General features: G+C 44.2%; 4 protein-coding genes across 13 annotated transcripts; 2 read left to right on the plus strand and 2 right to left on the minus strand.

Moving 5' to 3' along the window:
- Positions 1-75,166: 75,166 nt before the first annotated feature.
- On the plus strand, positions 75,167-341,936 carry PDE7B (phosphodiesterase 7B). 2 transcript variants are annotated; one of them, XM_066605837.1, is made up of 13 exons: positions 75,167-75,431; positions 162,709-162,769; positions 286,345-286,428; positions 312,469-312,620; positions 315,944-316,007; positions 318,844-318,939; positions 321,812-321,912; positions 325,382-325,513; positions 330,771-330,862; positions 332,443-332,587; positions 333,853-333,949; positions 338,074-338,154; positions 340,130-341,936. In XM_066605837.1, exons 1-13 carry the CDS (start codon positions 75,411-75,413, stop codon positions 340,342-340,344), a joined length of 1,341 nt encoding a protein of 446 aa, XP_066461934.1. In that variant the 5' UTR covers positions 75,167-75,410; the 3' UTR covers positions 340,345-341,936. The 2 variants fall into 2 exon arrangements, with proteins under 2 accessions (XP_066461934.1, XP_066461928.1); XM_066605831.1 differs by lacking the exons at positions 75,167-75,431; positions 162,709-162,769 and adding an exon at positions 245,627-246,129.
- A 36,425-nt stretch (positions 341,937-378,361) lies between these two features.
- MTFR2 (mitochondrial fission regulator 2) lies at positions 378,362-396,831 on the minus strand. Its single transcript, XM_066605847.1, has 9 exons — positions 396,750-396,831; positions 395,610-395,743; positions 392,109-392,204; positions 388,530-388,634; positions 386,380-386,504; positions 386,069-386,301; positions 385,653-385,965; positions 382,459-382,648; positions 378,362-379,778 (listed from the first exon to the last, which is right to left on the minus strand). The coding sequence occupies exons 2-9, from the start codon at positions 395,670-395,672 to the stop codon at positions 379,707-379,709; spliced, it is 1,197 nt and encodes a 398-aa protein (XP_066461944.1). The 5' UTR covers positions 395,673-395,743; positions 396,750-396,831; the 3' UTR covers positions 378,362-379,706.
- A 111-nt stretch (positions 396,832-396,942) lies between these two features.
- LOC136631574 (armadillo repeat-containing protein 1-like) lies at positions 396,943-426,662 on the plus strand. Of its 5 annotated transcripts, none has more exons than XM_066605865.1 (8): positions 396,943-397,023; positions 397,451-397,547; positions 405,873-406,034; positions 407,773-407,864; positions 409,395-409,569; positions 417,702-417,818; positions 420,062-420,136; positions 426,353-426,662. In XM_066605865.1, exons 3-8 carry the CDS (start codon positions 405,885-405,887, stop codon positions 426,542-426,544), a joined length of 801 nt encoding a protein of 266 aa, XP_066461962.1. In that variant the 5' UTR covers positions 396,943-397,023; positions 397,451-397,547; positions 405,873-405,884; the 3' UTR covers positions 426,545-426,662. The 5 variants fall into 5 exon arrangements, with proteins under 5 accessions (XP_066461962.1, XP_066461976.1, XP_066461954.1 ...); XM_066605871.1 differs by having other exon boundaries at positions 397,003-397,018; XM_066605879.1 differs by lacking the exon at positions 397,451-397,547 and having other exon boundaries at positions 396,945-397,018.
- An 18,704-nt stretch (positions 426,663-445,366) lies between these two features.
- On the minus strand, positions 445,367-484,159 carry BCLAF1 (BCL2 associated transcription factor 1). 5 transcript variants are annotated; one of them, XM_066605905.1, is made up of 12 exons: positions 484,059-484,159; positions 477,367-477,476; positions 475,528-476,430; positions 474,586-475,227; positions 474,340-474,509; positions 463,570-463,675; positions 460,317-460,407; positions 456,355-456,530; positions 452,018-452,168; positions 448,314-448,463; positions 446,946-447,140; positions 445,369-445,837 (listed from the first exon to the last, which is right to left on the minus strand). In XM_066605905.1, exons 2-12 carry the CDS (start codon positions 477,456-477,458, stop codon positions 445,832-445,834), a joined length of 2,682 nt encoding a protein of 893 aa, XP_066462002.1. In that variant the 5' UTR covers positions 477,459-477,476; positions 484,059-484,159; the 3' UTR covers positions 445,369-445,831. The 5 variants fall into 5 exon arrangements, 4 of the variants coding, with proteins under 4 accessions (XP_066462013.1, XP_066462002.1, XP_066462007.1 ...); XM_066605910.1 differs by having other exon boundaries at positions 448,314-448,460; positions 484,029-484,159; XM_066605898.1 differs by having other exon boundaries at positions 484,029-484,159.
- Between the last annotated feature and the right edge of the window lie 92,557 nt (positions 484,160-576,716).

The raw sequence follows: 576,716 nt of genomic DNA on the forward strand, positions 1-576,716 counted from the left end.
GGGGCTTCCCTTCATCCCCACGGGGACTAACAGGAGTTTATAGTGGGACATTTAAAATGTCCTTTTGGGTGTAGGTCAAGTTCTATCTTTCCATGCAGCAGGACCTTAGATGCGAGCATTGCAGTCACATGTCCTATCTTTTTAAGGTGCAAGTTTTTTGCTCGTCTAAAATTCCTTCATTCCTTCCTTTCTAGAGGAAACCATTGGTTCTAATAGAAGCAATTTTTTCACTCACCTATTCTGCGTGAAAACGACGCCCGTGTGAAAGAGCCCTGACTGTCTGCCTATTATCCCTGTTCTCTATTATTTTTCTATATGCATTAGTCTTTATTTCCACATTGTTTATGCTGTATTGGTATTATCTGCTACCCTAGATGACCAGTGACATAATTAAGGCTGCCTTCACACTGGCAATAAGCTTTCTTGCAATGTGAGAGCGAGTGAAAACACATGATACTGAAACTAATGATTTTCAATTGTTTAATTCTAATTTGCAATGTCTTCATTTAACCCTTGCAGTGCTAAGAAAAATCTGCGATATCGCCCATGGCTCTCAGTAAGGCTGGCAGCAGCAGCGCCAGCCCCATTAAAAATATAGGGAGTATATCAGCTATGGTAGGGGATTCCTTCATCCCCGCAGGGATCGGGATGCTATACCGGTGCTGCTGATGCCCCATTGAAAGCAGTGGGTTGCAAGCAACCCCTGCAGCGTTGATTTTCGGGGGAAAAAAAAGGGGAAAAGTCCTTCCCTGAAAATCATCCCTAGCTGAAAAAAAAGTAAGTCCGGCTCTTCTCCCCATCCCCGGCAATCATCTTCTGGAGGCCGGGGATTTAAAAATCCCCGCCTCCAGAAAGCGTTGTCTCTGATTGGCTGAGCACTGTGACCAATCAGAGGCAGCGCCCAGCCATCATTGAATGAAAGCTGAGCACTGCCTGTGATTGGTCACAGCACTCAGCCAATCGCAGGCAGCGCTCTGCCATTCATTGGCGGTGGTCTACTGTGGCACATACTGCAGGTTAATTGTCATTCCCTTCAAAACTTCTGTCATACATGTATGGTCGAAGTCGGGTATTAGTGTATAAAGCCCACTCTATAAGGGTAAAGCTGACACCCAGCTGAAGAAGCCAACAAGCCTGACAGAAGGAAGGTGCCCCATCCATCTCCAAAATGGCCCTTTCCCTTTTTGTTTGCCATGACAGCCTGGGCTTTGTGAAAGCCCCCAGCTCTGTCCTGGATCTTTCCCTATTAAGCCCTGCCTTTACAGTACCAATGAATGTACGATATTCTGTACTATTAAAGTGTTGCAGTATATTGTACATGCAATAAAATTATCACAAGCTCAATTTCCCTACAGGAATGATAAAAAAGAAAAAAGGATAACAGTTTTTTTAAACTAAGTTTAAAAAGTATTAAAAGCTTAAAAACCCTTTTCCGAGTCACTGTCAAAAAAAAAAAAAAATTTGAAAGGAACTGGAATTGCTGCATAAAATTCCAGTTTATTAAAACATTGTTATTATTCCCATAATATATCATTTTTACTACACTGTGAACGCTGTAAAAACAAACCTTGAAAATTGTCAAAATTGCACATTTTTCCATTTCATCCCATTTAGAACTTTTTAAACGTTCTCCAATACATTATATGTTAAATGGTGCCATTGAAAAATACAACTTGCTCTGCAAAAAACACCATGTAACTATGTCGCTTTGTGAATTTAAAAAGTTGTAATTTTTGAAAGTGAGAAGAAAAAATGAAATTGAGAACAAAGAAGGACTGCAGCGAGAAGGGAGTGGTTTAAACAGGCCAGCAATGAGTCCTGATCTTAGTCCAATTGAAAATCTTTGGGGAAAGCATAAATATGCTTATGGGAAAAGGAACACAGCCAACATTTAAGAGTTTAAGAGAATTGCAGTGGAGGAAACTACCAGCAGACAGGTACAGGAAGATCACAGTTGGCTACAAAAATGTTTAGAGGCTGTCACTGCTGCCAAAGGTTGTGCAACCAAGTATATGGGAAGTGTGCCTTTAATCCTGTCTATGTCGTATACTATGCTTATTGTTCCTTTTTAGAAATAACTGCATGTGTTGACAGGTCAACTTTTTGAATGTATTTGGCTATTAAAATATTCTAATGATACAAAGTTAGTACATGCAATTGAATGTTTATATCACCTGTGAATGTATCAGGCCAGCTTCACATTGGCAATAGGCTTTCTTGCGACTCACCTGTCACTGCAGCTGCAGTCAGACTCCGCCGTTCCCCATGTCTTGTGTGTCTTGCTCTGTCCACTCCATGCTGCACTTCCTCTGCTTGCTCCCTGTCTGCTGCCTATGGGGTTTGTGTACACTCTCATCCTCTGTCCTAAAAGGTCAGGGATTGCTCCCTAATTCTGTCCACCAATCTACAACCACCTCCAGCTATATTAGGCATCCACCCCCCAAGTGCCCTTCGGGCCTGCCGCAACAGGTTCTATGAATTCAGAAACAAAAACACACGCATACTAGCCTGAGTCCGTAACCCCTTTTTGACAAAGCCTGCTTGTACCTTAATGATTAACTCATTTTTCTTTTTTTTTCATCATCGCATTCCAGGAGTGCTAGCTTTAAAAAGTTGTATTTTTTAATGGCATCACTTTTTGGCACATATAATGTATTGTATAACCTTTATTAATTTTTTAGAGGGTTTTGGGAGGGAAAAAAGAAATTCTGCCACTTGTTTTTGGATTTCATTTTTACGGCGTTCAGTGTGGAAAATAAATAGTGTGATAACATTATTCTCTGGTCAGCACAATTCCGGCAATACCAAGTTTACACTTAGGGTGGATTCAGACGACCGTATATCGGCTCGGTTTTCACACCTCTCCTGCCTCCTGGCTACCTGGATCTGATCCATGAGGGCAGCTGAATCTTTAACTTTTTTAAAACTTTTTTTCCACTTTAATGCGATCGGCGCTATCCATAAGATAGCGCCAATCGCACTGCCAGGAGGAACTTCCCGCAGCCCAGGGTGACAGCTGCATGTTGTCAGCTACCACCGGGCACCGACAGCATGGAGGTGTCACGTCCATAGCCCACGTGGCTTTAATCCCTGCACGAAGCATATTTCTAAGTCCTTAGGGACTAAAGCCCACTTTACTAGGATTGTAAAAACACTATGGGCTGCTCACTAAGGGGTTAAAGTGAAACATGTTGGATTTTAAAAATGAGGCTTAGTTTCATAGGGCAAACCTGTCTTGTGTACTTGCTGTATGACGTCAATCCCCATGCACCATCTTTGCATGTATGCGCGCGTAATATCCACCAGGATAGAACATGCTGTGATTTTTTTTGCACGAGTAATACGTGGAAGAAAAAAATGCAGGTGTGAGTGGCCCATTACAAAATAATGGGTCATCGGCATCACGTGTCGCGCACGGAAGAATTGCACACAATAACAGTACGCCTGTGTGCAGGGGCGTAGCTAAGGGCTCATGGGCCTTGTTTAAAAGGTTTAGTTTGGGTCCCTCAAACTTCTGTTAACCCCTTAACACTGAGGCGTAACTTGAAGCTCCGGGGCCCCAATGCAAAAGCTGTAACAGGGCCCTCAACTACAATGCTTTATTCCTAAGGGCCCGGGTGCAACCGCATTCCCTATAGTTATGCCAGTGCCTGGGTGAGACCGGCCTAAGGGCGCCCACCCACTGGCGTTTGCGATTTCCGTGCGTGAAAAACGCCGCGTTTTTCGCGGCGTTTTTTGCCGCGTTTTCGCGGCGTTTTCGCGGCGTTTCCATTAATTTCCATTGACTATCATGGGCGCATTAGGAGAAAAATAAGGACACATATGCAACTGACAGTTCCTATGTTAAAAAACGCCACGCAACGCAACGCAAAACGCCAGTGGGTGGGAGTACATTCAATTCTAATTGCACTTGAGAAAAAACGCAAAACGCAGAGAAACGCAAATCGCCAGTGGGTGGGCGCCCTAAGGATGAGCTCTGTAAATGAAACATTCAGAGATTATATGTAATACATTTGACAGGAGCCAGTGGTCTATTTTCCTATTTAAATACTAGCACTCTCATTATATAAGAGCCACATTTCTCCAGTAATTCAGCAATATTTTTTTTGCTTGTGTTCTGATTTTTTTTCATATGTTTTTGTCATTTGACTAACAGGGCTCTGAACACGACTACTGCTGCCAAGGGCTACAGACTCATGTAAAGGCTGCTGTGCTTTTTCATTTCTTCCTACCATGACCCTTAATTGACTTTACAAAAGTCTTTATTGTAGCTTTGGGAAAGATTTTAGACAAACGCCTCTTTTTGGTAAGGGTATTTCTTTTCCATATACATTGTATAGACTTGTTAGTGAAATTATTTATAATAAAAAGTTAGGCCTAATTCCCATGGGCGGATTTCTGCGGCGTTGCCCCGCAGCTATTAGGTTCTATTGAACCTAATAGCGCAATGCTCACGGTGCGGAATTCCACCATGGGATTCCGCCCCGTGAAATCACCCGCGTCATGTTCTAGAACATGCCGCGGGCATACGCGTGGACGGCTTCCATTGCAGTCAATGGAAGCCGCTCGTCACGCTATCTTCTGCTGTAGCACAGCGGTAGATAACATGAAAACGCTTCCCCACCCACCCACGCCCGCGTCATATGACGCGGCCGGCACGTCATGTGATGCTGTGGGTGTGTCATATGACGCTGCCAGCGTGTCACATGACACTGCCAGCGCGTAATGCGTGCCGGCAAGAGATGCGGAACATTGGGCAGCGGATCCAGAGGTGAGTATGGGGTCTCTAAGGGGGCGCCATGACGGACTCCGCTGCGGAATTCTGCTTGCGGAACCTGTCACGGCCGTGGGCACTAGGCCTTACAGTATAAATTATGAAAGCTGTGACAAATAGAAATAAAAACATGTTAAAGGAAGTTGGCCAATTTTAGCTTTAGAAGCTAAGCTTATGGGCTCAAAGTAGGTGACCCACTTATTCCTGGGGATGTGTTATACTTACCTCCCTCCTTTTTTCCCCCCTTTCCGCGCTGAAAACCGCTGCTTAATGCAATGAAAGGCTCACTAAGTAGTCCGCATGTTCTAATTTTATAATGGGCAGACTCAGAGGAATAACTTGAAGCTCTTGGTCCCCAATTTAAAACCGGTAACAGGGCCCCAACTATAATGCTTTATTCATAGTATTGGGCTCCCTATATGGAGAAGAGAGGCCTTATGGGCCCCCTAAGGCTCCTGCGCCTGGGTGCAACTGCATCCCCTGCATCCCCTAGAGTTACGCCAGTGGGTAGACTACCTAATGCACTGCTCAACACAGCTTCCTGCACTCACATTGGGAAAACAGGGGAGGTAAGTATAATACTTACATCCCTGGACTCAGCAGGTCACCTACTGTAAGCCCATAAGCTTAGCTTATAGAGCTAATGGTAGGGGACAGAGTCTCTTTAACAATGATTTAATTGGAATTATAAAAACAAATGCACCAGTGTCTAAATATTGCTGTTACATATTTGTTATTGCATAGCGCTCCCCTGTGTTTTTTTTTCAATTTTTATTTTTTCTCAGAGCAATCAACTAACGTGCCCAGTGCTGGTGAGAAGAAGCGCTTTTAGTGCATTGATTCTTATTAGCTGTCCTGGACATCCCAGCGATGTAACATGATTTTTGTTCCTGGGTTATAAATGTAAATTCCTAATTGGTCCCATCATAAAATCATGGAATTCATTTATTAAACTGCAAAAACTTTGTTTTTGCGTTCTGCACATTGGAAGGTTAAAAATGGCATATTTGCATTAAAGGGGTTGTCCCGCGGCAGCAAGTGGGTCTATACACTTCTGTATGGCCATAATAATGCACTTTGTAATATACATTGTGCATTAATTATGAGCCATACAGAAGTTATAAAAAGTTTTTTACTTACCTGCTCCGTTGCTAGCGTCCTCGTTCCCATGGAGCCGACTAATTTTCGCCCTCCGATGGCCAAATTAGCCGCGCTTGCGCAGTCCGGGTCTTCTGCAGTCTTCTATGGAGCCGCTCGTGCAGAATGCCGGCTCCGTGTAGCTCCGCCCCGTCACGTGCCGATTCCAGCCAATCAGGAGGCTGGAATCGGCAATGGACCGCACAGAAGAGCTGCGGTCCACGGAGGAAGAGGATTCCGGCGGCCATCTTCACCGGTAAGTATTGAAGTCACCGGAGCGCGGGGATTAAGGTAAGCGCTCCGGTAAGCTTTCTTTACGTCCCTGCATCGGGGTTGTCTCGCGCCGAACGGGGGGGGGGGTTGAAAAAAAAAAAAACCCGTTTCGGCGCGGGACAACCCCTTTAAGGATAATTACAAATTTTTTGGTTTCAGGTAATAGAAGAATAAAAAAAAACAACAATATATATCAAACCAACCATATATTTTAACCAAAATGCTGCTAAGCTAGACATATGTAGTTTTACGAGATTTGAAAGGGTCTGTCAGATCGCTTTCACGGATTAGTCACCAAATGTAGTCACCCACCATGTTTTCATTGTAGCTTCCCTGGTAGCGAAGTTCAAATTGTAGGATGTCTTGGGAAAAGTGCGCTCCTTGCTCCCTTGGATAGGCACACATGTTCTCTTTAAATCTACCAAGATGAGAATCAAGAATTTGTACTTTTAAAAACATCCTGCAGCCCATTTTGTCTTAACCAATTCAATATAGTTTTCAGCTTTATGATTTCCAATGAATCCTTTAACTACTTTAACAAAACTGATCCATGCTTCTTTCTCCTGCTTTTTGAGGAGGTTGGGAAGCTCTTGACACTCAATAACTTTCTTGATTTGAGGTCCAACCAAACCGCTGGCGTTAACTTTTGCTTCCAAAAGCTTCAGAAAAAGATCAATTGCAGGTCTTCCATGGCGGAAATCCGCACGCGGAATCCAGACGTGCCGTGTGCAGGTGGCCTTAATAGATTCCGCACAAATATAACAGGAAATACTTTTACTTTTTTCTGCTGGATGCACTTCTGAATTTGGCTCAAAAGCCGCTACAATAACTGTAACATTCTCTCTAACTAATAGTGTGTTTGATAAAAACCTTTGGCCCCATTTACTTAGTGGAATTTCGGTGTCAATTTGGGCAGAGTTTCTGCGCCAAAATCCATGGCGAGATCTGCAGTATTTTAACATTCCAATCAATGTTTTGCAAGTCCGTGTAATAGTACAAAAGCAGCGGAAAACTTTCATACCTTATGGAAAAATAATTGATATGTCATGTATGTATTGCCCTTATAATACAAGCTGGAGGGTTGTGCTGGTCTATAGTGGTTTAGGTTTCATATCTCTGGAGGTCTACTTTAACATTCCCTGTGTTCAGCATGGTTAGACCAGTAGATTTGACCAGAGACATAACTTAAAGTTCCTGGGCTCGAATGCAAAATCTGTACCAGGGCCTCCAAATACCATAGTCATTAATTATATTATATGCTTATCAGGCAGACGGATATGAATCTGCCTTGCTGCACAAAGGTTTGACTTTGGGCTAACTAGGGTGGCAGCACCTGGGGAACCCTGCATATGGGATACTGACTTTGCTGCTATCTCCCCAAGCCGTTAAATATAGATAGTCCTGATAATATGTGGCTGCTGATGCTGTAGTTGGCCAAGGCATAGTACCTGTAGGCCTGAACAGGAGCGTAGTGGAGGCTAGAGTTAGGGCTGGCAGCACAGGTGTGCAGCAGCAACCACAACCCCAGGAGCAGGTGAGCAGCGATGATGTGCCATGATAGTGCTATTATAATAGTGGTGTCTTCTTATATGGGAAATAACATTAGGTCCCCTCAGATACCAGGGCCCTTTTAGGATTTCCACCTCTGTACCACCTATTGTTATGCCTGTGAATTTGACAGCTTTGTCTCTACCACCAATGTACAGTAGAAGGCCTCCTGTCCAGGGCGATATTTCACTGTGTTACCTGATAATCCGCACGCAGGTAATGTAATGAATGTTTTCCATAGGATAACTATGGAAAGCGCAGCCCAATGTACACGAGCAGAAAATCGCCACAATTTTCCGCTCATGTATAAAAATCGCAAAATACTGCCGCAATTTTCCGAGATGAACCTATGATAATGATAGGTTCAATGTGGAAAATCGCGGTGACAGAGTGTTCTCCCATGGCGACTCCCGTGCCGGAAATCGACGGCTATATAGCGCTACGCCCGTGGATAGCCGGCCTTAGAATAAGAAAAGCTATCTACTGTATTTTTAAATTCAGTACACATTACACACAAAGTGATGGCTAGGACTAGCAGGATGTAAATGAGACAATTCATGATACAAAGTAAGATGCAGGTGGAAACAATGTTGCTCTTTGAGACTGTACTGCCTCTGTTTTGCTGTATCTAGACATACCAACACACATAGTTATGCCAACCTAAAGGCTGAGCTTTTCCTGCTCAGCAGCCAGATGGACAGGAAGTCCAATGTGTTTCCTAGTTTCATAGGTGGCATAGTGAAGAGGGCAGCCAGTGAAAGCAAATGTTCAAAGTATGACTGACCAAACGTTCAAAGCAAGCTATCCATGTTTGACCTCATGAGGTTGAAGTTCCTTTCCTGTAGTCACCTAGTCTGATCAGGAAAACGGGACACTTTTGCAGAAGTGAATACATTGAAAATTTTGTTCAGTATAACAAAGAATTGAATAGATTTGGGGTCTTGGAAAAGTTAAAAAAACACAGCTCCATGTCTATCCCTTCTCTTTGGACCATGTTCAGTTTGCAATAGTGCGGTGGTCCATAAATGTCTGTTTTATCCCTTTCTTGATCATGAGAAAAGAACTGAGAAAAGTAACTATAACAACAGTGACTAATATCAATAAAAGTAGTTATGTTTTAAATCACAGCTTTTGTATTTTTGTATTTGTTTGTTGACTTTATTATGAAAAGTATGCATTTATTTTGATAACAAGGGACACTTGCTTTCTCCACATATTGATTGTAGCCACTTTGGACAATGTTATTGCTTACTAAGGACACATTCACACTGGCGCCAGGGGCCTTAAAGCCGAACAATACTGGTTCCAGCACACACCAGATCCAAGTGGCATGTGCTGTGCTATTTCATCTCAGATTTCTTGCCGGATCTGCATTGGAGGCTCTTAATGGATCCTTTGATACATATGCGAAAGTAACGTAAGCTCTATTAACCCCTTAGTGGCCGCCGATACGCATTTGACGGCCTGTGATCTCCCTCCATACAATGCAAGTGCCAGCTGTTTTTTTTACAGCCAACACCCAGCGGCAACAGCTCCGATCAGCCATTCAAACTCTTAACCCTTTAAATGCCACCATCAACTCTGACAGCGGCATTTAATTCCCCCAAACTATGCTTGGATGTCTCATATGACCACCCGCGATGAGATCGGAGGAAACCGTGCAGGTGTTATGGCAGCCAGGGCTGTCATGGCACAATGCGTATCAAGCCATCCCCGTGGGCAGCATGAGCTAGGGGCAGATCTGCACAGTGTCCCCATGTAAGTATTATTCTGTTCCAGAATGAACACATTTTAAAGTGTGCCTGCTTGAATTAGGAACGGAGCTCTCAAGTCAAAGAGGTAAGCCATGCTGTCCTCTCTCCCATCTGCAGCATGCTGATTGACAGGTCTCTCCCTATTCATAAGCAGGGAGAGAGCTATCACTCTTCATACTGCGGGCGGGGAGAAACTGGCCATGCCTGCCTCTTTGATTTGTAAGCTCCATTCTCGGGTCAAACAGGCAAACTTCAAAGTGTGTTGATTCTGAAACGCAGCAGCACTTCGGAATAATACTTACATGGGGGCACTGTGCAGACCTGACCTGAGCTCACACTGCCCGAGGTCCAGGCAGCATGAAGCCGGTGGCAGGTTCCCTTTAACAATTCATTTGGCTTCAGGACTAAAATGTCACAACATTTCTTGCTGGTGAGTGTAAGCACAATGCTAATTTGCATTCTATGAAGTGTAGTCTTTACTCCAGGATGTCAAGCTTCTTGACTGATTCCAAGAACAACCAGCACAATTGTGAATGCAGCTCATTTGTGTGATACATGCTGTAACTTGGGATCTGTGAAGGATAAATAGTTTCTTTACAACATTACAACTTTTTATGTAGATTATATTATTTACTATATAGCCTGTAATAACATTTAAATTAGGCACACCTAGGAAAGAAAGACTGAAAGAAAGATTGATGTTATGAACTGATATCAATCTGTTCTAGTCCCAACATAATAAATATACTGTATGTTGATATACATCAACCTGAAATCATCACAGTATATTAATCACCAGTAGAGATGAGCGAACCTACTCGGCCACGCCCCTTTTTCGCCCGAGCGCCGCGATTTTCGAGTACTTCCGAACTCGGGCGAAAAGATTCGGGGGCGCCGTGGGTGAGTGGGGGGTTGCAGTGGGGAGTGGGGGGGAGAGAGAGAGGGCTCCCCCCTGTTCCCCGCTGCTACCCCCCGCTCCGCCACGCCGCCCCGGCGCCCCCGAATCTTTTCACCCAAGTACGGAAGTACTCGAGAATAGCGGTGCTCGATCGAGTAATTACTCGAAACGAGTAGGTTCGCTCATCTCTAATCACCAGTGAAAGCTCTTGATCACGGCAAGAAGATACATACATTTACTTCCATTTACTACATCCACTGTAGACACTAAACTACTTTCTAATGAGCATGGCTGAGGTACATCATATGTAAAAGTGGGCAGCATGTAACATTTTTTTAGGAAATTAATTCAATTTCCCTTAAGAACATATTTTTTGTAAGTTTAAAAAAAAAAATCACTCATTACAAATCTAGCAAAACTTAAAGCGGTTGTCCAAGTGTGATATGATTTTTTAAAAAATGGATACAAACAATGAAGGCAGCATAACTTAACCATCCTCTACCCTGGTGATCCAGTGCTGCAGCCCCGTGGGATTTTTGGTCTACCGCCTTAGCACTGCAGCCAATCAAAGGCCACAGCGGTCATGTGCCATTGTCCTGGCGTCACTGCCCACATACTGGGAGCCATTATACCAGAAGAATGGCATGTGATTGCTGCGGCCTCTGATTGGCTGCAGTGGTCATATGGTAGCCTTTCTTCAACAAAGACTGGGAAGAACTGCTGGGGGAAAGAACAGGTAAGTTCCATGCTTTTATCGTTTTAACTGATTTGGGTGTATTTTTTAAAATATATCACACCCTGACAACCCCTTTAAATACGGATTACACATTCCCCAACGACTACTAATTTTATTTGATTGCTAGGAAAGGCTTGGCTAGCAATAAATGACCAAAATGACTTTGGCTCTTCTGTATAAGATCTCAATGAAGTCCTCTTAGGACAAGGGTAGTAGCAATAAGTGGACTGATTCCTGAAATGGTTTGCTGTCTTGACAACATCACTGTTAGGGCTCCTACGCACTAGCATTTTTATAACGCTGCGATATAGCTGCGTTTTTTTAATGCAAATGTCAATAGGACTTTCTAATGTTAAGATCGCGTCACACAAAAATCGCAAGTTTGTGCTCTGCGATTTTTGTGCATTGCGCTTTTAACATTAATGTGTGGGAGCCCTTATGGTGCAATCACATTGGGCTGTTTGGATGTGATAAAAACGGTGTGCACTTTTGCTGACATGTTTGTGGCAAAAACATGCACAGCTTTTCCAACGCAGTTTTTGGTAAAGTTTTTACTCCTTCTAAACTGAGCCATGTGAATTCACCCTAAGGCCTGCTAGTTATTAGATGAGTTCAAATGCCATTTATAAAGTAAAAACCTCAGTATTTACAAATTATACATGTAGTGTCAAAATGACAAGTATGTTCTGATTTCTTCAAATGCTCTTAACCTGATTTACCCAATTAGGATCCATGTTGTTACTAGTACTAACATACACATAAATCCTGATACAGCTTGCCACATACGAAATCTAACAGAAATCTAGAGATGAGCGAGCATGCTCGTTTAAGCATGCTGCTTGATCAAGTATCGGTATAGCCGAGTAACTGCTTACTCGATCGAGCAGCATGCTTAAACGAGCATGCCCGCCCATCTCTAGAAATAACCTGTTTGCATCTGCATAAAGTCTGAGGCATCTGGAGGTATAGTAGGGTCCCATACTTTTCACTGTGTGTTGTAATATAGCTATGTACAACTTGGACATTAGAGGAAGCCATATTATGGAGATATCCATGATTCTCAAAAGTAATTCTAATGCACTTCACTAACGTGTGGTTATATTTACAGAAGCCTGTATACAGATTTCTGATTCTCCTAAGCTGCGCTACCATATGGATTATGTAACCTGATGCATTAAAATGTAAAAGGCGTGAATGTAAGGTCTAATGAAAATCTAAAATGGAGACAATGTGGGAACTTATCAGGCCATTTGCGTCAGTCTTGTAATTCAAATAGTCACTAATTATGGTGCATGTCATATTTGTGCAATAATTTACGACTTTTCTCTTCTCACTACTCTTGAAAAGTGGTGAGAAGTGGGCAGTGCTAACTGGGATGGTCAAATACATCAACTTTCTGACGGATTTATATTAATAAAGCAGAAAATGTAACAAATTTATGCACAAATCTACATCATGTCAGACTAGCGACTGGAGTGGCATATTTATACAACTAGGTGCCAAAGTACAGATATTTCAGGTAGTCTGACAGAGGAGGGTTTTTTCTGTCCTGGAGCTGGCCAATTAGGCTAGCTATGCTGCACCTGGGAAACAGTGAGGCAATGCCAAATGCCTGTGGGAGCCAGGAACTCAGTGTAAGCCAGAGGTGATCGGATACATTGTTAAAGTGAACCTTGTGTTCTGTTTGAAGTTGCAGGGTGATAGGCCCTGTTATATGTTTAGCTCGTGGCCAGACGGCCAAGGATTTATTTGTTTATACCCTTCTGTGATAAACTCTGGATTGCATTTTGGAATTGTGCTGACTTGAAGATCATAAAGGCGGGTAGCGGACCAGTTTTAAACAGAAATCCATTGTGTTTGGAGTGTCTTTATATGTGTATGCCAACCATCTTGCCCAGAATATTTTCTTTTATTAAGACAGTCCAAGGAGCACCCAATTTATTAAATCATGTGCTGCTTAATAAAGTTGGTGTAACTCACTCCAATGAACTTCAGTTTAAGTCTTGCTTATGAAATGTTCTTATACCTCCCCCATTGTCACTTCAGTCAAATCACACCCCAACTGGGTCCTCTTCTACAGTATTAATTAGGAACTTCATGGTTCCAGAACTGCCCATACATTTTAAGGGTGCTTTTACATGGGATGATCTGTTGGGTGCAGATACCCAACTGGTCGTCCCAGGAATGATCATTCCTGTGCATTTACACAGGAATGATCATCACTAGTGAATGGAGGCTGAGCACTCTGTGATCATTCCGGCCCACCCACTTCCATTCATAGTAAACAGGCAGTTATAGACTAACGACTGTCTGTTCACACAGGCCAGTCTGTCGTTCAGTTTCTATGCATCGAAAAACTCAACAGTAAATGCATTTATCATTTATCATTCATCATCAGTCATGCATAAATTTAGACTGAACAATAACCTTCAGATTCTCACTGATTGCAGGAATCTGAATGATTTCTCAGGCCATGTAAAAGGGCCCTACGTTTAGTCAACAAAGAGCCTCCCTCATTTTAATTCATGAGTAAAGCAAACAGGTTTTTATATTGTCTCTTGTCCTTTTTAGTATATTTATCTCACTCTTAAAAATGTCCATACTGGTGATTGTGCTAAGCCTAAAATCTTTACAAATGTTCTGTAATTTTTTCTACTTTGGTAGTAATATATCCCAATTTATATTTTTATATACTGACAAGACTTCTAAACTAAACATGATTGTCATTTGATTGATTGATACCTTTTATCTCCTTGAGAAGTCATGTACACAAGAGTATGCAGGCTCAGAATTGTACAATGTCATACCTCTGTGCTCCTGCAATTCGTACAAAGACTTTCAGAATCCAACAGAAAAACATGTGGCATGCTACACTAGATGCCATATCATGGAGCAATTCTTCCCTAATAGTTTTGCCTGAAGGAGAGAACATCACATAATGTGGTACCGTGCAGAATGAAAACAGAGATCCTTCTGTGTGTTTTGTGTCTTGTCATTTTGTAAGACTTAGGCCTCCTTCCCACGAACGGATTTCCGCCGCGTAATTCGCGGCGAAAATCCGCTGCGTTGCACGCAGCTATTAGGTTCTATTGAACCTAATAGCTCCATGCTCACGATGCGTAATTCCACCGCGGAATTACGCACCGCGATTTCTCCCGTCCTCACCCGCAGCATGCTCTATTTTCTGCGGGTGAGGACGGGCTGTACGCACTGACGGCTTCCATTGCAGTCAATGGAAGCCGTCCATTCACGCTATCTCCCGCTGTAACCAGCGGGAGATAGCGTGAAAAAACGCTTTCCCGCCCACCGCCGAGCGTCATATGACGCCAAATGACGCGGTCCGGCCGCGTCACGTGACACGGCTGGTGACGCGAGAGCGGTGGGCGGTGACGAGCGGTGACGAGCGGTGACGCGGCGGTGGTGGGCGGGGAAGCGATTTCACGCTATCTCCCGCAGGTAAGTATAGGGGCTCTGGGGGGCGCCGTGACGGGCTTCACAGCGGAATATTACGCTGCGGAGCCCGTCACGCTCGTGGGAAGGAGGCCTTACAATAGTTGAAGATTTTAGCACATTTAAAGTGATATATATTAAGAAATTCAGAAAATGTTTATAAATATTCTTTAAATGGTCACTAACTTTTCAAACATGGTGGCCAATTTAATAACTTTTAAAACTACTATTTATTAATCTAAAATTATGTTTTTGTGCTGAAAAATCACTCTAATGTGCTGTCTCTCTTCCTCCCAGCTCGCTGTTCACTGCCTGTTGTCAGTTGATTGAAAGAAGATGTGGAAACAGAACAGGGGTGGCAGATGAGTCATTGTATATGCATAAAAGAGTACTCTACTAAGTACTAAAGACACTTATCATGGAGGGGTTAAGGAATTCTAAGACTGCAGTAGTCATTAAAAGTGGCATTTTGTGTTGAATTTGGAGAAACCACTTGTTATATCTGTTGTGTTCAGCTATTTAGATTGTACTTGTTTGATTGCTTTTCCGCAAACAGAAGGCCTGTTGGCTTTTTTTGCAATTTCTATGAGCATTGCATGGCTGGGAAGTCTGTCAGCTGTCTTGAATGTTTGCTACTTGTGAATAATTTTTCTCACTGTAGAATAATGGACTCCAAATTGTTTGAAAATGCCCTTATAACTCTTCCCAGATTGATGGGCAGCAACAATTGCTTCTTTAAGATCACTGTTAATGTCTTTTCTCCTTGGCTTTTGTTAACACATGCCTGAATACTCCAGACCAGCCAACTGGCAAAACATCTGCTCTTATAGAGTTGGTCACAATTACTGATGATCAATTAATTAGGAGCATTTGATTAGCACCATATGGTTCCTACCGACCCTCTTAATTCCTATGAAAGCAGTAAAGCTGTACTTATTTTTTCACACACTGGTTCTGCATTTTGGCATGGATTTCATTAAAATAAATTACATAATTTGTCATGCGATGCGGCCGCTAATCTCGGGGTAAGCCAGCCATGTGGACGAGATTTCTCAGAAACCCGCGGCTTCAGAAGATGCAGCATGCCCTATTTTTTTTTTCTTTCCGCCACAGCCGCGCTCTCCTCTATGGGAGCGCCGGCCGCAGCGGAAGAGCGAGCGGCCGGGCCACTTCAAAGCCACCGCGGGTTTTTCCACGGCAGTTCTCCCGTCAGAAATCTCACAGTTTCGGCTGCGGGATTTCCGACGGGAATGCGCCTAGTGGGAACCCAGCCTTAACCCCTTAATGACATGGCCTATTTTGGCGTTGAGGACCAAGCGATTTTTTGGTATTTTTCCATCTCCATTTTTCAAAAGCCATAACTTTTTTATTTTTCCGTGGACGCGGCCGTGTAAGGGCTTGTTTTTTGCGTGGCGATCTGTAGTTTTTATCGGTGCCACTTTTGGGTATATAGACAATATCGTAAATTTTTTTTTTTTTCTTTAATGATAACAGGGAGAGAAAACGCATCAATTCTGCCATAGATTTTTTTTTTTTTTACAGCGTTAATCATGCAGCATAAATGACACACTAAATTTTTTCTGCGGGTCGGTACGGTAACAACGATACCAAAATTGTTATATTTTTTTTAGGTTTTTACACTTTTTTGCAATAAAACCCCCTTTTTTTGGAAATCTTTTTTTTTTCTCTATAGCTGCATTCAAAGTCCTGTAACTTTTTTATTTTTCTATGTACGTAGCTCTTTAAGGGCTTATTTTTTGCGAGACGAGCTGTAGTTTTTATTGGTACCATTTTGGGAAATGTACGGCTTTTTTGATCACTTTTATTGCATTTTTTGTGAGGCAAAATGCTAAAAATTAGCATTTTGCCTCTGTTTTTTAGCGTTTTTTTTTACGCTTTTTGTCGTACAAAATAAAAAGCGTGTTCAACTTTTTGTACACGTCGTTACGGACGCGTCAATACCCAATATGTGGGGTTTTAGTTTTTTTTCCCTTTTTTTATGCTAATATTAGAAAAAGCATAAAAAAGGGGTTTTTTACATTTTTTTTTTTTACATTTTTCTTTTTTTTACACTTTTCTTTTCTTTTTTTTTATACTATTTGAGTCCCTCTGAGGGACTTACATCACTGTGCCTATGATCGCTGTCATAAGGCATGGCAGAGCTACTGCTCTGCCATGCCTTATCGCTTGTACAGCGATTATAGGCACAGGCAATACAGGACGCCAGTGTCTGGCGTCCTGTTGCCATGGTGACAGGCCGGGCTCTCGCGATAACATCGCGAGTTCCGGCCGGAGACACACAGGGATCGCGATCCCTCTGTGAACTCTTTCCCTGCCGCGATCTACTTAGATCGCGGCAGGGAAGGGGTTAACAGCGGCGGGCGCATCTCCGATGTCCCCCCGCTGTTGGAGCGGGACGCCGGCTGTGACTGACAGCCGGCTCCCGCTGCGGGATAGCGCGGGATCACATGTGATCCCGTGCTATCTCCAGGACGTACCAGGTACGTCATGTTGCGGGAAGTACCAGGCTGCCATGACGTACCAGGTACGTCCAGGAGCGGGAAGGAGTTAAAGGAGCAGATCTTTTTTATTATGTCCTGATACATAAAACCATAGAATTCAAAGTGGGAGTACTTTGTTTTTTATCATGTCTGTATATAAACACAAACATATCTTATATTGTTAAAGGGGTGGTCTCGCGAAACAAAGTGGGGTTATACACTTCCGTATGGCCATATTAATGCACTTTGTAATATACATCGTGCATTAAATATGAGCCATACAGAAGTTATTCACTTACCTGCTCCGTTGCTAGCGTCCTCGTCTCCATGGTTCCGTCTAAATTCGCTGGCAGCTTGCTTTTTTTAGACGTGCTTGCGCAATCCGGTCTTCTCCTTTCAGCACGAGCCGCTTCAGTGTGCTCCCCGCTACAGCTCTTCTGCGCATGCGCAGACGAGCTGTCACTGCTCGGGAGCGCGCTGGAGCGACCATTCTGTACCTTCCTCTGTTAGAGGAAGGTGCAGAGCTGCCGAGCTGTCCGGAGAAGCCGCCCAGCTGTCCTGGTAAGTGATGGGCCGGGGGGGCTGCCGCTGCGCCGGGCTGCGCCGGGGGGGGGGCTGCCGCTGCGATGGGGGGGGCTGTCGCTAGGCCGGGGGGGCTGCCGCTGCGATGGGGGGGCTGTCGCTAGGCCGGGGGGGCTGCCGCTGCGATGGGGGGGCTGTCGCTAGGCCGGGGGGGCTGCCGCTGCGATGGGGGGGCTGTCGCTAGGCCGGGGGGGCTGCCGCTGCGATGGGGGGGCTGTCGCTAGGCCGGGGGGGCTGCCGCTGTGATGGGGGGTGGCTGTCGCTAGGCCGGGGGGGCTGCCGCTGCGCCGGGGGAACTAGCGCTGGGCCGGGGGGGCTGCCGCTGCGCCGGGGGAACTAGCGCTGGGCCGGGGGGGCTGCCGCTGTGATGGGGGAACTAGCGCTGGGCCGGGGGGGGGGCTGTCGCTGGGCCGGGGGGGCTGCTGCTGTGATGGGGGAACTAGCGCTGGGCCGGGGGGGGGGGGCTGTCGCTGGGCCGGGGGGGCTGTGATGGGGGGGGGCTGCGCCGGTTACCTTCTGCCTGGCGGTGGGTGACAGGTCGGCGGTGTTCACTCCAGGGGTCCGGTCGGCGGCTGCGGGGCGTCTGGTTGCCATGGAGACACAGCTGGTAGCGTCTCGGGAGCGCGCACGTCGGGCTACAGCAAGCGATGCGAAAAGAGCTGGCGGCCATCTTGGGAAAAAGTTTTATAAGTTGCTGAAACGCTGGAACGGTAAGTAGAAACCAGCTAGGAAAGTAATTTACAGGGGAATTAGTAATGTATGTTTAAGTAGGGGGACTGGGCAAAAAAAAAAAATTCACTGCTTCCTCGAGACATCTCCTTTAAGCTACATTGTAATACAGTTTTCAGGTTCATTAGAAGTTCTGAATGTTTGTCTTTCTTTCCTGATCCTTGTCTACACTGTCATTTTATCATGACTACAAGTGATATTGTTGGTGATGATGTTGCTTTTATCCCTAGAATCTCTGTAGCAAAAAAGGGTTATGGCCGTCCAAGTGTCTCGTGCTGTAATTGCAGGATAGATGTAAACTTGATCTGGTGAACTGAGAAATTCCTCTTATTCATAGGGCTTCAGAGTCCATGTTGTTCTATGGTAGTTGTTGACTGTAAACTCTTGTTAAGTGAGTGTATTGTACACCGAAGCAAGCTAGACCAACTAGACCTGGTTTGCAAAAAACTGGAAACTATGACCAATATTTTTCAGAAGCTGAAGAATACCTGAAACCAGACAGAAAGAGTCCATAGGAAAATAATAGGAAACTCAGTGTATATATCAATGCTTATTCTCTGCCTTAGGTGAAGGATGTGGAAATATTTTTTTTTAATGAAAAGGTGATTGCATGGAACAGCCAAAGGCAAAGAGGGCTTAGATGGGTCCTGGAAATTACAGAAGTAGGGCAATATATATGAAAAGAAGGACAAGGCAGATGCCAGGGAAAATTACCTTGGCCACACACCTTGCTACAGTGGGCTGTGTGAAGCCACAACAATAATGAACATCTCAGGATGGTTGTTGCAGCCTCCAGGTTATCGACTTCTGATATCGTTAGAGCAGACTTCAGTGAAGAGCCAGTGGCTAAGGAGAAAAAATACTTGCACAGCAAGTCTTATCGAGCAGAATGACAGGAATAGTTTAAGAATGTTTAATCCATTTATCAGATATCAAATGTAACTGGCATCATCGTAGCCATAAGAACCTGTACAATAAATTAAAGTGAGACTGTGGAACTCTCTGCCTGAGGACGTGGTGATGGCAAAGTCCGTTGAGGGGTTTAAGAGGGGACTAGATGTCTTTCTTGAGTGGAAGGATATTACAGGATATAGACATTAGGTGATCAGCGGGTTTGTAGTTCCAGGTCTTACAGTCAGGTAGGAACTATCAAAGGGATTATTCTGACTGCCATTACGAAGTCGGGAAGGAATTTTCCGCCAAATGGTCTAATTGGCATCTATCTCTTAGGGTTTTGCCTTCCTCTAGATCAACTAGGGGTTGAAACAGGCTGAACCAGATGGACATTGTCTTTATTCAGCCTAACTTACTATGTTACTATGAACATACTATTTATCCTGCATAGCAAAAAGTACAAAAAAAATTCCTAAAAAATGGAGCCAAAATGCTTATTTTCGTTCATTTCTCCTCCCAAGAAAACACAATAAAAAACAAGCAGAGCTCCATTGATGGAAAATAAAAATCTTATGGGGTTTGAATACAGCTTCTCCAAAAAGGTTTTTATTGTAGAAAAGTGAAAAACCTAAAAAACATATAATTTTGGTACCCTCATACCAACATGTAGAAAAAAGTATGATGTCATTTATGCTGTATGATTAACATTGCAAAAAAAAAACAATCGTAGAATTTAAGTATTTTTTTTCTCCCTGTTCTCCAAATAAAATTAATACAATGCATTATATGTACCCAAAAAATAGTACCCATAAAAACTACAGTTCATCATGCAAAAAACAAGCCTGTATATGGCCATGTTGATGGAAAAATCAAAACATTATAGTTTTTAAAAGTGCACATGAAAATCCCCAAAAATCGTTGCATGCCTATGGCCAAAGAGATTAATTAGTGTACAATACTAGGGTGGGTTCACACGAGCGTGTTCTTGTGCGTACGTAGGTGCGTACATACATGCGCACCTAGGTACGAGCAAAAACACGCGTGAACAGCTGAGTGCTTGTTGTCAATGCCGGCACCCCTGCATTTACATATAAGCCCTTCTCTGAAAAAGAAACATTTTAGTGCAAAAAAACACAAACTTACCTCTCCGCCGCTGCCGTGACCCCCGCGGGCATGAAGAACACATCTGCCGCATGCGGCAGATGTTTCCTTTACCCCCGCTAGTAAAAAGAATTCCCTGCTGCAGCAGAGGGATTCTTCAATTCTCAACCGCAACTGTCACACATGACAGCTGCGGTAGAGAATCCAGCTGCCGGCATCCCCGTCAATGGCTTTTCAGGGAAGGGCTTCATAAGCTCTTCCCTGAAAAGCCATTTAAAAAAGTGTATAATAAAAAAAAAATCATTACTCGCCTCCCTTCAGCTGCCAGGGCTCAGCCGCGACTTCTGGCGCTGTCCCTGGCTCTGTAGTTCTGAGCTATGTGTGGCAGCTGCGGTTGAGAATTGAAGAATTCCTCTGCTGCATCTGCTGCAGATGTGGCAGATGTAGCAACAGGGAATTCTCTTTACTAGCGGAGGTGAAGGAAACATCTGCCGCATGCGCCAGATGTGTTCTTCATGCCCGCGGGGGTCACGGGACGGCGGAGAGGTAAGTTGTTCCTTTTTTGTTTTTTTTTTACACAAAAATGTTTCTTTTTCAGTGAAGGGCTTATATGAAAAGCCCTTCCCTGAAAAAAAATGCAGGGTTGTCGGCAGACCATTGTTTTCAATGGAGCTGCCGGCGGCAGCGTGTGAACCCACCCCTAGTCTGTAATTTACCTATCCCAAATTAAAAAGCAACCAATCTTTTAGTTAAGAAAAATATTGTGTAACAAACTGGAAAATCCAAATCTTTTTCTGGGGGCTAACAAATTAAATACCTTCAAATAATACCCTGGTAGGAAGATTAAGACATAAATTGGCATGGAAATGGAAATAGATTTCTTTCTATGATTTGCTTTTCTGGGGTTGATTTATGGGAATGTTTGGTTTATCTCATGGAATTTTCAATAGAGAAAACATTCTTAGGTTACCATGAGTTATCCTACCAATGTCTACCATATTATAATATTGAATGTTTTTTGCCCCGTAGCTGATCTAAAGCTATGTGTATAGAGCTGGTATAAAGTCATGCATAGAATATGGAGTCTATGAATACTTTGTGCCGGCTTATAGTGCCTCCGAATGGTGCAATATTGATGAGATATTTATTAGACAATTCCTCTATAGGACTGAATAGCTCTCTAATACGACATCCATTCAAATGTGCTGGTAAGAGTGCAAGATGCGCATGTGTCTTTCCGACAAAAAGCGTAGAATCCTTTCTATTTCTACACTTGTTGCCAATGTAGCCAAGTCTTATCAACATGCTTTTACTCTACATTGTTGGTGTGTACTCCTGTTCTTCGCCTAGTCAAAGGATATTTTAAAATTCGCAGAAATTTCTTATCACATCCTCCTGTGTATCATTCTGCAGCACCTAAACAATATTAATATTATGTAGAACAGAAAAAAAACTATTATTAAAGGTCTATTAAGTTCAGATTCTTGTAAATTTGTTTTGTTTCAGCTATATTTTCTATTGGCAGAAACATAGTATGTAATTAAATTAGTGGACCAGAATGAAAACAGAAACATGGAAAATGTAATGTTTGCCAAATCTGATTGTTGAGACATTCCTAAGGTAACATAGATAAAGGGGATTTTCTTATCTATTTTCTAGGGTATTTATATGATAATAATCTACAAGAGAAGCCAACTTACTTTGAAAGCTTGTCTGGCAAAAATAGATCTGCACATATATAATGCAAAAATTCATATTAAACTTATAGCTTTGCTAAAACATCTAAAACTGAGCAACTACTCAGATCATGAGAGAACTCATGTGGTAGTAAGCCGCGGCCCCATTGAGAACAATGCATGCATTCACTATGATGCACGCATGTCCTATCTTTGCAGGCACACGCCTGTAAAGCACTGACATGTGCACACACCATAGGGAATGCATTGGGGCTAATAGGCGCATGTTTTTGTGCGCGCGTATGCACGCACACAATACACGCTCGTCTGAAGCCACCCTAAAGCCTATACTGCCAGGGGGATATATGTCAGGGAGATGAATATGTGGGTAGAGATACATGGAGGGAAAAACAATAATAAAATTCTCATAGGGGTTTTCTCTAGGCCACCAAATATAAAAGAAGCCACTGGAAATCTATTACTGAAGCAAATAGATGAAGCAGCAAATCACAATGAGGTCATCATTATGGGATACTTTAACTATTCGGATATAAACTTGGAAGCTAAAAGCTGCAGATCTCATAAAGGTTAGGATGCCTGACCACGGGTGAAAGCTTTCCATAGCATTGCTATGCTGCGATTGCCGCGATTCTCCGCAGTGAGCCTATCTGTTAGATAGGCTCATGGAGGAGACCTGTAAGCTCTCCCCCCTCATCCCCCGAGGTGGAATATCACTAGTGATATTCTGCCTCAGCCGCGGACAGGGGGCATTACAAGTTTCTGCCAGTAACTAAAGATAATTACCTTTCCTAATTTCTCTAGGACCCAACTAGAGGGATGGCCATTTTGGACCTAATATTAACCAACAGACCTGGCAGAATAACAGGGGTGCATATTGGGGGCACACCTGGGAAATAGTGACAATAATATAATTTATTTCCACTTGCCTTCCAAAAGGGAGCTACAAAAAGACTAGAATTATTTCTTACCGATAATTCCTTTTCCATGAGTCCATCATGACAGCACACATGGAGGTTGCCCCACCTGTGTTCCTTGGGACAGGAAGGAGGAGAGTTCTTTAAAAGCCCACCTCCCACCGACTAACTCCAGTGAATTCCAAATCATCACACCGGATATGTGGTCCAACACCTTTATTAACACTGAAAGACATCAAAACATGTTACATATATCTATATTACAAACCATACAAGGGTGGGAAAGTATGTGCTGTCATGATGGACTCATGGAAAAGGAATTATTGGTAAGAAATAATTCTAGTCTTCCCATATCGTTCATCCTGACAGCACACATGGAGGTATACCAAATCACCTGATGCCTGGGGGCGACTACTGCCTGGAGCACTTTCCGCCCAAAGGCCAGTTCCCTACTAGAATGAAGGTCTAGTCTGTAGTATTTTGCAAAAGTATGAATACTCAACCAAATTGCTGCCCTGCAAATTTGTTCTACTGAGGCCCCACTGCGTTCTGCCCAAGTGGGGGCGAGAGCCCTGGTAAAGTTGGCCCTCATCCCCTCCGGAACCAACAAACCCCTGGCCCTGTAAGTTTCCTGGATCGCTAACCTGATCCATCTAGCAAATGTATCCTTAGAGGCCAACCGGCCTTTATTGGCACCTGAAATCGGAGAAAAAATGTTTCTGACTTTCGAAAAGGCTGAGACGCTTGTAAGTAGGCTTTAACCGCTCTACGAACATCCAAATGATGTAGTCGCTGCTCTTTCTTATTACTAAAATTTTGTCATAAGGAAGGTAGCACTATCTCTTGACCCATAAGGAAGGGGGACACGACTTTTGGTAAAAAGTCAGGAGTGGTTCTAAATATTACACAGTCTTCTAAAACCCTTAAATAAGGTTTTATGCAAGAAAGCGCCTGTAACTCGCAAATTCTTCTCGCGAATGTAATGGCAATCAAAAATGTGACCTTAATAGATAGATTTCTTACAGAAATTTGATAAATGGGTTCGAAAGGAGGATCACAAAGACCCTCCAGCACCACGTTAAGATCCCACATGGGTGTTAACCCCCTTACGAATGGTTTTATCCTATCTGCTCCCTTTCAAAATCTTTTAATCCACCTATTTTCTATCAATCTGGCACCAAACAGGGCACTGAGAGCTGCCGTCTGTACTCGTAAAGTACGTGAAGAAAATCTAAAATCTTAACATAGTCTGGGTAATCCGTTTCCAGAATATCTGGCCTACACCATGCTCAAAATTTTTCCCATACTTTGTAATAAATCTTTGAGGGGACAGCTTTCCAACTTTTGAATAAAGTATCAATCACCTTATCACAAGAGCCCTTGTTTTCTTAGCCTCTGCCTTTCAGCAGCCAGGCCGCCAGTTTTAACCAGTGAATTTTCTAAAAGGACACTGGGCCTTGGGATAGCAGATCCTCCCTGAGGGGTAGCGCTATGGGGGATTGTATCGCCAAAGAGATCAGCATTGGATTCCAAGGTCTCTTTGGCCAAGCCAGAGCGATGAAGATTACCGTAACACGACTGTTCTGCATTTTTTGCAGACACCTGGATATTAGCGGGAGTGGAGGAAAACCATACGCCAGAGACATCTCCCACTCCTGGGATCGGGCATCTAGTGCTAATGTGTGGTCTGTAGGATCTAGCGAAAAGAAGTCCCAGCACTTGGAGTTTTTCCTGGTCGCAAATAAGTCTATTTGAGGTTGGCCACACTGGTCGGTGAGATAGTGGAACACTTCCAGGTTGAGGGCCCAATTTCCGGGATTCAACCGCTCTCTGCTCAGGAAATCCGCTACTCGATTTAGTGACCCTTTTAGGTGGACTGCTGATAGAGATGCGGTGTTGTTTTCTGCACATGACAGGATTTTTCTCGCCATGTGTTGTAAGCGGGGGTGCCAGGTGCCTCCCTGGTGGCGTAGAAAAGACACTGCAGTTATGTTGTCCGATAACACCTTTTACGTGTTTTCCTCGTAACAAATCTCCTGATCTAATTAGGGCCTCCCAGACCGCCCTCAGCTCTCTAAAATTAGAGGAACGGGCGCTGGTAAATTTTGACCAGGAGCCTTGTAAGGCTTCACCTGCAACCTGGGCTCCCCAATCCGAACTGCTGGCATCCGTAGTCACTGTGACACAGGGAGATAAGGACCACTGAACTCCTCTCCTTAGATTTGAGGGTGAAAGGCAACAATGTAGGAATTTGTTTACCCATTTTGGTAACTCAAATTTCGTGTCCAGAGTGAAATTGAGCTCACAGTACTGCTGGTAGACAAGCCGTCATCTGACCAGGGATGCGCATCACTTCCCTTGCTGACACAAAATTTTTCTTCGAATCGCCAGGATAGTATGGGAAATTTTAGTTTCTGGTAGAAACAACCGACCACTTTCAGAGTCTAGAAGGATTCCCAAAAATATTTTCTTAGTCTCCGGAATAAGACTGGATTTATTCTGATTCACAATCCAGCCCAAATCCCTGAGGAGATTTAATGTCTGCTCTAGATGAGACTGCATAGTGATTGTATTATTCGCGATTAATAACAGGTCATCCAAATATAGAATGATCCTGATGTTTCTTTTCCGAAGGAACCTGATTGGCTTTATCATTACTTTCATAAATATTCTAGGGGTTGAGGAGATGCGGAACGATAAGCAAATGAACTGAAAATGAGAAATAACACCCCTTACACGGACAGCAAATCTAAGAAACCTCTGAGATGCTGTACGGATGTGAAAATATGTGTCCCTTAAGTCTATTGTGCACATAACGTGAGCGGGGCCTATCAAAGGGACTGTGAAACGTATTGTCTCCATCTTAAATGTATAATTATTTATGTAAGTATTAAGTGATTTTAGGTTCAAAATAACTCTAAAGGAGCCGTTTTATTTGGGGACTAGAAATAATGGGGAATAATAACCCTGGACCTGTTCTTGCACAGGGACAGGTACAATAGCTCCTAAATTCATCAAACTAAGGACATCCTCCTCCAATCTTTCTTGGAGGCAGGGAGACTGTATATGTGTTATGCAAAATTTTTCGGGGGGCTTAGATAAAAGTTCTAATTTATAACCCGACGAGATTACCCTCAATACCCAGGGCTTTTCGGTAATCTGATGCCAATTCCCTGAATACTGAAGGAGTCTACCCTCCACGGTACACTCTTTATTTGGGATCAAATCTGGAAGGAAAGCCTGAGCCTTTCGCTCTGTTCCCTTACGGGTAAGACCACCTACCCGACTTTCCTTTGTTCTTCCATCTTGGATAATATTCTCTCTTGAAGGGAACTGATTTCTTCGGAAGATAATCTGTCGGGAATCCCATCTTTTTGTCTGCCGCCTTCTCCAGATTTTTATCCAGAATTAGGCCAAAGAAATATTTGGCCTGGAAGTGGATCGTGCACAATTTACTTTTTGACGTCGGGTCCCCCGCCCATGACCTGAGCCACAGCGCTGTCCTGGCAGAGTTTCCTAGACCTGCGCTTCTCGTGGCTAACCTGACTGATTCCCCTGACGCATTGGCTAAAAAAGCCATAGCTTTTTTGATCAGTGGAAGACATTTGAGGATTTCTTCCCTCAAGGTTTTCAAATGAAGATGGGACTCTAACTGGTCAAGCCACAGATACAGAGATCTTGCCACAGATGTGGCAGCTATGTTGGCTTCAACAACGGGGGTTGCAGATTCCCACAACCCTTTCAAGAAGCCCTCCATTTTCCTCTCCATTGGATCTTTAAGTTGGGAACTATCTTCAAAAGGAAGCGACCTTTTCTTCACTAATTTAGCAACCTGTACATCTACCTTTGGAATTGTAGGCCAAAGGGTAGCATCCTCTGTAGAAAACGAAAGCCTCTCTCTGAATTCTTTCTGAATAGAGAAACCCCGTCTTGGCCTATACCACTTTAAGTAGATTTTCATTAACTGGGAAACACTTCTTGCGTCTGGTTCTGAGACCTCCGAACATCTCATCCTGTACAGATCTAGATCGTGGCACTTCCATAACTTCAATGGTGTTCCGAACTGCCGTAATTAGCTCGTCTAAATCTTGGTTTGAGAAGTAATATTTTTTTCTTGTCCTCGGGAGGAAGAGCCAAAAACTCTGATGAATCGTCAGATTCCTCACTCTCAGAGAGTTCAGGCGATGAGACCTCGTAATCTCTGGTGCGGGCTCTTTTCCTGGACGGCCCTGGCTGTGAGTCAAAGGACTGTTCCTTCAGAACCTGAACCTCCTCCCGGACCATCTCCTGTATTCCTTGTAACATGTTTTGTTGCTCGTCTTTCACAATCTTAGATGTACACTCCAAGCAAATCGGTCTCTTAACGTTATCATCCAATTTCTTGGAACATAATGCACACCGCTTAATCCTTTTTTAATCTTGTTTGGTTTTTAATGCTTCCTCCTAGAAAATGAGAAGCCATTACCAATACCAGATAAAAATTCTCTAGCTTTTGTCCAAGTGGACTACTTACAGTTGGCACAATCCTCTTCTCCCCATCTGCGCTATCCATGGCGCCTGCTGGGTGAAAATGGAGCCTGTGGATCATGGAGGATCTCCAGGGATTCAAATTTGGTGCTTTATACCGCTGACGTGGCGTCTGACATCATTATGCCGACATCTGACATCGTTGCGCACGAAGTGGCGCCGCTACAACCCGGGAACCCGGCCACCGCGCCGCAGCTAGATGCCGGGACTGAAGCACAGAGCCAGACGTACCTCCCGCTTAGTCCCTCCACTTCGCTGGTGCCGTTCCTCGGATGGAGCGCCTCGTGACCTCCTCAACCCGGCGGGATTTCGCACACCCCGGTGAGTAGCATACCCCTGCCCGCAGCTGCCTCCATCCACAGCATGGAGAACTCCCTCCTGTGTCTGATTGGGACAGGAAGAACACTGGAGTTAGTCGGTGGTAGGTGGCCTTTTAAAGAACTCTCCTTATTCCTGTCCCAAGGAACAAGACGGGGCAAACTCTGTGTGTTGTCATGATGGACACTATGGAAATACTAAACTTTAGGAAGGCCAAGTTCAATCTGCTCAGAGATGCCCTTAACCTTATTGATTGAGGTAATGTCCCCAAAAATAAGTACAGACAATTAATGGGAAAACATCTTAAATACTTACTGTGAGCGGTTAATACATTACAGGAATAAAAGGGTTAAGAGTAGGAGAAAACCAATGTGGCTCAATAAAGATATAAAGATATTTCTCAATAAAAGAAAAAAATACAGGCTGTGTCGGGGTCATGGCCACAAGTCTTTAGGGGCATTGAAGATAGGTCTTGTTAAAATAAATTTTCTAGTTTGTTTAGGTTTGAAGTTTTGTTTTTGAAATTTCATCTCTTAATTCTGAATACATTTACACATTGATGTACAATGGGCTGTAATATGAGAAATAACATACATATTTTAAGAGATCGACGTCAATATTGTAGACGAAAGTTAAATCTATAGATGTACCACTCAGAGTCGTGAGAGATCCGATCGGCAAATAATCTAGATTAAAATGTGTTTTCCTGAAGCTTAAAGCGTGTAAATTCAGTTTAGCATCAACTAGTATGATGGGCACTTGTGTATCGACTATCATGTTTTCACTGATCTTCACTGTTGTCTCGGAGTAAGCCATCATTCCTCTGAATAGCAGCTTTTCCAAATCAGAGATGGAGACGTTGGGATGCATGTATACACAACGCAAGGCAAATCTGAGTTTGCCTCGGTAATTTACGTTCACCAAGCATATGCCACCAATTGCAGAAACGATGACCTTTCAGTAACTGCACAATTTGAAAACCTACAGCTCGGCACACACAAAACAAGCCCTGACAGAGCTCTGCCAATGGAAAAGTAAAAAAGTTATGGGACTTTGAATGCAACAATGAGAAAAAGAACATATTTTCCCACCCAAAAATGGGTTTTTATTGTGGAAAAACCTAAAATATATATATAATTTTCCTATTGTATTCGTAGCAACCCACAGAAAAAAAATTGCATGTCAGTTATGTTAAATGATTAACACTGTTACAAAAAAAGGATGGCAGAATTGATGTGTTTTTTCTCCCTTCTCTACAAAAAAACTGAATAAAAGTTATAAATTATATGTGCTGAAAAATGTTACCAATAAAAACTACAACTCGCTATGAAAAACGCAAGCCCTAATAAAGCCACGTTGACAGAAATTTTAAAATGTTATGGCTTTTGAAAAGACTAGATGAGTCCAAAATAGGCCCTGTTGAGGGGGCGTGGCTTAACCATCAGCACAGCCAGACATGTAGAATCGGAGCTCTAGTGGGATACATCTAAATCTGTATCATCCTACTTTCTGCTGACCCCTGACTCCTCGGATCTTCTCTGCACTGTTCCCCTCTGACTGCCTCCATTTTTTTGCTGGGGAAACACTTGGAGAATTTTCCATTAAAACAGATTAGGTTGACTATTATTGCACATTCTACACTGCCTGCTCCTGTTCTGGATTCCCTGCTCTCTGATTGCATTTTTATACCCCATTTTGCCCCACTAAAAGCACTAGCTCCAGACTCTAAATCAGCAGCGAAGCTTTATGGAATATCTCACGCCTATTCTGGGGACTAATTTGTGCATGTTGCGTATTTTGGCCTTAGGGACGCAACAATTTTTGGCAGATTTTAATCTCCATTTTTCAAAAGACATAACTTTTTTATTTTTCAGTCGACGCGGCCATATAAGGGCTTGTTTTTTGCGTTGCAATTTGCAAACTGTAGTTTTTATCAGTGCCATTTTTGGGTACATAGACTATATTGTAAAATTTTTTTTTTTTTTTTATGATCGCAGGGAGAGAAAACGCATCAATTCTGACATTTTTTTTTTTTTTTTTTAAGCGTTAATTACAATACACAATACATTTTTTCTGCGGGCTAGTACGATTACAAAGATACCACAATTCTTTTTTTTTGTTTGTTTTTCCACTTTTCTGCAATAAAAACACTTTTTTAAAATCGTTTCTTTTTCTAAATCACTGCATTCAAAGTCCTATAGTTTTTTTTATTTTTTCATGGACGGAGCTCTGCGAGGGCTTTTTTTTGTGAAACAAGCTGCAGTTTTTATTAGTACCATTTTGGGGTACATACGGCTTTTTTGATCACTTTTATTGTACTTTTTGGGAGGCAAAATGCTAAAAATTAGCATTTTGTCTCAGTCTTTAGCGTTTTCTTTATGCTTTTTGCTGTGCAGGATAAAAAGCATGTTCAACTTATTGTACGTGTCATTACAGACACGACAACACCAAATATGCAGGATTTTTTTTATGCCAATATGAGAAAAAGCCCCAAAATGTTTTTTTTAAAACATTTTTATTTTTTGTACATTATTTTGGTCTTTTTTTTTTACACCATTTGTGTCCCCCTGGGGGACTTAAACCATAGCTCCTATGATCGCTATGATAAGGCATTGCAGGACTTCTCTCCTGCAATGCCTTATCACTTATTACAGTGATCATAGGCAAGGGTAATACAGGACGCCTGTGGGTGGTGTCCTCTTACCATGGCAACCAGCCGGGCTCTCTGCGATTACATCGCGAGAGCCCAATGACGTCATAGAGGGAGCGCGCTCTCTGAACCGTTTCCATGCCGCAATTTACATAGATTTATTTGGTCTACAAACTTAGGCATATTTAACAGTCTACATTATATGCGTCCTGTAATGCAGGTGGCCTAGGAGTTCCTAATCTTCTCAAGTATTATCACATGGCCTAGCTGGCACAATTAACCATTATATTCTCCCATTACTATAGGCCTACATGGGTAAATATTTAAACTTTTGCGGTTCTTCCTTGTTCCCTTGGACAAATGATCTGGTGTGGATCTAGGAATAGAGACAAAATTATGTGCCTGGCCCTGTCCTCTTCTTCGGCATTGTGGGATAGACTGTCAGATGTATAACTTGGGGTTTCAAAATACCTTCCTATGTCTTGCTTGTTTGACAATCCTGCCTTCCCTCCTGGTCTGGACATTGCAAGATTTGTGTAGTGCATCTCCAAAGGTCTTACTAGAAATTCCAATGTGATGGATAGACTAGATTTTCAACAATTTGAATACTTCCAGCATGTCCACTCTATCTGAGATTCAGAACTATTTCACTTACAACTAATTAAAGGGGTTGTCCCGCGCCGAAACGGGTTGTTTTTTTTTTCAACCCCCCCCCCCCCGTTCGGCGCAAGACAACCCCGATGCAGGGACGTACAGAAAGCTTACCGGAGCGCTTACCTTAATCCCCGCGCTCCGGTGACGTCTATACTTACCTGTGAAGATGGCCGCCGGAATCCTGTTCTTCCGTGGACCGCAGCTCTTCTGTGCGGTCCATTGCCGATTCCAGCCTCCTGATTGGCTGGAATCGGCACGTGACGGGGCGGAGCTACACGGAGCCGGCATCCTGCACGAAAGGCTCCATAGAAGAAAGCAGAAGACCCGGACTGCGCAAGCGCGGCTAATTTGGCCATCGGAGGGCGAAAATTAGTCGGCACCATGGAGACGAGGACGCCAGCAACGGAGCAGGTAAGTAAAAAACTTTTTATAACTTCTGTATGGCTCATAATTAATGCACAATGTACATTACAAAGTGCATTAATATGGCCATACAGAAGTGTATAGACCCACTTGCTGCCGCGGGACAACCCCTTTAAGCACTAGGTCTATCCTTAACTGAAAATAGACTCAGCTTAGCTGTTATGTCCATATTTTAACGTATTTGTAATACAGTTTCATGTGGGTCTGGAATTACCAAGCTTTACTCTAATTTTACTTTGCCTACTGATAAACTTTCTTCCTTTGCCTAAATGCCTTGCACTCCACAACTATCCCTAATGCTGTCACCTTTATCATCATCCTTGCTGTTAGCTTTAGAACCTATTTCTTAAGCCTTCAGTTGCACTCCATTCAAATTAGCCCCTCTCGCCTATCCTCACCCAGGTACAGTTCACACACACTTTTTACTTTATTACTAAGCCTAAAGCCCCCTAATGCCAATGAGAACCATAATAGTTACCCTCATAAATCTCCTAACAACCTGCTTTCCCTCGATATTCTGCTGCTACTAGCAGCAGGAGATATCTCTTCCAGTCTTGGTCCACCCTCCACTGCCTCTAACTATTACCCCCTACCTGCCTCACTTAGACACCCTTCAAGCCCAACAACTAGCCCATGCAAACCATCCCCTGACTCCTTTAAATGTGCGCTCTGGAACTGCCAGTCAGCATGCAATAAACTCCCCACCATCCACTACTTTTTTTACGGCTAAATCTGCTAGCTCTCACAGAAATGTGGATACAGCAGTCTGACACGGCCTCCCCTGCTGCATTGTCTTATAGCGAACTGCAGTTCTCCCACATCCCAAGACTGGAAAACAGGCATGGCAGAGAAGTAGGTGCTCTTCTCTCCCCGAAATGTACCTACCAGGTCATCCTCGCTGTACCTTCACTCACTTTCCCATCGTTTGAAGTACATACACTACGACTTTTCCGTCTGCTGTCCATGCGAGTAGCAGTTATCTACCACGCTCCAAGTCCTCCCCGCCTGTTTCTGGATCACTTTGTTGCCTGGTTCCCACACTTCTTGTCCTGAAAAATCCCAACCCTCATCCTAGGCAACTTTAACATCCCAACAAATGACCCCACCTCCCCATCTGCCTCTCAACTTCTATCTCTCACCTCCTCCCTTGGTCTCTCAGAACTCACAGACTCTTCCACTCACAAGGATGGCAATACTCATTTCTGCACTGATCCCACTTCACTAACTCCCGTCTCCCACCCTTAGACCATAACCTCCTCACTTTCTCTGTCAAGCTCCCTAGCATCTCTCCAGACCCACCTACTTACCGTACATACAGGAACCTTCAGGCTGTTCATACCCAAAACTTTGCTGAGTCTTTACCGTCTTCTCTGTCCCCTATCTCTCTCCTCTCCTGTCTCAACCTAGCTGCCACGCATTATACCACCACTCTCAAACATGCCCTGGATGAAGCAGCACCCCCCTTGACCCAGGCCATTCGATGCAGACCTCGGCAATCCTGGCTCATGCCATAAAGGCGCTTAATCCTGCGATGCTCTAGGTGTGCTGAATGGCTGTGAAGAAAGTCACAAAAGTCTGCAGACTTTCTCCACTTCAAATTCATGCTCAGAGCCTTCAACCTCACCCTCCACCATGCCAAAAAAGTCTACTTCACCTTTCTCGTCTCCTCACTATCCCACGGCCCTAAAAAAATTTTTGACACTTCACTACCTTCTCAGCCCTAAACTGCAACCCCCAGTGACAGATCTCAGTGCCGAAGAGCTGGCTGCTTACTTCAAAGAGAAAATCGACGATATTCGGCAGGGAATAATCTCCCAATCCCAGACTAGCCCTGACCCTAGTCTCATCAGTACTGCATCTAGCTCCTGCGCTATGTCTGTACTCAGATCAACAACATAGAAAGAAGTCTCCAGATTGCTTTCCTCTGCTCATCACACCACCTGTGGTCTACACTATGTCCTCTCTCTTCCTAAAACTGAACCTCTCAAAAACTAACCTACTGGTGTTTCCGCCCTATACTAACCGACCTCATCCTGACATCTCCATCTCAGTGTGTGGCACCACCATTACTGCCAGACAGCACACCCGCTGTCTTTGGGTTATTTTTGACTCCGATCTCTCCTTTACCCCTTATATCCAATTTCTTGCCCAAACATGTCATCTGCACCTCAAGAACATTGCAAGAACCCACCCCTTTCTCACAGTGGACACGCTAAAAATGCTAACTGTTGCCCTCATCCACTCCCGGCTCGATTATTACAACTCGTTGCTGATCGGCCTCCCCTGCACCAGACTCTCCCCCCTCCAATCCATCCTGAATGCGGCAGCTAGGCTCATCCTCCTGTCCAACCGCTACTCGGACACCTCTGCTATGTAGCAGTGTCTGCACTGGCTGCCCCTCAAATATAGAATTCAATTCAAACTCATTACCTTCATCCATAAAGCTTTCCATAGCACCACTCTGCCCTACATTGCCTCCCTCATTTCAATCTACAACGCAGTCCGCACCCTCTGCTCAGCTAATGAAATCAGATTAGGTGCCCCTGTAATTCGAACCTCTCATTCCCACCTCGAAGACTTCTCCAGAGCAGCACCAGTCCTCTGGAACGCACTACCAAAGGCTATCCGGGCAATCCCTGACACACAAAACTTCAGGCGTGCTCCAAAAATGTACCTCATCAGGGAGGGATACTATATCTCCTAAACCAAATCCCTCTTTACTCCGCCTGATAACATGCTCCCTGTCCTACTAACTGCAATCCCTGCTAGCCGTAATCAACTGCCCCCTGCAGTCATACCGATTCAACCACTACACAGCTTATGTCTGACCATTGTCTATATGTATAGCATCCATTACTATCCACCTCGCCATACCGTGTACATTTCCAGCCCTTTACCTTCTGTATCCCCCTATTATTTGTGGTATGTAAGCTGGTTGGAGCAGGCCCCTCATCCCTACAGTTTCCGTCAATCGATTACTACATGTAACCGTGGTTTTTGTATCTTTGTTTTTTGTACCTGTTCTCCCCTATTTTGTAAGCACTGCAAAATATGTTGGGGCTATTTAAATAAAGATTACCCACAAAGAAAAGAGCAGAGAAGAAAGAGGTACAGCAAAAAATGACTCTACCACAAAGAACTGTGAAGTAAGCACACAGAGTCAGTCCTCTTGAATGGAGAAAAAGAAGTGCTGTTGCGAAAAAGAAAAGGAGAGTGTTATTTGTGCGTTAATAGAGCAGAGAGAACCCTTGACTTGTGCTGGAGGAGGGAGCAGCTTAAGCTTCGAAACACATTGCACTCATCTGTTTGTTCAATAATAAAAACATATTGTTTGATCTCATCACTGTGGTTCTACTACTCTTTACTACTATTCTGCACTAATTGCAAAAGGGGGTTTATTAACATATACAGCCCCTCTACTACTAGTCTAGTCCTTTTGGTGTGTACCAGTGTTCATTTGATCCCCTGAGCTCAGGAATTCTTAGATTCTCTCAGTAAATATTAGTCAGTCCATAAGTATTACCTCCACTCCCCCTAGTTAATTTGTAATACGAAATGTTTATTCCCACCATCAGGGGCCTGGTGAGGATACATGGTTTCCTTACATTTTTTTCTCTTTTGTCGCTTATTTGTCCATCACTTCCCCCCCCCCCCCCCCCACACACATACACCTTTTTATGTCCGTGCTGTCTTCCCCAAACTTCTTGTTGAGATTTTTTTTCAGGGACCCTTATATTGTAATGCACAGTAATTGCACTAGAGTGAAACTTTACATTTTGCAATTTATAACATGTCAAGATTACCAACTCTTTAAATTTTGGTCCCTATCAATTCTCTATGACTTAATTGTTCTAAGATTCCATTGCTCATACAGTTTTGTATGCTTTGCTTTAAAGAAATGTAATAAAACGTATGTAAACCAAAATAGGCAGTGTCACATGAAAGATAAATGGAAAGAAGTGCAGTGCATTTACTTTGTCTTACAAATACTTTGCACGTTGTCCTTTAGCTATTTCTGCGAAAAGGTTCAGAGGTATTGAATAGCATTAAAAGGGCATTTTAGGGAACAAAAACTGTTATTCAACAAGATGTGGTGAACCAAGGATACAGCCTTGAGACATTTTAATCAGTAAAAATGGTCAACAAATGCAACCTTATCTGTCTCTGATTTATATATAGTACCAGTCTTCTGTAATCACATACTGCTTTGAAGAAAATATGTTTAGTTGGGGTTAGTTTTCTGCTAATCACACAATGATGGTTACTGCTAGTAAGAGTATATTATATGTAAAAGCTAAAAAAACCAAAATAAGCAGTGTTTGGTATTTTACTTTTACTTTGTATGGCTGTAGTGAGTGATACCATTTGTCAGGGGGTTGTATATTCTTGTAATATACAGTGTTACAGTATTCACTTGTAACATAATGTAGTCATTACAGCACACACCTCTAATCTGATACGAGGGGGTTCTGATAAGTCTTTGGCTTTACCTAGAAAGAAACGAGATAGGAAGATGAAACTTTACATTTATTCCACATACTCTCCACTAGAGATGAGCGAGCACCAAAATACTCGGGTGCTCGTTGCTCTCAAGCATTACGAACTTTTCATAATGCTTGAGAGCTCGTTTCAAGTAACGAACCCCATTGAAGTCAATGGGGACTAGAGCATTTTTGCCTGGGACCGATGCTACACATAGGTGATGACTTGTCAAACACCAGAAAACATCAGAAAGTCATGACATGCTGTTTTACGAGGAGGAGGAGTAATAATATCCGAGAGTGATTGACAAAGCTAATTCCCCCTTTTTTGTGGTGATAGAGAATGCATTTTTCTCCTGTTGCAGCCTAAAAAGAATCATTAGGTTCCACTTCTTTCCACCGGTGAAGAAGAGAAGTCTGGGGAAATCCAGCTTTTGTTCATTTTTATGAGTGTAAGCATGTCGGCACTGGCAGTTGACAGGTGGGTATGCTTATCCGTGATGATTCCCCCAGCTGCACTAAACACCCTCTCTGACAAGATAGTAGTGGCAGGGCAGGCCAGCACCTCCAGGGCATACAGCGCAAGTTCATGCCACGTGTCCAGCTTTGACACCCAATAGTTGTATGGAGCAGAGGCATCACGGAGGATGGTGGTACGATCGGCTACGTACTCCCTCACCATCTTTTTACATTGCTCCCTCCGACTCAGCCTTGACTGGGGAGTGGTGGCACAGTCTTGCTGGGGAGCCATAAAGCTGGCAAAGGCATTGGAGAGTGTTCCCCTGCCTGCGCTGGACATGCTGCCTGATCCTCACTCCTTCCCTGCTACTTGGCCCTCTGAACTGCGTCTTCTGCCACAAACGCTGTCAGATGGGAACTTTAGCATCACTTTTTCCACCAGAACCCTGTGGTATTGCATCACTCTCGTACCCCTTTTCTCTTCGGGAATGAGAGTGGAAAGGATCTCCTTATACCGTGGGTCGAGAAGGGTGTACACCCAATAATCCGTGTTGGCCAGAATGCGTCTAAAGCGAGGGTCACGGGAAAGGCAGCCTAACATGAAGTCAGCCATGTGTGCCAGGGTCCCAGTATGCAACACATCACTGTCCTCAGTAGGAAGATGACTTTCAGGATCCTCCTCTTCAGCCCATACACACTGAACAGATGAGAGGCAAGCAGCATGGGTACCCTCTGCAGTGTGGCCAGCTGTCTCTTCCCCCTCCTCCCCCTCCCTCTCCTTTTCCTCCTCCAAAATGTGCTAAGATATAGACATGAGGGTGGTCTGGCTATCAAGCGACCTACTGTCATCCCCCGTCTCCTGTTCCAACCAGAAAGCGTCGGACTTTATGCTTAGCAGCGAACTTCTCAGCAGGCAAAGCAGCGGGATGGTAATGCTAATGATTGCTGCGTCGCCGCTCACCATCTGGGTAGACTCCTCAAAGTTTCTGGGGACCTGACAGATATTTGCCATCCATGCCCACTCCTCAGTAAAGAATCGTGGAGGCTGACTACCACTCCGCTGCCTATGTTGCAGCTGGTATTCCACTGTTGCTCTACGCTGCTCGTACAGTCTGGCCAACATGTGCAGTGTACAATTCTAGCGTGTGGGCACATCGCACAGCAATCGGTGCTCTGGCAGCTGAAACCAACGTTGCTGGGTCCTCAGGGTGGCAGCGTCCGTGGTGGACTTGCGGAAATGTGCGCAGATGCGGCGCACCTTGCCGAGCAGGTCAGACAAGTGGGGGTAGTTTTTCAGAAACCGCTGAACCACCAGATTGAAGACGTGGGCCAGGCATGGCACGTGTGTGAGGCTGCCAAGATGCAGAGCCACCACCAGGTTACGGCCGTTGTCACACATGACCATGCCTGGTTGGAGGCTCAGCGACGAAAGCCATAGGTCGGTCTGCTCTGTCAGACCATGCAGCAGCTCGGGGGCTGTGTGCCTCTTGTCACCTAAGCTGATTAGTTTCAGCACAGCTTGCTGACGCTTGCCCACCGCTGTGCTGCCGTGCCGCGCGCTACTGATTGCTGGCGACGTGCTCACACTTCTTAATTGAGAGGTAGAGGTGGCAGAGGAGGAGGAGGGGGAGGGTTTGGAGGAGGTGGCATAAAATGCCGCAGATACCAGCACCGAGGTAGGACCCGCAGTTCTGGGTGTGGGTAGGACATGAGCGGTCCCAGGCTCTGACTCGGTCCCAGCCTCCACCAATTTCACCCAATGTGCCGTCAGTGAGATATAGTGGTCCTGCCCGCCAGTACTTGCCCATGTGTCTGTGGTTAAGTGGACCTTCCTAGTAACCGTGTTGGTGAGGGAACGATTTATGTTGCGGGAGACGTGCTGGTATAGGGCTGGGACGGAAAAATAGTGGCGACTGGGGACCGAGTAGTGTGGGACTGCTGCCGCCATCATGCTTTTGAAAGCCTCCGTTTCCACAAGCCTGTACGGCAGCATCTCCAGGCTGATTAATTTGGCAATGTGCATGTTTAAAGCTTGTGCATGTGGGTAGGTGGCGGCGTATTTGCGCTTTCGCTCCAACGCTTGTGTTAGCGACAGCTGAGCGCTGCGCTGAGAGACATTGCTGGATGAAGTGGAGGACGAGTGGAGGTGAGGGTGTGGGTAAAGACCAGGAGGCGCTCGTGCCTGTGTCCTGAGAGGGGGATTGGATCTGTGTGGCAGGTTGTGGCACAGGGGAAGAGGCAGTGGTGTGACCCGGAGGCGGTGAATGGCCTTCGTCCCACCTTGTGGGGTGCTTGGCCATCATATGCCTGCGCATGCTGGTGGTGGTGAGGCTGGTAGTGGTGGCTCCCTGACTAATCTTGGTGCCACACAGGTTGCACACTACTGTTCATTGGTTATCCGTGCTCTCACTAAAAAACATTCACACCTTTGAACACCTAGCCCTCTGCACGGAGGCTTGCCGCAAGGGGGTGCTTTGGGAAACAGTTGGGGAATTCTTCGCTCTGGCCCTGCCTCTACCCCTGGCCACTCCACTGCCTCTTCCAACCTGCCCTGCTGCTGCACTTGCCTCGCCCTCTGAAGCCCTGTCCTCAGTAGGCTTAGCAAACGAGATGGGGTCAGTCACCTCATCATCAAGCTGCTCTTCCTCCGAATCCTCTGTGTGCTCCTCCCTCGGACTTACTGCCCTTACTACTACCTCACTGACAGACAACTGTGTCTCATCATCCTCATCCACAAAAAGCTCTTGAGACAGTTGCCGGAAGTCCCCAGCATCATCACCCGGACTCTGGGAACTTTCCAAAGGTTGGGCATCGGTCACGACAAACTCCTCAGGTGAGAGAGGAACCGTTTTTTTCCCCACTCATGGCAGGGACCCGAGAACAGTTCCTGGGAGTCTGCCTGCTCAGAATATGTCCTTTTCATGGAGTGAGGAGGCTGGGAGGAAGGAGGAGCAGCAAGAGGATTCAGAGTTGCAGTCCCTAGGCCGGGAGTAGTGAACTTCGTAGAAGACTGGGTGGTCGATACATTGCTGCACGCATTTTCTGCCATCCACGACAGGAGCTGCTCGCACTGCTTTGTTTGTAATAAAGGTCTACCACACGGACCCGTAAATTGTGATATGAAGCTGGGGACCCCAGAAACTTGCCTCTCTCCTAATCCCGCAGCAGCCAGCTGTGATTCAACACACCCAGGAACTCGGCCTGTGCCCACACCCTCACAAGGACGCCCGCGTCCTCGACCCTTACCCCTACTCCTCATCATGGCAGATTAACAATAGAGCAGGGCCCAAATAAATTACCCCACTATACAGCACTGACAACTGTGGCTTAATTCACCGCACACAGAAACTTGTAGATAGCGGAGGCTCTATGCTGTGACTTGAAAAAATTACCCCGCTGTCTTGCACTGATACCTAGGGGTAATTTACTGCTCGCAGAGACTTGTAGATAAGTGAGGCTGTATGGAGTGGGAGAAGACTCTAAAGCCAGTGGATAGTGCTGGTAACTGCGGCTATCTCAACCCCACCAAGGAAAGGGTATTGTGAGGCACTCTACACAGCGGCAGAGATGAAATACTTTGCAGTGGCCGAGGAAATATTACAGTACTGTTTAGTGGTGAGACCTCTGTCTAATGCACTGCAGACACAGAACGGTATAACTGAAGTCGTTTGCATTAGGCTAGGAAATGTTAGAGTGGAGTTTCACGGTGAGAGCTGGTTGTACAGCACTGCATGCTAAGAACGCTATTACTGAAAGGCTGGGAACAGGCCTAGATGCGTATTACAAAAATTGATGCACCACTGTTCCCAGCCAGCCACGACTGTAAAGCACAGAGTCAGAACTAGCCCTAAGAAGGAGCGTTGGGGTTCTTGCACGGAGGATCAGAACTGTATAACTTTCCCTATAGAAGTAGCTGTGTCGTTATACTCTGCCTTATGCACTGTACACACAGAACATTATAGCTGAAATTGCCTGCACAGCCCTAGATGGTTAAAAAAAATGGTGCACTACAGCTCCCAGCCAACCACAAGAGTAATGCACACTATGAGGAGTAGCCCTAAGAAGGACCATTGGGGTTATTGAGGACAGGATCCTACTCTAACACTGTCCCTATATCAGCAGCAGCACTATCCCTAACCTCTGCCAGCATGCGTCTGAGGCGAGCCGCGGGCGTGACCAGTTTAAGTACTTGGGGGTCACCTGATCGGCCCAGCCACTCAATGCTGTGGGAGGAGAGGGCTGGCACGTCACAGCAGGAAGTGGTAATGCCTTCCCCGCATGTCTATTAGCTAAAAAATGGCCCTAAGCATGCGGGGAAGGAAATGCAATTGACTTAGTACCACGTGGTGTTTGACTCGAGTAACAAGCATCTCGAGTACCCTAATACTCAAACGAGCATCAAGCTCGGACGAGTGTGCTCGCTCATCTCTACTCTCCACTGATGTCAACACACTTCTAACATCAATATTCCATGTTCTGTAAGCCTTGCAAAAAGAAGGATTTAAGTTGTGCCTCAAACCAGTCATCCGTAGCAGCTATGGCATCAGAAATGGTGTAAAATTTGGTACCCTTGAGGTGTTTCTTCAGGGTTGGAAACAGATGATAGTCGGAGGAAGCTAGATCTGGTGAATAAGGTGTGTGGTCAACCAGTTGGAAGCCTAGCTCCACCAGTTTTGCCGTGGTCGCTTGTACAGTGTGAGCGGAGGCGTTGTCTTGCAGGAACAAGATTCCTTTGGACAGCTTGCCACGCCTTTTGGCCTTCAGAGCTGCCTTCAATTGGTCCAAAAGTTCAATGTAATACCTTGGATTGATGGTGGGAGCATTTTGAAGGTAGTCCACTAGCAGCACGCCCTCCTTATCCCAGAACACAGATGCCATCACCTTAGTGGCTGATTTTTGCACCCTGAATTTCTTTGGGCGAGGAGAACCACTGTGCCTCCACTCTTTTGACTGCTCCTTGGTTTCAGGGTCATACAAATAAATCCAGGTCTCATCCATAGTGACCAGTCAATCCAGGAATATCTTATCAGTCCGGAAACGCTGACATATGGACTGGGAAGTTTTCACTCGCATGCTTTTCTGATCTGTTGTCAAACATTTGGGGACCCACTTTGCAGATAGCTTCTTTATGTTCAAATGTTCATGGAAAAAGACACAAACACTTTCACCAGAAATCCCCATGATGTCTGCTATTCCTTTAGCTGAAATTGGCCGATTCTCCAGTATGAGGTTGTGCCCAGCATCGACCATTTCCGGAACAACCCCCCCTCTCGGTCGTCCAGGACATTCCTCATCATTGGTGCTGAAGTGGCCCATTTTAAATTTGGCAACCCAGTTCTTAACTGTAGAATATGAAGGGCATTGATCCCCCAATGTCTGTGACATATCACCATGAATATCCCTCGTGGACTTTCCTTGCAGAAACAAGAATTTGATCACTCCTCTGCTCTCACTTGCTGTGAATATCACCTAAGACTCCACCACTTTGTTTTCCAGCGTACCTAGATCACTGTTGCCATAAGCTACAAAACACAAAATTTTGAACACATATATTAGACACATAAGGCTTTCATGTGATGTAACATTTGTTACCATAGAAGCAAAAAAAGAACACAAAGCCAAAGACTTATCAGCAGCCCCTCATACAAGAAGACTTACTGCTGGAAATGTTTTTGCCAGTTTTTCTGATGTAGACTTGTTTCTTGTTTTGGATCATGGTCTTGTTGCATAAGCTGCTTCCTTTTCTACATAAATGTCCCTGGTGACATTTTGTGTACAGAGTGCAGTCACCTTGGGACGTCCGGTAAATGTGGCGGTCCAGTCAATGACAGAGCTGGTTTCTGAGCTCTGTCATTGGCTAAAACATCAGGTTTACGGCATTTCACAGGTTGACTGCAGCCTGTAAACAATAAGTCACCAGGAGGACCCAGAGCCACAGACGAGGGACAAGTGGAGAAAAGTGAGTATGAGTTTCTAATTATGTTTTATACACAAGGGAGTTAGTTTTTTGAAGAAACTGTATCTTCAACAACCTCTTTTAACAAAAGTGATCATATACCATACCTCACTATTTGTGCGCACCATTATAAATACAACACAGTAATAAATAATTTATCCCTTGTATGCGGATAGAAAAAGTTATTGGAAGATATCCAAATCCTAGAAAACATTGTTTGAAATACAAATGATCAAGTACTGAATATGAATTTACAGTATATGGTTATGAATGCAAAGCCTAACCTAATTCTGGATTTGAGTGATGAGTTTAACAGGTTACTTTTTGCATCTTGGCGTCCAGTCAGTCCGTTTTCCTCTCGCACTCAAGTAAACTGTCTCCAGGAAATGAGATGTAACATGAGAGGAAGGTAACAAAGATTCAGACACCCAATAAGAATTGTGCATCTTCTGCCATGAGGTTTCTAATGTTTATGTTCCATTCAGTACATCCAAAGCTTCCATGAAAATATAATCCTATGTTTAGTCAATGCTTGGCAACACAAGTGAATCTAAAAGCCTTTCACCCACAGACATTAAATGATGTTGGCTTTAAATGTTTAAGTACTGGAAGCCCACACAATGTGATCTGATAAACACTTTATTTGAGGAGGAGTAGAAAAAACATCACAAATAAGAAATGCAGCTGATAAGTAACACCAATGTTTTATATTTTACTCTTTTATACTTTCTCCATACTGACAAAGAAATTTTTTCTCTGCAGACTTTTTTCCTGCTTTACATGTTATTAAGCTAGACACTGTTATTATGACTTGCAAAGTATTTTATGTACAGGGTAATTCAAAAGTCAGGGCCACCCGGAATATCTTGTGAATGAAAAAAGATACAAGTAGGAAACTTTGTAGAACACTTGGATGGGTGGGGAAAAACTTTTTGGCACTATGGTGGTACATGTCAGCCATCATGGTGGCAGCTATTTTGGATTCATCCGAAGAAGCTTCAATAAAAAAGGGGTCATGGGATACTTGATTTATGGGTAGGATTTCATCAGAAATTGGTAGGTGACGTCTTTTTTTTTTTTCAATACCTGCAATCATTTTTGAGTTATGGATGATATTCTGTTAAGTAATAATAAAGTTGTTATGTTGAATTTATGTCATATGGAAACCACTAATCACGTCTTTTCAGGTACCAGAAGATACTGTTAACAATCCAGGACAGAACTGCATCATCCTCGTGGTTACAGAAGTTCATGTTCAGAAACTTAACCCCTTAATGACGCAGCCCCCTTTTTTTTCTCATTTTCGTTTTTTCCTCCCGCGTTTAAAGAAAATCGTAACTCCATTATTTATCCATCAACATCGCTGTATGGGGGCTTGTTTTTTGCGGCACGAATTGTATTTTTCATTGGTGCTATTTAATGTACCATATAATGTACTGAAAAACTATTAAAAAATTCGAAGTGGAGTAAAAAAAAGGACATTCTGCCATCTTTCAATGCGTCTTGTTTCTACGGCGCACAAACTGCAGCAAAAACGACATAATAACTTTATTCTATGGGTCAGTACGATTACTGCGATACCAAACTTGTATAGATTTTTTTTACTGTACTACTCTTTTTTTTTTTCAAAAACATCTAATTTTTTAAAGTTATTTCCTGCCGCCATCTTCTGCGCGCAATAACTTTTTTATTTTTCCATCGACGTAGTTGTGCGAGGGCTCATTTTTTGCAGGATGTCCTGTAGTTTACGTTAGTATAAATTTGGAATACATTTCGACTTTGTGATCGCTTTGTATTGTGCTTTTTCTAGGAGACAGGGTAGCTGAAAAAGTGCATTTCTGGTGTCCTTTATATATTTTTTTCGGATGACGTTGACCGTGTGGGGTAAATAATGCACGACTTTGATAGATCGGACTTTTACGGACGCAGCGATACCAAATATCTATTTTTCTTTTATGATTTTGATTTTTAAATTATAGATATGGCAAAAGGAGAGTGATTTAAACTTTTATTACTTTTTTTTACACTTAATAAAACTTTATTGATCTCACTTTCACTTCTCTTTTAACTCCCCCTGGGGGCATATTAACTTTTTCCACACCACTTCTGCCCTATTCAGCAATTCCAGCAACCTGTTTGGCTATTTGGGTTGGCTGATTCACAGCCCCTTCACTGCCCCCTTTTCAGATGTGCACGAGGATAGAGGTACAGAGATGTGCATGAGAAGCACGTGCTGAGCCGTCAGCGGCAGTCACCGGAGCGCGATCATTGCTTGAACATGACCAGATGCTAGCACGCACACTCCACCTCCGCTTCTCTCCAGCTTACCGAGCTTCTGATCGCGCTCCGGTGACTCCCCCAGTGAAGTGGCGGTGAAGCAGCCAACCCAAACAACCAATCAGGTTGCTGGAATTGTTGAATAGGGCAGAAGTGGTGTGGAAAAAGTTAATATGCCCCCCACCCCCACCCCGGGGGACTACAACATGCGATGCTTTGATCGCTCCTGCAGTATGACGTAATGCCATAGCATTACGTCATACTGCAATTTGACAGGCAGTCTATCAAGCCACCCTACGGGGATGGCTTGATAGGCAGTCTCTTAAGGCAGCCATGGGGCCTTTCAGAAGGCGCCCAGCTGCCATGACACCTGTATGGCTCCCCCAATCTCAGGCGAGGAGGGTGGGGCATATGGGGATTTAAATGCCATTGGATTGACAGTGACATTTAAAGGGTTAAAAGCTGCAATCGGCCGCGCAGGTGAGTGCAGCGCGCTGATTGCAGCTATTGCCTGCGGGTGTCAGCTGTTATAAATAGCTGACGCCCGCGCTGTATGAAGAGAGGTCGCCCCGCGACCTCTCTTCATACATACCCCGACGCTCCAGGGCGTAAATGTACGTCCTGGAGCGGGAAGAGGTTAAAACTGGTCGACTGAGTAGTCTTTCCAATCCCTAGGTGTTGACACCTGTGCTCACTGTTTTCACAAAGTTTCAGCAGAAAAGCACCAGGAAATTGACACTGGAGCGTAGTGTAAGTCAACTAAGGCCGGGCTCACACCGACGTATATGACATTACATACTGGCTGCATGCCACTCATCGCCGTGTACTATCTTGGCATGTTTGCTCATGTAATACGCAACAAGATAGAACATGCTGTGATTTTTATTGTACGTATTTCGCACAAGTCATGTGAGTGACAACATGGCTGTAATGTCAGATTGGTGCAGTGTATTCGCGCATAAGACCGCATGCGCAGAATACTTTCTACCAACATGCGCGTAAGACCCAAGGCTAACTGTCATGGGGATCCTCAAGACACACAAGTGGAACCCATGTGAATGACCAGTTCTAGGTATGTCCTAGACACACAAAAAAAACACATTCCTTTGTGGAAGGTGAATGATTTCAAGAACATCACAACACCAAAACATTGACTAATTTAAAATGCTTCTGAAGAGTTCTTAAATAGTAAATATTCATATTTGTATACTCACCAACACGCTATCCACCAGCCACAATATTCACCTAGTCATATAAGCATCACAAACTAAGTCAGAATCCAGGCCAGCTGTTTAAGCTACAAGTACAAATATAGGTGACAAATTTAATGGAGCTAAGTGAATGCAGATCCAGAGACAAGGCTTAGGCCTCATGTCCACGGGGAAAATCAGGCCCGCCGCGGATATTTCATACATAATCCCGCAGCGGGTCCCTCCTTTCCTGAGGACATAAGGCCAGAAAATCAGATATACTTACCTGTCTGGACGCTTCGGATCTGCCCTTCGTCGTGGCCGGATCTTCTTTCGTCAGCCCGTCGGATGTGCTCGGCACTCTGGAAGCATGCCGCGCGCATGCGCCGTGCACTCTATTTTGTTTTAAACTCCTGCTCTCCCGCGCCAGAGAGCAGGAATTCAGCTACGGATGTGCTGCGGATCCAGACGGCTTCCATAGGCTTCAATAGAAGCCTGCGGGAGCTGTCCCCGCGGGAGACCCGCACTAAAATTGAGCATGCTGCGGGTGTTTTCCCGCACACGCAATCAGTGCCTCAGGGGAAAATGACATCCACAGGTATTTAATTACCTGCGAATGTCCAATGCATCCCTATGGGGCGTGGATCACGCGTGTGGGTGACCCGCTGTGGATCTGTCCCCGTGGACATGAGGCCTTAGCTCGGGGTTAGATTCAGGGTCAAAACACATTTGAACTAGTTTAAAGGAATGTACTTTTCTCACAGGCAAGGTCCATCAGTTTTAAATATGCCACTTCATGAAATGATCTCAGTGAGCTGATTGCCATAGAGCTGTAATCCAGTTGTGGATCATTTCAGAGTGCTGGTGGCTACAAGCAGGTGTATGACGCTGCAGCGCGATGTGGTAACAGTTAGAACCTTACATTAGTCATCATATAATCTCTCTAAAAGTGTTGACCTCAACGTTTCCTTTGACTATCAACAGTGGATATTATTCACTCCAACTTTCCCTTCACCTGGCAAACTAAATCTTTCAAGTGCCTGGCTGTCAACATTCCCTTTGATCCAGGGGCGTAACTAAAGGTTCAGGGGCCTGGGTGCAAAAGTTCAGCTGCCACCCTTTTCCCCCTGGGACCCGTACCCGTACCTAAGCCGTGCAACATGCAGCTGAAAAATGAATTTACATACATGATCTAGCCCGTTGGCATAAGCTTTCCAAACATGACTCATTTCCTGGACTATGTGGAAATTTGTTTATAGCCCCTTAGGCCAGGCTCAGAGGAGCGTATGATTACCGTGTATTACATGTGCATTGTATGTGCATTTGATACACGGTAATTCACTGGCCAATCAAATACATTGCCATATGCAGTTCCGCTCACATTTGCAAGTAGGAATTGCGTAATATGCAAGCGCAAAAAAGAAAGCAGCATGTTCTATTTTCCGGCGTATTCCGCGCAAAAGAGCCTGTTGTTCTCTATGACACATAATCCACGCGCCCATATGAAATTACATTGTGTATGGTTGGAGTATGTGCAGGAAATATACACAAAAAAAAAACAGGTGGACTGCGCATGACAGTGTGCCTGTGATATACAGCGATAGGCCGGGTCACCAGCGACTCCACAGCAGTAAAATGCTGTGTGACCTATGCAGCGTTTAACGCTTATGGCCAAGTGAGCCTGGCATTGGGCTGTGTTCATGTTTTTTGTTTCCACAATTTAAAGAAAACACATTGAAAACCGCATGTGGTGTTCAAAAACCACAAATGCTTTTAAGAAACTGCATACACTTAAAAAAAGGCATGTGGATTTATAGAATACCTATGTTTTTTTTTTTAAAACCACATGCAAGTTGCTGATGCATTTTTAAATTTTGTGTAATGCATGCAATCATATACCGGAAATACTCAGGTTATGCCAGCATGCTCAATATCACAATATACATGGTATACTTCTCCTGTATATAGTGATACCGATCACGTTGGTGTAAGGCCGGTTTCACATCTGTGCTGGAACCTTCGGTTGAAGGTTCCGTCACTGATCCGGCTCAAAATACTGGAAGAAAAAGTGCTGCATGCAGCGCTTTTACTTTTACCCAAAAGCCGGCCCCACTATAGTTAATGGAGTCGGTCTGACGCTATTCAGTTCTGTCTAAAGACAGACCCGTTCGACCGTGGGGAATCCTCTTTCCAGCTCACTGAATGGAGCAGAAAAGTGGAATCCTCAATTCCTTGTATATAGTAATATGGAGCATGCTTGTGTAACCTGGATATGTCCTCTATATAATTACATATGTACTACTGGTGTAAGTTATACCTCTCCCTGTATATAGTGATATACCAGCATGGTCTATATCAGTGTTCCACAACTTCAGTCCTCATGGACCCCAACAGGTCATGTTTTCAGGATTTCCTCAGTATTGCACAGGTGATGTAATTATTGTCAGTGCCTCAGACATTGCCACAGGTGTTCTTACCATAGGATATCCTGAAAACATGACCTGTTGGTGGTCCCTGAGGACTGGAGTTGGGGACCCCTGGTCTATATAACTACATACAGGATGTATAGCTTATACCAGTAGCACATAAATAATTACATAGAGGACATATCCAGGTTATACCAGCATGCTTTATATCACTATATACAGGAGATATGCTTTCCCCTGTATATAGTGATAATGAGCATGCTGGTGTAGCCTGGATATGTCCTCAATATAATTATATATGTACAGCTGGTATAAGTTATACCAGCTTTACATACTGTAACTGGCTGCCGGCTCCCCGGGTAACAGTCCCTCCCCTTCCTGGGTGCCACCCTCAGCCGGCCCATAGGCCCCGCGGGCCACCGTCACCTAAGGGCCTGGGTGTCCATAGCAGTACACCAGTGCTTTGATCCTCTACTCCTGTTCATTAATTATTCCAATTTAACGCGAATGTATCCAAATGGAAATGCAGATAGAACAGATTAACATAATTAAAATGAACCTTCTGCCTTGCCGCCTACATTTTACCAAACAAAATATTGAAGCACTCGGCAATATTTTGTCTTGGATTTTGTAACTCAGTGCAATGCGTTCAGCCATTTCAGGTCCACTGAACTCTGCAGGACCTGTCAGAGCCAAATGCATCATTACTGAACTACTTGTAACTCAGCTAGATGCTGCATACACTACAGGTCAAAAGTTTTAGAACACCTCAATTTTTTCCAGTTTTTATTAATATTTATAGTTTGTCTTAAATGTACACTCATTGTCAAAAGAAATCCATCACCTAGAAGGAGTTGTCTGAATAGAATGAAGCTTTCTCTGTGTGATTGTAACACTGATATAAGTAAGTGATTACAATATAAGAGCAAAAGGAGAATTTATAGCAGAAAACTGAACACTTCAAGGGAGGCTCTAGTACCCTGTTGTACCGCCTCTAGCTTGGATACAAGATGTGGTATGGGCAGACATGGAAGCTCTAGTACCCTGTTGTACCGCCTCTAGCTTGGATACAAGATGTGATATGGATGGGCATGGAGGCTCTAATACCCTGTTGTACCACCTCTAACTTGGATACAAGATGTTATACAGGTGGGTATAGAGGCTCTAGTACCCTGTTGTACCGCCTCTAGCTTGGATACAAGATGTTATACAGGTGGGCTTGGAGGCTCTAGTACCCTGTTGTAATGCCTCTAGCTTGGATACAAGATGTGATACGGGTGGGCATGGATGCTCTAGTACCCTGTTGTACCCCCTCTAGCTTGGATACAAGATGGGATACGGATGAGCATGGAGTCTCTAGTACCCTGTTGTACCACCTGTAGCTTGGATACAAGATGTGATACGGGCGGGCATAGAGGCATACAGATTTTGTATGGTATCCAGTGGCATATCTGTCCACATTTGCTGTAACTGAGCCTCTACTAGATTGTTTAAAGGTTGGCATCCCAGATAGTCCCATAAATGTTCTATTGGCACCTTAGCTGTGTGCGGCCAGGCATTATTCTGCTGGAAAATGTCTCTTGGAAGCCCTGCCATGAGAGGCAACACATGTGGCTGCAGGATGTACTGAACATATAGCCAAGCTGTCATTGTCCCTTGTACCACTACTAGGGGTGACAACTGTTGCAGGCAACGGCCCCCCAGTGGGTGGGTGTCAAAGGTAATACATGCAATGGGCACTGTGTGGCCAAATGTGCTTCAATCAATTGCCTGGAAATGGTTCCAACAAACACAGGGACCTGTAACAATGGTGCCACCTGTCTCTGGATGGCTGACAACGAAACAGTTGGAGCTACTCGTGCTTGTCAGACAATCAGACGATCATCTCTACTGGTGGTCTGCTGACAGTGTCCTGAGCCCAGTTACTTTGTGTGTAATGCCCTCATGCATTCTGCTAGTCCCAACACCACCAAACAGTCTAGTCAGAAATGCCCAGGTGGCAGGTAATTTGTCGATATGACCATCCAGCTTCTCTCATTCCAATAATGCGCCCCCTCTCATACTCTGTTAACTGTACAAAATCTTTTCTCTGCATCATAGAGGCATCTAGTGGTCAACAAGCTCTACACAAGTGGAAGAAGAGGCCACTGCACACAAGTAACCTCTGAGAGCCTTTTTATAGGTCGAGGGGGAACCACTTTTAGGGCCTCAGGTGACAAGAATGTTCATCTAATCACACAACTCTAATCATTTGCACATCTGCCTGATATGTAACTGCGTGTCGAGTTTTGCACGAAAAAAAAAAATTCCTTCTAGGTGCATGAAATTTTTTGACAAAGAGTGTATTTTGAAATGACACCATAGAACAAATAAACAAGTTAAGATAAAAAAGAATGGATTATCTTTCTTTTGCCAAATTATAACAAGATTTTTGACTCTTCAGAGTAGTGACCTCCAGCTGATATAACAGCTTTACACAATCGAGGCATTCTTTCTTCAATTGCATTTAGATATTGTTCATAAATTTCTTCCCAACGTTGTTGCAGAAGTTCCCAATGGAGTTTAAATCTGGAGACTGTGCAGGCCATTCCATTCTTTAAAGCCTACCCGCTTCTTCTTGTCTTCTTAAGTAGTTCTCACATAACCTAGAAGTATTTTTGGGATAATTGTTTTGCTGTAATAAGAACCTCTGACCATCTGGCTGTACACCAGAGAGAATTGCATGGCGTATCAAAATGTTGTGGTAGCCCATTTTGTCCTGTGTGCCAGTCACCCTATGCATACTGTCAGCTCTGGAACCAACAAAAGAGACCCAGACCTTGCTCCTTCATGTTTGACAGCTAGTGTCACACACTCAGGAACCATCTCTTCACCTATTTGATGGTGTACATAAACTCTGTATGATGTACCAAAGATTTCAAATTTTGATTCATCAGTCCATAAAACTGTTACAGTACTAGTAGTGTGCACAGGTACGCATGGCACGGGACTTCCTAATCCTCACCCACGCCAATGTCCCTTTCTGGAGGTAGCCCCAAAGGTGGACAGGTCCAGGCCGCCAACACTGACCCTATGCTGACTAGTGGCAGGACAGAAAGGAACTGCTGTACCTATGCAGATAACAACTTACTAGTATTGACAGACTAAGCAGATGGAACAGACCAACACGATAGTAAATCCACGGAAAACAGGCAGAGCTGGATCAAGACTAGGTAACATTCACTGGAGCAGGACCAAAGTCAAACACACATGGAACAGGTCAACGGACCAGAGCCAGACACTCAACAGGACTGAGCAGCAGGATAGCTCAGGGATCACTGGAAAGTAATTGGCAACTCCCAGGAAGGCGGGGGAAGCTGATTGGCAGACAGACATGTCAATCACCAGCACACCTCTCAGAACTAGCAGGGTAATTAAACTAGACTAGAAAGCACAGCAGCTATTATCCCTGACTTGGCTGGACAGAACCTACAGAAACAAGGTGTGCTGGAAAGAAGTTAACTATTTGCTGACTGAGACGTAACAAAAACCTTCTTTCACTCTGCAGTAGTTCACTGGAGGTGCTGATTGGCCCAGGCAAGCAGCCTATCAACCCTGCAGATGTAATTCTTCTCTTCACAGTTGAAATTGAACCTTGTTTATTATTTGCTACATTAAGCTGCGCTTGAAGATTTTAGGCTGTGAGGCGCCGATTATGCTAACTGTTGACTCTCAGTAACTTGTCATTTGAATTTGTAGTGGCCTTTGGTCTGCCAGACCTCATCTTGTCAGAGTTTTCTTGAGTTACCTAGTGCCTTTTGATGGTATAGGAAACTGTACTGACTGCTACCTTGGCTTGCTTGGAAATTTCTCTATAGTACAGACCTACACCTCTAAGGGTTATAATGGTCTGTCTGTCGTCTTTGGTTAATTGCCCTTTTCTTGCCAATATGATAACAATGTGCTCTGTCCTGAAGAGCAAATGTATTCAAATCTTTTCCTAGAGGGTGTCATAATGTAATCGTTTCTAAAAGTGGTTATAGATTGAGAGGGTTGGAAAGTAATCTACAGAAGCTGAGACACCTGTAAGAATAGTTTGCATCCAATTTCCAACCATAATTTGCTTTCCGTGCTGCAGAGTAGCTGTCCTTAATGTGAGTGCCAGAAGAGCCTTATCTTATCATAGGATACTATAAAAGTATACAGGGAACAGACATCACATGTGACCCAAATAAAATCTTCCTCCCACTGAACATTGTTCATGACCTTCCTTTACTGTCCTTTATAAAATCAGGCATACATTTATGTTCAATTTACTAGTGAATGGTTATTCCCTCTTGACATCAATGTGACTGCAGCTGGTGGTCTGCTGACTCCAGCTACTTGAGTTGTCCACACTTGCTGTTGGTTTGTGCCCACTTACAATATGCTTAATCTACCCTTGGCCATTCATTTGAATGGCTGGTTATTAACATTACATTTCCACTGTGACCACTACGGAGGAACTGTTTGGCCAGCCACACCTTTTACTAGCAATAACTTAAATAGTATGGTGCACCACCAGAGAGATTTACACCACCTGTATAGCAATAAGCAAGTCCACGTAATGTCTTTGAGTGCTGGTGAACACAAATGCAAAGTCAATTTTCGCACAGCCAAGTTTCTGTATAGTGATTCTCTGTTTGCTGCGGAGCAGTCAATAAAAAAAGCTTTCTATGCTGCTTGCCGGGAAAGGAGCATGGCCTCTGCAGTAGCATGACAGCATAGCTGAAAGAGTTAAGAAGAGACTATATTATCCCAGTGTATGGCCGCCTGCAGACGAGCGGGTCGGATCCGGCAGCGAGAATTCTCGCCGCGCGAACCGACCCGAGCGCCAGCAGGGACGAGCGCGTACTCTCCCGCGCCTGGCGGCCCCGGCTCTTTCATGCGCCGGCTGCCGTGCAGCCGGCGCATGCGCAGACCGGAGCCGGCGGCCGGGTGAGTGCGTGCCCCGCAGAAAATTAGGACATGCCGCGGTTTGTTTGCCGCGCGAGATTTCGCGCGGCCAAACCGCGGCCGTCTGCATAGGAGTGCGTATTTTAATGCACTCCTATGCAGACTTTCAGCGGCGGAAATCCCGCGGGAAATCCCGCGGCGGGATTTCCGCTCGTGTGCAGGCGGCCTATATGTCAAACAGATCACAAAAACGCAGTGTAAATAGAGCCTAGTTTGTGTTCTAAGTGAGCACTAATATTGTTACTTGAGTTCTGGGACAGGCTGGTCTATGGTCACATTAAGTAGGACAATAAATCCAGGCAAATGAACATAGCAGAAAGAAGAATGGTGGAAGAAAGATACATAAAAAGAAATATGTAATGTAATAAACAGTATTGAATCATGGCATTAAAGTTAATGTCCAGCCAAAAACTGAAAACGTGACGACTTGAAGGTTCTTTACATTCAGCAGCTATAAACTTGTAATGTACAATAAATTGTGCCTAGAACTTGGAACCATAAAAGGGAAATCATTTTATAGTTTATAAATGCATTACAAACTGCAAAAACATCCACAGCTGAATGATATAAAAATGATAACTATTTTTTGGAAACTTATTGTTCTGCAGCGGACATGATCCAACATGACAAGACTTCAGAAATTGTATCCATAAAAATGTAAAAGGTACACATAAATGGCATGTGGTAATGTATATTAAGGCTGCCTGTACACGGGCGAGTTTTCATTGCGTTCCCCGTGGTGATAATTCGGCCGTGGGGAACGCAGGGAATACTTTCCATAGCGTTGCTATGGAAAGCGCTGCCCCCCTGTCCATGAGTGGAGAATCATAGCGATTTTCCACTTCCGGACGGCAAATCGCAGCGAATTGCCATGATTCTCAGATAGGCTCAGCATGGAGAGCTGTCCCAGGTGGCAGCTCCCACGGCGGATATCACTACGCCCGTGGACAGGCAGCTTTAAGGTAGACAAGACCTGAGCTGAGCCAATCAGGGGGCAGGTCTGACTCACACCCCCTTCACACCCACTGCAGGCCGGCTGCGAAAAGCTTACAGGTGTCTCTATATAGGCACTGGAAGGCATCCCAAGGATTTTGGCAGGGCAAAGGTTTTCCCGGGATGCGGCATATTTTTTTGCTAAGATCGACACTTGCGGTAGTGTGAATGGACAGGAAAACGCTGGCCGTGATCACGGAAAAACAGCCATTCAGGCGCTCATACAGAGCAGGTGTAAAAACGCATAAACTTCGTCGCCGTATGTCTGCTCATGGAAAGAGTCCTAAACCTGAGAAAAATCGGATAGACATTGCACCTTAGTTAATTACGAGGCGCTTAACTGTAGGCAGGCTAGTGGGGCATTTGCCATGGGTGCTGGATGTCAGCGGAGGCAGACACAGACCAGTCTTCCTTGGCCAGGTTGTTTAGATACAGGACTAAGGCAGCAGACTGAATCTTTCAACTATGTGAAAGAAAGCTTAGCTGCAACTCTGGATTATTGCCAATGCAGGGCACTAAACATTTAAAGATTATTCACTTCACTCCAGTTGTAAACTATTGATAGCCTATTCTTTGGATAGGCCATCTATAGATCAGCGGTGGACAGTTGTTTAGGACCCCCTGCTGATCAGTTGTTCACTCAGTACATGTGTGTTCATGCACTGAGCTGATTTTTGCAGGAAGCAGACAGCTCTGTTCTTACTGTAGTGGCCAGGCTTGCTATTACAGGCAAAGTTCCTATTTGCATCAATTACTATCAGTGCAATATTAGAGTAACCCAGGATTGGACAAATCACAGGCGCTGGGTATCAATCAGCATGGAGATTGTACAGTAGTGTTTTAGGCACCATTTACAAGACTGTAAGCATATTTTCCCGTTTTCGTAGAATGAATTATACTTTTCTTGCATGCGCAAGGTATGTTCATATGTACAGAAAAGTATGGCAGCAAACCAGGTGCAGATAAATGATGCAGAGCTTTATTCCTCCTCAAGTCACAGATACATGACGTTTCGACACAAAGTCTTTTTCAAATGCAATGAAAGCAATGGTACAACAGGGTATATACACTACCGTTCAAAAGTTTGGGGTCACATTGAAATGTCCTTATTTTTGAAGGAAAAGCACTGTACTTTTCAATGAAGATAACTTTAAACTAGTCCTAACTTTAAACAAATGCACTCTATACATTGCTAATGTGGTAAATGACTATTTTAGCTGCAAATGCCTGGTTTTTTGTGCAATATCTACAAAGGTGAATAGAGGCCCATTTCCAGCAACTATCACTCCAGTGTTCTAATGGTACAATGTGTTTGCTCATTGGCTCAGAAGGCTAATTGATGATTAGAAAACCCTTGTGCAATCATGTTCACACATCTGAAAACAGTCTAGCTCGTTACAGAAGCTACAAAACTGACCTTCCTGTGAGCAGATTGAGTTTCTGGAGCATCACATTTGTGGGGTCAATTAAACGCTCAAAATGGCCAGAAAAAGAGAACTTTCATCTGAAACTCGACAGTCTATTCTTGTTCTTAAAAATGAAGGCTATTCCATGCGAGAAATTGGTAAGAAATTGAAGATTTCCTACAACGGTGTGTACTACTCCCTTCAGAGGACAGCACAAACAGGCTCTAACCAGAGTAGAAAAAGAAGTGGGAGGCCGCGTTGCACAACTAAGCAAGAAGATAAGCACATTAGAGTCTCTAGTTTGAGAAACAGACGCCTCACAGGTACCCAACTGGCATCTTCATTAAATAGTACCCGCAAAACACCAGTGTCAACATCTACAGTGAAGAGGCGGCTGCGGGATTTTGGGCTTCAGGGCAGAGTGGCAAAGAAAAAGCCATATCTGAGACTGGCCAATAAAAGAAAAAGATTAAGATGGGCAAAAGAACACAGACATTGGACAGAGGAAGACTGGAAAAAAGTGTTGTGGACGGATGAATCCAAGTTTGAGGTGTTTGGATCACAAAGAAGAACGTTTGTGAGACGCAGAACAAATGAAAAGATGCTGGAAGAATGCCTGACGCCATCTGTTAAGCATGGTGGAGGTAATGTGATGGTCTGGGGTTGCTTTGGTGCTGGTAAGGTGGGAGATTTGTACAGGGTAAAAGGGATTCTGAATAAGGAAGGCTATCACTCCATTTTGCAACGCCATGCCATACCCAGTGGACAGCGCTTGATTGGAAACAATTTCATCCTACAACAGGACAATGACCCTAAACACACCTCCAAATTGTGCAAGAACTATTTACAGCAGAAGCAGGCAGCTGGTATTCTATCGGTAATGGAGTGGCCAGCGCAGTCACCAGATCTGAACCCCATTGAGCTGTTGTGGGAGCAGCTTGACCGTATGGTACGCCAGAAGTGCCCATCCAACCAATCCAACTTGTGGGAGATGCTTCTAGAAGCGTGGGGTGCAATTTCACAAGCTTACCTCAACAAATTAACAGCTAGAATGTCAAAGGTGTGCAATGCTGTAATTGCTGCAAAAGGAGGATTCTTTGACGAAAGCAAAGTTTGATGTAAAAACAATGTTATTTCAAATACAAATCATTATTTCTAACCTTGTCAATGTCTTGACTCTATTTTCTATTCATTTCACAACGCATGGTGGTGAATAAGTGTGACTTTTCATGGAAAACACAAAATTGTTTGGGTGACCCCAAACTTTTGAACGGTAGTGTATATATTTTTTATTTTAACACTTTTCTGGATGAATTGCAGGGAAGGGCCTATATATTTAAGCCCTTCCCGACAATTCATCCCACACTCGCCCGCAGCGCATTGCTTTCAATGGAGCCAGCTGTATTGCCGGCTCCATTGAATGCAATGCGCTGGACAGCTCCGGCCCGTTTCTAATGAAACGCGGCTAGGAGCAGATTTTCGGGCGATTTTCGGGCACCGGTCACGCGATTTGCGGATGCGCATCCGTCATGCGATCCGCAAATCGCGCGAAAAAACGCCCGTCTGACTAAGGCCTAATAGTAACACAAGTTATCTCAAAATATAGTGACCATTAAATAAAGTTTTTAACAAATATTAAAAAAATATATTTAAAAAAAAGGAAAAACTCAACCCTTCCCCTTTCCCTTATTTAAATAAATCAAATTGGTATAGCCACATTTGTAATGATCCAAACAAAAACATTATAATGTTATTTAACTCACAAAGTGAATGTCATGAAAAAAGACCTAAAAACAATATCAAAATTGTTAATCTAGTATATCTCACATCACAAAAATGTGATCAAAGAGCTGTATTAATCACAAGATGATACCAATTAAAACTACAGCTTGTCCTGCAAACAAAAACAAGCCATCAAACAGCTCTATTGCAGAAAAAAATGCCATGGGTCTTTGAATGCATCAACACAAAGAAAATATAGTTTGTTTTCTTAATGGAAGGGTCAGCCTGGTCTTATTCACTGTAAATTCTCCACTACAGCAATTTTGATGTAATGTAACTAATAACACACATCTAAACCTCACAAGCATTAAATTTACCACAATCATTCTTGACGTCCTAAATAGGAAAAGTAAAGGGGTCGCAACTGCAATTTTCAATTCTAACCCTGAAAAAAATCTGCAATATATGAGAGAGTTCTTTTCTCGGAAACCATAAAGCCTAAGAAAATGGTTTGTATACGGAGGAGAATCTACCTCACTTCTATGTGTATATACTGAGAAGAATCTACCTCACCCCTTCGTATATATACTAAGGACAATCTAACACTCCTCTGTGTGTATATACTAAGAAAAATGTAAGTCACCTCTGTGTGCATTTACTGAGCAGAAGAAAATGGCCATGAACTGCTGGCATGGAGCATGCCTTTAAGGCTAAAAAGGGGCTGCAACCTCTAGTCTGGGGGTAAATTTAAATAAAATGGGCGTTACCTCTAAGGATAAAAAGTGAGGAGAGTGGGAGGGGTGGCACATTCTGCAGAGGGACATCAGTACATGCAGTCTGAGGAGAATCTAATGCTCCTCTGTGTGTGATAGACATGATAATTATTTAGTATAAAATGTCTATCGATTTGTATAACGTGAATGTATTCTGTTGTTGTAATGACTTTTAGCTCTGGAGTTTGATCGACACACAATCTAATCATAGTATTTAGTAGACAATGGGATGGTGAAGGATGTCTGATCTAATGTTGACTAAGTACATAGAAATTGCACAAGAAACCTCTAAGAGTTAAGGGCTATAGTGTTATGTGTATATCCTGTGTGTTTACCTAGGCCCCTTCCACTCTTCAAACACAAGCTAGTTAAACACATCATTTGTCAACTACACAGAATTCCTTAAGGCTGTCTGCATGCTAAAGAATACAAAGTCCATACCTTGGCGGACGTGAGGACGGGAGGGTAGGGAGGCGGGAGACTCTGTATAATCTAGCGAATAAGAATATATATATATGTTAGTGATGTAATCTGTTAAACGCCCATAAAGGGCAGGTGTTATCCTTTTTCAATAAAAAGGCCTGTCTGGACGTCTCTGCCAGGAGAGCCATTTTTAACATGAGATTCATACCTTGTGTTTGACTTGGTCAGTGTGCGCATACTGCTTCCACACAATTAGGAAAGCGACAAAATACCCCAAAGCCTGCTGGAGAAATCATATTCCAGATCAGTGGCGTCCCTGGGTGGGCGAGTGGATCTGTGAGGTCACAGCCTGGAACGTACAAAGATCGGCAGATGGCACGCAGAACTCAGGGGCCCGAAAATCTACAGAACACGGTAAGATTGCTTTATCTACCTGTGTCAAAGCTGGGTTCTGACTGCTTTTCTGCCTGTTCCTGATCCAGACTGGACCTTCACTGAAAGACAGGTAATAACTCTAGTTCTGTCCACTCGGTAAAACCACCACGTTACCTGTCTAGGGGTATTTTGTACGCTGTGTATGCTGTTGTGTCTGAGACGGTTAAAAATTGTTTATGCAAGACCAAGAGATAAATTCTGTGAGGGTTAATGTGTCGGGAGGGCGGACTCGGCTGTTTAAGTCTGAGGGAACACGCCAGTGACACGTGCTCCTAGGTAAAACTAGTGTGAGGTTAGGAAGATTTATGATACGTATACTTAACTTTATGATTGAGCGTGTTATGTTCTCATATGTGGAAAGGTATATACGTATGAAGTATAGTCGTGCTTTGTGACGGCTGATTTCTCCAGAATATTATTGAGGTTTTGGTCATTGAAAATAATCGTCAGTCTCTGTGTATAGCTAAATGTCCTGTCTAGATCGTGTACAAGAAGTGCTCTTGGGGATTACTAGACGGTGGGTTGTTAAAAAAGGTAGATGAGATATATATATACCTTGAGCCGTAGTGGGTATTCTCCAGTAATCCCGTCTGTCTGGTATTATAGAAAGAATGTGCAGTGTTTATTGTTGGGGGGAGGGCTGCTGATAAGAGTGAACTGAAAGCTTTTTCCAATTAACCCTTTCTGTTTACTTTGTCGTTCCCTGTGTTTTGTAGAATTAATGTGCATTATAATTCTGAGTGGGAAAGAGGTTATATGGAAAGGATTTGAAGAAAGCAGATTTTACAAGAGAAACAGTACTGTGTGCAGAAACTTTGAATAGAATAGAATAAGCAGGTAGCATAGAGTTGAGCAAAGTGAGCAAGGACAAAGGTCATAGAGCTTGTGATCTGGTTGCTGAAGGCAGCAGAGTTTACTGAACATGTAGAAATGTTATACAAAGAGAAGGACCAGGAAAAGTTGCAGAAAGAAATGTTAGGTCATGGACAGATAAGATAGGTTGTAGAAAGTTTACAGAAGATGAGCAGGAAGCCTAGCAGAAAGAAAGGTGTTTTTAGATTGCTAGGAGGAGGTATAATGTAGTTAAGAGATTGAAGAGGAGAAAGCATGTAGGGGGGTATGTGTATTGCTTATGAACAATGTAATGTCTTTGTGTTGACTACAGCCCCTCCCTGTAATGGCGGCCGTGCTTGCAATGTTTACAATCCAACATAGTGTGACTCTGCAGTAAATGTAGTGAGGCCTGCCCCCACCCTGAAGTTACTTCCCCCCATGTGCTCACTTTCAGGGTGTGTGATGTTACTTCCGGTCCCTCCCCATCCGGGACAGGACCTGGCCCCGCCCCTTCCTCCTCCAGCAGCCATCTTGCCTCACCTGGAAGTGCTGCTACTCAGCAGCCATTTTGCCTCACCTGGGAGTGCTGCTGCCCCTGGCCCCGCCCGTTCCTCCGGCAGCCATTTTGCCTCACTTGGGAGATTTGTAGCCCCGCCCCTTTCTGCCTCTGGCGGCCATTTTGCTGCATTTGGGAGGCCTATATTCCCCAATGCCACTGTATCCAGTGGTAACATCATGATTGTCTGAAGTAAGGTTTTGTTTGACCAGACTTTGTTACACTCCAAGATGTGGCCACTTTGGATGTGTGATAAGTTCAGGGAAACAAACCTTTGTGGAGATGCAGCTTGGGACATAGTAGATGACTAAGCTGGTTTATAGTGCATGGAAGATTGGAGTTGATGCATGGGGGACAGAGGCCAGGAATACATGACAGGGGACGCTCTCTCATGTTCCCAGGGGCTCTGTTTTCCACTGCCCGCTTCTCCAATGGATGCTCAGACAGATGATGTTATGGAAGGCTCCTACAGATGGAATAATTTCCCTATAGTCACCCAGCAAACTTTTTCATGCAATTTGGTGAAATAATTTTACTTTTTATGTGAAGAAAGAGGGACTGAATTGCCCAGAGTAGGATGTTAATTCATCCGTATTCTTTAGTTTTTCTTTAAGTCTTTTGTATATTCTAGTGTCAGTCTACACTGAAGCTATAATTATATTCCGACAGGAGAGTAAAAGCTAAACGCTGGCCATACCCTGAAATACTATTACACTGGGTGACGTAAAATTTGAATTGTGTGGCGCCCCCTTGTGTTAAAAAATGCTAACTGCGACCTGAAAGGAAAAAAAATTTTTTTGTAAGGAGATTTTCGCTCAGACTTCGCTGCATACAATGTCACCTTGACCTACAAAGTGCTTGTTTTTGTGCCTCTTGGTTTACTAGTTTGAACGCAATGACTCTTTTTCCATTGAGTATTGCGGTTCCAAAGGGGGGAGGCATAGGTGATCTGGGTCATAGATGATCTAGGTGTTGTAGATCAGCTATTGGGTTTGAAAAAAAATAAATAAATGATTTTGTGCTACAAGATTCCGAGCCATGTGAAATAGAACATCAGCACGATTATTTAGTACTAATTCAGTAAGAAACTGCAGATATGCAAACAGTTACCAGAACCCCTGTTGATAATGCATATGTTGAGCTTTTTGCAGATGGTACCAGGGTGAGGATTGATGACTCCACATCGGGTATGCAGTGGTCACACAACAAGATGTCCTAGAAGCAGAAGCTCTGCCTCCGCATGTCACAATAAGTACAATAAGCGGAATGGAAGGCCCTCACTGAGGCGTGTAGAGTGGCGAGAGGTAAGACCGGCAATCCTTTACACTGACTCCTGGTATGCATTTGGCATAGCTCATGATTACGGCCCAATATGGAAGGCCAGACAGTTTTTTACCTTAGCAGGACAACCAATTGAGAATGGTGCAACGGTACAGAGTCGCATGGAGGCCCTACTTCTACCTGACAAAGTTGAGAGTTCGCACCGATTCCTACACTGGAGAGGCGAGAGACGACACCCTCGCTGACAGCGCAGCAAAGGCAGCGGCCCTCAAGCCGTGGAAGAAAGAAGAAAGATACTGACAGCATGAGTCAGTGGTAAAAAAACTTTGGACATTGACAAAAATTTGGACTTTGATATGCTAAAGACTTTTACAGTTACCAGCCAGCAAGGAAGGAAAGAATAAATGGACTAATATGGGAGCAGCAGAAACAGGACAGCGTGTGGTGAACGGTCAACAGCACTTGCCCACCACAGTTCCTGTATCCCATGATGGCCCAGCTGATGGACGGAAAGACCCACCTAGTAAAGCAGTAATGACGACGATGCTTGAAAGAGGTTGGGCGACTTCTAGATTCTCTGTAGCTGCTGCATCATTTGTCCGGTTTAGCATGATCTATGCCATGGGTAAGTCAGGGCAGAAGTAAATTTGCCACATCACACTTGCCGGGACCACTCTACCCATTTCAGGGATTGCAAATTGACTACGTTCAGCTCCCACTTGTTGGGAAGTATGACTACGTGCTTGTTGTTGTTGATGTCTTTGCAGGTTGGAGGCCGACCCTGTTACCAAGGTAAACAAGTAGGTAACCGCAAAGAAGCTCATGAACGAGGTAAACTGTGAATATGGGGTACCAGAGGTGATTCAGAGTCAGACAGAGGTATAAACTTCGCAGGTGAATGTACCATGTCATGTCTGCTCTGGGTGTATCCCAGGCCTTTTACATACTCTACCATCTTTAGAGTAGTGGAAAGGTGGAGAGACGTAGTGGCACGCTAAAAAGTAAGATACTTAAAAATGACGCCACTTTGGAAAGACTGTCATCCAATAGCCTTATACAGTGTTAGATATGAACCCAGGGGGGATTATACATTATCTCCCTACGAGATTGTTTGGGCTAGCCCCAAGGCTAGGTTGTTACTATCCTCAGTGGTTACAATTACAATCTGATGTGTTGACTGAGTATGTGATTTCCGTTGTTAAAGAACTAACTAAAGCCTATGCACAGGTGTTCTCTTCCAGACTCAGAGGCAGACACTGGGACACATATCTTGCAGCCTGGGGATTGGGTGTGCATCAAGAAGTTCCTCAGGAAGCACCCTCCTGAGCCCCGATTTGATGGCCCCTACCAGGTGCTTCTGACTACTGTCACAGCTGTGAAACTAGCCGAAAGACTTACATGGATCCACGCTTCATACTGTAAGAAAGCTTCAGATCCGGGAGACCAATCTTAGTTGTGCCAAAGACATTACTCTGGTTAGGGCTAGTGAGAGAGGAGGGTGGCAACTGGAATCCTTAGTCGGAAGAATATGGGGGTATGGTTACCTTCTAGTATAACTCGTCCAATGCTCAAGTAGCTGCATATTCCTTCGACTATTGTACTGTGGTCCCGTGTCTAAGCGCAAGATCCCACCGCAGGCCAGATTTAGCTCAGTCCAGCTGGTTATATGACTTATATACCCGGGGAATACAATATGTTTGCGCCACTGATAACGTCTGGGGAGAAGACTGCCGTTATTGGGGATTAGTGGGATGGAACGCAGGAACAGACTAGTCCTATAAACCGCGAAGTGCCTTAAATAAGAAAGATAAGAGCGGGAAATCCCTAATTAGTCGTATAACCCTCCTTGAGAATAATAAGGACAGCAGGTATTGGAAGGCTGAACTTAGTATGCTGCTTGGTTTTAATGCGGTTTTTACATTAACCATGGGAGATCCAAGCCCGGGGGACGGGGAGACTTATAGTCTGGGGACATACCGGTACGGGAGGACAGATCCCTTAGGGAAGTTTAAAATAAGGGATATGGTAGATGCAGCCGAATGGAAGCCTTCACTTAGTCCCGTGCCCATAATTAACCCCCTCCGCCGTAAGATAAAGACCTTGACGAACATGATGATCATAGCCGACCCTACCTTTGAGGACACCTTGACAGTAGCGACTGGCTACTCTGACCAGGATCTCTGGTTGGAGTTGATGAGGTACAATGCTAACAGGAGCAACAAGTCTAACTGTTGCGTGTGCGGTAGTGCCCGACCACACTCGGGGATGGTCCCCCTAAATCTCCCTGTAGATGCTGAAGAGTGGTTTATTAGTCTCTTCACGAACATTTCCGCTAATTACACTGTCCGTGAGAAATGGAAGAAGGAATACTCTATAACTACTTAAGTGTTTTGCACCGGAGAGAGTATTACTGACTACCCTGGAAACTACACCTGCCAGGCAAATAGCCAGGGTGGAGGGAGATTTTTGGGGAACTCACCAACGGGTATTGCTCCTCCTACAGTATGATAGGAGGGGAATAGATGCAGAATCAGGTCCAGTCCTTAGGAGACGTTTACTGGCTTTGTGGAGACATGAGGTAGAGGACCCGCCTGGAGGGTAATTGGACAGGGGAGTGTGCCTTAGTAAAGCCCTTATGCTCCTCCACATCCTGTCAGACACCAACGTTTCCCTTGTTTGAAAAAGATGAAGAGCCAGTTCCGATAATGCCAAATACATACGCTACCAAAGAAAAAGGAGAAATGTACTAGTACTGCGCCTGCCCCGATCTCCTAAGATGGATTGTCAGTGGAATTCCCATTTGCCAAGGGATAGTGCAGAAGACCTTAGGTTCCGGCGAGGGCACACCCTGTGGGGTGTTAACTTGTACAGATAGAGGGTATGGATGCCCGGAAATGAGCCCAGGGAATCCATGGCCTCCCTCTGAGGTGAGGTAGGGATCCCCCCCCTCCTAGGAGTAGGGACTTACGGGCAGTGGGAAAACCCTGACGCAAGGGTGAGGCGACTTGGACGTGTTCACCATTAGGACTATCTCCAGGAGGGACATTGGTGTGGGTGAAGATTAGGGAGTCCCACGCCGTGCGTACCTGTTCACGCTACTAGTATTGTAACATTATGCTAGAGCGAGAAGAGAGACCCCTGGTGGTAGTTTTGATCTACACGTGTACATTGACGTCATAGGATAGCCAAGGGGGGTACCTGACAAGTTTTAAAAATTAGAGACCAAGTTAAAACTAGATTCGAGTCCATTTTCCTGATCATTAGGGTAAATAAATGTTGACTGGATTAATTATGTTTATTATAATTAGCAGTGGTTTATAAATTATACTAGAGACGCCTTATAGGGACTAGTCGACCAATAGGACCTACCTCGACTATGACTTTTTTAAAAATAGAGTGACCTTAGATATGACTTTAGCTAAAAAGGGGAGTGTCTGTAAGGTGATAGGGGAGACTTGTTGTACCTACATCCTAGACGACACGTGACCCGCGGGTAAAGACGCAGTTGTCATTAAGAAGCTGACCGCACTAACTAAAAAGAGCTAACTTTTGGGACCAGCACTCGCCATGGATGAGCGGGTGGTAAAGGATCCTGGCACAGACGGGCGTCGCTGTTGTATGTGAACTGATGGTTACCTTTTCTGTTCTAGTCTGCTGTGTTATCCCCTGTGTCAGAGAGACCTGTGAAACTGATGCTGGAAAAGCCGCTCCCATCATGAGTTTGCTGGATGCATCCCCAGAAGGAGTGGACAAGTCCTACACCCCCTTGAAGACCCTAAAACGAACCTTCAACGCGCTCCGGTTATAGGCTCATGCGCAGAAAACTGTGAAAATTAGATAGAGAATTAGAGGATAGACATTTTAAGGGGGGATTGTGATAGACATGATAATTATTTAGTATAAAATGTCTATCGATTTGTATAACGTGAATGTATTCTGTTGTTGTAATGACTTTTAGCTCTGGAGTTTGATCGATACACAATCTAATCATAGTATTTAGTAGACAATGGGATGGTGAAGGATGTCTGATCTAATGTTGACTAAGTACATAGAAATTGCACAAGAAACCTCTAAGAGTTAAGGGCTATAGTGTTATGTGTATATCCTGTGTGTTTACCTAGGCCCCTTCCACTCTTCAAACACAAGCTAGTTAAACACATCATTTGTCAACTACACAGAATTCCTTAAGGCTGTCTGCATGCTAAAGAATACAAAGTCCATACCTTGGCGGACGTGAGGATGGGAGGGTAGGGAGGCGGGAGACTCTGTATAATCTAGCGAATAAGAATATATATATGTTAGTGATGTAATCTGTTAAACGCCCATAAAGGGCAGGTGTTATCCTTTTTCAATAAAAAGGCCTGTCTGGACGTCTCTGCCAGGAGAGCCATTTTTAACATGAGATTCATACCTTGTGTTTGACTTGGTCAGTGTGCGCATACTGCTTCCACACAATTAGGAAAGCGACAAAATACCCCAAAGCCTGCTGGAGAAATCATATTCCAGATCATGTGTATATACATATTTTATTCCTCGGTTCCTCTGAAGTAACCATGACTTCATAAAATTTCCCATGCAAACAACACATAAACACCTGTACCAAATTAACTCAGGCGAAGCTGGGTATATCAGCTATATACAGATGCAGAAATTACCACTATTCATATTATCTCCATACTGTCACTGACTGAAACCCACTGAACCAAGACCAACATTACCAATAATAACTAAACATGAGGTCCAGATAATACAGCCACATCATCATCACAAGTTAAAACCACATAGTGATGTAATAATATCGCCATAGTGTTCCTGAGCATAAAAGCAATATTAACCTCATAGAGTGAGCATATCACATACCAACATAACACATACCAACTTCAAACAGTCGCTCTTTAAACCATAGTAGTGATTATAGTACTATTATATCCTGTGACCACAGTTTACACCCCTGTGGTCACCCCTTGACTGGACTTCTTTACTTTCCCCTTTCTTCTCCATCTGGTCCAGACCTCAATGATGATATCTCGTGGTGTTAATTTGTTAAATTGTCTCACCAGTCCTTCCTTCTTTTCTTCCTTCCTTCCAGGCAGCATGGTCACGTGCCAACCCATGTAAGAGCTTTCTACAATCACTTTCTTCAGATGCTGAGGCCATGGATTAACAATAGCAGTCATGTGCCATCTAGTGTGTGACTGTGATGCCCAGAAGGAAGAACAACCGAACTGGAGTGGAGCAGAGTGAAAAGCGAAATAGGTGAGTTTATTTATTTATTTTTTTCCTTTATATCTTTCCCCGCTTATTTTTCATGTTCTCAGGTAGACTCAGCAGCCTTGTAATTTAAATGCTGCAGAATTTCCACACGGGAAAATCCACGGCACTTACATCCCATGTGAATGTACATTTAAACTACATCAATCTGATATTTATGCAACTATACACACTGCAGAATTTAGCTTACTTGTAAATTATACTGCGCGATGAACGACTTAAAAACAAAAACTAAGGCAGTTTTTTCTGTTGATTTCACTGTATAAAAATTTGAGAAAAATTAATCAAAATATCCCAGGCTTAATCCTGCAAAAAAAGGCCTCAAACAGAATAGTTAATGGGAAAAATAAAAATGTTATAGCTCTTGGAATATAGCGATACAAATGCAAATTTTTAACAGTGTTTTTATGGTGCCAAACTTGTAGAACATAAAAAAAATCTACATAATTTTGGTATCGCTGTAATTGTACTGACCCAATGGGTACATTACTGTGTTTTTGTTGCATACCACATAGTGAAAAGAAAACACAAAACATATAAAGATGGAATTTCAGTTTCCCACTTCCTCCAAAAAGTAATAAAAGTTATAGAATACATTATACACTCATTGTCAAAAAAAATCAAGCACCTGGAAGGAGTTGCCAGAATCAAATGACTCTCTCTCTGTGATTGTAACACTGATTTAAGTAAGTGTTTGCAATATCAATGCAAAAGGGTAATTTATTGTTGAAAACTGAACCCTTGAAGGGAGACTCTAGCACCCTGTTTCTGTCTGTAGCTTGGATACAAGATGTGATACGAACAGGCATGGAAGTCTACAGGTTCTGTATGGTATCCTGCAGCATATCAGTCCACACTTGCTATAACTGAGCCTCTAAATCATGCAAACTCATTGGCTTTTGAAGTTGGCATCCCAACACATGTTTTATTGATGATAAATCTGGCAACCAGGCAGGTAATGGAAGTGTGGCAATTTTGTGGAGGCATTTCTCTGACATCCTTGCTGGGTGCGGCTGAGACCATGAGAAGCCATGAGAGGAACACATGTGGCTGCAGGATGTCCTGAACAAATCGCTGAGCTGTCATTGTCCCTCGTACCACTACTAGGGATGACTAACTGTCATATGTGATGACCTCCCAGGCCAACACAACAGCAGTCGCTCCATAGCAAAGGCAGGATTGAGGCGGTCACCCCTAGGTCTCCAGACACGAACATGGCCATCGGCAGTGCCCTAACTAAACCTGGATTCCTCACTTCCTCACTTCCGACAGTCACAGGGCCCAGTAATGATGGTCCCACCTGTCTCTGGGTGGCAGACAACAAAACAGTTAGAGTTGCTCATGCTTGTCGGACAATCAGATGATCTTCTCTGCTGGTTCTGTCAAGGCTATCCTGAGACTGGTCACCTAGTATGAGTGCCTCACACATCCAATAGTCCCAACACCTCCTAATATTCTGATCAGAACAGCCCAGATCGTGGGCAATTTGTTAATATGACGAACAAACTTTGATTGCATCATGTATAGTGGTCAGCAAGCTTTACACAACAAAGGTCCACTACACACAAGTAGCTTCTGAGAGCCTCTTTATAGGCCAAGGATGGAATCACTTTTAGGGCCTCAGGTGGCAAGACTGCTCATTTAATCACACCACAACTCTGGCCATTTGCATATCTGCCTGAGATGTAACTGCATGCCAAGTTTTGCAGGAAAATGACAATTCCTTCTAGGTGCTTGATATATACAATATATGCCAAAATATGTACAGTTAGAAGATACTACTTGTTCTGACCCACAGTTATGTTGCTGGAAAAATAAAACAGTTGTGGCTCTTAAAATGCGACAATATAAAAGAAAACTTGGTTTGTCATTAGGGCCATTGTCATTGATGGACCCAGTGCAAATGTTTTATGAGTGGGCCCCACCCTCCTGAATATTGTTTATTATCTTCTGCTGTCTTTAAGCCACATTAGAAAAATAATTCTATTCAGGGACAATTTCTAGGCATATTAAAGGGGTTGTCTCGCGAAAGCAAGTGGGGTTATACACTTCTGTATGGCCATATTAATGCACTTTGTAATATACATCGTGCATTAAATATGAGCCATACAGAAGTTATTTACTTACCTGCTCCATTGCTAGTGTCCACGTCTCCATGGCTCCGTCTAATTTCGCTGGCTTCTTGCTTTTTTAGACGCGCTTGCGCTGTGCGGTCTTCTGCCTGGTGAATGGGGCCGCTCGTGCCGGAGAGCTGCTCACCGCGTCGTCATCGTAGCTCCGCCCCGTCACGCGTGCCGATTCCAGCCAATCAGGAGGCTGGAATCTGCAATGGAACGCAAGGAAGGAGAAGAAAATCCACGGTGCACCATGGGAGAAGACCCGCGGTGCACCGTGGGAGAAGACCAGCGGCACCATCTTTAAAAGAAGAATAGAAGAAGCTGCAGAACGCTGATGCAGGTAAGTGCAATGTGCTTTTTAAAAACTAACCTATGCTTTCTTTTTAACAGGGCAGAATGCGGAGGTAAGTGAAAAAAAAAACTTTTTCGCTTTCGCCGCGAGACAACCTCTTTAAGAAGAAAAGTGTTGACTCTCGGGTGGTGTCATCTCTGATTGGAGATGGTTACTTACGCTTTTCTTCTCTATCCAGCCCAGATCACTTTGATGACTTCTCCTAGCCATTATTTATCTGTAGTTTGCTGCCCAGATATCTTTGGCGCCTTACTTTAACAACACCCTCTACTCGTCTTCTCCAGCCTCTACACAAGTTGTACACCCTACTGCTTCTTTCAATTAACAACTTAAAAACAAAGCCAGCTTTCTTTGTAAATTTCACCTCTAAAAATGAGTGTCTTTTGCTGCTCCATAACAAACCCCCAGACCAGACTTCCTAAAATAATCCCAGACTCCCTAAATAGACATCCAGATGAGACACCCTAAATACAGACCCCCAAAATATAAACCACCAAAGCAGACCCTGTTAAACTACTGAAGGCACCAGATCAGACTGCAAAGACATATAGCTATTACCACTCTACTCCTCCGGCTTCGGGATCTGCACAGAGCTGGTCATGTAATTGTATTTATGCCAGTCCTTTCACAGTGTCATGATTCAGGGCTGTAATCGCCCACTTTCTTCACCTCCTCCCTCTGTTGGCCATGGCTTCCATACCCTTACTTCTCAAATTAGCAGTAGACCCTGCATCCTTTCCTGACCCAAGCTGTCTGTCTTGGTACACTAATTGGTGCAACACTTAGGGTTTGTGTGTGCATGGCCTGCATATTAAAGGGTCAACTCCTGCATCCACCTTTCCAGTCTCCAGCCAATCCTGACAGGTCCTGAGCTGATTAATTCCACCCCTCCCACTATAGAGTGCATGAGCAATCAGTCTATATTGTTTTCGCTTTCGCCGCGAGACAACCCCTTTAAAAAGAAAAGTGTTGACTCTCGGGTGGTGTCATCTCTGATTGGAGATGGTTACTTATGCTTTTCTTCTCTATCCAGCCCAGATCACTTTGATGACTTCTCCTAGCCATTATTTATCTGTAGTTTGCTGCCCAGATATCTTTGGCGCCTTACTTTAACAACACCCTCTACTCGTCTTCTCCAGCCTCTACACAAGTTGTACACCCTACTGCTTCTTTCAATTAACAACTTAAAAACAAAGCCAGCTTTCTTTGTTAATTTCACCTCTAAAAATGAGTGTCTTTTGCTGCTCCATAACAAACCCCCAGACCAGACTTCCTAAAATAATCCCAGACTCCCTAAATACAGACATCCAGATGAGACACCCTAAATACAGACCCCCAAAATACAAACCACCAAAGCAGACCCTGTTAAACTACTGAAGGCACCAGATCAGACTGCAAAGACATATAGCTATTACCACTCTACTCCTCCGGCTTCGGGATCTGCACAGAGCTGGTCATGTAATTGTATTTATGCCAGTCCTTTCACAGTGTCATGATTCAGGGCTGTAATCGCCCACTTTCTTCACCTCCTCCCTCTGTTGGCCATGGCTTCCATACCCTTACTTCTCAAATTAGCAGTAGACCCTGCATCCTTTCCTGACCCAAGCTGTCTGTCTTGGTACACTAATTGGTGCAACACTTAGGGTTTGTGTGTGCATGGCCTGCATATTAAAGGGTCAACTCCTGCATCCAACTTTCCAGTCTCCAGCCAATCCTGACAGGTCCTGAGCTGATTAATTCCACCCCTCCCACTATAGAGTGCATGAGCAATCAGTCTATATTGTGTGCAAAGGTGTCTATTGTTCTAATAGTTCTTTCAATTTTGATCTATAGCCACTCAGCTTTTCTGTCTTATCCACACTGTACCTCAGCATGTTTATTGACCACATTTACTCTGCCTGCTGTCTGCCATGATGCTTGGCTGGTAAAACTCTTACAAAAGAATTCCACCTGTCCTGACCTTGGCTCTGATCCACAACCACATTTGTCTACACCATCCATTACCATGCTATGGAACACCCAAACAGATTGTGTCAGCTGCCTCTTAACTGAGACTATTTTGGGGGAAATAGTCTGGGGTTCCCTGTAGCGTAAAATCTAGTGGGACCTAGGTGCAGTGCATGGATCTAGCCCTAATCTAAATCGATTTTGATGTGCAGCGGATTCCAATCTGCTGCTTTGACAAGCAGTAAGAAGACCTGCAAAGGAACGGGAGGAACATAGCTAGTTTTTCTCCCTCTCTCCTTTCTGTGGTTCCTCCCATGTAGCACCCCTTCTCACTTTTACTAGTGAGTCCAATAGGAAGTAGTGGAGGTGCCATTATTCTTAAACTGTATGTGCTTCCAGAGTAAATAAATTGGGAAGGGTATCATCTCTCCTTAAGCAGAGCACTTAAAAGGTGTGTGAGGAGACTTATGAGGCCATTCAAGCTCCTCTGGGAAATATATGCAAATAAGAAAGATGGAACAATACCTCTGCAGTACCACCAATTGGATGGCAGCATTCCTGCAAATCAGTGTCAGACCCTTTATGCAAGTCTTTATTATGACAATAATTGTGAATTGACCAAAAGCCAAAAAACTATACACAGACAGCTGTTTTGGGGGTTTTGCCTCTCTTCAGTGTGCAGTAGGTTTCTGACTTGGCTAGTGAGAAACCTATGACGTGGGTCAGGAAGTGTATCCTCTCTGCTTAAGGAGAGCACCTAGAAGGTGTGTAGGTAATAATGCCATCTTTTTTGCCCCAGATAATAATAATACCACGTTTGCTGCCTCCTCTATTAGATGGCCCCTTTTCTGCTAGTTCAAAAAACACTGGTATACTGACCTCCCTGCACAGCACTCCCATGCAGCTCTGGATTGCTCATCTGATCTTCCTTTCTTATAGGTGCAGCATGGTCACGTGGTACATGCTGTGACATGCACCCAGCGCTAGTGCTAGCCTTACCCTGGCCTCCGCCAGGGATAGGCTAGTGCCAGTCACATGTCATGGCATGTATGATGTGACTGCGCTATACCTGGAAGAAAGGAAGATCAGAAGAACAGTCCATAGTGGCATGAGGGTTCTGTGTAGGGAGGTTAGTATACCCGTGTTTTTTTAAACCACCATTGGGCCTATCCAGAGGCGTAGACAAAGGCTCATGGCCCTGAGCGCAAGAGTTTATCTTGGGGCACCCCAACTTCTCTTAACCCCTTAACTCAGAGGCATAAATTGACGCTCCTGGGCCTCAATGTAAAACCTGTAACACGGCCCCCAACTATAATGCTTTATTCATAATACTAGGCTCCCTATATGGAGAAGAGAGGCTTTATGGGCCCCCTAGGACTCCTGGGCCTGGATGCAACCACATCTCCTGCATCCCCTATAGGTACACCAGTGGGCCTAAGTGCTTCTCACTGTATCTGCCAAAGAGGTGAGAACCAGTGCTTGGGGCCCCTGCAGCCTGCTAAAGAGCAGTTCGCGAGTGGCCCGTGAACATAGGTGCACATGGAGCTTGGAGCCAATGCTCTATTTGTACCATTGTTAATCTGCCCTGGCCCTGTATGTTGACGTAAAGCACAGAAGACACTGGAGACTGTGCTATGCACTGGCGTATTTATAGGGGAAGCAGGGGTCGCGGTTGCGACCCGGCCCCCTAAGCTGTGGGGGCCCACAGGTCCCCCTCACCGCAGTGTCAGCGCGTATTGGTGGCTCAGGGGAGCGGCCCCAACGAGGCGGCGGCGGCAGCAAGAAAAACCTGTGCTGCTTAGGGTTAGGGGTGGGGGCGGGTCCAGCAGCGGGTTTCAGTTTGAACATGTGAAGACTTACCACCGGCACCGATCATCCCTCCCCCTTGGTAAAGGCAATGGGTGGATGAAGCATCAGAGAGGTACATGTATGGGACAGTATTCCTGTGTGTGCATGTATAAGCCTGTCTATGTGTATATACTCTATGTGATAAACTGTGTTCTTTGTATACACTATATATGTGCATATATATATTGTATGTGTACAGTGTTCTGTGTATACACTGTATATGTGCCTGTATATGTGTGTATATATACTGTATGTGTACAGTGTTCTGTGTATACAGTATATATGTGCCTTTATATGTGTGTATATATACTGTATGTGTACAGTGCGTGTACACACTGTATATGTGTGTGTATATACTGTATGTGTACAGTGTTCTGTGTATACAGTATATATGTGCCTTCATATGTGTGTATATATACTGTATGTGTACAGTGCGTGTACACACTGTATGTGTGTGTATATACTGTATGTGTACAGTGTTCTGTGTATACACTGTATATGTGCCTGTATGTGTGTATATATACTGTATGTGTACAGTGTGTGTACACACTGTATATGTGTGTGTATATACTGTATGTGTACAGTGTTCTGTGTATGTGCCTGTATATAGTGTATGTGTACAGTGTTCTGTGTACACACTGTATATGTTTGTGTATATACTATATGTGTACAGTGCGGGTACACACTGTATATGTACCTGTATATGTTTGTGTATATACTGTATCTGTACAGTATTCTGTGTATACAGTATATATGTGCCTTTATAGGTGTGTATGTCTATAGGGCTAACAACACTGTCTTCTGCACCACTCATGCTTATGATGCTCTGAGTTCAGCTCTGGAGACCCGCGGTCAGGCTGGGACGCATTTCCAAACTCTGTACATAAAACTAATGGCGCTGAAGACGGTGTGGTTATTCTCTGCCAGAAGCTCATTCTGGTGTGTACCCGAATGGTGGCATCACCCGTAACATACTCTTTCCTTGCTCTACAATCTATTGGGCATCCCTTTCCTAGGGGTGTCCGGAAGAGGCCCAGCGCTGCCCTGACCTTGGCTGCGTGCATCCCTCCGTGAGGCGGGGGAGCTAAACTTTTGCACCCGGGCCCCTGAGCCTTTAGTTACACCCCTGGTGCTATGCAGTATCCTACTTGCCACAGGAAATACAAAAAACAGTGATTGTGATTTTGGCGATTTTGATGTATATGCTTTTGAGAAGCAGTACATACTCCTATATAGTAATTAATCTGTATTCTGTGTATATTTTACTCTCTGTGTGCTCAAACAGTTTAGCCTTTTAGCCACACATTTGAATATTTCTCTATGGATTTAAATAAGATACTGATGCTAAAATTACATTTCTTAGGCTATTTATGGTTATGGGTATGAATGATGAATTGTTCCAATCACAATGATGAAAGCCTCAATCACTATAGGCCTAAATTGTCGCCTCTAGCAATGAAAGGGTTATATAATTTGTTTTAAACGTTTACTAGGTCCAGAAATAAAAAAAAGTCAGAAATCAAAGAATTTCATACTAGTGATAAGTAAGGACACAGACTATATCATAGCTGTCATTGTGAAGCCCGTGAAGCTGGCATCTCACAATGTCTTTATGGTAAGGTATTTGCACCTCTAGTTATGTATAAGTGTGTGAGCACATTCCTCTCATAGCCGCTCTGTGAAATGAATTGTGCATGCAGCAAGGGAAAAGAGGAAAAACTCCAAGCTGTTTGACGTCACTTTGGAAATGAGGAAACAAGCACAGAAAGGGGAGCTCAGTGCTGGGAGCTGACAGTGTTCAAGCTTATTGGTCTGCTGCTGTCTGCCAGTGGCGACTGACTCCAGCACCTCCCAACTGTACAGCCTTCACCAGTACACAGTCCTATAGTTACTCACACTGCAGCAGCCTCAAACTAAAGTAGAACCCCCACATCTACCACAAGCTGGGACACTAATCTGCCTCAACTACCCTTTCTTATTAACTCCCTCCTTCCCATTGCCATTGAATTATTCCCACACCTAATCCTGGATGCTGTTGCTGGACTCTGCAGTACAAGTCTACATGTACAAGCAGCACCGATCACACATTTCAAGGCAATCGGAGGTCACACAGCTGCAACTATGGTTAAATGTCTTGTTTAATGGTTGAGGTAGGTAGCACTTACTGCATTTACATATGATCCTAGCAACAGAAATAGATAAGACTTAAAAGCAGCAAGTGATAAAGCTGGATGTCATTAGCATTGTTATTAGTTATTTTACATATTGCTTTGGTCTTGTGATTTGATGATACAATTATATTTCCATGGTAACAGGTTTGTAGTTTCTGCTGCCTTCATGTTGCCTCTATGGCAGGTCTGATTACCTTAATGGAAGATCTGTGCAGTTTGTAAAAAAAAAAAGTAATAATAATAAAGTGACATAAAATGACCCCAGCTAGTACCGTATGTATGTATGTGTGTATGTGTGTATATATATAAATATTTACAAATATATATCACATATAATTAATAACTGTATATATGTTATCTTCATTCATCCTAGCAACTACATAACTGGTAGGTAACCAGTTATGTGCATGGCAAATAGGAATGGCTTGATTTGCCATTCAGCCTATTTTATAAAGATAAGAGCTCTATTTTTATAATGCTTTGAGTGGTCACGTCTGAATATGACAGTAAACATGTACCAGACAAGTTAATGCCAGATAACACATTGGTACAAGCTGGTTGATTTATGTGTAGCTCAAGCTGTGCCCTAACCATGTCGTTATACCTTAATCTGCTACACTAAATGTTACATATCATATATCTTATAAATGCATAAACACACACAAATATATATATATATATATATATATTACTCATCCTTCTATATTCTGGTGCACAAGAATAATGAGCGTGAACCACAGATGCTGCCTCTACAGACTTCACAATGTTACTTGTTGCAACATAAAAACGATTTCGAATGACACATTCCCCACCATAGCTCTATATTACACTTCACTGTATTTATACACTTTAGGATGCTTTGTTTGGATCGAGTTTAGAGGTTTAATCAATCCAGTCTAAACTGAAACAAAATATTACTCTCTATCCTTTTTCCTCCAACTATTATGTTTCCAGCCTATGAAAAGAGCTACTGCAAGTCAAATCGAATAGTAAAAATAAGAATGAATCCTTTGTGGCCTAGGCAGCAATACAACTCTCAACCCCCTCATGCAATGCAGAGCTTGTTGGGAGATTGCTGCAGTGTGGGAATGTACAAGACACTGCATAGCATTAGTGAATGAGTACAACAGGTATTGGCAACTAGGTGTATATATCTAATATTATTTCATAAGGTGGCTGTGCATTCATAACAGCTGAGTTGACTGTTTTTCAATATAAGCTATCGCTTGTTGGAACAGCAGCTGGCCCTCCTGTTTTGTCTATTCCCACACTGCAGACACTACCGTATGTGATACATGTCATCATTTGCAGCATCTGCTCTTTCAACCTTTGGAGATATGCATTTTAAAGGAGACAGCTCTTGGAAATCATAGAAGCATGACAGAATACCTGGAAACAGCATGTATAGAGCTAGCAAAAAAGCCTGTTTCTTTGACCTAAAATATGAAATAATAATGATTTACGATAAATTATTTTGTCCAAGTGGCAACAGCCAGCCCTAAAATGCCAAGTGCTGGATTTTAGCTAAGGATTTCTATTTGTGATGACATGAAATAACGGTTCTATTGTGTAAAAATGGTGAAATCATAATTTGCTTGAAATGCATTGTTTGCGAAAGGCTGGGCTTAAGGTACTCATTACATTGAACATCACTTACATTCATTTATTCATTGGTGTTTCTAAGAATGGTTGGTGTTGTGAAAAGTGTTACTTTGCAATGTGCTGCAGTGTTTCCAAGTAGCCTTGGAGTTAAGGACTGTACATATATTATCAGGGAAAATGCAGAGGATGTGGTATGTGCTGTGAATGGACAATTGCTATTCTGCAGTGCTTGGTAGGAAAACAGGGACTTTGTGTGTTGCTTACACATGACTGAGACTCTTTACATTTCTTTAGCTCTATCTTGTGGATTCTGTTCTTGATGAAAATAGGTCTTTAATATTAGACTTTAGATTGTCTGTTGCTGCTGTTTAATTAACCTTTAGATTGCCATTGTAAACTAGAATGTAGCACCATTTTTGCAGTTCTTTGTGTTTACCTGTTGCCTACTGAAATGACAGCCAGCCATTCTGTGGCCTAGGTTAATGTCCATCAGAATGCCATGTGTTTTTATTAAGATTGCACAATTGTTCATTGATGTATTGAATTTGTTGTAAATTCTTTAGTGAATCTAGATATTTATTCAGCCATTACAAGGATCCCAACACCAGGAAGATCTGTTCACTTTATAGAAGCTTGCTGATGTCTTCTAATGTTGAACTAGAGAGCACCATTGCACTCATTGCCTAATGTGGCTATCAGAAAGGTGCAAAATAGCATGCCTTCCATTCTGTAAGCCCTCTTAGATATTCAACAGCACCTCTTAGCTATTTCTACTACTTTGAAATAAGATAGAGCTTGTCTTAAAGAAAACAGGGGAAGGCACCCTGACTGGCACATAATGATCATCATTAGACTTATTTATCCCAAGTTGCTTAGGTAGTACTAGGTTGTATACCACAGTGTTAGACAGAGATAATCACTGTTCACTGCACTCCCTCTCCACAATAGGGCTCGCAATCTAAGTTCCTTGCTTCAAATAGACACATGTAAACTATGGAAATTGTGCATTTGGCTATATTTTTCAGGCTATAAAGGCCCATTTACACTGGATGATTATCGCTAAAACTTCGCTCATCGGCGATCGTTTTAGCGATAATCGATGCGTGTAAATGGGCGCGGGACACCCGCATTTCAGGCACCTTTTGCTGATCTTTAAAATCAAGCTTACTTGATTTTAGCAATCAGTTTTATCACTTGTTCTCCATGAGTGGGGTGGGGGGTTGGAGTGCTGATAGCATTGTTTCCCCCCGCCGAGCTAACCAGGCCATCGCCCATTTCCCCTCCCTACCCATTGCAGACTCACCTCTCGTTCCTCCCTGCTCTTTCTGTGCAATGGGAGGGGGCGGAACAGCTGTGCAGCTAAGCGCCGGTCTGCCCCACCTCCTCCCATTGATGGCTATGGACAAGGGATGGGAAGAGGGTGGGTGCTTAGCCCCGCCCCCTCCCATCGCACAGAACGAGCGGGGCGGAACGATAGGTGAGCCTGCATGGGGGGGGAGGAGAACAAAGGAAGGGAGTTTAACAGCCATACTGCTAAACTCCCTCCCACCTATGGCTGCTGTCATGGGCTCCCATAGGAGCCCATTCAGTGGCTGACATATTCCGTCCCAAAAGATAGTTCCAGAACTATCTTTTGGGCCCAACGTAAAACGCCCAGCGCTATATTGGCTTTGCTGGGCGCATTTATGTCTCAGTAATACGCCCATGTGATCTGATGCATTGGAATCCAATGCATAAGATCACAACGCATATCGGCCAGCTATGAAAACTGAGCTCCCGCCCCCTCTCCGCCCCTTGGCACTATTTGCAATGAAAGGAGGTGGGGCGGGGGCAGAGCTAAGTCCCAAGACTTAGCCCCACCCCTGTCCAGCCCTCTCCCATTGCAAATAGTGCCGAGGGGCGGAGAAGAGGCAGAGTGGGGGCAGGAGCTCAGAGCACTGCTCCCGACTCTTGCAGCCTCCTCCCCCTGCAGAGAGGGACACCATATATCTGCCGGCGTGAATACCTGGTCGATATACGGTCGTCTGAACCTTAGGGCTTAAACTGATGAGTGTTTTTGCTCATTTTTGCATGTGTGAAAATCCCATCCACATAATACAAAGAACAGAACGCATTTATTTCAATGGGTTCATTCTCACATCTTTTTTTTGCTCCTGTTGTTTTTGGGGGTGTGAAAAAATAGGATCTGCACTATCTTGTGCATGTTTGCTCACCAAAGAGCCCCATAGAGGTCTTTAGGAGATGCGCAGACATGCACATCTGCATGAGTTAGGCTAATTGGCTATTTAAATCAAGGCATAATGATTCCCCAGTCCGTGTGAATGAGCGATGCCTGCCCAAATACGCTCCACATTTGCACAGACACAAGCGCAAAATACACTTATTCACTGCGCAAAAAAATTGCACAAGAGCAGGCGTATTGCGATATACGCTCATCTGTTTAATCCCTTTCTCAATTTTTTGCTTACATATGTCATGTGTATTTGCATATGCATAAAAAAACGCAAGCATGCTCCCATTGATGTCAATGGGCAATCAAGTTAAAATAGTTTAATATGTGCTATGTTCGTGCACAATACACACACAAATAGAACATGCATATGTTTGTGTGTGAACGAAATGCGTGTGCAAAAAATGCTCACATGAACAAACCCATTAAAATAAATGGGTTCTATTCACTGCATACCTGTCAATCAAGGTAGCTTCATACGAGACAATGTGCAAAAATGCTCACCGCAGCATATTTATGCATGAACTAAGTATGAAGAGGTACATAATCTCTGTTGCGCATTTCTGCGCTTAGTACTGTACTGTTTGCACACGCAAGGCTAGTTCACACGCACGTGTGACACATCCTTTCCATGGATTTTACTGGCTATTTAAATCCTAATGAGCTCCAGATGTGTTATTTTCCACGCATTTTACGCAGTGTCACACCATTACCCTTGCATATTTTCGCACCTCCCATAGACTACTATGGGACTTTTGCTGCACAAAACACAGTAAAATAGAATAGGTCTTACATTTTCCTGTACGTGCGGATGTGCAGTACCTGCTTGTGAGAATGAACCCTTTCAAGACAGTGTCTTCTGTTCTCCAAGTTTAGCGTGCAGATTTTGTCTGTGTACATACCTGAGCAAAGATGGTTGTGTGAAGATTGCCCTAAATTCGTTTCCTGCTGAGTTTGTGTTAACTTCTTTACATTTAGGCTGGGTTCACACAGGGCAGATTTGCCGCGGAAATTCCATTCAGAATTTTGCTGCAGCAGATCTGCCTGCGGCCGCTAATCCCAGGGTTAGCCAGCCATGTAGACAAGATTTGTCAAAAATCTCGTCTACGCGGGAAGGTCAATCTGTCGCGGGAAAACCGGTGCTGCGGCATGGATTCCCCGGCCGCAGCATGTCAATTTTTTTTTCCCGCTGTGGCCATGCTCTCCTCTGTGGGAGCACCAGCCGCAACAGAAAAGCACGGAAATCTTGCGTTTTTTCGCTGCGGCCAAACCGCCAGATTTGCAGTGGGAATCCGCCCTGTGGGAACCCAGCTTTAGACAATCAACATAGATGATGCTAAAAATTGATGTCTAAATTTTTGATAAGAAATAAACATTGTACATGTTGACTATATATAAAAGTAATAAAATTAATATTTCTGGTAATGCTGATAAATGTTTAAGAATATAATCAGACTATTTATCTAAGGATTAGCAGAAACATTGAAAAACGCATGCTCGGTATATTTCTGATGTTTTGTCGGTGCTTGAGGATTTTCAAATATTAATTGTAGAAGTTTTATTAGGGAATTTCCACAGCAAATACAGTACACAGCGTACAGAACAGGTTGCTCATATTGTTTGAAGCAAGGCCATCATGAGTGCACAAAGCAAATAGTGCAGTTTTCCAGCAGCAAATAAGGAATAGCATCTTTGTGCTTCAGAATAGGACTTGAGAGGTGTAACACAAAGTGCACTATGGGTATTGCAAAAGAAATGTTTTCTGTTATGATACAAAGCACAATAATTATAGTTCAAGATGTCTGGAAAATGTCATATCCTAGCTCCAACTCAGCATTAACCCTTTCCCATCCACTGTCTGACGTCTGAAGACATTCTGATTGAAGGCTGTACAGCTCAGATGTCGGAAGACGTCCGGTAGGGTATTCTTACTGTATATTACTGGCTGCTGTGTTGTCGGTGGCCTCTCCAGCATGTTCCATACCACAGTACAGGCTCTAACCAGCAGATGGTGCTGTTGTATAATGGCAGAAAGAGAAAACCCCCTAGGAAAACCCTGAATCCAAAATTGGATTGCAAAGGGTTAAACTGTGTGTTTTATTGAGAAGAACTACAAATTAAAAATAAGGGGAAAAGAAATAAAATACAACATAACACATTTACCTTATGGAGGACATACTTCAAGTCTCCTGTATGGAATTGGAATGCCAGTAAGCTGATCCGACCATTTGCCTGGGCTATAATGAATATATTGTATGCCCTTGTCACTGGTACTGCATATACTATGATCAAGTGAGATTATATCAACATGAGCAGTAACTCTTCTCTGCTTAGGACCTATAGTCATTGAAGGAATTGACCATATACACACTACTTATGCACTTGGCACCTGACACTTTGTAAAAACATAGTCATGCAGAATTTCAATTAAAATGTCCCAATCTGTTTGCATGTTTTAGTCTAGTATTCACAATCATTTGGTCAAGTCGTGTAGTAAAGCTGGGAGAGGCTAAATATGGAGGAAACCAAGGTGACATCAAAGGTTTTAATTTTGTTTTGAAACAAAATTTCTTTATGTTTCAGTCTGGCGTTTATTTGCAAACTAGGGGCACCGCTATGGGCACGCTGTCTGCCCCTAGTTTCACAAATGTATTTATGAAAATATCTGGTGGATGAAACAGATCATTTTGTTTCCGAGATACATTGATACTTATCTCTTCATCATTTGGAATGGTACTACAGATACTTTTTGGAGTTCATTACTTATGATTGGGGCCTGTTTTTTACCAGTAATATTTCCACCACCTCTCTGAAATATAGATTTGTTAGTTTTAATAGAAAATAAAAATATTCTAAAACTTTCTTTAAGCCAGTGGACCATAGTAGATTTTTAATTTTTAAGAGTTGACATTTTAAAAAATGAAAAATTATTATGCCCTACAGATTATTCAAGTGCATTAAGTGCAGTTGTACTAAAGATATGGATTTTAGAATGCATGGATCCAGGTGGTAAATTCTGAAATCCGAATGTACAAGCTGATGTATATGGCCAGGTAATGAATGTCTGGAGAAATTCGACAAGATTTGGGATGACTGGATGAACTGCCCTGTGATGGCAACGGAAATGCCTGTCTAGGCATTGTGGGGATATACTGTCTTTTTAGCCAGTTCCCTCCTTTTAGGAGTCGCGCTGCATTGTTGGGGGGCTGAGGGGAGGGAGTTTAGTGTTCTTCTCAATTCCCTTTTTTCTCTGTTATACTTGGTCTCCGGACTTGGAGTCTCTTCTTTTATGGTTCTTTTCATTAGCAACATTTGATATAGTTAAAAATAAAAATTGTATAGCCAAATATTATGTGTTCGGTGGAATGTACACACATACTGATGGCTTCTCTGTTTTTGTAATTATGCATTGTGATGTATTACCAACATGGGCACCTGCGGTGCCAGCTGCCTTTGATTAGTTGTTGTTTATTCTGGCTAAATCAAAGTTCCTTAAAAAAAACAATTATATATATATATATATGATTATTTTTTTTATGGGTTTTATACGGCAAAGTGACATTATAAAGAAATGTTTCATTGAAAAGTTTTACAATTCATATCTTCTGCTTTTAACAGAGCTAACGCGTTAACAATCTGATGGTTTAGAGAACAAAAAGATGCAGTGGGTTGAAAAAGGATTGATTTGACATCTGAATTTTCTTACCACATATACTGACTCCTATAAGAATATTCTAAATATTTTAGAAAAATATTGGTTCATTTTAACTAATGATCGTTTCCTAAAGGTAAAATTCCTAGTCGCCCCAGGATGGTCCACAGCATGCAGAATGGAGGGTTATTGAGATACGTTGAAAGGCACTTATAGAAGTAATACTCCCTCTTTGCAAATGCTGTATTGGAATAAGTAATAAGGTGGCTACTATTCAGAGTACAGTTACAGGTAAAATTTTTGCCCATAGCAATTTTATGAACTGCTGCACTGACTATGTGATATATGTGACATAGGCTGCTGAATCTTCTACATGATGCTTACTGCCTTTTCATTCATTTTCATAATCTATTCATTTACCGCTTATTAGTCGGTGTAGGTTCTTGTATGTATATAAGTATTGTGGTTATGTGCATCATATATGTCTGACATATAGTCTGGTTACATTATCCGAATGTTTCGGATATCCATCCCTAATACTATTTGGGATGGATATCCCAAATAGCATTAGGGATATCCATCCCAAATAGCATAAATTGTTGCCATTTTGGTCTCTGTTTATCCATGGTCCTGAAATTTTTCAGGAAACTCCAGCTGGTGCAGAATACCCTATGAGATGTGTTTCTGGCACTTATAAATGTCATGTTCTTTGCACAACATTACAAGGAGGCACTCTGCCTTTGATTTGTATTTTATAGAATTTCTCTGAAGTGTCCTGTTTACATAGTATATAAAAGAAAAACAATTTTTATCTAGTAGCATATCCATTCACTTGATACGTTAATACAATAACATTGTACTCACGATCCCTAGTATACTACTATGACATACAATGAAGCGATCTCACAGCTAAGATGCCCGTAAACCTTCAATAAATTTCAGATCGATTGTTTGGCCAACAGCTGTTTCCTTCGCTTTCCCCATACACATGAATGTTCTGCTTGGCCAAATGTTTTTGACTTTAAGAAACTAAACTCTGGCATTGGCTGATCTCTCAGGGAACAAAAGGATCAGGTGTTGAATTTTGGGTGAAAAGTTGAGCAGCCCTCATACACATTAGAGAGTCACCTGGCCTCGTTATTATAAGTGGATTCATTCGACTAAACACTAATGTCTATATGGGCTTCCACAATACCACTTTGGAAATCCCATTTATTCAACTTATTTGGCCACAAATGCCTCTTTTGAACACATCCACCATTTTTCCTTACTGCAAACATTTAATTATTTAGTTACTGTAATCCTTTTGCTTATACAGAAGTGCACACAAAATATAGAATACAGCTTCAAAGTGATAATGAAGGAAATACAGACTAATAGGTACACTTGTTTTTACCATTGACTGTGGTTTAAGAAAATAAATCGGAGACAACCCCTTTAAATATGCAGCATGTTGACTTACATTGCAAATTTTCAACCTTTTACAATGCATAGTATGAAATCAGCAGCAAATTTACAATTCACATATGAGGATTGTGGGCTCTTTACAGTGGTCATATCGCTACTAATCAAACATTGATGACCTATCCTAAGGAGTCTACAGTCTGCTACTAGGAAGCAATTGAAAGAGGGCAGTGCTGTAGCTGTAGAAGTTGCAGGTTCCAGGACCTTGGAGACTCCCAGTCCAACTAATAATAATAATAATAATAATCTTTATTTGTATAGCGCCAACTTATTCCGCAGCGCTTTCAGGCATGGATAAATGCAAAACAATACAACAATTACAATATAAGGTACATTGGGTTAGACACAAATGGGTTGAGGGTGGTACAGGAGGTGCAGGGGGTGGGGAACACAGGCAATAGGAAATATTATGTACAGATCATTTATCAGAAGGCAAACAGGGTGGAGCACCATAGTGAGGGGCAGGGGACTAGGTCAGGAGATTTGGTATGCTTCCCTGAAGAGGTGCGTTTTTAAGGCACGTCTGAAATTTCGTGCATCGGGAATTGTCCGGATGCCTTGGGGTAGAGCATTCCAGAGGATGGGTGCTGCTCTAGTGAAGTCCTGTAGGCGAGCATGAGAGGTTCGTATTACAGGGGTGTTTAGTCTGAGGGTGTTAGCCGATCGGAGTGAGCGGGCTGGGTGGTGTACTGACAGTAGGGAGGCGATGTATGGTGGTGCAGCGCCATGCAGAGCTTTGTGAGTGAGGTAGAGGAGTTTAAATTTAGTTCTGCAGTGGATGGGCAGCCAATGCAGCGACTGGCATAATGCAGAGGCGTCTGAATAACGACTGGATAGAAAAATGAGTCTAGCTGCTGCATTTAGTATGGATTGGAGCGGAGCGAGTCTAGTGCGGGGGAGGCCAATGAGTAGCGAGTTGCAGTAGTCAAGCCGGGAGTGGATGAGCGCAACCACGAGCGTCTTTAGCGTGTCCGTGGTTAGGAACGGACGTATTTTAGCAATATTTCTGAGGTGCATGTGGCATGTTTGGGCCAGAGATTGGATATGGGGGGCAAAGGAGAGGTCAGAGTCCAGTGTGACGCCAAGGCATCGGGCATGCCGTCGGGGGGTTATGATGGTGCCAGACACTGGAATGGAGATGTTGAGGGGAGGTCGGTTAGAAGGTGGAAAGACAAGGAGGTCAGTTTTAGAGAGGTTTAGTTTGAGAAAAAGGGAGGACATAGTGTTAGAGACAGCAGACAGACAGTCGGTGATATTTTGGAGGAATGGTCCAGAGATTTCACGAGAGGAGGTGTATAGTTGGGTGTCGTCAGCATAGAGATGGTATTGGAGGCCAAATCTGTGGATGGTTTGTCCAATTGGGGCTGTATAGATAGAGAAAAGAAGGGGACCAAGGACCGAGCCCTGGGGTACCCCGACAGCGAGAGGAAGTGGAGCAGAGATAGAACCAGCAAAGGAAACACTGAAAGAGCGGTCAGAGAGGTAGGAGGAGAACCAGGAGAGAGCAGTATCCTTTAGACCAATAGAGTGGAGCATAGTGAGAAGGAGATTATGGTCGACCGTGTCAAATGCAGCAGACAGGTCAAGGAGGATTAGTAGAGAGTAATATCCTCTCGACTTTGCAGTCATCAGGTCATTTGTTACTTTTGTAAGGGCAGTTTCGGTCGAGTGTAGAGAGCGGAAACCAGACTGGAGGGGGTCGAGGAGTGAGTTGTCAGAGAGAAAGCGAGTAAGCCGGGAGTAGACCAGGCGTTCCAGTAATTTGGAGATAAATGGGAGGTTTGAGACGGGTCGGTAGTTAGCAGCATTAGTCGGGTCCAGGGTTGGTTTTTTAAGCAGAGGGGATATAATGGAGTGTTTGAATGAGGAGGGAAAAGTGCCAGAGGTTAGGGAGAGGTTGCAGATTGTGGTAAGGTGAGTAATGAGAGCTGGGGAAAGGGAGCGGAGGAGGTGAGAGGGGAGAGGGTCGCTGGCGCAGGTGGTAGGGCGGGCAGTGGAAAGGAGCCTGGAGACTTCTTCCTCTGTCGTTGGTTCTAACGTAGATAGTGAGTAGGTGCTGGGTGCAGTGCTGATGAAGCTGGGATCAGGGCTAACCACGCAGCTTTCAGAGATTTCTTTTCGAATGTGGTCAATTTTTTCTTTGAAATAGGCAGCTAGCTCTCCAGCAGTCAGGTCTGTCGCAGGGGCCTGTTCCTTGGGGCTGAGGAGGGAGTGAAAGGTCTCAAAGAGTTGTTTGGGGTTGTGGGATAGTGAGGAGACAAGGGAGGTGAAATAAACTTGTTTGGCATGGTGAAGGGCTAGGTTATACATTTTAAGCATGAATTTGAAGTGGAGGAAGTCTGCTGGCAGCTTTGACTTTCTCCACAGCCGCTCGGCGCACCTAGAGCACCGCCGGATGAAGCGTGTTTGGGACGTGGGCCAGGGTTGCCGTGGTCTGCGTTTGACAGCTCGCGTCATGGGCGGTGCCACTTCATCCAAGGCACGGCTGAGGGTGGTGTGGTAGTATTCGGCTGCCAGGTTAGGGCAGGGGAGGCGAGAGATGGGCGATAGGGAGGACTGAATAGCTTCGGCAAACTGTTTAGTGCGGACAGACTGGAGGTTCCTAGAGGTGCGATAGATAGGAGGGTCAGGAGAGATGCTAGGGTGCCTGATGGAGAAAGAGAGAAGGTTGTGATCCGAGAGTGGAAGTGGGGAGTTAGTAAAGTGAGAAGCAGAGCAGAGACGGAGGAAAACTAAATCGAGAGTGTTACCATCTCTATGAGTGGGGGAGTCAGAGATTAGCGATAGGCCAAGGGAGGAGGTAAGTGTTAAGAGCCGGGAGGCAGATGAGGAGCTAGAGTCGTTAGTAGGAATGTTGAAATCACCAAGGATGAGGGTTGGCATTTCACAGGATAGGAAGTGGGGGAGCCAGGCAGCAAAGTGGTCTAGAAACAGGCGGGTAGGACCTGGGGGGCGGTAGATAACTGCGACACGCAGAGGCAGTGGGCGGAAGAGTCGCAGGGTGTGGACTTCGAAGGAGTGAAAAGTAAGCGAGGGAGCTGAGGGAATGACCTGGAAGGTACAGTTTGGGGAGAGGATGATGCCTACTCCTCAAATAAAAAAAAGGGATTATAATAAAAGGGGACAGTTTAGTAAACATACTTCAGTAAAACATGGCATATGATATATGGATATATTTTATAATGTATAAGCATTTTATAGCATACCTCATCATTAGATATGGTTGTGTGTGAATTTACTGGCAAGTAGGTAGAAGGCCTAGTTATAGCTTTTGCATTGGACATTCAAACTATTCTAGTATGCAGCCAAAAAAAACAGAAAATTCATACTAATTATCAAAAGTGATCTTTTGTTGCAGTATTTGAAGCACCTTAATCTTGGTAATGGTTGGCATCCCAGTAGTTAGAAGACTATTTTTAAAAACTGTAATACCTATCTAATTGACATCAAATTGCTCATTCAAGTAAACATTAGAAATGTCTTGGAAGTTTGGTCTGTGTATAATAATACTCAACTTCATGCATTCATAAGACACCATCATTGTGTATTTTATGTATCATACATTGTAGACATTGTTGTCATCAATGTATTGTCTTTGTCTATGTTCAGGATTGTTTGGTCCTTGGATTGTGAAATGCTATCACTTTAACGTAAAAAATGTATGAAATATGATTTATTGCGCACTTCATACAATGATGATGGCTATGTAATGTTTTTATAGACCAGTAGATGGAGAAATCGGCATGATAATCCTGGATGCATCCAGCATGTATCAGAATTCTTTCTATACCTGAGAATTGATTTATTAAAGTTATGTTGTGGTCACATGATGCAATTCTTAAACAAGAATCACATACCACTCAATAAAGCATATCTGTCTGCAAAAGAATTGGCTGAATTTATAAATTTGCCCCATGCAATCTATGTTTTATAAGCTGTCAGAATTGGAACTTGTTTGAATGTGTGATGTCAATGCGATTTTTCTCTACTGCTATAAAGTATTGTATCTGGAGGTCAGTTAATTCACGCCTTGTTGTTATGCAAAGTCACAATATTGCAAAAACTCTTCATATAATTAATAAATTATAGATGAGGCATTCAAAGTGTATCAATATAGTCATTATCTAAAATGTGTTCCAAACTATTAAGTTCCATATGTTTATGCCACAAATTTAGTCCAGCTAACAAATAGTATAGCTAATACTCTGATGAGATATGCTTATGCATGTACATTACTTACTTTAAACCACGTCCACATATGGACCTTCAAAGCCCAGCTGCCTTGCATTTGTTTACCAGGTTCGGCCTTTGGTTGTGTATTATACATCTTCTGGTCTTGCCAGGTATTTTTTTTATCATGTTTCTATTCCCTAATGCCTATCACTCTCCTTTGTTATGTCATCATTTTTGTACTTTTAAAGAAAATGCGTCCATTTTCTACCAGTTTGGGTGTAGTACAATATTATACAGTCACATAATTGGGGTCTATGAATGAATTATGATTGGTTAAAAGTTTGTATACTACATGTCAGGGCTGGCTCCAAATAAATAAAGGCCCAAGTACTCATATAATGCCACAAATGGCTCCAAAGGTATTTTCTAATGTGGCATTTTCCTACAATCTTTTCAGCATTTCTAGTCAGGTGTCTTTATTAGTTTCCTGCAAATTGAATCAGAAAGTACATCCAGAGTGAAATGTATGTAAGCGTGCATTAGTATTTAAGGGGGTTGTGTCAAAAAAAAATCATACTCACCTGTGCCGTATGGGGCCGGCCACCAGGAGGCTGCTGCTCCTCTTCTTTCCCTCTGGCAACCATCCGATCGCAGGGCAGAAGCTGGCAAAGTTCCATCTTCCGCCCCTGCTCCGACCATGATGGACGGCAAGTACTGCCGCCCAGGTCAGTGGTCGGCACATAACAAGTGACGCATCGGCCACTGATTGGCCTGGGCCATTAAGGCAGCCTTGATTTGCAAGTACAACCTTACTCCAAAGGGGTACCACCAAAATTTCTGGTACCTGCATCTCGGATCACTGGACAGCTACATCAACCTGGCAGATGGCCTGAGTACTGCCTTCCAGCAATGGACCCAGGGGAATATTCATCACCACCTACGACAGCCTGAGCAACTTGATGAAGAAGGAACAGTTTTTGGAGGTCTGCCCGGAAGAGTTGCGACAGTTCGTCGTAGACTGTGAACCCAAGGATTTGGCTCAAGCAGCCCAGATCACCACCAACTACACCACCAATCAGAAGCCAGACCCTCGGAAATCCGGAACTAGCTGGAAATGGGGTAAGCAGAACAGTAACTCTGACAGACCCTCTGCCTATGTTCCTAGAACTTCAGGGGGGTCTGCTCCCTCTCTTCCCTTTAGGCCACCTGCTGACACCCACTGATGTTTTTCCTGCAGTAAAATGGGCCATGTCAGTATCAACTGCCCTGAAAAAAGGTAGGAGGCTGCCCCCCCCAAGCCCCCTGCGATGGCTCCAGCTGCATTGTTGGTGGGTGGGCATTCTGGAAGAAGGAATAAATCCCTGCAATCAGTCACCGTGGGTGAGAACGTGACTGTAGATTAACTGGACACAGGTGCTGAGGTGACCATCATCCACGCTGAACTGGCTTTCCCCACGGACATAATTCCCAGAAGGACTATGATTATGATCGGAATTGGGGACACCCACTCTACCCTGCCAGGTGTACCTTGATTGGGATGCAGGGAGGGGGATGAAGGAAGTGGGGGGGTGTCGAAAAACGTCAATGACTTACTGGTGACAGACCTTGGGGAGGTAACGGCTCAATATGCGCCACAAGACTCCATAAGCTTTGGCCCCCTGTGCAATGTCGCTGTGGGTAATGAGGTCACTGCAATGCATGACCCTGTGATGCACTAGACTGGTGTAGCAACATCATTTCTGACGCAGTATGCACCTCTCTCAAGCTCACTGGGGTATTACTGTACAATGGTGATGTGAATACATACATCTATAATACGGCGGGGCTCACTAATATCACACCCACTTGCAGTGTCACTGAAGATCCACCGATGCATTTAACAGTGAGTGCCAACACTAGGGAAGTATGTGATGACCATGTGGGTTCAACCCCTGTGAGGCTGGTATTACCCACCTCCATGTGCAGTGCGATGGGTAGTGGCAGGACCGAGATCCACTCAGGTACAGGGGTGTGCCAGTCAGGAAGGACAGGGGGTGTGACACCCCAAGGACTTGCTGGCATATTTGCTGTCATCTGCAGCCACAGTGCCTGAAATGCAGGAACTCCATTGCCTTCCGGACACTCGGCCTCCCTATCCAGCTGAACAGAGGACAGCTCTGAGCCGCTCCCGAAAGAGCCCGCTGCGGTATCGACTTCAATATCACTTCCAGGAATCCCAGGCTGCTATGTATGGCGACGCCACCCTGGGGCCATTGAGGGAGCTCTCTGAGAAAACCCCCTCCAGGCCAGATACAGAGAGGGTCTTTTGGGGAGATTATATAGAGAGACCCTCCCATGCAATCCCCAGCAGGAGTGGCTGAGAGAGAAGCAATAGATTGTGCCCCACCAGTTTAGGGCAGAGTTGCTACGGATTACCCACAAAATACCATTGGCTGGACACCTAGGAGTCAGTAAAACCAAAGCCCAGCTAGCCCACCTTTACCTCTGGCCCAAGATGAGTACTCATGTAGCCAACTACTGTCGGTCATGTGAGACATGTCAAGGGGTGGGAAAGTTCTGCCTAGCTCCAAGGCCCCTCTAGTCCCTTTTGACAGTCATCAATTAGCCTTTCTGAGGGTCACATAATGACGGGAGTGGATGCGCCCTCCCAGTTGTGAAAATATATTCGCCGTTGCGCTAGAAACTTTCGGTGATCCATAAACCCTATTATAGATTTTCCCTATGATTTATCTCTGGTGCTGATTTGTCTACCTTGTGTCTCTTGCTTGAAAAGAGAGCCAGGGCCATATACAAATTAGCACATTCTTGTCACTGCCCCCTTGCTTTTATGAGAAGGACCTTTGCTTCTCCAGCCTGGGAACATTAACACTTCCAAGACAATGGGGGGTGGTTTAAGAAACGTAGCTGGTTTCTATGTAAGCCGGGAATAGCAGAGTGACAGCTGTCTGGCCACCCAGCTTTCCCTGGAACCTGAACGCTGGTAGACTGACACGCCAAGATGGCTGATGATTTTCGGGCCACCCTATACCACAAATTAAATCATGTGGGATAAAAGTAATGTTATTTACCACTTTCATTTCAAAAATTACCAGCGATAAAAATTCATTATGCATTGGGAATATGAAGAGCCTTGTGAATTCACAGTATTCAAAGTTACACATCTAACAGTGCTGAAATTGATCGCTATACTCAGCTAAACATGAATGATTTATGGGAAAAGTTACTTGTACTGTCATAGATGAAACAGATGGAAGGAATAAGCTTTTTCTATCGTATGGGCCGGGTCCAGACAGCAGACAACACATTTCAGTTTACATAATTTCATGACAAAACTTTCAGCACAAAATATGGGATGTGTTGCTATGATTTGCAAAACTGGAGACACAAATATTCCCTAAAGTGCAAAATATTGAGTGAGAACACAGATTTTTTTGAGCATTGAGCATTTTTCTGACCTTATGTAGCTTAAGAAAATGTCCAGTTTAGAGTTTCATATATATACAGTCTTTGTGGCGGTTTTGAGCCAAAGGCAGAAGTGGATTCGAAAGCAATGGGAAATAAAAAGTAAGGACTTTTCCTTCCTGCTGGATCCACTTCTGGCTTTGGCTAAAAAAACAAAAACAAAGGACAAATTGACACAAAAACTGCAGCATTTTCTATTTAAAAACTGTACAAAAACCATGAACATATAGGGGAAAATATAATAACACCGGCATTTCCAATGCCGGTCTTAGTAGAATTTCCACTGGCACACAATGCAACTTTCTGCTGTAATACAGAAATGTGTCTGTCCGCTGTGGCCACATCCCTTCCCAACAAGACCCACCCAGTTTTCGTGACAGTGGCGAGAGTGGCGCAGAGAATAAAAAAGTCATAATATATTTGCGTAAGCAGAACTCACAAAATTTGTGACTTTTCTATGACGGAATTCTGGTGTGCAGCACTGTATTAATGTCCCCCATAGTTTGCTAACTTATATAAAAGTAAATTTTCAGTTAAGTTCCAGCCCTTAGATTCCATATTGTATTCCAAATGTATTTGGAATGAATTTTGACACTTTGTTGTAATAATAATAATAATTAGTAAACTATTAGAAGAATTGCAATTTAAAATCCTAATTTCTGGTAATGGTGACTGACACACTTTGTCCTAGAATCATAACATTGGAACTTGCATTTGTCCATATCATCTGTATTAAAGCTGGCAGCTGTATTTAAAAGGGTTTTCTGGGTCTTAACTAGAGATGAGCGAACGTACTCGGTAAGGCCGATTTCGCAATCGAGCACCGCGATTTTCGAGTACTTCACTAGTCGGGTGAAAAGATTTGGGGGGAGCGTGGGTGAGCGGGGGGTTGCAGAGGGGAGTGGGGGGGGGGGAGAGAGCTCCCCCCTGTTCCGCGCTGCAACCCCCCGCTCCACCACGCCCCGCCCCCCGGCGACCCCCGAATCTTTTCACCCAAATAGTGAAGTACTCGAAAATCGCGGTGCTCGATTGCGAAATCGGCCTTACCGAGTACGTTCGCTCATCTCTAGTCTTAAGTTGTGAGAACCTAGAATTACCCAAAGCACAGAAGGGAATGGACTAAAGAATGATTGAAAAATTATATGATTTGTGTTTTGGAATGGCCAAATCAGAGTCCTTAACTTAATCTTGTCAAAAATGCTAGGTCTTGTCCTGAAGAGGGCTGTGCAATAAAAAAAGCATCCTAGAAATATTGATGCACTGAAATAAATTGGGATCAACACATTATTAAATTCAAAAGTTCATTTACTTTTTTTTCTCTGTACTGTTGACAGGGGCGGATTGGAAATTTGCCTTAGAATAAAAATTACAAAGTAGCCCAATGTTGTAGGTGGGCCCAAACCAGCAGCAGGTTGGGCAAACAAAAGTAAGCAGGGGTTAACAAATTGCCAGCTGCAGCCACAAAGGTAGTAGGAAGGGGTAAAGGCCAGTTCACTACTTATTTCTAACCCATTAAGTGTCCCTGACATAAATTAACATTCCAAGACCAACATTACCAATTTACACTGTGTAAGGGGCAAATAATCCCACTACATCATGATTACATATTACACCACATAATAATAATTTTTATTTGTATAGTGCCAACTTATTCCGCAGTGCTTTTCAAAGCAGGGGTAAACACAAATAATGCAACAATTACATGTTGTATCAGTTATTACGAAACAATAGGGGACGGGTTATAAGGAGGTAAAGGGGCAGGAGATGTACACGATAGGCAAAGTGGAAAGCGTGGGAAGTAATAGGGAAGGACAGGTGGCATGCTCTGGAGGTGGGGGACTAGATCAGGAGGTTTGGTATGCTTCTTTGAAAAGATGCGTTTTTAAGACACGTCTGAAGTTTTGTGGATTGTCTTTGGGTAGTGCGTTCCAGAGGATCAGTGCAGCTCTAGTGAGGTCCTGGAGACGAGCATGTGAGGTTTATATTAGAGGGGCATTTAGTTTGAATGTGTTAGCGGATCGGAGCGCACGGGATGGGTGATGTATGGACAGGAGGGAAGCGATGTACGATGGTGCGACACCACGGAGAGCATTATGGGTGCGGGTAATGAGTTTGAATTGAGTTCTTTAGTGTATAGGCAGCCAGTGTAATGACTGGCTAGACACAGAGGCATCAGAGAAGCAGCTGGAGAGTCTAATGCGGAGAAGACCGATGAGCAGCGAGTTGAAATTGTCGAGTTGGGAATGGATGAGGGCAACAATGAGTGTCTTTAGTGTGTCCGTCGTGAGGAACAGACAGATTTTAGCAATATTCCTGAGATGCAGGTGGCATGTTCGGGCCAGAGATTGGATGTGGGGGGTAAAGGAGAGGTCAGAATCAAGTGTGACCAAAGACAGCGGGCTTGCTGTCTGGGGGTTATGATGGTGCCATATACTGATATGGAGATGTTGTGGGGAGGAAGGCTGGAAGGCAGAAAGACGAGAGTTCAGTTTTTGAGAGGTTTAGTTTGAGAAAAAGGGAGGACATGGTATTAGAGACATTACACAGATGGTGATATTTTAGTGGAATGGTGCTGAGATTTCGAGGAAAGAGGTGTGTGGCTGGGTGTCGTCAGCGTAGAGATGATATTGGGGGCTGAATCTGCGGATGGTTTGTCCGATTCAGGCTGTGTAGATAGAAAAATGAAAGGGCGGAGGACTGAGCCTTGAGGGATTCCAATGGTAAGGGGAAGTGGAGAGGAGATAGAACCAGCATAGGTTTATACGCGGGTTTTCGAAGAGGGTCAAACCTTTGGCCGATATAGCGAAAAAAGGGTCTTTTACTTCTGAATGGTCTCCTAAAGCAATTCATGCATTTGAGACTTTGAAGAGGTGTTTTGCATCTGCCCCTATTCTTGTACAGCGAGACTCATCCAAGCCTTTTGTTGTTGAGGTGGACGCTTCAGAGGTCAGGGTGGGGGCTGTTCTGTCTCAAAGCGCTGGTGAATTAAAGGATCTTTGTCTGTGGGCATTTTTCTCATGAAAGTTCACCTTTACAGAGCAGAACTATGACGTTGGGGACAGAGAGTTGTTGGCCATTAATTGGGCTCTCAAGGAATGTCGACATCTTCTGGAAGGGGCTGAACATAAGGTGACAGTTATCACCGATCACAAGAATTTAATTTATTTAGAAACAGCTTAAAGACTTAACTCGAGACAAGCTTAGTGGTCATTGTTTTTCGCTCGGTTTGATTTTGTGGTCACATACCGGTCTGGCAGTCGTAATATCAGGGCGGATGCTCTCTCTAGGAGTTTTGTTCCGGTGGCCTCTGATGAACCCCCTGCACCAGTTCTGTGTCTCCAGTGTCTCTGGATCTTGAGGAGCAGATCCATAAGGCACAAGAGTTGGTGCCTTCTGGCTTGCCTAAAGACAAACTTTTTGTTCTGCTACATTTGACATTTCAGGTACTTTCGGAAATGCATAGCACTGTTCTGGCAGGTCATCCTGGCATCAATAATACTCATAAGTTAATAAGTAGACCTTTTGGTAGCCATCTTTAAGACATGATGTTTTTTGTTTTGTCTCTGTATTCAAGGTCTATGCTAGAGCCAAATCGCCTTGGCAACTCCCTGCAGGGAAGTTGTTGCCTCTACCAGTACCAGAGAGACCCCGGACAGATCTGTCCATGGATTTCATCATCGAATTTCCCTCCTCTGAGGGAAACACAGTTATCTGAGTGTGGTTGATCGTTTCAGAAAGTGTCATTTTGTGGCTCCGGTTACCATCCAGAGGCAAATGGCCAGACGGAGAGGTGTAACCAGAGTCTCAAGCAGTATCTGCAATGTTTTGTTTTGGTGAATCAGGATTGCTGGTCTAGCTTTTTACCTTTGGCAGAAATAGTTCTGAACAACAGATGTTTAGAGTATACAGGCACATCTCCTTTCTTTTGCAATTATAGGTTCCATCCGGTTTTAGTTCATTTACTAAATTCATGTCGGAAGTACCTCAAGAGAGTGATTTTTTTGTCTAGCCTCAGAGCAGTTTGGGAGGAGGTGAAGAGAAATCTCAGAGATCGGTCAGAATCTATAAAACGGTGGTGGATAACAGTCGGTCAGAGGGGGTTAGGTTTCTGGTGGAAGACGTGGTCTCGTTGTCCATAAGGAAAATCAAGCTAAAACAACCATCTTTTAAGCTGGGTCCACGGTTTATTGGTGCTTTTAAGATCACTGAAAGCATTAACCCGGTGTCCTTCAGATTGGAGATTTCCACATCACTACAGATCACCGATGTGTTCCACAAATCATTACTTAAGAACGTGGTGAATCCCAGACTTGGGTCGTCACCTCCTTCGCCAGTGTTGGTTTATGGAAATCTGCAGTTCAAGGTCAGGCGCATCATTGTTTCTTGTCGAGTCAGGAACTTGCTGCAGTATCTGGTGCATTGGCGGGGGTATGGCCCTGAGGAGAGGACGTGGGTTCCAGCGGCTGAAGTCAATGTAGACCGTTTAGTCAAAAGTTTTCATAAATGGAATCCTGGTAAACCAGGACCTAAGAATCTAGAGGCCCCTCCTCAGAAGGGAGGTACTGTCGCGGCTTGTCGTCGTGACAGCTTTGTGGCATTGTGGCCTCGACGTAGGCCAAGACCTGTTTCCTCGTTATGCAGGACAAGGGTTAATGCACCATGTGCAGGGACTTTGGGTTGCTGTCTCTCTATGCTGCATGGATGCATGCTGATGATTAGTCATTCCTGGAAGAAGGTTGGGGGTGTGGTTCTCTAATTGTTCTACCATTCATCAGGTGTGGAGAGCTTTATATTCTTACCCCTCCTTTTGCTCACCGCTTCTTATTCAGTTCCATAGAGGAGTAGTTGGAGAGTGGTATTTCTCTGTGCTGGGAGTATTGCTACTTATCCAGATAAATTCTACAGTTTTATTTCTGTTTTCATTTTCGTATTGCTTTGCTGTGTCAGTTCATCTATCCAGGGGCTCCTATAGGGACAATCAGGGCCCAGGAAGAAGACAGTGGGGCTGCCTTTATCAAGACGATGACTTTGCTTTTAGGCAGGGAGCCTTCACCTCCCTGCTAGGTTAGGGCCATTCTTCCTTCTCCATGGAGTGGTGCTACTCATCAGCATAGTGTGGTGTTCTACTATTTTTAGCAGTGTGTATGTTATCCTACGCCATGTCAAGCACGGTAATCTTGTGCCGCACGGGTTTTACATACTGGTATTAATATTCCTGGTGTGGCACGCACTGTTCTACAGTGAATAGTGTTAACAATTGCAGTAAGTGTGAGCATCACCCTGCATCCGTGCTGAGCATGGTGCTCGTGTGCCGCATGGACGTGACAACCACCTACCATGGCAACCTGCTCTACTCCTTGATCATCCTCACTATCAGGAGGTTTTTTTCAAATATCTAATCTGTCTCCTCCCTTTCAGTTTCACCCCATTGCTTCTAGTCTTTCCTTGTGCAAATAAGAATAGGGCTGATACCCATGCACTGTGACGGCCCTTCAGATATTTGTAGACAGCTATTAAGTCTCCTGTCAGCCTTCTTTTTTCAAGCTAAACATTCCCGGATACTTAAACCGTTCGTCATAGGACATGATTTACAGACTGCTCACCATCTTGGTAATTCTTTTCTGAACTTGCTCCAGTTTGTCTATGTCTTTTTTAAATCAGGGTGCCTAAAACTGGACACAATATTCCAGATGAGGTCTGACTAAGGAAGAGTAGAAGGGAAAATTATACCCCCAGACTGGGAACACATAATACCAAAATAGTATTACTGAATAAAGAGCACTACAAAATCAGTATTACTATTAGTACTGTAAAATGGCCAAATTATAGCCCTGGATCATGACCACAGAATACCCCCATAGTGTTGCTGAAAAGAACACTATACCAAGACCGTTATTACCCTAAAAATTTATGGCCATGTTTGATACCCTCAAGAATGGAATGAACCTCGGCCCCGGATTTTTGCATTGCTTTTTTTTTGTTTTGTTTTGGGTTTTTTCAAACTTCATAAAAATTCATAAAATTGAATTGTAAAAATGTTGCCATCCCATAGGTGGTGCTGCAGAGGTAGTGTTTCCAGATCCTTCTTTAAAGGAGAGATAGCAGACATCATAAAACTGTCACATTCCTTAGTTCAGTGGACTGATTAAGTACTTATCTCATTGCTCAGTTTGTCTGTTATTTTAAATCTTGAATGTGAAAGAGTCTCAAATTTCTGTGTGTGAACTTTTATTTAGATCAAGAGGGGTGTCCTTTCTGCATCTATATGTTATATTTATAGCCCCAATCCAAACCAATTTCATTTATACCTGATGAAGGGCTGAACCTGAAAGCTTGTTATAACATCATGTATTTTGTTAGCAATTAAAAGGTATCATATCTCCAATTTTTCTTGGTTTCTCTCACTTAGAACAATCACGTATAGGCTTCTACTCAGTAATGAAGTTCCACATAGGCCCACAATCAGCAGTAATGCCCCTTATAGGCTCCCACTCAGTAATAATGTCCCATATAGGTTTCCACTTAGTAGTAATGCCCCATCACAATCCCCCCCCCCCCACACTCAATGATAATGCCCCATATAAGCTTTAGCCCCCCCATCATTTAAAAGGGTCCCTCAGAGCCATCCTCCAGCTCCCCACTCAGTAATGGAGCCCTTTTTATATAAAAAAAATACAAACCTATGTCACTCCTACCACTCTCCGCCTCTACAGTTCACTTCCGCACTGTTCACCTGTGAATTTCCAGGCAGAGCGATCATGTGATCTCTGTGGTCAGTTCCCAGCTGTGCTTGTCATATGATCGCTATACCGGAATTCAGGAGGTGAACAGTGTGAAGGCGGACTGCAGAGGTTTGGAGTGGGAGGAGTGAAATAGGTGAGTATGAATGTTTTTTTTCTCTTGAACATTTCATCAAATAGATTTTAAAAAATTTCCTCCCTTTTATCGGCCCTAGGACCTTAACATCCCACTGGGAATTTTCCTGATGGGTTGAATGCCCTATCCATCCCTGACTAGGGTAAATAAAATACATGAATGGCTAGTGTGTTATTAGTTTTGTTACACTGGGGGAATTTACTAAGACCCGTCTTATGTATAATTTACCTAAAAAAACTTATGTATAATTTACATAAAAAACTGCAAAATTTATGCCTGTTGCATAAATCTAGGGAGGCCACAGCTCATCTCGGCAAGCCATATGCTTTTTTGGGGAGGGTGGAATGGTCTATGTAAAAACAAGAAAAGTCACTAAATTTGTCATAAATGGGACTTATAAGAAAATTTGTGCCAGAATTCTGGCACAATCATAAATTCTCCCCATTATGTTTGTCTATAATTGTGACTAATAGTTTTTTTGCATTTTTGAAATTGATGGCAAAAAAGAGCACATGGTCCATCTAGTCTTTTCTTTTTATTTCTCTTAGTACAGTATAGATCTATGATTATAACAGGCATGCTTGAATTCATTTACTGTTGATTTTCCAATCATTAGATAACAATCAGACCACATTTTACTACTGATCAATGCAAAAGTCCAGGAAGTTCCAAAGTCTTCACTTACTTTTTTTTGCAACTGTATATCACTGTCTGCGTTGAGTAACTAAGTATTTATAAAGCTGTTACTTAGGTAGTGCATGTGCAGACTGAAGATGAGTAAATCATTTGAAATCTGATCATTGCATTTTTTGTGCCACTGTACATATCTCAATCCCAAGTTTTGTAATGTCAGTTGACTTTTTTTCCCAAAGCAAAGCATTAAAATAGCCTGTGAGCCACAGTAATGTTATTGTGGGTAATCAGCATTACTGTGAGACCTAGCCTGAAGAAGCAAACACAAATAAAATTAGACAGGACAGGCCCTGAAGCTCAGTGGGAAATAGCACAACAAGAGTGAAAAACATGATATCCTTGGAGTTGAAACTCATGCTTTTAGGGACAAGGTTACAGAAGAGATAGAGATAGTGGATATTGTGTACATCTTAATGTCCATGAAACTCTTCCAGACAATATTCGAATCTTTCATATTTACTCTTCAGACTAATGTGAACTCTGACTTAAAGGGGTACTTCAAAAATAAAGTTATATTTTTCATAAGGCGATAGATAACATGTAATTTATAAATATAACTTTATAGCTTGTATTATAGCTGCAGAGATGTCACTTTACCAGCGCCCCCCCCTCCCCCTTAGTGCTCCATTGGTATCCAATGCTTATCACCTGTACTCTCCGCTGTTTTACTGGTCAGGTTGCTCAGTGCCTTCACATTCTGTAATGACAACAGTTTGTACAGTTGTGAACGAACACTCGTCAGTAACTGGCAGTGCGGCATTGTGGAAATCTGCAGTTGGCTGGAAAGCTGAGGTGGCGCAGGTCAGCAAAAAAGGTACTGGAGTTCATAAAGAGGATTTAGATGAACGTTTGAAATAATGGCAATAAGTGGAAATTCTGAAAATTTTGGCCAGTTTCCAGAAAACCCCTTTAATAGCGGCCCTAAGGCCTCATGTCCACGGGGAAAATCGGGCCCACTACGGATTCTACATGTAGAATCTGCAGCGGGTCCCTCCTGCCCCGCGGACATGAGCGCTGAAAATACAAATAAATGAGAATAAACTTACCTCCGATCCGCTCCGTTTCTTCTCTTCGCGGCGGCGTCATCTTCTCTCGTCGCGGCCGGATCTTCATTCTTCGGCTCGGCGGATGTGCACGATGACGTCGGTGACGTGCCCCGCGCATGCGCCGGGCCGAAGCAAAATGATCCGGCCGCGGCTGAGAGAAGATGGCGCGGCGCCGAAGAGAAGAACCGGAGCGTGTAAGTAAAATATGATTTTTGTGTCCCGCGGATCCGGACGGCTTCCATAGGCTTCAATAGAAGCCTGCGGGAGCCGTCCCCGCGGGAGACCCGCATGAAAATGGAGCATGGTCCGGATTTTTCCATGCTCCATTTTTTTTAAAATCACTTTTATTGACGATCCGCGGGTATTTATGTACCCGCGGGTGGTCAATGCATCCCTATGGGGTGCGGATCCACGCGCGGGAGAAGAGTTAAAATCCGCTGCTCTTTCCATCTCTCCACCACTGTCATTGGTGTTTCGGGGATCTTGGATTGTAAGAGATGGGTATATAGCGCTGATATCAATCCTTTGGGTCCCTGGGTGCACAGTATACCTATTAACGGGTACTGAGAGAAGGGTTGTCTGGGTTCTGGGAATTGTGCTGTTAAAGCGTGCCTGAGTTGTAGGTACCTATAGAAGCCCGTTCTTGGGATTTGGTGTAATTGTTGTAGTTGCTCAAAGGAGATTAGTACTTGGTCAGCGTATAAGTGTTCCAAAGTGGTAACTCCTAAATTTATCCAGAATTGTTTGTCTGGTAAGTTCACTAGGTGTGGCAGTGCTCTATTGTCCCATAAGGGAGTCTCCAAAGGGTTGCCCTCTCGTTTGGTCAGTAACTTGCATGCCTGCTATACATTGGTCCCAAGTCTATGGATGGGTAACATCTGCTTAGTTAACAGTCCTGGTTTCTCCAAGAGGATCCAGAGAGACGCCTCCGAAAGGAAGAACATCAGGTGGTGCTCGAAGTTGGGGAGAGGAGAGCCCGATAGTCAGTGCCGGATATACCTGACCTGTCCCGCTAGGTAATAGAGCTTGAAGTCTGGTAGTGCCATTCCTGCCATTTCTTTAGGTCGCTGTAGTGTGTCCATTCGGAGTTTGGCTCTGGTGTTCCCCCAAATGAACGATACTATTAGGGAATTGGTTTTTTTAAAGAATGTCTGTGGTATTGTTGTTTCTGCATGTTCTAGGCAGTATAGGTACTTGGGGAGTATTATCATTTTTATGAGGTTTATTCTGCCTGCTACCGACAGTGGCAGAGAGCTCCAGGATTTTAGTTTTAGTTGTAGGGTTGTCAATAGGGGGGTGACGTTTAAGTCGAGGCTCAGGGTATGGTCTCTGGTAATGTGAATCCCGAGGTATTTAAACTGGGGGGTGACCTGCAGGTTACAGAATACTTCCCCCGTCTGCCAGCTCTCTGGTCTTAAAGGCATGTATGCGGATTTCTGCCAGTTTATACGGAGGCCTGAGAAATTCCCAAAGTGGTTTATTAGGGTAATAGCTAATGGTAGGGTGTTCTTGGGGTCCGACATATATAGTATTATGTCGTCTGCATATAGCCCTATCCTGTCTTCTCTGGGTCCCACCCGAACACCTCTATATGAGGCGTGCTGTCGGATCCTCAGAGCCAGGGGTTCAATGGCAATTGCAAACAGGAGAGGGGAAAGTGGGCAGCCCTGTCGGGTACCCCTGTGGAGCAGGAAGGAGGTGGAGGTCAGGCCATTTACCACTACCCTAGCCGTCGGCGCCATGTATAAAATAGAGATCCATCTAACAAATGCATCTCCGAATCCAAACTTCTGTAAGGTCTTCATCAAGTATGGCCATTCAAACCTTCAAAAGTGGAGAATTCCCTCTGGCTGCTGTGAGTTATTCTGACTGTTCCAAATTTTTTAGTTCAAAGCATCGAACATGTGGGCCATGATTATACAGCCATGCCACCCTTATTCATCATGTACTACCCATGCAACCGGACCCATTACTCCTACTATGGCTTAGTGTCCGGTACCAGCCAACTCCCCCACCTAGGCACTTGCAGGGCCCCCCATCGAATGACCCCTCTGCAGTCCACAGTAATATCGAGAATTGCCCAATTAACCCTTGCATAAATGGCAATTCCTTAATCAGTTCTTTTCTGGACGTCAAGGTTGTAACTTGGAAGCCCTAGTTATAGTGTTTAGAACTAGGGCTTCATATTGTAGCTGTTTCTTTTTATGCATTAAGCTAACACTGCTGTCAGGGAGATATTGTGGTAAATTTACTGTTTGAGTTGGTGAAAATAGCACAAGTTGAACCAAATTTTTAAAAAAGGTGCATGTGCACGATAAATTTGGGGAAGCTCACTAGGTATGTTATACTTATTTCACTTTTTGACTGGCGTACTTTATACAAGAGAGCTTGTATTGCTCTTGGTACTTACTGCTACTGTCAGAGATATGAAATTGCAACTAATGCTCACATCTGCATCCAAGGCTCAGTTTGTAGCCTCCAAGGCAAATCCACACAAAATGCTGGAGGGCAGAATGGAAGATGGACAGATCCAGTTAGACAATGGGGTCTGTTTGGTCTCATTTGTTTTTGTCATAGGATGGAACTGGCAGTTCATTTTCCTGCTCCCATAATGAAACAGCAGAGGTTCTTTTTTTATTAATAGTAAAAAATATAAGTGTATGTTGACATGTGGAAGACTTTGCGACTGTCCTGTATGTACGAGGAATTTCTAAAAATCCATATACCTGCTTCAGAAACAACCAGTACATAGGTTCTGTCAGTAAGTAAATATTAATAATAATACAATCTTTAAATAGTGCCAACATACTCTGCAGCGCTTACAAAACAGGAGGAACAGAAACAAAGCAACAGTCACATCTAGTAATCAGTTGATGGAGACAGTAGGGGTGGGGGATCTGCTCCAACGAGCTTACATACTTTACATATTACATATTTTAGAAATGTTTATTAGTGTTGGTTCAATTAAAGGTGGTTTCACGGTTCCGGGAGCAGGAAAGGGCAATCCTCACGGCCGAACGGCTGTCACTGTATAGAACTGAACCTCGCTAGGCAGACCTCATTGACTATAATGGGGTCTGCCTGCTTTCCACCCAGCTGCCTGGCTTTGAGACAGAAGAAAAAGCACTGTATGCAGCGCTTTTTCTTCTGGTATTTTCAGCTGCATCTGTGATGGAACCTTCAGCCAGAGATTCCAATGTAGATGTGAAACCACCATTATACAAATTCTAAGTTTTGTTAGTGTTTATCGGACCCTAGAAATTCAGTCCTAAGCTCTCGCTCACGACCTGAAGGTTGCAGGTTCAATCCCTGCATAGTTCAGGTAGCCGGCTCAAGGTTGACTCAGCCTTCTATTCTTCCAAGGTCGGTAAAATGAGTACCCAGATAAAGATGACTGGGGAAGGCAATGGCAATCCACACTGCAAAAAACAGTCGGCCAAGAAAGCGTCATGATGTGATGTCACCCGAGGAGTCAGTCATGACAGTGCTTGCACCAGGAGACTTTACCCTTACCTAACCAATATCTGGGTTGTCAGATTAGTGCTCTACATCTCCTGGTGTACGCACACAAGACTGTGTTTTATGTGGCTTCTCTTTGGACTTATTTAAGGATCTTCTTTTTTACCTCTAATCAAAGGCTATCATGATGCCATTTAATCGTGGCCCGATCTTGTATAAAACACCTATAAAATTTTTGGTAGTAGTTACTGATTACGAAAAACAGTAACATGCCCTTCTTAAGCCCTACAGTCCTTGTTCTATGTAACTTTTACTATTAGTTTATGAAAAATGTTGTGCTTTTCCAAGAATTACTTTTATTATTTTATTTTGCATATGCTCAGTTTGTTTATACTGAGTGTTATTACATAAACAGATTATATTATATGATAAAAGGTCCTGAAGGCATTTACTAAGGAGTGGGCAGATATTATAATATATCAGGTCAGTTACAGATAAGACTTCGATCATATCATTACAGAGTGTTGTTGAAACAGACGGCAGGAATGTACAGTATGATGATACATAAGTGGGTGTAACTTCTGGCCTGACACTACTAAATGACACTCCAGTCAAACACAATGTAGTTTTCTTTGGATCTCTGATTTATATAGCTACCACTGCAATAAGGTATTTGTTATTTTCAAAATGCCTTTTATTTTGTTAACCTAATCTTCTGTGATCTATGTGGTGATTGTAAAGGTAAGATACACATCTGGGTAAGACACTAATGGGTATTGCGACAGACTTTCTGTGTGAATCTTGAAATTATTTATTATTTTTTCTTTATGGCCACTTACTTGTGAAAAGTGACTTTTCAGTGCCATATGTGTACATGAGAAGCAACTATGTTTCTTGCCCTTATATGACTTGTATATGGCATTTTAGACCAGTTTTTCCCTCTGCTATATCTGGTGGGAGGACTAAATGCTATGATGGCTCCCATACACAGCACACATAGGAGAGCAGGATACCTTCTTCTCTATCTCTCTGCAGCACACCCTCATAAGTAACAGCATCATGGAGGATATTATACAGCAGTACTGCACAGTGTAATTGCAATTCCAGAAGTGAAAATACCGTAACTGTTGGATCTAGCACTTATCTACTAGTATATGGTCACTGTATGGGGGGGGGGGGGATATATGTTTTTTGGTGTAGTGTTTTTTTTCAGCAACATTATGATGGTTTTATGTGATCATGATTTGGGGGTGTTATCTTGCCTTCATTTAGTGTTATTATTGGTTTGTATAGATGCTTTTATTTAGTGATAATATATGTTGGTATTAATCACAATGTAGTGATTTAATGTGTTCACAGTCTGGCGATATTATTTGGCCCTCATATAATGTTATTAGTGATAATACTGATCTTTTTTAGTGATCTCTAGTTATTAACAGTATAGTGGTATATGGTGGGTATATACAGGGGCATAGCTAAAGGCTCATGGGCCCGGATGTAAAAGTTTATCTTGGGGGCCCCCCAACTTCTCTTAACCCCTTAACGCAGAGTCATAACTTGAAGTGCCTGGTCCCAAATGCAAAATTCTGTAACAGAGCCCCCAACTGTAATGCTTTATTCATAGTACTGGGCCCCCTATATAGAGAAGAGAGACCTTATGGGCCCCCTAAGGCTCCTGGGCGCGGGTGCAATTGCACCCCCTGCCTCTCCTATAGTTATGCCAGTGGCTATATGTGATCAAGGTCTGTTGGTATTATTTGACCCTTATATAGTGTTGTTATTGGTAATTTGGGTCTTGATTAGAGTTGAGCGAACGTTCTTTGTTGAGCTTTATGCTCGTTCGAGTATTAGCGTACTCGATGGTGCTTGTTACTCGAACGAGCATCAAGCCGTGTTCGACCCTCCACAGTTTTTGGCTCCTCCCCGCTGTGACGTGCCTGTTTTGGCCCCTCCCTGCCGCGATGCAGCGTGCGTCATTGGCAAATTTTTTGTCTGGCAGGCGAGAGAGAGAGAGAGAAACGAACCTAGGGGGAAAAAAAGCTCGGCACCCGGCGTCCCACATACAAAAATGCTCGAGTCTCCCATTGTAGTCAATGGGGTTCGTTACTCGAGTAGAGCTCTCGAATTTTACAAAAAGCTCGACTCGAATAATGCGGACTCAAGCATTTGGGTGCTCGCTCATCTCTAGTCTTGATATAGTGGGTCTTGTTCTGAAACACAGGAGGTAATTATATGTGTCATGTTGATTACAGGGATATCGTATATATGTGTCTTTTTTCCTTCACTTGTACAAAATGCAACAAAAAGTTATTTTTAGGGCCTCAGTCACAAGGACGCATCGGCACCCGTACACCGGCGCCGATGTGCCCGTCTGACTGCATGAAGGAGACGGACGTACCTGCAGACGGCCGTCTCTCTGCAGCGCCGGAGGAAAGAACACATGACCGGCAATGAAGCCGGTCACATGTTCTTTCCTCCAGCGCTGCTGAGAGACGGCCGTCTGCAGGTACGTCCGTCTGCTGGTGTCAGTCACACGGGCGCATTGGTGCCGGTGTACGGGTGCCGATGCGCCCGTGTGACTGAGGCCTAACAGTGTAAATGTTTTCAAAATAAACTTTAAGGTTTATTTCGTTATTCATTTAGACCCACGAGGCACGCCACAATGTGGATTTTGGTATTAATAGGTATAACAAAGACTAGCTGTCTATTAGGCTGTTATGAAGGCTAAGCCTAATGGTAGCTGAGCCAGCAATTAACAGCATCGGGCACTGCACAGAGTTTTGAGCTATCTGCTTCCACTCTGTACCCTGTGTTGTGGCACTGACAGGCACCTGAATAGCTGATCGAATGGCGTTCTGAGCTGCGAATCCCAACCGATCAATTACACTGTGCAACAAATTTTTTGATATTTTTGTAGCAGAAATTAATCGATATGTTTCTGTAAAATTAAAACATGCTGATTACATTGGTAAAACAGAATAATAGCAGAACGTCTCATTTTCAAGTTATTTAACCCCTTAGTGACCAAGCTTTTTTTTTTGGTTTAAAAATCGTAACTCCTTTATTTATCCATCAACGTCGCTGTATGAGGGCTTGTTTTTTGTGGGACGAGTTATATTTTTCAATGGTGCTATTTAATGTACCCTATAGTGTACTGAAAAACTTTTAAAAAGTTCTAAGTGGAGTAAAAAAAAACAAAAACGAAATTCCGCCAAAGTTTGGTGCGTCTTGTTTCTATGTCCGACAAACTGCAACAAAAATGACATGATAAATTTATTCTATGGGTCAGTATGAATTCTACAATACCAAACTTATGTAGTGTTTTTTTGCTGTACTACTTTTATTTTTTCTCAAAGACATTTCATTTTTTTTCTTTTGTTTCTGCTGCCATCTTCTGCGAGCAATAACTTTTTAATTTTTTCGTCCACATAGTTGTGCAGGGCTCATTTCTTGTGGAACATCCTGTAGTTTGCGTTAGTACCATATTGGAATACATACGACTTTTTGATACTTTTCATTGCATTCTTTCCTTGGAGAAAAAATAACCAAAAAAGCTCATTTCTGGCATTCTTAAATTTTTTTTGGATGACGTTCACCATGCAGGATAAATAATGCATTACTCTGATAGATCAGACTTTTACGGCCGCAGCGATACGAGACATGTATTTTTTGTTTTATGATTTTGATTCTTTGATTTAGCCTAACCAATGAGCTGTAAAATATAGTTCATTAATTACAACTTACTGGTGGATGATCAGCAGTATTTACACCACGTGGAAACATACCCTATACGTTACATACACCTACCCTTATAGTGTTCATTCAGCACATGGTGTGTAACAGTAATTGTTAAATAGTTGCGCAATCACTTTTGTTATTCTTTTTCTTAAGCAAGGATAATGGCGAGCCTGCTGGATTAATTGTATAGGCAGATTTCCAAAAAATACAATACAACGGCAATTGGATTACATTATTCCCCATATATGGAAAACCTTACGTAGCAGAAAAAATCAGATATTATATTTGAATTCAGCACACTAAAGTTACTATGAGCCGCCTATCTTCTTATCTGTTACAAAGATTGTGTTTCAGGCCTTAGTCACACGGGCGTTTTTTCCCATGATTTGCGGATTGCATGACGGATGCGCATCCGCAAATCGCGTGACCGGGGCCGAAAAATCACCCGAAAATACTGCTCCTAGCCGCGTTTCAATAGAAACGGGCCGGAGCTGTCCAGCGCATTGAATTCAATGGTGCCGGCAATACAGCGGGCTCCATTGAAAGCAATGGGCTGCGGGCGATCGCGGGATGAATTTTCAGGAAGGGCTTAAATATATAAGCCCTTCCCTGCAATTCATCCAGAAATGTGTAAAAATAAAAAAAATATATATACTCACCCGGTCCCGGCAGACGGAGTTCAGCCGCGGCCGGCGGCAGTTCTCTGAACTGCTCTCTGTAGTATTCAGCAGGCGGGGATTTGCCTGCTGAATGAACTGCCTCTGATTGGTCACAGCCTGACCAATCAGAGGCAGCTCTCACTCACACCCATTCATGAATTCATGAATGGGTGTGAGTGAGAGCTGCCCCTGATTGGTCCCTGCACTGAGCCAATCAGAGGCAGCTCTCACTCACACCCATTCATGAATTCATGAATGGGTGTGAGTGAGAGCTGCCTCTGATTGGTCAGGCTGTGACCAATCAGAGGCAGCTCATTCAGCAGGCGGGGATTTTAAATCCCCGGCTGCTGAATACTACAGAGAGCAGTTCAGAGAACTGCCGGCCAGACGCGGCTGAACTCCGTCTGCCGGGACCGGGTGAGTATATATTTTTTTTTTATTTTTACACATTTCTGGATGAATTGCAGGGAAGGTCTTATATATTTAGGCCCTTCCCGACAATTCATCCTGCGCTCGCCGGCAGCCCATTGCTTTCAATGGAGCCGGCTGTATTGCCGGCTCCATTGAATTCAATGAGCAAACATCATTCTTCTTTGCCACAGCTGTTACAGCTGTGGTAGAGGAGAATGATTTGTCTACTATATGTTCTCAATGGGGTCGGCACTGCTGCCGCCGGCCCCATTGAGCGCATATAGAGAAGAGAACAGGAATCGCAGATCGCAGATAGGTGCAATCTGCGATTTCTGTTCTATAATTTATCGGACGAGCGCATAAAAAGCGCTCATGTGTCCGATACCATTGCAAAGCAATAGTTTTATAAAATCGCCGGACGCATGCGCAAATCGCGCGAAAAAACGCCCGTCTGACTAAGGCCTCACAGTGTAATTATTGAATTGATCCTGAGGATAGGTATTCAGTAATATTTACCCAGAAAAGCCCTTTAATGTATACCTTCAGTGCTCACATATTCTGTGCTTTGAGGAAAGTTTGTTGCGGTGAGTAATGCACTCTGCAGAGGCTTTTCCCCTACTACCACCTTTGTTGCTGCAATCGGAGGTTTGCTAATCCTTGCCTACTAGTGCTTGCCCCACTTGCTGCTAGTTGGGGCTAACTGCAAAATGGGGACATGTTGTCATTTTTTTCCAGGGCCACCTTGGGTTTCCAATCAGCCCCTGATGGGTAGACTCTTCCCCCATTACCCCCTATCTGTCTTGTGTCTTTGATTACTTTGGTATTTCTTTTTGTTCAGTTTTGGTTCTTGATTGAGCCTATAAACCAGTTTTCTACACCTCTTTCTCCCCAATTTGGATATTCCCATGTTATGCAATTAGATTAGTATATCTAAAATCTGTGCTAGGCCACACTGTATGCAACTGGAATATTTATGTTTTCCTTTTTATTACATTGTCCTGTAGTTTATGATCATATTGTTAAAAGTGTTTTCAATAAAAATACAGTTAAAAAAGAGGTTTTCCATTTTTTTACCTCCCTTGTCTCCAACCATAGAGAGGCTCTTATAGAGTGGCTCTTTAGGAATATGTACAGGTGTTGCCTTCTTGGCCTACTCCTTTATTTGATATGTCTTATATTTTAATTAGCAGTGTGTAATTTCTCCCAACTAACTCTATTGTTGTTTTAATGTTGATACATTTTAGAATGGGATGGCCACATGTAATTTGTATGATACAATTAACCCTTTCCAATCCACTGTCTGGCCTGTAAAGACATTATGATTTAAGGCTGTAGAGCTCCAATGTTGGAAGACATCTGTCGGGGGTTCTCTTACTGTATATTGCCAGCCTCTCTGCTGTCTGAGCCTATCCAATGTGTCACCTCATGCAGTACTGGCTTTAGCCAGCATATAGCACCGCTGTATAACGGCAGAAAAAGAGTAAGCCCCCTAGGAAAACCAGGATACAAAATGGATCGGAAAGGGTTAATACAGATATTTATACTACAATATTTTTGGATATATATATATATATGTTTTTTTTTTGTTTTGCTGTGGTTCTGATCTAGATTGCATTTTTCCGCAGCGTGGTTACTAAAAGTATGAGGACAGAAGTTAGGTTGTAGGTTAGCAGGGTTATCGAGTTAAGAAAAAACGTTATAAAATTTGGAATTTTCTATTCAGGATCCTCATCCCTTGGCCAAAGTGGAGGTTTTAAATTGCATCTCTTAATCCCCATGGATACAGTTGATCAGCCAAATACCTTGTGAGCAATTTATTGTCAAAAAAACCCTTCTAACAAGTAGTGATTAGCTAAACAAAGAACTCCTGCTAATCAAATAACGGATATAATTTATGTATGCCTTTGCGCCAGTAATCTGGAGGAAAAAAGTCACAAATTTCATCCCATACCACATTTTTGGCTCTTATTCTTGTGCTGCTTTTGCCACTTTTCCAAAAGGTGGGTGGAGCGTAGGAAAAAGGGGTAGGGCTTCTCGCGCCCCAACAAATTTGCTATAATTTACTCTAGAAATTCACAAATTCGCAAATCTAAGTGAGCTCATTGCTAGTGTAGATTTAATTTTCTGGTGCCTCACTTGCTCACCAACTGGGCTTGGGAGAACAGGACCTGCTAATGCTGGTCTACTCACATTACCTGCAAGTGTCCCAGGTTTCGTAAAGTCAAACTGGTCATATGTCGTGTTTCATAGGGTGAGACTGGTCAGCGGAGAAGAGAAGAGATGTGCCATATAGGCCACATGCTTTATTAGTTCTTTACTGAAGAAATGTTCAGGAAACAATGCAATAGATTGTCTTTTTCTGGTGGAAATGGCATGTGGCACTGGCATTCAAAACTGTATTAGCTCTGTTCACTCTATAGCAATCACACTCCATAGACATCTGTCATTTTGGGCTCACTGGCAATGTCTTGGCACTCAAAAGGCATATTTCCACTATCCCTGCTACATCTGCCTTCATATAGGCCCTCTCAGCAACATCCACCTCAGCACCGTTCTCAGCAACAGCACCTACAGGAGTACCAGCTCAGCTTCTCCATGTCTCATACCAACATACTGCACAACCATGCGAGGTTTCTGTGAGTCCAGTCGTCAGACCAGAGCAGATACTGGATGATGGAGAAGGAGATGTTGGACATCAGTGACTACAAGTAGGCCCTTGCCCCCAGTTCCAGATTTTTCCCAAACAGGACCCCTTGTCAACTTATACTGACCCTGCAGCCTTAGAGACTAGCTTCCACCATCTTTCACTGTGGCTTCTGATTGGCCACAGAGGTCACCTGACTTCCGTCAGCTGTCTGCAACAGAAACAGGGATGGGGCAGCAGGAACCACTCAGCTGGGGGGGACAGAAGATAGGTGAGTATGCTGTCTTTTTACAATTCTGTTGTACCAAGAGTAAAAAACTTTTTCGTGTAAAGATACAAGGCTTTAATAAATTCCCCCTAGTGAAGTTGTACATTGATCATGTAAAATCTTACATCTAAAATAACCTTTTACAGCAATTGTTCCTGCATATGTGTGCGTCTAGCTTCATTTTAACTGGATTTTTCATTAAATATGTTGCCTTTGGAATCGGCTAATATTTCTATTGATATCTCTCCAAATTTTTTTGTTAGATTGCTCACAAATAGTACAAAATTTGCATGAACACTGCCAATGCTCCTTGGAGGCTGAATGAGTCTATACTAAAACATCTCCAATTGCTTTCTCAGCTAACCATATAATGATTGTTTAAATCAATTTGCCATTAACTGGGATGTGTAATATATGCTACCCTGGTATTATTTTTATATTGTGGTATTTTGAGCCTATTGGCATGTACACACACAAAAAAGGGGTTTTCGGTTTTACATGAATGAAATTCAATCAAAGAATAAAAGATGCAGCTTCATAATATATCTCATATCCTCACAGTTTTTGAGCAGTGTTTGCTGACAGTGAATGGAAGCATTCTTTTTTACAGCAAAAGGGTATATTCCTAAGGCCCCCTGCACACTGCAGAGCTGGATTCCACATGCAGAATCCCGCATTGGAATCCGACTCAGCCAGCAGCAGCGTCTGCGCTTACCTGGTCTGTCACCGGGTAATCTGTACTGTGCATGGACCTGGCGGTTCGCCGTCGAGCATGTGCAGCACATATTTTTTGTGAAATATGTTGCAGAAAGCGCAATCGGTTTTCGCAAGTGTGCAGGAAGAATCGATTTCCCATAGCATGCTATGGGCGCTATTTGCTGGGGACCCGTGGTGCAGACGCCCGCTGCGGATTCCACAGCAAATATCCGTCCATGGGCAGGAGCCCTAAGGCTGAGCTCACACGACAGATTACATTCCACATGTGGGAGGCCTAGAGCGGATTCCAGCTGTGAGCCCCAGCTGGTGGCCCTACGCACGGCACTAACCTGAATTGCGTATGGCTGCCTAGGCTCAAGTGGTTATGCGCAGTACAGCTTTTTTTCGTTTGTATTTCCCGTGCTGTCATTTAGTGATGACAGGGGTTCCCCCAGCCCATACGCAATGTTAATTACATGTGGGCTGCAGGTCAGATGCCTCCTTTGATTTCACTGGAGGCCGTCTGCGTGGAGTCCGCAGCAAAACTGAGTACGCTGCGATTTCTATCTGCGAGTGTGAAGAAAAGATTTAAACTACATACCTTTCAATGCCTGTGTTTTGCCGCGGAAAGTCTGTGCGGATAGCTAAAGCAGATTCCACAATTAGAATCTGTCCGTGTGAGACCCACTAAATATGGTGACCATACAGATGCATGCACAACTGTGGTCTTGAAAACTTTGAAGAACTGATACAAAGAATATTAGAAAGTTCTTTATATATGTAGTATTCGGCATGTTAAAGCTGTTGGAATGTTTACCAATAGCTTTACTAGAGCTATGGTTTAGAATCATGTATGAAAGCAGATTTAGGCAGGCCCAACACAGCACCAAAGGATTCTAGAAGTGCACTCAAGTCCTGACACCATGAGGCCACATATTTACCGGGGCCCAGATGTCCAGCATGAGGGCTCCTTTAGACGACAGTTTTGCGCATCCCGTGTGCGCAAAAAGTACAGTACTATGTGCAACCATGTGTGCAAATCAAAGTCGTTTATTGCGCAAATACCTGGCAGTGGAGCATTTGCAATTGCACCTATGGTTGTCTGAACCCGCCATAAGGCCGGCTTCACACAGACGAGAAAATCATGTGAGATTTGTGTGTTGCAAGACACACAAATATGAACCCCATTCTTTTGTATGGGGTCATACACATAAGGGATGTTTGGCACTGCATTGTTGCAGCGCCAAATGTTTCCAATGGGGCCAGTGGCAGCATCAGGAGGTCTCCCAAAGAAAACCTTGATTGCGTCACCCTTGAAGTGATGTGAGGCTGTTTTGACATGACATCGCCTCGCATCCATGGGGAATTCACACGGTGAGGAGTGCGATATGGGGGCGAGATTCATGGCCCCATATCACACTCACCCATGTGAAGTTAGCCTAAGTTTACCTGATTGGTTCTGTTTTGGAGAGAATAACTTGCTGCTATAGACTAATGTTTATGGATTTGTTCTCCAACAACCTATTAGAACCTATTATTATATGACCTGTGTGCATGAAAGTGACCATCTACTTTATTGAACATCAACTGTGAATTTTTCCCATCGTCCTGGCTTCCAGCACAAACATAAGTATCCAAACATGTCTACATGCTATTGTAAGGTTTCCTTCACATACATGTTTTTTGACAGTTTTTAGGTTTGTAAAAACTGCCTTATTTTAATGTGTTCTTCCTGTACAGAAGTCTATGGAAAAGCTCATGAAAAAAAAATTCCATATCAAGAACATTCTGTGTCTTGGTTAAAAAAAGGCAATAGTCCAAAAAGCATACCAAACGTGAGGGAAAACGTGCCAAAAAAAGTACTATTTGTAGCGCATTTCAGTACTCCCTGTTGACCTACAACAAACATCTGGTGTTTTTTGTTAAAAAACACGTGGCAAAAAATGTTGAGGCAACATGCTGCTAAAAAAGGGCTGTTTTCCAAAAAGCTATATGTGTGAAATCCCATTAATAGTGAATCTGCACATCATGTTATCCTTTGATGTCGCATAGTTGGACCTTCATATACAGGAAACAATCTGCATTGCCAGAACCAAGAGTGTAACCTGTTTTTGCCTTGAGTAGGAAATTAAGGATGAGCGAGTATACTCGCTAAGGCACTACTCGTCCGAGTAATGTGCCTTAGACGAGTATCTACCTGCTCGTCCTTAAAGATTCGGGGGTCGCCGCGGAGCAGGGAGCTGCGGGGGAGAGCAGGGAGGAACGGAGGGGAGATCTCTCTCTCCTTCTCTCCCGCCCGCTCTCCCCTGCTCCCCGCCGCGACTTACCTGTCAGCCGCAGCGGTCCCCGAATCTTCAGGGACGAGCAGGGAGATACTCGTCTAAGGCACATTACTCAGACGAGTAGTGCCTTAGCGAGTATACTCGCTCATCCTTATAGGAAATCTATCCCTAACATATTTTCTGCCACGTCATATATGCATTTGAAAAAATGCTAATATATGCAACATTATCATCAAAAGATGGAAAATATGAATATATTCATTTCTCCAGTACAAGAAAGAACTGCAACATGTTGCTCTATGTCAATCAATCAGCTAGAAAGAGTCAATGCATTGCAGTTCTTTCTTGCAATGGAGGGTTACATATGTTGTCACATATATTTGGATCATTTGATTATTGGTCCAGTCGATTCCTGAACAAAAGACACCTTGCCTCAGTTATTGTGTTCCACGTGGTGAGATACATAATGGAGGCTGCTGCAAACCTTTTACTCTGAGGTGCATGTAAGAAGATTACATCAGACTCTATGAGTTCACACTACCATTAATTTTCCAGAAAAAAAGCGACTCAGTACTCTACACTAATATTCGGTAATGATTTTTGGAAGTCACTGATAGAACATTTTAATCGCATGCCATTGATTTGTATATTGTATTAAACATTTCTGAGCAGTACAGAAAGTGGGTGCTCCGAGGTTTTTGAAATTAGTCAAGGGTCCAAGCTTCTTGACTCAACTAATAGAACACGACATTGCATGCCTTTTCATCTCCATGAGGCAAGATAATCCTTGCATGCCATCTACTATTTTCAATGCACATCCAGAGACAAAAGATTAACTTCAAGCTGCAGAATCTGTTGCTTAATTCATAGTACTGGTCTCCTTATATAGGTAAGAGAAACCTTAGGGACCCACTAAGGCTCCAGGGCCTGGGTGCAACTGCATTTTTAGCTTACTAAGGAATATTACAGTATAGTCTACCTGGAAACCCATGATGTGACTGGGTATCTGTGATCCCTACTCATTTGCATGTGTGTGGGCTATCTTCCCTCTTTGAAGAGATGTGAAGTTATGAAGAGTGGGAATTATTAATTATTATACACAACAGATAAATGCTTATCACAGAGGCACAGAAATATGATTAATACTTCTAATGTATCATTCAGAGAAGGGTCCTTTATAGTTATGCCAGTTTTCTCTTTTATGCCATATCATAAAGTGTGCTAGGCATAAAATGATAGGGCTAAAGATATAATTTCTGCATTTTTTAACAGAAATATTAAGTTTTAATTATGCATCGTGAAATGAATGAATGCATGATTTTGGAATTATTGCAACAGGAAAAAATATTTTAAGGCTTCCTTCACACATAGCTTTCTTTTGCATTTCTTGTTTATCAAAAACACTATGGATTTGAAGCATTTCTATTTACGTTTTTTCCCAATACTTTTAATAACCCCTGGATAACTGGTCATTTTGAAGTTATTAATGATTATAAACATATAATATTGTATCACTCAAGAAAGACATCCAGGCCATTCCTGAACTTTTTTATTGAATTTGTCATAATCATGTCCTCAGGCAGAGAGTTCCATAGTCTCACTGCTCTTACAGTGAAGAACCCCTTCTATGTTGGTGTAGAAACCTTCTTTCCTCTAGACATAGAGGATGCCCTCTTGTTACAGTCACAGTCCTGGGTATAAACAGATGATGGGAGAGATCTCTGTATTGTCCCCTAATGTATTTATGCATAGTTATTATGTCGCCCCTCAGACATCTTTTTTCTAAAGTAAATAAACCTAATTTTGATAACCTCTCTGGGTACTGTAATCCAGATATTCCATTTATTACTCTAATTGCCAATCTTTGTACCCGCTCAAGCCCTAATATGTCCTTCTGGAGTACTAGTGCCTAAAACTGTATACAATATTCCATGTGTGGTCTGACCAGTGATTTGTAAAGAGGAAGAAAAATGTTCTCTTCATGTGCCCCTAGACCTCTTTTGATGCACCCCATAATCCTATTAGCCTTGGCAGCAGCTGCCTGACACTGGTTGCTCCAGTTGAGCCTACATTTAACTAAAATCCCCAAGTCCTTTTCTTTGCCAGTGTTACCCAGTTGTTTCCCATTTAGTGTGTAATGATGACATGTATTTCCCTGCTCATGTGCATAACCTTACATTAATGAGTGGTAAACCTCATTTGCCACCTTTCTGCCCTGGTCTCCCACAGTCCAGATACACAACATCCAGTGACTCTCCTCGGTCCAGTCTAGAACTTGTCTCCTCATAGAAGCTGATCAGGTTGGTTTGCCAGGAGCGATCTCTCATAAACCCATGCTGATACAAAGTTGTACAACTGTTTTTCTTGAGGTACTCCAGGAAAGCATCTTTTGAAAACTGTCAAACATTTTACCGACAATAGTAAGACGTACTGGCCTGTAATTTTGAATGCTTAAGAGAAGCCTTTGGGTAAACCGCCAGAAAAATGGCATTCCTTCAACATGCTGCATTTTGAAAAAGCTCCACAAACCCAAAAGGCTTGAAAAACACAGCAAACAAAAACACATTGTTGGCTGCAGCTAACCCTAATTGGACCTGAAAAAACTGTTTTAGCGAGGCCAAGGTTTCTTGAAGGGCTTGTCTAAGATTACAAGAAAAGGTATACTTTTTTTAAGAGCAGAGTTAGGCCTCCTTCCCACGAACGGATTTCCGCCGCGTAATTCGCGGCGAAAATCCGCTGCGTTGCCCGCAGCTATTAGGTTCTATTGAACCTAATAGCACAATGCTCACGATGCGTAATTCCACCGCGGAATTACGCACCGCGATTTCTCCCGTCCTCACCCGCAGCATGCTCTATTTTCTGCGGGTGAGGATGGGCTGTACGCACTGACGGCTTCCATTGCAGTCAATGGAAGCCGTCCGTTCACGCTATCTCCCGCTGTAACCAGCGGGAGATAGCGTGAAAAAATGCTTTCCCGCCCACCGCCGCGCGTCATATGACGCCATATGACGCTGCCGGCCGCGTCACGTGACACGGCCGGCCGCGTCACGTGACACGCTCGGTGACGCGTCGGCGGTGGGCGGTGACGGGCGGTGACGCGGCGGCGGTGGGCGGGGAAGCGATTTCACGCTATCTCCCGCAGGTAAGTATAGGGGCTCTGGGGGGCGCCGTGACGGGCTTCACAGCGTAATATTACGCGGCGGAGCCCGTCACGCTCGTGGGAAGGAGGCCTAAGGGTGCTTTTACATTGGACAACCTACCGGGTGCAAATGCCTGACAGGTCGTCCCGTTGACGATTGTTCCTGTGTAGAGATGAGCAAACGTACTCGGTAAGGACAGATACTCGAGCGAGTATCGTCCCGACTGAGTACCTGCCTGCTCGCCTGCAAAGACTCGGGTGCCGGTGAGGGAGTGAGCAGGGGGGAGCGGGGGAAAAGAGAGAGATCTCCCTCCCATTCCCCCCCCCCCCCCGCTCTCCCCTGCCTGCTCCCCGCCGGCACCTGAATCTTTGCGGGCGAGCAGGCAGGTACTTGGTAAGGACGATACTCGCTTGAGTATCTGTCCTTACCGAGTACGCTCGCTTATCTCTATTCCTGTGCTTTTACAGAGGAACGATCATGGCAAAGTAAAAGGAGGCAGAGTGGGTTGGGGATCATAGATGAACAACTGTCTATATGGGCCGAGTCATTGGCTTTTTTTGCATGTATAAACTGAGCATTGAATAAATTATTGTTCACTGCTTACTCTGTGCAGGCTTTTATACTGAACAACAATCGTTCATATTGTTGCTGATTGCGGGAATCTGAATGATTTGTCGGCCCGTCTAAAAGGGTCTTTGCACCTGTTTATTGGATATGACAGGTATTATATGCTCAGCCTAAATGACTCTCATTTATACGGGATGAGCGTCAGGCAAACGATACCGACCATTAGTTCCCACACATACTAGCTCCCATGCACCTGCAAGGGAGCTAGTATCACTGGCTCACAGAGGAACGGTTGCAGGAGATTTCTCTCCTTGTGCTCCCCTACCCCTCTCCATTGACATAACATAGCAGCAGTTCAGTACTGAACGGCTGCTATTTACACTGAGCGATCAGCGAGCTTCTCATTGTCCATCATTTTTGCTGCATAATGGACAACGAGCAGGTTGCTGATCGCTCAATGTAAATAGCAGACATTCATTACTGAATGGCCACTATGTTAAGGCAATGGAGAGGAGCAGGGGAGCGCAAGGAGAGAAATCTCCTGCAGCCGTGAGCCAACGATACTAGCTCCTGAGCTAGTATGTGCGGGGACAAGTGTCGGGCATCGTTTGCCCGCCACTCGTCCAGTCTAAATGGGCCTTTAGTCACATGGCCATGATTTCAGGCCATATAATGGACAGCACATGGCTCCATTATAGCTTATCAGGCTATACACATGAGCAATTTTTCATATGGACCGATTACGTACTATTCTCATCGCTTTTCAGACAAGAATTGTTCATGCAATATGCGCTGTCTATGCAGATCAGACAGCACACAGACTGGTGTCTATGTGTTGTCCGATACGAGTTGTACCAGAGATTCTGAGGCACCACTCACAATACAGCCATGTAAATCCAGCCTTAAATGGGAATGAGCTGCAATACCAAACACTGTCTATGAAAAGGAGTGGTGCTGTTTCTGGAACCGAAGCAGATTTTTCTAATCTTGGAGAAACCCTTTTATTGTTATAGTACTACAGTAGTGTAAGAGCACAATTACCGGTAAACACCTACAAAAAATTGGGCTTCAAATATCAGGTAATAAGAAACGTGTATAGCTAACAATAAATGGACACCTATATAAATAAGTATATACCAAAACTACATAAAGAAAATATGCAAAATATTGATGACACCTTAAAATTACGTAATCACTGAGTAGGACCCCTAAAACATAACCTTTATTATAAATACTGCTAATAATGCTAATCAAGGACCAACATGAAAAGACCAAAAACAAAAAACAAAATCAGATAACATGGAAAATTTCCAATACAAAAAGGACCAACTGATACATGGGGTCTTTTGTTTGGAGTAACAGGTTTTAAGAGCGTGGTGTTTCCAGTGTACCGCAGATAGATATTGCGGGAAACTGTTTAGTATCAATGATAACATCCTAGGTAAAAACGCTTTGACGTTCACTGCATACGTATAGAGAAGAAAACAATCAGATTCAATGGAAAATTGTGTTGAGTACAGTTCTCGTTCGTGTACCGTTCTGTATAATTCTATTGTTTGTTCTTGGGTACAAATCTTGTTCATGTACTGTTCTGTTCTTTCTATTTATGTACCATCAGAGCGAGGGTGTGTGTTTACAAGCATAGAGGAGATAGAGAGCCCAGACAATTTCGGCATTAGAACCGCCCATGGATAAGCTGAATACTGATTTACAGAAAGTGGCTTATGTTAAGTTTGTGTTTAGTTTTATTTGAATGCCTTGAGCAGCCCTGCTGAGTAAGTATGTAGAAGTCAGCAGGGGACAGCGCACCCATTTCAGTTGCTGGGAAGTGACGCAGGAGGTGTGTATGTACTGGTTTTTTTGTAATTTTACAGACTTTAAATTAAAATCAGGGGGGCACGACTGCTGTGCCTGACCCAACAGCCCTGGCCTTCTATGACTTAGGCCTCATGTCCACAGGCTTAAAATCTGCAGTGTTTCTCCCCCTTAGGGATGCATTGGACACCCGCAGGTAGTTAAATACCTGCGGATGTCATTTTTCCCGTCAGGCGCGGATCCGCGTGCGGGAAAAAAATGGACATGCTCCATTTTAGTGCAGGTCTCCCACGGGGACGGCCCCCGCAGGCTTCTATTGAAGCCTATGGAAGCCGTCCGGATCCGGGGGAGACCCGTACCAGAATTAAACTCACCTGCTCCGGACGATGCGGTTCTTCCCTTCTTCGCGGCCGGATCTTCTTTCTTCAGCCCGGCGGATGTGCCCGATGCATGTGCGTGGCACGCTGCCGGCGTGCCGAGCACATCCGCCGGGCCGAAGAAAGAAGATCCGGCCACGAAGGAAGAAAGATCCGGAGCAGGTAAGTTTATTCTGATTTTTAGGCCTCATATCCACGGGGCAGGAGGGACCCGCTACAGATTCTACATGAAGAATCCGGGGCAGGCCTGATTTTCCCCGTGGACATGAGGCCTTATCTCTGGGCAGCAGGTGGATTGCCTGGGTCTGTCAGGTGCAGACGTCAGCCCTGATTATTGGTCTCATCATTTAAGTGCATGCAGCCTATAATGGACTTTATTGAACTGTATAGATTATTCTAGATGGCATGCATTGACTCTTTTCTTTTAGATAATATGCACTGGCATTCTTCTGATCTTATTATTGCTGCTTATATGTGCACTTTAAAACAAGCTACTAGCATACTTTAGTTGTACGTATTTGTCTGGTGTTACTGAGTCTTAACCTGTACACTAACTGGCATGACGTTGTGTATTTTTTAATGAAACAGTTTGTTTTTTGTGCCTTTCTTTTCCCTTCTTTTTTGTGAATAAAAGGATATGTCATCAATTGTATTTTCTTGGAAAACCACTTTTAGCACTAAACCGTGCCCATGACATTTAATGGCTGTCTGTGTAATACAGGACAAGTCCTTCAGAGCCATAGATATTCTTTGCAAGTGCTCTCCACTGTGGTCCAGAGGTGAAGATCCTGAACAGGAGGCCCCTCCATTAAGGCCGTCTGCAGAAGACCGGTTCGGATTCCACTGCGAGAATTTTCACAGACCCATGCCCCTGCACAGCCCTGCAGCTCATCCGCTACCGGTGTCTCCTCTCTGCGCTGTGCGCCTGCTGCCGCCCAGCCGGCGCCCGCGCAGAGCGAAGCCAGCGGCTCTCTACTGACATTTCTGTTTGGCCCTCTGCGAGACCCGCACGGAAATAGAACATGCCGCGATTTGTTTTCCGCGTGTATTTTCACGCTGACAAATCACGTCTGTCTGCCTAGGATTGCGTTATCTAATGCAATCCTATGGCAGCGGGCACGGGTTGAAATTCTGCTGGAGATCCCTCCGCAGGGGGCCTAGGTCAGATTTCCCATTAGAAAGCCTAAAATATATATTGTTACCTTGGATGCATTTCTGCAACTACAACCAAATACATATATGGCAATCCAGAGGTTGTCCCGCGGCAGCAAGTGGGTCTATACACTTCTGTATGGCCATATTAATGCACTTTGTAATGTACATTGTGCATTAATTATGAGCCATACAGAAGTTATAAGAAGTTTTTCACTTACCTGCTCCGTTGCTAGCGTCCTCGTTTCCATGGAGCCCGTCTAATTTTCGGCGTCTAATGGCCAAATTAGACGCGCTTGCGCAGTCCGGGTCTTCTTCTTTTCTCAATGGGGCCGCTCGTGCAGGATGCCGGCTCCGTGTAGCTCCGCCCCGTCACGTGCCGATTCCAGCCAATCAGGAGGCTGGAATCGGCAATGGACCGCACCAACTTGCAAAGCGTTTTTAACATTAGAAAGTTCCATTGACAATCGCGTGAAAAAAAAGCAGCGATATAGCATGAAAAAAAGGCAAGCTATAATGCGTTAAAAAAACGCAAGTGGGTTAGAGCCCTAAAAGAGAATATCGGCACTTGTTGGTGGCACATGTGTATATAAGGGCTCCCACCCACTAGCGTTTTTTTCTCCACTGCGCCACGAGAGTAAGTGAAAACTCTCGCAGAGCAGTGCGAGAAAATCGCAGCGATATCGCTGCGACAGTCTTTTCAATGGGGCCAGCGGCATTATTATTATTTTCCGATAATCATTCTGCAGGGCTTGTCAGAAACCACTGCTTTCAATGGTATCGGCAGCAGTGCTGATCCCATTGAAAGCAATGGGATAGCATGCCGCTGACTTCTGCCACAGCTGTCACAGCTGTCACAGCTGTGACAGAGGGTTCCTTCATCCCCGTGGTCCCCGCGGTCTCCATATCTTTTCAATGGGGCTAGCACTGCTGCCGCTGGCCCCATTGAAAAGACTGGCGATGTCGCAGCAATATCCCAGCGATTTTGGGATATCTGCCTGCGTTTTTCTCGCACTGCGATGTGAGACTTTAACTTTAGAATCGCATCGCAGTGGAGAAAAAAAACGCCAGTGGGTGGGAGCCCTAAGAGTCATGTGACTGTATCTTGTTAGCATTTTTAGAGTAGGATAAAAACTTTCACACCAGAGTGGGACTTCACAGGCAGTGGGACTGCTGCTAAAACTTTCCGCAAAAAACTGCAGGGTAATTAGGCACCAAATTGTGCAGTTTCTGGTGTAGATTAGGTTTTCGCTTGCCCTGTGGAAAACAGCTAAACATGTAAAGTTAGAAATGAAACCACTATATACGCATGCGGTTGGGTGGAAACCCAAGCTTACGGTGTTTAACAAAGTTCTCAAATGGTACATTTGCAATTGACTATTTCTCTAAGCAATTAACATTGAATCTAGTCATCAATTATTTACTATTATTAGGTTTCTGCGTTGGTAATTTAAAATGACAAATCCATTTAGAAACTTCTTTTCATCACAGTTTATTTTATACTTTTCTTATATACTTTTCTTGTAAATAAAAGGTGTGAGATTAATTTGGCACATTTGGTCCTGGACCTGATCTAGATGTAGTAAACACTTTGTACAACATGTAATTCTTGGGATCCTTTTTTATGAAACATAAACAGTCTTTGTTTATCCTTAACACAGTTCATTATTTCAGGGTAAAGCACTGCATGTTCCAGTTTGTCTTTTTTGTAAGAGCTTGTTATTTCTTTACCATTATTAAACTCAGCAACCAGTAATGATTCATATTCTTGGTAGTTGTATCTAAAATGCAAAACTACCATCAGAGATTATATTTACACAGCCCTCTATGGTTCAGGTAGCTGGCTCAAGGTTGACTTAGCCTCCCATCCTTCCGAGATCGGTGAAATGAGTACAAGATGACTGGGGAAGCAATGGTACACCACCCCGCAAAAACAGCACTCTAGGAGTCAGTCATGGCTCGGTGCTTGCACCAGGGGACCTTACCTTTACCTATGGAAAGTCATTACATAGGCTAGCACAATTATGTAACAATTATGTTTACCTGTCATGCAGACACCCCAGGCGTTGCTATTGTATGGTGGCAGTACATGCGTACCATTATTCCATTTGCTTCAGTGAGATAAGCAGGGCGTTTTTTTCAGTGTGTGCTTCATTCTTCCTTCTCCTGACATAGGGCTAAAAAGTTCCAGCTATGTTTCATCATTGCACAGAAGAGAATCCCAACTTCTGTGGTTTATTTATATGGTTTGGAACATACTGAAGCTGACTTTTTTTGCGCTTTTAGGACAAGAGAGGTGTATATCTTGAAGTTCGGGCATAAGGATCTTCAATGTTTAGTAGGTGCCTTAGGGCTCCCTCACATGAGCATTTTGTACAACATACACACGCAGGCTTAGTCTGCGTAATGCGCAGTAATTAATTTTAAATTACTGTCAATGGTACCTTGTACACACAGGAGTCATGTTACCGGTTTAGACTAACGTCATAGGCCTCTCACTAGCAAAGCCAGATCCTACTACACACTGATGAGGGGCAAAACCCCCGAAACAGCTGTGTATAGATTCTGGCTTGGTTTTCAATTCCCAATCATTGCTCTACAGCCCTGTATAAAGGGTCGGACATTGATTTGCAGGAGTGCTGCCATCTCATAGGTGGCACTGCAGAGGTATTGTTCCATATTCCTTATATGCATATATTTTGAAGAGGAGCTTGAATGGCCTCATAAGTCAAATCTTGTCGCATATTCCGCACATATACATGCCAAGATAGTGTATGGGGAATTTTCGGCATGCAGCAGTATGCGATGTATTGCGTAGTGCTGCGTGCTCTCTGTGTGCATGATACGCATGCAGAAAGCACGGTAACATGCTAGTGTGAAAGAGCCCTTGCTGTGCTAACTGAAACCTCAGTGTGTGCTGCCACCAAATCTTGTTGCAGGCCTTTTGCATTTAATTTTTGACCACCTGTATTCTCAGGAGTCTTATAGCCACGTCGAGGTAGTGTAGCCAGTGTTCCTTTCAAGGTGTTGTCCAATTGTAAACTATTGATTGCCTATCCTTAGGGTAGGCCACTAGTAGTAGATCGGCCAGGGTCCCTTGTTTGGTACCCCTGCCAATCAGCTGGTGACTGGGCTGGTGCCTTTGTGTTCTGAGCTATTTTCTGCAGGAAGAGAGCTCCATTTTTACTGCAGTGGCCAGACTTGGCATTGCAGGTAAAGCTCCTATTAAAATGAATGTGAACTTTGCCTGTAATACGGTTCCAAGCCTGGCTAATGCAAACACACCTATCACAGCAGCATCACCAAAATCCCTATGTTTAAACATAACTTTTAATAGATAGATTAAAATTCAATACAAATAGAAGGTGCAAAAAACAGTCACCAAATATGAACATCCAGACTTTATGGCCAACTGGATACATGGTGCAACATACATAGCTAAAATAGCATACTAGATATACATGTCACAGCTAATAATGATATCATATATAAAAGGGCCAAAAAAACTGGACATGAGGTACCAAAATCCATAGGACTCATGATTGTGCTAAAGCGGTATTCCGAAGTGAGGGTCAGTTTGTGGGGATCAGTAACAGACAGCTGTGCTCTCCCTATTAAGAACCTACTTCACACTGCCTACAGGTAGAGCGCACACACCTAAAGGGGTGATCCCACCTCTTGATGACTCGCCCTACAGTGTCCTCTATAAAGCCCTAAAGATGTAATAAATACCCCATCTTATTTATGGTTCATCAGGGGGTAAAAGGTGTTTCAAAGTAATCTACAAGTAGAAATGGTGCTGAGGGTATCTTCAGATGCCAATTGAAAAGCCTGCTTGAACAGATGACCGACCGATCAGGGCCCGTATCTCTTTAATATTCATGTACTAAAGGTCTACCACTTAAAACATCCAATACAAATATCCATACATTATGATATGCCAGCACTTAATGATCTAGTACTCCCCATACCTATGACCCATTATATTATATCCACTTAGAGATGAAAAAGAAATCACAACACCGATATCACCAAAGACATGCATGCGTCAAACAGTGGCGGTGTAACTTACTCATGAAATCCAAAAAGATGTCAGAACCTAGTCAGCATCCATAGACACATGCCCAAGATAATGCCCACAATAGACAAAAGTACATGCATGCGTTATCCCATTGCACATGTATAAATTGAGAACACCTCTGAATTAATGTGATAGAAAGCAGTGGGTGGTTATTTTTTTAAACAATATCTTTTTATTAGAAGTGAACAGATACAGGAAGACAAGTAGTACTGATCAAAGGAAACACTTAAAACAAGAGAACATGCAGGGCCTTGTCGCACAGTCACAAAATATAAAAAAAGCACAATGAAAGAAAACCATTGTACTGATTATCCCCTTAGTGACCACCCCATAGACATTTTACGTCCTGCTTTAGTGGGCTTTAATCCACAGGGCCGTAAAAAAAATGCTCACTCTGGGGATTAAACCCACGTTGGCTGTGTAGGTGCCACCAACATGCTGTCAGCTACCGGAGCTAGCCAACAACCTGAAGCTGTCATGGGGAGTTGGGATATCCAACCCTTGGTTACACGATAGGCGTTATCCAATGGATAGTGGCGATCGCATTAAAGTTAATAGAAAGTTTTAAAAAGTTGAACATTTTAGCTCCCCTCACGGATAGGATCTGTGAGGGAAGCTGAGAGTACTCACCTCCTTCCTGCGGTGTTCTGGTCTTCCAGTACCTGACGCCAGTTTCTGCACATGCGCACCAGACATGTCACACGCAGAAGCCCGGGTGGCCCAGGAAATTTGAAATCTCCTGGCTTCTGCCAGCTGAAGGTATGCAGTAACTGACATGCAGGAAATGTCACAGAGGACTGCGGGGACTGCTCCCCAGGCCCAAGATCTCCATTATCCAATAGATGACGGCAATCATGAAAAAGTGGAAAAAAAAGTCAAAAAAAGTTAAAGTTTCATGTCCCCTCACAGATCGGATCCATGAGGGGAGCTGAAAATACTCCCCTCTATCCTCAGTGAAGGATAGAGGGGAGTATTTCCTTAAAATGTTAATAATCAATGTTAAATTTGTATGTCTCCTAAATGGTTAAAAAAAAGTTTTTCCTATGTGCTTCCAGAATAAAGTAAACAAATGGAAATATATATCTTATCAAAAATGTGTATGGTATGTTTGCACATATTTGACACTTTTTAAAAAATGTTCCATTTTGGTGCTTTTAATAACTATACACAAATTCTATCAGACTATTTTTACCACCTAAATGAAGTACAATATGTGGCAAAAAATAATGTCAAAATCACTTGGATATGCAAAACCTTTATGTAGTTATTCTATGTTAAAGTGACACAAGTCAATTTGGCCTGGTCATTAAGGCGCAAAGAACCATGGTCACTAAGGGGTTAAATGGCCTTTCTTGTAGATTAATTCTTAAAATGGCAACAGATCCAAAACTAATAAATAACACTAGTAACGAAAATAGGTACAAGTTTCCAGAATATGAAAACACCTGAAAAGTACAAAACCAATCCTGGTTTAATAGTCATATTGGGTAACCAAATACCCATTAACAAGAATTACATGGTTGACAGAAAATAATCAATTTAACTTCTTATTCAAGAGTAACAGGAGGTAAGTATCAGATGAAACATAAATAGTCTAACTGCTCATTCAACCCTTTAGGGCACATACTTCTAAGACCACCGGGTTTACTTTTTTAGCAACCTCCTATCAAAATCATTACACCTTTGTGATTTACATACCACCTCAAGGAGATTAAGGGAATAACTCCTCACCAGCATGGATTCATGAAGGGTCGCTCATGTCAGACAAATCTGATCAGTTTCTACGATGAAGTAAGCTCTAAGCTGGACCAGGGAGAATCTATTGATCTTGTATATCTGGACTTCTCTAAAGCCTTTGACACCGTGCCACATAATAGGCTAATATACAAAATGAGGCAGCTCGGACTGGGCGAAAACGTGTGTAAGTGGGTAAAAAATTGGCTCAACGATAGAAAGCAGAGGGTGGTAATAAATGGTTCGTACTCTGATTGGACCACAGTCGCTAGCGGGGTGCCACAGGGTTCAGTATTAGGCCCCACTCTGTTCAACATATTTATTAATGACCTGATAGAGGGGCTGCACAGCAAAATATCAATATTTGCAGATGACACAAAATTATACAATATAATTAATGCAACGGAGGACAATGTGCGGCTACAAACGGACCTGGATAAGATGGGGGCTTGGGCAGAAAAATGGCAAATGAAGTTCAATGTTGAAAAATGTAAGACTATGCACATGGGCAGGAGGAACGGATGTCACAAATATTCACTTAATGGGGTACCGCTGGGGAAAAGTGATATGGAAAAGGATCTAGGGGTATTAGTGGATAATAGACTAAACTGGAGTAACCAATGCCAGTCAGCTGCTGCAAAGGCAAATAAAGTCTTGGGGTGCATTAAAAGAGGTATAGGGGCGAAGGACGAGAACATTATCCTTCCATTATATAAGGCACTTGTCAGGCCTCACATGGAATACTGCGTACAATTCTGGACACCGGTGCTCAGGAAAGATGTCACAGTGCTTGAAGGGGTTCAAAGAAGGGCAACTAAACTAATACATGGAATGACGGGACTGGAATACCCACAGAGGCTATCCAAATTGGGACTATTTACTCTAGAAAAAAGAAGGTTAAGAGGCGACCAAATAACCATGTATAAGTACATGAGGGGACAACACATGGATCTCTCCCGCGATCTGTTTACACCCAGGACCACGACGGTAACAAGAGGACATCCGCTACGATTAGAGGAAAGTAGGATTCATCACCAACATAGAAAGGGGTTCTTTACTGTAAGAGCAGTTAGACTGTGGAACTCTCTACCGGAGGAAGTGGTGATGGCAAAATCGATAGAGGAGTTTAAAAGGGGACTTGATGTCTTTCTGGAGAAGAAGTATATTACAGGATATAAATATTAGGTTAAGGGTCAATCCTGGTATACAGGCAGGTAGGAACTATTAGGGGTTGATCCAGGGAACAGTCTGATTGTCATTAGGGAGTCGGGAAGGAATTTTTCCCCCAAAAGGGCTAATTGGCTTCTGGCCTTGGGGTTTTTTGCCTTCCTCTGGATCAACACAGTAGGATAGACAGGCTGGACTAGATGGGCAATGTCTTCATTCGGCCTTACATACTATGTTACTATGTTACTATGTTACCTCAACAGCACAGAATCGCAAAACTCTAGAATCATCGGGATGATAGTCCCATACATGTTTCACAATAGATTTAACACGTCAATTTTGTATAGCTCCAATAAGATCCTAAATTCTTCCCCTGAATTGCCTGACAGTTTTACAATTAAGTTGAAAATCCTATATCTTATCCCAGTAACCACACTCAAAAATCACATTTAACAAGAAAGAGGCAAGCCTACAGCTCCCAAAGAGTATGGTACCCAAAGGTTTCCTATCCAGCCATATGTCAGGGATTTACGTGGTTAATAAGTCACTGAAGGGATTAGCGTCAATGTATCAGGCAGGTGAATGTGGATCTGCCTTGCCATATGTCAGTTTGGTTGTTGGATATCACTCAGAGAACCCCAGTTTTCCTCCAAGTGGCATAACAGCTTTACTGTTTGGTTTCAAACCTATTATACACACAGATGGTCTTGATTGTGTGTCAGCTGGGGCTGCAGTGGGCCATGGTGCAGTAACTGTAGGTCTAAACAGGTGTGTAATATGGAGACATGATAGAGTCACGACTGGTAGAAAATGGGAAGCTGGGTGGGAGCATGCATGAGCCCTACTGGCAGAATTTAGGGATGTTGAGGAATGGTGATTGCCCCTTGTAGCGGCCGGAGCAAGTGAGCATTGACAGAAGTGCGCCACAACGTAACACATCTTTCAAATCCAGGTCCATTAAGAGAATATCCCAATATCCCCATAAAATGGTATAAATCCTATGATTCTGATTATCAAAGTACCAATAACATGGATCTTCTTATCCCTACCGTAGTCAATACTTCTTCCCTGATTGTTAAGTAAAGTAGTTCTATCCACCTCAAGGGAAGATATAAAAGCTCTAATCAGAACCATATGAGGATTTTCCTGTGTCTTAAACCTATCTCGTAAATCTCATGACTGATGTCTAAATTCCTCCACACTAGAGCAATTTTGGCTCATCCTTAAGTATTGACCTTTGAGAATCCCAGCATTTAAATTTGGTGGATGATGAATGCTATTCCAGAGTAAGAGACTATTGGTGGATGTTGGTTTACGACATACATAACCTGTCAGGACTCGGGGTCCGGGAAACTGGAGGTCCCTGAAAATACCCGCAACCCCTGTCCCTTCCTACTTGCCCCCCTGGGCTACGCCCCAGGGCGACAACTGGGCGACGGTCCCTACACTCACTAAGGAAGGGGGACACAGGGACTAACAAACAGACAGACACTGGAACAAACAACAGCAAGGAGAGTCAGACAATCCGGGTCAGCAACGAGAGGGTACGCGGTACAAGGGGGTCAGGCAAAGGCAACGTCAGGTCAAAAGGCGGAGGGTCGGTAACAGGAGTCAGGAGTCAGAAAGATGCAGTACGCTGGTGTAGCAGGAAATCCAAGACTAACACTGGCACTGGTCAGGAGACACCAGCAGGTTTAAATGCTGTCAGAGCTCCCGCCCTAGCAGCTGATTGGGGCGGGGAGCCTGACAGCAGCTGAGTGCACCCAGCAGCACTGGTGAACCCGCCCCCAGCCCTGCAGGAGGCAGGACAGGAGACACACGTTTGGTTGCCAGAATACCTAGGACGTGACGCGGGGCAACACCCACCGCGTCCCTAGCAACCCGGCGGCGAGGCGGAGCCCGGCGGCCAGGGGAGGTGACGAGGACCGGGGCTCCCCTGCGCCGCACAGCGGCCGCACGTGTGATCGGACCGGCGGTGCGGGCACGACGGACCCGCGAACCGCCAGTCCTTACAGTACCCCCCCCCTACTACTACGGGGGGACACTGGACCCCCACGGCCCGGAGCAGGCTTGAGGGGAAAGGCTCTGTGGAACCGTCGGACCAATAGGGGTGCATGTACGTCCCGGGCAGGAATCCATGTACGGTCCTCAGGGCCGAAACCCTTCCAATGTACAAGATATTGCAAACTACCTCTCACACGCCGAGCATCAATCAAACGCTCTACCTCATACTCCAGTTCCCCCTGTACAAGAGTAGGAGTGGGCGGGCTCTGGGCGGGCAGAACTGGGGTTACATATTTTTTCAGCAGCCCCTTGTGGAAGACGCCATGAATCTTCCACGACTGCGGAAGAGATAATCTGTACGCCACAGGATTGACCACCTGGGAGATGGTGAACGGGCCAACAAAGCGGGGAGCCAGCTTTAGGGATGGAACCTTGAGTCTCAAATTTTTGAGGCCAGCAATACCTGCTCCCCAACCACGAACGGTGCAGAGATCGTGCGTCTTTTATTGGTTTGACCAAGCAGTTTATCCTGGGAACCCTGAAGGTTCTTACGAACCTGGGCCCAAACTGTGCACAGTTCATTAATGGCAGAGTCCACAGACGGCGTGTCAGAGACTGAGGGCGCAGAAACAGAAAATAGAGGATGGAAACCATAATTACAAAAGAACGGCGACACATGAGAAGACGAATTTACATGGTTGTTAATGGCAAACTCGGCGAGAGGTAGGAAGTTAACCCACAGATGTTGATTGTCCGAAACGAACAGTCGCAGGTATTGGATTAATTCTTGATTCATCCTCTCAGTTTGCCCATTCGACTCGGGATGGAAAGCAGACGAAAAGGACAGACCAATATTCAATTTCCTGCAGAAAGCTCGCCAGAAGCGAGCGACAAACTGTACACCTCTATCTGAGACCACATCCTCAGGAACCCCATGCAACCACACCACCTCCTTAATAAACATGTCAGATAACAGTTTGGCGTTTGGTAGCTTGCTCAGAGGAACGAAATGTGCCATTTTGGAGAACCGATCTACAATGACCCAAATGACCGTATTCCCCTGTGACGGCGGCAAATCTGTGATGAAGTCCATTGACAAATGTGTCCAGGGCCTGGACGGAATGGGCAAGGGAAGAAGAGGCCCCTCAGGATGTCTCCTGACACTCTTCCCCCTGGCGCACACCGGACAAGCAGTCACAAACGCCCGAGCATCCCTACTCATATGAGGTCACCAATAAGTTCTGGAAAGTAATTCCTGCGTTCCTCGGATACCGGGGTGCCCAGCCAGGACCGAGGCATGCGTCTCTTCTAACACCTTTAACCTTAATGGTAACGGAACAAAGAGTTTGCCTTCTGGAAGTGCTTCAGGAGCTGATTGCTGCGCAGCCTGAATTAGCGGTGAGAGGTCAGAGGAGACAGCTGCGAGAACCACCCCAGGGGAAAGGATAGTCTCAGGCTCCGACTCGGGAGGTTCCGGAATACCAAAACTCCTAGATAGAGCATCAGCCTTAACATTTTTTGAATCGGGTCGGTAAGTAACCAGAAAATTAAAACGAGAGAAGAAAAGAGCCCAACAGGCTTGTCGAGCATTCAACCTTTTAGCAGAATCTAAATATATCAGGTTCTTATGGTCAGTGAGTACCATGATCTGATGGCGTGCTCCCTCCAAGAAATGCCTCCACTCCTCGAACGCCCATTTTATAGCAAGTAACTCACGATTGCCTATATCATAATTTTGTTCAGTAGGGGAAAATTTTCTGGAAAAGTAAGCGCATGGTCTAAGATTTGTGAGTGTAGACGGCCCCTGAGAAAGGACCGCCCCTACTCCAAACTCAGAGGCATCCACCTCCACCACAAACGGGCACGGCAGGTCTGGTTGGACAAGAACCGGTGCGGAGGAAAAGGCAGCTTTCAGGGTAGCAAATGCCGCCAGCGCATCAGGAGACCAGGTACTGACCTCTGCCCCTTTCCTGGTGAGATCCGTTAAGGGTTTAGCCACCACAGAAAAGTTCTTAATGAACTTCCGATAATAATTAGCGAAGCCCAAGAAGCGCTGGAGGGCCTTTAGAGTGACTGGTTGGGCCCACTCTGTGATGGCTTTCACCTTCCCCGGATCCATCTGGATATCCCATGGGGTGATGATATACCCTAAAAAGGTTATCTTCTGCACCCCAAACACATATTTTTCAAGCTTAGCAAACAGCTGGTTAGCTCTGAGTTGAGTCAGGACCGTTTGAACATGTACCTGGTGTGTCTCCCAGTCGGAGGAAAGATCAGAATATCATCTAGATACACTACGACGAACACCCCCATGATGTCCTGAAAAACAGAGTTCATGAATCCTTGAAATATAGCAGGGGCGTTACACAACCCAAAAGGCATGACCAGGTACTCAAAGTGACCGAGGGGCGTATTGAATGCCGTCTTCCACTCATCCCCCTCCTGAATACGAATGAGGTTGTAAGCTCCCCTTAGGTCGAGTTTAGAGAACCACTGGGCACCGGTGACCTGGTTGAGGAGGTCAGGGATGAGCGGAAGGGCGTACTGGTTCCTGACAGTGATTTTGTTTAGCTCCCTGTAATCAATACAGGGTCTGAGACCCCCATCCTTTTTCTCCACAAAGAAGAAACCAGCCCCTACTGGAGACTTGGAGGGCTGGATGTGCCCCCGGGACAAACTATCCTGGATATAGTCCTTCATAGACTGCCTCTCTGGAATTGTAACATTATAGATGCGACCCTTAGGAAGTTTGGCCCCCGGGATCAACTCTATCTTACAATCCCATTCTCTATGGGGAAGCAAGGCTTCTGATAGCTGTCTAGAAAAGACGTCTGAAAACTCTGAGAGGTAGTCAGGCAGTTCAGCTCCCTCGCAGGTGGAGACATCCACCCCCACTGGGCGCACGTGGCTGTCACAGCGAGAACCCCACTTGACCAGTTCCAACGTGTCCCAGTTAATTACAGGGTTGTGTTCCCTTAGCCAGGGTAGCCCCAGCACAACATCCACAGACAGGTTCTTCATAACCAAAAATGTACAGGATTCCGTATGTAAGGCCCCAATAGTGAACTGGACTTCCGGGGTAACCAGATTTACAAGACCAGCCTGCAAGGGAGTAGAGTCGACACCAGAGACCAGAATAGGGGGTTCTACACGGAAAAAATACTCAGACAGCTTAGCAACAAAATCGAAATTAACAAAATTAGCAGCAGCTCCAGAATCAAGAAACGCTTGCCCAGCACGGTAGAAAGACCGGAATTCTAAGGTGCAGGGCAACAACATTTTAGACCTTACAGGGAGTACCTTAGCTCCTAGACAGTCCTCCCGATGACTGCCTAGGAGCGGAAGTCTTTCCTGCCGCGGCTTTTTCTCGCAGGTCCCAATGCGATGACCCGGCTCCCCACAGTAGAGACAGAGGTTCATCCTGAGACGATATTCCCGACGTTGCTTCGGGGTCATGGTTCCCAGCTCCATGGGTTCTGTGGAGGGAGGGGTTAAGGTCGGAACCACCGAAGACGTAGACGTACGAACAGGGCTGGTCTGAGTCGAGCGTCTGGCCCTCAAGCGTCGGTCAGCCCGGATGGCTAGAGACATGGCTTGCTCCAAGGTTCTAGGCTCTGGGTGTGCCACCAAGAGGTCCTTGAGGTCCTCAGACAGACCGGTCAAAAACAGATCCTTTAAGGCCGCGTCATTCCACCCGGACTCCGTGCAGTGTTGGCGAAATTGTGAACAATAGTCTTCAGCCACCTTCCGCCCCTGTCGCAAGGCCAGGAGATTAGAGACTGCAAAGGCAGCCCGGTCAGGTTCGTCATACAGCTGGCCCAAAGCAGCAAAAAAGGCGTCTAGTGACTGTCGGGTGGGGGAGTCAGCTGGTAAGGAGAAGGCCCAATTTTGGGGTTCTCCCCTCAGGCGAGTTATCACGAAACCCACTTTCTGGTATTCTGTGCCAGAGGTGTGGGGTCGGAGGTCAAAATAAAGCTTGCAGCCTTCTCTGAACACAAAAAACTGACTTCTCTCCCCAGAAAAGAAGTCAGGAGGTGTTGCTCGGGGTTCAGAAACCGTACCAGGAGTGGCAGGGAGCTGCATCATATTAGAAGCCCCTCGCTGCTCCTGATGCTGCAGGCGAGCAGTCAGGTCCTGGGCCAGGTCCGTCAGAACCTGTACCTGGTTGGCTAAGGCCGCCACAGCCTCCATAGCGGGGTTCAAGGTTGCTGGTCGGATGTAGGGATCCACCTTCCGTTCGGCCAGTGTTACTGTCAGGACTCGGGGTCCGGGAAACTGGAGGTCCCTGAAAATACCCGCAACCCCTGTCCCTTCCTACTTGCCCCCCTGGGCTACGCCCCAGGGTGACAACTGGGTGACGGTCCCTACACTCACTAAGGAAGGGGGACACGGGGACTAACAAACAGACAGACACTGGAACAAACAACAGCAAGGAGAGTCAGACAATCCGGGTCAGCAACGAGAGGATACGCGGTACAAGGGGGTCAGGCAAAGGCAACGTCAGGTCAAAAGGCGGAGGGTCGGTAACAGGAGTCAGGAGTCAGAAAGATGCAGTACGCTGGTGTAGCAGGAAATAAATGTTTTATTTGTCAGAATAAAGAAAAACATGGTACAGACCACAAATGGCTGAATAGGAACAGCATGCAAGACAATGTATATCTATATACGAATATTGTAGATATGTAAAAAATATGCGTAGTGGAAACATGAGGAGTACGGCAATAAGGGCGAAGGGAATGTTAAGAGGAAAAAAAGGAAAAGAAGAAGGGAGGAGGAGGGTTGGGGCTAGGATGAGGATCAAGTTGATGGAACCTATCCCCTTCCTTGGTGATCAACAAATCCAGAAATGGAATGCAAGACCTGTTAATGATATAGGTAAAGCGTGATGTTACGTATTTAGGTTTTGGAGGCACTGTGTTGTTCCTCTGAGCAGGCGGAATCCACCCGGCAGGACTGACATCTGACCCAGGGACCAAATGCTCACTTCTCAACGTTTAGCTCGGTACGAGATAACACTAGGACTGAGCTAGCCCTGAACTGGTGCTGAATAAGGAAGTCCCTGCCTAACAGAGGGAGGAGCGATTGTCCTGACAAGGACGGCATCAAGCTGGAATCTGGGTGATGAATAATCCTGTCAAGACCCTACAACCGATACAGGTCGTACCAAGCAGGTACAGAAACTGAGGATGCGAGTACGTAACAGAGGCTCTGGATGAAACGCAAGTAGCTCACAGCTACAGCAGACTGGAGAACAGTTGCCACACAGATTACTGCAGGAGCTGCAGCCACAAGCCTTCATAGAAGAACAACAACTCTGAAGCACTGGAGATCAGATCTTAGGGAGCTATATAGCGGAGTAATTGTCAAACAGCCTCCAGCTGGGTGTAGGCTGTTGCAACTATTACCTCCGGAGATACTGGAGCAAAATAAGCACAAACGTAGATAACAGATAGTGCTGAGCAGCAGACATGTCTGCTATATAGAGTTGAGCGAACGTACTCTGCCGAGCTTGATGCTCGTTCGAGTATTAGCATACTCGATGGTGCTCGTTACTCGAACAAGCATCATGCCGTGTTCGACCCCGCCTCAGTTTTTGGCTCCTCCCCTCAGTGACGTGCCTGTTTTGTCCCCTCCCTGCTGCAACGCAGCGTGTGTATCAACAGTAAATCTTTTGGCTTGCTGGGAAAGAGAGAGAGAGAACTGGGGAAAAAAAGCTCGGCACCCGGTGGCCCACATACAAAAATGCTCGAGTCTCCCATTGTAGTCAATGGGGTTCGTTACTTAAGTACAGCTCTCGAATTTTATGAAAAGCTCGACTCGAATAACGAGGACCTGAGCATTTGGGTGCTCGCTCATCTCTACTGCTATACCTTACACGTAAACCAATATTATTAGCATACAATTCCTCCACAAATTCCTTGAAAAGGGCAACAATTTTAAAACAAGGAAAATATTGTCTAGGCTCCATCTATCCTCACCATCCCATAAAAACAAAACTCTGCTCCCAAAGGCCTGGGAATATATTAGCATATGAAGGAGGACAAGGGCTCTCCAGAGCTGTACCCTTGAGCTTGTGGTAATATTTTCTTTAATAGATCTGTTGTATCATGAATGCAAGAAGGTAGAGCTGTGATGAAGCCCCTCAACATAAGGTCTATATACATACTAACATTCTGAGTGAGTCCATACTGGAGACAACACAATGTCCTTTCAATGGGCTATTCCCCTTATGAATCTTTAGCAGGGCATAAAATGTTGCAACCTGAGGATGCCACACTAGCATAAATTCAAAGATTTGTTGCATCAGAAGATAACGCAGTATAACACAAATGATCATCAAGTAGCCTGTGACACATTTCACAATAATTAGAGTGTTCCAACACCTTTAAATTACACCCCTTATCAGAAGGTTTAGATTACAGAAGTGTCCATTTCCAGTTCATGAAGTGCTGACAATTCATCTTGATTGAGATTATTACACACTTCAAGACAGCTATTTCAGAGCCTATGACATGGGTCAGGAAGGGTATGATTTCGCCTTGAGGAGAGCACCTTGAAGGTGAGTACGGAGACCTATGTCATAGGCCTCTCGCTAGCTAAGCCAGGAACCTACTGCACACTGATGAGGGGCATACACCCCAAAACAGCCGTCTGTATATGGTTTCTGGCTTAGTTTTCAAGTCCCAGTCATTGTTATAAGACTTGTATAAAGAGTCTAACATTGGCTTGCAGGAATACTGCCTTCCAGTAGGTGGCGCTGCAGAAGTATTGTTCTATCTACCTTATTTGCATATTTGCCAGAGGAGCATGGATGGCCTTATGAGTCTCCTCACTCACCTTCTAGGTGCTCTCATTAAGGAGAACTGATACTCTTCCCGACCTCTGTAAGTGAGGAGACACAGATTAGATATTATAAAAAACTTTCTGACAGTGAGGGGGATCAATGAGTAGAATGGGTTGCCACAGGAGGTCGTGAGTTCTCCTTTAATAGAAGTCTACAAACAGAGGCTCAATAGACGTCTGTCTGGGATGATTTAGTGAATCCTGCATTGAGCAAGGGGTTGGACCCGATGACCCTGGAGGTCCCTTCCAACTCTATTTTTTTGTGACCATCAGTAATATACGGTACTAGTACCAGTGTTTCTAGTGGCACAATGCGCCATTTGGTAATATGCTATAGTGAAAGAGATTGGAGTTGATCAAAATATTTCTGTGCAAATAGTAAGCTATTGCCATTATTTGCAATTTTGCTGAACAGTGCAAATAAATAAGAAAACTTAAACCTGTGAAGCTTCGCTTCCTAAGGGAAACTACTAGTGTTTCTGGTGGCGCGATGCACCACTTACTAATACATGCTTTAAGGAATTAGAGTTGGTAGAAATATTTTCGTGTAAATAGTAAGCTATTGGCATTATTTACAATTTTCGAGAACATTGCAAACACCAATGAAGAAAAAAGTGAGAGTTTAGCTCGCTCTTCTCTCATATGAGATGCTTGATATTCATGAACTTGAGCTGCTTGCTGAGGAGACACGTTGGCTCGTTGCTTTTGCATATGAGCTGCATTTGATTTACGGACTTCAGCAGCTCACTGAGGAGACATGTTGACTTGTTCCTTTCGCATATGAGCTGCATGTGATTTACAAACTTCAGCTGCTTGCTGAGGAGACATGTTTGCTTGTTGCCTTTGCATATGAGCTACACGTGATTTATGAACTTTAGCAGCTCGCTGAGGAGATATGTTTGCTTGTTTCTTTGGCATATGAGCTGCACATCATTTACAAACTTCAATTGCTTGCTGAGGAGACATGTTCGCTCGTTGCTTTCATGGTGACTACCCACTACAGTTTTTTCAATGCGAAATTCACAGCGGTTTTTTTTGCAGGGGTTTATGGGACTTGTAATGCTAAAATCGCGATCGCGCAAAATTGCGATTTCGCAGTAAATTGCGATTTTGCGCGATCGCAATTTTAATATTACAAGTCCCATAGACCCCTGCAGAAAAAAAAACGCTGTGAATTTTGCAGTGAAAAAAAACTGTAGTGGGTAGTCACCCTCACATATCAGCTGCACAAGATTTACAAACTTCAGCTGCTCACTGAGCTGAAATTATGGATTGCCACTGTATCATGTAAACTGAAGCATTGAACCCCCTGTGATAACATGTCTGCACAACAGTGATGGTTTGTTTTCAACATTGGACAACAGTTCATGATCAGATGAAGGCTGGACTGATGTTGGCAGCATTAGCACTTGAAATGACATGATATCACGAGACTGTGAAGATAGTGGTGAAGGACTATGCTTCAATGTTGTTGATCAATATGCACCGTGAGCTTTGTATGTGTATATTTGTGAGATTGCATTAAATGTCTCCACACAGGTGTCCAGCTGTGTCACAACCAGCTACAAACTGCTAGACTGAGTACTGCTGTATCCATAGCAAATGAGGCCGTGGGGGTTTGTGGGGGATGTAGTCCACCTGTAATCCCTCATTCAGTGCACAGTAATGAAATACCTATGATGACATCACCGGCATGTGATCAGGGGCGGGGCTGAGAGCCCTGGTGACTGATCACATGACGTGACATCATGTACATGTAACTCACACAGTCACTCAGTCAGTCATCACTCACAGACAGGTGGTCATTAGTATTTGATGATATTTTTTCTGTTTTTTATCCTTATATACTTTATTTTTGTACTCCTTTTCAATCCTCCCTCACACTTTATAATTTTGTAAATCTCCCTTAAATTATATATCCCTATGTATATCATGTTATGTTTATCTGTATACTGTTGTTGTATTTTGTTGCTTTGAAATGCGTTTTTAAGCTGCCATTTTAATTACAACAAATCAAAGACGTTGAACAGATACTAAGAATTCATGTTGATTATTGGGTTGCACCTCTCTTCCAGCCTTTAATCCTACACCATTATTAGCATCCATGATGCTTTTTGGCCTCTGTTGCCCCCATAGTACTGGTGTATATGGGCCTCATGTGGTGTAGAGTGTTAAGGCAGCAGAATGCAGTCCTAAGCTCTCACTCACGATCTGAAGGTTGCAGTTCAATCCCCATATGATTCAGGTAACTGGCTCAAGGTTGACTCCGCCTTTCAACCTTTCAAGGTCTGTAAAATGAGTATGCAGCATTTTCCGGTAATTTTTTTTATTTATTATCTGAAAGTGCTGCAGAATAAGCTGGTGCTATACAAATAACAAGTCCCCCACCTTCCCTCTGTGGCTCCCATAGAACTAGAGTTTCCTTCTGTGGCCCCCTATAGATTTGGAGTCCTCTTCACTGTGGGATTGGTGTTCTTGGGATGATGGGAAATGTTGGGTTTGTGCCACACATAACACTTCCCATGCTATAAAGTTCTGCTTCAATCTCATCTGACTAGAGAACCTTCTTCCATGTGTCGAGGAGTCTGTCACATACTGTTTGTAGAGCTCCAAATGTGTTTTCTTATGTTTTTCTTTAAAAAATGGCTTATTTCCTGGCAGCTCTTCCATAAAGCACCACTCTGTAGAGTGTATGGCTTATAGTTGTCCTATGGACAGATACTTCCATCTCCACTGTGGATCTTGGTAGCTCCTTCAAAGTTATCACTGATATTTTTGTTAAATCTTTGATTAAAGGGGTTGTCCCGAGGCAGCAAGTGGGTCTATACACTTCTGTATGGCCATAATAATGCACTTTGTAATATACATTGTGCATTAATTATGAGCCATACAGAAGTTATAAAAAGTTTTATACTTACCTGCTCCGTTGCTAGCGTCCTCGTCTCCATGGTGCCGACTAATTTTTGGCCTCCGATGGCCAAATTAGCCGCGCTTGCGCAGTCCGGGTCTTCAGCAGTCTTCTATGGAGCCGCTCGTGCCAGAGAGCGGCTCCGTGTAGCTCCGCCCCGTCACGTGCCGATTCCAGCCAATCAGGAGGCTGGAATCGGCAGTGGACCGCACAGAAGAGCTGCGGTCCACGAAGACAGAGGATCCCGGCGGCCATCTTCAGCAGGTGAGTATGAAGACGCCGGACCGCCGGGATTCAGGTAAGCGCTGTGCGGGTGGTTTTTTTAACCCCTGCATCGGGGTTGTCTCGCGCCGAACGGGGGGGGGGTTTAAAAAAAAAAAAACCCGTTTCGGCGCGGGACATCTCCTTTAATGCCCTCATGGCCACTGGTCTGTGAGTTTTGTTAGGCAGCCATCTCCTGTCAGAATTGTAGTTTTACCATATTCTTTCCATTCAATGGAGCTCCAGGGCATATTCAAAGTTCGATACTTTTATATAATCAAACCTTGAGCTACACGTCTGCACGACTCTGACCTGTTTGGAGACCTTCTTAGTCTTCATATTGCTTGTTTAGTGGTATTGCCAACTCAGGCCAGGCTCACATGAGCATATTTGAATTGCGTATTACACACGCAATGTTTGTGCATATAATATGTGGTACATCACGTCAATTCAAAAACATTCATTTTTGCTGTTACACTCACAGTAGCATTTTTTCATTGTGTAGCCTTATTGTTTTCTTTGAGTGCATACAAAATGCTGTACATATGCAATTACATTTCATACGGTGTTTATGTGCAATGTCACTAAGTGACAGAGAAATTTAAAAAAAGAAACCAGGAAGCCTGTGCATGACAGCATGCGAGAGACACTCTGTCATGCACAAGCAAAAATCGGGTCCACACAGGTTATATATGCAGCGTTTCACCACACGCTCATGAAAGCCTGCCCTAAGGCTTTCAGAATAGAATTTATAGTGACATAATCAAAAGCAAAAATAGAAAAGACAGGGTATATACTGTGTTTCCACGAAAATAAGACCCTGTCTTATATTATTTTAGACAGGGTTTCCACAAAAATAAGACCCCAAAAGGTCTTATTTTTGTGGAGGTCCTATACTTACCTGGGAGGCTCAGTCCAGGCCCCTCCCGCTGCTCTCCAGATTCTCTCCTGCTGCTCCACAATTCACGCAGTCTTCCGCTGCTCGTACAACATTACTTTCTGGTTATGGGATTCATAAATCCCGCCTCCAGGAAGCAATGTCTGTGATTGGTTCATCGAGCACTGCATTGATTGTCTGAGCAGCGGTCGAAGAACCAGTCAACAGCTATCATGTAGTGAAGGCAAGATTTATGGCTCAGCGAATTCATAAATCCTGCCTCCACAATGTGATGTCTGTTGACTGGTCATCGACCACTGCTCAGCCAAACAATGCAGAAATCAATGAACCAATGCGATGACTGAGATTGGTTGAACAACGGTCGAAGAACCAATCAATACAGTGCTCGATGAACCAATCACAGCCATCGCTTCCTGGAGGCGGGATTTATGGATTTATAAACAATCCAGGAAATGTTGTTATATGAGTAGTTAAGGACTGCAGAAACCGTGCTGGACCTTTTTTTAACCCCTTAGTGACCACGCTATAGTGTTTTTACGTCCTGCCATTGCAAGACGTGTATGGAGGGAGATCACAGGCTATCTCCCTCCATACACCACGGGCACCAGCTGTTTATTACAGCTGTCACTCGTGGGCAACAGCTCCGATGATCCATGCGGCTCATCGGGGCTGTTAACCCTTTAAATGCCGCTATCAATTCTGACAGCGGCATTTAAATCCCTTGATCAATGTTCGGGGGTCCCATACAGGCCCCTGTAATGAGATTGCAGGGAGCCGTGCGGATGTCATAGCAGCTGGTGGCCTTTTAAAAGGCTCCACAAATGTCATGGCAGAATGCTTATCATGCCATCCCTGTCAGATTGCAGTATGATGGAATGATAGATCATCCATAAAAGTCCGATCTAGCAAAGTAATGCATCATTTGCCCCACACGGTGAACGTCGGCCAAAAAAAATAAAAAAGAACACCAGAAATGTGCTTTTTTGGTCACCCTGTCTCCATGAAAGAATGCAATAAAAGCCGATCAAAAAGTCGTATGTATCCCAAAATGGTACCAACACAAACTTCAGGACATCTTGGAAAACATGAGCTTTCACACAACTGTCAACGGAAAAATAAAGTTATTGCGTTCAGAAAATGGCATCAGAAAATAATTGAAAAAAATATATATATCTTTGAAAAGAAAGTAAGTACAGCAAAAAAAAAAAATGATACAAGTTCGGTATCATAGTAATTATACTGACCCATAGAATAAAGTTATCATATCATTTATGTTGCAGTTTGTGCGCCGTAGAAACAAGACGCACTGAAAGATGGCGGAATTTCCTTTTTTTTTCCACTTTTCACCACTTAGAATTTTTTTAACGTTTTCAGTACATTATAAGGTACATTAAAGAGTACCATTGAAAAATACAACTCGTCCCGCAAAAAACAAGCCCTCATACAGCGACGTTGATGTATTAATAAAGTAGTTACGATTTTTTAAAAGGGATGAGGGAAAAATCGAAAATGAAAAAAAAACAAGAAAAGCTTGGTCGCTAACAGGTTAATACAGTGTAACTAGGGTTTATTATTGGGTTAGGGATTATATTTCAAGCCTCCCTGACAAATCAGGCTGGGGCTTATTTTTGGGATATGTCTTATTTTCAAGGAAACACAGTACAGTACATACAAAAAAAGCACACCAGATATACTTTAGGGTCTTAAAGAATGCAAAGCAAAATATTTTTATTGAAAGCTTATATATTGACACACACACAAGCAATAATTAAAAACAATTAAAGTGCTCAAAGGCATAAACACAGAATGACCACCACAATAAGCCATAATCACATCTCAGTTTTTACAAGACAATACATAAGTAAAAGCCTTTCAATTAAGTTGTCCTAACAATACTGAAATATAAAAGCATTATACATATCTCAAAGAGGTCAAATCATGCATGCATAAACTGCAATTAACCACACATTAATGTGAAAGGTAGATATACCAAATGATCTCCGTGTCGAGATTTGGTACTGGAGAAGTCAGGACAGGCGTATTAGCATGCTACACAAGTGGCTAGATGCAGGAGCAGACAGAAGGTAGCGATCAGAGCAGTGTACTCAGAACTCCTCCAACAGAACCCATCTCACAAGGGAGCACCTGTCCTGAAAGGGATGACCCCATTACTTGCACATGGACAGGTCCAAAGTCTGAGGAGAACAAGAGTGCAGGCAAGCAGGCAGGAGCACTGGAGTGGGAAGAAACTGATTGGCTGACAGCACTGTCAATCAATAGCCACTACCATAGCTAACAGATGCAGGACTAATTAACCCTAACTAGACAGGACTGAAGACATTAACCCTAGCTAGTCAGGTTAAAATCCACAGTAGCAAAAGGTGTGCTTGCAGTGACATGACAAGCTAGTATTTAAAAAGTAAGCAAACGTCCAATATAATGCATGCATTCACTTTATCCAAAATGCAAAAAATCTTGTGACATGATGTCCAAGCAATGACATGACTTTACTGCATCATGCATGTTCCCATACTGAATATAGAATATGCATGGATATGAGATTTTAATATGGGGCAATTCAGAGATGCTTGTGGTGAATTTGGTGCAGTTTTTTCAGTGAAAGATAGAAGTGAATTCAAAGGATATGGGGACATAAAGAAGGATTGTATTTTTCTTACTGCTGGATCCACTTCTGGTATTGGCTAACAAAAACTGCATTAAAAATGGCACAGTAATTGCACTTTTGTTTAACCTATGTGTGAAACCACACTAATAGAACATGTCTCCCAATTTCCAGAGACTTTCTTTGGCTCCTATAAAAGTAATTTCACAATTCACCCAGCATAAGAAAGCAATTATTGGCCACTGTGTGTGCTTAACAGGTCCAAGTGCTGTCATCTACGTGTAAAAGAGAACAAATGTGAAATCCTAACTTGTCCTTTTGTTTTGTAAAGGAACTTTCCTGATTGAAATCTTGTATATTTACTTTGGCTGATACAATTTATAAAGTAACTTTTGCATGGAAAGTTCTGAAACTGTGCTATGTTTAAAAACACAGATGGCGACCTATAAAGCATCAAGGGCTTCAGTTGTGGACATCCCACAATGTGAAGAGTATAATGGAAATAGTGTTATCCTGGTTAGACTTAAGAAAAAACAAAGCTTATTCAAGTTTGTCCTGCATACATAGTGTATAATGGTACTGTTGTATCTTGTCTCCACCACAAGAATGGGTGGAGACAAAGGTTAGCCAGCTTGACAGGTAGGTGACTCCCGTAGGTGCTGATTGGCTGTTTGAGCTTCTCTCTGTACCCAATGGTGTTGCGTCCACGCTGCTGACTCTGTAGCTGACACGACTGAAGCTGTAAGTGTCTGCCCTACTATTTGACGTGACTGCGACCCCACTGCAGTGCCTCTCTTTCTCTGTCCATTCTTCAGACGCCGCTGTTAAGCTATTGGCCATGGCAGTGAAGGAAGCCATCTGTGGCTGTGAGCCATGTGCCACTGGCGTTGCTTGTGCGGCCGCAGTGAGTGTCCTCAGAGCTGAGGTGGCAGCGTCTGGGGCTGGCTGATCAGCAATCGGTCCCCCGGGTAGGAGAGTCCCCAGCAATCCTGACAGGTCAGCGCACGTCATCCAGTGGGGTGGAACTGTCTGCTCACGGCGAAGCACTGACTGTCCCAGCCATCCTACCCCCTCTGTGTGTGGGGTCACTGAAGTCCCAGTGTGCCGCCCATGGATGTCCGCCTCAGCATTACAGTCCCTGGGAGATCTGCCATGGCTGCGGAGATAGGTCTGCTCACCCTGAAGCTCTCACTGTCCCAGCTGTCCTACCCCCGTTATCCGTCTGGTCAGTGTGCTCCACCTGCGCGGTCCATGCATGCATCAATGTCGACCTCAGCATTACTGTCCCCAGAGGACTTCCATGCCTGTTTTGGTGGTCCGCTATGTGGTCTGTGCTCCCCTGAGGGGCCTGCCAGGGGCGTTACCTGCAGCCAAACCCCTCGATTTTTATTGAATACAAGATGCAACCGTGTATAACAAAGGTATTGTAGTATAGATGGAGGTATACGATTTTACCAAGAGAGCTGCCTTTCAGATCTTATAGGATATCTGTAATAAATGTCTTTATAAAATGTGTGCTGAGGTCCACTCAATAGGGATTCAAAAATGCTATACAGTAGCTATATAGTGATATATGAGTTTACAGTATATAGAGGTACATAAACTCCTTGTTACCAGACATACACAGACCCATTAAAATGCTAAATGCTATTAAAGGAATAGGGTGACCTTGTTTTAAAGTTTGAGGACATCTTTTGAGGGCATTTTTTTCACTTAAAGGGATTATTCCGCATGAAAAAATTATGCTTAACCTTCCACAATCAGAAAATAGAAACGTTAGAAAAATAGAAAATGTTTCTCCTTATGATTTAAATTTTTTTTGATGATATAGTCCCTTGAAATGCATGTATTTTAATGCATCATTTTTCCAATAGCATTTAAATAAAAATTTGACACCATTTGTGTTCTGCAGTTTCTACACAGTACTTTATATACACACTGCTGTCTGAGTCTCAGGGCTTATTCACATGGGCGTCTGTGTTTTTACATTCCCTCACCCGCATATACTGTACGCCATGCTCGGCAAGGGGAGGAGGTGGGACAGGGCGGCAGCTAGTATGCTAAGCTCTCGCCCCCTCTCCACCCCTTGTTGACAGCCAGCAATGGGAGGGGGCGAGACATGGTGGGAGCTTAGCAACTAGCTCTGCCTCACCCCCTCTCATTACAAACAGCCAGCAAGGGGCGAAGAGGAGGAGAGAAGGGGGAGGGGAGTTTAGCAATCACACTGCTAAACTTCCTCCCACCTCCATTCTTCGGCAGCTGTCATAGGCTCCCAACCTATTCCGTCTAGGAAGATAGTTTCAGGACTATCTTTCCTGTCTGGCGTAAAAGCGCCCAGCGCTATATTGGCCTGTGTGATCTGATGCATTGGAATCCAATGCATCAGATGGTAGTGTTTATTGGCCCGGCTGTGAAAACGGCGGCCGATATACGCTCGTGTGAATTCAACCTCAATAGGAGGTTTATCAGTGCAGCTGGACTGACAGCTTGATTTCCCTTTGTGCTCACCTCTACTTAAAGGGGTTGTCCTGCGCCGAAACGGGTTTTTTTTTTTTTCAACCCCCCCCCCCCCCGTTCGGCGCGAGACAACCCCGATGCAGGGACGTTAAAAAAAAACCGCTCAGCGCTTACCTTAATCCCCGCGCTCCGGTGACTTCTATACTTACCGGTGTAGATGGCCGCCGGGATCCTCTTCCTCCGTGGACCGCAGCTCTTCTGTGCGGTCCATTGCCGATTCCAGCCTCCTGATTGGCTGGAATCGGCACGTGACGGGGCGGAGCTACACGGAGCTACACGGAGCCCCATTGAAGAAAGCAGAAGACCCGGACTGCGCAAGCGCGTCTAATTTGGCCATTCGACCATTTTAGACGGCGAAAATTAGGCGGGCTCCATGGAGACGAGGACGCCAGCAGCGGAGCAGGTAAGTATAAAACTTTTTATAACTTCTGTATGGCTCATAATTAATGCACAATGTACATTACAAAGTGCATTATTATGGCCATACAGAAGTGTATAGACCCACTTGCTGCCGCGGGACAACCCCTTTAATGTTATCATCAGCTAATTAATTTATGATCTTTGTTGTGGTTATAAATTAGCTGTTAAAAATAGTAGAAGAGGAGAGATAAGTGCTGAAAACTAAGGGCCCTTTTACATACAATAATTATCATTTGAACAGCTGAACAATGGAACGAATTAACAACTTTTTTGCATAAAATGCTGAGCATTTAGGCTTAAAGATGATTGTTCGAAATCCTCTCCATTTCCCTCATTTAGGGCTCTTTCACACGGGTGCGATTGCCCTCGTCGAATTAGCCTGTAGGCCCATTTAGACGCAACGATTATCGCTCAAAAGCCATCTTTTAAGCGAAAACCGTTGCGTCTAAATGTGTGCCCATCGTGCACTTTTTGTGCATTATTCGTTCTAGCTAAAAATCAGCGATGACTCTTATCAGCACCGCATGCTGAGTTCGCCCGCTGAGTTCAGTGTAAATGGGGCTTAATACTGAGTAAAAGCTGAAATAACCTCCTTGTATTATAACATAGGTGTTGGTAAGGTTTACGACACAGGTTGGCTGTATGTTTTTCCTGGGATATTTTACTTTTTTTAACTAAATTTATATGCATAGTCATTTACCCAAAAAGGTGGATGTACAGTATTTCTTATAATGACATTTCAATAAAAAACTAAACTATTAACATATGTTTGCCTAGTCACTAAGTTATGGAAAGTAAAAGTTATTATTAAGTTTAAACATATGTCATCAGCAGCAGCTTTGTGAGTGCAAAGTGGGGTAACAGAAAGGAATATATGAATGACATCTTCAGGCGCAACACCCCATCTCCTATGAGCCCACTGCTTCACTGTACTGGGCTGATAGAAGACGGAGCTTTTTTTTAAAGTTTTTCAGATAAAGTACCTCACTGTGTCTGCATTGCAGCTCATCCCCATTCACTTGACACAACTTTCTAAGTGCGCTTTCATATGACAGTTTTTTGTGAGCCAATACCAGAATTGGAGAGAAAGTATAATTGAAAGATTGGCATGTCTTTCATATTTTGGACCCACTCCTGGTTTTGGCTAAAAAAAAAACGGAACATAAAAACTTCGTGTTAAAGTGCACTAAGGCTTTATTCACACAAGAGTTTTTACGCGACCATCTGAAGCATTGGCTTCCAATGTATTCATTGAGATGACTGATTTTTAGCCGAGTAAAAACATTGCGCCAAAAAAATAGCACATATGTGACTGAAATCAAGAACCAAATTTATATGATGCCGGAAAAGATAGGTCTGGATCTATCTTTTGACCGATATACGCTGCCGACTCCCATAAACTCCCATGGGAGCTGCAGAAAAAGGAAAGGGAGGCAGTTTAGCAGTGTCCAACGCAGGGGAGAGCTTACAGGTTCCTCTATTTAAGCATTAGAAGTCATTCCGAGGATTTATGCCAAGCAAGGGATTTCCGGGCTGTGACATATTTTTTTACTAATACATTGTATCTGGTCGTGTGAATGGACAAGAAAACGCTAATTAAACTCAAGACTTCATCGCGTCTTTTCTTCACGTGATTTTATGGTGCGTGCAGGCAATCGTAAAAACGCAGACGTTTGTGTGAATGAAACCTAAGGCTTTATTCCCACGAGCACATATACAGCGCCTGCCGTATATACGTTACCCATGTGAAGCATTGGTTCGAAATGCTTTCGTTCACATGGGCGATTATATGGCCCATAAATACGCCTGCAGCGTGAAAAAAAGAACATATACGCTGCCGGCGCATATACGCTCAGCCAAAACATAGTTCTGGGACTATGCTTTGGCCAATATACAGCCAATATATCCCATAGACTTCTATGGGAGCAGGGAAAGAGGAGAGAGGGGAGGCATTTTTGCAGCGTCCAACGCTGCGAAAAGCTTACAGGTGTCTCTATATAGGCACTGGAAGGCATCCCAAGGATTTTGGCAGGGCAAAGGTTTTCCCGGGATGCGGCATATTTTTTTGCTAAGATCGACACTTGCGGTAGTGTGAATGGACAGGAAAACGCTGGCCGTGATCACGGAAAAACAGCCATTCAGGCGCTCATACAGAGCAGGTGTAAAAACGCATAAACTTCGTCGCCGTATGTCTGCTCATGGAAAGAGTCCTAAACCTGAGAAAAATCGGATAGACATTGCACCTTAGTTAATTACGAGGCGCTTAACTGTAGGCAGGCTAGTGGGGCATTTGCCATGGGTGCTGGATGTCAGCGGAGGCAGACACAGACCAGTCTTCCTTGGCCAGGTTGTTTAGATACAGGACTAAGGCAGCAGACTGAATCTTTCAACTATGTGAAAGAAAGCTTAGCTGCAACTCTGGATTATTGCCAATGCAGGGCACTAAACGTTTAAAGATTATTCACTTCACTCCAGTTGTAAACTATTGATAGCCTATTCTTTGGATAGGCCATCTATAGATCAGCGGTGGACAGTTGTTTAGGACCCCCTGCTGATCAGTTGTTCACTCAGTACATGTGTGTTCATGCACTGAGCTGATTTTTGCAGGAAGCAGACAGCTCTGTTCTTACTGTAGTGGCCAGGCTTGCTATTACAGGCAAAGTTCCTATTTGCATCAATTACTATCAGTGCAATATTAGAGTAACCCAGGATTGGACAAATCACAGGCGCTGGGTATCAATCAGCATGGAGATTGTACAGTAGTGTTTTAGGCACCATTTACAAGACTGTAAGCATATTTTCCCGTTTTCGTAGAATGAATTATACTTTTCTTGCATGCGCAAGGTATGTTCATATGTAGAGAAAAGTATGGCAGCGAACCAGGTGCAGATAAATGATGCAGAGCTTTATTCCTCCCCAAGTCACAGATACATGACGTTTCGACACAAAGTCTTTTTCAAATGCAATGAAAGCAATGGTACAACAGGGTATATATGCAGTCAAACAGCCAATCAGTTGTTAATTGCAAATTAGTACCTCATGTGGAGGGTTTAGAATCAATGCATGGATACTTGTGGGCACTTCTGGCATCAGGCGTCGTCATGGAGAAAGTCATGTGATAGAACGTCATGATGTCACGACGTACCATGCATAGGGGCCTCATACAGCGTGTCTACACTGTCACGTGAACACACGTCATCGAATGTGCCACATGTGCGCATCACAATAAGCGCTTCCATATAGGGCGCATAAATTAATCGCAAACTTGCGAAAAAGGGCCTGCGTGTCAGAATGTGCGCTCCCAAGCGGGACGCATAAATACTACGTATTCAATGTGAAAAAAGGTCGAAAAAAAGCCGAAAGTGTCAACAAGAGTCCATGCATTAATTAGTCAAATACAAAAAATAATACAAACAGTACGGGAGGAACAAGAGCAAAACACACAGAGCAAACATCCAAATATAGCAATGTATATAAACATAACAAATATAACAGCTGGGATTAGTGGCACCAAGGAAAAGGATGCATAACATACAAATCGCTACAAAAACGCAGCAGAGACCGCTGTATATGAATATGTACAGAATATGTTTGCAAATAAAAGATGTAAGTCCCCATGTGTAGCTCCAAGTTCACTTCCGTAGATTCCAATATCCAATATCTCAAACGAATACATATTTCACCACTATAACAGAAGAAAAAAAGTATAAATAAGCAACAATATGACAAACAAATCAAAATAAATACCAAATACAAGAAATGCGAGACAACCCCGATGCAGGGACCTAAAGAAAAATCCGCACAGCGCTTACCTGAATCCCCGCGCTCCGGTGACTTCTTACTTACCGGCTGAAGATGGCCGCCGGGATCTTCACCCTCGGTGGATCGCAGGGCTTCTGTGCGGTCCATTGCCGATTCCAGCCTCCTGATTGGCTGGAATCGGCACGTGACGGGGCGGAGCTACACGGAGCCGGCATCCTGCACGAGCGGCCCCATTGAAAAAAGAAGAAGACCCGGACTGCGCAAGCGCGGCTAATTTGGCCATTAGAAGCCGAAAATTAGGCGGGCTCCATGGAAACGAGGACGCCAGCAACGGAGCAGGTAAGTGAAAAACTTCTTATAACTTCTGTATGGCTCATAATTAATGCACAATGTATATTACAAAGTGCATTAATATGGCCATACAGAAGTGTATAGACCCACTTGCTGCCGCGGGACAACCCCTTTAAGGCCACGTGGTGTCAAAGTGTCTAAAGTATAGATCCAGCGTAGTTCTTTTTTAAGGAGAATTTTTTCACGATCGCCATCACGTGAGAGAGGGGGCACACAGTCGATCACCCTAAATCGTAGTTGACCGACCGTGTGACCACTCTCCACAAAATGGCGCGGAACAGGTAATGACAGGTTCTTGGTACGAATAGAACTCTTGTGTCCATTAATTCTAGTACGAACTTCAAGCGTTGTTTCTCCCACGTACTGCAGTCCACATGGACAACACAAAAGGTAAATTACGTAAGAAGAACACGTGAAGAAACCTTTAATCGAGAAAGCGGCACCCGTTGAGGAATGGTGAAATTTATCACCCTTAAGCATATTATTGCAGCAAGAGCACCCTAGGCACGGGAAATTTCCCGAGCAGCGGGGTGCTAATAATGTTTGCTGTAAACCTGATTTCTTTTCATACAATGAGTGTACCAAGATGTCTCGCAAGTTCTTACCCCTTCTGTACGACATCATAGGGGGATTAACAAACTCCTCAATGTTATTGTCGGCCATGCGTAGCAATGACCAATGTTTTCTGAGAATAGCAGATAATCGTGTACTTACAGGATTGTATACCGATACAAAAGGGATCCGTTTTGGACCCTCCACCCTGGATCTAGGGGACAACAAATCGACACGTTGAACATTAATCAGTTTTTGTGTGGCCATAGTGATTACATAGTGAGGATATCCACGTGATAGGAATTTAGTGCACATCTGTGACAAACGAGTATCAAGTTTGTGGTCAATGGTAATTCGTTTAACCCTAATTAACCAGTTCATCCCTTATTGGGTTAAGGTTGTGCTGTCTGCAACTCTGCTTGTCTTTATAGGTATGTTCATATGCACGCAGCAAAAATACACCAATTGAAATAGCTAATTAGTCTAATGAGTTCCAGATATGTTGTTTTTTCTTTGCAATTACGCAGTGTTTCACGCATCTCCTAGCATATTGCGCATACATTTGTGCATTCCTATTAACTGCTATGGGGACTTTGGGTGCAGAAATGCGCAGAAGAATAGAGCCTGCTGCTTTTTTTGTTGCAAGACCGAAATGGACAAGAAAAATATGTGAATGTGAATGAACTCTTTGAAATCAATGTGTCCTTGTCGCGGCTTATCGGTCACGACAGCGTTGTGGCATGGTGGCCTCGACACAGGCCAAGACCTGTCACCTTGTTAGGCTGGAAAAGAGTTAATGCACCATGTGCAGAGACTGCTGGTGTTGTCTTTCTTTGCTGCATGGATGCATGCTGGATTAGTCGTGCCTGGGAGTAGGGTGGAGGTGTGGTTTTCTATTTACTCTGCCAGTTTTTAGGTGCAGAGTGGCTTAATATTCTCACCCACCCTTGTGCTCAGTGCTGCTTATTCCGTTCCATAGTGGAGTTCTCGGAGTTTGGAGCACTTCTGTGCTGGGTGTATTGCTACATGCAGATAAGTTGCTGCGGGTGCCTTTTCAGTTGTATTTCTGCTTTTCATTTCTGTTTTCCTTTGCTGTTCAGTGCATTTCTCCAGGGGCCCCTACAGGGACAGTCAGGGCCCAGGATGAAGACAGTGGGGCCATCTCTATCGAAATGATTACTCCGCTTCTAGGCAGGGACCCTTTACCCCCCCCCCCTCATAGGTTAGGGCCAGGCTTTCTTCTCCCTGGAGTGGTGCTACCATTCAGCATGGCATGGTGTGCGGCTATTTCCAACTGTGTGTATGTTCCCTGTTGCCTTGCTGAGTGTAGTACTATTGTGTCCCACAGGCTTTACATCTGGGCTATGTATTTCAGTTGTGGTGCGCACTGTTCTTCGGTGCATAAATCTATCTACTAAAGTAATTGTGAACATCACCCTGCATCCGCGCTGAGCGTGGTGCTTGTGAGCTGTACGGACGTGACAGTTCTATTCGCTGTGAACAGTGCAAATAAATTTTGCGTACACAAATACGCCCATATAAAGTTAACGGGTTTTCTCACAAATTACAGTCTGTCATTCCTCTCCACCAGCATGTGCAAATGTCTCCACCAGGATAGGACATAAATGTATGATTGCTGAGAATGCCATTACTGGGACCCCGATTTCTCCACACTGCACAGTGAGGAGGAGTTTAAATGCAATGCCATTCCATTCAAAGTCTATGGGTCTCTGATGGAAACAGACGAGCGTTGAACTCAGCTATTGTGCACTGAGAATAAATGCTGGACTTGGGACCTTCATTCTAGTAATCAGTGGGGGTCCCATCCCCAAGCGATCATACATTTTTCACCTATGGCAGTAAAGAAGAGTTGAGTGAATCAAAAGTCAAAGATACCGTAGGTCTTATAGAAACTGCCAAAACCTCTCATTCCTGTGGAAATTCTGGTGGAGAGGGTCAGAGAACTAAAGTCTGCCCTTCTCCCATGGAAAGATTATGAAGATGTTAGCAGCTGGAACATCCAGCTAAAACTGGAGCTACAAAAGATTCTTTTTTATCTAAACACATTTCCTATGAGTCAGTGTGTTATTGTTGCACCAGCGGTCATAGTTTGTATTGGAGATATAATATATACACATTTCAAGCAAAGTTTTTGCAAGACTGTTTTGGTTTAATGGATAAAAGTGTTTGTGGCAGGGGTAAATTAGATCTTATTTGCTATTTTGTGGCCATGAAATATATACCCAAAGACGCCGTGTTGTATTGCATCCAGTTCTTGAAATTATTTCAGTTTTATGTGTGGTTTCTTCATGGGGACATGGATTAAATCTCCCTTTGAAACTGCTTTAGTATGAAATTGCATATAATTAATAGTTATGGATTCAGAAGCATCACTGATTTGAAATACTGAAACTCTTACATAAATAGTCTTTTATTCAGTATAAATATCGATTTGACCACAGGCTGGAGAAAATCCAGCAGATTACTTGTTCAAGGATGTGTTGAAGGGTTGTGATAACAGATTTCTGCTTTGTGCTGAAATAAAAAGCAGAATAGCTTTATACCATTGTACATTATCATATATAATCTATGGTGGTGGCATATTTATGATGATCACCAGCAAGATAGTACAGCCATGAATGCCAGTTCTATTGAGTTTTTCTTATCAGTTACAATTGGGGTCATAATGTAAAACTAATGGCCTCATAAACAGTCTGTGTACTTCAGGTCTCACCACTAAAATTAAGTTACAAAGGCTTTTTAGAGACTTGGAAATATGAGTCACTTATAAATTACTATGGATAAAAATGGCATAGTAATCTACAGATACAACATTGTGTGATCCTTATATGGCAAGTTAATATTAACACTATTACACAATTACAAACGTTGTCTAATTCAATGACAGTTTTTTAGATTGCTTGATGCCTTACGCTTCTTTCACATGGGCGACAGTGATATCACCGCAAGAATATTGCAGTGATGCACAGCTGTGTTCTGTGCGATATAATTGTGTTTTTCACAACGGTATCGCAATTTTGGCATTTCAAAGTCGCGTGACAATGTAGCACTCTTTTGCCGGGATTTTCAGGGGGGCTTGAAATATAAGCCCTACCCCGAAAATAAGCCATAGCTATACTTATAAAAAAAAGACAATACATTACCAAACAGGCGCTGTCTGCTCTGCTGCACTTCTCCTCCTGAAGTTCCATGACACTTTTTTGTAGTCTTCAGCCAGCACTTCCTGGTCAGGGGGTTCAAATATCCTGCTTTCAGAAAACACTGGCTTTGATTGGTTCTTGAGCACCACAGTTCAGTCAATCACTGCAGCGCTCAATGAACCAATCACAGCCATTCAACGTGTGACTGGCTGCGCCACGGCGCTCAAGGAACAATCAGAGCCAGCGCTTCCTGTAGGCGGGATTTTTGAACTCCCTGACCAGGAAACGCTGGCTGAAGACTACATACAAGTGCCGCAGAACTGCCGGAGAAGCGGACAGCGCCTGTTAGGTTTTGTATTGTTTTGGGGTTTTTTTTATGCAGTTAGGGCTTATTTTAGGGATAAACAGTAGTACTTCCTACTGTAAAAGTTGCATCACACCGCACGAAAAACGTGATTTCGTGCGATGTGATGTAACATAAAGGAAAGCTCTATAGGGAAACATGGGCTACAAAACATCGCAAATCGCGGCTGTATAAAGCATGCCGCAATTTTTTTTTATTGCAATGTAGCAGCCTACAAAACATCACTAATGTAAAGGAACCCATAGGAAAACATGGGCTTCACATACATACCATTTGTAGCACTATCGCATTGCAAGAAAATTGTGCGATTTTGTCGCCCGTGTGAAAGCGGGCTTGAGAGCATGTTTTGTGCAGTGGATACAGTTGGACAAATTTTTTTACCAAGCTGTGCCATAATTCGGGCAAATCAATTTTGACAAATTTACTATTGATTGCGCAAAAAAAACCCGGATATTACCCTCTTAGTTCACTTTTCAAAAGTGACTAGAAAAGGGACAGGGTTTGAGTGTAGCAAGCTTTTTACGCAAATTTAAAGAGGTTGTCAAGTTCTAAACTATTGATGGCCTATCTTTGGCAGTTGTCCATTGCCCGGGACCCCTGGTGATCAGTTGTGCATTGGGGCTGATGCACTTTTGCATGGAGCTGATGTCTGCCAAAAGCAGGCAGGTCATCTTTGAAGTAAATGGGAACTTTGTATGTACTACCAAGTCTGGCCACTAAAGTGGGATTGGACCTGTCTGCTTCTGGCAGAATTTGGCTCCAGTTAGTCATGCACCAGCCCAGCTGATCGTCAGGGATCCCGGGTGGTGGACACCTGCTGACCTACTATTAATGGCCTATTCTGAGGATAGGTCATCAATAATACATAACTGGACAACCCTATAGGAATTCTGGCCTTTTAAGAGATTTGAGATTTGAACGTATAAACAATGCATGCAAGAAAAATAGGGCAAGGCCTATCTTTTCTCACATAGGGATATTGTATGTGAAACACGCTTGTGAGAATAATACCATTGAAATCAATGGCTTCAGTCTGTTACAATTTGTGGGCGTTATTTTCAAACACAGTCGTCTGTTTAAGGGCTTATTCAGACGACCATGTATCGGCCGGGTATTCATGCCGGCCGATATACGTCGTCTCTCTTTGCAGGGGGAGGAGGCTGGAAGAGCTGGGAGCAGTGCTCTAAGCTCCCGCCCCCTCTCTGCCTCCTCTCCACCCCCCTGCACTATTTTCAATGAGAAGAGGTGGGACAGGGGCGGAGCTAATTCCTGAAACTTAGCTGTTTGTTTCACGGAATTACGTAGTGCATTGCACATTAGCACATCTTTCATAAACTTCTATGGGGACCCTTGATGCGCAAATATCTCTAACTAACCCATTAAAATCAGTGAGTTCTATTCTCTGTGCGTTGAGCGCACAAATACGTCTGTGTGAAGCTGCCCAGAAAGTTTATTTTTTCAGCAGCATTTACTATACAACATGAATTCTACATTACTGTGTAAATTTCTATGCTTTGTCCTAAATAAGGGATAATGATAACAATTAAATACAGACAAATATTCAATGCTTCAAAGCTATTATATAAAAGACAATTAAAAATGAAAGAAAACCATTCTCTTGAGAAGTAGCAATTTAGCTTTTTTCCTCGGTTTGTCACACTCATGTAGCATTTTATGCCTTGTATTTTTTCTTAGTTTGAATTAACCACACACGCGATATCACTGCAATCATTATGACACATATAATTATGTCAATATCGTCACTGTTCAAAACCCACTATACCAAGGCCAACATTGCCAATAACAACAAATAATGCCACAACCCTATAATCACATATTACCACCACATAGTGACTATATAACACCATACTGGCAAATAAACCACTAGAAAAATCAGTGTTACCAATAGCACTATATGTAGGCCAAATTATAACCAAAGATCATGACCACATAATGCCACCATAGTGTTACTGAAAAAAAAGACACTACAGATAATTAGTATCCTATACAGTGACCATGTAGCAGTATATATCCAATATAAAAAGTGCACATGAGCAGCACTACTTAGTAAACTTTATTATAGGTGGGGCTATACGATGCAGTAGCTGAAACATGCAGGAGACAGGATCCCTGCTCTCAAGACAAATCCAATGGCAAAAAAATAAAGGTCTCAGCAGCATCAATGGTGCAAATCCAACAGCAAGTTTATTCTCCCATCACAGGCAATCTGCAGACCATATAAGTGATTACAGTACTGTTATATCCAGTGATCACAGATGATATCTTCTCTGGCTGCAGTCATTAACTTTCCATTTTCTTCTCCATCTGGCCCAGACAGACATGACGACTTCTCCTAGTCACAATTTGTTTCTGCAGAATTTGACAGACATCTTTGACTCCTATATTTTTATAGCTACGTGGCTATTTTTTCAAACCTTTACATAATGTTTCCAACCACAGTACCCCAGATAGTAATCATGCCACCAATGGTGCCCCACACAGTAATAGTATTCCTCTTTTTGTGCTTTCTATAGGCCCCACACAATAAGGCCTCATTCACATGGGTGATGCGCTTTTACGCCGGCCACATCGCCGCTGCCCAGAATTGTTTTGGTCAGCATAGATCCTTGGAATTACTTCTAATGGCTCAATAGAGCCAGCTGACATGTTTTAGCAGCTTCTTATAGGAGTCAATGGGAGCCGCTGGTGTGTATCGGCCAGAATATTGGGCAAGATCTATATTTTCTGGCCGTGTATAAAATCGGCCAAAGTATTTGGCCGCTGATGTCCTATTATCCCGCACGCGATGTTTTAACGAAGCTGAAAATCGTCCATCTGAATGAATATATTTGAATCCAATGCTTCAGACAATCGCGATTTTTTTATTGCAGCTAAATTAGCACTGCAAAAACGCTCGTTTGAATGAGGCCTTAGTGACACTTTTAGTGCAGTCCAACAGTAAAAGTGCCCCCACTCAATAACAATTCACTCCACTTAGTAATAATGTTGCTCATGGCCACACTTAGTAATAATGTTCTCCTTATGTCCCCATTCCGTTATAATACCCCTCAGCAATAAAGCCGCCCCTATATTCCCCACTCAACAATAATGCCCCCTTTATATCCCTCATTTGGTAAAAATACCCCCCTATGTCTACATTCAGTAAAAAATGCCCCTCACTTGGTAATCATGACCCTCATTAGATACTAATTGGCCTTATAGGCCCCCATTTGTTTATAACACCCCTCATAGGTGCCCATTTTGTTATGTTATCTTATGGTCAGATGGGTGATTCCTGACACTGTTCCCTTTATGTCAGCTTACAGGCTGACTCTCTTTCCCCTAGGTGTGAGAACACTTGGACTAACTGTGGTTTACTAGCTTTATGCATGGGAGTTCTGGGTGTGGTTCCTGTTCTGTGGGGTATGCATTACCTGGTGTATTGGTGTGAACAGCGACGTGTTTTGTATGTCTGTGCAGGTGACCAGACATGCGGTGTATGAACAGTCATGTTCTCTGTGTGTGAACAGTGTCGTGTCCTGTGTTTGGTGCATCTCTTTAGGCTCCTAATCAAGGATAGCCAAGTCCCAGATGAAGACAGTAGAACTGTCCTTATTAGCGTGCCTTCTCTGCTTCTAGGTAGGGGTACCCTACTTCCTCTGATTAGTGTCCATGCTTAGGTGCGGTGCTTTAGTGCGCCACATAGACGTAACATATATATTATACACACACAATAATCCTTAAAGACCAGGGTGTTTTGGTCCTAAAGGACAAGACACATTTTAGGGATTTTACCCATGTGGTGGTTTTACTACCCCATTTTTTTGTCTTCAGCTACCAAAATAATTTTTTCTACTTAAAACATGGACTATTTCACCCTGTAAAATGCTGGAAGTTTGACCTGAAACTGCATGGACCCTATTATAGTCATTGACCATTGTTCAGTTTCATCATATGACAGTTCTGTTCGGTTACTTGGTGCCATTTTCCTGCTCCATAATGGAGCAAGAAACCCAAATGCAGAAGCACCAATGTTAATGAGTCCTTACTCTGCTCAAGAAAAAAAGACTGAAAATATATGAAAATAGATTACACTTGCATGGGAGTTTTCTCAAAAAAGGTTTCTACACCAACTTAGAAGGGGGTTCTTTACTGTAAGAGCAGTGAGACTTGGAACTCTCTGCTGAGGAATTGGTGATGGTAAACTCACTAGAAGAGTACAAAGAGGTGCCTGGAGGCCTTTCTTGAGTGTAACAATATTACATGTTATAGTCACCAATTACTTCAGTTGAGTTGTTGATCCAGGGATTATTCTGTTGTCAGATTGGAGTCGGGAAGGATTTTTTTTTCTCCTACAGTGAGGAAAATTGGCTTCTGTTTTTTTTTTCCTTCTTCTGGATCAACATTGGGGAGTAATAGGCTGAACTAGTTGATCTTTTTTCAGTTTAACACACGATGAAACTACGTAACGATGACCATCCAAGCTGGTTTGCTATTACTTCTCCTACTATTAATAGTGGTTTGATGTAAATGTTGTTACACATCAGATATATGTAAATAACTGTTGCAACCTAATAACACCTGTGTTAAAACTATGCTTATGGCTGTCTGCAGACGGCCGGGTCGGATCCGACAGCGAGAATTCTCGCCGCGGGACCTGACCCGAGCGCCTGCAGAGAGCAGCGCGTACTCACCCGCGCCACGCAGCTCCGGATCTTTCATGAGCCGGCTGACAGGCAGCTGGCGCATGCGCAGACCGGAGCCGGCGGCGGGTGAGTGACGTTTCTCTGCGAGCCCCGCACAGAAATAGAACATGCCGCGGTTTGCGCGGCCAGACGGCGACCGTCTGCATAGAATTGCATTTGTTAACGCAATCCTATGCAGGCTTCCAGCGGCGGAAATCCTGCCACGTAATTTCCGCCCGTCTGCAGGCGGCCTAATGGTGCGGTTTTTATGTTTAAACAATGTTAATAGTCATCTTAAAGTTAGGCCACTTTTATTTAGTTGCTTTACATTTTGCTAATCCATCATGGGAACAGCAAGACGGAGAGAAAACATTTCTAGCACATAGAAATGCATTGAAGCGGATGGTCTTCAGTTTCAATCCATTTCTGCTTTTTCCATCTCCAATTAATGGATGAATTCAAAAGCACAGACTGCTGCTCTTTTGTTTCCAGTTTCAGAAACAGAATACAAATAAATCCTTTATTTATTTCATTGTAGTCAATGGCAAGTGAATGGAGCTTAAAGACAATCTGTTTGTCATATCCAGTTTTGTCTGTTTTCTATGTAGTGGTGGCGTCTCTTCAATGAATATGGCTCAGTGGGTTCAAATCTCGACAAGGCCAACATCAACTTTGAAAAATTCCATATAGCCATCAACCTTGGTCAGATTCAATCCTACAAATCCACCACTGCAAAGCAGCAGTGCTAAGAACTGAGCCACCACACGTTGTAAGGGTTCGTTCACACGAGCGCATAAACGGCACGTTTTTGCGCCCAATCGTATAAACGTGACCATCTGAGGCGCGCAAAAACGGCAACCCGCAGAAAACAGAACATACGCGACCAAAATACGTGACAACGTATATTCGATGGCCGAAAAGATCGTTTGAAAAGTAGGAACAAACGATAATACGCTTTCTAGCTCTGGTCATGATCGCCGAAAAACGTTCTTTCCGGCGATTAAACACTGCGCATGTGTGAACGTAAATACGCCTACGCTCGTGTGACCGCGCCCTAAGGGTGCCCACCCACTAGCGTTTTTTTACTGCGATCGCAATTTTTACATTACAAGTCCCATAGAGCCCCTGCAGAAAAAAAAACCTGCGAATTTCGCAGTGAAAAAAAACGCCAGTGGGTGGGCGCCCTAACACTGTGATTCTAGGTTCACATATCACTATGAAGGTTGTATGTACTGTGCTTATTATTCTCAAGCATGGTAGCTTAGTCATTAGTACTGCTGCCTTGCAACGCTAGAAGAAGACATCACCTAGACCCAACTGTTTTAGCAAAGCAAACTAAATGTGAGTTCACACACAGTGGAATTGCTGCAGAATTTCTGCTGTGGGATGCGAGACGACATTTTTAGCAAGCTCCATTCATTTGTAGCACAAAAAACTCCACAGCAGAAGATAGTCATGCTGCAGATTTTCAAATCCGCAGCATGCTCTATATGTTATTAAAATCCCATCGATTTACACCGCTAAATTGATTCAATGGTGGATTTACACTGCGGAATTCATCCATTAACCCTTTCCAATCCAGTGTCTGACGTCTAAAGACATTAGAATTTAAGGCTGTACAACTCCGATGTTGGAAGACGTCCGTCGGGGTTCTCTTACTGTATATTGCCAGCCTCTCTGCTGTCAAAGCCTATTCAACGTGTCACCTCATGCAGTACTGGCTTTAGCCAGCATATAGCGTCGTTGTATAAAAGCAGAAAAAGAGTAAGCCCCCTTGGAAAACCAGAATACAAATTGGATTCGAAAGGGTTAATTGTATTCTGCAGGTGAAATTCAGCAGCAAATCTGATGTGTGTGAACCGACCCTTAGAGTTAGGGCTCTAAGATTACCTAAATAGAGTTTCCTAGAACTGCAAAAGCTTGGGCTGCCAACGCTTCCTTTATCATAAGTAATACATATACTTTACAATATAGTGCTAATAATTGCTCAACTAAAAGTTGCTGTACAAGTTTAATTGAGAAATAGAACTTTTCTGCTGGGTCAACTTTCTAAAGGAATGCTCTACAAGATAGCTTTATAAAGCCATAAACTACAAGGGAAAAATATAGTTACTACTTCACTAGCAGATCATACAGTACATGGAGAACTTTCAAATAAGGGAGATGGAATAAATCCTCCACAGTGCCACCTATTGATAGGCAGCATTCCTTCAAGCCAAAGTCAGACTTTTTATACAAGCCTTATTACAATGACCAGGAAATAAAAGCAAAGCCAGACTCCATGTACAGACAGCTGTTTCAGGGTTTTTGCCCCTCATCAGTGTACAGTAGGAGTCTGGCTTTGCTAGTTAGAGACCTGGGACAGGGGTCAGAAACGCTCTTTTCTCCTTAGGGAAAGCAACTATATACTATAAACTAAGTGAGGAGACTCAAATGGCCACGCACGCTCCTCTGGGTAATATGCAAATAAGGGAGATGGAATAAATCTTTATAACAGAAATACTCTTTTGTCTTTTCAGAGGTGTGGAGAAATCCCATTTGATAACCCCGATCAGAATGCCAGATGTGCGTGCATGTTAGGTAAGAGGTCTTCATGTTTCTAATGTCAATGTTAAATGTCATGCAGCTTCACCGCTGTATTTCTCATGAGTGTGAAACGAATACAGTCATTATGTTGCTCAGTTTTCATTCACAAAATAATCCTATTAGTTTTGGCTGGAAACACAAAGTTAAAATATTTTTATATACTGAAATACTCTTTCTAAAAAAATATGTATATAAAATAAAAGTTGAATTAGGCCATAAAATTGATGTCAAAAGTGCTTTTTTCATGTGCCTGGAATCTTGTTGAATTTTGCGCTGGAAGATATTTGTGGTTTGAATCCCAATTCCCACAAGCCACGAGAAAATAGTTTCTTGGCGTTCTCTTTACAGCAACCATTGCAAGGACGTTCACAGCTAAGAAATTATTGGCATGCAGCAATGAAGTAAACATTGCCGGCAAATAAACTCCTTATTATGACTTTAGCTGGATCTTACAGAATGTCATCTCATAAGCTACCATCTTATTCTCCTACCGTCTTGTTCCCAGACATGTCTACAAGTTTAGTAACACAAGAGAACAAATATTCCACAGCACACAGTTCAATTAATTAGTCCACAGCACTGGGGTATTGGCGCTGCTCAGAGATTCCCTTGTGGGCAGCGGGCCCGATAGCTGTAGAATAGAGTAAAAAAACAGCACTCAGGCCAACATAAAATAAAAATGACAGCTGCTTTATTTCATGTACTTTAAAAGCAGGGCTAGTATAAAAAGGATATCCATAATGCTTACATATTTCAGACCTGTGTGGTCCTTACTCTTAACAGCAATGTATAGCAGTCAAACATATATGTAGTTGCTCGTATGGCAATAAATCCACCCTACACATCTGAGCCTAAATGAGCTACTTAATGCTGAAAACAATTCACATCCCACGACTGTAACAAAATATATATAATAAGACATTAGTGACTGCCTGAAATCTGTGTATGGACTGCACATACAGGGGCCGCTGTTACTAAATGGTAGGACCACCCATTTTACTGTTCAGCTCAGAACGTGCAAAGGCTTAAATGAATAAAATACAAGTTAGGCCAAATTCACCTGGACAGATCAGATTCTGTAAGTGGATATCCGCAGTGGAAAACCTGCGTTTGATCGTGGAAGCGCATTGCATATGGTCGCATATGTGTACAGTTTTCCACTCGGATGTACATTTAAAGACATCGTGTCGTTCAAGCGGAAGAAAGATCGCAAGCAGGGAATGATATCAGAAAGTAGCCCAACACCCTGGAAACACTCTTCTATCAGGTGACCACACAGGTGACATTTTCTTATGCTATCATGGTGACAGCTTAGAACTATGCCTTCAGAATGGAATACGGCTCTCCAGGCTTGGCTGGTTTATACTACTTATTTTGAAAGTAGTATAAGGCCGGCTGCACCCAGCCGTGACGGGCTCCGCCGCAGAATTCCGCAACGGAGCCCGTCACGGCGCCCCACCCAGAGACCCCAGTCATATGACGCGGCTGGCGGTGGGCGGGGAAGCGGTATCACGCTATCTTCCGCTGTGCTACAGCGGAAGATAGCGTGACGGACGGGCTTCCATTGACTGCAATGGAAGCCGTCCGCGCATACACCCGCGGCAAATAGAGCATGCCGCGGGTGAGGACGGGTAATTTCACGGTGTGGAATTCCGCGATGGAATTCCGCACCGTGAGCATTGAGCTAATAGGTTCAATAGAACCTAATAGCTGCGGGCAACGCGGCGGATTTTCGCCGCGTATTACGCAGCAGAAATCCGTCTGTGGGAAGGAGCCCTAAGCCATTAAAAAAAAACAACAAACACTTATTCTTGTGGAGGAAGAGCCCAAAAGAATAAGTGGAGGTTGCAGGCAGCAGTCTGGATGAGTTTGTTGCACATGCACTTGGATAGGGATAGGGATCAGTGGAACTCACATGCGCTGAATCCACAATAAAATAGAGCTTGCGTCTTCCACTCGTGGAACACACAATTACCAATGCATTTCAATGCCTGTGTATCATATGTGCGGACAGCGATCGTGGAATCTGCAATGCAAATCTATTTGTGTGAGACCGGCCTATACTGAATCATATATATATATATATATATATATATATATATATATATATATCTCAATCTGCTCAGCTCTGCTCCTCCTGCTCTATAACATCATGCCTACAGTATGGATAGGACTTTCCAGCTGACATACTCCCTTTAACTTATAGCAGCAATCTACGTTATATTTATTGATTTATTTTTTACTTTCATTCATGTCTGGTCAAAGTTATTATACAGTACTTTGATGTACTGATTATGTGATGTGAATTGTTTTCAACATCAAGTAGCTCATTACCTGAGGTGTCTGGGGTGGGTTTATTACCATACAGGTATCTATACAGATTTAGCAATGTTTAACTTGACTTTTAATGCATTAAGGCCTCCTGCACATGGGCGGAAATACCGCGACAGGATTTCCTGCAGAATTTCCACTCGTGCTCGCTACCATAGGATTGCATTAGATGATGCAACCCCATGCAGACAGACGCGATTTCACCGCGTGAAAACACACGCGGTGAACAAACAGGCATGTCCTATTCACTGGTGACGCGTCAGCCAGGGGTGTAACTATAGAGGATGCAGGGGATGCGGTTGCACCCCTGCCCAGGGGCCTTAAAGGGCCCATAAGACCTCTCTTCTCCATATAGGGAGCCCAGTACTATGAATAAAGCATTATAGTTGGGGGCCCTGTTACAGGTTTGCATTGGGGCCCAGGAGCTTCAAGTTACGCCTCTGGTGTCAGCTATGCTCTGCGCATGAGCGGGGAGACGCCGGCAGCAGGTGAGCCACAGTGGTCACTGCAGGGGCACGGCGCACATCCCGCTGCGAATATTTTCGCAAGCAGGATCCGACCCGGCCGTCTGCAGGAGGCCTATGATAACTTTTTGTGCCACAGTTTAATTATCTTTTCAAGTGTTTTTCAAAATGTTTGAATAGCTTAAGATAATTTATTGCAAAACGTTACCCCAAGTTAAACTTTATTACAGTTGTACATATGTTAGAAGCTTGACTCTTTGAAGACTTATGCTATGATTAAGGACCACACAGTTCCAAAACATACAAGCATCAGGGATTTCCTTTATTAAGCTGGTCCTGGTTTAAACTACATGGAATTAAGCTGCTCTAATTTTTATTTTATGTTGGATTGAGTTTCAGATGTTTTACTCTATCCATGTCTACAAGTTGTAGACACATTATTGTCTCTTGTGATGACTAATGAGAAACTGCCTGGCCAAAATGTTAACATGGAAATTCAGGCCTACTTGCCTTGTTTAAAGGAAAAGAGGTAGCAATTTGGTGCTATATTGTCTATGTTAGGTTCCACAAGCTTTTTTGCCAAATTAGATTGTTAGATTAGTCTACTTAAAAGGATAGTCTTATCTTGAGCCTTTAAGGCATATCTAAAGGACATTCCATAAATGCCCGATATTGAAGGAGTGGGTCTCAACTTTGGGACTGTCACCTATTGGTAAAGGTGAGACCTCTTTGAATCTCACTCATAGCTAATACGCGGTAAGAGTTGGACAGACTCAAAACGCACAAGCTTCCTCCTGCTAATTTCCATTTTAACATGAAGGACTAAAGGATTACCAGTTTTATTCTGAGGTTCTGGACTTTACTACTTTCTCTTGGAACATATCTTGTGTCTTGATGGTCCAAAAGCAGACTGTGCAGCTGCTCTGCTCCATGCAGGCATGCTAATATATTATAAGATGACTCCTGGATGGGTGAGCTGTACTTGTTTTCTACTTCACCTATCAGGCATTTATGGCATATACTGTGGACATGCTATGAGTGATATAAATGTTGAAGAAGGGAATTTAAAGTGTATATAATAAAGTATATGCTACTTGAAGTACTTTACTGCAAGAAGCAGCACTTCCTGTCATAGCCAAAGCATTGTAACCCAACTCTGCAACAATATAGGTCCAGCTCATCCATGCCAATACGGTGCAGTGGTCTACAGATGTGTCCCCCCTTACCAATTTCTCTTGGTTCAATATTTCCTGGCATGAGATGACCTGCTTTGAAAAGAATATGATTTTATGTTACTTTGTCAAGGGATGCTTATTCTATATGTCTGTTGTAGCCACCCAATGGCTGTGATTTGGATTGCATCCTGTCAAGAATTTCGATAGCATGTTGTGAGAATGTATTGAATTTGTATCATGTGAAATTGGAGTACTTAACACAATCTGTAGAAAGGCTTGACATAGAAAAATAAATCAATTATCACTAAAAGTTTCATTCTCTGTTGTTGTGGACTGGTGGACATCTTCCCCTTTCTGTCCTTAAATAAAGAAGCACATATCTGACTTTTTCAGCTTGCACACTGGTGGATATTTGCTGCAGAATCTGCAGTCGACATCTGCACCATGAATCCGCAGCAAATACCGCCTGTTACTTCCTAGGGAGATCCACTGCTTCCTACACACAAGAGGAAACCAACTTCGATTTCCACTCGTGGAAGAAAAATCACAATATCCTCCATTTTAATGCAGGCTCTACACAGACGGCTTCCACTGAAGTCAATGGAAGCTGTCTGACCTGCGGCCCATCCGCAATGAACATTGCAGACAGGTTGCGGATTTCGTGTCATTGCCTAGTGACGACGCGGAAAAAAATGTGTACTGCGCACGTGCGATGGCGAGTCACCAGGTCCATACGCGTGACAGAAAAGATGTAGACAGAGAAGGTATGCTGCCAGAGCCGGGTTCTACTGCGGGATTCCGCATGCGGAATCCGTCTCTACCGTGTGCAGGCAGCCTTAACCCCTTGAGTGGCACGCCCGGAAATTTTCCGGGACGAGCTCCACTGCCGATAGTGATATAGCCCGGAAGATTTCCGGGCTATGTATCACTATGGGAGCTGCAGAGCACAATGCCACAAGCTGTGACATTGTGCTCTGCCTGCACTGTCCCACAGAGAACAAATCAAGGGCTTTGAAAAACCAGCAGAAGATATTGCCGATCTGCCGGCAATCTCCTGCTTCTAAGTCTCCTGCTTTGTTTACAGGTTGCCATAGAGACCATCGGCTTGTCAGAAGCAAGCAGATGGTCTCTGTGGCAGGGTGAGCTGGTGCTTGGCTGTCAGAGGACAGCTAGGTACCAGCTCTTACAGCAGAGATCAGAGAAAACCTCCGATCTCAGCTGTGTTAACCCTTTACATGCTGCAGTCTATGTGACTGCAGCATGTAAAGGGCTGTCACTGCAGCATGTAAAGGGCTGTCACCATCGGACCCCCGGAATGTGATCAGGGGGTCCTGGTGGGTCCCTGTGGAAGTCCCCTAAAGGGACAAAAAAAAAAAAAGTAAAAAAAAAACAAAAGTAAAAAAATTATTTAAAAAATTCTAAAAACACTTGTCTCCCTTTACTTTGTAAAAAATCAAAAATAAAATCACACATGTGGTATCCATGCGTCGTAATGACCCAGAGAAGGAAGTTAATACTTTTAACCCCTTAGTGACATGGCCCCTTTTTTTCTTTTTTCCCCATTTCTTTTTTTCCTCCCCCCTGTTTAAAAAATCACAACTTGTCCCACAAAAACAAGCACTTATATGGCCATGTCAATGGAAAAATGAAAAAGTTATGGCTCTTGAGACGCAACTGCAAAATTAGTTGAAATTCAATGATTAGACCATTTTAAAAAACCTGCCCTGGTGGGTCTGACAGGGTGGTAGGAAACCCGCCACTCAAGGGGTTAAGCCAATCTCAAGTATAGATAGTGCCATTACTGAATGTTCACTATAAAATTGTGTCATCTGTTTATAAGGAACAGCTCAACATATTCAAACTTTGTTTAAAAAATCAGCATGCTTAGCTCATACATTATATAAAGGAACAATGGAAAATCGTAATGCCCAGGAAGATACAAACTATAATCTTCTTTCCACAAAGATGAAATAATGGGATCAGATGGATCTGCTTCATTCAAATACCTCAATTCATTCACATAGTCCTTCTAGTAGCGAAAAGACTTCTGCTCAAACATTGGCTTCTGCAGACAGCTCCAGAAATAACAGAGCTTATAGCCGAACTCAATCACTTAGGCCGGTCTCACACGACCAGATTTGAATTGCGGGTTCCGTGCTCAACGTCCACACGGATGATTCACGGTTAAACGCAAGCATTGAAAGCATGTATTTTTCCTTCACACCAATTGCATATTCTGCGATTTGAAGAAAAACCGCAGCATGCTCTATTTTGCTGCGGAATCTGCGTGGACGGTCTCCATTGCATATGGCCTGTGGGAACCTGCATCATTGCTAAGCGGTGGCGCAGTAAATACAAATCAACAAAAAAAAACGTACTGCGGATGACCGCCTCGGAGCCTCAGTGGTCATCCGCAGTACAGTTAATTGAGGTACGCAGAGTCACTGGCCAGGCTCATAGCCGGAATCAGTTGGGGGCCTCCTGCATGCGGAATCCGACCCGTTCATTTAAGCCCAACCTTATTAAGTATGGAATGAGTGGAGATACAAAGTTAAAACAGCAAAATCCTTTTCAGAAAATGGCAGATATTTCTTCCCTTACAATACTCAGATCAAGAAATTAGTCAGATAGTTACTCCCTTTCAATATACACTCTGGTACCTGATAGAAGACAATATGGACTCTCTGAGAAGATTGAAAGTCAACAGAGGGCAAAACAACATGGTGGATAGGAGCTAAGGACATGACGTATTATAGGGTCTGCTGAAGACATGAGGTAAGATAGGGTCTGGATAGGATGGGGGGGGATGAGGACGATAGAAATATTATATGTGCGCATTTTTGTTTCCTGTATTAGTTTACTTTTCCCTTTCACCCTTTATCACTTTCTGTCCTTTCATCTAATTTTAAGTAAGTAGATTTATATGTCCATAATGGGAGAATTGAAGGTGACATGTTAACGATTATAAGGAAACAACGCAAGACAACGATATGCTTGACATGTTATTCTCTCATGGTGACAATGTATGGCATAACTGAAGATGTAAAGTTTACAGGAATCATCATTGTATTGTTTCCAAGATGCTCGTTATTGTTTGAATTGTAAAGAATTGCAAAGAAAAACTCTTATATAAGTTTGAAATAAAAATATGTTTGAAAAAAAAAATCAACATGCTTAATAATATTCATTACAGAGCATGGAGGACTCTATACTGAATAATGTGGTAGCTAAGAGGTGATTTTTCAGTGCAGGTCAGGATGCTCATTGATCTAAAAAATGTAGGAAAGACATACAAAGTTTAGATGGAGAAACTAGGAAACATGAAATTGTGAGAGATCTGCATATAAATATTTCACTGTGAACTCTGACATTGTGAAGGTTAGTGTATATTTACAATATTATTTATCCAGCTGTTGTATTTTAGCCAGTGAATATGGTTAAGCGCAGTGGAAGGTTGTGGGCGATATGTGATAATGATAACTGGTTGGAGGCCAATGCTTTAGATGAATAGCTTTTTATTGGAATCACATTGCAGTACTTTTATTATTGGTAATCATTGTTTCTTAAAATCAATTCTTCAATGAGGAGATTATGCGAGAAGAAAAGGTGATTACTGTAATATGTCCTTCGACCACCCATGATTCAGGCTAATATAGTGATATCAGGAAAAGCAGCCTTTCATCAAGTAGAACAGCATTCTACGGTATAACAGAAATAATCCACCCCAAATTGCAAGTTAATAATCAAATATCATTCAGTTTTGCAGTATTTACTTTTACTGGTAACCTATTAAGCCCTGCCATGGGACAGGGCTTAATAGGAAGACATCCATGGCAGGTATAGGAGCCTTCAAAAGGCCCCAGGCTGTGACGACAACTGAACAGTTTCTCATAATCCCATTGCTGGGGGTCATTCAGGGGACCCCTTCTCCAGTCAAATTATTTAAATACCACAGATCATAGTAACTAAAGAGTTAATGGCTATGATCAGAGTTGGACCCTGGCCACTTTGACCGAGTGTCAGCTTTCTTTGACAGGGGATACCCACCTTGTATATAGCAGGCTTGGATCTTGAGCCAGTCCCATACAAATGCTGTGCACAATACAATAGAGGGTTGATAGAGAAATTCTTTATGTATGCTTAAACCTAGTTGGGATAGATTTAGGAATTTAAGGTTTTCTAAGCACATAATCAAACTTTGAATTTCAAAAAGTAGAACATATTATATGGGGTGCTCTCTCACGTACCAGAATATTCTGCTATGACAATCTACTCCAAAATTCACAAGTTGAATAAGCAGATTTTGAGGCAGGTTTGTGACAGAATGAGTCATTTGAAAATCTGTGTCAAAATCACAACTGTGCCATTGTTTTTTGGGTTTTGTTTTTACGGCAGGAACGAGATGTTAATTTTAGTGGGTCCGTAGAAATGTGGCGATACCAAACTTATGCAGTCTTTTTAACATATAATTTCTTTAAAAAACATAGACCCTTAAAAAAAAAAACTGAAAGAAAATAGATTTCTGTCACCATATTCTGAGACACATCCTTTTTTTATTTTTGCTGATTGGGTAGTATGAGGGATTGTTTCATCGCGACTTGTAGTTTTTATTTGTGTCATTTTGGGGTACATATGACTTTTTGATAAGTTTTTCTTCATTTTTTAGGAGATGGGGTGCTCCAAAAATGCAATTCTGATATTTTTGTATTACAACATTCACCATGTAGGATAAATAATTATATATTTCACACACGCAGTGATACCAATTATGTTTATTTTTTTTAAATATGAAATATGGGGGGAGTTTGAACTTTTAATTTTTTTTGTTATTCTTTATATTTTTTAATCATTTATATAACCTGTCTTTAAAGGGGTTGTCCCGCGCTGAAATGGGTTTTTTTTTTTTTCAATAGCCCCCCGTTCGGCGCGAGACAAACCCGATGCAGGGGTTAAAAAAAAAAACCGGATAGTACTTACCCGAATCCCCGCGCTCCGGTGACTTCTTACTTACCTTGCGAAGATGGCCGCCGGGATCTTCACCCACGATGCACCGCGGGTCTTCTCCCATGGTGCACCGTGGGCTCTGTGCGTTCCATTGCCGATTCCAGCCTCCTGTTGGCTGGAATCGGCAAACGTGACGGGGCGGAGCTACGAGGAGCAGCTCTCCGGCACGAGCGGCCCCATTCAGAAGGGAGAAGACCGGACTGCGCAACCGCGTCTAATCGGGCGATTAGACGCTGAAATTAGACGGCTCCATGGAGACGAGGACGCTAGCAACGGAACAGGTAAGTGAATAACTTCTGTATGGCTCATAATTAATGCACGATGTACATTACAAAGTGCATTAATATGGCCATACAGAAGTGTATAACCCCACTTGCTTTCGCGGGACAACCCCTTTAAGTCTTCAGAGGAGATTTGGATGTGTAATAGTTCAATTCCTTCTACAATATACTACAATACTGCAGTATTACAGTTTATTATATTTTAAATGATAATCTACTAGGCCCTGCCACAGGCGGAGCTTAGTAGACTAGAACACATTGTAGCCCTGGCGTCTTTGCTAGATACCATGTGATCCTATTGCTATCCCATAATTGTGTCAGCCCCTCTGCTTGGTTGTTTAAAGCGACACCTTGGGCCTGGAGAAACAATGATGGCCACACCAGCTTCTCTGACTCCTGATGCATACTATGCACTCCTATATATCATTAGTCTATGATGCTACACCTGCTTTAATTAACCAGTGCTGTCCACATGAGCAGTGCTGGCCCTTCAGAGGAGCATGTAGTGTTTTAGACTACCATTGCATGCTATACATAGCATGCATCAGGTAGTCAGAGAAGTAGTTTGACTATCTTTGTTTCTCCAGGCCCAAAGGGTTGCTTTAAATGCACTGTCAGCTTTGACAGTGGCATCTAAAGAGTTATCAGCTGTGTTCAGCGCTAGCTCCAATTTCAGCTGTTGCAGGCGGTTGTCAGCTGTTAGAAATGGCAGGTGGTCGTTATGGGGTTAAAATTACTATTTTAGCAGACTGGATGTAGCTGACATGGATATTAGAATAAGGATTGCATATGTACACCTAATGCAATGTGAGGGTTAGTCCTGATTCAACAATGTATGTTTGATACTGTAGATACATCTTCCGGTAGTTGAGACTAGTCAGGAGGTCAAATTTAAAAATGTTGAACTGTGTTTTACGTACTATGCGCGACATAGAGCCATTCTTCACTCTTTGAATAGATATTTGATATGAGAATTCTTGTAGACCACACCTTGATGTGAATGAAAGATAAATGCTGTATGTAAAATCTGGATTTTGACTGATTTTGTCTACACTTAGTTTTCATAAGACAAGCCTACAGAGTTGTCAGATATCTTACACTCAATATATAATAAGTGCAGTATGTAATTTGACCTTACTTGGACTTGAATTATGCTAGTAGCATAATGACTGTGGCTATGTCCGACCTCTACTCCATAAGAGTGTTGAAATGGAACAGTAGACTGTGATTAGCTTACTGGCCAAACCATTTAATATGCTACACAGTTTCACATGGCAGTCAACCAAACCACAGGGCTTTGGGTGAAAAGGGGACAGGGTTATTCAAGCTATTCCTATTTTGTACTTAAATAATTAAGCTCTAATACTAAGTCCACAAGCATATGTACATAGCAAATGAGTGTTAGAAACACAAAAATACTGTATGAAGGATTTACTAATACTGTCTAAAAAGTAGATTCTGCAAATGTAGACAAGATAGCATTAAAATGTGCCGGAATTATCACAGTGGCTCATGCTGAATGATAAATATGATATATCTTTAGACTGTCTAATCTAACCTAATACCACCTATTGACTAAGCTTACACAAAATTTTATGCCAAAAGTTTGGTGTATGATGTCACATGTAGGCCACACCCCTCTGTCGGCTGTGGAAATGGGGTAAAAAGTGTGCACGAATCTCTAAAACACATGATAAATGTGGTGTAAAGAATGTAATACAGTTTTCTAGTACAATTTGAACGGATTTGGTTTGCTGTTTCGTTCTGTCGGACAGGTTACCTTCCCAGCTGACATTCAGTGTTCCTGTTCCCATGACAGAACTGGAAAACGGAATCCACAACTGCAGATGTGAACAAAGCCTAAATATATTTCTTTTATTTTAATTATAATATATTCTTTCATATATATGCTAACAAATACCTTTTTTTATTTTTTGCTATCTTCATAAGGGCTCCTGCACACTTGCAATTTTCCTGCGCGTTTTTTTCACGCGATATCGCTGCGTTTTTTTTCATGCGATTGTCAATGGGACTTTCTAATGTTAAAAACGCATCACAAGTTGGTGCTTTGCACTTTTTATGCAATGCGTTTTTAGCATTAGAAAGTCCCATTGATAATCGTGTGAAAAAAAACCGCAGCAATATCGCGTGAAAAAAACACGCAAGAAAAACAATTTTAACTAATCTAAGCCTGGCTGTCTGTAGAATGTATTGCTGACAATTTCCAGGCAATAATGTAAGATTTTAACTGTACTACATAGAGTAAAAATGGGCTGAAAGATTTGTGAAAACAAAGAACAAGTAATGATCAGAATATTATACAGAAGTTAGATTTTATGTACAATATACACACAAATAAGAGCTGATACTAAACTCCACCAGGGTGTCATATACATGGTGGAAAAAAGTATAGTTTACATCTCAGGTAGAGGCACAATACTTTTTTCAGTTACTGTCACTTTAAAGTCATGTGCCATCAGAAAATGACATTTTGTATAGATCAAGTCTTCTTAGAGATTATCTAAGTGTCGCCATTTATCCTGCTGAAATGAAAATCACTTCTTGACGGATGTGATGACCAACTTTGCAGAAATTGCCTTAAGTGGGAACCTGGGTTCTCAATTTCTGCCAGTTCCCAAGAGATTATCTTGGGTTTAGGACTTTGCCTGGTCCATAGCAGAACTCAGGGAAAGCCTACAGGTTTGGTGTTCCTCTCAAAAATGTAAGTAAGGAGACATTGGATGTTCTGCTGCAGAGTGTTCCCCTAGAGCAGTGTTTCTCAACTCCAGTCCTCAGGGACCCCAACAGGTCATGTTTTCAGGATATCCTATGGTAAGAACACCTGTGGCAATGTCTGAGGCACTGATACTAATTACATCACCTGTGCAATACTAAGGAAATCCAGAAAACATGACCTGTTGAGGGTCCCTGAGGACTGGAGTTGAGAAGCACTGCGCTAGAGCATCAAACGATCAGCTCATTGGTCTATGTCTGTGCATTTCTCTTTGAGTACAAGAGATCCTAGGTTCAAATCCTCTCATTTTGTAAGTATTGATTCTCTTCCAGTTGTGTAAACGGTGAACACATAACATCCCTGTTATATTTTAGCCACTATGTGGCTAATGGTACACGTGGGCAGATCATGTCAGCCGTTACCAGACAATTCTGGGTGAGTAATCCAGAAGTGTTTGCTTAATTGAAAAAGTTGGGGCTTAAAGAAGATATATCTCATCCTTGACTCTCACTGCGATCAGAAATAGGCTCAATCTATCACCCTCACAGGCTGTATGCCCTAGATGCCTTCTCTATTTCCTGGAATTTATGGTTGGCTTATATGTTCCTTCCCATGGTGGAACTCTTAAGATCCTGACAGAGGTCATGCAAGACCAAACTTCCTACTAGCTGTTTTATCAATCCAGCTAAGGAAAGCGTGGTTTCTACTGCTCCTGTGGATGAGTCAAGGAACCTATGGAGGCTCTGTTCAAATCAGACCTGGTGTTTCAGATCAGCCAGCTGTCCAAGAACTTTATGGTATTTGGCCTGAGAGCATGGAAATTGATGGGCAAGCAAGTTAATATAGCCTCAAAAGTTCTAGCAGAGGTTAGGCAAAACCAAGCCTCACTAAAAGCTGTGTTATTAATCTGATGAAGGACACTGCGGTTTTCCCTGATACTGTGGATGAGACAGGGAACCTATGAAGGTCAGACCTGATGTTTCAGAACAGTCAAGTTGTCCAAGAACCAGATCATATTTAGCCTGACAACAGGGAAATTGACAGGGCCTAGTAAGGAACATGGACTTGTAAGATGCAATAGTCTTTACCTCATTTGTTGTTTGAGAAACAACAACTAATAAATGTTTATTTCCACAAAGTGTTCAGCTTCAGGAAGTGGTATGAGCAAAGAAGTGCCAGTGATCTCAAGAGTGCTGTCTAAAGTCAGGCAAGACAAAGCCTACTTAATAGCAGTCATATCTATTTGTCCTATGGAAGCATAGTTTTTCGTCCTCTGGAGGATGAGTCAGGGAATCTATGGGATGCTTCCATTTAGACCAGACCTGATGTTTCAGAGCAATCAGCTGTTTGAGAACCTGAAGGTATTCAGCCTGATGGTATGAGAATTCACGGGCCCTTGCTAAGAAACATGGGTTTATCAGAGGCAGATACCAAAGAATGGCAACAAAAAGTACTTGTATCTGTATAGTGTCCACCTTCAGAAATGGTGTGAGCAAAGAAGGCTACTAGCAGAGGAACCATATTTAGGAGTGATGCTTCATTTTCTACATGATGGATTTGAGAAAATGCTAAGGTAAGTTTCTAGCTTAGGAAAGTTAGGACCCTCCGACAAAGTTGTTCATAATAGCCACCTTCAGACACCTAAAGTCAACTCTTTTCCAAGATAGGATTTCCCTCTTAGCAAAGTTATGCAAGCACTCCTTCTAACCTTTACAGGAGACTGACTTTCTATTACTATCAGGACAGGTGGAATTCCTGGCGATAATTACAACAGCCATAACGGATCAGCAATCTATAGGCCTTGGCTGCCAGAGGCTTATCTATCTGTGAGGATAAAGTGATAGTGAGAAATTCTGCTTTATTCAGGCTTAATATCTATTTGTTCTCCAATACGAATCAGCCTTCTGCACTGAACCTACCTCAGGGGAGGTAGGACACTTATAGACACCAGACGTGGAGCAGTGACTGAGAATCTATATTTCTATGCCAGATGGAGAGTTTCCGGATGACAGATCCGTTGTTTATGCTCACACACAACCCAAAGGAAGGAGAGAAAGCCCACAAGCCCACTATAGCCAGTTTGCTGAGAGACCCTATTATCACTTCATACAAAAGTGAAGGTCTCTGCCCAGAAGACCTTAGTGCTCGCAATTTTGGAGCCACAACAACGCCAAGGACAGAACGTGCTGTAGATTCAGCTGAGAGCATATTGTGAGTAGTATCATGGAGCACACAAAATAACTTGTGTAAGATAAACCTCTTTAAGGAGAAAACATTGTAATGAAAGTTAATATCTATATATAGATAAAACTATCTACCATTCAGAATAGGTGATGGTCACAGCTTAACTCCTTCCTCTCCCTGCGCAATGACTTCTGCACAGGTTACAAATCATGCCTAGAACATTCTTCCATAGCAGTCAATGAGTAGTCTACGGACTAATGCACTTATAGCCCATATGGTTACTGTACAGAACAGGAAGTGTCAGACTATTTTTAGACTTAGTGGCCAGAGAGAAAAGATGTTAGAGCTTTTGAAACCAAAAAATCACCAAAAATAAAATAAAAATGTTTAATATAAAGCTTGATCAGGGAATAGGCTGGCAGAAAGGGCACAGACAGCAACATGGTAGCCACACCAATGGTGTGGATTTTGATGTGGAATTTGACGTGGATTTTGGTGAGGATTTTCCGCTGCAGAAAGTCCACACAAAATTTGCAACATATGAATGCACCCTATATCAGAATGATTTCTCATTCTAGGGGTGGATTTATGCACTTGTACACCCAAAGTAGCCAGGAGACCCATTTAGGATGCGTTCACTCAAGACAAATTTGCTGCTGATTTTCAGTGGTAGAAAGAATCTACAGCAAATCTGCATCAAAATTCGCACCGTTTGATGCAGTTCTACAGCAGTTTCATGTGCAGATTTTGATGGGCATTTACTGTGGATTACATCATGTGTGAGGAGACTCAGGGGAACCTATTTAAAAACTGATGCTGATATAATTAGCTCCAAAAGAAGCCATATCAGCTCTGGTCATATTGTATACAATGCCACACTCCTCCTGCCCCTAGCCTACTCACCAGGTCAACGCAGGAGATAGTTATGATTGGGGCTGCAAGTGGAGGGGAGTCAGACCAAGCCACTCATTCCGCCGAGCGGAGGATCAAATCTCTATGTGTGCCTCAGCCACAAGAATATTGTGTGGCTTTCAGGACTTGTTGTGCTAGCAGAAGTGGGACCCAAAAGTATAGAATTAAAGGGGAAGCTTAGGCAGCCCACTGTGAGTTGAGGACCAGCAGCCCACTGGGTATCTTGCCCGGAAACATCCACTGTCAAGTCATGGCTCCTTCAAACTGACACTTTTCTGCAAGATAGCATTCAAGAAGGTCCTTCCTGGTGTCACCAACAAACACATAAATGGTGACACCTTTGAGACTACAGCTCACATCATATCAACTTTGGCTACAATGCTTACTATGCAGAACACAACAAATTTCAACTTTGTAAGGGGACAAGTATATCATTTGTAGTCCCCCCCCCCCCCTTCCCTACATACACTTAAGGCTCATTCACACCAGCGTATTTACACTCTGTATTAGGACTGTTTAACATGACCGTGTTTCGCAGATATTTGTGGTCTTGTGAATTGGTCCTGTGTGTGCAAAACGTACAGTAATATGTGCTGACACAAGCGCAAATCAACCTCTTAAAAGCTTGCATAGCCCCATGTGAAGCCACCCTTACCTGCGTATTTTTTACACTCATACTACAGAGTACTGAAAAACCATTAATTTGCATTGGGGTATTCAGACATGCGTTTTTCATGTGCGTGAAAAAGAAAATCGCAGCTTGTCCTATTTTGGTCCATAATAGGAAGCAAAATAGCCTATTGAATTGAATGAGATTGCGTAAATACGCAGTGAATACGCATGATCCACTACGTATTTGCGTATAAAATCAATGGGGACTATATGTATTTTTTTGTGTGTGTGAAATACGCAGTGTATGCACGCACGAAAAAATGTAATGCATAGTACATACGCACAGTTTTGGTTTGTGAAAACGCTGCGTATTTCATGGATCGAAACTAAATACACCTATGTGAATGAACGCTTATTCCTACTGTGTTATTCATGTTGTGATCAAGACATGCGCTCGTGTGTTGTTGGATCTACTCAGACCATGCACATTGCATGAGCATAGGACATGCAGCGATGGTCTGTGTGAAAATACGGGCAAGTGAGTAGCCTCATAGGCTATTTTGTGTGCTGACCATGAAATACAAAGACAGCCCACGGCCTGATTATACCCATATGAATAAACCCTTAGACGAGCCTGTGTGCAAATACGCTTGTCTCATCGCAATATATTTGTGCAGTGAACGAGGTTCCTTTGCGTGCATGTCGGCACATAGTACTGTACTTTCTTGCGCACGCAGGGTCTGATCATATGCGCACGACACCCCCCCCCCACCACCCTGATTTAACCCTTTCCAATCCATTGTCTGACGTCTGAAGACATTCTGATTGAAGGCTGTACAGCTCCGATATCGGAAGACGTCCGGCAGGGTATTCTTACTTGTATATTACTGGCTGCTCTGTTTTCGGGGGCCTCTCCAGCATGTCTTAAACCACAGTACTGGCTCTAGCCAACAGATGGCGCCATTGTATAATGGCAGAAAGAGAAAGCCCCCTAGGAAACCCTGAATCTAAAATTGGATTGCAAAGGGTTAAAAGGCTATTTAGCCTAATGAGATCCTGGTGCGTTCTGTTTCAGGCGGGTTTGTGTAGCAAATTGCACATCCCGATGTGTTTTGTGCACACATTTTTGCACCTCCCATACACTTTTATGAGGCCCTTTGCTAAGCAAAGATGCAGAAAGACAGAGTAGGTTCTATTTTTTTGCTCAAATGAGGAATGAGAGCGAAAGTATTGAAATCAATGGGTTCTATTCTCTGTGTTTTGTTCACGTAATTTTTGTGCATGCAAATATGTCCGTGTGAAGCCGTCCTTATGCAGCGCGTCCTAAAAGTCTGTGTATTGAGTGTAATGGCTGTAAATTATGGTAATGGACTGTTCTTTTTAGGTTAATTTACTCTGCTTAGGTACAGTACGTATCTTCTATTTCCCCAAGCAGCTGATGTGGATTCTTTACAATAGCTTAGATTGTGCTAATAATGTAACATGTAGGTTTGCTGTATTATTTTCCTTCTCTTCACAGAAGGAAGAGGTGGATTTAATGTGTGTATGGGTTTCTGACGTCAGTAAAGGAATGTGGGAATCCAACGCTTCCCACATTGTTAGTGCAGACTAGAGGCAAGCAGCAAGCACAAACTCTTGTCTAATGAAGAGGTCTTTGTGCTTCAGTGTTGCCCTTGCTGTGAACTGATAATAGTAGGCTGTTAATTGTTATCCTCTTTGGCGCTGAACAAAACTGTGGTACTTCCTACAACTAAGATAACAGCACGATTACATTAGTGCCTAATTAAATACTGTTATTGTCTATAGAATTGTCTGTTACAGTAAATAATATACTTACCGTTTAAACACAATAATTTAAACCAAACACACTTTCAGATTCTAAAGTCTTAAGCCCCATTTACATGGAAAAATGTTCGCTCAAAGTTCGTTCAAATGATAGGATGTTTGACAGTTTGAGTGACATTTTGCATAAGCTGCTAATGGGCACTAATGGCCATTAGTAGCTTATTAACTTCATTTGCATGTAAATGAACCTCCCTTTAGCTGTATGCGCAGAACAGCAGGTGGTCTATTCTCTGCATACAGCTCTTTTGTTTTGCCGCGGGACTGCAGCTGAATACAATGTTATCAGCGCTCCCGTCGAGAAATGCAGCTTGTGGTCCCTGCTATCAGTTCTCCGGCCGAACAATGTATTTTAAGCTCAACTAAAAGTCATGTTTCGGCCAAAAACTAAACGATGGTAGCATTTACACGCAATGATTCACCCAAAACATATCGTTTGAGCAAACTTTGAGCGATAATCATTACATGTAAATGGGGCTTTATACAAATGTATTCCCTACTGCTATGATATACAGAAGAGCTCCATTATAAATGGTGTGATAATGTAAAGGGAGTCTCTCTAGACAAGAAGGTGGTCTCTTGAGGTGGTGCCAGCAGTGATTGACAGGAGTCAGCAATAGATGATAGTAGCTTTTAATGTACGCAGGGCAAAAATTAGGCAAGGCAAGGTGAAGTAAGACAAGACAAAGCAGCCAGAACCAGAGTGAAAGTCAGAACAAAGAGAGAGACAAAGCAAAGACAAAGGGAAAATGAAGTGTATGCAGTATATAAGGCATGAACTTGGGGTGACTGATGCAGAGTCCAGAACAAGAGGAAGTTAACAGTTTATAAAGTGGTGGGAGAGAAAGCAGAATTGGGCAGGGTGCTTCCAAAACAGTCTAGAAGAGTCTGCGCAGGTCAAACGTCATGAAACGGGCCAGGAGAAGACAGCGAAAAATAATAAATAATATGCTATTGCATGGATGTCTCCATACCCTTCAAAAAAGTGTTTGCAGACTTCAGCGCTTAGTTATAGTGTCCCCTATATCTATTGCTACTGAGGCCAACGTAAGGGAAACTATTACTACTGAGGCTACTGTGGGGGTCACTATTACTACTGGGGCTGATATAAGGGGTCCTATTACTATTGAGGTCACTCTGCACGTGACAGCATACCTCAAACCAATTTAAGGTATGTTTACACATGGTGAAAATGCTGTGAAATAGTATCCGCAGCTGATTTCATACTATGCGGCGATCTTTTCACTTCCTCCGTAGGCTTCCCACTGTCAGCGCTCCGCGGCTTCTGGTTCCTAGTGACCTGGTCAGGCGCGGTGCCGCTGGTCAGGTGATGCTTGCAGTGACCAGGAGCCAGGCCTTCAGCTGGGGAGACAGGGGGCACAAGATGGTAGTGTATCATGGTGGCACTACCGTCTCCTCTCCTGAGAGCCAAAGTACAGCCCAGCTCAACCCCATGGAGGAGAGATAGGATATAACAGTCCTAGATTGTCTCAGCACCCTGTGCTAGCTGTAGTGCATTTTCTTCCTCCCTTGGTGATGCAGTTGAACAGGGAAGTGTGTGACAACCATACTCCAACTTCTCTCCCAGGTTGTGTTCCCTGAGCTCCACTCCCCGAAGGGGACAAGTCTTCTGGCATGTGAGAACGGACCGAGGCTGAGCCCTGGCAGGAGCGCCAGCCCCGCTGACCTCAGTGCACACCACCTCCACCACCGACTACATCCTATGTTCTTCTTCACTAAACTTCTTCCTAACTCCTCAAACACCAATCACATCACGCACGGCAGCTTAGGAGGGCAAACAAACAGACTCTATCAAGGTTGACAACACCAACACATACATGTGGGTACGCAGCTCGTTTTAAGTCAAAATACGCACCAGTGGTACTCCAGTGCACAGGAAAACCGAGTACGTCCAGTAAAAACCTTTTTCTCTTTATTAATCTATCCAGACAGACATGGAGAAACAGAGAGCGTGTGCTGTCTTACATGTTTCAGGCAAGCATTTTGCCCTTATTCGTAGACTATGATTAAGCTAAATTACCAATGTAAAAGATTGCTGTTCCCATAATTCCTCTGCTTTTTTAGGGCTCCTGCACACTGGCGAGAGCGATTTTGGGCTGTGATTCACGTCCCGATATCGCACTCACAACCCTGCAGAAACCCCCTGGATGCGAGGCGTTTTCACAAGGAAACTACCTTGCATCCGTGCACACAGGAGATTGTGTGTTCTCCCATTGCATTCAATAGGGCAGCAGCGCTGGCCCTATTGAAAGCGAAGGGAGAAGATAGCAATCCCCTGCTGCAGCTGTGACAGCTGCAGCAGGGAATTCCTTGGATGTGAAACTCCTGGATGTTGTCACATCCAGGGGTTTAATCTTGTTCTCAAGGAAGCCAGCAGCAGCAGTGCTGGCCCCATTGAAAGCAATGGGAGAAGATAGCGATCCCCTGCTGCAGCTGTGACAGCTGCAGCAGGGGATTCCTTGGATGTGAAACCCCTGGATGCTGTCACATCCAGGGGTATAATCTTGTTCTCAATGGGGCCAGCAGCAGCAGTGCTGGCCCCATTGAAAATATAAGGAGATCTCCTGTCACTGCTGTGACAGCTCCAGCAGGGGATTTCTTCACCCCCGCAGGGAGTACCCTTATCACTAAACACCCTGCTGCTACTGTCACAGTGTTCAGTGATGAGGGGACTTCCTGTGGGGGTGAAGGAATCCGCACAGCAGCGGCAGGAGATTGCGATAATCCCCCTATGCTTTCAATGTGGCCGTCGCTACTACCGCCGACACCCTCGTGAACAAGGTTAAGCTCCTGGAAGTGACAGCCTCACATCCCTGGGGGGCTGAAGGAATCCACTGCTGCAGCTGAAACAATGGGCGAGAGCGCAAAAAGATAAAACATGCTCTCGATTTTGTTTTCACGCTGCATCGCAAGCAGGAAAATATTGCAAATATGAAGTGAGCCATTGACTTCATAATTTTGCCATTTCTCACAGATCCGCAGCGCTGGGAAATCGTGCGATTTCATCGCTAGCGTGAAGTCACCTTTAGGGTGAATCCCCACTGGCAATACGATTTCCTTGCGATGCGAGAGTGAGTGAAAACGCGTGAAAGCTGTGCAGCTATGGCAGGGGATTCCTTCATCCCAGCGGGTATGCCCTGTCACATCTGTGGCAGAAGTCCATGATGCTATCCCATTGCTGTCAATGGGGACGGTGTTGCTGTAGCCCCATTGAAAGCAATGGAATGAAGGCTACCACCGCGGCAATGATTTTGGGGGAAGGACTTGAAATATAAGCCCTTTCCTGAAAATCATGGCTAGCTGTAAAATAAAGTTAAAAAAAAAAAAAGAATAACTCACCTAGAAGAGCCGTCCGGCTCTTCTCTCCAGCCCCAGCAGTCGTCTTCTGTCCTCTGGAGACTGGAGATTGAAAACCACCTGCCTCCAGAAAGCGCTGCCTCTGATTGGCTGAGCACTGTGGCCAATCAAAGGCAGCACCCAGGCGTCATTGAATGCTGTCTCTGATTGGCCACAGCGCTCAACCAATCAGAGGCAGCACTCAGCTGTCATTTGATGATGGCTGGGTGCTGCCTCTGATTGGCCAAAGCGCTCATCCAACAAATTGCGAGATTTTCTCGCCATGCAAGAGTGCTACAAATCACATGTATGTGAAGCCCATGCTTTCCAATAGGTTCCTTCTCATTAGTGATGTTTTGTAACCTGCGAAATTATGAGAGAGAAAAAATCGTGGGTTGCTAAATATTACCGTGATTTGCGATGTTTTGCAGCCCATGTTTCCCTATGGACCCTCCCTATGCGTTGCATCGCATTGCACAAAAACGTGATTTTTGTGCGGTGCGATGCAACTTTTACAGTAGGAAATAATACTGTAAAAGTCCAAAAATAAAGCCTATTCATCAAATTCATTGAATGGCTGTGTTTAGTTCATCGAGCGTTGGCTCTGATTAGCTAAGCAGCAGCACCCGAGAGCCAAACAGGCAGCGCTTCCTGGAGACAGGGATTTTCAAATCCCTTACCAGGAAGCGATACCTGAAGACAAGTCCTCGGGACCTGAGATTAGACGCTGTTGAGTGAATAGTGGCTGTTGAGTTATGTATTGTCATTTGTTTTTTTTTATGCAGCTACGGTTTATTTTCAGGGTGAGGCCTATATTTCAGGACCCCCCACTCCCTGAAAATCACGGCAAAGGATAGCTACAAAGTCGCGTGACTTTGTAGCGAAACAAAATAGCATATCGCCATTAGAAAACGTAGCAATATCGCACAGAGCAACGGTAGATGGGAGAAAGCAGGAGAATTGGAAGCACTTGTCTTGTGAATATAGCAGACACATAACTATGAGTCCACTTTATTCTCTTTATTAACTACGTTCCCACTATTTGCTTTAGTGAAAAAGTCATAAAGTCATCACAGGTGGTGAAAGTATCAGTGAGCAAGTACTTTTGTTAGAGCTGATTAAGGCCTCCCTTACACAGATGTATTTTCCCGCGATTAATTGTGGTATAACGCTCCCATTTTTTTCAATGGAGCCTCTTAGACAACTGCTCTATCACAGAGCTTTCTAGTGCACGATTTTTGAGCAGAGTCTGTTCTATTTTTGACATTTAGCGCACCTCATCCATGATGAGATATGCTAAACTCCGCTGTCCGTCGCAGCATCCCAACACTTTCTGGATTGGCTGTGTGAGGGAGGCCTTAGTATACAAAAAGATCCCTGGGGGCTTTTCACATAGGTTTGAAAACTTAACATTCAGGAATAGTACTGTAGTGGCCCGAAAACTATATATTTGGCCCCTCCATAATTGTCATACGTGTCATGTCTTTAATGTGGATGCACTGTGCAAATTGTCTTGTCTATAGTTATGTGTATTGTACAGTTGCAGCATATAAGAGATTAATGTCTGTGAATGTCTGGGATATGTCTGGAAAATGTAACAATTTGTGTTGTCACGTGAGTATGCAAGATATATATGTGAGTGCAAGAGGAGAATAAGAGGGTTCCATTGCTTCAACGTGGAGGGAGAGTGACAGCCACATGGGGGACCTGGTTCCAGGACCCCTATCCTAGGAGAGAGAGACAGAGAGAGAGAGAGAAACAAAAGTGAATGTCAGTGGAGTGATTTGTCCTCCTCCAGTGTCTCTGTCCAGGAGCGGAGTTGCACAGATAACTTCCATTCCAAAAGTGAATGTCAGTGGAGTGCTTTGTCCTTCTCTGGTGTCTGTGTCAAGGAGCGCAATTGTACAGATAATTTGACTGTAGGCCCGGTGTGATCCTGTGTTGTTCCTCCCTGATCTCCGTAATTTGTCCTTCCTGCGCTGGTGTGAAAAGTTGTTTATTCTGCAAGTAATGTCCAGTCACTGGGAACGGTTCCCAATGACTGAAGTTGTGAAGTTACTCGTGTGTGGACTCTCTTAGGCTGCCTGTCCACGGGTGTTAGTTCATTGCATTACTCGCGGCGATAATCTGGCCGCGGGTAACGCAGTGAACGCTTCTCATAGCGTTGCTGTCAGATAGCCTCACCAAGGAGCACTGACAGCGCCTCCCCCTCCTCACAACAGTCGTGGACAGGGGGCCTTACTTTTCCCGTCAGACATCCTATAGAGTAAGGAACAGCGGTGTCACCCGTGACATTTCTTCAAGTCTACTACACCACCTATTCAGGTAAACGCTGACTCAGCGTTGCCTGGAAGAGGCCTAGTGGCGTCTTGGCTAAGGTTACACACATCCCTCAGGGGAGGAGTTGGCAGTGCCATCGTTACATTCCCGACAACTACCCCTGCCATCTCCTCAGTGGTGTGACTTGTGTCTCGGTCATTGCAGTACATCTTCTAAAAATATGCATTGAAAGCTAGCAATGATTCTATTAAGGTTGCTTTTACATCTGCATTGGGGTTTCCGTTTTATGTTTTGTTCGGGAGCAGGAAAAGGGGAATCCCCTGGCCGAATGGATCAGTCTTATGATGTAACTGAGCAGCGCTGAACGGACCTCATTGACTGTAATGGGGTCTGTTTTGTTTCCATTCAGCGGTCCAGCATTTTACTGGAAGAAAAAGCGCTGCATGCAGTGCTTTTTCTTTTGGTATTTGAGGTTCCAGCACAGATGTGAAAGCAGCCTAACAGGGGCTTAAATTATAACAATATATCTACTTCTATTGACTATGTAGTAACATGGGAACTTCTGATATTAGTTTCACCATTTAGAGATCACTGTATGACAAATGGGTATTATTAGCATTGTAGGAGCCCTGGGTATATGTTTTCACATAATTGATATGTGGCATTAATCTTCCTTGTTATCTAGTGGCACCAGTCATCCAGCGCCGAGCAAGTCTCATTGTCATGCTTAATCAAGTTATTTATATTTTTCACATCTCATAGCACATTGTTTTTCAATACCAGTTCACACCTTTACTTTCCTTCCTGTGCCATGAGTTATATAATACTTGTTTCTGACCAAAATTATGTGGACCATTATGCCTATATGAGCTAGATGGACATTCCATAACAAACTAATGACCATTAACCCTTTCCAATCCACTGTCTGAGGTCTGAGGACATTATGATTTAAGGCTGTACAGCTCTGATGTTGGAAGACGTCCGTCGGGGTTCTCTTACAAATTGGATTGGAAAGGGTTAATATGGACCAGCCTTCTTTGCTTGGAAGATTTTAACCCAAGTGCTGCCTAATCACACAGCTGTACAAGGTGAGCAGTTTGAAGTATATCCATTTTATCTTTGCCATATGGGGTCTAAACATGAAGTGCCTCTTCTTTTATTTTATTTACATGTTCTAAAGGCACATAGACAGATATATGAAGGCACACATTAACACATACAGATAATCCTTAACTTGAGAACATTCGAGTTACGAACTTCGCAAGATGCAAACAATCTGTCTGGCACAGTATGATGTAATGCTATGGCATTACATCATGCTGTGCAGGGACCGGACAAGCTTCTATCAAGCCTGATAGAAGCCTGTCTGGTCAGATCGCGGCTGCTAGGCAGCCGGGGGCCTTCTGAAAGGCCCTAGGGCTGCCTATACAGAGCGCCTATCAAGCCGTGCACTTGATAGGCACTCTGCATAGGCAGCCCTAGGGCCTTTCAGAAGGCCCCCAGCTGCCTAGTAGCCACACAGCGTCCCGCCGCAGACACTGTATGGGCCCCCTGAACGTCAGGTCCCAGCTATTTCTTACAGCTGTCAGAGCGGTATTTAAAGTGTTAACAGTTCCGACGAGCGTCGCGGCTCGTCACAACTGCTGCTGCCGGGTGTCCGCTGTAAGAACAACCGGCACCCAAAGTTGTATGGAGCGGGATCCACCCGCGATCCTGCTCCAGACAAACATTTGTTCGGACCTACGAACAAATGTACATGCGAACAAGCACCTGGAACAGAACCTGTTCGCAAGTAGGGGAGTATTTGTATTCTTGGCTATTTGCTCCGTCTTCAAGGGTTTTCATGCCTGGCCAATATATGCTGTCCCTCTCTGTAGGGGAAGGAGGCGGTCCGGAAGCAGTGCATTGAGCTCCTGCCTCCTCTCTGCCCCTCACCACTGTTTGCAATAGGAGTTAGCCCCTCCCCCTCCCAATGCAAATAGTGGCGAGGGGCAGAGAGGGGGCGGGAGCTCAGTGCACTGCTCCAGGCCTGGCCCGCCTCCTTCCCTGCAGAAAGGGACACCATATATCAGCCGGGCATGAAAACCTGCCCGATATATGGATGTGTGAATAAGCCCTTGAGTGGGATATATCACTTATACGGTATGTTTTACTAATTAAAACCAGATAGTGACACACATTCTATTTTTCTAATCTGTTTATATTTTCTGATTGTAGATTTCGTTATTCTATTGTTTATACATAACTATGGGGAGAGCAATCTTGCTAAGCTGCATTTAACAGTATTTAGAGAAGCTTTTACAGCACAAATCATAGGCTAGACACAATGGACAGGAGAGGACCCATTGACTTCTAGGGGAGACTGTTCTATGTATATTCTGGGACCTGTGCAGAGATCATTGTACAGGGAGGGGAGTAGATAAACTGTGACCATCACCCAGGGGTGTCCAAAGCCTTTATGCTGTCTGAAGTGAAGTATGAAATGGCAGCCCCCACCAACGAAAAAAGCATCATTTAAAAGCCATTGAAAGTACCAATACAAAAGATAGCCAACACATATTTGAATCATTGAGACTTGTAATAGTGTCCCAAGTAGTGGACCCAATAGTAGGTGCCCCTCTTAGTGACCCCAATCAGGGTTACAACCCATCAACATCAGGCATTTAACTCACTCGGTCTGTAGCTCCAGCAGCCACCATTGCTGTAATCAGACTGTGACCATTGCCTCTCCCCCAAGTGTCTGCGCTTCATACAGTACAGTATCTACATATAGGAATGCAGACGCTGGGGGGGGGGGAGGTCAGGGATCACAATATGATTACAGCAGTAGTGGTGGCCACCAGAGCTGCAGACCGACTCAGTTAAATGTTTGTCGAGTTGGGGTCTGTCTGGCTCGCAACCGTAAATTATTTCTAACCTGCCATAATTACCACCCGGGCTAACTTAATGGCTGGGAGTCAACCCGCCGCTGCCCCCCTAAGGTCCTACAGACTGTCGTATGAGCTGGCAGGCTTGGGTCACCTCATGGTAGGGGTGCCCCTGCTATCACCTATTCTGAGTGGTGGATTCTGTGTTATACATTTGCCCCTTTAATTATAATGCGGACTCCAATGATAATGAGATGACTGCTGAAACTCAGAATAAGAAGTGTAAGACTATCATTAGATTCAATGGTCAGTGTGAAAATGCAGGATTTTAAGATTTATTTTTTTTTAAACATAGATCATGACACTGGAAATTAAAACATAAAGTTCTTAAAACATGCTTAACATAAAAACTTTATACAGCAAGTCATTTTGTAATGTCATATTCCCTTTTAGAATTAGGTTTTTGCTTTATATTTTACCTTTACCATAGGCATCTTAATAATTTACTGCCGTTTAAAATGCATAAAATCTTTGTGCAATTGTAGAACACACCTGTGTTTATCGGGGCTACTCTAGATTTATGAGTTAAAATGTGTATTTTAGGATTAATTTTACCATATTTTTCCATTCTACAGGAAACCAAAACTTGAAAGTAATATGATTTAGACTGGTAAGAAAAAATGCAGCAGCAGCAAGTTTGTGGGTCTAAATGACCCATATCCAGGCCGCACATTATTGTGTATGGAAAGTAATGATCTATTAGAAGTGGCTAGAATATGAGGTTAGGTAAGGACAAAAGTGTAGGAGGGAAAAAGACTCTCAGTCACAGATTCTATAGTAAACAATGTTGCCAAACCATCAGTGAATTTACCACCATAATCAATAAAACTGCTTTTACATATAAAAAATAATTAGCATAGAACATAAACAGAAAATATTCTGCACAGATTTTAGAAGATTTTGTTAATGTTGCATTTTTCACTCATTAAAGTGAATTGGCAAAAACACAATCAAGTTGGTTTCTGGCTTTCTGCAATGCAGTTCCTGCAGGAGTAATATTTGTAATTTCCTATGGGAACAATAGCGAAGGGAAGAATAATAGTCCTCCTTCCTCTTGCCCCAGTCCCCATGTAACATATAAGTGAATAAAAGAGCCATAAGAAAAAAGAGAATGCCAAAGATAGGTTGAAAATTTCAGAGGTAAATCTAAACTGCGCTTTTAATCTCTGAGAATTGTATTTAAGACATGGAAGTATCATCGATTCGAATGTAAAAATGTATTTTGGTAACACGTAACTTTTTAAAAGAAGTCATCTTGTGAAGCGATAACAGACAACTGCAACTAGATATTTTTCACGCCCAGCCGATATGCGGTGTCCCTCTCTGCAGGGGGAGGAGGCTGGAAGAGTCGGGAGCAGTGCTTTGAGCTCCCACCCCCTCTCCGCCCCTCTTCACTATTTGTAATGAGAGGAGGCAGAACAGGGGCTGGGCTAAGTACCGGAAATTAGCTCCGCCCCGCCCCACCTCTCCTCATTGAAAATAGTGCAGGGGGGTGGAGAGGAGCAGAGGGGGGCGGGAGCTCAGAGCACTGCTCCCGGCCCTTCCAGCCTCCTCCCCCTGCAGAGAGAGACGCCGTATATCGGCTGGGCGTGAAAACCCAGCTGATATACGGTCGTCTGAATGCACCCTTAAAGAAACTTTGCTGAAAATTTAGGAATGGCTTGGATTTGACCTTGTAGTAAATAACTAAGGGCTCCACATGTATGAACTCCATTTAAGTTACTGTAGATAGAATGCTAAGCACCTCAGCAGTAAACATTCAATTTATGAAAGCTTATTTAAGACTCCATTTGTCCATCTTTGGTGCCTTATCCTGCTTTTCTTGTCTGCAGGAAGGTTAGTACAGTGTGTGGCTCTTGCTCCATATTGCGGGACCCAACTCAAGGGTAGTGCAATAAACACGTAGACACGCAGCAATAACTTTAAATTATGTTGCTCCAACAGGAGGCACATGGCTAAGTGGTTACAATACAAGGGTTGGCGCAAAGAGGTACAGAGTTTGGCTGTTACAGACTATTTTAATGGCACAGAGCATGGCGGTTACTAATGGCCAGGGCTGTCCAACTTGTGCAACTGCACAGTATGCATACCACTTCCTCTGTGAAGGGGGGCACCACTGCTTGCATGTATTAAAGTAATTTTGAACTACAAGGACATTCCCTTTAACAATTGTCTGGATGTTCCAAATTACACCTGTGGTATTAATTACTGGCTATGAGGCAAAGGAGCAGACAAAAAGAGTTTTGTACATCAGAGTACGACCCAAGATAGACGACCACTTTTTTATTCTTCTGTAAAGTGGTTGAGTATTTCAAAGTCAGCTACTTAATGAGAATTGGGTGCTGGCTATCAATGAGAACACAGAATATCAAGTAAAAAAACAAATAAGGTATGCATACATTATTGTAAAATACAAAGGAAGGCCGGGATCACACAAACGTATACACTCGCAGTTCGCAGCCAGTACGCAATGACATTGTGTACTGGATGTGCAACACTCATCGCCATGTACTATCTTGGCATATATGCGTGTGTAATACCTACCAAGATAGAACATGCTGCAATTTTCTTTTTGCACATGGATGTTGTGCAATTCGTGTGAGCGGACACATGGCCACCTATGGAAGATGAACTCACGAAAGGCAAACTTAGATGGAACCGCAGAACTGTGAAACGGACTTCATACTCGCTGACGGACATAAACCAATGACTGACAAGCACTCAAAACACTCACCTGCATACCTGCACACATAGCCAGATGGAATAACTATAGGATGTACAAGGTATTAGTTCATATTTTGGCCAAGATACTTAAAGGGGTTGTCCCGCGCCGAAACGGGTTTTTTTTTTTTTCAACCCCCCCCCCGGTCGGCGCGAGGCAACCCCGATGCAGGGAGGTAAAGGAAGTTTACCGGAGCGCTTACCTTAATCCCCGCGCTCCGGTGACTTCAATACTTACCGCTGAAGATGGCCGCCGGGATCCTCTGTCTTCGTGGACCGCAGCTCTTCTGTGCGGTCCATTGCCGATTCCAGCCTCCTGATTGGCTGGAATCGGCACGTGACGGGGCGGAGCTACACGGAGCCGCTCTCTGGCACGAGCGGCTCCATAGAAGACAGGAGAAGACCCGGACTGCGCAAGCGCGGCTAATTTGGCCATCGGAGGGCGAAAATTAGTCGGCACCATGGAGACGAGGACGCCAGCAACGGAGCAGGTAAGTATAAAACTTTTGATAACTTCTGTATGGCTCATAATTAATGCACAATGTACATTACAAAGTGCATTAATATGGCCATACAGAAGTGTATAGACCCACTTGCTGCCTCGGGACAACCCCTTTAAGCCCGCGAGCCCAATCCACAGGTCCTTGTTGTCTTGCGGGTCCCTACTCTAAACGAGACAACTAACCCCAGGAAACCTGCCTGCATGCGGGGCGATTGTCCTAACAGGGACGACCCTGCGCTGGAAACTAGAGACCTGCCTGCATCCTAGATGATGAAGGATCCACAGCAGGACACAGTTCACACTACACAAAAGGCCAACTGCACAGACAAATAGGAACATGACACTGATAAAATCAAAACACACACTGAACAAACCTGCTCACAACACATGTCCGGCACATGCACAGACACATAGCTTATGCTCAGGATCAAGTTATACTGCAGGTCACAGGCAGACCAGAATGTAAAGTGTCATGGACTGGTAATCCACCTATTTCTTCTCTCACCCAGCAGACTATTTAAAACTTTTCTTCACTCAGGCTTGCTGCTTACTGTTTTCCCTATCCTAACTCCCAGGGAGTTGCTTGCTCTTTCCATAGGCTGCTTACTGCTTCCCTCTATTTCTCTCCAGTGGAGTCCTTGTTTTCTACTGTTTCCCCCTTTCTCCTAGCAGACCGCTGACTAATGCTACTTCCCTCCCTGCTAGTAGACCACTGTTTCAGTCCTCTCTCTAGGCTGCTTACTGTTTAGTTTCCTTGTACTTCCTACCTGCAGGCTTTTTATTGCCTCCCCTTCTGTGCCAACTTCTATCTTTGTGCCTCTCCCTTCTTCGGCCTCATGTCCATGAGTGTTTTTTCACTGCATACTGCGCATGTATTGCATGGCCGTAGGATACGTGGTGAATGGAGTCAATGAACGTCAATAGATTTTTGCTGATCCATGCACATGTGTGTATGGACACTGCATGTCGATACACACGAGAAGGGCAAGAAACAATGCAGGTTACGGCTGTTTCTTACAGCCGACACCCGGCGGCAACAGCTCTGATCAGTTGATGATCGGAACTGTTAACCCTTTGAATGCCACCGTCAATTCTGACAGTGGCATTTAAATCCCTTGAATGATGGTCGGGTGTCTCGTACGGCCCCCCCATGATGAGATCGCAGAGAACCATGGGGTGCCATTGCTGCCGGGGGCCTTCTGAAAGTGGAGTCCCCGTGGAGTGGCATGATAGACTGCCTGCCTGATAGTAGTATGATGTAATGCTGTGGAATTACATCATACTGCAGGAGCTATCAAAGCATTGCAAGTTATTGTCCCCTCTGGCGCAAAATAAACCTAAAAAATTTTACTAATTCATTGACCCTAGTTGGTCGTATAAACCTAATTAAAATTAAGTTATTACCAAATTTTTGTATATATTTTAGAACACCCCTATCCTGATCCCTAAAAGATTCTTTACAGTGCTCCATAAAATACTTTTTCACATATTATGGCAGGGCTCCACCCCAAGAATCAAGTTGGAAACTCTCTGCCTGCCCACAGATGGAGGGGGGTTGGCCCTTCCCCATTTCTACTGTTACTACCTGGCTAGTCAATTGGTATGTGTAGGGTCGTGGCTGTCATCTACCAACTATAACCCAGTGGTGGGACTCGAGCACAGAGTGGTGAGCTCAGAAAAAAGTTTGAGAGGCCTATTACTAAAGGGGCCCAACAGCGTGTGTAAGTGCCCTAACTACACCCATGTGGGTGACTCTCAAAATCCAGAATGCCGCCCTTTATATGATACCTTATGAGGCAGCCAAGTGGTCTCCTCATACCCCTCTATGGTGTAACCCCAACCTCCCACACTTGCAATGTATGCCTGATATAGTCTTCTGGAGACACCATGGGATCACTACCCTCTCAGATGTTGTTGAAGGTGGTGTTTTTTGTACCTTTTTACAATTGTAGACACATTTGGCCTCCCTAGTAGCTCTCTTTTTAGGTATTTCCAACTTCGCCACGCCCTCAGAGCCCAATTTGAGGGCCTGAGTATACCCCTTGTCTTGACTCGGCTGGAGGAGTTGGCACAGATGGCTAATATCTTGAAGCCCCTCTCTTGTTTCTATAGGCAGCTGATGCATAGCCTTGCTTCACTGGGAGGCAGGGCTCTTGAAAAATGGGGCTTGGATATACCAGACCTGAACTCAGATGACAGGAGAGGCCTTTTGGAAGGCTTTGGGCCTCCCTTAATAAGTACTAGAGACAGGCTAATACAAATCAAGTCCCTTCATAGAGTCTATTATACTCCTAGCCATCTAAATGCTATGGGCTTATCTCCTAGTTCAGACTGCCCAAGGTGCTTGATGGATACAGGCACAACTATGCATATGTTCTGGGAGTGTCATGTTTTACAAGTTTATTGGAGGGATGTTCTTGAGTTCATGGAGACACACCTGAGGGCACCACGTATCCTATGCCCTAAGGTCTGTCTCTTTGGCCTTGTGGAAGACATTCCGGTCGATGCAGTGGCTCGCACCCTATACAAATAGTTTTTTTTCTATGCTAAAAAGGTGATATTACTTAATTTGAAACATCCAAAAAAAAAACACTAGGGCAGCCTGCCTGTGTGAGTTAAACACTGTTGCCCCTCTATATAAATTGACATATATGGCTAGGGGATGCCCTGCCAAGTTCACCAAGATATGGAGTCGGTTAGTTGACTGCCCCAATACTGCACTGAGCGTATCTGACTAAGGCCGCCTGCAGACGAGCGGGTCGGATCCGGCAGCGAGAATTCTCGCCGCGGGACCCGACCCGAGAGCCTGCAGAGACGAGCGCGTACTCTCCCGCGCCTGGCGGCCCCAGCTCTTTCATGTGCCGGCTGCGGCGCAGCCGGCGCATGCGCAGACCGGAGCCGGCGGCCGGGTGAATGCGTGCCCGCACAAAAATAGGACATGTCGCGGTTTGTTTGCCGCGCGAGATTTCGCGCGGCCAAACCGCGACCGTCTGCATAGGAGTGCGTATTGTAATGCACTCCTATGCAAACTTTCAGTGGCGGAAATCACGCGGGAAATACCGCCGCGGGATTTCTGCCCATGTGCAGGCGGCCTAACTCCTCTTTTCTGGGAAAACTGAAGGTCTTTTCTCCATTGGTTGTTGTGACTCGCATGAACAATATGTATACACAATATTGATACTGGAGCTCCCGCTCCCCCCTGCTCCCCGCCGCAACTCACCTGTCACCCGCGCTGGCCCCCGAATCTTTAGAGACAAGCGGGGAGATACTCGGCTAAGGCACTACTCGCTCGAGTAATGTGAGTAATACTCGCTCATCTTTTATTTAGCCAAAAATTGGTTAACAGGCATACAGACATAGGCACCCGGCACCATAGGTGCCGAATTCGGCAAAATGGTACATTACATAAAAACCAGGATAGAAGTAGTCGTTACCTATGTATACACTTACATTTCTTTTTGACACATAATACGTGGCTAGAACTTTTTATGTTTTAACTTTATCAATTATTGCTAAACAACGAGATTACAGAAAAATAGCTTTAGAATGGGTTAGCTATAACTGATCAAAAAAAAAAGAACATTTAACCCCTCCCCCACCCCCCGGCGCGACTCTTTAGCGAAAGAAGAAGGAGAAAAAAAGAAACTGTGGGAACAGAGAAAAATTTTAAGAATAGAGTTTTAACCTAGAGGACAGGCTAGGCAGATGTCCCTCATTGTATCCTTCCCTCCCTCCCTCACTCCCCTTCTACCTCCCGGCCAGACTCTCCCAGCGCTGTCGCAGGACAACTCACCCAGATACTCGCTCATCTCTAATTGTGATGTATGACATGCCTAATAAACGTTCCTTTAAAAAAAAAGTTTTACTAATTAGTAATAAAAGTTAAAAAAAAAAAAAACCTTTTGCCATATTAATAATAAAAGTTGCAGTTCTGGAGTTTTGGTTTAAATCTGACCAAAGGCAACATCTGTATGGGGATTTTATATTCCCTTTGTGTTTATTCTTTTTATTCCACTCCTTTTCTGGATTGCTGTTATCACTACTGCCTTGCAGCCCTTGGGTTCTTGGTTGAAATCTGATGATGGGCAACATCTGTATGGAGTTTTTATTTAAAGGGGTTGTCCCGAGGCAGCAAGTGGGTCTATACACTTCTGTATGGCCATAATAATGCACTTTGTAATGTACATTGTGCATTAATTATGAGCCATACAGAAGTTATAAAAAGTTTTTTACTTACCTGCTCCGTTGCTAGCGTCCTCGTTCCCATGGAGCCGACTAATTTTTGGCCTCCGATGGCCAAATTAGCCGCGCTTGCGCAGTCCGGGTCTTCAGCAGTTTTCTATGGAGCCGCTCGTGCCAGAGAGCGGCTCCGTGTAGCTCCGCCCCGTCACGTGCCGATTCCAGCCAATCAGGAGGCTGGAATCGGCAGTGGACCGCACAGAAGAGCTGCGGTCCACGAAGACGGAGGATCCCGGCGGCCATCTTCAGCGGTAAGTATTGAAGTCACCGGACCGCCGGGATTCAGGTAAGCGCTGTGCGGGTGGTTTTTTTAACCCCTGCATCGGGGTTGTCTCGCGCCGAACGGGGGGGGGGTTTAAAAAAAAAAAAACCCGTTTCGGCGCGGGACATCTCCTTTAATATCTTTCTGTTTATTTTTCTTGCTCTTTTCCTCCTCTAGAAATGTAAGAACAAGTTGTTAACACTGCTGCCTTGCTGTACCAGATTTCTAGGTTCAAATCTGACCAAGGGCAACATCTGTATGTTTTTTTAATGTTGTGTTTATTCTTCTTGGTCTGGAGCAGAAAGGACAGGTGTGGTTGCTCAGTTGATAGCATTGCTACCTTGCAGTGCTGGAGTTTTAGGTTGAAGCCTGCCAATGAGCAACATCTGTATGGGGTTTTTATGTTTTATTTGTGTTTATTCTTTTTCTTCTCTGGAGCAGAACATAAAAGTGTGCTGGTTTAGTTGTTAGCGCTGTTGCCTTGTGCGGGAGTTCTATGCTCAATTGTGACAAGGGCAGCATCAGTATGGACTTTTTATGTTCTCTTTCTGTGTATTCTTCTTGTTCTCTTCCTCCTCTAGAGATGAAAGAACAAGTATAGTGGCTCAGTTGTTAGGATTGCTGCATTGCAGTGATTAAGTTCTCAGTTCAAATTGGAATGAGAGTAACATCTGCATAGAGATTTTATGTTCTTTTTGTGTGTGTTATTTTTGTTCTTCCATCCCATAGGGAAATAAAGTACAAATGTGAAGGCTGAATTGTTAGTGCTGCTGCCTTACAGTGTTTGAGTTTTAGGGTCAAATCTGACTAAGGGCGCCTACCCACTGGCGTTTTTTTTCCTGCGATGCTAAATTGCGTTTTGCGTTTTTTCTGAAGAGCAATTAGTATAGAATGTGTTCTTGTCCATTGGGGGTTTTTTTTCCGGTCCGTTGCAATTTTTAACATAGGAATTGTCAGTTGCATATGTCTCCTTATTTTTCTCTTAATGCACCCATGATTGTCAATGGAAATTAACGAAAAAGCCGCGAAAAACGCGTGGAAAACGCCGCGGAAAACGCTGCGTTTTTCATGCACGAAAATCGGCAACGCCAGTGGGTAGGCGCCCTAAGGGTGACTACCCACTAGTGGTTTTTTTCTGCTGCAAATTTGCTCCTATTTTTTCTTCCAATTGTCAATGGGACTTTCTAATGTTAAAAACGCAAAGTTGCGTTGCGTCGTGATGCGTTGCGGTTTTAACATTAGGAAGTCGCATTGACAATTGGAAGAAAAAATAGGAGCAAATTCGCAGCAGGAAAAAAAACGCTAGTGGGTAGTCAGTGTCACCCTAAGAGAAGCATCTGTATAGAATTTTTATGTTTTTTGTGTTTATTCTTCCTGTTCTTCTTCTCCTCTAGAGCAGAAAGGAAAAGTGTAGTGGCTCAGTTGTAAGTGATGTTGCCTTGCAGTGCTGGGGATCTAGATTTAAATCTGACCAAGGGCAATATCTCTATTGAGTTTGTTGGTTTTCTTTCTGTTCATTCTTATTTTCCTGCTCCTCTTAAGCAAACAGGACAAATGTGTCTCAGTTTTTAACACTGCTACATCGCAAAGCTGGAGTTTTTGCTTCAAATCTGACCAAGGGTAACATCTGTATGGGTTATTTTTATGGTCTCTTTGTGTATATTATTTTTACTCTTCTCCTCCTCTGGAGATGAAAAAACAAGTGGGCTGGCTCGGTTGTTAGCACTGCTGGGCTTTAGTTTCAAATCTGACTATGGGCAACATCTGTATGGAGTTTTTCTATGTGCATGCTGATGTTTTCCTCCATGAGATTTGAACCTAGGACCCCAGCACTGCAAGGTAACAGCACTAACCACTTGAGGCACACTTCGTATTCCTTTATTGGAAATCTGATTTTTCTGCAATTTTTTTTTTTGCTAAAAATTGGATCCGTGTGACCTAATCCGATTTTGCAAAAATCAGACCCATTTTATAACCTGGCCGATTATGATGAGCAACACTAACTATGATCAAGCTATGGGAGCTTGCTGCAGTTGACTCTTACGGAGCTACAGCTCCAATTTCTATTCCTGCTGGATTCAATAGAATGTGATTGTGTTCAACATAACTGCAATCACAGAGAATAGAATTGGCCTGTCAAGTGTATTATAACAGAAGAAACCAAATCCTGGCCTGCTTAACTTCACTTTACGAATAGGCAGTATCGTAGGTAGTATTCATAGTTTCATAAAATTATACAAGAGGTCAAGTAGAGTGATAGCCATGACTCCTCGTGGTTAGAACTGAATTCCCAGTAGTCCAAATTACATTTAATGGAGCGTGATTAAAGGAGATTATTTCTCCAAATATTTCCAGGAATGTGGTTTCATGTAAATGTCTTTTCTATGCCAGCTATATTACTGTTGTACCAAAGAGCAAATGTTTTCCTAAACTTTCGAAATATAGTGATATGTACTTTTCACGTCTCGTAATAAAAAATTCAAGGTATTAATAAAATGCAACAAGGGGCATTCCATCCATTAGAAAGATTGAGTCTTGAGCAGTAGCTCCTAGTGGGAAGGGCAGGTGGCAGATGGTAGAGGAAAGTAGAAGACCGGAATGTTGTTACTGAATCAAGACCTGCAATGACCTCAAGAGGAAGCGGGGCTCGGCAGTGTAACTAGGATGTGTGTGTGTGTGCAGTGGGGCTGAAGGATCTTTGATGATGTCATGAAGGGCAGAACTCAGCAGTGCAGACTGAAGGTCCTGTAATGATGGATGTTTGGCTGAGATCTTATTGCCAGGGAAGTGCTGAGACTTGTAGTTTTTCCCCTTATATCTTTCGATATCCATTAACAGCCTGGGTGTGCCACATACTGTAGTTCTGTTAAATCCCCTCCCTCTAATGTTTTCTAATATCACATAGCAACAATATGGACATGCTGGGACTTGTAGTTCACACTCTTATATTCACCCCTTTAATTTCCTCTAATAAACCATAATGTCCTGCACAGACTGGTACACCTTCTTTAGGGTATGTAAATATGCTGCATTTCTCCTGCAGCAAAAAATCTGTAGCATATTGCAGCAACAAAGTGCATGGACTTTTAAGAAATCCAGGTCATGTTCCTAAAAAAATTTCCCTGTCCTGCGGATTTTGAATCTTCTGCATATCTTGTATAATTCACCTCAAAACCCATGCTGAAATCCACATTACATATGTATTTTGGTGCAGATTTTGACACCGAAATTGACCACATAGCCCTATAGGTTCTTCAGTAGTTTGGAAAAACAAAACATAAAAATGTCCTAGAATAAAATAAACCCCTAAGGGACCTTTCACTTGGGTGGAATATTTCTGCCAGGACATAGCAGGATTTGCCACTGCGGTATTCTCCATCAAAATCTGCAGGGTTAATATATGGTGGATATAGGCAAAACATTTCACTTATTTTTTGTGCAGTTTTATGTTATAGTTATGTTGAAAGAATAAAACAATATACTCAATGTGCTCAGAGTTTAGTATTGTGCAGATTTATAGAGTATTTAAAAATGGTTTCTGAGAATTAATTACACAATTATTAATTACAATTATTAATTACACAATTACAATTAGTGGTATTCCCCAAAAACATTATAACCACATAATATTCTCTCCCTCCAGTTGAAGCGACCCTTCTGTCCTAGAACTGAAAAAGTGACAGTATAATACCTGCTGGAGTTCCTCTTTGCCAATGTCCCTCTGATGCACTGGTTCAGGATCCTGTTTTCAGCTGTCCGGAGACCATGAACCAAATCTGTTTTATACTCCTGACACTTCACGCAATGAATTTATTTATTGGACGTAGACGGATTTGATGGCAGGTTAAAAGCAAAAATTGTTCTGTGTATGATTTCATATTGTGTATCTCCAACCTTTGTTTAGAATGTTCTCACTAATCTCCAACCCCATCATATTTTAAACCCTGCTTCTAACTCTACATCCAATTGACAGGATTCTGTTTTTTTCAGGAATTGAACATTAGTTCCCCACTCTGAAGAATTTTTCAACATATTCAGTCACATTAAAGGGGTTTTCCAGGCAGCACCAACTGCCAGTGCAGGGATACACCAGGGCCGGTGCAGAACCGCTGCTCCGACCCTTGCATAGTGTCCGCCGCTTGTAATTGCAGGTGCAGCTATTGTATCTAATCGGTTATTGGTCGTCTTACTCCTTACATCAATTAGCTGGTTCCTGAAAATATTTTAGATTTGCACACATTGAATATTTTGAAAGGGTTTTAGCCTAAATTTTAAAATTACCTAATTCTTGGACAACCATTCAAAACATCCATGTTTTTATGCAATACATGACCATTAGAGATGAGCGAGCGTACTCGGAAAAGCACTACTCGCTCGAGTAATTTGCTTTATCCGAGTATCGCTGTGCTTGTCCCTGAAGACTCACCTGTCAGCCGCAGCGGGGAGCAGGGGAGAGCGGGTGGGAGAGAGGGAGAGAAAGATCTCCCCTCCGTTCCTCCCCGCTCTCCCCTGCAGATCCCCGCTCCGTGCCGGCACCCGAATCTTCAGGGACGAGCACAGCGATACTCGGATAAAGCAAATTACTCGAGCGAGTAGTGCTTTTCCGAGTACGCTCGCTCATCTCTAATGACCATCCATTCTAATGACCTTCACCTTCTACTCCTAGAAGAGATTATTCTCCCTGCCCTTGTCAAAAACGCTTCCCATTATTTCTGTGAGGTTGCAATCCTCGGCACGGCTTTTATTTGTATCAGAGGATGGGCAATAGTTTTCCCTTGTTTTCAATGGGAAACCTTGCATCATGTGCCGTATGATTTGTTTTCCTGTCCTATTGAAAACAATGGGCGATGCGTTCCGAGGAATGCAAAAAAGATAGAGCATGCCACGATTTTTGCCTGCACTGTAGTGTGGTGCGAGAAAAAAGAATTGCTGCACGATTTTCTCAGTTGCTTGAAAGCGGACTCCTAGTGTCTCCATTATTATTCTCATTACCGACTATTTCAAAAGGTCATAACTTTGAAGGTTAAAAAATAGAGACGAAGACCAAAGATCAGAGAAGTTACATTTTGTAGAATATTCAGCACATTTTCCCTTAAATCTTAATATTCTTATATGACTCTGGGCTCTAAAGAAGATTTTAGGTATTTCATGCTTCCTCCTTTTAGTTTAAAAATACATATATTCTTGCTCATTTTCATCCATTCACCAAGGTCAATGCATAAAGTATATTAGATTCCCTCTTTTTAAAATAATTGATTCAACTTTGAAATGACAAACATATACGTCACTGTGATTGCATGGGTATTTAAATGTCACTATTGACCATGGCATCTAAAGGGTTAGCCCATTAGTGACTGCCAATATGACTTTTTACAGCAAGTGTTAAAGGGTTTTAAACCTGCATGTACATGCCAGGATTAGCTGGGGTTCTACCATCTAATGAAAGCCAATCTCAGCCATTTAACCCTCTACATGATGCAGTCAATAGAGACCATGGCATGTAAGTGGTTTTGCAGGGAAAATGAGTTTCCTCTGTCATTCATTTGCAATGTGACAATACAAAATTGAAGAGAATAGTTTGCTCATTAAGGCACAATATAGGCTAAAAGGTTCAACAGCCAGGATCAATGTTATCTCCAATCTCAAACCTTGCAGTGGGAGCCTTAATGTCAGTCACAGCTAGATTCCATGTTGACTGCTGTGACTGACACCTGAGCTCCTGCTGCAAAATCTAGGATTGGTGATAACTTTGATGCCAAGGCATTTAACCCCTTAGATATCCAAGTCAATAGTGTGGGGGCTCCCTCTGTCACACCATTAGCCTCCTGTTATGCGATTGCAGGATGCTGAGGGGTTGCAATGGCACCTGGGCCTTATAATGGCTCCCATGGTTGCTATTTTAATACACCACAGGGCCTAATTGGATGCCGGTCTACAGTACACTGTCAGGCATACACGTCAATGCAGAAATATTTTGGCATATTTCACCACTGGTAACTCCCCTAAAAAGAGAAACATTTTCCTAATTAAAAATGCTTTATTATGTAAAAATAACATCTTGGTCATCAAGGGGTTGGCCACTTCATATTAAAAAAACATAGGAAAATGTTAAGTTGTGGTGTTAAAAATATAACTCTGTATTATATTGTACCCCTGCTGTGGAAATAAAGATTTCCAGCTGCCCATATATTCGCTGTGTAAACCATGGAGATCAGTGGTGTCCTTATCCATGCTATATAAGATGGTCCGCTTCTACGTAGGTGCTAAACAGTAGCTGATTGTGTCCTGATTAGGCTGCCTGTATATGCAAATGCACTATGTTCGCCTATTGTTTAGCGGCTACACAGAAGTACAGGTAGCCTGTGAGCACTTCCATTCTACATGCTATGAACAAGGAGACCACCAGTCTTTAGTGTTTTCACAGTGCATGCATGGGCCTTTATTTGAACAGTTTTGGTATGACATAATAAAGGGAGTTATTCCTTTTAACATTACAACTTAAAATGGTTCCTCATGCTAAAACTTAAAGGGGTTGTCCCGCGCCGAAACGGGTTTTTTTTTTTTCAATAGCCCCCCCGTTCGGCACGAGACAAACCCGATGCAGGGGTTAAAAAAGAAAACCGAATAGTGCTTACCTGAATCCCCGCGCTCCGGTGACTTCTTACTTACCTTGTGAAGATGGCCGCCGGGATCTTCACCCTCGGTGGACCGCAGGTCTTCTGTGCGGTCCATTGCCGATTCCAGCCTCCTGATTGGCTGGAATCGGCACGTGACGGGGCGGAGCTACGAGGAGCCGCTCTCCGGCACGAGCGGCCCCATTCAGAAAAGAAGAAGACCGGACTGCGCAAGCGCGTCTAATCCGGCGATTAGACGCTGAAAATTAGACGGCACCATGGAGACGAGGACGCTAGCAACGGAGCAGGTAAGTGAATAACTTCTGTATGGCTCATAATTAATGCACAATGTACATTACAAAGTGCATTAATATGGCCATACAGAAGTGTATAACCCCACTTTGTTTCGCGGGACAACCCCTTTAATAAATAAGCTCATCACCTCTCCTGGGTCTCTGCATGTCCCATGACGCAGCCTGGACCTTGTGCAAGCTGCATCATGGGAGCCTTTTAACAGTTTATTGCCTTTTATAATTTCTTTCTACAATATGACCAATCCCTTTAATTTAGTAACCTAAACCTAATTTCCAATTCAAAATGCTACATATAAATCAAGAAACAGACAGACTGCCTGTGTATTTACATCCAGACTCCCACTATATGTAATATGGTTGTTTGCAACTGTGTATGTACATAATACCCCCAAAAAGAAAACACCAATAGTGTCTAAACAATACCAGAAAAGTCCCTATATAAAAGTGTAGTGACCCAGTAGATCGTCCTGGTCCCCTCCATAAATGTCATACATGTATGTCCTATGTTGATGCACTGTGCAAAGTTGTCTTGTCATTTACAGTATGTGTGTTGCACAGCTGCGACTCTTGAGAGGTTAATGTCTGCTAAAATCCAAAGCCTGCATGTAAATGTATCAAGTCTGTCATGTCGTGTGGTATGAGAGGTTATAAATGAGAGTGCCTGAGAGCAGGAAGAGGTCTTCCATCTTATCTGCCACCTGAATTCCACCTAACACAGAGCCACATGGAGGCACCTTCAGCCTTCCTGTGGTGAAGATGGAAGAGGAAGTGCGATATCCTGTGTTGCATGTGTGCTGGATGTAAGTGGAGTGAGCCCCAGAGAGAGAGAGAGCAATTGTAAGTAACTACTTCTTCTCAAGGCCAGTGCAGAAGTATTACCTTATCGCTTAATTTTTCTACGCAGCTGTCCGAGCCTGGATCACCATTTAGAGGTACACCCATTAATTGTCACACCAATGCGCCTGCAAGACTGACACAAATGTCTGTTCACACACGCGCATCTTTGAGCTTGTGAGAGCTGTGAAGTCTATAAGTGAAGTGCCTTGTGATTATTGTTCCAAGTTTTCAAGTAAAGTTTGCCGTGCTCTAACTGTGCCTAGAGACCCGGGGTACTAAGAACTTATGAATGCAGCCTACCCAAAGCTAATGTGTTTAATTTGCAACGAAACAGTGCTCCTTATAAAAACCAGTAATGTAAAATGACATTATCAAACAAAACACAAAAGGTTTGAACAGAATTATGCTCGAGATTCTAAGATAACGGCAAATAAATGAAGCGTCCACTAAGCAGCCTGTTGACTCACTATCCCAGCAGGAAAGATCAACGAGGGTTGCTTAAATTTTACAATGACACAAGTAACTATTTTCTGACGCAGAGATAGTTAAAGAATGTATGACTCCAGTGATAGACGCCATGTTTGAAGGTAAACAGAAAGAAGATTTTCAAGGGAAAATCAAACAAATTCGCTTATCTGATTCCACAGCAGCACGCAGAACTGAAATAATTTCAGAAGATCTGCTTTCACAGCTTCAGGATAAAAGGAAAAAAGCAGATTGTATTTCACTAGCGGTAGAGGAATTGTGTGATACAACTGATAATGCCTAGCTCATGGTATTTGTAAGATTCTATGATGTAATACAAAAGGTTTTTTTGTGAGGGTCAACTTGGCATGACTTCATCTTAAAACAAGAGGTGAGGATATCTATGGAGCAATAGAAGAAATGCTGAAGGAATGGGATATCAACTTGGATTCTGTTATTTCAATTGTCATCAATAGAGCTCCCGCTGTGGTAGGGAAAGAGAAAGACTGGTGCCCTGCTTACAAGCACTCAATCCTGGATTGATCTCATATTACTGCATCATAGACAAGTCTATCTTGTATGCTAACCGAGAAAAATATGCAAATGTTATAGAAAATGTTATGAAGCTACTCCGTTTTCACCGGGCCTCTTCTGCATCTCAGTATCGTCTGCTGAAAGACTTTCTTTTGGATATCAATGCTGCTTTCAGTGATCTGCTTGTCCACAACAATGTAAGATGGCTTCGTAAGGGCAAGTTCTAGAACACTTCTGGAGCATTAGAAAAGAGTTGGAGAAAGGTTTAGCTGAAGAGAAGAAAAAGCTAAGGTATTTGGACCTTAGTGTGATACAAAGACAGAATGGAAACTGTTGCTTTCCTGGCAGATATTACAGGCCATTTCCATGATTTAAACCTAAAATTGCAAGGTAAAAATCTAACTATATTTGACCTGGTGGAAGCAGGGACGGTATTTCAGAAGTTAGAGATTTTTTTTTCACAGTGATCTTCACTTTCCAAAGCTTGATGAACACATCCAAAAACAAAAAAAAACACGAATGTATTTCCTTCAACCATGGGGGCTTCACACAGAATCTAATGTTAAAAGTTGATTCCAAGATTTTACAATTGGCCAAGAAGTCTTGCTGTGCATTACAAAATCTGTACCTGATAAAAAAAAACATTGGGCAATTTGCTGCTGAGACCTGTCATGTTTTTACTTGGGCAAATTCTTCTACTCTACAGCTACCGTAGTTAATTGATCTGCAAGAAGATGCAGTTTTGAAAGCTGTTGAATGCCTGTGACCCTGTTACTTTCTGGACAGAACTGGTTATCCCATCTAAATATCCCCAATGCAAAAATTGTCCCTAATGCCGTGCCCCTGCCGTGACCACTGCGGCTCATGTGCTCCCGGTGTTTTTACGCTCTGCTATGTGCCGGCTGCTGGCCAGCCGGCACATGTGCAGAGCGGAGCCAACGCGTCATCAGTGACGTTCCTGTGCGGGCCTCTGCGAGGCTCGCACAGAAATAGGACATACCGCGATTTGTTTACGACATGAGATTTCACGTGGTCAAATCGCGACTGACTGCATAGGATTGCATTACCTAATGCAATCCTATGGCAATGGGCACGGGCGGAAATTCTGCAGGAAATCACACCGCGAAATTTCCGCCTGTGTATATTTGGCCTATGTGATAGTGGTCCTACTGTTTTAACACCACAACACTACATGTAAGTGACATGTCAGCAACACCAAACTTCTAAGCAGGAGGGACTGATATATATATAATAAAGCTTTGAATTTTGTTAATACTTGGGATGGTAAGCAAACTAGATTCTTTCCTCTTATGGCTCTTTTATATGGCCCGATCATCGTTAGGCTTCTGTCACATGAGTGCATATGAGCGCGTGAAAACGGCCGGCCGATATGCCCTCTGATCTGATGCATTGGATGCCAATGCATAAAATCACATGGGCGTATTTGTAAGATGTAAAAACGCCTGGCCAAGCCAATATAGCGCGGGGCATGTTTACGTCGGACCCAAAACATAGTTCTGGAACTATGTTTTGGGCCGGAATACGTTGGTCGCTGCATGGGCTCCTATGGGAGCCCATGGCAGCGGCTGTAAGTGGGAGATAGTTTAGCAGCGTGGCTGCTAAACTTCCTCCCTCTGTTCTCCTCCCCCCCGTGCAGGCCCACCTCTCTTCCTCCCAGCTCGTTCTGTGCAATGGGAGGGGGTGGGACGGGGCAGGGCTAAACGCTGATCCGGCTGCTTCCTCCCATTGATGCTATGGACAAAGGGCAGGATGAGGGCGGAGCTAAGCTCCCGCCCTCTCCCTGCCCCTTGTCCATAGCCATCAATGGGAGGAGGCGGGGCAGACTGGCGCTTAGCTCTGTTCCCTCCCATTGCACAGAACAAGCTCGGAGGAAGATGGGTGAGCCTGCGATGGGGAGGGAGGGGAAATGGGCGATGGCCTGGTGAGCTCGGCGCATCTGGCTCACCAGGCCGTCTAACCGGGTGTACAAACGTTTGATTTGTGCGCCCGTTCACCAAATTTTTCCCTCCCGATGTAGCGTATATCCGCTTGTGTGAAAGAAGCCTTAAGGTGGGAAACAGAATGCTGATCATTCAATGTAAATGCATGCGCCGATTGAACAATGAAGGATAATTATTTTGGCTGTCGCTTGCCGTTCAGTTTAGAAGAACAGGAGCAATCATCACTGGGATGACAGACGTCTCTTGTAAAAGTGCCCTTAGCGATCATAATAGGCACAGCTTAAATCTAATTTTACATGTGACAATATTTGGTATTAACCAATTTGTCCCAAACACATTTGCTAATAGTGTATATGTCAATTACCTGTAGCAGTCAATTTTAATTGATAATTGAAATAATCTGACATATTAAAGTATGTTGTCATACAAGTCAAACTATGCTGGTCTACTTTAGTTAGCAATATAAGGGCTCTTTCACATGCGTTCATACGTTTAGCTGTATGCACCATTAAATCGCATGAATGAAGAATTGCCGCAATCAAGTCCCGCTCTTTAGCTGCATATTTCCTGCCATGCACACGGGCGGCTGCTGCGTATAAGCAAAAAGATACGCTGCAGCGCGGAAATCCATCGTTTCGCAGAAATCCTCAGAATGACTACTAGTGCTTAAATAGAGCCAGATGTATTCTTTTCCCAGCGTTGTACACTGTGTAACTCTCTCCTCCCCCCTATAGAAGTCTAAGGGAGCTTCCTGCGTATCTTGGCAAAAGATAGAGCAAGACCTTACCTTTTGATGCAATGTATTAAATCGTTCACCATTTTCTCTGCACAATTTTTTTATGCTGCCAAAAATCATACATTGTAATCCAATGCTTCAGATGGGTGCGATTTGTGGGTGATTTTCTTTTAAATAGCTGCGTATATACAGTTGTGTGAATAATGCCTAAGAATGACTGCCCTCCTAATGTCAGACACCAATCAAGATTATAAAAAAATAGTTTGCAGCCCATAGAAAAAGTCACTGGGTATAAGCACACTCTGTACAATTTTTTGCAGTCCGCATAATAATCATAATTGTAATCCAAACCTTAAGCCCGCCATACGTATAAAATACTTCTGACGAACAGTTATTTCTCAAAACTCCACCATGAACAAGCACACTTGGCTGGCTCGAATGAGTATGTTTTCATTGGGAAGAGGGGAATAAGCTACTACCAAACCTATTTGTTATAACAAGATTCTTGGAGCAATACCCAAATAATGAATTCAAATACTTTATTAGTTAAAAATTATGTCTTAAAGGATATTGATATGGATAAATCATATTAACCCCTTAGTGACAGCCCCATTGTGTTTTTATGTCCTAGCTATGTAAGTGGGCTTTAATCCTTGGGGATGTAAAAACATGCTTCCCCTGAGGATTAAAGCCACGTGGACTGAGGATGTGACAGCTCCATGCTGTCATTTCCCGGAGGTAGCCGACAACATGGAGCTGTCATGGGGGGGCTGTAGGAATCACCCTCCCCAAGCCATGCGATCGGCGCTATCCATTAGATAGCGCCGATTGCATTAAAGTAAAGAAAGTGAAAAAAGTTAGAGTTTCAGCTCTCTTCACGGAGCGTATCCATGAGGGGTGCTAAAACTACTTACCCCCGTCCTCCGCGATCTTCCACGACGATCTGGTCCAAAAAGGCGACCATGAAAAAGTTCAAAAACGTAAAATAAAGTTAAAGTTTTACCTCCCCTCATGGATCGGATCCATGAGAGGAGGTGAAAATACTCACCCCGGTCTTCTGTGATGTCCCATGGCAATATGGTCCTTCCGTTTCCGTCGGGCGCGTGCACAGAAGGTCTCGCACCCTGAGAGATTTACAATCCCTCTGCTCCTGCCAGTATGTGTAGCCTGGAGCAGAGAGATGTCACTGGGGACTGCTGTATGCCATTCCCGGTCACATGATCACTCTTATCTGATAGATAACAGCGATCATGAAAAGTAAAAAAAAACTGTTTACAAAAACGTTTAAGTTTCATCTCCCCTCATGGATCATATCCATGAGGAAGGATGAAATTACGTACCTAAGGCCCCCAGATTTATCCGTGGACCTTACCCCAGCTTCTGCGCACGCGCCTATCACCAAAATGTCAGACGTATGCACAAAAGTCACAGATTGCCCAAGTAATTTAAAATCTCCCTGCTCCTGGCTACCAAACAGAGCTGAGAGCCTGAAGATTTCATGGGTACCATGGTACATAGTCCCTGGTCATGTGATTGCCACTATCCAATGGATTATGGGATTTAAGTAAAAGTTTAAAAAACGGTAAAATTTCACGTCCCGTCACGGATCCGATCCATAAGGGGAGGTGAAGTTACTTACATAAGGCCTCTGGTGATGTCCCCATCGCGATTTTAACCGTGGACCTTTCCCCAACGTGGGTGCAAGCGCTCATTGGTAAAGTAGCGGAAGCAAACGCAGAAGCTGGAAAGGGCCCAGGAAATTAAAAATCTCCTAGCTCCTGGCTACTTAAAGGTAGCCGAGAGCCAGGATCAGTGACCGAGGGTCACGGTGAATGGTCCCCGGTCACGTGATCACCATTATCCAATGGATAATGGCATTCACGTAAAAGTTAAAAACAGTTGAACTTTAATGCTCCTTTCGGTTTGGGCCCATTGTGCAGCCAGACATATGATTAAGGCCACAATGGGTAAGTTTCTGAACATGGGACAAATGCCGGTATCCATTTTGGGGTGCAAGTTTTCATTCATATGTGTGCTGTACAAAAAAAACAGTTTTTTTAAATGATACGATTTCCAAAAAAATAAAAATTGTAATTTTTTTCCCTTCTACTTGGATTCGATTCATTCAAAAACTATGAGGTCAAAATATGCAGTACACCCCTAGAGGAATTCATCAAGGAGGCTAGTTTTCAAAACGGGGGTCATTTGTGGGGTTCTCTGTCGTTTTGGCCGATCAAGGGCTCTACAAGTGGGCAATGGAGCCTAAATCACCTTGAAGCAAAATGTCTGTTCTGAGAGTCACCTGCTTTAGTAAAAGTTAAAAACAGTTGAACGTCAATGCTCCTTTCGGTTTAGGCCCCGTTGTGCATACGGACATAATATTAGGGCCACAATGGGTATGTTTCTGAACACAGGACAAACAGCGGTACCATTTTGGGGTATAAATCCTCATTTTCATATGCACTATAGAAAAAAAATATGTCTTTTAAAGGACGTATTTGCAAAAATATGATATTTTATTTTTTCTCCTCTAAATTGCATTAATTCCTGAAAAAAAACTTTGGGGTCAAAATACGCATGTTACCCCCTCAATGAATACATTAAGGGGTGTATTTTTTAAATGGGGTCATTTGTAGAGGTATCTATAATTCCGACACCTATGAGTCTTTGCAATCTTGGCTCGGTGCCGGAAAACAAAGTGTTCCTCAAAATGTTGATAAGTAATGTTACATTTCTACGTCTCCTAAATGGTTAAAAAAAAAAACGAACACAAAGTTTTTCAAATGTGCGTCCAGAATAAAATAAACAGACAGAAATATATATCTTAGCAAAAATTTATACAGTAAGATAAGCAACTTTAAAATCAACCTTCACAAGTCAGAAATTCTAAACATCACTCTTCCAACTCCAGAGGTCAGACAGCTTAAGGCGCAAACAGGCTTCATCACTAAGGGGTTAAGACAATCCATAACACATAATGCATACTACCCACAAAAACAGGAATCAAATGCTACCTTACAATTGATAAAATATACACTATATTCATGGAAAGAAAATAAAATGTATACAACACAGAGGTATTTAGAGCAGCCAGTTATATAACACCGATTGGATTAGACAAAAGATCCAATGAGTTATTACATCAATTTATCAGAATATCATTATTTTACAATGGAAAAAATATATATAGTATCAATGCATATCAATATATCTATCAGGTGCCTTAACAAACTCATGAAGATATAGTCGAAGCTTGCTCAGATAATTTTTTCTGGTTAACAAAGAAAAATATCACATCTATAATACTTTGTCTTTTTTTTATACAAGAGTATTTACAGTAACAGCAAATGTATCTACTTTAATATAGTATATTATACTATAACCCCTTTAACCCGCCGTTGTTTACCCTGGAATCTCAATTTTCATGAGACAGATTTCATAAAGGGGGCTTCATTTTTGAAGGATAGGTGGGCTTTACTTTTTATTAGTAACAATGTTTTCCTAGTGTGCATAAAAGCAATAAAAGTTATCCAGCCGCTTCAGTATTTTAGTCTGTGTCCCTGGAACTTTCAAAGTCACTTGGAAAATTAACATCCCCAGAGGACTTAATAAACCTCTCTCTTTTATTCTGCATTGAAACAGATCCAAATGATTTGGCATTAGAAATAAGATGTTCTAACAGGATTATGACATCATGTGGGAAGAATATATGAGCAGCTGTTGCATAAGCATTCTTGCTCAGCGGGGTCTACACTTATCCTCTCTCCTCCCTTTACAGTCCTAACTCATTGGAGATGTGTAAATAGCTGTACTTGTGTATTCTTACCAGGAAGAAAGCAGCTGATGCCCTCCAATATTTCCATGAAAGCATGTAGTCATTATAGAGTAGCAAAGATTAACATCCACATTGGTTTAATTAGAACTTTATTTCATTATTATGTACATTATATATAGCAACACTTTGCTTTATTTTACAACTCTCTGGTTGCAAAATAATAATGTCATCATTTCATCATAATTTCCATTTAAGCCGCCTCCACACGGGCGGATTTGCGTTTCAAAATCTGGAGCGGGCATCCATGTCCAGATTCAGTAGCAAATCCAGCCCATAGCATGTCCATGAGTGGAAATCGATTGTGACTTTGCACAAGCTCCGCACGGACGACTTTCATTGAAGTCAATGAAAGCTGTCTGTCTCATTGTAGAATGGTTGCGGGACCCTCGTCATCACCCCCGTTGAAAGTAATGGGCACAGAGCCATGGTCACACGCATTTTGCTGATGCATGGAGTGCTTTTTTTGCGCACATAGGTATGCAAAAAAAAAAATGTTGTCTGACTGAGCCCTAAAGATGCAACAATTTGGGGGGGAATTTCATCTCCACTTATCAAAAATCATAAGTTTTTTATTCCTTGGTAACATTTTTGGGGTACATATAATGCATTGTATAACTTTTATTACATTTCTTGCAGAACAGGAAAAAAACACCTCAATTCTGCCATAGTTTTTTTTTTACAGCATTAATCATGCAACATAAGTGACATGATAATTTTTTTTCTGCGTGTTGGTACAATTACGACAATACCAAAATTTTTGCCATTTCTTTTTTTAGGTTTTTCCAATTTTTTACAATGAAAACCTTTTTTTTTAGAAATTATTTAAATAGCAGCTGCATTTAAAGCCCCACAACTTTTTTTATTTTTCAATTGACAGAGCTTTACAAGAGCTTATTTTTTGCGTGATGAACTGCAGTTTTTATTGGTCCAATTTTGGGGTAAATACGGCTTTTTTTATCACTTTTATTGCATTTTCTGTCAGGCAAAATAAACAAAGCATACATTTCGGCACAGTTTTTTTAAAACATTTTTCTGTACAGGATAAACAGCATGTTCAATTTATTGTACAGGTCGTTACAGACATAGCATTACCAAACATGCTTTGTGGGCAAAAAAATTTTTTTTTTTTACGACTAATGTTTTTTGACAGGTTTTTATGTCACTGCAGGGTACTTGAACTCACAATCATATGATCGCTATTATAATACATAGTCGTATATCTGTACTGCATTGTATTATTACTATTGCTAGCAATCAGATGCCATGGCAGACCCGGACACCAGGGATTGGCATCCAGTTTCAATGGCAACCCATCAGCCCTCCATGATGACATCGTGGTGGGCCAATGACGTCACAGAGTGAGAATGCTCCCTCTGTGAACCCTTTGCATGTTGTAATCAATATTGATAGTTAACAGTGGAGTTCTGTGTTTTCACCGCTCACTGCTGGCGCAGCGGGGGGCCAGCTTTCATGCAAGTGGCACAGACTCAGGTTCTGGGTCCATGCAATGCACGGGACTTAAATTTACGTTCTTCTGTTACTTTAAGTACCAGGAGTTGAGGAGTTAAAATGTTTCTGAGATCTAGTAACATAATTTCACACTGCTACATGTGGCATCACAGGTATATTCAGTCACAAGGAAAACATTCATTGGAATTAACAAGTTAATTCTTTTTATGACTACTGTGTGCAAAGGTCATGTTAGACTGTCACTGGTAATTTTAGGAATACTTCAGCAGCATTCATATAATCTGTTAGTATTTGTGTGTTAGTGTGCTGAGGCTTCTTGGTGTAAGGAGCTTGGTACAGAGGGCATCAATTATGTAAGGCAACATTATAAACCACTGAGATTTTATCCTAGTTAATCTTGATAGACCACCATGTAGGTACATGCCCACGGTGTTCTCAGAAATACTATTTAAGATATAAGCTTTGGTTTGTAGGCAGTGATGGAAAAATCCAAAGTGACATCCATTGAAAATAATTCAATTTTAAAAAGTCTCTAATTTTGTCAAGATAGATGGAAAAGATGAAAATAAGTAAGACAATATTGGGAGCGTTTTGTATGCTACTCTTTAGGATTTGAAGGTTTGATCGGCGATGGTTCCATCTCTGGAAGTTCTAATTATCATGGAAATGAGAGTCCCTGACTATTGTTTTGCAACTCAAGTTGACCGCTTTCAGTAAGAGACAAACTTAGAGACATGTGTTTACAGAACCAGAGTTAAGGTACTGCAGTAATTAATGTTCACATCTCAAACATGATTTGAAAACTAATTTGTTGAGTAATTCATGAAATGATCAAAACTCACATCAATGCTATTCTCATGAAATGCAAAAAATTGAAATGCAATGATGTTTCCTTACAGCTTTTACCTAGATAACACTGTCACAGTTTCTTTTGCTCCAATTCTAAATACTGTATATTCATCAGCCTCAGTCCGTTTCATTAGTAGAACCCAATAAAAAAGGCATATACCTTGTTTCCCTGAAAGTAAGTCCTAGCCTAATTTTCAGAGAGGCTTAAAATATAAGCCCTACCCTGTAAATAAGCCCTAGATTCACTACATAAAAATAAATGATCTAGTAGGCTCGGACCAGGTCCCTCTCATTGCTCTCTAAAGCTTTGGCGCGGTTCCTGCAGTCCTAACCCGCTCGTACAACGTCACTTCCTGGTTACAGGATTCATAAATCCCACCTCCAGGAAATGATGGCTGTGATTGGTTCTTCGGCCGCGGTTCAGCCAATTTATAAATCCCGCCTCTACAATTTGATGGCTGTTGATTGTTTTTTCCACCACTGCTTAGCCAATAAATGCAGGACTGGATAAACCAATCCCAGCCATCACATTGGTTCATCCAGCGCTGTATTCATTGGCTGAGCATCAGTCGAAGAACCAATCACAGCCATCGCTTCCTGGAAGCGGGATTTATGAATGCTGTAACCAGAATGTGATTTTGTATGAGCAGCCAATGACTGCCGGAAGCGCATCGGAGCAGGGGAGAGCAGCGGGAGGGACCTGGACTGAGCCTGCTAGGTAAGTATAATAACACCCCCCCCCCCTCCAAATAAGACCTAGTGCCTCTTTTGGGGCAATAATTAATATAAGACAGTGTCTTATTTTCAGAAAAACATGGCAGATATATGAATCCTAACAGCTAGTGTTTGCTTGTAAACCTAGTCCATTCTATGTTGAATAGTCTGATATGAAAGCCACACACATACAATTGTTAGTCAGCAAACCAAACACACATATGGTAATTTTACAGCTTGTGCCTACATATTAATTATTCAATTACTATCTCAGTATGCCAGCAACTGTGAATCTGCAACCACTACCTTCTACCTCACAAGCAAATTGCGTCTGCCGCATAAAGTTACACAATTTGTTTCACAAATTAAATCATGTTGTAAAATACATCTTTTTTGCAAATGTGAAAATAATGACATGTAGAAGTAATTATTTTTCCAGAATCATTATGGACACTCTTTTTTACAGCGATTAGCAGATGTTTGAAACGCCCACTAAATACGCTGTACTGAACTCCATTAATTTCAATGGAGCTTTTCAGATGAGCGTTTCAGCGCGACATTTGTAAACTGAATGCTCTATGTTCTAATTTAGTGCGTTGCAGTACTTTTTAACAAACCTAATCACTCATTGCAATGATGGGGTGCGTTAAAAATGCTGTGAAACACCGTTCGACAATGCTATAAAATGCGGCGTTTTTACAAACGCATGTGTGAGACTGACCTAAAGTCAAGTATACGTGAATAGAGGTTTTCTAAACTAGACAACTCCTTTCGGTACTACTGTTATTTTTAAGTGGATGAAATACTTTTACAAACGCCTGTGTGAGAGTAGCCTATGTGCTGTGTCAGTTAAAGAGGACCTGCCTGCTCTCCCAACATCTGTTTTGGTAAATACTTGTATTCTTGTAAATATTTGTATTCTCTTTTATTCCTCCTAGAAACTTATGAATAAATTACCAACTGGGTCCTACAAGTCCCCTTGTCAAAGGGTTTTGTGCCTACATAGTCTGATACAGTGTCACAACGCGTCATTGTCACTCCCCTGCCTCACCTGTCATTCGGCGTCACTGTTCTGCATGCCGTGCCGAGTGCTTCTCTGTATCCCTGGTGTCTGCCCACAGGGCTTGTGCACGCCCTGCTGCTTCTCTTAAAATGGCTCACTCTAAACCTGTCCCCTACCAATCCCATTCTTGTACCTGCTATATTAGCCATCCACCCCTAACGGTGGATAACTAAGCAATTGGTTTCATTAACCATTGTGACAAAGCCCCAGTTTGTGTGTATTCCTGGTTCTGACCGTATGGACCATTCTGACTTCTGTGCTCTCTGTTCTGTATTCTGGACTCTGCTTGCTACCTGCCTTGTCATTTAGTTTGGATCTCGTTAACACACCTACACTGCCAGAGCTCTGACTTTAGCCTGCTTCTTCACTACGCTCTTGTTCAGACCTATAGGTATTGCGCCTCAGCACAGCGTAGCACTAGCAGCCACATTACCAGCACTAGTTGTGTGTGTAATGGCTTGTGGACCCCGCAGCTAAGCCGGTATCGACTGGCATACTGGGCAGTATTGTCTGCGCGTGTTGCTCCAAACTACAAATTCCTTCTCAACTTCTACATCTCCCTGCACAATCTGCTATGTATGCAGATGTGTTCAGTAAAAGGGAGGCCCTGCCGCCACACAGACCATATGACTATCCTATTGACCTCCTGCTTGGCGTCTCACCTCCCAGAAGTTGGGTTCACTTGTTATCCATGCCTGAAACCAAAACTATGTGCAAACAATCAAGGATAATCTCAAAAGAGGGATTATTCACAAACCCTCTTGTTACAGACTGAGAGTGTGGATCCACAGTGATAACCAACCAACCTGGCTTTTGAACCAGACCTGGTGTGGCTGGCAGTTGACCCCAGTGGTAAGAGGTACTGCAGGGCAATATCAGGTGGGGAGTCTAGCCCTTAGTTGATCATGAAGATGGGAAGGCCCCTGCCTGTAAGCAGGGTGATCGTTCTGATAAGGATGACCCCACGCTAGAACCTCTGAGCTGACCATCCCTGACAGGACACAGAGAGGATGTACTGACCACAAGGCAAGCAAACCACACAACAGGACTGACTTACCACAGAGACAGGAACAATACACAGACTGGAGGGAAAATAGATAGACGCACACAGGCTAAAGCACAAGTCAAAGAACATACAGAATAAAAAGATTAAAAAGCAGGATCAGATAGACCAAACAGTCCAGAGACAGGCAACCTAGACATGCTGGTGTCTGAAGCAAACACACCTCAATACTGAGGCAAAGATGGAGGTTTCCCCAGCTCAGCTAAATAGGAAGATAATTACCAATTAAGCTGCAGCTGGGCTGAAAGCACTGAGCAGAGTTAAGTAATGCAGTGCTGGTGGAAAATAGAAGCAAAGAGTATATTTGCTTCTACAGGGGCCTACGATCTTCGTTGTGCTTGATCACCAAGGGGCCTACAACTTCATCAGGATAACTGAAGGAGATGAATAGAAAATGGAATTCAATATTAGAACTGGACATTATGTGCATGACATTATGAACTCTGTTGTTTTTCAAGAGTTTGTGAATGATATATTCTGGAATCGTTAGTACTACTTAGTCATTGTGTACTAGGAGGATATCCTGATTTTCTCACGAGACATTACTTCTCACAGGAAACATGTAAAGACAGTCCTGCAATGCCTGCATCCGAACCATTTGTATGCCAAGTTCAAGATTGGCATCATTTTTTGCCAAGGGTCTCAATATGGACCAAAAAAGTTGTCTGCCACTCTCAATCAGTCAAAACCTCAGAGCTTGAGCCCAAAAGGACCCTCCGCTATGACATTGCGAGTTATCGTTTGGTTACCAAGGCAGCTGGGGGCCTTCTGAGAGCCCCCAGGGCTGCTGTTGCCGATTGCTTATCAAGCCATGCCTGTGTAGTTTTACATTATACCGTGATGCCTGTTTAACTATGGTATTACATCCTACTGCAGAAATTATCAAACAATCACAAGTTTAAGTCCCCTATGTCTAAAACAAATGTGCAAATCAGCTGACACCTGTGGGCAATAGCTGCAATCAGCCGCGCGGCTGATCAGCGCTATTAACTCTATAAATGCCAATTCTGACAGCAGTATTTAAATCCCCCGAACAGGGAGCCGTACAGGTATCATGGCAGCTGGGGGCCTTCTGAAAGGCCCCAGGGCTGCCTATTAAGCCATGCTATGGCATTACATTATACTGCAAGAGCGATCAAAGCATCTCTAGTTGTGGTCCCCAAAAGGGGCTAAAAAAAAAGTTAAAATAAGTTCAATAAAGTTTTACTAATTGTAAAAAAAAAAAAAAGGCACTCACCTTTTGACATATCTATGTCATCCATAAAAGTCAGATCTATGAAAGTAGCACATTATTCACTCCGCACAGTGAAACAAACAACGCCAGAAATGCACTTTTTCAGTCACCCTGTCTCCCAGAAAAAATGCAATAAAAAGCGACCAAAAAGTCATACGTATTCCGAAATGATAACAACATAAACTACAGGCTGGCTCGTAAAAAATGAGCTATTGCAAAACTATGTCGACGGAAAAATTAAAAAATTATTGCGCACAGAAGATGGCGGCAAAAAATGATTTTAAAAAACGAAATGTCTTTGAAAAAAATAAAAGTAATACCGCAAAAAAAAAACTATACAAGTTTAGTATTGTAGCAATTGTACTGACCCATAGAATAACGTTATCATTTTATTTTTGTTGCAGTTTGTGCGTCTTAGAAACAAGATGCACCAAAAGATGGTGGAATGAATGTCGTTTTTTTTCATTTTACTTTACTTAGAATTTTTTAAAAGTTTTTCAGTACTGTATATGGTATATTAAATAGTACCATTGAAAAATATAACTTGTCCTGCAAAAGACAAGCCCTGATACAGCTACATTGATGAATAAATAAAGGAGTTATGATTTTTTAAAGGGGGGGGCGGGGAAACAAAAATGCCCACCCCCCCCCAAAAAAGGGCCACGTTCTTAAGGTTGTTAAAACAGCCCTGCATATATCGCCCATTGGCTCCCATGCAAAAAGTGTATACTTTTAAAAAGATACTCCTCTTGCATTTTTTTCTACACAGTTAAAAAAGAAGCTATACCAATGCATACTAGCTTAGCAGAGGCAAAAAGGACACTTTATTGGCCTCCGCCTGGTGAATAGGGCTCTAGAGATATATTTGGCGTATACATCTAGAGTTTTTCAGTGTATACAGTAAGTGCAGGGCTCAAACACAATGTGGATAAATCTAAGTAAACATGTCTAAATGCAGCAATACAGGTTTTACATTATTTTGGTATAAGATCATGATAGATTCTACCTGGGTGGGTCTTCTTCCTACACTCACATGTGTGTTACAAAATTGCAGAGCAGGTGCTGTAACTTTCCAAATGCATGATCTACTGTGACATATTAATGCATTCTGAAAAAATAGGAGTAACTGAGAGAAGGAACTTGCTGCAACAAGTGAGAAAAGGAAACAGTTCACATTCCGGTATCAACTAGGAGTGATACATAAAATGGTATACAGAATTTATTTCACAAATTGACACAGAAGTAGAGTTTTTTTTCTAACTTTCTGAAAATTCCAACCTCTATAAATTATACCCGATATATCAAATTGGCCAAGTAGTAATAAATCAAAATTTACAGTATAAGGCCTTAGTCACACGGGCGTTTTTTCCCGCAATTTGCGGATCGCATGACGGATGCGCATCCGCAAATCACGTGACCGGGGCCGAAAAATCGCCCGAAAAAACTGCTTCCAGCCGCGTTTCATTAGAAGCGGGCCGGAGCTGTCCAGCGCATTGAATTCAATGGAGCCGGCAATACAGCCGACTCCATTGAAAGCAATGGGCTGCGGGCGATCTCACGATGAATTTTCAGGAAGGGCTTAAAAATAAAAGCCCTTCCCTGAAATTCATCCAGAAATGTGTAAAAACAAAAAAAATATATATACTCACCTGGTCCCGGCAGACGGAGTTCAGCCGCGGCCGGCCGGCAGTTCTTCTGAACTGCTCTGAGTAGTATTCAGCAGCAGGGGATTTAAAATCCCCGCCTGCTGAATGAGCTGCCTCTGATTGATCACAGCCATCACCAATCAGAGGCAGCTCTCACTCACCCATTCATGAATTCATGAATGGGTGAGTGAGTGCTGCCTCTGATTGGCTCAGCGCAGGGACCAATCAGGGGCAGCTCTCAGCTGAATGACAATCAGAGGCAGCACTTACTCACCCATCCATGAATTCATGAATGGGTAAGTGAGAGCTGCCTCTGATTGGTAAGGCTGTAACCAATCAGAGGCAGCTCATTCAGCAGGCGGGGATTTTAAATCCCCGGCTGCTGAATACTACTCAGGGCAGTTCAGGAGAACTGCCGGCTGGCCGCGGCTGAACTCCGTCTGCCGGGACCAGGTGAGTATATATATTTTTTTTGTTTTTACACATTTCTGGATGAATTTCAGGGAAGGGCTTATATTTTTAAGCCCTTCCCGAAAATTCATTGTGCGATCGCCAGCAGCCCATTGCTTTCAATGGAGCCGGCTGTATTGCCAGCTCCATTGAATTCAATGGGCAAACATCATTCTTCTCTGCCACAGCTGTTACAGCTGTGGCAGAGGAGAATGATTTGTCTACTATATGTTCTCAATGGGGTCGGCGCTGCTGCCGCTGGCCCCATTGAGCGCATATAGAGAAGAGAACAGGAATCGCAGATCGCAGATAGGTGCGATCTGCGATTTCTGTTCTATAATTTATCGGACGAGCGCATAAAAAGCGCTCATGTGTCCGATACCATTGCAAAGCAATGGTTTTATAAAATCACCGAACGCATGTGCATGCGCAAATCGCGCGAAAAAATGCCCATCTGACCGAGGCCTTAGAGCTTATTCACACGAGTATATATCGGCCGGCGTTTTCCCGGCTGGCCGACATACACTACCATGTGATGCACGGACTCGCTGTATATGCTGTCAGGGGTAGGGAGACAGCTTAGCTGTGCTACGCTGTCTCCCCCTTCCCTCCCCCTTTCCGGCTCACCTTCTCTCTCCTCCCCTCTGGCGGTTTGCAATGGGAGGGGGAGGGGGCAGAGCTAAGCTCCCACCTCTTGTCCTCAGCCAGCAATGGGAGGGGCAGGCAGAGCTTAGCTACGCCCCCTCCTATCCCCTCCCATTGCAAACAGCAAGAGGGGAAGAGAGAGGGGGGAGGGATTTTAGCAGTCAATCCGCTAAACTCCCTCCCACCTCCCTTTCTCCGGGCGCTGCCATTTGCTCCCATTGGAGTCTAAGGCACCAGCCATAGTCTGGCCAGGAAGATAGTTCCAAGGATATCTTCCCTGCCTGGCGTAAAAGCACTCGGCCGGGCACTTTTATGCCGCGGGAATGTGCCTGTGTGATCTGATGCATTGGAATCCAATACATCGGATCGTAGTGTATATCGGCCAGCCGTGAAAACGGCGGCCGATATACGCTTGTGTGAATAAGTCCGTGGTCAGTGTTTAGTAAATATGTTTTTACATACAATATGGGATTTATTTTAATTGCAGTACTAATTTTGGCAAACTATCAGAAAGTGTGTCCATTTCGACTGTCACATTTAAGGTCTTCTCTGTACCCTATGGTAAAATCGTCATTTTGTCCCAGGCTGCACCTCGACTTTCTGCTGCTGGAGGTGAACAAAGAAATAGAGCCCAACACTTGACTTTTAGGCCTCATGTCCACGGGGAAAATCAGGCCCGCTCCGGATTCTCCATGTAGAATCCGTAGCGGGTCCCTCCTGCCCCGCGGACATGAGGCATAAAAATAAGAATAAACTTACCTCTCGCCCGCTCCAGATCTTCCGTTCGCCGCGGCTTCATCTTCTCTCCGTCGCGGCCGGATCTTCTTTCTTCGGCCCGGCGGATACGCAGGGCACGTCGCTTGCGTGCCTCGCGCTTGCGCCGGCCCGAAGAAAAAAGATCCGGCCGCAACGGAGAGAAGATGGAAGCCTCGGCGAAGGGAAGATCCGGAGCGGGTGAGTAAATTCCGATTTTGGTCTCCCGCGGATCCGGACGGCTTCCATAGGCTTCAATAGAAGCCTGCGGGAGCCGTCCCTGCGGGAGACCCGCACGAAAATGGAGCATGGTCCAGAGTTTTTCATGCTCCATTTTTTTTTCAAAATCAGTTTTATTGACCATCCGCGGGTATTTATCTACCCGCGGGTGGTCAGTGCATCCCTATGGGATGCGGATCCGCGGGCAGGAGAAGAGTTAAAATCCACTGCGGATTTTAATTCTTCTTTTGCCCGCGGACATGAGGCCTTAGGGCTTCTACCCACTAGCGGTTTTTTTAATGCAAATGTCAATGCAGAAGCACAAACTTGCAATTTTTGTGCAATGCCATTTTAACATTAGAAAGTCCCACTACATTTGATTTAAAAAAACGCAGCGATGTTGCAGCGTTAAAAAAAGCGGTAGGGGGTAAAAGCCCTTACTGAGATTATATTTATGTCTAGTCTCCAAATCACAGTCACATAGATTTCTATTGTGTGAAAACTGTTTAATAAGAAAACAGAAGTACAATAAAAGCTAAACAATCTGATTGTTGGGCAATGCTTGATTGCATTTATAATTTTGGGAAAATTGTAGTTTTCAAAAAGCTGCTGTGAATGATATTCTATACTTTCTATATTTACACTGCTTTATTTTAGGGCTATTGACTAGGCAGAGGTTGTACTGTCTGTTCTTAGAATATCAACATAGTAAATCAAAGCTGAAAATTGTACACTCATGATTCATAATTGGCATTCGCACCATCACACGCTAATCTCAACATTATGTTCAAGGCAATAATTCATACCGCTGAAATTTGGTCTTTTGTACTTATTGCTGCTGAGACAGGATGATGGAAATACTGTAATAAACTAAAGGGTCTGTCCAGTCAGTTCAGTGGATATTAGAATAAGCGTGAAATAAAATGTTTGCTTTTGGTATTTTTAGGTTGTCTAAAGCTATGAAACATTTATAATGTTTCTTCAACCTTACTGAATGCCGTGTAAACCTTCAAGCAGACATGTAGTTGATCAATCAATTACTGAATATTTAGGTGGTAATAAGGATGAAAAGGTAATATTAGTTTATGGTAGAACAATCCATCATCGTATAAATCATCATGGGATGTCCTTACATGACCATGAGCCCTGCATGTGTTCAGAAAGGAAAGGGCGGGAGTTTCAGTATCTAGAATAATGCTGTTACCAATGGTCCATATATTTGTCAATGTCTGTCTGTTTGTCTGTCTGTTGGAGCATTACGTACATATATACATACATATATCGCACAATCTGTTTGTTTGTGTCGTATACAAATCCACAGTTCTGGTCCGATTTGAGTGAAATTTTGCAGCATTAGCGTTTTTCAGCACCAGGCGACAAATACTGGCGGAATTAAAGATCGAAAACTCACAGACTTCTCGTATAATTATTATTGCCAAGAGCAACCAATCATAGTTCAGCTTTTCTTTCTTATACTTCTGAGGTAAAATAAAAGCTGCGCTGTGTGCTTTTTATTTTGGACGACTTCCATAACTGTGCAATGCCGGGCTCATTGTTGTGGCTCACTTTGTATATTCCAGGACTGCTAGTCATAAAATCACAATGCAACGCAGCGTATATCTACTAGTACTATATAAGTTCTAATTAGTAAAACTTTGTGTCATACTCCTTGACAGTTGGATAATTTATTACTAATGTTTACTCGAATTAGACATCCGTTATTGCTTTATTTATTATTTTCTTTTGTTTCTTCACCATCATCTCCTAAAGGAGTTGACCCACAGAAAGATATTGTTTCTAGTTAAATCAGGTCCATAAGTGTAAACATTTTTTGGTCTGCGCATGCGCAGAAGACCTCGGCGGCGCGAGCACGCTGGAGCAGCTCCATTGAACACAGCAGAAGACCGCACAGCGCAAGCGCGTCTAAATGGAAGGAGAAGAGAGCGTTAGACGGCACCATGGAGACGAGGACGCCAGCAACGGAGCAGGTAAGTGTATAACTTCTGTATGGCTCATATTTAATGCACGATGTATATTACAAAGTGCATTAATATGGCCATACAGAAGTGTATAACCCCACTTTCTCCCGCGAGACAACCCCTTTAATGGAAATGATAGATTCTCTACAGTCAGTTTGATCTCTGCAGAAACTGCGAGAGCACTCTACTGGAGACCCATGTCTCTGATCTGGAAGATATGACTACTGCACTCAGACCACAAGTACAGGCACTGGAGTCTACTTCTACTGCGTAGCATCAGAAATTTGACAATATTAAACTGATAGGACTACCAGAAGTAGTTGAGGGGAGAAGTCCCTGTGAATATCTTGAATCGCTTTTTAAAGAGACATATACGGATCAGACTCCTTCTTGCCTCTATTCTGCGTTGAGCGTGCCCATTGTATCCTGACTAGAGCTTCCACCCTGGGGGCTCCTCTCGCACATTTACTAATCAAACTCTTTTTTCCAGTATCATGCAGATATCATATACTATTAATCTATATATTTCAAGGAGAAAGCCCTCACTGACTGACTGACTCACCACCACTTTACTTCTCTAACTTCCCGGTGTCGTGCAAACGTGAACTTTGGCACGACTATTCTTTAGGTCCTAAACAGGAAAAGTAAAAGTGTCACAACTTACTTTTACACTTAAGATTGAATAATTAAGTGACCCCCTATGAAATGTAACTAATAACACACATCTGTATCACACAAATGTGAAATTTGGCACAATCATTCTTTAAATCGTAAATTGGAAATTTAAAGGGGTCGCAACTTTAATATTTAATTCTAAGCAAGAAAATGATCAGCCCGCCCCTGATCACATGACGGTAACATCATCACAGTTCTTGTAAACACACTGCTGCTGTCACACTTTGCATGTTTTAGGACCTGTAATGACTTTACCCTCATGTGATCAGGGACAGAGATCAGAGCCCTGGTGAATGACCACATGATGGTGATATCATCATATGTAACTCACACAGTCACATAGGAGAGGAGAATCTATCTCCCGTCTATGTGTAAATACTGAGGGGAATCTAACTGAGCTCTGTGTGCATACACTGAAAGTCTGCAATGTATATAAGGAAATGGCCATGGAGTGCAGGGATGGAACATGCCTTTAAGGCGAAGAAGGGGCTGCAACCTTCAGTCTAGGGGTAAATTTGAATAAAAAGGGACGTTACCTTTAAGGGTAAAAAGTGAGGAGAGTGGGAGGGGTGGCACATTCTTCAGAGGGATATTGGTACATGCAGTCTAAGGAGAATCTAACGCTCCTCTATGTGTATACATATTTTATTCCTCGGATCCTCTGAAGTAATCACAACTTCATAAAATCTCCATGCGAACAATAGGTAAACACATGTACCAAATTAACTCGGGCGAAGCTGGGTATATCAGCTAGTCTATATCTATCTAGCTATAAAAAGGCGAAAGCCCTCACTGACTGACTGACTGGCCACTCATTCTCTAACTTAATGGTGTCATACAAGTGTGACCATTTTTAGGTCCTAAATAGGAAAAGTAAAGGGGTCACAACTTAGTTCTTCAATCCTAAGTACAAAAGTAAGTGACCCCTTATGTAATGTACCTAATCTAATTCTCTAACTTCCCGGTGTCGTACAAACCTGAAATTTGGTACAACATTTGTTTAGGTCCTAAACAGGAAAAGTAAAGGGGGTCACAGCTTGATGATTCAATTTTAAGTGAAAAAGTAAGTAATGTAACACCACCGATAACACACAGTAACATGTTCAATAACATAAGATCAATAAAGTTTTATTAATAATTGTAAAAAAAAAAGGAATAAAAGTTAAACTCACCCTCTTTTTGCCATCTCTATATTAAAAAAATCTAAATCATAAAAGAAAAATACATATTTGGTATCACCGCGTCCATAAATGATTCCTCGCACAACTATGTCGACAAAAAAACAAAAAAGTTATTGCGCAGCAGAAAATTTTCAAAATTAAATGTTTTTGAAAAAAAATAAAAGTAGTACAGCAAAAAAAAAACAAAACACTACATAAGTTTGGTATCGGAGTAATCATACCGACCCATAGAATAAAGTTATCATGTCATTTTTGTTGCAGTTTGTGCACCGTAGATACAAAACGCACTTTTGTAAAAGTTTTTCAGTGCATTATATGGTACTTTAAATAGCACCACTGAAAAATACAACTTGTTCCACCAAAAACAAGCCCTCATACAGTGACGTCGACGGATAAATAAAGGAGTTACAATTTTCTAAAAGGGGGGAGGAAAAAATCAAAAGGGGAAAAAAAAAGGGTCCGCTTCATTATGGGGTTAAATAATGTACTAATTTCCTTCTCTGAGTCATTATGAATGCAGGGATACCACATGTGTAATTTTGTTTTTAATTTTTTATTTTTTACAAAGTAAAGGGAAAAAGGTGGGGTTTTGGTGTTTTTATTTTTATTCTTTTATAATTTTTTTACTATTTTTTTAAAACTTTTCTTACATTTTTTTTGTCCCTTTAGGGGACTTCCACAGAGACCCATCAGGACCCCATGATCACATGGTATGTTCATGTGTGTTAGATATGCCTATGGAAAATCTGACACATATTTAGGGCAACAACAGACAGCCCTAAGTGCAACTACGCTCGCTGCTACGGAGCATAGTTGTGCATGAACAGCTATTAGCCACGTCACGGGAAATTCGCAAATTCCAATGCATAAATCCTTTGCAATCTGATTTTGGATTCAGGGTTTCCTAGGAGGCTTTCTCCTTTTGCCATTTTACAATGGCGCCATCTGCTAGCTAAAGTCAGTACTGCAGTATGTGACATGCCGCAGAGGTCCACAACAACAGGGCGGCCAGTAATATACAGTAAGAATACCTTGCTGGACGTCTTCCCACATTGGAGCTGTAGAGGCTTCAAACAGAATGTTGGAAGACATTAGACAGTAGATTGGAAAGGGTTAATTTACATTGGCGATTTTTAGCCGTGCAAAAAAAAATAGCAAATAAAAATCGCTAAATTGGCGGTGATTTTCAGTAGTGCTTTTTCCTCACAGCATAAAAAAATAGGCCATGACCTTTCTTTTGACGAAAATCGCACGGCGCTAAAAAAAAAGGAGGGGAGGGAGTGTATCTGCGTCCAGCACTCATTGAAGAAGACAGCTGGCTCTATTTAGCTATTCAAGCCGATTGCCACTGCAGTGTCCTTTTAGCATGATGGATGGATGAGAAAACGCACATTTTTTTGCTGGTAATGCAGTGTTGCTGTGATTTTTTGAGGCGATGCGATATGTGAAGGAGGCCTAATTTGTATTGCGTTTATTTAAATAGCTGCTTAATCTGGGTTTATGGTCCAGTGGGCGGTGACTGTATACAGAAATAGCTGTCAGTCACTGATTAGACCGCCCACTGGACGTCTAAGATTTTAAAAAATATAATACGTGCTTTGTAGAATTTTTTCCTATAAAATTATATATTAATCTGCTCAGCAACCCCGGCTTCATAACATGATGTCTGCAGAATGTACAGCAAATTCAATGTGACGGCTTCCCTTTAACCCTTTGCAATCCAATTTTGGATTCAGGGTTTCCCAGGGGGCTTTCTCTGTCTGCCATTATACAATGCCGCCATCTGCTGGCTAGATCCAGTACTGCGATATGGGACATGCTGGAGAGGCCCCCGACAACAGAGTGGCCCATATTATACAGTAAGAATACCCTGCCGGACGTCTTCTGACATCAGATATCAGACAGTGGATTGGAAAGGGTTAGTGATTAAATTCTAGGCATCTTCCAACAGCCACTATGTGAACTGCCCACAGCTCCGATTTAAACTTTAAGGACTTTCAAGGTTTTATATTTAGTTCAGATTTCTCGTATTATTTTACCTTTACAAATGACGTTACGGTCTATACTTTGTTTCTAGAATTTGTACAGTTGTTTCACAATCTTATTTGATTTTTCTGCTGCAAACTTTTAGATGCTACAAACTATGCTTGTATCTTCCAAGGCACAAACGGTGTGTTCCTAAGTATTCTTAAAATATCAGTGTGCGTTTTTTATATGAAATGGTTATTTGTTTAAAAAGTTTGTGCTGTCGATTTTTCTAAGCGTATTGTCCTTCATGTTGTGCAAATCTGGATTAATGAATGTTAAGGATGCAAATCTGGATTAATTGATGCTAGGGTGGATTCACGCCTGCATTGGGGATTCTGCTTTCCTGCTCTGTTTGGGTCTGAATGAAAAATTGATATGTCTGTGTTTTCTCTAAAACTGGAAGACCTTGTAAAGATTATTTGATTGTAATTATCATTTTATGGATCTCTGTGAATGCTGCTAATGTGTTCTTATGAGTATTATATGTTATATACATGTTACCTATAATCTTTATGATTTACAATACTTTTACAATTTGTTCATAAAAATCACAGCTGTCTGATTTTTTTTTAATTGTCCAGAAAGAAAAGAAATAATCGGGTTGGTAATATGAAGGGTATATTGTCTCCATGTTTGACAGTGACAGTATTCAGATCTGGGTTAATATTATCAATGAAGTAGAATCAGGGCTGACGGTACGTAACATCACTTAGTACAACCTTAGTAGAACAATGCCTGGTCTACATACTGCACACATAGCTGTCATATATTATAACATGCTGTACTCATCAATGACTACTTTCTTAGCACTGCTTCAGGACATGGAAATTCCCATTCTAGTCAGTGGACATGTCCGTCCTTTCTTGCTCTCCTACAAACATGATCCGGTTAGTTTGCACAGTTCAAGAGTGTCTGTTTAGTAGCAACCACCTAGCAACCTGCAACTTGTGATTGCCAGTTGTCACATGGTATATGTCTGGTGATCTTATCAACATAACTTTATAGAGTTTTTTGCATTACTTTACAAGTTAATGTTAACACCTACCCTAACATATTTTCAACAGCTTACATATGACACTATTCTTGTTGACTTATCTAAGCATTTGCTCATGAGCAACTTCATCACCTTGGCCATATATAGCAGCACTTCTATTGCTGATTCAAGCAAAACAATATATAACCTACAGTAGAATGGTGACTTCTGCGAAGCATTGCAACATCAGTGCAAAGAAAGATGTACAAAGTATGGTATTAGGCATAAATTACAGCATTACATGGTTACATAGGCAACATCCTAAGGGCTCATTCACACAAACAAAGCGTTTTTCGGTCGGCTTTGTCGCGGCCACAGCACCGACCGAAAATCACGTGAATGGGGCGCACAAATCTGCTGTTTGTGTGCCCGTCCAGACGGCATGGGTCCAGCGCAAATACGCCTGAGCATGGATTGCCGTCAGGTGCGCGAGGGGCGGGGGGGGTAAGACAGTTAATCTCTGCTAAACTGCATCCCCCTTTCCACCCCCTCAATGGCTCTCGGCATGGGAAGGGGGTGGGATGGGACAGAAGCTAGTGTGCTAAGCTTAGCAACTAGCATCCCGCCCCATCCCGTCCCTTTGCAAACAGCCGGCAAGGGGCAGAGAGAAGGAGGCAAGGGGGTGGGAGTTTAGCAGACACGCTGCTAAACTCCCTCCGACCTCCCTTCTCCGGCAGCTACCATAAGAGTCTATGGGAGACGCTGTATTCCAGCCGGAAGACAGTTCCTGGACTATCTTTCCTGACCGATGTAAAAGCGCCCTGCCAAAATGCACAGTATATGCTATCTTGGCCGGCCGGGCACTTTTACACCACGGCAAAACGCCCATCTGAAGCGATGCATTGTAAACCAATGCATCAGATGGGCAGCGTATATTGGCCAGAAGTGAAAGCGCCGCCGATATACACTTGTGTGAAGAAGCCTAAGGGTCAGCCGATATGGACTGTGATCTGATGCATTGGATTCCAATGCATCAGATCACATGGTCGTATTTCTGAGATGTAAAAACGCCCGGCCAAGCCAATATAGCAGCGGGCCTTTTTACGTCGGGCCCAAAAGATAGTCCTGGAACTATTTTTTGGGCCGGAATACGTTGACCGCTGCATGGGCTCCTATCTGAGCCCATGGCAGCGGCCATAGGTGGGAGGGAGTTTAGCAGCGTGGCTGTTAAACTCCCTCCCTCTGTTCTCCTTCCCCACCTCAGTGCAGGCTCACCTTTCGTTCCTTCCTGCTCATTCTGTGCAATGAGAGGGGGCGGAGCTAAGTGTCAGCCCACCCCATCTCCTCCCATTGATGGCTATGAACAAGGGGCAGGACCCTTGGCAGAGCTAAGTGCCCACCCTCCCCTGCCCCTCGTCCATAGGCATCAATGGGAGGAGGCCGGGCTGGAACGGTGTTTAGCTTCGCCCCCATCCCGCACCTCCCATTGCACAGAATAAGCGGGGAGGAACCAAAGGTGAGTCTGCGATAGGGAGGGTGGGTAAATGAGCGATGGCCTGGTGAGTTTGGCGCATTTGCGCCGGGCTCACCAGGCCGTCTGAATGGACGCACACATGTTTGATTTGTGCGCCTGTTCATCAGATTTTGCTCTCCCAACATAGCGTATATCGGCCGGCTGTGAAAATGGGCGGCCAATATGCACTCTTGGAAATAAGGCCTAAGGCAGCAATTTAGAGGAACACAGCTTTCATGACCAGAATTGGCAAATTGGGTCTCACAGGGTGCTAGTTCTACTGATAGGTATTTATTCCATGATCAACATCAATTAAATCATATACACAGACAAAACAATAAAAAAAACAATTTTTATTGCATAAAAATACCAATTCAAAACATTAAAAAGTGAGCTAGTACAAAGCCCATGCTAAACTTGTAACAGACCAATAGGTCACACATACAACAGCATATTTAGTGCATAATACTTGGCTCTTATTAAAATACACACACACACACACACATATACACATACATACATACACACATATCCTCACACACACACAGCTATTTAATGTTGATACATTTAAAGTTCTGCATCTTGGATGTGTAATCTAATATAACTGATATAGGACCCGTATAGCTGTCCTATATCCTTTGACTGTACAAAGGATATAGGACAGCTAGAGAGGGTTCATACTGTAAATTGGCCACTAGATTAGTAAATGTGATATGTGTTCTCTTAATGCTCTCTCACACAAGCGTATGCCATTGTGTATTATATGCACATGCACGGGTTTGCGTGCATAATACGCGGTACCAATCTTTAAACTAACTTTCAATTGTGCCTCTGACACACAGCAGGATGATCTTATTAAAATGTCTAAACATACAAGTTACTGGTACATGAATTGTTACAAAGCACCCAAGTTCATAATTTGTTTGTGAAAAGAAGGCAATTAAATTATTAATAAGGCTAGTTTTACACAACCAAGCGCTATATTGGTCACAAAGAGGTTAAAGTAAATTGGATTGAATAAATACACAAGAAACGTGTGTACAGTGATCCCTCATCTATCAGGGGGTTACGTTCCAGAGACCCCCACGATACGTAAAAATCAGCGAAGTAGCAGTGTTATATTTACGCAAATGAATCGGTAGGGTGAACAATCGCAAAAGTGAGCAAACAGATAGATGCTGCGATCAGTGAGCCAATCAGCGCCCCATACAGAACACATGTCATCAGCCAATAGTGTGCCGTGTACAATCTCACATTGGCAAGCGCTAGTGACGTTCTGTATTTCCTGTATGTACCGCAAAATTCCACCATATAGTGAAAAACTCTGTGAAAACAGAATTATATATGGTCTAAAATCCGCGATGCACTGAAGCCGCAATCATTAAACCGCCATATAGCGCGGGATCACTGTATTCACTATTTAAGCATGAAATCAATGGGGCCTTTTTGTGTTTTTCTTGTGAGCATTGAGAGTTATAATTGATGTTTAATGATGTCTAGCTGATCCAGGGGAATTATTCAACTGTCATGTACGATTAGGAAGGAATTTGTTTTCCCTACAAGAGTTGCCCATAAAAAAAATGTCATTAATTACATAATATAATGAAGAATTGAATATGGCAAAAAAAACAACAAATATACAGTAAACAAATATACAGTGTACTATAAAGAGAATTATTTACACTTACTGGCTTTGCGGTCAATGTTGATCAAAAGTGGAGCCAGGAATGGCATTTGTGTGTAACCTCGAGAAGAAGAGATAAAAGTGTAGAAAATACATAGTTGTGATCAAGCGAGCTTTATATGAATACTGAATTAAATAAAATATATAAACCAAATTAATATTATTATCCAAATCTCAAGAAATTCTCATTCTAGTTCAATGTCACGCAGAGGCATAACTTGGAGCTTCTGGGCCCCAATGCAAAACCTGTAATAGGGCCCCCAACTATAATACTTTATTCATAGTACTGGGCTCCCTATATGGAGAAGAGAGGCCTTATGGGCCCCCTAAGGCTCCTGGGCCCGGGTGCAACCGCATCCCCTGCATCCTCTATAGTTACGCCAGTGATGTCACGTAACTTTTAATATTTGCATTGGCACTAGAGAAATCACTTAAAGGGGTTGTCCCGCGCCGAAACGGGTTTTTTTTTTTTCAACCCCCCCCCCCCCCCCCCCGTTCGGCGCGAGACAACCCCGATGCAGGGACCTAAAGAAAGCTTACCGGAGCGCTTACCTTAATCCCCGCGCTCCGGTAACTTCTATACTTACCGGTGAAGATGGCCGCCGGAATCCTCTTCCTCCGTGGACCGCAGCTCTTCTGTGCGGTCCATTGCCGATTCCAGCCTCCTGATTGGCTGGAATCGGCACGTGACGGGGCGGAGCTACACGGAGCCGGCATTCTGCACGAGCGGCTCCATTGAAGAGAGCAGAAGACCAGGACTGCGCAAGCGCGGCTAATTTGGCCATCGGAGGGCGAAAATTAGTCGGCTCCATGGAAACGAGGACGCCAGCAACGGAGCAGGTAAGTAAAAAACTTTTTATAACTTCTGTATGGCTCATAATTAATGCACAATGTATATTACAAAGTGCATTATTATGGCCATACAGAAGTGTATAGACCCACTTGCTGCCGCGGGACAACCCCTTTAAGGTATTGAACAAAACTAGTTTGCGAAAAATTTTATTTTGACCAATGAAGCTGGGATTTAAAGAGATGTTTGGGATCATTAGGTAAAATAGTTGCATAATTCTACTATTGAAAGATATTGTCTTTCTCTCCAACCACCCCTATAAAAAAAACAAACCTAGCACGGTCAATGGTCATGGTATGCTTATTGCAATCGGAAGGGTAAACAAAAAATCAGGCATTTTGAAATCCAACACAACTTATCATTTTTAATTCCAGCAACAAATCCTCTGGCTGTCCCTATATACATTAAATCAAAGGGTCATTCGGGAAAAATCCATGTGTTTGGGGGACTTTAAGTAATGTCTCTCACCACTCATAGGTTATATTACCAACATATTTGTGCCTATGTCTAAAATATCATCTGTCCATTTGATCATTTTTTTCATATGACTTTTTTTTTAAAACATGGTAGCCTACACTTTTTTAGTACCCTACAAATAAATTGTACTTAATTTTAAAGGGGTCGTCCAATTACTAGACAACCCCACTTGAGTACCGCTTCCTGTAATAAAATAATAAACTGAGCTATACTTTCCGCTCCACTAAACTTAGTGTGCTAATCTCCTGCCACATCTCTTCCCTTTGCCCACAGGTGGCAAGGGACGGAGAGGGGGAGGGAGTTTAGCAGAGAAACTCCTAAACTCCTTCCCACCTCCCTTTTCTAGCATCTCTCATAGGCTCCCATAGGAGTCTATGGGACTGTTCTACGTATTCCAGCCGAAAAAATAGGTCCAGAATAGAGATGAGCGAACATGTCCGTTACGGACACATCCGCACCCGGACACCGGCTTTGCCGAACACTGCAGTGTTCGCGCGTAAAGGTCCGGGTGCCGCCGGGGGGCGGGGAGATGCGCGGCGGCGCGGGCGGCAGTAGCGGGGAACAGGGGGGAGCCCTCTCTCTCTCCCTCTCCCCCCCACTCCCCGCCGCACCCCCCCGCGCTGCCACGGCGGCCCCCGAACTTTTTCGCCCGAACACTGAAGTGTTCGCAAAGTTCGGTGTTCGGGCGAAAAAGGGGCGGGGCCGAACGTGTTCGCTCATCTCTAGTCCAGAACTATCTTTTCCGGCCGGTGTAAAAACGGCTGACCGCAATGCACACCGTATGCGCTATCTTTTACGGCCGACCCTTTTTACGTAGACAAAAATCGTCCATCTGAATTGATGCATTGGAATTCAATGCATCAGATGGTCGCGTATATCAGCCGGCTGTGGAAACGGGGCAAATATACAGTCGTGTGACTAAGCCCTGTATGTCAATTGATTTCTAATGCTGAACACCATCTGATTACAGACCCCAGATTTCCAACTTGGTGAGCAGGTCCTGTAAAAGCAATGCAAACGTGTATATTTACTTTTGTAGACTTGATAACTTTACGATGTTATTTAAATCACGGTGTAAAGCAATTCTGAAAAAAATAAGAGCAAAATTTTATTTTTTCCTTTTCCGAGTTAAAAAAAGAGAAGTTAATGAGTTCTTTGTAAGGCAAAAAGTATGACAATGAAAACTGCAACTTGCTGTACAAAAATAATACCTATAATAGTATGGCTCTCAAACTATGTACATGTATTTACAGGATGCTATTCACATGATGATGTCAAAATACTGTATATTTATAGGCTACGTTGCATTATGATGACACACACTATTCATAGGTTGTACTATTGCTGCGGGTCATTTTCTTTTTTATGTATATATTTTTATCTTATTTTGATTTTTTTTTTTACTTATTTTTGTAACTATTTTTTTACCATCTGTGTCCCCCATGAGGGTCATTCACATGGTCTTTTTGTTGTTATTATTATTATTATTACTACTACACATTTTCCACTCTAGGTGGGGCATCTATAGGATCCCCAGTTACGGGGGAAAATATCCCCCTGTAGTCACTGACAGAGCTGATCAGGGTCTGCAAGGACCCTGCAGCTATGCTGTAATAGGGGGACCTGGCAGTCACATGATCGCTGGGTCACGTAGTGGAAGAAACAATCATTGAGCGCTATATACCTTGGAAAGAAGAAGGTAGAAGCAATTAAAAACTGTTTCTCCATTCTCCCCCGGATTCTCAGCTGTAACTAACAGCCGAGGACTCCGACCTACTCCTGCTTGACTGCAAGAACAGAGGCTTTAATCCCACGCTGTATTTCTGCTATCGGCTGGGATTAAAGCCCAGGACCAAGCACCATAAATTAACAGCACTTTTCTTTAAGGGGTTAAAGGAGTTTTCAGAATAGGTCATCAACAGTTGATCGGCTGGAGTCCGCCACTCAGGACCCCTACCAATCAGCTGAGCGGGCGCATGTTGTCAGCGCCGCAATAACACAGAGGTCAAAACCGAAGCCTTCGTGATGACGTCTGTTTAGTGTCCGGCGCTTGTAACTGCAGGCAGCGCTAAAGAGAGTCAAACGCTGTGACATGCGTTCAAAAACACTACTCAAAATCGTGTTTAAAATGCCACGATTTCAGGTGGTGTTTTTTAAAAGCATGGGCAAGAGTGGCCTTATTGCAATGATGAATACAATAGTTATTCTGTTATTATAATCTCACAATCAGCTGTGTTATATTGTGTACATGTCACAACAGTGTGTTTGCGTCTCAGTGCTGTTTGTTTAGATCTATGTAATATATGTGTAATAATGTCACAATATGCTACATGTTTGCATTCATTATCACTATTTGTGTAATTATAGGGTGCTCTATTCTTTGAGGATGTCACAATAATGTGAGTAGGTGCATGCACTGCACTTTATTGTGAATGACCTCACAAAAATGTGTTTGTATTAATAGCTACACGCTATTGTAATGATGTCACAAGAGTGTACGTGCAGATGTATAGGTAGTGTTGTGCTGGATTTTTATGATCCCACACTGAAAATAATGAATTTGTATAACAAAGAAGGCAAACGGGAGATATCTAAGATATTTAATTGTTATAAATTATTTTCTGTCATAGTTGTGCGAGGGCTCGTTTTGTGCGGGATGTCCTGCTGTTACCACTGTGGAATACATACGACTTTTTGAACACTTTTTATTACATCTTTTCTTGGAGACAGGGTGACCAAAAAAGTGCTATCCCCTGCTGCGGCTGTGACAACTGCAGCAGGAGATTCCTTGGATGTGAAACCCCTGAATGCTGTTACATCCAGAGGTTTCACCTTGTGAACAATGGGCCGGTGGCAGCAGCAGCAGCGGCCCTATTGACAACAAACAGAGAAGATCACGATCCTCTGCCACAGCTGTGACAGCCATGGCAGAGGATTTGTGACCAGTGACAAGGGGACTCTCTGTGGGGATGAAGAATTCCCCTGCCACAGCTGTGGCACAGGAGCGCAATGTTCTCCCATTGCTTTCAATGGGGCAGGTGCTTCTGCAGCTCCATTGAAAGCAATGGGCTGCCGGCAACCCCTGCAGTGATTTTCGGGGAAGGGCTTTAAATATAAGCCCTTCCCTGAAAATCATCCCTAGAATGTGTATAAAAATATATATTCGCCTCTCCGCCGCTGACGGGGCTCAGGCGCATCCAGCCGCTTGTCCTCCTGAACTGCTCTGAAGTGCTTTCAGCAGGCAGGGATTTAAAATACCCGCCTGCTGAAAGGGTTGCCTCTGATTGGCTGAGCACTGTGACCAATCAAAGGCAGCACTAAGCCATTGAATAACAGCTGAGCACTGCCTGTCATTGGTCCCTGCGCTCAGCCAATCAGAGGCAGCGCTCAGCCATTCATTGAATTCAATGAATGGCTGAATTAAATGAACCAATGGTTTCCAATAGAAGCGGTCACATGTGCGATTTTTACATGCGCTTAAAATTCGCACCTGCAAAAGATAGAACATATGGGTATCAATAGACGTGATCACGCAATTGTTTTACGTGTGAAGTGCGTAAAAATCGCTTGTTTGCCTGAGCCCTAGCAGGTAATGTTCCTGATAACTGGAGATTGGTCAGTGTAGTGCCTTATTCGAGTACCTGCCCTCTCGTCTCTAAAGATTCGGGTGCCGACAGGGGGCGGGGAGCGGCGGGGGAGAGTGGGGAGATCTCTCTCTCCCTCTCTTCCCCCCGCTCACCGCCGCAACTCACCTGTCACCCACGCCGGCAGCCGAATCTTTAGAGACGAGCGGGCAGGTACTCGAATAAGGCACTACTCGCTCAAGTAGTTTGCCTTAGCGAGTATGCTCGCTCATCTCTAGTAGTAATGTCAGGAAATATTATTGTATCGAAAAGTAGTAGATGCTTGTAACAAACTCCTATCAGGTGTGGTTAGAAAAATCAACCCTAAATGAATTCATACATGTCTAGATACATGTTCCTATATCTATATGACGCTTGTCAGTACAAGCATCCGGGTATAGAGGTACTATGTGCAATGAAACGATATAATAAACAGTGATTCATTGGTCTGTTCACTTCATATTCTTTGTGAGAAGCTCTTATTAGGTATATTGCATTTATATCTAGTCGGTCAACTGCACCGCATCAGCTATCTCGATCAGGAGCTTCTAATACGTATGATACATGACCCTCCAGACAGTCCATTAGCTCAGCAAAGATGGTTATGTTTCTGAACACGGCACAAACAAGGGGATCCATTTTGGGGTGCAAGTCTTCATTCATATGCGTGCCGTACAAAAACAATGTTTTTTAAGATGACACGATTAACAAAAAAATGAAAATCGTAATTTTTTTCCTTCTGCCTTGCTTAGATTCATTCAAAAACTGTGGGATCCAAATACGCAGTACACCCCTGGATGAATTTGTTACGGGGTCTACTTTTCAAAATTGGGTCTCCGTCGTTTTGGCCACTCAAGGGCTCTACAAGTGGGCAATGGGGCCTAAAGCACCTTCAAGCTAAATTTCTGTTTTGAAAGCCACCAGCTGCTCCTTTTGGTTTGGGCCCCGTTCCGCATATGGACATAAAATTAGGGCCACAATGGGTATGTTTCTGAACACAGGACAAATAGGGGTATTCATTTTGGGGTGTAAATCCTCATTATCATGTGCATTATAGAAAAGAATATGTCTTTAAAATTACATATTTGCAAAAATATGAAATTTAAATTTTCTCCTCTAAATTGCATTAATTCTTGAAAAAAAACTTTCGGGTCAAAATACTCCTGCCACCCTCAGTAAATACATTAAGTGATGTAGTTTTTAAAATGGGGTCAATTGTGGGGTTATCTATCGTTTTGACACCTATGAGCCTTTGCAATCTTGGCTTGGTGTAGGAAAACAAAATGTTAAATTTGTACATCTCCTAAATAGTTAAAAAAACTAAAGTTTTTCAAATGTGCTTCCAGAATAAAGTAAACAGATGGAAATATATATATTATTAAATGTGTACAGTATGTACCAATTTTGGCACTTTTATTAAACATACACAAATTCTATTGGTCTATTTTTACCACCTAAATGAAGTACATGTGGTGAAAAAACAATGTCAGAATCTGGCATATGCAAAACCTTCACGAAGTTATTCCATGCTAAAGTGACACATGTGAGATTTCCAAAATTTGGCTCCGTCACTGAATCGCAAACCAGCTTCGTCACTAAGGGGTTAATACACACCCCAAGAAGGAGAGCAGGGCCAGCTACACAGGAAATATGCAGTATTTCGGTCTGTGAAGACACTGCGTATTCACAAACCAAAAACTGCATACATTAGTGTGAATGATCCCTAAGACATTACAGGCTGCACTGATTGACCAGAACATTCAGTATCTGACTACTAACGAACAGTGTGCATTGAGTAGTGACTGGAGGCCCACAGACATGTTGGAAGAATAAAGAGGGGCCTCAGCAAGAAGCAACTGAAAGCAGAATAGAGAGAAAGGATGACAGCAGGTAATATAACTGCCCCAATCTGGACACATTTTTGTTCCAGGCTAGAGGGTTACTTTAAATCATTGTGCAATGTGTGCTTACAAATCACAATTACAGGTAGTAAAATACGTCTTGTAAATCACTAGGTAGTCTGTACTGTACTCATGTACTAAGAAGTGATGATCAGTAAAGTAGGAATGTCACAGATTGCAGGTGTGTAGTTGAGAAGTTGTAGATGTAGTTGACCTCTTTTAAGGTAAATTCCTGAATTGTTACAGAAAGTACTATAACAGGTCTATGGGGGAGCGCACACATGGGACTCTGAAAAGAGTTGGATTTTAATGCTGTGACTTCAGAGGGGGGCACTGCTGGACAGAGGGAGTGGGTAAGTTTAAAAAATACATCACTCAGCTCCCTGACACGTCCCCTAACTGCACCAAAACTTAGTGTATGGTGCTGTGGAGACATGACAGGTTCCCTTTAAGACAAAATAAACATGTGCCTGTACAGCTCTAATGGTCGACAAATGTTCCTCACTATCAGCTGGTGGGCTATCTCTCCTCCCAGTCTGAACATCAAACAAATCCAGTTATGAGTTTAGCACTCACTCAGGTCTTTCTCTCTCTTCGAAAGCTCCTACAGCTTTGGCTACCATGTATCCAGGGCAGAGACAGACTGCCCTATCCTCTGCCCTTGTAACATCCACCCACTGGAGCTGGCCATTAACCCCTTCCCGCAGCAGGGCGTAAACTTACGTCCTAGGGATAGCGCGAGATCATAAGCGATCTTGCGCTATCTGGCAGCCGGAGCCGGCTGTCAGTGATAGCCGGCCTCCCGCTGCAACAGTGGGGGTGCATCTGGGATGCGACCATCCCTGTTAACTACTTCCCTGACGCGACCTATGTAGATCGCGGCATGGGAAGGGTTCACAGAGGGAGCGCGCTCCCCCTGTGACATTCCCGGGCTCTCGCAATATAATCGCAGAAAGCCCGGCTGGTTGCCATGGCAACAGAATGGCAGATACCGGCGTCCTGTATTGCCATTGCCTATGATCGCTTTAATAAGTGATAAGGCATTGCAGGAGAAAAGTCCGGCGATTTTTGGCTGCGTTATGGCTGTGACACGGACAGCCAAAAATCGTTCCGCACGTGTGAATGAACCCTTACGAAAAGAAAAAAAAGAATCTGTTAAAAAGTAAAGTGAAGCACAGATGTGAACGAGCCCAAAATGAGTGACAATTAGGGATGAGCGAGTATACTCGCTAAGGCACTACTCGCTTGAGTAATGTGCCTTAGCTGAGTATCTCCCTGCTCGTCCCTAAAGATTCGGGGGCCGCCGCAGCTGACAGGTGAGTCGCGACGGGGAGCAGGGGAGAGCGGGGGGAAGAGAGAGAGAGAGAGATCTCCCCTCCGTTCCTCCCTGCTCTCCCCCGCAGCTCCCCGCCCTGTGGCGGCACCCGAATCTTTCGGGACGAGCGGGGAGATACTCGGCTAAGGCACATTACTCGAGCGAGTAGTGCCTTAGCGAGTATACGCGCTCATCCCTAGTGACAATCAACGTCCTTTGTACGATGCTTGTTGCAATCGGCCTTTCCTCATCCCACATAAAATGTCCCTTAGGGATTTCCCAGACGATCACATGTGTAAATCTGCTCGCTGCAACGGAAAGTGTTTGTGCATTAACCCCTTCCCGCTCCTGGACGTACCTGGTACGTCATGGCAGCCTGGTACTTCCCGCAACATGACGTACCTGGTACGTCCTGGAGATAGCGCGGGATCTTATGTGATCCCGCGCTATCCCGCAGCGGGAGCCGGCTGTCAGTCACAGCCGGCGTCCCGCTCCAACAGCGGGGGGGCATCGGAGATGCGCCCGCCGCTGTTAACCCCTTCCCTGCCGCGATCTAAGTAGATCGCGGCAGGGAAAGAGTTCACAGAGGGATCGCGATCCCTGTGTGTCTCCGGCCGGAACTCGCGATGTTATCGCGAGAGCCCGGCCTGTCACCATGGCAACAGGACGCCAGACACTGGCGTCCTGTATTGCCTGTGCCTATAATCGCTGTATAAGCGATAAGGCATGGCAGAGCAGTAGCTTTGCCATGCCTTATGACAGCGATCATAGGCACAGTGATGTAAGTCCCTCAGAGGGACTCAAATAGTATAAAAAAAAGAAAAGAAAAGTGTAAAAAAAAGAAAAATGTAAAAAAAAAAAATGTAAAAAACCCCTTTTTTATGCTTTTTCTAATATTAGCATAAAAAAAGGGGAAAAAAACTAAAACCCCACATATTGGATATTGACGCGTCCGTAACGACGTGTACAAAAAGTTGAACACGCTTTTTATTTTGTACGACAAAAAGCGTAAAAAAAAACGCTAAAAAACAGAGGCAAAATGCTAATTTTTAGCATTTTGCCTCACAAAAAATGCAATAAAAGTGATCAAAAAAGCCGTACATTTCCCAAAATGGTACCAATAAAAACTACAGCTCGTCTCGCAAAAAATAAGCCCTTAAAGAGCTCCGTACATAGAAAAATAAAAAAGTTACATGACTTTGAATGCAGCTATAGAGAAAAAAAAAAGATTTCCAAAAAAAGGGGGTTTTATTGCAAAAAAGTGTAAAAACCTAAAAAAAAATATAACAATTTTGGTATCGTTGTTACCGTACCGACCCGCAGAAAAAATTTAGTGTGTTATTTATGCTGCATGATTAACGCTGTAAAAAAAAAAAAAAAAATCTATGGCAGAATTGATGCGTTTTCTCTCCCTGTTATCATTAAAAAAAAAAAAAAAAAATTTTACGATATTGTCTATATACCCAAAAGTGGCACCGATAAAAACTACAGATCGCCACGCAAAAAACAAGCCCTTATACGGCCGCGTCCACGGAAAAATAAAAAAGTTATGGCTTTTGAAAAATGGAGATGGAAAAATACCAAAAAATCGCTTGGTCCTCAACGCCAAAATAGGCCATGTCATTAAGGGGTTAACGAGGTTTTGAGATGGCAATACTAAGGCCTCCTGTCCACGGACGGATCGGATTCCGCATGCGGGAGCCAACAGCGGAATCCGACCCTGCCTGTTGCCGAGGTCACTGCAGGACTTCTACTCACCCGTCTGGATTTTCTGTAGGTCTTGTTTTCTTCACTGCGGATGTGTACGGAAGGGCTGCAGCACACACGCAATGTTTTATTTTTTAACTCCTGCTTTCCTGCGGAATCCGCAATTCAATGGCGAACAGGCTGCAGATTGGACGGCTTCCATTGACTTCAATGGAAACCGTCCGTGCGGGATCCACAGTGAAATGGAGCATACTGCAATTTTTTTTCCCACAAATCAAATCTGCATGCTTTGTGGATTCCCATGTATCATTTACTTGACTTGCGGATCTCCTGCCCGGCTGACCAGCGCGGATTCCACAAATAAGATCCGCCTGTGGACATTGGGCTTAAGGCCGATAAACACGTGCTGGCGCATAGTACTGGAGTTTTTGCACTCAAGATGCCAGTTCTCACGTTCTTGTGTAACTCCCTTTCCATGGAATTGAATGGCTATTTAAAGCCTAATTATTAGGGCCAGCTGTCTTCTTTTCCCTGTGTTGCACCCTGAGTAACACCCTCCCCCTCCCTTTTCTAAAGCTGTCATAGACTTCTATGGCATCTTTCTGCGTGTTACGCAGAAATATATGGTAGCTCCTATCTGTTTTTGCGCGTGTAGCAATTGCATGTGAGAACAAATCCATTGCAATCAAAAACGTGCAAAATCCTGCGCAAACATGTTTGTCTGTTTAAGGCCTTAGTTGCAGCAAATGTATGTAATACAGAGAATGAAGACAGTGGGGCATATTTACTGTGAACCCTGCACCCATTCACCAACAACAAATGTATTAATAGGCGCCAGCCGCTTCATAGATTTGTTTCATCTACTGGCACCTGCATGTACTAGTTGAAAAACCCATGCCAGGAGCCATAGTAGGTATAATCGGTGATAGTTTCTGAAATAGATGATAATAAAAGTGATCGTCCGCATGAAGCCACAAGCACTAAAGTTGGGCCCTGCACATGTTTTCAAAACAAAGCAGGGTACGACGTAAAGAGCCTAAGGCCTCATGTCCACTAGGAAATTCGGGCCCACGCGGATTCTCCATGCAGAATCCTGCAGCGGGTCCCTCCTTTCCCGCGGACATGAGGCCTGAAAATAGATTTTTCTTACCTGTCCGGACGCTGCGGGTTCCCGTCCGTCGCGGCGGGATCTTCTTTCTCTTTGCCCGGCGGGTGCGCTCGGCACACCGGCAGCGTGCCGCGTGCATGCACCGTGCACTCTTTTTTTTTTCTTTTTGAACTCCCGCTCTCCCGCGCTGGAGAGCAGAAATTCAGCTGCGGGTATATTGCGGGACCGGACAGCTTCTATAGGCTTCTATGGAAGCCTGCAGGAGCCATCCGCGCGGGAGACCCGCAGAAAATGGAGCATGCTGCGCTTTCTCTCACGTGCAGGAAAAAACGCAAATCCATTAAAATGCCATCCGCGGGTGCAAATTTCAATTTTATTGCAGATGGCCAATAGATCCCTATGGGCAAAATTGAATGCAGATTCTGCAGCAGAAATCTGGGACGCCGGCGACATCGCAGTTGGTTTCCGCTTGTGTAGAGGAAAAAGCGTTTTTCAATAGCATGTTATGGCAGTATTTGCTGCGGAATCTGGAGATGGACTCATCCATGTGCAGGCGGTCCAAGAGTCTTTTTTCACCTAGACCAGTGTTTCACACTAATCTAATAAATTCTGTGCCCGATTAAGGCCTGGCTCACATGGCCGTAAGCGTAAAACACTGCCACGCAGTGCTTTACCGTTGGGGAGTCGCTGGTGACTCGACCTGTCGCCGCATATGCAAGCGATATTGTACTGCGCTGGACAGTATATCTCATGCATGCTGTCATACGCAGTCCACCTGTTTTTTTTTTTGATAATATTTCCCGTACCCTTGCTTCGTAATGGCATGTATACATGCCACCCGTACATAATTACTAATACGTGCCCATAAAGAACAATAGGGTTCTCACGCGTAGATATACCCTGCAAAATAGAGCATAGTGCGTTCTTTTTTGCGCTCGCGTATTACACAGTTGTGACACACAAAAACAATAATTTCCCATGTAAAAGGAGTTTTATCATGCAAAGGTGGAAAAACCTAAAAAATATATAAAAACACACTGCATCGCAAGTTCGTACATGGCAATAAATCGGAGGCTTTGTAGGGAAACATGGGCAAGGAAAAATAGCAACACGCAGAAAGATAGGGCAGGCAACGATTTACAAATCTTGCAGCATCGTATGACAGGAAATATCACACATGGGAATGTAGTCAGTGAAAATGATGGGTTTCCTAATTCTGTGTTTCCTCGCATTCTCGCATTACTCAAAAATCGCATGATTTTCCCATAAGTGTGAAGGCACTCTTATGCTACTGTAAAAATTGTGTCAGAATTTATGTGTTTTTTCTCCCAGCTCTCCCAAAAAATTAGTAAAAGGGTGAATGCACATGGGCAGATTTGACTTGCGGAATCCAGAGCAGGCGACTGCTTTCGGTTTCTGCAGCAAATACCGCCCATAGCATGCAATGCAAAAATGATTCTTCATGCACACGAGGAGAAACCAATTGTTGTTTCTGCTCGCGGATGGCAAATCGCAGCATGCTCCATTTTCCTGCGCATTCAGCATGGACGGCTTCCATTGAAATCAATGGAAGCCGTCTGACCCGCGGCCCGTCCACAATTGATATTGCGGACAGGCCGTGGATTCTGCGGAAAGGCAGGAATTTTAAAAATACCGCAGTACAGAAAAGAAGAAGAAAATACAGGTACGCGCGGATGCCAGCTGGGCACAGGGGTGGGTTCCGCTGGGGGCTCCTGCATACGGAATCTGCATGTGACGAAAGTCAAACATTATATGTAACAAAACATGGTATCAATAATAACTCCAGTTCGTCACCCAAAAAACAAGCCTGATACGGCCGTGCTGACAGAAACATCAAAAGGTCATGGCTTTAGTAAAGTGGAGATGAAAATCCCCGCAAAATCGCTGCGTCTTTAGGGCTTCAATCGACTATGCCCTTGAGTGCGATATTAGGGTGTGTATCACGGCCCAATATCACGCTCACCAACGGGCAATATCCCCGCGGATGTGAGGCGTTTTTATATCAAAACTGCCTCGTATTACTTTGGGGAAGTAGTGATCCTCCGCCGCGAATCGCACACGCGAGCACCTCGCATATAATGCAATACTGCCGCCAGTCCCATTGAAAACAAAAGATAGGACGTGCCGCCATTTGTTTCCCGCATTGAATCGCTCATATGTATGGCCTCATTCAAATGAAACACAATTCGTGTTTGTGCGTCTCGTAATGCACAAATCTTGCGTGATTTTCTTGGCTGTATGAAAGCAAGGGGTTAATGCCCACTTTAGTGCCAGTTGCCTCTTTGCACGCCGTCCCCCATTGTGTTCCCCTGCATTACGGTGTATTATACAGTGAGTTCTCCGGGAAACAAGGACATTTATTGTCAATTAGGAACCAACTAGACGGTTTGTGAGGTAAAACATTGAGGAAATGGCGTCGTCGTCAGGAGCTGCAGGGTTTTCTGAGGTATTTCCCCAGCCCTGGCACAGTGCCCCCTGGCAGCCCTAGCAATGCCCTCCTGTATGTCGGGGAGGACAGGAAGAAGAGCTGACTACTACTTGACACGAGCTGATTCACTTCTCCTGCCGTGTGTGTCAGCAGCGGCCTCCCGCATACATGTGTGACTGAGGCGGGACCGGGCACCGGTGCCCTCAGGACAATACGGGAGAGGAAGGAAGAGCTGGCACGCTGCCACAGGCATGTGCTCGGTGAGACTCCTCTCTCGGACAGTCAGTGTCTGACGGGCACCATGACACTAGGCAGCAGCCAGGGGGAGCAGCAGTGTGAGTCAGCCCCCCGCCTGCACTGTGTTCTCCTTTAGACTTCTTCTCCCTGCCGAGGAGCCGGCTGCCAGCCCCTGTCAGGGTACACGGGGGGCAGTATGCCAGTGCTGGATAGGTGCTATCCCGCGGCTGACAACTGGAGGACAGGTGAGGTCCTGCTGCCGACCTGCATGGGTAGTCTGCCCACCTACCACTCGGGCAATCTGGGCTGTGAGCTGCCCGAAATCATAGCGATGGTGAAGCTGCTGTGGAAGTCCAAGAACGGCATCCAGAGTGTGAAGCAGAGGGGTCTTCTGGCCAATGAGGATGCCCTGGGGGCACTGCCAGGTAAGAGTGCCAGCTCATGCCCAGCTCTACAATGCTGGATATTTCTAGCTCAGAGGAGGTTTTCTGAAAAGTAGAACAACAGGTTGATTGGTGCTTTCCAATACCTTTATCCACTTCCTCCCAATCGAAGTTGCCTAAGGGTGGCCAACCATCCAGAAATTCTGGAAACTCTGTAAAAATAGGGCACTGTGAAGAAATAGATGCCTCCTCAATTTTATTAACTGGTGTTCTTATGGCTGTAATTATCAGTACTTGCAAGTAATTAGAATAACTAGGTTTGTTATAGGGGGTTTTCAATAAATCGCTTAGTACTTTATAATGAGCCATGATGTAACTGGGGGAAACTTTAAAGGAATTTTCTGGGACTTAGTTAAAAGAACTTAAAATGAATACAAATTGAAGATTTAATATGTGGAAGAAGCGTCTGGCGGTTACATTGTGCGCAGAACCGCGCAGCCAATCGCAGGCTTCAGCATCCGTAGAAGAAACACCGCTGAGTGGTGCAGCGGTCACAGTGATGCCAGCTGCTTCCTCCTGGCTCTGGGCATCGGGGTACAGCGTGGGACGGGGAGGGCTGCGATAGTTTTTAGTGATTTTAAGCTTTTTTAACTTTTTTTTGTTGTTAGCAGTTTAGTCTTTCACAACCCTCAGTGACCCTAAAGGCGAGCTCCCTCCATGTTTTTCGGTTTTGCACTGCGTCTTTCAGTTGTGTGATATCCATGACAGTATCAGCTCTGACAGTATCAGCCATCGTGTTCTTTGGAGTTTCTCCCTCAGTTACATTATGGCTCATTACAAAGTACTAAAGCAGCAATTTACAGTTACCCATGGGCTTTTTCTATTAGAGGTTACAGGGTTAAATTAGGTAACAAATTATGGTGGGAATAGAGAAAATAAATGATCAAATAGTAGTCCTGATCATTGGGGGGCTCTCATGGGTTATCACCAGCCCGTAGTTGGAGCTCCTGTTTTATTATATGTCAAAGGTAATTGCAACAGATTATCCCACATCCGTTCTTCTTTACTTCATCCCCATATAGAAAGTGACTCTGACATGGACAGTAAGCTGATTAAGAAGTTCTCCCTACCACAAGGTCATGCTAGACAGAGCTCTACTATTCTGTGGACACCCACATCTTCCTGGGCATTCTTCTTTACTAAAACAAATACAAAATATATGCAGTGTTTATAAATATATACACATACTAGCTTGTTACCCGTGACTTCGTTTGCATGGAATTTGTATCTTTTTTATCTAATGTCTGTTTTGCTGTATATTGAAACATAAAAAGTTGAACTAGTGAATGGAGTGTACCTGCGATCTGCTGTCAGCACAGTTCTGTACACGACGTTTTTGGTCTTGTCATCTTGTGCAAGGATGTAAAGGGTCTCGGCAGCTCTAAGAGCCGCGTGATGCCTAGCATCTAAGGTCCAGCAGTCCTCAGATTGCTCCAAGGGCTGTGCAGCGGTCAGCATTTTTCGTCAAAAGATAAGACAAGACTTATCTCTTGACACAGAGTGAAAAATCGGCGACCAAAAATCGTCAGAAATTTGACGTTAAAGGCTAATTCCACACAGTCGATTGCGATTTTGCCACAAGAAAAATGGCATCTTTATTCACTGCGATTTGTGAGCACCAGCGAGGCTTTTTTGGGGAAATAATCTCGCATCGCTGCCGCCTGTAAAAGTCAATGGGACTTTGTAATGTTGGAATCACATTGCAATGCACATTTGTAGCGTTGTGATGCAATAAAAAGAAGCCTCCATAGGAATACATGGGAGATAGTCCATAGCACATCGCAGAGAGGGCTCCTGCACACTTGCGTTTTTCTTGCACGTTTTTTCCACGCAAAATCGCTGCGTTTTTTCACACAATTGTTCATGGGACTTTCTAATCTTAAAAACTCATCGCACAAAAGTTGCAAAGCACAAACTTGAGATGTATTTTTAACACTAGAAAGTCCCATTGACATTCGCTTAAAAAAAAACGCAACGATATCGCGTGAAAACAATCCGCAAGAAAAACGCAAGTGTGCAGGAGCCCAAAGATAGAGCAAGCCTCTCAACATCGCATCAGTGAAAACATCGCAGATTAGAATGAATATCGCAGCATGCAAAAATTGCACCCTTAGGCCTCATGTCCACGGCTAAAATACATTTAGAATCCGGAGCGGGTCAACCGCACGCGTGATCCGCGCCCCATAGGGATGCATTGGACACCCGTAGGTAGTTAAATACCTGCGGATGTCATTTTCCCTTGAGGCGCGGATTGCGTGTGCGGGAAAATACCCGCAGCATGCTCCATTTTAGTGCGGGTCTCCCGCAGGCTTCTATTGAAGCCTATGGAAACCATCTGGATCTGCGGCACACCCGCAGCGGAATTTCTGCCCTCCGGCACAAGAGTGCGGGAGAGCAGGAGTTAAAAAAAAAATAGAGTGCATGGCGCATGCGCGCGGCACGCTGCCGGCGTGGGCAGATCCGCAACGTTTGGACAGGTGAGTAATTCTTTTTTGGCCTTATGTCCGCGGGAAAGGAGGGACCCACTGCGGGATTCTGCATGGAGAATCCGCGACGGGCCTGATTTTCCCTGTGGACATGAGGCCTTAGGGAGCCTTTCCACTTGTGTTTTTTTAAAGCTGCAATATCGCTGCGTTTTCTTTCACGCGATTGTAAATGTGACTTTCTAATGTTAAAAACACATCGCACGAAAATTGCAAGTTTGTGCTTCTGCGATTTTTGTGCAATGCGTTTTTAACATTAGAAAGTCCCATTGACAATCGCGTGAAAAAAACGCAGCGATATTACGATCGCAAGTGTGAAGGCACCCTAAGGGCTCCTTTCCACTGTGATTCACAGCCCGATGTCGCTCTCACAATCCTTCTGAAAAACCCTTAATGCGAGGCGTTTTCACAGGGAAACAGCCTCGCATCACAGCGGGGCTAAAGGAATCCCCTGCGGCAGCTGTCACAGCTGCCGCAGGGGATCGTGATGTTCTCCCATTGTTTTCAGTGGGGCTGGCAGCAGTTACTCCGGCCCTATTGAAATCAATGGGAGAAGATCATGCTCCTCTGCCACTGCTGTGACAGTTGCCGCAGCGCTTCCCTCATACCCGTGGGGATTCCCATCATCACTGAACACCCTGCCACTGCTATCACAGTGTTCAGTGATGAAAGGAATCCCCTGCACAGCAGTAGCAGAGGAGCACAATCTTCTCCCTATGTTTTCAGTGGGGCTGACGCTGCCCTGGATGTGACAGCATCCAGGGCTTTTACATCCAAGAAATCCCCTGCTGCAGCTGTCACAGCCACAACAGGGAATAGCGATCCTCTCCCATTGATTTTAATAGGACTGGCGCTGCTGCTGCTGCCGGCCCCATTAAAAAACAATGGGCGATATCGCAAAAAGAATGGGCATGCTGCAGTTTTTTTTTCATGCAGCATCGCTGGAGTGAAAACATTGCAAATGAGAATGAGACCATTGAAATTCATTTGTTCCATAATCACGCATTTTCACTCACTCTCACAGTGCACGAAAAACATGCAATTTCCTCACCAGTAAAAAGGGGCCCTAACGATATTTTTGAAACGCACAAAAATCGCCCATGTGAATGAATGCATTGGAATCCAATACTTCACGTGGGCGCAATTTTCAGCAGACGTTTTATCGCAGCAAAATAGTTGTGTAAAAGCGCTGGCTGAGAGCAGTACTAGGTTTGGCCAGCTTTAGGCAGTATTCACACAAGCTTATGCGTTTTTGTGCATATTTGCATGTGCAACAGCATTTTTTAGTAACTTTTGCGTGCGCCAGTCATGCGCAGTTCCATGTGAAAAAAACCCACACACCGATACTCTCAGCCATTGAAGTGGGCAATAAGTTTAATAGTTCAAGATATGTTTTTTCCTTGCACAAATGCCCAGTAAAATACAGCATATTACAGGTTTTTGTGCAACGAAATTATGTACGAAAAATATGTGTCTATGAATTAAACCATGAAAATCAATGTGTTCTATCCACTGCGTATTTCGCAAATATGGTGGTGTGAATATGGCTTTTTAGTCTCTGGATGTAGGGAAGGATGTGTACATTCAGCAACAGCAAGTAGAGATATGGTTAGGAAAATTGTAGTGTAAATGCCAAGGATATTAGAAAGTTGCTTAACATTAGAGATGAGCGAGCACGCTCAGATAAGTCAGATAATCAAGCGAGCCGCGCTCTTCTCGAGTAACTGCATTTTTGTCCGAGCGTGCTCGGGGGGCAGCAGGGGGGAGAGATCTCTGTAACACCAAAAAATAGACATATGTCTATCCAGTTCAGTCTATCACCCCCCAATGTTGATCCGGAGGAAGACAAAAAAAAACAAAAAACAGTGAGATAGAAGACAGTTTTCCCCATTTAAAGAAAAAAAATTTCCTTCCTGACTCCAATCTGGCAATCAGAATAATCCCCGTAACAACAACCCTTCTGAAGTTATTAATGGTTATTACATGTAATATTGTATCGCTCAAGGAAGACATCCAGGCCCCTCTTGTACTCTTTTATTGAATTCACCATCACCAAAGTCACAAGATTGTTTGTTCTGCCTTCTTTTATTCTTCAGACACAGAAAGGCATGATATATATATATATATATATATATATATATATATATATATATATATATATATATATATATATATATATATATTATATGGTGTAATAATATGTGTACTTCAGAACGAAGGAAATCTGGATCATCACTGCTTAGAGTATTGCATCTCCCAATACTTGGCATTTCCAATGATCGCTGGTTGCATTAGCCTTGATGGATTGCTTTCCTACACACATTATTGGCCCCATACTTGGAAGTACTGATCACTACTGTGATTTCTTCACCTGTAATTTTGTCCTTAAAGAAACCATTGCCAGTTTCCTCTGAGTGAATAATAACAAGGCTGTAACGTGATTAAATGAGCTTCTTTCTTATGATCTTTAAGGCAAACTAAAAGGAATGATTTATAGCAATAGGAATGCGACAGTTCCATGGGGTTTACATTTAGTGATCTGTTTCTTTAGGTCTGTAACCTACATTTAGTTTCAATTTCTTTCTGCATTCTTTAAATACCTCCAGATATGGTTTATTGCAGCCGTCCATCAACTTACAGCACTGGGGGCTAACAGGGCTAGAAGAGGGGATCATTCCAGACAACGTTATTGCGTCAAATGGTGAAGCACTTCCCAGTCATTGTGTAATTCCATATACAGGGTGCTGATGAACATCAAAAGACTTCGGTCTTCAGAGCTAAAAGCTCCGCTAGAGCCCAAATCATGTGTAGCCTATACCGTACAGCAGAAAAAAGCTTTTTTTCATGAAACAACTTTTTGAAAAATGCTAGTAGAGAGCTCGACCCAGGATGGCAACTGCTAAATATATATATATATATACACTGTATTTTTCACTCTCTATAAGACACACCTGATGATAAGACGCACTTAGGTTTTAGAGGAGGAAGATAGGAAGAAAAATATTTTGAACTCACCCAGCTACTTTCCTTTCCTTCCACAGCAGGAGCAGCGGAGCTGTGTAACAGCGGCGTGGTACGGGCAGCATTGCTCTCCTCCCCTACTATGGAGTTGATCCGGCCGGCAGCTATGCGATAAGGACGTGCGATCCTTAGGCCACTCGCATTCGATCATGGTGCTTTGCTGTGATTTTTATTTCATTTTTGAAGACAGGTTCCTACCTCCGACAGCAGATCTTAGCGCATCCTATCATTGATGAGGTGAGCTAAATGCGGTAAAATAGAGCCGACAGCACTCGAAAATCGAACGCATGTCTGCGAGACCCCATTGAAATCAATGGGAGTGTTATACCGCGATTACCACAGTGTTCAAACCGACATGGTGAAACAGACATGTGTGCGAGTGCCCTTATCTCACAGCTGCCGGCCAGGTCCAAATTTTGGCACGTTCGCTTGATAAGACGCACTGACTCCACTTCCTCCTCCCCAGTTTGGGGGGAAAAAAGTGCATCCCATAGAGCAAAAAATATAGTGCGTGTATATATATATATATATATATATATATATATATATATAGAAATATCCATGCTCAGGAAACTTATTCAGTGGAAGTTAAAGTTGTATCATGTGAAGAAGAAGCCATACATCAACACAGTCCAGAAACACCAGCATCTTCTCTGGGCCAAAGCTCATAATGAACTGAGGCGAAATGAAAAACTGTTCTGTGGTGGGATAAATCAAAATTTTAAATTCTTTTTTGAAGCCACGGATGCTGAGTCCTGCGGATAAAAAGAAGAGAGGGACCATTTAAAAAATAGCAGGAAATGTCTGATGGGCACCTATATGGATCTAGAATACACAAGCCTTGGACAACGCTACAGACTGCACTACTTTCTGACCCCAAAGAACGGAAACCTGACAGAGCTTGATAAATACCCTGCAAGGTTAAAACATTGCCTTTTTTTAAAACGAATATGGAGAAATAAAGAAATTGATTTTTACCTACATCGTATGTGTGCTGCCACAAATTGTTGGACTTTATTGGAATCAAGGTTCAAATTCCCTTGTGGTGTTGCATCTAATTTGCCTCACCCTGTTGGGTTATCTCACCTTTTGTGCTGCTGGTTAACCATTTATCTATGCAGAATGGAAGCAAACGGAAGTCCATTTGTTTTCCGTTTTTATTGTTTTTCTAAAACCCCACTGAATCCAATGGGGAGAAAACAGATCAGTTTTCTAAGTTTGATTTTAATTTCTCTTCTACAAAAACGGAGCAGAGAAACAGAAACCTTGAACTGACCCTACCGGAGGTGTGAAAGTAGCCTAACAGGACCTGCTGCGGAATGATCAGCGTATAGTGCAGAGGCGCTGGGCTACAAGGGGGACTCTGGGTTGCTTGAATGGTCCAGGTACATTCAAAGTGAATTAGCAGATGGTGTGGGGGTGATAGTCAGTGCTGCCGAGTGTTTAGAAGGGTTAAACCTTTAGGCTGCTCACATCTTTACGTCCATAACACATGTTCTTATGATGCTTAGAGTTCGGGTCAGGAGACCCGCAATTAAAATTATCCATATGAAAGATGCAAAAATGCAGCTGAAATACGGTAGTGTGTCACCAGCTTTAATGGAAGAGAGGCAGTCGTCCTGTAGATTGCATTTGGTTTTCTTTAATTGGAAAGTATCTTCATTTTCTGATAAGAGTAAATCACTCATCGCCAGATGTTTTATTAGGATCAACTCTATCAAGTTTGTATTTAAACCAATCCAATTAATTTGGCCACTACTGAGATCAGTCCCTGAAAGAAAATAATTGAGTATGTAACACATGGTTCTTTGCATCTTGAAAGGTTTCAATAGGTTCTGTGAATGCAGACCCTTTCCTACTTCTGTATGCCTGGTGCTCTTACCTTCTGCTGGAGGCATTGTTTATTCTGTTTAGAGCATGCCAGTACCTCCATCCAACTGCAAGAAGCTATCCTGTCCACATGGGCCAATACTCCTGCACAATCATTTCAACACCTCGTGGAATCTACACTGCAACGAATTGCCAAAGGAGGTCCAATGCCCTACCATATGGGAGTCCCCAATCACATGGCCCATTCAGTGTACATCTTAGCCCCTTTATCTATTACCATTTAAGTGGTTCTGAAGTATGTACTAACATCTTGAGAATCTGAGTGGGCTGAAGTCGCACAGTGCATTAGTGTTTATATGAAAGCAAAAGAAGAAGTGTGTTAAGCACATTTTAGGGAATTGTGACTAATGATGGAGCCATATGAAGTGGTGGGGTTGTTATGTCACCAAGATTCCTAGTTCTACAATTGGCCTATGTAGATTTATAGACTGTGAGGTAGGCCGGCTGCTTGTCTTGGAGACACAGACTTACATATTGCATGCAGATCTGGGTTTTCTGATATGGGGCCAGCTTGAATGTCAGATAATAATAATAGAATGACTCACATCCATGAACTGGATGTAGAAAGCCACATTTTTCTTCAGTCCATATCCTCCCCCTTCTACTGTTCCATCCAATTTTAAATTGGCGGGTGGATTTTTTCCAGAGCTTTAGAAGAACCTAAATGAAGCAGTGATGAATTACGGTTTATTTGTTAAGTCCCGTTGCAATTCTTGAACAGAGATGCCAAACTTCCTTAAATTCCTTAGAGTCCGTAAAAATAGGACGCTTTGTCCACACTCAGAAATAAAATTTGATGTGTCTGTTTTTCTTCGGAAGCTTGTGCAGATTACCATGCTTGTAGTTACCATCTTTTTACAGTTGACTGTAACTTCTAATGTTTTCATATTACTATCCAAGCTATAGACATATATCGTTTATGTTCTTTTTGATTCATTATGGTCTTCAAATGTATTTGTGAAAACGTAGTTTGTTGCTGATTTGAGGTATGTTTCCAGAAAAAAAATTAGGAATGGGTTGATACACCTGTGCCTGGACATCCTAAAGGCATATTCCCACATTGTAGTACAGTAAGCTACGCTGTTGCTGAAGCAATAGAGCTACGGAAACAAAGTTGCTTACTGTGTTAAGTTGTTGCTGTAACTCCGATTGATTTCTATGGCATGACAATGCCAACTTGGCTGCTTCCGTAAGTGCCGACCACCCTGGCCACCACATACATCCAGGCTGGAGGCACTGTGGACAGAACTAGAGATAGGTGTGGCTCCCCGAAGTGGAACCGGCATCGGATTTCATAGCACATCGTGTTGATGAAGAATGACAATAGAATACCCCTTTAAAGGGGACTTGTCAGCGGGTTCATGCTGCCCAAACCTGTGATAGATATGCACTTTGCCCACATACAAGTGTTATTCTGAAAAGGTGAAAAATATCCTGGTGCATAGACATTTTAAGAATATAGTGAATGCTAACACTGTTCTGGATCAGTTTTCCCGAACAGGCTCTGGGGTATTTTGCACCCTTCCTCATTTAAGACTCAGAGAGTGTGCGCACACTAGAAAGAACCAAACTGAGATACGTTGTTCAGGTCTGTTGCTTTCTGAGTTCTACTTCATTCTGACCAAGCAGCCTCTTTTATAAAAAGCATAGCACATGCCCTTTATGGGCCTAAAAGATATGACAGTACAGTGTCGTATAAGCATGTGATAGGGTTAACTGTATAGAATTTGCTTCCATCTGGTCCCCTTCATTCTGCTGTCGTCACTTCTGCTGACGCGGTGTTGGCTGTAGAGCAGGATGGAGGTGCCATCTTCTCTCTTCGATGGAGGGGGTCAGGGGCGGGGGGAGCTAGTATGCGTCATATGATGCAAGTTTGTTATGTGCGGTCAGGCTAGAGACTTTCAGAGGTTATGTACGTGTCAGATAGAAGAGAAAGTAATTAGTGTGATGAGTCAAGGCACTGCGATATTTTATCTTTGGTCTAATTCTACTCTCCACTACAACACCTCATCCACTAAGTGTCTCCCCTATGGTAATTGCGCAGTATGCCCTTTTGTGGTTAAATCTTCTATAATCACAAATCTATTTGTTGCTAAAACATATGAAATAAGGCAGTTTGTGAATTGTAGGAGCACTGGGGTGCTATACGCAGTACAATGCACTTGCCATAAGATTTTTGTGGGTAAGACTATCCAGGAATTCCAGAAAAGGATTTTAAAACATCTCGGCACCATAAGAACCCAAGCCAATGCTCCCATATCCAGACATGCCACCAAATATCATGGTGGGGATGTAACCGCTCTCAAGTTTCTGTCAGCTCAAACTTGGTCCTTAAAAGGGTGACCTGAGTACTAGATTGCTGAGGAAGGAGGCCAGATGGAGTTTTTGACTCAATTGTAAGACTCCCGTAGACCTCAATAATAGGTTTTCCTAGTCTGCCTTCATATGGTGAGACATATTTTTCCTTTTGATGAAAAGTTTCTTTACAGCTCTATTCTTTTAAGGGTTATGTGATTCACCGCACCTGCACAAATATATGTTTTCATATATAGATGTTGGAATAAAAACTCAATAATGAGAGACAATTCATGTTTATTTGTCTTGCCTTATTATATTTTCATCCTTATCAGTCACAATAAATACATGTAATATATATTCCTGGTAAACTTACCACTTATTTTTCAGTGAGTACCCGTATGTTCCACCATCAGAGAGGATTTTCTATGTACAATTATTCTTTATGTGTATGATGTACTTACCTTCTTGACTTTTTGTCATATCCGCTTTAAGCCCAGCCAGCCACTGTTGGAGTCCCACCAGTGGAATTATACTGTTTCATACCTCTTTAGTATTCCTAAGTTTTGCTTTTCTGTCACTGTGCATGGTATGGATGTTGCTGCCCACCTGAACAGGCGTACTTGTTTTTCTGCTAGACAAGTGTGAATATCGCCAGTTGATTTGCTGTCATTTTGGGAATACATGTTTATGACTATTGGTGCTTATTTCTATCTATCACATCTTCACACTGGTTACTGGTTGGATGGTTTTTGTTCCTCATTGGTTTGTTTTGTACCAATAGTTCCTCCCTTTCACTGTGAAGGAGCTGTCTACATGGGAGTGTGCATTCTATAGCCCCAGTCCTCCAATAAAGCCGTAGTTTGGCAAAATATGTTGGGATTGTGTGTTTTTTAAGTCAGGAGTTTAAAGTGTAGCTTTAGCAATCTCAGCTATTGCTAGACTGCAGCAGGGGTATGCTGATGTGATATACTATGTTTTTAGTGATCACACTCCTATTCTGTCTAACATTTAAAACATATTATTATCTTCATTTATATAGACTTCATACCTCTGGCATGTATTAAGAGAAGCATAGAGTCTAGATCATGTGAGGTCATTATCCCCCTCTACTCTTCCTTAGTCAGACCTCATCTGGATACGGTGTCCAGTTCTGGGCACCCCACTTTAAAAAAAGACATAGACAAACTGGAGCAAGTTCAGAGAAGAGTTACCAGAATGGTGAGCGGTCTGCAAATCATGCCCTATGAGGAATGGTTAAAGGATCTGGGAATGTTAAGCTTGCAAAAAAGAAGGCTGAGAGGAGACTTAATAGCTGTCTACAAATATCTGAAGGGCTGTCACAGTGCAGGGGGATCAGCCCTATTCTCATTTGTACAAGGAAAGACTAGAAGCAACTACGCTCCATACCATCAGGTGTAATTGCGCATATGGCTGTCTGAATCCGTCCTCAAGGTCCATTTACACGGGACGAATGTTGGGCAAACGATGTCCGACACTCGTCCCTGTGTTTCCTCGCTCCTGTAGGGGAGCTAGCAGAGCTGGCTGGTTCATTGAGCGGCCAGCAGGGGGACGTGGCAGTGCAGGAGATTTATCTCCCCTCGCTCCTCCGCCCCTCTACATTGAAATAACACAGTGGCCATTTGCTACTGAACGGCGGCTGTTTAAACTAAACGATGGGCTCATAACCCATCGTTTATACAGCATAAAAGATCAGCGATGAGCTCAGTTGAAATAGCGGCCGTTCAGTAGTGAACGGCCGCTGTATTATCTCAATGTAGGGGGGCGGGGGAGCGAGAAGAAAGAAATCTCATGCACTTCCCTGCACCCTGCTGGCCACTCCGTGAACAAGCTAGCTCTGTTAGCTCCCATGCAGGAGCACAAGGAAACACAAGGACAAGTCTCAGGCATCGTTTGCTCCACATTCGTCCCGTGTAAATGAAGCTTTACTCTAAGCTGTACGATGATTAGAAAAACAATTAGCTGTGCATAGTCATTCATCTTAAAAAAAATAACAGACACATCAATTTGGTTTTGCAGACAATGGGATAAAGTCTCCTATTTTTAAGGACTGTCTAGGAATTTGTGATGATTGGCAACCTTGGCTCAGATATACTTGTGTAAACATCAAATCAAAGATATTTAGTAAAAACCAACCAAAGACTGTTGTGTAGCACTGCAACGTCTCACTGCAATTGAACTCAATGGAGTTGTAGGTTATCATGATTGACAGATTTCTCCCTATGCACAGTAACATGGATTAAGTTGTTAATCATCAGTGGACGGGTTGGGGGAGCCAATGTGAATACTGGACCCCTAGTTCACAGCACTTGTATCATGTTGCATATAATAAACCGTAACTTTCAGAAAAACTGAAATCAATGTGACTGTCAGTACTTCACACTGCCGATACGAAGGACAGTATAACCCCAATTTCACATTCCCTTTAAGGCTATGTGTAAGTTCAACTTTATGGTCTCTATAGTGCCATAAAGATAAAGTCCCTCATGAAAAAAACACTATAATAAATAGAAAAAAATCTATAAAGCCGGTCTAATTACGGTTAAGGATGTATGTGTATTAGCTTTAGCACAGCAAGTAAATATATTAAGTCAACATTCTGGAACAGCGAAGAGTGAGAGCATTGTGCAGCGCTTCCTCAATCTACTGTGCCTCCAGATGACTCGCTGTTTTCATTTGCTAAAAAGTCTTCTACAAACAGAAAGCATGAGAGAGTACAGTGTTTTTGCTCTTTTATTGTTTTTTTTTGCAGAGATTTATGTTTTACTGTATGCAGATAAAGAATATCCATAGAATATTTTAGACTGAGCACCATGTAAGCCGTGTATACCTCATTAATCACTCTGTAAGAAGGACCAGCCACTTACCTTTATGGTCTATGTATGGGCACTTGCTGGGGCAGATATGAGGATAGTAACATGGAGGTATAGAAAAATGAGGCAGCTTGCAAGTTTACAGTCAGAAGGTAGGTTGGAGGAAAGACTATGAGGAGGCTAGTCCTGATTTGTCATGCAAATTTACCAAGTTGGCGGATGTGGGGAATGTTAGTTCACAGTTAGCACTGCTGCAAAAAGATACATCCTCTAATAGCCTCGGGAACATCTGCTCAAAGGAGGAGTAGAGGGGTACAGGGCAGGCCAGTCAGGTGCTGGTCGTAGGGAATTCAATTATTAGGGAAATAGATAGTAGCCAAATCTGCCAAGCAGACCATGGCCATCGAACAGTGTGTTGTCTTACTGGCGCTCAAGTTCAACGTATCTCATATTAGGTTGGCAAATTACTAAGAGTGCTAGTGAGGATCGGGCTGTTTTAGTACATATTGACACCAATGACAAAGTTAGAGGTAGGTGGAAGGCCAAAAAAAACTACTGCAGGATGTAAGCTGAGGGCAAAGACCTCCAAAGAAGTACACTCATTGTAAAAATAATCAAGCACCTAGAAGAAGTTGTCAGAATCGAATGAAACTTTCTCTGTGTGACTGTAATGTTGATATAAGTAAGTAATTACAATAATATCAGAGTAAAAGGAGAATTTATTGAAGAAAGCTAGAGACTTGAAGAGAGGCTCTAATACCCTGTTGTACCGCCTCTAGCTTGGATACAAGATGTGATACAGGTGGGCATGGAGGCTCTACTACCCTGTTGTACCGCCTCTAGCTTGGATGTAAGATGTGATACAGGTGGGCATGGAGGCTCTAGTACCCTGTTGTACTGCCTCTAGCTTGGATGTAAGATGTGATACAGGTGGGCATGGAGGCTCTAGTACCCTGTTGTACTGCCTCTAGCTTGGATACAAGATGTGATACAGGCGGGCATGGAGGCTCTACTACCCTGTTGTACGGCCTCTAGCTTGGATACAAGATGTGATACAGGTGGGTACGCAGGCTTTAGTACCCTGTTGTACCGCCTCTAGCTTGGATACAAGATGTGATACAGGTGGGCATGGAGGCTCTACTACCCTGTTGTACGGCCTCTAGCTTGGATACAAGATGTGATACAGGTGTGCATGGAGGCTCTAGTACCCTGTTGTACTGCCTCTAGCTTGGATACAATATGTGATACAGGTGTGCATGGAGGCTCTAGTACCCTGTTGGACTGCCTTTAACTTGAATTCAAGATGTGATACAGGTGGACTTGAAAGCATACAAGTTCTGTATGGAATCCCGTAGCATATTGGTCTACATTTACTGTAACCAAGTTTCTAGATTGTACAAACTTCTAAGATGTTGAAGTTGGCATCCCAGACAGTCCCATACATTTTTCATTTGCGATACATCTGGCGACCGGGCAGCCACGGAAGTGTGACAATGTTGTGGAGACATTCCTATGACATCCTTCTTGTGTGCGGCCAATCATTATCCTGCTGGAAAATGCCTCATGGAAGCCCTGCCAGAAGAGGCAACAAATGTGGCTGCAGGATGTCCTGAACATATCGCTGAGCGGTCATTGTCCCTCACATCACTACCAGGGATAATTGACTGTCATATGTGATGTCCTCCCAGACCATCACACCAGCAGTTGGGGCAGTGTGCCGCTCCACAACAAAGGCAAGATTGAGACGGTCACTCCTAGGTCTCCAGACATGAACATGGCTGTTGTCAGTGCCCAAACTACACTTGGGTTCATCAGTGAAGACAACACAGTTCTACTACGTAGCAGTCCAATTTTGTTATTCACGACACCACTGCAAATGGAGGCGACGTGAAACCAAATGTCCTTCAACCAAGTGCTTGGAAATGGTTCCGACAGACATAAGGTCTTGTAGCAATGGTGTCCCCTGGATCTGGATGGCGGATAACAAAACACTTGGAGCTGTTTGTGCTTGTCAAACGATCAGACGAACCTCTCTACTGGTGGTTTGTCGAAGGGCCATCCTAAGCCTGGTCACCTTGTGTACGTGCCCTTACACATCCACTGATCACAACACCTCCTAAAAGTCAAAACATCCTAGGTAGCAGGCAGTTTGTTGATACGACCATCCAGCTTCTCGCATTCTAATAATACGTCCCTCTCAAGCTCTGCTAACTGGGCAAAATCTTTTGTATTGCATCATAGAGGCATCTAGTGGTCAACAAGCTCTACACAAGCAGGAGAAGAGGCCACTACAGACAAGGAGCCTATGAGAGCCTTTTGATAGGCCAAGGGTGGAATTAGTTTCAGGGTCTTCAGGTTTCACCTAATAACACCACAACTCTATTCATGCCTGAGATTTAACTGCATGTCATGTTTTGCAGGAAAAGGACAACTACTTCTAGGTGCTTGATTATTTTACAAAGAGTTTATTTTTTGAAATACTACCTGTACTATACCAGGAAGGCATCAAATGATTAGGGAGGTAAACAAGTGGTTCAATAAGTGCTATATGATGGAGTGGTTTGAGTTCTTAGGGTCCATTTAGACAGACGAATATCAGGCAAATGATGCCTGACACTCGTTCCTGTGTGTCCTTGTTCCCTACTATTGATGACCTATCCTCAGCATATGTCATCAATAGTAGGCCAGTGGGGGTCCACTCCTCAGGATGTCCGGTGATCAGCTGATCTCAGCTTCTGCATTCACTGTAGCGGGCTGAATGTTAACAGCTCCATCCACATTGGAAACCCCTGGATGCGACAGCTTGGCATCCCTGCGGGACTGAAGGAATCCCCTACTGCAGCTGGCACAGCCATGTCAGGGGATTGTGATCTTCTCCCATTGCTTTCAATGGGGCCAGCGCTGTTGCCGCTGGCCCCATTGGAATCAATGAGCAATATCGCAAGATGAATGGGCTTGCTCCAATTTGTTTTATTCACACAGCATCGCAGGAGTGAAAACATCGCAAATGAGAATGAAACCATTTAGAACCATTGGTTTCATAATCATACATTTTCACTCACACTCGCTGTGCGAGAAAATCACCCTATTTACATGCCAGTGTGAAGGCGCCCTTAGACAGATTTGTTAATATTACGGCTGCCTTAACACATGGTGGAAATGCTGCCGAATTTCTGCTACTGGAATCGCAGTGGAAATTCTGCAGCATTTAGGGTATATTCACACAGCGGAATTGCCGCACAATTTCCATGATTTCGGCTTCTAAAAACTGTGTCCAAAACTGCAGTATTTTGCCCAGGGCAAAATGTTGCAGTTTTTGAAATGATTTTTAGAAGCAGGATCCACCACGGAAAAAGATTCTGCGACGATTCTGCGTTGTGAACACCCTCATACAATACAAAGATTTCTAAAATCTCTCACGTAGAGCAGCAAATTTCTGAAACGAATCTCCTGCATTTTTTAAAAACGCTGCAGATTCTAAATATGTAGATTGTCTATTTTTGCTGCAAATTTATGCTGTTGCATTCAACCCTTGAAATACAAGGGTTAAATCCTGAAGCGAATCCACTACTAAAAATGCGGCCAAATTGGCACTATTTAGGTTCGGATTTGGCCACTACAGTTTTCCAACAATTTTCGTAGGGCCGACAGCCACTACACCTTGTCTGAAGACAGAAAATGGCACAAGCTTTGGTGCTCAAAGCCAGGGTAGGATTCATCTACTCAGATTCATTAACAAGCCTGCATCCTACATGTGGCACAATTCACTGAAACTAACTTGGTTTGCTGTAGGTGGCTCTGGTGCCTGTGGGACAATTATAAGGAACCGATAAGCTGAATCTTTACACTTCATATTGTAGGTTTTGTGTTTTTTTCCTAGATTTTATCCTTATACCTCCATGAATCTTGTAAGGTCTTCATAATCCTGAAGTTACATTATAGTTTTCTTCATAGTGGTGATCCTTTGTTTAGTTTGGGTCTGTCTGCTTCCAGTTCTGTTCACAATGACAGCGGGTCTGGTTATCAGCTGATCAGTGGAACATTGCAAATCAACTATTAGTAATCTATTCTGAGGATAGGTCATCAGTAGTAAAAGCCCCGGACAACCTCTTTAACCACTTTGTACCCTATGATGCACATATTCATCATGGGGAGTACGGGGTTGAGGTGAGATACCTTATATGTATAGCATATGGATGACACGAGCGCAGGAGTTGAGCCGTGCCATCCACATCGGGACTGTGACTGACAGCCAGCCTCCTGCTGCAACAACGGGGAACAGTGAGAATACCAGTCCTGGTTGTTAATGTTGTCAATGTTGATCACAATATGTAGAAGGTTTACAGGGGGAGGGCGCACCATGTAATTAAGAAGGGCCTATCAGTTGCCTTGCAATTGGTCTGTGATTTGATTGGCTGGTAAGCAATACAAAACTGAACCATCAAGAGATCGCAGGTTCAAGTTCCCTACAGGAATATAAAAGAGGTTAAAAATACATTTTCAAAAGCCCTTTTTGCCCTTTTTCAAAAAGTGAATAAAAAAATATCCATAACGACCCAAATAATAATTATCTCTCGCAAAAAATGCTAATAAAAATAAGAAAGAAAAGTGCAATAGAAGTGCTCCAAAAAGACATGCAACATTCCTAAATGGTACTTTAAAAACCAACGGCTCATCGCTCTAAAAACAAGCCCTCACACAGCTTTGTCTATGGAAAAATAAAGTTATGGCTCTCTGAATGCAATGATGAAAAAAATATATATTTTTACCATTTTTATTGTGCAAAAATGAAAAAAACTTAGTATTGTCATAATCATACCGACCTGCCAAAAAGATTATCATTGTCATTCACGCTGCGTAGTGAGCACCGTAAAAAAAATCCAAAAGAAAACAAGGGCAAAAATGATGCGTTTTTCACTCTGCCCTCAAAAACAATGTAATGAAAATTATAAAATACATTATATGTTCCCTAAAATGGTACAAATTAAAACTACAGCTCACCACGCAATGAACAAGCCCTCACAGGTCGAAGTAAGAATAAAACGCTATGGCTTTTAAAGAGTGGAGTTGAAAATTTCAAAGGATCATTGCGTCCTTATTTCAAAAATAGACTGTGTACTTAAGGGGTTAAAGCCGTGATCATCTTCAGTCCCGGTTGAGTGATAGTGCCGGTGATATTTCATGAGTTGATTATATAGTTTAGAGAGGTTGGTTGTTTCCCCCTAAATATATGACATTTTCAGCACTTCCTGAAGTTAGACTGTGTTTTTGCCATGATACCTTCTAGAAAGCTGTAATTGAGCCCGCTGTCAGCCTGCGAGGAAACCTTTTTAAAGCATACACTTTCCCTGTGACTGACCTTTCAAGTGAGTGAGCGTTTCACCATCCAAATCACTGGCGCTTAAACGTGCTAACGTCCTGCCAAAGTGATCGACCTTGACTAAATAGCCTGCTCGTCACTGCTCTGTGATATCACTGTCCACTGCAGACATGTCACAGAAGGAAAGTTCATGGGAGTTCACGTCAATCCATTGTGCCTCTCGAGCAACTTCGAACACATACACAGGCAGTGGGAGAAGACATATTGCATGTCAGAGTGTCCTCAAACCGGGATTTTACACTCTGATTACAGATATCCGCAGTTCATCAAGATACTTTTCTAACTTCTATAAGAACTTTGGAGAGTTCTTATACAGGGCAGCCGGATGGAAAGAAAGAACCTATATTTTACAGTACATGTACATGAACACTGCCTAAAATTCTTGCAGCTGTGTATTCCGTATTGTTTTTGACAGTGTTTTATACATTTGGCAAATTGTTTTTTAATATTACATTTTTTTGTTCCCATAGCTTAGAGCAGTATACAGTAATATTGTCCAGTAAGTGCAGAATGTATACCGTTGGGCATGAGTCCAAAATCCTTCAGTATGTACATTTAGGGTGTGTTACACTGTGCCTTCCTCTACAGTGCTGATGAGTGCTTCCTTTGCAGAATTGGATTTAGTCAGATCTGCTTTCCATAGAATCTATTGTCGGTTATTTCCAATAAGAGCGTCGCCATCATGCCTGCACTCGCTCATTGACAAACAACATGGAGTAATCCTCCTGTGAAGTTTCTTCTCTGTGCATTTATTAGATGATAAAATTACATATCAGTACAATGTGAAAATTGAAATAATAAAGCGTTTTGGAGAGGCTTGTCATGTATGAAAAAAAACTACAAAATCAGATTGGACCAACTTGTTGGAAACAAAAGCACTGAAGCCACAGAAACTTTTTGTGCTTGGAAATCTTTATCTTTGCAAAACTTCCATCTACTGGGTTTAGAAGAAATTATATCATATAGCTCCCGTCAGGGGTGTAACTATAGAGGGTGCAGGGGATGCGGTTGCACCCGGGCCCAGGAGCCTTGGGGGGCCCATAAGGCCTCTCTTCCTCAAATAGGGCGCCCAGTACTATGAATAAAGAATTATAGTTGGGGGCCCTGTTACAGGTTTTGCATTGGGGCCCAGAAGCTTCAAGTTATGTCTCTGTGCAGCATGGTTTAGGTATGGGTACGGGTACAGATACAGATAGAGGGGGGGCCCCAGCTCACGTTTTGCATCAGGGCCCCTGAGCCTTTAGTTACGCCCCTGGCTCCCGTCATTACGGAAGGGGATCCAGGGGGTCATATGCATTGTACATTCTATAGAACGGAAGCTAAGATGCCAGTTCGAAGTTGGGTTTAGCTATAAACAGTATTCTTCGGGGACGACTCCTTTAAATGTCGGCATTACTTTGCTGAAACATGTTTAACTTTAGTGTTTAATCACTCGTACGTTCATTTAAATGCTCTTTAACTTTTAGTTTTGACCTCTCCTGATAAATAGCGATCTGATGTTTAGCGTCTTAAGCATCTCTTGCTGTGTTAACCCCGACCACCTGTTTGGGCGTGCAAATTGTGCAAATGGCTAAGATATAGGATCTAACGATGCGAATGATACATTCACAATTGTACAGCATTATTTACATTGCATAGATTCTTTCCAAGTGTTAAATATGTGACCCCTAACTTGGCATTACAAGGGAGTCGTGCATAGTGTTTATGAAGCAGAAGGAACTATACGTTGTGTAGTCTTACTAAATGTGCCCTCTTTAGGAGCTTATCATGTAGTATCAAAAGTGTTGCCAAAAGATAAAGAGTTGTGAAATGGTTGAAGGTTGTGAAGCTCGTTGAGCGGAAGAACCAATCTGAACAAATGAATGTGTAATCTCAGGGTTACACTATCTATTGCATTGACGCAATAAACCTTCAGGGAGGATCAAGCATATTTGAGAAATATTTAAATGGACAACTTCTATTTTGGAAGGCTTAGAAAAATACAAAAGAACCCGGCTCATAAAGTCATAAAATAGGTATATTAATCATGTAGTGACTTATAAAGTGTTCTAAGGACAACTACACTTAGGAGAAATGCCATTATCACAAAAGCTCAGGTCTCATTTGGCATGTTGACACCTGTAATTTGTAAGTATATATCAGGACATTATTTATTAATAATATGCCTATTTTGGTCCTAACGACCCAACATTTTTTTGGAGGAATTTCAATGGGTTTTCAGAAAACAAATTCAAAGCTCTCAGCTTGCTTCCATCCGGCCAGCTTTCCCTTTTAGTAGGAGCAAATAGCGCCGTCTGCAGCAGGCTGGACAGTGTTTCTAGTTGGTACTGCCATAAACACTGTTCTTGGTGCAATCTGTAGATACAAGAAACACTCCTTGATTTAATGTAAAATATATATGCATGTAAGAGCTCATTCTCATCAGCATCAGAGATTCTATTCTGTTAAAAAAACAGGATAAAACACTCCATGCAGCATGCTGCGCTATTTGGTCCTTTAAAATGCTGGAAAGTATACAGACCCCATGATAGTCAATCGGGTTCGTCCAGTGCCAGCCAATTCCATCATATGGCGGTTTCGTTCGTACTGTTCTGTTTTATACCGATGGCAGCAGTTTTTGCTATTTTTTAAAGTCAGATAAACCCTTTAAGACCCCCTGTCCACAGGTGGGACGGAATATCGCTAGCGATATTCCGCCGCCGGGGAGGAGGGGGGAGAACTGACAGTTCTCTGTGGTGAGCCTATCAGACAGATAGACTCACCACGGAGAATCGTGGCATGCCACGATTTGAGTCCTGCGATTCTCCGCTCGTGGACAGGTGGGCTGCGCTTTTCATAGCAACGCTATGGAAAGCGTGCAATGTGTTCCTCACGGCCGGATCGTCCGTGGACAGGAGCCCTCAGTGCACATTTTATTCGTCCTTAAAAGGATTCCATTTCTGTGTGGTAAGCTGCTTACAGTCATTGTCCTCTTGCTGGGACCCTCAGCAACATGCTATAAACTGTAAAACCAACAGCAGTTCCCTGTAGCCCCACCGCAGGGGAAATGAAGCCGTGCACAGTTCCCATTGTAATCAATGGGCCATCCATATAATGCACTGACCTTTCAGGTTCTCCAGATTGAGGAACACACTTTTTAACTGTCTCTCAATGAATGAAGGTCTGAATGTAGAACTGTATTCACTCAGTGACTATTAGTACTTATTCCTGGTGCTACTCCCTGTTTAGTCTTATTTATACAGACTTGACTCAGACTAATGCCTGAGAATTTATTGTGTTAATCTCCACATTGAGCTCAGCAAATGTCCTGCTTTTTGGTAACCATTAAATTCTCTATAAGTATTATAACAGTCAATGTTTTCAAGACCAAAAAGTCTCTGTCAAGCTTGATATATCATGAAACTGCAGCCTTGGTCCTTCTTCTGTTAAAAATCTCACATGACCTAATCCTCATGTTCCATGTGTTTTCATCCTTATCAACCTATTTCCTCACATCCCAATGGAAATGACCTCCCTCGCATACAACTTGTATATGTACAGAAAGAGAGACAGAATTCACACTATGCAGGAATTTGTAGTTCTGTGATGATATCATGGATGAGAAAGGTCCTGTCAGGGCCATACCTAGACATTTCCTATTGCATTACCTTATAAAATCAGCTGCTCACGGCCTGGAACAAAAGTATTTGGAAGCATGGGTTAGATACTGGATTTTCTTTGAAATAGCACAGTTATTATTTTCTTTGTAACATAAATATATTTAGATTTGCCAATGTCTGCGCTATAAAGCATGCATGTATGTACAAATTTGGATAAATGGACCTTCATGTATGATTTGCAAATCCCCAAGTCCAATCCTTTGGCCAGGATTAAGTTCCTATTTTTGGATTTGTTGTATAGGACTGTCATCCTTGTGTTCCCCCTCCCCTCCCTTGTACCTTATTACTTAAGCAGATGTAATACCTGGGAGCATAAACTCGCCATGCATTTTTATCCCTAAAAGCTATAGTGTAGTATCAGTTTGGCACACTGTGTCTAAATACTACAGTTTTTTGTATAAGGATGTTAGGTTGTTAACTTGCAGAGATGATGTAGCTGATGTTAAGTGGCTACAACTGTGAGATGCAACATCTCAATGGCCACTTTTATTGTCCTGGCCTACAGGTTTTATCGTTGGTCCAGGAATTATGATTGCTATCCTATTCCTTTCCCTGCGGGTAAGAAGGTTATTTCCAGAGAATAAATGACCAGTGAGAACTCAATAAAGTAATACTTTCACACCGCAGTCTTGTTCACAAGGCAGTGATCTGGTTCTTCATAGGGTTTTCCAAAATACACCATGCCAGCTTTTAAAGAACACTCCTATTTTTGTATCTGCTACATATGCCCGATTACTACCTAGTATTGTGGTTTTACTATGTTTCCCTTTCAATAATAGTAGCCATGGGACCTACCAAGCACTTTTTAGCATAGATATGTTGCACATAGCATTGTAGAGGCATTATCATCATCAGCAGTGCATCCGCTATTATATAGAAAACATGCAATCAGCCAACAAACTTTTTAGTTCTTCTTTCTGAAAAAGACGCCTATGTTATAATTTATGGTTGGAGAAATAAATTATGTAAGGTACACGTGACCCTAAAACACTGTCATAAAGTATTTGCTTTAAAGAATCATTCTTATCATGTAATGGTCAGCGCTCACAAGACTTCAGCAGCTCTAATGGCAAGCAGAAAAAGTAGAAAGTCAACACATTACAGGATTTCCTTTACGGTCTATCTCAAAGGCCAGTTTTGTGCTGTGCTTCAGACACCCGACCTCACTGAAACCATATTTTCACATGTCCTGTAAATAATGCTGCGCAGGTCATTTCCTTCGTACGTGTGGATCCTCTCTTTGTTTTCAGCTCACTGTCTTAGGAAGGCATCTAACGACATAAAAGTATTACTTGAACTATGAAGGAGCCAGGAAAGCAATTTATAGACATGGAGGCATGAAAACACACATCCTTACATTTCCATGAAATATCTATAAAGAAGTATCTTCGTACTTACTGCTGGTACACTACAAGTTAATGCTTGCAAGCACTTTGCTTTTCTCTCCTTCTGTAGTTCACTATATTTTGCTTATCTGTCTCCTAAATCTCTTAGTGATATATTAAATAATTACTTTATCTTTGCATGTGATGTCACCTTTAAAAATGCAATATTTCATGGACAATTCTATGACCAAGATTGTTTTGACTCTGTGTACCCTACTTTTCTTTTTCCTCTTATAGTTAATTGTTTCCTTTCTGAAATGTACAGGTTCAAACTTTCAGCTATAAAAAAAACAACAAACCCCCCCCCCCAATCGAACAAGAACACTTTTAATAACTTAACATAACTAATATAGCAAGATGGATTCAATTAAGTATCAGGAAATCCTAGAAGAAAACATTATGCCTTCTGCGAAGAAAATGAAGCTTGGACATCATTGGACTTTCCAACAAAACAATGATCCCAAGTATATCTCGAAATCCACCAAGGCTTGGTTTAAAAAGACGTTCTGGAAGATTCTGGAGTAGTCGTCACATTTGCCTTATGAAACCCACGGAAAATCCTTGGTGCTTGCAGCACCCGAATCCAAGAATATTAGTGAACTGGAGGCCATTGCGCACCAGAAATGGGCTAAGATGCCTCAGCAATGTTGTCCGAAGACAGTGTTTGCATTTTATGTTTGCAGCAGGTTATAACAGCAAAAGGGTCCTCTAATAAGTACTAAAGACTTGTCATTGAATAATTCTGAGACTGCAGTAGTCGTTAAAAGTGGCATTTTTGGAGAAACCACTTGTTATATTAGTTGTATTTAGCTATTTAAATTCTCTTGTCTTTTTTTTTGTTTTTTTTTTTGCAAACAGATGAAAGTTTCTAAATTTCCTAAATAAATCTAATTTGCAATGGGGTTAAATAATTTCTTTCTATCTATCTATCTATTTATCTATCTATCGTAAAATGTCAGACTTGGCAACTTCACCAGAAAGAGGGGGAACCTTTCAGACTGCTGGAAGAATTGTCAAGTAGGCTACTTGGTGCTACAGAAACCTCTTGGAAGTTAGTGTTCCTCACATGTTTCCTTTGCTATGGTGCCAGGATGCTGCATCATCTAAAGGCTTGGTTCACACCTGCACTTGCTTTTTCTATTGTTTGCCTCAGCCATAGTAGACAAGCAACTAAAATGATGGAAATGGCAGATATGGAGCTTCACTGACACAAATGGTATCCAGCAGGCCCCCATTGACTATAATTGGTCTTCCATCATGACACTTAATATTTTATTGCACAAAAAAGTACAGCATACGGGGCTAAGTTGTCTGGGAATCTGTGTTGGACTTGTTGCAGATGATCTGAAAGGAGCTTCTTGGTGTCCTGATAGAGGCTCAGAGCAGGGTGTCATGTCATACTATTCTTCATACCCACAGCAGGCAAAGGTATACCTTCTATGTATGTGTTACGTCCGAACAGGACAAACTGCTTTCATAACCTGAAATAGTCACACAAATGCACACATGGAACACCAAAAGATAGTAAACTGCAAACTGGGCTCATGTGCAGACCTAACACATGACTGACAAACGCCCCATACACTCACCTAGCATACCTGGACACATAACAGATGGAATTACTACGGTATGAGGTATTGGTTTGTATTTTGGCCAATACACTTAAGCCCACAAGCCCGCAACAAGGCTCCTCATTGTCTCGTGGTCCCCACTCTCACAAAACAACTTGCCCCATGAATCCTGCCTACAAGGATGATCGTACAAATAGGGACAGCCCCATGCTGGAGCCTGGGAACTTAACTAGACCTATATGGTAAATGATCCAGGCAGACAGGACACAGTTCAAACCAACACACCAGGGAATGCACACCACACAGAACAGGACTGTTCATACACCATGTCCAACCACCTGCACAGACCCACAGAAAACATCACAGTTAACACCATACCGAGAAACATACATGGATGGAAACACAAGGGAAATGAGAAAAACAGCATCCTCTAGCCAAAGGGGCTGGTATATATGTGCAGCAGACCGTTAGGGATTGGCTGGCTGGAGAACTCCACACCCAGCTAGCTCAGACATCCCACATTTGTGAAGGTGTGCTCCTGGAAACCCATATGCTTCCAGTGCTGAGTTTCCATGTACCATGCATACTGCAGTGTACATTTTTTATCCACTGCCCTGCAAAGATGGTCTTGGTAGGAGTGTGCATATATTTCGATAAAACCTGCATTGGTGGTATGCCTTTTACTGCATTGGGGTTTGCGGTTCAACCCAACACAGTATGTACCACATGCAGAATCATGATAGTGCTGAAGATAATTGTTTTCCACCCGGCCATGAATGACAGCATTAGGTGATATCAATTCCTCTTTTTTTCTGCAGTAGTTTAACCCCTTGAGTGGCAGGTTTCCTACCACCCTGTCGTGCCCACCAGGGCAGGTTTTTTAAAATGGTCTAATCATTGAATTTCAACTAGTTTTGCAGTTGCGTCTCAAGAGCCATAACTTTTTCATTTTTCCATTGACATGGCCATATAAGGGCTTGTTTTTTGCGGGACAAGTTGTGATTTTTTAAACAGGGGGGAGGAAAAAAAGAAATGGGGAAAAAAGAAAAAAGGGGCCATGTCATTAAGGGGTTAAATAATGTATTAACTTCCTTCTCTGGGTCATTACTACGCACATGGATACCACATGTGTAATTGTATTTTTGATTTTTTACAAAGTAAAGGGAGACAAGTGTTTTTTTTTTTTTTTTAATAATTTTTTCACTTTTTTTTTTTTTTTTTTTTTTAATTTTTTTATTTTTTTTGTCCCTTTAGGGGACTTCCACAGGGACCCATCAGGACCCCTGATCACATTCCAGGGGTCCGATGGTGACAGCCCTTTACATGCTGCAGTGACAGCCCTTTACATTGCAGTCACATAGACTGCAGCATGTAAAGGGTTAACACAGCAGAGATCGGAGGTTTTCTCTGATCTCTGCTGTAAGAGCTAGTACCTAGCTGTCCTCTGACAGCTAACAACCAGCTCTCCCTGCCACAGAGACCATCGGCTTGCTTCTGACAAGCCGATGGTCTCTATGGCAACCTGTAAACAAAGCAGGAGGTTGCCGACATATCGGCAATATCTTCTGCTGGTTTTTCAAAGCCCTTGCACTGCTCTGTGGGGGTCTGTGCAGGCAGAGCACAATGTCACAGCTTGTGGCATTGTGCTCTGCAGCTCCCATAGTGATACATAGCCCGGAAATCTTCCGGGCTATGTTGCTATGAGCAGTGGAGCTCGTCACGGAACTTTTCCGGGCGTGCCACTCAAGGGGTTAATAATGTAAAGTTGGAGAGACACTGAACATCAATGACACATTGAAGCCACTATTGTTTTTAAACTAATTGTTAAGTGGCCTCATTAGTATTTTTTAACAAGTGTATGTTAAATGGTGTAGAAAATCTTATTTATCAGTATTTGTATGACAATGACACTCCATAGTAGGTTACATGCAGTAGGAACCATCAGTTCAGAGTTTTTGCTATATAACTGTTATATGCCTGTGGAGATGAGGCATGATTAACGACAGGCTGCAAACACTGATTCTGAAATCTTATAAAATTAAGCTAGTTGTGGCTTTAACATTTTTCCATGAATTGAACAAAACAGAAGGAGAACATTTGAGAAATAGCTCAGCAATGCCACCCACATTTCCAGCCAAATGCCACAGTCTGAAAGGTTTACATTGGTATAAGGTGTTACAAATAGCTGCCTACATACTAAGTAAACAAAGCGTACAACGATGGTAGTGTCTCACATCACGAAGCCTTGCAGCGGGCAACACTATATATAAACTTCGCTGGGTTGGTGATTATTTCTCACTGATCAATATCACATAACACAAATGCCATAATTGAGGCACCCAGTTTGGGGACTCCATAACTAGGTGTGTAATGTGGCTACACTGTGGGTGGCTAGCCGACATTCAACATTTTCCATTTTTCAGGAACTGGGCAAGGGGTTTTTGCGGAGCACATATTGTTGGAATGTTCTGTCTGCGAAGGTATTTTTCATACAAAACTGAATAATAATAAGCTTAGAATAACCAAAATGTGCACACTTGCAAGAAAAGATGTATTTCATTTTTAAGTAATGGCTATAGCCAAAGAGTAGCTGTGAACATATATCCATCATTAATGACATTTTTTAGATGTCACTATTTGTTACTTTATACTCATGGGAGTCAAAGCACTTCCTTTATTTGTAATGTTAGCATATGTGTATGGTGCTACCCCTGCCCCAATCTTGTTAACATGCATTATCATTTCCTACACATTAGGCTGCTTTCACACGGGACACGCGGCCTGCTCTATATTTCCATATAGTAGCAAATCCTACTGTAAAAGCCCTAAAATAAGCCCTAGCTGCGTTAAAAAACAAACAAACAAATACATCACCTAAGCGGCGCTGCTCGGCTTCGATGTAGATCTTCTCTGCATCTCCAGCACTTGTCTTAAAGGGGTTGTCCCGCGCCGAAACGGGTTTTTTTTTTTTTCAACCCCCCCCCCCGGTCGGCGCGAGACAACCCCGATGCAGGGAGGTAAAGAAAGCTTACCGGAGCGCTTACCTTAATCCCCGCGCTCCGGTGACTTCAATACTTACCGCTGAAGATGGCCGCCGGGATCCTCTGTCTCCGTGGACCGCAGCTCTTCTGTGCGGTCCATTGCCGATTCCAGCCTCCTGATTGGCTGGAATCGGCACGTGACGGGGCGGAGCTACACGGAGCCTGCATTCTGCACGAGCGGCTCCATAGAAGACTGCAGAAGACCCGGACTGCGCAAGCGCGGCTAATTTGGCCATCGGAGGGCGGAAATTAGTCGGCACCATGGAGACGAGGACGCCAGCAACGGAGCAGGTAAGTATAAAACTTTTTATAACTTCTGTATGGCTCATAATTAATGCACAATGTATATTACAAAGTGCATTATTATGGCCATACAGAAGTGTATAGACCCACTTGCTGCCGCGGGACAACCCCTTTAAGTGTTCTGTCAAGACTGCCTGGTCAGGAGTTTGATAAACCCCGCCTCCAGGAAATGCTGCCTCTGATTGGTTCTTGAGTGCCACGGCTCCACCAATCAGAGGCAGCGCTCGATGAACCAATCACACTGGCATGCCATTACCTCACAGACACCAATCTACTTCATCCATCCCTGCAGTATATGTAAAAGTGGCCAGGTTATACATCAGATTGGTTTCCCTGAGTGACTCCATCTCCTTTTAATCTTGTTTTCAGTATTGCTCCCAACTGTGTCTGGAGACAGATCTGTCCAGGATATATCTGTGTACATTGCGGTCTGAGAAGAAACGTACCTATGTAATATGCTTCACAGAGATCTGTTTCCCCTTCAATTGTGGTGGTAGACTGTGATATCCTTCCTTGTCCGGTCACTTTGTCCATGAGTGTGCAGAACAAGGGATTAGCTTTTAAGGATCAAACTTTAGAGCAAATGTGCCACAAGTTACATTAATGTAATAGAACTTAATTGTGAGTTTTCTGATTAAATTGTGGGTGCAGTAAACCATGGTAGTTATAATGGTGAACCGTGCGTAATATGTAGCGGACTTTTGACCGTATTTTCATTTTGACGCTTACGTGCTCACATGCACTGCTCTATTTGTTGTTTTCATTTCTTAGGCTCTATTCACATCTGCATTAGACATTCCATTTTCCTACTCTGTTATGGAAACTGGAAAACAGAATCCCCTAAATGAATGCAGCAAGAAAAGGATCCAGCATCCATAAAATCGAGGCTGTATTGAGGCATGTTAAAATTCTATCTGGACGGACAAACCCACGCGTTTCAAGCTGTCACGCGTTTCAAGCTGTCACAGCAGCTCTTAGTCATAGCATCACTATGCATCTTGCTGTCTTCTGCACTTGATTCCGGTCAAGTCCGTGCACCTTGCTGGTGAGCTGTTCATTTTCTCTGTACCCCTGGATGAACGGATCCATTTTATAATGGAACCAAACTGTGCTGAATGGTTCTCATTGGCTATATTGGGATCTCTTTGGTTCCTCCACTTGTCCAACAATTTACTGGACGAAAAAGTCCTGCATGCGCAACTTTTTCATCTGGCATTTCATTCTGGATCTGCGGCGGAAGCTATGATGCAGATGTGAATAAACCTTAAAGGGGTTGTCCCGCGCCGAAACTGTTTTTTTTTTTTTTCAACCCCCCCCCCCCCCCCCCGTTCGGCGCGAGACAACCCCGATGCAGGGACCTAAAGAAAGCTTACCGGAGCGCTTACCTGAATCCCCGCGCTCCGGTGACTTCTATACTTACCGGTGAAGATGGCCGCCGGGATCCTCTTCCTCCGTGGACCGCAGCTCTTCTGTGCGGTCGATTGCCGATTCCAGCCTCCTGATTGGCTGGAATCGGCACGTGACGGGGCGGAGCTACACGGAGCCGGCATTCTGCACGAGCGGCTCCATTGAAGAGAGCAGAAGACCCGGACTGCGCAAGCGCGGCTAATTTGGCCATCGGAGGGCGAAAATTAGTCGGCTCCATGGGAACGAGGACGCTAGCAACGGAGCAGGTAAGTAAAAAACTTTTTATAACTTCTGTATGGCTCATAATTAATGCACAATGTACATTACAAAGTGCATTATTATGGCCATACAGAAGTGTATAGACCCACTTGCTGCCGCGGGACAACCCCTTTAACTGTGTTCTTTAATACCCTATGGATCTTTCATAAATGATACTTTGTAATGATTGAATAGGCATGGTGTCATTGGAATGTAGGTAATATTTCTTGTTATTCAGATCCAAGGTAAGGTAATCATGATATGGACTTATTATAGGTTTATAATGATGAGCGAGCATACTCACTAAGGGCAATTGCTCGAGCAAGCATTGCCCTTAGCGAGTACCTGCCCGCTCGAGAGACAAGGTGCGGGTGCTGGCGGCAGGGAGCTGCGGGGGAGAGCGGGGAGGAACGGAGGGGAGATCTCTCTCTCCCTGTCTCCCCCCCACTCCCCCCTGCTGACTGCCGCAACTCACCGCTCCCCCGCGCCGGCACCCGAACCTTGTCTCTCGAGCGGGCAGGTACTCGCTAAGGGCAATGCTCGCTCGAGCAATTGCCCTTAGCGAGTATGCTCGCTCATCTCTATAGGTTTATAATCTATCTACAACAGGCCAGCACAACATGCGGCCCAGCAGAGAATTTGTTTTGGTCACCTGGACATGACTGTGATGTCAAGTGACTAACCACTAGCGGCTACCAGCTCTGTTTGTATGGATGAACACACTCTTGTCTGAACAACACAAGATCTGGGCTCACTGACTGCATTACAACGGATGATTCAGTACATTAGAAAGTTTAAGCACTCTGCTTAGATAAACCTTAGTACTACCTAGCATAATACCTTGTAGTATGATGTTGTTTGAGCAGTACAGTGTTTCCCATCTGCAGTCCTGAAGGCACCGCAACAAATCATGTTTTCAGGATATCCTAGAGGCCCCCTGCATCCAGGCGGAAATTCAGCAGCGGGATTTCCCGCAGAATTTCCGCCTGTGGCCGCTGCCATAGGATTGCATTAGAAAACGCAATCCTAGGCAGACGGCCGCGATTTGTCCACGTGAAAACAAATCGCAGCATGTTCTATTTCTATGCGGGTCTTGCACAGGCCCGCACAGAAATGGCAGTGGTGACGGGCTGGCTCCTCTCCGTACATGCACCGGCTGGCCAGCACACAGCGCAGAGAATGAAGACACCGGGAATAGGTGAGCCGCAGGCCTCTGCAGGGGCACGGGACTGCATCCCTCTGTGAGAATTCTTCCAGCGGTATCCGACCCAGCCATCTGTAGGCGGCCATAGTAAGAACACCTGTGACAATGTCTGAGGCACTGACAATAATCACATCACCTATGCAACACTGAGGAAATTCTGAAAACATGACTTGTTGGGGGTCCGTGAGGACTGGAGTTGGGGAACACTGGAGTAGTAGCTTGTAGAAGGAAAGCATGGTATCCACGTGGCTTAATACTGTGGTAGATGACAAGACTTTCATACCTCATGTCAGTGTGGAGAGATCAAGAAGGAATCAGTATGTAGCAATGCATGTATGGCCATCAAATTCAACAAGTATTTCCCAGAAGAAATCCAAAGCTGACACTCGTATTTTTGCGACAGACATGTTGCAGGCCTACACAACTATTTGTCTAAGCTTTGTCGTCCAGTGCAGCTCATCCACGACTTTTCCATGCAAATAAGTACCATGGTAACTCATTTCTGTGGCTGATTTTTTTGTACTGAAATGTTCCCCTACCATGTGTACTGGGTTGTAGAAACCCTATTAACGTGCAGATGATCAGATTGTGGTGCAGAATCCGCACTGAAACCAGTATCAAACCCGACATGTGAAGATACTGAAGGTGCGTTCACATATAACACTTATGTTCGGTCAGAGCCCGAGCCAAATACAAATGGTGAGAAGGTTGCACGCTTTGTGTACCTGTCTTATTGTCCATAGTTGGCTGTAAGATTACTATTGCACTATTTCTCTGTCCAGCCCAGAAAGACGATCAGCAGGAAAATGATGCAGGACACAGAACTGACCGCTTAGGAAACGGATATAAATTTTGTCATCTGTTTTCCACCAGCTTTTTTGTATTTCGCCCAAGGTAAATGAAACTGGAGGGGCCTTACATATGTAAACAGCCTTAAAGACTCCTTATTTTCAAAAAAAGACCCCTTGACTCATAAGTCAAGTTCCAAGACTGTGGTAGACATTGCACGCAAGAGACATTCGGGCCAACCATGAGGCATGGTTCACAACACAGCCTAGGGTTGGGACATCGACGCAACATCTTAGCTATTCATGAATGAATAGCTAAGAGCTATCTGTCATTGGCTGAGCGCTCAGCCAATAGCTAAGCAGTAGCTGCTATTGGCTGAGCCCTCAGCCAATCTGCACAGCCCTTTCAGTAGGCGGGGATTTTTAAATCCCCGTCTGCTGAAAGTGCTGGACAGCAGTGCCGGGGAGCCAGCAGGAGGACGCGGCTGACAGCAGGAGAGGTGAGTAACTTTTTTATTATTTTTTTAACCACTTTTTGATGATTATCGGCGAAGGGCTTATATTTCAAGCCCTTCTCTGATAATCATTCTGCGGGGCTTGTCAGAAACCACTGCTTTCAATGGGATCGGCAGCAGTGCCGATCCCATTGAAAGCAGTGGGATAGCATGCCGCAGTCTTCTGTCACAGCTGTGGCAGGTGTCTGCGGCATTCTCCATTTCTTTTCAATGGGGCTAGCGCTGCTGCCGCTGGCCCCATTAAAAAGACTGGCGATGTCGCAGCGATATCCCAGCGATTTTCTCGCACTGCTCTGCGAGAGTTTTCACTTACTCTCGCAGCTCAGTGGAGAAAAAAACGCCAGTGGGTGGGAGCCCTTAATAACATGAAAATATTTTGAAGCAACAAATGAAAATAAAAAATTACAGATGAAACATAGAATTAAAATGAGGTATATGAAAAGACGTTTTTATCATTGGCCCCAATAATCGTTATCTAATGAGCCAACAAACACACTGAAACAAGTTCCTGCCAGCTAAAAGGAAGCCAGAAGCTGGCCGCTGGACCTGACGGGATGAGAGCATGATCACTGTGTGTTTGTGGGGCTGCGTGCCCTGCATTTTTTCAAGTTCCCCTAAGGGACCAACGGTTTCCATGGCAGCTTGTAAACAATGCAGGGCCTGGTAATGCGAACGCAGTGCCCTGAACGCAATTGTAATTGCGTTAGATGGGTCTCCTATCTTTTCTATGGACACTGTGTTCACGTTAGACGCTGAACACACGACATGTCGCGTCTCCTTTTCTGGATGTGATCTTTGTGCATTCAGCGCAGCCCTCCATCTGCATGTGGAAATGCTTTTATTTAGAAAGCATTGCCCTCAGCCATCGCGTTAGACGCAAGCGTTCAGAGCCCTCGTCTAATGAGATGAACAAACGCATGTGGGTAAGGGGCCTAAGACCCCACTTTTTCTGAGAGTCGTTTGGCCTAAAGCAAACCTTATTGGTGACAGAGTCACCTCACACTTTCCAAAAGTTTCTAGAACTTGTTTATAAGTTCATTACTGCCTCGAGCGAAACTACATCCTGTACCGACACAAAGGAAAGGGCGGAATGTAAAGAAAGAAAATATGGTCACTAGACCACAAAACACGTTTCATCTTTACAAAAATAGGTATTATATCGCCTTAAACTATCGATGTTACCGATATATCGGACATAACAATAGCAATGAAAAGTATCTCCCAAGCATTAGCGATATATCGATGTCCCAACCTTAACACAGCCTATGTCCCTAGTAATCCCTGCTCTAAGCATATTAAGTGATAAATGTGGATACTACTACCATTTGTACATGGCATAAAGTGTCCTTAGCTTTAGTATAGTACAGCACTTTTAAGACAATTTTCCTCTCTTTATAAGGACAGTTGAAGGGAAACTGGTTCATAATCATCACTGTATCCTGTCTGTTGCTGTCTGTACAATTTTTTGTTTCCTGTTCTCAGTGTTTATGGAACCTGTGCATTATTTCCTTTCTTGCTGGGGCAATTAATATTGTCTTTCTTTATGCACATATTCTGACTACTGTGGTCTGCAAAGATTTTTACAGTTAAGCGTAATCCCCAAAATAGCAAATATCAAATATGTTCCCTATATTCTAGTAGTTGTTAATTCACAGGGTACGTCTCATGTATATTACTGTATTGTGCTTCTGTATACCTCTGGTTTCAGGTTCTGAGAACTGCTGTAGAAGACCTTTGCACAGTTGATGCCATGTGCATGAGTCTTGAATTACACACCCGGGGGGGGGGGGGGGGAGGGGGAGGAGCCTTGTTTATTAAGAAGTCACTCATCTCCAGTTTCAACGTTTTTTAAAATTAATATTTATGTGAACTCTCTGCCCCCCAAAAATGAAGCACCTAGAAGACGTTGTCGGAATCAAATGAAACTTTTTATGTGTGATGTGAGTAAGTGGCAATATCAGAGCAAAAGGATCATTTTTTGCAAAAAACTTAACACTTGAAGTGAGGCTCTAGTACCCTGTTGTACTGTCTCTAGCTTGGATGCCAGATGTGATATGGGTGGGCATGGAGGCTCTAGTACCCTCTTGTACCGCCTCTAGTTTGGATGCCAGATGTGATACAGGTGGGCATGGAGGCTCTAGTACGCTGTTGTACCACCTCTAGCTTGGATACAAGTTGTGATACGGGCGGACATGGGGGCATACAGGTTCTAGTCTAGTGGTCAACAATCTGGATTATCCCTCACCTCTTGAGTACGCAGGACACGACATCCGTGGTTTCCAAAAAGAATTTTAAATTTTGATTAGTCTGACCACAGAACAGTTTTCCATTTTCCCTCAGCCTATTTTTAATGAGATTTGCCCCAGAGAAGACACCAGCGTTTCTGGATTGTGTTGATGTATGGCTTTTTCATTGCATGATTCAGCTTTAACTTGCCTTTTTTGATTGCACAGTGAACTGTGTTCACAGACTATGCTTTCTGGAAGTATTCCTGAGCCCATGCAGTGATTTGCTTTACAGAATCATGACGGTTTTTAATGCAATGCCGCCTTAGGGCCTGTAGATCTCGAGCATCCAATATTGTCTGTCGGCCTTATCCTTGTGAACATGAATTTCTTAAGCTTCTCTCAATCTTTTGATGATATTATGCACTGTAGATGGTGGGATGTTCAAAGTCTTCACAATTTTACATTGAGGAACATTTTTCTGAAATTGCTCCACAATTGTTAGACGCAGTTTTTCACAGATTGGTGAACCTCTAACCATCTTTACTTCTGAGAGATTCTGCCTCTCTAACATGCTGACTTTATATAGTGTTATGTATCTTTGTAGAAAATTGACCCTCCAGCTGTTTTTCATTAGTACCACTTACTTTTCCAGCCTTTTGTTAACCCCGTCCCAACTTTTTTAGCTCTTATCTTAATTTCCTAAATGAGTTAATTTTTAAAATTAAATAGAAAAATGTCTCACTTTTAACTTCTGATATGTATTCTATTATGCTTAAAATATGGCTAGGTGCCTGGGTAGGGCTGTCAGAGTTGTACCTCCATCTGTCAGTTGTTAAACAGAGTGGTGTGAAGTTACGTGCCAGAGCTCAGAATTCAAGATGGCATCTGCCCCATTAGCTGGCATTGCCCCTTCTGCCAAGCGCTGACCGTGTCATCTGGGAAAGTGGAGAGCTGGTCCTTCTGCACCTGGAACTTTTCACGGACCACATATAATGAAGTGGCAGGCCAGAAAAGGCAAACAAAACCTTGAGTTCAACACATGTACGACAGGTGGATGCTTTTGCCAGTAACTGGAGCTCCTATGGATGTTCCACTTAGGCCGCTTTCACATGGCCGAGAAAATTGTGCAAGATTTGTGTGTTGTGACACAAATCTCGCACGAATATAAACCCCATTCTTTTGAATAGGGTCATATAAAAAAGCTATATGAATGTTCCCAAGGGGTCTTCTATGACTTAATGGGGAACACAGAGGTAAAAAATAGTTTCAAAAATAAGTAAAAAGAAAAACTGCAGAATAAAATTGAATATGTACTAAAAAAATAAAACGACCCACCAATGAAGCCAACCTAAAATGTCACCATATTGGCACAGTAATCCAAGATTGTACAAAATATATATCATAACATCCAAAACAAAATGTCAATTGCATTCCTATTCTTTATTTTCATCTAAATATAATAATTTTAAAAATAAAGAACTATAAATTAAAAAAAATAAGTTTTTTCTTTTTTTTATTTCAAACACTACCCCTAATAAAAGAAAGAAATGGAAATAATTTGAGTGAAAAAAGTAGTAAAAATAGCCCTGTACCTAACGCAAAAGAACACAGCAAAAATAAATTTTGGCAAGCAAGGGGAAAAAATAGGGCCATAAAACCACCACATGGGCAAAATTGCTAAAAAGTGTTTAGTCCTTTAGGACCGAAATACTCTAGTCTTTAAGGGGTTAAATGGGCCTATGACAGATATAAATCTTGTTTAAAGCAGACCAAATACAAGCTCATAATATTGTTGTCCGGAGAAATAGATCTTATGAGTTTGCAGAATTTGGATGTATTTCAACGTTATCAGAATATTACCAAATGCTTAAAGAGAAACAGGGGGGTAGACAGTGTGGATAGCGACCTGGGACCAAGTAATGGGAATGAAGGTCGACCAGTGGTTGAGGTTAGTACAGCTAGAACTGACAGAACAGCTAATAGTACCATTATTAGCACAAAGAATATAAAGAACAACAACTGTATAAATTGTATGGCAACGAATGCAAGAAGTCTGAACGGTAAAGTGGGTGAGCTTAAAGTGGGAATGCCTGATGAAAATTATGATATAGTGGGAATAACGGAAACATGGCTTGATGATAAGTGTGATTAGGCGGTGAATTTACAGGGTTATAATTTCTTCAGAAGAGACCGTGGGGAACAGAAAGTGGGCGGGGTGTGTCTGTATGTTAAATCGTACTTAATGCCGAAGCTATGGGAAGATATAGGCGCAGGAGATGAATTTGTGGAATCTCTGTGGGTAGAAATACAGAGAGAAAAAAATAACTAAATTCTGATAGGGGTTTTCTATAGGCCACCAAAAGCAACAGAAGAAACTGAGACCTTACTATTAAGGCAGATAGAAGAGGTGTCAAACCGCAACAAAGTAATTATTATAGGGGACTTTAACTATCCGGATATAATATGGGAAGATGAAACCTGCAAGTCTCACAAGGGTGATAAGTTCTTGAGAACAATTAAATGAAACTACCTTACCCAACTTGTGCGGGAGCCAATTAGAGGGAGGGCCACTCTGGACTTATTATTAACTAACAAACCAGACAGAATCTCCGGGGTGCTGGTTGAGGGACACTTGGTAAATAGTGACCACAATCTAATTAATTTTCAGCTGTCATTCAACAAGAAGCCTTACCAGGGAGTGCCCAAAAAATAACTTTAGTAAAGCAAAATTTGATCAGCTCAGAACTATCGGTAACATTAATTGGGACAACATCCTCATAAATAACAGTACAGACGACAAATGGGAAAAGTTTAAAAACATCCTAATTACCTCATGTGAGCAGTTCATACCCTAAAAATAAAAGAACAACAAGTAGAAGGAAACCAATGTGGCTCGACAAGACCGTAAGGGGGGCTATAAGCGAAAAAAAGAAAGCTTTTAAACTACTAAAACAAGAAGGCAGCGAAGAAGTGCTAAAATCATACAGGGAAAAAAACTAATATGTACAGAAAAGATAAAAATTGCTGAGGAGGAGGCAGAAAGACTGATCTCCAAAGAGAGCAAAAACAACCCTAAATGATTCTTCAAGTATAAAAATAGTAAAAGGATTTGCACTGAGAGCACTGGCCTGCTAACAAATAATGAAGGAAAAACCATAGAAGACGATAGGGGGAAGGCAAATCTATTAAATAGTTTTTTTCTAGTGTATTCATAAATGAAAATGAAATGCCACACAAGATGCAGGGGAATAAAACGAACACCCAGCTAAATATTGCATGCCTAACACAGGGGAAGTACTGAGCTGGTTAAAGAGGATCAAAATCTATAAATCACCAGGCCTGGATGAAATACACCCAAGGGTTCTAAGAGAACTAAGTGACAAGATAGCCAGACCGCTATTTCTTATGCTTAAGGACAATATTGAGACTGGGGTTGTACCAATGGATTGGCACATTGCCAATGTGGTTCCAGCATACAAAAAGGGGTCTAAAATAGTGCCTGGCAACTACAGGCAGGTAAGTCTCACTTCAATATCTAAAACAATATTCAAGGGTTTTCCTAGAGACACCATCCGAGAAAAACTCAAGGTAAATAACGGCATAACTCCTCATCAGCATGGGTTCATGAGCAGTTTATTATGTCAGACCAATTTGATCACCTTCTACGATTAAGTAAGTTCTAGGCTGGCCCTGGGAGAGTCTATTGGTCTCGTATATCTGGATTTCTCTAAAGCATTTGACACTAACGCATAATAAGTTTATATGTAAAATGAGACAGCTTGGTCTGGGCGAAAACGTGTATCTGGGTAAAGAACTGGCTCAGAGATAGAAAGCAGAGGGTGGTAATAAATGGTTCGTACTCTGATTGGGCCACCATTGCTAGTGGGGTACCACAGGGCTCAGTATTAGGCCCCATTCTGTTCAATATATTTACCAATGACCTGATAGAGGGACTGCACAGTAAGATATTAATATTTGCAGATGATACAAAATTATACAAGACAATTAATACAACGGAAAACAATGTACGGCTACAAAAGGACCTAGATATGCTCGGGGCTTGAAGTTCAGTGTTGATAAATGTAAGGTTATGCACATGGGCAGGAGAAACGGATGTCACCAATACACATTAAATGGGAAACTGCTAGGAAAAAGCGATATGGAAAAAGACCTGGGAGTACTAGTTGACTGTAGACTTAACTGGAGCAATTTAATGCCAGCCAGCTGCTGCAAAAGCAAATAAAGTATTTGGGTGTATTAAAAGAGGCATAGGGGCGAGGGATGAGAACATTATCCTTCTTCTATGTAAGGCACTTGTCAGGCCTCACATGGAATACGGTGTACAGTTCTGGACACCGATGCTCAGGAAAGATGTTGCAGTGCTTCAGGGGGTTCAAAGAAAGGCAACTAAATTAATAAACAGAATGGGAGGACTGGAATACCCAAAGAGGCTATCAAAATTGGGATTATTTACCCTGGAAAAAAGACGGTTAAGGGGCGACCAAATAACTGTATAAATACATAAGGGGACAACACAAGAATCTCTCCTATGATTTGTTTATACCCAGGACTGCGACGGTAAGAAGAGCACATCCTCTACGTTTAGAGGAAAGCAGGTTACATCACCGGTACTATTGTACCTTGTCACCACCGGAAGCTAGGCGTTTGACAGGGCTTGCATGGAGGGACTCCCCTGTCATGCCCCTAGCTCCTGATTGACTGATTTCATGAAGGTCCTTGCAGTGTCTGCATTGATTTTAGCCTGGGATGGAGGGTTAGGGTTCTTTTTCCAGTTAGACTTACATTATTAGCTCTAAATTCTTCCATGTTACACCTGTAATATGGAAGCATTTACAGCAAATCTAAGGCTTACAGGAAAACTATCCCTAACCCTCCAGCACAGGCTAAAGTCAATGCAGACAATGCTAGGTACAAGACTCTCCCCGGAGCAGGTTTCCCGCGTTGCATCTTCCCTGACCACCGGTGGCGTAAAGAGGAGGGTGAACAAAATTATGCAGTGGTCCCCGCCAGCAGCACCTGACCGGGGGAAACAGAAGTGGAGGTGCCAGTCAGCAGTGGGAGTGGTCAGTAGAGAGTACGGCAGCCAGAGCAGTGGGGAACCCTGTGACAGTGTGCATCGGTAGAACAGGAGGCCACATTGCGTGGAGAGGAGGCTGCAGAACATTTTGTGTGCACCCAAGCAGATTGTAAGGGAGCTAGGGGTGTGACATGGGCGTTTCTCAATGCATGCCCTGTCAAACTCCCAGCTTCTGGTGGTGACAAGGTACAACAGTACTTTCATCACCAACATAGAAGGGGGTTCTTTAATGTAAAAACAGTGAGACTGTAGAACTCTCTGCCTGAGGATGTGGTGATGGCAAAATCCATAGAAGAGTGTAAGAGGGGAGTAGATGTCTTTCTAGAGCACTACGATATTACAGGATATAGACATTAGGTGACCAGCGGGGTTGCTGATCTCAAATGTTGATCCAGGGATTACTCTGATTGCCATTATGGAGTCAAGAAGGAATTTGTTTCCTCCATAGGAGTTAATTAGCTCACTGGGGTATTTTTTTGCCTCCCCCTGGACCAACAGGGGGGGGTTAAAACAGGCTGAACTAGATAGACATAGTCTTCATTCAGCCTAACAGACTATGTTACTATGCTTCCTAATAGTATTTTGTGTTAGTAGGCACAAATCAGCCAAGGTAGCTTTGCAATGCAGATTCTTTGGCTGCGTATATTTTTTTGCAGATATTTAAGATGTATTCTCTTTAGAACCAATAGCCCAATGCATATTGTAAAGCTATGAAGATTTCAGCAAAATATTGTGTTGTTGTACTGCCTATCTTTGGCTGCTACATGTGGCTTCACCATTCATTATTGTCTATTGTAAGGTGAAAATTCTAATTGTTATGCTTTTTATTTCCTACAGGAGATGCTCGAGTGAGAGGTCCAACGGGGGTTCTCTCTGAACGCCGTGGCTCGTACCCTTTTATTGATTTCCGGCTCCTGAACAGTAAGTGTGTACATTTTAACCCCTTAAGGATGCATCCATCTTTCTTGTTTCTTTTTTTGCTCCCCACTCTAAAAGAAACCATGACTCTTTTATTTATCCATCAACCTAACTGTCTGAGAGGTTGTTTTTTTGCATGATGAGTTGTATTTTTTCCTTCAATAAGTTTTTATTGATTTTTCCATAAACATCATATACACAACATTAAGTGATATGGATGGTATTAGAAGGCTTTATCAAACAAGCTTTACTAAAAAAAAAAGTTATAAGCCCCAGTTAGGAACGTTGTTTGTAGCCAATAATATAACTCTTTACATAATATAAATCACACATATAGGGAAAGAATGGGTCAGGAAAAAGAAGGGAGGGGAAGGGGAAATCCAGGTAGGGACAACCGCTTCTGTTTAAAGGGGTTGTCCCGCGAAACAAAGTGGGGGTAAGCACTTCTGTATGGCCATATTAATGCACTTTGTAATGTACATCGTGCATTAATTATGAGCCATACAGAAGTTATTAACTTACCTGCTCCGTTGCTAGCGTCCTCGTCTCCATGGTGCCGTCTAATCTTCAGCGTCTAATCGCCCGATTAGACGCGCTTGCACAGTCCGGTCTTCTCCTTTGCTGAATGAGGCCGCTCGTGCCGGAGAGCGGCTCCTCGTAGCTCCGCCCCGTCACGTGTGTCGATTCCAGCCAATCAGGAGGCTGGAATCGGCAATGGACCGCACAGAAGCCCTGCGGTCCACCGAGGGCGAAGATCCCGGCGGCCATCTTCACAAGGTAAGTATGAAGACGCCGGACCGCGGGGATTCGGGTAAGTACTACCCGTTTTTTTTTTTTATCCCTGCATCGGGTTTGTCTCGCGCCGAACGGGGGGGCTATTGAAAAAAAACAATAACAGTTTCGGCGCGGGACAACCCCTTTAATGTTTCAGCAATTCACTCACATGTGCCATCTTGTAACCATCTGGTGAATATGGGGGTATTCCGGATATCTGTTCAGACTGCCCACGTGTGGTAGAAGCCCTCATATCCTGCCTCACTGTCTGCAAGTCTAAGCCCCTCCATGCGCTTAATCTCATCCATCGCTTCCACCCAGGCACCTCGATATATCTACATTCTGCTTCCAGAACCTGGGTATTGCCTGCCTTGTTGCCATGATAAAGAATTTCAGTAATCCCGTTTAGAATGACTTGTATTTTTTAATGGTACTATGTAATGTACCATATAATGTACTGAAAAACTTAAAAAAAATAAGCACAATTCCATCATATTTGGGGGTGGGGGAGTCTTGTTTCTACAGTATATACACTGCAGCAAACATGACATGATAGCTTTATTCTATGAGTCAGTACGATTACTACCATACCAAACTCGTATAGGTTTTTTTTTTCAGTTGTACTACTTTTACTAAATAAAATATCTTTTGAAAAAAGTAAATTTTTTTCTAGTAGCCGTGCCTTTTTTTTTTTGTCAACATAGTTGTGTGAGGCTCCTTTTTTACGAGGCATCCTGTAGTTTCTATTGGCACTATTTAGACTACAAGCAACTTTTTACTACTTTTCTTCTTGGAGCTAAGGTGACCAAAAAAAAACATGATTCTGTTGTTGTTTTTTTTTTCTGATGATGTTCACCGTGTGAGATAAATAATGCGTTACTTTAATGCAGTGATACCAAATATGCTTTGGGGATTTTTTTTATGTAGATTTTTTTAATCAAAAACATGGCAAAGTTTTTTTGTTTTTTTTATACCTCTTATTTATTTTAATAATTAATAAAACTTTCTTAAACCGATTTTGATATATTTTTAGTCCCCAAACTTGCGATGGTTTAATTGCTCCTGCAGTAAGATGTAAAATAGCAGATGTCCGTACATGTACGTTGTCACCAGCTTTCTACCATGCCGGCTCATTGTTAATGAATAATGTAGACAGGTAAAAACATGGCCATGTCTACGGTATGTAAAATTGGCAGACATCTACTAAGAATTGAATATAAACATTCTTAATGGTGTAATGTATATGAGTAAATATATCATTTAGTTTAATATTCCATAGGATACTAAGCTATTCTATCAATGAGCTAAAAGTTAACCGTTGTTATGTTTTAAATATCCCCCGAGAATAAAGCTCTAGTTTCTCTCACTTCTACAGAATGTATCCGATGTATTTACTACTATCATTCTTCACAGAGTAAGCTTCATAAAATAAGTTTAACCGAGAACCGTTTTGTCTTGTCACCAATGTCCTAGGCCAAGACAAAGTCAGAAGTTGATTTCAACCTTAGTTGACGTCATCACACTCAGTCACAGCAGTAGAAAATAATGAACACATTGTCAGTGTTACCATAGTAACTTTTTTCCTGGGTGACAAACTGAGATTTCAATGTCGCTAGAAAAAAAAAAAGACTTCTCTGCAAACCTTTGTAAGGACTCCTTCATTTGCCAAGCTGTGTCCATAAATTAAATCTTTCCACTCCTAGATGGTTAATTACAATATTGGCAACTTTTTGTATTGTTAAAAAAAAAATTGAAAAATCTCTTAATATGTTGTAAGATTGTTTTTTACATATAGCAGTTTTTGCTATGATTCTGAATTTTGGACTGCAGCCAAGTAATTATGTATAAATTATCAGATCTACCGTATCAGAACTAATCATTGTCTCGCCTGTGGAAAAAAAATTCTGCTTCCCATTACCACCACAGTAGTAATGATAAAAAGTTTTTCAGAACTAATATAGTGAAGGCCTATGCTTCGGATACCATCAATATCAGATTTGTGGGGTTCAACTCTCAGAACCCCCTAATTAGCTGACGCTAGGTGCTTTGTCTTCTTTATTGATTGCTAGGCACAGCTCTATACCTTTAGGCATCTCTATGGGATAAAATGGGCTATTTTAATGCAAGTGTTTATAGCTGATTTCCAAAAATACAGAATAACCAGTTTAGCTTTTAAATTACAAAAAACTCAGACCACCACTGTTGTGTCTGGGCCATATATATTTTTCAGCCATTACAAGTATCCCCTAACCTGACTAGCTGATATACCCGGCTTCGCCAGAGTTAATTTTGGTACTGGTGTTTATCTGGTGTTCACATGGAAAATCTTATGAAGTCGTGGTTACTTTAGAGATACCGAGGAAAGAAATATGTTCACCATTTTGCATGGTTCTTTTCGTTACCCAGGAAACACCACGTGGAGTTAACCATGCGATGTTTCCTTTATATAAAATGACATCAGGAAGAGAGAGAATTGGATTCCGTATGTAAAATTTGGACGCTAATTCTTTTGCACTTAGAATTGAATAATCGAGTTGGGACCTATTAACTTTTCCTATTTATGACACAATCAATGCTCGTGCCAAATTTCAAGTTTCTATGACATTGGGAAGTGAGAGAATTAGATTACATACGTAAAATTTGGACGCTAATTCTTTTGCGCTTAGAATTGAATAATTGAGTTAGGACCGGTAAGCTTTTCCTATTTATGACATAATCAATGCCCGTGTCAAAGTTCTATGACATCGGGAAGTGAGAGAATTAGATTCCGTACGTACAATTTGGACGCTAATTCTTTTACGTTGGAATTGAAAAATCGAGCTGAGACCCATTAGCTTTTCCTATTTATGACATAATCAATGCTTATGCCAAATTTCAAGTTTCTATGACATCGGGAAGTGAGAGAATTAGATTACGTACGTAAAATTTGGACGCTAATTCTTTTGCGCTTAGAATTGAATAATCGGAAATAATCGGAGATTTGGAAATTGTGAAGTGCACAAATCGTGCACGAATATGAACCCCACTATTTTGAATGGGGTCATACACAGGAGCGTTTTTTCCCCCTTGCATCGCCCGAAAATATCACGGCATGTCCTGTCTTTGGGTGTTCCCTTGAAACGCCTCGCATCGCCCGTCATTTTTAATGGGGTCAGCGCAGTATCGCATGGTGTACAAGGTCTAAGCGATGCTATGCAAGGTTTTGCTCATTGAAAACAATGGGAAACACTATGGATCCTCCACAGCAGCTAAAAGCATTGCTTCTCCCCCAATGTGATGCGAGCTGGTTTAAGCACAAAAATGTCTCACATCCATTGGAACATCGCACATTAGTGAGCGTGCTTTCAGGCAGAGTTTCATGGCCCGCTCTTGCACTCGCTGTGTGAAATTAACCTGAGGCTGTGTTCATGTTTTTTGTAGAATTTTTGAACTTCAATCAACCCCTTAGTGACCATCCATACGTGGTTTTTTATGTTCTGGGTGTCTGTGCTTCAATCTACAGGGCCGTAAAAATACGCTCGCTCTGTAGCTTGAGGCCATGGGGTCTGCAAGTGTGACCCCCAGTCACGCAATTGCCGTTATCCAATGGATTACAGCGATCACATAAATGTTAAAAAAAAGTTAAAGTTAAAGCTTCATCTCACCTCACGTATCGGATTCATGAGGGGAGCTGAAACTACACACCTCCAGCCTCCGTGATGTCCCATGGAATTCTGGTCCTGTAAGGACGCCAGAAGTAAAATATCAGGCACATGCGTAGAAGGACAGAGAGCCCGGGTAATTTAAAATACCAAACATAGCTGAGAGCAAGGTGATAACACCGGGGGCTGCGGTATGCGGTCCCCAGTCACATGATCGCCGTTATCCAATGAATAACGGTGATCATGTAAAGTAGAAAAAAAAAAGTTTTAAAAAATTTATAAAAGTTAAAGTTTCATGTCCCCTTACAGATCATATCCATGAGGGGAGATGTAATTACGTACATAAGGTTCCCAGATTTGTCCCGCAACGGGATCTTTAGCCATGAACCCCAGTTTCTGGGCATGAGCCCGTCAGCAAAAGGAAGCCGAGGGCCTAGAGATTTCACGGGGGGGGGGGGGGGGTGAAGGTGGAATATGGTCCTTGGTCACATGATCACGGTTATCCAATGGACATCGGCAAACATGTTAACAATTTTAAAAAAGTAAAAGTTTCACCTCCCAAAACAGATCCATGCTATGCAATCACAGGTTCACCTAGACTATGATTTACAGGCTGTCCAGACATTGCTCCAGAGGTGAGTAGAGAGGAGACCTAGACCCTCCGTCCCCTGGTAATCCCTGTCTGGCAGTGCACTGATAGACTGCAGTTGTGACCACTCACAGCTACAGTCTCTCAGTGCAAGGACTGAGCGGCTTGGGAGTCTGCAGCCTGTAATTGGCTGTTGGCTCCTCGGGTAACAGTCCTCCCCTCTGCATGAGCCGACCTGCGGTCGCTGCCTCCCCTCCTCTTCTCTCCCTCTCTCCTCCTCCCAAAACCACACACTATCAGCTGTACCAATCACGTGGCCGGCAGCACAGGGGCCTGTTTGCAATTGCAACCCCTAGCGGTACGCTAATAACAGAGCTCCGTAATGAAGCACTGCATCCTGTCACTGGCTGCAGCGCCTGTGACATTCCGTAAACCGGTTGCGACAGTCTGTAAATGTTACATCAGTGGGGGGACCCCAAGCAGGAAAGAGACAGAACGGGAAGAGTACTGCATGGCGAACTGGGTTTAATTTTTAAAAATCTACCATTTTCAGACAAGTACCTAAAAAAAGAAACGGTCTAAAAAATTGTTTTTGAAAACTGAAATTATATATCTGACTAAAGTATAGGTGTTTTTTTTAGGTTCTGTCATATAAAATAACTTCATTTGAACTCTCATTATTCAAGTTACAGCAATAATGGAACACTTTGTGTAGAAATCTATGTAGGCCATGGGTGGAACTATCCATTTATTTCTGATGTTGTACATTTTTATAAATGACAGTAGTATGGCACGATTCCCTATGTTTTTGTGATTACTTAGTAGATATTTGCCAAGTTCACTACTGACCTATTGTCCAATGGAACGGGAAGGGTGTTCTAGAGATAGCATTCCGGATGCATCCCATACACTAAAAGGCAAAAGGAGGGGATAGAGGGATGTGATTGTGAAAACAATAAGGAGGCTTTTTGGATATTTGCTGTCTATTTTAATTTCAGAAATAATTGAAGTACTAAACTTAGAGACAGTGATGATAGGATAACCCTGCATGACCAGAAACATTTCACCCTTGTTCAAACTTTTAGATATTATTTAGCTATTTTAATGATTGTTGAAATTTAATTTCTCCGTTCTTTTGGATATTTTTTTCTTTCATTTTATATTTAAGGAAACATTAAAACAGCAAAAAGAGTCAGAAAACAAATCATATATTATTTGGTTATTTCGCACAAGTTGTTATACAATCACAAAATCCATATAAATATAGCAAGTAGTGGGGTTACCAGGTCAAGGATAAAGATACTTCTTGGGAATCACCTGGGCCCCTGGGTGAAAGCAGTAGTCAGACTCTTGCCACTTGAAAGATGATACATTTTTTGGTGAAGAGGGATGGTTGGTTGTTTTTTTTAGCGGTGTTATGAGGAGAAAGCATAGTTAATTGATATCTGGGGTTGCACCTCAATAGGGGTAGGGTTTTTAACTTAGTGTCCCTAAGAGATGGAAAGCATACTTTACAGGGAATTTGTCTCCGGATTCATACTACCCGAACCACTGGCAATATGAATCTGGGATTGCACAATCCGTCATTTTGGAATAAACACACTAAGATTTGACTGTGTGACTTGGCAACGGAGCTCTCAAGCCAAAGCAGGAAGAGAGCTGTCAGTCTACATGATGTGGGTGGGGAAGAGCCACCTCTTCAACTCAAGAACTTTGTTGCCAAATCACTCAGTCAAATCTTAAAGTTTGTTAATTCTGAAACACCGCAGCATTTCAGAATAACACCTACAAGATGGCAATGTGCAGATTTGTCCTGGGTTCATGTTGCCTGTGGTTTGGGCAGGTATTAGCTGTAAGAAACAGCTGGCACCCACATTGTATAGAGTTCCCAAACCCCTTCCATACAAACCCCAAATCTCCATGACGTGATGGAGTGTTAAAGTGTTAAAGGGGTCTTCTGGTTTAATGCTAAGTTTAATCAGCATACACCTTTAGCAGTTCCATGTGACCTACAAAAATACTGGAGGCTGCCCAAACATCCAAGTTTTGATCAAGTTTTGTTTTCTTTTTTATTTAGTTTGTGATGCTAAAACCAGGGGAGGATTTGAAAATGCAGAGAACTAGATTATGTCCTTTATACTTTTTGTGAAATTTCCTCGTTTTAGTTTCAAAGACTACATTGAAAAAAATGAACAAAAAATATATCTGTGCAGACACCAAAATAAGGGTCCTGCAGCATCTAGACCAGACCTGCACAACTTGGCAGTAGGTAGGGGCCATAATTAAAATTGGTAAACTTGGGGGTCACTGTTTTTTAGCAGCTTACTTACAAAGTGGGCCGCTAAAACCTATCTATTCTATAGATGCTACTTATACTTTTATAATAAGTAAGCAGTATAAGTACCTTACTACAGCTATTTACTACAGCAGTAAGGTTAGGCCTCTAGAACAACTTTTATCATTGGGCAGCATTCAATTTAGAGAAGGCTCCCGGGAGCAGTATACTTATATATAAAGATTCTGTGCACCTCTGCTCTTAGGGCCTTCTCTGAATGTTGTAGTGTAGTAAGTAGCTGGAATAAGCTGCTTATACTTATAATATAGATACTATAAACTTCATAGTATCTTTACAATAGTATCTATATAGTAAGTATAAGAAGCTGTATAGTATAGTTAGTATTTATACTATAAGGATAAAATTTCAGATTCTGCACACCGCTGCTCCCAGGTCCTTCTCTGAACTTAGTGATAGTCACATGACTGTCATTTACTAAAGGTCCTTTAGTAAAGGACTGCCTGCACAGTCATGCTACGCTAGTGGCACTGCTACTGCTGCCATGAACTTTACCACTAGCAGCTGTTAAAGTTTAGGGCAGTGGTAGTGGCACCTCTAGCATGGCATAACTGTCATGTCACAGTCCGCAGGCCGCAAGGAATCCTCTGGTGGGCCGCATGTTGTGCAGGCTTGATCTAAGTAACTATAGACACAACTTTTTGCAGGATGGCAGAGAGACACAGCCTCTGTTTGGCACAAAATACCGTTGTAGGTGTACAACAGCCATGAGGTGGTATGTATTTCATAAGTTGGGCCAATTAAATTATGTAGTATCACTATTTTGCAAAAGTGAAAACTCGTTAAAATTAATGAAGTAACCTGCAAAATAATGAAAAACAAAGGTTATATGTGAATAAATATGTTTGGCCATTTTAGAATATTTCCTCTTTTTCTGCTTGTTTTTTCCTATGAACATAAATTAGGATAGGCGGTAGATCATGGGTAGACGTATTCTACGTAATATTTATATATGTTTTTTACTTTCAGACAAGACAGCCAATCTCAGGAGTCAAACAGAAGGACTGTTAGAATTCAGCTCAGCGTTTCAGGAGGATAATTATTTTTTATTTTCATTAAACCCTTTCTAAATATTTCATGTTACAATAATTAATGAGTGCTTGTATAGTTTTCTTTTTTTATCCTCAGCAGATCTCTGAAGTCTTTTTCATAGATCAATCATTAGTACCATGAGCTGAGATAAATCAGCCTGTTCTCTCCGGTTTCAGCTGGTATATCAATTCCAGATAAGAATAAGTTATATGGGAACTATGTGGGATTTAGATTTTTAAGTGCAAAATCTGTTTATGAAATGTTCTCGTTCAATGAAACGTACAAAGCTGGAATAGCAATAAACTGATACAGTAGACAAAACATAAAATGACACAAATTCCTTCACTATCTTGACTCATTTAATAATTACAGGAGAGCTGAGATCTCGAAGCGGAATCAGACCCTGTGTCCCAGCACTGACCCCCACGTACCTGTCTTATCTTATTATCTCTGCTCTGCGGATGTGCCGCATGGCGCGCTGCAGCACATGCGCAGTGCAGAGGCGCGCCTTTGATACCGTGGATCCACCGTGACTCACCGCAGAGCTGATGGCTTCCATTGACTGCAGTGGAAGCTGCCTGTGCGAGGCTCGCACTAGAATAGGACTTACTGCGATTTTCCACCCGCGAGCGGGCAATCGTGGACATGCAAAAGCGTTTTGCTTAGCATGTCCCATGGGCAGTATTTGCTGGGGGATTCGGAGGCGAACACTCGCTCTGGATCCCCAGTGCAAATACACGCTTGTGCATTGGGTATAATATACAACACTCCTATGATACTGGGATCATTTATGATGAGTTAAAGGCCGGTTTCATACCTGCTTTGGATCCTCCGGTCTGAGGTTCCATCGCAAATGCTGCTCCAAACTCAGGCAGCTAGGCGGAAAGTGGATAGACCTCATCATAGTCAATGGTGTCTGTCTGAAGCTGTTTGGTTCTGTCCTAAGACGAAGCCATTCTTCCACTGGGGATTCCCCTTTTCCGCTTCGTTCGGAGCGGAACCCGGAGCGCAGATGTGAAACCACCCTGAGGGCTCATTCACACAAGCGTGAAAAGCATGCATAGGTTAGCTGTGCAAAAAAATCACGGCTAGCTGCCCTAAAAATTGTGTGAATGAGCACTTTCCAGCTATTAAGTTCCAAGCTTAATTATCGGTGAAATTGCCCATTCACGATTGAAAGCTGCATGTCACTGAAAAGAAGCTCTGCCGCTCCAGGAGCCCCACGGGGCTTTTCTTCATCACTGGGGACTCCCTTCATTTCAAGAGGGCTGGAGGGATATCCCTGCTGTGGGAAGAGAGAGATTCCCCTGCAGGAAAATCCCTTCTCTCCCCGCTACAGGGAATTCCTCGTTCTCCGTTGATAAGCGGCAGAAGAATGTGCTGCTGTTCAGAGTTCAAGGACAGCTGCAGAGCTGTCCTTGAACTCTGCTGTAAACTGCTGTTAGTCCCCACTGTGAATAGGGGAACCCCCAGGGAGTCCTCTCATCCTGTGGAAACTAACAGGAGCTTACAGTGAGGCATTTAAAATGTGCTTCTGTGTTTAGTGGAGCGGCAGCCCTCCCTCCCCCTTATCTCCCTTCCTCGCCCATTACGATTGTTTAGAAGTTTAAACTAGACAATTGGAATGTTTACCTTATCAACCTTCCCCCCTACCCCTCGTTATCCAGCTCCCATAGGAGTCTATAGACACTCCTGTGCATTGAGCACCAAAGATAGGTCAGGTCCTATTTTCGCACGCAGCAGGGAATTTCAGTCCTCATGTCTTATTTTTTTAGGTGCCTTTTTTTGTACAACTAAAATTTCTTCGTCTGAAAGTTTCCATAGGAAACCATGGGCTCTAATAGTCATGATTTCTTTGCATATGTAAGTAAGCTGCGCAAATTCCCCTGTGTGAATGATCCCTAAGACACATGCATTCTGCATTGCTACCTATACAGACTAACCCTATATGGTAATACACTGTCTGCAATGCCGTATAAACGATCGATTGGTACTTTGTGTGCTGCTGTATGAATCTTTCAAGTAGAGAAAATCATTGTAATACAAACTGCTATGGACCATGCGATAATGCCTTTCTTGTGGAGTTTCACAGAAGAAGTGATAGAAAAGCCAACCATGTACTTCTATAGAGGCAAAGGATGGGCCATAGCAGTCTATAGGTGCCACGTTCAGGATCAGTACAGCATGGATCCATAATACGGCCACATGCACCAGGCCAAAGCTTGGCTTGTCCAGTATTGATGAACTCTAGTGTGCTCAGAAATATCAAAATAGATATTTACTGGCTTTACTTCCCCATCTCAGCAATTTGCCAGACTCCTTCTACTAAAGATTTCTATCTCTATATTTGCGCAAATCAGTCCTATGTACCCTTACCTTCCAAGAAGATGCAGTCTTTCATCTCTGCTGAGAAAAACCTTCAAAGATATCATCCTCGGTGCATTTAAAAATCAGCTTATTCCTCCATTATGCCCCGTTTCCACTGTGTCAGTCCTTCTGAAGCATATACCAAGACGGACACAGTTGAAACATTGAATAATAAGACCGACATAGTAGAACATTGTATAATAGGGGAATAAAGCTGACTTTTTTAATGCACCGCGGATGCTGGTTTTTCTAGACTGCACTCTACCTATAGATTCCAGGTTGCATTGACTGCCATTAGAGATGAGCGAGTACCAAAATGCTCAGGTGCTCGTTATTCAAGTCGAGCTTTTCGTAATATTCGAGAGCTCTATTCGAGTAACGAACCCCATTGAATTCAATAGGGGACTCAAGCATTTTTGTATTGGACCCGCCGGGTGCCGATTTTTTTTTCTCTCTCTCTCAGCAAGCCACATACTGCTGGCACGCTGGCACGTAATGCGGTGAGGGGTCGAATTCAGCATGGTACTCGCTCGAGTAACGAGCACCATCGAGTATGCTAATACTCGGACGAGCATGTTCGCTCAACTCTAACTGTCATCTTTTCCCACAAACATTTACTTGCTGTCTTTTTTTACTTCATGTCTTGCTGGGGTCACTTCAGGCCAAGCAGTGTTTTCATTCTCACTTCATTCTTTGTTTTCACCTGTTTAGTGCTGTTTTCTCAAGCACTTACTTCCTCCCCCAGAGAGTTTGGTATGTGATTCTCCTGCTACAGAAACTTCATTCTTCTCACCTAAGGCTTATAGCAATGTAACATATACACTGTATCATAACTTAAAGCTATCCTAGCGAAAAAATATAACGGTGTATTCACACGGGCGGTTTTTGGGTGCAATTTCTGTCTGATTGCGACATTGACGGAACGTGCACATGAAAAGAACCCATTAATTTCAGTCCATTTATTTACATGAGCATTTTTTCTGTTATATTTATGGTCTAAGATAGAAAAATCGCAGCATGTCCTATATTGCGGCAATTCTGCGCAAGAATTGCCCATTATTACCTATGGGAGCAAAAAAAAAAATGCATCGCAGTCATATGTATGTCACTCATCCATAGGATTACACCTTAGGGCCCCCTGTCCACGGTTGCGAAATATTGCCAGCAATATTCAGCCGTCGGGGAGCAGTTCTCTGCAGTGAGCTTATCTCCGCGGAGAATCGCTGCATGCCTCGATTTAGATCCCGCGAGCGTAGAATCGCTATGATTCTCCGCTCGTGGACGCCGCGGCTGCGCTTTCCATAGCAATGCTATTATCGCTGGATTATCGCAGCGGGTAACGCAGTGAACAATCGCCAATGCACAGCCTAATAATAGGAGATATGTGGGGTTGCAGGAGCGGGAATGTGTTCTAACCTTGCTTTTCCTTTACGTGAGGCCTGCAGTCCTAATACGGAGACCTGACATACTTATGCAATTGCTGTTTATATTTCTGAAGCATCCCTTGCATAGAAAAGCTCTGTCGCTACATTTCTCAGTGCAGCAGAAAAAAGGTACCGCTAATAGTACGTACGCCAAAGGATATTTATTGCTAAGTTTCTGTTATATATGCACAGTATGTTGGCTTCACATCTGCGCTTTTTCTTCCGGTAAAATCCTTCACATTTGAGATACACCGTAAGCTGTCCGGATTTCTTCTTGTAAAGCGCCGATATTCCTTCTTGTAAAGCACAGCGGCTGTTCTCATAGGACTTCACCTTGTCAGAATAGCATTTGTGAGAGTTGGACTACAACAATGACAGGGTTACAGCTTTGCTTTCCCTGAAATAAAATGTAAATGAAGCCCAGCTAATCAGTAAATCTGTCAGGATGCCTCCCGGAGAAGAACTGTATGAGGTGTCGTGATTTGAGATCATGCAGTACAAATCCACAACTGTCAGGAATCAGGTTAGCAAGGAAGAAGTGAGCTGCCTGATGAACAAGATAGGAATACTAATGCCCTTTTGTGGAGCTGCAGGTCTGAATTACATATTGTACCATGGGAAATCAAGTTGTTATAATAACCACTGGTCGATAGGAATACTAGACACGGCCTGCATGTAAATCGCTTCGGTGCTGTCCGTTCTTTTCCCTGATTTCTAAAAGGATTTTACATTTTCTTTCATTTTTGATCAATAATATACACTTTATGGACAAAGTTATTTGGACACTGCAGAAAATCAGCAAATATGCAAATACTGAGTTTGACGAACTCTATGCTAGGAAGGGCATGGGTAAAATAAAAAGCTGCTCATTTTGTAATAACTTTCTATTCATCCGACGGCACAGGAAAAATAAACATTTTTAAAAAAAATCCGTACTGCGCATGTCGGATGGCAGCTCGCCACACCTATCCGCAGTATAGATGAAGAAGAAAAATCACAGGTACACATGGACGCTGGCTGCAGTCCAGGCCTGATTCTGCTGTGGGCTCCCACACGCAGAATCCGACCCCTTTGTGTGCTGCGGCATAAGTCACAGGGTCTACCACCTAGTAACCTCAATAAGAACACAAGGTTCACAACCGTGGTACATACCGTCACACTGGCTCTCACAGGCACTTAACAATAGCCTTTCCAGACTGTGAGCACGGCCTAAGAGGCTCACACTTGCTGCATCCACCTAACAGTTTTGCCCGACTGGTGCTTTGACTAGAAGTGACGGACTTTCTAGTTTAGCCTGGCCACCTAACGGGCAATGAGGGCACTATTCTATTGGCTAGTATGGGATTAGAGCTGCAGTTTTGATCTTGTTTGAAAGAGTATTGGCTTTCAAAAAGGACCAAAATCATAGTGGTAGCCTCGTTCTAGTTAGACATAAAACATATTGCATGTACTAACTGTGGAGGGGGGTCTGGGTGGGACAAACAGGGTGAGAATGATCTGTTAGCATTCTGTCTCTTCTGTAAGGCTATGTTATCATCCCCCGCCCCTTTCCTTTATCAATCAGAGAGAATAATTTCTGTTTGTCACACATGCAGGTCTTTTTTTCCAGAAAAGGAGTGATTAAACCAGCATTTGGTCATCTATTTAATCTTCTACATCTAGTTAGGCTTATTATTGCCTATACAACCCAGTTGTTTAATCCCTCAGATGTCACGGTCAACGCTTCTTTATACTACTTGTGTAATACTTTAAGTATCTTGACTTTTAACTGCCCAGTGAGTAAATAAAGATGAAATACTGTTAAGAGGACTTCTATAAAACCTAATGTTTTGGGTATTTTTGTGCAAAAGTAATAATAAAAAATAAATGACTCCTATTAAGTTCAGAGATTCAGGCTGCATAAGGCCAGTTTCACATGAGCTTATTGTAAGACGTCCGTAATACCATATGGACGTGTTACAGATGATACCGCAAGTGGATGTCATAAGTATTGCGGTGGCCAATAAAGATCACATACTGATGACATCTGATTGCATCCGTGTTTTAATCACTTTCCACATACTGTAACGGGTGTATTTTTCATCCATATATGGTGAAAAGTAACATGTGCTGCATTTATAAAACATGGACATGAAAAATACGCCCATGTAAAAAAGTACATAGATTGACTTCAGCTCTGTATTACAGTCCACAAAGCATGGACCAAATTTAGGCTTAAAATCTGCTTGTCTGAAAGTGTCCTAATTTTGAGAGTTGTGTCTTACATTTTGTCTGTCTTTGGATCGACCATAAGTAAATTATCCAATTTCCTGAGCTCTGGAAACGTACGGCGTGTCAGCAACAGTTGTTTTAAATCTGGACTCTTCCGATATTCCTTCAGCTCCATTCCATAGCAGGGATGACAGAATGCAATGTTATCCCAAGCAGACAGGCGGCATGGGTTGATATACAGTATATATTCCCCCAGCAGACTCAGCATTCAGCCTGCTCTAGCTAGTTAAGATCCAGTTTCCATCAGAGTTCGAAAAAAAGGTCAGTCTGGTTAGCACATGCCATGAGAATAATGCTCATCATATCTAACAAGGTGGGAGAAATATTTGTATCAAACGTCTGCTGTATGCAGCTGAGGCTTCCCAGTTTGAGGGCTCGCTGCAACTAAGCGTATTAGTGCATGTACAAGGTAGAAGTCTTCCATTTTTTTACAGTTCAAACCCCGTACTATTGTGCACCCCCAAGTACGCAAATATGCTCGCCTCAGCGCAATGTATTTGAGCAGTGAACTAGCTGGAGATGCACCTGTCTGTGCATAGCACTATAGGTTTCTGCGCACACAGGCCCTGTTCATACGTGCAGACGACACACCCCTACCATGATTTAAAATACTATTTAGCCTAATGAGATCCAGATGTCTTCTTTTCCCCGCGGTTTTGCACAGCGTATTTTGCTTCCAGTTGCATACTCTGCATACTCACATACACCTTATGTGATTATGGCCTGAAGGGGGACTACAGACAGCTGGGTGCAAATTATAGTTCTGTTTGTGGCATGAGCTGACAGCCAACCGGGCATCAAGCCTTAGAGGAGAGGAGCAGAGGAGACGGTTTGGAGTGGAAATTATAGTTGAGAGCAGAGGGAATAGAGTTTATTTGCGCATGAACAAGGGTTGTCCGCTTGTTTTTTTTAACCTGCTATAGACTTCTGTGGCTGCTTTCTGCGTAACATGCAGAAATATAGGGCAGGACCTGTGTTTTCTCACGCGCAGGAAATGACGCAAGAAACACACTCGTGAGAACGAAGCCATTGACAGCAATGGGTTAATTTTGTTACGTTTTACACAAACACGTTCGTATTTTTGAGCCCTAAGAGGTAGGCGGGCTCACATGAGCATATGGATTTTTCGCACATTACACGCTGTAGCAATTTCTCATAGGTTCCAATGTTGCAGCTCACACTAATTATAGCCGTCTGAGCCCAACCGTACTGCAATACAGTTGACCCCCCTATGTAATACGTGAGTGCCAACTATTTTCAGGGACTAAAAGAAATTCTATGGCTCTGAAATGTAAAATAAAAAAATAAGCCATACTTACTTCCTTAAATGGCCCCCAGTCAAACACAGGAGGCCTGGTGACCACCACTTGTAACTTAGAAGAAGCTTGTAGTGGTCGTGTGCAGTTCATTGTGGAAACATGAACACTCAGCCAATCACATGCTTCAACAGTGACAATGCCATGAATGGCACATAATCTGAACCCTGTGATTGGCTGAGCGGTGATGTGTACAATGGCACTACCACTACCAGCTTCTTCTACGTTGAAAACAGATGGGCTCCTGTGCTGGACCCAGTAGCCATTTAAGGAGGTGAGTAATGCTTGTTTCTTCATTTTACATTCCATAGCGATTAATGGGATTTTTTTGGCCCAGAAAATCTTTTTAAATAATGTAGTTTGTTCAAATGCAACATCACTGTCTACATCTTCTTTGTCTCAGAAACCCTCACAGACAAACAGTCTTTATAGCAACACAAATAAATTCAGAATGTCAGACCAGACTACTAATTACTTCAGACCTCAGCCTTTATAGCAGCACAAATTCAGGTCCCTAAATTAATTCAGATCCAAGCCCAGACCCTAGAATGTGGACTCCCAAATAAATATAGTCAACGGATCAAACTTACTAAGCATACAGAGCCAACTTCCTGTAAACTATTACAGTCCCCAGATCAGACACCCCAAAACAAATGCAGACTCCCGAACAGCCCCCCTAAATAAATACAACCCTCCAACCATAGCCCTATACAAATACATGCCACATAGCAGATCTACAGCCAGGCTCAGCAATTGAATACAGACCCCAGATGAGGCCTCCTAAATAAATACAAAACCAAACCCTTAAATAAATCAGTCCCAAGACCAGATCACCAGAATCCTGCCCCATCGCCCTGGGCATTGACATACAGCCTCTGCCTTGCAGCTTTGCTCTCAGCTCTGGCCTTAGATTCTACACGTATATGGTCATATGACCATAATTGGCAGGTCCTTCCACAATAACAGGTCTTGCAGTCATATATGCTGTCCTGGACCACTACATATCACAGTTTTGTAGCAGTTTTTGAGCAATTCGCTGCAAAAACTGCAACATAACTGCAATGAAGAACAAATCTTAGGGCAGTTTGGGCAGATGCGGGCCCCTCAAATGCTATGGATCCTGGACAGTTGCCCAGATCACCTTTATTACTACCATGTGTCAGTGTTCTAATTACTGCACTACATGCACTAGAATAAATATTGTAGACATTTATTATTTATTAGGTGCCATTAGTATTAAAATAAACTGTGAAAAAGTTTTACCTTTCAGCGGTTTTCACTTTGGTCAGTAGCTTTTTGTTTTAAAGGTACCCTGACCATAAACTGAGCACAGGATGTTCCACTGCTGGGAGCCCAACGATCAGCTGTAAAATGAGGGAACCCAGTAGATAGTGTTCAATTCCCTGCAGTGCCAACTCATCGGAAAATGTAGTGTTATCCAATAATTAATCCACAGATGTGCATAAATAAGAAGAGTATGATGGATGAAATACAGAACACAGATGTGTATGAGTACATTAGCAGTCACACAGAAGAAAAGCTACCAATTCAAAAAGGAAATCTAGACAGTCTAAACCTGACTGTCTATCTGTATTCAAAATGACATTGGAAATATTGGAAAGAATGTACGAGCTTACTTATGTGCTACAGAGTGGCAGGCGTCGGAAAATATCCTTTACTTTCCTTCATCAGATTTAATGTTTGTTGCTGTTTTTAATTGCAGTTGATGCAAGAAAGATATTTAATCAAGAAAATGAGCAAGGGTAAAAAATACAATACCGGCATGACTCATATAAGGTTCTGCTCACATCTGCATTGCAGGCCTTCAGGCCTCTGGTGCAGATCCGTCCGAAAATCCTATACACAGTAGCACAGCATGCTGCCCTATTTCATCCTAGAAAATACCAGAAGTCACAACAGAAGCTGGGAGGATCAATGGGGTACGTCCGGAACTGTTTGGTTCTGTTTGTGCCTGGGATTCTGTTGTTGTGTTCCCTTGACAGAACAGGAGAGCAGAATCTGTGAACACACATGTGAACAGAACCTAAATCATTTAGGAGATGCAGTTAATGACTGGTTGGTTTGATACCTAGAAATGATTTAGAATTCCAGAAGAGCTTTATATACAGCATTTGTATTGCAACCAAACCAGTGGCATTGAATAGCATACATAGTTAAGGCTGATTTAGACACAACGATTTTCGCTCAAAAATTGCTCAAAGCTGTCTTTTGAGCGATAATCGTTGTGTCTAACTGTATGTGGAAGACCTTTATTAAATGAACTGCAGTTTGGGAGTTTGAGGAAACTACAACAGAAAACACTCAGCGTATTGTAAATATTCACTGATATGAGCAATTACCATTAGATTTGAAAATCAGCAACAATTTTTTAAAATATTTTTTTTTCTCTCATTATCACAACATACTTGTCATCCTACTTTATGTATTTGCTGAAGAGATGCCTTGTATGACCCTCTAGAGGACACGAAACACATGAGATTTCCATGCTATATGGTAGGGTCATTACAAAAGTTCAATCAGAAGAACACATTGAACATTGTAATTCATGGACAAGGCTTTTTTCTGATTAAGGCCGGATGCACACGGCCGTGACGGGCTCCGCCGCGGAATATTCCGCGGCGAAGCCCGTCACGGCGCCCCCCAGAGACCCCATACTTACCAGCGGATCCGGCGTTCTCGCTCCCACATGACGCTTCCCCGCCCACCGCCGCCGCACCGTGAGCATTGTGCTATTAGGTTCAATAGAACCTAATAGCAGCGGGCAACGCAGCGGATTTTCGCTGCGAATTACGCGGCGGAAATCCGTTCGTGGGAAGGAGGCCTAAGGCTACATCCACACCTTCATCTGAAAGAAGCCATTGAAATCCAATGCTTCGCATAGTCACGTTTTATGTGCGACTTTTAAACGTGTGGAAATACCTACGTAAATATGGTCAACTGAATAAGCCCTAAGTGGTATCGCAGGTGGCAGATTAATGTGTGATTCTAAATTACTCACCCATTGAAAGACTGTCCAGGAAGACGTCTATAGAACTTATTCACTCGAGCGTATATCGGCCGCCGTTTTCACAGCCGGACGTTATACACTACCATCTAATGCATTGGATTCTAATGCATCAGATCACACAGGCGTATTCCCGCGGCGTAAAATCTCCCTTCCTGCCCTAACTATGCCTGCTGCCATAGACTCCTATTGGAGCCAATGACAGCAGCCGGAGAAGGGGGTTTGAAGGGGGTTTAGCAGCGTGACTCCAAACTCCCTCCCCCTTCTCTCCTCCTCTCTCCTCTCCTCCCATTGATGGCTACGGACAGGGTACAAGGAGGGGGCGGAAGCTTAGCTCCACCTCCTTCCATTGCAAACAGTCGGAGGGGAGAAGAGAGGACGTGAGCTGCGATGGGGAGGGGGAGACAGTTTAGCAGAGCTAAGCTGTCTCCCTCTACCCCACGGCATATACGCCAGGCCAGTGTATCACATGGTAGCGTATATCGGCCGTGAAAACACCAGCTGTTATACGCTCATGTGAATAAGTCCTTAATGCTGTATTTACATGGGCGAGTCTCCCATGTGAGTTTTGCGCCTTGTGAGACGCACAGAACTTGCACAGAATTATAACCCATTGTTCTCAGTGGGTCTATTTACATGTGTAATTGTCCTCCTGCAGCAATGCTGCAAGATGGAAGAAATGCAACATGTTCTATTTTTTGCGAGATCGCAGAAAACTTGCCCATTATTTGCTGTGGGCGAGGTAAAAACCGCATTGTATTCACATTGCACTTAAATGTACATGCGAGTTTTATGCAATTGGTGATTTAAAAAATTTTCAGATTGAAAAAACATGCAATTTTGACACATGTTAAAACCACGCATGAAAATTGCATGTTCATCGATGTGATGTGATTTTCTTGCAAATCGCATTGCACTAGCAGTGAAAACACGTTTTTACAGACTTAGTATCAGTCCGGGTTTCTCTGGTCGATATTGGTCTCGCCCATGTAAATACGGCCTTGCTGGAAAGATTTGTTTTAGAACTGCTTTCATGTTGTGCCAGTCACTGTCTGACTAAGTCTGAACGTGGTCTTCAACTTTTCAGTTGCAAAATAATCTGCTCTTATGTAATCATAATGTGCTCCGGCCACTCATAAATTAAAGTGATGTTTTTATAATCTGCTTTTATGCTTAAAGTACCATAAGAAATGAGCATTGATGCAAATGAAAGCCGTCTCATGTTGCCATTGTTCAAAGCATTAGTCAGATCCCAGATCTAGAGGACAGTTCTGGGTATGAGCAAAAGTGATATAACGCCATTCAAATAAGATTGGAACTCTGCACATCTTGTCACTAAAATGAAGTGTTTTCATAGCCAAGTCTGTCTACCCACATGTACTTGTGATTCCTGGCACCATATTGAAGAATGAAATATAGACTGCAATTTGAATTGTTGTATCAAGGCAGCAGATGTCGATCCATTGTGCTACAAAACTGATTTAGCTTAGGGCTAGACCTGGGGACTGCACATGGGGTTCCCAGTTTTTTAACCTTTTACCACCCTAATTGGGATTTGCTGTGGGTGACCCCAGACCATTACCCCCAAAATAATCTCTGTTATTAGGCTTTTAATGTAAGCTGGTAGAACTCTCCATAATGCAGTACCTGAAACTAGAGATAGAGACCTGGTAGTAGAATAGAGCCAAGGTTAGGACAGGCAAAATACGTTTATAACAATGTAACAGGCCAAGGGTCGGGGCAGCAGCAGACAGGGTAATCATGGTCAAATAACAAGGTCAAGAGTAGAGAAGACAGGAAAGCTGAGTAGAAGAAACATGGATCAAAACCAGGAAAACTGCACAAAACATCTTTAAACACTAGAGACACTAATTGCTAGCCAGCTTTTAAGGGTAGTGGAAGCCCTAAAAGACCATAGCTTGGATTGGTCAGGGACTGGAAAGCTGAGGGCTCATTCTAGCCCTTTAAGAGGGGGCTGGGCATGCACATTTACTCTTTAGATGGCATTGCTTCAGCCCTAGGATGGAGAAGGTTGTGGTGTCAACTGGAGATGACAGGAAGAGAACCACAGCCACAAGAGAGGCGGTGAGGGAAACCAACAGCCTTTGTCTCAAATCATGACATGTTGCTTTTAAGGAGTATTTCCATCTAAAATAAAATGTAGGAATCTATTCAAGTCCTTTAGTTATCCTTTCTTTTATTGTCATTATTCTGTTCAGTTTTTCTTGATGCATATTTTTTGGCACTTTAAAAACATGCCGTGAGAGACTACACCAAAAACAGCAACTAAAGCCAAGCAGGCATTAAAGTTAATGCTAACAGTAAGGCTTGGTTCACACGGGACAGAAATCTTGCGGAATGTCCGCAGCAGGACCGCACGGAATTTCCGGAAGATTTCTGCAGCGGAAAGGTTACTTCAAAACTTACGCCAGTCCGCTGCAGAAATCTCTACCCATAGAGAGAAGTGAGTCAGCAGCGGAAATGGCACCAAAATTGACATGTCACAGATTTGAATTCCACGCCGCATGTCAGTTTCCAGACTGTTGGCAGCGTGTGAACGAGATTTTTGCAAATAAATGAAATGTTTTAATATTTATTTATTAAAATAATTCTCCTCATCCCTATCTCCAGCACTGATCACTCACTTTGGAATACTGTTAAAATTCACCTTGGAATGGATCATTTCACTGAGAGTTCAGATTATATGCTGCCCATAGAAGTCTATGGTGAGCAGAGTGAGACTAGAAAGCAGCTTCAGGGTGAGAGAAAGGCAGAAAGATGCTGGGTATGGCTCAGTAAGTTTCTATATTACCCCAGTGCTGGCTTCACAGCTACACAACTCAGCACTTTAAGCTCCTGCTTCTGAGGGTGTGATATATAGTGAAAGCAGGATCTCCTTTTCTCAGTGTGTGCTGTGTATGGGAGATATCACAGCAGCTAGTCTCCACCTTTTAGTTCAAGGAAGACTGAGATACGGCATTAGGGCAAGACTATTAGCGAAAAATTCATTGTACAAGTCATACAATGGACAGAAGTAGAGCTACAACTCATGTATGCAAACACATATGACAACTTTTTCTACAAAGTTAACTTAAACAAAAGGTACTCTTTAAAGTGTTGCTTCATATAAAAACTACTTGGAAAAGCCTTGGAAATAACCACTTAGGCCTTAGTCAGACGGGCGTTTTTAGCCGCGATTTGCGCATGCGCATGCGTCCGGCGATTTTATAAAACCATTGCTTTGCAATGGTATCGGACACATGAGCACTTTTTATGCGCTCGTCCGATAAATTATAGAACAAAAAATCGCAGATCGCACCTATCTGCGATCTGCGATTCCTGTTCTCTTCTGTATATGCGCTCAATGGGGCCGGCGGCAGCAGCGCCGACCCCATTGAGAACATATAGAAGACAAATCATTCTTCTCTGCCACAGCTGTAACAGCTGTGGCAGAGAAGAACGATGTTTGCCCATTGAATTCAATGGAGCGGCAATACAGCCGCTTCATTGAAAGCAATGGGCTGCCGGCGTGCGCTGGGTGAATTGTCGGGAAGGGGTTAAATATATAAGCCCTTCCCTGCAATTCATCCTAAAATGTGTTAAAATAAAAAAAAATTGTATACTCACCTTTCTGCTGCAGCCGGAGTCCAGCCGCGGCCGCTGTCAGTTCTCCTGAACTGCTTCTTGGCACTATTCAGCCGGCGGGGCTTTAAAATCCCCGCCTGCTGAATGATCTGCCTCTGATTGGTCACAGCCCTGACCAATCAGAGGCCGGTTTCACTCACACACCCATTCATGAATTCATGAATGGGTGAGTGACTGCTGCCTCTCAGCGCTGAGCCAATCAGGGGCAGGTCTGACTCACATCCATTCATGAATTCATGAATGGGTGTGAGTGAGGCATGCCTCTGATTGGCTCAGCGCTGAGCCAATCAGGGGGCAGGTCTGACTCACACCCCCTTCACACCCACTGCAGGACGGCCGCGCGGAGCTCCGGCTGCCAGGAGAAGGTGAGTATACAATTTTTTTTTATTTTAACACATTTTAGGATGAATTGCATGGAAGGGCTTATATATTTAAGCCCTTACCGACAATTCATCCCGGGCTCGCCCGCAGCGCATTGCTTTAAATGGAGTCGGCTCTATTGCCGTCTCCATTGAATGCAATGCGCTGGACAGCTCCGGCCCGTTTCTAATGAAACGCGGCTAGGAGCAGATTTGCGGGCGATTTGCAGGCGACTTGCGCGCACCGGTCACGCGATTTGCGGATGCGCATCTGTCATGCGATCCGCAAATCGCGCGAAAAAACGCCCATCTGACTAAGGCCTTAGTGCTACAAGGTAGAAAAGTTACAAGGTAGAAAATATGCAGTAACAGCAACAACACAAAGTCTTTACAATGTAATGATAAGAAACACATAAACGCATCTGGCTTTAGCCAATTCTTAGGTCGTCGTCACACGGGCAGATTCCGCTGTGGAATTTCCGCAGACATTCCGCAATGTTTGCAGTACAGTCATGTGGAGGAGATTTTATAAAGCTCTGTGATGACTTTGCAGCGTTTTTATAAAACATGTGGATTCTTATTCCACAGCATCTCTATTTGTGCTGCAGAATTCAGTCCTGCAAGTAAAAATGCAGTAAAATCCAGATATTGCAACTGCAGAATATTTGTAGAATTGTTGCAGGTATTACATTGCGGTGTAATTCACATTTTTATCACTATGTTTGAGCTAAAACAAAGTGCTCATTTATCAAGAAACAAATTCAAAGATGATTGACAACCAATGTGGCACTTCTTTTTGTTATTTTTGCAAAAATGCCCCTGCACACACCCAGGTCAAGCCCAGGAAAACTACAAAATCAAACATGATTATTAAACTTTTGCTACTTCTGATGTAGTAATACATGGAAGTGCTTAGAATGTGGGGAAGAACCTCCATAATACCTCTGAATCTGTAATGACAGCATGTGCCATGTTTTGAGTATAACAATGTTAGAAGGAGATATAATTAAGAGCTGCTTGAATATTATTTAGAATTTTACAATTTGATATAACTTGCCATATTTTATAACTTTTCCTAAAAGATGTTTATCACTGAAAATCAACTGAGAAACGTCTACCAATTGTACACGGGTGCTATAGTCATATGCAGGATCATTCATCCTCGTTTTCTGAAAGTACAACCCTGTAGACTAGGGGAAGGGCTCTGGAAGTCCTTTTACGGAGGATATAAAATGTCTACACACCCCTGTTAAAATGCTAGGTTTTTGACATGTTAAAAAATCTGACAAAGATAAATCATCTCATATTTAATGTTGCCTGTTATCTCTGCAATCCCATTAGAAGACAAACTGAAATCATTTAGCAGGGAAAAATAACAAAACTAAAATAATGTGGTTGCACAAGTGTGAGGATTTTCACATCTAAGTAGAGATGAGCGAACACGTTCGGCCCCGCCCCTTTTTCGTCCGAACACCGAACTTTGCGAACACTTCAGTGTTCGGGCGAAAAAGTTCGGGTGCCGCCGGGGGGCGGGGAGATGCGCGGCGGCGCGGGCGGCAGTAGCGGGGAACAGGGGGGAGCCCTCTCTCTCTCCCTCTCCCCCCCACTCCCCGCCGCACCCCCCCCCCGCGCTGCCACGGCGGCCCCCGAACTTTTTCGCCCGAATACTGAAGTGTTCGCAAAGTTCGGTGTTCGGGCGAAAAAGGGGCGGGGCCGAACGTGTTCGCTCATCTCTACATCTAAGCACAACAACCCAAATCAACAAAAGAATGGCTTCATCAAAAGAAAATCAAAGTTTTGGAATGGCCCAGCCAGAGCCCAGACCTGAATCCCATTGAAGATCTGTGGGTGAACTGAAGAGGGTACTACACACAAAATGCCCTCACAATCTCATAGATTTAGAGTGCTTTTGCAAGGAAGAATAGGCAAAGATTACTGAGTCAAGATATGCCATGCTAGACACCTACCCAAAAAGACTAAGGCCTTATGTCCACGGGGAAAATCAGGCCCGCCGCGGATTCTTCATGCAGAATCCCGCAGCGGGTCCCTCCTTTCCCGCGGACATGACGCCTAAAAATAAGAATTACTCACCTGTCTGGACGCTGCGGATCTGCCCTCCGTTGCGGCCGGATCTTCTTTCTTCGGCCCGGAGGATGTGCTCGGCATGCCGGAGAGCAGGAATTCAGCTGTGGGTGTGCCGCAGATCTGGACGGTTTCCATAGAGTTCAATAGAAGCCTGCGGGAGCCCGCACTAAAATGGAGCATGCTGCGGGTGTTTTCCCGCACACGCAATCCGCGCCTCAGGGGAAAATGACATCCACAGGTATTTAACTACCTGTGGGTGTCCAATGCATCCTATGGGTCGCAGATCACGCGTGTGGGTGATCTGCTGCGGATTTTAAATTTCATTTTACCCGTGGATTTGAGACCTTAATGCTGTCCTAAAGTCAAAGGGTACACCAACAAAAGTATTAGTTTTAGGGTGTGCATATTTATGCAACCACATTATTTTAGTTCTCCTTCTAAATTTTTCCATCCTAAGGCCCAATGGATGATTGGGCCCTGCACGGATGATCCGCAATTCAAGCCGCCCACAGGGAGACATGGGCCTCCCCAGCTTAATTAAAGCATGTGGATTTGTTTGGTAGACCTTGCTGCGGTTCCCACACTGACGGCTTCCATTGAAGTCAATTGAAGCCGCCTGATACACGACCCGCCCACAATTAAATTGCGGATGGGCGACGGATTCCACGGGAAAGCACGAAATTTTAAAAAACTCTACTGCGCCTGTGAAGTGACACGCCGGACAGCGCTTCCGTACACATCCGCAGTGAAGAACCAGACAGGTAAGCACTGTCCTCAGCCGCAAGCAGGATCGGACTCCGCTTTGGGCTCGCGCATGCAGAATCCGACCCACCCGTCGACATGAGGCCTAAAAGATTTCAGTTTGTTTTTTAATGGAATTGTACAGATAACGGGTCACGTCGAAGGTGGAAATAATTCTGAAATGAGTCAGCTTTGTTGGATTTTTGAGAGCTGACAAAAGCCTGGCATTTTAACAGGGGTGTCTAGACTTTTTATTTGGTTTTTCAAAACAGTTTCTTACACAGTGGATTTTGAAATAACCTACTAGTCAGAGCAGGACTATCAAAAGAGGTGTTGATGTGAGAGGTAAAAGCATGTCACGGACAAGGTCATCTGTATTCTAGCACTTTGGTTTATTCTAATGGCTTTTGTGTTGTTGCAGATACAGCACACTCGGGAGAAATTGGCACAAAGAAAAAAGTAAAGAGGCTCTTGAGCTTTCAGAGATATTTTCATGCTTCAAGGCTTTTGCGTGGAATTGTGCCACAAGCCTCACTGCACTTACTTGATGAAGACTATCTTGGCCAGGCACGGGTAAGCAGAAGTAGATCTACTCCAAATGCTAACAATCAAATCCCTCAAAATATGCAGGATGTACGTAAAGTTCACGTTTTCTTGCACAAAAATTAACCAATATTTTATTATATTCCCGTTTACATAAAAATAGAGTAACTGTAAATCATTTGCTTTAGGGCACTCTCACACACGGCCTCGGTACAACACCACAATGTTGATAGCTGCGTTTAACAATGTTTTTAATTGCTGTTTTCGAACGTCATGTTCGACAGTGTTTTTAAAGCACCCTTAGGGCTCCTACCCACTTGCATTTTTTTTAACTCTGCGATATCACTGCGTTTTTTTAATGCGAATGTCAATGGGACTTTCTAATGTTAAAAACGCATCACAAGTTGGTGCTTTGTGATTTTTGTGCGATGCGTTTTTAACATTAGAAAGTCCCATTGACAAACGCGTTAAAAAAATGCAGCGATATTGTAGCGTTAAAAAAGCAAGTGGGTAGGAGCCCTCACATTGCGATGGGTGATGAGGTGCGTTAAAAAGTGCAAAAATACTCAAAAATAGAGCAGGCAGTGACTGAAAATCGCAGCGTTGAAATGCAGGTCTGCAAGGCCCAGTTGAAATCAATGGGAGCGTTGTACCACGATTAGAGGGACGTTCAAAACGCTGCGGTAATCGTAGTAAAAAGCACATTTGTGAGAGTGGCCTTACTTATATTCTACAACTTTCTGTTTATCAGTAGGTCGGACAGAAACGTAAGTTCTGCTAGACTTCTGTTGCTGGAGAGCAGTGCATTCTGAGAACTCTAGTCACAATTAAACAGTTAAAATTAAATTGCTAGGTCACATGACACAGCAGAATGGAGCGTAAAGGGGTTCTACCAAAATCTAAAGTTATCTCCTTTCCTCAGGACAGGAGATAACTTTGTGATCAGTAGGGGTCCGACCGCTGGAACGGGGGTCCAGACAGTTCCCACATGAACAGTGGTGGATGTGCATGTGTCCATTCATTTCAATGCTGGAAATTGCTGAGTGATCATACTTGACAATTTCGGGCACTATCAGTGAAATGAATGGAGCGGCGGTATACATGTGCATCCTACTTACCATTTATATGGGAACCATCAGGACTTCCTTTCTTGGAATCGAGGGGGGGTCCCAAAAGTTTATCCCCTGGACAGGAGATGACATTAGGAAAGAAATAGCCAGACAATGCTTGAGAAAGACCGCACATAGGTCGAAATGTTGCAGTTCAGTGCTGAGAAATAAAGATTTTTAATTTTTTGATATTGAGTTCCTGAGTGCCCATCTACATATGGGATATCCTGAAGGACATGACTTCAGATCCTACACATTTAAACCTTTAATGTTCAGCAATTTCTCAAAATTTCCTTTTTGTTTTTTCATCCTGGCATTTGAAGAGCGGTAACATTTTTATTTTTCTGTCCAAATAGCTGTATGAGGGCTTGCTTTTTGTGGGACAAGCTATATTTTTTAATAGTCCTATCTAACGTGCCACACCATGTATGTATGTACAGGAGGTGATTTTCTTGGGGCCAGATGTGGTGGATACATTATGCCTCGGATTTGACTGTGAATCTCCACCAAAATCACAAGGTATCCACAGCAAAACCTGCATTTGAGCACTATTTATAGCGGATGTCACCCCACTGCATTGCAAAGGATAACATTCACTATGAAAATGTTTGGCTTTTCCCCACAGGAATGAGCATGCTCTGGTTTTTGAGTATATCTATTCCTTTTCATGAGGATGTAATTTGTATCATACTGTAATTAGTTACAGATATGTGAAGCAGAATCCCCATCGTAAATACTCAAGATATCCGCCATGTCTAGACCTATATTAACTTTTATCTGGTCCCAATAAAACAACCAGAATTGTCAACAACTTTGCTTTGGAAACAGCTAATTTTACATTAAATAACGGGGTTGTCCAGTGGAAAAAAAATAAATCCCTAAAAGTGTCTGTTGCTTTAAAGTGGTCACATGCTTAGACGGCACCTGATTGAGCTACCCAAATGTAGATATTGGCTGGAGGGGGCTAGAGCATTGGATATGGGAGCAGCGGGCACACTAATAGGGTGAGTATAGATCATTTATTTTAAGGCAGTGCATGCTTTTAGAGGTTTTTTTTCTTTTTCCATGGACAACCAAAATGTAACTGAGCCACATAAAAGCCAATGCAGAATTGGTAAAAGTGAAAAGGACACTCCTGGTAACATATATACACTGTGTTATGCCTAGTGCAGGTTCTGAGAGCGTGATGCCTGACAAGGATTCTTAAACCAAAACATTTATCTCTAGTATCCCAAAATCACAGGTTCATGGCCCATTTCTGGTCTGATTTGAAGTCTAACAATTTAAAGGGGCTTTTCAGGACTGAAAAAAACGTCTTTAGGCAGGGAATGTTTGAAAATGCCATTCATGACATTATCACTCCTGACACTTGTATTTGGCTAAGTGGTCACATGCACAATGAACAACATGCTATCAGTGGCAGGGACTGCGCCAGCTACTACAGATGTGAGTATTACTCTGTTTTCAACTATTCCTTGCCCATACGGATTTTTTTCAGTTCTGAAACACCTCTTTAATAAAATGAGTTTTGGAGGCATTTAAATTTCTCTTTGCATTTTGTTAATTCACTAAAATAAACGACTTAGGCCCCCTGTCCACAGGCGTGATTTTGCCGTGATTCTCCGTGGTCAGCCTATCTATCAGATCCGTCTGCCAGCTCCTGTTCCTGGGCGGCAGCTCCCATGGCAGAGATCCGCTGCAGGATACCGCAACGCCTGTGGACAGTGAGCCTAAGGGTGCCTACCCACTAGCGCTTTTTTTTGCTGCGAGCTCGCAGCATTTTTTTTCCCCAGTTTGTCAATGGGACTTTCTAATGTTAAATTTACAAAAAACACAAAACTGCAAAAAGTTTAACACTAGAAACTGCCATAGACATCTGGGAAAAAAATGTAGCGAATTCGCAGCGAAAAAAAAACGCTGGTGGGTAGGCACCCTAACACTGCTTCTATTTTTGAAAGTCTTCTTTGCCTTAAACGTTTGCACAGCACTGTAAGCTTACGAGCAGCTCATCATTTAGTGCATTTTATGCTCGGAAGAAGCTTGCCAAAATAGGGAGGTGAATCCCTTATTTGGGGGGATCACTCATCTGCTTGTGTGATGGATTCTGATGCAATATCAGAACTTCCCAATCTCACATCTTACAATTCGTTGATTGCATCATTTATATGGTTTTGTATATTCCGACATGTACAGCATATATTAACTCAGCAATTCAGCTAACAGAATGTTTTGTTTTATTAACAGCATATGTTATCTAAAGTGGGGATGTGGAGTTTTGACATTTTCCTTTTTGACCGCCTGACAAATGGTAAGCAGGATTTATGAAACACAGATATATGCATATGCTTTACATAGTTAGTATATCCTATTACTTCACACAGTTAGCAGTCTGGAGTGCTAAACTTTTGTTACTAATCGGACATGTGTTATGTTTTAAACATCAGTGGACTTTGTTATCATGGTAACAAAGGCAATTTAATAGGGCACTATGTCCACTGCCAGATCTAATTTGTGGAGTCCGTGCAGAAGATCCGCAAATCAAGCCACTCATGGGGAAGCTTAAGTGTCCGCAGATGAATTGAAGCATGCAGGGATCGCGGGGATAAAGGAATCCTCTGTCACAGCTGTGGCAGAAATTCATGATGCTATTCCATTGCCTTCAATGGGGCTGGCACTCCTGCGGTCCCATTGAAAGCAATGAGTTGCAGGCAACCCCCGCAGCAATGATTTTCGGGGAAGGGCTTGAAATATAAGCCCTTCCCTGAAAATCATCCCTAGCTATAAAAAAAAAAGGTAGGAAAATGTTTTTTTTACTCACCTAGAAGAGCTGTCTGGCTCTTCTTTGTGACCCCTGCAGTCATCTTCTGTCTTCTGGAGCCCGGGGATTGAAAAATCCCCACCTCCAGAAAGCGCTGCCTCTGATTGGCTGAGCGCTGTGACCAATCAGAGGATGAACCCAGCCATCATTGAATGACAGCTGAGAGCTGCCTGTGATTGGTCACAGTGCTCAGCCAATCACAGGCAGCGCTTAGCCATTCAAAAAGAATGAGCTGCAAGACCTTGCCCAAATCCAGGATTTTGGAATATCAGAGTCATGGGCCTTGGCATAACTGACATTTTAAGGAGTACCTGCACTTTCCAAAAGCATTTGACATGTAACAGGGACATGTCAAAAATATTGATGAGTGGAGTTACCACTGCTGAGTCCCATGCTGATTACTAGAATGAGGGGCTGCACCATGCACCCAAGCACTGTACCCCCCTATGTGCACTCATTTTCATCTGTTTTCTACTAGAAGCTTCTATATACTTTTATGAGGTTCTTCTGCATTGGTATCTGGGCAGCAGTATCGGTAGGATGAAGCAAACATGCCAAGGCTCAAGTACCCTTGTTAGAGTACTCATGTAAAGAGCCATTAATGGTCAGCCTGGGCAGTATTATTTTTCAGATCTTCATGAACTTTGGTGAGTTCCATGGCTGGGAGGCAGATGTCTACTTGGTACCAATAGAAACTATAGCTCACCCCACAAAAGCCAAGATGTCATACAGCCCCATTGACAGAAAAATAAAAAAGTTATGGGGGTCAGAATATTGGGCACGAAAGTTTTTTTTCTTAGGATAGAAAGATATTTTTAAAAAGGTGAACAACAAAAAGATCCTTTTTCAAGGATGTAGAAGGAACCCCAGATCAAAGCGAAAAAAGCTATGTGAGTGCCCTTAAGATGAGGAAGCATATCTTTTGTTTTGTGGGCTTTTTGACTTCTGCTGGATCAGCTCTGTTGGAGAACAGGTCAAACTATAATAAGTGAACTTTTTTGAACTGCAGCATAATGGCACAAATTGTGTGACTTATAAGCCTGATGCTTCATCCAGCTCAGACATCTACCATATACAAAGGTCATATGTAAAGAGCTTATGCACGCTCTTTTCAAGCTGATACAAATTGGCTGGTCCTGCCGCAGTAATGTGTAGGATGAAAGCTACAATTTTGGGCTTAAAAAGATGGGCGTGCTTTAGTCTCGTTATGTAGCCGTAAAAGTCACGGCCGAATAATAAGAAAAAATGAAAACATTGATTTCAATATTTTCGTTTTCACTATCGGGATTCTCGCGTGTTTATACTCCGCCCAAGAAAAGATGAGATTTGCCCTATCTTAATAATAATCGTGAGAAAGATTGGGCAGGACCTATATTCCCGCTTTTTTTCAAACTTGTGCACAGTAGCGCGGAGTTTGACTAGTCCGAGATAAAAAAAAAAACCAGTTCATGCGCAACTACACTCCGATGTCTGTTATTCAGGTTTAGCTGCTCCTGTTCAGTGCAATGGGTGTTTCTCACAGAGAAGTCTATGTCCTGACTTTTTGTATAGTGGAAGCTTCTTTTAGTGTTTACTTGATCAGTGACCTTTGTATTCTGGTCAGTGTGCGAGGCCAAACATGACTAGAAAACGCAGCGTGAAAGGGATCATGTTATTGGTGAAATATAACAGACAACATCTTAGTAAATACAGAAGTTTATCACAATAATGGACTGCTAATGCTTTTTAGATTTTTTTTACATTTTTTTTTATAAATACCTCTATGTTAAATTAGTGCCATGGATTGAATAAAATCATTTTGAAAGGTTGAATAATCACTTAATAACCTTTGAAACATTATGCCAAATATCTATACTCTTGGAGCATGGCAAAATAACTAGTTAGGTTCACACAAAGCGAAAGTTTGTTTACGCCAAAGAGCAGTTGTATACATACCACATTGTTCCTAGGTTCTACACTCAAACCCGGAGCTTCCACTTGAGAGGTATTGATTTGTGACTGATCCACAGCTCTGTAAGGAACATAAAGGGCTGCCAGTAACCTTATTACCTTCTGCCTATTGAAGAATGAAAAGGCTTTTGTGGTTCACAACATTCCAGTATTTTCCTTCTTCCCCAGCTCACAGCCAGTGCTGCAGACAGCAGTTGTGTATTATAGTGGAAATGGCAGCAATTAAAAGGTGAACAATCCTGCACCCCGGGGGACCAAAAGAGAAAACTACAGATAGAAATAATCCCCCCTTCAAGCATCCTTATTAGAGGACCAGCAAGGACCAGGCTTATTTCTATATTACCTAGAACTAACGAAAGCTTTTCTGCCTCTCCAGGTAACAGCCTGGTAACACTGCTGTGTCATCTCTTCAACGTCCATGGGCTTATCCATCACTTTCAGCTTGACATGGTGAAATTGCACAGGTTTCTAGGTATGTCTCCTCAGACTCTATGGGATATGTGTCTTTGCAAACTCTAAATGAACCTGACATGCTTGTTTTAGTAAATACGTGCATTCCTCATGAACTAATCTTGGTCATTATCCTTGTGAATGGAGCTTGTCCCTACACACTGTAGTACTATCCAGTCAGTGCTAACACGTACATTATTGTCAAGGGAAATAGTAATGCTCCGTTGTCAATTCATCCATATATTTTCAGGAGGAATAATAGAAGGACACCAGAATGCTAAGAAAACATGTTCTAGCATTATTTCATGAAAATAGAAATATTTACTAAACTAAATATATCGAGAGAGCTGACCGCGACTCTTTAGTAATAATGGTTAAACACATATATCAAAATATGGGTTTGAAAACGGACATCATTTTGGTCTTTAAAAAAAAAAAAAAATATATATATATATATACTGTTTCAGCAATGAAAATTTTAAGTAGCTTGATTTTTCTGGAACCGACATTCCTTGATACGCAGATTTGATAGACAGTTATGAATTGCTACTACCGTGCATAGTTGATCGGCTGGGGTCCGCTGGCCGAAACCCTGGCCAAGCAGCTGATTGGGTGCCAGCTGTGTGTACCACAACAGGGAAGCAGGTCAGTCTGATCTCTAGGTAAAGGTGCCTACCCACTGACAATATGTTTTCTTGCGATGCGGGAGTGAGTGAAAACGCATGATTATGAAACCAATGATTTTCAATGGTTTCATACTCATTTGCGATTTTTCAGTCAAGCCTCGCAGCGCTAAGAAAAATCTGTGATATCGCTCAATATTTTCAATGGGGCCGGTGGCAGCAACGCCAACCCCATTGAAAATATAGGGAGTACATCGCGGACTTCCGCCACAGCTGTGATAGATGTTGCAAAAGTCCGCGATGCTAGCCCATTGCTTTCAATGAGGCCGCGCTGCTGCGGCCCCTTTGAAATCAATGGGTTGCAGGCAACCCCCACAGCAATGATTTTCGGCGAAGGGCTTAAAAATGTAAGCCCTTCCCTGAAAATCAGCCCTAGCTGCAAAAAAAATATTTTTTACTCACCCAGAAAAGCAGTACGGCTCTTTCCCCGGCCCCAGCAGTCATCTTCTATCTTCTGGAGGCTGGGGATCGAAAAATCCCCGCTTCCAGAAAGCGCTGCCTCTGATTGGCTGAGCACTGTGACCGATCAGGGGCAGCGCCCAGCTGTCATTGAATGACAGCTGAGTGAGTAAACAATTTTTTTAAACTTTTTTCACAGTTAGGGCTGATTTTTAGGGAAGGGCTTATATTTTTTAAGCCCTTTGCCGAAAATCATTGCTGCTTGGGTTGCCTGCAGCAGCGCTGGCCCCATTGAAAGCAATGGAATAGCATCGTGGACTTCTGCCACAGCTGTGACTGCTATGGCAGAGGATTCCTTCATCCTTGCAGTTCCCTCAAGGATGAAGGAATTCCCTGCCATAGCTCTCACAGCTGTGGCAGAACTTCGCGATGTACTCCCCCTTTTTTTTTAATGGGGCTAGCGCGATATCGCAAGTTTTTCTTAGCTTAAAGGCTTGAGTGAAAAATCGCAAATAAGTATGAAACCATTGAAAATCATTGGTTTCATAATCATCCATTTTCTCTCGCATCACAAGAAAACATATTGCTAGTGGGTAGGCGCCCTTATGGCAAGTGCTGGTAATTGCAGGCACAGCTGTCAATAATTTTAATGAAAGTTGTGGCTGCAATTACCAGCAGCAGTCATTACACAGGGGTTGGAGCTATCTGCTACCAATCCGCACACTGGCAGGAGTCCTGGACAGCAAACCCTAGCTGATCAATTATTGATGACCTAGCCAAAGAATAGATCATTAATAATATTTGTCCAGAAAACTCCTTTTAGAATTGTGACTAGAAAATTCTGAGTTTCTAGTTTCTGACATGAGACCATCAGGATGTGCAGTCATGTCTGGGCACATGTCCACTATATATTAGGACAAGTATTAAGGGTGCACTGTGTAGCCATGTTTGGGTCCCCTATATATAGGGGCAAATACTAAGGGAGGTGATAGGAGGCACTGAAAGGCAAAGATGTTGATCCTAATAGTGAGTACCTGCAGGTTGCCACAATTGGTGGAGGATGCAGGCAAGAAATGGGCACCACGTGCATAAAAGCTCCAGAGACTCAGATCACTTGCAATCCTGGCATCTGCCAGCATTTAATTCGTATACATCAGTCATTTGTGAAACATATCAAGAATCAGGGCTCAAAACCCACAGGGTCTCCATCACCATCCCCCACCCGGGGGACTAGATGGTGTTCTCCCCTGCTAGCCCTTGGGACTGGTCCATGCTGGACCTCAGGCTCCTAGTTCCTGATGCGTTTCCTATCACTGCCTCTCACTCCCCTGGGTGTGGCAGGAACTCATACTTTTATGTTATTTCCTGCCACACCCACGGGTGTTCTGTCTCATCTCTACAGCTGGTATGTAGGTCTACAGCCCTCTGTGGACCATTCTGTGTACTGCAGCACCACAGTGCATATAGCTCTCTCCATTGTAGTTATAAGCCTTAGGAAAAGCCAGATCATTACTTTGAAATCTCCTCTGTAGAATGTTGATTGGGAGAGAAGATGACCATCATTCTCCCAATAGGTAGGAGTCCTGGAAGTGGAGCCTACCTCAATTTATTATGGTATGTACTTAGGATATACATATAAATGTTTCAGATAGGAATACCCTTGTGGTCTTTGGAAGTGGTTTAGTATGGCAATGTGGCCTTCAGACTAGAAAAAGTTGTCATCCTGAACTAAATGAAACATTTAGATTTACTACATTTTTATCTTTACATTCAATAATGAGCATAATTGACTCACTGTTTACTTGTTTTTAGTCATGGTTCAGGAAGACTACCATAGTCAAAACCCATATCATAATGCTGTCCATGCTGCAGATGTCACACAAGCTATGCACTGCTATTTGAAAGAGCCAAAGGTATGTGTATTGTGTGTGTATTATTCCGTATCACTGCTAATTATAATGCCTGCATATTTTTACATGTGCAGTTTATACAATATGAATAAGGCCCAATGTCCACGGTTGGATTTTATTTGCGAAAGATCCGCAATTCCAGCCACCCATAGAGAAGCATGGGCGTCCACAGCTGAATTAAAGTATGAGGTTTTGTTTTGCGGACCTTTTGATGCGGCAAACAAATCGCAGCATGCTCCATTTTGCTGCAGTTCCGGATGGGTAGTCAATTGCGGACAGGCCGCAGATTCTGCAGGAAAGCAAGAGTTTGAAAAAAATATAAATCTACTGCTCATGTGCGCTGGCCAGCGCTTCTCCACACATCCGCAGTACAGAAAAAAGACCCGGACAGATAAGCAGGGTCATCAGCCATGGGCAGGATCGGATTCCGCTGCAGGAATCCGGAATACAGAATCCGACCCGCCCGTGGACATGAGGTCTAAGTGATGTTTGTAAGAATAATTTACTCTCAGGCCATTCTCACGCATGCAATTTTTACCGTGATTACTGCGTCGTTTTGAACGCTGTGCTAATATAGCGGTACAAGGCTCCCATTGATTTCAATGGGGTTTCACAGACCTGCGCTCGAATGGGGCTTTAGAAAATTCCAATGTTTGAGTGCTGTCTGCTCTATTTTGGTGGGTTTTTGCGCTTTTTAATGCACCTCATCACCAATCAGAATGATGGGTACATTAAAAAACTCTGTCAAAACCAGTAACCTGCGTTTAAAATAGAAATTGCAGTAAAACGCCACAATCAAACTTGCGGTGTTTTACTGACGCCATGTGTGATAGTGGCCTCAGTCTTCAAAACTTAGAATTATCCCGTACTGTCTGTAGCTGTCATGCCTGTAAGCCAGTCTCACATGACCGTGCTACTCCTCTTCTGTATGTTTCATCTCTCCTAGTCCTTGCAGTCCTGGATGTCACACATGCATCCTTCTTTGTGTGCTCTCTCCACACCCCGCAGGTTCCCTCCATCCCTCCCTGCTCATAGAGGGGCATCTTTCACATCCTGGACAGCAGACGGTAGATGGTGTGGTGTCTGTGAAGACAGGCAGTAATTACAGCGCTACCTTACAGTTTGTAATAAGGGTGCACTGTGAAAGGTGCAATGTCTGTAAGAGGGCAAAGGAGTCCTGGGAACTTTCGTCCTTTACATTGGTAGTCCCACCCCAGCAAGCCCTGGCAGCCTGTAAACAACTATGCTGTACTTTGCTTAGGGAAGATAATGATCACTTAAATCTAACAGTTTCTGAGTTATGGGGGTATTATCTTGTAAGTAGAGATGAGCGAACGTGCTCGTATAGGGCAATTACTCGAACGAGCATCGCTTTTTTCGAGTAACTGCCTACTTGGGCGAAAAGATTCGGGGGGCGGGAGGCGTCGGGGTGGAGCAGGGGGGAGCTCTCTCTCTTACCCCTGCAACCACCCACTCACCCCCGGCGCCCCCCAAATCTTTTTTCACCTGATTAGGCAGTTACTCGAAAAAGCGATGCTCGATCGAGTAATTTTCTTAAATGAACACGTTCGCTCATCTCTACTCGTAAGCACAAAGGTATTGTGTTTTTATAAGCTTTTATAAACTTAAAAAACCTCTTTAATTCAGTCAGTAAATTGCAATATAGAAAGTATTGTTATGATTATGGTAAATTGATTATAGGGTGTTATGAAGCCATTGGATTATACTATTAATGGACCTCTAGTTGGTCTGTAAATTATGAACTCCTAAGTTAAGAAATGAGCCCAAGTAATGGATAACGATGGCTAGGTTTAGAGCCATGGCTATCTGCCTGGACAATTGTAGATTTCTCCTGTAAAGGTAGAAATTTAATGCGCATGACCCGTATTTCATGATGTCTCTGTAGGTATGACAATTGGCTCTTAAGAATACTTAAGTAATAGTTTTAAAGAAGCTATATGTATCTCCAGACCACTCTGATCTTTAACCTGAATATAGCCTCAGTGCTTCCGTTCCTTTGGGACAAGTTGAGGGCGTGGAGTTCTTTACCTCTGTCTGTTGCAGGAAGAATCAGTTTGATCAAAATGATTGTTCTACCCAAATTGTTGTATCACCTGGATCATATGGATACTGTGGTTCTACAAAAAAATTTCAATCAAATAAACTCCTTGGAGTAAAGCTAGAGCGAAACTCAAACTAACGACTTTACAATGCGCTAAGGAGTTGACAGGCATTGCTCTGCCGGACCTCTGACGGGTCAGCTCCGATATATTCATCATTGACTCTCAGATCTCCCTCTTCCAAACTCTGAACACCACTAAATGTACTTTTTATCTGAAAAATCTCTCTGGATGGTACTGGAAAGACCAAGCTTATATGCCAGACAGCTATTCCCTCTACATAGGCTGGTGGCTGGGGTGTGGCAGGCATGAAAGCAGCTGGGGGCTTGTGAGGGGACTTCACTAAAGACCCCCCTATGGAACAATACATCCCTTCCACATCTCCTGCATATGCCAGATATTCAATTCTGGACAGAACATGGGTTTACATCCCTAGATCATGTATATGTTGGGGGCATATGTCATTTGAACAGATGCAGCAATACTATTACATCCATAGACACGGTTTCTAGAGATACCTGCAGCTGAAACATGCAGTTCAGGCAAGATTCTCTGAATCTCAGAAAGTATTCACATCCCACCCCCTAATAGGAATTTTAAAGACATAAGGTCTTGGAGGCTTAACCTTAGTGATATATCCCCACCTCATACAGTCCAAAAACTGCGCAGGTTCCACCGACTATTTTGGATATATGGAAGGTAATTACCCCCTCTCAATCAGAGGAGGTTTGGCATACAGCCATGGCATCCTATACACAAGTATCACCAGCTGCCAACAATAAAATAATACAGTTGTAGATACTACATCAAAGCTATTTGAGCCCTAAGGGACTCTTTAAAATGAAAAGAATTCCAACTACGCAATGCCATAGATGTCAATCTGCTGATGCTGATTTTATTCACTTCACATCTAATTGCCCGTTGATACACTCCTTTTGGGTAGAGGTTACGACCTTTCTCAGTCTCCTTCTTGATAAACCAATCTCTTGTACTCCTGAGATATGTCTACTAGGCCTGATGGATGAAGAATTATGGCAGCATCGTGTGCGCATTATTTGTGCAAAGTGCTGTTTCTTGTGTGCAAGTCAATAGCATGGAGTGGATCACCAAGGGGCTGGGGGAATTCTTTGCTTCCCTATGAGAAAATTGTATACAAAAACAGAAAATGCCCAGAAAAGTTTTAAAAAGTATGGTGAACATGGTAAAAGAATGCTGAAAAGTTATTTGTATGCTTATGGTTCAATAAAACGAATTTAAAAAAAGGTGCTAGCTGTGGAGGTTGCTACATCTGTGTAAATCTACATTGCTACTACCATTGTGACATCTAGCTGCTATCTGTTTACTTCACCCAGCTTGCCAGCTACCTAACTCCTCTGGATATAATGCTCGGGCTGCTGGCAGCAGCTGCACATGATGTGGATCATCCAGGAGTGAACCAGCCATTTTTGATAAAAACTAAACACCATCTTGCCAGCCTGTACCAGGTAAGAATAGGTTGGCATGTTTTTTTAGCCTTTTGATTGCCTTTTCAATGATGTACAGCAAAATAGTATGGTGCCATGTCAGCCAGAAAAGTCTATGTGATGTAGAATACTCTTGTAGAAAAAAGATGGGGTACATCTGTATACGTTAAATGACATGTATTATATCCATTTTATAGCTTGTCATGCACAGTAATAACGATAAATGTAGCATATTGTGTATATTTTTTATACCACGTCTTTTATAATAGAAATATTGTAACATAAAATTAATGCAGTCGGATTGCAGATATGTATTGTAGATCAGCAAAGGTCTTTGCAGCAGACTCTGTCTAGAGGCCTACTGTTATGGCACTCTGCCCCCCCGAGCGCCAGTTGGGGTGCCCTGATCTCCTGCACCCCACTGTCCCTGCCTACTTGCCTCGGCCCTGGCTAACCCCAGGCGGACAACTGGGCGGCAGTCCCTGCACTGGCTAGGGACCTGGCGACTGCCTAGATGGAACTACTAACAGGGGACAGAGTGCCGACAGAAGAGGCAGGTGTAACAAACAAACAAAACTTACAAGTACAAGCAGGGCTGGAGATGGAGCTCACAGGCAGATAGACAGGACCTGAATAGCAACTAGTGCTGACCGGGACAGACCAGACTAGGGGCTAACAGGACCAACAGAAACAGGCTGAGAAGGATAGCAGGGCTGACAGACAACTAGGGACTGGCTGAGGTAAACTGCAGACAGACTGACTAGATGAAAGCAGAACCAATAACTGGCAGTGAGCTCACATCACTGCCAGTCTCTTAACCACAAGGTTCCGCCCCCGGGCGGAGAGTGGGAGGAGGCAACTCCACCCACTGCTGTATAAGAGGAACGGAGGAGTGCGGGCGGCACCCTACGGGTGGACACGCCCAAGCCGCCGCCCACCGGCCGTCCCAAGCTGCTGGGATAACCTCGACACAGGGCTCCAGGCTGCTGGAGCCGACGCCGGAGCGACGCGCGCCGACCGCGGGACCCCGTGCCGCGCTGTATGGTAACATTACCCCCCCTCTGACGGGGGACCTCCGGGCCCCCGGAAACTCGACCAGGCTTATCCTGGAGGCGGCTGCGAAAACGCTGTACCAACCCGAGAATGTGACCCTCCTGGGCGGTCACCATGGGCTGATCCTCAGGTCCATGACTTCGGTAGTCTGTGGCTGCCCCATTTCCTTCAGGGCCAACCGTTGACATATCGTCATGTTTCAGGTCGTCTTCCGAGTCAATGTCCAACCATTCACCACTATCTCTTGTCCCATCCTCGCTCCCAATGACGCTGCCTTCAAAATCTGAGGCATCTCCAACTTTAAAATCACTGTCATCTGAGCTATCATACTCCAAAAAACTCTTCCGGGCCCCCAAATATTGTAAGGTTCCTGTAGCCCGGCGAGAATCCAGGATCTCCTGGGCCTCGTATTCAACTTCATCACGGACCGGGGTGGGCGGCGGGGGACCGGAGGTGGGCATCACCGAAGGGACAGCAGGTTTCGACACAGACTTATGGAACCCCCTGCGACCCCTCCTTTTGCGATTTCCAGAGGACCGGTACCCCTTCTGTCCCGCCCTGTACGGCTCAAACACCGACAGACTCTCCTCACAACGCAACTGCATACGAGACCCCACCCCTTTCTTCCGTCCCCCCTGCAGGGCATCGGTGGCGACATCAGCAGCAGGGCAGGCGGACGGGGTGTGAAGGTAAGTGGGACCTCGGGGACTGAGTGCGGTCTCGACTGAGCAGGGAGGATGGGAAGCGCGATGGCTATGGCAGAACGGGCCCCACTGGGTTAGCTCCCCAGTGGCCCAATCGAATTGGGGGTTATGCAACGCCAGCCACGGCATCCCTAGTACCATGTCTACCGACATTTTCTCCATTACCAGGAATGATAGACCTTCCGAATGGCGACCCCCCACAGTGAGTTGTAACACTGGGGTCCTCCATCGTACCAAGCCCGAAGCCAGAGGAGTAGCATCAATGCTAGCAAAACGAATTGGCGTCTTCAGCGCCAAAAATTCCGCCCTCAGGGGCTCAACAAGACGCATGCTTACCAGGTTAGCGGCTGCTCCGGAATCAATAAATGCCTGCCCTAGGCGGGAGAAGTTCCGGAATCTAACCTGGCAGGGTATTAGAAGTCTAGGACGTACCTGTGGTCCTAGGCGACCCTCCCTGCAATCGCCTAGGGCTGGGAGTCTTTCTGCCGATTCGGACTGTGGGCGCTGAGGCCTCAGGGGGCAGGTTATCACCCGATGTCCAGCTTTCCCGCAGTAGAGGCAGAGATGATGCAATAACCGAACTCGGCGTCGCTCTTTGGGGTCCAGCGGGTCCAGTTCCATAGGTTCGGGAACAGAGACTGGTACGGAAGAGGAAGGAACCGGACAAACGACCTCCCTGACTCTACTGGTCTGCCTGTCCTGCTTCCCAGCCCTGAGCCTCCTATCTGCCTTCACCGCTAGCTCCATGGCCTCCTTTAAGGACCCGGGAATGGGATGGGAGATCAACAGCTCTTTGACCGCGTCCGAGAGACCCTGCAGAAAAACGTCCTTCAGGGCACTCTCGTTCCATGCAGTGTCGCCCGCATAGCGTCTGAAACTGGAGCAATAATCCTCCACACAAAGCGACCCCTGATGCAGCGCCAGCAACCGTGAAACCGCCAACCCCACTCGGTCCGGCTCATCGAAGATGCCCCCGAGTTCCTGAAAAAAGGAGTCCACCGACTGCAGGGAGGGGGAACCCTCGGGAATAGAAAAGGCCCAAGTCTGGGCAGAGCCCCGCAGCAGGGACATTATAAGCCCGACCCTCTGGGCCTCTGAGCCCGAAGAACGGGGACGCATCCGAAAAAACAGGCGACACGCCTGTTGAAAAACGAAAAACTTGTTCCTCTCCCCAGAGAACACCTCGGGGAGAGGGCACTTGGGTTCGGGACTGGTAAAGGCGTTCTGCCCCTGCGACAACGCCCACTGCTCCTGGGCCACCATGCGAGCTGACAAATCCCGGATCACCGGCACCAGGTCTTGCAGCTGGTTTGCAAGGGCGCTGATCGCCGCCATAAAAAAAAAGGTATTTTAAGGGCCAGTTATTATGTTATGGCACTCTGCCCGCCCGAGCGCCAGTTGGGGTGCCCTGATCTCCTGCACCCCACTGTCCCTGCCTACTTGCCTCGGCCCTGGCTAACCCCAGGCGGACAACTGGGCGGCAGTCCCTGCACTGGCTAGGGACCTGGCGACTGCCTAGATGGAACTACTAACAGGGGACAGAGTGCCGACAGAAGAGGCAGGTGTAACAAACAAACAAAACTTACAAGTACAAGCAGGGCTGGAGATGGAGCTCACAGGCAGATAGACAGGACCTGAATAGCAACTAGTGCTGACCGGGACAGACCAGACTAGGGGCTAACAGGACCAACAGAAACAGGCTGAGAAGGATAGCAGGGCTGACAGACAACTAGGGACTGGCTGAGGTAAACTGCAGACAGACTGACTAGATGAAAGCAGAACCAATAACTGGCAGTGAGCTCACATCACTGCCAGTCTCTTAACCACAAGGTTCCGCCCCCGGGCGGAGAGTGGGAGGAGGCAACTCCACCCACTGCTGTATAAGAGGAACGGAGGAGTGCGGGCGGCACCCTACGGGTGGACACGCCCAAGCCGCCGCCCACCGGCCGTCCCAAGCTGCTGGGATAACCTCGACACAGGGCTCCAGGCTGCTGGAGCCGACGCCGGAGCGACGCGCGCCGACCGCGGGACCCCGTGCCGCGCTGTATGGTAACACCTACACAGTGGCCGATGCAACAAAGAAACAAAAGTCTGCACATCCAACAGACTGCAATCAAATTCTCCTGTGATTGGAGTGGTGGTGCTTATGCTTGACCACTGCTCCATTTAGTTCTAAGGGACAGGTGGAGATCAATACACTTGACAATCTTCCTGCACTTTATACAAGGGAACGGAGCAGTTGTCATATATACCTACCACTGCTTCCTTCACAGGGACATTCAGAGGCACAGTTCTCAGGATTGCTATGAGTCCCAGTGGTTGGATTCCCAGTGATCAAATAGTTATTCCCTAGCCTGTAAATGGCTTTGGTGGAACAGCCCTTTTAACTGCAGGGCACAGAGTGTTGTCAGAGTGCTGGTCATGTAAACTGGAGACTGTAAGAAGCCTTTAAAATCCAGAGCACAAGTGGTTGAAGCAGGAGCTTAGGGCCGCGAATTGTTCACTTTTTTCTTCAATTACCACCCCCATTAAAGGGACACAAAAACTAGAATTGAAAAGTGAACAAGAGACACACTTGCCCTCACTGCTTGTCGGTCTGCAGGGTTTTCTGCATGTTCCTTAAGACAAACAGTTCTGCAAAGAACACAAGTTTCAGTTTTATCTGTTCAATTGTAAGCTGGTGATTGGCCAAGGTCAGGGCTTAGCGGAGAGGGGGTGATTTAACGATATTTGAGTCCTACTGCAGACATGGCAGAGAGGGGAGACTCCTGCTGCAGCCAAGTTGTATTACAGCCAGTCACTGGACACCGAGGAGTGCAGACATATCTGATTAACAGGGACACATAGAAGGGATTTTTTTTACATATTTCTCAGGCTTATTTGTAATGAGACAAAGGTGAATAAAAGTAAAGGAGGAGATATGAGATGATATAGCAGGGGTATCTTTTCATATTTGCGAATTTTCTATGTTTAATGTTCCTTTAATCTCCTCCATACTGGTCATTCAGTTGGTGGTACAGGTTCCCCAATCTTAGCAATCATTGGAGGTACAAGCAACCAGATCTTCAGCTATCTAAAATTCCCTACCTATTGAGTCAATAGATGAGAAATATTTGTGATTGGAGTACCCTTTAAACTAAGGCTTGATTTAGAACTGCATAAGATGTTTTACATTGTTGTCTATAAGGGAAAAATTGCATTCAACAATATGATTATTGTAGAAAATCTACACCTTTTAAACATCTGGCAGTGATGACAAATCACAGGTAATTTGTTGGGCAGCTTTGAAAATTCTATATTCTTGTACAAGTCAAAAATATGATTATATGTTACTGATTGTTGGAGAATCAATATTCAATCAAGGGAAGGAAATGTATTTTATCAATAACTGTTATGAATAGTTTATCATAGCGTTTTCTTAAATTTAGTTGGGTAAATACTGCCCTTGACTAAACTATTAGAGATTAAGGATACCATGTGCTTCATTCAATATGTATTTATTTATTGTGCTTCTTGTATAGAACACATCAGTTTTAGAGAACCATCACTGGAGGTCCACTGTTGGCATGTTGAGAGAATCAAGGTTATTTGCACATTTGTCAAAGGAAATGACGTAAGTAATATGAAACAGTAGACCTTTAATATTTGTATAGTCCCTAAAATGTAAAGAAAAACACTTCAGTCATTTTCCTAAAACTTGTGCATTCCTACATACACTTCATTCTCAGATTTAACTATACAGAAAACATTTACGAAAACTGATATAGATTGGGAGGGTCATTGTGGATGTAGACAAGTAAACCAGGGACATGATGTTTCCAGATAAAAGAAACTACACTGTATCTCAAAATTGATCTTAATGCTACCCACTGATGCTGATTGACATAGTTCTCCCTATGCATAGTAATAGGGACAGATCTGTCAATCAGTAGGGGAAGCCCACAGCTCATGAATATATTGGATTCTTTCTACAGAATGCTGGTAGTTTACTCCAAGGATTAAACTGTAGATTTGACCTGATGACATCTTAACCATAGATGACATACATGCTGATCAAATCAGCATGCCTATCACTGTGCATTCTGCTCTAAAAGCGGACAGTAGGCAGTAGCTGACTTGTTCCCTTTAAAGACTAAAATGATGAAGGCTGAAGAGGAATAATTCACTATGACATTAGAGTGAATCCAAAAGATGTTCTAATATATGTTCTAGAACATAATAAAACTATTATAATCCCAACCTAGCTGATGGTGTTGTTAGGATAACTTCACATATATAAGGTGGGTGAGGCTCAGTCAGAATTAATGCTGATGCTTGTAACATGAAAACTTAGTTAATGGAGTTGTCTACAGCTAGAAAAAAAATATTCAGCTTTTTTCTCAAAAATAGCTACACTTTTGTCTATGAAACCATAGTCAATACTGACAGAATTTCAAGTATGTAGTCACTGTGTACTGGTGTGGAGAACATTCTGACGGAGAGTTGGATAATACACAATATCATAGGTGTCATGTTATCATGGGATAATTCTTGGAATGTGATGGTGAAATTATATTGCTGTGGGCTTTAAATATCTTGTTTTTTATTAGATGGAACAAGCTGTGCAGAGTATGGCAATACGATCAGCTAATTTACAGCTGCACATTTTAAGGTGCATTTACACACAGATGATCGCTAAATATTCGTCAGAAACTGACAGTTCTGAGCGATCATTTTGCATAGGTACTAATGGGTAAATCAGCCCTTTAGTACTTCATTGCATGTATTTAGAGAACAGCGGTCAGTCTGTTCTCTAAATACATTGCTATTGTCCTCCAGCAGGACAGCGGCTGTTTACAGCTGTTAAAGAATGTTATCACCTGTTATCATCGCTGCCCGCAGAGAACACAGCGTGCGGTCCGTCTTATCTTATCGTCCTGAGGGACTAGCATTTCATTCTGAAGTCAGCGATGGACGAAAAGTGCACAGTAAGTGCACGATGGGCACACATTTACACACAACAATTATCGCTCAACAGATGGCTTATGAGCAAATTTTGAGCGATCATCGTTGTGTTTAGAATGGCCTTAAGGCCACCTATACAATCCTTGCCACAACACATAGGGATGTCCATCACACAAGGAGACACAAGCTCTCTTTTGCTTCTCTTTCTTGCTTCTCATTAGTCACCTTAACGATTGGATGTTATTTCAGGCTGGATATTGAACAGCAATTGGGTTCTTTAATATTATCGACAGACATCAGTCGTCAGAATGAGTTTCTAAGTCGTTTTAAAGATCATCTTGACAACAAGGATCTCATCTTGACAGATTCAGACCACCGGCACTTTATGTTACAGGTGAAAAGAAATCAATGTCTATAGCCTAAACTCCCCTGTCCCCATAAACAAGTAGTATGACTTTGATTAGGCACTACCAGCTAGCCAGTATTCAGAGAAGTACTCTGTTGTAGCCACAACCTTAAATACTTTGCATCAAAAAAGACAAAAGTACTATTGAGTGATACCTTACTGCCTATCCAGAAACATTATAATTGCAAAGTTTCAGAGAACACAGACCATCAAGGAAGACCTTTTAGGGCCCATGTTCCCTGGAAGCCTGCAATTATATTTTTCAGCCCTCTCCAGCAGTCCTATTGAAATGAATGGAGCCAGCAGTCCCAGCAGTCAGACAACCAATGGCCAGCCCCTGTGGATAGGGGATAATATTTAATTTTGAGAAAACCCCTTTTACATCACTGAAAGGGCACAAAATTGTTTATGTGTGGACAAGTTCTTTATCTTGCTTAAGCATCATATATACATTTTCTTAAAGGGGCTGTCCGATCACGTAAAATAAAAAAAAGTAATACTCTCCTTAGCAATTTCCCACTATTCGTATTTTGCCACTTCCCAATGCCCCCTGCTGGTTTCTGTACTTCCTTTTCCCTGTTGACAGGGACATGTGACTGCAGCAGTCAATCACTGGCCATCCTGGTCCTTGTTGACATGGACATGTGACCACTGTAGCCAATTAGTGGCTGTAGCAAATTACGACTGTGGTCAGTGATTGGTTGCAGCAGTCACGTGTCTGTGTTAACAGAGACCTGCGGAGGACTTGAAGAAGTGTCAAATCAAGAGCAGCAGGGATCAGTAAGGTATTGCTTCTAGTTTTCCAAAGCTTTCTTAAGGTGCGTTAACACGTTGCTGATTCACTGAGGATTTTGTCACAGATTTTGGTGCAGATCTGCAGCAGATTTCATCCTTTCAATTGAATTCAAATTGAAGGTGTTTAGGCAAAGTAATATGCAATAGGTTGCGAGGTGAAGGGAAATGCTGTGGCTGCCAAAATCCACAGCTAATTTCAAGTCAAAATCTGGACTTATGGTGTGGATTTTTACTTTGTTTCATTTGCGTAAATGCTGTGGATTTTGCCCCGAAAAATCTGCAGCATTTCTGCTATGTGTGAATGTACCCCAAATGTTCCTGGGGATATTGTAATTGCTTTACTTGATTCACAAAAACTTTAAACTGCCAGTTCCTGTTTCACTTTGGCAGAAGGAATAATTGTATGTACAGAAATGAGACCTAAAGTCCATTGTTACTGAACTAAATTACAATTTCAGATTGCCCTGAAGTGTGCTGACATCTGCAATCCATGCCGTGTGTGGGAGCTGAGCAAGCAGTGGAGTGAGAGAGTCTGTGAAGAATTTTACAGACAAGGTTAGATATTGCCAGAAATTCAAAGCAGCATGTCCAACATCGCCGAGCCAGACCAATAACTTACATCTATTTTTTAAACAAAGATGAAAGATTTTCTCAGGACAAAGCCAAGTCTCCAAAATAAAGTCAATTAATATTGCCTGTATTCATTTCTGTAATGATGCAGTAGTTAGGATAAGTTTTCACAGTAGACTCTGACTGCAGTCACAATGGAGTCTGGCAAATACAGCCTTAGGCCTCAGTCAGACGACCGTTTTTTGCCGCGATTTGCGGATCGCATGACGGATGCGCATCCGCAAATCGCGTGACCGGGGCCGAAAAATCGGGCAGACACGAGGAATCGCGGATTGCGCCTATCCGCGATCTGCGATTCCTTGTGTTTTATATATGCGCTCAATGGGGCCGGCGGCAGCAGCACCGACCCCATTGAGAACATATACTACAAAGATCATTCTCCTCTGCCACAGCTGCTGCCATCCCATTGAAAGCAATGGGAAGAAGGCAACCCCCGCAGTGATGATTTTTTTTTTGGGGGGGGGGGGGCTGAAATATAAGCCCTACCCCTGAAAATCTTCCCTAGCTGTAGAAAAAAAAATGATAGCTCGCCTAGAAGCGATGTCTGGCTCTTCTCCTCGTCTTTGGCAGTCTTCTTCTGTATTCTAGTGGCCAGGGATTGAAAAATCCCCACCTCCAGAAAGTGCTGCCTCTGATTGGTCACAGTGTTCAGTCAATCAGAGGCAGCACTTTCTGGGGGCGGGGATTTTTCAATTCCCAGTCACCAGAATACAGAAGAAGACTGACAGGGAGTAGAGCCAGACAGCGCTTCTAGTTGAGTTAGCTTTTTTTCTACAGCTAGGAATGATTTTCGGGGTAGGGCTTATATTTTTAAGCCCCATCCCTTCCCCCCAAAAATCAGCTTGCCTTTATTCAATGGGGCGGCAATAGCCCCGGCCCCATTGAAAGCAATGGGATAGCTTTGTGGTCCTCTGCCACAGCTGTGGCAGGGGATTGTTTCATCCCTGCAGGGAGTCCCCTCATCACTGAACACTGTGACAGTGCTGTCACAGTGTTCACTGATGAGGGGACTCCCCGCAGGGATTAACGGAACCCTCTTGGAGTCCCTTCATCCCAACAGGGACTAAGGGGTTAACAGCGGGATATTTAAAAGGTGCTTCTGGCCAAAAGCACCTTTTAAATGCCCTGCTGTAAGCAGCGGGGAAGCTATTGGCATCACAGGAGTTTCCCTTAACTCCTGCTCCTATAGGAGTCAATGGAAACTCCTGCATAACCGACGCCAATGTCCTATCTTTTTTAGGTGCGTGCTGTATTGTGCTTCAAATTCCATGCATATGAACACTCCTATAGGAACCCACTGGTTCTTTTTGAAGCTTGCATTATGCTTGCGCAAAATACGCGCTCGTCTGAATGAGGCTTTAGGGCACTATCACACAAGCGTATTTTTCATCAGTATTTTGTGAGCCAAAACCAGAAGTGGTATATACAGAGAAATTATAATGGGAGGGGGTTAATGATTAATAATAACTCCTGCCTATTAGGGCGGATTCAGATGCAGGTGGTTTTGTCTCCTTACACGGAAGTGATAACGGTACGAAACTAAACCACTGATATCAATGGATTTCAGTGGTTTCGCTTTCACTATCAGAATTCTTGCCCATTAAGTAAAGAGACATATGGGGGGTTTGTAGGAAAGTATAGAAGAGTGGGGAAAGTCACTTGTAAGCCTGTTGTTTTGTGCTGTGGTAGTTTTTTTGTTCTCTTCTTATCTTCTATGTCCCACTTCCACTCTAGTTCCTCTTTTTATCCACATTTATCCATTCATGTAAATGGCCTGTCCTGATTTGTCATCTCCTAGGATGATTGTGCATTCTCTGATGGAATGTGTTTCTATCCAAATAAGGAGAGCTGTATATTGTTCCCTCAAACTATCACCAACAGGTGTGATATGGATGCTTGATGTGTGCACAAAGAAACTGGTTGTCAGACAGGCAAATGCAGATCCATTTTGCCACACACCAGTTTGATTAGGGCTATCTCAGGAGGCAGCACTTGGAGAATCCTGGTTTTCACCCTTGATCTCAACTGTTTAGGCGTTATTCATATGGCGAGGACGCCTGATATAGCCAGACATGGATGGGCTTTGGAGGGGAACATGTTAGGAGCACACTGGCCCTTTAAGGGAAGAATTGCATACACACCCTACAGGCAGACAGTAGGGACCAAGCAGTAGAGCAGGCATGGTGTGCAATACGTAGAGGATGGCACCCAACCATGGCCCCAGTAGCAGGTAAGTCATGGGAGCCGCACCAGCTTGCCATGATACTGATAATGATCAGCTCACTGTGTATTCAATCACAAATGCCTGATATATCCAACAGTATTTTATTATTATATGATTCCTACATATCAAAACCCCACACAAGTATTTCCTGACTAGCAACACAGCAATGTCACAGGAATTTACTGACATGTGGTGGACATGCAAGAACCAAACTAGTATCATCCAAGTGGGGTTGACCATTGATATAAAACTTTTTTCTTAAATTCTTAATTTATATAACTTTCAGATATATAAGTAACAAAGGTAGGCCTAGAAGTGCCTCTCTATGCAGATATTATAGGCAGCATAAAAAAAAAGCAGATGAAGGAGACCAGGAGCCAGTTATCTAGTTTACATTAGGCCCACATTTTCATGAAGAGGGAGATTTTCTCAACAATATCTCAATGGGGGTTGGGGGTGGGGAGTAATGGGTCAAGGGATAGGAAGGAAAGGGAGAAAAAAAGGGGGGAATTAGAAAAGGGAAGAAGATCAATGAGTAAGTAGATGCAATCAGAAGCTTAACAATCTTCTAAAAACACCAAGGTGTTCATGTGGTTCCAAGGCTAAATTAACTTGAGATGCCTAAAGGCTTAAAGACTCAATGATTGTATAGGGTTCTGTATTCCAGTGAGGCCTGGAATTTGATCCAATAAAACAATGTTTTCAGAAATTTGTCAGGTGTAGCCTTAAGTAGGGCCTTGAGGTCTTCCATCTCCATGATCTCCTGTAGTGTGTTAAACCATAGGGAGATAGGAGGTGATGAGGTTTGCTGCCAAAGCTTCAGGATAGAGGCTCTTGCTGCATTAACTAGATAGTACACCACTGAGCGTTTATAAGTGGACAGTGGGATATTACTAAGGTGCAAGAGAAACAGTACGGGTGATTTGGGTAAAACGAAGTTTGTGAATCTAGAGCTAATGTGCCACACCTCTGACCAAAAACTTGCCGAAATTGTACAATCCCGAAACATACATGGTACCTTGCTCTTTTCCACATCTCCAACATTGTAGAGATACAGAAGGTATCAATGTGTACAGATGGGCACCCTGTACCAGCGAGAGAGAATTTTGAATCCAGTCTCTTGAATCTTGCTGGAGATGGAAGGGTATAGAGCTTGTGTTTTTGTTCCACCATGACAGATCTTTTTCCCAACTCAGTACAACTTAGTACATAGGGGCGGCTTGCTGCGTCAGATTGAGGAGTACGAAGACTAAAAATGTTTAATAGGGTGTGTCGATAGGGTTCCTCATCACTGCAAAATTGCTCAAAAGGTGTCTTTGCAAGCATGAAACCCAAAGAATGGGATAAGGATGTAAGGAAGTGTTAAAGCTGGAAAATTTGCGAAGACGATAGGGGGACTGGGTCTACAATGCTTGCCAATGCATCTGCAGAAAGCCATAACCCTCCCTGGAGGAAATGGCGTACTCTGGATCTTTGGCTGCAGATCCATTGATGGAAAGCTCCACCTTCCAATGGATGGAGAGGTCGAATTTCCCAAGATGGTGCAAAGAGGAGAGGGAGTGGAGGAAATGTAAGATCTGGAGAAATCCCGAGAGATCACCTTGAGTGTAGGATATAAACCTTATATTAACTGCTATAACTATCTTTGTACACTTCCCTTTTCACTAACCCACTAAAGTACAGTGTATGGCTGTATTTCCAAAGTCAAATTATTTTGTACTTTATGTATCTGTGAATCTGGACTCCTGCTGGGCATGTAATGTGTATGCAGTCAATTAGTAGGATAATGGCTAGAAAGTAAAAAAAAATGTAACTTGCTTCCTAGGGGACCTTGAAAGGAAGTTTGGCCTAGAAATAAGTCCACTTTGCAATCAACAAAAGGATTCAGTACCCAGCATACAAGTTGGTAAGTGCATTCTAAATCAAAACATCATTATCATACCTAACAGTAGAAATGTGTCACATAACAAAAGGAGATAACATGTTGGTCTGGTCATCTTTAATTTTTAGCTTATTGGTGAATTGGGTCTTATACTAACTTTAGATCCATTCATGGTTTTCCCTAAAGGGGTTATCCATGGGAAAAGAAATTTCAAATCAGTTAAGAGTTGAAGCAAAACCTAAAAAAAAGTCCTACTCGTCTCACCTGATGCCTTTGCCACTGGTGACTTGCAGCAGCTGTCATTTGTCCCTGGTGTTAATGACATCATTCCTGCCTTGCTGCAGCTGGAGGTGAAGCCCAACTGGGGACCGAGCATCGGTGAAAGCAAAATGCTGCGAAATTGCGAGATGAGTATGTTTTTTAAATGTTTTTACTGCAACCCTCAAATGGTTTGAAATCTTTTTTTCTCCCTTGATAAACCCTTTAAAAATTATATATTTGATTATTATATTTTAAAAAGAAACACATGCAAAAGCCAAAAAAAGTTTCTTGTGGCCAAATATTTACAGACTTTTAGATGCTTATGCCAGTCGAAAAAATAATAATGACCACTTGTCTGTGAGTGACAGTGAGTTACATGTGATGATGTTACCGTCATGTGATCAGTCACCGTGATTCTGAGCTCCGCCCCATATCATATGACAGTGATGTCATCACAGGTCCTAAAATATGCAGAGCCTGACAGCAGCCGTGTTTTTACAGGACCTGGGATGATGTCACCGTCAGGTGATCGGGCCGGAGCTCAGAGTCCCGGTGACTGATCACATGACGGTGACATCATCACAGGTCCTGTAAGCACACGGCTGCTGTCCGGCTCTGCTGGTTTAGGACCTGTGACCAACTCCAATCCCTTTCACTAATAAATATTAGTTAAGACCCATTTACACGGGACGACTGTTGGGCAAAAGATGCCCGACACTCATCCTCACATGTACTCACTCTCATGCTGTCACGCAGGAGCGAGTATTGCTGCCTCTCTGACAGAGCAGCCAGCATGGGGGTGGGGCGGCTGGAGGAGATTCACACCTTGCTCTCCCCCGCCCCTCTCCATTCACTTAACACAGTAGCCGTTCAGTACTGAATAGCTGCTGATTAAACTGAACGACCATCGTTTAAGCTGCATAAAATCCTGAACGATGATCATGCAGTGTAATCAGCAGCTGTTTAGTACTGAAGGGTCGATGTGTTATTGAATGGAGAGGGGCAGGGGAGAGCAAGGAGAGAAATCTCCTCCAGCTTCCCCGCTGCGAGCCAACAATACTCGTTTCTGTGCAATATCACGGGAGCGAGTACATGCAGGGATGAGTGTTGGGCATCATTTGTAAATGGGGCTTAAGTGCGCCAGGGGCATAGCTAAAGGCTCATGGACCTGGGTGCAAAAAAGTATCTTGGGGCTCCCCAACTTCTCTTAACTCCTTAATGTAGAGGCGTAACTTGAAGCTTCTGGGCCACAATGCAAAACCTGTAACAGGGCTCCCAACTATAATGCTTTAGTCATAGTACTGAGCTCCCTACACGGAGAAGAGAGGCCTTATGGGCCCACTAAGGTTTCTGGGCCAGGGTGCAACTACATCCCCTATAGTTATGCCAGTGAGTGGTGCATTGCGCTATCAGAAAAACTGGTACTAGTATATAATAAATACATGGCTGGACAATGTCCACAAGATGGGGAGTCACTCCTATTAATGGCTCTCCATTCTGACTAATAAATATGCGGGATAGGGAACCTCTTTATCATAGGTCATGTGCACAGAGGATGTTTTTTAATTGTACAGACTCACAATAGTAAAACTTATATATAAACTTATACTTAATATCTAAATATGAATTATTAAAAAAATGAAACCAATGCTAAAGTATTGCCTTAGTAGACTAGGTCCTATTTCCCTTTTTTGGCAAGCATATTTAAACTTACGTACTTATTTTCAATTGTCGTTAGGCTTCATAACCTACATTGCAGAGCCACTGTTTGTGGAGTGGACAAGATTTACCGGAGACACTCCTCTATCTGTAAATATGCTGAATCACCTCAGGAAGAACAAGTCCAAGTGGAGGGCCCTGATACATAAGCAGCGCAGCAAAAGCAATGATCGATTGGGGCCAGTAACTGAAGGCAAAGACGACCAAAAGATCAGTGAAGGTGGAGCACCCTAGAGACCAGATCTTCTTACGTCATTGCTGCCTTTTCCTTAGCTGCTTTCAATGAAGAGGGATTCAGATCAACCTCAGGTCTTGGGCTGTTGTTGCTTTTTACAACAGGTCTAAGAGAGGTCAGAAGGAAGCAGAGTATAATAATCCGGGTCACAGTGGTTACGTAACGCCCAGTCTGGTATCATGTTATATCAGCCTTTCCAGCATTTCTCACTTATCTCACTTCTGGGCAAGAACAACACCCTAATTTCCAGCGATCAAACTGTCCGATTAGAGACGAGGACAGAGGGATGGGTGGATTCTCCTGAATGAACCTTCCAACTAGAGGATGCCATATGCAGACTAATGTAGCAGCATATAGCACTTTTGTACTATGTTTCGAGGCGTAATGCAAGCTACCCCAACTTTATGAGTGACATTCAACCATGTTCACTAAAGCAAATACAAAATAATGAACACAACCACAGCAAAATGCGGGGAAAAAACACCAGCATCAACTGGACTCAGAAGAGGTCTATCTGACGAGACAAATTTATATTATTATTATGTAAAGTATCACAAGCAAGATATTCTCTTTACTTTTAATTTTTATATGGTCTAGATCAGAACTAAAGATTTGAATGAAGCACTACCCACACTACCCTACAAACGTACGGACACTTTTGAATGTTTTCACACCACTTTGGATTTAACAAGCACCTCTCAGTGAAAGGAGAGTTTGACTAAATGTTGACTGGACTTGTTTGGCTTTTTACAACTCGTGGCCAATTTATCACAAAGGGTTTATAAATGTATTTACAGCAGATGTATTTTTGCATCTGTTCTATTTTCTGTATCTGCTCTATTTTCTGTATATACAGAGCTACTGATCCCCATGCCAAAATACTGACAAGTTGTGAAACTGCTACCTGTACAGATATTGGCACTGTGAACAGAAAACTGTTACTTTTAAGAAGATATATATATATATTATATCCTCTGTAAATATGGTATGTAGATTATTTCTAATAGAGCGATCATTTACGGATAAAGGCCTTAAATTTTAACTTGTTATGTTTCAATGGTGTATTATCGACCTAATTCACTAATGCCTTTGGTCAACCTTCAACAGTTTCTATGTGGATAATCACTATGAGATCAAACACTAGGGCTTAACTTACTGATATTGTACATTTGATTATAGCAATCAATCAGCACACAGACTGTAAGCTTAACAATTAAGTATCTGACTTATGAAAGCGAGGTGCAAACATTGGGGCAGATGTACTATTGTTGTTGTCCCAGAATTCTAGCGTTCGTTGCAGCGTCATTTTGGCGCAAAGCATTTTTTTAGATTAACTTATTCATCATGTGCACCAAAAAAAAGTTTGAGCCTACTAGAAACGTTTCAAAAGTGTCTAGAAAAGGGGGTGCGGATTTGTATATTTTATAATATTACTGCCATGCGCCAGCTTTTGGGTACACAAAACGGGCCTCAAGTATATCACCCAAGAGGTGGTCTAAAGAAAGAGTTTAATGTGTGCCAAATCTATCAGAGTGCAACACTGACTGATGTGATGCATCTTCCAACTGCATCATTAAAATTATATTGCCTATATACTGTATTAGCTTTAGTCATTCTGTCCCATTGTATTCTAATGCAATGATAGTAATCAAGCTAAAACTGTGCACTCCACAGGAACAGACTATATACTAAGAGTGGACAGACCTCAATCATACAGCTGCAGTTGTCCTTGTAATAGGGCATTTTACAGTTCCCAAACCACATAGACCTTCACAGTCCTCGCAGCTACTGTACATTGGAAACAAAGACTACATTTTATTAATACCAACTTTCAATCTTTTAAAGCTACAAAACAAGACAAAACACAAAATAAAAGTAGCTTGGATGAAGGTTTTTTTTCTGTTGTCTTTACATTGACTGACGTCTGTCGCCCATTCTTTACAGAATCCCACTACCCAGGGAAAATGTCTCTAACAAATGAGAAGCAGCTCTGTGCCAGGTCGGATTTATCGTCCTTATCCTCCTAATTAAAAAAAAAACTAAATTAAAAAAAGTCAAAGCATCCCAGATATTTGCTGTCTTGGGGCTTATTCACACGTCCGTATATCAGCCGGGTTTTCACGCCCGGCCGATATACGGTGTGTCTTTCTGCAGGGGGAGGAGGCAGGCCGGGCCGGGTGCAGTGCACTGAGCTCCCGCCCCTCGCCACTGTTTGCATTTGGTGGGCGGGCGGGGGCAGAGCTAAGTTCTGCCCTATCCCACCTCCTCCCATTGCAAATAGGGGCAGAGAGGGAGTGGGAGCTCAGTGCACTGCACCCGGCCCGGCCTGCCTCCTCCCCCTGCAGAAAGACACACCGTATATCGGCGGGGCGTGAATAAGCCCTTATGGAACTGTATGGAATTGTATTGTGCATTATTTTGGCGCTCTCATACTAAGACCGCCTGCACACAGCAGACCTGGATTGCGCATGCAAGAGCCCTCAGCGGAATCCAGATGGCGACTATGTGTACGTGCTTTCTTTCATTTTCATCTGTACTGTGGATGGTCCACACGGCTCTCTGTTTAACATGTGCAATACAGATTTTTTTTTTCAAATGTTTGTTTTTCCCGCACTGTCGCTACGCGATGACGCGGGTACCCACGACCTTTCCCCAATGTCATTGTGGAATGGCCGCAAGTCAGATGTCTTCCATTGACTTCAATGGAAGTCGTTCGTGCAAGAATGGAACGTGCTGAGATTTGTCCTCCACGAGCGGAAATCACAATACTTTTCCATAGCATGTAGCGAAGGCATTTGCTCTGGATCCGCGGTGCATGCAGCTCCAACACTCACTGTCACCATGGAGCGTCTTTCTGCACCCTGCAGCTTCAGATGTACAGAGTGTGTCGGAGATGCAGCAGTTGTGTGTGTGTGTGTGGGGGGGGGGGGACCCTCTTGACAGATAAGCCAAGGCAGGGCTGGTCACTTTTAATGTAATGAAGCTTCTCTAGCAATTGTGGAAGATTAGAAATCTGTATGAAATGGAAATATAGCTAATATTTTATATTTATTTTTTTATGCAAAAACAAATTTGGATGATAAAAGAAAAGAAAAAAAGACTGTGAGAATGGGCAAACTACAGTATTTTCAGCTAGTTTGTATTCCCTACGTATATATATTTTTAAATAGAAGCCGTAGTTCTTTTCTCATTTATCACCTCTATTATTTCATTCATTGTATCAAAAATCTACAAAGTTTGCTAGGAAAACAATATTATGTGATTTTTCTCTTTCTACACACATAATGATAAGATTTGCAGTAAGTAATTAATGTTGGCTATTTTGGCTTCCAGCTGACTTGCAGCTCTTAGGCAACCTATGGACATTAATATTAGTGGGTTCCAGCCACACATTTATGTGTATGACAGCTTGCCTATTGTCTCTCGACAACAGGTGTTGGGTAAACAAGGATTGGGCACTGTAGATTCCAGCATGTCAATCCTAGTCTTTACCCGGAGGTAAGCCAATAGTACAGGCGTCTGGCCGTGGCTTCTCTCTTCCTGTTTTACATAAATATGCTAAACGTCAAAATGTGAATATTTATGGGTTGCGGGGAGATAAGCTGTCAGTTTGGAATAGAACTTAATAGTCCTGATAAAACATGGATGGTCTTATCATCGCTGAAAATCTTCTGCACAAATTGTGAGACTTGTTACTATCCACAAGTAAGATTATAGAATGAAGGATGATCACCGCTCAATTATTAGCTTCCAATTGCAGAAATAAGCTACAACATAGTGTGCTAAAATCACACTAGAAATCCAGATGTACCATCTATCTATGAATTTGTTCAGTATTCTAGATCACATTTTACCGGAAGAAACCCTAAATAATATATGGCTGCCCTGATATATTACCATAAATACTTGGGTTACTAAAAGGGTAATGATAGTAATATGTTACAGCTTCTCTTCGCAAACCACTTATTCTGTAATGTGAAAGCAATAGCTTTGCAAGAAGCTGTTGTGAGTTGTCTATACTGAAAGCTATCAGAAAATTGATAGCTGGAACGACTGCCATGTAATATGCACCTGTAGGCATGGTAAATGTTTCTAAATGATGTGTATTGAAACCTATTGGATGACTGACATTTGATTTCTGCTGAATTTTCACAAGTTCTCTGGGCTTTAAAGATGTTGTCTGGTTTAGAAACCCCGTTTTCAAATTTTCATGTTCAGCTAATAGAATATAGTTCTCATCTGGAAACCCAATCAATTAGCTGGGGTTGAGAGCAGCTACAAAAAGTATCTCTACCCAGCATGTCCATACATTATATTTAATTAGAATGGGCACCATTTAATGTTTTTTATCTCTGGTAGTACATTTTGAGGAATTGATGATTTGATGTCAAGTTCCCTTGCATATTACAGCCTTTTGCTGATATTTTCGGAGGACTATTCTAACAAAAAGTTGATTGTCAAAAGGGAACAACTCCTTTAACCCCTTCAGTAGTACACCTGGAAAATCTCCGGGGCTTGTTGCACTGACCATGCAGTTAAACCCCAGAAGATTTCTGTGGACAGCTCTAGTGCTGAAATGTGCAGAGCACTGAGCTGTCATCTGAAATCTTCTGGGGTTTTTACTGCATACTCAGCGCAGCAAGCACCGGAGATTTCCCTGCCATAATACCAACTGTCAAAGTAATACAGTACTTTCAAATATTCCGTCATCATGCATGCGTTCAGGAGAAAAAATGTAAATTTGTCTCCGATGCATGCCATGCGACGTGAAAGAGTGGCTCGGGCCCAATTGAAATCAATAGGCAATGATTGTTGTCCGCTGCCACAGCTGTAACAACAGTAGCAAAGGATTCCTTCACCCCCGCAGGGAGTCCCCTCAGCACTGAAGACTGTGACAGTGTTCAGCAATGAGGGGACTCCCCGCAACGATGATTTTCAAGGGTGGGGGGTCTTGAAATATAAGCCCTTCCCCCCAAATCATCCCAAACGTCTGTAAAAAGTAAAAATAAATAAATACTCACTGTCGAGTCCTGCGGGTCTTGCCGCTTGACATCCCGGCTCTATTGAAGATCTTTCAGCTGGCGAGATTTAAAATACCCGCTTGCTGAAAGCGCTATGTCTGATTGACTGAGCACTCAGCCAATCACAGGCAGCACTCAGCTATTCATTGAATGACAGCTGAATGTTGCCTGTGATTGGTCACAGCACTCAGCCAATCAGACACAGCACTTTCAGCAGGCGGGCATTTTAAATCCCTGCTGACTGAAAGATCTTTAGAGCAGTGCTGGGAGACAAGCAGCAAGACCCGCCGGACCCGACGGAGAGGTGAGTATATATATATTTTTTTTATTTTTTACACAAGCTAGGGAGGAGATTTTTAGGGTACCATTTGGAGAGGTGAGTATATATATATATATATATATATATATATTTATTTGTTTATTTTTTACACAAGCAAGGGATGATTTTCAGGGAATGGCATATATTTCAAGCCCTTCTCCAAAAATCACTGCTGGGGTTTCCTGTATCCCATTGCTTTTATTGGGGCCGGCGGCTGTAGCATCATATCTCCTAAACTATAGTAAATATTTTTTAAAACATTACACAAGTTCAGAAAAAATCATAGAATTTACTTAAAGGGGTTGTCTCGCGGCAGCAAGTGGGGTTATACACTTCTGTATGGCCATATTAATGCACTTTGTAATGTACATCGTGCATTAAATATGAGCCATACAGAAGTTATTCACTTACCTGCTCCGTTGCCAGCGTCCACGTCTCCATGGCTCCGTCTAATTCTGATGTCTTCTGGCGTTTTTAGACGCGCTTGCGCTGTGCGGTCTTCTGCCTGGTGAATGGGGCCGCTCGTGCCGGAGAGCTGGTCACCGCGTCGTCATCGTAGCTCCGCCCCGTCACGTGTGCTGATTCCAGCCAATCAGGAGGCTGGAATCGGCAATGGACCGCACAGAGCCCATGGTGCACCATGGGAGAAGACCCGCGGTGCACCATGGGAGAAAACCGCTGTGCATCCCTGGGAACGGACCGGCGGCCATCTTAGGGAGAAGATTTTTAAAACTTCATATTTCGTCAGATCGGTGAGTAGCAAGCGGCTTAAAAACCGCTTTAAATTGCTATTTTATGCCAGGGGGGTGACAGGGGGAATGGGCTAATGTAAAATTTTGATGTTTGCCTCGGGAGGACCCCTTTAAATTGTTAAATTGCATTGTTGACTCACTTAAAAAACCTGCCCTGTGAGGCATGACATGGTCGGGTGTTTTCACATCTGTGTTGGAACCTCTGGTCGGAGGTTCCATCGCAGATTCGGCACAAAATACTGGAAGAAAAAGCACTGCATGCAGTGTTTTTTCTTCTAGCAAAAAGCTGAGCAGGAATTAAACGGACCCCATTGTAGTCAATAGGGCCCATCAAGAGATGTGAATCCACCATAAGTGTATTAAAAGCTGTTTGATGGAGCCCTTTGAAATAGGAAAATATAAACAGATCATATGAATTTAGAGATAAGATTATTTACTAAACCAGACTACTATGTTGTATAGAACCCATTGTCCTTGATGACACAGGAAATAGGTGGAAAAATAGAGCTGACATGGGATTAGTTGAAATTTCCCCAATGGTCTAGCGCTAGTTTATTCTAAATATAAAAAGCTGTATATATATATATATATATATATATATATATATATATATATATATATTTCAGGTTTGAATACAAAAATGTAAAACCAGCACAGAAAAAACATTACTAATACGTAATGTAGTATTACTAGAGATGAGCGAGCACGCTCGGATAAGGCAGTTACTCGAGCAAGCAAGCATCGCTCTTCTCGAGTAACTGCATTCTCGTCTGAGCAGGCTCGGGGAGGGGCGGCGGGGGGGAGAGAGATCCCTTCCTGCCACAGTCATTTTCATCCCCGCATTCCAAGAAGAGCGATGCTCGCTCGAGTAACTGCCTTATCCGAGCGTGCTCGCTCATCTCTAAGTATTACCATTCTAGTCATGCGAGAGGCTCATACTACTATCTGTATGTTACTTGGAGCTTTTCATTAGGCTCTGTACATAGTATGTATTTAAATTTATATAATATAGGTCTATATTTAAAACATTTGAACTACAATAAAATATAGTTTATAAGTGCCTATCTAGTATGACAACACAAAATTTTATGCACTCTCAGTGTAAATCTGTTTTCTATTCATTTACCTTGCGCCACAAATCTACTAAACTACGTGAGGGCAGCATTACTTTGCATAGTTGCAGCTGCAGTGTAATAATGATGTCATCTGTATAGAGATGAGCGAGCACACTCGGATAAGGCAGTTACTCGAGCGAGCATCGCTCTTCTCGAGTAACTACATTCTTGTCTGAGCAGGCTCGGGGGGCGGCAGGGGGGAGAGAGAGATCTCTCTCACTCCCCCCCCCCCCCCCCCCGCTACCACTCGCCACCCCCTGCTCACCCCCGCCGCCCCCCCCCCCCCCCGAGCCAGCTTGGACAAGAATGCAGTTACTCGAGAAGAGCGATGCTCGCTCAAGTAACTGCCTTATCCGAGCGTGCTCACTCATCTCTACATCTGTACTTTTACAACATTTCTTGCACAACCCTTGAGTACTATGTTCTGGCCTATGCATGTTCTCAAAGACCTTAGAGAAACCTGAAAAGTTTATTTTGCTACTTTATCTTTGTGGTAAAGGTAAAGAAACATTTTAGAACTTCCTACTAGTCTTGTGATTGTTGAATGTATTTCCATTTAGAATCACATGGTCATTTCATATTTTGATACAATTCTTTTAGAGTTAAGATTTACCTTGGGGGGTGAGGGGAGAGGTTTTTCTTACTGAGATCCAGCTGGTATAGAATGCAGCATAAACGATAGATGATGAGCATTCAGTGTAAATAGCAGCCGTTCATCACTGAACGGCCACTATGTGAAGTTAATTAAGAGGGGCGGGGGAGAGCCGCCCAGCTCACTGTTGGCCGCTCTGTGAGTGAGCCAACGATACTCGCTCCTGTGCAGCAGCACGGGAGCGAGTGTATGTGGGGACGAGTGTCGGGCATCGTTTGCCTGACATTCATCCCATGTAAATGCACCTGTGTAGGCAATGCTTCCTGGGCAAATTAGCTCTTCTCCAGTAGAGAGGAAACTCTCTATTACTGCCTCTAGGTAACTACCCATTGAGTTACCATCGCACACATTAAAGGAAGCCTGTCATGTATTTTGCATATTGAGCTACTGAATGTGCCACTAAAAATGATTCCAATGCTACTTTTCTTGTCCTCCTCAATGCTGTTCTTTCATGAAAATCTATTTTTTGTGCTTTCCAAGCTGTATGCAAATGAGGGTCTGGAAACGCTGTATGTCACTGAAGGACTTCGTCGGCACTTTAGTGCATGTGCAATGATGTCCCTGCATCTCTCCAGACTGAATAATGTCACTGTGCATACGCCAACGTAAGAGTGTGGTGCAGGAACAGTCCTTCAGAAATGCACAGCATCTCCAACTCCATTGAGTTGGATATGTCAATCAGCAGCCTGAGGGGTCTGGTTAGCTTTTGGAGGAGGGAATGAGTTGGACAGTGCAACTGCCCATCAGACAGTTTTGAAGATATTTACATATTCTGTAGAAAGCTCAAAAAATGGATTTTCTGGAAATTGCAGCACTGAGTAAGATAAAAAAAAGTAGCATTGGATTCATCTGTTAGTGGCATATTGTATGAAATGAAAAGCTGGATATGTGGAATACGTGGAATATGTGGAATGGGTACCTCTGATTTGGCCAGTGTCCCTATTCAGGTTTCAAGGCACATTCCTCCCTTCCTGCCACAGTCATTTTCATCCCCGCATTCCAAGAGCCATAACTATCCATACAACCGCTTCCTGTTTTCCACATTGTATTATATTTTTTAATGGCACAATTTCATGTACTTTGTAAGTTATTGAAAAACTTTTCAAAATTTTTTTGTGAGGTGGCGTGGAAAAAAATAGCATGGGGGGGGGCAATGAGGTGACAGTAGGAGCCCCCTCCATGGGTCTAACTGCTTAGATGCTACAATTTCTATTGACTGACAATTAAGGAGTTAAATGGCTGGAATTGGAATTCTCTCTGATTTGATGAATGTAGTCAGGACTATTTTCACACTTTGGGAGTGTACAAATAAAATCTACATTTCAAAAATAAATCATACTAAACCCCCGTATCCATTTATTTTCTGAAAATAGACACCTGGCACATTGTTAAATGTTATTCAGCACAGCACTTTATACACACAGGCACCTTCATGCAGCTTTGTGGGAAAGTGTAATATTTCATGAAGAATGCTTAAAGGGGTATTCCAAGTTGTGCCATTTCTGAACAACCAGCACCTCATGCAATAAAATAACAAATAAGCATATACTCACCTCTCCCCATTCCCGCTGTGTCCCATGGCGCTGCTTGGACCTCCGTACTTGTGTTTGTCTACATACTGCATACAAACCCTGTTCTTGGCTGCAGTGCCAGTGACAGCCTGTAACAGTGACATCAGAGTTGAGACCCAATCCAGCGCTGTGGGACGGAGCGGGGAGAGATGAGTATATGCTTATTTGTTATTTTATTGCATGGGGAGCTGCTTGGACAGAAATTGTACAACTCGGAAAAACCATTTAAAAATTGATATTAGTGGCTAAGGGCTCATTCACACGACCCTATTCGTAAGACGCTGTGGGAGTCCCACAGCATTTTACTAGTCTGTGTGAGCTGACAGAGACCGCATATGGCATGCACTGCGCATGCACATGACTGCACACCGTATCTCATGCACACGGTCATGCGTAGTGTGACTTTCGTCTTTTTTAAAAATTCCCCGCTCTGTTTCAGAGCGGTATTGCATATAAATCGCCGCCCATATGCAATGTATAGTGTATGGACAGCGTTATATATGCTGCCCATACAAAAGTATAGGGATTATGCTGTGTGGTACGTATCTATTTCTTGTACATATCGACACACAGGGTTTACACACTCATGTGCATGCATCAATAAGAGTCCATTGGCTTTTACTGATTACGTGGCCGTAATACCTGCCGAAATCATGGTCATGTGAATAAGCCCTAAAGGTGTGAGTCACACAAAAAGTGAAATCTACAACACCTCCTGAAAATAAAAATGTAACGTACAGAGTTCAACAACTTCATCTGCTTCATCAAATGCTGAAATAGAGGTTATGTGATTTTTGGCCGTTCTGCAGCAGTTTCATAAAAATATATCCACTGCGCACCGCCATCAGCTACTAGGCTACCAAAATCTAAATTTTATTTGAGAGTACCTAATACCATGTATAAAATACAAATTAATAATTTCTATACGGTACCACCTTCATGTAACTTTGCATCTAAGAGTGGATTCAGACCAGCTTAGTTTTGTTCCCTTATACGGCCGTATACCGGGACAAAATGAAACCACTGATCTCTATGGGATTTCAGTGGTTTCATTCTCACCACCTCCATGCCGCCGAGCAGATTTGCGCCTCCTGCAGTCTGAATAGTCCCGAATAGTGATTCTAAGCAAAAATTGCTTGACATTGCAAAATTCTGGCTAACATGTGTACTCAAGCAGACCCCTAATGCAAACAAAATGTACTCTTGAAAAACATTGTAAGATAAGAGGAGTTCCTAAATACTACATGTCTACATTCACAGGTGTGGGTGTTAAAAAAGACAAAATGGCAGAAATATGCCACCCAATTCTCGCATGCAAATTCAATTTCCACACACCTATACAAAATGTAACCTTGTATATCCCTAAACCTTATGTAATGGATTAACCAAGACTGCTTTCAGATGGGCATAAAATGTGTGCTTTCCTGCTCCCTCGCTATGGATGCAACACCTCTTCTTCATCAAAAACACACTTATAGCACCATTACTTGGGTTATGATGAGCCATGGGAGGTTCAAGAGTTATCTCTGTAATATGGGTTCAAAAAGACCCATATTACGCCCATGTGAATGCGGCCATATATTCATATTTTTTATTGGAATTGGTTGGAAACTAATAGCCCAGTGTTCACACGGAATTCAGCAGTGTGAAAGAAACTGCGACATGCTCTAATCGCCGCAGAAAAACATGCGTCCGGCTTCCATTGTAATCAATAGAAGCCAGCCGTCACACTATACTTCTACTGTGAGCACAGCGGAAGTATCGCGTGATTACGTGGCCCCCCCATGGCAGTCGCGTCATCCTGCATTGCCGGGTGCGGCATGCGCTGTACTGCGCATGCATGCCAGCTCGGCAGGCGGGACGCGCATGGTGGATCCAGAGAGGTGAGTATGGGGTCTTTGGGGAGCACCGTGACGGACTCCGCTGCAAAATTGAATTGCGGAATCTGTGTGGGTCACCTGCATGGACGATCCACAGTTCAATAGGCTCATAGACAATCATTGGGCATCCGCAGGTAATTAAATATCTGTGGATATCCATTTTTTCCCGCGTGTGGTTTGCACACGCGTGAAAAAGAATGCAGCATGCTTCATTTTTCTGCAGGCCCCGCACGGACAGCTTCCATTGAAGTCAATGGAAGCTGTCCGATCCGCGGCACACCCATAGCTGATACTGCAGACATGCCGGGGATCTGCAGGAAGGCAGGACATTCGAAAAAAACATGCACTGCACATGTGCGCGGCATGCCAAGCGCATTCACAGTGCAGAAGAAAGAAGATCTGGCCGGGACGGAGAAGACCTGTACCTGTACTGCATCCGGACAGGTGAGTAAAAATGTCCATGGCTGCGGGCAAAGGTGGATTCCACTGCGGATTTCTGAACTTGGAATCCGCTCATGCCTGTGGGCATGAGGCCTAAAGATCAGGTATGGAGAAGTGTAAAGTATATAACATTTACTGATGTTTGTGTATGGTGTGCTTATGTATCTTCTAGTGTTGCTTTCTAATTAATGACTGTTGACTCCTCCTCGCTGGCAGAGGTGGATGGGCACTTTAACTTGCTCTAGCTCAGTCTAGATTAGCTGTAATACAGTCTAAGGCCTTATTCACACAAGCATTTTATTGCGGCGATTTTGCCGTGATGAAACACGGGCCACAAAATCACGACCATCTGAAGCATTACATTCCAATGCATTAGTTCAGAAGTGCAATTTTGTGCCGCATAAAATTGCCCGTCTAGAAAAAAAATAGCACGGTGCTGATTCCGGTGGATGCTTTTATGCGTGGCCGTAAAAGATAGGACTTGTTGTATCTTCTAGCTGCGATTAGCCAATGGAAGCCACTGGCAGGCAGATGGGGAGGGAGGGAGAGGGAGTTTAGTACGACTAGCTATGCTAAGCTCCCGCCCCCTCCCTTTGCCGGCAAGTGGCATAAAGCGGGAGGAAGTTTAGTAGAGCTGAACACTCTCCCTCGGCCGACTGTGTCTTAATGGGCGAGAAAACAGGAGATGCAGCCGAGACTTGGTTACAACTGCCTCTTATTTTAGGCAGAATCGCCGCACCCATAGGAATAAAGCCTTAGACGGAGCCATTAGTAGCAAGGACGGATTTATACATCCTTTGCTACTGAAGTGCCTCTCTGCAACGGTATATTTTTCTTGGCTGAGAAAGGGTTAAAATATACCTTTAATTTTAGTACATGTTAAACTGGTCATACACATAAAGCTTTGACCACATTACAAAAACCAGCCTTTTACGTAATTTTTTTTCAGAGTACTCATCTTCTATATTCTCTGTGGGCAGTCCATATGCTCTCTTCTCTCTCTAAAAGGGTGACTGCACCCCCAGTAGATGATCCGTGGTTACCCCCTTATTGCTGAGCTGTACCTGGACCTACTATTTGTGTTTAAATCCATATGCGGCTCATCAATTAGTGGTACTTGGCGTGTGAATGTACTATTGAAAACAGAAGGCAAAACACAAAACAAGGATGCTCACAAATCAAAAACTCAAAAAATATACAAATAATTGTTAACAATTATCAGCCACAGGCATTCAAAAAGAATATATATATATATATTTAAAACTATTCATAGGTGCATCCAGAAGAGACCCCTGGCGAAGCTGCACTGTTGTAGTGATGCGCATGTGGAAGGTTACACTGTCCCCGTTACGCCACTGATCACCTCTACCTGGTGCTACGCTTTCTAGGGCTTAGAACTTATCCGCCTGTGTCCATATCAGGACTTTAACCCTTTCCAATCCAATTTGTATCCTGGTTTTCCTAGGGGGTTACTCTCTTTCTGATGTTATACAATGGCGCTATCATGCTACATGAAGTGACACATTGGATAGGCTCTGACAGCAGAGAGGATGGCAATATACAGTAAGAGAACCCCGACGGACGTCTTCCAACATCGGAGCTGTACTGCCTTAAATCATAATGTCTTCAGACGTCAGACAGTGGATTGGAAAGGGTTAATTCATGTTATGGTTTCTGGTCCTCGGGTGAAAGTTGGTCATGTTTTTATACCTTGAATATTGCATAGTAGCTGATTTCATGTTATCAGGGAATAGTTGTATGGGCTCTGTTTGCTGCTTCTTTTTCAGTTCAGTCAGTTGCTCTTTTGGATGTACCTACAGGTGGTTTTAAATATTTTTGTCTGTGGTTTGTAATTGCTAATAAATGTGAAAATTTTTCTTTGTGAGCTTCCTTGTGTTTTTCACACCCGCTGTTCTCTCTTGTGTATTTATTATATGGTGTGCAAGGCGTTAAGCTCTATATGATTAGTAGGCGGTGCCAACCTCTCCTCTGTTGGCAAACATGGTAATTGCCATGTGGTGACTGCAAATCATCTGTATGGGTGCCCAAACACTGAAGACAACATTAATAAGGCTTGTTATTCCGAATATAAAAGTGGACACTTTAGAGTTACTAATTTCAAGTTTGACACTATTACTACTGTGTTTTGGGGTATATTGTTCGTATGAGTGTATATTTTTAAAAATTACATTTATTTAAATACATTACGTTTACATTTCATTTCCTTCAAACAAAATTTCTATTGAAATATTCACTACAATTGTTTTTTTATTGTAATGCTAAATATGTGTGTTCTGCATAGATTTCTTTCTGCAATGCACATGGCTTTGCCTGCATCTCAGCACACATACGTATTTCCCAATAGTTCTAGAGAGAGAAAACAATAAGGGCTCCTGTCCACGGGTGTAACAATATCCCGCAGCAGATCTCCGCCGCGGGAGCCACCGCCACCAGGGAGCAGGGGAGAGCTGATTCACCGCGGAGAATCGTGGTAATTCGCAGCATGCTGCGATTTAAATCCCGCGAGCAGAGAATCGCTATGATTCTCCGCTCGTGGACAGCGGGGCTGCATTTTTCATAGTAAGTCTATGGAACGCGTTCACTTCGTTTCCCGTAGCCGGATTATCGCCACGGGGAACGCAGTGAAAATTTACCCGTGGACAGGAGGTCTTAGACAGCATCTGATAGATGCCACATCTAAAACCTGATGCACTTTGAGGTACAGTGGGGACCCATACTAGGCTATGGATCAGATCAGTAACACAGCAGCGTGCATGGGCCCGAAAATGTTTTTTAATTCCCCATCATGATGAACGACTGTCCTCCCAAAATCAAACTACATTTCAATATCAAACTGAATGTTAACGTAAAGTCCTTTGTATCCTGCTGCTGCAGGTAAAGTATCGTTGTACAATCATACGTAATCATTGTAATCAGCTTGCATGTCGAATCCTCACAAAACCATAACTTGTGAACTCAGACTAAGGCCGGGCCCACGTGGACGTATTTGAATTGTGGATTCCACAATCGCTGTCTGCACAGAAGATCCGCAGTAAAACGCAGACATTGAAAGACGTGAATTTTCGTTCACACTTGCAGGTCCGAATTGTGTATTCCATGAGCAGAAGAAAGATCACAGTCTACTTTAGCAAGGATTCTGCACGGACAGCCCCCATTGAAGTCCATCGATGCGAGTGTTCCATCACCCATGCACAATTAACCTGGCATATGAGCGATGGAAACACTTGCAACTCCATAGGAAAATAAATAGAAAAGTTGGAACGCCGGTTGGAGGGGAAAGAGAGACCTTTCTTCCTTGTGGATGATATGCTGTGCATACGCGTACATCCATGTGGAAAACTGCTTGCATTTGTGATCTTCGCAACCATTTGCGAATGATTGCAGGTCTTCCACTGTGAAAATCCACATGTAGAATCCAACCCATTTTTGTGAGCTTAGCCTAAATACACAGATATTTTCTGTCCCCATTCCAGCACTAAAGGCCCATTTAGACACAAAGATGATCACTCGAAAGATGGCTTTTAAGCAATCATTTTGCATTAACTACTAATGGGCACTAATGCCTATTAGTACCAATTAGCAGCGTGTAAGCTGCCGGAAGCTGTATTCAGGGAACAGAACACCCACTGTTCGCTGAATACTTTCGCTTTGTTCTGCCGGCGGGGCTGACAGCTGAGACAATGCAATCACATGTTATCAGCTCTTTCCCAACAGAACACAATGTGCAGCTCTTATCAGCTCTTCTGCTGAACGACGGATTTTAGGCAGAACTGAATTTCATCGGTCGGCAGATAACTGAAAGATGGACACATTTAGACAACGATTATAGCTCACAAAATGTTTTTTGAGCGAATTTTGAGCAATAATCATTGCGTCTAAATGGGCCTATAGAGAACGGGCATTCTAAAATGCTTGCTTAGTGTATACATTATTACATTACAAATGCAAGTGGAGAGGATGGAAGTAAAAGATGTAGTATGTGACATTTTTCAAGCTGGAAGATGTGGTCTACATTCAGACTAGTGGTCAGTTTCTTAAAAATCAAAAATGGTTTTCTTATAGTTATTCATTCAAGTCAGAATTGGTGTAAATAGTAACAATTAGTGCAGAAAATGTATTTCAACAAGAGATTTGAAGAAATAGTTAAAAGAAAAAGACATGGCCTGCATTTAGATGGTTAAATACCCACTAATCATTTTCTCTATTACACAAATTTAGTACAAAATAATTGAAGGTTGTAAGATGTACAACATTCCTATGTAAGGTATTGACTAATCCTTAAGGAAAACCTTCATTCATCACAATACAAAGCTGCATGTTCTTCATGGCCGTCATCTATTTGCAGTGCCAAAAATTTTGTAGTTATTTGCAGTTAACGTTATAAGTAGAGATGAGTGAGCATACTTGCTAAGGCAACCTACTCAAGCGAGTAGTGCCTTATGCGAGTACCTGCCCGCTCGTTTCACACTCTCCCCCAACCCTCCCGCTCCTCCCTGCTCACTCCCGCAACTCACCGCTCTCCCCCGTCGGCACCCGAATCTTTGGAAACGAGCAGGCAGGTACTCGCATAAGGCACTACTCGCTCGAGTAGTTTGCCTTAGCAAGTACGCTCGCTCATCTCTAGTTATAAGTTAAAATAATTAGATGTATTTCAGAATGGGATTCATCAAAATAAATCCTAGAAAAACGTACTAAAAGTTACGCTATTTTACATTTCTAGATATGTTAATTCCCAGCAGTAGAGTCAGTGGCATGGTTTCTACTGTCCAGATATCGTGCTTAGCATCATACGACTTCCCCATGGATGTGAGGTGTTTTCAGGCTAAAACGCCTCGCATCACATCAAGGAAGTAGCAAACCTCAAGTGTTCCTCAAGTAGCATCAGCAAGTGCTTCCTATTGTGTCGGGGGTTCATACTTGTGTGAGATTTGTGCGTCTCGCAACGCACAAATCTTGCACAATTTTCTTGGGCATGTGAAAGCGGCATTATACACCCATATAAATTTTGTGGGGAAATGTAATAAGTCCCGTGTGCAAGATTTCACAAAAAAATCTGCAATTTCTGTTTAAGGCCTACTTATGTAAAAATTTGGGAGCTTTGATCATTTTGCTGCAGCTCTCACCGCTTTTCTCAAAAGGAGGCGAAGCTACGTGGAAGGGACGGAGCCATTAATTGCACATCAAATTATAGTTTACACCAGAAACTGGCATAAATTATAGCACAAATCTATAGATCTGAGGTTCTGGAGCACAGGATGACCAGAAGTGCAACAATTGTATTAAGAGGGGTGTTGCTTTAAGGAGCTTTCATTGTATATATAAATTAAACCAAAGCAGAAGTCTTCTAAATGGAAAGATTGTGAAACTGAAAAGTGGTAAAACTGTACAGATATAGAAGACACCGCGGCTCTTTAATCTTAAGGCTTTTTCAGATGACCATGATTTTGTACCAGCTGCGAAAATCACAGCCACGAAACGTGGCAAGACAAAAACCATTGATTTCAATGGTTTCGCTTTCGCTAGTGGGGTTCTCGCTTGTTACCCTATCCTTTTCACTCATAGTTTTTCTACATGCGAGAAAGATAGGACCTATTGTCTCGCTTTTTTTTTTTAAACTCGCACGCAATAGAACTGAGATTGAATAACAAAACAAAAAACTGGTTCATGCGCTAATATGCTTCATAGCAGTGAGCATATTAGCATATGCACCTCACCCTTAGGGCTCACTCACACAGGCATATGGGAGCTGTGTAATACACAGTTAAATATGTATAGCCTATAATAGGATATGCTGAGTCCTTTTGCCTGCACGTATCTGACAGGCCCAATATAAATCAATGGGTTTCTAAGGTTTCTAAGACTGCGTATTATGCACGTAAAATATATGTGTGTAATATGCTGTCCCCATACGCCTGTGTGAGCCCTTAGACATAATTAAACGCATGGCCAAATAGTTGAACGATTTAACATACATTCTAGACACTATAGTAATGACATTTGTTGGTACCTTAGTCTAAAGTAAACACAAATAGAGATGAGCAAGTATACTCGCTAAGGATAACTACTCAAGTGAGTAGTGCCTTAGCCGAGTATCCTCCTGCTCGTCTCTAAAGATTCGGGGGCCGGCGGGGGGCGTGGAGTGGCGGGGGAGAGCGGGGAGGAACGGAGGGGAGATCTCTCTCTCTCCCTCTCTTCCCCCCGCTCCCCGTCGCAACTCACCTGTCGCCCGCGCCGGCCCCCGAATCTTTACAGACAAGCGGGAGGATACACGGCTAAGGCACTACTCACTTGAGTAGTTAGCCTTAGCGAGTATACTCGCTCATCTCTAAACACAAACCATCTAAAAATCCTGGCTTATAGATTTTTTTATTGGAAGAAACTTTTCTACCTTTAATATTCTGAATGTATATAATAGCTGCACTAAACGGTAATAGTAAATATTTATACCACCTTATTTAGTATCCAAATATTTCCTGTGTGGAAAAAAGTTTTCTGTAGATTTGTCCGTCCTCCATTCATGTATCACAGAGCTGTAATGTCTTTTCCCTAAAGTCATTAGGTAAGCTTTTCTGTGGTTAACCTATAGCATTCCATGGAATTACTCCTAAATGAGTGTTAAATATGTAGGCCTGTAAGTGACTGTGCGGATCATTAGGCTGCAACACTTGAGGATCAAAGAGAAAATATCAGAAATGTTCCTTTCTGCCAAGCAGAAGTGCATGCGTTCTCATTCTGAAGTTTACACAGGAATCGTCTTTAATGAGGGATTGACGTAAAACTGAAGGGCAGTAAACTTTCAGCAATTACTTTTCAGCAGGATGAAAACTGTCAGATGAAATGTCAGCATCCTGTCATCAAATATTGGGCTAGAAAACTCACCACTTTTTGGCACAAGGATGAAGAAAAATATATGGTCTGTGGTCTTGCAGAAGCTTATAATAAGGAATGTAGGCATAATGGTTCAAAGCTGTATTTGCCTCTAGGATTACCTTATACCACACGGTCATTTACGGCGTATGGGCTAGAAACTTACCAGGCTTGTTTATGTTTGCCACTGACTGAAGTTACTTTGGTAAATTGTTAAATGCTTGCCATCACTTGTGAACACGATAAATAAAACGGGTGTCCAAGGATTTTAGGGACAAATGGCTTGTTTTCATGCCTGCCACACCTCATCTTCTCTAGGTCGTTGTACTACATCTCTCGGCAGGCTCTGAGAGTTAAACCTTTGCATGAGGTGTTCCTGGAGTCTGTAAGCCAAAAAATGTTTTTGTGAATGTGACCGGTAAATTCTCTTTGTCTCTGTGATGTTGTCACCACTTTAAGGGCAATTTTAGGCGTATTATGGAAGAGTGTCCCTGCCCGCTCTCGCAGTGTTGATGTCGCAGCAAGTCTGTGAAACAGGTATACCTGGCTTGTGTCACATGTGTTATAAAGAGATAGCAGCTATTCTGGAAATCATGACCCATCAGAATGATCTTCGATTTATTTCACCATACAGCAAATCTTTATCATTTTAAATCAAAAGGTGTGCCTATCTACCTAGACAATAAAAAAACAAGTGTGCACCTTTTTTACAAAAATATGTTTATACAACATTAGTTCTGCTTTGCTTATTTTTGCTATTCGAGCACACGCTATGACGTCAATCGTTTCTTATCAAGGGTGATTCTACTGGCTGCGTCATCAAGATAAATGTCCAAAGCAGCGATACTAGACTACGCCCGTATCTAGAAACCACTTAATATAAAATATCTGTGTGTAGCTAAGGGCTCTATCAATCGGGCGCTGTGGACACACATGAGAAGCGCGCACAGAAAGCGCTTCTATAGAAGCGTTCACATGAACAATTGGCAGACGCGCTGAAGTAGCGCATCTAATAAAGCTAGGACATGCAAGTGCAAACTTGCATTTCAGCTCCGAGGTGCCCACAAAGATAGGACCTGCCCTGTCTTTGCTGCATGCTTTACATACACTCCAATGGGAGCTGGAAAGCACGCAGCACGCACCTCAGATTGTGTGAACGGGCTACTTCAAGTAGCTTGAATTACCCCATTCTTGTGATCTTGAGAGCAGCGTACCCGCGCATGTGAAAGAGCCCTGAACCCCTTAATGACCAAGCCTGTTTGCGCCTTAATGACCAGGCCAAATTTTGTATATCTGACATGTGTCACTTTAACATGGTTTAACACCGTAAAGGTTTTGCATATCCTAGCGATTCTGTAAATGTTTTTCGTTTTTTCGCCACATGTTGTACTTCATTTAGGCGGAAAAAATAGACCGATAGAATTTGTGTATTTTTATTAAAAGCGCCAAAATTGGGAACATTTTTAAAAGAATCGTAATTTTTTCACATTTTCAACTGCAATATCTCAAATATGAGCAAACATAATATAGAAATTTTTGATAATATATATATTTCCATCTGTTTACTTTATTCTGGACGCACATTGGAAAAACTTTCATTTTTTTTAACCATTTAGGAGACGTACAAATTTAACATTAATTATTAACATTTTGAGGAACACTTTATTTTCCTGCACTAAGCCAAGATTGTAAAGGCTCATAGGTGTCAGAATGATAGATACCCCCACAAATTACCCTATTTTAAAAACTGCACCCCTTAATATATTCACTGAGGGGGGTCATGAGTATTTTCAACCCACAGTTTCTTTTCAGGAATTAATGCAATTTAGATGAGAAAAAAGAAAATTTCATATTTTTGCAAATTTGTAATTTTAAACACAGGATTTGTTTCTATAGTGCACATGAAAATGAGGATTTGCACCCAAAAATGGATACCCCCATTTGTCCTGTGTTTAGAAATATACCCATTGTGGCCCTGTCCGTATACACAATGGGGCCCAAACCGAAAGGAGCAGCCGATGGTTTTCAGGACAGGCGTTTTGCTTGAAGGTGTTTTAGGCCCCATAACACACTTGTAGAGCCCTTGAGCAGCCAAAACGATAGAGAACCCCCCACAAATGACCACATTTATGAAACTAGACCCCTTAACGAATTCCTCTAGCAGTGTACTGCGTATTTTGACCCCACAGTTTTTGAATGAATCAAAGCAAAGCAGAAAGTAAAAAATTACGATTTTTATTTTTTTTAGCAATTATGTCATTTTAAAAATAGTATTTTTCTACAGCAAACATATGAATGAAGAATTTCACCCCAAAACGGATCCCGCTGTTTTTCTCATGTTCAGAGACATACCTATTATGGCCCTAATCTTCTGTCTGTATGCACAACAGGGCCCAAACTGAACGGCACATCAAACTTTAACTGTCTTTTAATTTTTACGTGACCAAGGAACACTGACCGCGGCCCCCGTGACATCTCCAAGCTCTCAGCTACCTTTAGTAGCCAGGAGCAAGGCGATTTTAAATTTCCCCTTGCCCTCCCCAGCTTCTGCGCTTGTGTCCACCATTTTGGCGACGGGCGCATGCTCCAAAGCTGGGAAGAGGTCCACGGATAAGGATCCTGTCGGCGAACATTGCCGGTGGCCTTAATTCAGTAATTTCACCTCCCCTCATGGATCGGATCCGTGAGGGGAGGTGAAACTTTAGCTTTTTTTAACTTTTACGTGATCGCCGTTATTTATTGGATAACGGCGATCGCGTTAAAGTCTATGGGCATTTTTTTAAAAAAAGCAAAGTTTCAGCTCCCCTTACGGATCAGATCCATAAGGGGAGCAGAGAATACTCACCCCCCGTCCGGATACCGGCGATTGCGTGACCAGGAGTGGGGCCCCGCAGCCCGGGATGACAGCTCCATGCTGTCGGCTACCTCCGGTAATTGGCAGCATGAAGCAGTCACGTCCTGAGCCTGCAGGGCTTACATTCCTAGAGGATGCATGTTTTTACATCCTCTGGGAATTAAGCCCAGCAGGCCAGGACGTAAAAAGGCAATGGGCTGGTCACTAAGGGGTTAAAGAAAGCTACACATACAATTTTGATAATTTAAAGAAATATAAAGATGGAGTCGGCCTTGTTACATAATTATATATATTCTCTAACATTACCCCGTTTTGCGACTGATCCCTATGATGCAATGTGTTAAGGTCAGTAGCCGAAACACTTAGCAGGTGCAAAAAATGCGCCTATAACACACTAGTGTGAATGCGGGCTTATTGTGTAATTATTGATCTCATAATACCTAAGAGTAAACAATTACAGCCATTGCTTTTAAGTAACAAGAGGAAAATGTTCCCTCTTAACATAATTTGCTCAGTGGAGTACACAGAAGAAAGGGGCTTTGATGGCTAAATGAGTATCTCATTGTGCTTCCCGTCTTGTCACCCAGGAGACATTGGCCCATCGCCTGCTCTGCACTCTTTCTGCAATGATTCCCACCTGCTTGTTTGCAAACAATATGATTGTCCTGGAAAGGGGTCCCTGTACATATTATCACCATCTTGTAGCACCTTGTCTCCAAGGGCCTCATTGCAGCTGCATGGTCTGCCTCTACAGTGCGTGTGTCCTTACAAATACTTGTTTGCAATTCACTGACTGATACACAATGGTTTTTTTTAAACACTATGGCTGCCTTTGGGCAACTTCCAATAACCACCGTGCCACAACCACCCATATTGTTTCCAGCATATTGCAGAATGGGAGTGTCTGTGTGTTTTTGAACTTTCATAAAGTTTTTGGAGACTATAGTTATTGTTTTATCATATGAAGGTTTATCATTATAGTTAATGTAATTCTATCAAGCTCTGGCCTTTTATGCAACAAGGAAGGGTCAAATGAAGATTATTTGCATCTTGTAAAGGTCTCTTCTTTTTTGGTAAACTTTACATAAAAGGACAAATGGCTGTTGTGAAGCATATCCTGTTATTCTTGTACAGAAAATCCCACACTTGTATAAAATACAACTATTGTAGAGCATTTTATGTCACATGAGTCAAGTTGAAGAGAAAACATTGTGTAACAATGTGGTGACTGCTATGCAGCGATGCCAAGAATTCAATCACAGACTTAACTGTATCTTTCAACAATACTGCTGTAAAGTATCTATCATGTCACGAGCTGACAACTAATAAAAATAAGAGGATTTTACTGTGGGGTTTGCACTTCATTTGTTTGGAGGAGCGATTAAAGTCAAGTTTTGTTTTTGGATCTCACTTAACTTTTGTCAAATAAGATGAAGTATGGATATACGCTGTCATTTATCATTACACGATCACATGCAGCCCAATAGAGAGCAGTGTACATAAATATATTTGACCTTCTATGGATAAAGAAGATGGACATCTCAGTCATACAATGTATAGTAAAACCTCTACACAGAGGTGTAACTGGAAGCTCCTGGGCCCCAATGCAAATCCTGTAACAGGGCCCCCAGATATAATGCTTTATTCATAATACTGGGCTCCCTATGTGGAGAAGAGAGGCCTTATGGGCCCCCTAAGACTCGTGGTCCTGGGTGCAAACACAACCCCTGCATCCCCTAGAGTTATGCCAGTGCCTCTACTAGCATTGCCATCTGCTGAACCTACACGATCTCCTGCTCGGTGTCTCCTCCTCCTCTTGCTGTTAATGCAACCCAGCCTTCTCTATCATCGGTGATGGGTAATACACTAGTACAATACTGTATAATTACACTCCGATGTAACAGCACAGAGAACACAATGATAACTCTGATGACAGATAATGATGTGACCTGCAATCCTATGTAACAGCACAGAAAACACAGTGATAACACTGAGTACAGATAATGTAGCAGATGTGACCTGCAGCCCTATGTAACACCACAGATAACACACAGTAACATGTTAAATGTTCATTTATTCTTTACAGTAGTCTTTTACATTCATTTATTATTGTTTTTAGTATAAAGACCATATTTATTCTCCGTTAAATGTAGTTTGGTGTGTTTTTTTGGAATGTCTAGAACAAATTAATTGGACTTATATTGATTCCTATGGAAATAATTACCATGAGTAGCAACTTTTTCAGGTAAAGCCAATTGCTTTTGGACAGATTACCAACCTTAGTAGAGGTTTTACTTCATATACTTAGACTGCAAGATTGGAAATGCTTTAATGAGCTAAAAAAATGACTTAAATGGCCTCTCTGGCAATTTTTTTCTACATTCATTATGTAGCTATCCTCCCTGATGTATATAAGAGGCCTAGTATTACCTGGTTAGTTTTTTCCTTCTGTCTGAAACTCCTGGCCTCCTTCTCCTCAGATGGTTATGTGATCTCAATTCTGACCAGCTCAGAGTAACTTGGGGTTATGTGTTCAGTATCTGGTCAGTTTCTCAGTCTGTGTGATGTTATTTCATGGACCTACCACAGAAACTGCCTGGAAAGGGACACAAACACACCTGTCACAGTTACTGATGACGATCACACAGCTCCTGTCACAGTTGTAATAGAGCAGATCACAGCTCAGCCTTCGAATTGTACACTTATGGTCCATAAATTATTTTGGTGAATATAGAATGCAGATGGCAAAGGCAGTTTTCCAGAGATTGTACGGGCTGTAGCTGATCATGTCATGCTGTGCTCATGAATTATGGGATTGATGTGAAGTAGAAATCTCAGCATCAGACAGGAGGCTGCACTGCAGGGAAGTGAGTGTAATATACAGAGAAGTCCAGGGTGTAACAGGCAATTAGGTAAGGAGGCAGGGATGTATTTTCACCAGAGAGGGCCTTGACCCTTTCCAATGCAGTGTCGGACTTCGTTCGATGTTGAGATTTTCCTGCATAACCGCCATGTCCAATGAGGTCCAACACGTTTCTAACACTATGAGGAGAGAGCTCCAATGTCAGAGGCTGTTGTGCATAGTGTAATATAAATATGCTATACACATTGTATGCAGCTATAGGATGCCCATATATGGCACTGTATTACAAAGAAAGATAGGGAAATTAGAAATGAATAGTCTTACTATAATGTGATTGATCTCAGTAAGAGAAACCAAGTAATCTTGTAGATATGATTCCTTTTAATGGCTAACAAAAATACATGATGTTATAGCGAGCTTTTGAACCTTAGTATTCTTCGTCTAGATCTCTGAGCAGGTACAAAAGCTCGCTATTATTACATCATGTATTTTTGTTAGCCATTAAAAGGTATCATATCTACAAGATTACTTGGTTTCTCTTGCTGGGAACAATCACATTTTTCTTTACTGGCTAACACAGTACCAAAGTTTTTTTCTTTTTATTATATAAGTGTATGTAAATCTAAATATCCATGTATTTACAGGATTATTACAAATGATCTTCCCAATGTGAAACACTCATAACTCACATTTAATTTTCAAAAAAATTGCTAATAAAATCATCATGATGGGCATTTTCATGTGTTTCTGCTGAGCAATTTCAGGACATTGACTACTTTGTCATTGTTTACATATAGCCTTTTATTTATAGGATGTCTAGAACAGAGATACAATAATAATAGTGTCAAACTATATTAACCCCTTAGTGACTGAGCTTGTTTGCGCCTTAATAGCCAGGCCAAATTTCAGAAATCTGACAAGTGACACTTTAGGGCTGCATTCAGACGAACGTATATCGGCTCGGTTTTCACGCCGAGCCGATATACGTTGTCCTCGTGTGCAGGGGGGGCGGATGGAAGAGCCAGGAGCAGGAACTGAGCTCCCGCCCCCTCTCTGCCTCCTCTCTTCCCCTCTGCACTATTTGCAATGGGGAGAGGCGGGCCAGGGGCGGGGCTAATTCTCAGAACTTAGCCCCGCCCCCGTCCTGCCTCCTTTCATTGCAAATAGTGCAGAGGGGCAGAGAGGAGGCGGAGAGAGGGCGGGAGCTAAGTTCCGATATACATTTGTCTGAATGCAGCCTAACATAGAATAGCTCTGTAAAGGTTTTGCATATCCAAGTGATTCTGACTGTATTTTCACCACATGTTGTACTTCATTAAGGTGGTAAAGATAGACCGATAGAATTTGTGTATATTTATTAAAAGCACCAAAAGTGGGAAAATTTTGAAAAAAAATGTTTTCTTTTCACATTTTCAATGTGTGCAAACATACTGTACAAATTTTTGATAAGATATATATTTCCATCTGTTTACTTTATTCTGAATGCACATTGGAAAAACTTCAGTGTTTTTTAACCATTTAGAAGACGTACAAATTTAAAGGAGATGTCTCGAGGAAGCAGTGAATTTTTTTTTTTGCCCAGTCCCCCTAATTAAACATACATTACTAATTACCCCTGTAAATTACTTTCCTAGCTGGTTTCTACTTACCGTTCCAGCGTTTCAGCAACTTATAAAACTTTTTCCCAAGATGGCCGCCAGCTCTTTTCGCATCGCTTGCTGTAGCCCGACGTGCGCGCTCCCGAGACGCTACCAGCTGTGTCTCCATGGCAACCAGACGCCCCGCAGCCGCCTGGACCCCTGGAGTGAACACGGCCGACCTGTCACCCACCGCCAGGCAGAAGGTAACCGGCGCAGCCCCCCCATCACAGCGGCATCCCCCCCGGCCCAGCGACAGCCCCCCCCCGGCCCAGCGCTAGTTCCCCCATCACAGCGGCAGCCCCCCCGGCCCAGCGACAGCCCCCCCCGGCCCAGCGCTAGTTCCCCCAGCGCAGCGACAGCCCCCCCATCACAGCGGCAGCCCCCCCGGCCTAGCGACAGCCCCCCCCCCGGCCCAGCGCTAGTTCCCCCATCACAGCGGCAGCCCCCCCCGGCCCAGCGCTAGTTCCCCCGGCGCGACAGCCCCCCCCCCCATCGCAGCGGCAGCCCCCCCCCCCCCCGGCGCAGCCCGGCGCAGCGGCAGCCCCCCCCGGCCCATCACTTACCAGGACAGCTGGACGGCGGGACAGCTGGGCGGCTTCTCCGAACAGCTCGGCAGCTCTGCACCTTCCTCTAACAGAGGATGGTACAGAATGGCCGCTCCAGCGCGCTCCCGAGCAGTGACAGCTCGTCTGCGCATGCGCAGAAGAGCTGTAGCGGGGAGCACACTGAAGCGGCTCGTGCTGAATGGAGAAGACCGGACTGCGCAAGCGCGTCTAAAAAAGCAAGCTGCCGGCGAATTTAGACGGAACCATGGAGACGAGGACGCTAGCAACGGAGCAGGTAAGTGGAATAACTTCTGTATGGCTCATATTTAATGCACGATGTATATTACAAAGTGCATTAATATGGCCATACGGAAGTGTATAACCCCACTTTGTTTCGCGAGACCACCCCTTTAACATTGATTATTAACATTTTGAGGAACACTTTGTTTTCCTACACCAAGCCAAGATTGCAAAGGCTCATAGGTGTCAGAATGATAGATACCCCTACCAATGATCCAATTTTAAAAACTACACCCCTTAATATATTCACTGAGGGGGTCAGGAGTATTTTGACCCAACAGTTTCTTTTGAAGAATTAATGCAATTTAGAGGAGAAAAAATAAAATTTCATATTTTTGCAAATATGTCATTTAAAAGGCAGGATTCTTTTTCTGTAGAGCACATGATAACTAGGATTTGCACCCAAAATGGATAGCCCTGTTTGTTCCATGTTCAGAAACATACCCATTGTGGCCCTAATCTTGTGTCTCTATGCACACTGGGGCCCAAACCGAAGGAGCAGCCGGTGACTTTCATAATAGACATTTTGCTTGAAGGTGTTTCAGGCCCCATTGCCCAATTGTAGAGCCCTTGAGTGGCCAAAACGATGGAAAGCCCCCATTTTGAAAAACAGATCCTTTAACAAATTCATCTAGGGGTGTATTGCGTATCGGTACTATTGTACCTCGTCACCACCAGAATCTAGGGGTTTGACAGGACTTGCATGGAGGAACACCCCTGTTATGCCCCTAGCTCCCGATTGGCTGAATTCCTGAAGGTCCTAGCAGCGTCTGTATAGATTTTTGCTTGGGCTGGAGGGTTGGTTTTTCTGTTAGGTTTACATTATGAGCTCTAAATGCTTCCATGTTACAGCTGTAAGGGGAGCAGAGTCGGGAGGCTGCCGCCGGGACGATAACATTGGCAATGGGCCAGGAAAAGGGAATTTTTTGGCAATTGTGTCATTTTAAAAAATGTGTTTTTTTTGTGCAGCACACATATGAATGAAGACTTACACCCCAAAATGGATACCCCTGTTTGTCTTGTGTTCAGAAACATACCCACTGTGGCCCTAATATTATGTCTGTATGCACAACGGGTCTCAAACCGAAAAGAGCATTAAACTTCAATTGTTTTAACTTTTATGTAATCGCCATTATCCATTGGACAACGTTGATCATGTGACCGAGGACCACTCACCGGGTCCCTCGGTCACTGCTCCAGGCTCTTGGCTACCTTTAGTAGCCAGGAGCAAGGAGACTTTAAATTTCCCGGGCCCTCCCAGCTTCTTCGCTTACATCCGCCACTTTGGCGATGGGCGCATACGCCAAAGTTGGGGAAAAGTCCGTGGATAAAGATCCCATCAGGGGACATCACCAGAGCCCTTGGGTAAGTAATTTCTCCTACCCTCATGGATTGGATCCGTGATGGGAGGCGAAACTTTAACTTTTTTGTACTTTTACATGATCACCGTTTTCTATTGGAAAACGGCGATCACGTGACCAGATACTGCAGACCCCCCATGAAATCTACATTTGATAGCCAGGAGCAGGGACGTTGTAAATTACCATGGCAATCCATGGCTTTTGCACATGCATCCGCCATTTTGGCAGTGGGCGTGTGCACAGAAGCCGGGGTAAGGTCTACGGCTAAATCCGGGGGCCTTGGATATGTAATCTCATCCCCCTCATGGGTATGATTCATGAGGGAATATGAAAAACTTTTTTTTTTAACTTTACATAATTACTGATATCCATTGGATAGCAGCGATCATGTGACCATTAACCGCACACAGCGGCTTTCAGTTACAGGTGGGAGTAGGGAGCCAGAGAGATTTTTGAATTTCCCAGGCGATGCACCTTTCTGTGTACGCGCCCAAGGTATGACCCCCCCCCCCAGGGAGCATGTTTTTACGTCCCTGGGTATTAAATCCCAGCAAGCTAGGACGTACAAAAGGCAATGGTGTGGTCACTAAGCTGTACAGCAAAGATATCTCTGTAAACGTGCCACCTAAAAAGTGACAAAGTATCGGTAAAATAAAATACATTAAAGGGGTTGTCCCGCGCCGAAACGTTTTTTTTTTCTTTTTTCAACCCCCCCCCCCCCCCCCCCGTTCGGCGCGAGACAACCCCGATGCAGGGGTTAAAAAAAGATCACCGGACAGCGCTTACCTGAATCCCCGCGCTCCGGTGACTTCTTACTTACCCGGTGAAGATGGCCGCCGGCATCTTCTGCCTCCGTGGACCGCAGGGCTTCTGTGCGGTCCATTGCTGATTCCAGCCTCCTGATTGGCTGGAATCGGCACGTGACGGGGCGGAGCTACACGGAGCCCCATTGAGAAGATAAGAAGACTCGGACTGCGCAAGCGCGTCTAATTTGGCCATTAGACGGCGAAAATTAGACGGCAACCATGGAGACGAGGACGCCAGCAACGGAGCAGGTAAGTGAATAACTTTTGATAACTTCTGTATGGCTCATAATTAATGCACAATGTACATTACAAAGTGCATTAATATGGCCATACAGAAGTGTATAGACCCACTTGCTGCCGCAGGACAACCCCTTTAAAATCTCTTTGAAAAAAAAAAAAAAGCATCCCAAAGTACATGGAAAAAATAATCTTCTAAGGGCTGGTCTTCGCAATGAAGATGGCCGGTATGTAGAGATGAGCGAGTGTACTGGTAAAGGCAAATTACTCGAGCGAGTATGGGCATTTTCGAATACATGCCTGCTTGCCGGAAAAGATTCTGGGGCCGGCGGGGGAGATCTCTCTCTCTTTTTTTCCCCCGCTCACTCCACTCCTGCAACTCAGCGCTCACCCCCGCATTTTTTCGGACGAGCAGGCATGTACTCGGAAATGGCGATACTCGCTCGAGTAATTTGCCTTAACCAGTACGCTCGCTCATCTCTACTGGTATGCATAATGCATGATAGAACTCATAATCTCTCCAGAAATGTGGTCTAGATAAGGGGTGGTTTTCTGGAGAGGTTTCACTGTAATCAGAATGTGAAGGACAAGTGCTCCCATCTAGGCAGGTATAGGAGGCAGATCTGATTAGTGCTTACAGGGCAATATTTATAGAACATCATTATGTAAACTAATAAGCAGCTGCTTTCTTCTGATTTACTAAGAAGTATCACTTGCTTTCTTGGGATAGGAAATTAGGACCAGGAAATTATTTTGAAAGTGAGCCAAGCAGTAGATTCCACGTCACACGGAAAAACTGGTTTATGTAACACATTGTGCAAGAAGCATCACCACAAACTTAAAAACATCTGTGCTTGCAGCTGCTGTGTAAACCCCAGGATGTTACTTGGTGGGAATGTTAACTTCATTTTATATACTTCTACAACCTGGAGGTCACCAGATCTACATCTGAAAGCAGGTGCGAATGAACTAGAATACAGAGTTGTGGTAATAATAATATAAATGGGTTTCTTAAATCAGCCTAGGCAAACATATATGTGTTCATATATCCACCTTCATAGGAAATAGCTAGCAGTTAAATGGTTAACAAGCTCAATAATATACCCTGGTACGTACAAGTACAATGTTGAAGCTAAACTGCTACGTATGGTTCCCGGAGTCAGCCATCAAGGGGAGGAACTTCTTAGCTCAAGTATTGGATTCCTTCAATTCAGATTGGTATATTAATAATGTCTATGCTACTTGGGTATACAGGAATTACGTGTTCATATAGTGACATACACCTGGGGCGTAAACATATGTTAATCATTAGCATCATTTCATACTAGGCCAATCGTGAGTTGTTATGATGTTGGGGGTGTGCATGTAATTTACGCGTCATGTTCAGTATACTTCCTTTGAATAAATCAGAAGAGTATTGGGGGCTGACAAATAACATCTATGAGTTCAAATACATATATTCATGCATGAAGCTTCTCATTATAACCAATCTGGAGCAAACCAGTGAAATCTTCTGGAATATGATTTATTCCCATAACAACAGGCTGACAAATATATAAAGTATACAGAGGCACTTGGACAGCAATCTATTTAGGTTTTGGCAGCCCCATTAGCCTTCAGTAGTAGCGGCTGCAGGATTCTGTCCCACTGGACTCGTGAACAATCTTGCGGGGGTTATTTGCTGGGATCATCATATACAATGACTCCCTGTAAGATTATACCTGTAGGTTTCAAATAGAGACCAGGACACTAGAATTAACTAAATGTTAGAGTTTTGACTCAATTTACTACATTCAATAAGCATATATGCCTAGTGCCATTTATGTTCAAGCACTTTTATTTATTTTTTAAAATTTTCAATAAAACATTTTAAAGAGGTCTTATGAAAGAATAATAAATGTTTAAAAGAATGAAAAATGTATTCAACAATAAAACTAGAAAAAAAACACAAGTCCTCTAGTTACTAAAAGAGGTTAAAAGTAAGTGTGTAAATATGTGACGGGGGAATTTTCTTTTCTTTAAAAGGTTAAATGCAATAATTTTAAAACCAAAGAGAAAGAGAAGGTAAATATAATATTGCAGTTCATGTATAGCTGCAGTTCTGATGGCCCACATTCATACATTCTGATGGTCCTGCATTCATTCATTAGTCACACCTAAGAAAACAAACCTTTGAGGGCTCAGTCACACGGGTGTTTTTCAGCACGTCAAAAAATTCGCACTAGATAGAACCAATACTTTTCAATAGCAGCGGTCACATGTGCCAATTTTACATGCGGACACCGGTTCGCAGAATGCATGTAACTGCGGCAAACCGGTGGTGTTCTATGTATGTGAAACCCCTAGATGCTATCACATCCAGGGGTTTCACCTTGCATTCAATTGGGCCGGCGGCAGCATTCATGAATGGGTGAGTGCTGCCCCTGATTGGCTGAGTACAGGGACCAATCAGAGGCAACACTCATTCAATAGCTAAGAACTGCCTCTGAGTGGTCACAGTGCTCAGCCAATCAGAGACAGCCCATTCAGCAGATGGGGATTTTAAATCCTCGCCTGCTGAATATTACTCAGAGCAGTGCAGGAGAAGAGTCGGCTGGACGCGGCTAAGCCCCGGGAGCTGCAGAGAGGCGAGTATACTTTTTTTAAACACATTTTTGGATTGATTTTCAGGGAAGGGCTTATATTTGAAGCTCTTCCCCGAAAATCACTGCAGCGCTTGCCGGAAGCCCATTGCTTTCAATGGAGCTGGCTGTACTGTCGTCTCCATTGAATTCAATGGGAGAACATTGCTCTCCTTTGCCACAGCTATGGCAGAGGATTTCTTCGTCTTCGCAGCAAGTCCCATTGTCACTGGGAGATGAAGAAATCCTCTGCCACAGCTGTCACAGCCTCAGCAGGGGATAGCGGGAAACGCCCGTGTCACTGAGCCCTTTTGAGCGGATAGACGTTACTAGCAGCATTTTTTCTGCCGTGACGCCCGCATCGGTCACGTGAATTTTTGAACACATCAGTTATGCGTTCATAAATGTGTGCGTCAAAACACCCGTGTGACTGAGCCCTGAAACTCTGCGGAGGACTCAAAATCTATCCAAGGTTGCTAGACTGACAAGGATTTCTCTGCTTCAGTTGAGGGTTGAGCACATAATTCTGCCGTGTGACACTTCCTGTTGCCATTCAGACATGGGAGTGGTCCGTCAATGGCCCGGTATGGCCGCCCTTGCAGCTGTCAGGCAGAATCCTAATACTCCCCTCTTTTGTGATCTAATTGAGCCAGGTGGTATAGTAAGGAGGGCGACTTGTGAGGTGTTATTTATCCTCTTACAACATATTAAATTGTATGTGGAAAATAATAAAACCTTTCTGGGATGAAGTATGTCACAATTCCACCAAACATGAATCGGTGCCTCTATCAGTTCCACAGCACCATCGTAGTGTGGGGACGAGTAGGATATCTGTACCACCTTGATAATATCTTCTAGCTTTTTTCCTGAGCAGCGCAGGCTATGGCCAGTTTATATGTAGATGTAAACAGCTTCTGCCAGTCACTGTGGGATCCCAAATACTGTTCCCAGGCCTGTTTAAAGCTAGGACCCGTGGTGTAGGGCTCCTGGGTCAGCAAGCCGTAAATTAGAGGCCATTTATAATGAGCTTTTTTTGACAATTTTGCATCTCAGCTGACAGTTTCGAAAAAAGTGTATAGAAAAGAGACAAGGGTTACCATGCAAAGATTGCATTCAAATTTTGGTGCTAAAACTGGTCTAAAGTAAGCCAGCAAAGACGTGGCGTAAGAAAGTCTACCATGCTGTGCCATTGTGATACACTTCGTGCATCTGCCTGCCTAGTTTACTTTTAAAGGGAACGTGTCACATTAAAAATGTAGCCCATTCCGCAGCCAGCAAGTTATAGAGCAGAAGCTGAGCAGATTGATGTATGGCTTTATCGCATAAGAGCCATTATAAAACTGTATTAACAAAGGTGAGAATAACGCACAAGTGCTGTGTGATTACGAGACGTACAGAACTCGTGCGTTGTTGTAATAATGGGTTAATTTACATGAGTGATTTTTCACTCTCACAGATAGGTCACTATCATGTTTGATCTACTATTGTCATTTGAGTCTCGCACGAAAATATGACTTGTAATGTGTGGTGCCTCGCACAGCACATGGGCAGAGTGTTTGTGTGCTGTGCGATGCAAGTTGCGCCCAAGAAGCTCAGGTACAACTTGCTGTATCTTGTGTAAATATATCCTAACTTGTGTTTCATTCACCTAACGTTTCTGCGCATTCTGAGGTCAGAGGTCCAGTGGGCGGTCCTATAAGTCATTCATGTATGAAATAGCTGTCAATCACTGATAGCTCCGCCCATTGGACTGTTCAGCTCAGAATAAGCAGATATAAATGAATACGACGCAAGTAATACTAAATCTCTCCCTCAAAACGATGAATCTGCTCAGCTCCTCCTGCTCGATGTGGTTTGGGCAGCCCGTTTCAGCTCACAGGTTAACTTTAAGCCAAGTTTACGAAAGTGACAATAACTCTGCTGCATGTACAATATGAGAGAATGGAGGAGTGGGGAGTTGAAGACTGAATATTGCACTGAGTGAAGGGAAAATAATATGTAGTGACACATGCTAGTACACTGAAAAGATTCTGACTTTATATTAACCCCTTGAGTGGCACGCCCGGAAATTTTCCGGGACGAGCTCCACTGCTCATAGTGACATAGCCCGGAAGATTTCCGGGCTATGTATCACTATGGGAGCTGCAGAGCACAATGCCACAAGCTGTGACACTGTGCTCTGCCTGCATAGACCCACACAGAGCAGTGCAAGGGCTTTGAAAAACCAGCAGAAGATATTGCCGATATGTCGGCAACCTCCTGCTTTGTTTACAGGTTGCCATAGAGACCATCGGCTTGTCAGAAGCAAGCCGATGGTCTCTGTGGCAGGGAGAGCTTGGTGCCTGGCTGTGAGAGGACAGCTAGGTACTAACTCTTACAGCAGAGATCAGAGAAAACCTCCGATCTCTGCTGTGTTAACCCTTTACATGCTGCAGTCTATGTGACTGCAGCATGTAAAGGGCTGTCACTGCAGCATGTAAAGGGCTGTCACCAGCGGACTCCCGGAATGTGATCAGGGGTCCTGATGGGTCCCTGTGGAAGTCCCCTAAAGGGACAAAAAAAAAATTTAAAAGGTAAAAAATTATAAAAAAAAATAAATTGTAAAAACACTTGTCTCCCTTTACTTTGTAAAAAATCTAAAATACAATCACACATGTGGTATCCGTGCGTCGTAATGACCCAGAGAAGGAAGTTAATACATTATTTAACCCCTTAATGACATGGCCCCTTTTTTTCTTTTTTCCCCATTTCTTTTTTTCCTCCCCCCTGTTTAAAAAAATCACAACTTGTCCCGCAAAAAACAAGCACTTATATGGCCATGTCAATGGAAAAATGAAAAAGTTATGGCTCTTGAGACGCAACTGCAAAATTAGTTGAAATTCAATTAGACCATTTAAAAAAAACCTGCCCTGGTGGGCACGACAGGGTGGTAGGAAACCCGCCACTCAAGGGGTTAAAAGGGGTTTTCCAGTTACCAGACATTTCTTCAATAAGCGTTCCCTGTAGTAAAACAAGATGATCAGTACTTACCCCTCTTGCACCCGGATCCAGCACTGCAGCCCTGCTGTGGTCCCAGCATTTGTCACCAGAAGTCAGGTGATAGCTGCGGCATCACGTTCCTGAGCTGCTGGCATCATTGCGCTCAAGGTGCAAGCGCCAAAGTCAGGAAAACGAGCGGTAGCATTACAGCCTCCGATTGGCTGCAGAAGTGACCCGACTTCAGGTGACATCAGCCGTCAAACGCTGGGACGACAGCAGGGCTGGATCCTGGTAGTAACATCAGTACTTACCCCTTTATTTTATTGCAGAGAATGATATTGAAGGTCCTACAAAAAGCATTTAGGTGAAGCGCTGCGTGAGAAGTGGACAAGGATCCTGCGAGCCGGCGGCAAGTCTTTCAGTATAAACGCTCTGCATGAGTGCTGATGACCTTAGCGGTGACGTCAGCACTTGTCCAAAAGACTGTCGACCGCTGTAAAAGGGCCCCAAGACAGGCATGTGTCCTCTTCACACTAGCAGCATCGCTTCCTCATGCTGACTTGCTAGACAACAGATATGCTCAGCTAGTATAATGTTATTCAGAGCCTCTAGTCACTCCATAAGGAACTACTTACATTCACTAGATGAATAGAAGTATTAGTTTTCTCTCTTCACCAATTGGTGGTGATTCGCTATCAAATGTTGTGATAGCTTAATATATGAAATCCTGTTTAGAGGTTAACAATGCCCCCTGGTGGAGAAATATGGCATAATGCTATAGATATTTTATTCACAGAGGGGGCAGTAAGAAAAGTCTCCGAAATTATAGTAAAGCCCTATCACAGAGGTGACTTTAAAAGAAGATAATTTTAATTAGAAAATTATTAAAATGAAACACATAAGGGCACAACAAACATGACAAAGACGTAGTGTAGCAATTGTTAGAACGCACCTAACACAATTGCTGGAAAAGAGGGGTCAGCCAACAGGAATCCAGATCTAATGTGGGGGTCCCGAGTAGATCTTTTGGGCCCACAGATCCGCAATGTTGTGGCTTAACCCGTAAATCCTTCAGGTTTGAAACCACTCAATGTCCTGTCCCATTCAATAAATATGGTGGTAGAATGGGTACAGGGGTATTATGGATCAAACGGAAGGAGAGAAACAGTTTTTCCGGCTGATAATTAATCACTGGCTAGTTGGTAATAATCGTTAGCTCAGATATCAGCAACGGATCTAATATGTGAAATTGTGTTGGGATTTCGTCATTGATGATCAAGTTGGTTTCAATAACTTGAATCCTATAAGTGTTGGAGTCAGAATTGATCCCGACACCAATGAATTTTGTAGGGATTTGGTACTAATCTCTGTGCCAAACCTCCTACCTCTGACAAAGTCTCCCCACAATTTCTGAGACCTGACAGAGTTTAAGCTTTGGTTAGGAGGGTCATAATAGTCGGTGCTATGTAAGACCCCCAAGCTCCAATTGTTAGTTATACTCAATACATTGCTCGTTTTTGCTCTCTCGTTTTTACTCAACGCGTTTCACCACTAGATTCTGTGGATCATCAGGAGCTTAGTGAGATTAAAGGTTTTTATCTTATTGAGGAGATTTTGAAAAGGTCTTAATAGACTCAATGACAAAGAATCGGATGTCCTAACCAAGATGAGACAACTGTTCTGGCAGGATATTCAGGAGGTGAACAAAATATAATAGAAGTCTCTGTTCTTGGGTCCTTTGTACTATCAGGAGCCAGAACATACAGCTCAAACAGCGTCCCTTTAGGTGTTAACGCTGGGCTGGTGTCCTCAGGGTATTTCTCCTTTTAGGCAGACATTGAGACAAGAGAGAGACTTCTAATTGATGAAGATAAACAGCTCACTTCTAGATCTATAGAATTGTTCACCCAAACCTAATCTGCTTGCGGCAGGATGTTTAGGAGGTGAACATTGCATAAGAAGGAGGAGTCTCTATTCTTAGGTCCTTTTTACTGTCAAAACCAGAACATACAGCTCAAACAGCGACCCATTAGAGTGTGGGCAATATCGTACTGGGCTGATGTCCTGGGGGTGTTGTTCCTTAAGAACCGAAAATAGGGTTTAAGAAAGCCTCTTGGTCAAATGAGGGCAATCCACCCACCTAAGGTCTATAAGATTGTTCACCCGGATCCAATCTGCTCTTTAAAATTAGTTAAAGCTTCAAACCGACATGTGTGTCAAGATAGCTCTATATCCAGACGCGGTGGATCATAGTTGGAGAAAAATGCTCCAGTATAACGCGTCAGTTATAAGAGAGGCTATGCTATTTCTAGCTCCATTCTTAAGATAAATACCCAAAGGTTCCCACCCAGACCTCTTTTCCCCTAAGGTGTCAAAATGACAGAAGAAAGTAGATGGATACAAGATGAAAACAAAAAAGGCTGGTGTCCATAGCCCAGATGGTAGGCTGCAGAAACAACTCTGTTCTCATGTATGGGATGGGTTTTACAGTTGAAGAAATCTCTGCCACATGTGAATGTACCCGAATGCTCAACTGGCTCTTCAGTATGAACTGCAGTCATGTGGAAACCCACAGATAACACTCTGCAATATTCTTACCAGTTTCACAACATGACAAACTCAGCTCTGCTATAACAATGTAGTTAGAATCTATTGCCACGTCCTTTGGTCTGTCTGAAAAAAACTGAAATTGTACATTGTGCGTTAAAAAATAAGCATTCAAGTGAAGTTCAGAGATAAAATTTATTTTAAACACCATTTACAACATGACTATGTACATTCCCTTGTGCCAACGTGTAAAAGATGAACAAACAAACAAAAAAGCAGCATCTCAAAACTTTGCATGATTGCAAATTCAAAGCCTACAAATACCGTAGTTAAAAACACGTAAACCAATAATGTAAATAAAACGGAAATACTTTAGTAATGGGCATTTTTTCATATCACAAGCATCGGCTAGTGCAATAGCATTGATAAAAACGTATAAAAGCACCCAGACCTCAGTGCTATGCTAGTGAACCCACGCCAGGGCCTTCAGTTGTACAAGGACGGCCGTGCGGAAGGGAACACCAACTCTGTGAGTTAGGAAGGCAGCGTGAGCTATTCCACCAGGACAGTGTTTAGCATTAGTACATTTGGCAACTAGAAGGACAGTTTGTTACCCCCCCCCCCCCCCCCCAACAAATTCATGAAAGATGGAGAGAATGCTTGCATCCATCTACAAAGAAAATACTAATCATGTGTAGTAGTACTCTGCCAAATCCATGCACACAAAACTACCATAATGTGGCCTCTTCCGTGAACCCAGTTGATTTCCTGCAGAGGAGGAAATTACTTGCAAAGTGGCGCACAACTTATTGCATTTATACAATCAAGGTTGTAAGAAATGTTCTGCACATGATCCAGTGTTGATCTGCTTCAGTGCATCAGACTGTTGACTCGGCCATTTGTCCCCAGGTGACAAAGTGGTTGTACCAAGATTGACTCTTATCACCAATGCCCATTACAGGTGATAGCAATCTGATCAGGGTGGTCTCACTGCTGAGACCCCCCCTTTCTCACCAATCCTGAGAATAGAGGTCCCGAGTGCCTCATTGTGGGCTCACTGCACCTCTGGCAAGGGAGGAGGGCAGTGAATGGAGCAGCAGTCATGCATGCAAGATGTCAACCCTTTAATCTTCAATGAGACAGCCGGTGATAGCTGAGTGCTTTTACTTGACACCCCTACCAAATCAGACTTCTTACCTATCCCATGGGTAGGTTATAAAAGTCAATCTTGGTACAACCACTTTAAAGTAAAACTCTCATGTTAAAAGGGTATTCCAACAAGTAAGAATGCTTATATATGGGTAGATCTGTCCTGCTTACAGGCACTGACCCACAATGAGCATGTCAGTAGGTGCTTGTTACCTCCGCTAACACATTTGTTCGCCCCCCGTTTACCTCATTTTTGCACTCAGGGACCCTCAGAGCCTGCTAGTCACCCTGTGCCAAAGGACCTTAACATAGTCATGCCATATGGGATGAATTTCTGGGAGCATTACCACCAAGATATCCAACAACACGGACAATGGGGTATTCCATGTCACCCGTTACTCCTCTAAACCTGGAGTGAAGAGATTCTACGGTGCCTTTAAGACGTGTCTTCTTTGAAGCCTGTGGGCTCTTGAGGAAAAAGTCTTGACCTCTTCTCTTCTTTGCTGAAGGCTTAAAGGTACTTATAGAAAACAAAAGACTCCAACATTCCCCCTCATTGGTTGAACGCCAACCAGACATTTGTGACACAGCCTATTGATAATATCAGAATTCCATTTTAACCATTAACCGAAAAACAATCTAAATCCTCCGCACACCAAATCACCTCTTACAATAGACCCATCAGACCTTTACAGCAAGATAAACTTTAAAACAATCTTATGGCATAAACAGAGAGAAGAGCTGCCTGTTATATTGCACTGTTTGCAGTAGTTAGCAGATGCCAACAAGCCTTCCTTAAAAACATCGGAAACAGGTTCAATCAAATCACACACTTTCTTGTAACTTCTCGCTGTGCTGCTCGTCCCACAGGCTTTAGCAAGTGGCGCCCAAACTACAATGGAAGAACACAGGAAAGTTAGGGATAGAAGCAAGCAATGATGAAAGTTTTGCAACACTGCTCTAGGAGGTTATATAGACATCTGGCAAAAAGAAAAATAAATCATGACGGTCCGCAGTCGAAGATTCACTTTTACAGAATCCAAACCCATCCTCAGATTGAGAAAGGGGTTTATTACATTTCATCAGATCTGCAAAGGAGAAAAACTACAGTGGAACATACAATTCTAGCCAATAAGAGTCTAGACATTTTGGAGGCCAATTCTCCTATGATTACATGGGACTGTTCTATACACACACATACACTATATTATACATACATACACTACCGTTCAAAAGTTTGGGGTCACATTGAAATGTCCTTATTTTTGAAGGAAAAGCACTGTACTTTTCAATGAAGATAACTTTAAACTAGTCCTAACTTTAAACAAATGCACTCTATACATTGCTAATGTGGTAAATGACTATTCTAGCTGCAAATGCCTGTTTTTTTGTGCAAAATCTACAAAGGTGAATAGAGGCCCATTTCCACCAACTATCACTCCAGTGTTCTAATGGTACAATGTGTTTGCTCATTGGCTCAGAAGGCTAATTGATGATTAGAAAACCCTTGTGCAATCATGTTCACACATCTGAAAACAGTCTAGCTCGTTACAGAAGCTACAAAACTGACCTTCCTGTGAGCAGATTGAGTTTCTGGAGCATCACATTTGTGGGGTCAATTAAACGCTCAAAATGGCCAGAAAAAGAGAACTTTCATCTGAAACTCGACAGTCTATTCTTGTTCTTAGAAATGAAGGCTATTCCATGCGAGAAATTGCTAAGAAATTGAAGATTTCCTACAACGGTGTGTACTACTCCCTTCAGAGGACAGCACAAACAGGCTCTAACCAGAGTAGAAAAAGAAGTGGGAGGCCGCGTTGCACAACTAAGCAAGAAGATAAGCACATTAGAGTCTCTAGTTTGAGAAACAGACGCCTCACAGGTACCCAACTGGCATCTTCATTAAATAGTACCCGCAAAACACCAGTGTCAACATCTACAGTGAAGAGGCGGCTGCGGGATTTTGGGCTTCAGGGCAGAGTGGCAAAGAAAAAGCCATATCTGAGACTGGCCAATAAAAGAAAAAGATTAAGATGGGCAAAAGAACACAGACATTGGACAGAGGAAGACTGGAAAAAAGTGTTGTGGACGGATGAATCCAAGTTTGAGGTGTTTGGATCACAAAGAAGAACGTTTGTGAGACGCAGAACAAATGAAAAGATGCTGGAAGAATGCCTGACGCCATCTGTTAAGCATGGTGGAGGTAATGTGATGGTCTGGGGTTGCTTTGGTGCTGGTAAGGTGGGAGATTTGTACAGGGTAAAAGGGATTCTGAATAAGGAAGGCTATCACTCCATTTTGCAACGCCATGCCATACCCAGTGGACAGCGCTTGATTGGAACCAATTTCATCCTACAACAGGACAATGACCCTAAACACACCTCCAAATTGTGCAAGAACTATTTACAGCAGAAGCAGGCAGCTGGTATTCTATCGGTAATGGAGTGGCCAGCGCAGTCACCAGATCTGAACCCCATTGAGCTGTTGTGGGAGCAGCTTGACCGTATGGTACGCCAGAAGTGCCCATCCAACCAATCCAACTTGTGGGAGATGCTTCTAGAAGCGTGGGGTGCAATTTCACAAGCTTACCTCAACAAATTAACAGCTAGAATGTCAAAGGTGTGCAATGCTGTAATTGCTGCAAAAGGAGGATTCTTTGACGAAAGCAAAGTTTGATGTAAAAACAATGTTATTTCAAATACAAATCATTATTTCTAACCTTGTCAATGTCTTGACTCTATTTTCTATTCATTTCACAATGCATGGTGGTGAATAAGTGTGACTTTTCATGGAAAACACAAAATTGTTTGGGTGACCCCAAACTTTTGAACGGTAGTGTACATTATATATATATATATATATATATATATATATATATATATATACACATACTCCTAGGGGAGCACTAGCTGGTTTTCCACTGTAATATTATCCAAATTATAAATGTAGTCTCCAGGAAAGGCCTGCTTTAATCCACTAATTAGTATATACTGTCCTTTGGCTACAAATGAGTAAACCGTGTCGCTGCCTGTTCCCAGTATCCACAAAATCAGGAACTGAATTTCAAATCAACGGGGTTGTCAAGGCTTTAGTATTGGTCATAAGTGACCATATTAAGGCCCAATGTCCACAGGTGGACTTGAATTGCCCCACGTGGACAATCCGCAGTTCAAGCCGCGCATAGAGTAACATGGGCGTCCACAGCGGCATTCAAGCATGTGGATGTTTTGTGGACCCTTTGGTCCGGAAAACAAATCGCAGCATGCTCTATTTCAGTGTGGTTCTCACATGGATGGCTTTCACTAACTCTACTGCACATGTGCGGCGGCACGCCAGCCGGCGCTTCTGCACACATCCGTAGTGAAGACCCAGACAGGTACGCATGATCCTCAGAATCCGACCCACCCATCAACATGAGATCTAAAACAGTTGAATGAAGTGTTCGCATGGCGAGGTCAACAGATCATTGCTGCCAACTGTAAAAAAAACTCAGTTACAGCGTCTCTGTTTGCAGATCATTCATACAACTGATTTTCAATGTATCACTTATATAAATTTCATATATGCAGTACCATTGGTGTTTCAGGACTGGAGAAGGGAGACTCCTCATAAGACCTATTTTCTTTATCCATGGAGTCATCATTGTGTCTGTGCGCAAACTTCCGTCTTAAGGCTTGGGCTATAATAGCTGCGGGGTCTGCTGGATCATTAAGAGAGCGCCTCTTCTTGTCTTTTCTAGTTAGGGGTGTACCGCCAGGGGATCTGTAGGAAGCAGAAAAGAAGTCGTGAGAAACATTTTAAAACATTGGGCAAGGCCAGGTTCACAGGGCAGTTTAGCAAAGCCTGTAGTAGATCCTAAAGAGAGGAAAAGTATCGAGAAAGGTCTTACATTATATGGAAGGAAACCAAACCTGTTTGACCATCACTATTCGGTGGTATTGTGGGCTGTGTCCCCATGCCCTTCATCTGTCGTCACACCTACAGTCTATAAGCTTCCATACAAGTACTGGTAGGCTATGACTGCTGTACTAACCCTGTAACATTTTGAAAATTACCTACTACTACTGTACCATCGAAAGATTATCACCGACAGGCTAATCTGACAATGGAAATCCTCGGGATTTATAATGGCTGGCTTAGAACTTGGATGAGGTTTGCCCAAAAGCACCTTAAAAAAGAACTAAGGGCAGAACAGAAATGTATGTACTATACACCAAAGTGAAATGTACCTGGGTTCATGAATGTCAGAGACAGAGATGTTCTCCAATGCAGATTACTATTTGCAGAGGATGGAGGATACAGAAAGTGGAATATTTATGAAATACAGTCGAGAGACCAAGTTTCAACCATGTGCACACAGTCCACTGCAGTCAATGAAAGATTTAGATTACAGCGTCTGGCATTGTGTACCCAGCTTGTCTAGGTTATAAAAATACTGTATACACTTGAGTATTAGCTGACCTGTGTATAAGTGGAGTCAATAAGTTTTACCACAAAAAACTGTTAAAACTTATTGACTTGAGTATAAGCCTAGCTACATTCTAGTATATACTACCGGTAGGTCAAAAAAAAAAAAAAGCAGCAACACTTACCTCTCAGCCGGCATCTGTGTCCGGCAAGCTGCTTCAGACTTCTCCACGCTGTCATCTTCCTGTTCGTCAGCGCTGTGATTGGATGGAGCGCCAGCCAACCACAGTAGGCGCTTGATAAACCAATCACAGCCATTCAGTGAGGTCATTCACTGAATGGCTGTAAATGAGCGAGCGCCGGCTGTGATTTGCTGGTGCTCGATCCAATCACAGTGCTTAGTTACACAGCGCTGACGGCGGGGGAATTCAAAGCTGAGCAGGGAGATGACAGGGGGGAGAAGTCTGAAGCAGCTTGCCACACCGCCAGGGAGAGTATTGTGCCGGGGGCACAGACGCCGGCTGGGAGGTGAGTATTGTGGGGGGTTTTTTACACCTCACTTGAGTATAAGCCGAGGGGGCTTTTTCAGTACATTTTTTGTGCTGAAAAACTTGGCATATACTCAAGTATATCCTTTTTTATTTTTTTATTTTTTTTAATTCATGCTCCTCCCATGTAAAAATAAATCATCTTATACTCACCTCTTTCTGCACCTCAAGTACTGCAGCTCCTTTTTCCACACTGCTTCTGTGCTGAAAGGCTGCAGTCAGCACATCACAGACCTCAGTGTTCGAGCACTGCTGACTGCAAGCGGTCAACACAGCGTCACAGGAGGAGATTGGAGGGTCGGGGAGCCAACTATACGATCTTCTATCATTTTTACATATAGGGAGCACAAATTTAAAAAAGAAATTCAAATGAAACCCCTAAAACATTTATATATACTCAGACAACCCCTTTATAACATTGAAACGTAATATAATGTAATACATAAATATATAACACCTATATTATGCACAATACTGTGTAAAGGTTTTAGGCAAGTGTAGAGAAAAAAACGGTTGTGAAAGACAGTTTCACGTCACAGGTCATACACCATGGCAATACTGAGCACAGTAACAAGATACAAGGTAGTTATATTGCATCAGCAAGGTCTCTACCAGGCAAAGATTTCAAAGCAGACTGGGGTTTCCAGATGTGCTGCTCAAGCTCTTTTTACAAAAAAAAACAGGTGACGTTGAGGAACGTAGACTCCGTGGTTGGCAAAGGATAACTTACTGCAAGAGCTGAAAAACACATCGTGCTTACTTCCTTTTGAAATTGTAAGGTGACCAGCAGTGCCATCAGCTGAGAACTGTCAGAAACAAGTGGGACCCAGGTGCACCCATCTACGGTTTGGAAGAAGTCTCACCAGAAGTGGTCTTCATGGAAGAATTGCAGCTAAAAGCCATATTTTAGTGAATGGCAAGCGAATCAACTATGCACAAAAACATAGGAACTAGAGTGCAGAAAAACGGCAGCAGGTGATCTGGGCGAATGAGTCAAAATTGTAAATATTTGTAAAAGGAGAAATTTTTTCGCTTAAGGGCTGCAGACTGGCACAATAATGAGTGTCTGCAGGCAACAGTGAAGCTTGGTGGTGGGTCCTTGCAAGGTTCCGGCTGCACTTCGGCAAATCGAGTTAGGGTTTGGTCAGGAATAATGCTGTAAGCAATAGTGAGAAATACAACCAGATCCTTATCCATCATGTATCATCATCAGGGAGGCGTCCGATTGGCTATATGTTTGGAGTTGTTGTCCTGCTGCAAAATAAGTTTGGAGCCAATGCTATTAACAACTATCCTCAGCATAAGTAAGATATGGCCCCCACAGAGCCCTGATCTCATTGAGTCTGGGATTACAGGAAGAGACAGAAGGATTTGAGCAAGAAGATCTGTGCTTAGTAATCCAAGATGTTTGTAACAACCTCCCTGCGGAGTCCCTTCAAAACTGTGCGCAAGTGTACCTAGAAGAATTGATGCTGTTCTGAAGACAAAAAGGTTAGTCACACCGAATACTGATTTCATATAGATTTCTCTTTTGATCACTTTACATTTTGTTAATTGACAAAAATAACCGATTGACACTTCTATTTCCGAAAGCATTCTTAATTCAAGTTTTTTTTCTTTTTTTTTTTTTAAACACAATTGCCTAAAACTTTTGCATGGTACTATATATTTCTTTCGATTTAGTTTTTTTTAACAATTTCCACAATATCACAAAACATGAATTTACTTTTTTCATTTTTTCCCCTCTTTATAACACCAAAAATGGCAGCGATTAAAAAAAAATAAAGAAAAAAAGGTTAAATATATCTTACCTTTCAACCGCACGAAGCTTGATGGTATTGATGCCTTTTAAAACATCCATCATACTGGGAAGCTTATCCACATTCCCCTTCTCTGAAACATCTCTTTCAGTTGGGCTGTGTTTGTGAGAAGCCTTACGTTCCTTTATAAGAGCAATTGCAGATTTGGCAGAATTTAGATTAGTAGGGGGAGGCGGTGGAAGAGGAGGAGGCGGCGCTACTGGGGTTATACATTGGAAGAACTGTGCAGAAAGGGGTGTTGAAGCTAAGGATGGCAGTGGGAGGGCATTACTTGGGCTGCCGTATGGGCATATGGATTCTGTATCTGAAAAAGGAAAGAGATTTCAGTTATACAGATCGATATAAGAAATGCCTGTTCTATCAGTAACCCGTTACTCTGTAGTTATTCTCCAATCTGATTGACTTACAAGGCGGCAAGGCTTTGGTCTCTTGCATGGCCACAATAGCAGCAATCTGCGCTCGCAGCTGTATCAGCTCATCTTCCAATGCTGCTATCTTCTGAATGGCCTGATCGTTTGCAGGAAGAAGAATGGTCTCAGACGCTCGATCACCCGACATCATGGTCTCAAGTCCTGAATCTATCATAGGGGGTCCTGCCAAGAGGAGTTCTCCTACGGACTTGTCTGATGGAAGGTCATGTCTGATGGAAGAGGTGATGATAACTACAGGGCCATAAGTCAATTAGTAGTCATTAAGAGCAATGTGATGTGATTATTACCTAAACCGGGTAGAAGGCCTAGCGTTGTCATAGACTAGACATGTGGCATCTGCCAAAGAGGCAATATCAGGTCTCTTGACGGCTTCATATCCTTTAGCTTCCAATATGCCATCTTCTAAGACTTTCTGCAAGGAAGAAGTATAGATGTTAACGGGTCACTTTAAGTACAAATGTTTTGTATTTAAAGTGGATCTCCGGTCCGGGAAAAACAAAGATGGTCAAACTAATTCTCCGACTACCTAATGCAATAGTACACATTATTAGTCTAAGGGCTCGTTTGCACGGGCATATGACGTGCGTAATACAGAGTGAATAGAACCCATTGATTTCAATGGGTTCATTCACACGTGCGTACATTTTCATGTGATGTTTGGTTGCATGAAAAAAGAAAAAGCAAAAACTATGCATCAACTATATTGGTGCATATTATGTGCTGAAATAGGCCACTGAAGAGAATACACAGGAAACCCAGCAAAACAATGGGCGCTCCTTTTTTGCACACTATGGCAAAGCAGTGCACAGAATGGCCTGCAGGGGGCTGTAGACAAGCCTTCTGTGTACTGGAAGGTTTGCTAATCAGCAGGGACAGTTGTAAGAGTGTGGCTGGAAAAGTTAAAACCTCCAGACACATGCAGTTCCCTGCTGAAAACCAGATAGAGAGAAAGGATGCAAAAGCAGCGACAGGAGCTGTACTCCCGAAGTCCGGCGCGGACCAGGCTGGGCCTGTCAGGTTTCTGACAAGAGAGGACGACCCCTAGACACCCCGGGTGGGGGATAGTGATGGGGATCCTGCATGTTGATGCTGAAAACCTTCTGCTATGTGTGGAAAAAAATGGCAAAGCCAGAGTTTGAAGTGAATTGGTCTCCTGAGTATCATCTTGGAGAGAGAAGATGGTGATCCCAGTGAGCGGGTAACCCTCAAGTTGCCACATCGTGCAAATACGCACCATATCTATGAAAATAAATGCCATTTTTGAGTAAATACATGGCATATTTATGCAACAGAAATACGCATACATGTGTATGAACAATCCCTAACTACATTCTGCATTAACTGGCTAATGCTACCCATGTGGACAACACGCCCAATCAGGGCAGCATGTAATGTCTCAGACTAATGATGAATACTATACAGTGTGCATCAGGTAGTCATGGCCGCAACGCTTCTCCCTTTGTTTGTCTGTAGGGTCACTGTAAGCATACGGCACAGGACCCCGACTGTTTATTTTTAAAGTGCCTGGGTCCTGAAGACGACCCCTCTACACATTCTTTATTAGGGTATGTGTATATATATATATATATATATATATATATATATATATATATATATATATATATATATATACATACATACATACATACATACATACACACACACGTCAAAGAGGAGGTCCCGCACTCATCTCCAACATTTGCACCAGGTTACACTCAGATATTTTCGAAAATAAGTTTCAATGTAAATGTATTACGTTACATTCACTAAATATCATTGAAAATTGGTATCGTACGGTTTGACATTTATATATATAATAATAAACTAAAACTTGTCCACATGTGTAACGACAGACAACAAATAAAATAAAATAAGGTGGCCATTCAAGGTGTGTCTTCATGCACCCTCTTTTGACTCCTTATTCTTTAAGCCTATGCTATATCATATCAAGACCTGACCCTTCCATTTATCTCTTGGATATATCTTTATGAGCCAGAACAGAGACCCATTCGATAAGAGCAGCAGCTCCCACTCTAACTGGTGCTGGCGCAGAGCAGCCTGGGGAATCTGCCCCCAGAAAGGGCACAAAGTAAACTGCACATGCACCGGTCCTACTCCGACCTCTGGGACATTGGAGTCTACAGTGGCCCACGGATGACATAGAGAATGTTACCCATATCAATTAAAGCGAAAGGGGATGGATTACACTGCAGACTCTGGGCAGCTGGACCGGTTACAGAACACCCACTGGTCAATCTGAATATTATTTACATGCAACTTGAGAGTTTTTAAGGATGATTTGCAAGTAATCTGGTGGGTCCCCTGTAGAACACCAGTGCATTAGTAAGCTAATAGGAACACACACATCTGTAGGAAAGGAGTTTGTTACTTTGTGGACGCTCATGAAATAGAGATCATTAATGATCTCAGCACAAACCTGGAAATGAAGTCTAGGGCATCGCTCCAATGGTAGTAATGTTCCAATAATTCGAACCATACTACGAGTCCAGCCATAGTTCTTACGCTCCAGAACTGGAATACACTAGAGAGAAACATATAGTTGCATAAGACAAATAGACAAAGTGGACTTAGGCCTCCTTCCCACGAACGGATTTACGCCGCGTAAATTCGCAGCAAAAATCCGCTGCGCTGCCCCCTGCTATTAGGTTCTATTGAACCTAATAGCACAATGCTCACGATGCGTAATTCCACCGCGGAATTACGCACCGCGATTTCTCCCGTCCTCACCCGCAGCATGCTCTATTTGCTGCGGGTGAGGACGGGCTGTACGCGCTGACGGCTTCCATTGCAGTCAATGGAAGCCGTCCGTTCACGCTATCTCCCGCTGTAACCAGCAGGAGATAGCGTGAAAAAACGCTTCCCCGCCTACCGCCGCAGCGTCATTTGACGCGGCCGGCGCGTCACGTGACACGGTGGGCGTGTCACACGACGCGACAGCGGTGGGCGGGGAAGCGTCTTCACGCTATCGTCCGCTGGTAAGTATAGGGGCTCTGGGGGGCGCCGTGACGGGCTTCACTGCGGAATATTACGCGACGGAGCCCGTCACGCTCGTGGGAAGGAGGCCTTATAAAGATTGTCCAGGATTTAAAAATAAATAAATAAATTTAAAAAAAGTTGCTCTTTTTCCCAAACACAAAAACATATTTCACTAGAAAAGAGCCAAAAATGCAATACCTGATGAGGTGCAGAGCAGGCACGATCGCCATAAGACCAGCATAATGACCATAGGGTCGGCACAATGGCCGTAGAATCTAATAATATGCAGCAAGCCAGACTATAAACCAGAGGAGCTAAACTGTCCACAGTTTATAGTCTGGCTTGCTGCATATTGTTAGGTTCTACGGCCATTGTGCCGACCTATGGCCATTGTGCCGGTCTTATGGCGATTGTGCCTGCCCTGCACCTTATCAGGTATTGCATTTTTGGCTCTTTTCCAGTAGAATATGTTTTTGTGTTCCCCCTCACCTCTGTGATCTTATTTTCCCAAACACAGCACCATATGTCAATAGGTCATGTCTCAAAAAGTTGAAATCAGACAGCATATATGGTGCACTTCTGTCCCCAGCAGGAAAAAAACAGCCATGTTTTTCTAATCACGGTCAACCCATTCAAAGGCTGAAGAAACTCATCAGTGGAGTGTATAGAGGACATCTGCCCAGTCCGAGCGTTGAAGGCCTCTAGCTGCATGTCAACCTTCACGTGCCAATAACATTGTCCTGGGCACACCTGAGGTGCCAGCATGGATGTGAAGCTACAACACATCACCACACGGTATTGATCACATAGAGGTACAAGTTTTCATGTTTGAGGACTAGTGGCAGATTTCAAAAAAAAGTACACTGGTGGCTGATAGATCAGACAGGAAATCCGAGCAATATAGATGGGATATTCTTCAGGCTTGGCAAACAACCCTATGAGACCGCTCATACTAGAAATTGGCACCATTCAGCGTTAGAAGAAGAGCAAGTGTATACTGCAGAATAAACACTTCCGTACCCATTAAGCCCGACCAGTAAATGGAATAGACAAAGGTGCTAAATAAGGTTTTGTTAGCCCTGCTAATCTGAAAATAAGCGATGTTTCTTATAGCATCATCTAGCAGACACATCTGCAGGCTTGCCCCCTGACACTGCCCACCAGGAGCTGAAGGGGCAACACCTAACCCCTAAGCTGCTTCCAGGTTCTGGGTCTCCTCCTCAGAGCCGACTGACCGACCCGCCTGCTGGAGCAACTAATTACAGCTACGCAAGTCCTGGCAAACAGCTGTCATCATCACAGCAATGTAGCATTACATGGGTGGGCATCCAAATAAATGGCTGCCCTTGCAATGCATGCATATGCCGGCTGCAACATAGTGGCTCTTCATTCTTCTATGGAAGGGAGTGGGGGTCAGTTTTCTGCTGCTGTAGTGGCCCAGCAGGTCCTGCAGAACACTCACAGTACACTTGTCCTGTTTCACCTGTCTGGATGCTGTCCTTGGATACAGAAGGTGTCGTCTGTAGGAGAGACCCTGTGTCTCCCCTTCTGCTCTAGTCATAGAGCTCAATCCTGATGTCAGCTGGCCTCCCATTGGCTGACAGTCAGGTTTACTTTTACTGGTGCAGAGCCCAAGGGTGGGAAGCAAAAATACAAGTCCCTATGCAAGAGTGCGGGAGAGAGAGAGGCTATAAAAAGGAAGTGATGCAGAGTAGTTAGGCAGACTCAGCCAGGAAGGAGTGAGGAGGAGTACTTCAGCAGTTATTGTTTCCCAAGGTCGAGTGTGATAATTAACCCGCTCCCTTGGCATCTTACAGCAGAGAATCCAGAAGATCCTCTCAGAGGTCCATCTTCATCTAAAGTGAGTTATAGCTACCCGGTGAAGCTCAAGCCCGGATTAGTATACAGCGACTTGTCCCTCTGCCTTATCTAATCCTACAGTTAAATCTAACTTAAAGGGGTTGTCCCGCGACAGCAAGTGGGGTTAAGCACTTCTGTATGGCCATATTAATGCACTTTGTAATATACATCGTGCATTAAATATTGGCCATACAGAAGTTATATACTTACCCCCTCTGGTGCTGGCGTCCCCGTCTCCATGGCGACGATCAAACCACTTTTCTGGTCGCACGAACAGTCGGGCTTGCGCAGTGAGGAATCTTCTGCTGGATGTGTCCGGGCTCATGAGCTGCGTCCTGGCTCCTCCCTCTTCTCCACGTCATCGTAGCTCCACCTCCGTCACGGGGTGCCGATCAGCCAATGAGGTGGCTGTAATCGGCAGTGGAACGCAGACTGCAGAAGAACATCCACGGTGCACCATGGGAGAAGACCCGCGGTGCACCGTGGGAAAAGACCAGCGGTGCCATCTTTGAAAGAAGAATCTTCAAAGCTGCAGAACAGTGATCCAGGTAAGTGAATCTTTTTTTTTAAATAACAAATGGATGTGTTTTTACTGTCTACTAAGGTGGGGTCTGTGTAAAAAAAAAATTTAGGTTTCGGCGCAGGACAACCCCTTTAATTGTTCAACTGAATTCAATAGTGGGGAAAGTTGTCTGATAAATCAAATCTTCAGGAATATAAGAGAGAGCGTTGAAGAGTATCATCAAATCAATATTGCTGCATACTTGAATAGCTGTTATAAATAAGTTTCTTAAGGATTGTCAAGTTAACCTGTTGTTGCAAAGTGCCAAAGTTAGTAAATCTGCTCACTCTCAGATTGTTAAACTAAACTGGACTGGTCTCCGCTATTTCTGCGTCATCGTCATCCGGAGTGTCCAAGTAGAGTGTGGCGTCACCGTTACAAGGTTTAGGCATCCGGCTGTACCTACAGTAAGTTCATTTGGGGCGTTAACAACTTGTAGTGAACATGAACCTAGGAGATGTGGGGACCTATTAAATGTTTTGGCATACAAAAGTCTGAAAATAAAGTTTCACACGCCTCCATCATACAATCCGTGCCCACCAGGATATTAGACACGTGGAACATACATACAGCATAAAACAATATACATTACTATACCTGGATATCAATTCCTTCAAACAGCACAAGAGGAAGGCGACTTGCTATGGCACGAACAACACGCCTGTGGGTAAACCGTTCCCATATTGGCACAAGCTGGTTGAAGACACAATACAAATTATTCTTTAGGTGACAACCAAACACTTCTAAAAAACTTCTTAGAAAATCTCAGTCAGAAATATAAACGCTCCTGATGCCAGATTTGGAGGAAATGTGGACGGACTGTTGGGCTTCAGCTGCCAGATCCTTTAGTTCTTTGCAGAGAAGCTGCCACCAGAGGTGTCTGGCAGTGACTTTCTCCCCCCTCACCTGATCGTGCATGTGATATCTGTCCACTGAATGGTAGCCATCCAATGTGCATAGGTAGCCTGAAAAATGCTCAATCTAGGCCACATACCGTATACCCACATTACAAATCTGATTCACCCCCTGAAGTGTAAGGTGACCACTAACTACTAGCCGTAATGTCACATGTCGTCCTTTATCAGATCACTGTCAAAGGATGCAATGTTACTGTAGCCCTATGACATTAGGGAAAAGGGAAAGTGGTTATTTGTATAGGGCCAACCCAGCAAGCTGGGTCCTCATTTTACTGACCTCGGAAGGCTGAGTCAACCTTGAGTCGGCTACCTGAGCCATACGAAGGTCGTGAGCGAGAGTTTAGGACCATATGAAGGTCGTGAGCAAGAGTCGGCTACCTGAACCATACAAAGTTTGTGAGCGAGAGCTTAGGACTGCATACTGCTGGCCTAACACTCTGCACCACACGATTACTATAGATGTCACCGCCGTTTATTGGGTCTCTATTTAGGATGCTTTCCTGTTTCCTATACTAGTATAGCTCCAATGTACTCAGCAGCACTGTACAGATAATGTCATTACTCCTTAATTAGCAGTCCCCATCTAAGGCCCAGTTCATATACATCACGTATTCCACTTTTCCGTTCCATCACAGAGAGGATAAAGTTGTCACTTGAAGGACACCCAATGGGCCTAAATGGCTATAATGGGGCATGCTGCACTATTTTTTTGCTGCTTAAGGCCATTTCCAGACAAGGGAATATTTCCTCCATATTTGGTCCGTGCTTTGCGGACTGTAATATGGAGCTAAAGTACATCTATATCTATTCAAATGTCCGTAAGGCAAGAAATAGCCACATGGTTATACCCTCCCAGACGCAGAACAATAAAAATGTATACTTTATTAACATATATGCGCTCAAAGAAAGATAAAGATCTTGACTAGGTCCATAAAAGAACTAAGTGTATATTAGCTAGGCAAGCGGTAAGGGCGGTAATCATTAGCCACCATTATATTCACATAGCATGCAGTGTTTGGGGGAAATGATGTGACTGTAGGCAGCTAATACTGGAATAGGGGTGTCAATTGTTACAGGTCCTATAGGGAGCATCCAAAATATAGGCTTCCAATGAACTGCTATGCTGATCGTGCCTTAATCATAATGGCGATAGACGCTGGAGATGTCAGAGAACTCTCTGTGTATTCACATAGCACGTGAGCTACTATGCTGTACTGCTATGTTACCCAGTGAACTGCTATGCTGATTGTGCATAAGTCACAGTTGTGACCGAGACCGGGATTGTCAAAGATGTCTCTATCAAGCTGTAAAGGGACTGCCTAAATGCCTAGCTATATATAAGCATATTGCATAGTAAAGCTATCCCTAAACCTAATCTAACAACTATATAACACATGCCCTCCCAACATGTTTCGCCACAAGGCTTTATCAAGGGAGCTCTGGTAGACTATAGTGAAAGAGCCGCTGCACTGACAGCTTTTTATAGAGGGCGAGTGGGATCATTAGATTTCTAGCCAATGTGAAGATATAATATATATTATATACAAACACAGGACCAATGAACAGTGGTTCCATAATGAATGACAGCTCAGAGCAATGTGTAAGAGTGCGGTGGCAGGCCCAGGAAATACAAGGAAGGGTATATGTAGTCCCTTTTGCCCATGATGCCGCACATACTCAGTGGTATCAGGTGTTATTACGTATGCAGCCAATAACAAGGCGTAGGGGTGCTGTTCTTTCATTACAGATATTATATAATATATACAGCCTGCATTTCTGGTTCTAAACTGTATATAAAATGAATAATAAATTAAAATATATTCGCTTGGCATATTATAAGAAATTTGTGCCTGATTATGTAACTAAATCAATAAGCAACAAGCTGTCTGGATACATCTTATGGCAGAGAATAGAAATCTATAGAATACACAAGTATTTTTTGAACTATGATATGGCAAGATTTTTGTGAATAAGCTTAGATGAATGTCAAGAATGATAATCTTCATTTAAACCTAGAGGACTTAAGGCCCATTTAAACACGATGATTATCGCTCAAAATTTGCTCAAAAGCCATCTTTTGAGCGATAATCGTTGCGTGTAACTGCAGTGACATCATGCAGTTTTCGTTATGCCATCGCTCATCGTTGTCTTTCAGCATGGTGAAAGACAACGGTGAGCCTTATCAGGGATTCACAGTGGGATACAGCTGATACTATTGTTTCAGCTGTATCCCGCTCCCTGATGACAGGCTGGGTATGAAGAACAGAGTGGTCCAGCTCTGTTCCCAATACCTGGCACAGAGCGCTCGGCTGTATAACAGAAAACATCTGGATGCAGAAAACAAGCGGGGACACCCCGCTTGTCTTATGCATCCTCCACTCAGAGCGCTTGGCTGTATAACAGCCGGGCACTCCATGCAGAAAACAGCTGGATGTAGAAGGCAAGCGGGGACACCCCACTTGTTTTCTGCGTCCTTCGCTCTGGGCGCTCGGCTGGATAACAGCCGGGAGCTAGGAGCGGGGAGCAGCTGGATGCAGAAGGCAAGCGGGTAGACCCTGCTTATCTTCTGCATCCTCCTCTCCGAGCACTAGGCTGTATAATAGCTGGGCGCTCGGAGCGGAAAACAGCTGGATGCAGAAGACAAGTGGGGACACCCCGCTTGTCTTCTACATCCTCCGCTGGCAGCGCAAGGTGATCGCTCATCTTGAGGGATCATCTTGGGCTGCAAATGACACAACGATTATCGCTCAAAAGCCGCTTGAGCAACATCTTTTGAGCGATAATCGTTGTGTCTAAATGGACCTTTACTCTGTAGACGATAAAGCCATCGTGTCTCCTCTCTGAGTAGTTTGACATCCAGGTGTCCTTTACATTGATTTAGTTTAATCTGACGAATACCAATTAATCTCAGGAAACAAACACCCCCCCCCCCCCCCCCCCCCCCCCGTTTTTCAATAATACGTCGTGCTATCGGGGCGTCCGCCCGGCTCTAATGGTGGGTTCATGTTTGGGTTTACGGTTTCGGAATTCTTGTATGATTTTTTCCGAGGTCACTTGCTGAGGACACCTTCCCTTTAATAAGGCACGCTATGGGAGCAATTATGTGGCCCAGACTGTGCCTGGCCAGTGCCCTCTGTCATGCCCGCAAGCCTACCCTGATAATGTACAGATCTGTACCCACCTGTTCTATCGGTACTCCCAGATGTTCCAGCAGTTGTCTGATGAGCTCCAGCAGCAGAGACATCGCTGCACTGTAGAGACAACGCAGAACACAGCGGAGCCTTCCTTCACATCACAGACATGCCGGATCTGCTCCTGGAAAATAGCGAAAATGCTACAATTATCTGTTATCAGCCACTGTAGGAGCGTCCGACAGACTATAGCTCTTCTGGCTTCACACAGGAGTGATTGTTGTTCAGACAACGGAGGCGGAGCGGGCAGTCATTCACAGCGAACGGGCAGTCGTAGAGAGAGGAGAGACTCCTGGTTACACAGGCCGACAGTCGCTTGCATGAGCCACCATCACTGGAATACACCCCCCCCCCTGGCATCGGCCTCCAGCACTGGAATCTACCGCCCCCCTGGCATCGGCCTCCAGCACTGGAATCTACCGCCCCCCTGGCATCGGCCTCCAGCACTGGAATCTACCGCCCCCCTGGCATCGGCCTCCAGCACTGGAATCTACCGCCCCCCTGGCATCGGCCTCCAGCACTGGAATCTACCGCCCCCCTGGCATCGGCCACCAGCACTGGAATCTACCGCCCCCCTGGCATCGGCCTCCAGCACTGGAATCTACCGCCCCCCTGGCATCGGCCTCCAGCACTGGAATCTACCGCCCCCCTGGCATCGGCCACCAGCACTGGAATCTACCGCCCCCCTGGCATCGGCCACCAGCACTGGAATCTACCGCCCCCCTGGCATCGGCCACCAGCACTGGAATCTACCGCCCCCCTGGCATCGGCCACCAGCACTGGAATCTACCGCCCCCCTGGCATCGGCCACCAGCACTGGAATCTACCGCCCCCCTGGCATCGGCCACCAGCACTGGAATCTACCGCCCCCCTGGCATCGGCCGCTTTCGCTGGAGAAAGAAAACGGAGCAACTGCCAGGATATTAGAAGAATGACCGCTCCATGCTTACTAGTTCACCTGCCGGATGGCCTAACCTTCCTGTGCAGTAAGGGGCAGTCCAGGGCGGAGTGGTGTAGAATGGCAGACAATTACAGCTACAGTGGAGTGTGCGGGCGGCACACAGGTCACTGTCGGTATACACGTGTGTACAGACCACATGGCTATAACATACCAGTTACACATCACTCACCAGCCCGCGCTCTTCCTACTATCTCCCCCCTCCCGGCCGGTGACAGCGCTGCTCAGGACGGTGGAGCGCTGCAAGGAGAACCGAGAGACTCATTCAAACCAGCGCCGCGAGATCACGATGCGCACTCTGATTGGTCGGTTCAGTTCTCTGAGGACATGTGACAGATTCGGTAGCCAATCATCTGCAGTTATCACTGTGGGTTGGGCGAGGTAACGGCCACTGAGTCCCGAGGTCTGCGGGACACCTGACGGAGGTCGCTGCAGTCGCCGGTGAGGTATATATATATACGGGCACCTGTAGAGGCTGGTGGATGGACGCTGTGTTATGAGTGAGCCGTACATTGTACACAGAGGTCGGTGATCATGGAAATACCGGCTTAGTTCTGCTGTGTTCTCACGCAGGGTGATGTTACCGTATGACGCGGCGGAGGCAGGCGACTTTTTTATTACTTTTTTTTTTCTAATCAAGAATAACTTTACTTCTCTGGAACAGCCAGAATGACGTCACGCTCCGGGGCTACTACACGTTGTCTGACATAGCAGTGCCTACTAGTTTGTCCTTAAAGTGACAGTCACCACATTTAGGGCTCCTTCACATGAACATATTGTTACAGCGTATTACACATGTGGGTTTTGCGCACATAATACTCCTTACCAATCTGTCTGATTTTTCACATGGGTCTTTTTTTTACATTCACACAGACAGCCCAAAAAAGACGATTGCAGCACGTACTATTGGACAAAAATAGCAGGAGTACACGGCGGGGTCCCCTACATTGTGTGCGCCCCAGAATATCAGGTACGACTTTAAATTTGTCATATTTCTGGTATAACGACATTGCTAAAGGGTCACCCAACTGTCCATCAGCTGCCGCTCAGGATACTGGGAAAGCTATACTCCTCCATACTGTATTTGTAATCTCTCCTTCCTCCCTCTGATGTGCATTTGGCTTCATGATGGCTATAAAATTAGCCAGTGACAGGGGGATATTAATTACCCCCTGCCAGGGAGGTTTGACACCTCCGGTATTCCTCAGGGATGTCTTGGCTCCAAGAATCAAATCAGAAGACAATCTCTTAATAAGGATTACTGGTCGTGTGAAGTTCTTAGCCTGACATGAATTATATTTTCGAAATAGGGTGGGCCAGCCGATTAAAACACAAATTGAGGGATGGGCCCAGAACACCCCCAAATGTTGTATCCGTGTACCTGGCTATAATATACGTGTCCTGCTTTATATCGCTGAACAGGTAAAATCATGACCAGGAATAGGCCGGGCAGATATTCCCAATCGAAGGGTCTCTTGTGGAGATCCTCCTCGATCTCTCTGCAGCATTTGACACTGGTGACCACAAACTCCTCCTCAGTATGCCTCGCTCCATTGGCCTAAAGGATACTGCTCTCTCCTGGTTCTCTTCCTACCTATCTGACCGCTCTTTCAGCGTCTCCTTTGCTGGCTCTACCTCTCCTTCTCTTCCCCTTGCTGTTGGGGTCTCCCAGGGCTCGGTCCTCGGCCCCCTCCTTTTCTCTATCTACACAGCCTCTGTTGGACAAACCATCAGGAGATTTGGCCTCCAATACCAGCTGTATGCTGACGACTCCCAGCTATACACCTCTTCCGGTGACATCTCTGCACCTTTCTGCCAAAACATCACTGTCTGTCGGCTGTCTCTAACACTATGTCTTCTCTCTACCTAAAACTAAACCTCTCTAAAACTGACTTACTGGTATTTCCACCCTCCACTAACTGACCTCATCCTGACATCTCCATCTCAGTGTCTTGGGGTCATATTTGACTCCGATCTCTCCTTTACCCCCTACATCCAATCTCTGGCCCGAACATGTCATCTGCACCTCAAGAACATCGCAAGAATCCACTGTTTTCTCACTGTGGACACGCTAAAAACACTTACTGTTGCCCTCATCCACTCCCGGCTCGATTATTGCAACTCGTTGCTGATCGGCCTCCCCTGCACCAGACTCTACCCTCTCCAATCCATCCTGAATGCGGCAGCCAGGCTCATCTTCCTGTCCAGCCGCTACTCGGACGCCTCTGCTCTGTGCCGGTCACTGCACTGGCTACCCATCAAATACAGAATACAATTTAAACTCACTACCTTCATCCACAAAGCCCTCCACAGCGCAGCGCCCCCTTATATCGCCTCCCTCATCTCAATCCATCACCCAGCCCGGGCTCTCCGCTCTGCTAACGAAACCAGACTGCGTGCCTCTTTAATTCGAACTTCTCATTCCCGCCTCCAAGACTTCTCCAGAGCAGCACCAGCCCTCTGGAACGCACTACCAAAGGCTACCCGGGCAATCCAGGACTTGCAGAACTTCAGGCGTGCTCTAAAAGCGCACCTCTTCAGGGAGGCATACTGCATACCCTAAACAAACCCCTCTGTACTCCGCCTGATAACATGCTCCCTGACCTACTGACTGCAATCCCTGCTAGCCATCATAAACCGCTCCTGCAGTCACACCGTTTCTGCCGTCACACGGCTAAATGTCTGACCATTGTCTATGTGTATAGAATCCCTCACTCTCCACCTCGCCATACCGTGCACATCTCCAGCCCCTTTACCTTCTGTATCACCCCACTATTCGTAGAATGTAAGCTCGTTGGAGCAGGATCCGCACCCCTACTGTTTCCATCAACTGATTACTATGTAACCGTGGTTCTGTAATTTTGTACTTTTGTCTTTCTGTATCCCTCCTGTCTATGTAAGCGCTGTGGAATATGTTGGCGCTATACAAATAAAGTTGTTTTTTATTATTATTATTATTATTATTATTATATGGCCAAAATGGGGAATTATGGTTTTTCAGAGGTTGTCTGCGTCTAACCCACCCCTCCATAAATTACCTCAGTGGGGGCGGGGGAAGGTGTGTTCTGGGGAATCCTTTATACTTCAGAGATACGCTATGACATGAGGCTTTCCCATTTGCTTCAGTGACTCCACATGAACAGGACCTTGGGCCAAATATCTGCCCAAGGCCGCCTGCAGACGTATTCCTGGCGGGAATCTCGCGGTTTGGCCACAGCAAAAAAACGCAAGATTTACGCCAAGAAAGCACTGCTTCAAAACCCGTGGCACTTAGCTTTTCTGTTGCAATAAAGTGCATTTCAAGGCATCTTTTTGCACACGGTGTGAGGGAGGCCTTAGTGGAGTGAAATGAAAAAAAACCAAATTCCGCCACCTTTGGGTGCGTCTTATTTCTACAGCATACACACTGCAACCAAAATGACCTGATAACTTTATTATATGGGTCAATATGATTACTACAATACCAAATTTATTTATTTTTAAAGATATTTAATTTTTTAAAATTATTTTCTGCCGCCATGTTCTGAGCGCATAATTTCTTAAATTTTCTTTGGAAACATAGCTGGTTTTGCAGGGTGTCCTGTAGTTTCTGTTGTTACCATTCTGGAGTACATACGACTTTTTGATTGCTTTTTATTACATTTTTTTCTTCGAGACAGGATGACCGAAAAAGCACAATTCTAGCTTTTTTTTTTTCTTTTCCCAGACGACGTTCACCATGTGGGGTAATTAATGCGTTACTTTGATAGATCGGACTTTCTTTTACTATAAATATGGCAAAAGGTAAATAATTAGTAAACCTCTTTTAAACCTATTTTTACTTTTTTTGCCTTGATTGCGCCTGCAGCGTGATGTAATGCCATAGCATTACATTATGCTGCTATCGGACAGGCAATTTATCAAGCCGCCCCAAGAGCATGGCCTGATAGGCATTCTGCTATGATAGCCCATTGGCCTTTCTCTGGACCTTGGAACGTCAGCCGGGGGATTTAAATGCCGCTGTCAGAATTGACGGAGGCATTTAAAAGGTTAACAGCTCCAATTAGCTGCGCAGCTTATTGGAGCTATTGCTGGTGGGTGCCGGTTGTATGAAGAGAGATCGCCCCACTATCTATCTTCATACATACCTCAACGCTGCAGGATGTAACTGTACGTCCTATGGGGTAGGGGGTTAAACGAATCTTTCCTTAAATTACAAAATCTGATAAACAATTATCTACTGGTGTGCTCCTGCTATATGTCGGTTGCACCACACAACCATTATATTGTCGTTATACGAAAACACATGTCTGATATTAGTAATGGCTACCTAAAACATGGCATCTTCACACACGCAGCACTAGCACACAATTGCGATTTTTGAATACTTCACCCTCATGGCCCCTGGAAAAGTCCCTAGAACTACCATTGAGGGCTTCTTCACACCGGCGATCGCAGTGTTGCTCATGAGGTATCTGAGTGTCAGCGATGCTTTTTCTTGCGTGATTTTCTCTCACTATTTGCTCACGTTTTTCTCGTGATGGACAATAGTCTCCAATATTAAAGCCGCATCGCATGAAAATTGCAAGGTCATGCTTTGTGATGCAATAAAAAGGAGGCCGCATATGGAAATATGGGAGATTTTAAAAAAAGCGAAACGCAGAAAGATAGGGCGATGCTGCGATTGACTTTTTTTTTCCTCACTCCACATCACATCAGTGAAAAAAATCACTAATGGGAATGAAGCCACTGAAAATCACTCACTCTCGCATCGCTCAAAAAACACGCATTTTTATCGCCCGTGTGAAGGAGCCCTAAGGCCTCATGTCCACGGGGAAAATCAGACCCGCCGCGGATACTCTATGCAGAATCCCGCAGCGGGTCCCTCCTTTCCCGGGGACATGAGGCTGAAAATAAAAATAAACTTACCTTTCCGGACGCTGCGGATCTTCCCTCCATCGCGGTCGGATCTTCTTTCTTTGGCCCGGCGGATGTGCTCAGCGCGCATGCGCCAGGCACTCCATTTTTTTTCTTTCTTTGACTCCTGCTCTCCCGCGCTGGAGAGCAGAAATTCAGGTACGGGTGTTCCGCGGATCCGGACGGCTTCCATAGGCTCCAATAGAAGCCTGCGGGAGCAGTCCCCGCGGGAGACCCGCACTTAAATGGAGCATGCTGCAGGTGTTTTCCCGCAGACGCAATCCGCGCCTCAGGGGAAAATGACATCCGCAGGTATTCAACTACCTGCGGGTGTCCAATGCATCTCTATGGGGCGCGGATCCGCGTGCGGGAAAAACGCTGCGGATTTTAAATCACATTTTCCCCGTGGACATGAGGCCTAACAGGTCTGAGGTGTTGGAAAGGTGTGAGATGTTTGGATCTTTACACTAAACACCCTGAAATTAATGGGCCTAAATGACAGTCATGAAAATATGAGGACGTAATCATGTTGTACTCCTTATATTCTGTAAGTCCTTTACACCCCAGTATTTTATAGTATTTGCAGACTTTCATATCATATCCTGACTTTAATATTCCATTTCATGTACATGTGCTTCATTTTTTATTTATCACACATCTTCAGTCTGTAATTGATTATGCTCATAATAGTTTTATTTCATCACAATTTCATTATTGCTATACCAATGAGTTAATTTCTATATTAATTGGGTGGTGGTAATTTGTGAACTTATAGCTTACAAGCCATGCCTATGTATGCCCATTTTATGTTCCTTTTAACAGCCATCAATTTTATTTACTGTGCCCATCAAAATTCATTTTATTAACTTCTACTGTCCTGATCAATGAATTCATCTACCAGACATTACTTGGCATTATAGCTATAGATTACATTTCATGTATCATTTATGTTAAGAATTATTTTTACCACTGATATCTATCATTTCTAATTTATTAGTCTTACCACCATCCATTTATGAATGGTTGCTCTTATTACCAATCTATTAAATCTTTCCCCCTTCTCCATATATTTTACATTATCTTAAACCAATGGGGTGGACATTTCATATTATTTACCCTCAGCTAGGGCCGGTATTAAGTCTGCGTCGGAACCTCCAGCTCAAAATACTGGAAGAAAAAGCACTGCATCTGTTATAAGGAACACCTCACATTGATTCCTGTCCAGTAAAATTATCAGGGTACTGGTGTATCTTGGCTCCACCATAAAAATGGGTGGAGACCTGGGATTGTGCTGTGGGGGGTATAGGGTATGCCCACAGCTGCTGATTGGCTGGGCTGTGCGACATTTTCCTGTCTCAGCTTCAAGCAGCTTCCCCGCCAGCCTCCCTGCAATGGGACCGACTGTAATTGTGTTGCCGCTGGCCTCCCTGAAATATAGTGCAGCGTCCCATAGGGAGACCTGACATATGTGGGGAGCTGGGAGGATAAAGTGCTGACGTGTCACAGTGGCACTTATCAGACTCCTTCCCGGAGGGACACACGCAGCCAAGGCCAGAGTAACACTGCAGGCCACCTGGGACAGCCCTAGGATAGGGAATGCCCATTAAGCAGGATAATAGGGGTTGTAGTTGTCATGGGTGACGCCACTGTTCCTACACACACCGGTATTGCCCTTGGCGAAAAATAAACTCCGTGTAAGACAGTTTCTTGGTACCACAGATCCCTAGGAACGGTTAGAGCCTGGTAAACTTTACTTGGAAACTTAGTACAATTATAACAAGGCAGTTACCTTTCGCAGGTAAAAGGCTAGTCTTCAGAATTCGGTACCTCCACACAGCTCTCACAAGCTAAAAGATGCACGTGTGTGAACAGAGATTATTATCTTGCAGTAGCTCCACCCAGTTTTGAAGACACGTGGGTGTGACAATTAAAGTGTGTACCTCTACGTGGTGATCTAGACTCCAGACGGTCGCGTAGGAAACTTAGACAGTGAAGTAGTACCTCTGCAGTGGCCTTGAAGAAATAGTTACTTACAAGTGTTCTTTCTCCTTCTGCGACTCGCTCCATTAACATCCAATCATACATCGTACGGGAAATCTCTCCTTCTCCATGCTTTAGTACATGAGGACTAAAGGTGTCTCCTTGTACCTAGACCTCCTGAGCAGCAACCCTCCTGATGACATGGACCAGAGACTTTCCCGCTCTCAATCATTCTTATTTATACCCTCTCTCATACCACATGACATGACAGACTTCATACATTTACATGCAGGCTTTGGATTTTAATAAACATTTAACCCTTCTAGAGCTGCAGCTGTGCAACAGAGATACTGGAAATAGCCAGACAGTGCATCAACATAAGACAAACATGTATGACACTCATGGAGGGGACCAGGATGATGTACTGGGTCACTACAATGGCATGCCGTCCCCATGCCCCAGAAGGCGGCCCCGCTCTCTGTCTTAGCACAGTTGCCGAAGAGGAGACTAACAGCGGGCGGCAGCCGGGGGCACAGACCGTCTGGGCAGAGTGAGGGATCGCGGGCGCCTGTAGAGGAAACTGACAGCGGCAGCTGGGGAGGACACTGACAGCGCGACCGGAAGCACGGAGGGGAGGACAGCGCCGGGGGAGAGTGAGGGAGTGCGGCACCGCCACATGTCATGGGGAAAACACAGTGACAGCGAGGGTTGGAGGAGCGGAGTGACAGCAGAGGTGCGAGCGGGGACGCCAGGGCAGAGGGAGTCGATAGACAGCCCACTGCGGCTGACAGTCACAGCGGCCCAGGGAGCACAGCAGCAGAGTCGGCATGGCAGATGGGAGGCGAGACACTGACAGCAGCGTCTTCGGCAGGGGAGATGAGAGCACTGTTGTGGGTGTCAAGCTCTCCCCTGCAACTCAACCAGGCCAACACATATCTCCACCCATTCTTCCGGTGGAGACAAAATACATCAGTGCTAATTATTAGTCCCGTGACCACAGGTACACATGTAGTATTCTATGCAGCATACTTTGTATTATATGAAGATAATTGGAAAAGCTTATCATTATATAATTTTGCATCCATTTATTCTAGTTCTAGTAGCCTATGCTTTGATGTATATCTATTTGTATGTATTGTTACCATTATTTCTATTAGAATGGAACTTCAATTAATTTTCTCACACGATATTGATTAATTTATTATTCATCAGACATATTGTACATGAATATATGTGTACCGTGTTCCATGTCCCATTACGCCCTATATGAATATTTTCTGCATTTTTGCACTAATTCCTGTTCATTCAACTCTTCTCTCTCCTCTTTAACCAAGTGCTTATTTACTTGATGAGGATCCTTCATTTATGTTTATGTAAGATTTTATTTTTGCTCAACCCTGTGCGTTACTAATTTACTATTTTTTTTATATTTAATATTTGCTCCCCTACCTACCTTCCTCTTTTTATCGACCTATAGTCTATCTTCAGCCTAACTGATGAAGAGGCTCCCCACCTTGAAACACATATTATTGCTGATTTTTCTTTAATATAAACTTTTCTACTACACCCATTTTTTTTGCAAGAGTTCTACTTTGCAGGTAGCGACAAGTAGTGTTCTGCATTGCAATTTCCTCCCTCCACTTGGGATGAGGCTCCACCTGGTTGACAGCAATTCCTTACCACCTCCACTTATGCTTTCCACTTCAGGCACCTACTTGGGCTTGCTGCGCCCATCTCTCTAGTCCTGGCATCCTGCGTAAAGGACGCAGTGAATATGCATGCTGCGTTTTTACTCCATCCTATAGACTCTAATGGGCTATTTCAGTCTGTAAATTCCGCAAACGAAGATAGGACATGCTACATTTTTTTATTTTTTCCACGAACGATTGGTGTGCAAAAAGCACTCATCATGTTTTTTAAAAAATACTGACAAATTGCACCCCTATGAATGTAGGTATTGCGCTTGGCAACGTGCAATTTCAAAAATGTCTCGCATAACTTTGGGAAAGTAGCGATCCTCAGACGCAGCGGAGGATTACGGAGTGTTCCCCAATGGGAAACCTCGCATCGCACTTGCGTGCACCTAGCACGTGGTGCGATGCTGTTTCAGCCCCATCGAAAACAATGGGTAATGCAAGGGCATGCCCAACAATAGGACATGTCACAATTTTCTTTTTTCCCACATTGTGGTGCAATGCAATGCGGGAAATAGTCACTCATGCGTATGACCCAATTCAGTAAATATTTGAAAACTGGCGCCGTACTTCATCGAAATTAACAGAATGCTGCAGATTCCACTTCGGATTTGGGTGTGAAGTCTGCAGCAAAACTACGGCTTGTGTAGAAGGTTAAATGTGCCAAGATGTCATCCATTTTTTTTTTTATATCTTGTGATCTTTCTATGTCATTTGATGTACAGGTTCAATCAAGCATGGATGCCAAGTCTGTTGTTACCCATCTGAGGAACCTGGCCTCCGACCCACAGAACAGATTCAGTATTGTGAGGGACAGGAGTTGCCTGGCAGGTCTGATCCTTTTCCTCAGTCACCAGGACTTGCATGTGGTTGAAGCTGCTCTTCAGGTAAGACATGAAGCGAAAGGTTTTATAGTACACATCGGAACCACCACAGATGAGTATCTCTGTACTAGGCGTCTTTTAAGGTCAGTAGGGGGCTTCTATGTTGCTCGTACTGAGATGAATGTTGAAAAATCACCACAATGATTCTAACATCTACTCATCTGTGCTAATGGAGCAGTGGAGCTCCGTGGCGAGAGATTGGAGATCAGAGCCAGTGTAGACTTCATAAAGAAGACATTACATAAGATCTAAAAGGGAACCTGCCACTTGCCTAAAGCACCATAAACTAACTTGTGCTGTTAGGGCAGGTGACAGGGAGCCAGGTGATGTATTTTTCATTTTCACCCGCTTCCTGGTTTCCGCAATGCCTGCCTGTACAGTCTGCTCATTGACTTGCTCCTATGCAAGTCTATGAGAAAGCATGTGTGACAGGACTCTGAAAAAAATCAGATTTTTGAAGACTTCAGCAGCGGGCAATGTGGGAACTAGGAACAGGATGAGTATAAAAATTTACAATGCCTGGCTTCCTGTCAAGTTGTCTTACAGCATCATAAATTAGCCTATAGTGCTTTAGGCAGGTGACCTAATATAGAAATTACTGGGGGTTTGTTATTAGCTACTTTGTATCTACTTCCCTAATATTATGGAATTTGATTCTCGGCATTTAGGCTGCCTGTCCACAAAAAGGACAGAATATCGCTAGTGATATTCCACTGCAGGGAAGGAGGGGGGAGCACTACAAGGTCTCGTGATGAGCCTATATTAATGACTAGCTGGCATACTTTGTCTTGCCCGAATTCATTTGATATAGGTGTTTGTGGTGTTTGCACAAATAATTTTCTGAAGTCAAGGTTACTTTAGAGTAACAGAGGAATAAAATATGCATACACATAGGAGTGTTAGATTCTCCTCAGGCTGCATGTACCGATGTCCCTCTACAGAATGTGCCACCCCTGCCACTCTCCTCCTTTAGGATATAAAGAATGCTCGAGCCAAATTTCACGCTTGTACAACACCAAGAAATTACATTACAGAGGGGTGCACTAATAGAGTTGTGACCCCTTTACTTTTTTTATTTAGGACCTAAAGAATGGTCGTGCCAAATTTCATGTTTGTACGAAATCGGGAAGTTACATTACATAGGGGTGCCTATACTTTTGCAATTAGCATTGAATAATCGATTTGTGACCCCTTTACTTTTCCTATTTAAGACCTAAAGAATGGTTGTGCCAAATTTCATGTTTGCATGACACAGGGAAGTTAGAGAATGACATTAGGTACATTACATAGGGGTGTCAATACTTTTGCACTTAGCATTGAATTTTCAAGTTGTGACCTCTTAAGTTTTCCTATTTAAAACCTAAAGAATGCTCGTGCCAAATTTCATGTTTGTACGACATGGGGAAGTTAGAGAATTGGTGGCAAGTCAGTCAGTGAGGGCTTTCACCTTTTTATATATAGATAGATAGGTAGATAGGCTCACCGCAGCATGCCACGATTTTAATCATGTGAGCGGAAAAACACTATGATTCTCCGCTCTTGAGCAGTAGGCTGCGCTTTCCATAGTTCTCCTATGGAAAGTGTGTCCTGCGAGCTCCGCCTGCGATTTTTGCCGCGGATCTCGCAATGACACCTCGCCCGTGAACCTTACCCAACCTGCTCACTTTCACAAATAAGAGCAAATTTAGTATATATATCCCAAGCTTTTAATTTCTTGTGGTGTTTTTGCTTCCTTTAATAGACTATTCACTACTTATCTGAAAATCCTAACCACTGTGAAGTAATGAGGCGTGAGCTTGGTATGATGGCTAGTCTGGAGAACATTAAGAACAGGTAAAGTGATCTTATTGCTAAGTCTCTTTTTAGAATTGTTTTAAACAGTGATTTGAGTATTTGTATGTATTGATGACTACACGATTGAGGCCACAACTTGTGAGCATACACCAAGCCTAAAGGCCAGTTTCCCACAAGCATATTATATAGTCCAACCATGGTTCTACAGACCCAAACTCGGAGCATCATAAATTCCTATGATTCTCTGAGTTCCGGTCAGTAGACCCATATTTGACTTGTGTGAAACTGACCTTGGTAGAAATAGGATAGTTTTGAATGCTACTTTCTTCATGACCAACAAAAAGCATTACTAGATTGTAATGTTAGTGACATACGCAGTGCTATTCCTATCATGGTGATGAACACCACAAAAGAACTCGTCAGCCCCCATTATAACCATCTGACGCCTTTGGTGTGGCAAATTTGGCACTTTTGTCATTAGCAATTTTCTGCTCCTGACGAGAAATGGCAACACAGATGTGAACTCAGTCTTAGACAACCCTGTCTCCTCGATGATGGGTTTTTATCTCCTGAGGAAAGTTTAGTTTTTTCTGAAAGCCAGTTTGGCCTGTCTTATTACTGTCATTAATTTCTAATTACTCCTTGCACAAATTTATTTGATCTATAGTTGAACGATTCTCTACTAGAAAGGAAACTGGGTTATATCTGCTGAATGGCCACTTTACTAATCACCCATCTAGTGCCACGTTGGAGCTGTTTGGGTTTCATAACTGCAGCAATTCAATATGGCTTAGATACCATAAGATGTGGAAATCGTTCTGCAGGAATATTGTTACATGTGGACAGGGGAGCTTCTTGTAGTTGCCGCAGATTAGGTAGAGGTACTGACCTACTCTAAGTACCTGAAAAGAAGGGTTCAGCGATTCATGTGGCTTGTGCCAATTCCTGACTGTCTAATCAGCATGGTGTAACAGAGATTTGGATTCATCTGATGAGGTGATGTACTCTTCTGCTCAGTGATCCAATTTTTGTGCTCTTTTGCCCACTGGAGTCTCTCTTACGCAACAATGACAATCAAACTGGTCATCTGGTGTTATAGCCCATCCAAGCCAAAAAACAATGAGCTGTGCATTTCACCAAATACGTTGGAGCACCTGTACTCAGTGGACTTGACTGTGCACTGCCTTTTCACAAAACCGAAAACTTGCTTATTTGTTTTTTTGGGTTTTTTTGCTGCACTCAGGGGTCACATGTTTAGTTTTTGTACAAGGAAGCTGCCATTATAAAAGTGCTGGTGTCTCTAATAAATTGGCCATCAGTGTATGTTCTACACTAAAAGATCTAGGATGTAGAACTGGCATCACTACCTACACAAGCTATGCAGTGTGTGACTATAACATATCTTCAAGTTCTTTGCATTATTTTGTTGGCATGTTGGAAAGAAAATAGCTAATCCTATAATAATGATAGCGAGCCTTTTTAATATTGGCCAGTCTGTATTGTTTACAATAAAAAGCAAAATTGGAACAAAGCTAACCTCTGATATGTTTTACTTGTTTGTTTCTTCAGTGACTTCAGCAACAGAATCAAGCTACTTGCCCAGCGGATTTATATGTCACTAAATGAGCCATTTCCATTGCATACACCTGAAGCAAAGAACAAGCAAAACCTTCAGTTTTTCATTTCAAGTGCAAACAAAACAGCAAAAACCGTAACACTCCATATCCATGGGCTTGATGATCTGGTAAGAGTGATGTGCTGATCTGGACATTTTCAGCACAGAACGTACTATAGCTTGGCTGGATTTGGCAAAATAACTAATTATGTAAAAGTTAATTTTCTTTTATTTTTTTTTCTCTTATTCTGTAATATTTTTTTAAACATATTTTTGTAACTTTTTTTTTTATTTTTACCATTTCTGCCCACATGACCTCATATAAGACCTTCATTCACATTGTATTATTTTTTTCTTCATACTTTTCCACTGTAGATGAAGTATCCATAGGAGCCCCAGTTACCATGGAGAACATCTCCCTATAGTGACATCAGTCACTAACAGAGCTGAGCAGGGTCTGTTAGGACCCTGCAGCTCTGTGGTAATAGGGCGCTTCCGGCAGTCACGTAATCACCAGGTCGCATAGTGGAAGCAATACTTTCACTTTTGCTCTTTAGTACATAGTACTTGTTGAGTGTTATGTAGAATGCAAAGCAGAAGGCAGAAGTGGTTAAAAACCCGCTTCCCCTGTCTCCTCAGCTGTGATTAACAGCTGAGGACCCAACCTGCTTCTGCTTGATTGCAGGATCAGAGGCTTTAATCCTGCACAGTACTTCTACTGTAGGCCAGGATCAAGCGCCGTTTATATTTACTGCCCTTGGTGCTTAAGGGGTTAAAGTCAAGCTTTTATATTCGATTAGCAACAATTGTTTAAAGTCATGCTGTATTACCTATGTCCTTGGCAGTAAAATGATTAATGCATTTTTCGTCCGTATCATTGGGGGCCACAGCCTAGACCATGGGATATAGCCACTGCCCTAGGAGGCGACACTAAGCAAAAAAGTGTTAGCTCCTCCCCCCTGGCTATATCCCCCCTGCAGGCACTCAGCTAATTAGTCTTTAGCTTAGTGTCTGCTAGGAGGCAGACGTGGCTATTCGCGGGAATCCGGGGAGTCGGGGCTTTTCCCTGGCTCTACTGGCCTCCCGGGGGAGACGCAGGCAGGGGGTGTCTCCACCACTTCTGCGGCGTCTCGCCCAGGGAAGAAAAAGGGGCCCGACCGTGCAATGCGCATTGGCGTCGGTTACCTGCCAGCCATAGGGCTCCCCCTCCCTAGAGTAGCGCACGGTCTGACTAGTGACGCATAGGGGGCAGCACTGCTGGAGACAGGTCGACGTGCGGACTGGCTGTGGCTTCCCTGACACGACGCAAGGTACCTCAGGGCGGACGTAATGGAGCAGAACGGACATCAGGATGGCAGCAGCAGCTCTCCCGGCAGCAGGGGTAGGAGCACGGCATGCTAGCGGGGCGCTGGCTGGGCAGGACACTCCCGGGCGCGGTGCTCCGGGGGGCGGGGCGCCGACGCTGGGCCGGAAAACGTCACTTCCGGGTCGTGGGCGGACTTCCAGGGCAAGCCACGCCCCCCTCCGACCGCGGCAGACTTAAAAGAAGCAGCCAGGCAGAGGAATGGCCGCTCTCAGCAGCAAGACACTTCGTTTGTCTGGCACTACTGAGCCCAGCACTGTGCGCAGTTCTCAGCTCGCAGCACACAGCAGCATCCAGCCCTTATACGGCCCTGCAGACTTTTTGCTACAGAGTGAGCACCCGGACAGCAGCAGCACCTTCTGTAACGGGCACCAGCAGCTGTAGCAGCACCACAGCAGTTTCTGCCACACACCTGCCGGGTCACCAGCGCTACTATCTCCGTGTGGTGGACCCACGTCGACTCCTGACGGCCTTCAAGCTTCAGGACCAGAGGCTCCAGCTGGATCAGGGGAACCGCTAAAACAGCTGCTAGACCGGGTAAGCCCTGCCAAGGCAGCACTTTGCGGTGTCTCCCCTCCCCTGTCCCCCCTGCAGGTACTCCTGTGGCAGTACGTAGCATCCCCATCTACCCGGGGGTTTCCTGTTTGCCATGTCTGACCCTAGATCAGAGGGTTCCAGCCCGGCCAAGGGGAGGGTGAAACATTACGCTTGCACAGCTTGCAGCGTTAAGTTTGCCTGCGGTCAAGTCGACCCCCGCTGCGCTAAGTGTACCACGGCACGCGCGGTTCCAGGGATCCCGGTGCCCCCCGCTGCCCCTGTGGAGCCAGGGCCCGAACCCCAATGGGCGAGGTCCTTGGCCGCTGCCGTCTCCGGCCTGGCCACATCTTCTGCGGCGATTTTACGCCGGTTAGAATCCAGCTCGGAAGTTTCCTCTTCAGAATATGCGCGCGGGAGGGCACGCAAAAGAAGGAGGTCCCGCAGCAGCAAGGACACCTCCCGTAAATCTCGCCATACCAGGAGGTCGTCTAGACCCTCCAAGTCCAGGCGGTCCAGAGACTCTCATGGTTGCCATGGGTCCAGGGAGTCCGTCCATACTTACCACAGGTCAAGGCAGTGGGTCAGAAGACGATGAACGCTCCTCGGTCTCGTCTGCTTCTGATCTGGACGATGAACAGGTTTCGCGGCTGGCGAGCCTAATGGACAGCCTAGTAATAGCTGTAAGAGAAACACTCCAAGTAACAGAGGAACCAGTAGAGACGACTCCTTCCACGGTGTCGTTTAGACGGCAGAGGAGATCGCGACAGGTCTTTCCAGACCATCAGGATTTCGCGGACGTCCTTAATAAACAATGGCAGAACCCTGACAAAAAATTTAGGCAACCTGGGAAAACTTGGGAAGTTACATACCCATTCCCAGGAAGTCTGAAAAAGGGTTGGGCGGTACCCCCGGTAGTCGATCCACCAGTGTCACGGCTATCTAGAGGCACGGCGTTGCCAACAGCCAAAGTGGCAACCCTGGCTAATCCTCAAGACAGAAAACTGGATACATTGACAAAATCAGTGTTTCAGGCTACGGGCACCGCCCTGCAGCCGATCTTCGCGGCCGCATGGGTCAGTAAAGCGTCCATAGCCTGGGCTAAACAGCTGCGGAAAGACATTCTGGCAGACGCTCCACCTAGTGAACTACTGGAAACAACAGACACTATCATACAAGCGAACAAGTTCGTATGCGCAGCAGAGCTAGATGCAGCTAAGTTCGTGGCTCGAGCGTCCGCCGCATCTGTCGCGGCAAGGCGAACCCTCTGGCTAAAGAACTGGTCGGCCGATTCAGCGTCCAAGATGGTCCTAACAAAGTTGTCATTTGAGGGAAATAGGCTCTTTGGGCCTAAATTAGATGACTTGATAAAGGACGCCACAGGCGGCAAAAGCACGTCATTGCCACAAATTCCAACCAGAAAGGAAAAGGTTCCATTGAAGAGGAAAACGTTTTTTAGGTCCTTTCGGCGTTTTTCGTCCCGTTCTGGGTCAGGGCAGTGGTCCCAATCTAGGAGGACCCCGACAGACGCAAGGAAGGGTCCAACCTTCAAGACGAGACAAGCATGGCGATCTCGACCTGGAACATCTAAGGCGGCGGGATCAAAGAACGCGGCATGAGGTGCCACCCCCACCCATTGTCACCAGGGTGGGGGGCAGGCTCTCCCAATTTCGGGAGAGATGGTGGAGTCGCGTGAGCGACAAGTGGGTGCAGGAGATCGTGGCATCCGGGTACGCGATCGAATTCGTGACTCTGCCACTGAATTCGTTTCGCAAGTCCAGAGTGCCTGCCACCCCAGAAGGAGTAGCCAACCTACAATTGGCAGTGGAAAATCTTCTGGCACAGGGAGTGGTAAAACCAGTGCCAGGGGCGCAAGAGAAACAAGGGTTCTACTCAAATCTTTTTCTAGTGCCCAAAAAAGATGGCATGGTCAGGCCAGTACTGGATTTAACCCATTCCCGCTGCAGGGCGTAAGTTTACGTCCTGGGAGCGGGGTACTTCCCGCAACAGGGCGTAAACTTACGTCCTGGAGATAGCGCGGGATCACATATGATCCAGCGCTATCCCGCAGCGGGAGCCGGCTGTCAGTCACAGCCGGCGTCTCGCTGCAACAGCGGGGGGACATCGGAGATGCGCCCGCCACTGTTAACCCCTTCCCTGCCGCGATCTAAGTCGGCTCCCTCTGTGTCTCCGGCCGGAACTCGCGATGTCATCGCGAGAGCCCGGCCTGTCACCATGGCAACAGGACGCCAGACACTGGCGTCCTGTATTGCCTATGCCTGAGATCGCTGTATGAGCGATAAGGCATGGGAGAGCAGTAGCTCTGCCATGCCTTATGACAGCGATCATCAGGGCAGTGGTTAAAGTCCCTCAGAGGGACACAAACAGTGTAAAAAAAAAAGAAAGATTTAAAAAATGAATAAAAAAAAATGTAAAAAGAAAGAGTAAAAAAACCATTTTTTATGCTTTTTCTCAGATTAGCATAAAAAAAGGTAAAAAAAAAAAAAAACCCACATATTTGGTATTGTCGTGTCCATAACGATGCGTACAATAAGTTGCACATGCTTTTGACTGTGCACGGAAAAAAACGCTAAAAAAAAAAGCTAAAAAACTGAGGCAAAATGCTCATTTTTAGCATTTTGCCTCACTAAAAACGCAATAAAAGTGATCAAAAAAGCCGTATGTACGCCAAAATGGTACCAATAAAATCTACAGGTTGTCTCGCAAAAAATAAGCCCTCATAGAGCTCCATACATCGAAAAATAAAAAAGTTATAGGACTTTGAATGCAGCAATTTAGAATAGAAAAAAGATTTCCAAAAAAAAGGGTTTTTATTGCAGAAAAGTGGGAAAACCTAAAAAAAATGTTAGAATTTTGGTATCGTTGTAACCGTACCGGTCTGCAGAAAAAATGGAAAGTCTCATTTATGCTGCATGATTAACGGTGTAAAAAAAAATAAAAAAATCTATGGCAGAATTGATGCGTTTTCTCTCTCTGCTATCATTAAAAAAAAAATAAAAAATTTTACAATATAGTCTATGTACCCAAAATTGGCATCGATAAAAACTACAGTTCGCCACGCAAAAAACAAGCCCTCATACGGCCGCGTCGACGGAAAAATAAAAAAGTTATGGCTTTTGATAAACGGAGAAGAAAATCCGCCAAAAATTGTTGCGTCCTTAAGCCCAAAATAGGCCATGTCATGAAGGGGTTAAGGAGATTGAATCAATTCATCAAAACAAAGCATTTCCGGATGGAGTCGATCAAATCCGTGATAGCCTCCTTGCAGCCAGGGGAATTCTTGTCCTCAATAGACATCAAGGACGCCTACCTCCATATTCCGATTCGGGAAGCACACCAAAAATTCCTTCGTTTCGAGACGCAGGGAAGGCATTTTCAATTCACGGCTCTGCCATTCGGTCTGTCAACTTCCCCAAGAGTATTTACGAAAGTACTAGCAGCAGTGATGGCACTACTCCATGCAAAAGGCATAGCGGCCATACCTGGACGATGTGCTAGTAAAAGCACCGTCACGGGACGGCAACATCAGGAGTTTACGTGTCACAATGGAAACTTTAGAAGAATTTGGCTGGATATTAAACCGCGAAAAATCGTGCCTAATACCAGCACAACGGTTGGAGTTCTTAGGCATGATATTCGACACCAGCCAGCACCGAGTTCTACTACCTCAAACAAAGGTAGACAAGCTTCTACACGGTATTCGGTCTCTAATGCAGAAGAGAACGCTAACCATCAGACACTGTATGAGTATTCTGGGCCAGATGGTAGTAGCCTTCGAGGCGGTCCCCTTTGCCCAGTTCCGGTCAAGGATATTACAACATCTGATATTGTCCCGCTGGAACAGGTCCACACTGACCCTGGAACAACAAATCCGGATAACCCCTCAAGTCCAGGATGCGTTGAAGTGGTGGTTGAAACCTGGGAGGCTTCAGGCGAGACGGCCTTTGGGCCCAAAACGATGGGTAGTATTGACGACGGACGCCAGCCACTCAGGCTGGGGCGGAACACTGGGGGGCCAGTCTGTTCAGAGAGTTTGGTCTCAGAGAGAAACAAGGTTGCACATCAACATCCTAGAATTACGGGCCATTTACCTGACTCTCCTGCACTTTGGGTCCAGTCTCAAGAAGAAGGATGTGCGCATCCAGACGGACAACACCACAGCTGTGGCCTATGTCAACCGTCAAGGGGGCACACGGAGCGCGTCAGTAATGAACGAAGTAGCTTGCATACTGACGTGGGCGGAGAATCATCTGAGCTCAATGTCAGCAGTCTACATTCCCGGAGTAGACAACTGGGTGGCTACCTAAGTCGGGAAACGGTGGATCCCGGCGAATGGGGGTTGCACCCAGAAGTATTCCGGACGATATGTCTGAAATGGGGTACACCGGACGTGGACCTCATGGCGTCCAGACTGAATTACAAGATTCTTCCATTTGTGGCCCGAGCACGGGATCCGCAAGCGGCGGCAACAGACGCACTGACCATCCCGTGGGGAGGATACAAACTCCTGTACGTATTTCCACCAATCCCTCTCATATCAAGAATCCTAGGGAAAATCAAACAGGAAGGGCGACCAGCGATATTAATAGCGCCAGATTGGCCAAGAAGAAGCTGGTACGCGACCATCATAGAAATGTTGACCGACACACCATGGCACCTACCGGATCGAAGAGACCTGCTATCCCAAGGGCCTTTGCTACACCCGGATTCCAGGTCTCTACATTTGACGGCCTGGCCGTTGAGACCGAGGTGTTAAGAAGAAAAGGTTACTCGGAGAAGGTGATTCAGACAATGATACGGGCCAGGAAACCAGCCTCGTCGGCTATTTATTACAGAGTCTGGAAGCGTTTCTTCACCTGGTGTGAGGAGCGGCGAGTGCAGCCGATGCAATTTTCGGTGGCCAGAATACTGGCATTCCTACAATCGGGTCTCGAAATAGGATTAAGGGTAGGCTCGCTAAGGGGACAGGTGTCAGCACTGACGGTGCTGTTTCAGAGGCCAATCGCAAACAGAATGGCTGTGCGTACATTCCTACAGGGAGTCGCCCATACGACACCCCCGTTGAAACCCCCGGTTCAAGCATGGGATCTTAATCTCGTGTTGGAGGCTATGACAGACCAACCGTTTGAGCCGCTGAAAGAGATTCCTATGCGACTACTGACCTGGAAGGTAGTATTCCTCGTCGCTATTACCTCTATTCGTAGGGTCTCGGAGCTGGCGGCCTTGTCTATACAGACCCCCTATATGACTTTCCACCAAGATAAAGTGGTACTGAGACCATCACCAGAGTTTCTACCGAAAGTAGTCTCGGAGTTTCACATCAATGAAGAAATTGTCTTGCCTTCCTTCTGTCCAACGCCAGTATACACGAGGGAAAAAATGCTGCACCACCTGGACTTGGTGAGGGCGTTGAAGATTTATGTAAAAAAAACCAAAGAATTCTGTAAAACTGACACCCTCTTCGTGATTCCGGAGGGGCTCGGCAGCCTCAAAGGTCACCCTATCTAAGTGGATAAGGTCCTTGATAACAGAGGCGTATCGCACCTCAGGACGCACGCCACCATTTCGGGTTACGGCCCACTCCACACGGGCGGTTCGGTACGGAGCCTCGGCGCTTCAGGTGTGTAAGGCAGCCACCTGGACTTCCTTACATACGTTTTCAAAGTTTTATAAGGGCCACATATCTGCATCATCGGACGCCGCGCTCGGCCGGAAGATCTTGCAGGCGGCGGTCCTTTGACCACACGGTCAAACTTTAAATGCCCACCCAATATATATATTTTTTTTTTCGGTACTGCTTGTGGACGTCCCATGGTCTAGGCTGTGGCCCCCAATGATACGGACGAGAAACAGGTATTTTTGGTATAACTTACCGTAAAATCTCTTTCTCGTCACGTTCATTGGGGGCCACAGCACCCACCCCTTGTTATTTAAGCGGTTGCTGGAACTTTCTGTTCTTTGGTCATTGTTTGGCAGAGAATTATGCCAAAGTATGTATTTTGGTATGTATAAAACATAATATGTATAATCGTACTCCCACTGGCTTTCCTACTGCTTGCAGACAGACTAATTAGCTGAGTGCCTGCAGGGGGGATATAGCCAGGGGGAGGAGCTAACACTTTTTTGCTTAGTGTCGCCTCCTAGGGCAGTGGCTATATCCCATGGTCTAGGCTATGGCCCCCAATGAACGTGACGAGAAAGAGATTTTACGGTAAGTTATACCAAAAATATCTGTTTTACCAATTATTAGCCTTCATCTTATGATCTTTTTTCGTATAAAGGAGCGACTTCTTTGAACAAATTACCTTGCAGCCATTCTTATTGTGCACGCTTTAAATTACAGGAAAGAAAATCCCTATGTGAAGAGGCATTGTTGAAGGTGAAAGGCGTCATCAGCTTTACGTTTCAGCTAGCAATCAGGAGGTGCACTGTGCGAGTAAAGCCAGACCTGGCAACAGAGGTAGGAACAAGTGAAACCACTCACTTCCAAATTCCTATGTATTTTAGTAGCACAAATACAAAGTTCCCCTGGATTTCAATAGAGACAGGGTCCTCATACAAGGCAAAGTATTTATTAGGAAAAGCTGTCAGATCTCTTGACATGTCTATTTATTAAGGCGGTTCTCCAAATCTTTGGAGGAAGAAAAAGCACTGAATCTTATAACCAAAAAATAGCATGCTATGAATGAGGGTGGATTCAGACGACCGTATATCGGCTCCGTTTTCACGCTGAGCCGATATATGGTGTCCTTGTCTGCAGAGGAGTGGGGGAGGATGGAAGAACCCGGAGCAGGAACTGAGCTCCCGCCCCTTGCCATTATTTGCAATGGGAGGGGCGGGACAGGGGCAGAACTAAGCGGTGAGACTTAGCTCCGCCCCCATCTTGCCCCCTCCTATTGCAAATAGTGGCAAGAGGCAGAGAGGGGGCGGGAGCTCAGTTCCTGCTCCTGGCTCTTCCATCCCCTCCCACTGCAGACAAGGACACCGTATATTGGTTTGGCGTGAAAACCGAGACGATATACGGTCGTCTGAATCCACCCTTAGAGTGAAAAAAAAAACAGAGGTATTGGTGCACCATGTTGCGGCTATCGACTCGAAGGAGAGTGAACTCATGCTGATGTATTATTACTGATCTCCAATTGTATTGACTGCCTTTGCATATCAGACAATGAGGAATGGACATACAATTGTATGCTTATAGCCCTTTTACACAGGCCAGCAGTCGGGTAAATGACTGCATGAGCACTGGTATCGCCACTAAGGTCGCTAGCGCTCGTGCAGAGCGTTTACACTAATAGACTGGATCGCAGGCTTCTCGCTCAGCGATTCACCTTCTAAGTGAAGCGGGGAGCATTTACACAGAATGACAAGCCCATGATCCAGCAATGGTCTTTAAGCTAACTGAAAGTCAGCGATAAAAACCTGTGAACGAAAAGTGAGCGATTTTTGTGCATTTACACTGCAGATTCGTTCATTTGAACAAATTTTGAGCAGTAATCGTCCTGTGTAAATGGCCCATTACCTAGGTGTCTGAAGAAGAGATCTGTAAAACGCGTTAACTGCTGGTGTGTAATGAGGCTCATTTTAATTAATGGCTTCGACTTCACTTTCATTTGAGTCGATAACTGCCAACAGGTTGTACTAGTACCTCCATTTTTAAAATTCTTGTTAAAAACTGTATCCAATGTTAACATGACCGTTGTTTGATCAACATACTGGACTAGCAGCACCTACTCTTCACCGCTTCTATTACATCTGCTAGACCAAAGCACAGTAGTCTGCTTACTCTACTGTACATTCACCTTTGAAGGTGCTCTTCCCTGCTCTCTCCTTTTTTTTTTTTTTATGTTTTTTTTTTCTTTTGCTTCATACAAAAAAAATGAAACCCAGTACTCGCCATGCCACTCTTTTGGTGCTCCAGTGCAAGTGCTCTGTCAGTCGGCTAACACTTCGGCCGGTGTTGATGTGTCGAAGTAGCATGTGGTCACTGAGCAATGATGCCATTAGTGCAGCAGGTAGCCACTAAATGGCTGCAGCAGTCTTAAACCACTTCGGCACATCAACACTGCCAGCTTGTAAACAAAGAAGTGGGTTAAAGGCCCATTTACACAGGATGAATGTCGGGCAAACGATACCCAACACTCGTTCCTGTGCGTACTTGCTCCCATGCTGCTGCACAGGAGTGAGTATCGCTGCCTCGCACAGAGTGGCCAGGGCAGCTGGAGGAGATCTCACTCCTTGCTCTCCCCTGCCCCTCTCCATTCACTTAACACAGCGGCCGTTCAGTACTGCATAAAATCCTGAATGATGATCGTTCAGTGTAAAAAGCTGCCGTTCAGTACTGAACGGCCGCTATGTTAAGTGAATGGAGAGGGGCGGGGAAGAGCGAGGAGTGAAATCTCCAGCTGTCGCGTCGGAGAGCCAGCAATACTTGCTCCTGTGCAGCAGTACAGGAGCGAGTACACGCAGGGACGAGTGTCGGGCATCGTTTATTCAAAATTTGTCCCGTGTAAATGGGCCTTAAGTCTTTTTGATAACATTGCAACTTCTGCTGATGTGAAAGTCTGGCGGGATGGCTTTGTAATCATAGTAATCATGTTAATGCTTTGCCTCATCTAGTGTGTGAGTACAAAATTAAATGCAATAAGCCCTGCAATATCCCTCTAGTTTCTGTTTACTTATGGTTTACATTGTTGTTTACAGTGTTTAACATCCGCAATTGCAAAAACAAAAGTATTGAAGGTGCAGCAGGTGCTAAATAATGAATGTGGAAAAGAGGTATGCACTGTCATAACTTTTATTTTTTTTTAACTTTTACATCAAAGGCGTTTTTTTCCCAGCATTTAATATGACTTCACAACTGCTCTGTACTTCCTGGTTGCGTCTGACCAGGACATGTATAGAAAATGTATCCCAGAAATGGGAAAAAGTCCCAAAAATTCCTTCGCACTCAATTGGTAACAGGAACAAGTTACCACAAAGCTAATTAGCATAACAATTTATTTGCTCATACAGACATATAAAAATTCTTTATAGCAACGCGTTTCGGCACCAGCAAGTGCCTTTTTCAAGCTTAGTGAATGCATACAGTTAAAACATTTAAATAGCTACACAATTTACAGCCTTCAGCTGTCTATTCCTGTGGCATGGAGGTGCCGCTTGATGACCTGGTTGGGTTGCAGCGCATCATGTGATCCGCTACAGTGGTAGTGTGGTGCTAGCGTGCATTCCACTAGACGTGCGGTGTCGTAATGACTGTTGGTGTATATATAAATAGAAAAACTCTATCTATGGTATATTTGTGCAACCTTTGCCTGCTACGGAAACCACAAGTGCACAATTTGTACCAGAAAACTGGCGGACTTCCAATGAGACTAAGCACAGGAAGAGTTGACTCCTCCTACCAGCTGTACCCCTCCTGTAGCCATTCAAGTAAATAAAACATTAAATCTTGTTATTTGTATAGCACCAACTTATTCTGCAGCACTTTCAAGTAATTTATCTATTACACCCCACCCCTGGGTAGTTTTCTTTGGCTGTACTGCTTTATGGGGACTTCTGATTGTTTCTTCAGGCCCAGTGATTGTTTCATGGTGCCATGTCCGTTTTCACTTACAGTATAGCGCTACTCTGATCGCCTCCCTTTCCAGCCTGTCCGCACCCTTTTGGTCACCTTCCCCCTCTATCGCCTGTGATAGATTTTCATTCTACGCCCCCAGGGAATTTTTTTGCTTCTCCATCATCCAGACTATCCCAGTACCTTCAAGCCATTCAAGATTTCCTCAACCAATGCGTCCTCGTCCTTGTTCCTTCTTACTAATATTTTACTGGATTTTACTCCAACCTTTTCATGGTCCCCAAGAAGGACGGATTGATTCGCCTGGTCATAGATCTGAAGCTCCTCAACCACTGCGTCAAAGTATGTCACTTTCATATGGCATCCATCCAGGCAGTGATTGCTTATATGGAGAAGGGGGAATGCCTTTCGTCGATAGACATGAAAAATGCCTATATTCACATCCTGATTTGTCAGTCCCACCAGCGTTTTCTTCGTTTCACAGTCCAATCGAATCCTTTCCAATTTGTCACCTTCCCATTTGATCTGGCAACAGCTCCTCCAAGTGTTCACAAAAGTCCTGTAAACTGTTGTGGCACTTGTTCATTCCTGGGTGATAGTGATCTGTTATCTGGATGACATACTAATCAAGGCTCTGTCCCTCAGGGCGAACAAGGAGAGCCTCAAGATAGCGCAGGACGCAATTGATGATTCGGGTGGATCATCAAATGTCCAAAGTCCAATCTAATCCTGTCACGGCAGCTGATCTTTCTTGGCCTGTCCTTTGACACGGTCCAGGCAAAGGTACAACTTCCGAGAGACAAGCTTGCTATTCTGCAGCAACGAGTTCAACTTCTGCAGTCACGACCTGCCATCTCCATCTGCCAAAGCATGCGGTTGCTGGGCCTCGTGGTAGCCGTGTTCGAGGCAGTACCCTGTATGCACAGTTTCACCGAGCTATCCTAGCTTGCTGGAACAGATTGTGAGAGTCCCTGGATGGGCCTTGATCCTACCTAAGTCGGTCGATCATTCCCTCCTCTGGTGGTTGCAATCACTCAACCTCTCTCGGGGAAGGTCGTTCCTCCTCCTTTTCAGACTGACAGGGAATTCTAGGCAGTCTGACAGTACAGGGAAAATAGACCAACTTGGAATCATCCCTCCACATCAACATACTGGAACGCAAAGCCATCTACCTGTGCCTGACTGATTGCTCCCAGATTCTGGCTTGTCATCCAATCCATGTCCAGAGTGACAACATGACTGCCGTTGCATATATGAACCACCAGCCTCCTGGGTGATGTCCCAGTTAATTCTTCTGCTCTCCAGGTCTGCAAGGCTGTGACCTGATCTTCACTTCATACCTTCACAAATTTTTATAAAGTGCATACTTTTGCCTCCTCTGATGCTGCTCTTGGTCGCAAGATTCTGCAGGCGGCATACCGTGATCACACCAGTGGTGCCTTTGGCCCTCCCTCAGGGACTGCTTTTGAATGCTCCAAGGTCTTATATGTCTCACACAGCTGAGAAAACAGGATTTTTTGTTACTCACCGTGAAATTCTTTTCTCAGATGCTCATTTGGGGACACAGCACCCACCCACTGTTTGGGAGAAGCAGCTGTTTCTCTCGCCTGAGCTCTCCCCTTCACTACTTTGTCTAGTTTTATGTTGTTTCCAGTTATATATTCAGTTAGCCCAAGAGCTTTTCATTTCCTACTGCTTGTGTACAAACTGATTTAGCTGAATGGCTACAGGAGGGATATAGCTGATAGTGGCAGGAGCTATAGCCAAAAAATATAACAAGATGCCAACAGCACTCACGTATAACCCCACAGTGGCTGAAGCGGTCTCTTGTACACAAGACCATGGATAGATTCGGTGTTCACAATCAAAGATACAGAAATTAAGAGATGTGTCCGACAGCATTTAAGGTGGAAAGCACCTTCCGAGCAGGTGTTGAAGGAATAAAAGTCATTGTTTCACCTTGAATGCTGTCAGCTATAGCCCTTGAATGAAGAGATGTGTCCAAGGTCCCCCAAATTAACATCCGAGAAAAGGATTTTACAGTGTGATTATAAAATAAAATACCTAGACATATAGATCATAAAAAGGAGGCCTTATCTGTCCTGAAAAAAAGCGAAACAGTTACAAAGTTATGTGGCTTTGCATACAGTACAGTGCAGAAGTTTTAGGCAGGTGTGGAAAACATACTGCAAAGTAAAGCTGGGTTTACACGGGACAAATGTCAGGCAAACGGTGCTTGACTCTCACCTTTGTGTGTCCTCGCTCCTGTGCTCCCACACGGGAACTAGCAGTACTGGCTCGCTCAGAGCAACTAGCAGAGGGCAGGCAGCTGCAGATTTCTCTCCTTTCGCTCCCCCGCCCCTCTCCATTGACATAACACAGATTAAACGATTGACGATGAGCTAATCGTTCAGTGTAAATAGCAGCCGTTCAGTACTGAATGGCCGCTGTGTTTTGTCAATGGAGAGTAGCGGGGAAGAGAGAGGAGAGAAATCTGCAGCTTCCCCGCTGAAAGCTAACAATACTAGCTCCCATGCAGCAGCATGGAAGCTAGTATGTGTGAGGATGAGTGTCGGGCATCATTTGCCCCCACCCGTCCCGTCTTAAAGGGCTTTAAGAATGCTTTCATAAATGGAAGTGTTAATAGTTTTATTTTTGTCAATTAACAAAATGCAAAGTGAAGGAATCCAAGAGAAACCTAAATCAAATCAATATTTGGTGTGACCACTCTTTGCTTTTGGAACAGCCTCAATTCTTCTACCTTGTTTTCCCGAAAATAAGACAGCATTGTATATTTTAGCTCCAAAAAAATACGCTATGGCTTATTTTCAGGGGATGTCTTATTTTCTGTGAACAATAATCATCATTTATTTTTGGACCAAAAAAAAGTCCACATTTCTTCAAGTATTGTCATGTCATCACATTCTGGAACAATATAACTCTCTACACCCTGAATTTCTTGTGACTTTTTCTTTTTTCCATGAACAAAAATCAACATTTATTCAAATACAGTCATGTCGTCATCTTCTGGAACATCATCATAACTCTCCAAACTCTGAGAACAACTTCCATTGTGAACTTCTTGTGACTCTATTTGCTTTAGAACCATTGGCCCCCATTTCTGTTGTTTAGCAATAGTACTGTCCTCAAACAAGCACTTCTTGTCCAAATAGCCTGCTTGTGGCGCATTTGCAAAGCAACTGGCAGTGATTTTTGTCTCGTGAATTCTTCACCCAAGTCACAACCTCTTGCAGTCCAGGCTTCACAAAGTTTCCATGCCGATTTCTCTACATTCTATTTTCAATGTAGTCTAATTTCCATGCGCAAATGGTCCTTGAATGGCTTGTTTATTGCAATATCAGGAGTCTGGAGATAGGCAGTCATTCCTGCGGGAATCATTATTTGGTCTATTTTTCTCTCTTGAAGGAACTTCTTTGTGTCTTTGGCGCGGAGTGTGCTGGCTGAATCTCAGACTATCAGACTTCTTTAACCGCCTCACAAAACAAGTGGGAGCATTAAATCAACCCACTTCCTTATAATGGCTTGTGTTCCCCAGGCTTTTCCAGTTTCAAGAATGCCCAAAACCCGTTCAATCGTAGCCTTCTTTCCCTTACTAATCATTGGAGGTCGGCCTTTATTTCCATCCAGATGAATTGCCAAAATACAGGTAACATGTGCAGTTCCATAACCAGTGGAGGGAATGTAGATCAATTGTCATTTGCGATCCTTGGCCCATAAACACGGCAGTTTTATCCATAGCAATCCTGTTAGAAAAGTCGATGCCATCAACAAAGGACTTGAATGCAAGTGCACGTTTAATAACTTCCAGCTTAAACAGTGTTGTCAATCTTCTTAGAGACAGTTCACATCGCTGAAGGAAGCTGTCCAGCCAGTGTTGTGATGCTTTAAATTCTTATGCGGATATTTCTAACTGTGCCATTGCAAGGGCAAATTCTTTAATATCAGCTCAGCCAATCACAGTCATCGCTGTTTGGAGGCGGGATTTTAGAATCTCGTGAGGGACCGAATCTGAAGCACCTGTGACAGTTGTAACATCAGTGGAACTACTGGTACCTGATCAGTGTGTGAGAGCCCTTTACTTGCCAACCCTTATTTATTATGGAATTTTTTGAATGTGCTGCTTTTTGGTGAAGGGTCTATAAGCTATTAAACACCACTGTATGTAAACTGATGAACCCCCAGACACCATGAGTGGAAAAAGAAAGAGCTATTCCACTGAGTACAAGAAAGGAATCGTAGAGGACTCCCAGGGCAAAACTCTTACTGCACAGAGAAGATGTTGGATATCAGAATGGTCCGAAAATAGCCATCGCTTCATGCATTTACTGTATGAATTGGCTGAGCGGCAATCACCGCGGCTCACCAATTCAAAAATCCCTCTGCCGCACAGTGCTAGCTGTAATTTGGCTGAGCGCCCGCTCAGCCATTGCTTCGTGCATTTACTGTATGAATTAGCTGAGCGGCGGTGAGCGATGGCCGCAGCTCAGCCAATTCATAAACCACACCACCACACAGTGATGGCTGTGATTGGCTGGAAATCTGACTTAAACGGGAAATAACCATGTTTTCTCTTTCATCTGCTGTACTCTTTCCTTGGCTGACTATTGTGTTTACAGTTCTCAACGTTGCCTGTTTATTTGTGCTTCTTCAGAAGAGCTTGAACATCACATTGTGAAATGCCAGTCTGCTTGGAAATCTTTGCTTGGTAGAGACCTTGTGATGCAGTATAACTAGATTTTTTTTGTCTCAATGCCTTATATGCAGTAGCTGTCAGATGGCTTGTTGAGGGAAGCTCAGAAGCAGTTTAAAAAAAACTAAGCAAAATCAGGTGATTAAATACATTTAAAAGTGACTTAAAATCATATGTATTAAGATGCATTTAGACTGAAACATAATCGCTCAAAATCACTCAAACACTTAAGTAGCTAATTAGCTACCTAAAGAGTTAAATTCAGGTGGAGCGGGACACCAATGATAACTCCCTTGAAAGCAACTGTTTTGTATATGCAAACAGCTGCTTTGTTCTCCGTTATCAGAGGTGTCCCACTGAGCTGATGGCGCCAAGAAACAGCAGGAGCGTTGAGAGCTCTTTTGTTCTCAAAACTTTCAGCTGGTATCCTGCTGGGAAGTCCCAGTGGGATAGCAGCCGAAAGAATGCCATCAGCGCCGCCCGCTGAGTCAATGAACAAATAGTGTACGAACAGTGCAAGATAGCAGTGCATTTAGACACCATGACTATCGCTCAAAAGATGGCTTTTGAGCAATATTCGTTGTCTAAATGGGCCTTTACTCACCCCCCCCCCCCCACACACACACACACACAAAAGTTTGAGTGCACCTACAGTGAAAGTTCTGCTGTTTAAACTTTGTCTATCTGCTGTGCTCCATTTGCATAGGTTTATGTTCCACTGCCGAGTATGAACAACCAGGTGGAAGAAAGCCAATACTTGCCTGAGTACTTGCCAGAAGAGGAAAGTCCTCAGAAAGATACAGATAAAGCTCTAGCTCGTACAGCATCAAAGGATGAAACCCGTGGAAGTTGGCTAAATACTGCTGCCAGTTTTCTTAGTAAAACTTTTTACTGGTGACCTATATTAAGTATTCAACTATGTGTGTTTTTTTTCTTTAGTTTTCTACCCCGAGACCTTTGTACATATTGTCTTGTGTATTTGTGATTTACTTATTTACATAAACAGTAGAACTTTCCTTGTCTTCGTATTCATTTTAACAATACTTTGTCTGAGTCTGTAAGTTAAACATCGGGGTCTATGCTCCGTTTGCATAGGTTTATGTTCCACTGCCAAGTATGCAGCTAGTTGACACTTGGAAATTAGTGACTGAATGTTAGTGCAAAACAATAAATATTAGATTATTTCAGGAAATGCTGCTGGCTGCCTGTCAACGGGCGATAAATAGCGTTGCTATGGAAAGCGCAGCGCCAGCGTCCACGAGCGGAGAAACAGCGATTCTCCGCTCGTGGGATTTAACTCGTGGCATGCTGCGATTCTCTGCGGTGAGCCTATGACCTGATAGCACTCCCCTCTCCTCCCCTGCGGCAAAATATCGCTAGCGATACTCCGCCTCGGCCGTGGACAGGGGGCCTAAAGAAAATATGCCTTGTCAGAAAACAACCTGTTTAAATCAGTGATGTGTCAAACCATCATTATGACAGCCAGAGGCATAGTGAAGGCCCCCATACTTGCCATCATAGTACTTCTATTACACCCTGTCTCTGTGGCAGGGTGAAATAGAATTACAGCCAAGACACAATACACTGAAATACAGATAAACATGATATATTTTTCTCATCCTTGTCATTAGGGTACACAGCAGGCCTTTGTATAGCTCCTGGAATTAGGAAGTAGACACAAAGTACAAAGTTAGTCCCTCCTACCAGCTAAACCCCACCTACATCCACTGAGCTAAATCTGTTTTTGCGTAGTGTCCATAGGAGGCAGACCTTCATGCACTGCAGTTCTTCTCTGCTTTTATTATTTTTTTTTCCCCTCTAGCCCCCACATGGGGAGGGCAAACACTGCTGCATGAGAAACGCTCTTACTCCCTCTTCCAAGAATGCAAAGCAGACCAAAGTAGTACTAACTACTCTTTATCCCAGCAGCCATGGGGTCACCTAAGCTTCCTCTCAACTCCCCTCACCACTAAGTGAGCCTCACTGAGGAGGTTACCCTACTGGTGCCCAATGTAAGCTGAAGACAAAAATCAGTTGAGTACCCAGGACTAGGCAAATATGGCATCAGTGCTCCTACTACCATGCTTACTCCCTTCATTCACTATTTTTCATTCTTCTAGTCCATCCCATTGGAACATCTCTGAGGTCTCCCTCTTTTATATTTCCTGGCTTTTACCTGCAGCCACCCTACCATTTATAATACCTGGGAAGTAAGCCGCGATTTTCCATTCCCTGCCACACCTGTGCTGACATAGGAGATACTTTACCTGGCAGGAAAAAATCCACGATCGTGAAAGGCCACTAGGCCCCTCTCCATGGGTGGCAGGCCCAGCTCCTCTGTAGAGTTGGCAGTTTTTTGTTTGTTTGTTTGTTTTAGCCCCCAGCTTGTGGGCCTTCGCATGGCTTGGTTGGGGGAGCGGGACTTTCTCTAGGCCTGCTGCTGACGGCGCACTGGTGCAGAATCTGTCTCTGCTGATGTTGGTGGGGGGTCTTCCAGCCAGGCCAGTCCCTATAATAGAGCTCCTGCTCTCCAGGCCTGTATAGGCCTCAGTGGGGGGCAGAACCTCTGATTTGACGTGCATATTGGTGGTGGGTCCCTATTGGATGTTTACCCCATTCGGCATGAGTTAAGGTTGGTACACAAAAGGGGTACCAAAGTTTATGGCTATAAGAAGTTTATCACTTGGCAATATGGTGGCTTCTAATACGTTTAAGAACGAAATACGATCTTCCTGCGCGTGGCTCAGTCACATTGGTAGTAACCAATGTGGTACCGCCAGAAGTAATGTATTTAATATTCAATGAAGGTAACTACCGCTTGTGAAAGTTAATACATTTTAAATAATACATAATTGAGTGCACTAGATGCCATTTAGAGTATGTAGGCTGTACCACCCATAAACTCAAGCGACGGATTGTGGAACATATTTCAGACATTGTATCTAATTCAAATAGCAACATATCTGGTATGGCTAGGCACTTTATACAAGGGCACGGGGTAGCATTGCTTGTTTTAGGTTGTATGGGATAGAGGAAGTATACAGACTGGAAATTGAATATGAGGTTGCTGGCATGAATTATAGGCAAGATTTAATATACTTATAGTGAAAGAACTTTTTTTTTTTTTAAAGAATTTTGTGCGGAATTTGATATCAATTGGTTAAAAAAAGGTCATGTGATCATTAGTCAATAATGATGTACAGCTGTTTTTGGTTTTAAATAGTCTTTTTATATATACATTTTTTTTTTTTATTTCCTGCCATGAGTAAGAGCGGTTTTGGCTTGAAACATGCAGATATATGCTTTAATATTGGATTAAAGAAATTTCAATTTTATTGAATTACAGTGCTTTTTTTTTCCTTGCCACTTGTCTATTCTGAAGTCCACTGTATATCCGTGCACCCTCCCAACGATCAGCATGGAGCTTTGCAGGCAATGAAGGAAAAAGATAGGAGGTGAGCGGACTTATTTTATGTAATGTTTTGTGAGTTTCTATCTCCTACATCACTACACTCTTAGGGCTCTTGCACACTTGCGTTTTTTTTAACGCGAATATCCAGGGGACTTTCTAATGTTAAAAACGTATAGCACAAAAATCGCAAGTTGGTGCTCTGCGATTTATTTTTTTTTGTGATGCATTTTTATTATCAGCTTCCATTGGCATTTCCATCAAACTGCCCTCTTATCCTCCCATACAGAGAGTATTTACTTTCAGGTTGTTTTACATACAGGAGATAACATAGATACTTTCCAGTTCTGCATTTGCATTCTCCCTAGGTAGAGTACATTACTCTTGGAGGTCTACCCTTTCCTTCCAGACCACATCTTGTTTGGTTACCAGTCATTATTAATCATAAATATTTTTATTCTCTCTATAGCCTGTATTTTTCTATTAGTTAGATTCTGTCTAATTTTGGTGGTACCGCAGCCGTGGCACTACTGCATGATGAGATTCCTCTAGGTCAAGCCCAACCTCGCTTACATTCCCAAGTTTCTCTCCTCATGAAAGATGCTCTCTGAAGAAAGCTTCAAGGCCTTCACTGGGTACTCTGAGGAACGTTTCCTGTCACCCTTCCAGTCAGTACATATTCCTGGAAAGGACTGCCCATCCTCCACATTACACTAGCCACGCTAGGCAGCTTGCTCCACTATTGGGCAATCCCTTCCATAGGCTGCAAGGGTCATCTCTTCGGGGCAGCCTCCAGTACTTGCCTACAAACGGAAGGGCACAAGTTTCACCCAACCCCTTTTGACTACTGCGTAACTTTCCCAGTGATGGAGTTAGGCGAATATTCACCCTCTACATTGCTCCTGCCTAGGTGGACAATTCGTTCTACAGAACATCCATCAGAACTACAGGTACATTCCTGTGCATCTAATGTCTTAGTACTTACAGCCAGCCTTAAACATTTCTGTACGTAGTGCATGATGGCAGAGTCAGGCTTTCATTTTGTAAGTGCTAGTTGCCTTGCACAAGTGATGCTCACTAGATTCTCTTTTCCCTCGACCTTTCTAATAGACCTATGCGATCCCTGAATATGCAGCCCTAGGTCAGCCCCAGTCTCCCACACCTCACTTTTCTCTCCCGGGAGCTGTCCTTGGCCCTATAAAAGGGAGACTGGAGCATCCTAGGCCTTGTAATTCTGCAGTATTATTGGCTTGCAATTAGGACTTTTTCCCTCTACTATTGTTCTGGTTGTTCTCTTCTAGCATTCTGGCATAGATTCCGCAAGACTCCTTCCATGTGGTCATCTTCATGGATCTTCAGACTATCCCTCTGGTCTCTCAGGCATCTAGTCTACACACTTTGTTCTCCTCTCTGGCCTCTTGCAAACTACAGCAGCAATGGTTACCTAGCTAACCAAATAAAATACAGTATGTGTATGTATATATACACACTACTATATCGCAATATCCAGCAGATGGTTAGAAAAAGATTCACGTTCCACCGTTCTGACCTGTGTCTAAGAGAGGATAGCTGTTGGGCCGGTGCCTACACTCTTCTTTCCATTAGAACAGTCTAGCTGGATGATCATGGTACACATTAGCTCATCCATACTCTTCCCTTGTTTGTTTTATTTCGCAGGTAGCAAAACATGGAACATCTTCAGCCCACCTAAGTGTTGAGTCCCATCCCTTCTTTGAACACTGATAGAAATCAGACATCCCCAGCCAGCAGGACAGCTGTTGTATCTATTGCTTGCTAGTTTACCTTTCTTCGGACCCTTTGCAAGTCCGAGATATAGTTTAGGATCTGCCTATATTAGGTAATTTGTCCTTTTGCCATTTTTTTAGTGTGGTATCCTCTACTCCTGTTGGTAGTGCAGAGTGTCAGCTACAAGCTAAGAGCATCACCAGCCTTTATCGATTCCATATTACTAAATTTTGCAGACACACTCCTGATATTCAACAACTTCTTTTACCTTTTAGTAATAGAGCCACTGTCCAGTCCACACTGTATAAACCTTACCGTCCATTTACACACACAGATGATCACTCAAAATTCGTCAGAAACTGACAGTTTTGAGCGATCAGTTTACATTCGCTACTAATGGGCTAATCAGTCCATTAGTAGCTAATTAGCTTCATTTGCATGTATATAGAGAACAGCAGGTGGTCTGTTCACTAAATATATATTGTTCTCCAGCTGGACAGCTGCTGAAAGAATGTTATCAGCCCTGCTTGTGGAGAACTCAGTGTCCCTCTTATCAGTTCTGATGGATTTTGAGCTGAGCTGAAGTCAGCGATGGAAGAAAAGTGCATGAGGGACACACAACGATTATCGCTCAAAAGATGGCTTTTGAGCGATAATAGTGTGTAAAAGGGCCTTTAATGAATGGCTTCCGTTGCAGCAGTTGGCAGGCAACTCACTTATAAACTATGGGTCACACGATCTTTTCTTTCTCCTTTGGGTACTGCTCTAGAACAGGGGTCCCCAACCACCGGGCCGCGGACCGGGGCCGGGCCGTTGGGTGTTTAGCGCCGGTCCGCGGCACCGCCGGGAACTTTTGCTCTAAACACAAGGCCCGCGGCCCGAATCCGGCCCGCTGCCTCGTGTTATGTGGCCCGCGGCGTGCTGACGCCGCTGACCACTGAAGCGATTACCAGCGGGGGCGCCGCAGCTCCCCGCTGGTAATCGCGCTGTTCCCGGCGCACACACTGACGTCTGTGCAGCCAGATTCTCCTCCCCGAGTCCCCTGCTCATTAGTTCCGCAGGAGAGGACTCGGGGAGAAAGCATTCCGGGCTGCACACTGACGTCCGGGCAAGCAGAGAGAGAGCGACAGCAGGGAGGAGGTAAGTATATGGGTTGGGGGGGCTGCCTATTACTGGGGGGGCTGCATATTATGGGGGGGGGGGCTACTTATTACAGGGGAAGGGGCTGCCTATTACTAGGGGGGGGGCTGGTTATTACTGGGGGGTGGGGGCTAGTTATTACAGGGGAAGGGGCTGCCTATTACTGGGGGGTGGAGGCTACTTATTACAGGGGAAGGGGCTGCCTATTACTGGGGGAGCTGGTTATTACTGGGGGGTGGAGGCTACTTATTACAGGGGAAGGGGCTGCCTATTACTGGGGGGCTGGTTATTACTGGGGGGTGGGGGCTACTTATTACAGGGGAAGGGGCTGCCTATTACTGGGGGAGCTGGTTATTACTGGGGGGTGAAGGCTACTTATTACAGGGGAAGGGGCTGCCTATTACTGGGGGGGCTGGTTATTACTGGGGGGTGGGGGCTACTTATTACAGGGGAAGGGGCTGCCTATTACGGGGGGGCTGCCTATTACTGGGGGGGGGCTGGTTACTACGGGGGGGGTGCTTATCACTGGGGGTGGGACCTGCTTATTACTAGGGGGGGCTGCTTATTACTGGGGGGGCCCTGCTTATTACTAGGGGGGCTGCTTATTACTGGGGGGGCTACTTATTACAGGGGAAGGGGCTGCTTATTACTGGGGGGGCTGGTTATCACTGGGGGGGCTACTTATTACAGGGGAAGGGGCTGCCTATTACTGGGGGGGCTGCCTATTACAGGGGGGGACTGCTTATTACGGGGGAGGGGGGCTGGTTATTACTGGGGGGGTGGGGGCTACTTACTACTGGGGGGGCTGCTTATTACTGGGGGGGACCTGCTTCTTACTAGGGGGGCTGCTTATTACTGGGGGGGGCTACTTATTACAGGGGAAGGGGCTGCCTATTACATGAGGGGGGCTGCCTATTACTTGGGGGGGCACTGCCTATTACTGGGGGTGGGGCGCTGCCTATTACTGGGGGGGGGGCCTGCTTATTACTGGGGGAGGGACCTGCTTATTACTGGGGGGGCTGCTTATTACTGGTGTGGGGGCTACTTATTACAGGGGAGAGGCTGCTAATTACTGAGGGATGGGGGCTGTCTTACTGGGGGGGAGATAAATTATATGCTGCCCTATATGTGTGCTGGGGGGGGGGATAGATTATATACTGCCCTATGTGTGTACTGCCAGGACATTCTAAATGTCATAATTAAATAAGAATGCACTAAACTCCAACCCCCTTCGTAACCCCGCCCCCTATAACCAAAGCCCCGCCCATGTCCCGCCCAACCCTGCCGGGCCTTGTAAAGATGGTCTTGCTTGAAGCCGGTCCCTGGTGCCAAAAAGGTTGGGGACCACTGCTCTAGAACATCCCAAGGTTTGCTGCCCCCTCCCCATCCCATTCAGCACCATTCAAACTTCAAAATGTATTTATTCTAAAACGCTGTGGCATTTTAGAATAAAACATGCAGGGGTACAACAGGCAGCTCATACTGCCCAAAGTTTGGGCAGCATGAACCTGACGACAGAATCAGTTATGACAAGCCATCCAGGTCCCACAGAAGCAAAGCAGCCCCAAACTATCAAATTACCACTATGTTTAACTGTTGATATTATGATGTTATTGTAGAATGCTATACTTATGCCAGATGAAACAGGACCCATGTCCTCCAAAATGTTTCACTCTTGACGCATCAGTCTACAATTTATCCCAAAAGTCTTTCAGATCAAATGCTAGCCGATTCTTTGTGGGTTTTTTTTCCTTTTTTTTTATCAACAGGGGCTTTTACCTTGGAACTCTCTCAGGGATGTATTTTTGCTCAGTGACTTTCTTAGGCTACACATTCACACAGGCAAGGAACAAGGCTTTCAGGTGAGCGAGTTTCCCGCTTGGCGAGAGCTACAAAACTCGTATGAACAATAGGACTCATTGTTTTTGAGAGGGAAATATGTGTATGTAGGTAGAAGATATGGATATATATATATATATATATATATATATATATATCTTTCTTTTGTTTTTAATACGTGTGCTAATACTATGCAATACTATAATGTAAAAAACTTAATATGGACCTTAATAATAATTGAGTAGATATTACACCAGAGTTTTGCAAGACAGTGAGATGTAATCTGAAGCTAACAAGGACGACAGGATGCCTGACTAAGTCACTCCTTGCAAAAAGACTGGAAACTGGAAGTGTCTCACCTGGATAACGATTAATCCTGCCTCAGGCGGAACTGCGGACATTACATATATGGATATGCGGTGGATTTGAGCCACTAGAGATGAGCGAGCATACACGCTAAGGACAATTGCTCAACCGAGCATTGTCCTTAGCGAGTATCTCCCTGCTCAGGAGAAAAGGTGAGTTGCGGCAGTCAGCAGGGGGGGTGGTGGGGGGTGGGGGAGAGAGAGATCTCCCCTCCGTTCCTCCCCACCCGCTGCCGGCAGCTGAATTTTTGCTCCCGAGCGGGCAGGTACTCGATAATGGCAATACTTGATCGAGCAATTGCCCTTAGCGAGTATACTCGCTCATCTCTAACAGTCACGCATTCCTAATGACACAGCAAGGGTTATAAAACAGCATGTAACCTGCAATAAAGCGCAGTTACTCCCCGTGTGAAGAACTATACCAGACCTCCGTGTGTGGTGTTTTTTCTTTACCGCCGGCAATGGGGCATTGGGGTGGGCCTGATTGGTACTGTATGCAGAAATTTCCCTGACAGTTTTCAAGTACAGTGTTAGCAGTCTCCATTCCCTGTGTGTCTGCAAAGCTAGAGGCCTAAAAGAAAATGTAGACTGCATTAAGGGAACCATATTAGAGAAGAGCCAAAGTAGTAGATAACCCAAGAATAACACATCAAATAAAACAGGTATACACAAGAGCTTATACATTAGTCTTTTGCAATAGCCTATGCTTCACACGATAGGCAAAAAAAAAATGCCAGAGCACTTCTTTATTAAAAAAAAAAAAAGAAACAAATATATCTGATACATTCCCCTTTAAAACCAAGTTCTATGTACTGTGAGATTTCAATCTAGGTCTTATACTGTCCTGGCACTTATTACTTTATGTAAAACCAGTCTAGTCTGTTAATTCTCAACTTTGTCTGTATTTGGAAAACTACAAGATTACTTCCCAATAATCTTTTTTCCATGAGAGAGCCGTAAACACGAACTTCCTAGATCTCTTTAACCCCTTAGTGACCAGCCCATAGTGTTTTTACATCCTGCCCAAGTGGGCTTTATTCCCTGAGGACGTAAAAACATGTGTCCTGCAGGGAATACAGCCACGTAGGCTATGGACGTGACAGCTCAATGCTGTTGGTGCCAGCAGGTAGCCGACAGCATGGAGCTGTCATCCTTGGCTGCGGGCAGTCCCCCTCAGCAATGCGATCGGCGCTATCCAATGGATAGCGCCGATCGCAATAAAGTGAAAAAAAAGTTAAAGATTCGGCTGCCTTAATAGATCGGATCCATCAGGGCAGCTTACATTACTCACCCGCCTTCTCCGAGGTGTCCCCCGCTGAACTGGTCCTCCCGGACCCGCCGCTGCTCTTCTGCGCATGCGCAGAAGGCCGGACCTTACCCCAACTTCTGCACATACGTCTGTCGCCAAAATGGCGGACGCATGCGCAAAAGCTGTGGATTGCCAGGAGAATTTAAATTCTCCTTGCTAGTGGCTACAAAAACTGAGCCAAGAGCCTGGAGATTTCACAAGGGGCCGCGGTGAGCGGTTGCTGGTCACGTGTTCGCCGTTATCCAATGGATAATGGCAATCACGTAAAAGTTTAAAAAGAGATGATACTTTTTACCGGAGGCCTCCGTATTTGAACCCCGACGCGATCCTCCTTCGTGAACCTTCCCGGATTCTGCACATGCGACTGCCGGCAAAATGCCAGACACATGCGCAGGAGTCGGGAAGCCCAGGAAACTTAAAACCTTCTTGCTCCCAGCGACCAACGGTCGCCGTGAGCCTGGAACAGTGACCTCATTGATCGGTCCCCGGTCACATGATAAAAAGGTAGCGATCTATCTTAGGCCGGTCTCACATAACCGGATAGGAATTACGGATCCCGCATACGTATGATCCGCGGTAATACACAGATCAATAGCATTGAATTACACAAATCCGCAAACATTAGTGGGTCGGAATTACGTAATCCACTCGCAGAAATGAGAACGCAGCAGGTTCTATTTTACTGCGGATATCCGCAACATAGAGTCCATTGTGCTCCATGGTCGTGGATATGCCCGCAGCCCATACACAACTACATTGTATACGGGCTGCGGGTATCTGCGTCATCGCTAAGCGACGGTGTGGGAAATACAAACAAAAAAAAAAGGTGTACTGCGCATGACCGCCTGTGTGAGTAGGCAGTTATGCGCAGTACATTACGCGGCCGTACGCAGGGTCACAGCCGGGCTCACAGCTGAGATCCGCTGCGGGCCTCCGCAAGCAGATTCTACCTATGGCTGCATGAGCCTGGCATTCTTTAGACCGCTACTTGTAATACATAATTTACAATAAGCTCCGGGAACGCTCACCTTCCTGCAGTTCCAGGAGCAACTTGTTGAGCACCTTCTGTGTGAGACCGCAGCAAGATTACGAAGACTCACAGAGCGCCACTTTTTACACCCAATACCTGCCACTGAGGTCAAGAAATACCCCCCCTAAAAGGATGAGAGGAGAGGGGATACCCGGTTTTATTGCCCGATGTACCCATCCCAACCAGCCTCTGTAATTACCCGCCTTCGGAAATACCACACAGTTCACATTATTACTTTTATCTAAGATTTAGGGAACGCTGAAAAGGGCGCAGAGGGGGGGGGAAATTTCTAGGGAGTCAATTTTCCAGGCCGCGATGAGGCCTGGAATTTATTCAGTTGTGCCCTGCAATCCAACGGTTTTCCCTCCATTACAGGCCTTGCCATGGGCCCTGTAAGTAGATTAGGGCCACAATGGGTATGTTTCTGAACACGGGACAAAGGGGGGGATCTATTTTGGTGTGAACATCTTCATTCCTATGTACACTGTACAAAAAAACAGTTTTTAAAATGACAAAATTGCCAAAAAAAATGAAAATCGTATTTTTTTTCCTTCTGCTTTGCTCAGATTCATTCAAATACTGTGGGCTCAAAATATGCAGTACACCGCTTAAGAAATTCGTTAAGGGGTCTGGTTTTCAAAATAGGGTCATTTGTGGGGGTTCTCCATCGTTTTGGCTGCTCAATGGCTCTATAAGTGGGCAATGGGGCCTGGAGTTTATTCAGTTGTACCCTGAAATCCAACGGGTGCTCCTTCCATTATAGGCCTTGCGATGTGTCCTGTAAGTACATTAGTGCCACAAGGGGTATGTTTCTGAACATGGGACAAACAGGGGTATCCATTTTGGGGTGAAAGTCTTCATTTATATGGGTGCTGTACAAAAAAAAAACCCTGTTTTTCAATTGACACAATTGCCCAAAAAATGAAAATCGTATTTTTTTCCTACTGCTTTGCTTAGATCTATTAAAAAATTGTAGGGTTAAAATGCACAGTACACCCCTATATAGTTTTCAAAATGGGGTCACTTGTGAGGGTTCTCTATGGTTTTGGTCGCTCAAGGGTTCTACAATTGTGCTATGGGGCATAAAAGGCCTTTAGGCCTCATGTCCACGGGCAAAATATGATTTAAGATCCGCAGCGGATCTCCCGCATGCGGATCCGCATCCCATAGGGATGCATTGACCACCCGCGGGTAGATAAATACCCGCGGATGGTCAATAAAAGGGATTTTAAAAAAAAAATGGAGCATGAAAAAATCTGGACCATGCTCCATTTTCGTGCGGGGCTCCCGCGGGCTTCTATTGAAGCCTATGGAAGCCGTCCGGATCCGCGGGAGACCTAAAATAGGAATTTAAAAGTATTTACCCATCCGGAGCGGACCGGGAAGGTCTTCTCTTCCTCACGGCCGGATCTTTCTTGCTTCGGCTCGGCGGATGTGCCCGGCGCATGCGCGCGGCACGTCGGCGACGTGCCGCCGGCGTGACGAATTCATCCGCCGGCCGAAAAAGAAGATCCGGCCGTGAGGAACAGCAGACTTTCCCCGCCCGCTACGGATAGGTAAATTCTTTTAAATTCTTATTTTCAGCCCTCATGTCCGCGGGGCAGGAGGAACCCGCTGCAGATTCTAGATGTAGAATCTGTAGCGGGCCTGATTTTCCCCGTGGACATGAGGCCTTAAGCAAAATTTATGTTCTAAAAGCCACCAGTCGACTACTCCTTTCATTTTGGGCCCCATTGTGCATGCGGACATAATATTAGGGCCACAATGGGTATATTTCTGAAAACAGCACAAACAAGGGTATCCATTTTGGGGTGCAAGTTTTCCTTCATATGTGTGCTGTACAAAAAAAGCTGTTTTTAAAATGACAGAATTGCCAAAAAAACAAAAATCACAATTTTTTCATTCTGCTTTGCTTGAATTCATTCAAAAACTGTGGGATCAAAATACACAGTACACCTCTAGATAAATTTGTTAAGGGGTCTAGTTTTCAAAATGGGGTCATTTGTGGGGGTTTTCTATGGATTTAGTTGTCAAGAGCTCTACAAGTGTGCTACGGGGCCTAAAACGTCTCCAAGCAAAATTTCTGTTCTGAAACACTGACTACTCCTTTCATTTTGGGCCCCGTTGTGCATAGATATAATATTAGGGCCACAATGGTTATATTTCTGAACACAGGGCAAACAGGGGGATCCATTTTGGGGTGTAAAATATGAAATTTTATTCATGACCCCCTCAGTGAATACATTAAGGTGTGTCGTTTTTAAAATGGGGTCATCTGTGGGGGTATCTATCATTCTGACAGCTATGAGCCTTTGCAATCTTGGCTTGGTGTAGGAAAGCAAAGTGTTCCTCAAAATGCTAAAAAGTAATGTTAAATTTATACATCTCCTAAATGGTTAAAAAAAACATAAAAATTTTTTAAATGTGCATTCAGAATAAAGTAAATAGATGGAAATATATATCTAAGCAAAAATTTGTACAGTATGTTTGCACATATTTGATATATTACCGTTGAAATGTGAAAACCGATAATTTTTTCAAAATTTTCCCAATATTGACACTTTTAATAAATATACACAAATTATATCAGACTATTTTCACCACCTAAATGAAGTACAAGATGTGGTGAAAAAAGAACGTCAATCACTTGGATATGAAAAACCTTTACGGAGATATTCTATGTTAAAGTGACACGTCAGATTTCCAAAATTTGGCCTGGTCATTAAGGCGTAAAGGAGCTTGGTCACTAAGGGGTTAAGGACGGATACACCCTTCACCTCTTCAGTCTGTATTAAGATCCATGGACTAATTGAGTTGTATTTCCATTTTAATTTGTTTATACCTAAACTTTTATTTTTGCACGGAAAAACAGCAGTAGAGGATTATTTGTGATGGTGTCATAGAAAGCCAATTACTGGAAAGTTATCTTGTTCCCTTTACGCTTATGACAGCACCCAGGAGATGTTAAACTAAATAAATAACAATGGGGTTGACAGCCTAAAGTACTATTCTACTGAAGGCCAATTGCTCATTGGATTGCAGAATCCACCAATGTTCTAAAATGAGGATGAGAAGAGCGTTCCCGCCCTTAAAGTGATCTGTGAGGTTTTGATTTTCTGTACGGCTGGAAGGTGGTCTCTCATACGTACTGTCATAGGCATGAGGGACATAACGAATAAAAACATTTAAGTGTATTTTTCATCATTTTGTTACATGCATTTTACTTAACCCTTAATTCACCTGCCAGGGTCATAAAAAAGACCCCACCTTATCTAATTCTGGGTGTAACTTTTGAACTAAACAGTGAGACTCCACGTTTTCACCTAATATCAATTCATTGTGGGTTGTTGGTGACACGCTGATATGTCTAAAGGCCCATTTAGACACTACAATCATTGCTCAAAAACCATCTTTTGAGCGATCATTGTGTCTAATCTAAATGTGCCCATCTGTCAGTTTTCTGCGGTTCTTAATTTGGCTTGAACACAGTCGTTCAGCAGAACAGCTGATAAGGCAGACCGCACGCTGTGCTCGGCATGGGGAGAGCTGATTACATTGTTCTCAGCTGTCATCCCCTCCGGCAAAACAAAAGAAATTTATTCAGAGAACAGCGAGTGGTCCTCTGAATAAATTCAGCTCCCATGGCTCACACACTGCTAATTGTTACTAATAGACATTAGTACCAATTAGCAGATTATGCAAAATGATCGCTCAAAAGCCATCTTTTGAGCGATCATTTGGGTGTCTAAACGGGCCTTAAGGCTGAACTACAGTGTGTAAATACCTCGTTGGGAGTCCCATTTCATCCCACTAAGTGAATTGTATTAAGTTTTTTTTTTTTTAGTTTGCATGTGTTCTGTTTCTGTTTTAGATAGCAAATATGCTACATTTGCTAATTGAAGAGCAAATAAGGTTCATATCAGCATACGAAAGTAAAGATGAACAGCCAGTTCATACCAGTAACAAAATGCTAAGGCTGATTCATATAAGTTCCAATTATTGCCTTAGATAGAAGGCTGTCAGCTTATTTTTGCACTCATTTTTTATTTTTCTAGAAAAAAAAAAGACCTGCTCATCTGGTGTAACCAGTGTAGTATGTAAGTGGTTTGAATTGTTTTAACATATTAGAACCAAAGAGCAATACCTTAAAAAACATTACAAAATGTGACATGTTCTACTTTTGAGACTGTTTATTATAAACTCAGAAGAATATGATTATATTTTAAATCAAGATTGCATTCTGTTTTATTGAAAAACCTACAGCACCAATTCCAAAAAAGTTGGGACACTGTGTAAAATGTAAAGATAAAGAGAATGCAATAATTTAGAAATCTCATCCATATTTTATTCACAATAGAACAAAAACACACAAGAAGGTGAAAGTAAGATCTTTTTTAATTTCATTTACAAAAAGCTAATTTAGAAATTCATGGCAGCAACACATCTCCAAAAAGTTGGGCCAGGGTCAACAAAAGGCTGGAAAAACAAGTGGTACTAATGAAAAACACCTGGAGGTTCAATTTTCTAAGTCACCTGAACGTGTATAAAGAGCATGTTAGAGAGGCAGAGTCTCTCAGAAGTAAAGATGGTCAGAGGTTCACCAATCTATGAAAAACTGCATTTAAAAATAAGGAACAATTTCAGAAAAACGTTTAACTAAAAATCGTGAAGACTTTATATATCCCACCATCTGCAGTATATAATATCAAAATATTTAGAGAATCTGGAGAAATTCATGTTCCCTAGAGGCAAGGCAGACAGTCAATATTGGATGCACAAGATCTACAGGCCCTCAGGGGGCAGTGCATAAAAAACAGGCATGATTCTGTAAAACAAATCACTGCAGGGGCTTCATGTATCATACAAAGAAATCATAGATCAACACAATCCAGCAACGCCAGCATCTTCTCTGGGCCAACGCCCATTTAAACAATGCTGAGGCTACATGCACAGGAGCACAAAACCCGTGTGAATATGAACTTTATTCTTTTGAATGGAGTCATTCACATAAGCAATGTTTTCCATCATAAAAATACTGCGAGGTTAAAAAATAAATAAATAAAATTGCTGCATGTTCTATTTTTTCCATTCCTTGGAATACATTGCCCATTGCTTTTAACGGGACTTTCAAACACCACATTCCACGCAATATGTTGTTTTCCATTGAACTTTATGGGAAACGCTTGCCAATCCTCCAATATGCATAAAACAAGCACCATATGATTGCAATTACGCAGCAGTTAAGCAAACACCTCATAGTCGAGGGTAAAACGCACGTTGACAAGCGCGTTATCGCTCTGGCCATGTCAATGTAGCCTAAACCACATACTGCATCCATCACAACTGCATGGCTTCACAGAAGAGTCATGCTGAACTTGCCAACCTGCAGTCAAGACCTTTCACTAATAGAAAACATTTGGGGCATTAGGAAACAAAAAAATTCTGCAAATATGACCCAGGACTATTGAGCATCTAGAATCCAACATCAAACAATGGAATAACATTCCTCTTCGAAAACTCCAGCAATTGGACTCCTAACTTCACCTCTTCTGTCAGCCACTGGGATGCTATACAATGGTAGACGTGGCCCTGACCTAACATTTTGTTGCTGCCATCAATTTCTAAATGAGTAAATTTTTTTTTTTTTAAATATAACATATCAGAAGGTGAAAGTTAGATGTTTTTCCATGTTATATTGTGAATAAAATATGGTTATATGATATTTCTAAATCGCATTGTTTTTCTTTACATTTTACACGGTGTTCCAACTTTTTTTTGAATTGGGGCTGAAAAAAAAATACAATTTTTCTCCCTTGGACATCCACTGTGCTCCAGCTCATGACTCTATTACCCAGTATTTACAGTTATGAGTTCCCTTCCCTGAGAATGAAGTCATGCCAGCACTACTGATGAAGGGGTTTACCCCGAAACGCGTTTATTAGCTGGATTTTAATTTTAATATTCTGAATAAAACGAGAAGTTGGATATTCATCGAATTGTTCTGGTACCTTTATTGGAACCTCTGGAGAGTTGCGCCTACACAGCAGATTTTTCTTTTAACAATTTTTCTTGACCTTGTGAAATGAGTTATAATCACATTAATAGTGAAGTGAGCTTAGGGTTAAGGTCTGAAAATTTCTAATCATAGAATGGCAATTGTATAACAAGAATGGTGTCATGATCTTGGGAGCAATAGTGACATATTACCGTAGAATAAGAGGGTGAAAATCAAAACTAGCGCAAAGTAAAAAAAAAAGAAAAAAAAGAAAGAAAAGCAAACAGCTGCAGGTTCCAAGAAAAGCTTGCCATTTGCCAACCTAGTCAAATTGTCACCCTAGAGCAGTATGCATCATTCGTACTGTGATATTTGGCTGAGTACGGATATTGGTATAGGAATGTTTTTCCGACCACCCCCTTAATATCATTAGAGAGTAATGTTAAGTTGTACAACATACAGAGACAATTTAGAGAATTATAGGCTTCTAACTATGTGGCAAGTTTGGGGCATGCCCTCACCTGTTGTAGCAGGACATTTCGCTTGCACGCGAGGAAAATCCATAAAGATATGGTTTGATAAGTTTTATGCAAAGCAGTTTGAGTATCCTGCAGAAACTTCAACTCCATTAAACACGTTTGGGATAAATTGGAACATAAATTGCAAGACCTTCTCGTCCAATATTAGCACCGGACTCCATAAATGCTCTTTCAGCTTAATGGGCAAATTCACACTCCGAAATCTTGTGGCAGAGGATTGGCGGCTGTTAGAATTGAAAAAGGGTGCCAACGCCATATTTACACCCATGGATTTTAGAATGGAATCTCCAAACTCACTTATATAGGGGTAATGGTCAGGTATAAAACAGGCTATTAGCCATAAAGTGTACATTTTGATGGCAATTCTTGCAGAGAAGGAGCCAATGTTTCTTGTCAAACAAGAGGCTAAAACAGTCAAGCGCATAGTATGGTTCAAAGCATGTAAACCCGCGGGTGCAACGAACTGAGCCAGAATTGTACTGTATTTATTTATTAAAATTTACCCAGCATGTGAACACTCTTGAAGAGCCACTACACTCATCTGATTGACTGTCACACTCTAGATGTCGTCTATGTACAGTATATTGCATTCACTTCCATACAGTGCAGCCTCCTGTTTAATACTTATCAAATATCTTGATTTCTAGATGTCTCACCTTCTATGCTGTGCTAGCAATCCTATGATGCATTAGCATCCGGACATGACTAGCTAGAGCCAGTACCATCGCTGCCTGCTGGAAGGTAACTGAAATTATCATTACTTTCTATATTCACCTAAATAATCTAAAGACCATAAGTATACAGTCAGGTGAATGAATGGTCAACTTCTTTATTACAACTGTATGATAGAAGCCTCTAATTATTAGCAGTAACTGTGACAGAAGTTTGGTCTTCCTGTGGAGATCTTGTGTGGTATAGTCCATACAGTTTCATCATGCAGGATTTCTAGTGACTGAAAGAAGTGACTTCTTGAGAACTCAGAGCAAAAGTAAAGGCACATTTACACACAAAGACAATCTTTCAAATGATTGAAAGATTGACAGTTCTAGCGATCATTTTGCATAAAGTGCTAATGGACACTAATGCCCATTACCACTTTTTTTTAGCTTCATTTGAATGTAAATGAGCCTCCAGAGCTGCTTGTGGTCTGAGCTCTGCAATCAGCTTTGTTCTCGCATGGGCTGTCAGCCAAATACAAAAGTTATCAGCTGCTCCCGTGCAGAACACAGCGTGTGGTCTGCGTTATCTACTCTCTGTCTGAACAATGGATTTTAAGCTCACCTTAAAATCATTGTTCAGCAAAAGAGTGAATGATGGTAGCATTTACACACAACGACTGTCACTCGTATGCTATCAATTAAACAAATTTTGAGCGATAATCGTTGCGTGTAGATGGGGCCTAATTCTACGACCAACACAATGAGATTACAAGACACAAGTGAAGAAAAGGACTCTAGGAATTTTCAGATAAATGAATAACTAACCAAGGAAATATTAGCGGACACGTATCCTGGGAAACTACTTACATAATGAACAGGGAAAAAAATTCACTGAAGTGGCCCATTAAGGCCTCATGTCCACGGGGAAAATCAGATCCGCTGCAGATTCTCCATGTAGAATCTGCAGCGGGTCCCTCCTGCCCCGCGGACATGAGCGCCGAAAATAAGAATTTAAAAGCATTTACCTTTCCGTAGCGGGCGGCGAAGGTCAGCTGTTCCTCACGGCCGGATCTTCATTTTCGGCCGGCGGATGAATTCCTGACGTCGCCGGCACGTCGTCGACGTGCCGCGCGCATGCGCCGGGCACATCCGCCGAGCCGAAGCAAGGGCGATGCGGCCGTGAGGAAGAGCAGAGCTTCGCGGTCCGCTGCGGGTGAGTAAATGCTTTTAATTCCTATTTTAGGTCTCCCGCGGATCCGGACGGCTTCCATAGGCTTCAATAGAAGCCCGCGGGAGCCGTCCCCGCGGGAGACCCGCATGAAAATGGAGCATGGTCCAGATTTTTTCATGCTCCATTTTTTTTTAAATGCCTTTTATTGACGATCCGCGGGTATTTATCTACCCGCGGGTGGTCAATGCATCCCTATGGGGTGCGGATCCGCGCGCGGGAGATCCGCTGCGGATCCTAAATCATATTTTGCCCGTGGACATGAGCCCTAAAAGATTTTACATGCCTTGAGCTAAATGTTGAGTTTTGTTCTAGTTTGTTTCAGTGGGAAGCAGCTATTTTTCATGATTTTTCTTTTTCTCTATCCATTATAATGCAACTCTGAAGCTGTAGTAAAACAATCTTAAAGTAAAGGATATATCTTTATGAAAATTTTTGGAAAAAAAAAATACACCACAAAAAGGAAGGTTTTTTAACGATTTTTTTTCCATACAACCCTTTTAATATCAAGTCTGTAAATAAAATTCAAATCCAGACAAAACTATAGAAGATCCATAAATTCAAGGAATATTTGCAAATATCTGTTACAACTGCATACTTTCTATGTGTGCAAAGCAAATGTTTACCTATCACAAAAGAAAGAGAACTCTTTCACAATCTTTACCATACAACCAAGGCAGACACACGGTGTAAACAAACACTTAAAAGCCAAATCTTAAAAGTTGTGGTTTTTGAACAGCAATCACATTTATCAGTTTCTTCAGAGTCTTGTTGGCCTAGATATACTCCACATGAAAATGTTAGAGTCTTTAAAACAACTTTCCATCTGTTGATTAGGAACTGAATTAAAATACAGTTTATATACTGGGTGACTAATGAAATGTAGTCAATAAAAAAAAGCGTAGTATTGGTCTTGTCCGGCTGCATTACTCCTGTGAATGAAAGAAAAAAAGTGTTAATGCTCTAGGACTACAAATGGTGACATAAGCATGCAACAACCTTTAGTAAATGCAACAACCATGAAGCAAATCAGTTGCGTAAACTTCTAGTTTACTGCTTTTGTACTGATTTATTGCCATTTCATGGTTTCCTAATTATATGCATAGCTTTCAAACGGCTGCTTCTTTCATTTGGAACATACCATAGTTTAGTTACATTCTACGGTCAGAAGTGACCCAACATCATGTGGGGGAATTTATCAAACCAATTAAGCCAGTTTCTGATGTACAAGAGTCCCAAATTTTGATGTATGCTATATGTGCACAAAAAACAAAATGACTTTTACCTTTTCTCATCACTTTTGTAAAGTGGTAAGAGAAGGGGTGTGGCCTCCTGTAGATGAACAAATGTACTATAATTTACAACAGAAATTGGCGTAAAGTATAACTTAAATCTAAGCCTGCTCATAGCATTTTCTGGAGTGTAAAACAAAGCAAAGAAACAGATGCCTCTTACTCCTAAATAACTAGGCTTAACCCTTTCCAATCCAATTTGTATCCTGTTTTTCTTAGGGGGCTTACTCTTTTTCTGCCGTTATACAATGGCGCTATCTGCTGGCTAAAGCCAGTATTGCATGAGGTGACACGTTGGATAGGCTCCGACAGCAGAGAGGCTGGCAATATACAGTAAGAGAACCCCAACGGATGTCTTCCAACATTGGAGCTGTACAGCCTTAAATCATAATGTCTTCAGACGTCAGACAGTGGATTGGAAAGGGTTAAGAGTGTCGTAAGAAACACTAGCCTCTTCGTCCCACACTTAGAACTACAGCAGAAATATATTGCTATCTGAGCTCCCCAATGCACCAGTTGAACTCTGAGCATACTTTAAAATGTATGTACTGCTGAGAACATTGAAAAGTTGTCAAAGTTAAATAAAAGGAAGTCATTTGATTCATGTTACACTCCATTGAATGCCTGCACATGGTAGCTCATATGCATATGGAGTATGCAACAATATGCCTAGGTTGTTGCTTGTGTATGTCCTATTGGTTTAATTAAAAAAAAGTCTATTATATAGTAGAATAAAATTATTTTGTACCTTTTCATCTTTGCGCCTGTCTTCCATTGCTTCATCTTCCTCATCAATAAGACCATCTCCCTGGTACTTGTCATGCGTCCATTTTGGACTGCTCCCAGACTTTTTAAAAGGAAACCTTGCTCTTCCACGCTGGAAGTTGCCACGTCCCCTTGCTCTCCTTGCCCAGTAGTCCACGCCATCATCTCGGTCATCATGCTAAACAAACATTTTCATTTTGTTGTTACGTTTAGTTAAAAAGCACGTCTACAAATAATATTTGTGGTCAACAAGGCACTCATTGATAAAGTCCATCTGTAAATCACCATAACATTTGTATTGTACAGGTTTACAAGCAGCTTCATGTTTCATTTGTAAACTAGCACAGATCTTTATCAAAATTCACTGCCAACAGCTTGGTTCAAAAAAAAGGTTTCCAGGTGTATTCATTACAGTCCCTACATACCTAAACTATAAAAATACACAGACCATGCTGTGCCATTAAACTGGAGAATGTCAACCGGCTCATCTGATGATGCATACAGAATATAGAACTCTAATGTGAGCGAACGATGAGTGCAGCATGAAATGCTTGGATTTACCCAGCACGTCATCACTACGTTAGTATGATAAATACTCTATGCCACCCTCTATGTGGAATCTATCAAGGCACTTTTCCCCCAAATCCAGTTTGCCAGTATAAAAAAAAGGGGCAAATATTGGTACACACTAATTTTACACAAAAATGAGCAACTGTTGGGTTTTATGCCACGTTCATCACTTTATAAAAATGTGGGTGGTGCATAACAGAAGGGGGCTGTATACTTAGGCCAGAAACTGGTGTAAATTAAGGCACAAATCTATACCAGAGCCTGCCAAAAGATATACCAAATTTATTAAGACATGTTTGCCAAATTAATTATTTGGTGCCTCTTACTCCAGCCATTATGACAGATGTAAAAAACACCTGTCTTTATAAAACCTGGGCTTATATGCTTGCTTGTCTGACGTAACGAGACAGAAAAATAAAACAGTACAGAAAAAAGTGGGCAATTTTTTTTAAACTTTTTTTTTTTTAATAACTGCAAGTTATTTTATGTGTTTTCCTAAACAGTTAAGTTGTTTATCATCATCCACAAGACAAAAAGAACCTTAAAAATAATCTATGGGCGGTGACCTTTCTATTTTAGGTAGCAAATTTATATATTTAAAAAAAAAAAAAAAAAAAACAAAAAAAAAAACAGCCGCTATAACACTGGTTACTATAAGCCCCTTCCACATTACTCTCACAATCTGTTCACCAAGACCCTGGCTGAGGCAGCAGTTCATTGATAAATATGTGTGGTAAAGTGGGCAGTTTGTTCATGCAAATGTAAAACCTTGAAAACCCACCAGAAAATATTTCTTGCTTTTAGGAGTATATTCTGGATCCCACTCCTCCTCTTTAGTTCGCTTTTGAAAAGTTGTTGCTGTATTCACAGGAGCAGTACTTGTTCCAGCAAACACTCCTCGAGCACGGCCTCTGCCTCTAATTCGGAACTGCTAAACAATTGGTTTAATTGGTGAAGTGTTCCTTTTGAACATGGCAAAGACGATTACGTGGTCAATTTTATTTGTGTATGAAAGAAACTGCTGGCAAAATGAAGTTTATAAGATGTAACGCCATGTAACACATGCCTCAGCATTTTATAATTAGTGACCAACACATACAAAGATATTAGGCATAGATTCACTTGTGGGTCAGATTTCATGATGATAGACAACGTAGTCATCTATAACACACTTTATATCCCTCATTCCAAAGTCAGATATCAATGGAATATATATCTATAGGAAAGGTTTCCCAGCTCCAGTCCTCACATACCAAACAGGCGATTACTTTAATATTCTATAGAGCTGTGGCAATTCTCACATGACAATTACCTCATCTGTAAAATACCAAGGAAATCATGAAAATCTGACTTGTTAGAGGTACCTGAGAACTGGAGCAGAGGAGCACTGCCACAGGATATGCATAAATGTCTGACTGGTTGGGGGTACTACATATGGAACCATCTCCAGTCTGATTTCTCTAAAGGCAGGGCAGATTCCTATTTTCGCACAACAGAAAATACCAATGAATGCACATACGGATACAATATTGATGAAATACGGATTCATCTGTATTTTAGTCACTCTCCATGAACGTGGGCACATTACACAGAAATAGACAAAATTAATGCAGGCTGCATTTTTAAAATTCTTGTTCATTTTATATACCCATGTGAATAGACTCCTAGATTAGCATTAGCTCTGTATTAATAGACAGCAAAATATGGATGGAACAGCAATGAAATATACGGTCATGTGAAAGAGGCCTTAAAGGAAATCTTGTAGATAGGACACCTCTTAATGGCTGACAAAGAAATAAGGTTAAACAACAAGCTTTCAAGACAAACTGAGTCTCTTCATCAGGTTGGTATAACAAAGTATCTGAAGAAACTGTCTGTCTACATATGAACCCCTACAGAAAAGAACTGAGATTTAAGACCGCACACAGGCAATGGTGTGACTTTTATTGTAGGCGTTTAGGTACTAATACCCCCACGGAGGCAAGAAAAAGCCAGCTGAAGCACTGAGTGTAGTCACTGCTCCCTACCTGAAGAAGGGCTCAACAGGTGGTCTGCAAGGCTCCTGACATGACATGTCAAGAGTTTTTAGAAAGTGCAGTTAGGCTGGGTTCACACAGGACAGATTTGCCGGGGGATTTCTATGCGGCAAATCCACCCGTGGGTCCTAATCCCGGGATTAGCCAGCCATGTGGACGAGATTTTGCAAAAATCTCGTCCACACAGGACGGCCAATCCATTGCAGCAAAGTCGTGCGGAACCAGCGATGTGGCGGGGGAATTGACAGCCGCAGCATGTCAATTGTTTTTTCTCTGTTGCGGCCTCACTCCTCTCTATGGGGAGAGAAAGTCACAACGAAATGCCACCGACCAACTGGCTCCAAAACCTGCAGCGAAATACCACGGGTTTTGAAACTGCAGCTCTCGCGCGGAAATCTTGCAGCTTTTCAGTGCGGCCAAGCCACGATATTTCCATGGGATTCCGTCCCGTGGGAACCCAGCCTTAGACTTCAAATCTTTGCGACAAATGCAGTCCTATATTCAGTGTACCAAACATCCTTACCGCATTATTCCCACACCCTCCAGTCTCTTTGGGATTTATTTGAAGTTGCCTTTCAATGTAACACCACCCATATGTTTTATGTTGGGTCTTTGCCTACAAAAATGTTTAGCCACAGCTAAATGTGTCTTTTTGTCCTTAGTTGTGTGGCGATGAGGACATTTAGTGCATTTGATCACAAAGCACAAACACTGAATGTAAAAAATATGAATGTCCCAGAAATGTACCATAAGTTTTTTTTTTTAAATGCTACACGCCTCTTTTTATATAATATATATGCATTTCTTCAGATACTTTGCTATAGCCGCCTAATGAGGAGACCTACATAGTCTTGAAAGCTTGTTATTTTTGTTAGCTGCTTAAAAAATACTATACCTACATGATTTTGTTTCTCTTAGGTCAAATGAGACTTGCGCTTGAGAAACCCGAAAGCAGCTTGCGTCAGACAACACAGCCACCTATCCGTGTGCCACCGTAGCTACACAGACCTGCATATTGCATGCCCTATTCTTGTCTGTTTTCACAGATGACAATAGGACATGCCATGCTTTTTTCCATGCAGTCCATCAGTTAGTATGAAAAATCATGCATCTGGATACACCTCTAGGTTATAATGCGTCCGTATACTATCCATGGAATAGATCCTGAAATCAATAACACTGGCTTGAGGAGTAATGGGGGACCCTCCCATTGATCAAACATTTATAGCATATCATATGGATACTATAAAAGTTGTTACAATACCCCTCTAAAAAGTCACTTCACATAAGTCGAGCCTTTGGATCGCTTCCATTTGCCTTTACTATATATATATAAAAAAAAAAAGCTGAGGGAACAAGACACCATAATTTCAAAAGGCAATACATTATCTCCCAAAGTGTGCAAAATAGTCTGCAGCCATCACAAATTACACTAAACCTTATGGAGAATAGATGACAGGAATGATACAATGACATTGTTATCCATTTTTTCCACTCCATATTCCCGTTACATTCCAGAATTTGACAAATGTCGATAGTTGTGGCTGGGAGGCTACACTAAGAAAAAAAATTGCTACAAATTACTTTGGGAAGAGAGGATCCACTTACAGCAAGGAGTACAACAATACAGCACACAGTATTATAATGTGCGATTCCCTTATAATACTGGATGCTTCACATGCACAGTCCGCTTCTCAGACTCCAGTACAGACAACCTTCTACTGATGACACAAGCCTTGATAACAGTGTGCACACTATAACAGTTTCACTACTTTCTACACAGTGTGCAGCACAGACTTTGGAAAATCCTGGTGCAGTATCTTTTATTGGTCAAGTCTATTACACCAGTGTTCCCCAACTCAGGTCCTAAGGGACCACCAATAGGCCATGTTTTCAGGATTTCCTCAGTATTGCACAGGTGATGTAATTATTGTCGGTGCTTCAAACATTGCCACAGGTGTTCTTACCACAGGATTTCCTGAAAACATGACCTGTTGGTGGTCCCTAAGGACTGGAGTTGGGGACCTCTGTATTACACTATGAAGATCTTCAGTTTTGTATGTCCTATATTTTTGTCTTTCACTCAAAACTTGATGCATTTTAACATTCTGGAACTTCTAAGCACTCTACTGGTTTGATAAATATATTAACATATGGGGTCGCTGTGAATGGTCACAGACTGGGCAGGAGATTCTCTCCACTCCTGATGAATAACTACATAACGATGGTCCCTGGACTGTAGGAGAGAAGCGTGAGAAATCAAATCATGTTTGAAAATCTACTTAAAAAGTTAGTTTTGGACGGAATTAGCCAAAGTGCCCACATTTTACCACAAAATATTTTGTCAAGTTGTTGACTAAATTACTTTTACATACAGTTACAGGTCTATTAATACATTTGCAGTGTATGCTTAACGACTACTCATGGTATAGATTCTTAGAAAACTTACAAATGTGCCCCTGGGCCTACTGACGCCTGTAAATACGGGATATTCTTTGGGCTCCACTGGGCCTTTGAATTCCTCATCTCTGCTTTCCTTCTTATTGTCTTTATCATCATCAGACAGAGAAGGAGATGGCTCATGATCTTTTCTTCTTTTGCTGTACAAAACAAAATCCACACATAACACACAAAAAGAACGCTTATAAAAAACAGACCAACACCACGTACAGACAAGACAGACGACAGCAGCAATTGTATCACAGCGAAGGTTAGCTCTAGAAGGAATCCTAGTGGATATCTCCCCAATTGCTCTCTGCTATTCCCTCACTTTCCCCAATTTGGTTGAAACGTCCTAGTAATCTCTCTCTCTCTCGAAATGCATCTCATGGTTTTTAAACAGTTCTTGAATTGGCACATGACTTTTGCTATTAAACTAAACTTGGAGTACAAAAGTCTGCGTATTTTGTATTATTTAAACAAACGCTTTGGTTTTCTTTTCATTACCTATCGAGTACCCTCACCTCATGTGCAGCTAGCTGCTTAGAAAACGTTTACATTAAAGTAGCTTTAGGCCCTATTTGCTACCTACAAAAAAAGCAACCTTAAAAGGGGTTCTCCAAAACTACAATATTGATGGCCTACCTATAGGATAGGTCATAAATATTAGAATAATGGTCAACTGACTACTGGCACACCCTCCAATCAACTTGACCAAGGGTATATTTACATGTTGTGGAAATTCTGCAGCACTTCTGCATCCAAAACCAAGTTAAAAATCTATACTCAGTGGCCTGGTCAGGTCATGCGGAAGTAGCATCAACCGACCATCATCACTGTGTTCAATATTGGCCAATGGGTGCTGGGAAGCACTAACAGTGCAAAGACTTGATAGCTGAGGGGAGCACTGTATCTTCTAAAGTGAGCTACGGATGTGAATTTTGACTGTTTTGTATGTGGAAATTCTGCAGCATTTATGCTGCATGTAAAACTACCTTAGAAAGGAGCCGAACACATACTTTTAGTAGTGCCTATGACTGGTATAGACTCTCACCACAATACCGGGCGCAGCCACAAGCAAAGGTATGATTGCTGTGCCTGGTAAACAATGAAGGGGATGCAATTCTCACTGAATCTACAGTCCTGATCAGCAGGGTGTCAGAAGTCAGATTCCCAAGGATAGGCCATCAATACTCAAGACAAAGAAAATCTCTAACAAAATGGAGAGTGAACGAAATTAACCCGCAAAATGCAATATACAATATCAGCTGTGGCATCTAAGCTGATAGACAAAGGGAGGGGGCACCCTCGAGCACGCCTTCCTACTCCACTCCATGGCATGGACAGGCTTGAAAACTGCCCCTTCTCAAGGCTGACATTTTAGTACTCCCAATATACCAAAAGCATGGAACAGGGGAATGTTGCAAGGAGCACACATAGCAATACAGAAGTATTGTAGTATATGTACCAGTAACCATATAGTAAATTCCCCTATGTGCCACAAAGCAAATAAATGTTTTTTTGTTTGTTTTTTTTTAACTACAAAGAAAAGTTTAATTTTTAAAAAAGTGTTCCCATTTCTTACAAAAATCTATATAATTAGTATAGTCATGTCCGAATCATCCTGTTGGGCGAATGTCCTAAAATTGCAGCTAAAAAAATACTATACTATATCTAATTACAGTTATCTAATTGTACCTACTCAAGATGTTATCAATAATAAGTACAGCTCACCAAGCAAAACGAAAATTACTAAAACAAACCTTCACACAGCTGTCAAAAGACAAAGTTGTGCCTGACACACCATAGTTTTTGTGAAGCTTTGTTTTCCTTGTAAAAGCATTAAAACATAGCTATATAATTTTGGTCTCTTCTAGAGATGAGTGAGCGTACTCTGTAAGGACAGATACTCGGGCAAAAAATTAGGGTGCCAGCGGGGGTGAGCAGGGTGTGGAGAGAGATAGATCTCCCCCAGTTCCCACTCGCCGGCACCCGAATCTTTGCAGGCGAGCAGGCAGGTACTCGGTAAGGACGATACTCGCTCAAGTATCTGTCCTTACCGAGTACGCTCGCTCATCTCTAGTCTCTTCCTAAAAGGTTTTCATCTGCAGAATAAAGTTAATGGGAACCTCTCATGACCTTTGAGCCCCATTAATTACGTCAAAAGATCAGGGAACGGGGTGCCTGGGAAGCACTGTTTTACACTCACTGGGCCCTCTGTTCCTGCGCCATGTCCCCTCGAAGCCAACAAGCGCCAGCAGCATGACTCTTTTCAGTCCGCTCTGTGCATGCTCTCCCCCATTAATGGGAGAGCGTACATACATAGCGGTCTGAAAACACACTGCTGGTGCGCACAGGCTTCAGGGTAACACCGCGCAGGACTGGGGAAGCTCGTTGCGTATAAATAAAGTATATGAGGCTGAGGTCATGACAGGTTCCCTATAACATTGCCTTTAAAAGCAAAATATAGATTTTGAAAATAAGGAACTGAAATACAAATGATAAGAATGTTGCAGAACTTTTCCTTATAAAATTACTAATATTTACCCATATAAGTATGAATAACCAATTTCAAATCTACTCCACTGATTGGATGGAAAACACTAACTATATAGTCGCTCATAAAAAGTTCTGAAGTTTTAAGCAAGCCTTAAAGTAACAAAGTATTTTAAGCTGACATCCATCCAGCTCAGCCTATTACCCCCAATGTTGATCCAGAGGAAGGCAAAAAAACCAAAACTCAATGGGCGTAGAAGCCAATTTTCCCGATTTAAGGGGAAAAAAATTCCTTCCTGACTCTTATCTGGCAATTTAAAGAATAATGAAGTAATCAGGGATTATAAAATATAATAAAATTGGATTTTTCAAAAAAGGCATCCAGGCCTCTCTTGAACGGTTATCAAATGGTACTCCCATTTTAGAATATTAGGACACATCAGTAGAAAAAAACATTTTTATTGGTAGGGAGTCCAATCTTTGATCCACAGAAGAAAGGGGGTTAATGTCCCTTAGGCTGTGTCCTCATGGGACGGAAATCCCGTGGCTTGGCCGTACGGAAAAAGACACGAGATTTCCATGGGATAAGCGCAGCTTCAAAACCCACAGCCTTTAACTGCAGATTTTGAAGCAGCTTCGCTGCCTGCATTTCTGCTGCAGCCATATCTCCCCATAGAAAGGAGAGACGCTGCTGCGGAAATGGAAAAAGAATTGACATGCTGCGTCTTTGTTTTTCACGCGGCATGTCAGTTTTCGTGCGGCTTGGTTGCAGTATGTGGGCAATATTTTTGCAAAATCTCGTCCACTTTTCTGGCTAATCCCGGGATTAGGAGCCGCGGGCAGAATTGCCGTGCAGACATTCCGCAGCAATTCTGTCCCGTGTGAACCCAGCCTTAAGCTTTTTCCCCCCATATACTGACAATCCAATTCATCTGGCATGCAGGGAACTTTACTTGAATCGACCACAGCAGTGCAGCACTGATAGAAGCAAACTTTTTCCCCATGTCCCCAAATATAGTATATAGCAAATTAAAAAAAATCTAAAATTTCCCTTGAAAGTATAAAAAGTCATTATTTCATTCAACTAAAAAGGAAAATTTCTTAATCTGGCATCACTTTGGATTCCAGGAAGACAATTTCTATAACTTCTATATTTGTATATTGTCTTTTTTGGTACCTTTTTGTATGTGTAATATATGCATGTAGTTAAAGGTAAAAACGAAAAGAAAAAAAACTACATAAAATAAATAGCTTCTCATACAACAGTTGAGCTACTAAACTGAAAATAAAAATGTTAAACTAAATCACCACAACATTAACATTGTAAACACAAACAAATAACGTTCTACTGAATCTAGAAAATTCTGGTCTCAAAAGGTAACAGAAATAGGTCCCAAAAATATTTGACTCCAGGCACAAACTGCAAACATTGGTGTATATTCTTGGTCACTTCAATATCCTGTGGTTTGCAAACAAATACATGTTTTTTCCTTCATTGAAGAGTCAACAGCAATTAGTGATTTTTTTTCAAACTGCGGTGTTATGAGTGGAAAAAGTGGAATCAAGCAGAAAGAACCAAAGTTCTTACACAAACGGGCTCTAGAAATGCACTGCACTGAAGTCCAACTTCCTGATGTTGCCTGGACAATAGGACACAATAATTTGTCATTTTTTTCAGTTAGCTTGCTATTCCAAAGTTTTTGTCCTCATCCACCATTAGTCGTGTAAAAGACAAATACAATTTTGCTGTAAAACAAACAATTGTGATTGTTTATGTTAAACAAATTTTTGAGAAAGTGTATTCAAAAAGCATTCACAGCTTGCTGCTAGATTGATATGCATTCTGCTTACTTGTCATCCTTGAATACTTTCAATTCCTTGTGCTCTTTCTGTGCTTTCTCTCTCTTGCGAGAATCACCCGATTCCCGGGAACACTTGGAGTCCCCTCGTTCTTTACTGCGCTCTTTCCTGCGACGGTTCGTATCACCCCGCAGATCAATCGAACTACTCTTTACTTTCTTTTCTATCTGTATAGAGAGTAGTACAACTTTATGAAATATCCGTTAAAGTCTAGATAAGAGAAGTCAAAGATAAAAAGGAGGTTCATTTATGACAATTGGTGCAAGGGGAAAAAAGATGTCCATGACAACTTGTACAACGCCACAACATTACAAAATGTAAAAAAGTGAAAGGGTCTGAAGACTTTTCAAATGCAATGTATATAGTTCTTTACATTGGGTTTTGATTGGGCCTCCAAATGAAGACTCTCTTCGTGTACTTGCTATATGTAAAGAAATCATGCATCAGAGTCATCATGAAGTACACAGAAGTCCTTGTATGCATATATGCTAGACATAGTAGGGCAGGTTTGTCAAAACAGAGAAAAAGAAAAGATTGGAGTGATGAGCTGCCTACAGCAAGCAATCATGTGTCTTTTGCATTTTCAAAGGGGGAGGAGGAGGGATGAAAAATGATAGCTGAAACCAGATTCATTGCTATGGGCAACTGCTCTATTTTCTTGTGCACCAGATCTAATTATCCTACTATTGGTAAACGAAAGGTATTCAATCTCCTAGTTCAAACAGTTATCCCATATCTTAAAGGCCCATTTAGACATGACGATTATTGCTCAAAATTCACTCAATAGCCGTCCTTTGAGCGATAATCGTTGTATGTAACTACACTGACATCGTGCAGTTTTAATTAAGCCATCGCTGATCGTTGTCTTTCAGCATGCTCAAAAAGACAACAATGAGCCTTATCAGGGATTCACAGCGGGATACAGCTGATACTATTGTTTCAGCTGTATCCCACTCCTTGAACACAGGCGCAGTATGAAGAACAAAGCGGTCCAGCTGTGTTCTCCACACCCTGCTCTGTATAACAGCCAGACACTCCGAGCAGAGAACAGCTGGATGTGGAAGACAAGCGGGGACACCCCGCTTGTCTTCTGCATCCCCCGCTCGGAGCACAAGGTGATCGCTCAAAGTTTGAGTGATCATCTTGTGCTGTAAATTGACAACAATTATATCTCAAAAGTCGCTCAAAAGATATCTTTTGAGCGATAACCGTTGTGTCTAAATGGGCCTTTAGGTTAGGACTTGGAACAATCTTCAGTAACTGTTGAATCTACCTGCCCTGTTCTCTTCCAGATCCATTTAAATTATTGTCTGTGACCCACAGTCTTTAAGCCTGTTAGGAGACTAGAAACCTTCATAGTCCTGTAGATGAGCACGTCTGGCTCTTGCTGTGCACATGGAAGAACAAAAGTTCAGTAGATAATTCCAAACAATCCCAGCACTTTCTTTATATTTAGTGATAATCCGTTTATTGCATATCAGCAGTTATTCAGTTCAGGACATGTTTCAGCCCATCCAGCCTTCATCAACTGTCACAATAGGAGACACTCACATCTAATTTAAATAAGATACAAAATGTCTCACAATAATGACATCAAACACAGTTGTGAGGGTGACGATATCCAAACCATCTCCTCACCAGGACATCAGCCGAAACTTCTAGCTGTGAAATCTCACTTTATTCAGACTTCGTGATTCTACGGTCTACAGAGTATGTATCAAATAAGCTTCTTGTTGCAACAGAGAAGCTTTTATATTACTGCGAGAGAAATTGAAGTGTTAAGAAGCACATCATTACTACAGCCATTTTTCTCACTTCACGAACCAAAAGGTCAGCAGTGGAAAAATAAACACAAAAATAAAGAAGAATTCTTTATTATAAATTGTAACAAATGTCCTTGTATTACACCATTCCTTCTCATCACAGTTCACTAAACAAGTCAACACTTTATAATGAGCTGTTACTTTGAACTAAACTAATGTAATCATGTACTCCAGATGTACTGGCATTATCCCTAGTCTATGTACATGGTGTACCCTTTCAAGGCTTTATCCTCTCACTTCATGTTACATCACTGATAAGAAATGCTCTATGAAATGCTTATTAATGTGCACACCCCATAACTTTACTAGGATTCAATGTGAAATGTTTATTATAGATTGATTTGATGTTGATTATAGATTGATATATTGATTTGATGCTGAGGGGACAATGTGAGCTCATGTCAGTACCAAACTTACTATGAAAGATGTACTTAATAAATGTGCTTCTGAAGATAAGCTGGAGACACTAACTTGACTGCTTCACATGTATTCTTCTTCGGTGAATCGCTGAATTGGGCATTCTTCATTGATGAGGCTTCGATAAGCCTTAAGTATCACTTAAGAGCAGCAGATTATTCTTAACAATTACCTCCTGTCCTTGGGTAACAGGAGGCCACATAAAAGCTTCTTTGTTGCAACGGGAAGCTTATTAGATGCATACTCCCAGTGAGGAGACAGATTGGGAATAGGGTTTGGATCACCTTGACAACTGCGTTGGACATCACTATTGTGAGACATTTTGTATGTTATTTAAATCAGATACATCTCTTAAGGCCCATTTACACTAACAGGGGATCGCTCAAAAGTCGCTTAAACGGCAGTTTGAGTGACAGTTTTGAGGGATCACTTTGCATAAACTTTTAAGTAGCCAATTAGCTACTTAAGAGCTTATTAGAGTGTAAATGAAGGCTCCTGCTGTTTGCAGAAGACAGTGGGAGCGCTGTCTTCAGCATACTGCTGCTTTGTTCTCGGAGCTCTCAGCTGGTATCCAGCTAAGAGCTCCAAGCAGGATACCAGCTGAAACAATATTATCAGCGGTATCCCTCTGAGAACTCAACGCGCGTCGCCGATAAGGCTCATCACTGACTTCTAGCTTACTAAAAGTCAACGATGAACGAATAGTGCACAAGAAGTGCACAATGACCGCCCGTTTAGATAAATCGCTAAAAGATGGCTTTTGAGCAAATTTCGAATGATAATAGTGGTGTCTAAAGGGGCCTTTATTGTGAGTTGAAGAAGACTGGAGGTGCTGAACCCTGCCTTGAACTAAATATTTGCTGATATGCAATAAAATGATCTCATTGAATATAGAGTTCTGGGATTCTTTGTAATTGTTAGGAAGCATTTAATAATAGATGCAGACAAGAGGACTTCCTTAGAGTAGAATGTGGAATCACACAGGAAAATGACTGCTGTCATCTTGCATGGTAAATTCTCTGTTTTCACTAGTCAAATTTTGTTAGGGCACTGAAAAGATTAACAGTATACCACAAGCAATAATAATCTTTTGTCAAATGCACACATTGCACACGAGCGCTTTCATAAATGGGAGAAGCGTAAAGCTTTCAATTATATTTTTTATTCCTTCAGGATTTACTCCTGATTTAACCTAAAACTCTGTCAACATAAACACCCCTCACCCACAGACTACTGAAATGTGTGAATAGCTGAACAGATTCGAAGGATGCAAGTCTTATCTGAACCCACTTTCATTACCCCATAGTAAGACCACAAATAGTCCATGCTCTAAAACTGCACATAAGGGAGATGGAACAATACCTCTGCAGCGCCACCTATTGGATGGCAACATTCCTTCACATCAATGCTTGAGCCTTTCTACAAGTCTGTAGAGCAAGGATTGGAAATTGAAAACCAAGCCTAGCACTCCCAAGCTTTGATGAAAAGTACACACAGGGCTCCGCACTAGCATGAAGAGTACGAGACAGTTTGCCTACGGCATGGGAAGAGAGCGAGGTTAGAGAGAAAAATTACAAGCTTGGAATCACTGTTTCTTCATCTACTCACACATTATAGTAGTTCATTTATTTTTCATAGTTACAGGTTGTCTTTAAAAAAAACTGCAAAGTATTATTCAAAGAAAACCGAGTGAAGTAAAAAAATAAAAAATACCTTGGACGGCTCTTCCTTCACTACAAAGGCCTTGTCTTCATTCTGCATATATGCATGTTTTCTCTGGATGTTGGGAGACAGATCTATCCTCCTAGAACAAAGTTAAGAAATGAAAATGAGATAAAAATCCAAGCTACTTTCTCCATTTTAGGCTCTTTACACATCGGCATTGGAGGCTGTGTACAGAATCTCAGTTGCAGATTCCATAGCTTCTAACAGGAAACAATGCTACATGCAACAAAAAAAACCCTCGTCAGGGAAAGTCAGCTGCCACACAGACTCTCCGAGCTCTCCGCTTGGCAATCTTAACCCTTTCCAATCCACTGTCTGACCTGTAAAGACATTATGATTTAAGGCTGTACAGCTCCGACGTTGGAAGACGTCCGTCGGGGTTCTCTTACTGTATATTGCCAGCCTCTCTCCTGTCAGAGCCTATCCAACGTGTCACCTCATGCAATACTGGCTTTAGCCAGCATATAGCGCTGTTGTATAACAGCAGAAAAAGAGTAAGCCCCCTAGGAAAACCAGGATACAAATTGGATTGAAAAGGGTTAATAACATCATTACATATATTTCTGCATTCGTTAATAAAACGTTACCTAATTGTTATCCAAATTACAGTTATAGACAAACACAATCAAACTACTACACACAAACAGTTGTACAGTTCAGGTCTTTTATTTAGCATATTGAGTAAACATCCATAGCAGAGGGAAAAAAGTGAACGCTTCGTTTTAACAGTGTTGTGCCAAGATAGAAAGTTAGCCCCTATTCAGATTGGTGGGAGTCCCATTGAAATGTACATGCAGCTACATTCGTGCAGGGACCTTTGGGATTGCTGTTCCCTGTGGACAACTTTTTATCTTGGCACAATGCTTTTAAAATTAAGGGTTCACTTTTTCTCCCTCCGCTATGGATGTAGACTCAATGAGCTCAATAAAGACCTGAAGTGCGCAACTGTACAACTTTGATGTACCCAAGAATTTACTATCCCTCCATGATCAAAAAGCATCTAGGCCCGAGGAACTTTTTCTACTGAAAAGTTTCACTTTTGTTTTATCTGTCCATAGAACATCTGCTGAGAAGTATTATGGAATATCCAGTTGTTCGTGGTCAAACTTGAGTAGGGCAGCCATTCTATTTGCTGCACAGCAACAGATCATTTGCGTTGTCGTCCTATGAACAGTCATATAGTGAACCCATTAACAGAGCTTTTTGCACATAAGAGTCTTCTTGTGGGTATTTTGTTGTTACCCTTTAGTGCTTTTGTAGCTTTTTCAGGCTTCATTCATCTCAAAAGTTCATTTATTGAGGCCTTATGCGAGTCGGTTGCATTGAGATATAAAGCACACTAAACTACCATTTACACACAACGATTATTGCTCAAAATTTGCTCAAACGAGAAAGCGAGTGATAATTATTACATGTAGGTGCGCAGGCATCGTGGACTATTCATTCACTTGTCGTTTATTGCGGAGTTTCAGCCAGCATAAAAATAGTCGTTCGGTAGTTCATTATTCGTTTAATTTAAATAGCAATTGTTCAGTCTTTTAGCATCTGGAGAGAAGAGGATGGCTTTTCTTCACACTAATTAAAATCCTGTTAGAGATTCCTTGCATAAAACACACAAGAACAGATTTGTCAGTAATTAGACTTTGTGTGCTTTTACTCAATAGGCAAAGCACCAATGAAAAGCACACCTTTAACCCCTTGAGTGGCAGGTTTCCTACCACCCTGTCGTGCCCACCAGGGCAGGTTTTTTAAAATGGTCTAATCATTGAATTTCAACTAGTTTTGCAGTTGCGTCTCAAGAGCCATAACTTTTTCATTTTTCCATTGACATGGCCATATAAGGGCTTGTTTTTTGCGGGACAAGTTGTGATTTTTTAAACAGGGGGGGAGGAAAAAAAGAAATGGGGAAAAAAGAAAAAGGGGCCATGTCATTAAGGGGTTAAATAATGTATTAACTTCCTTCTCTGGGTCATTACGACGCACATGGATACCACATGTGTGATTGTATTTTTGATTTTTTACAAAGTAAAGGGAGACAAGTGTTTTTTTAATTTTTTAAATAATTTTTTTACTTTTTTTTTTTTTAATTTTTTAAAATTTTATTTTTTTTGTCCCTTTAGGGGACTTCCACAGGGACCCATCAGGACCCCTGATCACATTCCAGGGGTCCGATGGTGACAGCCCTTTACATGCTGCAGTCACATAGACTGCAGCATGTAAAGGGTTAACAGCAGAGATCGGAGGTTTTCTCTGATCTCTGCTGTAAGAGCTAGTACCTAGCTGTCCTCTGACAGCTAACAACCAGCTCTCCCTGCCACAGAGACCATCGGCTTGCTTCTGACAAGCCGATGGTCTCTATGGCAACCTGTAAACAAAGCAGGACATTGCCGACATGTCGGCAATATCTTCTGCTGGTTTTTCAAAGCCCTTGCTTTGTTCTCTGTGGGTCTGTGCAGGCAGAGCACAATGTCACAGCTTGTGGCATTGTGCTCTGCAGCTCCCATAGTGATACATAGCCCGGAAATCTTCCGGGCTATGTTGCTATGAGCAGTGGAGCTTGTCACGGAACTTTTCCGGGCGTGCCACTCAAGGGGTTAAATCTTATCGCCTTGAAACACCAACACCTATAGCTAATTAGCGGTTTAAAAAGTTATTAACACAGAGTTCAATAACTTTTTCTCCCTGCAGTGTGGATGGTTACTCAATGTGCTCAATGAAAGTTAAAAACAGTACAACCGTTTGTGTGTTAATAGTTTAGTTTCTTTGTATTTGCAATTTGGATAACAATCTGACACAGTCAGACATTTTACTAGTAAGAATGCAGAAATCCAGTTAATTCCAAAAGGATACACAGACTTTATTACAACCGTACTTAATTTGCTGTTGATATCAGCCTTTGTCTGCTGCAAAGTGCATCAAGTATGTAGCCCTTTCCACCCATGCCCACTCACAGCTGATTGGCAGCTTTCTCGCCATTTATAGTATAGAAAGAAAGCTGTCAATAATCCACAGGAGGAAGGGCTTAGTCCGCTACTTATGAATACAAGGACACTGGGCTGCAGCAGGTGAAAGCCAATTTCAAGCAAACTACAGCAGCAAATAACATGACCGCTGCATTGGAATCACAGTCTGAGGGCAGCAAACATTAGAGACAGATAGGGTAACAAACTTGGTGATGGATTCCCTTTAACATGGAAGGATTAGCAAGGAAAATGACAGTTATGGTATTTTAGGCATATACCTGTGTATTTCCGGGCTTTTTGGACGGCTGGCTTGCTGATCTGTGACAGTCTGATACCCAGCAAACCTTTCATTGAGGGTCTTTCCGTCACCCTTGAAATAATGCTCTGTTGGTTGTAGAGGAGAAAAACTGTCTCATTAGTTTAACTCCGTTTAAACACAAAGCCACAGATCAAAGTGGACTCGCAGAGTGTCAACAAATACTAATAGACTGAATCCTATTAAAAAGACAGAAAAGGGAAAAATGTATCATATGAAGTGATAATTCCTTTCCATGGGATATTTGTCCCTCAATAGTCAGATATTAGTTACCTGTATAATCCTAATTTCCCTAATATACAATAGAGCGTTAACTCCACAATGACTACGGCCAGTGTAAGCATCCATATTTAAAACATGCTTAAAACTTTTTTTATTTAGTAATGCATACCGTGTGTGTACAAACATCTATTTTAATGAGGATGTCCACCATTATAATTAAGTTTTTACTGTGTTCTATTGCAACTTGAACAAAGCAAGAGGCGATTAAAAGGGCATGAAGCATAATTATGTAGGGGATCCCTCAAATGACAAATGGGGGGGTGGGGTGGGGGGGGAAAGGTTAAAAATGCTTTTCAAAGAACTACTATTGATGACCTAGGTCATTAATAGTTTATCAGCTGGGCTCCACCACTTGGGGACCTAGCCAATCAGCTGATCAGGGACCCACTGTCAGCGCTACATTATACACAAAGGTACAGAGCAGAAGCACCTAGCTTCAACCCCCGTGTAGTGGCTGGTGCTTGTAACTGCAGGCGCAGCCCCATTACTATCAATGAGGGTTGAGCCAGCAAGCACAGCGGCCAACCACTATATACACATACTATCTATCTACACACACACGTATTTTCAATTTTTTTTTTTTTAAGGTTTTTGCATCAAGGCAATCAAAGTCCCGTACTTTTATTTTCCATATCAACAGAGGTCTATGAGGGCTTGTTTGTTGCATGATGAGCTGCAGTTTTAATTGGTACTATATTAGGGTTCAACATTTTTTTTTTTAAACTACTTCTATTGAGTTATTTAGGGAGGCAAAATAAACCAAATCAGCATTTTGGCTCAGTAGTTTAGTTAATAACAATAATTATCTTTATTTGTATAGCGCCAACTTATTCCACAATTTTTTTCCCAGTTTTTGGTGTACAGGAAAAATAGTCCATTAGCCACTACACAATAACAGTTTCTAATGGGTCCCTACTAGAGATGAGCGAACGTACTCGGTAAAGCACTACTCGTCCGAGTAATGTGCTTTATCCGAGTACCTCCCCGCTCGTCCTGAAAGATTCGGGGAGCGCCGCTGCTGACAGGTGAGTTGCAGCGGGGAGCAGGGGAGAGCGGGCGGGAGAGAGATCTCCCCTCCGTTCCTCCCCGCTCTACCCTGCAGCTCCCCGCTCCGCGGCGCTCCCCGAATCTTTCAGGACGAGCGGGGAGGTACTCGGATAAAGCACATTACTCGGACGAGTAGTGCTTTACCGAGTACGTTCGCTCAACTCTAGTCCCTACAATTGATAGAGTACCAAATGGTGACGCTACCAACACATTACAGCACCCACAAGGGGAACAGCCTGGTAATACCACGACTTCTAAGCCCACACAGCTTTGGTCCACACCACCGAATGGAAACAGCATCACAGCAACAGTAGCCGCCATGCAGCACCATGCCCTGTAAACAGGCCTCTACAGCTTGCATGTCCCGTAAACCAGTCTGAGAAATTAGGCAAACAACCTTATGCAGTCTTCCTTTTAATTAAAAACACCCATTAATATATTGCTCCTCAGCAGGTGAGCTCCAGAGGCCTGTTCACATTGTTCATGGTGGCTGCTGTTGCAAGTTCCAGCTCCTTATGAGGACTAATAAAACTAAGTTTTAACTAGCAAGCTATCCCACTTTCCCTGAATTCCTTTGGAGGCTTTTTGGCCCAAAGAGAGGCGGCTTTTAGGATTTGCTCATATGGAGCATAAATGCTGCGGAACTTCCGCAGCAGCAAATTCTGCAATATTTCCTCTTCACATCACCTGACCAGCAGCTTGGTGGTCGCTAGAGGCTGCTTAAACACACTGACTGCACAAGCATTGCAAGATGAGGGTAGTGCTCTATCTGCTGAAATTAGCTGCATGTATGTAACAACCTGATGCTCAGAGCATCTGGTCCAGCAGTGAGCGGGTGTACTGTGAAGGGGAGAAGCCATCTTCAGCATAGAACAGCTTCTCCATACACAGTGCGCTGCTGTGGACAGAGCCACTGAGACCAATGAGTTATATAGAAGAGCGTGTGTGTGTGTGGGGGGGGGGGGACAGAGTTTGGGGCAGTTAAGTAAAAGGGTTAAAAAGTAATAAAACATCAAAAACAAACATTTAATACAATGTCATAATGAAAAAAAGTGTTGTGTCTGCAGCTGCACTAGTGACAACAGTGCAGACACAGCTGGATTGCTCTCTATTACTAATATGCTGCTAGCAACGTCTTCTAGCTGCATAGCAAAGGATAGGTTTTTAAAGAAAGAAAAAGAGAAAAAAACCCCTACAGAATAGGCTAATAAAACATTTTGCAAAAATGCTTAAAATTGCCTATTCTGTGCATTTAAGAGGGGGGGGGGGGAAAGGTACACTTTATGTAGTTTCTGCATGTCCAGACCTTTCTAACTTATTGTTGGAAAAGTTAAAAAGCAGAGATTGGTAAAAATAGAACACAAATAGCCATACAAATATATACTCAACTCCATAAAGTGAACAGCCCAAAACTTACCAAATAATCTGTTTCTGGTTCACGCATGGTATTTAATCACTGTTTGTACGTGTACACAGAAAGCTCTAACAGGTGTATCAATAGCATTAACCAAGGCTGAAAGCCATATTCCTTCAATAGCTTTTGGCTGAAGACTCATTTGGCTGACAGTTATTTCTCCCAACTCCCTCATATACATGAACGCATTCAGCGGAGCGTTCTGTATTTTATGGGGAGAGATGAAGAAAGCTGCAGCCAGAAAACTGACAGCAGCTCATCTCCCGGGGATACAAAATATTTCAGCTTTGAAATTCAACTTGGAGTTGAATACTTATCTCTAAGCAGAGTAAAGGATTAGGCATATTAAAATCCCACATGCATCAATCTCGTTTCTTCTGACGTCCTTTCCGTGGGGCAGTCAGTAGCCCCAAGCACAGATCGGCGACTTTAAAGGGGTTTTACCACCAAAGATATTTATGCCCTATCCACAGGAAGTTTGATCGTTGGTGATCCAACCACTGGGGACCCCAGTGGTCTGAAGAACTAGGGCCCTGTTAATGGAGTGATGTGGTGCATGTGAGACCATCGCTCTATATTATTCTACTAGTAATTATTAGGACATTATAGTCCCAGTGTTTCTCGTGCACATCACACTCCCAGTAGCTCGATTACCACAAATGACAAACACAGCTTGGCTCCTCCCACAGCAGTTACATCACAGGTCCTTGAGCCCACTGGATCTCTGGGATGGTGGTAGGTTGGTGTCTGCTGTCAGGACTGCTGAGTTGTGTCTTCTGAGATAATAACGGCTGAGTTGTATTCTCAGTGTGTTATTTTTGTCCTCCCCTTCCAAGAGCCCTAACTGTGGTGTTCTTCTGTCGGTCAGACTCTGTTTTTTATATATTCTAGGACCTTTGATGGTGGCACCAGGGGGTAGAGCAATGACATCAGCAGTGGCGGAGCATAAGAAGCACTAACACACAAACATTAAGACAAGTGGTCATTAGTAGTGTGATGGAAATTGCTGAACGCATACATCTCTGCCTGTCCCACACAACTGAATGGAGGGGTGGTTAAGCATGCCCACCACTGCTTTATTCACAGCAGCATTCAAGGGTGTAGATCTTAGGATCGCTAGGGTTCCCAATGGTCAGACCCCCCAGAAATCAGACATTTATTCTTTATCCTATGGATAGACTATACATGGCCTCGGTGGTAAAACCACAGACTACAGTGATCTTTCTTTCAGGGATGCTGAAGCCCGTGTCTGGCTGAGCAGCATTTGCTCAGGACATGGAGGGGGTTGTCTGCATATTGTCGTTTATAGACATAAGACATGTCCATATATTCTTTCCATTTAAAAAGGGCCTATATAAACAGATAGCACTCCCTGTTCCACGATGGTGCCTGAATTATTACAGCTTATATTATGAAGTTTGAGCATGTACTCCTTTAGTAAAGCAACATCATTGTGTCAACCTAACAGACAATATTTTATCATGTAAGACATGAATATAAAGCCATGTAATAAACTATTAAGAAAGAATTGTTTGGTGGCATGCAGAGTAAATATGACAACATATGTTTGGTATCAGATATAGCATTATAGACCAATTGTATCTGAGGAACATCTGCTAATGTGAAGCCACCTGTAATCATTGTTAATGCAATATGTGACATATATACAAGCCATGTCCACTTACCGCCCAGCATCCAGCACAAGTCTTAAAATCAAGCAAAACACCTGGAAAGGGCCACTACAAGGTAGAGCATCAAGCTTAACTCCAGCAAACCCAGGAATTTTAGGATCTAGTAATTCAGATTTTTGCCATTTGTGTCAGGAGAACTTTAGCCTGTTTTTGCCCCAGCAACAGTATATTTTATTGTGTTACATAGGTTTTCAAAACATTTTCCAGGACCTAGTCATAATGAGAAAGAAATCAACACTGGCCCGTTCTAGCTCAATGTCAAGAATGGTGTACAAGGACAAAACATCACAAAACCCAACCAGAACCGCAAATGATCCATTTCAATTGTACAAGTAATTACTTTTTGAGACAACCAACCTTCTTTAGTTAACCCCTTTGTATTTCAAAGTCCTCTACAAACTAGTGGAATGTTGGGTGCACATCATTAAACTAGAGGTCTGCAGAACCCAACCAATGCAATAGCATATTTGCCTCCACCTAACCACAGTTGTTGGACATTTTCCTTATCCAACGCCCACCAAGCATGTCAGTGATTATTAGGAGTGTGAGAAAATTCTGGTTGGTCAATTTCAAACTGCTACACCGGTGTTGATTGGAAACATTTACTAAAGATGGTAAAGGCTGAACCAAAGTGGGCAACTTGTCTAACTATACGTAAAACCACTTGCAGTATAAAAAGCTATTTTGCAAATGCTTATTCTGGATCAAGCTCTTTTCAACAACACAGAGTAATAGAATAACCATCTCGGAATGGTAAAGCCAATACCAAAACCATGGTGCAACAGGGGCACAGAAACTTACCATGTATTGTGCAACATATTCTAAAGAGCAAACTGAAATATAGCTAGAAAGCTGGAGATTTTCTATCCTCATTTCTGGTCAGAATTATAAACCGTGGGCATGTATGTGTGAATGTAACTTTTTTAATTAAAATGAAAGCATTTACTTTCAAACACACGCACACACACTTTTCTGTATTTTTCCTCTAAAAAAACATGTTTCATTGTCCTTATGGGTTTTTATTTTCATATTTTTATTCTGTTCTCTATACAACTATGGGGGCTGCCATCTTTCCTGATCTATAGTTAGAGATAACGTGTCATCAAAAAAATGCTGGAGAAACAGCAGCTCCAAAAAAGGTCATCTTCATATCAAAAATGTAAAATCTCATAATAAAAAAGTACCATGTGAGACCATGTCCATGTTAAGATGTATTTTGAAAGCAAACTGCTTCCTTGCTTTCCTGAACTACAAAGTACCATATTTTCTGGCGTAAAAGACGACCGCCAACTTTTGGGATATACAGTCGTCTTATACGTTGGACTAACTACCTGTAAGGGAGAGGGGGGGGGGGGGGGAAGAGAAAAAAAAAAAATCAATAAATCACCTCCCGTGGTATTCTGCGATGATCTGCTGCAGGCTGTCGCTACCTCCTCCACACCAACAGAGCATTGTTTTCTGGATGGGGGGCTTGAATGCCCCGCCTCCAGAAAGCTAATGCTCTGATTGGCTAACTCAGCGCGGCGTCAGTCAATGAAAGCCGGCGCTGCGTTAACCAATCACAGCCATTCAATGCCCGGAGGTGTGAATTCCAAGAATGACTTGATTTATAGCTATTGACTTGTAATATGACTATAATATGCGATTCGAATGTATCGCAAATTATATGCGATACGCTAATATATTGTAAAACGGATGATTGGTCCTTAATTGGTTTTAAAGGAGGAGTACTTTGTGGTTCAGGAAGCTGCTTTCAAAACACGTCTTCGCATAGACATGATCTCACACGGTACCTTTATTATGCTTTTTCACATTTTTTATATAAATACACATTAATTCTTTCTTGGAGCCTGCTTTTCTTCAGCGTTTTGTGCCAAGTGACTCATGGCTAGCCAGTGCACCTAAGAATCTTCAGGTTGCGATGCCATGGAATATTTCATCTAGCAAGTAAAGGAGAGCTGTAAAATTTTCTTATTCGGATCGGCAGAAAAACGAGATTTTTCTCATCGCATTCATTGAGGGACAAAGTTGAAGACCATAGTAAAGCTACTGCCACTAGGAGGCGCACACTAAGCAAAAAAGCATTAGATTCTCCTACCAGCTATACTCCTCCTGCTGGTACCGAGCTAATCCGTTTGTATGCAAGCAGGAGGAGCAACAAGGAGGACAGAAAAAGACAGACAATTAACATGAAACAGACTTAAAACACTGTAAAAACAGTTCAGAACCAAGTGCCACTCCAAAGGAGAATGCTCCAACAAGGCCGTCTATCTTGGAATGCTAAGATCGCTTTGAGTGGGTGCCGTTTCCCTCAATGATCGCAATGAGAAAGATTTTACGGTAAGTACAAAAATCTACATTTTCTCGCCCATTGCATTGGGGGACAAAGCTGAAGACCGTGGGACATTCCAGAGGAGTCCCCAGGGGAAAGGGACAGGTATACAATGACATATGCAATCAGTAAAATGGTTGTCTGCAAAACTCTTCGACAGAGGCACCAGCAGATGAAAAAGTGCGCACCTGCTAGAACTTGGGAAGTGGTGTGTAGAGAGGCCTAGGTGGCAGCTTAAAAGGCCCATTTACACAGAGCGATAATCGCTCAAAGGACAGTTTGAGTGACAGCTTTGAGCGATCATTTTGCATAAACTGCTAAGTAGCTACTTAATAGCTGGAGGGCTCTTATCTCCATTCAGCTCCTTTGTTCTCCAACGGGTAACAATGCTATCAGCACTACACACGGAGAACTCAGCGTGCGGTCCTGAAACGACCGCATGACGATTTTTAGGTTGGCCTGAATTTAACGATCAGCTAGTAGTGCACGATGGCCGCTCGTTTAGACGCAACAATTATCGCTCAAAAGATCGTTTTTTAGCGATCACTCCATGTAAATGGGCCTTTACAGTTTTAAAGGGCGAAAGTACCATTGTGAGCCATCCAAGAAGCATCCACTGACCGAGAAGGAAGTTTTCCTAATGGAAGTTAATGAATGGAGGTTTGGCTGACAAGGCTGCAAATCCAGAGACCTAGCGAGCGGATGTGATTGCTACCAAGAAAGGCACCTTCTAGGTCAAAAAAGCGGGCCGGAATGTTACGTTGTGGCTCAAGAGGGATGAGACCACATCGCGTCCAATATCAAATTGAGGTACCAAGGTGGGACAGAAGAACGGTAAAGGTGTGAACCTTGTAAAATTTTGTTAAAGTGTGCAAAGAAGTCCACATGGCTGATTTGCAAATCTGAAAGGGTGGAAGTGGCGTTATGCGCTGCCCATTAGCCCACAACCAGAGTAAAATAAGCAGTAATGCGGAAGGCAGGTAGGGTGGGGTGGGAGATCTCTGCCCTTTGCATGGTATGCCGCCACCACGGCTGACCTGATCCAGTGTATAATGATCACCTTCGAAGTCACAAGGCCTTTTTAAGGACCGTCCAAAATCACAAAGAGGGAGTCAGAGGAAAACCAATGGGAACACAGGAAAAGGCCACCCAGAGAGTAGTGATTGGAAGTACCTCCTCCCTACAGGAGCACCCTGATAGGCTGAAGAGAGGCTGTGAGCCCAACCCCATAAGTGTAGCCACCAATCGGATGACCAGAGTAGTGCAGCCACCGAGGTCCTAGTAATATCACGAACACCTCCAGAAAAGCAGACAGGAGGAGATTCTGCATTGCATGCAGTGAAGAAAGTCTGGCCTCCAGCAATTGGCACCCATGGGAGAAAAAGGAGTAGAGAGGCACCAGTAAAGGTAACTGTCCAACCGTTGTAAAAGAAGAGGAAAATAAGTGCTGAAGCACCAGGAAGGGAGTGTTTAAGTGGGGCTAAACTAAGATGAAGAGCCTTGAGTAGGAATGATTGAGTTGTAGCAGGAGAGATGGGTTCACTCCCATTCAGTGAGTGAGAAATTAGGAGTGAGGAGAGGGAAAATCCTTTCCTCATGGTGAAGTATCCTTACCCATCCATTGATTGGCTCCTTTACTCCAGCAATATGCGCCCCAGTACTCTCTTACCCTTTGTGGAGGGAGTGGTCTCATTGGAGGGGCTATGGCTGGTGGGACATGTTCAAACTGTTGTTAGGCTGTACCTCCTTTTCTTGCTGTTAGGCCTCCTGGCTGATGCACCAGGGAGAGTCCAGTGCCTGCCCTGTATTTCCCAAGGTAGTCATAGGAAAAGAGGTCTGCCTCCTGCAGAAACCAAGCTAAAACCAATTAGCCTGGTGCTTGCAGGAGGGGTATCGCTGATAGGAGGAGATAACATTTTTCTGCTTAGTATCTGCCTCCTAAAGGCAGTAGCTATACACAGTCTAAGCTGTGTCCCTTAATGCAATGGACGAGAAACTAGCTATTATACAAATCACATTTTAGTGTGCCAAGAATAATATTTTAGTGATTTTTTTTTTACTTTCAGTCACAATTTATCCTAAAATTCTGCATCTTTCACACTGACCACAGAGTCTAATACTAGTCTGATACTTTCTGAGTTTTAGAGAAATCTTTCTGCAGTCAACTCACTTATACCACAGGAAGTAAGTACTCATCGTAAAAAAATAAAAATCAAGCACCTAGACAGAGTTGTCTGCATTGAATGCAACATATGCGCAATTCTAAACGTTGATATAAGCAATTACAATATCAGAACAAAATGATAATTTATTGCAGAAAGCTGAACACTTGAAGGGAGGCTTTAGTTCCGTTGGGTCACCTTTAGCTTGGATGTAAAATGTGATGCGGGCAAGCATGAAGGCATACAGGTTCCATATGGTATGTTGCGGCCTATTGGTCCACATTTGCTGCAACTGAGCCTATAGATCATAGGCTGTCAAAGTTGGCCTCCTAGATGGTCCCATACATGTTCTATTGGCAATAAATCTGAAAACCAGGGTAGGCCATGGAAGTGTGGCAGTGTTTTGGGGGGGGCACTCGTGTGTGTGGCTGAGCATTATCCGGCCTGTTGGAAGTCCTGCTATGAAAGGCAACACATGTGGCTGCAGGATATATTGAACATATCGCTAAGCTATTCTTGTTCCTCGTACCACTTCTAGGGGTGACCAACTGTCGTATGCCATGCCCACCCCCACCCCAGATCATTAAACCAGCGGTGGGGACAGTGTACCACTCCATAGCATAGGCAGCATTGAGGCACTCACACCTAGGTCTCCAGACACGAAGACAGCTGTTGTCAGTGCCCAACCTAAACCTGGATTTGTTGCTGAGGACAACCTGGTTCTACTCTGTAGAAGTCCAGTTTCTTCCTTCACAACAGAATTGCAAACGAAGGCATGGTGGGTGTTAACGGCAGCACACGTAATGGGCGCCATGATACAAAATCTCCTTCAGCCAAGTGCATGGAAATGGCTCCAACAGACAAAGAGGCCTGTGAAGATGGTGCCAACTGTCTCTGGGAGGTGGACAATAGAACAGTTGAAGTTGCTCGGGCTTGTTGGATTATCCTCTCTACTGGTGGTCTGTCAAGGGTGTCAATACGATCATCCGTTACAATAATGTGCCCCCTCTCCAACTCATAACTGGGCAAAATCTCTTTGATTGCCCCATAGACGCATGTCTAGTGGTCAACAAGCTCTACAAGAGCGGAAAAAGTTGCACTACACACAAGTAGCCCGTGAGAGCCTTTTTGTAGGCCAGGGATAAAAACACTTTAAGGGCCTCAGGTGGCAAGACTGTTCATCTAATCACGTCACAACTCTTATCACCTGCATATCTGGCTGAGATGTAACTGCATGCCAGGTTTTGCAGCAAAAATACAACTCCTAGGTGCTTGATTTTTTTTCATAACAATGTGTAAAGGGCAGACTAGATGGCCATTGTGGTCTTTCCCTGATGTTAATTTTCTAGGTTTCTATGATTTTACAACTCCAATTTGCATTCAAGGAAGCTCTAATCAAGGCAGATGTCACTCTCTTAAAAAAAAAAAAGAAAAAAAAGGGGGTGGGGGGGGGTGTCATTCAATGCACAATCTAAACACGTACGGCACAGGTCCTGTCCAATTTCAACTGTTGAAGCAATACAACTAAAGGTGGTCAAGTAATAAAATATTTAAAATAATGCAAAATAGCAAAATATGACATTTGATGAAAAAAGAAATATGTAACGATGTGCAGATGGAGACTATTTGTGAAAGAACTGCTCAACAGCTACAAACTGGAGTTGAAGATAATATATTGGCACATCTCAGCACATATGGAGCAAATTAGGTGATGTGACTTTAAACTGTTAGCAGAACAAAATATAATTATGACCAAGATGCAGATTTTAATGCTACTATATAATGTATCATTGTTATTCCTTACCTTTGACAAACTGTACTAAAGACACTACATGGTAGATAAAAGACTCAGGAGAAATTTTGTTGGAGAAGGAAACCTTCATGTGGTCAAAAATGGATCGGAAGTTTTTCTGCCTCTTGACTGAATGCACAAGAGTACTGGCCAGCAGACGGTCATTAGCTAGAGAGGACGGCCTTTATTAAAACAGAAAACAACATATTTAATATTTCATTAATCTAATATTACTTGTCTATAACAAAGCCTCCTTACCGGATATCATCAAGAGGAACAGTGGGTATCCGAAGTTTGACATCAGGATGGTGAGACTCTGTTGCTACTATTCTGATACTAAGTGGGCTTTCTTCCCTGAACACTACTTTCTCTCTAATGTCATCGCTTGGGTGTAAAGGGAAATTGCAACTGAACGGATCTTTTATTTTATCCAACAAAACCGAGTCAGGTGACTTGATTTCCTTTTTACCGAATGACCTTTCACCACCCTTATCATCATCTTTATGTCTCTCTTTGGTGGTCACTTTATGCCCCTTACCCTCCCTAATCTTTTCTCCTTCCTTATTACCCTTCAATACAGCTTTGGACTTGTACTTTGTCCCTTCTTCTTCAGTGGCATTCCACTGGGATGTAGAAGAAAAACCTTTGCCTTGATCGGCTAACACAGATTTTCTAAACTGCCTATAATCCTCGGCTTCCTCTAGATCTTCACTTTCTGAAACTGACAAAAACTGAGATTTCACAGACTCTTTTTCCAAAAGATAATCTAACATATCACGATCCTCCCAATTTCGGCCTGCTTCTTTTTTATTCTTCTCCAGTGTCTTGTCCTTATGACTTTCTTTCTCTTTATTATTGACTTTTTCAATGGGAAATAACCTGTGTTCTTCATCTGTATATCTGGAAGAGTAAAATAAACATGTGTCTAATTAAAATTGCACATTTAGAATCAGTTTGACAACATTTTTACAATTGGGAAATAGTGAAATCTAGCATGATGTCACAAAGCTTAGGTGAAAGCATAGTATAGATAATAAAAACCATATTTAGGGAGTCAAAACAGTGTAAATTGTCTTGTTATATTGTACGTAAGACAAAGAATATAATGACATAAAAGAAAAATATGTCTACTTTTGATCTTATTATCGTGATGAGTTTGTGTATTTAGCAATTGAAAAATAAATGCGAGGCTCTCCTTACCTTTTTAGAAACTTTGCACCTTTAGCAATATCTTGCTCTGCTGCTTCAGTGAACAAAGAATAGTGAGATTGCCCCTCATCATGTGAAGCGTTCTGAGAAACCAAATTCTTTGCTGGACTCTTTTGAAGCGGGATATGGATCGGACTGTTTTGTGAAGGACTGTACCGAGTTGAACCATTACCACCAGAACCAGAGCCAGACCTTTCTGGGCTTTGGGCCATGGAATGTGAATTTTGAGACGTTGTGTCTTTACCAGAGTGGACCACACTAAGAATAGGACCATCAGATTGGGAAGAGCTTTCACTGGGTGGAGAAGCTACTGGTGAAGGACTACAAGGGGACCTTGGACTGTTATCATATGCAGATAGCCCTGCCCAACTCTCACCATGCAAATCCAGTTCTTTTCCAAGTTCATCTAAAGGCTCGGATGGATCAAAAGCATCTTTATGCTCATCACCTGATTTCTCATTTGAGGGACTTTTTGATTTTTCAGCCTCTTCAGTTTTTTGTTTAGGTTTCTCACGGGAAGCTCGAGATTTTCTCTCAGGAGATTTGCTATAGCGAGACGATGAACGGGATGACGAGGACCTCTGTGACTGAGAAGACTTATAGGATCTCTGTGATCGGCTTCGGGATCTTTGAGATGATGCAGAGCGTCTCTTTGGACTTCTAGAGCGAGAGCGTCCACGGCGAGGACTTCGAGAGTACCTACGGTTCCACATTGGCCGATAACCGCCACGATGGTATCTGCCACCTCCACCTTGATAGTAACCTCTTGCTCTTCCCCTGAAGCCATAGGGGCGCCTCATTCCCCTATTATTCCTATAATCTCTACGGAAATCTCTATTGTACACACGTTCTCTGCTGCGAGATCGAGAGTATGTTCTTGATCTAGATCTGGAACTTAAAATTAAAAACAGGTTTAAAACATTTTTCTGCATTGACACAACCCATGGTTAATAGACACAAAAGCACAAATTCAAGCCATATCTACACATAAACTAATTAATAAACCAGATAGTGACACATTTCAAAATCTCTCACCCCTCTACCCACCTCCCCCACCCCCGAGCCTGCTCGGACGAGAATACAGTTACTCGAGAAGAGCGATGCTCGCTCGAGTGACTGTCTTATCCGAGCGTGCTCGCTCATCTCTAGTGTGTATGCTTGTGTGAAAGTACGTCTAAAACCCATTGCTATATTGTCGGCTTGTCTTAGCAGGTTTTGACAATGATAATGTCAGGAAAACATTATTTTACTGAAAGAATAGTAGATGTTTGGCGCAAACGTCCAGTTAACGTAGTTGGAAAAAGTTTATTCAAGCATGCCTGGGATAACAAGAGATCTATTCTAAGAGAAACAATATAAGGGAAGACTAGATGGACATTTGGTCATTTTCTGCCATCAGTCTTCTATTTTTCTATGCTTTTTATTCAATTACAAAATGCACACATAAAAGTCTATTAAAAAGCTCAGATGTTCTATAAATGTACTTTAATAGGCGTTATCCAACAAAAAAATATTTAACCACAGGAGATGATTACTGGGAGCCCCATAACTGCTAGAACTGGGATGCCATCATGTGGTCGGGCACTGAGAAGGAGTTTACATGCCACAGTAGATCATGCTATAGATCAGTGGTGGTCCCATTAATCATATAATTATGACCAGTGGATGGAGGATTCATGGTTTTTGTGAGATAATCCCTTTAAAAGTATTCCACTTATAAAGAAACATACTAAATTTCTATCATGTTCTCGTATGCAGGGGGGCCTATTGCAGATAAGTTCTTACAGGAAGTAGTGCAAAAACAAACGGAGAATATGAAACGCTCTTTACCTGTATCTTTTCTTCCTTGAGTGTGACCTCGATCGTGAAGACGATGGAGATCGTGATCTTGAAGAATGGGACCTAGAATTTGACCGGCCCATTTTCTAAAACAAAGTTAACTGAAGAGAAAAATGTGCAAAAAAATTGGTTAGTACCAGATATTAATACTGTCCATTCAACCTATTACTGCTGGCCTCAAAGTAAGTTCTGTGCAAGTTTTTTTTATTTTAACTATGAAAAATTAGTGATACCACTGGGAAGAAGCTATGGAGAGACATTTAAAGATAACTTTCGCCTTACTTTTATTATTAGCAACACTGAGAAAACACCTTTCTATTCTTGCATGCCACTCCCTGAAGTGCCAAAAAAAGCGTTCCTTCTCCCTGAAGTGCACTCCGCTATCTGCATCGAGCTGCTCCACAGACCCTCGCCTCCACTCCAAGTGATGGCTATGGTGGTCGCCTGATTTGATGCTATGGCTCTTATTCATAGCAGAGGGGAAGGGCTGCGGGAGGAGTTCAACGTAAAGAGCCAAGAGCATTGTAACACATGGGAGCGCCTTTGGGGTACTTACACTGGAATTAAAGTTCTTTTCGCTCAATGCTACTAATAAAAGCATGGTCAAAGGTCTGTTTAAACACCTATCAAAAATGCTGATTGACTCCCCTTAAGTTTTATGTTGAACTTTGCATAAACACTCCATTTTATTTCTTTTTTGCAGATCTCATGTCAAACCCATACAAGGCAATCTGCAAACAAACGTATGCACTACTGGACTGGACTTTTCACATAACTGTGGTCCATTTCAGCTTTATGTCCCATAAAACACCAATAGAATAAACAGTATTTGTAAAGAGGACGGCGGCCAATACATTATGCTAGTTTTATTTTAATTAAAGGGGGTTTGTCATTAAAATAATAAAAAAAAAAAAAAATTCTATACTCAACTATTCCTCCCTAGGCAGACTCCTTAAAGGGGTTGTCCCGCGCCGAAACGGGTTTTTTTTTTCCAATAGCCCCCCCGTTCGGCGCGAGACAAACCCGATGCAGGGGTTAAAAAAGAAAACGGGATAGTGCTTACCTGAATCCCCGCGCTCCGGTGACTTCTTACTTACCTGGTGAAGATGGCCGCCGGGATCTTCTCCCTCGGTGGACCGCAGGTCTTCTGTGCGGTCCATTGCCGATTCCAGCCTCCTGATTGGCTGGAATCGGCACGTGACGGGGCGGAGCTACAAGGAGCCGCTCTCCGGCAAGAGCGGCCCCATTCAGAAAAGAAGAAGACCGGACTGCGCAAGCGCGTCTAATCCGGCGATTAGACACTGAAAATTAGACGGCACCATGGAGACGAGGAACGCTAGCAACGGAACAGGTAAGTGAATAACTTCTGATAACTTCTGTATGACTCATAATTAATGCACAATGTACATTACAAAGTGCATTAATATGGCCATACAGAAGTGTATAACCCCACTTGCTTTCACGGGACAACCCCTTTAAGGCATCTTCTCCAGTCCCCAGAACACCTCACCACAAGCCGTCTGGATCATCTGCTTCTTGTTATGCAGCCTGCATTCTTCTTCCTGTAGGTCAGTGAAGGTGACGTCCCTGTGATGTAGCCATCACTGGCTAGGAGGGAATGCTCATCTATTGCAGAGACAGTGGGCACACGCAGTCTCTGCAATAGCTTGGCACTCCGTACCCGACTGTGATTTAGTGACGTAACATACATTGCCAGGCAGGAGAGAGACTGCCTATGAATGTACGGAACATCACAGAAAGCAGATCAACTAGCTGGAGGTGAAGTGACCCCTCCAGGACTGCAGAAGCCAGGAGAAGATCAGCGAGGGGAAGATCTGGTAAGGAGACTGACAGGGGAGGAATAGGAGAGTATAGAATTTTTGTTTTTTAATGACAGAACCCCTTTAAAGAAAAATTGTCCACTGCAGCGTAACCACGATACTGAATAACTGGCCACAAAGCTGATATATCGTTCACGTTGAAAATAACGTCATGGTGATTAGCAGTCACAGACATATACCTTTGTGGAAAGCCAACAGGCTAAAAACCAGCACAAATGGCATATCAGAGAGAAGCTTAGGGTGGCTTTATACGGGCGACTATGGCCCAAATCACTCAAAAGAGCAAATGCAAACCATAGTCATTATGTATAAACATGGCCACCGACAGGGTAATAAGCGATCACTAGTCGTTGCAGCACACTGAAAACAGTTGGTTGATGGAGTGTCATTTACTATTAAGCACCAGTCGTTCCTACTTGAATGACTTGAGAAGCCCTACAAACAATATGTTGGCAAACACCTGATGAACAATAAGAGCTTTGTGGAAAAGCAAACGGTCATTCCTACTTCTGCAACTCCTCTAAGAGACTACCTGAACAATAGTTACTGAGTATTGGGATGGGCTCACACAACCACATGGTAAAATGCTGAGTAAATAGCGCAGCGTTTTACCAGCGTCTGGAGCTACGAGTCACCGCGTTTGTGACAGCGTATCACATGCATGATATCATACTGCCTTCCTGATTTCCTTATTCAAACTTTCCTTCCATTGTCTTAGCAACATTGTGTAAAAACGCCGCACATACATTATGTAATTTCATATGTACAGCGTTCATTACGCACCCCTAGAGAACAGGGCTCTATTACAAGTAATATGTGGCAAAATTGAACATGCTGCTTCTTTTTTACATTATACGCAATAAATATGCACCAGTGTATATGGATCAATGAAAATCAATGTACTTTCATTAACGTCATTCACCGTGTATTATGCGCGTGCACATTGCACGTGTCATACGTAATTAAATTACGCTCATGTGATCCCAGCCTTATGGTGCCTCTAGGCTTCTTTCACACACATTTCAGCTTTTTAAATTGCATTTTTTCCCCCCCATTTTTGAAAAATTATGTCTAAGGACTCCTTCACACTGGTGAGGGCAATATCAGGCTGTGATTCCAGCCGATACCGCACTTGCCACCATGTGAAAGCCCTGTGGATGCGAGGTGTTTTCATGTGAAAATGGCCTCATCACTGGGGGGGGGGGGGGGGGACACACACGATCCTGCGCCGCGGCTGTCACAGCAATGGCAGAGGATCACGGAGTTCTCCCATTGCGTCCAATAGGGGCCGGCGCGTATGTTGCCGACCCCATGGAGAGCAATAGGCGTACTTACAGAAAGATAGGACATACTGCGATGTGTTTTCTGCATAGTATTGTGGTGCCATGCAAGAAAACATTGCTACGGTGAAAGAACCCATTCAGAAGAATGGAGTTCATATTTGTGCGTCTCGCAACACACAAAATCTCACGCGATATATCATGTGTTTCAAAGATCATATGATTCATACAATATGCTCTTTGAATCCCGTAAGTGAAAAACACCAGAAAAACACGCCATGAAAGAATGCAACACACACTGACAAATGTGGGTTTTTTACAGCAGAAACTAGAAAAAAAATAGATGTCTATGGAAGAAAAAAATGACAGAACCCAAACCTAGAGTACGCTGACATGAAAAAAGGCATAAAGTTAAATACAAGTGAAGAAAGGCACTGCACAGAGAGCCCTGTTTGTAGTGATTAACCCCCTATAGTCACATTCAGATGGAAAAACCCAATATTTTAATTGTAGATTTTAAATTTATGCCTTATGTAAATATATTTGAGGCAGAACTCAATCACCTGAAGTGCACCTTTAACTGCTTAGTTACATAATTAATTTTAGCCTTACGAGCCAGTAAATCGTTTCCTCTTTTGTTTTCCTTTATGCTACGAGTCATTGCAATTATGACATCAAACGTATAGAGGTTTTATGTTTTACCACTTTTGCACTATATACACTTTATTTCAGAAATAGACTTTGTATGGCGCTCTATTCCAGGGCCAGAGCATGTTTATTCTTCTAATCGACAGAGTTCTATCAAGCCTGTTTTCTGTGGGACAACGTTTAGTTTTTATAGGCGGCATTTTGAGGTACATTAGGGTTTTTTTTTCAATTATTTTTATTCCTGTTTCAGGGAAGTGAGGTAAACAAAAAATGGCTATAGATTTTTTTCTAGCTTTGTGTTTTAATGGAATTGTCCATGCTGGATAATTAATGTAAGATTTTATAGTACCGTATGTGTTAAGGATGTGGGGAGGCCAGTTATGTGTAAGTAATTTTTATTTTTGCAATATTTAAAGACTTGTGTAAGGGGAAAGTTTTCTTTTTCTGTAAAAGCGTTTAGATGCCATGGTCAGTAATGACTGCAGCATTTATGGGTTTAAACAATTTAGAGGAGTAATTAGATAAGCAAATTCTCATCGTTTCACTCTTTTTCTGGGAAAAACACCATATGGAACAATCAGAGAGGAAAGACATTCTCTCGATTCATGAAGGGGGAATAACTAACAAAAATTCATGTAACTCCTCCTCTGGGACCGAGAAATATAAAAAAGAATTACAGATCTTTTCTACTGGCTGCTCACCCCCTCTGCACACACTAAAAATGACAGCTGTAAATTCAGAATTCTGGACTCCACTTTATATAGTTGTAACTCCGACCAAGAATGTTAGCTTTAAAAGGACACCAAAAGCAGGTTGGTAGCCCTGAAAGAAGCAGAGCTGCAGCCGTCTGAAGTAGGTCGAGCTCTAATCATCCAAAACTGTAATGTCCTTTTCCTGCAGAGCTCATCCTAAACTACTGGGGGTTAAGAATTCCTTTTCTACTCTCAGCTAACATCTGCCCACCGTAGATTTCAAATGCAGGAAAAATTGCTGTGCTTTCATGTAAAACATTTACGTGTACCAGAGAGACAAAGGAAACAGCTGTCGCACAAATATGGTTTGGCTAACAGGTGCTGAAAGTGTATGGGCAGCAGTAGAGCCGCAGGATCAAGCTAGTTACCAAGGCTCAGAAAAAGGTCACTTTCACACGGCCAACAGCAAGTTGCGCCAGTGATTCTCAGGTGATTCTCACATGGCATGGGCACTCCATCCACATGTTGTGAGAGATACGGCACATTCCACGACACATTATTATGCCAGATTCGTACAAAAATGGGACATGCAGCGATTTCTCAAACTTGGACCACCGGTTTTAGTGAGGAAAAAAAATAAATAAATAAATAAATAAAAAAAAAAAAATCGCTCATGTGAATGAACCCAATCCAAGCAAAGGATTAATTTTTCCGTGCTGGACATGGACAGAACACACGTGAGATTATTGGCTGTGTATTAGTGACCTACAAGAGCTGTGTTCAGTGTCAGAATACAGCGGGCGATCATGGCACATTATATATTTTTCTGGAACTCTATCATTTCTCCTTAGGAAGAGCACCTAGACGGTGAGTGAGGAGACTTATAAGGCCATTCATACTCCTCTGGGTAATATGCAAATAAGGGAGATGGAACAATAACTCCACAGCGCCACCTATTGGAGAGACATTGTTCCATCTCCCCTATTTACATGATATATTTGTGGGACGCGGCTGTATGGACTAACACAGCAAGCTGTAACAAAGATATAGTGATGGCGGCTCAGACTACTTGCTTTGGTCAGCAATGATTGTGACAAATGGCCACAACGGAAAGCTAGCTCTGACCGCTGCCATAGTGGGTGGGTGGCTGTCAGAAGCATCCGATAGCCACCTGGTATGGAGCGCGCTCAGTAGCCCCCCTTGCGAGTTGTGACTTAAGATGTATATAACCATCAAGAGTTGTTAAAGAAGTTTTCAGTTTTAAAAAAAATGTGGAGGGAGCAATAAAATTTATTTTAAAAAAAAGTCTCACCAACCGAATTTGAATTGCGGATTCTGCGGTTGTATGATCTGTGGTAATATGCTGTTTAATCAAAAACATTGGATGACACAATTCCACCCACATTAGCGGGACAGAATTGCATATTCCACTCGCAGAAAATAAACCGCATGTTCTATTTACCGTGGAATCCGCATCCATAGAACCCATTGTGCTCTATGGTTTCAGATATACCTGCAGCCCATATGCAATTACATTGCACGTGGGCTGCGGGTATCTGCGTCATCACTAAGTGAGGGTGCGGGAAATACAAACAAAAAAGCTGGACTGATGTGCCGCCCGAAGCAGGAGTTTAAAAAAACCAAACTCCTCCATTGCACATGTGCAGCGGCGCGGCGGCCAGTGCTTCTGCACACATCCGCAGTGAAGAAAGCAGGAGTCCTGAATGGGTAAATGGGGTCCTCGGCTGCAGGCAGGGTTGGACTCCGCTGCAGAATCCGATCCGCCCGAGGACATGGGGCCTAAGGTTAGGTTTCTCTGAGAACCCCCCTGATCTGTTTATGGGGCATCACTGTGGCAGAAGCCCTGCTGACATCACCGGTCACATGCTGTGGCACCACCATGTGGGAAGTGAAATGTTTGATGCAGCAGATAAATAAGAATGTCAGGGAATCCTTTTAGGGGGATTCTCTGGGCCGGCGGTACTGCTGGGGTCATCCTCAGTATGATATGGCTTGGGGCGAGCATCACGTGCGAGGGCAGGACACAAATAGCACATATTAGTTACACCCTGCAGCCTCTATGGGCGCCATATAGAGCGGTGGGAGGACCCGTGGACCAGCGGCTGCATGCAGAGGGGTCAGAGGTCTCGGGGCTCCGCTCTGCCCTGGCGGTAACGCCGTGTCACACGTACCGTGCACTAGATAACGCGGTGCTGACGCACCTGGCTGCAGCAAGGCTCACACGGACACCCGCTCGTGCTTATCCACCATTCCTCCTCTGCGTGACGAGAAGCTCCGTGAGGAGGCGACAACAGGAAGTGACGGAGGCGGAAGCAGCGGACGTGACCTGATGACGACACCACGTAGAACGTAAGACGCCGGCGGCGGTTACGTCTAGTATGGCGCTGCACATGGTAGTTCAGTAGTGGGATTACTGCAGAGTTTATCCCAGGCAGCTCTTTACTGATATGGCCAGAGCTGAGCGTCTAGGATCTGCCCCTCCGCCCTGGTAGACGCACTGCAGGGCAGGCAGCATGGAGGATTGTGGAAATCAGGCAGAGTAGGAAGGGATGTATTACAGAGCTCAGCATACCTGCGGTTTTTGATCCTGGTAGCTCTTCTCTGAACTTGCTCCAGTTTGTCTGTCTTTTTTAAAGTTGGGTGCCCAGAACTGGACACAGTGTTCCAGATGACTTAGGCCGCCTGCAGACGAGCGGGTCGGATCCGGGGGTGAGAATTCTCGCCGCGGGACCCGACCCGAGCGCCTGCAGAGACGAGCGCGTACTCACCCGCGCCTGGCGGCCCCAGCTCTTTCATGTGCTGGCTGCCGGGCAGCCGGCGCATGTGCAGACCGGAGCCGGCGGCCGGGTGAGTGACGTTTCTGTGCGAGCCCCGCACAAAAAAAGGACATGCCGCGGTTTGTTTGCCGCGTGAGATTTCGCGCGGCCAAACCGCGGCCGTCTGCATAGGAGTGCGTATTGTAATGCACTCCTATGCAGGCTTTGAGCGGTGGAAATCCCGCCACGGGATTTCCGCCCGTGTGCAGGCGGCCTAAGAGTGGAGTGGGATAATGACCCCACGTGATCTAGACGCTATGCTTCTCTTAATACATCCCAGAATTGTGTTTGCCTTTTTGCTGTCAGCGCTCCCCGGTGGCCTCTAGTGAGCAGTCAAATGATGTCACTTCCACATCACCTGACCTGCGTCGCTGCACTCCCTACAGTCCACCGCGTGTTGGGGAGCACTGGTAGCGCAGCTACATGAGGAGAGCATCGTATCTTCTGAAATTGGCTGTAAACACATCTGATTACGAGTCGGACACGACAAGTGTGATGATTTTGACTCTTGGATTTGAAAATGTAGAATTTGCTTTAGAAATTCTACAGCATATTCCCTACGCATAGACTTACCCTAAAACCTGCCTGCAATTCTGCACATAAGGACCTCATGGAAAGTAATCTGAAAGGCACGTGGGGTCCAGTGGAATGTTGGTTAGCCGTGTGGGGGTGCAGGGGAGTACATATGGGGGGAACGAGCCCACACAAACTATTGACGGAAAAGTAAAAATCATGGCTCTCAGGACATGGCGAGATAAAAACAAAAGATCGTAGTGAAACACTCTATATAAATTTTGTGTTGCCATAATCTTACTGACCCACCAAATAAACATAAGGTACATGACATGGGAGCATAAACTATTAAAAGGAGTTAATGTAAGTTACATGTACCCCTAAATGTTGATAACACGTAATACATTTCAGCTTGCAGAAAACAAACCCTCATACAACTGCATCAAAGGATGAGTAAAAAGTTACTGCTTTTGGAATACAAGAATGAAATAAAGTAAAATCGCCACATCCTTAAAGGGGTTACCCGGGATTAAAAGATTGATGGCCTATCCTGTGAGCATCAATATGTAATCATTGGGGAGTCAACTCCTAGCATCCCTACTGATCAGCGACTGAAGGGGCTGCGGTGCTCTGCTGCCTCTTCAGTGCTTACAGCAGTCTGGCAAACTGTTTGGACTGAGAACACTATACTTTTTATAGTACTGCAGATGGTTACTGACTTAACCCCTTAGTGACGGCCCTATAGTGTTTTTACGTCCTGCTGTTGCAGGACGTGTATGGAGGGAGATAGCGCCGCTATCTCACTCCATACAGTGTGGGCGTCAGCTGTTTTTTACAGCTGACACACCCTCAGGCAATAGCCGCAATCCGTCGATCGCGGCTATAAACCCTTTAAATGCTGCTGTCAATTCTGACAGCGGCATTTAAATCCCCCGAACGGTTCCCCCGCGGTGAGATTTCGGGGAGCCGTGCAGGTGTCATGACAGCCGGGGGCCTTATGAAAGGCCCCAGGGCTGGCTTAGCAGACTGCCTATCAAGCCATCCCCGTGGGGTGGCTTGATCGACTGCCTGTCAAAAAACAGTATGACGTAATGCTACAGCATTACCTCATACTGTAGGAGCGATCAAAGCATCGCTGGTTGTAGTCGTCTAGGAGGACTAAAAGAAAGTGTAAAAAGAAGATTAAGAAAGTTTTAGTGATTATTAAAAAAAAAATAATAGTAATAAATAGTAATAAAAGTTCAAAGAAAACCTCTTTTGCCATACTTGCAATAAAAAAATCTAAATAATAAACCAAAAATACATGTTTGGTATCGCTGCATCCGTAAAAGTCCGATCTATCAAAGTAATGTATTATTTACCTTACACGGTGAACGTGGTCCGAAAAAAAAAATAAAGAACGCCCGAAATGCACTTTTTTGGTCACCCTATCTCCGAGAAAAAATGTAATAAAAATGATCAAAAAGTCAATTGTATGTGAAAATGGTACCAATGGAAACAACAGGACATACCGCACAAAATGAGCCCTCACTCAACTATGTCAACAGAAAAATAAAAAGTTATTGTGCGCAGAAAATGGTCAAAGAAAATAATTAAAAAAAATTAAATATCTTAAAAAAAAAAAAAAAAGTAGTACAGCAAAAAAAAACTATATAAGTTTGGTATCGTAGTAATCATACTGACCCATAGAATAAAGATATCAGGTCGTTTTTGTTGCAGTTTGTGCGTCGTAGAAACAGGACGCACCGAAAGATGGTGGAATGTCGTTTTTTTTCCATTTCTCTCCGCTTAGAATTTTTAAAAAGTTTTTAAGTACATTAAATGGTACAATAAATAGTACCGTTGACAAATACAACTTGTCCCGCAAAAAACAAGCCCTCATACAGTGACGTCGATAGATAAATAAAGGAGCTACGTTTTTTTTAAAAGGGAGGAGGAAAAAACGAAAATGGAAAAAAGCAAAAAAGCTCCGTCATTAAGGGGTTAAACACTATGTTAGCATGGTGAGAGATTCAACCTATAAGCAAAAATTTTTTTTGCTCCATTTAACGCCTTTGCCCATATGTTGTCCAATCCTGAACAACCCCTTTAGTTACACCACTAGGCCATGTCCTTAACAGAGTTGTCCAACTTGTAGCAATGTTTGACAAGAGTACGAAAAATTCTGAAATAAGTTGTGTTCGCCAATCTGATATTGGTCTGCAGCTACTGCTGTGGTCCTCTGCTGTTTTTTACATACAAGCCTTAGCGATTGTGTCACTGGGGAAGTTGGGCACCCACCAACAGGGTTGCCAACATGAATTTTTCTTTTCTGGACAGCTTATCCAAAACGCATGGACATACATTTTTTCAGACACATTGAAAAGCCATAATAAATGACACGTTTATAGGCCAGATATTGATATGACCTCATTACAAGTGTTTACATTGAGCTGTAAAATAATGACAATTGCTGCCCTTAACCCCTTAGTGACCAAGCCTGTTTGCGGCTTAATGATCAGACTAAATTTTTCAGGATTTCCTAGGGGCTTTCTCTTTCTGCCATTATACAATGGCACCATCTGCTGACTAGAGCCAGTACTGCGGTATGTGATATGCTGGGGAGGCCCCCGACAACAGAGCGGCCAGTAATATACAGTAGGAATAGCCTACCAGATGTCGGAGCTGTACAGCCTTCAATCAGAATGTCTTCAGACGTCAGACAGTGGATTGGAAAGGGTTAACATAGAATAACTCCGTAAAGGTTTTGCATATCCAAGTGACTCTGACATTGTTTTTTTGCCACAGGAATAGAACTCAGGAAACCTATACATTAACCAATGTACAAGCCTAGAATATAGATAATCAAACTGCATGTGACGTGAGAGAAGTTCTGCCTAGAAACTGATGTTGCAACACTTGTTGAGTTTTAATAACCAATGGTAATAAATGAAGTATAATAAAGTATACATATGAATGAGGAGTCTCCTAAGTCTTGTTAATGTTTTTATCTAAAAACTGTATAAATACTACTCCGTATTTCCAAATAAACAGAAATTGTCTTTATTACACAAGTTCTGTGTGGCAGTCAATGAGCAGCTCATAACTCAACTCTTTTTGAAGTCGGAAAACAAGAATACACTTATAGTGTCAGGGCTCCTTTCCACTGGCGAGGTAATCGCACGTTTTCAGTGCGATGCGACAGTGCGAGCTCTCGCATGAAAGTCCCACACATGTTGTTCTATGACAACCTTTCCACTAGCGATGTTTAAGGACAAGCTGCGATACGAGGATTAAAAATCGCATCAGGACGATTGTTTCAGCGTTTTGCATTTTTCCGTTGCCCTTACAGTGCAATGGCAAAACAGATTCTCGCAACGCAAAAGCTTGCGATTTTGCAGCGTTGCAATGCGATTTTAACATTGCAATTTTCTCGCAGCGATATCGCCAGTGGAAAGGAGCCCTTAGTCAGGAAACAACAGGAAACGTATATTCAAATAAATATGACAGACTCTATTTCTCTGTTACACCCGTATACTTTTATATTAGTTGTATAAGGGCTCCCACACACTTGTGGTTTTTTAACGTGATAATCAATGGGACTTTCTAATGTTAAAAATGCAACGCAGCTTGCGTTTTTGGGGCGTTGCATTTTTAACATTAGAAAGACTCATTGAAAGTATCATTTAAAAAAATTCATCGTTAAAAAAACACAAGTGTGTGGGAGCCCTAAGAGTACATTATACTAGAAGATAAGTATATGTACTCATAATATGAGACACGTTTGGGGCAAAAATGGATTGCCTAACCAAAAAGTGGGCAGCTTTATGCAAACAAATCTTACTGACATTTGTTTTTCCACAGGAGAGCTACTAACAACTTCTTTTCATTTTGCACTTTAAAACTTTCTATGCACTTACACTATCTGAATGTTATTTCTCTCAGTAAGTCTGCCTGTCCACGGGCGTAACGATATCCCGTGGCGGATCTCTGCCGCCCGGGAGCAAGGGAGAGCTGACGTTCATCCACACTTAGCCTATCTGACAGATAGGCTCACATGCTGTGATTTGCCGCCCGCGAGTGGTGAATCGCTATGATTCTCCGCTCATGAACAGGGGGGGCGGTATTAGTGTATTTTGACGCCACCAGAAGTGTGGGTGGTGGCAAGGTACTAGGTGCTTGACAGGGAGGTGATGCCACCTGTTCCTGATAGGCTCTTATTTCTCACCCTCACAGCAGGTCCTGGAAGTGAGCAATCCACAGCGGTATTGTCAAGTGGATTCCCCCCCCCCCCGGCGGCGTCTTCTTCCTGTGACTGTTGCCGGCGGTGTCTGCAGCAGCGGGCTCCTGGCAGCAGCTTCCACCCTGCGGCGTCTTTTCCCTGTCAATGTTCCCGGTGGCGGTATCTGCAGCAGCGGCGTTCCGCCAGCAGCGCTAGCCTGACTGTGCCCAGCGCTGCTTTGGCCGCAGTGTTCCCGACGATGGCGGTTTCTCCCTGACAGTCTTCCTGGTGTTCCCGGCAGTGTCTGCGGCAGTGTGTTCCCAGCAGCAGCGCTAGCCTGACTATGGCCAGCGCTGAACCGGCGGAAGTGTCCCCAGCGGCAGGGGCTTCCTCCCGGCATGGCATTCTTGCTGTCACTCTTAATGCTAAGCGCTGCACTGACTGTGCCATCCTCTTACTGGGGCCCCTGTGACTGTCCCCGCCGGCTGCAGTGTAACAATTTTCGCCTCCACTGCCTTGTAGTGGAGGGCAAGGAGGAAGTGGAGAGCCGTTGGTCCAAACATTTTACCGGTGAATAGCGCCGGTAAGGCCGACTCAAATATTCTTGCACCCTGCACAGTAAGTCCCCCCACAGCAATAAGCAGCTTGCTCTCCTCACACCAGTGCCATGACTTTAGCCTTGGCAGGAGGGTTAGGGATGTTTTGGGGTTAGGCTTAAAAATTTTTTTTCCCCTTCCATGCACCCCTTCTCAGCAAATAATGTCAGCCTAACAGCTACACTAATCCCTAGCCTTCCAGCCACGGCAAAACCACTACACACTGTTCAGCTAGGACCTTTGAGAAGTCACCAATCAAAAGCTAGGGGTGTGACAGGGGTGTTCCTGCATCCAAGCCCTGTCAAACTCCTAGCTTCCTGGTGGCGTCAAGATACACTAATACCCAGGGGGGCTGTGCTTTCCATAGCATTGCTATGGAAAGTGTTCACTAAGATGTTCAATATGATCACAACCTTGGAGGTTGCACTATCAAGTTCAAGCCATGTCATTAGCATCATAAGGCCGAAGTATGCCAAATTACTGAACTTCTAGAGCCAGACGTGGCTCATATACTGTAACTCTGTCCACTTATCCTTCTGAGCATTGAAGATGCTATTCAGGAGGGTAGCACACTGGATCCATCTACTGATGATATACCATCTTCCATTAGTATCTGAGATTTCCGGTCTATTCTGTGTATAAGACCCCATGCAACAACCATTGGGTCTTACAGAGTACTCCAATTCCCCCCTTGTTCTATCAAGAAAGGTGAAATTCTATAGAGAGGCAAGACACCATCCTAGTCTGGCTGTTGCCTGGAAGTAACCACCGACATATACAAATTTGCTTCTCTCTACATCATTAGAGACTGCACTATCCAGACACCTGTAGTGTTTATTATGTGTATTTTTAATAATTTTCTTTTTTTAAGTCCTCCCACATTTATCTTTTTAAAGTGAAATATTACAAGTTAATTTTTAGGAGTCTACTCAGTGAAGGGCTGTTTGATTTGCAATAGATTCCTCTGCCTCAGTGAAACAACTCATCATAATAATTACTGACAGCATTAACATTTATTTCTACTTAATTTAATTTAGTTTAAAGCCCAGGACCAAGTGCCGTATATTTACAGTGCTTGGTCCTTAAGGGGTTAAATGTGTGATGGGTGCAGGTTCCATAGGTGGGGCTGCATCTACAGTATTACTAGAAAGGGAGTTCTCCCACTGTGTCAGGCTCAACTCCTTGGCAACCGGCGGCTGGGATTGCAGAAATGGCCAAACTAGCTGTTATACTATGTTTGTAGAACTCCCACAGCAGAGAATGGGAGCTATGAAAACTGTGTAGCACAACGCACTATACTGTTTCCATAACTTCCATTCACTTCAGCTGTTTCCATCATCTCAGCCACCGACGCCTGTGATATTTGGACGGCCATGACCGACTGAAACGGGAATATCTGCCGCAAAACACATAGTATTTAAAATATATACCTCCTCTAAAGACACAATTTTTTTAATAACAGTCAATAAGACTTTCTTATGTTAAAATCCCTTTGATTTTTGTGCGATGCGAGCGGGAGTAAAAACATAGAATTATGAAACCAATGATTTTCAATGGTTTTCTTCACATTTGTGATGCTGTGAGAAAAAAAAAAAGTGGCATATCCTATTTTTCAGCGATTTTTGTGCAGTATGTTTTTAACATTAGAAAGGCCTATTGACTTTCGCACTAAAAAATCGTGGTTAAAATTTTGTATCGCGCGAGAAAATCGCGAGCGGCAGCAATTAGAGATGAGCGAGGATGCTCGAGCGAGCGACACACGGTGCTCGAGAAAATTTCACCCTCTCCTCCCCACATGTTTAGCGGCTTTATTTAGCTGATGAACATGCAGGGAAGGCTTTGGCACCTCCTGCTTTGACATGCCAACCCTGTGCACGTCTATAGCAGTGATTGGCTGGCCGGATCAGGTGATCTACGAACATAAAAACTCAGGTCACCTGATGCTCGCCTCACATGGAGGCTGGATTAGCTGAGGGACAGAGCTGCTGGGAATGAGGGAGAGCGTTAGTGTAGGTTAGAAGGAGCGTGTAAGCAGGGATCCATTTTGCAAGAACCCAACAGTCCTTTTTAAGACTACAATCCCTTTCATTTCGTGCATCAGCAGTTTGGCTGGCTGGGACCAGTAGTGCGCACAAAGTATTCTTAAGCATCCCAGCTGTATAATGCATACTGTTACGGGTTTTATGCAGTATACTGCTAGTGGTGTACACAGACTAGAAAGGAACTAACAAAACTCCTCTCATTTTTCATTTTTAAAAATTTTTTTGGCTGAAAGCATTTGCATAATAGACCCAAGTGTGTGTCTTGTTGATCCGCACTATGTAACAAGACAGTGCACATTTTACACTGTCTATTTTTGGCTTAAAGCGTACGTAAACTACCCTAAGGCCTCATGTACACTAGGAAATTCGGGCCCGCGCGGATTGTTCATGCAGAATCCTGCAGCGGGACCCTCCTTTCCCGCGGACATGAGGCCTGAAAATTGATTTTTACTTACCTGTCCAGATGCTGCGGATCTGCCATCCGTCGCGTCCAGATCTTTTTTCGGCCCAGCAGAGGTGCTTGGCACCCAGCAGCGTGCCGCGCGCATGCGCCATGCACAAATTTTTTTTTTTGAACTCCTGCTCTCCCGTGCTTCCATGCCGGAGAGCAGAAATTCAGCTGCGAGTGTGCCGCGGATACGGACAGCTTCCATAGGCCTCTATGGAAGCCTGCGGGAGCCCCGCAGAAAATGGAGCATGCTGTAGGTGATTTCCCGCACGTGCGATCTGCGCGGCAGGGAAAAAGGACATCCACAGGTATTTACTTACCTGCGGGTGTCCAATGCATCCCTATGGGGCGTGGATCACGCGTGTGGGACACCTCCATGGATTTCCTAAATCGTTTTGCCCAGTGGACATGAGGCCTTAGTGTGTGTCATGTCCATCCGCACTATATAACAAGACTGTACTAATTTTACATTGTCTATTTTTGGCTTAAAGTGTACGTAAAATACCCTTTGCCTCTGTCCTCTTGATACGCACTATATAACAAGACTGTACACATTTTACACTGTCTACTCTTGGCTTAAAGCGTACGCAAAATACCATTAGTCTGTGTCCTCTCGATCCGCACCATATAACAAGACTGTACACATTTGACACTGTGTACTTTTGGCTTAAAGGTTACGCAAAATACCTCGTAATTTGCATAGCATTTTGACGCAGTGCATTATACAACATGATAAACACTAGGGGTAAGGGTCGAGGACGTGGACGTGGGCGTCTGAATGAGGGTGTGGGCAGAGGCCGAGGTCCTGGGTGGGATAAAACAGTGTCTGATTTGGCCACTCTAATTTCTTCATAGTACATGCTGTCTTTCCCTGGGGCACTGGTTAAAAAGCCCCTTGGGGAGAGGCAGGGGCTGGGACAGGCGGTACCTTGCCTGTCAGTGGACCGCCACCTGGATCCCATTAGGCAAGTACGAGCTGTCGCTGGAAAAATCTTTCAGGTTTTTACCTGCACTCTTGGTAAACAAATCTTTCAAGGGTGCACCTATACTCTTGGTAAACAAATCCATTTAGGGTTTCACCTATGCTTTTGGTAAACAAATCTTTCAGGGGTTCAACTACACTCTTAATAAACAAATCTTTTAAGGGTGCACCTATACTCTTGATAAACAAATCCTTTTAGGTGTTCACCTATACTCTTGGCAACCAAATCTTTCAGGGGTTCACCTGCACTCTGGGTAAAAAAAATCTTTTGTTTTAGAATAGGTTATTGAATTGTGTAGATGTGTAGAAGTACTGGCACCTGAGTCCCCTTTATGCCCACGTTTGTGGCTCATGAAATTTTGTGACGGAGGTAGCATGGGATTGGAATTATGATCATACGTTAATTTATCAGCAATTCTCATGAGCATTGTGGGCTATCGCCCACAATTTTCCAAGAGGGTCGCTGGCAGGCCCTGCCAACCCTCTGCAGTGTGTGTCTCCTGTTCCTCCTCATCCAATACGCACTTCTAAATAGACATGAGGGTGGTTTGGCTATCAAGCGACTGTGTGGCATGAGGACAGCTGGACGCTGCGCTGTGAAAAATTTCAGTATGCTGTGGACTACTGAGTAGGCGAAGGGGTGTGCCTTACCCCGTCTGGGATGGGGACAGCTGGACGCTGTGCTGGGAAAAATTTCAGTACACTGTGGACGCAGGCTTGTGCCTGGGTTCTGGGGGGGATTGCACAGCAATGCCAGCATGTAACACAGGAGAAGAGACAGTGGTGTCACCCGCAGGCAGTGATTGGCCTTCGTTGCACCTAGTGTGGTGCTTAGCTAAGATGTGCTTTGCTGATTATGGTCTGGCCCAACTAAATTGTTAGGGGGGTGACCACCAGGCTCTTGCCCATAATGTGGCTTAATAGTACGACCTGGGACCCTCAGATGCATCCATGCATGCTGCCCTTCCTGTTCCCTATCCATTTCTGAGGTGTTTCCATCACTTTCTGATGTTTTCAGGTGAATCACACACCCTCCCCTATGCAGAGCATCAGTCACTTTGAAAAATGCTCGACTCTCCCATTGACTTCAATGGGGTTCGTTACTCGAAGCGAGCTCTCGAGCTCTCGAGCATTGCAAAAAGCTCAACTCGAGCAACGAGCACCCGAGCATTTTGGTGCTCCCTCATCTCTAGCAGTGATGTTTTTGTGAGAAAAAGCAGCAATGATGCTCAAATATAACAGGAAAAAAGGCTTGATTTTTCTTGCTGCAAAATCGCATTCTCCAGTATGAAGGAGCCCTAAGGTTAACTTTAAATGGGCGAGCGTCATAAGAAGCTGTGAATCCTGCCCCCATATTGCATTCCCCACCATGTGAAATTCCCAGGTATGCAAGGCGTTTCCATGGCAAAACAGCCTCGCATCACTTTAGGGATGCAGGGAAACTTGCAGCAGGAAGATCGCAGAGTTTCTCTTATTGGAGCTGCTGCCGCTCGCCCCATTGAATACAAATGGGCGCTGTGATGCAAGAGCATGCAGCAAGATAGAACATTGCAATTTGTTTCCTGCATCACATCACGGTGCCAAACAGGAAAACATCGCTCATGTGTATGAACCCATTCAAAAGTATGGGGTTTATATTTGTGCGAGATTTTTCGTCTCACAATGGAAAAATCATGCGCAATTTTCTTGCCCATGTGAAGCCAACCTTAGGTAAGGTCCACACACAGCAAATCTGCATGTAAGGGCAAAAACACATGGACACATAAGCTAATAGAGCATATTAGCATATGATCCAGGGTTTTGGTGAGTTTTTTTGGAACAATTCTGACTCCGCATAGTGCACGCGAGTCTTTAAAAATAAAAAGTGGGAACATTCCGCACACATTCCAGTCACGCGCAAAAAGTTAAGACCTGCTCTATTTTCCTGGGTATTTGTGCACCAAGGCTCCTAATAGAAGTCTATGGGATGTGTGCAAATGTGCACACAATACGCAAGGGGATACGTTGAACACTGTGCAAAATGATGTGGAAAAGAACACATATGGACCTCATTAGGCTAAATAGTGTTTTAAATCAGGGTGGGGGGTGTATGAACAGGCCCTGCGTGCGTAATATCGTGCAGTACTATGTGCCGATACACAACACCGCATAAATACATTGCGCTGAGGCGAGCCTGTTTGCGCATACATTTGTTTACTGAAACATAGCGACTAGTGAGTGTAAACAGGCAGTCATTAATCTATCTTGTTCAACTACGTCGGTCCTGGATTTCATCCGACATACCAGAAAACATTTATTCTAATAATATGCTGGACCCAGAGGTGTAACTTGAAGCTCCTGGGCCCCAATGCAAAACCTGTAACAGGGCCCCCAACTATAAGGCTTTATTCATAGTACTGGGTTCCCTATATGGAGAAGAGAGGCCTTATGGGCCCCCTAAGACTTCTGGGCCCAGGTGCAACCGCATCCCCTGCATCCTCTATAGTTACACCAGTGGCTGGACTCCACAATGGAAACGTGACAGAAGCCACTGTAGGCAATATGATCCGTCAGGTGGTGCTGGTACCCGGCACACCCTACATCTGGCACCTGCATTATTTTACTTGTCGTGCTCCTATAATGGAGTAGAACAACGGACAGTTGTAGGGACTATGTGAACACTGCCTAAACTGGTCTGACTGTCCAACTCCACACAGAATGCACCGGCTAGTATCAGCCTGGCTGATAAAATGTGGCCGGCTGGCATTATTGTTGCTACCAATATGTGTGTTCTTGTATTATTGGTCCAGGCATTATGTTATAGTTTGCCTGGCATAATATTATGGCCCTTCTGGTTTGGCGTTATAGTTTGATATAGAGGTATTACAACGTAAGCATGAGCAAACCAGCTCAAGCCCCAGAAAAATGCCAATAGGCAAAAAAAAAGCCCTTCATAAGCTTCCCTAACCTAACCAAACTTTATTCATACTTTATACAAAGGGGACTTTAAAAGCACTTATACTTTATCCCAGCTCAGAGTAAATACACAATCAATTGGTACATCATTCCAGTACTAGCCTATCATAGGCTCATTAGATACAAACCCACTGCTGCTATACACCCCAACACCTGATAATGCCAGTTCTTGCGGAAACATGTCAGGGGGTCATGGGGGGGTTCTAATATTGAGTGTGAATGGAGCATCAGCAGACTTGTGTAACCAGCGCTCCATTTAGTCTCCTCCTCACTGAATGGGTGCAGGAAGCAGTGAGGAAGGCAGGGGAAACAAGACCTCTGTTCTCAGAATTGATGGTGGTCTCTGCGAATAACTGGAAGGGTATAACTTGTGATCCTGTAACAAACCCTTTAAGACATAAACAATCCATTTATACATAAGATCCAACAATCAAAATAGATTATAGTACATAGAGTAAGATCTTAAAAAAAAAAAGAATACACTCTGACTGATAAATATATACATACTTTAATATATAAACATACAAATGACACATAATTCAGTATACAATATAATATGAATTTTCAACAGGGCGGACAGAGATAGCCAAGAATAAAAAATTGTGTCAAAATAAAAAAAAATGTAAAAACAAAAAAGCTAAAAAAAAAACTTTTTTGTGCTTTTTCCCCGATTTAGTTTAAATTTTTTTTTTTTAAAATTCGACATATTTAGTATCACCGTATCCATAATGGCTCGTACAACAGATTAAACACGCTTTTTATCCTGCATGGCAAAAAGCATTAAAAAAAACTAAAAAAACTGAGGGAAAATGCCTATTTTTTTTCATTTTGCCACCCAAAAAATGCAATAAAAGTGATCAAAAAAGCAGTATATATCCATAAAAACTACAGCTTGTCATGCAAAAAATAAGCCTTTACAGAGCTCCATCCATGGAAAAATAATAAAGTTATAGGGCTTTGAATGCAGCGATTAAAAAAAAAATTCAAAAAGGGTTTTTATTGTGAAAAAAACTAAAAAAGAATAAGAATTTTAATATCTTTGTAATCGTACCGACCTGTAGAAAAAAATGTATTGTGTCATTTATTTGCTGTCTAAATGCAAAATGAGTGGCCTACATGCTGTACATATAGCAGTAGCACAATATGTTAATGGCACACTTTAAATGAAAGATATATATAATATGTATGTGTGTGTGTTTAAACAGGCAGTCTTCCATCTATGCACGACTACCTGTTTACTTTGAATGAATGTGAGCTTTCAGAAGAGATCTCCAGTGCACACCACCTACATTTAGTAATCATTGAGAGGTCTGTCGTGTGCTTCAGTGTTTGATAGTCGTCCTGTATAAAACAACCTTAGGGTGCGTACACACAGGCGTGTTTTTGTGCGTACATACGCACACACAAAAACACGCTTCTATTTGCAACAATGCATTTCCTAAGGCAGTGATGGGCAACCTTTTTGGCTTAGTGTGTCAAAATTTGCCGAAAAACCAAGCATAACTCGGGTGGTGTGTCACTTCGAAACCCCCTTCCCCAAAACAATTTTGTGATATTAATAGTTTAAATAAGAAAAATGTATACTTGTACCATATAACTGTATTGAATAAACCAAAAACTAATTATTTTAACGTACCTGCTTAGTGGCTTCTTTGTTCATCTGTAAGTCGGTTTCTTCTGTTGGTCTTGAAATTAATTAACGGTCCAATATGAAACTTTAACTGGTGTGGGGTGCGGTGAACTGAGATAAGTGAGGGGAGGGGGAATTCTTTAACTAACCTGCCTATTAGTGACTTTTTTTGTTGCTGAATTTCAGTGGCTAAAATTAAATCTTCAATTGAAGGTTGGTATTTTGCACACTTCAAGCCCAAGCTAGCACTACTAACGTCATCTGTCGGTCTGTTTCTTTTGTTGGTCTTGATAATATTTAACAGTCCAATATTAAACTTTAACTTGTGTGGGGTGCCATGAACTGAGATAAGTGAGGGGAGGGGGAATTCTTTAACTAACCTGCCTATTAGTGACTTTTCTGTTGCTGAATTTCAGCGGCTAAATCATCAATTGAAGGTTGGTATTTTGTACACTTCAAGCCCAAGCAAGCACTACTAACGCCATCTGTCAGTCTGTTTCTTTTGTTGGTTTTGATATTATTTAACACTGAGAATAAGGTCTCACAAAAGTATGCAGAGGGAAAAATTGTGAGTAAAGCCATTGCCATATTTTTCAGGGTGCAAGTGTCTGGTAATCAGTTCCAGGCACTCCAAATCTCCTGTTCGTAGTGGCACTCCTCTTGATCCTCCAAGCGGCACCTTTCCAGATACTCAAGCTTTGACCTCAAGTCGACAAACACCTGAGCCCAGATGCTGTCTTGAAATTATCCAAATCATCAATTTGCATCCAGTGGAAACCATTTAATTCCAAACTACTGTAGACGACTACATCAAGATACTTAATTATTTTAATGGTCTGTTCTAGGCTTCTAAATTGGTTAAATCTATCACTGAATTGGTCAAGTAACGAACCTAAAACATGGTGGTACTTTATATGCAAGGAATCCATTTCATTGGGTACAGCTGCACTGGCCTTCTCAAAATATTTGGTTACTCGAGGAAAATACTTGTAAGTTTTAGTTTCTACATCTCGCTTGAAAATTTTAAGTTTACTTTCAAAAGCTTTTATGTATCCAAACATTACGTCAATACTTTTACCAAAACCTTGTAACTTTAAAGGGGTTGTCCCGCGGCAGCAAGTGGGTCTATACACTTCTGTATGGCCATATTAATGCACTTTGTAATGTACATTGTGCATTAATTATGAGCCATACAGAAGTTATAAGAAGTTTTTCACTTACCTGCTCCGTTGCTAGCGTCCTCGTTCCCATGGAGCCGACTAATTTTCGCCGTCTAATGGCCAAATTAGCCGCGCTTGCGCAGTCCGGGTCTTCTTCACTTCTCAATGGGGCTCGGTGTAGCTCCGCCCCGTCACGTGCCGATTCCAGCCAATCAGGAGGCTGGAATCGGCAATGGACCGCACAGAAGAGCTGCGGTCCACGGAGGTAGAAGATCCCGGCGGCCATCTTCACCGGGTAAGTAAGAAGTCACCGGAGCGCGGGGATTAAGGTAAACGCTGTCCGGTGTTCTTTTTTAACCCCTGCATCGGGGTTGTCTCGCGCCGAACGGGGGGGGGTTGAAAAAAAAAAATCCGTTTCGGCGCGGGACAACCCCTTTAAGTTCAGTTCATTAACCCTTTCCAATCCAATGTCGGGCCTGCCCCGACATCATAATTTCCCTCCACAGCTCCGATGTCGGGGCAGGCCCGACACTGCAGTGCAGGAGTGCATCTGCACCGGATCGTCAGACACATCAGGTGCAGATGCACTCCTGCACTGGTCCTCATCGAGGACCCCCGAGGAGAAGGCAGAAAGGGTTTTTAACCCTTTCTGCCTTCTCCTTTACACATGACATAGCGCTCAATTAGTGCTATGTAATGCACAGAGATTCCGGCCGGCGATCATGTGACCATCAGTGTTACCTGACCCCCAGCGGTCACATGAGTGCCGAGCTGGGAGCCTGCACCATGGGAGGACCTGCTTACCTGACCGGTGTCTTGCGCATTCTCCTTCTGCCTCCCGACCCGGCGATCATCTGACAGCCAGGTGCCACCTGACCCCAGCGGTCACCTGATCGCCAAGCCGGGAAGCAGAAGGAGAATGCGGAAGACGCCGGACAGGTAAGCAGGTCCCTCCCTGCACCCACCTGAACTCAGTGGCTGCTGAACTTAAATGGCTGCCGCACAGGCGCTCCCCTCACTTCTCAGTAATGGCGCTGGTAATGGGCTATTTTAAATGGCTGCTGCACAGGCGCCCCCCTCACTTTTCAGTAATCATGCTGGTAATGGTGCTTTTTTAAATGGCTGCCGCACAGGCGCTCCCCTCGTTTCTCAGTAATGGCGCTGGTAATGGGCTTTTTAAAATGGCTGCGCACAGGCGCTCCCCTCACTTCTCAGTAATGGCGCTGGTAATGGTGCTTTTTTAAATGGCTGCTGCATAAGCCCTCCCCTCACTTATCTCAGTAATGGTGCTGGTGCTGCAAAGGCGCTCCCCTCACTTCTCAGTAATGGCACTGGTAATGGGCTTTTTTAAATGGCTGCCGCACAGGTGCTCCCCTCACATCTCAGTAATGGCGCTGGTAATGGGCTTTTTTAAATGGTTGCCGCACAGGCGCTCCCCTCACTTCTCAGAAATGGCGCTAATGGGCTTTTTTAAATGGCTGCTGCACAGGCCCTCCCCTCAATTATCTCAGTAATGGCTGGTGGTGGTGGTGGCTGCTAAGATGGCCTCCAGATCCCTTCCCCTGCACACTCCGTGGCTAAAAATGCCGCCGAACGGAAGTGAGGTCGGCGGCCTAACCGGAAGTCCCAGCACTACTAGACGCACTGTGCCGGAGGTCTGTGGTTTTGGCCTACAGACCCCTGGCGCACAGCGTCTAGCCGTCCCTTCGCAATATTTTATCCTCGGCTACTGCACCTGGCCGTGCAGGAGCCAAGGATGAAACATCCCGGTTCTCCGTGTGCGGCCGCATAATTTCTGTATGCGGCCGCAAGCTGGCCGCGTGTCAACGAACATGGCCACGCGTGTCAGCACTGACACGCGTGTTATAGATTCGCCATCACGGCCCTATGGTGTGTGCACATGTCTGTACTTTGCAGGTGCGTGCCTGCAAAGATAGGACATGCGTGCACCATAGGGAATGCACGCACTGTTCTCAATGCAGCCACGGCTGCTGCCGGCGGCTCCATTGAAGACAATGGTCTGCCTGCACCCCTGCATTCTTTTTCAGGGAAGAGCTTTACATATAAGCTCTTCCCTGAAAAAGAAAAATTTTAGTGTTAAAAAAAAAAAATGCAGGCATTCTTTTCAATGGAGCCGCTGCTGCTGCCGGCGGCTTCATTGAAGACAATGGTCTGCTGGCACACCTGAATTGTTTTTCAGGGAAGACATTTTACATATAAGCTCTTCCCTGAAAAAGAAAAATTTTAATGTAAAAAAAAAAAAAAATTTAACTTACCTGTCCACCACTGCCGGGGGAATGAAAAACACATTTGCTGCATGCAGCAGATGTTTCCTTCATCCCCACTAGTTAAAAGAATTCCCTGAGGCGGATGCAGCAGAGGAATTCTTCAATTCTTACCGCAGCTGTCACACATGTCTAATCACAATAGAGCTACCTGCAGGTGGGGATTTTAAATCCCTGGCTGCTGATAGCTGAGAGCTACAGAGCCGGGGACAGCGGCAGAAGTCGCGGTTGAGCCCCGGCAGCTGAAGGGAAGTGCCAGCAGCAGGATTCTCTACCGCAGCTGTCATGTGTGACAGCTGCGGTTGAGAATTGAAGAATTCCCTTTGCTGCATCTGCCACAGATGTGGCAGATGTAGCAGCAGGGAATTCTTTTAACTAGCAGGGGTGAAGGGAACATCTGCCGCATGCGGCAGATGTGTTCTTCATGCCCGCGGGGGTCACGGCAGCGGCAGAGAGTTTTTAAAAATTTTTTTTGGTTTTGCACTAAAAGGTTTCTTTTTCAGGGAAGGGCTTATATGTAAAACCCTTCCCTGAAAAAGAATGCAGAACATTGTTTTCAATGGAGCCGCCGGCAGCAGCCGCGGCTCCATTGACAACAAGCACGCAGCTGTGTTCACGCTTGTTTTTGCTCGTACCTAGGTGCGGATGTGTGTACGCACCTAAGTAGGCACAAAAACACGCCCGTGTGAACGCACCCTTAAGGGCTTATTTACGCGAGCGCATATCGGCCGACGTATTCACAGCCGGCCAATATACGCTTCCATCTGAGCAGTCCTCCCCCTCACCGGCTCTCTGTCTCTCTCTCTCCTCCCCTCCATGCAGTTTGCAATGGAAGTGGGCGGGAGGGGGGCGAAGCTAAGCTCCCGCCCCTTCTCCGCAGCCAACAATGGAAGTTGATAGGACACCCCCTCACAGTGCAAACGCCGAAGTGGAAGAGAGAGGCAGAGAGCCAGTGAGGGGGAGGGAAAGGGGGGACTGCTCAGATAGAAGTGTATATCGGCCAGCTGTGAAAACGCCAGCCGATACATGCTCGTGTAAATAAGCCCTAAGGGCTAATGCCCAGGGACAGATTTGCACCGTGGCTCCCGTAACATAAATCCACGGCAGAATAATGCAGCTATTAGGTTTTATTGAATGTGATGTGATCTAAATATTATGTCCAGCTTATATAATATATTTAGAGCAATCCTATTAAAGGGATTGTACAATTATAAGCTACTGATGTTCTATCCTTAGGATAATCCATCAATACTTATAATCAGAGGCTGTCTGCTGTTCTCGCCCCCAATGGATAAGCTGTTTGCAAGGATGGCACACTCAGGCATTGAGTTGATTTCTGCAAAAAGCAGGCAGCTCCGTTCTCACTTCAGTGGCCAGGCTTGGTATCACAGGCCATTCATTTCAATGGGAAATTGGCCTGCAGTACCAAGCCTGACATTGAATTAGGAATGGTGCTGTCTGCTTTGTGCAGAAATCAGCTCCATGTAAGGTTGGGACATAGTTTTTTCAGCGATAGTCGATACTATCGATTATTGAATAATATCAGTGGAAAACTATCGATATTTCGATATATCGACTTTTTTAGATGCTATATAAAAATAAAGCAACACAATCAACAGAAAAAATTATAGTTTTCTTTTAAAACTTTAAACGGTTTATTATTATTAACGTCTAACTATTAAGGCTGGGTTCACACAGGGCGGATTTGCGTCGGAAATTCCGCCGCGGCAAATCCGCCTGCGGCCGCTAATCTCGGCATTAGCCAGCCATGTGGACGAGATTTCTCAGAAATCTCGTCCACACGGGACGCCCAATCCGCTGCAGTAAGTCAGGCAGGCTTTACAATATGCAGCATGTCTATTTATTTTTCCTTTCCGCTGCGGCCGCGCTCTCCTCTATGGGAGCGCCTACCACAGTGGAAGAGAGAGCGGCCGGGCCGCTTCAAAGCCGCCGCGGGTTTTTCCGCGGCGGTTCTCCCGGCGGAAATCTTGCGTTTTTTGCTGCGGCCAAACCGTGGGATTTCCGGCGGGAATCCGCCCTGTGTGAACCCAGCCTAAAAGTTACAAATGAAAATAAAAAAATTACTGATGAAGCATATAATTAAAATTAGGTATATGAGAAGAAGTTTTTTATCATTGGCCCCAATAATCGTTATCTAATGAGCTAAGAAATATTAGTTTGCTTGCATGCTCTCCCTTCAAAATGCTCCTTCGGGCAGACATCATTTCACCAGCTTTTGAAAACATTCTTTCTGCATGAACCGAAGTAGCAACTACAGAAAGATATTTTCTATATTCAAGCTGGTACAAATTGGAGTAGGGTTGACATATTCCCCTACATATTTTAAAAGGATTGTCTCCTAAACGACCTGGGGTGGCAGTTTTAAGTACAAAGAAAGTCCTGGTGTTGTTTCATCTAACGTTCTTCATTTTGTTTTTTATGAGGTTCCAGGTCTCCTCTACAACCTTCTGATGAGAGCTCCATAAAGAAGACTCGGCATCTAAAAAAAAATAAAAAAAATAAAAATTTTATTAAAGAAAAAAAATGAATAAAGGCATGAAGATTAATAAACTTACCTGTGGAAGCTGAGGCAGCCATATAGAAATCCGAAGATTTTTTATCACTGAGGTCCACAGCTAACATCATGTTTTTGGGCTAGGTTCACACAGGGCTGATTTGCCACGGTTCTGCGGCAAAACCGCTTAGGTTAATTTGGGCTTGCGGATTTTGCTGTGGATTTTCGTGCGGAAAAATCCGCAAGCGTTTTCCACAGCACTTTTTTACTTTTTGCCGCGTATTTGGTGCGGTTTTCGCTGTGTCCATAGAGGTCTATGGACAAAAAAGCGCTGCAGAAAAGACCGTAGAATGAACATGCTGCATCTTTTAAATCCGCGCCGCAGTTGCATTTCCGCACTGCGGCTGTGCAGAAAAAATCCGTCCTGTGAGAACAGCTTTTTGGCAAATCTCATTTGTGCTGCATTGCACTGCAAAAGCAGCGGTTTTGCCGCAGTGCGGATATGCCACGACAATCTGCGGCAAAACCGCGGCAAAACCGCGGCAAATCAGCCCTGTGTGAACCTAGCCTTAACATTCTGGCCGAAGACCCCACTATTCTGAGAGTCGTTTTGCCTGAAGCAAACCTTATTGGTGACAAAGTGTCGCCTCACACTTTCTAAAAGTTTCTAGAACTTGTTTATAAGTTCATTAGTGCCTTGAGGAAAACTACATCCTGTACCAACACAAAGGGAAGGGCAGAATGTAAAGTAAGAAGATCTGGTCACCAGACCACGAGACACGTTTCTTTTTTACAAAAATCGATATATCGCCTTGAACTATCGATGTTATCGATATATCGGACATAACAATATCCATGAAAAGTATCGCTAAAGCATTAGCAACATATCGATATTTCGATATATCGGTTTTCGATGTCCCAACCGTGGGCTGCATTCCCACGAACGTATATCGGCTTGGTTTTCACGTCGAGCCGATATACGTCGTCCTCATCTGCGGGGTGGGGTGGGGGGGGAGGATGGTAGAGCCAGGAGCAGGAACTGAGCTCCCGCCCCCTCTCTGCCTCCTCTCCGCCCCTCTGCACTATTTGTAATGGGGAGAGGCGGGACGGGGGCAGGGCTAATTCTCGGAACTTAGCCCCGCCCCCATCCCGCCTCCTTCCATTGCAAATAGTGCAGAGGGGTTTAGAGGAGGCAGAGAGGGGGTGGGAGCTCAGTTCCTGCTCCTGGCTCTTCCATTCCTCCCCCCTGCAGATGAGGACAACGTATATCGGCTCGGCGTGAAAACCGAGCCGATATACGTTCGTGTTAATACAGCCTTAGCTGGTCAGCAGGGATCCCAAGTAGCAGATTCCACCCAATCAAGTATTTATGAACTATCCTAAGGAAGAGACCGTAAATCGTAAAAATTCCAGACTGCTTCCAAAAAGTGATATTCCCCTCTCTGCTTCTCATGGCTAACATGCAAAAACACGGCAATTCTTGGAGTATAAGTAACAAAAGAAAAACAGAACTGAGCGCTTTTTGTTTTTGTAGATCTCATTGAAATGAATGGGGGCTATGGAAACTGTGTAGCCCAGCGCACTACACTGTTATCAAAATTCTGTGCGTTACGGGATCTGCATGGTGTACTGTGCTATGCAGTTCTTGTCACTTTCATTCATTTCAATGAGACCTACAGAAGCAGTGCTGCGCTAAACTATCTGCAAGCTCTGGAAGGGTGGCTGGTAGCAATGCCAGTGGTTTCCACCTTTAAGTACTTGCCTAGCAATGAATGCCAATATGCCTTCTCATCAACATTCATCTTGCTCTTGAGCCTGCCAGAGTATGTATCCCCAGCCTAGAGGGCCCGTAGGTAAGAGCCAAGTCACAGGCTACTACTGAAAGTATGTGTACCCCATGTACAGGTGGATTAAAAAACCGCACACATTGCAGTAAACAATAGGACTTTAATTGTCAGCTAAATTGGTGTTAGCTACAAACTTGGCAAAGTTTCAAATACTTTGGCAATGCTGACTTCACAATTCGTAAAAATTCTGCCTGCCAGCCATTACAGGTACAAATAGTCTCTTAAACTATGGGGTGGCATCTGTGTTGGGTGGAGCCGGGCGAAGTCTCTCCTGGATGGAGCAATGCGGCTTCAGTCTTGGGTGAAACCTCTGGCTTGGTTGGAGCAGGGTGGCTTCTGTTTTGGTAGGAGCCTCTGGCTTAGGTGAAGCAGGGTGGCTTCTGTTTAGGGTGGAGCCTCTGTCTTGGGTGGAGCCTCTGTCTTGGGTGGAGCAGGGTGGCTTCTGGCTTGGGTGGAGCTAATCTGTCCCGCATCTGGGAAAAAAGAAAGATAAGTGAGTATAGTAAATTACTATTAGGGTCTGTCCCACGTCGGGCCTCTCGGCCGGTCTGTCCCGCATCGGGCCTCTCGGCCGGTCTGTCCCGCGTCGGGCCTCTCGGCCGGTCTGTCCCGCGTCGGGCCTCTCAGCCGGTCTGTCCCGCGTCGGGCCTCTCGGCCGGTCTGTCCCGCGTCGGGCCTCTCGGCCGGTCTGTCCCGCGTCGGGCCTCTCGGCCGGTCTGTCCCCCGTCGGGCCTCTCGGCCGGTCTGTCCCCCGTCGGGCCTCTCGGCCGGTCTGTCCCGCGTCGGGCCTCTCGGCCGGTCTGTCCCGCGTCGGGCCTCTCGGCCGGTCTGTCCCGCGTCGGGCCTCTCTGGTAAAATGGATGGAAAGTGAGGACAAATGTACCTTGCTTTATGAGTAGTGTAAAATTTTTCCTATTGAAATCAACTGGAATGCATAAAGGGCGTGTCATTTCATTTCAGTGGAGTAAAAAGATTTGACTTCTGAGTGTTTTGGGTTAAAAGCTTTGTTGCGGAACGCATTAAACTGCTAACCCAAGGCACCACTGTATAGTAATTAGAGATGAGCGAACGTACTCGTCCGAGCTTGATGCTCGATCGAATATTAGCGTGTTCGCGATGCGATGTTCGGGTTACTTTCACTTTCATCTCTGAGACGTTAGCGCGCTTTTCTGGCCAATTGAAAGACAGGGAAGGCATTACAACTTCCCCCTGCGACGTTCAAGCCCTATACCACCCCCCTGCTGTGAGTGGCTGGCGAGATCAGGTGTTACCCGAGTATAAAAATTGGCCCCTCCCGCGGCTCACCACAGATGCGTTCTGACATAGAGGAGGGAAAGTGCTATCTTGGTGGAGCTGCTATACGGAGAGTGTTAGGAGTATTTTAGGCTTCAAGAACCCCAACGGTCCTTCTTAGGGCCACATCTAACCGTGTGCAGTAGTGTGGAGGCTGCTTTTTGCAGTGTTGCACTTTTTTTTTTTTGGTATATCGGCTGTGCAGAGCATTGCGCCCTGCAGTAATACTCCAGGGCCAGAAGTGGTGGTTAGGCAGGGACAGAAGACATATATTGTGAGGCAGGGACAGAAGACATATTGATTGAATATAGGCAGTGGGCCTTTGCAAAAAAATTTGGGGAAAAAAATCTATTTGGGCTGCCTGTGACTGTCCTCAGTGTTCTGGGTCTCTGCTGAGTGTAGTAGTTCTCCAAATTCATACGCAGCCAGCTAAGTGTTACAGCAGGCTTGCGCAAAATTATTTCCTGGCTCTGTCTGGGCTGTGAAATCACCGCTGTATTGCAGTTCACAGTGCAACACTCTGCAGTTCTTTGACATACTCCAGGGCCAGAAGCGCTTAGGCAGGGACAGAAGACATATTGATTGAATATAGGCAGTGGGCCTTTGCAAAAAAATTTGGGGAAAAAAATCTATTTGGGCTACCTGTGACTGTCCTCAGTGTTCTGGGTCTCTGCTGGGTGTAGTAGTTCTCCAAATTCATACGCAGCCAGCTAAGTGTTACAGCAGGCTTGCGCAAAATTATTTCCTGGCTCTGTCTGGGCTGTGAAATCACCGCTGTATTGCAGTTTACAGTGCAACACTCTGCAGTTCTTTGACATACTCCAGGGCCAGAAGCGCTTAGGCAGGGACAGAAGACATATTGATTGAATATAGGCAGTGGGCCTTTGCAAAAAAATTTGGGGAAAAAAATCTATTTGGGCTGCCTGTGACTGTCCTCAGTGTTCTGGGTCTCTGCTGGGTGTAGTAGTTCTCCAAATTCATACGCAGCCAGCTAAGTGTTACAGCAGGCTTGCGCAAAATTATTTCCTGGTGTTCCGTAAGCGAAGTCAGCCTGCAACCACAGGCCAATACGCGGCACATTTAATTACAGCGTTCTGTTTCTGCATTACTGGTAATACAGCATGCTGAGGGGTAGGGGTAGGCCTAGAGGACGTGGACGCGGCCGAGGACGCGGAGGCCCAGGTCAGGGTGTGGGCACAGGCCGAGGCAGTGCGGTGGCCAGGGGTAGAGGCATGGCCAGACCGAATAATCCACCAAATGTTTCCCAAAACGCCCCCTCGCGCCATGCCACCCTGCAGAGGTCAAGGTGCTCAACGGTGTGGCAGTTTTTCACAGAGACGCCTGACGACCGACGAACAGTGGTGTGCAACCTTTGTCGTGCCAAGATCAGCTGGGGAGCCACCACCACCAGCATGCGCAGGCATATGATGGTCAAGCACCCCACAAGGTGGGACGAAGGCCATTCACCGCCTCCGGTTTGCATCACTGCCTCTCCCCCTGTGCCCAACCTGCCACTGAGATCCAACCCACCTCTCACGACACAGGCACTACCGTCTCCTGGCCTGCACCCACACCCTCACCTCCGCTGTCCTCGGCCCCATCCAGCAATGTCTCTTAGCGCAGCGTCCAGACGTCGCTAGCGCCACTGTTTGAGCGCAAGTACGCCGCCACGCACCCGCACGCTCAAGTGTTAAACGTGCACATTGCTAAATTGATCAGCCTGGAGATGCTGCTGTATAGGCTTGTGGAAACGGAAGCTTTCAAAAGCATGATGGCGGCGGCGGCCCCGCGCTACTCGGTTCCCAGTTGCCACTACTTTTCCCGATGTGCCGTCCCAGCCCTGCACGACCACGTCTCCCGCAACATTGTACGCGCCCTCACCAACGCGGTTACTGCCAAGGTCCACTTAACAACAGACACGTGGACAAGCACAGGCGGGCAGGGCCACTATATCTCCCTGACGGCACATTGGGTGAATTTAGTGGAGGCTAGGACCGAGTCAGAGCCTGGGACCGCTCACGTCCTACCCACCCCCCGAATTGTGAGCCCCAGCTCGGTGGTGGTATCTGCGGCGGTGTATGCTTCCTTTACTAAACCACCCTCCTCCTCCTCCTCCTCCTACACAACCTCTATCTCGCAATCAAGATGTGTCAGCAGCAGCACGTCGCCAGCAATCAGTGCCGCGCGGCATGGCAGTACAGCGGTGGGCAAGCGTCAGCAGGCCGTGCTGAAACTACTCAGCTTAGGAGAGAAGAGGCAGACGGCCCACGAACTGCTGCAGGGTCTGACAGAGCAGACCGACCGCTGGCTTGCGCCGCTGAGCCTCCAACCGGGCATGGTCGTGTGTGACAACGGCCGTAACCTGGTGGCGGCTCTGCAGCTCGGCAGCCTCACGCACGTGCCATGCCTGGCCCATGTCTTTAATTTGGTGGTTCAGCGCTTTCTGAAAAGCTACCCACACTTGTCATACCTGCTCGGAAAGGAGCGCCGGCTCTGCGCACATTTCCGCAAGTCCCACACGGACGCTGCCACCCTGCGGACCCTGCAACATCGGTGTCAACTGCCAGTGCACCGATTGCTGTGCGACGTGCCCACACAGTGGAACTCTACGCTCCACATGTTGGCCAGGCTCTATGAGCAGCGTAGAGCTATTGTGGAATACCAACTCCAACATGGGCGGCGTAGTGGGAGTCAGCCTCCTCAATTATTTACAGAAGAGTGGGCTTGGTTGGCAGCCATCTGCCAGGTCCTTGGAAACTTTGAGGAGTCTACCCAGATGCTGAGCGGGGATGCTGCAATCATTAGCGTCACCATTCCTCTGCTATGCCTCTTGAGAAGTTCCCTGCAAAGCATAAAGGCAGACGCTTTGCACTCGGAAACAGAGGCGGGGGAAGACAGTATGTCGCTGGATAGTCAGAGCACCCTCATGTCTATATCTCAGCGCGTTGAGGAGGAGGGGGAGGAGCATGAGAAGGAGGGGGAAGAGACAGCTTGGCCCACTGCTGAAGGTACACATGCTGCTTGCCTGTCATCCTTTCAGCGTGTATGGCCTGAGGAGGAGGAGGATCCTGAAAGTGATCTTCCTAGTGAGGACAGCCATGTGTTGCGTACAGGTACTCTGGCACACATGGCTGACTTCATGTTAGGATGCCTTTCTCGTGACCCTCGCGTTACACGCATTCTGGCCACTACGGATTACTGGGTGTACACACTGCTCGACCCACGGTATAAGGAGAACCTTTCCACTCTCATATCCGAAGAGGAAAGGGGTTCGAGAGTGATGCTATACCACAGGACCCTGGCGGACAAGCTGATGGTAAAATTCCCATCCGACAGCGCTAGTGGCAGAAGGCGCTGTTCCGAGGGCCAGGTAGCAGGGGAGGCGCGGAGATCAGGCAGCATGTACAGCACAGGCAGGGGAACACTCTCTAAGGCCTTTGACAGCTTTATGGCTCCCCAGCAAGACTGTGTCACCGGTCCCCAGTCAAGGCTGAGTTGGCGGGAGCACTGTAAAAGGATGGTGATGGAGTACGTAGCCGATCGCACGACCGTCCTCGGTTACGCCTCTGCCCCCTACAACTACTGGGTGTCGAAGCTGGACACGTGGCCTGAACTCGCGCTGTATGCCCTGGAGGTGCTTGCTTGTCCTGCGGCTAGCGTCTTGTCAGAGAGTGTGTTTAGTGTGGCTGGGGGAATCATCACGGATAAGTGTACCCACCTGTCAACCGACAGTGCCGACAGGCTTACACTCATCAAGATGAACAAAGCCTGGATTTCCCCAGACTTCTCTTCTCCACCAGCGGACATCAGCGATACCTAAGCAATACGTAGGCTGCACCCGCGGATGGAAGCATCGTTCTCTATCACCATCAAAAACAGGGACCTTTTAGCTTCATCAATCTGTGTATAATATTCATCCTCCTCCTCCTGCTCCTCCTCCTGAAACCTCACGTAATCACGCCGAACGGGCAATTTTTCTTAGGGCCACAAGGCTCAGTCATATAATTTTTCTAAACAATTTTTATACGCTTCAATGCTCATTAAAGCGTTGAAACTTCCACGTGAACCAATTTTCACTTAAACTGGGCTGCCGCCAGGCCTAGTTACCAATTAAGCCACATTAACCAAAGCGATTAATGGGTTTCACGTGCCCTCTTGGTTGGGCATGGGCAATTTTTCTGAGGTACATTAGTACTGTTGGTACACCAATTTTTTGGGGCCCTCGCCTACAGTGTAATCCAATTAATTTTTTGCCCACCTGCATTACAGCTGACGTTACCTCAGCTGTGATGGGCAATGCAATGGGATATATTTATGTACCGCCGGTGGCTTCCTGGCACCCAACCATGCTGTGGGTCCACACGGAGTTGTAACTACATCTGTCCACTTCTAAAGAACCCCAGTCTGACTGGGGCATGCAGTGTGGGCCGAAGCCCACCTGCATTAAGCACGACATTACCTCAGCTGTGATGGGCAATGCAATGGGATATATTTATGTACCGCCGGTGGGTTCCAGGGAGCCACCCATGCTGTCGGTCCACAGGGACTTCACAATAGGGAGTTGTACCTGCCTGTGTCTATGAATTAAAAAGCCCGGTCAGGTTGGGGCATGCAGTGTGGGCCGAAGCCCACCTGCATTTAATCTGACGTTAGCTCTGCTGTCCAGGGCACTGCAATGGGATACATTTATGTACAGCCTGTGGGTTCCAGGGAGCCACCCATGCTGTGGGTGCACACGGATATCCCATTGCGGAGTTGTACCTGCCTGTGACTATTTATAAAAAACCGCGGTCTGACTGGGGCATGCAGACACCTTGACAGAATGAATAGTGTGTGGCACATAGGTTCCCCATTGCTATGCCCACATGTGCAGCTCCAGATGGAGGTGGCACAGGATTGGATTTCTCATTGCTTCTGTACAGCATTGTGGGCTATCACCCCACCCCTTTTAAAGAGGGTCGCTGCCTAGCCGTGCCAAACCTCTGCAGTGTGTGCCTGCGGTTCCTCCTCATGGCAGACGCACTTATAAATAGACATGAGGGTGGTGTGGCATGAGGGCAGCTGAAGGCTGCGCAGGGACACTTTGGTCTGCGCTGTGGACACTGCGTCGTGCGGGGGGGGGGGGGGGGGGGGGGTTGGGCAGCATGTAACCCAGGAGAAGTGGCAGCGGAGTGTCATGCAGGTAGTGATTGTGCTTTGTTGGAGGTAGTGTGGTGCTTAGCTAAGGTATGCATTGCTAATGAGGGCTTTTCAGAAGTAAAAGTTGTTGGGAGGGTGGGGGCACTCTTGCCGCTATTGTGGCTTAATAGTGGGACCTGGGAACTTGAGATGCAGCCCAACATGTAGCCCCTCACCTGCCCTATCTGTTTCTGTGTCGCTCCCATCACTTTCTTGAATTGCCCAGATTTTCACAAATGAAAACCTTAGCGAGCATCGGCGATATACAAAAATGCTCGGGTCGCCCATTGACTTCAATGGGGTTCGTTATTCGAAACGAACCCTCGAGCATCGCGCAAAGTTTGTCCCGAGTAACGAGCACCCGAGCATTTTGGTGCTCGCTTATCTCTAATAGTAATTAATTATTTTTAACAAATGAACAGTTGTTAGGGTATTGACAATGCCTCTTCTGTTTCCTTGCAAATCCTTATGCTTCCCGATATTCATAGTATACGCATATATATATATCTCCTCCCAGTCCTTCACCGTCACCAGACAATATCCAGTATACCATCCTGTCTAGATAGTGAGGTAAAGGCATGCTTCTCCAACTCATTTGGGTTAGTGTTCTAATGCGGTTCTTCTATCAGATTTTAACCTGTTAACGCTGTACGACGTAAGTTTCCGTTATGGCAGCATAGTATTTCACGCACCAGGGTGTAAAGTTGCATTACACTGCTGGTGCATTATCAGAAGCGAGCCTGTGCAATCTTGCAGCCTGATCCAGCTGTTAGCCATAGCCAGCCTCCCGGTAGAAAACCTGAACCCAATGAACATTGATCTCCGCTTTTAACCCCCTACATACAGCTATCTATGTAGATTGCGACATGTAAAGGGTTTACAGAAGGAGGGCACACCCTCGGTGACGTCATCTGACCCTGGCGATGTAATCACGGATCAAACAAAGGGGGTCAAATTAGCGCTCCACCCAGTATCAAAGTGAATTAAAAGCATAGAAAGCAAGAAATAGATAAATAGTGGGACTTACCCGGTACTTAGTAGGGTCCCAAAGGGGGTACCCCACTAGTACCTCCATGTCCCAGCAGGTTTGTAGTGGCAAATCAGTACTCCTCCATGATCCTCTTTTCCCACTCTTTCAAATCAAGGGAGCTGCTTCGGGTACTTGGATTCCCCAATAAACAGGGGGTCCAATGATAAGTGACAAAGATAAATAGAGAAAAAATACCCAGCGCTTCCAGGGCTGGATCATAGAGTTCTTCTTTTGAGTATCGTATAAGCTTCTTTATTGAAGTATGCAACGTGTTTCGGCTCTTGGAGCCTTTATCAAGCATAGTTTATAACATAAATTCAATCATTTATATACAACTACAAATTAACACTTACATTCCACAAAGAAAACCCGGTGTAGGGGGGCCGCCATATTGGATGGAGTTAATGACACGATTGGCGTCAAAGCGAGGCTGGATGTGGGCGTTACGTCATATCCACGTACCAATGTCGCTATGCTGGACCGAATTGGAAACGTGGTCAGCGTCAATCGGAGCTAGACGTTGGCATCATGACGTAAGGACGCACCCGCTTCACCATGCTGGGGGCGTGATGACGCTCGAGCGTGCCCACGTCACTGCGCTTGTGTGTAGCCATAGGTACACAAGGGCGTCAATCAACGTGATCATGCCAATGCCATAGCGCTCAACATCCACAAGTGCAGTTGGTTATACATAAATCGCAAAATATCATAACGATGGTGTCAACATTTTAAATGTGTTTTTGATTATGCAGCAATCAATTGCATCATCTATAAATAAATCAAGATTCGGTAAAAATTAAAATGGTAAATAATGATATAAAAACTAGGTTTATTGTCCCTATTATATATATTACAATAATGATAATGATGGCTATAAGTGTTGTCGGAAGTTCCCCATAGAAATAATCGGAAATGATTGAAATGTATGACATGAAGACATAATTATATAAACCCCTACATGCATCAATTCAAAGAATACAACAATATCAATAAATAAAGATTAATAAAATCAATAAAAAATGTAATCGCAGAGGGCTGATGGGTTGCTATGGCAACAAGATGCTAGATGCTGGTGTTCCAGCTTGCCGTTGCTTATGATTGCTATTGCAAGTGATAAGGCATTGCAGTACAGATATCCTGCAATGCCTTATCATACCGATCATAGCTGCTGTGGTTCAAGTCCTCTACAGGGATAAAAAAAGACAAGAATAGTGTAAAAAAAAAAATCCACATTTTGTATCATCAAATCCCAAATTATACAATAATTTAAACACCGTATTTATCTTGCATGTGATCTAAAAAGCCGCATGTACCCCAAAATGGTAGCAATAAAAACTAAATCTTGTCACGCAAAAAATCTGCGACAATTCATTAAAATCCACACCATTAAACTGTCAATTAAATGGCTGCTAATCTTTGTGTGACTTGGTTGCTTACGACTCCAGGCGACCCGCTCGCTGGTGCTCCTTGAGGCTGACGCTGCGGCTGGCGCTGGCTTCCCTGCTGACAGCTGCAGATCACTGGTCCTATCAGGTAGTAATCCAATTCTTCATGTCTGTTCCTCGCCTCTTCTTTCTTCTTCATCTGCCACTGTCACCATTTCTCCTCTTCTGGCTTCTCCAGCTGTTCCTGGCGAAGTCCAATCCAGTTGGGTTAACTTCTTGTCAGCAGCACCAACAGTTCTCATCTGGCTTCAAGATGGCGGCTGACTGACCAACTGCCACTTTTCCTCTGGAAGCCGCACCCACTTCAGGCTCCGCCCACTTCACTGCACTGCAGAGGATAACTGTTAAGTCTGGTCTTACAAGAACTAAATGACAGGGCCCAAACTGCTCCTTTATAATAATGAAAAAAAAAATATATAGGAATGTAACTGATGATCCAAGGACTTTAAGTAGGTTGGCCGCACACAGCGCATTGTTCCTATATATAAGCAATAATGATCGTTATCACTGCTCTAACTTGTACAACACATGTATCTTATACAAACACATGCTTTACATCTGGGTTTTCAGGTCTTTTTTTCCTTACATTTCATACCCCACAAACTCCACGTAGCGAGATCCCAGCTTTGGGGCTCATTCACACGGGCGGATGCTATTTTGGTCTGTGTGTAATTGGTGCATCTGAAGGCCCAGCTGATGTCACCTCTTCTTCACACTGTCTTCTGGTGTAAATGCAGTGAATACGCATGAAACAGCCGTAGTGTCGTTTTTTTTACACTTCTATGGATTTGAATGTACAATTTTGGTCTGTATATATGAACCGAAATAAGAAATGCCGCACTTCACATCTAGAGGCCTGGGCCATCAAGTGCTTTGGAGACCTCCTGGAAAGATCCCCGAATGATCCAATAGAGATAGATAGAATCCATAGGGCCTTGGGCCCCAGGCCAGCAGACCCGGAGAGACCCAGGGACGTAGTCTGTAGGGTACACTTTTTCAAAGAAAAGGAAGAGATCCTACGTCAGATAAGAAACAAGGGACCGATTAAATTCCGAGGCAGAAATCTGCAGTTTTTGCCGGATCTTTCAAGAAAGACACTCCAACAACGTAGAGCACTCAGACCACTGCTACTATTGTTAAAGGAGCGGGAGATCCCATACCGGTGGGGATATCCCTTCCAATTGGTAGCGGGCTCGGGGAGAGAAGGGGCGGTCTTCAGATCCTTGGGGGATCTCCCTAAATTTCTTACAGCTCTCAAGCTACCGATGGTCTCCTTGCCAGAATGGCAAAAAATAAGTGCACCAACACTTACCCCTCCCAGGGGGCAAGGGCAACCAGTGCAGAGCAACCGTAAAAGACCAAATGCAAACAAACAGGACCACCCATCGAGGACTTATACCCCATGAAAAGGAGGTCTACATGTGCAAACACAGGGTAACCCTGGAGAAATATGGACATTGGTACCTATGGCTCAATATGCGCCCTTCATAAAGATACTGATACCATATGTACGGGACTTATACCATGTCACAAAACCAAGACACACCACCAACCCATCATTGGGGGTAACTGGACTCCTGACCTGTAGAGCACTTCTGCTCAGACAGGGCTTACCCTCAGACTCAAGGCTACTTAGCCAACTTTTACCGCACAACTACCAGGTCTACCTCCCCCTTTGGGGGGACTATCCTTTATCTTTCAATATCCTCTCCTTAACCTCCCTTTATTTCAGCTTCCCTCTCTCTCCTCTTTATCCATCATAAAGACGTGGATGCCTAACATGTTGTTTTCAGCCGCCGTGGGGGAGGGGGGCGGGGTTCGAACTCGGGCTTGCCTGGACCCAGCCACTCCCCCACTAGGACCCAGCCACTCCCCCACTAGGGATTGCAGCCGCACACGGCTGTGCTGACGTTAGTCGTTTATTAGTATTTAAGCTTTGTCCACACAGGATACCGAAGCTCACAGTATCATTATACTTCTACAAGTGGATGTTTGTTACTTATGTTCTCTCCTACCCCTTTATCCTTATGTGTGCTCCCTGCCCCCTCCCATTCCAGGTCATTTTCCTAGATGAGAAATCACCCTGCAGCATCAGAGGATTGCCAACACGATCTCCCTACACTACAAGATGGCCCGACTAAATGTCTGCTCCTTCAACACGAAAGGATTAAATTGCCCTAACAAGTGTAATCAGGTGTTGTACAGGCTCCACAGGAAAAAGGTATTGATAGCATTACTCCAGGAAACGCATTTTCAGCTTACTGGTTCCCCGGACTGTGGTAGGAATAGACACTACCCAGTATGGTTTCATTCCACACACCCAGAAAACAAAACCTGTGGAGTCTCTATAACATTTCACAAATCTATAACTCCCATGATTTTGTCACGAGAGACGGGGGAGGATGGGAGATACATCTTTCTCAGGGTTTCTATTGCTAATAAGATTCTTACAATTGCTAACATGTATTTCCCCAACCAGGGTCAAGTGGGATTTGCCCTGGAGATTCGTCGGAAACTACGAGCCTTTGCAGAGGATACACCAATCATCTTAGGGGGTGACCTTAACATGTGTATGGACCCCAGACTAGACTCCTCCACGGGACGCTCCGCACTCACAAGAGCAGCCATACGTAAGGTCCAGAGAGTACTTGTGAGTATGGACCTGATCGACTTGTGGCGCACTCTCCATCCGGGTAAGCGTGATTACAGTTTCCATTCCACGGCACATAATTCATATAGTAGAATCGACTAGATATTTATATCGCATAGTTTGCTCGATGGGGATCCTAAATGCTCCCTAGATGTATTTCTGTGGTCGGACCACTCACCGGTGTTTGCATCCATGGGCCCGGGGGTGTTTGCATCCATGGGCCCGGGGGGCGGGGAAAGGGGAGTACCCACATGGCGCCTCAACGACAGCTTGCTCAGAGACACCATATGTCTTAACGAGGTTAAAAATACAATAGAAAATTTTAGAATAGACCACGCCACGGATCCCACACCGGCCCCAATAAAATGGAAAGCTCTTAAATGCGTGCTCAGGGGAATATTCATCTCCCATGGAGCCAGGATCAAAAAAGAACAAACGGCTAGACTTACCCAATTAATAAAAGACCTTAACGATAAAGAGACATCAAATAAATCACAGGCCACCGCCGCCCTTCAAGTCGAAATCTCGGAGCTACGTCACAAAATACTAGACATCTTAGACCAAAAGGCCGTGGGTAGGAAAGAGAAACTTAAAGCTGGCTATTATGAATACGGAGATAAGAGCGGCAGATGGCTGGCTAGAGCATTACATCCCAGGACGTCCCATCCACATATCCACTCCATTAACTCGGCTGAAGGTAGACGGCTGCACTCCCCGAAAGACATATTGGAGGAATTCCGCCGTTACTACTCAAAACTGTATAATATCCCCGAGACACAGTCCACGTCAGATGCTCAGCGCAGGCAGGAAATAGAGGGATACCTAGATCTCCATGTCTCGAAGCACCTTTTCCCAGAGGAATCTCTGGCTATGGAGGGGGATCTGGAGGCAGAGGAGCTCAAACAGGTGATTCAAGGAATTAAAACCGGGAAGAGCCCGGGACCAGATGGGTTCTCGCCGGGGTTTTACAAAGTTTGCGGTGCTCTGTTCTCTGACCTACTTTTACAGGCCTTTAACACCATATCCCGGGGTTGTCCTTTACCAACCCAAGCCCTTCAGGCTCACATTGTACTTATTCCCAAACCCGGGAAGGACCCCTTGGCATGTGCCAACTATCGGCCGATATCACTCATCAATTGTGATCTCAAAATCTTTTCAAAAATCATAGCCAACAGAATAAACATCTCGATACCAAGACTCATGCATGGGGATCAGGTCGGTTTCGTCCCAGGAAGAGAGGCCAGGGATAACTCGACCAGGACCCTGTCCCTGATCGACTGGGCAAGGAGGAAAAGGTCGCCACTCTGTCTGCTCTCTGTCGATGCAGAGAAAGCATTCGACAGGATAAGTTGGAGATTCCTAGAGGCAACGTTACAAAAGGCGGGTTTAGGACCTAGAGCCCTGGCATGGATCATGGCATTGTATAAAAACCCCTCGGCCCAGGTCAGGGTTAACGGTAATTTGTCCACCCCCTTCGAGATCAAGAATGGCACGCGCCAGGGGTGTCCTCTGTCCCCTACGCTGTACATAATGGTAATGGAAACTTTGGCCAACGCCATTAGGAATAATCCATCAATAAAAGGGGTAAGGGCAGGGAAGGTGGAACATAAGACGTCACTTTATGCTGACGACTTATTGGTCTACCTCACAGAACCACGAGTAGGTCTCCCTAATATCATGCAAGCATTCACAGCCTTTGGGAAATTAAGCAACTACAAAATCAATGCCCAAAAGTCGGTGATTCTTAATGTTTCAATCCCCAGAAGAGAGGCAGAGAACCTGGGGGCAGCTTTCCCATTCCTCTGGAAGGAGGATTCCCTTACATATTTAGGGATACAGATTCCAACTGATATAACTAGGATATATGATCTAAACAATAAACCAATTCTACTGACCCTAACGAAGGATCTGGAGAAATGGTCCTCGACCCAACTGACATGGTTTGGTAGAATGAATGCAGTTAAGATGGATATACTCCCGAGACTACTATATATCTTCCAGACTGCACCATGTAACCCCCCGAACACCTTTTTCGATAAACTACGAGGCCTAATACTCAAGTTCATCTGGAAAGGTGGCTCTAAAAGACTCAGTTATAAAAGTCTAACCAAACCTAAAGGAAAGGGCGGAGTGGGTCTTCCTGACTTCCGCATGTATCACAAAGCGACAATAGGAACTCTCATATTGGACCTGTTCCATCATAGGGAGGACAAATACTGGGTACAAATAGAGAACAGCAACAACACTCCCGAGACTAGGGCTGTGTTTTGGATACCGGGTAAAGTAAATTGGGAGAAAACAGAAATATCATTCATGATAAATATACTGATGGGTGCCTGGAAGGGGGGATGCAGGATTTCTGTTCCGGGGCCCCTTACCCCTCTGGTTGGAAACCCAAATCTACAGGTAACTTTGCGGACGCGCAATCTGGAGTTTTTACCCATAGGAGTGGAGGCCAGGGTGGGTGAAATGGTAGAGTCAGGAGACATACGGGAGTTGGAGTCTTTGCGGGGGTCCCATGGGTCGGCCCCGGGCTCATGGATGCAGTACCTACAAATACGTAGCTACCTGGGTAGGATTAAACCTGCTCGAGGATGGAACATGACACATACCCCCTTCGAGAGACTATGCTGTGCCTCGGAAGCTCCTAGACATACAGTATCAATACTCTACAACCAATTGGTGGAGGAGCAACTGGGGAATCACCAACCCAGATGGACAGGCGCATGGGAGGAAGCATTAGGCCGGTCATTTATGGCGGAATCTTGGGGTAAAGCGTTTCAGCTTACTCACAAAATGTCAATCTCCAGTAGACTCCAGGAACTAAATTTTAAGATTATATCAAGATGGTACCTGACCCCGGAGAGATTGCACTCCTTCTTTCCCTCAACCCCGAACATTTGTTGGCGTTGCAGAGCAGACATCGGTTCAATGCTCCACATCTGGTGGGAATGCCCCATGGTTGCAACCACATAGCAAGAAGTAAAACACTTATTTGAAAAGGTGTGTAGACAAATACTCGTCCTGACGCCTGAGTTGGCACTCCTGTCCATCGCCCACGAGGAGGCTCAATCTCTCAAAACGGGCTTACTAAAATTCTTCATTATAGCTACAAGGCAGGTGATTCCTAGATTTTGGAAACAGAGCGTGGAGATCCCCAGAAGTGCATGGGTAGGAGTGATGGATGAGATTGAAAGATTGGAGAGACTTAGAGTATCGGAAGACCTGACGGGATGCGATAAGTTTTATCGAACCTGGGCTACATGGATAGACATACGAAATACACCCATGTTCTCAAGATGGCTACTCACGGGTAAATGTGAATGAGCGTGTGACATATATTTAACAGTTAGTAGAGTCAGGAATGGACTCTGGATAACCCCCCCCCCTCCTTCCCCCCTTCCTTGTTGCCCTTGTCTTCATGTCTGTTTAGAACTTAATTTTCCCTTTTGTTAATGTTATTTATAAGAAGCAACACGCATAAGAAACTGCTTAGTTCAAGGAGTTTTATTGGTTGATTTCGTACAAGAAACCTAAAATTTAAAATTTTCTCGTCACACGTACGAGCCGTAAAGCATCATTAAGTTTTCCTTATGTGTAATAATGTACAAGTATGGTTAATGAAAAAGCAATAAAAACACTTTGAAAGAAATGCCGCACTTCTCATTTTTCACTTGTGTGTGTTAAAAAAAAATGCACGTCTGAATAAACCAATGCAAATCAATGGTGTTGTCTGTTATTTCCGTGGAACAGTCGGACAGTAAATGCTCGTGTGAAGGAGGTTTTAAGTCGGGTTAACACATTTTGGTTAAAAAGAAAAACTTATCAGACATGCAGCTCTTTTTCAATTGGTAGTTAATGACTGGGTGATTCAGGGAATAAATTACTGTAATATAGAATGGGGAATGGGGGAGGGGGGAACCCCCAACATGGAGAGACATCTCTGATAGGAGGCGCTCATATTGATAAGGTAGGTGCTCCTCAGCACCACCTACTAATTGGCAGACTGCTCCTTGGAGACCACACAGTACATCGCGCCTTGCAAGAGGGCCGCCGGAGCCCTGGCGGTGGTGCAGCTCCAGGCGGTGATCCCCTGGGAGGCTTCCTTAGAGGGGCACTAATCATAGCGCATTTCGTGGGAGGGCCCTGAGGCCTGCTGCAATAGCTCAGTGCCTCTTGTCTGTGGTTGTCCTTGACCTGCACACATGTGGAGGGGACTTGAAACTGTGAGGCAGTATATTTCAGCCCTGGGCCTACAACCATATATGAAAGGTTGCTGCTTCTGATACATGGGACACCATATTATATACAAGGCCTACTGACAGCAGCGTTTCAAGTACTTGAAAAAGACTCAATCGAATCGAGACGTTTTTTTGCACTGGGAGGAATAAACGTTTTTTATTTGCACCGGACTGCTGCCATCTCTACTATCTGTGGATTTACTGTAACTTTGGTCTGCACTGGATCCAGACCTCTAAGGCCTCATGTCCACGGGGAAAATCAGGCCCGCCGCAGATTCTTCATGGAGAATCCCGCAGCGGGTCCCTGCTTTCCTGCGGACATGATGCTAAAAAATAAGAAATTACTTACCTGTCCGGACGCTGCAGACGTGCCCTCCGTCGCGGCTGGATCTTTTTTCTTCGGCCCGGCACATGCGCCGGGCACTCCATTTTCGAGTTTTTTAAATAACTCCTGCTCTCTCGCACGCGGAGAGCAGAAATTCAGGCGCGGGTGTACCGTGGATCCAGAAGGCTTACATAGGCCCCAATAGAAGCCTGCGGGAGCCGTCCCTGCCGGACACCCACACTAAAATGGAGCATGTCGCGGGTTTTTTTTCCGCACACGCAATCCGCGCCTGAAAGGGAAAATGACATCCAATGACGTCCAATGCATTCCTATGAGGTGTGGATCCGCGTGCGGGAAAAACGCTGCGGATTTTAATTAATTAATTTTAATTAATTTTAATCAATTATCCCGTGGACATGATACCTGTCCGGCCTTATATGGGTGACTAATGTGCTGTTGGCGTTCACTTTATATTTTGGGACATGCGCAGTACGGATTTTTTCAAATGTTTATTTTTCCTGTGCCGTCGCTAGGCGATGACATGGGTACCAGCAACCTACCGTGTCTGCAATGTCAATTGTGGAAGGGATGCAGGTCGGATGGCTTCGATTAACTTTAATGGTAGCTGTCCGTGCGAAATCTGCACTAAAATAGAACATACTGCAACTTTTCCTCTGCGAGTGGAAATCGCAATTGATTTCTGCTCGTATGCTGGAAGAAGCACTTTTCCATAGCATGTTATGAATGGTATTTCCTGCGGATCCACGGTGCTACGGATTCCGCAACGCAAATCCATTTGTGAGCAGACGGCCTTAGGGCTAAAGCCAAGGGACGGATTATCGCTGTAGAATCCCCAGCCAGACATCCGCCACAAATTCTGCAGCACTGCCGTTCCATAGACATGCTGTGCTAGACTATTCTCCCCTGCCCACGAGCAGAAATTAACACTGCGTTTTTTTGTTTTTTTTCCACTCGTGGGGGAGAACCGCATCATGTGGAAAATTGCGTGGATGGTTTTCATTGTAATCAATGGCAGCTGTCCATTCCGCGATACTTCTGCATGGAAGTACCATGAGAATCTGCATCACCGCCCAGCACATCATGCGAGCCAGGCGAGACACCCGTGGCGGATCGGGAGAGGTGAGTATAGGGTCTCTGGGGGGTGCCGGGTCTGATTCCGCTATGCTATTTCGCAGGTGGAATCCGACCCAGCCGTGGGCATCAGCCCTCTGTTGGACACTGTGCTTGGTACTTTGGTATTCAGGTCCAGTTCAATCATGCACACTCCACATTTATGAAATAAATAATATACTCTGTTACCTTATTACTTTTATGCAGCTCTCTGATATCTTGAAAGACTCAGTTTTGAAATTATAGATATCAGCGACTGTCCTTTTCCAGACTTCTGACTCTCTTTCACTGGCTGTGCATATAACTCTGTTATTATATATCATATATATCCTATGTGTGTAGAAACCTAGATACATAATGGCTAAAATAACTAATTCACATCTTTTTCTGCTTATTGGAGCTTTTTGTTCTATATGTAATCAATAAAACACAAAAAGAGCAAAACTGTAAAGCTACAGAATGATCAAGTATTCCACAGAAGAGAACGGTCTCTAAAGGCATTGAAGATTAAAGTTGTTCTGATTGGACTTTTTAACTACTTTTCTGTAATTTCTGCGTGGCCAAACGGCCCATACATGTACTAGTTTTGTGTGTTTATTATAGGCTGCCATGAGTGAAGTATAGATATGTGACCCATTAGATATAGATCACTCATGGCATTATGCATTCCTTTATTTATGTATTGATTTATTTATTGTATTACCCATTTACTTATTTGTGTTCTTTGCATCATGATTAGGATTTTGATTACTGTATCCTTAGATTTATATTACCTGATTATTACTTCACGACCAACATTTTGATACCACATGATCGTTTATGCCTCAAAACTACATTTATATATTTATATTCAACATCCATCATTCTAGATATACTTTCACTTATCATTCACCTTCCATCTTTTACTCCATGTCATTTCAATCCGAATCCATACATTTATCATCACCGTACACCATTATGTCTCATTCCCTCACAACTTTATATCTACCCAACCCTTTATTTTATTTATTGCTTTTTTCATTGTTGTATGGCATTGCATGTTATTTCACGTGTTTACCCCAAATGATTAAAGTCGTATCCACTGATTCTGGTTATGTACCTCTGTTCCCTTCTACTTCCCTCTCCAGCATGTAACATACTGCATTACTGGCTCTAGCCAGCAGATGGTGCCATTGTATAATGGCAGAAAGAGAAAACCCCCTAGGAAACCCTGAATCCAAAATTGGATTGCAAAGGGTTAAACGTGTTTTATTGAAATAAAGGCTGTCTTCAGCTATTTGCTATAAAGTCGTTTCGTTGGAGCTCTGGACCGTATACCAGACCTTTTATCTGGTATTTCACATTGTTTCTCACACCCCCTCTGGGTCAGGCATCTACCTGGTTGGCGGCGCCTCTTTTTCATTCTTACCTACCTCTCTAGCCACAGGCACCTACCTGAGTTTGCTCCACTTCCTTTCTACTTACATTGTATTGAAGACCATTGCTTCTGCTGGGCTTTGACTAACTTATATTATAATTTTCTGTTTTCTGTTTGTAGGAGTGTAGACCCCTAGGCGCACGCAGCACTGACCATCAGGAGCCAGGACTAGATGAAGATTGTTTTTAATGTGAACCTGAACGCAACAGCTAATGGTAAAAAAAAAAAAAAGCCCCCAAGCATTCTCCCAGTTGCGTCCAACTCCTATGATGTTGTCTTTACCGTGATAGAACCTTTTGTGGAGAAGAGGCTTTCCTCATACTTTAATGTAGCCTACCTACAGTATATACAACTGGACCCTTTATTCTACAGCAAGGGTCCTTATGTGTAAAACACTGAGCTCCAACTCTATGGAGGCATTCTAATTAATAGATCAGACAATTAGTGACCATAAAATAGAGCTGAACAGCAATTGCTAAACAGCTGACTTGTAATTTTATTAACTCGGTAGATAGGTTTTATTATATATTAACCCCTTAGTGACGGAGCTTTTTTGCTTTTTTCCATTTTTGTTTTTTCCTACTCCCTTTTAAAAAATCGTAGCTCCTTTATTTATCCATCGACGTCGCTGTATGTGGGCTTGTTTTTTGCGGGATGAGTTGTATTTTTCAATGGCACTATTTATTGTACCATATAATTTACTGAAAAACTTTTAAAAAATTCTTAGCGGAGAGAAATGGAAAAAAAAAAACGACATTCCACCATTTTTCAGTGCGTCCTGTTTCTACAGCACACAAATTGCAACAAAAACGACCTGATATTTTTATTCTATGGGTCAGTACGATTGCTACGATACAAAGCTTATGTAGTATTTTTTTTGCTGTAGTACTTTTATTTTTAAGATATTTAATTTTTTTCAATTATTTTCTGCGGTCATTTTGTGCGCGCAATACCTTTTTTATTTTTCCGTCAACGTAGTTGAGCAAGGGCTCATTTTTTGTGGGATGTCCTGAGGTTTCCGATAGTATCAATTTGGAATACATACGACTTTTTGATCACTTTTTATTGCGTTTTTTCTGGGATACAGGGTAACTAAAAAAGTGTATTTCTGGCGTTCTTTATTTTTTTTTTTCACACGACGTTCACCGTGTGGGAAAAATAATGCACTACTTTGATAGATCGGACTTTTACGGACGCGGCGATACCAAATACATATTTTTATTTTATGATTTTGATTTTTTAATAATGGATATGGCAAAAGGGGGGTGATTTAAACTTTTATAACTTTTTTTAACAATTAAAAAAACTTTATTGATCTTTTTTTTTACTTTACTTTGAAGTCCCCCTGGGGGACTTTAACATGCGATGCTTTGATGGCTCCTGCAGTATGACATAATGCTATAGCATTACGTCATACTGCTTTTTTACAGGCAGTCTATGAAGCCACCCTGTGTGGATGGCTTGATAGGCAGTCTGCTAAGGCAGCCCTGGGGCCATTCATTAGGCCCCCGGCTGCCATGACACATGCACGGCTCCCCCGATCTCACCGCGGGGGGGCCGTGCGGCTGTTCGGGGGATTTAAATGCCGCTGTCAGAATTGACAGCGGCATTTAAAGGGTTAATAGCCGCGCTCGGCCGAATGGCCGAGCGCAGCTATTGCCCGCGGGTGTCAGCTGTAATAAACAGCTGATGCCCGCGCTGTATGGAGGGAGATAGCGGCGCTACCTCCCTCCATACACGTCCTGCAACAGCAGGACGTAATTTCTCGATGGGGCGGTCGTTAAGGGGTTAACGTGAAAGGAGCGGGGTAATGTTTTTTTTTGTGGAGAGACCACAGGAGAGGGCACCACTAGGGTGTAGGGAGTCTTATATATGCCATGCAATGATGTCTGGGAAAAGCCATGCAAATGAGAGATGGAATAATTCTCCACAGCACCTCCTATTGGAATGGTTGCCACACTTTGTAAGTATGCAACCTGGCCTTCAAGATGATTAGGCCTAGTGAGGCCTGTTAAAAGGTTGCATACCACTTCACGCATTTACATAATATCAATAAGGGTTAACGCAACCCTTCCTTCCTGAACAAACAAAGATGGTGGCACCAGCTTCTCTGATTACCTGCTTCACACTGTGCATTGTTATGCATCATTAGTATATAGGCCCTTTTACACACAAAGATTATCACTCAAAAGCCATCTTTTGAGCGATAATTATTGTGTGTAAATGTGTGCCTGTCGGCAACAGGGAGACTCCGCAAGACACGAGCCTCCCATCTGACAGCGAGCCCGCGGAGATACTATGGCACCAGGGGAGTAGAGTTAAGCAGTAGGGACAGGGCGCTGTGAGTTAAATGTGCCGCCGGCCGTCCTAACCATTCTGACCTCGGTGCTCTGCTAGTGGCCGGCAGCTGTAACTGTGGCCACTGCTGTGGCATCTCCCCAGCTGCTCCTCCTCTCTACGTTTCCTGCAGCAATCTCACCTGAATGTCCCCGGCTCCGCAGGAGGCTCCGCTCTTTGGTGGCTACTGTGGAATCTCCCCTGTTTCGCCGCTCTCCGTCCCCTGATGTCAATCAGCCTGGCCACTCTGCAAACAGCCAATGAGGAAGTGGGCACGTCACCTGGCTGTCAAGCAGCCTAACCCTGGTGTACACCCACCACTTCCGGTAAAGTCAAGGTACATGAGTAGCGGAGGTAAGTGTGTGGGTTTGGGGGGGGGGGGGGGGGTGTTAATGTTCTTACTGAAGGGGTGTTTAATATTTTTGCTGGAGCTACAGTGGGGTTAATATTGCTACTGGGGCCGCAATAGGGTTTGCAATTACTACTGGGGCCGCTATATGGTTCGCTATACTACTGGGGCCTTAATAGGGGTCGTTATTACTACTACGGTCGCTGTTACTACTGGGGTTGCAATAGGGGTCACAATTACTACTGGTGTCACCTGTTACCACTGGGGCTGCAATAGTGGTCACCAATTTCTAGCGGGGCCACCAATATAAGGGGGGGGGGGGGGGTCGGCATTACTACCTGGGGGGGGGGGGGGGAAGAGACACTATCACTATACGGGGCGGATTAGTTGTGGAATCTATAGTAGCTGTAGCAGCAAAGTGGATGAGATTTTGAAAATCATCCACACTATGTGGAAACAATCTGCACAAAACCCGTGTGGGCACTGACATGAGGTGCGGGATTTAATTCCACAAGCTGTTAATTTTAAATATAATGTATATCAATAGCCCACCCAGCACTCTTCTTTTTTTTTTTTTAAATAGCCCTGTCCTTTTTATAAGGATGGAGGTAAAAATCATATGTAGTAATAAGCCACACCCTAGCCATGCCCCCAGCCATACCATAGCCACACACCCTTTTGGTAGGGGTGCCGCGCCGTAAATTATTTTTCCCAGGGGTACCCCATAACTGAAAAGGTTGGGAAACACTGCTATACACAGTGTGCATCGGGTAGTCAAAGAAGTGGCGTGGCCAACTTTGTTGTCCAGGCCCCGAGGGTCGCCTTAGGTGCTGACAGCAGCATATAAATGTCTTATTTTTTTAATAATAGCACAGCAAAAAAATATATAACGTTGGTGTAGTGAGAATCGTACTGACCAATAGAAGTAAGTTATCATGAAATTTTTGCTGCAGTGTGTATCCTGTAAAAACACCTTCCCACCCCACAAAAATGGCGGAATTAGCATGCGTCACTAGGCAAGCGCTGTGATTGACTGACACTGTAGCTTTACGGTTAGTGTAGCACCACCCGCAAGGCGATTCATTATGGGCATCTCAAAAGCAGCCATAGGCCCGGGCCCAGGGTAACGGCTCCAAATTGGCATTAGAACACAGTGCGGCCGGTGGCGCTGCAGCTGAACCCCAGGGGCCTGAAAACTGAAAGCATTGTCGGAAGGGAGCTGATGACGGCTCATCTGTCAGAGGTGGTACAGCAGTGAACTGGCGCCTGCGTGCCCAACCGTATCACATCTTCTATGAAAGCTGGAGCAACAGGGCACTAGAGAGTCCATGCCAGCCCGTATGACATCTTACATCCAAGCAAAAGGTGGCCCTGCTTAGCACTAGAGCATCCATGCCCCCCGGGATGACATCTCGTATCCAAGCTAAAGGCGGTGAAACAGGCTGCTGCAGCTACCTTCCCCTTCTCCCACCCCCGTATCACATCTTATACGAAAGCTGGAGGTGTCCCAGCAGGGCACTAGGGATTCCATGCCCGCCCGTATCACATTCTGAATCCAAGCAAGAGGTGGCCCAACTTAGCACTACAGCATCCAGGCTCCACCACACCGTAGCACATCTTGTATCCAAGCTAGAGGCGGTACAGCAGGATACCAGAGCCTCCACGCCTGTCTATATGGCATGTCGTTTCCAAGCTAGACACTGCACCAGGATTATAGATGTAAACGGGCACCTAGTTACATTGTGAGCCTCGTGTGGCGCAGAGCATTAGGGCAGCAGTATGCAGTGCTAAGCTCTCGCTTCACGACCTGAGATGTGCGGGTTCAAACCCCGTGTACGTCAGGTAACCGGCTCAGGGTCGACTCAGCCTTCTGTCCTTCCGAGGTCGGTGCAATGAGTACCCAGTACCCACTGGGGGGTAGAGTGACAGCTGAAGGCATACCACCATCACAACAACTAGGTGGATTACTGTCTGGCGCGCTTTACTTTTACCTTAGTGGCCTAGGCTTCCTACCACACCCAACCCTCTGGGCTCTGTAATAAATTAACCGCTCATTTCACAGCCTTTTACTCTAATTAGGGAAGAATTCGAAACCGACAAAACTCAAACCATCACCGCACAACATAGTTCCGTTACACACTGCAATTTCCCTACCGCACTCCCGGGGACGTCCATTTAACCCAAACAGTTTGCACATACAGAAGACCAGAGAAAATCATTACAGGCCTCTTACATTCTGCACATGTCGCCAAGGCGCCATTTTTACCCGGAACCCGAACGCTGCATTGCCCACCACGCTGTTAGCCACCAAAAACGTAGGTGGCTATGGGTGACGGCGACCCTCACCTGGCTTGGCTCGCCGGGCCTCACAGCTCCACTGCCGCACCCGCTTGCCGTTGTGGCGGTTGACCCATTTGCTTACATCCAAGCAAAAGGTGGCCCTGCTTAGCACTAGAGCATCCATGCCCCCCGGGATGACATCTCGTATCCAAGCTAAAGGCGGTGAAACAGGCTGCTGCAGCTACCTTCCCCTTCTCCCACCCCCGTATCACATCTTATACGAAAGCTGGAGGTGTCCCAGCAGGGCACTAAGGATTCCATGCCCGCCCGTATCACATTCTGAATCCAAGCAAGAGGTGGCCCAACTTAGCACTACAGCATCCAGGCTCCACCACACCGTAGCACATCTTGTATCCAAGCTAGAGGCGGTACAGCAGGATACCAAAGCCTCCACGCCTGTCTATATGGCATGTCGTTTCCAAGCTAGACACTGCACCAGGATTATAGATGTAAACGGGCACCTAGTTACATTGTGTGGCACAGAGCATTAGGGCAGCAGTACGCAGTGCTAAGCTCTCGCTTCACGACCTGAGATGTGCGGGTTCAAACCCCGTGTACGTCAGGTAACTGGCTCAGGGTCGACTCAGCCCTCTGTCCTTCTGAGGTCGGTGCAATGAGTACCCAGTACCCACTGGGGGGTAGAGTGACAGCTGAAGGCATACCACCATCACAACAACTAGGTGGATTACTGTCTGGCGCGCTTTACTTTTACCTTAGTGGCCTAGGCTTCCTACCACACCCAACCATCTGGGCTCTGTAATAAATTAACCGCTCATTTCACAGCCTTTTACTCTAATTAGAGAAGAATTCGAAACCGACAAAACTCAAACCATCACCGCACAACATAGTTCCGTTACACACTGCAATTTCCCTACCGCACTCCCGTGGACGTCCATTTAACCCAAACAGTTTGCACATACAGAAGACCAGAGAAAATCATTACAGGCCTCTTACATTCTGCACATGTCGCCAAGGCGCCATTTTTACCCGGAACCCGAACGCTGCATTGCCCACCACGCTGTTAGCCACCAAAAACGTAGGTGGCTATGGGTGACGGCGACCCTCACCTGGCTTGGCTCGCCGGGCCTCACAGCTCCACTGCCGCACCCGCTTGCCGTTGTGGCGGTTGACCCATTTGCTTACATCCAAGCAAAAGGTGGCCCTGCTTAGCACTAGAGCATCCATGCCCCCCGGGATGACATCTCGTATCCAAGCTAAAGGCGGTGAAACAGGCTGCTGCAGCTACCTTCCCCTTCTCCCACCCCCGTATCACATCTTATACGAAAGCTGGAGGTGTCCCAGCAGGGCACTAGGGATTCCATGCCCGCCCGTATCACATTCTGAATCCAAGCAAGAGGTGGCCCAACTTAGCACTACAGCATCCAGGCTCCACCACACCGTAGCACATCTTGTATCCAAGCTAGAGGCGGTACAGCAGGATACCAAAGCCTCCACGCCTGTCTATATGGCATGTCGTTTCCAAGCTAGACACTGCACCAGGATTATAGATGTAAACGGGCACCTAGTTACATTGTGAGCCTCGTGTGGCACAGAGCATTAGGGCAGCAGTACGCAGTGCTAAGCTCTCGCTTCACGACCTGAGATGTGCGGGTTCAAACCCCGTGTACGTCAGGTAACCGGCTCAGGGTCGACTCAGCCTTCTGTCCTTCCGAGGTCGGTGCAATGAGTACCCAGTACCCACTGGGGGGTAGAGTGACAGCTGAAGGCATACCACCATCACAACAACTAGGTGGATTACTGTCTGGCGTGCTTTACTTTTACCTTAGTGGCCTAGGCTTCCTACCACACCCAACCATCTGGGCTCTGTAATAAATTAACCGCTCATTTCACAGCCTTTTACTCTAATTAGAGAAGAATTCGAAACCGACAAAACTCAAACCATCACCGCACAACATAGTTCCGTTACACACTGCAATTTCCCTACCGCACTCCCGTGGACGTCCATTTAACCCAAACAGTTTGCACATACAGAAGACCAGAGAAAATCATTACAGGCCTCTTACATTCTGCACATGTCGCCAAGGCGCCATTTTTACCCGGAACCCGAACGCTGCATTGCCCACCACACTGTTAGCCACCAAAAACGTAGGTGGCTATGGGTGACGGCGACCCTCACCTGGCTTGGCTCGCCGGGCCTCACAGCTCCACTGCCGCACCCGCTTGCCGTTGTGGCGGTTGACCCATTTGCTTACATCCAAGCAAAAGGTGGCCCTGCTTAGCACTAGAGCATCCATGCCCCCCGGGATGACATCTCGTATCCAAGCTAAAGGCGGTGAAACAGGCTGCTGCAGCTACCTTCCCCTTCTCCCACCCCCGTATCACATCTTATACGAAAGCTGGAGGTGTCCCAGCAGGGCACTAGGGATTCCATGCCCGCCCGTATCACATTCTGAATCCAAGCAAGAGGTGGCCCAACTTAGCACTACAGCATCCAGGCTCCACCACACCGTAGCACATCTTGTATCCAAGCTAGAGGCGGTACAGCAGGATACCAAAGCCTCCACGCCTGTCTATATGGCATGTCGTTTCCAAGCTAGACACTGCACCAGGATTATAGATGTAAACGGGCACCTAGTTACATTGTGAGCCTCGTGTGGCACAGAGCATTAGGGCAGCAGTACGCAGTGCTAAGCTCTCGCTTCACGACCTGAGATGTGCGGGTTCAAACCCAGTGTACGTCAGGTAACCGGCTCAGGGTCGACTCAGCCTTCTGTCCTTCCGAGGTCGGTGCAATGAGTACCCAGTACCCACTGGGGGGTAGAGTGACAGCTGAAGGCATACCACCATCACAACAACTAGGTGGATTACTGTCTGGCGCGCTTTACTTTTACCTTAGTGGCCTAGGCTTCCTACCACACCCAACCCTCTGGGCTCTGTAATAAATTAACCGCTCATTTCACAGCCTTTTACTCTAATTAGGGAAGAATTCGAAACCGACAAAACTCAAACCATCACCGCACAACATAGTTCCGTTACACACTGCAATTTCCCTACCGCACTCCCGTGGACGTCCATTTAACCCAAACAGTTTGCACATACAGAAGACCAGAGAAAATCATTACAGGCCTCTTACATTCTGCACATGTCGCCAAGGCGCCATTTTTACCCGGAACCCGAACGCTGCATTGCCCACCACGCTGTTAGCCACCAAAAACGTAGGTGGCTATGGGTGACGGCGACCCTCACCTGGCTTGGCTCGCCGGGCCTCACAGCTCCACTGCCGCACCCGCTTGCCGTTGTGGCGGTTGACCCATAGTACCGCCCAATCGTGACTGTAAACCTGAGCGCTATCTCTATGCTGCCAACCGCAGAGTCTTTGCCCTTAGGGAGACGCGCGCATTTTACTTATCACAACGGAACACAAAATTCGTGCCGAAATATTAGCTCCGCGTGCTGAAAACCCCGAAAGAGCCAACCGAAATTAACCATTAGGAGATTGCCATTGGAAAAACAGTGGCTTTGTCACCTGCCTATCTGCTTATTCCACCAGCTCCTTAGCGTGCGTCGCTAGGCAAGCGCTGTGATTGACTGACACTGTAGCTTTACGGTTAGTGTAGCACCACCCGCAAGGCGATTCATTATGGGCATCTCAAAAGCAGCCATAGGCCCGGGCCCAGGGTAACGGCTCCAAATTGGCATTAGAACACAGTGCGGCCGGTGGCGCTGCAGCTGAACCCCAGGGGCCTGAAAACTGAAAGCATTGTCGGAAGGGAGCTGATGACGGCTCATCTGTCAGAGGTGGTACAGCAGTGAACTGGCGCCTGCGTGCCCAACCGTATCACATCTTCTATGAAAGCTGGAGCAACAGGGCACTAGAGAGTCCATGCCAGCCCGTATGACATCTTACATCCAAGCAAAAGGTGGCCCTGCTTAGCACTAGAGCATCCATGCCCCCCGGGATGACATCTCGTATCCAAGCTAAAGGCGGTGAAACAGGCTGCTGCAGCTACCTTCCCCTTCTCCCACCCCCGTATCACATCTTATACGAAAGCTGGAGGTGTCCCAGCAGGGCACTAGGGATTCCATGCCCGCCCGTATCACATTCTGAATCCAAGCAAGAGGTGGCCCAACTTAGCACTACAGCATCCAGGCTCCACCACACCGTAGCACATCTTGTATCCAAGCTAGAGGCGGTACAGCAGGATACCAGAGCCTCCACGCCTGTCTATATGGCATGTCGTTTCCAAGCTAGACACTGCACCAGGATTATAGATGTAAACGGGCACCTAGTTACATTGTGAGCCTCGTGTGGCGCAGAGCATTAGGGCAGCAGTATGCAGTGCTAAGCTCTCGCTTCACGACCTGAGATGTGCGGGTTCAAACCCCGTGTACGTCAGGTAACCGGCTCTGGGTCGACTCAGCCTTCTGTCCTTCCGAGGTCGGTGCAATGAGTACCCAGTACCCACTGGGGGGTAGAGTGACAGCTGAAGGCATACCACCATCACAACAACTAGGTGGATTACTGTCTGGCGCGCTTTACTTTTACCTTAGTGGCCTAGGCTTCCTACCACACCCAACCCTCTGGGCTCTGTAATAAATTAACCGCTCATTTCACAGCCTTTTACTCTAATTAGGGAAGAATTCGAAACCGACAAAACTCAAACCATCACCGCACAACATAGTTCCGTTACACACTGCAATTTCCCTACCGCACTCCCGGGGACGTCCATTTAACCCAAACAGTTTGCACATACAGAAGACCAGAGAAAATCATTACAGGCCTCTTACATTCTGCACATGTCGCCAAGGCGCCATTTTTACCCGGAACCCGAACGCTGCATTGCCCACCACGCTGTTAGCCACCAAAAACGTAGGTGGCTATGGGTGACGGCGACCCTCACCTGGCTTGGCTCGCCGGGCCTCACAGCTCCACTGCCGCACCCGCTTGCCGTTGTGGCGGTTGACCCATAGTACCGCCCAATCGTGACTGTAAACCTGAGCGCTATCTCTATGCTGCCAACCGCAGAGTCTTTGCCCTTAGGGAGACGCGCGCATTTTACTTATCACAACGGAACACAAAATTCGTGCCGAAATATTAGCTCCGCGTGCTGAAAACCCCGAAAGAGCCAACCGAAATTAACCATTAGGAGATTGCCATTGGAAAAACAGTGGCTTTGTCACCTGCCTATCTGCTTATTCCACCAGCTCCTTAGCGTGCGTCGCTAGGCAAGCGCTGTGATTGACTGACACTGTAGCTTTACGGTTAGTGTAGCACCACCCGCAAGGCGATTCATTATGGGCATCTCAAAAGCAGCCATAGGCCCGGGCCCAGGGTAACGGCTCCAAATTGGCATTAGAACACAGTGCGGCCGGTGGCGCTGCAGCTGAACCCCAGGGGCCTGAAAACTGAAAGCATTGTCGGAAGGGAGCTGATGACGGCTCATCTGTCAGAGGTGGTACAGCAGTGAACTGGCGCCTGCGTGCCCAACCGTATCACATCTTCTATGAAAGCTGGAGCAACAGGGCACTAGAGAGTCCATGCCAGCCCGTATGACATCTTACATCCAAGCAAAAGGTGGCCATGCTTAGCACTAGAGCATCCATGCCCCCCGGGATGACATCTCGTATCCAAGCTAAAGGCGGTGAAACAGGCTGCTGCAGCTACCTTCCCCTTCTCCCACCCCCGTATCACATCTTATACGAAAGCTGGAGGTGTCCCAGCAGGGCACTAGGGATTCCATGCCCGCCCGTATCACATTCTGAATCCAAGCAAGAGGTGGCCCAACTTAGCACTACAGCATCCAGGCTCCACCACACCGTAGCACATCTTGTATCCAAGCTAGAGGCGGTACAGCAGGATACCAGAGCCTCCACGCCTGTCTATATGGCATGTCGTTTCCAAGCTAGACACTGCACCAGGATTATAGATGTAAACGGGCACCTAGTTACATTGTGAGCCTCGTGTGGCGCAGAGCATTAGGGCAGCAGTATGCAGTGCTAAGCTCTCGCTTCACGACCTGAGATGTGCGGGTTCAAACCCCGCATACGTCAGATAGCCGGCTCAGGGTCGACTCAGCCTTCTGTCCTTCCGAGGTCGGTGCAATGAGTACCCAGTACCCACTGGGGGGTAGAGTGACAGCTGAAGGCATACCACCATCACAACAACTAGGTGGATTACTGTCTGGTGCGCTTTACTTTTACCTTAGTGGCCTAGGCTTCCTACCACACCCAACCCTCTGGGCTCTGTAATAAATTAACCGCTCATTTCACAGCCTTTTACTCTAATTAGGGAAGAATTCGAAACCGACAAAACTCAAACCATCACCGCACAACATAGTTCCGTTACACACTGCAATTTCCCTACCGCACTCCCGTGGACGTCCATTTAACCCAAACAGTTTGCACATACAGAAGACCAGAGAAAATCATTACAGGCCTCTTACATTCTGCACATGTCGCCAAGGCGCCATTTTTACCCGGAACCCGAACGCTGCATTGCCCACCACGCTGTTAGCCACCAAAAACGTAGGTGGCTATGGGTGACGGCGACCCTCACCTGGCTTGGCTCGCCGGGCCTCACAGCTCCACTGCCGCACCCGCTTGCCGTTGTGGCGGTTGACCCATTTGCTTACATCCAAGCAAAAGGTGGCCCTGCTTAGCACTAGAGCATCCATGCCCCCCGGGATGACATCTCGTATCCAAGCTAAAGGCGGTGAAACAGGCTGCTGCAGCTACCTTCCCCTTCTCCCACCCCCGTATCACATCTTATACGAAAGCTGGAGGTGTCCCAGCAGGGCACTAGGGATTCCATGCCCGCCCGTATCACATTCTGAATCCAAGCAAGAGGTGGCCCAACTTAGCACTACAGCATCCAGGCTCCACCACACCGTAGCACATCTTGTATCCAAGCTAGAGGCGGTACAGCAGGATACCAAAGCCTCCACGCCTGTCTATATGGCATGTCGTTTCCAAGCTAGACACTGCACCAGGATTATAGATGTAAACGGGCACCTAGTTACATTGTGAGCCTCGTGTGGCACAGAGCATTAGGGCAGCAGTACGCAGTGCTAAGCTCTCGCTTCACGACCTGAGATGTGCGGGTTCAAACCCCGTGTACGTCAGGTAACCGGCTCAGGGTCGACTCAGCCTTCTGTCCTTCTGAGGTCGGTGCAATGAGTACCCAGTACCCACTGGGGGGTAGAGTGACAGCTGAAGGCATACCACCATCACAACAACTAGGTGGATTACTGTCTGGTGCGCTTTACTTTTACCTTAGTGGCCTAGGCTTCCTACCACACCCAACCCTCTGGGCTCTGTAATAAATTAACCGCTCATTTCACAGCCTTTTACTCTAATTAGGGAAGAATTCGAAACCGACAAAACTCAAACCATCACCGCACAACATAGTTCCGTTACACACTGCAATTTCCCTACCGCACTCCCGTGGACGTCCATTTAACCCAAACAGTTTGCACATACAGAAGACCAGAGAAAATCATTACAGGCCTCTTACATTCTGCACATGTCGCCAAGGCGCCATTTTTACCCGGAACCCGAACGCTGCATTGCCCACCACGCTGTTAGCCACCAAAAACGTAGGTGGCTATGGGTGACGGCGACCCTCACCTGGCTTGGCTCGCCGGGCCTCACAGCTCCACTGCCGCACCCGCTTGCCGTTGTGGCGGTTGACCCATTTGCTTACATCCAAGCAAAAGGTGGCCCTGCTTAGCACTAGAGCATCCATGCCCCCCGGGATGACATCTCGTATCCAAGCTAAAGGCGGTGAAACAGGCTGCTGCAGCTACCTTCCCCTTCTCCCACCCCCGTATCACATCTTATACGAAAGCTGGAGGTGTCCCAGCAGGGCACTAGGGATTCCATGCCCGCCCGTATCACATTCTGAATCCAAGCAAGAGGTGGCCCAACTTAGCACTACAGCATCCAGGCTCCACCACACCGTAGCACATCTTGTATCCAAGCTAGAGGCGGTACAGCAGGATACCAAAGCCTCCACGCCTGTCTATATGGCATGTCGTTTCCAAGCTAGACACTGCACCAGGATTATAGATGTAAACGGGCACCTAGTTACATTGTGAGCCTCGTGTGGCACAGAGCATTAGGGCAGCAGTACGCAGTGCTAAGCTCTCGCTTCACGACCTGAGATGTGCGGGTTCAAACCCCGTGTACGTCAGGTAACCGGCTCAGGGTCGACTCAGCCTTCTGTCCTTCCGAGGTCGGTGCAATGAGTACCCAGTACCCACTGGGGGGTAGAGTGACAGCTGAAGGCATACCACCATCACAACAACTAGGTGGATTACTGTCTGGCGCGCTTTACTTTTACCTTAGTGGCCTAGGCTTCCTACCACACCCAACCCTCTGGGCTCTGTAATAAATTAACCGCTCATTTCACAGCCTTTTACTCTAATTAGGGAAGAATTCGAAACCGACAAAACTCAAACCATCACCGCACAACATAGTTCCGTTACACACTGCAATTTCCCTACCGCACTCCCGTGGACGTCCATTTAACCCAAACAGTTTGCACATACAGAAGACCAGAGAAAATCATTACAGGCCTCTTACATTCTGCACATGTCGCCAAGGCGCCATTTTTACCCGGAACCCGAACGCTGCATTGCCCACCACGCTGTTAGCCACCAAAAACGTAGGTGGCTATGGGTGACGGCGACCCTCACCTGGCTTGGCTCGCCGGGCCTCACAGCTCCACTGCCGCACCCGCTTGCCGTTGTGGCGGTTGACCCATTTGCTTACATCCAAGCAAAAGGTGGCCCTGCTTAGCACTAGAGCATCCATGCCCCCCGGGATGACATCTCGTATCCAAGCTAAAGGCGGTGAAACAGGCTGCTGCAGCTACCTTCCCCTTCTCCCACCCCCGTATCACATCTTATACGAAAGCTGGAGGTGTCCCAGCAGGGCACTAGGGATTCCATGCCCGCCCGTATCACATTCTGAATCCAAGCAAGAGGTGGCCCAACTTAGCACTACAGCATCCAGGCTCCACCACACCGTAGCACATCTTGTATCCAAGCTAGAGGCGGTACAGCAGGATACCAGAGCCTCCACGCCTGTCTATATGGCATGTCGTTTCCAAGCTAGACACTGCACCAGGATTATAGATGTAAACGGGCACCTAGTTACATTGTGAGCCTCGTGTGGCACAGAGCATTAGGGCAGCAGTACGCAGTGCTAAGCTCTCGCTTCACGACCTGAGATGTGCGGGTTCAAACCCCGTGTACGTCAGGTAACCGGCTCAGGGTCGACTCAGCCTTCTGTCCTTCCAAGGTCGGTGCAATGAGTACCCAAAACCCACTGGGGGGTAGAGTGACAGCTGAAGGCATACCACCATCACAACAACTAGGTGGATTACTGTCTGGCGCGCTTTACTTTTACCTTAGTGGCCTAGGCTTCCTACCACACCCAACCATCTGGGCTCTGTAATAAATTAACCGCTCATTTCACAGCCTTTTACTCTAATTAGAGAAGAATTCGAAACCGACAAAACTCAAACCATCACCGCACAACATAGTTCCGTTACACACTGCAATTTCCCTACCGCACTCCCGTGGACGTCCATTTAACCCAAACAGTTTGCACATACAGAAGACCAGAGAAAATCATTACAGGCCTCTTACATTCTGCACATGTCGCCAAGGCGCCATTTTTACCCGGAACCCGAACGCTGCATTGCCCACCACACTGTTAGCCACCAAAAACGTAGGTGGCTATGGGTGACGGCGACCCTCACCTGGCTTGGCTCGCCGGGCCTCACAGCTCCACTGCCGCACCCGCTTGCCGTTGTGGCGGTTGACCCATTTGCTTACATCCAAGCAAAAGGTGGCCCTGCTTAGCACTAGAGCATCCATGCCCCCCGGGATGACATCTCGTATCCAAGCTAAAGGCGGTGAAACAGGCTGCTGCAGCTACCTTCCCCTTCTCCCACCCCCGTATCACATCTTATACGAAAGCTGGAGGTGTCCCAGCAGGGCACTAGGGATTCCATGCCCGCCCGTATCACATTCTGAATCCAAGCAAGAGGTGGCCCAACTTAGCACTACAGCATCCAGGCTCCACCACACCGTAGCACATCTTGTATCCAAGCTAGAGGCGGTACAGCAGGATACCAGAGCCTCCACGCCTGTCTATATGGCATGTCGTTTCCAAGCTAGACACTGCACCAGGATTATAGATGTAAACGGGCACCTAGTTACATTGTGAGCCTCGTGTGGCACAGAGCATTAGGGCAGCAGTACGCAGTGCTAAGCTCTCGCTTCACGACCTCAGATGTGCGGGTTCAAACCCCGTGTACGTCAGGTAACCGGCTCAGGGTCGACTCAGCCTTCTGTCCTTCCGAGGTTGGTGCAATGAGTACCCAGTACCCACTGGGGGGTAGAGTGACAGCTGAAGGCATACCACCATCACAACAACTAGGTGGATTACTGTCTGGCGCGCTTTACTTTTACCTTAGTGGCCTAGGCTTCCTACCACACCCAACCCTCTGGGCTCTGTAATAAATTAACCGCTCATTTCACAGCCTTTTACTCTAATTAGGGAAGAATTCGAAACCGACAAAACTCAAACCATCACCGCACAACATAGTTCCGTTACACACTGCAATTTCCCTACCGCACTCCCGTGGACGTCCATTTAACCCAAACAGTTTGCACATACAGAAGACCAGAGAAAATCATTACAGGCCTCTTACATTCTGCACATGTCGCCAAGGCGCCATTTTTACCCGGAACCCGAACGCTGCATTGCCCACCACACTGTTAGCCACCAAAAACGTAGGTGGCTATGGGTGACGGCGACCCTCACCTGGCTTGGCTCGCCGGGCCTCACAGCTCCACTGCTGCACCCGCTTGCCGTTGTGGTGGTTGACCCATTTGCTTACATCCAAGCAAAAGGTGGCCCTGCTTAGCACTAGAGCATCCATGCCCCCCGGGATGACATCTCGTATCCAAGCTAAAGGCGGTGAAACAGGCTGCTGCAGCTACCTTCCCCTTCTCCCACCCCCGTATCACATCTTATACGAAAGCTGGAGGTGTCCCAGCAGGGCACTAGGGATTCCATGCCCGCCCGTATCACATTCTGAATCCAAGCAAGAGGTGGCCCAACTTAGCACTACAGCATCCAGGCTCCACCACACCGTAGCACATCTTGTATCCAAACTAGAGGCGGTACAGCAGGATACCAGAGCCTCCACGCCTGTCTATATGGCATGTCGTTTCCAAGCTAGACACTGCACCAGGATTATAGATGTAAACGGGCACCTAGTTACATTGTGAGCCCCGTGTGGCACAGAGCATTAGGGCAGCAGTATGCAGTGCTAAGCTCTCGCTTCACGACCTCAGATGTGCGGGTTCAAACCCCGTGTACGTCAGGTAACCGGCTTAGGGTCGACTCAGCCTTCTGTCCTTCCGAGGTTGGTGCAATGAGTACCCAGTACCCACTGGGGGGTAGAGTGACAGCTGAAGGCATACCACCATCACAACAACTAGGTGGATTACTGTCTGGTGCGCTTTACTTTTACCTTAGTGGCCTAGGCTTCCTACCACACCCAACCCTCTGGGCTCTGTAATAAATTAACCGCTCATTTCACAGCCTTTTACTCTAATTAGGGAAGAATTCGAAACCGACAAAACTCAAACCATCACCGCACAACATAGTTCCGTTACACACTGCAATTTCCCTACCGCACTCCCGTGGACGTCCATTTAACCCAAACAGTTTGCACATACAGAAGACCAGAGAAAATCATTACAGGCCTCTTACATTCTGCACATGTCGCCAAGGCGCCATTTTTACCCGGAACCCGAACGCTGCATTGCCCACCACGCTGTTAGCCACCAAAAACGTAGGTGGCTATGGGTGACGCCTCACCTGGCTTGGCTCGCCGGGCCTCACAGCTCCACTGCCGCACCCGCTTGCCGTTGTGGCGGTTGACCCATAGTACCGCCCAATCGTGACTGTAAACCTGAGCGCTATCTCTATGCTGCCAACCGCAGAGTCTTTGCCCTTAGGGAGACGCGCGCATTTTACTTATCACAACGGAACACAAAATTCGTGCCGAAATATTAGCTCCGCGTGCTGAAAACCCCGAAAGAGCCAACCGAAATGAACCGTTAGGAGATTGCCATTGGAAAAACAGTGGCTTTGTCACCTGCCTATCTGCTTATTCCACCAGCTCCTTAGCGTGCGTCGCTAGGCAAGCGCTGTGATTGACTGACACTGTAGCTTTACGGTTAGTGTAGCACCACCCGCAAGGCGATTCATTATGGGCATCTCAAAAGCAACCATAGGCCCGGGCCCAGGGTAACGACTCCAAATTGGCATTAGAACACAGTGCGGCCGGTGGCGCTGCAGCTGAACCCCAGGGGCCTGAAAACTGAAAGCATTGTCGGAAGGGAGCTGATGACGGCTCACCTGTCAGAGGTGGTACAGCAGTGAACTGGAGCCTCCGTGCCCAACCGTATCACATCTTCTATGAAAGCTGGAGCAACAGGGCACTAGAGAGTCCATGCCAGCCCGTATGACATCTTGCATCCAAGCAAAAGGTGGCCCTGCTTAGCACTAGAGCATCCATGCCCCCCGGGATCACATCTCGTATCCAAGCTAAAGGCGGTGAAACAGGCTGCTGCAGCTACCTTCCCCTTCTCCCACCCCCGTATCTCATCTTATACGAAAGCTGGAGGTGTCCCAGCAGGGCACTAGGGATTCCATGCCCGCCCGTATCACATTCCGAATCCAAGCAAGAGGTGGCCCAACTTAGCACTACAGCATCCAGGCCCCACCACACCGTATGTAGAGAGAATTTGTTTTCAAGAAGAAGACTATCAGATTCCGTGTAGTAATCTGAGCTCAGGAGAAATTCAAATCAAACCACTTATGTGGTATCAAATAATTTCTACTTTATTCTGAGGTGGACAAAGTATTTATATCCTAAATGACATCACAGTAAAGATTATACCTCCAAAAATGGATAGAATATATGATAGGTTAAGATAAAAAATGCTTAACATAGGTTACACCTTCTAGGGTGTATCTATTACATACAATGAGACCACTATGAATTCAGGAGAAAGGAATGCATGTAATACTTTCCAGACCTATCCCCTGTGGTGTGTAGCTTCCTGTCTATAGATATGCATACATGGGGGGTCTAGTAGACTATCATCTTTCCTGAGAAGACATGGAGGCCCAAAGAAGGGATATATTTAACTCTTTCACTACTCATACCAGTATCATGCTCTACAATGCAATATAGAATAATTAACTGATACATTGATCTACAATTTTCTTAACATTCCCCACTTTAGATCAATACATCAACACAGTATAATAGTAAATACACATATAAAATGACTCTACCACAGACCCCCTGGCTACGGCCCGAAGCTTTATTACCAGGACGCCTGGGTTCACACTTCAAGACTAAGTATATAATTATTTCATATAAAAGTATTACATTGATATATATATATATAAAGTCATTCCACCAATTGTACCCACAATTAGGCCCGCCTCCAAGAGAAGCTTGGCCTTTATTTATTATGAGATTGATGCTCCTTTCTTCATATATAAATGATTGTCCATCATGATATAAAATCTTACGTATCGAAATGTCCATCAGTGATTTAGAGCAATCCTCCGGTACAATCAGAACGCACTGGAATCAAAATGTCACACTTCAAAATCATCAAAGAAAAATGGTGCTTTCTTCATAGAACTTTTAACCATCACTTGTCATAAAAGGTGGTCACCTGACCCAGTAAATCATCCTGTTCTTCGTCATCTTGTATATTTTGGAACATAGTTTTGGTGATGGAAGTGTTAATAAGGTTTTGTAACAGTCCTCGGATACATGGAATACAACAACAACCACAGAGTATTAGAATGGAGGCAAATACTGACATAGAGACTAATGTGGAGTATATGACTTGTGACCAGTGTCCGAACAAGTTTTCCAACCAGTCTGTGAATGGATGGTTTATACCAGAGTTCTCGGCTAGTTCATTTGATAATGCATTTAACCCTTCCAGTGCTCGAGTAACACTACCATCAGGTGCTGTGTTATTAGGAATGAAAGTACAACAATATCCTCCAATCATTTTACAAACTCCTCCTTTTTCTGCTAGTAACATATCAAGAGCCATTCTATTTTGCCATGCAATGAGTGAGGTAGGTCCTAGTTGTTCCGCTAGGCCCTTGATTGCATCTCTTGTATAATTAACAAATCTCTGTTGGTTATAATATATATAATTAATCCAGTCTACATTTTTATTCACTGTTACCCACCATGCAAGAAGAGACTCAAACCCCGCAGCTACCTGATTCCTTGCCTTATACTCGTCCGGTATCCCCCTTGGGACCCCGATGGTGTCAATGTAAACATTGGCGTCAAAGGAACCTTTGGGAGAGGTGTCCCTAGTTCTCCGGACACGGCCCTTGCTGTTGCCCTCGGAGGTCATGAGGTACACAGGCATTATCAGTTGTACCAAAGCACAATCCCCGTTGAGGTCTGTACCTGGCACCTGTTTTAAACGCCTGTCCCCACACAACCACCACACGTCTGCACGTGCTCTCTGTAGCTCAGGCCATATCCCAGAAAATAGCGTGCCCTCTACAGTTATCCTCTCCGCACAGTATCCCTTAGGCAGTCTCCCGTAGTCTGCCTCGGTCCCATTACCAGGTAATGTGAAGCAAGTATAATTCCCAGGATAAGAGACAACGGCAGGTGGTATTTGGTCCCCGCTCACAGGTGGAAACAGCAAACTCAATGTATAACATGGATCACTTATCTGTGGGGTGTAGGTAGAATTGAAAAGCTTAATCATACATTTTAACCCCTCAGGATCAGTAGCATTACTGAGTGGAAAAGGTATTGTGCCCAAGTGTGGTCTGGCTGTGGCACAAATGATACAATTTTCTTTTCTCAAACTATGTGCAGTGTATCTTAACCATTCCAACCATTTATTCTTTTCCTCATATCCCACTTCTAAAGCTAACTGGTCTTCCATTGTGAGATTTGTAAACCTTAGGGCGAGCACCCACTGGCGTTTGCGTTTTCCGCGGGAAAAAAACGCAGCGTTTTCGCCGCGTTCCCCGCGTTTTTTCCGCCCGTTTTCCGCGGCGTTTTTCGCGGCGTTTTCGCGGCTTTTCCATTAATTTCCATGGAGAAAAATAAGGACACATATGCAACTGACAGCTCCTATGTTAAAAACGCAAACGCAACGCAAAAAAAACGCCAGTGGACAGGAACACATGTTATCTCTATGCCTGTGCAGGAAAAACGCAAAACGCAAAACGCAGGTAAAAAAACGCCAGTGGGTGCTCGCCCTTATAGTGTCACCGAAATCTTCAACCATTGTGTCACTCTGTGTTTTAGTTACTTCCATATATTTTGTTTTATTTTGAATTACTTGTATAAAGAAATGTCCTATTGGATTAATTCCAGATACCCATGCACCTATAGCAAACAACCTTTGGTCTTTTGAGATAGGGTTTTGCAGTGTGATTAACAATTGATTACAATCTTTGCTATGTGTGCATGGGGAGTTTACTGCCTTTATTACAGATAATCTTTTCTTCAAGCTTTGTGCATCTGTCCTTGACATTGTATAACCCCAATCCTGGGCTGCTGTGGTCCACAAGGCTTGAGACCAACCTGTACATTCAGTTCCAATATCAAGAAAACAAATATATTTGTCTGCCCAGGTAAGTTTCTTTGCTGCAGTGTGATCCCCACAGCTCATCAACTGACACATGTCTACCAGTATGGTGCTTGTCACTCCTTCTATAAACGTTAAATTCAGAGCTCTACCAGTATCCTCCCATTGTGTAGGATCAGGGTAAATATGATGATGACCTCTGACAATTTCAGGGGTGTCATCAATAGCATTCCCCAAACTCACCAATACACCAAAAAGAAATGCTATTCCTGCCATTTTGTCTTTACCGAGGAGGCCTTTGGGGAAAGGGGTGTGGATTTTTTCACCGGTTTGAGACGAGGACCACCTAATATGGCCCCCACCTTTGTAGTGGACTTTTAAACCAGAACCTCCTCAGCACACTGTCCCTGCCCTGCCTGTGTTACCTTTTTACAGTGAGATTGGTGAATCCAGGTTTGCCGTTCAGCAATCTTTATTGCTGTGGGGGTGGTGAGGAGTACTTTGTAAGGTCCTTCCCACTTTGGGGTCTTCCAGCTCTTTTTCTTTATAACTTTGATTAGGACCCAATCACCTGGTATTATTTTCTCGTCCCATTGTACTGGTTCTTCTGGAACAGAATTGGAAATAATTATTTCTTTAGATTGCAATAATTTAGCCATGTATTCTGCAAGAGTCCTATCTGCTTCTTCATCCCCCCTTACTATATTAAGTTGAGGTATTTTAAATGGTTTACCATACATTATTTCAAATGGACTTAAACCTTCCTTAGTGGGTGTAATATGCATACTAAGTACTGCTAGAGGTAAGCAATATATCCAATTTCTTCCCGTTTGCTCCATAGCTTTCTTAAGTTTGTTTTTAAGTATACCATTATGTCTTTCTACCAATCCTGCTGATTGAGTATGATAGGCACAGTGATGTTTCAACTCTATATTTAATACCTCTCCTAGCTTGGAGATGACTTCGTTCACAAAATGGGCTCCATTGTCACTATAGATCCTCTCTGGTACTCCAAACCTAGGTATTATTTCCCTTAGTAATGCTTTAGCCACTGTGGCTGCATCTGACTGACCCGTGGGAAACACTTCTATCCACTTAGTTAAAGCATCTATGATAACTAGACAGTATTTCTTACCTTCACATTTGTTTAATTCAATATAATCCATACAAATGTGCTGGAAGGGATACTGAGGTGTCGGAAAATGCCCCCTTTTTGGTCTTATATTCCCTTGTGCATTGTGTTTTGCACAGACAAGACAGGACAAACAAAATTTTTTTGAGTAATTTGTGAAGCCATACGCTGTGAATACTTTAGATATCAGTGCAACCATCCCTCCTGTTGAGACATGGCAGAGACCATGGCTCAATACTGCTGCATATCTGAATAGTGACTTAGGTAGGATGGGTTTATCGTCTGTGGAAATATATAATCCATCCTTCTGTATGGCTCCTTTGTTTATCCAGTATTGTATCTCATTTTGTGGGGCATGTGTTTGCATATCTTTGAGTATTTGCATGTCTAGGGTTACAGTTTCTGGCATATACATTTGTTGTGTCTGTGAAGCTTCCTTTGCAGCCTCATCTGCTCTTCTGTTCCCTATAGAAATGGGATCTTGATTGGACGTATGTGCTTGACATTTACAAATTGCTAGTTGTGCGGGTAGTTGTATAGCATCAAGTAATTGTAAAATCAAATCTTTATGGTTTATGTCTTTCCCTGTGGAGGTGACCATCCCCCTGTTTTTCCATTGTTGTGCAAACACATGTACTGTAGAAAAGGCATATTGGCTATCAGTGTAAATAGTGACCTTCTTACCCTGTGCCCACTGACAGGCCTTAGTCAGAGCTACTAGTTCTGCTGCTTGTGCAGAGTAGTGCTTTGGCAAGGACCCAACTATTACAGTCTGTTCCAGTGTAACCACGGCATATCCGGTGGCGTTAGTGCCATCAGGGTTTTTCCTAGATGACCCATCTACAAAGAGAGTGTATTCCGCATCCATAAGAGGTATATCTTGTAGATCTGGTCTGGGTAAAACATTTTGCGCTATTTTCCCCAGACAGTTGTGTGGAGTACCGTCTGAAGAAATAGGCAGTAAGGTAGATGGATTGAGTGTTGTGCATCTCTCAATTGTCAGATGTGGCTGTGAGAGCAGTAGTGTCATGCAGGAGAGATGTCTGGAAGGACTAAGATATGAGATCTTGTTTTGTAGGAGAATAACTGCAACAGCGTGTGGTACTTTCAGTGTAAGTGGGTGGAACAGCACTATAGTGGCAGAAGATTTGATTGCTTCAGCTGCTGCTACTACCGCTTGTACACAGGGGGGGAGCGCACGGGCCACTGGATCTAATCTGCAAGAGTAATATGCTAACGGTCTCTGTTTTCCACCGTGTTCCTGAGTTAACACAGAGGTCATATATCCTTCTCTTGAGTCAACAGTTTGCACAAAGGGCTTGCTGTAATTTGGGAGGCCCAAGACAGATGTGCCCACCAGAGTCTGTTTTAATGTAACAAAGGCTTCTTCAGAGGATCCATCCCACTGGATTTTATCAGCTGCAGCCAGAGGTTCATCATAGATGAGTCTACTAAGAGGCGCTGTCAGAGATGCATAATTTGGGATCCAGGCTCTGCAGAAGTTTGTCATTCCCAAAAAAGACATCATTTGTTTTTTTGTTTGTGGTTTTGGGACCTCCAGGATTGCTTTTTTCCTGATGTCATCTAAATGCCTACCTTCATGGGACAGATTATACCCCAAATATTTAACTGTTTGTTGACAATATTGGAGTTTCTTCTTATTTACTTTGTGGCCTTGCTCATAGAGAAACCTCAAGAGTGCAATTGTGTCCTCCCTACAATTCTCCTCACTGTCTGCTGCCAGCAGTATGTCATCAACATACAGTAATAGCTGACTACCTTTAGGAGGTTGGAACTGGGCTAAGTTTGCTGACATAGCCTGGGAGAAAATTGTAGGAGACTCACAATACCCCTGTGGCACCCTGGTGAAGGTATATCTACTTCCCCTATAAGTGAAAGCAAACCAAAATTGGTGATCAGGGTGTACAGGTATGCTAAAAAAAGCATTACTTATGTCCACGACAGTAAAATGAGTAGATTCTGGTCTGAGGTCATTAAGTAAGGTATGTGGATCTGGTACTGTGGGGGCTCTTGGAATTACGGCCTTATTTACTTGTTGTAAATCCTGCACCATCCGCCATCCCATGGATGGAGGAGCCTTTTTAACCGGAAACAGAGGTGTGTTACAGGGACTGTCTGGACATGGCACAATGACTCCTGCCTGTAACAGATCTTTGATTATAGGCTCTATGCCAAGTTCAGCTTCTGGTTTAAGGGGGTACTGTCTCTGATGTGGACGGAAGGTAGATCTAGGAGTAATAGTGACTGGTTCTACTCCCTTTATCAATCCCACATCAGCTGGCCCTTTTGACCACAGACTATCAGGCAACTGTTCAAGGTCCGTCTCCTGTACTGTAAGATTTATGTGTCAGGGTAATAATGATCCTTCTGGAATCAAGGCTTCAGGATGTGCTACCAAGGTAGTTTGGACTATTTTTGCAAATGATTTTAACCTAGGATTTTCCCAGATGCCATCTGGCCTCCGGATCCAATCCTTACTTTGTTTACAAGCACGTACAAATTGGCCTAGTTCTTTCCATTCTGCATTTGGTGGTTTTGAGAGGGATATATGGGGGCTTAGTCCTTTGTATAGTGACTGCATGTGTTCACTAAGGATACATGAGGCTGCGGAAAATCCCTCTGTATCCCAAAATATCTGTTCCACTGTGATGGATGTGGGACTCTCTCTAAACAATTCCTTTTCATACGAGATATCCGGCCCTTGATAGAACCGGTACCACATAGTACAATGAAGATTTAGTTCTGGCTGAAACTCCACCCTGGCGGAAAAAGTTTTTTCACCAGGATGGCATTGCAGTGCTGTATTTACTTGTTTCTCTGCCTCCTTCATTATGTTGTTTACTTCCCACCTACATTGCTCCACTGCTATCTTCAGTGTGTAGTATGTCTGCAGTTCTCCAGGGGCTGTTCTAACTTCAAATTTATTTCCCTTGGGGATAATAGAAATACCTAATTTCATCATCATGTCACGTCCCAATAAATTTACTGGACATATTCGAGACACTATAATCTGACATTTTACAGACTTATTTGTCTCTGGGTCCGTTATGATAACGGGTTCAGAGAGGGATTCCCTGTGGGTCCGGCCATTAACCCCTCTTACCATGATATGACTGTTACTGCATTTTACATCAGGTACATCATTGGGATGTATTAATGTCCTAGTGGCTCCTGAGTCCACCAGGAAAGTAATCATCCGCCCATTCACCTGGAGATCTATCTCAGGCAGAGTAGAAATTGCCAAGAGATCCTCCAAGTGTTGTACATCCACCTCTTCTAGTCATTTTTCCCAAGGTGTCCGAGAGTATTCGTTCTCTGGACATCCTCGGGCAATATGACCAGATTTCCCACAATTCCAACACACTATTGAGTCCCTGAACGGCACTCGACCTCTGCTTCTCCCTCTACCTCTACTTCCACGTCCTCTCGCTGTCCAATGACCTCTCTGACTTTCCTGAACCATCGCATCACATTCTTCCCCCTGTATAAAAACCCTCACTCTCTCACCCTTCTTTCCCTTCTCTTTGTAAAATTTTTCCGCATGTTTTGCATACTCCAAAACATCCAGCAATGATCCTGTTCTAAGGGTAACCATATGCTTTGTTATATAACCTCCTATTTCTTTCTTAAGTCCACTTACAAACGCATTCTTTAACTGTTGATTATATGCAGCATTCGGATCATCTCTCTCTTCCTGATTTCCCTCTGGTGCCTCTAGTCCACTATAGATGTTAAATACTTCCTTCAATCTATGATAATACTGATCTACATCCTCATCATCTCTCTGAGTACATCTATTTATTTCCACCCAATTCGTCCTTCTAGCCCACCTATTCCTACATCTTTGAATTAAATTGTTTGTTCTCTCTATTAAATCCTGATTATCATGTGGAAGAGGTCTACCATCTCCTCCCCTCCCATTCCAATTGCCTTCTACAGAACTCCAATCTGGCCCTAGAATTCTTCTAGCTGCTCTCTCTATTTCTTCCCCATTCAATTTATAACTTCTCATTAACCCTCTAAATTGTTCATCAAACTGTCGAGGGTCTATTTTTGGATGCTTAATATGCTCTGTGGCTTTTACAACATCCTTCTCTGTCCATGGTCTGTATACTTCCATGGTAGCAGGATGTTGACCCCCCTGGCCATCATCTAGCCCACCCCGGGGGTTCGGGACATCAATCATAGGAAAGACATCCTTACTCTGTTGCGCTACTCGTTGAATCATTTGTCTCTCACTCCTGCGGGGGCCCTGGGTCACAGGAGTCTTGAAATTACTATCATCTAACAAGGAATCTATATGATGATTTGGCAACAAAGGAGCATTAGGTGTGGAATTTTGCCCGTATGGGGGTGGTTGGACACCATCCAAACCCTCATATGCAGCTACAGGGATAGGTGGCACAGTTTGTACAGGGCAGACTAAATGATCATCTTCTTTATCTACTAGAGGCATCATTTCAGTCTTTGCTGCATTGGGTCTATTTTTTATCTGAGTATGGCGGGTTTGGGCTTCTTTTAACCAGGCTTCAGCAGCGGATAATCCGTATTTCTGCTGATCTTTAGTTGATTTTGTCCGTATTTTATCACATAATTCTTTACAACTATTAACTTTCAATTTATTTCTAAATCCATATTTCTTTTCCCACTTGTCACAATATTTGACATAGTCAGGATCTAACTTGTGCATGTACTTCTTATCCCCTTCAAGGACCTCCCGTTGTTGACAACAACAACAGAGACATGCACAGGAAAATGCCTTACAATTTGTATTTCCCATTGTTAGTAATTATGTTCTTGGCGCCGATTTACAAGACAAACAACATAAAACAAGCCTCTGGCCACTAAAATATATAGTGAAAACGCAAAGGTCCCTTACCAGAATCGCTGCTTCGCTTTATACACGAAGACCCCCTTTCAGTATCACCGAGTAGGGCCTGTGAACATCGAACACAATAAGGGACTTGTCCGAAAACAACCTGCACAGCGAGGTTGGTCCTTAATGTGTCCTAGAGGTCAATGCCCACGTATCGGATCCACTCATCTCAATCACTCACACATTCAATATAAGACAGCAATACAAATATTACAATATGTTAGTAGGCGGCCGCCCTCTTTGTATATTCTTAGTTATTCTATAACACAATATCAAGGAAAAAAGAAGTAGTAAGAAAATAATGAGTAAAGTTCCCTCAACACAAAGCTTATCACAATGTTGTACTCTTGGCGACACCCATGTGTCGTTAGACGTCATTTAACCCCTTGTTTAACGTGCACGGATTAATTCTTTCCTGTAGCCTTCTCACAATGGCTATGGTCTCACATAGACTACTGCTATTGCCCCCTTGGCAACCAATTCGTCTATACTTCCTTCTCAGTTACTATACACATTTTAAAATCGTCTAAGCAATGAAGAATACAGAGAAGACAGAAAGATGAAGAAAAAAGGTATACAACCGGTATACTTACTACACGTTATCTGGAAGGCCTCTAAATTCTCAGGCTAATTCGGAAAAACGTCACTGTTTCGGACAGGATGCCCGACTGGCCTCTAATGACGTCTAATCAAGACGGAGGTCTTTTAGTGATCGGAGAGTACTTCAGACCCACCTGTTCAGTCAGTGTCCTGTCCCTCTGCAGTGAGTGATTCCGGCTCGAAGGACCAAAAATGTAGAGAGAATTTGTTTTCAAGAAGAAGACTATCAGATTCCGTGTAGTAATCTGAGCTCAGGAGAAATTCAAATCAAACCACTTATGTGGTATCAAATAATTTCTACTTTATTCTGAGGTGGACAAAGTATTTATATCCTAAATGACATCACAGTAAAGATTATACCTCCAAAAATGGATAGAATATATGATAGGTTAAGATAAAAAATGCTTAACATAGGTTACACCTTCTAGGGTGTATCTATTACATACAATGAGACCACTATGAATTCAGGAGAAAGGAATGCATGTAATACTTTCCAGACCTATCCCCTGTGGTGTGTAGCTTCCTGTCTATAGATATGCATACATGGGGGGTCTAGTAGACTATCATCTTTCCTGAGAAGACATGGAGGCCCAAAGAAGGGATATATTTAACTCTTTCACTACTCATACCAGTATCATGCTCTACAATGCAATATAGAATAATTAACTGATACATTGATCTACAATTTTCTTAACACCGTAGCACATCTTGTATCCAAGCTAGAGGCGGTACAGCAGGGTACCAGAGCCTCCACGCCTGTCTATATGGCATCTCGTTTCCCAGCTAGACACCGGACCAGGATTATAGATGTAAACGGGCACCTAGTTACATTGTGAGCCTCGTGTGGCACAGAGCATTAGGGCAGCAGTACGCAGTGCTAAGCTCTCGCTTCACGACCTGAGATGTGCGGGTTCAAACCCCGTGTACGTCAGGTAACCGGCTCAGGGTCGACTCAGCCTTCTGTCCTTCTGAGGTCGGTGCAATGAGTACCCAGTACCCACTGGGGGGTAGAGTGACAGCTGAAGGCATACCACCATCACAACAACTAGGTGGATTACTGTCTGGCGTGCTTTACTTTTACCTTAGTGGCCTAGGCTTCCTACCACACCCAACCATCTGGGCTCTGTAATAAATTAACCGCTCATTTCACAGCCTTTTACTGCAATTAGAGTAGAATTCAAAACCGACAAAACTCAAACAATCACCGCACAACATAGTTCCGTTACACACTGCAATTTCCCTACCGCACTCCCGGGGACGTCCATTTAACCCAAACAGTTTGCACATACAAAACACCAGAGAAAATCATTACAGGCCTCTTACATTGTGCACATGTCGCCAAGGCGCCATTTTTTACCCGGAACCCGAACGCTGCATTGCCCACCACGCTGTTTGCCACCAAAAACGTAGGTGGCTATGGGTGACGCCTCACCTGGCTTGGCTCGCCGGGCCTCACAGCTCCACTGCCGCACCCCCTTGCCGTTGTGGCGGTTGACCCATAGTACCGCCCAATCGTGACTGTAAACCTGAGCACTATCTCTATGCCGCCAACCGCAGAGTCTTTGCCCTTAGGGAGATGCGCGCATTTTACTTATCACAACGGAACGCAAAATTTGTGCCGAAATATTAGCTCCGCGTGCTGAAAACCCCGAAAGAGCCAACCGAAATTAACCGTTAGGAGATTGCCATTGGAAAAACAGTGGCTTTGTCACCTGCCTATCTGCTTATTTCACCAGCTCCTTAGCGTGCGTCGCTAGGCAAGCGCTGTGATTGACTGACACTGTAGCTTTACGGTTAGTGTAGCACCACCCGCAAGGCGATTCATTATGGGCATCTCAAAGCAGCCATAGGCCCGGGCCCAGGGTAACGACTCCAAATTGGCATTAGAACACAGTGCGGCCGGTGGCGCTGCAGCTGAACCCCAGGGGCCTGAAAACTGAAAGCATTGTCGGAAGGGAGCTGATGACGGCTCACCTGTCAGAGGTGGTACAGCAGTGAACTGGAGCCTCCGTGCCCAACCGTATCACATCTTCTATGAAAGCTGGAGCAACAGGGCACTAGAGAGTCCATGCCAGCCCGTATGACATCTTGCATCCAAGCAAAAGGTGGCCCTGCTTAGCACTAGAGCATCCATGCCCCCCGGGATCACATCTCGTATCCAAGCTAAAGGCGGTGAAACAGGCTGCTGCAGCTACCTTCCCCTTCTCCCACCCCCGTATCTCATCTTATAAGAAAGCTGGAGGTGTCCCAGCAGGGCACTAGGGATTCCATGCCCGCCCGTATCACATTCCGAATCCAAGCAAGAGGTGGCCCAACTTAGCACTACAGCATCCAGGCCCCACCACACCGTAGCACATCTTGTATCCAAGCTAGAGGCGGTACAGCAGGGTACCAGAGCCTCCACGCCTGTCTATATGGCATCTCGTTTCCCAGCTAGACACCGGACCAGGATTATAGATGTAAACGGGCACCTAGTTACATTGTGAGCCTCGTGTGGTGCAGAGCATTAGGGCAGCAGTACGCAGTGCTAAGCTCTGGCTTCACGACCTGAGATGTGCGGGTTCAAACCCCGCATACGTCAGGTAGCCGGCTCAGGGTCGACTCAGCCTTCTGTCCTTCCGAGGTCGGTGCAATGAGTACCCACGGGGGGGTAGAGTGACAGCTGAAGGCATACTGCCATCGCAACTAGGCAGATTACTGCCCGGCGCGCTCTACTTTTTACCTTAGTGGCCTAGGCTTCCTACCACACCCAACCCTCTGGGCTCTGTAACAAATTAACCGCTCATTTCACAGCCTTTTACTACAATTAGAGAAGAATTCAAAACCGACAAAACTCAAACAATCACCGCACAACATAGTTCCGTTACACACTGCAATTTCCCTACCGCACTCCCGGGGACGTCCATTTAACCCAAACAGTTTGCACATACAAAAGACCAGAGAAAATCATTACACGCCTCTTACATTGTGCACATGTCGCCAAGGCGCCATTTTTTACCCGGAACCCGAACGCTGCATTGCCCACCACGCTGTTTGCCACCAAAAACGTAGGTGGCTATGGGTGACGCCTCACCTGGCTTGGCTCGCCGGGCCTCACAGCTCCACTGCCGCACCCCCTTGCCGTTGTGGCGGTTGACCCATAGTACCGCCCAATCGTGACTGTAAACCTGAGCACTATCTCTATGCCGCCAACCGCAGAGTCTTTGCCCTTAGGGAGATGCGCGCATTTTACTTATCACAACGGAACGCAAAATTTGTGCCGAAATATTAGCTCCGCGTGCTGAAAACCCCGAAAGAGCCAACCGAAATGAACCGTTAGGAGATTGCCATTGGAAAAACAGTGGCTTTGTCACCTGCCTATCTGCTTATTCCACCAGCTCCTTAGCGTGCGTCGCTAGGCAAGCGCTGTGATTGACTGACACTGTAGCTTTACGGTTAGTGTAGCACCACCCGCAAGGCGATTCATTATGGGCATCTCAAAAGCAACCATAGGCCCGGGCCCAGGGTAACGACTCCAAATTGGCATTAGAACACAGTGCGGCCGGTGGCGCTGCAGCTGAACCCCAGGGGCCTGAAAACTGAAAGCATTGTCGGAAGGGAGCTGATGACGGCTCACCTGTCAGAGGTGGTACAGCAGTGAACTGGAGCCTCCGTGCCCAACCGTATCACATCTTCTATGAAAGCTGGAGCAACAGGGCACTAGAGAGTCCATGCCAGCCCGTATGACATCTTGCATCCAAGCAAAAGGTGGCCCTGCTTAGCACTAGAGCATCCATGCCCCCCGGGATCACATCTCGTATCCAAGCTAAAGGCGGTGAAACAGGCTGCTGCAGCTACCTTCCCCTTCTCCCACCCCCGTATCTCATCTTATACGAAAGCTGGAGGTGTCCCAGCAGGGCACTAGGGATTCCATGCCCGCCCGTATCACATTCCGAATCCAAGCAAGAGGTGGCCCAACTTAGCACTACAGCATCCAGGCCCCACCACACCGTAGCACATCTTGTATCCAAGCTAGAGGCGGTACAGCAGGGTACCAGAGCCTCCACGCCTGTCTATATGGCATCTCGTTTCCCAGCTAGACACCGGACCAGGATTATAGATGTAAACGGGCACCTAGTTACATTGTGAGCCTCGTGTGGCGCAGAGCATTAGGGCAGCAGTACGCAGTGCTAAGCTCTGGCTTCGCGACCTGAGATGTGCAGGTTCAAACCCCGCATACGTCAGGTAGCCGGCTCAGGGTCGACTCAGCCTTCTGTCCTTCTGAGGTCGGTGCAATGAGTACCCACTGGGGGGTAGAGTGACAGCTGAAGGCATACTGCCATCGCGACTGCCCGGCGCGCTCTACTTTTTACCTTAGTGGCCTAGGCTTCCTACCACACCCAACCCTCTGGGCTCTGTAACAAATTAACCGCTCATTTCACAGCCTTTTACTCCAATTAGAGAAGAATTCAAAACCGACAAAACTCAAACAATCACCGCACAACATAGTTCCGTTACACACTGCAATTTCCCTACCGCACTCCCGGGGACGTCCATTTAACCCAAACAGTTTGCACATACAAAACACCAGAGAAAATCATTACAGGCCTCTTACATTGTGCACATGTCGCCAAGGCGCCATTTTTTACCCGGAACCCGAACGCTGCATTGCCCACCACGCTGTTAGCCACCAAAAACGTAGGTGGCTATGGGTGACGGCGACCCTCACCTGGCTTGGCTCGCCGGGCCTCACAGCTCCACTGCCGCACCTGCTTGCCGTTGTGGCGGTTGACCCATTTGCTTACATCCAAGCAAAAGGTGGCCCTGCTTAGCACTAGAGCATCCATGCCCCCCGGGATGACATCTCGTATCCAAGCTAAAGGCGGTGAAACAGGCTGCTGCAGCTACCTTCCCCTTCTCCCACCCCCGTATCACATCTTATACGAAAGCTGGAGGTGTCCCAGCAGGGCACTAGGGATTCCATGCCCGCCCGTATCACATTCTGAATCCAAGCAAGAGGTGGCCCAACTTAGCACTACAGCATCCAGGCTCCACCACACCGTAGCACATCTTGTATCCAAGCTAGAGGCGGTACAGCAGGATACCAAAGCCTCCACGCCTGTCTATATGGCATGTCGTTTCCAAGCTAGACACTGCACCAGGATTATAGATGTAAACGGGCACCTAGTTACATTGTGAGCCTCGTGTGGCACAGAGCATTAGGGCAGCAGTACGCAGTGCTAAGCTCTCGCTTCACAACCTGAGATGTGCGGGTTCAAACCCCGTGTACGTCAGGTAACCGGCTCAGGGTCGACTCAGCCTTCTGTCCTTCCGAGGTCGGTGCAATGAGTACCCAGTACCCACTGGGGGGTAGAGTGACAGCTGAAGGCATACCACCATCACAACAACTAGGTGGATTACTGTCTGGCGCGCTTTACTTTTACCTTAGTGGCCTAGGCTTCCTACCACACCCAACCATCTGGGCTCTGTAATAAATTAACCGCTCATTTCACAGCCTTTTACTCTAATTAGAGAAGAATTCGAAACCGACAAAACTCAAACCATCACCGCACAACATAGTTCCGTTACACACTGCAATTTCCCTACCGCACTCCCGTGGACGTCCATTTAACCCAAACAGTTTGCACATACAGAAGACCAGAGAAAATCATTACAGGCCTCTTACATTCTGCACATGTCGCCAAGGCGCCATTTTTACCCGGAACCCGAACGCTGCATTGCCCACCACGCTGTTAGCCACCAAAAACGTAGGTGGCTATGGGTGACGGCGACCCTCACCTGGCTTGGCTCGCCGGGCCTCACAGCTCCACTGCCGCACCCGCTTGCCGTTGTGGCGGTTGACCCATTTGCTTACATCCAAGCAAAAGGTGGCCCTGCTTAGCACTAGAGCATCCATGCCCCCCGGGATGACATCTCGTATCCAAGCTAAAGGCGGTGAAACAGGCTGCTGCAGCTACCTTCCCCTTCTCCCACCCCCGTATCACATCTTATACGAAAGCTGGAGGTGTCCCAGCAGGGCACTAGGGATTCCATGCCCGCCCGTATCACATTCTGAATCCAAGCAAGAGGTGGCCCAACTTAGCACTACAGCATCCAGGCTCCACCACACCGTAGCACATCTTGTATCCAAGCTAGAGGCGGTACAGCAGGATACCAAAGCCTCCACGCCTGTCTATATGGCATGTCGTTTCCAAGCTAGACACTGCACCAGGATTATAGATGTAAACGGGCACCTAGTTACATTGTGTGGCACAGAGCATTAGGGCAGCAGTACGCAGTGCTAAGCTCTCGCTTCACGACCTGAGATGTGCGGGTTCAAACCCCGTGTACGTCAGGTAACTGGCTCAGGGTCGACTCAGCCCTCTGTCCTTCTGAGGTCGGTGCAATGAGTACCCAGTACCCACTGGGGGGTAGAGTGACAGCTGAAGGCATACCACCATCACAACAACTAGGTGGATTACTGTCTGGCGCGCTTTACTTTTACCTTAGTGGCCTAGGCTTCCTACCACACCCAACCATCTGGGCTCTGTAATAAATTAACCGCTCATTTCACAGCCTTTTACTCTAATTAGAGAAGAATTCGAAACCGACAAAACTCAAACCATCACCGCACAACATAGTTCCGTTACACACTGCAATTTCCCTACCGCACTCCCGTGGACGTCCATTTAACCCAAACAGTTTGCACATACAGAAGACCAGAGAAAATCATTACAGGCCTATTACATTCTGCACATGTCGCCAAGGCGCCATTTTTACCCGGAACCCGAACGCTGCATTGCCCACCACGCTGTTAGCCACCAAAAACGTAGGTGGCTATGGGTGACGGCGACCCTCACCTGGCTTGGCTCGCCGGGCCTCACAGCTCCACTGCCGCACCCGCTTGCCGTTGTGGCGGTTGACCCATTTGCTTACATCCAAGCAAAAGGTGGCCCTGCTTAGCACTAGAGCATCCATGCCCCCCGGGATGACATCTCGTATCCAAGCTAAAGGCGGTGAAACAGGCTGCTGCAGCTACCTTCCCCTTCTCCCACCCCCGTATCACATCTTATACGAAAGCTGGAGGTGTCCCAGCAGGGCACTAGGGATTCCATGCCCGCCCGTATCACATTCTGAATCCAAGCAAGAGGTGGCCCAACTTAGCACTACAGCATCCAGGCTCCACCACACCGTAGCACATCTTGTATCCAAGCTAGAGGCGGTACAGCAGGATACCAAAGCCTCCACGCCTGTCTATATGGCATGTCGTTTCCAAGCTAGACACTGCACCAGGATTATAGATGTAAACGGGCACCTAGTTACATTGTGTGGCACAGAGCATTAGGGCAGCAGTACGCAGTGCTAAGCTCTCGCTTCACGACCTGAGATGTGCGGGTTCAAACCCCGTGTACGTCAGGTAACTGGCTCAGGGTCGACTCAGCCCTCTGTCCTTCTGAGGTCGGTGCAATGAGTACCCAGTACCCACTGGGGGGTAGAGTGACAGCTGAAGGCATACCACCATCACAACAACTAGGTGGATTACTGTCTGGCGCGCTTTACTTTTACCTTAGTGGCCTAGGCTTCCTACCACACCCAACCATCTGGGCTCTGTAATAAATTAACCGCTCATTTCACAGCCTTTTACTCTAATTAGAGAAGAATTCGAAACCGACAAAACTCAAACCATCACCGCACAACATAGTTCCGTTACACACTGCAATTTCCCTACCGCACTCCCGTGGACGTCCATTTAACCCAAACAGTTTGCACATACAGAAGACCAGAGAAAATCATTACAGGCCTCTTACATTCTGCACATGTCGCCAAGGCGCCATTTTTACCCGGAACCCGAACGCTGCATTGCCCACCACGCTGTTAGCCACCAAAAACGTAGGTGGCTATGGGTGACGGCGACCCTCACCTGGCTTGGCTCGCCGGGCCTCACAGCTCCACTGCCGCACCCGCTTGCCGTTGTGGCGGTTGACCCATTTGCTTACATCCAAGCAAAAGGTGGCCCTGCTTAGCACTAGAGCATCCATGCCCCCCGGGATGACATCTCGTATCCAAGCTAAAGGCGGTGAAACAGGCTGCTGCAGCTACCTTCCCCTTCTCCCACCCCCGTATCACATCTTATACGAAAGCTGGAGGTGTCCCAGCAGGGCACTAGGGATTCCATGCCCGCCCGTATCACATTCTGAATCCAAGCAAGAGGTGGCCCAACTTAGCACTACAGCATCCAGGCTCCACCACACCGTAGCACATCTTGTATCCAAGCTAGAGGCGGTACAGCAGGATACCAAAGCCTCCACGCCTGTCTATATGGCATGTCGTTTCCAAGCTAGACACTGCACCAGGATTATAGATGTAAACGGGCACCTAGTTACATTGTGAGCCTCGTGTGGCACAGAGCATTAGGGCAGCAGTACGCAGTGCTAAGCTCTCGCTTCACGACCTGAGATGTGCAGGTTCAAACCCCGTGTACGTCAGGTAACCGGCTCAGGGTCGACTCAGCCTTCTGTCCTTCCGAGGTCGGTGCAATGAGTACCCAGTACCCACTGGGGGGTAGAGTGACAGCTGAAGGCATACCACCATCACAACAACTAGGTGGATTACTGTCTGGCGCGCTTTACTTTTACCTTAGTGGCCTAGGCTTCCTACCACACCCAACCATCTGGGCTCTGTAATAAATTAACCGCTCATTTCACAGCCTTTTACTCTAATTAGAGAAGAATTCGAAACCGACAAAACTCAAACCATCACCGCACAACATAGTTCCGTTACACACTGCAATTTCCCTACCGCACTCCCGTGGACGTCCATTTAACCCAAACAGTTTGCACATACAGAAGACCAGAGAAAATCATTACAGGCCTCTTACATTCTGCACATGTCGCCAAGGCGCCATTTTTACCCGGAACCCGAACGCTGCATTGCCCACCACACTGTTAGCCACCAAAAACGTAGGTGGCTATGGGTGACGGCGACCCTCACCTGGCTTGGCTCGCCGGGCCTCACAGCTCCACTGCCGCACCCGCTTGCCGTTGTGGCGGTTGACCCATTTGCTTACATCCAAGCAAAAGGTGGCCCTGCTTAGCACTAGAGCATCCATGCCCCCCGGGATGACATCTCGTATCCAAGCTAAAGGCGGTGAAACAGGCTGCTGCAGCTACCTTCCCCTTCTCCCACCCCCGTATCACATCTTATACGAAAGCTGGAGGTGTCCCAGCAGGGCACTAGGGATTCCATGCCCGCCCGTATCACATTCTGAATCCAAGCAAGAGGTGGCCCAACTTAGCACTACAGCATCCAGGCTCCACCACACCGTAGCACATCTTGTATCCAAGCTAGAGGCGGTACAGCAGGATACCAAAGCCTCCACGCCTGTCTATATGGCATGTCGTTTCCAAGCTAGACACTGCACCAGGATTATAGATGTAAACGGGCACCTAGTTACATTGTGAGCCTCGTGTGGCACAGAGCATTAGGGCAGCAGTACGCAGTGCTAAGCTCTCGCTTCACGACCTGAGATGTGCGGGTTCAAACCCCGTGTACGTCAGGTAACCGGCTCAGGGTCGACTCAGCCTTCTGTCCTTCCGAGGTCGGTGCAATGAGTACCCAGTACCCACTGGGGGGTAGAGTGACAGCTGAAGGCATACCACCATCACAACAACTAGGTGGATTACTGTCTGGCGCGCTTTACTTTTACCTTAGTGGCCTAGGCTTCCTACCACACCCAACCCTCTGGGCTCTGTAATAAATTAACCGCTCATTTCACAGCCTTTTACTCTAATTAGGGAAGAATTCGAAACCGACAAAACTCAAACCATCACCGCACAACATAGTTCCATTACACACTGCAATTTCCCTACCGCACTCCCGTGGACGTCCATTTAACCCAAACAGTTTGCACATACAGAAGACCAGAGAAAATCATTACAGGCCTCTTACATTCTGCACATGTCGCCAAGGCGCCATTTTTACCCGGAACCCGAACGCTGCATTGCCCACCACGCTGTTAGCCACCAAAAACGTAGGTGGCTATGGGTGACGGCGACCCTCACCTGGCTTGGCTCGCCGGGCCTCACAGCTCCACTGCCGCACCCGCTTGCCGTTGTGGCGGTTGACCCATAGTACCGCCCAATCGTGACTGTAAACCTGAGCGCTATCTCTATGCTGCCAACCGCAGAGTCTTTGCCCTTAGGGAGACGCGCGCATTTTACTTATCACAACGGAACACAAAATTCGTGCCGAAATATTAGCTCCGCGTGCTGAAAACCCCGAAAGAGCCAACCGAAATTAACCATTAGGAGATTGCCATTGGAAAAACAGTGGCTTTGTCACCTGCCTATCTGCTTATTCCACCAGCTCCTTAGCGTGCGTCGCTAGGCAAGCGCTGTGATTGACTGACACTGTAGCTTTACGGTTAGTGTAGCACCACCCGCAAGGCGATTCATTATGGGCATCTCAAAAGCAGCCATAGGCCCGGGCCCAGGGTAACGGCTCCAAATTGGCATTAGAACACAGTGCGGCCGGTGGCGCTGCAGCTGAACCCCAGGGGCCTGAAAACTGAAAGCATTGTCGGAAGGGAGCTGATGACGGCTCATCTGTCAGAGGTGGTACAGCAGTGAACTGGCGCCTGCGTGCCCAACCGTATCACATCTTCTATGAAAGCTGGAGCAACAGGGCACTAGAGAGTCCATGCCAGCCCGTATGACATCTTACATCCAAGCAAAAGGTGGCCCTGCTTAGCACTAGAGCATCCATGCCCCCCGGGATGACATCTCGTATCCAAGCTAAAGGCGGTGAAACAGGCTGCTGCAGCTACCTTCCCCTTCTCCCACCCCCGTATCACATCTTATACGAAAGCTGGAGGTGTCCCAGCAGGGCACTAGGGATTCCATGCCCGCCCGTATCACATTCTGAATCCAAGCAAGAGGTGGCCCAACTTAGCACTACAGCATCCAGGCTCCACCACACCGTAGCACATCTTGTATCCAAGCTAGAGGCGGTACAGCAGGATACCAGAGCCTCCACGCCTGTCTATATGGCATGTCGTTTCCAAGCTAGACACTGCACCAGGATTATAGATGTAAACGGGCACCTAGTTACATTGTGAGCCTCGTGTGGCGCAGAGCATTAGGGCAGCAGTACGCAGTGCTAAGCTCTCGCTTCACGACCTGAGATGTGCGGGTTCAAACCCCGTGTACGTCAGGTAACCGGCTCAGGGTCGACTCAGCCTTCTGTCCTTCCGAGGTCGGTGCAATGAGTACCCAGTACCCACTGGGGGGTAGAGTGACAGCTGAAGGCATACCACCATCACAACAACTAGGTGGATTACTGTCTGGCGCGCTTTACTTTTACCTTAGTGGCCTAGGCTTCCTACCACACCCAACCCTCTGGGCTCTGTAATAAATTAACCGCTCATTTCACAGCCTTTTACTCTAATTAGGGAAGAATTCGAAACCGACAAAACTCAAACCATCACCGCACAACATAGTTCCATTACACACTGCAATTTCCCTACCGCACTCCCGTGGACGTCCATTTAACCCAAACAGTTTGCACATACAGAAGACCAGAGAAAATCATTACAGGCCTCTTACATTCTGCACATGTCGCCAAGGCGCCATTTTTACCCGGAACCCGAACGCTGCATTGCCCACCACGCTGTTAGCCACCAAAAACGTAGGTGGCTATGGGTGACGGCGACCCTCACCTGGCTTGGCTCGCCGGGCCTCACAGCTCCACTGCCGCACCCGCTTGCCGTTGTGGCGGTTGACCCATAGTACCGCCCAATCGTGACTGTAAACCTGAGCGCTATCTCTATGCTGCCAACCGCAGAGTCTTTGCCCTTAGGGAGACGCGCGCATTTTACTTATCACAACGGAACACAAAATTCGTGCCGAAATATTAGCTCCGCGTGCTGAAAACCCCGAAAGAGCCAACCGAAATTAACCATTAGGAGATTGCCATTGGAAAAACAGTGGCTTTGTCACCTGCCTATCTGCTTATTCCACCAGCTCCTTAGCGTGCGTCGCTAGGCAAGCGCTGTGATTGACTGACACTGTAGCTTTACGGTTAGTGTAGCACCACCCGCAAGGCGATTCATTATGGGCATCTCAAAAGCAGCCATAGGCCCGGGCCCAGGGTAACGGCTCCAAATTGGCATTAGAACACAGTGCGGCCGGTGGCGCTGCAGCTGAACCCCAGGGGCCTGAAAACTGAAAGCATTGTCGGAAGGGAGCTGATGACGGCTCATCTGTCAGAGGTGGTACAGCAGTGAACTGGCGCCTGCGTGCCCAACCGTATCACATCTTCTATGAAAGCTGGAGCAACAGGGCACTAGAGAGTCCATGCCAGCCCGTATGACATCTTACATCCAAGCAAAAGGTGGCCCTGCTTAGCACTAGAGCATCCATGCCCCCCGGGATGACATCTCGTATCCAAGCTAAAGGCGGTGAAACAGGCTGCTGCAGCTACCTTCCCCTTCTCCCACCCCCGTATCACATCTTATACGAAAGCTGGAGGTGTCCCAGCAGGGCACTAGGGATTCCATGCCCGCCCGTATCACATTCTGAATCCAAGCAAGAGGTGGCCCAACTTAGCACTACAGCATCCAGGCTCCACCACACCGTAGCACATCTTGTATCCAAGCTAGAGGCGGTACAGCAGGATACCAGAGCCTCCACGCCTGTCTATATGGCATGTCGTTTCCAAGCTAGACACTGCACCAGGATTATAGATGTAAACGGGCACCTAGTTACATTGTGAGCCTCGTGTGGCGCAGAGCATTAGGGCAGCAGTACGCAGTGCTAAGCTCTCGCTTCACGACCTGAGATGTGCGGGTTCAAACCCCGTGTACGTCAGGTAACCGGCTCAGGGTCGACTCAGCCTTCTGTCCTTCCGAGGTCGGTGCAATGAGTACCCAGTACCCACTGGGGGGTAGAGTGACAGCTGAAGGCATACCACCATCACAACAACTAGGTGGATTACTGTCTGGCGCGCTTTACTTTTACCTTAGTGGCCTAGGCTTCCTACCACACCCAACCCTCTGGGCTCTGTAATAAATTAACCGCTCATTTCACAGCCTTTTACTCTAATTAGGGAAGAATTCGAAACCGACAAAACTCAAACCATCACCGCACAACATAGTTCCATTACACACTGCAATTTCCCTACCGCACTCCCGTGGACGTCCATTTAACCCAAACAGTTTGCACATACAGAAGACCAGAGAAAATCATTACAGGCCTCTTACATTCTGCACATGTCGCCAAGGCGCCATTTTTACCCGGAACCCGAACGCTGCATTGCCCACCACGCTGTTAGCCACCAAAAACGTAGGTGGCTATGGGTGACGGCGACCCTCACCTGGCTTGGCTCGCCGGGCCTCACAGCTCCACTGCCGCACCCGCTTGCCGTTGTGGCGGTTGACCCATAGTACCGCCCAATCGTGACTGTAAACCTGAGCGCTATCTCTATGCTGCCAACCGCAGAGTCTTTGCCCTTAGGGAGACGCGCGCATTTTACTTATCACAACGGAACACAAAATTCGTGCCGAAATATTAGCTCCGCGTGCTGAAAACCCCGAAAGAGCCAACCGAAATTAACCATTAGGAGATTGCCATTGGAAAAACAGTGGCTTTGTCACCTGCCTATCTGCTTATTCCACCAGCTCCTTAGCGTGCGTCGCTAGGCAAGCGCTGTGATTGACTGACACTGTAGCTTTACGGTTAGTGTAGCACCACCCGCAAGGCGATTCATTATGGGCATCTCAAAAGCAGCCATAGGCCCGGGCCCAGGGTAACGGCTCCAAATTGGCATTAGAACACAGTGCGGCCGGTGGCGCTGCAGCTGAACCCCAGGGGCCTGAAAACTGAAAGCATTGTCGGAAGGGAGCTGATGACGGCTCATCTGTCAGAGGTGGTACAGCAGTGAACTGGCGCCTGCGTGCCCAACCGTATCACATCTTCTATGAAAGCTGGAGCAACAGGGCACTAGAGAGTCCATGCCAGCCCGTATGACATCTTACATCCAAGCAAAAGGTGGCCCTGCTTAGCACTAGAGCATCCATGCCCCCCGGGATGACATCTCGTATCCAAGCTAAAGGCGGTGAAACAGGCTGCTGCAGCTACCTTCCCCTTCTCCCACCCCCGTATCACATCTTATACGAAAGCTGGAGGTGTCCCAGCAGGGCACTAGGGATTCCATGCCCGCCCGTATCACATTCTGAATCCAAGCAAGAGGTGGCCCAACTTAGCACTACAGCATCCAGGCTCCACCACACCGTAGCACATCTTGTATCCAAGCTAGAGGCGGTACAGCAGGATACCAGAGCCTCCACGCCTGTCTATATGGCATGTCGTTTCCAAGCTAGACACTGCACCAGGATTATAGATGTAAACGGGCACCTAGTTACATTGTGAGCCTCGTGTGGCGCAGAGCATTAGGGCAGCAGTATGCAGTGCTAAGCTCTCGCTTCACGACCTGAGATGTGCGGGTTCAAACCCCGTGTACGTCAGGTAACCGGCTCAGGGTCGACTCAGCCTTCTGTCCTTCCGAGGTCGGTGCAATGAGTACCCAGTACCCACTGGGGGGTAGAGTGACAGCTGAAGGCATACCACCATCACAACAACTAGGTGGATTACTGTCTGGCGCGCTTTACTTTTACCTTAGTGGCCTAGGCTTCCTACCACACCCAACCCTCTGGGCTCTGTAATAAATTAACCGCTCATTTCACAGCCTTTTACTCTAATTAGGGAAGAATTCGAAACCGACAAAACTCAAACCATCACCGCACAACATAGTTCCGTTACACACTGCAATTTCCCTACCGCACTCCCGTGGACGTCCATTTAACCCAAACAGTTTGCACATACAGAAGACCAGAGAAAATCATTACAGGCCTCTTACATTCTGCACATGTCGCCAAGGCGCCATTTTTACCCGGAACCCGAACGCTGCATTGCCCACCACGCTGTTAGCCACCAAAAACGTAGGTGGCTATGGGTGACGGCGACCCTCACCTGGCTTGGCTCGCCGGGCCTCACAGCTCCACTGCCGCACCCGCTTGCCGTTGTGGCGGTTGACCCATTTGCTTACATCCAAGCAAAAGGTGGCCCTGCTTAGCACTAGAGCATCCATGCCCCCCGGGATGACATCTCGTATCCAAGCTAAAGGCGGTGAAACAGGCTGCTGCAGCTACCTTCCCCTTCTCCCACCCCCGTATCACATCTTATACGAAAGCTGGAGGTGTCCCAGCAGGGCACTAGGGATTCCATGCCCGCCCGTATCACATTCTGAATCCAAGCAAGAGGTGGCCCAACTTAGCACTACAGCATCCAGGCTCCACCACACCGTAGCACATCTTGTATCCAAGCTAGAGGCGGTACAGCAGGATACCAAAGCCTCCACGCCTGTCTATATGGCATGTCGTTTCCAAGCTAGACACTGCACCAGGATTATAGATGTAAACGGGCACCTAGTTACATTGTGAGCCTCGTGTGGCACAGAGCATTAGGGCAGCAGTACGCAGTGCTAAGCTCTCGCTTCACGACCTGAGATGTGCGGGTTCAAACCCCGTGTACGTCAGGTAACCGGCTCAGGGTCGACTCAGCCTTCTGTCCTTCCGAGGTCGGTGCAATGAGTACCCAGTACCCACTGGGGGGTAGAGTGACAGCTGAAGGCATACCACCATCACAACAACTAGGTGGATTACTGTCTGGCGCGCTTTACTTTTACCTTAGTGGCCTAGGCTTCCTACCACACCCAACCCTCTGGGCTCTGTAATAAATTAACCGCTCATTTCACAGCCTTTTACTCTAATTAGGGAAGAATTCGAAACCGACAAAACTCAAACCATCACCGCACAACATAGTTCCGTTACACACTGCAATTTCCCTACCGCACTCCCGTGGACGTCCATTTAACCCAAACAGTTTGCACATACAGAAGACCAGAGAAAATCATTACAGGCCTCTTACATTCTGCACATGTCGCCAAGGCGCCATTTTTACCCGGAACCCGAACGCTGCATTGCCCACCACGCTGTTAGCCACCAAAAACGTAGGTGGCTATGGGTGACGGCGACCCTCACCTGGCTTGGCTCGCCGGGCCTCACAGCTCCACTGCCGCACCCGCTTGCCGTTGTGGCGGTTGACCCATTTGCTTACATCCAAGCAAAAGGTGGCCCTGCTTAGCACTAGAGCATCCATGCCCCCCGGGATGACATCTCGTATCCAAGCTAAAGGCGGTGAAACAGGCTGCTGCAGCTACCTTCCCCTTCTCCCACCCCCGTATCACATCTTATACGAAAGCTGGAGGTGTCCCAGCAGGGCACTAGGGATTCCATGCCCGCCCGTATCACATTCTGAATCCAAGCAAGAGGTGGCCCAACTTAGCACTACAGCATCCAGGCTCCACCACACCGTAGCACATCTTGTATCCAAGCTAGAGGCGGTACAGCAGGATACCAGAGCCTCCACGCCTGTCTATATGGCATGTCGTTTCCAAGCTAGACACTGCACCAGGATTATAGATGTAAACGGGCACCTAGTTACATTGTGAGCCTCGTGTGGCACAGAGCATTAGGGCAGCAGTACGCAGTGCTAAGCTCTCGCTTCACGACCTGAGATGTGCGGGTTCAAACCCCGTGTACATCAGGTAACCGGCTCAGGGTCGACTCAGCCTTCTGTCCTTCCAAGGTCGGTGCAATGAGTACCCAGTACCCACTGGGGGGTAGAGTGACAGCTGAAGGCATACCACCATCACAACAACTAGGTGGATTACTGTCTGGCGCGCTTTACTTTTACCTTAGTGGCCTAGGCTTCCTACCACACCCAACCATCTGGGCTCTGTAATAAATTAACCGCTCATTTCACAGCCTTTTACTCTAATTAGAGAAGAATTCGAAACCGACAAAACTCAAACCATCACCGCACAACATAGTTCCGTTACACACTGCAATTTCCCTACCGCACTCCCGTGGACGTCCATTTAACCCAAACAGTTTGCACATACAGAAGACCAGAGAAAATCATTACAGGCCTCTTACATTCTGCACATGTCGCCAAGGCGCCATTTTTACCCGGAACCCGAACGCTGCATTGCCCACCACGCTGTTAGCCACCAAAAACGTAGGTGGCTATGGGTGACGGCGACCCTCACCTGGCTTGGCTCGCCGGGCCTCACAGCTCCACTGCCGCACCCGCTTGCCGTTGTGGCGGTTGACCCATAGTACCGCCCAATCGTGACTGTAAACCTGAGCGCTATCTCTATGCTGCCAACCGCAGAGTCTTTGCCCTTAGGGAGACGCGCGCATTTTACTTATCACAACGGAACACAAAATTCGTGCCGAAATATTAGCTCCGCGTGCTGAAAACCCCGAAAGAGCCAACCGAAATTAACCATTAGGAGATTGCCATTGGAAAAACAGTGGCTTTGTCACCTGCCTATCTGCTTATTCCACCAGCTCCTTAGCGTGCGTCGCTAGGCAAGCGCTGTGATTGACTGACACTGTAGCTTTACGGTTAGTGTAGCACCACCCGCAAGGCGATTCATTATGGGCATCTCAAAAGCAGCCATAGGCCCGGGCCCAGGGTAACGGCTCCAAATTGGCATTAGAACACAGTGCGGCCGGTGGCGCTGCAGCTGAACCCCAGGGGCCTGAAAACTGAAAGCATTGTCGGAAGGGAGCTGATGACGGCTCATCTGTCAGAGGTGGTACAGCAGTGAACTGGCGCCTGCGTGCCCAACCGTATCACATCTTCTATGAAAGCTGGAGCAACAGGGCACTAGAGAGTCCATGCCAGCCCGTATGACATCTTACATCCAAGCAAAAGGTGGCCCTGCTTAGCACTAGAGCATCCATGCCCCCCGGGATGACATCTCGTATCCAAGCTAAAGGCGGTGAAACAGGCTGCTGCAGCTACCTTCCCCTTCTCCCACCCCCGTATCACATCTTATACGAAAGCTGGAGGTGTCCCAGCAGGGCACTAGGGATTCCATGCCCGCCCGTATCACATTCTGAATCCAAGCAAGAGGTGGCCCAACTTAGCACTACAGCATCCAGGCTCCACCACACCGTAGCACATCTTGTATCCAAGCTAGAGGCGGTACAGCAGGATACCAGAGCCTCCACGCCTGTCTATATGGCATGTCGTTTCCAAGCTAGACACTGCACCAGGATTATAGATGTAAACGGGCACCTAGTTACATTGTGAGCCTCGTGTGGCGCAGAGCATTAGGGCAGCAGTATGCAGTGCTAAGCTCTCGCTTCACGACCTGAGATGTGCGGGTTCAAACCCCGTGTACGTCAGGTAACCGGCTCAGGGTCGACTCAGCCTTCTGTCCTTCCGAGGTCGGTGCAATGAGTACCCAGTACCCACTGGGGGGTAGAGTGACAGCTGAAGGCATACCACCATCACAACAACTAGGTGGATTACTGTCTGGCGCGCTTTACTTTTACCTTAGTGGCCTAGGCTTCCTACCACACCCAACCCTCTGGGCTCTGTAATAAATTAACCGCTCATTTCACAGCCTTTTACTCTAATTAGGGAAGAATTCGAAACCGACAAAACTCAAACCATCACCGCACAACATAGTTCCGTTACACACTGCAATTTCCCTACCGCACTCCCGTGGACGTCCATTTAACCCAAACAGTTTGCACATACAGAAGACCAGAGAAAATCATTACAGGCCTCTTACATTCTGCACATGTCGCCAAGGCGCCATTTTTACCCGGAACCCGAACGCTGCATTGCCCACCACGCTGTTAGCCACCAAAAACGTAGGTGGCTATGGGTGACGGCGACCCTCACCTGGCTTGGCTCGCCGGGCCTCACAGCTCCACTGCCGCACCCGCTTGCCGTTGTGGCGGTTGACCCATTTGCTTACATCCAAGCAAAAGGTGGCCCTGCTTAGCACTAGAGCATCCATGCCCCCCGGGATGACATCTCGTATCCAAGCTAAAGGCGGTGAAACAGGCTGCTGCAGCTACCTTCCCCTTCTCCCACCCCCGTATCACATCTTATACGAAAGCTGGAGGTGTCCCAGCAGGGCACTAGGGATTCCATGCCCGCCCGTATCACATTCTGAATCCAAGCAAGAGGTGGCCCAACTTAGCACTACAGCATCCAGGCTCCACCACACCGTAGCACATCTTGTATCCAAGCTAGAGGCGGTACAGCAGGATACCAAAGCCTCCACGCCTGTCTATATGGCATGTCGTTTCCAAGCTAGACACTGCACCAGGATTATAGATGTAAACGGGCACCTAGTTACATTGTGAGCCTCGTGTGGCACAGAGCATTAGGGCAGCAGTACGCAGTGCTAAGCTCTCGCTTCACGACCTGAGATGTGCGGGTTCAAACCCCGTGTACGTCAGGTAACCGGCTCAGGGTCGACTCAGCCTTCTGTCCTTCTGAGGTCGGTGCAATGAGTACCCAGTACCCACTGGGGGGTAGAGTGACAGCTGAAGGCATACCACCATCACAACAACTAGGTGGATTACTGTCTGGCGTGCTTTACTTTTACCTTAGTGGCCTAGGCTTCCTACCACACCCAACCCTCTGGGCTCTGTAATAAATTAACCGCTCATTTCACAGCCTTTTACTCTAATTAGAGAAGAATTCGAAACCGACAAAACTCAAACCATCACCGCACAACATAGTTCCGTTACACACTGCAATTTCCCTACCGCACTCCCGTGGACGTCCATTTAACCCAAACAGTTTGCACATACAGAAGACCAGAGAAAATCATTACAGGCCTCTTACATTCTGCACATGTCGCCAAGGCGCCATTTTTACCCGGAACCCGAACGCTGCATTGCCCACCACGCTGTTAGCCACCAAAAACGTAGGTGGCTATGGGTGACGGCGACCCTCACCTGGCTTGGCTCGCCGGGCCTCACAGCTCCACTGCCGCACCCGCTTGCCGTTGTGGCGGTTGACCCATTTGCTTACATCCAAGCAAAAGGTGGCCCTGCTTAGCACTAGAGCATCCATGCCCCCCGGGATGACATCTCGTATCCAAGCTAAAGGCGGTGAAACAGGCTGCTGCAGCTACCTTCCCCTTCTCCCACCCCCGTATCACATCTTATACGAAAGCTGGAGGTGTCCCAGCAGGGCACTAGGGATTCCATGCCCGCCCGTATCACATTCTGAATCCAAGCAAGAGGTGGCCCAACTTAGCACTACAGCATCCAGGCTCCACCACACCGTAGCACATCTTGTATCCAAGCTAGAGGCGGTACAGCAGGATACCAAAGCCTCCACGCCTGTCTATATGGCATGTCGTTTCCAAGCTAGACACTGCACCAGGATTATAGATGTAAACGGGCACCTAGTTACATTGTGAGCCTCGTGTGGCACAGAGCATTAGGGCAGCAGTACGCAGTGCTAAGCTCTCGCTTCACGACCTGAGATGTGCGGGTTCAAACCCCGTGTACGTCAGGTAACCGGCTCAGGGTCGACTCAGCCTTCTGTCCTTCCGAGGTCGGTGCAATGAGTACCCAGTACCCACTGGGGGGTAGAGTGACAGCTGAAGGCATACCACCATCACAACAACTAGGTGGATTACTGTCTGGCGCGCTTTACTTTTACCTTAGTGGCCTAGGCTTCCTACCACACCCAACCCTCTGGGCTCTGTAATAAATTAACCGCTCATTTCACAGCCTTTTACTCTAATTAGGGAAGAATTCGAAACCGACAAAACTCAAACCATCACCGCACAACATAGTTCCGTTACACACTGCAATTTCCCTACCGCACTCCCGTGGACGTCCATTTAACCCAAACAGTTTGCACATACAGAAGACCAGAGAAAATCATTACAGGCCTCTTACATTCTGCACATGTCGCCAAGGCGCCATTTTTACCCGGAACCCGAACGCTGCATTGCCCACCACGCTGTTAGCCACCAAAAACGTAGGTGGCTATGGGTGACGGCGACCCTCACCTGGCTTGGCTCGCCGGGCCTCACAGCTCCACTGCCGCACCCGCTTGCCGTTGTGGCGGTTGACCCATTTGCTTACATCCAAGCAAAAGGTGGCCCTGCTTAGCACTAGAGCATCCATGCCCCCCGGGATGACATCTCGTATCCAAGCTAAAGGCGGTGAAACAGGCTGCTGCAGCTACCTTCCCCTTCTCCCACCCCCGTATCACATCTTATACGAAAGCTGGAGGTGTCCCAGCAGGGCACTAGGGATTCCATGCCCGCCCGTATCACATTCTGAATCCAAGCAAGAGGTGGCCCAACTTAGCACTACAGCATCCAGGCTCCACCACACCGTAGCACATCTTGTATCCAAGCTAGAGGCGGTACAGCAGGATACCAGAGCCTCCACGCCTGTCTATATGGCATGTCGTTTCCAAGCTAGACACTGCACCAGGATTATAGATGTAAACGGGCACCTAGTTACATTGTGAGCCTCGTGTGGCACAGAGCATTAGGGCAGCAGTACGCAGTGCTAAGCTCTCGCTTCACGACCTGAGATGTGCGGGTTCAAACCCCGTGTACGTCAGGTAACCGGCTCAGGGTCGACTCAGCCTTCTGTCCTTCCAAGGTCGGTGCAATGAGTACCCAGTACCCACTGGGGGGTAGAGTGACAGCTGAAGGCATACCACCATCACAACAACTAGGTGGATTACTGTCTGGCGCGCTTTACTTTTACCTTAGTGGCCTAGGCTTCCTACCACACCCAACCATCTGGGCTCTGTAATAAATTAACCGCTCATTTCACAGCCTTTTACTCTAATTAGAGAAGAATTCGAAACCGACAAAACTCAAACCATCACCGCACAACATAGTTCCGTTACACACTGCAATTTCCCTACCGCACTCCCGTGGACGTCCATTTAACCCAAACAGTTTGCACATACAGAAGACCAGAGAAAATCATTACAGGCCTCTTACATTCTGCACATGTCGCCAAGGCGCCATTTTTACCCGGAACCCGAACGCTGCATTGCCCACCACACTGTTAGCCACCAAAAACGTAGGTGGCTATGGGTGACGGCGACCCTCACCTGGCTTGGCTCGCCGGGCCTCACAGCTCCACTGCCGCACCCGCTTGCCGTTGTGGCGGTTGACCCATTTGCTTACATCCAAGCAAAAGGTGGCCCTGCTTAGCACTAGAGCATCCATGCCCCCCGGGATGACATCTCGTATCCAAGCTAAAGGCGGTGAAACAGGCTGCTGCAGCTACCTTCCCCTTCTCCCACCCCCGTATCACATCTTATACGAAAGCTGGAGGTGTCCCAGCAGGGCACTAGGGATTCCATGCCCGCCCGTATCACATTCTGAATCCAAGCAAGAGGTGGCCCAACTTAGCACTACAGCATCCAGGCTCCACCACACCGTAGCACATCTTGTATCCAAGCTAGAGGCGGTACAGCAGGATACCAAAGCCTCCACGCCTGTCTATATGGCATGTCGTTTCCAAGCTAGACACTGCACCAGGATTATAGATGTAAACGGGCACCTAGTTACATTGTGAGCCTCGTGTGGCACAGAGCATTAGGGCAGCAGTACGCAGTGCTAAGCTCTCGCTTCACGACCTGAGATGTGCGGGTTCAAACCCCGTGTACGTCAGGTAACCGGCTCAGGGTCGACTCAGCCTTCTGTCCTTCTGAGGTCGGTGCAATGAGTACCCAGTACCCACTGGGGGGTAGAGTGACAGCTGAAGGCATACCACCATCACAACAACTAGGTGGATTACTGTCTGGCGTGCTTTACTTTTACCTTAGTGGCCTAGGCTTCCTACCACACCCAACCCTCTGGGCTCTGTAATAAATTAACCGCTCATTTCACAGCCTTTTACTCTAATTAGAGAAGAATTCGAAACCGACAAAACTCAAACCATCACCGCACAACATAGTTCCGTTACACACTGCAATTTCCCTACCGCACTCCCGTGGACGTCCATTTAACCCAAACAGTTTGCACATACAGAAGACCAGAGAAAATCATTACAGGCCTCTTACATTCTGCACATGTCGCCAAGGCGCCATTTTTACCCGGAACCCGAACGCTGCATTGCCCACCACGCTGTTAGCCACCAAAAACGTAGGTGGCTATGGGTGACGGCGACCCTCACCTGGCTTGGCTCGCCGGGCCTCACAGCTCCACTGCCGCACCCGCTTGCCGTTGTGGCGGTTGACCCATTTGCTTACATCCAAGCAAAAGGTGGCCCTGCTTAGCACTAGAGCATCCATGCCCCCCGGGATGACATCTCGTATCCAAGCTAAAGGCGGTGAAACAGGCTGCTGCAGCTACCTTCCCCTTCTCCCACCCCCGTATCACATCTTATACGAAAGCTGGAGGTGTCCCAGCAGGGCACTAGGGATTCCATGCCCGCCCGTATCACATTCTGAATCCAAGCAAGAGGTGGCCCAACTTAGCACTACAGCATCCAGGCTCCACCACACCGTAGCACATCTTGTATCCAAGCTAGAGGCGGTACAGCAGGATACCAAAGCCTCCACGCCTGTCTATATGGCATGTCGTTTCCAAGCTAGACACTGCACCAGGATTATAGATGTAAACGGGCACCTAGTTACATTGTGAGCCTCGTGTGGCACAGAGCATTAGGGCAGCAGTACGCAGTGCTAAGCTCTCGCTTCACGACCTGAGATGTGCGGGTTCAAACCCCGTGTACGTCAGGTAACCGGCTCAGGGTCGACTCAGCCTTCTGTCCTTCCGAGGTCGGTGCAATGAGTACCCAGTACCCACTGGGGGGTAGAGTGACAGCTGAAGGCATACCACCATCACAACAACTAGGTGGATTACTGTCTGGCGCGCTTTACTTTTACCTTAGTGGCCTAGGCTTCCTACCACACCCAACCCTCTGGGCTCTGTAATAAATTAACCGCTCATTTCACAGCCTTTTACTCTAATTAGGGAAGAATTCGAAACCGACAAAACTCAAACCATCACCGCACAACATAGTTCCGTTACACACTGCAATTTCCCTACCGCACTCCCGTGGACGTCCATTTAACCCAAACAGTTTGCACATACAGAAGACCAGAGAAAATCATTACAGGCCTCTTACATTCTGCACATGTCGCCAAGGCGCCATTTTTACCCGGAACCCGAACGCTGCATTGCCCACCACGCTGTTAGCCACCAAAAACGTAGGTGGCTATGGGTGACGGCGACCCTCACCTGGCTTGGCTCGCCGGGCCTCACAGCTCCACTGCCGCACCCGCTTGCCGTTGTGGCGGTTGACCCATTTGCTTACATCCAAGCAAAAGGTGGCCCTGCTTAGCACTAGAGCATCCATGCCCCCCGGGATGACATCTCGTATCCAAGCTAAAGGCGGTGAAACAGGCTGCTGCAGCTACCTTCCCCTTCTCCCACCCCCGTATCACATCTTATACGAAAGCTGGAGGTGTCCCAGCAGGGCACTAGGGATTCCATGCCCGCCCGTATCACATTCTGAATCCAAGCAAGAGGTGGCCCAACTTAGCACTACAGCATCCAGGCTCCACCACACCGTAGCACATCTTGTATCCAAGCTAGAGGCGGTACAGCAGGATACCAGAGCCTCCACGCCTGTCTATATGGCATGTCGTTTCCAAGCTAGACACTGCACCAGGATTATAGATGTAAACGGGCACCTAGTTACATTGTGAGCCTCGTGTGGCACAGAGCATTAGGGCAGCAGTACGCAGTGCTAAGCTCTCGCTTCACGACCTGAGATGTGCGGGTTCAAACCCCGTGTACGTCAGGTAACCGGCTCAGGGTCGACTCAGCCTTCTGTCCTTCCAAGGTCGGTGCAATGAGTACCCAGTACCCACTGGGGGGTAGAGTGACAGCTGAAGGCATACCACCATCACAACAACTAGGTGGATTACTGTCTGGCGCGC

The sequence above is a fragment of the Eleutherodactylus coqui genome, chromosome 1, assembly GCF_035609145.1.
Source record: "Eleutherodactylus coqui strain aEleCoq1 chromosome 1, aEleCoq1.hap1, whole genome shotgun sequence".
Classification (NCBI taxonomy): Eukaryota; Metazoa; Chordata; class Amphibia; order Anura; family Eleutherodactylidae; genus Eleutherodactylus; species Eleutherodactylus coqui.

What these genes read in the sequence shown, in the direction of transcription:
- PDE7B (XM_066605831.1), top strand. Translation starts at nt 245,901, where the DNA reads ATGCCAGTGCTGGATAGGTGCTATCCCGCGGCTGACAACTGGAGGACA. An exon ending in TGATTTCCGGCTCCTGAACA is followed by an intron (nt 286,429 to 312,468) that starts GTAAGTGTGTAC and finishes GTGTTGTTGCAG; the next exon opens with ATACAGCACACTCGGGAGAA. An exon ending in TTTTGACCGCCTGACAAATG is followed by an intron (nt 316,008 to 318,843) that starts GTAAGCAGGATT and finishes CTGCCTCTCCAG; the next exon opens with GTAACAGCCTGGTAACACTG.
- LOC136631574 (XM_066605865.1), top strand. Translation starts at nt 405,885, where the DNA reads ATGGATGCCAAGTCTGTTGTTACCCATCTGAGGAACCTGGCCTCCGAC. An exon ending in TGGTTGAAGCTGCTCTTCAG is followed by an intron (nt 406,035 to 407,772) that starts GTAAGACATGAA and finishes TTCCTTTAATAG; the next exon opens with ACTATTCACTACTTATCTGA. An exon ending in ATAATGAATGTGGAAAAGAG is followed by an intron (nt 420,137 to 426,352) that starts GTATGCACTGTC and finishes CCATTTGCATAG; the next exon opens with GTTTATGTTCCACTGCCGAG.
- MTFR2 (XM_066605847.1), bottom strand. Translation starts at nt 395,672, where the DNA reads ATGTCTCTGCTGCTGGAGCTCATCAGACAACTGCTGGAACATCTGGGA. An exon ending in AAGCTTCGTGCGGTTGAAAG is followed by an intron (nt 382,649 to 385,652) that starts GTAAGATATATT and finishes TGCTTCCTACAG; the next exon opens with ATCCCCTGGCGGTACACCCC. An exon ending in CCAGTCCTGAAACACCAATG is followed by an intron (nt 379,779 to 382,458) that starts GTACTGCATATA and finishes CTTCCATTGTAG; the next exon opens with TTTGGGCGCCACTTGCTAAA.
- BCLAF1 (XM_066605905.1), bottom strand. Translation starts at nt 477,458, where the DNA reads ATGGGCCGGTCAAATTCTAGGTCCCATTCTTCAAGATCACGATCTCCA. An exon ending in GTTCCTCTTGATGATATCCG is followed by an intron (nt 474,510 to 474,585) that starts GTAAGGAGGCTT and finishes GTTTTAATAAAG; the next exon opens with GCCGTCCTCTCTAGCTAATG. An exon ending in GTAGGCCCAGGGGCACATTT is followed by an intron (nt 448,464 to 452,017) that starts GTAAGTTTTCTA and finishes CCAATTGTTTAG; the next exon opens with CAGTTCCGAATTAGAGGCAG.